The following is a 487,587-nucleotide window of genomic DNA, read 5'->3' as shown; positions in this document are numbered from 1 at the left end:
AGTGGAAGACAGAGCTTGTCCTGAATCCTGGCTGTGCCACTAGAACATCACCACCACTAGCTTCTGTTCCTCCTCTATAAAAAAGGAGAAAACCCACTTCCCTCTAGGGGTTCCTGGGAAGATGAGAGGTGATGCAAGCAAAGTACACAGCACCTGACACATGGCACATGCTTAGTCAGCTGCAGAGGAGAACTTGTAACACCGTCTTTGAATCCTCTGCAATAGATGGCGCTCCACCCTGAACACAGCGGGAGCTCAACAATTCTCTAAGTGCAAACGTGGGGGTCAGGTGGGCTACGAGGAATAACACGACTGCCAAAGAATCGGGCAGTGAGACCGGTAACTCGTGCTCCCAACAAGTGAAAAGGGCAAGCTTGGCAAGATGAGTGGGACCTGCACAGAGACGAAGAAATCGTGTGTTCCAGATGCAGGGAACAGCAAAGACGGAGGCAGGACCAGGGACGCCAGATGGGGGAAGACAGGAAAGAGGCTGAACCTTCCTGGAGAAGAGGCTTCCTGATGACAAGTACAGAGCAATCAGGTTGGCCACAGGAACTATGGGCTTTTCAGAAACTAAGCAGAGTGAAGTCTCAACAGAGCAGTAACCATGGAGCCGGCGGAGGTTCTTGGGCAGGCGAGTGCGTGATGAAAAGCAGTGTTCTGGGAGAAGCTGGATGGGCAGCCATGTGCGTGACAGATTGCAGAACGGTAGGAGGCAATTTATGCAGGGGTTTCAGCGGGGAAGATGTGCAGCAAAACGATCAGGCTACAGTGGGAACAGAAAAGGAGCAAATCAGAGAGACATTTTTGAAAGGGAAAAAAAAAATCTTGTAAGAGATCCTGGTGTGTGGCCTCCTTTCCCGGAAGGCCTCTGTTTCATTTTCTCCATCTCAGATCATCTTCAAACACCCTGCTCCCCTGCACTGAAACCAAGCTGGGAATAAGCTAATCAATTAATCAATCAGCTCGTCAGTGATTGCCAAGCTGATCTAGCTGTAAATAGAAGAATTCCCCCTTAACCTGTCTCGTTATGTCCAGCCTTAATTGCAATTAAGCTCAGAATATTCCTAAGAGGAAGAAAAATGCTGAGAACTTAATCATAACTCACAGTTCAAGATCCAGAACTTTCCTCACACACCTCATGAGTGTCCAACTTCCCCCACAGGAAGCCAGCATTAGGCACTACAAATGTACTGCAGCTGAATTCCCCAACCAGGTTGGAACTCATCCTAAATAAACCAACTTCTCAAAGGAAAAGAGAAAAGATGGCTGAGAACACCGGAGGCTCTTATTTAACAGGTGGCCTGTGTAGGACGGGTGTGCCCCACCCGTTTCCTTTCACCTGTGCTCTGCGCACAAGCTGCCCGGTTCTCTCGGCTTACTCTTGCCGCACTGTACAGTTTTTCTGATGGTGCATTTGCTTGCTGAATAATCAACCCCAACAGCTCCTATTTCAGGACTCAACTTTCATGATGTTCCACATTTTATAAACCTTTCCAAGCAGACCATCACTCAGGATCTGAGCTGGAATACAGCTAGCACCTCACAGTCTCTCCTCCACCAATGCTCAGCAAGTCTCCTGGTCCTACAACCAGCTAACTAACTGGTCAGACAGTGGAGACTGGAGAGAACTCTACCTGGTCATGCTTCCCAAGCGTCTAAGGGCCTCTCCTCCTGGAGGAAAGAGAGAGGAATCTCAGAAATCCTGCCATATACAGGACGTAAGGTCATGGCATTAACCTGCTGTGACACAGCACTGGCCCCGAGCTCTTCATTTAAAAAAAAAAAAAAAAAAAAAAGCTTGACAGTATTACTATGATTTGAATAACAAAATCATTCATGCTCTTTAGTGCAGGAGACATGCAATCGATGCATTTTTTTAGGGGACATAAAACCAGGCACCAGCACTGTGGAGCAGAGGGTTAAATCGCTGCCCACAATGTCAGCATCCCCATAAGAGCGACAGTTCGAAAGCTAGTTGCTCCACTTCTGACCCAGCTCCCTGATGCACCTGGGAATGTGCCTGAGAAAGCACGGAGGATGGTCCAAGTGCTTGGGCCCCTGCCACCCACGTGGGAATTCAGGGTGGAGTTCCGGACTCCTGGCTTTGCCTGGCCCAGCCCTGGCCATTGTGACCTTTTATGGAGTGAACCAGTGGATGGAAGCACTCACACACGCAAGCTCTCTTTCCCATCCTCTGTTTTAACTCTGCCTTTCAAATAAATAAACGTTTTAAAAAACAATAAACAAATTTTCATTAAATAATCACAATAAAATTCTCATTCACATTAAGAATTAAGTGTGGTTAAGATGTTAGTCAGGTTGTCTGTCTCGAATCAGAGTGTCTGGGCTTGACTCAGGGCTCGGGCAGCTCCAAATTCCAGCTTCCTACCAATTCAGACCCTGGGAGGCGGTAGTGAGAGTTCAAATAATTGGCTCTCAGCCACCCAAGTGAGAGACCTGGATTGGGTTCCTGCCTACTAGCTTTGGCCCCCAGGGCATTGTGAGCATTTGCAGGGGAGCACCTGCAGATGAGAGCTCTGTCTCTCTAGTAAATAATTTCTAAAAAAAAATAATAAAAAGGTAAGCAACTTATATTAGAAAAATGTCTTCAAACTGCGACGATTTGCTTTAACTGGAAGATAAATCCAAGTTAATATTAGCACACTGCATATGGAAGGGGACTTGCAGCAAGGAGAAAACCATGACAGTTCTGCGCGACTACTGGAGTTTCTGGAACACCTGCCTGACCACCACACTCCACCGCCTGATAAAGCAGCACACGTCCAACATACAGAGTGTTCTCTAAAGCCAAGATCCTTAGCAACTCAAATGTAAACAGTGCTTCTTCCTTTCTTTACACATAAAGGGACAATTAGGTTAAATAAGTATATTATTTTAGAGGTGAACAATGTTTTACAAATGAACACACACACACCCTAAGTCTATGGTTTTCACACACAGAACCATGCTTTACCACACGGTTCCATCAACAAAAGGGATATACACATATTCTAACTTAACTGATCATCTTCCTTCTCTCCTTCTTTAAGTGCTTAAGATCCTAGATATTGCAAATATCTTAAGATATTGCTAAAAGCTTTGGGACGACCCCAATCACCTGCCAGGTAACTTCTTGTTCAATCCTCACAACTATGATGCTAATTATTGTTTACCCCCATTTACAAATGAGAAAATGTAAACCGAGAGGGTAATCTGCTCACGTAAGGACAAGAGTTGGCACTTAATCCAGGGCATCCAAGTTTGGATGGCTCTTTCCACAACACCAGCAGTTCTCAAAGCGTGGTCTACAAACCTCTGGGGGTGACCAAGACTCTCCTGGGGGGTCTACGGAGTCAAAGTTACTTTCATAAAATCTCTAAGACTCCATTTGCCTTTTGCATGTTGACACTCACACTGATGATGCCAAGAGCAATGGAGGGGGAAGCTGCTGGCAGCTGTGGCCCTGCGGGCCTCACTGCTGCTCACGTGCCATGGAAACACTGCCAGTTTCCTCTAAGAATGCCCTTGGTGACACAGTAAAATGGTCTCATGCAATCGCAACCCTCGAGCACACACTCTTCAATATTCCGTGTGTGGTATGAGAGGCATGCACACAGCCCCTGCTGCACACCAAGGCTAAAGGAAAAGCCCCATGCAACTGAGCTGAGCGCTCAGCTTTTTTTTCTTTTTTAGGCAGACCATTTTGATGTGAAAGAACTGGTGAGCAATGGATACTCAGGCTTCAGTATTCAACAAATAGTTTCTCAAAATGAAAAAAGCAAGTTTGTCATTTCATGGAAAACCACTGTGTTTGTAACCAATGATAACATTCAAGCTTTCAAAGACAAATGAGGAGCTGGGGAAACTGGCACCTACTAGCATAAGACTTTCTGATGAGATCAGTTGTGATACTGATGTGATTTTTTTAGAAATATGTAAAGAAATGTGTCAACATTTAGAAGACCTGCACACACAGTAAAACACTATTTCTCAAATGACCAATACTGGATACTGCATAATCATGCGTGGGCAGAAGATATCATTCTTCACACATCTGAAGTGTATAGTGGACCAATGGACTGTTAGTGTACTACAGCGTGAAATCTTCACTGATAGGGATTCAGATCCACACTGCAGCTCTTTCAAGAAATGACCACTTGCCAAGTTTCGGTGTAGTATCAGATGCACAATTATCTGAAAAGGCATATTAGACCATGTCTCCCTTTGTAAAACATGTGTGTGTGTGAAGTTGGACTTTACATGTTAACATGTAACAGCTCGCATGCAGAAACACACGAGAGGCCACAGCATTGTGGCACAGTGAGTACGCTGCTGCCTGCGCTACCACATCCCGTATCAGAGCCACAGCTGCTCCGTTTCCTATCCAGCTCCCTAATGTGCCTAGGAAAGCAGCAGAAGATGGCCCACATGCTTGGGGCCTATCCACACGTGGGAGACGCAGAAGGAGTACCAGGCCACTGGCTTCAGCCTGGACCAGCCTCAGCTGTTGCAGCCATTTGGCCAGTGATGCAGAAGGTGGAAGACGTCTCTTTTTCTCTCTGTATCACTCTGCCTTTCAAATAATAAATCTTTCCTTTTCTTAAAAAAAGGATGCACAATGCAGTTGTCTTCTGTATATACATCAGAGATTTCAAAAACTAAATGAAAACTCCTCTCTGCCAATTTTTTTGGAAAACAGTAATTTTTCATAAAAAAGTTACTTTCATTAATATGCAATGAGAACTATTATTTTTGTGAATTTATGTTTTATTACCTAATTTCTCACATATTTTCTCATTTTATCTAACTACCAACCTCTTGGTCCTCTCCATCCTATTGCCTGTGGACTTTTTCTTTTTTAAGATTTATTTATTTGAAAGTCAGAGTTAGAGAGATAGAGACACAGAGATCTACTATCCCCAAATGGCTGCAACGGCCAGGACTGGGCCAGGCCAAAGCCAGGAGCTTCATCCAGGTCTCCCATGTGGGTGGCGGGCCCAAACTCTTGGGCCATCTTCCACTGTTTTTCCCAGGCCATTAGCAGGGAGCTAGATGGGAAGTGGAGTGGATGAGATGCTTTACGTGCTACACCACAATGCTAGCCCTTCACTTTAATTTCTAATGCAGTAAGTATCAATAGATATAATCCACATGAATGTAAGCTCCTCCATAAAGTACTCAATCATTTTTAAAAGTATAATTTTTGAGATCAAGAAGACTGTAAACTGCTACACTGCTCTCATGCCATCTGCCTTTAGTATTTAAACTGACAGTAGAAAACAACTCGATACAAACACTTCTCCAAAAACCTTTAAGAAGTCACCATGTTGTACTGAACACAGCATTCTCGATCAGGACACACTCAGGCAGCATCGACCTTATGGTCACACGGGATAAGAGATCCCCTGAAATGAAATGCTCATACAGCAAGCTTTAAATTATGTCCAAAAGCACCTTAGCCAATGGGGGTGGAAAGGCTAGAAACGGGTCTACGTACCTACTTACTCCAGTGGTGCCCAGCAACACTGATGTCTCACTAGTTAGAGCAGGTAGCAAACACACTCCCTGACAGCTAAAATCTAGGCAGTGTTTTCAATTAATAGTAAGACTTATTCCTGACACTACAGCAAAGATGGAAAACGCCTACTACTAGCTAATTATGTGTAATGTTTTATGGCATTCATTGTGAAGACATCAAATTCAATTAAAGGCAGCTTTTAATTGGAATATATCCTATCTTTGAAGTTGGTATTAAACATTTGGTGATCTAGTCATTAGGTCTGAAGGAGGACAGTAAAAAGTAGAAGTAGCTACTCACATTCTTGTTAGACAATGGCTGTGGGAACAAAATGGGTTTCTATTTGTTCCAGCAAACATTTGAGGATCTTCAAAAAAATTCATGGGAAATGTATATTATGAAAAAAAAGTGTGGATTTCAGGAAAAGAAACTGCAAATTAAACTTATCTTTTAATTCCATTTTCCATGAACTTTGTGAAGTGCCTTGGCATGTATTTGTACTCAAAGAGTACAAACAGGTTGATTTCTGCAAAGTACATGTGAATAGTCTTAATAGGTTTCATTAGAAGTTCCTACAAAATACTAAGCACTTTTTGTTGTGTTTATTAGTTTTGTCAGCCAAATGTGCCCAACTGAAAATTAAAATATCAATCCAAGGATAAGCCAAATTACATATTTTTCAGAACCAAACTACAGAAAATACTAAAGTCAGTGAAATTTCCAAGTTGAAATGACATCCATTAAAGCACAGAAACGCTGATACATTAGGAAGCCTGGCACTGGGGATAGGAATGATAATGAAAGCATCATATTTTTCATTTAGGGTAGCATTAAACCAAAGTTATCGTTAAGTGAGCCATAAAACCTGGCCCATTAATCTCACTGAATTGTATACTTACAAGTGGTCAGTGGCCGGCGCCGTGGCTCACTTGGCTAATCCTCCACCTGTGGCACCAGCACCCCGGGTTCTAGTCCCGGTTGCTCCTCTTCCAGTCCAGCTCTCTGCTGTGGCCCCAGGAAGGCAGTGGAGGATGGCCCAAGTGCTTGGGTCCCTGCACCCACATGGGAGACCAGGAGGAAGCACCTGGCTCCTGGCTTCGGATTGGCACAGTGCCAGCCGTAGCGGCCATTTGGGGAGTGAACCAATGGAAAGGAAGACCTTTCTCTCTGTCTCTCTCACTGTCTATAACTCTCTGTCTAACTCTGGCAAAAAAAAAAAAAAGGTCAAAATGGCAAACTTTATGTTTTATACATTTTATCACGACTTTTAAAAATTATTAATATATTGTATACTTTTTAAAAAAGACTTGAAAGACAGAGCAACAGAAGGAGAGGGAGAATGCAACAGAGATCTCATCTGCTGATTCATTTCCCAAACTCCTGAAACAGCCAGGGCTGGACCAGGCTAAAGCCAGGAACCAGGAACTCCATGTAGGTCTCCCCTGTGGGTGGCAGGTGCCCAAGCACTTGAGCCATCAACCACTGCCTTCCAGGATGCACCAGCAGGAAACAGGAAGGAAGCAGAGCAGCCAGGACTCTAACTAGCACTGATATGCAATGCGGGTGTCCCAAGAAGTGGCTTGACCACTATGCCACAAAACCACCTTGGCTGTACACTCTATATGGATGAACTGTACGATATGGGAATTATACCTCAATAAAGCTACTAAAATAAGAAACCTGTCCCAGATGCTGGAACTGTTATGGCAGTTTATCCAGAGATCAACTGGCTCATCTTCCTAGTAAAAGTGCTCCAATACAGGGCAGGCATTGTGGTGCAGGGCATTCTGTATCAGAATACCTGGAACTGAGACCCACCTCTGCTTCTAATCCAGCTTCCTGCAAAGCAGATGATGCCTATGGCTAAGTTCCTGGCTCCTGGCTCCGGCCTGGTCCAGCCCTGGCTGTTGCAGGCATGTGAGGAGTGAAGCAGCGGATGGAAGGTCTCTACCTCTCTTTGTCATTCTGCCTTTAAACTGAATTCAAATAAATACACTTTAAAAAAAGCTCCTCAACATCTCAGATTTTCTACAGTAACTTGTATAAGAAAAACCAACAAGAGTATCATACAAATAAAAAGTCACATACTTGGTTCCTTTAAGCTTATTTAATATTTGAACTCTTATTTTCTATTTTCCCAGACCCCAGAAAACAGAAAAGTTTTTAGATGACCAATATTTTGTTCCAGAAACATACAGCCTTATCAGCTAATTCATAAAAGAGCTATTTTTACAAAGGTACATCTGGATAATTAGAACAATAAAGTCTTTTAGGCATTTCAAAATGTGATCAGTAAAAATACATGATTATTAATAAAGTTTTTTTAAAGATAGTTCCAGATTTTCTTTTAAAAGCAATTTCTGTTAAAGAGTACATGATTGTATGGTGAACAAGGAAAATAAAATGTTCTAGTAGGAAGAGACTTATTAAAAATAACCAACAGTGTGCACATTACAGTTACCATTTTTGCAGTACATCTGCTTAGCAGTTGGCACCTGGAAATGGCGGGGAGAGCTTCCTTCTAGGAGGTACATTTTTTTTCCTACAAATTTATTATCAAAATCCTCAGTACCAGTGGGGAAGGCATAAGGAATGATGTGACACAAAAGGAACTCTTAATTCTTGAGGAAAGGATAGTTTTTCAGATCTCTTTGAAAAGGGGTAGAAATGTCAGAAAATACATGACTCACAAAACAAAAGCTATCATACTAAAGGGAAAAAATATCCAGCCAGCAGGACGCTGACTGCAAATTCCTGCTAATTTTGTATTTTGAGGTCCTATGCACAGTTTTCAATGGTGCCCTCTGTGACATACAGGGAAGAAAATATTGACCAAAGCTCTAGTAGCTCAAAATAACATCACACATCAACTCCAGAGTTTGAAATACAGAAGCCCCATGTAACACAAAATGTGCGAACATCAAAAAGGTGGGGAAAAGATGCAAGGAAAAGACAATTCACAGGAAACATAATTATTTTCTTTAGCTGCTAAAAATAAGAAAAAAAAAAAAAAGACTTCTTCTCTACTATCCCAACAGCTCCTCCTTCACCCACCAGGGGACGAGTCAAAAAAATTTTTAAAAGAGATTTGTCCTTTCAAACAGTCATTAGAAGCTGTTGTGGAAAAGCAAGCCAAAAAGCTGAGTACGAGTACACCTCCCATACAATGTAATATAATAATTCCAATTTAGGTTCTAAAAGCCAACATAATTCAAGCAGTCCAAGTTAGCTGATTTTAAAGCACGCAAAATATATGTCTTCTAGAGTAATGATCATGATTTTAAATTATAGCATTTTGTGAGCTTGCTGATTTGCCTTGATTAACTCTGTTCTCTGAAAAGGAGATACTCCAAATGTAATCTGCCACTTAACAGCAGAGGAGCCACTAAGCCCATGGGCAGGAATACAGTACCACAGCAGGTCACTCAATGGCCAAGAAACAAATTTCTCGCTCTAGGAAGGCTGCTCTGTCCTTCACCCTTGCAACTCCTCAGCACAGAAGTCAGGGTCTGACTTCAGTCATGGAACTTTGAGAAATCTACTTTGATGGTAACCAGTCTCAGAGACAGGATGAACACCCAATTCCAGCCTCCTGGGAGGAGACATAATAGGAAAGTCAAATGGTTGCGACTGTAATGACCACAATGAGATGGAAGGCATGTGCAGCAAAGTCACGTGAGAGAAGAGAAGGTAGGCTGGTAGAATGAAACAACTCTAAAAATTGTGAGAGTTTTTCAAAATTAGATTTCATCTTGGGGCTTCACTTGAAAATCTAGTTATGAACTTATTTGGAAGTATTAGAGCTATGGTCAAAATATTTTTCCAGTTAGTCCTGTTGTGGCTTTAAGGAGAGATTAAACTGCAAGAAAAGAAAAGCAAATTGTTACTTAGGACAAGATACTGGCTAACCTAGACAAGAACCCAAAACTTTGCTAACCTACAAGCTTCTTAATTGAGTGCTAGAGAATTACATAATTACCCTGTAGTGTCTGAAGTTAAGGTGAAAGTTCCTTTTTATTTACCTGTCTCCCGATGGTTTTAGTGTTAAGAGGCTACAAGGAGCACTGGTAGGTGGGAATGACTACATTTTTTCCAACAGCACAGTGTAAGCATTTGGCTTCTACCTGCTTCTCCTAAGAGATATACAAAGTTCCAACCTCCCAGTTTCAGGTATATATTAGTCTCTGCACCTCAAATTTTAATTCCCATTCTGAGTTAAACTATACTTGGCCTATGACTTGAAATCTAATTCCAATTTATAGATGAGGTCCAAAGATCCATGTTAATCTACCTAAAAACTCATCAGTTTGGAAAGGACAGAAACAGGAATCTGATGTAGACAGATAAGTCTGTTAAGTTGTAGTGGTGTTTACGAAGCAGTCAAGATTCCTTACTGTGAACAGCAAGAAACAACTTTTTCCCTCTTTTTGGACTGCAGGGAATAATCAAATCACATCCTACTACTACAGAGTTCAGAGGGCACTACTGAAAGATGTGAACAATGGGTGAACTCCTCATTTATCAACAGAATTCATAGATTTGACAAATGGTTTCATTTTTTAGTTGGCAAAATGCTCTAAAAACATATGCCTAATGTGTGAAGAAAACCACAGAAAGCCAATATAACTGAAGGCGTTCTCAGTTACAATTCTGAGACAGTTATCCTCTGTTGGGTGCTGCCGATACTACCATTCATTCTCGAGCAGGCAGTTGCCAACACCTTGCCTGCAGCGTCCAGTGTATGTTCTGGTCTGCAGTTTGCAGGTCAGTCACAGCCCAGTGTGGGGAGCTGCAGCCACGCAGTCAGAGGAAGTGCTCAGGAGGTGGTGAGGGCAGGGCTGCCTGCTCACCGCATCTCTCCACTTCATCCTAGGCTCTCCTCTCGACTCAGAGAGCCCTTTGGCACCATCAGTGCAAAAATTAGAGTCAAACCTCCAGGTACTAAAGTTTTACTGGCCTTATATTCAGCAGTACCCGCAGCTAAGGATAGCCATGGTTCAACTCAGTAGTGATTCAGTTAGATAACCTTCCCAAACTTCACCCACTCCCACCCCACCCTTCCTTAGCAATCCCCACCCCTGCCACCATCTGAAGCATTTCCATTGGCTTGTTTTTACTTCCTGCTCAATCGGCAGGGATAATTTTACACAAGTGCCAAAGTGTAATGTATAATTATAAAAATGAAACAATACCAAGAATAACAAATTTATAGTCAAGAAAATAAAATTTGCTTTCCTCTCCCTCCCAACTCCCAAACCCTCAATAGAAAAGACAACAGAAGAAAACACACCCATTTTCAAGTGCCTGCTATTTAGTACATTGAGGATTCCTGTTAATTGGGGGTTGATCCCAGCCACAGAGAAGAGGTGCTTGCCTCAGGGCGGGAGGAAGCCCATCTGCTCTCTGACCACCTGGGCAGCACACAGCTCAAGGCCTCTGCACAGCCAGCCACAGGGCAGCCTATGCCTTTGGGGTGCCCTGCAGAAAGGCAACCTCCTAGACAGCAGAGGGCATGGAATACAGTTCAGTGAAGGCAAGAAGTTCCTCCCTTCCGCTTCTTACCTCCTCTTCTTCAACTCTTTACCCAAACTCTAAATACCCCATTCCTGACCTCTTTGCTTCAGGAGCAGTTGATCCTTGGGTGTACTAAATACAAAGGGCTAAAACGCTCACTACTCAAGGAAAACAAAATGAGGCAAATAAAAATTAAAATGTGCTTTCAAATACGGAATGAAGTCAAATAAATACATCTGATTTTCTCTTTGTTTTAAGTCTAAGTACAATTTCATATCCTACACCCAAAGCTCTATACATTTGGTTTTCGTTCTGAATCAAAATGAATTTCCAACAGTGAGGAGAGGAGAGTGAGAGAATGGATGTCCCCTCCCTGACAGACTTCGTGCAGCTGCCAGACTGTGAAGACCAGTCCCACTCTGGGCACCTTGGGACACGGCTAAACCCACGTGGTTCACAGGCAGGTCCTCTGTCACACACTCTCTCCGCGTCCACACTTGGAGCCAGGATGCAATGGTACAAGGCTGGTGCTCAAATCCAACAACCTGTAGTCACCTCCAGGACACGCAGCTCTAACTCTTATCTGAGAAGAATGAAGATATGTGGAAACCAAATTAAGAAGGAAAGATAAATTGACACTGCAGAGTTCCTGTGAAATCTATGGGCATGGCTCTATGTCTGTTTTGTGAATCAAAACAGCCCCACTGAAAAGGATGCAAACAAATGAGCACGAGTACAAGCTGGTGGACTAAACACAGACCTGTCTGCCGACGAGGGGAGATGCTGACCTCATGGTCAGGGGCACGGAATGGAAGGGTGAGACCTGAAGATGACCCACCCTCCACACCAGGGGTTGCGGCAGCACGCACGTGCCTCACGTGGCCTCCGCCATTTTCCAGGCTTCCCAACACTCTGCCTTCCGCTTTTGAGAGGGCAGAGAGAGAGCCGAGGGGTGGCACGGGAACTGTCAACTGCAGTTCCTCTTTGAGAGGAAGAGCAGAGTCAGCAGGCAAGAGCTCTGTTGCCCGATGATGTTTACAGACAGCAGTTTTTTAAAAACAGAAAAGAAATAGAATCTCAGAAGGTATTCCCTTTAAAGAACAATAAATCACACATTCAGTGGACTGCTTAGGCAGAACAGCTAGCCTTTGGAGCACACACTTTTCACATACCTGAGTGCTTATCTGCGAGGGCTGATCCAGCCAGCCTTTGGCAAAGAATGGTGTAACTTTCTTCCACCTTCTGTAAAACAAAACCCATGGGTTGGGGAAATAAAAGAAAAATTGAACACAGAAAAGGCCTTTTAATATTATAGGTACATGCTCCCCAATTTTGACATTAACAACACTGAAAATTTTGTCCAGGGGACGGCAAATTTCATTCATTTGACCTACTTCTTTGAATGAATGAAACTTTTTCATGTAAAAAGTACAAGGGGTGATCAGTGAAGGTGATTCTCCCACCCCAAGAGTTACCCAGAAAACAGTCCCATATCATGTGGCACGGACTAGACGAGGGCCCGCCTGCCCACGTGGCATTTTGGTTATCTCTTCTCATCAGGCACTGGATGACGCCACATATAGTCAGACGAAAGGAGGAAACACTAGCACAGTAAGTGAAAATGAAAAGAAGACCAGTCTTTGGCTAAAAGGATAAGAACACTTTTAAATCTGTCCCTAGAGGCAGGCATTTGGAATACTGTTTATAATGTCAGTGAAGATGCCCATATCCCACAGTAAAGTAACAGGGCCTGACACCTGGCTCCAGTTCCTCACTCCAGCTTCCTGCTAATGCAGGTCCTGGGGGGGCAGCAGGCGATGACCCAAACACTGGGGTCCCTGCCACCCACATAGGAGACCTGGACTGAGTTCCCAGCTCCCAGCCCTGGCCAGGTCAGGCCCAGCTATTGCGGGCATGTGAGAGTGACCAGCAGCTGGGAGCTCTCTGTTTCTCTCTCTCTCTCTCTCAAATAAATAAATTTAAAAAGAAAAAGAAATTTGTTTGTAAGCCTTTCAACTAAATGGCATCATGAAGAAAATGTTTGTGCTCTAGCAGCTGTGTCTACCAAAGCAAACAGAGCGTGCTCTTCTCAGAAATTGCCACAGAAATCAGTTTTCAAAGAGAACTTCAATTACCAATTTACAAAAATCCCATTCGTACTCAGGCTTTTGAGATTATAGGAGCCACTGAAGCCACTTTCTGTCTGTCACAGCATCTGGGAAACCACCAACTTTACCTGGCGAGTCACAGATAATTAACAGGAGATAGCGGGCACAGCATTGCCCAGACTAGATTCTTAGCTACACGAACCCCACTTAGCCCCCTTACCGTTCCTATTATCCCACAGAGGCCAGCCAACTTCCCCAGGCAGTTTTAGGCTCTTAAAGTTAGAAATTCACCCAAACACACTGTTTGTAGAGCTATAATGTTTTCTGTCACAAGATAAACGATGCTGACATTGCATTTTGTCCACGCCTATTCATGGATATTGCTCAAATAAACATACAGATCTAGAACCTGAACAAGGCTCCGACGCTGGCATTTCAGTAACCCCACACTCCCCTCTGTGAAATGCACTTTAGAATCAACTCTTAACATGTTTAAGTGTGAGGTACCTTTAAGTGTTCAAGGTCAGCCTCTATCTTATGAATGTACTCCATGATCAGGCTGTGTGAATCTGCACAAGACAGAGGACTCTGGATCTCAAAACAGGAATCCTCCATAGCTCCCCAGCGCTGCTGGACCAGGAATTCTGGGCTGAAGGGTGAAACGGCCTCCTCAGAATAAGCATTTTGGGGCGAATGCTGCTGCGGGTAGGGAGAGTCTGCAGAGGGGATGCCTGTGGCAGGCTGCAGGGCGAGTGAGGAGGCGACCTCCTCGTCTGTAGAGCTCTCCTGCATGAGTTCATAGCCATCAAGGATCAGACAGGTTCCTGTCAACAGAGACAGAGCACTCTGATGAGATCAGTGCTGCCCTCAGAACCAGAGCAGGAGGTAGGAGGCTGACAACTTGCAAAGCTATTAGACAGGAGGAAAAGATATTAATTCCTAAGTTTAGGTTTAAGCACATCAGACAGGTCTCTCACTTCAGATTAAAAGTAAACTGAGCCAACATTCATAGCCATTTCTAAGTAATTTCATGTAAGCATTTTGAAAGCTTAAAGCTGGAAACCTCAGTCTCTACGTGATCTTGCTACCACTTCCCCTGTCATTACCTCTCGTCTCACCTCCTGCCATCTTCTCCCTCACCCCACAGACCGTAACTACGAAAACCTTCCTATGATGTCAGCCCACTCTGCTCTCTGCAGGAGCTCTACTCCCAGGTATCCAGGTGGCTTTCCCTCACCTTAATAAGGTCTCTGCTGAAACACTACATGGCAGAGCACCTCCGCTGCCCTCGTTCCTTTCTGCCCTTAGCCCGACCTAGTCTCCCTAATTTCTCACTATCTGACATTCGTTTGTTTCCTATTTCTCTTTCCCCTCCTAAGTACTTAACCTTAATGAGATTAGGGATCTTTTCTTTTTTCCATTTTATTTACTGCTGTATCTCACAGCACCTAGCATGAGGTCTGATGTAAACTCAGTAAATATTTATTGAATGAAGGAAAAAATAAATAATACACACACACACACACACACACACATATAATGCTTGATTATCAAAACAACATCAATTTCAGCACACAGGACACTTTAACAAGGATCAAAATCAAGTTGAAATGTGAAAGAAACTTGCCTGAGATGCGTAAATTAACATCCTTCTCTTCCTTTTTAACTGCTCCATCACCTTCTGATGGATTATCATCACTATGTGCTTCACGGGCATCAAAAAAGTGCTCTCCACTCTCATCAAGACCCCCTTCTGGCTCTGTGGTAGGCATCTCTGGGGTCATAATCATGTGGTCCATTACTAAAATGCTACTTGCCTGGCTATCTTGGGATGCCAGTACCACTGAATCCCGTGGAGCAGAAGATTCAGTTGAAGTCCGTGGACTGTAACAAGTTGCAATGTCACCAGTTCCAGTTCTAACGGGTATCTGTCCTTCACCAGGGTGATACGCCTGAATATTTTCAGAGTTCTGGGTTCCACTGTCTGCCTGAGCCCCCCGAGAGGCTGTCCTCTGTCTTGGGAAATGTTGCCAGTCTTCCTGAGTGCTCTTCTCAGTCAAACCCAGCTGTTGTGCCAGCAACTGCTTCAACAAACCCACTAAAATTTTTAGGAAGGGTAGAAGAAGAAAAAAAACAACAAATTTGCAGCTAAAATCTCAGACTGCCAGAAATAAATTAGTTAGCTGAATTATCAATTATCTCTAATCAGGTATCTTTTACTAACATACAGCCAAAATATTAATTTCATGCCATCGTTTTTTAATTTTGCTTTGAAAACTAGAATAAAGCACCATCTTCCAGAAAAGACACTAAACTAGACTAGAAACATCTAGCATTTTGAATAGGGAAACACTCTTATTAGAACTCCTAAAAATACAGTGTGTGCTTCTCTTTTTTTCTGCCATTTAACTAGAATAATACTCCAAAGGTCTTGGGGTGTTGAAATACCCCAAAGGTATTTGAGAGGCTGTCTTAAGCTAGATGATAAAAACCAAAAAGTTCTGCCTTTTCTAGAAGCAGACACCATATGCATAGGCATATTTTTTCTAATTTTATTAGACATTTAGAGCATTTACTTTATTACACAATCTCTCTAAATGGTGAAGAAGGAAATAAAACTGCCTCCTAATAAAATTTTAATTCCAATAATTTGGTAATACATATAATTTCAAGGCATAAGGAAATATTTATCAGTTTTTAAAAAAATTACCTTCCTGGTGGCAGTTTCTTTTACTTTGTTGAAATAAAGATCAATTTAATTTTAATGGCCAAAGTACATGCTATGAAGTCACTCACACAGTAACAGCTACTGGAGCAATGCTAATAGGACCACAGAAATCACCGAGACTGCTAACTCCAGATGTTACTGAAGACACTGAGCCAATCCCCCAGTTTCATCAGGACGTGATTTGTTTCTTTAAGTATCGGTTCCTACCCCGGTATCAGTCTCTGACCCTCTTCTGTTCTGCACTCACTTACTCACAGATGTTATGGGTTTCTATGACTTTGACACTCAAATCTCTTTTCTTAATCACTTTTCAAAGTTGCAGTGCGAACACCCCAACTTCCTGCTAATCACTTCCTCTTGAATGATTTGCCATCCATTAACTTAATCCCAACATGCTTTAAAACTGAGCCCATAATCTCTGCCAAACAAAAAAAGGGAAAAATGAAGTGCAGTAGCAGGAGATGACAGAGCCACTGGCCATCCTTCCTAACTCTTATTTCTGGTGAGAAGCTGCAGTTATCTCTAAACATACCCTTTCCTTCACCCTCACATCCATAGAAGTCAACTGTCTTAAGTCATTGTTGGCTCCTTGCTTTATATTTATTCCTTCCAACACCATTTTAGTTCAAATACTTTTAGTCTCAAGCCCAGACTACTACAATTGATGCCTTAGTAAATGCACCACTTCAAACTTCTATTCAAATCCTTGCACGGCTTGATCTTTTTTCCTTAGTCACACTCTAGCTTAAAAATTTCAAATGCTTCCATGCAGTTAGAGCAATTTTTCTCAGACTGTTCCCCATCGTGGTACAGATGAGAGATATGCTATCCTCCCATGTGGACCAGTGATTCTCAACCAGGTTGGGGTAACGAGGCAGCTAACAGTGGGGTGTGTGCATGCATGGACACGTGAACATCTGTGTATGCACATGTGTGTGGCACACATAACCCATGGTGGAGAATACTATATATACACAAGAAAGCCAGAGGAATATTTATCAGTCCAGAAAAGTCCTCAAAACACTGTAAAGTTCCATACTTAAAGTTTGGAAGACCCAATTTGGTATTCAAAGTTCACCACAGCTGGGCTCAGGGACACATCTGTATTTCCAACCTCATCACCACACTTCAACTTACAGGGTCTATCATGGGCTACCATTCCCTGAGTAAACTCAGCTTCCGCCGCTGTGCATCTAGCCCTGCCATATTCTATTCTTCTGAATCTTATCTACCCATCAAGAAAATAATCATCTCTTTCTCTTGTTCTCTGATGTCTCACTTCTCTGGTCACCCCACTCAGATCAATTGTGATATAACTACACTGTTAGTATTTGAGTGTTTACATCAAAAGGCAGGGATGGCAGGGGTGGCTGGGGCATGGGACTGCAGAGGGGCTTGGGTTGGGGGAGAGTTCCTATCACCTTCCGAACTAGACTGTAAATTTCTGAAAGGGAGAAGTCATACCTTATACTTCTTTGAATTCTCCCTAAATGGCTGTTCAGTACATTATCCAACTCTGGTACTTAGTAAGTACCTGTAATAAGTTATGAATAAAACTTACAATTCCTTAGTGCATCCAAAGCCCACCGTTCTTCTGAGACAGACAAGTGTGAATCTGGGATTGTGATTTGATAATTTACTCCAACGTCCTTTAGTGTTCCATCTGTATTCCGTTCCTTTGCAAATTGTCTCTCAGTCACAAAGAGATCATCTACCTCTGATTTCCCAGAAGTAATCAGTGAATGAGACTGAGGTTTTGATGATATTAAGGAAGATTCTAATCCCAAATCTCTGTCTATTCAAAAGAACAGAAAAGGCAGAATATATCTTAATAAAACTTTTAACATAGAAAAAATAATCACAGAAACTCAGAGGTCATCTGTTAAGTAAAATATGTGGCATTTCAACTAATTATGCTGGCACTCAGAAAGCACATAAGCCAAGTTTCTTAACCTAGAGCCAGAATCTGCATCAACTATGAGAGTTTTAAAGTTTCTTTGCATTTCAATGGTTAATAGACTATATTCTTCCAGTAAAGTTAATAGAAAGGTTTACCTGGACTCTGCAGACCAGTGACTGAAATGCTATGATGTTCCACTTTTAATTTTGGAGGTTCTTCTTCATCATTGTCTCCTCTGCAAGAAAAACAATAATAATCATTTGGCTTCATGAAGTTCTAAACACCACTGTGACAGAATATAAAAGTTATCCACTTCTTTTCAAACCAAAATCATAACATAAGTCCTACCACAAGGCAAAGCAACACTCACTCGCAAGGTGGAGACTCTGATAATGGGATTGGCTTTGTGGACTGCTCCTTCACTGATGCAGCCATCCGACAGATGAGGTCCTGCCAGCTTCAGGAAGTTACAAAGGAACCCAAAGCACAAAAAGGAAAGGAAAAAAGAAATACCCTTTGAACATACTCAGAAAGCAAAATTAAAACCAAAAAAAACCAGGAACCAAACCAACCAGCCAGAAACAAGCAAATATTAAAAAACAAACAAATAAAAAACCCCAATCCACCGAGAGCATCTTGATTTTGGCAACACTCTGTTAGGTGCAGATTCCAGAACTCCATCTTACAGAAAGACCTAGTAATATTGTGGTTCACTGTCCATGACAAAACTCCAGCTAATGCATGTGAGATTAGAAAAGAACAGAATAGAATCAAATACAAATAGAACCAAAGTAAAAGGTATCAATTTAAAAAGGAACAAGTTCTTAGAGGAATATTGCTAGAAAAATACAGAAGAACTGGTCACTTTCAAAATAGTTCTCGTTTTCAGAGTCCTTTTATAAAAGCAAAGTTACGTTTCTGGAATATTAGACTTGGAGTAATAAAGTGCTAGAGCACGAAAGCTGTGTATAATACGTACACAGTCTTTTCAGAAACTGTCTGTGCCACCAGTTCATAAATTTGGGCTCCATTGTCGGACATGGAGATGACAAATAAAGCTTTGTTATCTGGAAAAAACAAGACAAGACAAAAATTACTCTACCATCTATGAGAGGCCATGAGGGAAATTTTAGGGTCCTGGTATAGTGTGTATCTTAATCTAAACAAAGGTTACACATGTTCACTTCGTAAAACTTCATCAAATGATACACTTCAAATACGTGCAATTTACTGTTATGCTGTATATTTTATACTTAAATAAAATGAAGATTATAAAAATTAGCAATTATTCCACAGTAATTTGTTTAAAAAAGTTAAAATTTACATTTCTGGGGCAGGCATTTGGCCTAGAAATTAAGTCACTCACTAGTTGGGAAACTTGTAACCTGTATCAGAATGCCTAGCTTATTGTCCGAGTGTCACTCCCCATTCCAGCTTCTTAAATATTTATTTATTTATCTATTTGAAAGTCAGAGTTATGCTGGGGGGAGGGGTGAGGGTGAGAGAGAGAGAGAGAGAGAGAGAGAGAGAGAGAGAGAGAGATTGAGATCTTCCATCTGCTTATTCACTGGCTCAACAGGCAAGGCTGGGCCAGGTCAAAGCCAGGAGCTTCATCAGTATCTCCTATATGGGTGGCAAGGGTCCAGAGACTTGGGCCATCTTCCATTGCTTTTCCCAGGCCATTAGCAGAAAGCTGGATTGGAAATGGTGCAGCCGGGACATGAACCGGCACTCAATGGGATGCCAGTGTTGCAGGCAGTGCTCTCCTTCTGCACCACAAGGCCAGCCCCCATGGCCCCGCTTGTTACTGATACACATCCTGGGAGGCAGCAGTGACGGCTCAAGTAACTGAGTTCTTGCCACCCACGTGGGAGATCTAATCTGAGTTCTGGGTTCCTGGCTCTGGTGTGGCCTAGCTCTAACCATTGTTGGCAGAAGAAGTTCCTGGCTCCTGGCTTCAGACTGGTGCAGCTCCAGCCATTGTGGCCAACTGGGGAGTAAACCAGCAGTTGGAAGACCTCTCTCTCTGCCTCTCCTTCTCTCTGTGTAACTGACTTTCAAATAAATAAATATTTTTAAAAATACAAATTACTGAACACTATTATTCTATCGCATTTATTTTAAACTACCCTTTTGTTAATTAATAGTAATTTGCTATCAAGGAACCAGCAATGTTTAAAAGGTATCACCTTGTTAGTGCCATTAAAATATAACTTGCCTACTTTCTTCAGTTTTCACTAAGTCAAAAACACACTACCCTAACAAAAGCCTTTTAATGGAGATTACCTCTCAAGGCACTGTCTTCATTGGAATCTATCAATAATTTGAAGATGGAATAAAAGACCAAAGGAACTGTACAAAAATTTTCAAATGCAGAAAATGACTCAGAATTTAGACATCCGAAATATTTCTGGACTATAAACTCCTTTAATTCATTTTCTAAACCGTAAATAAACTCCATGCAAGTTGCCTAGAAATCTAAATCAACAAAAAGTTTCATGCCTGTTATGCTACTTAAACAACACTATCTCCTACACCCTTATAACAAATCTGGAGGTTATCACTCCTCAATGGATGTACCTACCTGTTGCCACCTGTCGAACCAGCACTGTATTCAACTTAATGACAGGGCTAAACGTGTGTTTGCTATCAGCTGTGGAAGCTAGAATCTTACTGTGACACCTTAACACCAGTCTATCATCCTGTTTTTGTAACAATACAAGAATGTCTTCCAGCAGCAATGTATACAGATCTAGAAATTAAAATGCAGGAAAGATGGTAAGTACAGAAACTGAGATTTGTTTAATAAACTTTATAACAATTCAGCAGAGAAACTTCATTTGTTATTAAACCTAGTAATTAAAAATTGACTTGTATACTTTTTACAATTTCATGTAAGTCCTGTTTACTGTATTTCACAAAGTGTCAGTCTATGACTAATAGCAAATTAACAAAACAGTTCCTCTTCACAGATTGTTTGAGATCTACTGGTCTAAAGAAATCTTACAAAGACTCATTAGAACACAATAATGATGGAGACAGGACTCAATCATTACAAAGTTTTCTGCTCAATTCCTTAATGAATATTTAACACACTTCCCATGTAACAAAACAGTACAGCAAATCTTCCAAAAGGTTCTCACTTCTTCACTTTGACATACAGAAGCATCCCTATTTTCCTTTCTCTGTTCTATCCAAAATCGATGAACAACATCAGACCTACCAATAGTTTTATCTCTATTCACCTTCCAAACCAATGGCCCTTCATGAATCATCTTCCTTTTTGTTAAGTCCAAATTCTGCCAAAATAAAGAGAATCATGTGCAAATTATACCTAAGCACTCAGTGAAAGAAAAATCTGCAAAACCATTCTTTTCAATAAATTCTTATAGAAAAGATAGCATTTACATTCAACTCTCAGTATTGCATCAGTTTTATTTAGTTTTAATTGGAGAAGCAGACAGACAGCGAGAGACAGCTCCCATCCACTGGGTCATTCTTTAAATGCCTGACACGCAGAAGCCAGGACCTCAATCCAGGCTCCCACATGGATGGCAGAAACAGTTACTTAAGTCATCATTGCTGCCTCCTGGTATCTGCATTAGCAGGAAGCTGGAATCCAGAGCTGGAGCTGGGACCCCCACGTCCTCTGATACGGGAGACTGGGCATCTTAGCCTATGATTTAACTATTAGGTTGAATGCTCATCCCTACCTGTCAGGTCTTAATAAAGACCATGTTAAAATAAACTGCATACAATTTTCTGAAAAGGAAAATGTATCTTATAGAAAATATTCAGCAGTACTAGTATTACCTTCAAAATCTCACTCTAGATAGGTAACAGTTTAGGGAAAATGAAGTTACAGACATTCAGCCACTAGACTCTCAAGCTATCCTTAATTCTTCTATGAATAAGTGGATGAAGATGATGCAAAATACTCCTCTGCAAGAGGCCTCTGAGGTCTAAGACTCTAATTCCCAAGAAGATTCTAAGAAACAGCACTCATCACACAAGGACTACTCAGGCTTGTTCTAAATATTAGTAACTTAGTAGTAAGAGATTCATCTTTTAGTGTTAGTAGCTCTAGAAAAATCTCATTCTTTGGATGTTAGACATGCTTTTTGATAAATTGTTACCTATGACCCAAATGTTCATTGTAAACAGCTAACAAATAAACCTGTTGTAACAACCACCCAGTGAAATGGTACAAAAATGAATTAAATTCCTAAAAAGTTAGTTAATATAAAAGTCCAAGTACTGGAAGTGGCAATTAGTAAATATTTACTATCACTTCTGTAATAGTTTCAACTTTTATGTTTTTTAAGAGCTTCACTGGAAAATAACTAAGCTTACTTTACTCAAGATCTGGGAAGTTCTTATAGTAAATAGTCTTTCTTTTATTCAAACTAGAGAAGGTGGTAAAGTTAAACTTAATAATAACCAGTATTCCTTAGCAGCCTGCAAATTCCTGACATGTAAAGTTTCTGTTTCACATAAAATATTCCTCTAATGAAAGACTAAAAGAATCTTTCACACACATTAAACATTCAAAAGTAGAATAAAATCCTAACTACAGATAATCTGATTCAGAAACTTCCTGTTCAGGTGATACATATCCCCCTGAGATGTTAATTACCTGCCAGGTCTTTAGTACATTTTATTTTTTAATTATGATTAGACCATCTCTCACCCTGAGCTCTTCCACATTTGGGTACTCTGACAACTTCAGATTGGAGGTATCAAGACGGCGCTGATAATCTTCTAAGCGCTGGAAATCAGGATGGAGTCAAGGTTACTACTTTGGTCATCAATGATCTGTTTCTAAAGCAAATGGACATTTTTAATCTGCATTTTGCTGAGCTCTCTATAATACTAGACATGACTGACAACTCCCTCTTTCTGCAAATATCTCTTCCCTTGGCTTTGGAAATACTACACCCCTAGTTTTCCTCCTACCTCTTTGGCTGTTCTTTCTCAATCTTCTTTTCAAAGCACAAAATTCAGGAAGTCATGTAAAGCACATGAAGAAACACTGAGGTTCACTTCATCCTTGTCCTCTCCTCACCACCCAATTTTCTCTAAAGAAATACTCACTCCGCCTTGCGGCGCCGGCACACCAAGTTCTAGTCCCGGTCGGGGCGCCGGATTCTGTCCCGGTTGCCCCTCTTCCAGGCCAGCTCTCTGCTGTGGCCAGGGAGTGCAGTGGAGGATGGCCCAAGTGCTTGGGCCCTGCACCCCATGGGAGACCAGGAGAAGCACCTGGCTCCTGCCATCAGATCAGCGCAGCGCGCCGGCCGCGCCGGCCATTGGAGGGTGAACCAACGGCAAAAAGGAAGACCTTTCTCTCTGTCTCTCTCTCTCACTATCCACTCTGCCTGTCAAAAAAAAAAAAAAAAAAAAAAAAAAAAAAAACTCACTCATACTCATTTCCTAGGTAGGCTTTGAGAAAAATCCTATGCAAATAAATATATGTATAAGTAAGTATGCTTGTTTCTGTGCATTGTGTGTATGTGTGTCCTTTTAAAAAACAAGCTATGACAGCATAATACACACTCACGTAAGGATTCCTGTGTGTGTGTGTGTGTGTGTGATTTAACCAATACATCTTGCAGACTATTCCATATTACCACACATAGAAAGCAGACATTTTTCTAAACAGCTGCATCATACTCAACTCTGTAAATGAACTATAATTTAACTGTACCTTATTGATTGATATTTTTGTTGCTTCCAATCTTAGCACATAATAAATACCTTAATAAAATGGCCTTAAACACTTGCCTTTGTATAGCTATACAAATTTATCTGCAGGATAAATTTCTAAAACTTTCGGATCAAAGGCAGGTGCATTTTCCTCCAAAATCATAAAAATTTCCAAATACAAGAAAAAGTTTGAATCTATATATTGAACATCTATATAACCATCACCTATACTCCCCAAGTAATATTTGCTATATTTGTTTTATTATATATCTATTCATTTATTCGTACTTTTATCTATCCATCATTCCATCTTATTTACTGGATGCACTTAAAAACAAATCTCAGCTATAAGTATACTTTAGGCTTAAACATTTTAATACGCATATCATTAACAAGAGTTTGATATTTATGATTCTTTTCAGAAGTAAATTTACACAGTGAAATTTACATATTTTAAGGGTACTTTTCCATGAATTTTGACAAATACATACACCTGTGCAACTCAAACTCCTATCAAGATATGAAGCACTACCATCACTCCAGAAAATTCCCTCATATATTTGCCAAGTGAATCTTTACTCCCAAGTTCCCAGGCACTATTACTTTTCAGGTATTTTTCCTAGCACAGATTAGTTTTCCCTCTTCGAAGTTCACAGAAATAGAATTACATTTATGTAAGTCTTCTGTGTCTAGTTAAACTCAGCATAATATCTGTGATATTTGTTTATCAGCAATTAATTCCTTTTTATCACTGGTAGTATTCTTTTTTTTTTTTTTTTTTTTTTGACAGGCAGAGTGGACACAGAGAGAGACAGACAGAGAGAAAGGTCTTCCTTTGCCGTTGGTTCACCCTCCAATGGCCGCTGCAGCTGGCGCGCTGTGGCCAGCGCACCACGCTGATCCGATGGCAGGAGCCAGGTACTTATCCTGGTCTCCCATGGGGTGCAAGGGCCCAAGCACTTGGGCCATCCTCCACTGCACTCCCTGGCCACAGCAGAGAGCTGGCCTGGAAGAGGGGCAACCGGGACAGAATCCGGCGCCCCGACCGGGACTAGAACCCGGTGTGCCGGCACTGCAAGGTGGAAGATTAGCCTAGTGAGCCACGGCGCCGGCGTAGTATTCTATATAATGACTAAACTTAGTAGTTGGTTTATCTGCTCTTCTGCTGATGAATTCTTGAGCTGTTCCCAGTTTCTGGTTATTGTGAATAAGGCTGCAATAAACATTCTTGCAAAAGTTAGTCTGTGGGCATAGATCTTTATTCTCAAGAGTTAATCACTAGGAAAAGAATTGCTGGTTAAGGGGTAGATATACAGATATGTACACTTTTAATTTGGGTAAATATGGCCAAATTTCCCTCTGTGTTTTTAATCATTTTACACCCTATACACCACATCTGAAAGTATCTGTTTCTACATCATTACAAACATACTGAGTTCCTAAAAACTTACATCTGTGTTCATGGATTCAATTATTCTCTGTATGCTCACAATCTTAAATTTTTATCTTCAGCATAGCCTTCCCAGAGGCAGCCAACTGCGCACCTCCATTTGATGTTCCCAGCTGAACTCCCATCTTCCCCCAAGTCTGAGGCTTCTCCCTTCCTTCACTCTGTCCATCCAAACATGTAAGCCAGAAACTTGGGAGTTTACTCTGGACATCACCTCTCCTTTAAATCTAAGTCAGTCACAAAGCCCTGTCAATCTTACTTCCTAAGTACTTCTGCAATCCATGCATTTCTGCCCACGCTCATCTCTTCTGGACTGCTGCAATGGATAACTACGTGGGCCCTTTCGCCTCCCATCTTCCTCCCCCAAACCACTCTCCACAGAGTAGCAGACGTAATGTCTTAAATGTCCTTAATGAATTCCTGCTGCTCTTAAAATCAAAATCTTTAGCCTCACTGCAAGGGCCCTGTGTGATCTGGTCCCGGCTTCCTTCACCTCACTTTGCATGCTGAATACCACACTGACTCTGCTTCACACGAGCATGATCCTTTACTTTTTCAATTCCTCAAACAGACCACACTTTGTTTTTACATCAGGAGTTTGTATAACTGTTCCCTCTACCTTTGGGTCTATCTCCTTCCACCTTGTTTTGGTTAATTGTCACTCATCCTTCAGAGCTTGGCTCAAATTTCAAGTCCTAAAGAAGCTTCCTCTGACAGCCACAAACTAAACTGAAATTGTCCTGCAGAGGAGCTGTCACAACTGACACAAAATACCTGTGCTATAATCTGTTAAACACCTTTTTAACTTGCTAGAACACATGGTCAGTGTGGGCAGTTACTGTGCTCATTTTCTTACTCTCTATCCCTGTGCCCAACACAGAGTGGATGCTCTGTCTCTGTAAATTAATGAGCAAACTAACAGTGAGAGATGCTCAAAAGAAGCCAAATACCATTCTGATATACTACTGCAAATTGATCTGGACTCTCCTTCCACGAAGAGTTAAGAATTGCCCCACCCATCAATTCTGTGATGAGAGTTTCAATTATTATTTTACAAATTCCAGGTAGCACTAACTCATGACTCTTCCATTGTCATCCTGCATCTTCCTGCTTCCTTTTTTTTACCTGCTTGTTTTCTGCCTCCTTGACAGCTTGATTTACATAATTTAAGATCTGACGACAGTGATCTGCAGCTTTCTTCACCTTCTCCCTTTCTGTTGGCCATTCTAAATATAGAGAAGAAATTCAAAATGTAAAATGCAAGAAATTAGGAAAAAAATATATATAATATAAATATCATTTTATTCAAATATTTATAAGGACATACTAAAACTTTGACTATTTTTCTATCAGGCTAAAACCTATGTACTCTTTAAGGTAGTCTATGGACAGTTAACTTTTTTGATAGCATTCTAAAACATAAATTTTAATCTTTAAAAAGAAATCACAATATAGAACTGCAAATCCAAGGGTGATGCTTTAGATAAATTTTCAGGGCCACTGTATTACACAACGCAGGGTGCAGGTCTTACTCACTTCTATAAGCTGTATAAATGTGACCTATCCCTCCTCCTAGAATTTCACACTGCATAGCTTACATGATTATGTCCAGTGGCCCTGTTAAGGGCCCTGTTAATATTTTTAATAACATAATTTTTTAAAATTCCAAAATAATTTCTTTGAATTTGAAATTATATTTGAAGAAAATGTATTGCAACATTGTATCAATAAAATTCACCTAAATGCACCATATCTATAATATAGAGTAAAAATATGATCAGCATACTCAAAATTGGGGCTGAGGTTGTGGCAGACTGCCAATTCAAGTCCTGGCTGCTCTGCTTCTGGTCCAGCTTTCTGCTACTGCACTCAGGAAAGCAGAAGATGGCCCCAGCACCTGGGACACGGCCACCCATGCGGGCAACCCAGATGAAGTCCCAGGCTCCTGGCTTTGGCTTGGCCTAGCCCTGATCACTACATCTATTTGGGGGTGAACCAGCAGATGGAAGACCACTCTCACTTTTTGTGTCTCTCCCACTCTGTCAGTCTGCCATTCAAATAAATATATATATCTTTAAAAAAACAATATTCAGAATTATAATCCTATAAACAACAGTCGAACTATACTGAACAGGCACATGTATTTTAAAATTATTTATTTATTTTATTTTATTTTAAAGGCAGACAGAAGGAGGAGAGAGAGGGAAGGAGAAGGAGGGACGAACCCAAGTGCTCCTAACCATTGGTTCATTCCCCAAATGCCCACAAAAGCCAGGGCTGGGGCAGTCCAAAGCCAAGAGCCAGGAACCCAACAACTTGAGCCATTGCCCGCAGCCTCCCAGGGTCTGCATTAGTAGGAAGCTGGAATAGGGAGTGGAGTCACTCCAAAATAAGATCCAGCCATCCAAAGTGGCATGATAACCACTACACCAAACACCTGATCCAAATGGGCATAGTAAAGTATAAAAATAAGTATGCATGAATGTAAAACCACTTCTGTTACCAACTACCATAATTCTGAATTTCCCAATTATGGATTCAAATTCTTGAACATAAGAAACAGGAATATGATTGCATAAAATTATTAACAGAAACTATTAGGAGCCTTAATCTCAACAGAGAAAATCAAATTCATGTTAAGTTTCAAAACAGGAGAGTGGAAATTATAATGCATTGGTTCAGCTATGTAAAAATATATACAAAGAGGCCGGCGCCGCGGCTCACTAGGCTAATCTTCCGCCTTGCAGCGCCGGCACACCAGCTTCTAGTCCCACTCGGGGTGCCGGATTCTGTCCCGGTTGCCCCTCTTCCAGGCCAGCTCTCTGCTGTGGCCCGGGAGTGCAGTGGAGGATGGCCCAAGTGCTTGGGCCCTGCACCCCATGGGAGACCAGGAGAAGCACCTGGCTCCTGGCTTTGGATCAGCGCGATGCATCGGCAGCAGTGCGGCGGCCATTGGAGGGTGAACCAACGGCAAAAGGAAGACCTTTCTTTCTGTCTATCTCTCTATCTGTCCACTCTGCCTGTCAAAAAAAAACACACACACACAAAGAAAACATCTCTTCAACTCAATACAAAACTGCTTCAAGGCAAATATAGTAGAGCACAGATGAGCAAACTTTTTCTGTAAATGGTCATATAGTAAGCTATTTTTCAAGCCAAACAGTCTGTATTACTATTACTCAATTCTGCTATTATAGTGAAAAAAGTCAGAGACAGTGCACGAACACATTTTTATTTACAAAAACAGGCAAGAAGCTGAATCTGGCCCACAGTCAACAGTCTGTCAAACTCTGTGTTAGAGCTACTAATGTACTACATTACATCAAACCACCTGAAGACTGGATTGTATCTTGTTAGAATAGCTTGCCATGCAGTGGAGGACGGCCCACGTGTTTGGGCTCCTGCACCCGCATGGGAGACCAGGAGGAAGCACCTGGCTCCTGGCTTCGGATTGGCACAGCGCCGGCCGTGGCGGCCATTTAGGGAGTGAACCAATGGGAGGAAGACCTTTCTCTCTGTTTCTCTCTCTATGACTCTAGCTGTCAAATTAAAAAAAAAAAAAAGAAAGAAAGAAAGAAAAGCTTGCGATGGTATTGTAAATCTAACTTCAGACATCAGGATACTATGAAAGATTATTTATCAGGGCAGTTTTGTTTCTTGTTCCTAAGCATTTTTGGGGAAAAAAATTCATTTATTTATTTATTTGAAAGGCATCACTTGCTTTCCCCCAGAGTGTACATTAGCAGAAAGCTGGAACTGGGAGCAGAGCTGGTACTGCAACTCAGGCACTCTGACAAAGGGTGTGAGCATGTCAAACAGTGTTTTAACCACTGTACCAAACACCCACCCTCCACCCCCAAGCTTTTTTATTTCAATGAGAATGCTGTACCGGTATATTTGGCAATATTATCCAACAGAAGTGGATACTTGGTAAGCCTCTGCATTTGAGTGGGAATGATATCCTTTAGCTGGAGACGACGACACAGAGGATTACTCTCAGCATCCTAAAAAAGAGAATGAAATAAGTAAATCTGCAAGTCTTATTAGGATTATGCTTACCTAAATATATACCATGTATTCATCATAAAGTATCTACAGCATTCAAATTCTAGTTACTAAATCAAAATATTTTTTTAAAATGCCATATCACTGCCACACCATACCTCTGCTTGTTCCTTTCACTGCATAAAGGTGGAAGGAATCCTTTATCATGAAACCAATGGCTTCTACTTTATGTGTTTAAGCAAGGACTGACAGAACCCATAGCGGACTCTAAGAACTGCTTTCTTTCATTAAAAGTTTTATCTTCTTCTATTCATAAAATCTAGGTATATTTTCCTATGGTTTGCATTCCTATCAAAAGGTTGTTAGCTAAATTGCTATCTATCATTCCAAATATGCGCAATAGATTACTAGTCTAGATATGTCAGCTGAGCTATATCAGAGGTCAACAAACTTAGTAAATACATTAATTTCATATGCCACAGTCTCTCGCACAGATGTGTAATTCTGCTCTTTTAGCCACAGGCAACACATAAATGAAGGAAAACAGCTCTGTGTAGTAAAGAACTCTAAGACGGCTTCTAAGACTCCCATTCTCTGGTATACAATACCATTCCCTTGGGTGGGGATGGAATCTATGATGGGCCATCACTCTTATGGCTAGGTTACTGCCAACTGACTTTAAGTTTATCAAAAAGCAGATCATTTGGGACTGACTTAATCAGAGGAGCTTTTAAAGAAATCCATGTGAGAGTAATGCATTCTCACTGGTCTGAAAGAAAGCAAGCATGCGCCTGTGAACCGCCTGAGGGCCAGAGGGCAGAGACATGGAGATTCTCCAGGAGGTGAGAACAACTGGAGGAAGCTGAGCACTTCAGTGAGCACTTCAGTGAGACTCTCAGTCTCACATTTTGACCATAATCTTTTAATTCTTTTTATAGATCATTTCCTGATAAAACTCTGTGGCAATGTAGATTTCTTTATCGTTTATTTTAATCCTGATATGTATTTTTCATCCTGATATGTATTTTTAATTATTCACAATTTCAAAATCATCTTTATACCTTCCAGCAATTTAAGGAAAAACATTCAAATTTTTAAAATTGTAAGACAGATGTAACCCTGTGAAAGGTTTATGAACTTCCCTGGTTTATTCTACAACTTACATTATTTTTTCCTTACATGACTCATTCAACTCACTTGTACAAAAGTCTGGAATCGAGAGTCCTTTTTCTGACGAGACTTGATCATTTCTAGGGCAAAAGGCTGGTTACTGCAAAAGGTGGCAGCGGCATGTTTCAGCTTCTCTTCTCCCGGTCCACTGAACTGTGCCAAGAGTACAAAGAAAACAACAGAGAACGGGATACTGAGCTTCTGTAAGGCCCAGAGAAATGGAAGGCAACCACATCCTTTCAGTGACTGTTCTCAAGAGACAATAAACACAGAGCTGCCTATCTGTGTGGATTATCAGTGGTTCTTCATGCAAAAGGTATGCCCCTGATACAATCAGACCGTTCTAGTTCATATTCCAATGTTTTCTTGCTGGCAGCCTACCACAACTTATTACCTTTCTATTCTATACCACTTCTAAGTTAGATAGAAAGGTTGACGTTTGGGAAATACAAGACATAAAATACCCACAGACTGAAATTAAATTTCATTTTTGTAGACCCTGACACTTTTACAAGAATTATTTTCTTACTGCTCCAGAAAGCAAATCCTTGAACACTAGTTTTTCTTTACTACTTATTAGGAAATTACAGGTCATAACTTTTCTGGGTCAAAATAAATCATTGCTGTTCACCCGGCAGAAACTGGGGATCTCTTTTGCTAAAAATCATACTTTATGCTAATATTTTAAAATTCTAGTTTATATATGTATGGTCATAATTTTAAACTTTCTAATAAAGTACCTAACAATTGTTTCACCATAATGAATGTGCCTTTACAAGTCAAATAAATTGCTTCTTAATACCACCTCTATATTTGTAAATAACTGTTGTAAGAGTTTTTTTATTGTTGTATGGTTTTTTAATTGACTTTCCATACACTGCTCCATTTAAAGCCATATTCCCAAAAGTTGGCACATGAAGACACTCTGCAAAAAGTCCTTTTGTAGTGCATTTGTAGATAAATTGTTTTTTTCTTCAAGGGCGATATACACACAGTGATGCTCTAAGAGGTCACTCCAATGGTGTACTCTTATTCTATTCTGACTCTGACACTCAGCATGTTTAAAGATGAGATTAGCAGCATTTTTGCTATGTCAGTCAAAGCACACCACAACTACAAAAAGCAGCTCGGCTTACAAAAGAAAATAATACTCTCAATTTCACATAATCCTACTACAGTTTTAGAAGTAGAGAACATATTCATGAGGTGATTTTTTTTCTTTTAAAGATTTATATATTTTTAAAGATTTATTTACTTATTTGAAAGGCAGAGTTTACAGAGAGAGAATGACAGATACAGAGAGAAAGAGATCATCCATCTGCTAACTTACTCCCCAAATGGCCACAACAGCCGGAGCTGGGCCAGGCAGAAGACAGGAGCTGGGAGCTTCATTTGGGTCTCCCATGTGGGTGGTAGGGGCCTAGCCGTGTGGGCCATCTTCCACTGCTTTTTCCAGCCATTAGCTGGGAGCTGGATCAGAAGTGGAGCAGCCAGGACTCTAACCAGCACCCATACTGGGATGCCAGCATTGTAGACAGCAGCTTTATCTGCTATACCATGACACTAACCCTTAATAAGGTGATCTCAAGGAATCAAAACTAGAAACATACTCTCCAAAATTATTTTTTAAAAACAACAGGACTATGCCGGCGCCGCGGCTCACTAGGCTAATCCTCCGCCTAGCGGCGCCGGCACACCGGGTTCTAGTCCCGGTTGGGGCGCCGGATTCTGTCCCGGTTGCCCCTCTTCCAGGCCAGCTTTCTGCTGTGGCCAGGGAGTGCAGTGGAGGATGGCCCAGGTGCTTGGGCCCTGCACCCCATGGGAGACCAGGAAAAGCACCTGGCTCCTGGCTCCTGCCATCGGATCAGCGCGGTGCGCCGGCCGCGGCGGCCATTGGAGGGTGAACCAACGGCAAAGGAAGACCTTTCTCTCTGTCTCTCTCTCTCACTGTCCACTCTGCCTGTCAAAAAACAAAAAACAAAAAAAAAACAAAAAAAAACAACAACAGGACTAGGCCGGCGCCACAACTCACTAGGCTAATCCTCCGCCTGCAGCACCAGCACCCCGGGTTCTAGTCCCGGTCGGGGCACTGGATTCTGTCCCGGTTGCTCCTCTTCCAGTCCAGCTCTCTGCTGTGGCCCAGGAAGGCAGTGGAGGATGGCCCAAGTGCTTGGGCCCTCATCAGCATGGGAGACCAGGAGGAAGCACCCAGCTCCTAACTTCAGATCAGCACAGCACGCCAGCCGTAGCAGCCATTTTAGGGGGTGAACCAACGGAAGGAAGACCTTTCTGTGTGTGTCTCTCTCTCTCACTGTCTAACTCTGCCTGTCCAAAAAAAAAACCAACAACAACAAAAAAACACCAGGACTAGATCTAAAGCCATATTTATCATTTTGGCTTTTAGGAATTCTGACAATGCTTTTCCTAAATTTACCTTTTTTAGTTAATAGTTACAAATCTTAGTAGTTAGTCCATTCTGTTTTCTTCAGCTTTTTATATGTATATCATGTTGATCAAGAAAACACTTTTGGGGACTGGTGTGTGAGACAGTGGATTAAGATGTTGCCTGCAATGCTGGCATCCTGTATGGATGCCAGTTCGAGTCCCTGCTACTCCACTTCCCATCCAGCTCTCTGCTAATGTGCCTGGGAAAGTGGCAGAAGATAACCCAAGTACTTCAGCCCCTCATCCACATGGGAGATCCAGATGGAGTTCCAGTCTCCTAGCTTTTTAGCTGCAGCCACTGTGCCCATTTGGGGAATGAACCAGTGGGTTGAAGATCTCTCACCCTCTCTCTTTCCCCTTCCCTCCCTCTAACTCTGCCTTTCAAATAAATAAATAAATTTTTAATAAATATACTTTTTTTATATGTTCTAAATGACATTTTTGTTCCATTCTGTTCATAGGTTTCTACAACCTATTTTACTATGTAGTAAATTTATACATTCTAATAGATTGTGATTAGAGGACTAATTACACTTTCTATCTTATTAATGATGAATCTCATTTGCCATTTAGTGTGCAACATTATTTACAGGAGATACAAATGAATCTGCCTAGTAATCAAGATGTGATATCTTGGGGCCAGCACTGTGTCCATAGTAGGCTAAGCTTCTGCCTATGGCGCTGGCATCCCATATGGGTGCCAGTTTGCGTCCCAGCTGCTTCTCTTCTTTTTCTTTTTTAAAGATTTATTTATTTGAAAGTCAGAGTTACACAGAGAGAGGAGGAAAGGTGCAGAGAGAGAGAGAGAGAGAGAGGTCTTCCATCAGCTGGTTTAATCCCCAGTTGACCCCAATGGCTGGAGTTCTGGTGGTCTGAATCCAGGAGTCAGGAGCCAGAAGCTTCTTCCAGGTCTCCCATGCGAGTGCAGGGGCCCAAGGACTTAGGCCACCTTCTACTGCTTTCCCAGGCCATAGCAGAGAGATGGATCAAAAGTGGAGCAACCAGGACTCAAACCACTGCCTACATGGGATGCTGGCAATGCAGGCAGTGGCTTTATCCACTTCGTCACAGCACCCACCCAGCTGTTCCTCTTCTGATCCAGCTCTCTGCTATGGCCTGGGAAAGTAGCAGAAGATGGCCCAGGTGCTTGGGCCCCTGTAGCCGTGTGGGAGACCTGGAAGAAGCTCCTGGCTCCTGGCTTCAGATCTGCATAGTTCTGGCCTTTGCGGCGATCTGGGGAGTGAATCGGGGTGGAAGACCTTTCTCTTTCTGTAACTCTACCTCTCAAATAAATAAATAAGTAAATAAATAAGAGGATTTATTTAAGAAAAAAAAACCACTTTGCTGCTTGAATAGTGTTCTGTTAGTACATGCTGGCTGCAATCTCAAATTTCAGGTGTACCTTATAAAAAAAAAAAAAAGATGTGATCTCTTAAGTCTATATGCCTTACAATTTTTAATTCAAGTTTGACATGGCAACTGGCACTATACTGTATTATAAAATGAAATGATAGTCTTATAAAATCTTCAATTTTCTATTTCAAACTGAGTAATGTGCTGTCATGCCACAAGAACAGTTACAATTTTCACTCCAACACTGAGAACAAGAAACAAAATGAGCCACATTATCACAGAGTAGCTGTAGAGTAAGCTGAACTTTCAAAGAAATTAAATCTCAGAAACAATAATACCAAAGAGGACTTAGGAGAGAAAATGCTTTGGGAAGCTCAATGCCAGGTAGTAGTGGATATGACTCCTTGTACCTGTTCTATATGTCAATGGCTAAGAAGTGATCTACTGACTAATGAAAGTAAAATGACTGTTTCAGTCAACTTTCCTGTCTTTAATCTTTTAAAAATTTGTAATTATACAATTACCAAAATTTGGAGGCATTATCTCAAGTAGCATGTATAATGAAGCAAATTTCTTTGAGCATCTCATTAACATTTTGAGAACTACACGTTGGGCTTTACTTATTCCCAGCCTCTACTAGAGTACTTTCTTAGAAACTATAAATCAAACCACCTTCCCTTAAAGGTTTCTGTATGTTCTACTTTAGGTCTCCCAGCCACATCTCCCCATAAAAGCCTGTATTCTCCTCTTTTTGTGTCATTGTATCCCCATCACACAGCACGGTACTGTCAAATATGTACTGACAGAGTCAGATAGAAAAGCAGAATTTGGCAACAGTTGTTACAGTCTTTGAACTCTTAAGTAGTAAATATACTAAATAACTGACTTTTCTTCCACTGCAGTAACAGTTCTATATCTATATTTTCTAACTGTCTAATGTTATACAATATAATTCTAATATCTGGACAATAGAGATGATAGCTAAAATCTATATCAAATTATTTTCATCAAGATCCACCTTACTCTACATTCTTAAAAACACAAAGAATTGGTACCTGTAATTTAAGGGAAAAGAGCCCATTAACCAGGGAATAGGAGTTCATATCCTAAATATTTTTCAGCTCTGTCTTAACTTTGCAAAACAGATTAGTATGCATATTTGGAAAGCTTAGTTACTTAACCCTGAATGTGATCACTAAGTGTCTGGAAAAATAAGAAAAAGAAATGCAAAACTTTCTTACCCAGGTCAGCAAATCTTCCCCAATTTGATCAATAACAGAGGTCTCATTCCTCTTTCGAACAGCCTTCATTTGTTCATTCAACCCAACTAAAAAAAAAGTAAGTACACACTCATTTTATGCTAAATAACTAGTAGTACTAAGTAGCTATATTTTTAAAAAAGGATTCTCAGAACAGTATATCTGCTTCTAATCTCCTTAATTATAAATCTGGATACAATGTTTATACATTTAGATATTATAAGCTTTATCTGAAAAACAGGTGCTAAAGTATAAAACATTTTTGGAAACTAGTACATCACATATAGCGTAGTTGCCTAAATATCCACTTAACCTCAAAACTCTCATCTTTAACCACGCTTAAAAATAAATTTAAATAGTTCTTCTCATTGTTCCTCTTAAAATGTGTATGTTCACAGGCAACAGATATTATCAGGCCTGCACTTGTCAATGCATGCTTATGAAACCCAAGATTACCCACAAAGGCGTAAAGGGCTTCAATTTGGTTGGCAGGTGTTGACGAAATCCTTGATGAAGAAAGACTGAAAATTAAGGGTCACAGAGAAATAGTGACCTGCAAAGAGAGAACATCCTATTGCTGTCTACAAAAGTGCAAGATGACTACACCCAGCCAAAGCCAACAAGGTAGAATTTTTTTCTTACTTAAGTGTTCTAAGCAACAAAACAATTTCTGAAAATTATCTCACCATGAGATTATATACAGTACATTATCATTTACAAAATGCATTTACACATGTATTATTACATGGAATATATACTTTTTAAAACACAATACTGTAACTGATAGGAAAATTTCAGGGTGATTTTGATAATTCATTTTGTCACCTCAGGCACTAACTGTAAACCTAAATCTCCATGTTAACATTCTGTACACAAAGGCTGATTGTGGAGGCAAAGGATATAGACAAAGATTCAATTATTTATTTATGCTATTTGCTCACAAAGACTTTTCAAAATGCTGACATGGATACATTTACAAAATCTAATAAAGGTACCTCCATGATGCTTTTATATGTTCACAATCTTTTCTCTACTGAAAATACTAGAGGAGGCCGGTATTGTGGTACAGAGGGTTAACACTCTGGCCTAAGGGCCGGCATCCCATATGGGCGCCAGTTCGGGACCCAGCTGCTCCTCTTCCAATCCAGCTCTCTGCTATGGCCTGGGGAAGCATAGAAGATGGCCCAAGTCCTTGGGCCCTTGCACCCGTGTGGGAGACCCAGAGGAAGCTCCTGGCTCCTGGCTTTGGATCAGTGCAGCTCTGGCCATTGCAGCCATCTGGGGAGTGAACCATCAGATGGAAGACCTCTCTCTCTCTCTTTCTCTCTCTCTCTCTCTCTCTCTCTGCCTCTCCTCTCTGCCTAACTCTGACTTTCAAATAAACAAATATATCCTAAAAAAAGAAAGAAAAGAAAATACCAGGGATGAATATATGAATATCAGAGCAAATTTCTCTTACTATGAAGTTGAAGAATATCTTCTAAGTTTGAAAAAATCTTCCGTAGTTCTGAAGGTGACAAAATTCCTTCTCTGGACACTCGCTGATAAAACACTTGATCAAGAACTTTCAGTGTTCGAACATGAGCTCGTTCTGTGTAGAACAATTCTAGGCAGGAAAAAAAGGAGATGTGAAATTGTGCCTTAGAATAATTTCACAGGACCAAACATAGCTGTTGGCTGGAATCAGGTAGCTGATGAGTTACACAATAAGTTATTTATCATTTAGAAAGTATGAAATGTCTCCGATTACTTTGATTAAATGAAATTTTCTGACTTTTTGACTCTAAAAAGCAAATACTGACAAATGAAAAATATCATTCAAAGCTGTTTTTTATTTAAAAGTTAACATTATGCCCCTAAACTCACTCTTCTATTCACAATAACCACCACCTTTCACAACTGCAACACTAGAGAACTGTAAAGCCAAAGGTCATATTTATAGCCATTTACTTAAATCCTATTCAGAAATAATAGTATTTTTGCTATCTAAACTGTCTATATACCACCATTTCTGGAGCCACACTTGTAATTTTACTATCTCACTGTGATGTCAGAGATATTTATTCAAATATATTTATTCAAATCACATAAGGGTAACAGAAGGTACAGTATCCATGCCACATATCTGTCACATACATGCTAAGGCAAATATAGAGCACTATAATAGGGCAAAGGAAAACCTGGCTCCTAGTTTTCCTATTAGTTAACTCTACCAGCCTTCCTGGTCTTAGCATCCTCATCCACATTCTATTCACAAAAATAACCTACCCTGAAAGTAAAATGATGGTGCAAATGCTGTCATAATGTTTTTTCAATCTAAAAATCTATAATGCTAGGAATCTTAAATAACTTGATGGCTCAACACATTTTTTCTGAATTATTAATAAGAATGAGAGAATCATTTGCATTTTTTGGGTTGAGGAGTTCAAGGATCATATCTAGTTTAACATTCTTTTTGTTTGTTTGTTTGTTATATAGTTTTTTTAATTTATTTAATAAATGTGAATTTACAAAGTACAACTTTTGTATTGTTGTGGCTTCCCCCCCAACCTCCCTCCCTCCCATGGCCCTCCCCTCCCCCACTCCCTCTCCCATCCCGCCCTTCATCCAGCTTCATTTTCAATTACCTTCATATACTGAAGATCAACTTAGTATATACTAAGCAAGGATTTCAACAGGCTGCACTCACACAACCGCACAAGGTATAGGGTATTGTTCGACTAGTAGTGTTGTTTTTAAGTTTCATAGTAAAACACATTAAGGACAGAGATCCTACGTGGGGAGCATGTACCCAGTGACTCCTGTTGTTGATTTAACAATTGGCACTCTTATTTATGACGTCAGCAATCACCCGAGACTCTTGCTATGAGCTGTCTAGGCTATGGAAGCCCCTTGAGTTCACCGACTCTGAACTTGTTTAGTCAAGGCCGTATCACAGTGGAGGTTCCTTCCTCCCTTCAGAGAAAGGCGCCTCTCTCCTTGATGGCCTGTTCCTTCTGCTGGAACATTCTTCCTTTAAAAAAAAAAAAGCTAGGAGGAAATCTGAAGCAAATTCTAAGGCTGAAAGGGTTTGCTTTACTCTGATAAAACTAAATATATATGAACAACAACAAATTGATTAAACTCACCATTAATTACTTCTTGTCTTTTGATCTCACAAGGTTTCAGGCCCAGTAACACTTCTCGACTAACAAGCTGCTGCCAGTTGGGTGGATCTGTCTCTAAGTCATTTTCAAATTGTTCATCCTCACTTTGACTTTCTCCAAAAGCTATGCTGTCAAACCTAGTGAAGGAAACATAGATTTCTAGTTAAAGGCTCAGGTAGACAAAGTGAAATAGCTCAGTCTTTACATCACAGTGAATCAGTCAGATATCTGGTTCTGATTTAGCAGAGAGCCTAAAATGATATCCTTTCCCTTGTGTTAAAAATATCTCAATACATGTCTTTTGAATACTTTGCACTTGTTAGAATATTCTTTTATACTCTAACAGTTTTGTATATGGAGTTCTTTTCCTTTAAAACTGAGACTTCGGGGCCAGTGCTGTGGAACAGCAGGTAAGCAGTGACCTGTAGTGCCAGTATCCCATATAGATGCCAGTTAAGAGTCCCAGCTGCTCCACTTCCCATCAGCTCTCTGCTAATGCGCCTCGGAAAGCAGCAGAAGATGGCCCAAGTCCCTGGGCCCTTGCACCCACATGGGAGACCCAGAAGCTCCTGGCTTCTGGCTTCGGCCTGACATAGCCCTGGCCACTGCAACCATTTGGGGAGTGAACCAGCAGATGAAGATCTGCCTCTCCTTCTCTCTCTCTCTGTAAGTCTGTGTTTCAAATAAGTAAATAAATCTAAAACTGAGCCTTCAGAGGAACAAAATGCTGAATGTCTTAATATGTGCTTTTACCGAAAGCTACTTCAGATTTACTTACTTTCGAACAGGTTTTGGTGTTCCATGTTCAATCACCCTAAAACAATGGAGAATAAAAGCATGAAAACAAAATGGTGATCAAAAGATTTATACCGAAGATAATCAAAACTGAGTTTCACTCCAGTGGCTTGATAAACAAATTTCTTGGATACTGTAATTATTTAATATAAAATAAATTGAAGAAAATTTCAGTACTTAGCTAATACTACTAACAAGTACTGGTTCTTTCTCAAAACGTTAACATAAGGAAAGAAAAGTGCTGTAAAGTATAATAACATTAAATAATTTAAAAAACATGGGTGGATGTTGTGGCACCAAGTTAAATCACCTCTTGGGATGCCTGCATCCCATACTGGAGTGCTTGGGATTGAGTCCACCTCTACTTTTTTAAGATTTTATTTGTTTATATGAGAGGCAGAGTTACAGACAAGAGAGAAGGAGAGGGAGAGAAAGGCATTCCATCCACTGGTTCATTCCCTAGATGGTCACAAGACCAGAGCTGGGCTGACCTAAAGCCAGGAGCCAGGAGCTTCTTCTCGGTCTCCCATGCGGGTGTAGGGGCCCAAACGCTTGGGTCGTTGTCTTCTACTGCTTTCCCAGGCCATAGTCAAGAGCTAGCTCAGAAGAGGAGGAGCCAGGACTAAAGTCAAGACTCATATGAGATGCCTGCCCCGCAGATGGAGGATTAACCTACTGTGCCACAGTGCTGGTTCCCCACCTCTACATCTAATCAAGGTTCTTGCCAATGTGTCTGGGAGGCAGCAAATGATTGTACAAGTACTTGGGTTGCTACCACCCATGTTAGAAATCCAGATGCAGTTCCTGGCTCCTGCCTTCAGCCTGGTCCATCCTTGGCCATTGCAAGCATTTGAGGAATGAACCAGCAGATGGAAGATCTCCCTCTCTGTATTTCTCTGTGTGTGTGTCACTCTTTTGACTAAATAAATAAAACTTAAAACAAAAACAAAAACATTAGGTAATGCCCTAAACCTCTCAAGGGTATCATTGAATTACCTTTCTACTTCACATTCCTCCTCTTGCACTTGGTCTAATGGAGGAGGAGGAAAATCAGAGGCAGTATTGGGAGTACGAGGTGTACCATCCAAGGAGTCTCCAGATGCTGGTGTTTCTCCAACTGGCTTTGATCCTGAAAAGTCAGACAATTCAAGAATGCTAAATCTTAGGAAGATCACTGGTTACAAAACAAGAAAAGCTTCAACCTCATCTATAGCCACATTCTTATATAAATAATTACAGGTTAGCTAGAACCAAAAATTTCAAAATATAAAAAGTTTAAATGCACTAAAAATAGGAAAATTATTTTTTAAAGTAGCATCTTAAAAGTAAACATAAAACATGGCAATAATCTCAAAATTTCATAAGAGCTTATGATAAGGAGCAACCTTCTCCTCCCTTAGTCTTTTCTACCTCCAATATTAGCTCTTTTTCATGTTTTCAAATTTCAGTTATAATGTAGTCCAACTCTGGAGTAGCTGTTGCATGGGTCAGTATCATAACCATCAGGCTAGAACCACCTTCTGCCAGTCACCTGGAGGCTTTGTGTCTCCAGAGCTTCCGGGCCCCCACACATTTATTTCTTCTCTCTCTCTCTCTCTCACTCACTCACTTTTGCTCTCTTCTTTTTCTTTCTCTTGTCTCTTTCTCTTCCCCTCTTGCTTGCTTCCTCTCTTCTCTCTCTCTCTCTCCCCCTTTGCCTCTCCACAACTCTGCCTTTCAAATAAATAATCTTACTTATTTTTAAAGATTTTATTTATTTTATTTGAGGTAGAGTTACATACAGACAGTGAGAGAGAGAGACAGAGAGAAAGGTCTTCCTTTTTCCATTGGTTCACCCCCAATGGCGGCTACAGCCAGTGCACCGTGCTGATTCGAAGGCTGGAGCCAGGTGCTTCTCCTGGTCTCCCATGCGGGTGCAGGGCCCAAGGACTTGGGCCATCCTCCACTGCACTCCCGGGCCACAGCAGAGAGCTGGCCTGGAAGAGGAGCAACCGGAACAGAATCCGGTGCCCTGACCGGGACTAGAACCCGGTGTGCTGGCACCGCAGGTGGAAGATTAGCCTATTGAGCCATGGTGCCGGCCCACAAAGTTTCTAATATTCCTTCTGGCCAGAGTGCAGCCTAATTTCTCTCTCCTTGAGTGTGGGCCACATGTAGTGACTTAGTTCTAACCTGCAGAAGTGAGTGTGCACTCTGCAGAGACTAAGTCATAGAACACATCAAGGGGTGGGTATTTGGCCTAGTGGTCAGAATGCCACTCGAGATGCCTGTAGCTCATAAAAGAGTGTCTGGCTGTGACCCTTGGCTCTGGCTCCTAACTCCAGCTTCCCACTAATACGGACCCTGGGAGGCAGGATATGGCAACTGGGTCCCTGTCATCTACATGGGAGATCTGAATTGAGTTTCTGGCTCCTGGCTTCCCCAGCTGTTGTAATCATCTGGGAGCAGGTAGAAGCTCCTTCTGTCTTTTTGCCTTTCAAGTGAAAATAAGAAAGATATTGACATTTCCTTCTTGCTCTTATCTGGATCACTCTGGGGAATCTCTGCTATAATATCTTATTTGCTGCTAACATACCCCCTTCTTCTAGCTCCTTTCTCTTTATGATTTTTGTTTATTTCTAATCAATTATGCTTTTATATAATGAATCATGGGAGCCCTAAGATACCAATACATATAACTTAATCTGACATCATGAGAATTCCATTATTTAACCCAATCCTCAGACTTTTCCCCAATGTCACCCCACTTCCTTCTTAAATAAAAACCTGCTGATCCTGATGGCCACCTCTTCTACAACAGGTCTCTCAAATAGAGGATGATGGTTCTGCCAGACACTATACACTTCAAGGTGAAGATTGATGTCCTTTCTCAATATGACTTTCAGTCCATTTTTGTACTTTTTCTAAAAAAAAAATACTTCTCTACTGAGGCTCTCACTCTCTGGATGTTATTATATGTTCTCTTTATTCACACTAATCATTCAACAACACTAAGCCTTTGGCTGCAGGCTACATAGTTTTCCTCTCCATGCTAAAAATCATATTAGGTGGTCTCAAAATCATGTATATTAAGCTGTTCCAAATCCTGGCTCATTTGCTTCCTGACTGCTTTCAATCCTAGCACTCTGCTTTCTGCTGCCTCAGTGACCACTCTGATAATCTCATCCTTTGTGGTCACCAGACCCTGAACCACCTCCAGAACCAGTGATGCAGACAAATGTCCCCAGACAGCCCTTGGCAGAAAAAGGTTCCAACCTCTCATAGACAATCTCTCCTGCAAATTCAACTGCTTTCAGCTGGCTTCCTATTAGCAATAAGACAAAACAAAACCTCTAGAGCCTCAGATTTTTTAAAAGTCTTCTTTAGAACCCCTACATCTGCTCTAGCTACTAACCAGTCCTGTTAGTGTTTCTTTACCTCTTAATTGGATTTTGCACAATTTAAGTTTTTTGTCTGTGTGAATATCTACCCCATGAAACTAAGCTGCATACAGCAAACATTTGTGTATAGTTACTTCAGGCTAACATCCGTGACAAAGCTAGTGCTCAGTAAATATTTTTGTGACATGTCAAACTAGAAATCATTACTCAGCATAGACTATCACAGGTTGTAGAATATTAGAATCTTAAAACTCAATTAAACCAGGATTGAATCTTGATTAAAATGATCCACCAGGCTATTTAGATTTCAGTTGGTGTGCTTGTTAAACAACTCCGATAGCAAATTAAGGTGAACTGAAGTATGAACTTACCCATCTCATTCTCTTTTCCTCCTTCCTGGGAAAGAGCAGCCCCTGAAGCCACAGAGGACACAGAACCGGCAGGTGCATATCCAATGTCTGATCCTTCATTTGCTAACCCACTCTGGCGCAACTTAGTAGAGTCCTGAGGTTCAGGACTCACAGATAAGGGTGTGGATAAATGCTTAGGGTGGCGCACCTTCTGCAGTTCCATGGCTCTGCCAACTGAGCAGAAAGCAATGGTTAATAAACTGCTGCAAAACAGAAAGCAAGAAGATGATATAAAAGAATTTGGAAAATTTCTAGGACATAGTGGGAACCCCAAAATAGAAAAATGAAATATTATATAGTGCAAAGAATAGGCAAAGGCAAGGGTAAAGGGAAGGACAAGAGTAGGTAGAAGAGTAAGGTAAGGAGGCAGAAGGGATGAAGAGGGAAGAACAAGGCAGAAGATATGGGTAAGAGGGGGGAGGCAGGGGAGGAGGAGGTTCAAGAGAAAAGGAGATGTGGAGAGAAACAGTGGGCCAGGGGAGGAAATGATGAGAGACACAGAAAATTATGGAGCTGTATTCATCTGTAGGCATGAAAATCAAGCCTTTTTCTTTGCAAGCTCTTAGCAAGCCCTATCCCATTTCTTCCCCAACACTCAAAACTTCATCACCATAAATGCCTCAGAGAACATCCAGACTAATCCCTGTCCTGCTCATTGTCCTTGTTCACATCAATCATCACCCTCCAAAGGACTGCACAGCCTTTCCACCGCTGATCTAACTCCATCTCCCCAAATTCCTAAACATCTTCTGTACCCCCTGGAACTCATGAAACCCTCCAGCACCCCAAACACCTCTCTAAAGAGTTCCTTCACTTTCTCAGTGTTTCTCAACAAGCAGTACCACTGGCACAGAATTCCTCGCTAGATGGGTATTCAGTGTCACAGCATTACAATTCCCCTCCCATCCTGACCACACCAGCATTTTCACACGTGGCCCTGCCTGAGATGAGAACTACCACATGGCCTAGTCACCCTCCCGACAGCACACCATCCCTACTTCTCCTGCAGCATCTTTCTATGGTGGGCTGATCTCTCTCCACTGGATCTGGGAGGTGAAAGGAGATCAGAAAATAAAGCACAATGGAGAGATGGAGAAATTGTAGAAGAATGGAGACAGTAACATATGGATAAAGAGATTAAACCACATATGGTAGACAGAACAATGCATGCTGTGTCTTTTTCTGAACAAACACAGCTTGAGTGCACACAAAATCAGAAGAGGTGAGTAATTTGTGGAATTTACATCTGATAGAATAGTGCCAGTAAAGAGAAAATGCTTATGGAAAACATGGGTGGAATTCAATTCAGAAATAACACTGAGTGGAAACTAGAACAGTACAAGTTCAGAGAACTCATCTGAAGGACATCTTTCTTCAGCAATTCATTCTAGCCAAATGAGCCTCTGGTGTAAAGATGGCACAGAACAGTGGGACACAGGACTTCAAACTGCAACATACTTGCACTGTTGTCATGGCGACTCGGTCTCCTTGGAGGTCCCAGGATACTGGGGAATCCTCTTCGCTTTCCTTTTTCTTCGCCTTCTCTATCTTTCTTCATACTTTGCTGGAGTTGAAGTACAACAAAAAAGATAAGATACATCTAGCAAAGATTGCTTTTGCTGCTTTCAATCATAGAAGTGTGATTCTAATGGCCAGTTTAAATGAATTGGTTAAAAACATATGAAGGTGTGTGCATGTCTGTGTGTGCATACATGCACACACACATACACACACAGAGCACTTTCATTAAAGGCTGGCCTATAGTACTACATTGTGTCCACCTCAAGTTCAAGCCATCTTTTCAAACCCTTTGAAGATAACAATTTTGGAATATAAAAGATCAGTTCTAGAACACATTTACCAGGAGGCTGGTCTAAATCATTCATTCATCCATTCAAATTCATAATGTACAAAGGCACTGTGCTAATAGCTGAATACTGAAGAAGAACCATGCCCTCACAGTTTTACAATACTGCAAACATTAAAAAACAAAACAAAACAAAACAAAACAAAAACAAATAATTACATACTATAACAGGCACAGTTAAAAAAAAAAAATAACAACTAGGTATTAGGGCCAGCATTGTGGCATAATAGGCTAAGCCTCCACCTGCCATGCTGGCATCCCATATGAGCGCCAGTTCATGTCCAGGCTGGTCTTCTTTAGATCCAGCTCTCTGCTGATGGCCTAGGAAAGTAGTGGATGATGGCCCAAGTGTTTGGGCCCCTGCACCCGCGTGGGAGACCTAGAGGAAGCTCCTGGCTCCTGGCCAGGCCCCAGCTGTTGCAGCCATTTGGGGAGTCAATCATCAGATGGAAGACCTTTCTCTCCATCTCTCCCTCTGTCTGTAACTCTCTCTCTCAAAATAAATAAATAAAAAAATCTTTAAAAAAATGTATTAGGCACTAATAGTTGGCGATGGCAGTATGTAAATGGATATTTTCACTTTTCACATTGTCTGCTGACTAGCATACACGCCTGGACTTCTCTCCAGATTTTGAGTGTCTTGAGATCAGGGACTATATCCTATAACTTTTAGTATGCTGAGCACTGATTAGCTGATTAATTAAATTCTCAGGACAAAACACGGCAGCCACGTGTAAAGAAGCACCTAGACGTGAACACAGTTATTATTCCAGGCTTACTTTGATTTTTGGAAGGAATCCAATCCGACCCCGCTTGTGCTCTAAATTTCGAGGTTCTTTCACTTTTACTCCCAAATGCTTCATGTACATGAGAATAACATACTGCATTGTGGAACTGGAGGAGAAAAGTAAACAGAAAGAAAGAAAATAGTACTTCTGTAAGGGTGAGTCAGCAGAATAAAACTTCAAATGATTTGCAAAACCCCAATATTGGAATTTTTGAAATTAATCAAGCAGAAAAACCTTAAAAATCTATTCATTGACACAGAAAAGGATTCTACCCAGGATTCTAGAATCCTAGTCTAATAAAACAGAGGCCACCAGAGGGAGACCACAGTCTATATTTGTAAGTTAAAAGATATAAATTACAATTTAGAGTTGATGGGAAAAAACAGGCTCTTTTTTCTTAAAATTCTAGAAAAAAATTTTATTACCTCTTTTCTTCTTCTACAGCCTGAGCAGTCATCCTAAAAATACAAACATTTACAAATGAAATATTAAGTTTTAACAAGAGTTATTGAATGCATTCAACTGAAACAGAATAAAATAGACAAAATGCTTTTGGTTTTAGGTGACTCTAAGTCTCCATCACCCAGAATAAAATATCAAAGAATCCTAGTTCTCAAAGGAACTGCATCTTCTCACACTCGTATCTCCTATACATGCTTTGTAACAAATATTTCCAAAGCCTGTGAATTGAAACCAATGAAAACATTTACCTGTTTTATCAATGATTAGAAATTTTAGCTATTTATTTACCAACATCCAGAAAAGGAAACACAAGAACTTTATCTAAAATATCACAAATTCCAAAGTATCAATTATTTTTACAATATAAACATACAAAGCATACAAACCAGCAGCCTTTTAAAATCTGTTCAAAGGGTCCTTTAAGCATATTTAGCATCTCAGCAAAGAGGGCATTTCCACATATACTTCTATTACTTACAACACTTCTTCAATTTTGGCAACAATTTGTTCTGCACATGCCCGCTCCTTCTCCAAAATGATGCGGTCCTTGTCTCGCTCTGCATCAAGCTTAGTCAGTTCACTTTCAGCCAACGTCAGTCCCATGCTACGCTTCTGCCTGAAGGGAATAAAAGAAACTTTCTGAGGTGGCTGAGAGAAAAACTATCTTGCTCTGGAGATGTCCCATCAGTCTCCCCAGCTATGCATTTCTAGGAACAGGTAAAATGTCAGTTTTCTAATTATGGGCCCACGTGACCCAGGATATCAGAAGAAAAGCATTCTAGAGACAATCACACACAGAATACTTATCTTCAAGGATCACAGTCAGGACATAGCACTGAGCTCAAATCCTTGAAGTATACAGATGGGAATATGGACTCTCAGTTACGATCTTTTGGACTCTAGGTGGTCATTATATTTAAATAACAGGGATAAGACTATATGGTTTGTCTTGTGCTAAGGTAAGTATTTGATATGTAACATTTTCTTACACTAAAAATTAATCCAGAATGATCACATTGGGTTTTATTTACCACCAAGCTTACCGAAAATCTTCCAAGTGCCTTTGAACTTCGGGGTGGACTCTTTCTTGCATAGTCTGGATATAGTGGCGATGCAGATCCTCAGGTATAAGCTCTGGTCGTCTCTTTTCTGCATGAAAGAAGGCAATTATTTGATAAGACAGTATGTTCTAGGTAACCTATGACTGGCAACATTTCAATGCTACATGGTACAAATTTACTTGGAGTACACCAAAAACTTCAGTGCATGTCACATATTTCATCTCAGAATTTAGATTTCATTTACCCTAGATGTAGTATAGGCTCTCCTCCTGCTACCATTCAGGTCATCAACTAGTCATCATGGAACAGATAAACTGAGCTACATACCTACAGAGATGCAATTCTCTAAGACATTGATGCTCCAAACTCACCTAGATCCACAGATATTTCATCAGGAACCGAAACTTTCAGATTCTAAAACAAAATGCAAACAAGAGGTGAAACAGCACTAAAGAATTTCCAAGATATACACAAGCATTCACATAAAGTAGAGGGATATGGTTTAAATATCTATTCTTACAAACATATCTATGTACAAACCCAAAATCAACTTTCTTAAAAAAATTATTTATCTGAAAGTCAGAGTTACAGAGAGAGGAAGACATAGAGACAGAGATTTTCCATCTACTGGTTCACTCCCTAGATGGCCAGAAGGGCTGAAGCAGGGCCAAGCCAAAACCAGGAGCTTCTTTTGGGTCTCCCATGTAGCACCTGGGTCACCTGCTGCTTTCTCAGGTGCATTAATAGGGAGCTGGATTGGAAGTGGAACAACCAGGACACAAACTGGCACCCATATGGGATGCCAGTGTTGCAGGTGGCAGCTTTACCAGTTATGCCACAACACTGGCCTCAAAATCAACTTTCTTATACTTTTGAGCACAAGTATATAAACTACTTACAAAAGTTCATTTGTGGAGCCAGTGCTGTGGCATAGCAGGTAAAGCCACTGCCTGCAGCGCTGGCTTCCCACATGGGCACCAGTTGGAGGCCCGGTTGCTCCACTTCCAATCCAGCTCCCTGCTAATGTGCCTGGGAAAGCAGCCGAAGATGGTCCAAGTCCTTGGGCCCCTGTACCCACATGGCATACTCAGAGGAAGCTCCTGACTCCTGGTTTCAGATTGGCCCAGCTCTGGCCATTACAGCCCATTTGGAGAGTGAATCAGTGGATGGAAGACCTCTCTCTCTGGCTCTGCCTCTCTAACTCTGCCTTTCAAATAAATAAATCTTTTTAAAAAAATTCATTCATGTATGTGGGTATTATATGAAAGAAATATGACATGTAGCATAAAAGAACAATTAGCAAATTAATCAATGAGAATTCTTAACCCTTAATGGTGATATACATATAGAGATCATAACTAACAAAATATGAAGTTTTACTTAGCTTGGAGCTCTCTTAAGAAATGTGAAATTCAAACATGCTTGAATATACTATTAATTCATCATGAACATAAATTATCTTAATAAAAATCATGTGTAATATTTTAGACAATGGTAGTGCAATCAGATCCATAATTCAGTCAACAAATATTTGAGTAACCACTCTGTGCCAGAAATTATTCAATGCTGGCAACACAACAGTGAACAAATGGAAGTAAAATACCAGTCCTGGGAGCTTATTGAATTAAGAATACAGGATCAGGAATATAAAGAAAAATAAATAAATAAATAACATATAAGCTCTACAGATGAAAATAACACTGAAGTTACCACTTCTGTGGTAACTTTCTGTTACCACAGAAAGTAAAGGGGGTGGGATTTAAGTGGGTTGGTCAGGGAATGCCTCATTGATTAGATAACTGTATTTAGTAATGTGAAAGGATGCAGGCAATTTCATAAAGGAATACAAAGAAAATAGGGCAGAAGCTGAAGGGAGAAGCCAAAATGTTTGCGCATGTTTATTTTAAGGTAGTAGAAATAACAATGTTTGCATGCTAATGGGAATGATTCAGCAGAAAAAAAACAAAACAAAACAAAACAAAAGATATGGGAAGGTAACTAAAGGTATTTGAGTAAGTATGAAGATAACACAGTCTTATGTAAATGGAGGCAGAGTTGTTGCTGGATAAAGGATGGAAACTCCCCCCATAGCATCAAAGGAAATGGCAGAGACATGGCATGATGGGGGCAGGTGATGTTTCTGGTAGAAGCCCTCCTCTCTGTACCTCAAATGTCTCAGAGAAACAGCAAGATCATCATCTGAGGAAAGGTTAGGAGAGGAAGGGAGGGAGGTTTTATGAGAAAGTATGTATGAAGCAGGAACTCAGGAGAACACTCAACATGAAAGGACTAGGGTCTTGCAGCCTGAGTACCAGGAGGCATTAAGGGCAAACTGCTAGCTCCCCAAGGCAAGGCTAATAATAAAACATACTAGTTTAAAAACCTTGTTAGCATTTCTACTAGCAAATAAAACACTATTATCATTTATGTCAGTGTGAGTGAGATCTTTTCCATCACTTTTTAAATTTGTGCCTCTAACTTTCAAAATAAGCACTCATAATTCAATTATGCAAGTATCAGCCCTTAGATATATATAATATATATAGCCTATATATTTATGATATAAAATATATATGAATATATATCATTTTTTTAAAGATTTATTTTATTTCTTTGAAAGGCAGAGTTACAGAGAGGGGAAACAGAGTTAGAGAGATTTTCTGTTTGCTAGCTCATTCCCCAAATGGCTGCAATGGCCAGGGCTGGGCCAGGCTGAAGCCAGGACCCAGAAGCTTCATCTGGTTCTCCCATGTAGGTGCAGGAGCTCAAGCACCTGGGATAATCTTTCACTGCTTTCCCAGGCACATTAGCAGGGAGCTGAATCAGAATTGGAGCAGCAGCATTGCAGATGTCAACTTAACCTGTTATATCACAATGCTGGCCCATATAATCTCTTTTTCATTCCCGTATTCTAATTCTATACATACATACATATATACAAAATATATCCCAAATACGCATATATACATTTACATATATCTTAAAACCCACTGTTTTCATATGCCTAAAACTAACATAGAAATGATAAAAAGTCAAGAATAATCAATAATTGAGATATAGCACAGATGTCAGAAAGCACAACAGAGTCCATAAACAAGAGAGTAAAGATTGGAAGTAGGAAGACAGTAATTCAATGTACTAAAGCAAAGATTATAATTAACTTGGCAACTTACTGCAGATCGATCCAGGAAGAACTGATGAAACTCCAGGAAGATGCGACGAGTTTCCTTGGAATTGGTCTGTTTATACAAGTCTGAATAGAGATAACAGAGCTGTAGTGGAGAAACAAATGGAAAAGACAGAGTGAGAAATCAAAAGACATAATTTGCTACATCCTCATTATTTAGGAATATCTAGAACAGATATGTCAACATCAACAATGTAGTTATCACCGAGTCTTTAAAAATAAACTAGTAACATTTTATATTTCTTTTATAGCTATCCCTTTATGTTTGGAAAGCTGAAAGAAGTCTGTTCACTCCTCTTGTAGAGAGGAAACATTGTATGGTACATGAATCAGAAGAAGAACTCTGAACCAGCTAAATTGTAAAATATATTACCAATGTTGCAGGGTCAAACTGTGAAACTACATGGTGTAAAAAAACAGCCAAATGAGCAGGGCGAGATTTCAGCAGTTCAATGCTCTGGAAACAGCTGCACTGCCCATTAATCTAGAGGAAGAAATAATTATATATCAAAAACTCCAATACACAAATACAAAATGCAATGTATGCTCAACTCAACACAGCTATCAAATCTTCACTTTTATCTTCTTACATCAAATTAAGTATCCTAAAAATTTCACTAAGATGTATTAGTGACAAAGGCTATGGAAACTCTTCCTCTGAAAATCAATCCTCTCTTGGGAACAGGTTAGAAGACAAATCATCTTGGGAGAATGGAATTTAGGAGATGATTATCAAGGCTCAGATGTCCAATCAGTATTAGAAAAACAGTCTCAACATTTCCAAAACTATGGAAGGCTTTATGACCAACAACAAAATAACTGTTTTTCTTTTTCTTTTGGTCTAATTACAGAGATGGCAATGGGGAGTTCAGCTATATGATTTTAAGTGAGAAAACTCCTAGAATATTTGTATAATCCCTAAATATACTTAACATAGAAAACAGTAACCTGGGACCAGGACTGTGGTGCAGCCAGTTAAGCTGCTGCCTGATGCCAGGACCTCAAATGAGCAGTGGTTTGAGTCCCAGCTGCTCCACTTTCAATCCAGTTCCAAGGTAAAGCACTTGGGAAAGCAGTGGAAGATGCTGCCACCCCCATGGAAGACCCGGATGAAGCTCCTGGTCCTGGCTTGGTCCAGCCCCAGCAGCCGCTGCAGCCATTTGGGGAGTGAATCAACATATAGAAGATTTTCTCTCTCTCTTTCTCTATCTCACTCTAACTCTAACTCTTTCAAATACATAGATCTTTAAAAAATGAAAATAGTAAATTGACATCACAATTTCCATATAATTTCCCATTGAAATCTTTAATTTAGAGAAGAAAGATGTATCTAACAAGCAATGCCATTTGACATAGTATATGCCAGAAACAGTCACTTCCCAAAGCATTCATTCTAAAGGCCACCACTACCACACTGTCAAAACCAGGCAGACACTACAAGAAGCACAACCCAACATCTCCCGTGAACACTGCTAACAAAATTCTTCAGAAAAATAATAGCAAATTAAATTCAACAACATATAAAAGGGATAATACATCAAGACCAACTGGAATTAATTCCAGGAATGCAAGAGTAGTTCAACATTGTAATACCAATGTAATTTATCATATTAAGAGACTAAGAAAAGTCATATGATCATCTCATCCATTCAAAAAAATTCAACACATAGTCATGATAAAAATCTCTCAGTGAACTAAAAATATTCTTTAACCTAATGATCCTTAGCATAATAAAAAACATATGCAAAAACCCAAGAAAAATATTATACTTAATGAAGAGTGAATGGTTTTTCCCTAAAGTCAGGAATAAAGCAAGGATGCCTCTCTTGCCATTCCCAATTCAACCTCATACTGGTATTCCTACCTAGTACAAAAAGAAAGAAGATACACAGATCAGGAACAAGAAAATAAAAACTCTCACTCTTCATAGACAACATTGCTGTCTATGTAGAAAATTCCAAGAGTTATTTTTAAAAACTCCTTGAAATAAGTAGATTTAGCAAGATCACATAATTCAAGGATAAAATCAAGCTAAGCATATTCTTCTATGATCAATGAACAATTGTGGTTTGAAATAATTTAAAAGCTACTCTTCAATAACAGCTCTCTTACTCATCCAAATTAACTATTTAGGTGTAGTCAATGAACCTAACTTTTACTGGCTTTAAAAGAAAAATGTTTTCTATTGGTCGAAGCTAAAATAAGCTATTAACTCAAGGGGCAATTCAAATCCTCACAAATGTTCATTCTTTACAATAAATCAGAAATCTCAGAAAATTAGTAATTTATTTAGAAAAAAAATGTCCTCACCTGTTCATGTTCAGTTCCAAAATCATCATCTTCTGCTCCAATAATATGAGGTGTTATGCGGGTTGAGGGACTCCCGATAAGTGACTGAGTGTCCTGGCAGCATTCAAAGAAAAGGAACAGAAAATTATCTGGTGGTCAAAGCCACAGGAAGAATAAAGCCAAACCATCAAAAAGACATGATTCCCTTAAACATGGAATTTCTTTTTTTTCCCAACTTTTATTTAATAAATATAAATTTCCAAAGTACAACTTTTGGATTATAGTGGCTTTTCCCCACATAATCTCCCTCCCACTTGCAACCCTCCCATCCCCCGCTCCCTCTCCCATCCCATTCTTCATCAAGATTCATTTTCAATGATCTTTATATACAGAAGATCAACTTAGTATATACTAAGTAAAGATTTCAACAGACTGCACCAACACAGACACACAAAGTACAGAGTACTGTTTGAGTACTAGTTTTACTGTTAACTCACATAGTACAACACATTAAGGACAGAGATCCTACATGGGGAGTAGGTGCACAGTGACTCCTGTTGTTGATTTAACAATTGACACTCTTATTTATGACGTCAGTAATCACCCAAGGCTCTTGTCATGGACTGCCAAGGCTATGGAAGCCTCTTGAGTTCACAAACTCCGACCTTATTTAGACAAGGCCATAGTCAAAGTGGAAGTTCTCTCCTTCCTTCAGAGAAAGGTACTTCCTTCTTTGATGGCCTGTTCTTTCCACTGGGATCTCACTCACAGAGATCATTCATTTAGGTCATTTTTCTTGCCACAGTGTCTTGGCTTTCCATGCCTGTGAAACTCTCATGAGCTTTTTAGCCAGATCTGAATGCCTTAAAGGCTGATTCTGAGGCCAGAGTACTTTTTAGGACATCTGCCATTCTATGAGTCTGTGTATCCCGCTTCCCATAAACATGGGATTTCTTTCTGCTTATTTTCTTTGAAGTACTTTATTTTCAAAGTAATGGTTCTCAAATTTTCAAGGCCATGAAACACTTTAGCAGAGAAAACAATCCAAACATTATCAACTATTTCTTGGAGGTGGGGGAATCCTTCCTCTGGAAATAGTAAGTATTCTTTGCTCACCATACCCTTGATTATCTGATTCTAATCATTTTCTATATACATGTCATTAACTCATACAAACCTAGACTTTGTTACAGAAAAAGATAAAGTTGGCTTACATAGGTAGAGTAAACATTTTTAAAAAGTGGATGAAAACAGTAGAAAAGGAAAAATGAGAGCAATGACAGGACAAAGTTACCTTTGTTATCTTACTAGAGAGGTTAATGCTTCTGAGAAGTACTAATCAAAGATTTCCACTAATGACAAACAACTGAAAGCTGTCACAGAACTCTATTTTTGCATTTATAATTAATTTTCCTAAGTGTATAATGTGGGTTTCTCAATTTTGACACTGTTGGCACTTGGGCCACACAATTTGGGAGTCACCCTGTACAGTGTGAGATCTTTCGCAGCACCCTGATCTCTATCTACCGACTAGATGACAGTAGCAGCCTCCCAGTCATGACAATAGAAACTGTTTTTAGACATTGACAAATTATTATATCCCATGCGATATCTCATCCATTTTGTCAACTCATAAAAGTTAATTCTGGAGCCGGTGCTGTAGTGCAGTGGGTTAAAGCCCTGGCCTGAAGCGCTGGCATCCCATATGGGCGCTGGTTCTAGTCCCGGCTGCTCCTCTTCCAATCCAGCTCTCTGCTATGGCCTGGGAAAGCAGTGGAAGATAGCCCAAGTCCTTGGGCCCCTGCACCCACATGGAAGACCCAGAAGAAGCTCCTGGCTCCTGGCTTAGGATTGGCGCAGCTCTGGCCATTGTGGCCATCTGGGGAGTGAACCAGCGGATGGAAGACCTCTCTTTGTCTCTACTTCTCTCTGTAACTCTTCTTTCAAATAAATAAAATAAATTTAAAAAAATAGATTCAGTACAATAATAGCAATATAGGGGGATGAATGTATAATTTAATAAATATGAGATGTATAAAGACCATGAATATTAAAATCAAAGGTCACACAGGATTACAAGAAATAAAACATTTGGAAGACAGGAATTTGGCTTAAATCTGATGGCCACTGAACAGCAGTATCCAGAATTCAGCAAAGTAGGGAGAAGCTATAATGGCTTGGGAGTCATTTGCATAGTACGGTTGAAACTATATAAACAGACCCACAAGTTATAAACTAGGTAAATAATAAAATATATCTGGGGGCTGGTGTTGTGGTATAACAGGTTAAATTGCCACCTGTGATGCCGGCCATCCCATACGGTGCTGTTTAGAATCCTGGCTGCTCTACTTCCAATCCAGGCCCCTACTAATGTTCCTGAGAAAGCAGTGGGAAGATGGCTCGGGTCCTTGGACCCCAGCACCCATGTGGAAGACCTGGAAGAAGGTCATGGCTCCTAGTTCCAGCCTAGCTCTGCCCTGGCCATTGTGAGCATTTAGGGATTGAACCAACAGATAGAAGATCATGTGTGTGTGTGTGTGTGTGTGTGTACATGTCTCTGACTCCAAATAAATAAATTCATCTTTATATATGTAATTTTTCTTCCTTAAGTATGCTACAACACCAGGTATCCATTGCCTAAATTATATCTATCTTTACTAATCTTTTATTTTCTTTATTCACAGGACTTTAATAACTTTTTTTAAAAAAAGGAAATCAGGTGAAAGAACAGAAATTTGTTTAGAGCACTACTCTTACAATTTTTGATCTTATAACTGATCCAATGTCTCTGATTTTTCAATAGTCTTTGTGGTAGTAATAGTCAATATATCACAAAATGCTGTTAAATATTTTGCTATAAAACTTTAAACAAATCTAATTTTAAAACAGAATGTTAGAAGCACTCAATTAAGAAAAAGTAAGATCCAACAATTGCACATCTAGGAATAGAATCCAGAGAAGAACTGAAAAACTGAAAAACAAGAACTGAAAACAGAGCAGCAATATTTACAGTAGGCTTCAGGTAGAAGCAACCCAAGCGACCACTGACAGATGAGCAGATGAACAAAATGCAGTATACATCATAACAGTATTATTTAGTCTTAAAAAAGAAAGGAAATTCTGACACATACAACTTAGATGTACCTTAAAGGCATACCACATGAAATAAGCCAGTCACAAAAGGAGAAATATTATATAATTTCATCTAAACAAACACCTAAAGTAGTCAAAACTGCAAAATTTCAACGGGCTGGAGAGGAGAAAGAAACATGGACTTAGAATTTAATGGGTATCAAGTTTCAGCTGAGGAAAATGAAAAAATTTTGGAGATGGGTGGATATGATAGTGTGCGATCATGGGAATATACTTAGTAATGACACTATACCTTTCAAAATGGTCAAAACAGCAAACTTTGTTATGCATGTTTTACCACAACAAAATTGTGCTGAGCAACCTAGAAATGCTAAGTAATCAGGCAATATCTCACCATTTATTAATATCTTCATTAAGTTCCTTTTATAAATTTTAATTGTTTTCTGAAAGAGTTAAATACACAAACATAAGATCTGTCTTAAGGAGAAGAAAAGCTAAAGACAGAGCTATCATGGATGTCACACTCACACTGTCCTGAATTGCTTCATTTTTCTCTGTGTTTTCCTCTAGAGAAATCCTCTCTTTCAGGCCACTCCTGGGACTCTAATGAGAAAAGAAGAAGAAAAAAAAGATTTTCAGTTCATTTCAATAGGCTCACTGAAAGGAGAAAAGAAAAATAGTGTGAAAAAATAAGCTTCTAAATTTCACGTTGTATCTAAAACTACGAAGTATTTTTCATGTAATACCTGACTCTACTACTTTTTTCCTAGCTTTCTCAAGGCTCTTATGCTATTAGATTTTCAGTTTTGTGTTGACAAACATACTATCAACAAACAGTTTCACCTAATCTTCAGGCCTGGGAGTTAGTTTTATATCAAATAACTCTAATTCAATATATTACATATCTCAAAATCTCAAACTCATTATGTCAAAACAAACTATCTTTATTCATATGCTTCAATCCCTGCCTTTCTAAACTATCCACTGTAAATTATGAGTATTTTGTCCTATTAATATGAAAGGAATTAAAACTGTATTTTTCTGTCACCATCTCCCATGAAAGCTGCTAAACAGACCTTCATAAAATTCATATGACATGTTTGGGATGACCTCTTTTGGGGGCTGAGGAATTCCCTAAAGCAATGAGGCATTCTAACAGAGCAACTGAAAATGATGAACAAGAGGCTGGTGGTATAGGAAAGGAACGTGTCTTCTATGAACACACCACAATATCACAGGTCAGAGAAAATAGCACCTTTCAATGAATGATTCATCTTGAATAAATGAATGACTCTAGGTTTTAGATAAGAGATATAAAACTAGAAGAAGCTTGTCATAAAAAAAACAAGGAAGCCTTCTAATACTGGAGAGTTACGTCAAAAGGGTAAGAGACAAAACATGAGGCTCCCACTGACCAAAAATGGCTAACTCATGTTAGAATGTGAGTTCAAATATTACACACACACACACACACACACACAACCCTTTCATGAGTCACTCGGGTTTGTTAAGGTAGCTACTTTTTTGAAAAGGAGAAGATTCTTTTCAGATTCCTCCTTGCAGAAAGTCAAACAGAAGATTTTATCCTTCAGCACCTGTATAAGCTATATGTTAGAGTTACCTGATAGCTATCAAGGGAAACTTTTTTATAAAACAATTCCTTCTAATAAACACAGCAAGAGTGACAAAATTGTAATACCATCCTTTGAAACTCACAATTAAATAATGCATGCAGCATTTTGATTATCAATGGCACACAAGAACATTACATGAAAGATTGAAGGGGTAGGCATTGTGGCTTGGGACACCCACATCTTACAGTGCCAGTTCAAGTCCTGGATGCTCTGCTTCTGATCCAGCTTCCTGCTCATGCATCCTGAGGAGCAGCAGATGATGTCTCAAGTGCTAAGGCTACTGCCACCCACGTGGGACAGAGATGGAATTCCAAGCTCTTAGCTTTGGCCTGGCCCAGCCCTGGCTGCTGCAGTCATCTGAGGAGTGAACTGGTGAATGGAAGCTGTGCTTTCTTTCTCCCTGCCTCTCTCTCTGCCTTTCACGTACATGAATATAAAATTAATAAACATTAAACAACAAAGACTGATAAGAGAATTTACAATGAGGAAATCACACTGACATCACCTTAAACAAACCACAATAAGAAAACCAGACCTCTTGGTGTGAAATAACAAGATGTATACAGCACTATCTATGAATTCCCGCCAAACAACCATCAAACCTTAATCTAATCAAGAATCTAGATCTAACTATCAGTTTTCAGGAAATATGGATAGAGCAACAGGTTATACAACACCATGAAAATGTAATTACAACGTAGTTGGTTTACTGGCTATATGACTCAATTTCTTTAACAAAACATAAAGGTAAGAAAAAAAAAACCAGGAGAACTACTAAAAATTACAGAGATGGGGCTAATGCTGTGGCATGCTAGGTTAAGCCTCTACCTGCAGCACTGGCATCCCATATGGGCACCAGCATGAGCTTCAGCTGCTCCACTTCTGATCCAACTCTCTGCTAATGGCCTGGGAAAGCAGCAGCAGATGACCCAACTGATCCTATGTGGGAGACTCAGAAGAAACTCCTGGTTCCTGACTTCAGAAGGGCCCAGCTCTGGCTATTGTGGCCATCTGGGGAGTGAATGAGTGGATAGAAGACCTCTCTCTCTCTCTCTCTCTCTCTCCCCCCCCCCTCTCTTTCTATAACTTCACCTCTCAAATAAATCTTTTAATAAATCTAAATAAATCTTTTAAAAAACATCAGAGATGTAAAATGGCTTAACAAAAGGCAATATGAAGATCTTGAATAGATTCTGATTCAAATAAACTGTAAAAATATCACTGTACAATTCAAAGTGTATGTTAAAAAATTTAATTCTTTTTCATGTTTATTTTCAATATGTGTAAAAATATCACTGTACAACAATTCAAAGTGTATGTTAAAAAATTTAATTCTTTTTCATACGTTTATTTTCAATACGTTTAAAAGGCAGAGAGAGAGAAAGACAGAGAGCAAGAAAGCCAGTTCATCTGCTGGCTTGCCCCCCGATAGCTAGGGCTAGGCCAGGATGAAGCCAAAAGACCAAAACTCCATTTGGGTCTTCCAAGTGGGTAGCAGGGACTTAAGTATTTAAGCTGCTGCCTCCCACAATATACCTTAACAGGAATCTGGAACTGGAAGCAGAACCAGGACTCCCAGGCTGTCTGTTCTAGGATGTAGAGGCCCCAAGCAGCGTCTTAATGACTGTACCAGATGTTCACCCCAGAAAAATATTAACTCTTAAGGTTTGATAATGACATTATAGCTATATTTTGACAACATTTTTCTCTCTCAGTGAAATAATGCTGTGAATTTACTTTGCATCTATTTCCATTTTATGGAAGGTATGAAAAATAGAAGATCTGGACAAAGTAAGGGAACATGTATTGATACCTGCTGAGGCTGGATTATCAGGAACATGAGAGAGATCATTATGCTACACTATCTGCTTTTGAACATGCTGGAGAAATTTCCAACTTCTTCAAAATAGCCATAAATTGAAAATCAGAGAAGCAGATGCTCTGAATGTTAGGTAACTTGTGGTCAAGTTACTTCTACTGGTATGTGAGCATTCTTTAAACTTTCTTTCTCCAAGGAGGGTTAAGCATGTGATTATAAAGAAAACTGAAAGCATGTTGTTATAAAAATCAAAATAAAAATAAGGAAAGGAGAAAGAGAGAAGATGGGAGTGTTTTTTATCAAAATAAACTTATCTTGCAATCCCATTTTCCCATACAATTTTTGAAGTACTCTTGTGTGTTTTTGTGTGTGTGTGTGTGTGTGTGTACAAAATTTCTATAGATTTACACAATATTTGCAAGAAACTGAAAAGGAAAGTAACATCAGACCCCTCTTTGCAGGTGCAGAAAACAAGGACCATGAAGGTAGGCAATTCCTTCAAGGTACATGGCTGACCAGTAGAAGTTGTGATTCAAACGTAAGTCATCTGATTTAAAATTCAACCCACTTTTCAAATGGGCCTGTGATTTCTGAGGAAGCCTTCCTAAATAAGTGGATTTTCAAAATCACTGACATCTGGCCCTTGAACCTCTGAAGCTTTTATTTTTTTAAAAGATTTTATTTATTTGAGAGGTAGAGTTACAGACAGAGAGAGGGAGAGACAGAGAGAAAAGTCTTCTATCTGCAATGGCCACAACAGCAGGAACTGAGCTTATCTGAAGCCAGGAGCCAGGAGATTCTTCCAGGTTTCTCATGGCAATGCAGTGGCCCAAGCAACAGCTAGGGCTGGGCCAGGCCAAAGCCAGGAGACAGGGACAGGAGCTTCTTCCGGGTCTCCCATGTGGGTGTAGGGGCCTAAGGACTTGGGCCATCCTCCAATGCTTTCCCAGGCCATAGCAGAAAGCTGGATCAGAAGAGGAGCAGCCAGGACTTGAACCAGCACCCATAAGGGATGCCAGCACTGCAGGTGGAGGAGGATTAGCTCACTAAGCCACAATGCCGGCCCCTGTTAAGAGAATTTAAAAGAATATGTCTAAAGCATTAAAGACAAGCTCTAGCAGAAAGTACATACTCAGTAAGTGGGGCAGGTAAATAAATAAACTTAAAAAAAAAAAAAAACACCACAGTGTTAGCCATTCAACGTATATTTGTCAAGCAGTCTTCTTTTCTGACAGATCTCTCTTTTTCTCTAATTCATTCTCCACATTATCCTATTTCTGATGGTGCCTTTTTTTTTTTTTAAGTTTTATTTATTTTGAAAGTTAAGAGTTACAGAGGAGAGAGGGAGAAACAAAAAGAGAACTTCCACCCGTAGGTTCTCTGGGACAGGCAAAAGCTAGGAGCCAGAAGCTGCTTCTGGGTCTCCCACGTGGGTGTCTGGGGCCCAAGCACTTGGGCCATATCCCAGTGCTTTTCTCAGGGCAGCATCAGGGAGCTAGGTGGGAAGTGTGGCAGCCAGGACTTGAACAGGAGCCCCCAGTGCCTCTCTTCTGCTACAAGATTTTGTTTTGCTGCTCATTCAGATGCTTACTACATAACAATTACATGCCAGTCTTAATTCATTGGAATGCCTACTTCTTTACCCACTAATTCATTCCTTATTTTTAAAAGTTGTATTCTACTATAACATTTCTCTAACTACAACGTACATTCAAATTTCTCATCTGTATTCCTGTTCTGAATTTTTATGCTTTGGAAATAAGAAGTACGATAAAAGAATCCCTGGGCTCTCAGGGGAACTTCCCACCTGACAGCAGAAACAAGCCATGAACTTGACAGAGGAAGCAGAACCTAATCAAAAAGAATGAGAACAATTCCCAAAAGTAGCACTGCTAGATCAAGTTGAAGCCCACTATAATCTGTACTCAAGACTGTTTCAAAAATAATCAGTAGCCATTTCATCCATAATCCTAATTCATCAGGATGCCCTAAAATTTTCATGGTTTTCCCAAAATGCTATGTTTTCACACCCCAGTGCCCTTGTTCATATTTGGAGTACTAATACTTTGGGGTTAGACAGAGATAGAATACTTACTGCATGGGTAAGTAACCAGTACGAAATTTGGGCAAGTTGATTAAATCATTTTGGCGTCAATATTTTCTTCTGTAAAATTACAATAACAATAGTACTATTTCATAAGGCCATTTAGAGAATTAACTAAGATAAGGACTGTAAAACATTTATCACAGTGTATGGTATCTGTGCCTGGTATATGGTAGCTATTTTAAATTTTTTTTCTCAAGTTAAAATTAAAATTTTCCATTAAAACCTTTAGCCAAGCCAATCACAAGACTCCTTTAAGGACTTCATTTGAAAAAAAAAAAAAAATCCTCAAAGTTTCCTTGCATGAGAAAGTGAGTCACTCGGCCTGAGCCTCAAAAGATAGCTGGAATGATGGCTTTAACCGTAGCTTTCAATTTTTCACTTTAAACCACAACCTTCAATAAGAGAGAAATTTCATATTGTTAACCAGCATGTACTGTGTATATACGACAAGAGTCACAAGAAGTAACACTTCTTCCACATGCAAAGCATCTGTATTTTCTATTCTACTCTTTAAAAAAGAATTCTAGTCACAACCCACCAACTTGATTTCATGACCCACAGTTCCAAAAACCCTGGCTTTATCTATTTTGCTCATCACTTTGAAAGAGGGTGACCTATTTTTAAATCATTATTCTTATCATTGCATAAATTTTAAAACTACTAAGTAACACTAAAGTCAGCTTTTAAATTTTCATATTACTATGATACTGCACCATATTCAACTTAAAATATGTTATTAACATCACCTTATCCATGTTCATCTGGTAGTTCCTGGACGAATCAAGGAAATGCTGTTACTAAACCTAGGCTATTAACTGAAGTCTAGCTAACAGGACTGAAGCTTTTCCTCTTTGTAATGGCAAAGTGCCCCATGATTCAAGACTGAGTCACTCTGACCACAAATGGAATATTGACATGCTCTGAAAGATATCAACAGCCGGCCTCTCGGTTCAGTAAGAAAGCACTGGCATTATTAACTCCTCTACCCACAAGCAAGACGCTTGCTGGGAAATTCCATCCCCGCAAAACAAACCTTTGGCAATGGATGTTGAAGGGAAAAAGTGACCTCTGAAATTAAAAAGCTTAAATACAACAGTATCCAGAATTTCTGCTAATCAAATTGCTATACTGAAGACTGGGATGAGGGCCAGCACTGTGACACAGTAGGTTGGGCTGCTGCCTGAGACACCAGCATCTCATATGAATGCCAGTTCACGTCCCAGCTACTCCACTCCAGCTCCCGGCTAATGTGCCTACAAAGACAGAAGATGGCCCAGGTACTTGGGCCCTTGCCACCCAAATGGGAGACTCAAGGAAGCTCCTGGCTTATGGATTTGGCCTGGCCCAGTCTCAGCCTTTGCGGCCATCTGAGGAGTGAACCAGAGGATGGAAGATATCTCTCTCTCTCCTCCCTCCCTTCCCCTCGCCCCTATCCATTAACTCTGTTTTTCAAATAAATAAATCTTTTTTAAAATATTTATTTAGGCCAGCGCCGCGGCTCACTAGGCTAATCCTCCGCCCGCAGCACCGGCACTCCGGGTTCTAGTCCCGGTTGGGGCGTGGTTCTGTCCTGGTTGCTCCTCTTCCAGTCTAGCTCTCTGCTGTGGCCCGGGAAGGCAGTGGAGGATGGCCCAAGTGCTTGGGCCCTGCACCCACATGGGAGACCAGGAGGAAAGCGCCTAGCTCCTGGCTTTGGATCAGTGCAGTGCGCCGGCTGTAGCAACCATTTGGGGAGTGAACCAACGAAAGGAAGACCTCTCTCTCTCTCTCTCACACTAACTCTGCCTGTCAAAAAAATATTTATTTATTTGAAAGGCAGAATTAGAGAGAGGCAGAAGCAGAGAGAGAGAGAGAGAGAGAGAGAGAGAGAGGTCTTCATTCCACTGCTTCACTCTCCAATTGGCCACAATGGCTGGAGCTGTGCCAACCCAGGCCAAGAACTTCTTCTGGTTCTCCCACGTGGGTGCAGGGGCCCAAGGACTTGGGCCAACTTCTACTGCTTTCCCAGGCCACAGCAGAGAGCTGGATCAGAAGTGGAGCACCCAGGACTCAAACCGGTGCCCATATGGGATACCAGCACTGCTGGTGGCAGCTTTATCCACTATGCCACAGTGCCAGCCCCCATAAATAAATCTTATTTTAAAACACAAAGACTGGGATGGTAAACAGTGAGCAATAAGACACCGCTAAAGCATGTAACTTCAAATTAAGAAAAGGGCTGTAAGACATAATCCAAGAAGATAATGATTTAACGTATTTAATGCTTACATCTGTGTTGTCACTACTCGGCCGAGAAGTATCTCCACTGCTGCAATCAGTCCTGCTCAGTCCATCTCCAGGATCCACCTCTGCATCACTGACTGTCAGGGCATCACCTAGAGGCCTGGAGGGTGTAACTATGGCTCCATCCTAAAAGAGATCAAAGGAACACACACAAACACATAGAAGAAAACTTCGATTATTGACTGTGTAAACAAAGTGGCACTACAATCTACATGGAGTACACAAAAAGTTGGACACTCTGATGTGATCAACAATGCTTAATGTTCTATCAGTAAAAAGCACAAGCAACTACTAAATTCTATGATTCTAAAATGCCATAACACTTCCAGTTAGGGAAAGTATTATTTTAATGAAAAGAAAAGGTCCAACTTCAAAATATAGCAAAAAGATAAACCAGCTTGTTAAATAATTTATGTTATCTGCTCATTAGTAAGGATTATTATACTATAACTCTGGTTAACTGGCTTCCAGTGCTTCAGAGTTTCAATAAGTTGCCAATTCTGGCACATAATGTGGTAACAAATTATTAATAAGCTTTTAGATCAGGAATCACATTTTTAGTGTTGGATCAGGATAAGAATGGGGTCTTTTCTCAGTGATAAAAACATTAAAACTTTCAACATTACTGAGGCATAATACTTAAAATGTGACACAGCAAGTGGAACTGAAAGGAGTAAAAAATAATAATGGGTAATGAAAAGCACACTAAACAGGAAGTCAGGAGACCTTACATACCATGTGTGGGTGACTTTGGGCAATCATTCAGTTTAGGACCTACTTTTCTCAACCACAACATGATTTTTTTCACTTGAAAAATGAGCAGATTAGGCAAGCATTAGTTCTGTGAATACGTAGTTTTCACTTCAGACCTAACTCAGAAATACCGACACATCAACAGCTTTCACTCATTTTAAATGCACAGGTAATCTGTCCATTTTGCTTTAAGGTGTAGTATAAGGAACTTTCCTTATCCCAAATATGAGTGTTACAGAATATAAGCCTTGGTTGACCAAGAAATGCATAACTTTTTTTCTGATGAGACCATTATCTTCGTGACTTACATCTATATAGAGAATCGTAACCTCTATTTAAAACTACAAAAAAAAAATTACATAGTTATTAAGGGTATGAATGTGCTTTGAAATCCTCAGACCAGATTTGAATTCTAGTCCTATCATTTTTAACCTACGTCACTGACGTCAGACCAGTTACTTATCTGTGTTTCTCTAGGTATGTGTGTAAAATGGGGGAAACCACAGGACCTAATTTCAGAGGGTTATTGTGCAGATTAAGTAAGAGAATGTTTGTTCATGTGTTCATCACAATGCATGTCAATTTATAAAATATTGTATCCATCCTTCTTAAAAGCATATCAACTGTCATTCTGTATAAAGATCTCAGAATGAACCACAAAAATTAAAAGTATTTAAATACAGTTTAGTAGTCTGTCACATCAAAGCAAAAGCATTCTTTTTTTAAATTATTATAGAACAGAGAAAAGTGATATGAGCAAGCAAACAATCAGAAGCCCACACTTATTTTTGTTAATTATCCTATATAGGACATCCTGCTGTCCTATCCTAGAAAAATAACTTTTTAAAAAGGCGACTGCAACATTCTCTGACACATTCCCAGAAGAAAATTCTCCTGCAAGGAGTCGGGTAGCATGTGTACCAGTGATGCTACCTGAGCAGGGCCTGTGGCTTTGGATAACTGCTCTTGCAGCTGAGGAATGTGTCTCTTGGCCTCTTGGATCTCTTTTAGCAATCTTTGGACAGGTGTTCGGTTGTAATCTTCCTGCAATAACTGAAAAGTTATAAAGATATTTTGAGAATTAATTACGTATGTCAAGAAAATATAGAAAAAATCTATTCTTAATCATTAAAAGAACTGATGGCATTGATTACAATACTGCTTGACTGTGATTATGATAAATACCAACTCAACTATGCCCACTCACATTTTTACTGCCCTATACACAGTCCTATTTCCATTTTAGTACCTGTAGCCGTTCCTGTTCTTTCTGTAACATTTTTCTCAGAATTTCTACTTTCTGGTTATGAACCACATTGTTTTCCTCCTAGGAAAAGATAAAAACAAACAAACAAACAAACAAAACCAATACAGAAAAGGTGAGGATAAAACAAACAGAGAAAACAAGATACACAATTTTCTGTCTCAGTTCCAATTATCAATACCAGTTAGAATTATCTTTATTCCCGGTGGCTATGAGGACAGGCTTTTCCATGTGACATGTACCAACATAAAAGGCTCTAGGGAAATGTCTGCCCTTCTGTTTCACTTTTACTAAACTATGTTCAAGAGAACACTGAGTATCAGTATTAGGGGGCTGAAGTTGCGGTAGGTACAACAGGGATACGCCTCACCTCCTCTGGATCTTTGTGTGGCTCACATTCTCAGGACTCCCCTAAACTAGGAGCACTGTTTTCTAAGCCATCTTTCACCACCTCTCCTTGTTTCACAACCCTATAATATTTTAACAAATTAGTCTTCTTTATAATCTTGTTATAATCATGCAACTCTCTTGCTCAAAAAAATACTTAAATAGATTCCTATGGCTTACTCTCTTTACAGATAATTAGTCTCATGGTTGTGATTTTTTTCCAAGATATAAAGTCAATCTACTTTTTTCAAGCTCATCTCCCCATACATACATCATTAACAGATCCTAGCCAAACAGAAGCCCTGGTTACATTCTCAAAAACATTGGTGCTTTCTTGACTCAGCTTCTCTTTATTCTACCTCTACCTGGGTTGTCTTCCTCCCCACTCCACTGGTTAAATAATACCAGCATTTCAAGGATCAATTAAAATAAAACCTTTCCATAAAGGCTTTCCCTATCACAACCACAAGTGCATTTTCTGTCCTTTGAATCCTCATAGAACTTTGTATTTCTTCCTTACTTGTATAAACTTGATCCAATTTCAGTCAACAATGGCTTATTAAACACCTATTATAAAACAAGCAGTATTTTTGTCATTGGGAAGACAATAGGAAACAAACAGAAAAGCCTGGTCCTCCCAAAGTACACATTCCAAGATGACTGAAGACCTTAAACAAAGAATATCTTAGTATTTTTATGGGTGACATGTTGCTTTGTATTTGATAAATGTTTAATATTTGTTTAATTAAATCTGCTATGATGATATGCTGCAATCATTCCAAATTATTATATAATTTGTGTATTAGGAAATGACCTTCTGGAATCTTAAATTTGTTTTTCATCCCAAAACATTAAAACTACTAATATAAAGCAAAGGCATCCTTATACAATAGGGCATTGATTAAGCAATTTTCCTACTCTTACCCCCATAAGCACAGGACTAGTGATTCTCTCCATATTCCCAGATGCTCCAGGTGAATGAGGGGATGTCATGACAGGAGACATATGTCCAATGACTGATGGTTCTACTTCAGAATCGGCGAGCGGAATCTGGGGCGACCCAGGTGGGCGTCCCTGAACAGTGAGAGCTACATAGGAACCAGCTTAGGACAGGCAGATGGGAGAAAGGGAAGGAAAGGAAAAATACTATTGTCAAGAAACATTTTATAACATTTCACTACTTAATCTTCAACCCTTCTAAAAGACCCAGTTATGTGAAAAAGTCCCATCATTTGCTAATAATGGCTCCATAGAAAAGAAATCCAATCTGTCATTTCCCTTTCGTAACTGCTCTAAAAATCTAAATGAACAATACAGCTTGCAGACAGCAATTTATTACTACTCATAAGATATTACTTAGAAACAAATACAATTTCTAACATCAAGGCTGGCATTCTGGCGAAGCAGGTAAAGCTGCTGCCTATAATTCTGGCATTCCATTTGTGCGCAAATTCGAATATTGGCTGCTCTACTTCCAATCCAGCTCCCTGCTAATGCAGCTGGAAAAGCAGCAGAGAATGGTTCAAAGTCTTGAGACTCTGCACCCAAGTGGCAGACCAGGAAGAGGCTCACAGCTCCTGGCTTTGGCCTGGCCCAGCCCTGGTTGTTGCAGTCATTTGGGGAGTGAGCCAGTGGATGGAAGATCTCTTTGTCTTTCCTCCTCTCCCTCTGTAACTCTGCCTTTCCTTTTTTTTTTTTTAATTTATGTATTTTTATTTATTTTATTTGAAAGGCAGAGTTACAGAGAGGCAGAGGCGCAGAGAGAGAGAGAGAGAGAGAGAGAGAGCATGTCTTCCATCCACTGTTTGACTCCCCAGAGTCAACAGTGCAACAGCCAGAGCTGCACTATCTGAAGCCAGGAGCCTGGAGCTTCTTCTGGGTCTCCCACGTGGGTGCAGGGGCCCAAGGACTTGGGCCATCTTCTACTGCTTTCCCAGGCCATAGCAGAGAACTGGATAGGAAGTGGAGCAGCCGGGTCTCGAACCAGCACCTATATGGGATGAAGGCACTGCAAGCAGAGGCTTTACCTGCTACACCAAAGTGCTGGCTCCTCCGTCTTTTCATATAAATAAATCTTAAAAAAATTTCTTAACACCAACAATATATTTTCCTAAATTAGAGAAGAGTTAATGTCAACCATCTATTAATTACTATGTTCAATTGATTTCCTAAATGTAAATTCTTACATCTATATATTTTTAAATGATACTAATTAATCAGGATTTTAAAAAATACTCTACAATATTAGAATATAAGCTGTAACTTTAAATTAATTTTACAAAATAAATAAAACCAAAAAAATTCCAAAACTATCTCATAAGTAATGAATTTAAATTGAAAAAGTTTGGAGGAGCTGATAGAAACCCACCAGACATTACAGGGGGAAAAATATCTTGAAAGCAAAATTCAGCACAATCAGATATTCATTAAGTGATTAGCATCAAACAGAAAATGTTCCAATTAAATGACTTTTCTAGTCAAAATGACAAAAACACGTAAACAACAAATCCTTTCTCTTAGAATTTTCATTAGAACTTTTAAATGTACTTCACATTTATCTTCAAATTTAACTCTCCCATGGAACTCACACCAAATATTTCACAGTGTTTTGAGGTTCTAAAAACAAATTTTGTTACACTAAGTCATAAGTGCTATGATTTGAGGGAATTCTAAGCATAACATTTTTTAAGGCTTTTCAATCTTACTGCGCTCTTTCAAAAAGTCACCTGTGAAAGGTCTTCAAAAAGTTCATGAAAAATGAAAAAAACTGCATGGATTTCAAAATTGCTTTACACAAATTAAACTCCTCTCTTAATTCCATTTATCCAGAAGCCTTTTGAAGAAGTCCTGTATTGCATCCTACTTGACAACGTGCTTACCTTCAACGCTTCCAAGCTCTTCCCTTCCCTTCTTTGGCTATTTCTAATTGCTCAGATTTGAAATCATTTTTACTATGCTGACGATATGCATTAAAAAGTAGTGCACAAGAAAGCTCTGTCACAAGGATGCACAGGTTTTACGTCAAATTTTTATCAGATTTTGGATATTCAGTGTTACATGTATTTAACCTTAAAGTTTTTAGTTATGCCCTAACTTTTGGATAAGAAATCTACAGGGTACTTGAAATGAGTTCATGCATATTACGAAGAAACTATGCATGCATTAAATAAACTTATCCTTTTTTTAAGGTAGAGCAACAGAGGCAGAGAGAGAGAGAGAGAGAGAGAGAGAGAGAGAGAGAGAGAGAGAGACAGAGGGGAATCTTTTATCTGCTGGTTCACTCCCTAAATGCCTCCAACTGCTAGGGCTGGGCCAGGCTGAAGCCAGGAGTCTGAAACCCATCCAGGTCTCCCACAAGAGTGGCAGGAGTCTACCCACTTGAGCTATCACTTGCTACCTCCTTGGATAACATTAACAGGAAGCTGGATCAGAAGCAGAATAGCAAGGACTTAAACCAGACACTCCAAAATGGGATGTGGGTATCTCACATGGCAGCTTACCCAGAATCAATTAAGTTGCTTAACTTAAGCAATAAGAAGGCCAATAAATAATTCATTTACTGAATTTATTCTAAAGATGTCCATCCGCTTAATAAGACAGAATTAAATAAAAGTGATTCTGCTTGACTACAACTATCTTCTGCAAAATAATCAGATGCAGAAGATCCTACATATTTTTTAAAATTTTGTTCAGTTTAAACTGTCTTTTACCTTTAAGAGACATAATTACAAATACGTAAATCTCAAGCCAAGCCGGAACAAAGAAAACATAGTGCTGGCACTCTAATATGATTTACTGTATTTACTTCTATTACAATTGTCATGTTATAATTTATTCAATAAAGAAAGCAATCAGAAAAACAGAATCTTCTGGAAAGTAGGTGAGACTAAAGACTAACCCATAAAGCCAAATTGAGGCCTGTGTAGACAAGGTTTGATGGACTCTGAGATTCAAAATCTCTACTCCATCACCACTTGCATGTAAAGTGCACACGGTCTCTGAGCATCTCCCTCCTCCAGTGCAGATAAAACTGAGGCCCTGTCAGTGGCTGTGGCCTGGCCTGCCCACGTCCCATGGCCAACTTGGACAGTGTGGTTTCACCTCTTGCCCCAACTCTCATCATACTGAGCTTCAGTTTCTCTGTGGAACACTAACCCTGCGTGGGCTACTCACATGAATCTAAAGACTCATATATGCTTTTTTTTTTTCTTAAGATTATTTATTTTGAAAGAGTTACAGCGACAGAGGGAGAGACAGATAGATATTCCATCCACTAGTTCAATCCCTGGATGGCCACAATGGCCAGTGCTAGGTCAGGCTGATGCCAAGAGCAGGAGCTTCATCAGGTCTCCCACATGGGTAGCAGGGGCCCGAACACTGGGGCCACCTTCTTCTGCTTTTCCCAGGCTATTAGCAGGGAGCTGGATTGGAAGTAGAGCACCCGGGACACAAACTGGCACCTATATGGTATGCTGGTGCTGCTGTCGGTGACTGTACCTGCTATGCCACAATGCTGACCCTGATCTTAAGTTTTTTTTAAAGATTTATTTAGTTACAGAGAGAGAAGGAAAAGCAAAGAGAAAGAGATTCACTCCACAAATGTCCAAAACAGCCAGGGCTGTGTCAGACCCAAGCCAAGAGCAAGCAGCTTCACCTTGTTCTTCCACATGGATGCAGGGGCCCAAATATTTAGGTCATCTTTTGCTGCTTTCTCAGGCTCATTAGTAGGGAGCTGGATCAGAAGTGGAGCACCCAGTGACTCATGTGGGATGCTGGCATTGCAGGCAGCAGCTTAATCCACCACACTACAACACCAGTCAGATCATAATTTCTTTTCTTTTCGACAGGCAGAGTTACACAGTGAGAGAGAGAGGCAGAGAGAAAGGTCTTCCTTCCACTGGTTCACCCCCTCAAATGGCTGCTACGGCCGGTGCACTGCGCCGATCCAAAGCCAGGAGCCAGGTGCCTCCTCCTGGTCTCCCATGCTGGTGCAGGGACCAAGCACTTGGGCCATCCTCCACTGCACTCCCGGGCCACAGCAGAGAGCTGGACTGGAAGAAGAGCAACCGGCACAGAATCGGCGCCCCATCCGGAACTAGAACCCAGGGTGCCGGCGCCACAGGTGGAGGATTAGCCTAGTGAGCTGCGGCGCCAGCATAAATTCTTAACCCTGAAGTCTTCCAAAGGAGAAGACTATCCCAGATTTATATAATCATATTACATATCTGAGGGAAAGCGATCCTGCCAGGTGATTTCTAAAGTTCCATTTCGGTTCATGAGGCCATTGTGTCTGATTCCTCCACCTCTTCCCCTGTCTCAGGTGACTCAGGCATCTCTTTAATGTCTATGTATTCAGTATTACCAAGAATGACCGGGCATTACAATCAAATTCATATGTGGAGCTGACAGAAGATAGTTACTAGTAGTTAGGAGTTTTCATCTCAAGACTGTCTTTCAATGTATAAGTCAGCAGTGTCCAGCTAAGGGCTAAATTTGGTCCACAGCCTAGTTTAGTAAATAAAGTTTTAGTGAAAAACTGCCATACCCACTCATTTACATATTGTCTGTGCTTTCATGCTACAATAACAGCCCAACATGGCCAACAAAGCATAAAATATCTACTATTTGGCCCATTACAAAAACTGTGTGCTGATCTTTGCTTTATGGGTTTCAGAAAACAACTAAAATTAAGAAAAGCTTTCACCTACATTTGATTAGCTTCACCACTTCCAAATGGTTCGAATGAGTCACCAGAGTTCCATTCACCTACAAGAAAATTAGAACAGTTAACGTCAGACACATTCTACCGAGACAACGGATACACTGACTTCAGGAATTCTCATATGCAACATAACCAATTACAATATAATGAGCAGGGTTACAATAAAACATGGACATATTTAAATCAACAATCACTTTTATGACTATTCTATAAGGTAGATTCTGCCACAAAAACAAATTTAAACACAAAACAAGACCTTGATATAAAGGAAATCACAACCTACCACCATGACAGAAATATGCCATGAACAGATTCACAAACCCTTACAAGAGTAAAGGATTCTTGCAAACAGCAAAGATCTCTGCTTTTATTAGCAAGTCCTCGATTTGTCAAAATTATAATAAGTCAAAAAAGATAAAAAAAAATCAGTATTTCCACAAAAATACTCAATTTACTTTTGGTTTTCCAAGTATGACTGAAACATTACAAAGAGCATTAATTTTTAGACAGGCTAAATGTAGAAAATGTCACTGAAAGTCTCCAGTAAACTGAACAAATTAAGGGAAAACTATCAAATGTGGATTTAACAATAACTTTGTTATTCCCTCGGAAGCAAAAAAATACTGAAGTTCACACATATCAACATATAAAACAGAAGTAAAAGTATACTCATTATGCCCCCTGGAGATAAAACTGTCAATTATGACATTTGTTTTTGAGAGACTTTTCCAGGAAATACATAACAGATAGATACACAACATACACTGCCTTTCTGCCTACCAAAAAATACTTGTTTCCACTGTATTGTTAATCTTTCAATGTGGGTACATGAAGACCTAATCTATTCTTTATAAAAGCTACAGGTAGAATTTATTTCTATAGTCCTCATTTCATGCACATTCAGATTCTTTAAAAGTATTCAGGGTGATAAAGCTAAAACCAATTTTCCTGTACATATATCACTTCACATCTGTTTACTCACTTCCTTAGAAAAGTTCCTAAAAATGGATTGCTGGTCAAGGATTATATACTTTTAAAAATAAGATTTATTTATTTATTTGAAAGTCAGAGTTACACACAGAGAGGAGAGGCAGAGAGAGAGAGAGAAAGACAGAGAGAGACAGGCAGAGACAGAGACATCTTCCACCCATTGGTTGACTCCCCAATTGGCTGCAATGGCCAGAGCTGAGCTGATCCAAAGCCAGGAGCCAGGAGCTTCTTCCAGGTCTCCCACGCAGATGCAGGGACCCAAGTACTTGGGGCCATCTTCTACTGCTTTCCCAGGGCATAGCAGAGAGCTGGATCGGAAGTGGAGTGGCCAGCACTCGAACCAGCGCCCATATTGGGTGCCGGCACTGCAGTTGGTGGCTTTACCTACTACGCCACAGCACCGGCCCTGGGTTATATACTTTCTTAGGGGCTTTGGCATATATTCATATGCTATGAAAGCGAAATTCCCACCCAGATGGAAACTTATGAGACAAGTCATTTTACCATACCCAAACTATGTCATGTGTATATTACCAATCTTTAAATTTTCTGACAATCAAATATATTTTTCTTTATAACTATCATTTTAATTTCTACTTCTCTGTTATCAATTCAGTTGGACATATTCCCATTAACATGTTTATCTAATAAAATTATTTGCCCATATTTCTATTAGAGTATTCTTTCCTTAGTAATTTAAACGTGCTCTTCACAATTAAGAATATAATGCTCTGTGATACACTTCAAATATTTTTTCCAAACTGTTTATAAAATACATTCATGATGTCTTTTCCTGTATAATAATTTAAATAATCAAATTAATCATCTGCTTCAAGAACAACTACTGACTCATTCTTTCTCCACTGATCAGAATTTACGGTCTTTCTAAATTCCATTTTGTTCCACTGGCAGGTATATGAGTATATCTAAATTAGAGCCAGATAATCTAAATTAATCCACACCATCTCTTCTCATACCTATCCACATACATGACACACTTTTTGCTTTTTTTTTTTTTTAAGGTTTATTTATTTATTTTAAATTCAGAGCTACACAGAGAGAGAAGAGGCAGAGAAACAAAGCAGAGGTAAAGAGAGAGAGGTCTTTCATCCAATGGTTTACTCCCCAAATGGCTGCAACAGCTGGAGCTGCGCCTATCTGAAGCCAGGAGCCAGGAGCTTCTTCTGAGTCTCCCACGTGGGTGCAGGGGCCCAAGGACTTGGGCCATCTTCTACTGCTTTCCCAGGCCATAGCAGAGAACTGGATAGGAAGTGGAGCAGCTGGGTCTCAAACCAGCGCCCATATGGGATGCTGGTGCTTCAGGCCAGGGCGTTAACCTGCTGTGCCACAGCGCCGGCCCCCACTTTTTGCTTTAGCTACTCTTACACCTGTCGCTCCCCCTCTTCGTGGAGGAACGACACAGGACCCTGCGCTGTTCTTTTGTCTGCTCGGCCCTCCCCGGGTTTGCTGCTGGTTCTTCCCGGGTTGGCTACCGACCCTTCCACCTCCGTGGAAGGGCGGTTCCCCCTGCCACCTTCCCCACTTCCGCGGGGGAGTGGCACACCGCTGGCCGGCTCTCTCGGGGGCTGCACAGGTGTTCCTCAGGTGTTCCTGGTGCATGTTGTCTCTCTCCTCCTTTATAGTCCTCTTCCACCAATCCCAACTCTGCTACCCACACGCCGAGTACGCTGCTCTCCTCCAATCAGGAGCAGGTCCTGCTGTTTACTGGTTGAACTGGAGGCAGCTGTGTAGAAGCTGTTTCCTCCTCTCCCAGCGCCATATTGTGGGAGAGCAGATGCATAGAATAAGTCTTAATTCCAGTAACTTAGTCTAGTCCGAGTTGCTCCTAGTTGCTCCCCACAACACCTTTATGAAATTTATTGGGAAGAGTAGTCAGTTTGACAAATAACAATACACAACTATAGTTCTATTTAGTATTTTGATGAGAATTTCTAGCAAATATTAACTTAGAGAAAATAATCTTTAAAATAGTGAGTCATTCTCCTACCCAAGAATATATATGACTCCATCTATTCAAGCTTTTTAGTATGCCCTTCAACAAAAAGAATATTAATTTAAAAACAAGTAAGTACTTTGTAAAAAATATTTATTTTATTTATTTGAAAGGCAGAGTTACAGGGAAGGAGTGAGGGAGTAAGGGAGAGGTATCTTTCATCTGATGGTTCATTCTCTAAATGGCCACAATGGCTGGGGCTGGGCCAGGCAGAAGAACTATATCTGGGTCTTCCATACAGGTGGCTGCTTCAAGGCATATCAGCTTAACTCTGCTGTGCCCCAAAGCCAGTCCCCAAAGTGAATAACTTTTTAGAGTCAACAGATTCACCAAATGTAATGTACTGTTTTTTTTTTTTTTTAATAAAAATCTGAGTAGGAAAAAGAAAATCCCACTATTGCTAATATATGTTGGTTTCTAATCCTACCATAAGTTCCACTAATATAATATAGCCTTTTCTTACCTTGATGATTCGATCACCTGTCTGTACACCAGCCCGCATGGCTGCTCCATCTGTAGGAAAAATTAACCACTTAAAATGTGATTCATTTGCATTTACTGATAATCTTCTTGAAAGACAAGGAGTGTTACTGAGTGGATAAAAACACAGGCTGTAAAATCAGATTCACAGGTCCAAATCCTGTCTCTGCCACTCATTAGTTGAATGATGTCACATTGATTTTAGCTTTTTTTTTTTTTACTGTAAGCCTCAATATGACCTATAAAATAAGGATTAAAAATACTTACCTCAAATTATAGCACCAATATAAAGTATTCAAAATACGGTAATAGCAAAAGATATTAACATTTTGGGAAAAGATTGAACATTTTTGTACCTATAGTCACTTCTTATATCTGTCTCTACCAAAATATTACTGGTAATGCGAAGAAATGAAATTCCAGAAACTTCTACAATAAAGTATCATATCCAAAGAGTCATACAATTCTTCAAACTATGGAAGAATTAGTTTCTTCTATAAAGTACAAAGAAAACCAACAGGAGTAAATTCATTCCTACATTGTGACACTACAAACAAATCCTAGCATAATACTACATATGACCGGTAGTCATGAAATTATTCTGTTTGGGGCAACAGATACTGTTTTAGCTCTTCTATTCTTATTCTGTTTGCTCCCAAGAGACAAAACTGTTTGAAAAAAATGCCTTGCCTTCTTTTACAGACTGTACGAAGACGGGATTGTCTCCACTGACCGTCAACCCAAATCCATTGTCATCTTTCTGGATGATCACACAACGCTGAACAAGACCTGTGTAAGAACCACAGGGTAAAGACAGAAGGGAGAGAAAACAAAAAGGAAAAGACAATAATTATATATTAATAATGAACTGTATCCTACCTAGAGAACACAAAGCAGCATATTTAAACCAATATATAAAATAAAAGCACTCACATCCAAAACAAAACAAAACACAAGAATCCTAGAGTCACATAGACTGGTTTCTCATTGGAGAGGGAGAGTGGAATTGCTACAAGATTAAAAAGAGCTATAGAAAACTGGAAAAGATGAGGTACTAGAGGTGAGACAGTTAGAAGGAAAACCTATTCACATCTGCACTATTTCTTGGTAATGTAAGATCCTTTCCTACCACCCTGTGTTTTAATTCGAGAAAGTCTAATGTTTAGAGGCATAAGGCAACAGTATGGTTTGGATATGGTATAAGTAGTCCCCAAGGCTTCATGTGTTGAAATGTAATCTCCATTGTGAGCTACAAAGAAGGTGGAAGTTTGGTTGGAGGTGGGACACTTAGGAAGAGATTAGGATTAAATAAAGTCATTATGGCAGAATCCCCATTGAATCCTACTGGCTTTATAAAAAGAGGGAGAGAGATGAGCATTTTCTGTCCCTTGCCATATGATGTCATGGACTTCCTTGGGACTGTGCCAACAGGAAGGCCGTCACTAGATGAGGAGCCTAAATCTTGTACCTCCAGGACCATAAGTCAAGATAAATCTCTTTTCTTTTTAAAGTAGCCTGCTTCAACTATTTTATTATAGTAATGAAAAACGGTAGTACAGGCTAGGAGCACCCCAAAGAAAATTCTGGACAAATTCAATCTTATTATCAGGAAAACAGATTGTCAAAAGAAAGGAGGTACTGGCAGGGTACCTGCAGCTATTCTTCCAAGAGAAAAAAAGAAAGCAAAGAAAGCAAAGGGAAGGAAAACCTTAAAGAGGAGAAAAAAGTAGAAAACGAAACTGTGAGCTCAACTATTTCATCTCTTTTATGTACTTACCTGATGCTCATAGAATAGTTTTCCTTCTAGTAAAATAGCAAATAAAAACTGTCAAGGCAAGATGAAAGAAAAAGGACTCCAACCATAGGAATAGAAATATCCCAGAATAGAATCCTGTTTTATTCTGTTTTATCAAAGATCTGGTCTGAAGATCTTGAACTCTTTGTTAGAGACTTAACACATACTTTCAGCTAACAGAAACAAAGCATTTCACCAAAAACCACTATATAAAACATGTAAAATAGCATAATTATTAGAAAATATAATTTTTAAAGAAAGGCTTTTATGCAATAAGCCACAATCTTAAGCAAGTTTGAGGTACAAGTTAAAAGATATGTTAATGTACATTAATCTACTTTGCCAATAATAACACAACGTGAACATGTAAGCCTACTAAAAACAAAGACTGGAGTAACTGGATCCCCATGAAGCAAACATGAACCTTGAACTTGTATCCTATACAAAAATTAACCCAAAACAGAATATGAGGCCTAAACCTAAAAGCTAAAAATTTTCAGAAGAAAGCCTAAGAGAAAACCTTTGAGACCTTAGGTAGGCACAGATCACTTGGGATGCAAATTTGTTAACTATAAAAAGAGAAAAACTGGCAAAGTGGACTCAAAATGTGTAACATATGCTCTTCTAAAGTTACTGACAAGAAAATGAAAAAGCCAGTCACATACCAAGAGAAAACATTCAAAGTACAATTACCTAATAAAGGGTTTGTATCCAGGTTATTATTTTTATTATTATTTGAAAGATAAGGGTCAGCACTATGGCATAGTAGGCTGTCTCCACCTGTGGTGCCAGCAATTCATATGGGCACCGGTTAGTGTCCTGGCTGTTTCTTTTCCGATTCAGCTCTTTGCTGATGGCCTGGAAAGGCAGTAGAAGATGGCCCAAGTCCTTGGGTCCCTGCATCCACATGGGAGACCAGGAAGAAGTTCCTGCTCCTGACTTCAGACAGGCCAGTTCCAGCCGTTGCCGCCACTGGAGAATTGAACTGGAGGATGGAAGATCTTTCTCTCCCTCTCCCTCTGTCTATAACTCTCCCTCTCACATATATAAATAAAAATATTTTTTAAAAATTGATTTACCTTAAAAAAAAAAAAGGAAAGAGAGAGATTGCAAGACAAAGGCAAACAGAGACACAAGAAATTTCTATCAACTGGTTCATTCCTCAGATGCCAACAACAGCTGGGGCTGGGCCAAGCCAAAGGCAAGCACCAAAAACTTAATCCAGGTCTCCCATGTAGGTGGTAGGAACCCAATCATTTGATTCATCATGTGCTGTTACCCAGGGTCCACATCAAAGGAAGCTAGAATGAAGAGCTGGAGATGGACTTGAATCCAGGTACTCTAATATGGATTGTGGGTATCTTAACCACCAGTCCAAATGCCCACTCCAGATTTAAATATACATGTATATATTCTAAAAACTGAATAATGGAAGACAGAATTTTAAAGGGACAAAGAATTTAAATAAACATCACAAATAATACACATCACTGGCAAATAAGTACATATAGAAGTGCTTAACCTCTGCAGTCATCAGGAAAATGCAAATTAAAACCACAATGAAATACACCTATACACCAACCAGAATGGCAAAAAATAAAGACTGGTAATATCAAGTGCTGGCAAGCTTGTGGAGCAATTGGAACTCTCACAATAATAATGTATTTATACTCTGTAAAACAGTATGGAAATTTCTTATAAAGGTAAACATACACTTACATATGACAACAATTTCACTCCCAAGAGCAATGAAAACTCATGTTCACATAAAAACTTGTGTTACACACAAATTCACAGCAGTGTTGTTCATAAAAGCCAAGAACTAGAAACAACTCAACATGTGAATGGATAAATAAAGTGTGGCATATTCATTCAATAAAATACTACTTAGGAAGAAAAAAAAAAACAACAAGCACAGATGAATCACAAAAACATCACCCTAGGCAAAAGAAGCCAGACACAAAGGAGAGCACATACATATGATTTCAGTATGAGCAGTGGAAACTAAACCACAGCAACAAAAAGCAGAACAGCAACTGTGTAGCAGCAGAGTGGAGAAGAGGGATGAGAATAACCGCAGACAGAAATGAAGAAAGGGTGTTGGGAATGTCCTATATCCGTGTTACAGTCATGGTTATATGAGGACATTGCTTCCCAGAACATAGCAAACTGTAAATTTCAAATGAGTTTATCTTTTTTATATAAATTTTACCTCTATATTTTAGTTGATTTTCCACATTAAAAAATGTGTTATGCCTTAATTCTGGCACCAACTAAACAGTACTTGTATTCACTAATTCATACTTGTAATAGGAGCAGAAGGAAGATAGCCCATCAGAATGCAACATTTTTCTTCTATTCAACGTTGCCTCCTTCAAGAAATTAGGAAATTAGGAGCCAATGCTGTAGCGTAGCCTCCACCTGCAGCAACAGCATCCCATAAACGTGATGGTTCATGTTCCAGCTGCTTCTGTTCCAATCCAGCTCTCTGCTTATGGCCTGGGAAAACAGTGGAAGATGGCCCAAAATGCTTGGGCCCATGCACCCACATGTGAGACCTGGCGGAAGCTCCTAGCTCCTGGGCTTTGATCAGGCCTAGACCCAGCCGTTGCAGCCATTTGGGGAGTGAATCAGCAGATGAAAGATCAAATCTCTCTGTCTCTCCCTCTCTCTGTCTATAACTCTACCTCTCAAATAAATAAAATCTTTTTTAAAAATTAGGAAACTATAAACAGGATGAATATGAACACATAAAATAAAGCAAGAAGTATTCCTCAAGGCAGGCATCTGGCATAGCAATTGAGAATGCAGTTGGGATGCTGCATCCCACACTGGAGTGCCTGGGTTTGAGTAACAGCTCCACTCCCAATTCCAGCTTCCTGCTAATACACATCCTGGGATGTGGCAGTACTCAAGTACTTGGGTCCCTGCTGTTCACACAGGAGACAGAGTTAAACCCATTTCTGACCAATCAGTCCTAGCTACTGTAGGCTTTTGGGGAGTGAACTAGCAGATGGGAGGTCTCTGTGTCCATCTGTGTGTCTCTATCTCTCGGCTTCTCAAATAAATGAAATAAACATAACATATTTTCAAGTATTCCTCATAAATTTCTAGTACTTCATAAGATAAATAGAACAGAGAACCTCAAAAAATAAGAGCAGCTTTTTAGATCTTTTTAAATCCATGCTTATTTTCAAAAACATAAATATTTTACATGTACTTCTTTATAGTATTTGAAATTTCAAAATAAACTCTACATTGTACTTTAACATAAAAAATTGGGATGGGAGCTTGGCCTAGTAGTTAAGATGCCATTTGGGATACTCGCCTCATATCAGAGTGTCTGGGTTTGCATCCCACTTCCATTTCCAAGTCTAGTTTCCTGCTGATATGTACCCTGAGGGCAGCAGGTAACGGCTCAAGTACCTTGGGTCCTGCTACTAACCAACAGGGAGATGCAGACTGAATTCCCTGCTCCTGGCTTCAGGTATTTGGAGAGTGACCCAGAAGACAGGAGATCTCTGTCTATATCTCTTTATGTCACTGCCTTTCAAATAAATAAATTCACTTTAAAATAAATAAAACTCAAGGCAATTACAACACTAAATATATTTTTTCACATTATATTCATGCTTCCCACTTCTCCCACTCCCCTTTCATAAGAGCTGAAAATCAGTGAACTAAAGGATTCTAATACTGGTGTTAAAGAGTGCCTGTAAGAGGCCAGATGAAAGGGTAGCTGGAGTGAAGGCATTTGCTAGGTTGGCAAGTCCCATTGGAATATAATGTATACAAAGTATTTATTAATTCCTGACAGATATTAAAAGTTCATAAATCATGATCAGAAGAAGGATGTCCTTGGATTTTCCTGCTCAAAAATTTGTCATTCATCTAACCATGCCACCACTAAAAATCAACAGCAACTCTTCTTATGTTAATAAACTCCTATCATTAATCTAAATTATCTTAGACAATCAAGTACATTTATGTCTCTAAGGAAATTAGTTCTAGATGAGGAAGAGAGAAGGCAAATTCTAAAGAGCAAGATTTCTTGTAAGTGGCTTTAGAAGATGAGAGTTGCAGCCCTTGTCTCTACTATTGAGGAAAAGTGTTTTGTATCTTTTTCCTTTATTTGTTGAACTCTTTACTTAGTGTAGAGTTAATCTTTTGAGTATAAAGTAAACTGAAAGTAGATCATTGTAAAAATTAATGGGGCCAGCTCTGTGGCCTAGTGGGTAAAGCCGCCTCCTGCAATACTGGCATCCTATATAGGTGCCAATTCAAGTCCCAGCTGCTCCACTTCTGAGCCAGCTCTCTGCTATGGCCTGGGAAAGCAGTAGAAGATGGCCCAATTCCGTGGGCCCCCCGCACCCATGTGGGAGACCCGGAAGAAACTCCTGGCTCCTGGCTTCAGATGAGTGCAGCTCCAGTCATTGCAGCCAATTGAGGAGTGAACCAGCGGATGGAAGACCTCTCTCTCTCTCTCTGCCTCTTCTTCTCTTTCTGTGTAACTCTTTCAAATAAATAAATAAATAAATCTTTAAAAAAAAATTGAGAGACATAATAGGAGAGGAAGGGAGGAGGAGAGGTGGGAGTGTGGGCAGGAGGGAAGGTAGGGTGGGAAGTATCACTATGTTCTTAAATCTGTATCCTGGGGCCAGTGCTGTGGTGCAGCGGATTAAAGCCCTGGTCTGCAGCATATGGGTACCAGTTCTAGTTCTGGATGCTCCTCTTCCAATCTAGCTCTCTGCTATGGCCTGGGAAAGCAGAAGATGGCCCAAGTGCTTGGGTCCCTGCACCCACGTGGGAGACGTTGAAGAAGCTCCTGGCTCCTGGCTTCGGATCAGCTCAGCTCTGGCCATTGTGGTCATCTGGGGAGTGAACCAGCAAATAGAAGACCTCTCTCTTTGTGGCTCTAGCTCTCTCTGTAACTCTTCCAAATAAAAATAAATAAATCTTTAAAAAAAAATCTGTATCTATGAAATATATGAAATTTGTATACCTTAAATTAAACTTTAAAGAAAAGATGAGAATCAGCAAGAAAGTTTCAATAAACCAATCACATCCTCATGTAAGCATTCCCTAAATATAGACTGGGGCTAGGTACCCCCCTTATAAATTCCTACTATACTGTCTGCTCCCATCATATCATTATCACTCACATTGATCTGTATTTGTTTTTATTCTTCATTAGATTATATGCTCCAAGGGTTCTGGGGCTGTATCATATTACAGTATTATCTTAGGATCTTAGAATTATCATGTATTTGGGCATAGAAATAAATTTTTTAAATCATTAATGAATTAATGAAATCCACTAAAGCAGCAGAATCTGGAGATGGATGGAAGCTCAAAAAGGGAGGGGATCAGAGACAATGAGTTGACATACACAGTTAATTTTACAAATATGTCTGGAGTTCTACCAGACTGCTAACAACTAAGCAAATGTATTGGAATTATGTAAGTATTTTAGAATTCCCTCAGAATACTGCAAATTGTTTTCTCCAGTTCATAGCCATCTCAACAGGATAACGTCTCCTAATTCTACATCAAAAGGAAAAGATGAGGAACAAAGGATAGATGAAAGGAAAAAGAGCTATACAAATCCCCTACTGCTTTTTCTCTTCTCAACTCCACCATATGTATCCCTTTTATTACTTTTTTTTTTTTTTTTTTTTTTTTTGGGACAGGCAGAGTGGACAGTGAGAGAGAGAGACAGAGAGAAAGGTCTTCCTTTTGCCGTTGGTTCACCCTCCAATGGCAGCCGCGGCCAGCATGCTGCAGCCGGCGCACCGCGCTGATCTGATGGCAGGAGCCAGGTACTTATCCTGGTCTCCCATGGGGTGCAGGGCCCAAGCACTTGGGCCATCCTCCACTGCACTCCCGGGCCACAGCAGAGAGCCGGCCTGGAAGAGGGGCAACCGGGACAGAATCCGGCCCCCCGACCGGGACTAGAACCCGGTGTGCCAGCACCACAAGGTGGAGGATTAGCCTAGTGAGCCGCGGCGCCGGCCCCTTTTATTATTCTATGTGCTAATCTGAGACTGATATACTTTAACACATAAGAATTACTAGACCAATATAAAACAAAAGAAAACATATCGTACATATACAGCCAACTCAGATTCTATGGAACTGAAATTAACAATATTATTCTGTCTTGCCAACCTGTGACATCTGCATAAATTTAGATTTGTGGCCAAAATTAACTAAAAACAAAAGCATCCCATCATCCAAAATCAGAAATTCAGCCTCTGAAATGCTGAAATCTATTACAGTCCCTCTCCTTCAAGATCAAATAAAATGTTTTACCTTCCTCTTGAGAGAAACAGTCTGCTTATTGCTTTAACCTACTAACAGAGGGATAAATTCCACCCTCTGTAACACTTAAGTCCCCGATACTGGATTACCAGATATCTGGAATGTCCTTTTTGACAGAAAAGCCACATATTATTGGTTTGTTTTAGCTCAACTGCACAGAGCATCTTGCTCCTAAGTTTATGTTGCAGTCCATAGATGCTGCAATTCATATAAAATTATACAGTAGTAGTCTCGGCAGGAAAGGACAACACTGAAACAGAGAAGCAATGACTAACGAAGAATCAGCGTACAGTACAGGTAAAAGGCCATATGTGTTACAAAAGAAGGAAGAGACAAAAGTGGACTCCTCTCTGGAAATAAGTCACTTTCAAATTTCATTAATTAAAAACAAAACCCCCCTTTCATCACTTTTACTTTTTCTGGTTTTTATAACACTCAGTCCACAGTTTTGTTTTGTTGCTAAATCCCTTATTTAATATTATCTTTGCATCTCTATATTCCTTAGAAAGGTGCCTGGCATATAATAGGTGTTCCATAAATATTTATCAAATATATTTGATTTTACATAATGAAAATCGTAAGTAAATCATATTTTATTTTTTAAAAGGTTTATTTATTTATTTATTTATTTGACAGCCAGAGTTAGAGAGAGAAGGAAAAACAGAGAAACAGAGATCTTTGTTCGCTGGTTCACTCCCCCAGTGACCGCAATGGCAGCCTCCCACATAGGTGCAGAAGCCCAAGCACTTGGGCCATCTTCCACTGCTTTCCCAGGCACATTAGCAGGGAGCTGGATCAGAAGTAGAGCAGCTGGGTCTCAAAGAGGTACCCATAAAGAACACCAGCATCCCAGGTAATGGGGCTTTACATGCTCCACCATAACGCCAGCCCCTTAACCACTTTTTAATAAAAAGAAAATTATAGCCCTGAAGATTTTGCAAAGTAGAGAAGTACTTAGCAAAAATTCTAGTAATTAACTTAGCAAAATTCCAGTAAAATATCTTGATTCTCCATTTTCCCCAAACTCACTCTTATAAAGTGATTTTCATTTATTTCCCTTCTTTTGAGGATTGTATTCACCTGGAAACTGATGATCACCATGGCTCATCTCATCAGTAAGGGGAAGATGTTTTATCAAACTCACTTCAACACTATCATTTCCTCTTCAAAACAAAGTACATTTTTTGTTATAACAGCACAGCATTTGAAACCAACATAAAAAGATTGCCTCTTTCGCAAGAGATAATTGCCAAAGACTGTATTCTAAAAGTGAAAAAAAATAGGTCATTTGTAATGCTTTGGAGGGAAGTTGGAGGAATAGGTAATTCTAGAAAAAAGTGAGAAGGCACTATGAAGCTTCAATATGATATATTCCTGAAACAAGGCCACAATTATAGTTCCATACAGTAAATACATGAAAATGCAGAGTCCAACACATATGGCAACCTGCTAAACCTTCCATATGGCATTTACTGTAAAGAAAGCACATTAGTCTTTCTTCACCTTTTATTTTATTACATGACCAAACTTCTCTAAGTTTCATCTCTTAAGAATTAGCTTCAGGGAAGGGTGTGGAGAAAGACCATGCGCAACCTCATAAAAACAGCCCAATTTTAAACTGCTGCCAGACATACATGTTTTATGAGTAAGACCTCAGATAATCCTTTGATTAAGAATCTTCTTGATTCCAAATGTACAACGTTGCTGGTAAGAGGAGACTTAAGCTGCAAGTATGCTAATTCTACTCTTTTAGACCACTATCAGGAATAAATCTCTCCCCCCAACCACCCCCCCCCTATTTTTTAAGATTTATTTAGTTATTTGAAAGAGTTAGAGAAAGAGAGGAAGAGAGAGAGAAACCTTCCCATATGGTCACAATGGCTGGAGCTAGGCCAAGCCAAAGCCAGAAGCCAGGAGCTTCATCCATGTCTCCCAGGGGGGTGGCAGGGGCCCAAGTACTTAGGCCATCCTCTGCTGCTTTCCCAAGCCATTAGCAGAGAGCTGGATCAGAAGTGGAAGAGCTGGCCTCTTCCAGTCCAGCTCTCTGCTGTGGCCTGGGAGTGCAGTGGAGGATGGCCCAAGTGCTTCGGCCCTATACCGGCATGGGAGACCAGGAGGAGGCACCTGGCTCCTGGCTTCAGATTGGTGCAGCGCACCAGCCGTGGTGGCCATTTGGGGGGTGAACCAACAGAAGGAAGACCCTTCTCTCTGTCTCTCTCTCACTGTCTAACTCTGCTTGTCAAAAAAAAAAAGAAAAAGAAAAGAAAAAGAAAAAAAGAAGAAGAAGTGGAGGAGCCGGGACTCGAACCAGCACCCATATGGTGCTGCCTTATCCACTAGGCCACAATGTTGGCCCCTAGGAATAAGTCTCCAAGTTACATATTCTTCCAAGTTTTCCAGAGGGAGGAAAGATTCAATTGAGATGAATGAATCAAAGAAGATCTTATTCAACCAATTTTTTACTCCTAAAATGTTTCATCTCAATCTCAACAATCATTCATTCAAAAGACACTGAAAACGCAGCTCCAATGCATAAGGCATTACAGGAGTTGCAAAATTGACTGCTATATAAATACTAGTATCTAGATTCAAAGCAGGCTGTGAAAGTTCAGAAACAATGTAAGTAGTTGGGCAAACTAGGAAATCTCTGTGAAGGAGGCAGGTTTTAACTAACAGATAACTGTATATACTTATGTATAGAATGATGCTTTGAATGGCTAAATCTAGATAATTAATGAATGCACTACTTGACATAGCTATTTTTTGGATGAGAAAAACTAACATCCAATCTTTTGGATTTTTTCAAGAATACAATATATTGTTATTAAGCATATTGTACAACAGATCTCTTGAACTTATTCCTCTAACGGTAATTACCTATCAATATTTGAAATGAGTCTTGAAGAACAAGTAGGAGGCTACATTATAGGAGATAAACAAACCATCCAAGACACACCAAGACATATTTGTGAAATGAAAATCTGGAGGAAGTCTGGTCTCTTTAAATGAATGGTAGATCATGCATATTTTAGTAACTACTTGTATTTTCCTAGCAAGTGAATAACCAAATTCTTATTTTAGTAACACTAATCTGACAGGTCAAAGTAAAATATAGTAGAATGGAGAAAAGGAAGTGAATCAACATGAAATCGAAGTGAAAGAAAGCTATCAAGGCCGGCACCGCGACTCAGTAGGCTAATCCTCCGCCTGTGTCACCGGCACCCAGGGTTCTAGTCCCGGTCGGGGCGCCGGATTCTGTCCCAGTCGCTCCTCTTCCTGTCCAGCTCTCTGCTGTGGCCTGGAAAGGCAGTGGAGGATGGCCTAACTCCTTGGGCCCTGTACCCACATGGGAGACCAGGAGAAGCACCTGGCTCCTGGCTTTGGATCAGCGCGGTACGCCGGCCACAGTGCGCCAGCGGCAGTGCGCCAACGGCAGTGGCCATTGGAGGGTGCACTGATGGAAAAGGAAGACCTTTCTCTCTGTCTCTTTCTCTCTCTCTCACTGTCCACTCTGCCTGTCAAAAATTAAAATTAAAATTAAAAAAAAAAAGAAAGCTATCAATCTATTTCCGTCATTAGACGGAAAACTGAACAAGGCGGTGGAGATAGAACCAAGGAGTGACAGATGAGAAACATGATGGCAGAATCAACATCAGGGGACAAGACTGGATCAACTGAAGAATGATAGTGCTATTAAAAGAACTAAGGATGATTAATTTCTGGTCATTATGAACTTGAAGGAAACCAATAGTGAAAATATCCAGAGAACAGTTAAAATGTGACTGGAGACCAAAGAAAGATCAAGAATAGAAATCTGAGTCATGCCTATGTGAAGAAGAGAGAAAAATAATCAAGTAAATAGAGAAAAAACAAAGAGAAAAGAACGAAGTTGATGGAATAGTATAGAAACCAAAAAAGAGCACCAGCATTGTGGAAAGTTTCGGAAGGAAAGCAAACGCTAAGAAAAAGTTAATGACTTTTCAAGTAGGGTGTTTTGGATTGTTTTTAGTATGTTAATTTATTTATTCATTCATACATGAAAGGCAGGGACAGAGAAAGAACAAAGAGAGGGAGATCTTCCATTCATTCATTTATAACAGGCAAGAATACAGAGACACAGGCAAAACAGAGAGAGAGATCTTCCATCCTACTGGTTCACTCCCCAAATGCCCATAACTCAAATCCTGGTCTCACATGGGTGACAGGGCGTCAGGTATCTGAGTCATCACCTGCTGCCTCCCAGGACGCAAGTAAGTAGAAAGCCAGACAGGAAGCAGAGGAGCCAGGACTCCAATCAAGTACCCCAATATGGGATGTGGGTTAAGAGGCATCTTAATCACTGCACCAAAAGTCAGCCCCTCAAGTAGGATGTTTTTGTTCATCTTCCAGATAGCAGGAGTTCAGAAGTCAGATGACAAGGTTAAGAAGTAGACAGTCTGTAGGAACATAAAAGATTCATGTGGAATACACTTTGCAAGGCTGAAGAAGAAAAGAAACTAACAACTTGGTAGGAGCAAGACACATTCCAAGAACTTTTGTTTTTAAAGATATGAAAAAGATAGGAGATTTAAAAAAAATACACTGAAAAGGGATCAGCGCTATGGCATAGGTTAAGTCGCTGCCTACAACACTGGCATCCCATGTGGGTGCCAGTCTGATGCAGCTCCCTGCAAATGTGCCTAGAAAAGCAGTAGAAGACAGCCCAAGTACTTGAACCCCTCTACTCTTGTAGGAGACCCAGAAGAAGCTCCTGGGGTTCATGGTTTTGGCTTGGAACAGCCTTGGCTGTTGCAATCATTTGGGGAATGAATGAGAGGATGGAAGACCTGTCTCTGTCTGTCTGTCACTCTCTCTCTATAACTCTGCCTTTCAAATAAAAAAAACACATACCATCCAAAATTTCTAAACCATGGTATTTGAAGTATAGGTTGAGCATCCCTAATCCAAAAATCAAAAACCACAAATGCTCCAAAATCCAAAACTTTTTTAGCACCAACATGACATCACAAGTAGAAAATTTTATCCCTGATCTCATGTGACAGGTCAGTCAAAATGCACAAAATTATTAATAGTATAGCATAAAATTATTTTCATTGTATGTATACAAGGTTTATGTGAAATAAATGAACTATGTGTCTAAATTTGAATCCTACTTCCAGATAACTTATTATGTACAAGCAAATATCCCAAAATCCAAAAGACTCCCAAATTCAAATTGCCTCTAGTACGAAGTAACTTGGGTAACACATACACAATCTATATTAACAGCTTCCTTCTGCTATGGACTAAGGTTTGTGTCCTCCCAAAGTTCATATGTCAACACCCTCAATGTGACGGTATTTGGAGATGGGCCTTTTGGAGGTAACCAGGACTATATGAGGTCATGAAGGTGAGACTCTCATAGTGGGGCTAGAAGAGACACCAGAGAGCAAGCGTGCACACTTACGCACTCACATTCTCTCACTTGTTCTCTCTTCTCCCACACTCTCTCCCTCTCCCTTTCCCTTTCTCTCTTGAACACAGCAAAAAAAGGCAATTGTCTATAATCCAGGAGGAGAACTCTCACCAAAACCTAACCAACGCTGGCACCCTGATGTAAAACTTCCAACCCCTAGAACTGTGAGGAAACCAATTACTGTTATTTAAACTACATACAGTAGTTTATTTATTTTTGTTAAGGCAGCCCAAGAGCACTATGATAGCACAAAAAATATGTAAAAAAGTTGTAGACTAACTCAGAATTCCCTGAATTTCCCATATGCCACAGTAATCCACAAAAGTTCTGTTATGTTACTAGTAAGAAAAATAGAAAATCGAGTATAATTAAAATTAGCAATCAGAAAACATATCCACACATGTTCAAGGGATTCCAAAATGCACAGAGTGAAAAATAAAGGGAAATGGAACAAATATTGACTGACTGCACTGGGCAGAAACCTAACAAAAGCAGTCAATACAAAACAAACACTTGGTTTCCCTTTAAAATGAGCAAAGTAAATCTATCTGGGCAAGCAGCTCCAAAAATGGCTCTGAATGTTTAAAGTAATTTGTCACTAGCATTTGTGTTAAGTGTCCAGCTAATGAATTTTACCTCAAGAGAAGACAATGTCTCATCTCAAAACCTTGAGGTGGTCTTGTAAGAAGACCCTCCATTGAAGCCAAATGTCACCAGTTGCTACAGCTCTACTCAGTCCTAGTCTAGTCTATTCCAGTGCTTCCAAACATTCCTTAACTCCCTTGAGTCTTTATGCCCATGCGACTGCACAATCTAAAGTCTATTCACACAGGTGATAAAATATTTGTAATGTCAAAGAGATTGATGTTAGCACCTAAACTCTGTTCTGATAAACTCATCCTTCTGATAGTTCATTCTGAATCCATGGCTGACTTCTTTCCAAACAAGGTATTTCAAGGGCTCTCAAGAAACAAACACACAGAGAAGCCACACCTTACCTCCCAATTACCACTTAAACTGTTTCTATTACTACCAAGTCAATGGCATGTCTCAACAAGTAGTGTTTCTATCACTGGTAAGAAAAATATTAGTATACTATTTCTAGTCATAGATTCCTAAATTGTTATTTTTCAGCCAAAGCAAATAGCAAGCTACTGCATACATACCACATATCTAGGAAAATGGTGAGGGGGATGAAATACAACACTGCAAAGGCTACTGGAAAAGGACAGAGCTGTAAGGCTAATGTTCATGTTTCTCAGGAGAGAATAAACTATAGGAAGCTCTTCGTATAGAACAAAAAGATGTAATCTTGAGGAATTAGGAAGCTATTTCTTATAGGGAGTTAAAATACTTTGGAGGGAAGAAAAAGCATGAATATGACATGACACAAGGCATGGTACACATTTCCTATTGAACTACTGTGAAAGGTTTAAGTACAGAGGAAAAAGCACTCGTCATAAAAACCCAAGCCAAAAGGCTACGTGTATGTATCTCACACAGAAGCATTAATTTGTTTAGAACAAAACACGGACAATTCCTAATATTAAAAAGTAACTGATATTATGGTCTCAAGTGCCAGTACATGTAAACTGTCAAATGTCTTAAAAAGTAGTGAGGTGCAATTCCATGTATTTTTTCCTCTCGTGTCTATGAAGAAAGGAACCTCCTGTATCTGAGAAACTTCCACCTGATAGACTTCTGGCTCTACTAAAGAAGACCTGGCTTTCCTTTGAAGCTCAATTTTGAATCTTCCTAAGGAAAATAAACTCATTAATCGTTCAAAGGTTATTTTAATTCTTGATTCCAGGTAATGCCTCTCTTATTCCCTTTTCTTAAAAAAAAAAAAAAAAAAAAACTAACTGGAAGGGAAGAAGCCAGGTAAAACTGCAAAGGGAAAGGAGAAATATGTACAGACTTTATAAACATGATTTACTGTAACTGTGGAAGCCAGGACACAGTTTGAAAATACCAGTATTTCAATAATCTGTTTCAAAAGTTGGCTATTTGAGTTAAATTTGCTCTTTGTGAAGACTCTTTTTAATAGGTACCATTCTGAAATTGTCCCATTCAAATAAGTCTCATGGAAACTTCTGAAAGGTGGAGACAAACTTTTCAAGCAGGAAAATAAAATACTTACGTATTTTTATATTGTATATAATTACACAAGAAAGACTTTCCCAGGTGATGAGGCAATTAAAAATAAACAAACAAAAAATAAAAATTCCAAAAACTTGCTAATACATCTGAATTACACCAAAACTATACTTAGAGGAAAAGTCTTAATTGCTTAAATTCTAAATAATCCAAACTTTACAAAAGAGACATGGGAAGAAGATACCAAGAATTCAAAGCCCATCCATGTTATTTGGAGGAACCTAACCCAAAATTAGAGATCATCACTTTCCTAACACAAACAAGATGAAAACAGAAGATGGGTAATGTGGCCTGTTCTTAATCTATAATGTTAGTTTCTAGCAACCTTAAGCTTCCACATCACAGCCACATTAAAATCCCAGGCTCCCTTTCCCTGCAGTAGATCATGCCATGCAGAGCAGACACAAGAAAGACTGCAGTTATTAAAAAAAAAAAAAGAAACAGCATGAAGCAAGCTCCAAAGGTGCAAGGCTGAATTAGCTACATTAGCTTACCATATATCTCGGATCTACTCTCCTCTGAACTAGACTTTGTCTTCTTGGAGGAGCTGTCTGCACAAGAGCGGGAGAAAAGGAGAGAGATATAGAAAATATGGAGACCAATGTAAGGGGAAAAATTTATGGGGAAAAAAGAATGAATCATGATCAAGTTAAATCGTGCAAACACAAAGTATGACCATCACAGATGATAGCACTTAGAACAGTCACGAACAGCACAGGCAACGACAAATTTTAAAGATTTATCAAAGAAAAGACAGTGCAATAAAAATACATTCAAACAACACATGAATTGTCTACAAAATATACTATCTAATCATTGTAGAGATGACAAAAGCAGGAAAAGCTATAACAATCCCATTATGAAGTACCGGGCAGCCCTTTACAAAATCCATCTTTGGAAATGAACAATAATATAGAATAAACCGAACAAAACTTTAATATTTGAATGAACATGGGGCAGAACAATGATTTACATGATTAGTTATTAGCAAGACAATAAGTAATCATACAAACGAAAGCCTCTAAGCCCCATGACTTCAAAATTAGGTGTCAGAAATAGCGAATTCTTCCTTTATGGTAACACATAAGTTATCTACTATATATTCCCCCACCAATACCTTCTAAAATCACTGGGATTTTATTTTACCTATTACCCAAGATGCAGATAAATACTTAGCTATTCATTTCCGAGTTTTCCCTTTTTTGATGGTAATTAATTTTTTCAAAAAACAGGGCAACTTACAGGAAAGGTAAAAAATACTGTAGATACATAAAACATATTACCCTCTATTAAATATGAAAAATTTTATATTTCTAAAGTTAAAATAATAGATGCATTATATTTATGTATCTCAGATGGAGGCAGTTATTTATCTTTTGTCAGAGACATAACCAAATAAAATAGTATGTACACCAAGAACATATTAATTTCAAATGACAAAAGCAAATTAAGCCATTTTAATAAGCTAAATGTTGAGTTTATAGGAGGGGACAAAATAGAAAAGGCCTATATTTTGTAACAGGAATACAATCTATATGCATAAAATGAAGCATATAATTAGAAGTCCAACAACATGAAAACTCTAAGAAAAATCAACAGTACTAAGGTTGACAGCTCTGAGTTCAGAACACTTAGAAGAGATTTCTATGCATTTGCATTTTATCTAACACTCCAACTGATCATGATCACAACTAAGTTTTTAAATCACCACATAAGTATGTACATGTTCTTAAAGACATGACTTAACAACATACTACTTCTCACAACCTGATTTAGCCCTAAATCCTTGGTCTGACTTACAATGAATTTCCAATTATAATAACTATTGTTATCATTATTTTAAAATAAAATACACTCTATAATGACACTTGTGTAGTGGGATTTGTAATGTCGAAAATTAAAAATGCTTGCACTGCTGCCAGACACAAAGGCTTTCTATTACATAACTGGAGGAGAAGGAGACTCCTAAAACTGACTAAACAACTACTACTCATCAATTCAGGTGGCTGAAGCTATACGTTTCTGAACCCCGCTATTCTCAATACTCTCTGAAAGAACAAACAAGAGTTTACCTGTGGGATCAAAATCATGCGATGTACTGCGTTCAACTTTCTGCTTCTTATCTGTTGGTGACTCTCGGTTCAAAATACTTCCATGCCTAAAGTAAACCAAAGCAATCAAATTTTTACTACAAGAGAATTATTAGGATAAAAGCTTAATTCTAAAATCCCAAGAGTGTGTCTTAAAAAGAGAAGTCAGGACACCTTACACAGTATCATAAGCCTCCCTAATTTACATTTTCCAGGAAGTTTTAAAACTCAATCTATGCTATGTATGATGCACAGTCTACTTACCTCATTTAAAAAATTGCTTAAGATGACAGAAATAGTAACCAGTAATATTTTGTTAGTAATCCTATTTTGTTCTTAGGAATAACTTACTTACATTTTCCCCCACAGGTCAATTATTCCCCATTTAACAAAACAGTGTCCAAAAGGAATCTAACATTCCCCAACTCATATAACTATGGTAAAACTCAAAATCACTGTATAAGCACAGTATTGTGTGAAAATAGCTTAAAAAAACCAACCAACCACCCTTAGGCAAACCTCAATATACACTTGAATACATAGTTTCAGCTACACAGCTCTTAGCAATCACTTCCAAGCTCAGATGACACCAGAATTTCTCCCTACTATGGCCTAACCAATTTTATCCATTGGAGACACAGCTGGGCAATGAATAAAATGATAACTACAACATAGATATTACTAATTAACTGAAATATCAAGGTTAGCATTGGTATTTTGGATTATTCTGAAATAATAAAAGTACTTGATAAAAGTACTTTAATAATTATTCACTACTGTAAATAATATTTATGACCACCAAGATGAGCGAGAAAGGAGATGTTGGAGCACAAGTACTATGGGAGGAACATCTAAGTTCCACAAAATGAGTAAATATATAGATATGAATGTCAGCATGAACATATTTGAGCATTCTGGATTGTTCTTCCTTATGACTAATGGCAGTTACAGTCATACCAGTGATAAAACACACCAAAAACTAACAATCTATTTTTACCTCCCAACCTAAGCACAATTTAAGACAGTTAAAAACAGGTTTTAAAATTAAGTCTCTTCTCAAGGAGTGATCTTAAGTATCAACTTGAACAAACTTTTTAAATGTTTATATTAAAAACACTGAAAATATTATCAAAACAATGCCATCTTCCAGAAAAAACATGCAACACCTGTGGTACTTTAAAACTGCAAGACATTTTGAAATTCTGAACTACTTAAATCCACGTTCTCAAAAGCCACAAAAATCTAGAATAATTTCAAAGGAATGCTTCTAATTAAAATTTAACCTGAACTTTGGTATGAAATGCAATTAAACTACTTACCTTATAGGTTTTTTGAGGGGAAACCTGAAACAAAGATTAAAAAGGATGAATGTAGTTATTTCACTTTTAAGATTCTGTTGTTAAATTTATTCATTCTACTAAGCCAAGATGAAGGATTTAAGTCTTATGTTACCTTTCCCAAAGCAAGATTCAAGAAACAGGTGGAGTACTAAGTTAGATGAAGTTAGTTATTTTTTCCCCCAATAACTTAGCTACTTCCATAAATCTTAAATTGTAGCTTTATTTATCAGCTGTCCCTGAGTATGTTTTCTCATTTTAAAAACCCAGAAATACAACTTTCAAGTGTACTGAGGGTCTACTAGATGCTAAGCACTATTTTAAACTCTTTACCTGTATTATCTCACTTAATCTACAAAATTAAAACTATTAAGAGATATTATTTTGCCTTTATAGATTTTCTTTTAAATAATTGAGGCAATGGGGCTGGTACATGGCACAGCAGGTAAAGCAGCCACTGGCAGTGCTGGAATTCCATATGGGCACCAGTTCATGTCCCCGCTGCTCCTCCTCCTCTGATCCAACTCTCTGCTATGGCCTGGGAAAGCAGTGGAACATAGCCCAAGTCCTCAGGCCCCTGTACCCGCGTGGGAGTCCCGGAAGAAGCTCCTGGCTCCTGGCTTTGGATCGGCCCAGGACCAGCCATTGCGGCCATTTGGGGAGTAAACCAGTGGATGGAAGATCCCTCTCTCTGCCTCTGCCTCTGCCTCTGTGTAATTCTGCCTTCCAAATAAATAGTTTAAAAAAATTTAAAAAAAAGGTTAGGCCTAGGCCAGCAGTGCCACCATTCCACATACATGCAGGTTTGAGTCCCAGCTGCTCCAACTCCCTGCTAATGCACCTGGGAAAGCAGCAAGAGGATGGCCCAAGTACTTAGTCCCCTACACCCATGTGGGAAACTCAGAAGCAGCTCCTGGTTGTGGCCAATTGAGGAATAAACCAGACAAAGTTTCTCTCTCCTTCTATCTCTGCCTTTCAAATAAATAATCTTTATATAAGTAAATAATAAAAACTGAGGCAAAAGGAAATATTTTATCACTATATCATTATACTCAAGTTTCCCTGGCAAGGAAAGTTCCTTCTTGCCCATCATCTATCCCAACTTCACAAAATATCTCAGTGCTAATTACTGTACTTTTGTTCTCTACCTTTGATTAAAATCAAGTAATAATCTTCAAACATTTGTGTTAAGCTTTAATAAGAGAAATCTAGAAAAAAAAATTACCCTTGGGGTACTATCAATTACTAAAAATATGTTCCAAAAGTGGAAAAGAAAACGTACTTTTTGTTTTGTGCTGTTTCAGTGAGAGTTCTATAAACTGGAAGAACCACAGCATCTCCCCTCATCTTTCTTTCAAAGAAAAATTCCTGGAGGCTTCTTGGTTGGACTCTCATGCTGCACATAAACTCTAATCTAAAAGAGTGGTCACAAATACCCTCCCACTCTTCTTTTATTTCTGATCTGTTGAGATTATTTCAACCTGTGGCATTTTATGTAGAGTATTTAGTGAAGACAGTGAGATGAATGCTTTATTAAGGACAGCGGTAAACTCAAGGTTTTGTTTTTTTTTGTTTTGTTTTTTTTTTTGATGCTACTAGTACGGATAGTAAGAAATAAACATAAAACAATAATACTTGAGTGATTATTTTATTTGGCATTATGAGGTAGTTTCCCTTAAAAAAAATCTCTAAAATTCAAGTTTAATTACAACTCCCTTTTACTGCTGCTGTTTAAATCAAAACTGACCCACAGAGAAAGATAAAGAATCTAAAACCTTCCTAATAGGTGATGGCACATTAACTCACAACAAAGTTAGCGTAGTGATAAAAAGTAAAGAGGGTCTGGAACAAGAGGCCACTGCCCTAGAAAACACAGTGACTACGAAAGTCCACCACATCTTTAGAAACAAGAGTTCCTAAGAAGTTGATCCATACTTGAAGGGGTGGTAGTGAAAGGGAATGGGAATATGTTTACTTTAAATTCACAGGTGACTTAAAAAGTTGGCAGAAAAGAATTCCCAACTGAGGAAAGCAAAGGATAACACCTGTAGTTACCAACCTCAGCTACCTTGTTCATAGCCATTATAAAAACTCCCATTCCAGAACAATGCTGCCTGTGTCAAGGACCCGATATCCAGGGAGATTCTGGTCAAGAATCCAGGAAGTTTCCATTTCCTGAGCCATTTTCCCTTACAAGGGTCTGGAAAAGGAGGAAAAAGAAGAGAGCAAAAATGGAACAAGAAGATGAAGAACAAGAATCACTCCACAGTACAACTTGCTTATTATAATCAACTTACTACACTCATAAAGGACAGGTGAAGAAACTCTCAAATAAAAGTTCTTGAATCATTTATATTTTTCCTTTCATCACAGAACTGCACTTTAAAGTACTTGTTAAAACAAATACGTGTATGTTTGTACACATACACACACCCCTAAAGTAACATCAAGAACCTTCCTGTTTCATTCATTGGTTCACACTGTTTTAGCTAAGAAAACCAGCAAGGTAATCCCACAGCTTTGTAACATCCCTACTGTGTGCTGAATATTGAGACAGAGATGTAATCACAGAGCTGGAAACAGGAAACAAGAATTCCAAAGAAAAGCCTGGAGTTAAGAGTTGCAGATTTGAGTCATCAACCTATTGATGGTCACTGAAATTTAAAATAGCAAGTAAAGAGAAAATGCCACAGATCAAATCATGGGGAAAAACTAGCAACCGCATGACTGAGAATAGAGATGGGAGCCAATGAAGGAGATTAAGATGAGTTAGAAAACAGAAAGAGCTGTCCCAGGGACCAAGAAAGAGGAGATAATTGATATTGTAAAACGCTGCACAAAGGCAGCTGTGACAGCTAAAAGGCGGCCACATTCTAAGAAACAAATCAGTTGAATTTCAGATTGATGAAACAAATTCTGATGAATAAAATCTTATTTTCAAGGACCTGTCCTCTGTGCAAGTCTAATCATGAAATTATGACTATCTTCTAAGGTTGGACATTTATACAAAACAGTTGTATCTGAACACTGACAAAATGTTACTAAGGAAACTGTCTGGCTTTTTTAAACAATATATTGATGACTTGATCATTAAACCAACAATGAATAGATGTGTGCTGTGTGTGTGTGTATGTGTGTATTCTACTAGACATAAGACAAAGTCAAACTACCAATATGAAAAACCATGATAAAGGAAAGGGTTATCAGAAATCTGCGTCAGTGGGATGACAAGACTACATGCCTTACTTTTGGTTTCCTATACGAAGCACAGCTCTATTACAGAAAGCCTAACAAAACCCTTAAACGTTCAGAATACATTGATTCATTTGACTCAGAATGCCTTTTCCTTGTCAGTTCTAAGCTCTAATATTATAAAGGCTTAGGTTGTAATATATAGAGGTTTCCTCAATTTTTCTATTTCAATACCTCTCCCAATGCTACTACAATGTAGAGGGAAATGTGACTTGATAATTACAACCCTAATCCAATAAATAATGCACACTAGAACAAGACTTCCATTTCTGTCAGGTTTAACTACTCTGATATACACACATACCTAACTTGATAATTGGGACAAGATTATTAAACAGAATTTCTTCTGGATTTAAAAATGCAAATGCAAATGACCACCAAAGTTTTGTGTTGTTACATATTCGCTTATAATAAATAATCTACAAAAAATCATATTTTTCTTTTACCAATTTTTGTGAGAAAAGAGCTAGTCTTTTGACAAAAGTGTCCCTCAATCATATGAAGGATACAGGATATCACATTCAAATCTTAATTACTGGGGTGGGCCTTGGGCATAGTGGCTAAGACCCCACTGGGAACACTCGGATCCCATACCCAAGTGCCTGGTTCTAGTCCCAACCAGCTTCCAATTCCAGCTTCCTGCTAATGTACACCCTGGGAAGCAGTAGGTCATGACTTGAGTATTTGTCCCTGCCACCAATGTGGCAGACCTGATGGAGTTCCAGGATCCTGTTACATATATTTGAGGAATGAACTGGTAGATAGATAATCTTTCTCTCCCCCTCTCCCTATGTTCCTCTCTCCCTCCCTTTCTGCCTTTCAAATAAAAGGAAAATAAGTAAGTACACAAATGTTTTTTAAATCTTAATGACTACTCTTCTCTCCTCCCCCCACCCCCATTCCCAGGAATCAGATATTCCCCCACCCCCACCCCCACCCCCTGGGGTTTAGTTATGATGAGAAGTTTGGGACTCTAAATGGTACTTCTTAGGGATGACTGAAATGAAGGAGAAGAAGTTACAGAAACTTTAACTACAATGGATAGTGGTCAAGATTTTTATTAGCAAACAATATAAGCTGCTAAATTGATTATTGCCAAGAATTCCACTGGAAGGTGTATCTTGATTTTAGCAATGTTAAAATCTGGAGGTGGAGAGCAGGGGGGATTCCATGTTAGAAGTACTAAAATAGAGTATCATTTTATTGTAATCCTCTCCATTGAGGAGTTACTAAACAAAGAACTCCTCAAGAAATAACGGTTGAAATCACTCTATTGCACCATAAAATGATGATAGACATCAGAAATGAGTAGGCTATGATGGAGGCAGCATTACTGATTACTATAATCAATAAAAATTCCAAGTAATTTCAAGGCCTTGGAGGAAGGGAACTCCTCAGGAAAAAACATAACTGAGTTCCTAACTCTAGTTCCACAATTTAATATGTCCTTGAACTTGGGCAAGTTACTTCACTTCTTGAAGCACTGTCATCTATAAAACAGAGGTAACACTAGTAACTACTTTATAACTCTGTTTTGAGGATTAAATTAGAAAAGAAAAGCATTCCCTACCAAACACTTAACTATTGTTAGGTATTAAGAAAAAACAAAAATAAAGTCTGAATATTAATGACATGAATTTTAATTAAACAGAAAAACTAAATGTAAAGACCAACAATACTCATGGGATGGGTCTTCAGTGTAGTGTGTAAGACACCCACATCCCACACTGGGTTTCACTCTTGGCTCTGCTTTGAATTCTGGCTTCCTGCTCATGCAGACCCTGGGAGGCAGAGGTAATGGCTCAAGTAGTTGCAACCCTGCCACCTCATATGGGAGATCTGGGTTGAGTCCCTGGCCTGAAGATATGACCTAGCCTAGTTCCAGCTGTTGAAGACATTTGGGGGTGAACCAACATATATAGCTCTTTCTCTCTCTGTTTATCTCCCAAATGAATTTTCAAAGTTAATAATATTCAAATAGTAAGGTTTTTTAAATTTTTATTTGAGGGCTAGAGACAGAGAGATGGAGCTCCCATCCACTGGTTCATTTTCCAAATGCTCACAACAGCCAGGTTAGGCCAAGGCCCAAAGCCTAGAGTCAAGAATTCAATCCACATCTCCCACAAAGGTTGCTGGAGCCCAATTACTTGAGCCATCACTGCTGCCTCCTAGGATGTGCAGTAGCAGGAATTTGAAGCCAGGAGCCAGAGCAGGACATTGAACTCAACTACTCCAATATGGAATACCAGCATCCTGATCACTGGGCTAAATACCCATCCAAATACTAAGTTTTTAATAAAGCTCAGTAAAATAAATAGAAATTCATAATTCAAAGCCAGTGGGGGAACCACATATTTAATTCACCAAACTAAACTACATGAAATATTCAAGTTAATAAACTTCCCAGATGCGGTAGGGTAAGAAAAAAGGATCAGCTTACAACCTACATTTCCAGTTTTCCTGGCAATTAGGTGAGTGATTTTCTTTAAACCTAGTAAAACTATATTGACCATACCCATCATTTATTAGCAAAAAAGGTCCATTGTTTCCTCATCTCTTTTAAAATACTAAGAGTGAAATGAGAAAGGCATTCTGTGGGTTGGACATAAATCAAGCTTTTTATTTATCTATTTCTACAAAATAATTTAAATAGACTAAATTTTAATACTTGAAATTTGAAACTAATATGAATCTTAACCAGCCTGCTCACAAGGTTTTTCACAAAAAAAAATAAATAAATAAATAAAATAAAACACCTAAGAGGATACTTGTCTGCAATACATGAAAAGCACAGGGATTTAGCATATAGTGTGAAGTCCAGCTAACTGTTAATTCAACTTTTAGATCTCTGGACAGTAAGATAAATAGAACCCAAAGTGACCACTCCCCAACAACAAAGCAATAATCCTTTCTCACCTACAATTTACTCATCTAAGTGTTCTAGCTTAAAGTCGTCAAAAGAACTAAAAATTATGGAAGTAACACAAAGCTGGGAGGAGGGAGTGTGAACATGATCTAGAATACAAAGTCTTCCTAATGTAGCAGAACTGGTAATAAAACACTAGTTAGGGCAGAAGGACCCTGAAGCAGAAGCTACAGCTGATGGAATGACTCAGTGGAGATTTTTTCATGGCGTTATTAGTTTTAAACCTCTGGACCTTGCAATACAAACCACAGAACAGCAAGAACCCAGGAACTCATTTCTAGCATAAAATCCAAAAATGATTCATTAGACTGTAACGTAAGATTTCAAGTTAACTTCTTAAATATAGCTTAGTATACCACCATTTTTACTGAGGAATTTAAACATATGACTGACTCTCAATGGGGCTCTCTTATCTCTTATTCCCTGGACACATTCTGGCAAATCAAATAGCAAATTTCTTCTAAATTACTTTGCTTTTTCTGCCAGAACTATTATACACTGAATATTGGTTGTCTTTGAACTAGGAAAAGTAGTTCACAATTAATATGATAGCTTAAAGGGCTTTCATTTCCTATGGACAATCTGGAAAATTGTCATCTTTGTGCACATTTCCTGGAAGGTCTCTAAGTAACTTTCCTTTGAGATCATTGGTATCACTATCACTCTCACTTTATACCGTTTCTTTTTAGACTGCTCCTTTCAGAAAACTGGTTTAAAGAAACTGCCACAAAAAAGGTTGAAACCCTCAAAATACTTAAACAGGAATCCTCATACTATAAAATACCACTTAAACCATCAAATCCATGCTCATGGAAAGGTACTGGCATTATCAAACAAATATGAACAATAACATAAATTCTACAAAATGAGCTTGTGATTCATAAAAAATATGGTCAGTGCATGATTTTTGTTTGTTAGGGATTTAAACCTTAATCTCACTTCACATGTCCCCATTCAGGACATGTTGCTGGAAATAACAATATGGCGGGGGGGGGGGGGGGATTTTCTTAATCAGGGATGAGCAGTTCCCCCCCAAGATTTTATATAAAATACATTAAATATTCAGATTTCAGCAAGAAAAATTGAGCAGAATTTGTCAGAACAATCTGCATTCTTCAAATCCACCAAAAGACACAACTGTGCTTCTGAAAAAGTAAAGGGGCCGGCACTGTGGCACACCAGGTAAAACCACCACCTGCGGGCATCTCATATGGATACCACTTGCAATCCAGCTCCCCCTAATGTGACTGGGAAAGCAATGGATGATGGCTCAACTATTTGGGCCCCTGAACACATGTGGGAAACCCAGATAAACCTCCTGGCTCCTGGTTTTGGCCTGACCCAGCCCTGGCTGTTGTAGCCATTAAGGGAGTGAACTATGGATGGAAGATCCATTCTCTACCCGCCCCCCCCCCCTTTCAAAAAATCTTAACAAAAAAAGTAGGAAGTCTTAGTTTTTATCTTTGCCACAGAAGTAAGACTGTTCATTAGTTTGGACCTTGTCCAAATACTTACAGAAGGGAATTGAATTAATTAAATGGCAACACCACAGAACCCTTTGCAGCTTTCAAAAATTATTCAGACCAATAAAAAAAGATCCCCTTCAAGGCATATTATACTCAATGTGTCAAAAGCACAAGACAAAGAATTCTAATAACAGCAAGAGAGAAAGGTCAACTCCCTTATAAGCAAATGCTCATCAGACCAGGGCGAGCTTCTTCACAGAAACCTTGCAGGCCAGGAAAGAATGTGATGATTCAAAGCTCTCAAAGGAAAAAACCTGCCCCAGAGAATACTACAACCAGCAAAGTAGCCTTCAGAAATGAGAGGAATAAAGTCTTTCTATGTCAATTAAAAACTGAAGGAATACATTACCACCAGAGTAGCCCTATCAGAAATGCTTAAGGAGGCTCAGTAGAAGCAAAATGATGATAACCATATCATCATGAAAACATGCAAAAGTACAGGTCTCAACAGTACTACAGATACCCAGAAGAGAAAGAAAAAAAATCTAATGATTCACATCTTATTTTTACTGTTCTCTGCATTCTATTTGCTATTTATTTAGTAAGGGGTGTTCTGCCTGTATTAATTGGAATAGTAGTTTCATAATATTTTTTATACTCAGGTTTTGATATCAGGGTTGTGCTGGTCGCTTAACAGGAGCTGGAAAGCAGTTGATTTTTCTCCACTTCCTGAAAGAACATATTAGTGTGCTATTATTTCTTCTTTAAATGTTTAGTAGGATTCACCCGTCAAACTACTTAGACAGTTATCTCTGAAGAAACACTTCTAAAGTGAATTTTTTAAAAATAAAAATAGTGCTACCCTATGATTCAGCAATCTCACTACCCAAAGATAATGAAATCAGACTGTAGGAGAGACATTTGCACTCCTGTGTTTATTGCAGCACTACTCACAATAGGAAAAATATGGAATCAATTGAAGTGTACATTAACTTTATCTAAATGTAGATAAAGAAAATGTGAGATATGCACATACTTATAATGGAATCCTATTCAGCCATCAAAACAGAATACTGTCATTGGTGATAATGTGGATAAATCTGGGGGACATTAGGACTTCATAGAGCACAGTTTAAAACCAGTATTGTAGTGAATGATGTAAAATTGTGTTTATAACAAATAGTATTCTTTAATTTTTATAAAAAGAAGTATTACACATTATATACAGAAAACTATCTCTACTGCAAAATAACGGAGGAATATACACACGAAAATGTTGAATAGTGGGGCTGGAGCTGTTGCTTAGTTGGGCTAAGCCTTCGCCTGCATTGCTGGCACCCCATATGTGCACTGGTTTGAATCTGGATGCACCTCTTGCAATCCAGCTCTCTGCTGTGTCCTGGGAAAGCAGTGGAAAATGGCCTAAGTGCTTGGGCCCCTGCACCTGTGTGGGAGACCTGGAAGACGCTCCTGGCTCCTGGGTTTGGACTGACCCAGCTCCAGCCATTGCAGCCATTTGAGGAGTGAATCTATTTCATTTGCCAAAATGTGTGGAAGATCTACCTCTCTCTCTATCTCTCACTCTTTCTTTAACTCTACCTCTCAAGTAAATAAGCAAAATCTTAAAAAAAAAAAAAAAAAAAGAAAAAAAAAAGAAAAAGAAAATGTTGAGTACTGCAATTATGGGACATTCAGGTTTTCTGTTCTGCCTTTATAATTTTAGAATTTTTATGCTTGTAATTATTAGAGAGTAAAAATAAGGTAGGACATTACTTCATATTAAAAAGGTAGAGAGGAGGGGACGGCACTGTGGCGCAACAGGTTAAAACCCTGGCCTGAAGCGCCAGCATCCCATATGGGCGCTGGTTCTAGTCCCAGCTGTTCCTCTTCTGATCCAGCTCTCTGCTGTGGCCTGGGAAAGCAGTGGGAGATGGCCCAAGTCCTTGGGCCCCTGCAACCACGTGGGAGACCCGGAAGAAGCTCCTGGCTCCAGCTTCGGATCAGCGCAGCTCTAGCCATTGCAGTCATCTGGGGAGTGAACCAGTGGATGAAAGACCTCTCTCTCTGTCTCTACCTCTCTCTGTAACTCTTTCAGATAAGCAAAATAAATCTTTAAAAAAAAAAAAAAAAAGGTAGAGAGGGGTTGGCATTGTGGTACAGTGGGTTAAACTGCCACCCACCACACTAGCATCCCATATGAGTGCTGGTTTGGGTTTCAGCTGCTCCACTTCCAATCCAGCTCCCTGCTAACACACTGGGAAAGCAGTGGAAGAAGGCCTGAGTGCCTAGGCCTCTGCCACCCATGTAGGAGACCCAGATAGAGTTCGATTCCTGACTTAGGACTGGCCTATCCAGGACTGTTGCAGGAATTGGGGAGTGAACCAATGGTTTGAAGATCTCTCCCTCTCCCTCTTTCTAACTCTGCTTTTCAAATAAATAAATATATATTTTAAAGATGTATTTGTTTTTATTTGAAAGAGTTACACAGAGAGAGGAGAGGCAGAGAGAGAGAGAGAGAGAGGTCTTCCATCCGATGGTTCACTCCCCAGATGGCCGCAACAGCTGGAGCTGTGCCGACCTGAAGCCACGAGCCAGGAGCTTCTTCCCGGTCTCCCATGTGGGTGCAGGGACCCAAGGACTTGGGTCCTCTTCTACTGCTTTCTCAGGTTATAGCAGAGAGCTGGATCGGAAGTGGAGCAGCTGGGTCTCAAACTGGCGCCCACATGGGATGCCAGCGCTTCAGGCTAGGGCGTTAACCCGCTGCGCCACAGTGCTGGCCCCTAAATAGATATTTTAAAAAGAGAAAGAGTACCACAACTTTATAAAAAAAAACCTTAATACTTTGGAAAAATAAAAGTCTCAATCCTCAACCTCTTGAGAAGAATTACCTTGAAAAATGTTATAAAAATAATTTAACTATGTAATTAATGCATTTTGGAAAGTCTTTGGTTATATATCCTCAAATTTAGGGAAGTCATATTCCTCAGATGGTGAATATATTTCTATTTTTAAAATGTAGGAGCAATACAAATATAAAATGTAGGTAAAGGTAAAAATAAAACTAAAAAACTGACCATAATAAGAATCATTTCAATTAAATCTTCTATATAAAGTATCTTTCATCTCCATAGAAAGTACTTTACTACTTTCTTCTAAGGAAATGCTTTTGCACTAAAATACTATTACTGGCTATACGAGAGTGCTTCAAAAGGTTCATGGAAAATATAATTAAAGGTAAGTCTGTTGGGGCCGGCACTGTGGTGTAGCAGGTAAAGCCACTGTCTGCAATGCTGATATCCCATATGGGTGCTGGTTCAAGTCCCGGCTGCTCCACTTCCAATCCAGCTCTCTGGTATGGCCTGGGAAAGCAGTGGAAGATGGACCAAGTCCTTGGGCCCCTGCCCCCGCATGGGAGCCAAGCTCTGATAGTCGTGATCATATGAGGACTGAATGAGAGGATAGAAGACTTCTCTCTCTCTCTCTCTCTCTCTCTCTCTCTCTCTCTCCGCCTGTGCCTCTTATAACTCTTTCAAAATAAGTAAGTCTTAAAAAAAAAAAAAAAAGTAAGTCTGTCTTGGCACAAAAAAAAACTGAAAGTCATGCATAATTTTTTCATAGTATACATTTTCCAGAAGTTTTTGAAGATCCTTCATATGCGTGGATTTCAAAAAATTTTGCACCAAAAACAAACATGTTTTTATTCCATGTTCCACAAACTTTGAAATACCCTCTTATAATGAATGCTCTAGTGAAACTTCTTTTGTGCTAAGGAGACTTCTCTTCACAAATGCTTTGGTTCTGGCGTCAAATATCAACGATTCTCAATCAGAATTAACTATCCACTTAGTTCATCAGAAAACCACTTTTCTGCCATCAAATCTGAATTTCCCAAACTTTCAAACCACCACATAGAAAAAAAAAATCTTTGAATTTATGGGGCAAAAGGTGAGGAAAATTCATTGCATGTTTGCTATTTTCATACTTTTCCTCTATTAAAATTTTTCTTGACCCAAATCAAATGAATTAGAACTGGGGCATGTATACTCAAACCAGTAACACTGGCTCACTACAGCACTAAATTTGGAAGGCTGGAAGGAGGGGATGCTTTAATGATTCTGACATTCTTCTTATGTCATCCCAAATTGGGAATCATTGTCTACAAAGTTCAGTTAATTTTATGATTCCACTTTCTCCCCTAGTTGCTAAAGTATACTTAACACATGAAGGCTACTGATGCTAATAATTTTTAAACCATGATTTGAAAACCAGGGGCCGGTGCTATGGTATAGTGGGTAAAGCCACCAACTGCATTGCCAGCATTCCATATGGTCACCAGTTCAAGTCCCAACTGCTTCACTTCCAGATCCAGCTTTCTGTTGTGGCCTGGGAAGGCAGTAGAAGACTGGCCAAGTCCTTGGGCCCCTGCACCAGCATGGGAGACACAGAAGAAGCTCCTGGCTCCTGGCTTCAGATCGGTTCAGCTTTGGCCATTGCGGCTATCTGGGGAGTGAACCAGCGAATAGAAGACCACTCTTTCTTTTTTTTTTTTTTTTCTCTCTCTCTCTCTCTCTCTGCCTTTGTCTCTGCCTCTCCATAGCACTGCCTTTCAAACAAACAGACAAATATTAAAAAAAAAAAAAAAGTTTTGAGCCAGCGCCGCAGCTCAATAGGCTAATCCTCCGCCTGCGGCGCCGGCACCCCGGGTTCTAGTCCCGGTCAGGGCACCGGATTCTGTCCCGGTTGCTCCTCTTCCAGTCCAGCTCTCTGCTGTGGCCCAGGAGTGCAATGCAGGATGGCCCAGGTTCTTGGGCCCTGCACCTGCGTGGGAGACCAGGAGAGGCACCTGGCTCCTGGCTTCGGATCAGCGTGGTGTGCTGGCCACAGCACACCAGCCGCAGCGCACCAGCCGCTGCGGCCACTGCGGGGTGAACCAACGGAAAAGGAAGACCTTTCTCTCTGTCTCTCTCTCTCACTGTCCACTCTGCCTGTCAAAAAAAAAAAAAAAAAAAAGTTTTGAAAACCAGAGCTCTGAGTAACTTCATAGATGAAAAGTACCCTGTGATAGACTATTTAATTAATTTAACCAGTTCCCTTTTATAAATATTTAGGCTGATCCAGATTTTCAGCACAATAAACAATGTTGTCACAAATACCTTTATAACAGGTTCTACACTCCCCCTGATTTCTTCCTTAGGATGAGTTCATTTATAGTAAGGAATCCACATGGGAGTTTGGACTAGGGAGAAGAGGAGTTTGTGTGGGCACTAAGTAAACAGAAGGGACACAACACACTGGTCCCTAGCTCAATTCTGAGGACTCATATATAACCTTTAAGGAAGAGACAGTGGCAGAAGCTGACAGGGCTATTTTGGCAACAGGCTGTGTAATAGAACGTGCCAGGGTAACATTACTTTGATTCCTAAGTGACAGAGCAGGGCACGGAGTGGGTAAAAGAGGATCTCTCCCCTAGCTCTGCTCAAAGTAAAAACAAAACAAAACCAGGGATCTACACAATAGCATTTACAGGTATATTATCCATAAACTGAATTAATGCCTAAAAGCTACAAGTTCATAATATTTTCAGATGATTTTTGTTTTACTAATCACAACATCAATACACATGAAGAGAGTCAATATAGACATGGAAGATGCATTTTCTAATGCAGTGTGTGAAAATCAATCAGTCCATACAGGGAGTCTTCAGCTTTCTTGTATTAAACACAAAGCATCTTAACTTGTGAACTACTACATTTGTTATGAGTTGAACTGTGTCATCCCCAAAGACATGCTGAAGTCCTAACCCCTAGAACATTGTGTGCACTCATTTGGAAATTGGGTCTTTCATACTTCTGGTGTTCCATTTTTCCCAACCCAAAGTCACAAAGACTTTCCCCTGCATTTTCTTTCAAAAGTTTAATGATTTTCTACTTTATTTTTAGATCTTTAATATATATCATGTACTAACTTTTGAATAGGGTGTGAGGTATGGACAAAAGTCTACTTTTTTGCATGTGAACATCTAAGTGTTCCAGCGCCATTTGTTGAAAAGGTCATCCCTTCCCCCACTGCACTGCACTGCACTGGTTTTGAAAATCGGTTCTCTGTATTTATCAGTCTATTTTTAGGACACTACAAAGACACTCTGATAAGGGATGCAGGCATCCTAAGTACCAGGCCAAATGCCATAATGGCCCCCCAGACCATTGTACCTTTACTGTGATTACTGATGAGGTAGGTTTAAGTATATCACTTTGCTATTTGCTTTTTATTTGTCCATCTGTTTGTCTCCCTTTTCTCTTTTCCCCACGTTCCTTTGGATTAAATTATTTATCAGTTAACTTACTCTCAAAACAATTTTGATTTTCCGTTAACCTGTCTGACGCTCTCACTAAACTTTAAACTATCTCAAGGCAAGGACTACATTCTACTTGACTTTGTATTCTAATCAAACAGTATTGTGCTGAGCATATACTTGATACTTCAATACATATTTACTTTATGAACTCCTTCAATAAATACGGAGAATGATAAGGGGTATAAGATATACTTGATCTAGAAATGACAGCCTTTCTTTTAAGAGAACCCCATTTTTATTCACTTATCTACTACTTTCCACAGAGCCCAAGATGATTCAAGGAATGAGAATCCTATCTGCAATGACAGCGATGCGTCTTACTGGCCTAATGGCAATACCATTCTTGGGTAAGTGGGTCAGGAAGAGGCAATGAGAACAGAGATGAAAGCTATGGAAGTAGAGGTACCCACAGGAAACTTCTTCCTCTCCCTCCCACTGCACATGAACAAGGAAGCCAAGCAGCCCTGACTGCTACTTAGCATTTATCCTTAAGGACTATTTTAGGATGAAGCTGACCATGATGGCAAAAGTGAAGACATGAAAACACCTGGGCCCCTGACACAGTTAAACCACAAAACCAAAAAATCCCTAACGCCTACTCCAGATTTGTTTTTACATGAGCCAGTGAATGCATTACTGCTTAAATCAGTTTGACATAGGTTTCCTGTTACAGGCAGTTAAATGCCTAAGTTACACTAATGCCAAACTATACCAGGCACTGTTCCAGACACTGGAGATTGTATCAGTGAACAGACAAGGCCCCTGCTCTCAAGATGCTTACATTCCACAGGAAGATGACAGAGCCTTAGCAAACAAGTAATTGTACCAAAGAATTTCAAGTAGTGATAAGTGCATCAAATAATTTCAAATAACGATGAGAAAAGGAAAAGAGACTTGATTGTCATTAAGCGGTTTAATTTAGTTTATTCAAGGAAGACCTCTGAGACATGTGAGATGAGCCCTAAGTGGGGTAAAGGAGCAAGTCATATGAAGATGTGGAGCCAGACAGTTACAGGCAAAGAAAGAGCTAGCACCAGGGCCCCAAAGAGAAATCAACTTACATATATTTGAAAAAATAGAAAATCCACTTTGACTTGCTCATACAGAATAAATGACAAGAGGACAGAACTGAGATGAGATCAACAGAGGTTGACAGGGGCCACGTAATTTAAGAATGTGAGCAATGGTTACAAGTTTACGTTTTATTCGTAATATAATGGAAAACCCCTTTATAGAGTTTTAAACCATGATCTGATTTCTGTTTGAAAGGAGCACAATCTGATAATGAATAAACTTCACATTCCACAGATTTGAACACCAATAAAGTCAAGGTCAGTCTGTGTTTGCAATAACTGTAGTTCACCCCAAATATAAAATACTTAGGAAGCATCTAATATGCAGAGAGCACTACACAAACTTTACAATGTTGATACACTCTTTCGCTCCCTCAACTCTCAACCAAGAATCCCACATTATCTTGAAGGCAGATTTTATTTAGGAAAAAGAATACAATAAAGGGAAACTAGCAAAGAATGGGAGGCAGCTAATAAGTTGTCCTCCCTATACTAATTTCTCTAGATAATGTTTGAAACCCATAGATTTAATAATATTTTAAGCATGAATTCACTGAGAAGCATTTGGTAAACTTAGAACTATAGTTCAGCCATTTAGACTCTGCCCAGGCAAGTGTTTCAGCTCTGTTCTGACACAAGTATTTGGATTTTTCCAAGAGCTGATGTCAGGGCTTTTCAGAGACAGAACAGCATTTACAGGCCAGAGAAGGAGAAAGGGTTTCCCCCAGCAGCTACACTCAATGTGGCCTTTGTACTGTTCCACTGCCAGCAGCAGGAAGACCCTGCAAGATAGAGCTATTTAGTTGCTGAAAAAGCTCTACCCTGGCAGGGTGGAGGATGGTGAACGGCCAGATTCCCCATTCAGGGAACCCAGATTAATTTTCTATCAGTGTTTTAACCCAAATTTAAATGGGCTCATCATCAGCAAAAAGATTTCCTAATTCTTATGAGAAAACTCATTCTGTTGAATCTGTATATAAAGAGGAGACATTCTGCTGGGATAAACATAAATTCTAGAGGTTAAAAACAATATAGCAAGCTGTTCCATATTTCCTAGGAAAAGCTAGTCTCACTGAAAAATATTCATTTGGGAAGAAAGGTTAGTTGAAGAATACTCAAAAGCTTATGGCCACATTTAGTAGTCAAAAATTATATTAAGCAGATTGCTCCAATAAAAACAATGATTAACAATTTAAATCACAGGGCCAGAGCTGTGGTATAGCGGGTAAAGCCACTGCCTAAAATGCCGGCATCCCATATGGATGCCAGTTCAAGTCCCAGCTGCTCCACTCACAATCCAACTCTCTGTTATGGCCTGGGAAAGCAGTAGCAGACAGCCCAAGTCTCAGGTCCCTGCACCCACATGGGAGACCTGGAAGAAGCTCCTGGCTCCAGATAATTCCAGCTCTGGCCGTTACAGCCATTTGGAGAATGAACCAGCAGATGGAAGACCCCTCCCTCCCTCCCTCCCTGTGTGTGTGTGTGTGTGTGTGTCTGTAACACTGCCTTTCAAATAAATAAATAAATCTTAAAAAAAATTTAAAATCATGACCATACAAGCTAAACCTTGAGTCCTTTTACTAGCATACATAGAGTCTCTGCTTTAAGTATTTAGTATGTGTTGGCTTATTTATCTAACAGTAATGCTGTGAGACAGATATTTTTAGCGTCATTTTACAGAAGAGAAATGTGAGGTTAAGGGAGGTTAAGTAACTACAAGTTATATAACTAGCAGATGAAGGGGCTTAGATTCAAAACCTCACAGTCTACCTAAAGTCCACTCTCTCAACTTTGGGACTACCACCTTACAACAGAAACATTATCAACTTGTCTTTGAATGTTTTTTTTTTTACGATTAATCCAAAGTTTTCAAATGAGTAACACTCAAAAAACTAGATCTAATATAACTATAAGGGTTATACAGATAAAAAGATATTCATAACCTTTATATAGTTTCAGGAAAAGATAACCCAATACAAACTAGTTACGAAAGATCTCCCAATCCTATAGAACACATCTCCAAATGCTGAAGCTTGGTAGAGAATTCAGTTAATATCTGTTTGCCATATAGGCAACTTGCCAGCCATACATCTAAAGAGAAACATGTTTCCATCAGAAAGGTAAACCACTCATTCTTTAAAAAAGAGAAAATATTACTTGCCAAATCTGTTCAATTCAGGATAGATACCAAGGAAGTCATGGTACACTTTGAACAGGAAACAGAGTTTCTCATAATAAGGATCACATATGTGAAATGCAGATCCAACTATCTTTTGAGAGGCAATGTCCAGGTGGACAGAATAAGGGAGTAGGAGATGCTATAGAGACCCAGAACAGCAAGAGGAGGTGAAAACTAAAAACAAACAACCAACCAACCAAACAAGAAAGCATGCTGACACATTCCCCGGTTTAGCAAACAGCTGGAGTGTAGAGTTGACAAAAAGAACAACTGCCACCAGATCACAACACAGAAAATAATGTGGCCTCTTGCACTTTGATGTTCAGGCCTTCTGGACACTGACATAAAAGAACAGCAGCAGAAAAATTGTAACAGCTAACACTGTTCTCTTTACATATGCCAGTAAATACTACAATTGCATTGAATATATGGACTAATTTAATACTCAGTAAGTACCATTGTTATTCCTATTTTATAGATGGAGAAACTAAGCCAACAAAAGATTAAGAAACTTGCCAGAGGTCAGGTACTAAGCAGAGAGATTAAGATATGAACCCAGACCTTATAGTTCAAGAGTCTTATTCTTTACAGAAATAAAAAGAACATTCAAAAATATGCTAAAGAAAAACTCAAAAAAAATACAGAACTATGAAAACTGAATGTGCACACTGTACCCTAGAAAAACTGGCACAACACAATCAACACTAGCATATACACTGCTAAAATTATAAAACTTTAAGATTTGAAAATAAAGCTACATGAGCATCTAGACAAAAATATATGAAAAAGCTGCAAGTATAAACAGGGAAGATTAAGTTGGCTTCAAGATTTCTTCATACTAAGACTCTATAAACCAGAAGATAGTAACGCAAGAAGATAATGGTACAATATCTAAAATTTTGTACATTTTGCATACTGCAAAGATATACAAAACATTTTCAGAGAAATAACAAAACACAGTACCCAGAAGCCCTTCTCAGGGAAGAAGAAGAATACAGATGATAAGGTAAAACAATGGGGTAAGCACTGGATCAATTAATACACATATACTAATAAACAAAATGCCTTTAACAAAAGCCATCCCTACCCCATCCAAGAAAACACTAGTGCTGAGGTCGGCACTGCTACAAAGTCAGTGAAACTGCCACCTGCAATCCCAGCATTCCATATGGGTGCCAATTTATGTCTTGACTGCTACACTTCTGATCCAGCTCTCTGCTAATGGCTTGGGAAAAGCAGTCCGAGATGGCCCAAGTACTTGGGTGCTGCTACCCACCTGGAAGACCTGGAAGCAGCTCCTGGCTCCTGGCTTCGGCCTGACCCAGCCCTGGCTGTTGTGGCTATTTGGGGAGTAAACCAGCGGATGGAAGACCTCACTTCTCTCCCTCTGTCTCCGTAACTCTTTCAAATAAATAAATCATTTTATTTTATTTTTTGACAGGTAGCGTTACAGACAGTGAGAGAAAAAGACAGAGAGAAAGGTCTTCCTTCTGTTGGTTCACTCCCCAAATGGCCGCCACGACCGACATTACGCCGATCCAAAGCCAGGAGCCAGGTGCTTCTTCCTGGTCTCCCATGCAGGTGCAGGGGCCCAAGCACTTGGGCCATCCTCCACTGCCCTCCTGGGCTACAGCAGAGAGCTGGACCGGAAGAGGAGCAACCAGGACTAGAACACGGCACCCATATGGGATGCCGGCGCTGCAGGCAGAGGATTAACCAAGTGAGCCGTGGCACCGGCCCCATAAACAACTACTGCTTCCTCAAAGGAGAGAACTGGTCTTAATTTTGTACCCTCACTATACCCTATTTGGAACTTCTGCACATAGTAAGTATTCAACAAATGGTTTTTTTTTTTTTTAATTAAAGAATTCACTTATTTCTTAGACAGACATAGAGGAATCTCCCATCCACTGGCTCACACCTCAAATACCCACAAAGGCTGGGGTTGAGCTGGGTCAAATCCAGGACCAAGTACTTGAGCCACAATCTGCTGCTTTCCAGGGTAGACATTAGCAGAAAGTTGAAATTGGGAACAGTCAGGACTTGGACCCAGGCACTCCAAGATGGGATGTGGGTGTCTCAAGTGGTATCTTAACCACTATAGTAAATGCCTGCCTCAACACATGGTTTCTTTAAAATGAAAATCCCCCAACTCCTATGCACACCACTGGAATATAAACTCTATGACATTTGGGCTCATGAGGACAGTGTTAGGCACCAAGTAGGTGTTTAATAAATATTTATCTAATGAGAGAATATATATTAGATATAGACAGACAGACTTGCTCAACTTTCTGAGCTCTATTTAATAGCATTCTTGGGCATATCCATTTAGATATCTCACTAGTATCTCAAATTCAATAAATCTAGAATTAAATTCTTACTCTGCTCCCCCCCAATCTGCTTTTGCATCTCAATAAAAACCTCCATCCACCCAGCTGATCTAGTTATATATCTAGAAGTCATTAATGATGCCATCTGCCATCTCAGCCCCCATATATCTAATACATCTATCTATCTATCCAAAAATATCTACTGAATATTTACTATATACCAGGAGTTCTCTAGAACCTGGAGACAAAAAATAAAAACAAAATCCTATTTTCAAGGAGTTTATGTCTGTGGTCTGCAATACTAGCATCCCATATGAGTACCAGTTCAAGTTCCAACTGTTTCACTACTAAGACTGCACTATAAAGCTATAGTAGTAAAGATAATGCATTTGGTATGTAACTGTGACAGACAATAAAAAACAAAGCAAAGACCTCCATATATACACAGGTACTTCAAAAAGTTCATGGAGGGTCAGGCATTTGGCCTAGTGGTTAAGATGCCCAGAGCACAAGAGTTTGATAGGCTGCACTCCTGACGTGACTAGATTCCTGCCACTCACATGAGAGATCTGGATTGATCTGCTGGCCCTGGGCTTCAGGCCAGCCAGGAGCCACTGCAGGCATCTGGGGAGTGAATCAGCAGATGAGAGCTCTCTTGTCTCTCTCTATATTTCAAACAAATAAATATATATTTTTTAAGTTTGTGGGAAAACTGAATTAAAGATGAATATACTTTAGTACAAGAACATTTTGAAATCCATGCATAGTTTTTTACATGATATATATTTTCTGTGAACTTTTAAAGATTTCATTATATGTATTGATTTCAAAATTTTTTGCAACAAAATAAACTTATATTTCAATTTCCTGCAAACTTTTGAATTACTGTAATATGGACAGCTGATTTTCAGCAAGAGTATAAAAAGCAATTAAATGGAGAAAGGATATTCTTTTCAACAAATGATGTATCTAGATACCCATATGCAAAAAAAAAATGCTTCAATCTTTACCTGTACTATTTTACAAAAGCTACCTCAAAATCTATCAAAGGCCTAAAAGTAAAACCTGAAATTATGAAACTTACAGAAGCAAATATGAGAAAAATTTTGTGATCTTAGGTTAGGCAAATATTTCATAAGTATAGCAATAGTACAATATAAAAAAGAAAAAATGGTAAATTGGAATTTGAAATTTAAAACTTCTGCTCATGGAAATACAAACTACATATCAACAAAGATATTTAAAGAAAGAAAACTAAGAAAATGAAAATACAAGCCACAGACTAGGAGAAAATATTTCCAAATCAAATACCTAATAAAGGCCTTATATTCAGAATGTATAAGCTCTTACAATTCAACAATGAGATCTAAACAGTTAGTTCACAGCAGACATGAATGGTAAATAAGCATATAAAAACGTTTAGTATCATTTGTCATTAGATGTTATACACATAAAAGTTATACTATACCATTACACATCCACTGAAATGGCTGAAATTATAAAAGACTGACATTATCAAGTATCAGTGGGGCTGAAAGTTGCTGATGGCAACATAATACAGCTACTTCAGAGAACAGTTTGGTAGTTTCTTAAAAAGTTAAACCACACACCTACCACACAATCCAGCTGTCCACTCCTAGATATTTCATCTAGAGAATTAAGTTTAAGTACATAAATGACTTGTACATGAACATCCAAAGCAAACTTAATAGTATAAAGTCTGAAACAACTCAAATGCCAATCAATAGCTGAATGAATAAACTGTGACATATTAATATATGGAATGTTGTTATTCTGGAATAAAAAGAAATGAATTACTGATATACACAATACCATGGACAAATTTCAAAATAATTACGTGAAGTTAAATAAGCCAAAAAAAAAAAAAAAAAAAAGAGTATATACTGGGGCTGGCACTGTAGCATAGCAGGTAAAGCAGCCACCAGCAGTGCCAGCATCCCATATGGGTGCCAGTTCGAGTCCCTGCTGCTCCACTTCTGATCCAGCTCTCTGCTATGGCCTGGGAAAGCAGCAGAAGTTGGCCTAAGTCCTTGGGCCCCTGCACCCAATGTGGGAGACCCAGAAGCTCCTGGCTCCTGGCTGTGGAACGGCGCAGCTCCAGCCATTGCAGCCATTTGGGGAGTGAACCAATGGATGGAAGACCTCGCTCGCTCGCTCGCTCGCTCGCTCTCCCCCCCTCCCCTCCCCCTCTCTCTATCTCTGTCGGCCTCAGCCTTGGCCTCTCTGTTAACTCTGCCTTCCAAATAAATAAATAAATATTAAAAAAAGAGTACATACTGCATGAGTCCTTTTATATAAAAAGACATAATGACATAAAGCAAGAAGCACTCTATATTGACAAAAAGCAGATCAGTGGGGATGAGGAGGAAGAGGTCGAAGGGAGAAATTACTAAAAAGCACAATTAAACTTTTAGTTATTTTCTCGATTGCAGGGATAGTTAATTATATACCTACAGCAAAACTCATCAAATTGTACACTTTAAACATATGCAGTTTATTATACACTCAACAAAGCTGCTAAAAATCTCAAAAAAAAGGCCGGCGCCGCGGCTCACTAGGCTAATCCTCCGCCTAGCGGCACCGGCACACCGGGTTCTAGTCCCGGTCGGGGCGCCGGATTCTGTCCCGGTTGCCCCTCTTCCAGGCCAGCCCTCTGCTGTGGCCAGGGAGTGCAGTGGAGGATGGCCCAGGTGCTTGGGCCCTGCACCCCATGGGAGACCAGGAAAAGCACCTGGTTCCTGGCTCCTGCCATCGGATCAGCGCGGTGCGCCGGCCGCAGCGCGCCAGCCACGGCGGCCATTGGAGGGTGAACCAACAGCAAAGGAAGACCTTTCTGTCTCTCTCTCTCACTGTCCACTCTGCCTGTCAAAAAAAAAAAAAAAAAAATCTCAAAAAAAAGCTTAAATAAAGACTATCCATAAACACTGTTACATTTCATGAACTATCTTTGAAGACTCAACTGTCTGAATATTTTCTATTCACTGTAAATTGCTTGCATTTGAGAAGATACTTAAACTGAAAGATAAATGTAAACTCTGCTACTATGTTACTGTTATTATATTTTTTGCCAAGTAAAGGCACCTAATAATGCTCTAGTAAAATGTTTTAAATGCAACACTAGATAAACCTGTGGTTATCAAGTTCTATACTACCAATAATTTTGTAGAGGGAAATTCTAGCAAATTTAAGATTTCTTGACTAAGCCTGATTGTTCCATAGGTTTTCAAGATTCTTATATTTACTAGTTCTTTAAAGGATCACTGTAACCAGATGAACAGAGGCAGGCATTTGATCTAGCAGTTAAAATGCCCACATCCCACACTGGGATGCCCGAGTCCAATTCCTGGCTCTGGCTTCAGTTTCCTGCTAATGTAGATCCTGGGAGGCAGTGGTGATGGCTCCAGTACTGGGTTCCCTGCCACCCACGTGAGAGACAGAGATTGAGTTCCTGGCTCCCAGCTTTGGCCTCAGTCCAGCTGTTTCTGGCGTTCGGGGAATAAACCAGCAGGTGGGAGCTGTATCTGCCTGTCTCTCTGCCTCTCACATAAATAAATAAATAAATAAATAAAACTTTAGATGGCTAATTCTAGCCCCTAACAATCTTTTGGTGTTAAAAAGTTTAGAGTTACTTACATATTTTACTAATGTACTGTGTAAGTCTATTATTTATTCATTCATTTGAAAAATGACTTCCAGCTACTTACTATGTAGCCAGGCTGCTGTTGAATTTCTTTCTGAATAGGGCAGGGGCCAGGGGAGGGGGAGTTAACAAACAAAAAAGATCTTGATAAATAAATGTATACTGGATGCAATGTTAGAAGGTGTTACACATTCTAGTTATCTCTCCTTCCAAGAAAAAATATAGCAAGAAGTCAGTAACGTAAATTAAATGTATTTATAATAAAAACTCAAGTAAAGTGACTTGTTTCCATAAATCACACGTGAAAAATCTTTATACTGAACAGAATCATACATATCAAAACTGAACTATATGTTACCTAGTCTAACCCTCCTGCTTTACAGATGATAAACCATGTACCAAATCACTCAGTTTTTGGCAGAGATTGGGACCCCTGCCTCCTGTTCATTCCATTGGCATCCCTTTCTGTGATGTCAAATCATTGTGAAAACATGCTTTAATCTCAGCTCAAATGGAAGCAGCAGAAACAGCTTTGCAGTCTGAAAGGCCTGGGCTTCATCACTTCATGGTTTTGTTACTCATGGTAAATCTGAAAATGTAAACTTCCTCACCTATAAAAGAGGATGACGATAATTTTGTGACTGGGTTGTAATAAGGATTAAATATAGTAGTTTATGTAAAACACCTAGACATCGCTGCATAAACATATAACCAATGCTTATACATACTAGCACCAAAAAGGGTACCTCACATGCATGAGATTTTTATATTCTCTACTAGACTATAAATCTCATGTATACCATAATGTAAATATTCAATCAGCATTTCTAAATTTGTTAATACTTCTGAGGGGTCAGCCAGCTTTCAAAATATGACAGTTTAATTATGATAGAAATAATCACATTAAATAAAAGGTCCATAGCATGCTTCAAAATGCTTTCTCTTTTATAAACAGATAGTACTAAATACTTTTTTAATGTCAGAAATTACAACTCTAGGTTTTCTGTACACAAGGAAAAAATGTCACCATTAAAAAAAAAAACCTTTAGGAGAGAAAAACAAAAAATCTTTAACATTTTTATATGACTTGTGCTTTTCACATCTATGTGTCTGCTGCTGTATTCACAGATGTAACTGTGGGAGAAAAGCAGAACGCAATTGCGATGCATCACAGCAGTTCAGCAGCTTCTGCTTATTTATAACCAACATTCTAGCTGACGAGCAAAAATACCACAAACTGAACAAAGGATAAAACAATTCAAATTAGTAAGAATGTTGGGTACCACGGACATTACCTTTCCAATGATTATAGGAATTAATTTCAATTGAGCATCAAATGGGAAAAAAAAATCAGGAACATTACTCTGAAAACACTCCCTTCCCCCACCGTAAGATTAATCCCTGCCCCCCAAACCCCAACCATGGTCCCTTGGGTATCAAAGGGAAACAACCATCCTGAAGCTTGAGATAATTAAATCACAATTCGCAGAATAATAACTCAAGGTCCCTAGCTAAGATGCAAGAGAGGTTATGCCTATTCAGTTCTAAAAAGGTAACAGAAGGATGCTTCTGAATAGATACCCCTGCAATGCTAGATGTTAAAACCTTTGTTCTCAAGCTAAGCAATTAAGGCATGGGTTTTCAAAACTAAGCATCTTCTTTAGGTCAAATTAGGCTTTTTAAAACATGAAAAATAAAAACCTTAAGAGCTACCATAAGAAGCAATTATGAATAATGTAAAGACATCATTTCCCTTTTAATTTTATTCCTATTGTAGGTATATCCCTTTCACTGAAGCTATTTTCTACCATTTTGCTACATTTCATACAGGACTGAGAAAACAAAGACTGCTATAGATTACCTGGATCACCAGACAAATCAGCAGACAAGTAAAAGCTCAAAAGCCTCGTTTCCATGGAGTAGAGAATGAAATCCTCACCAACACACCACTCCCTTAGCAATCCTATGCTTTTCCTTTATATATACATTCCACATCCTTGGAAAGGCATTTGCTGGATGATCTTACTGACCACAAGAGGGATGATAAGAAGAAACTCCACCTCTTCTCCCACCCCCAATCATCTACCATCATCATTGGGAGCCCAACACTGCACAGCTAACGGCAGAGAAAAGCATCCACATACATTTTCCCAGATTACACCATGAAATATACACATAAGGTAAAGAAAGCAATAATTAAGCTGACAATTTTTCACACAGTAAGAAAAATAGCTCCCATGAAATTACAAATAATTTTAAAAGATCTAATTATAGAGGCACAAAAACACCTAATTTTTTTCTGAACACAGTATAATTTTTTAAATTGGGAATTCGCTGAATATGGTACCAACAATAAGAGTCCCTTAAGTATCTTAAAAATTTTGTTGTTATTACTCCTTTCCCTAATGCCCAAATAAATCAAATAAGTTAGGATTAACAACAATAAAAAAAAAGTCTCCTTTTGTTGGAAGTATGTCCCCTTCACAGAGAATCTGGGACAGGAGGTGGTTGTGGAAGAGAAACAGATAAAAAGCAGGGGGAGAAAAAATATTTTCTGCCCCAATAAGCCTAATTAAGTTTGTAGGCAAGGCTGGGAGGATTGAAATTTCTTCATGCTACTCTGTCTGTTTGTGTTTGATTATTGTAAATCTTCCCAGGTCTCCAACTACGCCCCAGGCATTATGATGTCTAGCACTCTGTAAACTAGCATCCTTACTGCTTACAGTAGAATGAGGGAGGGACAAGAGACACACACTCATTCAATCTAATCCTTAGAAGCCATGTAATTTTGTTAAAACAGTAATTTGCCTCTAACACTGTTCTCTAACAAATGCACTACCATACTAAAGACAGGTTAACCTCTACTTGCCTGAACCATCAATTCAATTTGATATCTGCAGGCACATACTTTTGGAGATCAATGTAGTAGGTATGAGAAAGACATGTTCTTTGTTTTTAAAGACATGTTGCTTAAAACATCTGAATACATCTAATTTTAAGTTAAATCCCAGTAATGATTTCACCTACATATACAACAGCCCAGGGTTTTGTAAATTTATAAATCATTTTATAAATTCACAGAACCTCAGAGCCATAGTTAATGAGATATGAAGAAACAGTTTCCAAGGAACCCACACTGTGCCAAATGTAATCTGTAAAAAAAAAAAAAAAAAAAAAAAAACAACCGGGGCCAGTACTGTGGCATAGCAGGTAAAGCCACCGCCTACAGTGCCGGCATCCCATGTGGACGCCAAGTTAGATTCCCGGCTGCTCTCCTTCTGGTCCAGTTCTCTGCTATGGCCTGGGAAAGCAGTAGAAGATGGCCCAAGTCCTTGGGCCCCCATACCCATGTGGGAGACCCAGAAGAAGCTCCTGGCTTCTGGTTTCTGGCTTCGGATAGGCCCAGCTCCAGCCACTGGGGCCATTTGGGGAGTGAACCAGCAAAAGGAAGATCTCTCTCTCTCTCTTTCTCTCTCTGCCTCTGCCTCTCTGTAACTCTGCCTTTCAGATAAATAAGTAAATATCTTTTAAAAATTTGATTACATATATAATATGTATTTATAATATATATAAAATTTTATAGGTCTTCAAAACTACAGACTAATGACTTTACACCCTCCTTGGGCAATGCAAAAGAACAAATTTGTTCAATTTATAATTTGTAAGTACTTAAAAAGGTAGCTAGTTATCAATGAAAATCGTCCAGATTTTCTAGAAACAAATTAGAACTAAGTACTGGCCGGCGCCGCGGCTCAATAGGGCTAATCCTCCACCTGTGGCGCCAGCACCCCGGGTTCTAGTCCTGGTCGGGCCGCCGGATTCTGTCCCAGTTGCTCCTCTTCAGTCCAGCTCTCTGCTGTGGCCCAGGAGTGCAGTGCAGGATGGCCCAAGTGCTTGGGCCCTGCACCCGCATGGGAGACCAGAAGAAGCACCTGGCTCCTGGCTTCGGATCAGCGCGGTGCGCTGGCTGCAGCACACCAGCCGCAGAGGCCATGGAGGGGTGAACCAACAGAAAAGGAAGACCTTTCTCTCTGTCTCTCTCTCACTGTCCACTCTGCCTGTCAAAAAAAAAAAAAAAAAAAAAAAAAAAAACTACTAACTATTGATATCATTAGACTTCCTCTTCCTATTCTAGGGCCTCATATATCTGTTAGCATTTTCTAGCCAGTCCATTATCCTATAAGAATCATGAAGCTCCCTGGAGATCAAAGCCTGTGTTGGCCTAAGCTAATGAAGCAATTTCATACCACAGGTCAACTCAGAACTTGAAAGGAACTAATTTTTTATCTCGACTCCTCTATCTAGGTCACCAAATGTAAGTAATTACCTATTAATCACGTAACACCTCTCTTCTAACAAAACTTACCACTGCTCCCCTCTCTCTTTTTCACCTGGTACTCCAGAACTCTCCATCTACAGGAAACCTAACACCTCTAAATCTCAGCCCCTCCACAGAATGCACTTCAACCTCCTTATCTTAACTAAAACATGACTCATTCCCAGCAGCAGCTTCCTTTACTGCCTTTTCTAAGTCACACCTTCTCCAACTGGAAAGCTTTCAGACTCCAGAAGGAAGTTTTTAATTTTCTGTTTCTCTAATGCCCAAAGAACCAATATATGTATTACAAGGTGTTCAACTTCAGCAAACTGTAAATCAAAGCCACAATGAGAAAAATACTAAGAAAAAAATGAGTATCTATTGTACTTATGAAAATACAGAGCAACTGGAATCCACACACACTGTTGGTGGGAAAGCAACTACTCTCTAGGAAACTGTTAGGCAGTATCAGCTGAAGCTGAACTGGCAGTTTCACACCTAGGAGAAACACATACCCATGTTCACAAAAAGACACGTTCATGAATGTTGCTAAACATCATTACTACTAATACTCCCAAACTAGAAACTACCTAAATGTGCTTCTGCAGAATGGAGAAAAAGCATTGTGCTATGTCCACATATTAGAATTAATCAACAAGGAGAATGAACTATGACCACCCGCAACAATACAGATCAATGTCACAAACCATTCAAAAGAAGCTAGGTTTAAATATATATATATGTATAAATATATATATATGTATATACATATCACATGACTCTGTGTCAAGAACCAAAAGGCAGTGGGTGGCAGGATGGTAGTGCAAGGGTGAAACCACCACCTTTAAAGCCCCATCCAGTATCAGAACACTGGTTCAAGTCCAGGCTGATCCACAATAGCTCCTGTTATTGTTCCTGGGAAAGCAATGGAAGATGGCCCAAGTACTTGCCACCCATGTAGGAGACCCGGATGGAGTTTGGGGCTCCTGGCTTTGGCCTGGCCCAGCCTGAGGCTGTTACAGTCATTTGGGGAGAGAACCAGAAGATAGTTGATCTCCTTCTCTCTGTCTCTCCCCTTTTCTGTCATTTTCCCTTTCAAATAAATGAAATAAATAAATAATAAAAAGCAGTTTAAAAGTAAACACAAACTACCTGTAATTATACTCTTAGATATTTAACCAAGTGACATGAAAATTTATGTCTACACAAAAATCTGCCATGGACATTTATAATCATTTTAGTCACAACTGCTAAAAACAGGAAGCAACCACAGAGCCCTTTCATGGAGGAATTGAAAGCCAAACTATGACTCATCCATACAATAGAATACTATTCAACAATTTTAAAAGAATTAACTATTAATTCAGGCAACATGGATAAATCTTAAATGCATTTTATTTTACTGCAAGAAAAAAGTCGGATGCAAAATTCAAAGACTGTATCATTCCACTCATATGACAATGGAAATGCAAAAGTACACACCACTAGCAATGGCAGGGAGGGAGGCTGACTACAAGCAGGATGCACAGGGAAATATTTATGGTGCAGGATCTGTGCTATATGATACTAAGCAGTTGACACACTATTCTACATATTTGTCCAAAGCACAGAACTGCACATTTAAAGAGTGAATCTCAATGAATGCTAACCAAACAAAAACAAACAAAACCAGAATGTCAAAACATCCCAGAAGAAACATGGATTGGGACAAATGACTCTAACTACATTACAGACATTTTTTAAAAAGATTTTATTTATTTGAAAGACAGAGTTACAGAGAGAGGTAGAGCCAGAGAGAGAAAGGTCTTCCATCTGCTGGTTCACTCCCAAAACGACCTCAACAGTCAGAGCTGAGCTGATTTGAAGCCAGGAGCTTCTTTCGGGTCTCCCAAGTGGGTGCAGGGACCAAAGGACTTGGGCCATCTTCTACTGCTTTCCCAGGCCACAGCAGAGAACTGGATCAGAAGTGGAGCAGCCGGGACTCAAATGGGTGCCCATATGGGATATCAGCCCTGCAGGCCAGGGCTTTACCCCACTGCACCACAGCGCCAGCCCCAAAAACATTTAATTTAACTGCTTTTAAGGGCTTGTAGGAAAGTAGCTAAAGAACTCTGGGAAATAAAGTTTGGCTTGGAATTGTAAGACTAATGACAAAACAAACTGTACATAAAATCTGTACACAAGGTAGAAAATTTGCTTCCTGTGGATTACAAGTAATCAATTCTGAAACTGCTTTTTCATATATATTAAAACTTAATAAATAAGTGAATGGATAATAGGTGGCTGCAGCTAGGTTTCTTACCTTCAGATGGGGAAGCCACAGATAAGGAGGACCCCAGTGATCCCCGTGATACTGAATTAAAAATTGGGGACTTCAGTATGAACTCATGTTTACCTTAACATGTCTATATAAATGGATAAATACAGACAATTATGGCTGTATATATACATATATGCTAATACAGATATACCTATATTGCCTTGTTCTTGTGCCCTAGGGCAGCTTAAAAGCAATGGCACCCTAAAGCAATGAGCACATCCAGCAACCACATTCTGGGTTTGTTTTTTTTGTTTTTGTTTTTTTTTTTTTTTTTGAACAGGCAGAGTTAGTGAGAGAGAGAGAGACAGAGAGAAAGGTCTTCCTTCTGTTGGTTCACCCCCCGTGGCCGCTGCGGCCGGCGTGCTGCGCCGATCCAAAGCCAGGAGCCAGGTGCATCCTCCTGGTCTCCCATGCGGGTGCAGGGCCCAAGCACTTGGGCCATCCTCCACTGCCTTCCCAGGCCACAGCAGAGAGCTGGACTGGAAGAGGAGCAACCAGGACAGAATCTGGTGCCCCAATCGGGACTAGAATCCGGGGTGCCAGCACCGCAGGTGGAGGATTAGCCTAGTGAGCCGCGGCGCCGGCCACATTCTGGTTTTTAAATACCAAACACCAATAAAAAGAACTACAGATGCTTGGAGAAATAACTGATTCGATAGCTGGCACAAAGAAACTATAAAATGAGCCTGGAGCATCTGTAAGTGCCATAAAGTAAGGAAGCGCTCAAAAAAGAAAATGATAGGAGCATACGAAAGGGACACGAGCACCAAGCTGGAAACTTCCAAGTCAATGTTGGAACAATCTAATCAACAAAATAGAAACACAGCATTATATTAGAACCTGAAAAATAAAATGTGAGTCCATACTGATATAAATGACTGAATAAATACAGAAATAGGATGAAAAACAAATTTCCCTTTCAGAAGAATTTTAAACCATATAAAGTGTGGGTTGGATCTGTGACACTTGCTTTTAAAGAACAGAGAATGGAATGAGAGAAAGTATTTTCAAGGGCAAGCAATGTGGCATGGTAGGTTAAGTTTCTCTCTGCAGCACCAGCATCCCATATGGGTGCCCCACTTCCAATCCAGCTCCCTGCTTATAGCCTGGGAAAGCAGTGCAAGATGGCCCAAGTGCTTGAGCCCCTGCACCCACATGGGAACCTGGAAGAAGCTCCTGGCTTCAGATTGGCCCAGCTCCAACCCTTGTAGCCATCTGGGGAATGAGCCAGCGAATGAAAGACCTCTCTCTCTGTCTCCCTCCCTCTGTTTGTAACTCTACATCTCAAATAAATAAATCAAAAAAAAAAAAAAAAAAAGACTAATTTCAGAGTTAAGAAAGGTGGCAAACACTATCTTAACCAAATGGTCAAGGTTAACATCCTTGAGATCACATGGACATCACATACTCCTGATAAAATGAGATGAAAAGAGCACTTCATCTCTGTGAGATTTTTTTCCAAAAACCAATCATCCTGGGCTAATAGTGAAAAACAACAGCTGGAAAGCAACAGCAATTCAGACTGGGAGACGCTCAACGAAACCAGTCTCAAGGCTTCCAAGATCATGAGAAATCAAGGAAGACTAAGAAACTGTCACAAACCAGAAAAGTGGGGAAACAGCAACACTAAATACAATTTCATATCCTGGATTTGATCCTGGAACAGAAAAATGCCATTAATGGAAATGCTGATGAAATCCACATAATCTGGAGGTTGGTTCTAGATGCAATGTCAGTTTCCTGGTTTTGACAGACATATCATAGTAATACAAAATATTAACAATGAGGAAAACAAAATGAGGAGAATATGGGAACTTTCATTACCATCTTTGCTACTTTTCTGTAAATCTAAAGTTATTCTGAAATAAAGTTTATTGAACTAATTCATTTATGGTGTTAAAGTCAGAATAGTGGGTGCTCGAAGAAAAGAATGAATTGTTGGTTAACACTTTCACAAAGAAAATGTCACACTAAGGTGACTTCATTGATGAGTTCTCTTAAGATTTCATGGGAAGGAATAATAATTCTATACATACTCTTGTGAAAACAGGTGAAATTTCCCAACTAATTTTGAAATTAACGTTACTCTGATATCAAAACAAGGTAATGACACTATACTCTCTCTCGCTCTCGCTCTCTCACACACACACCCTAAAAACCAATATCCCTTGTGGATACAAATATAAAAATATTAATCAAAATAGAAGCAAATCAAACCTATCAATACATAAAAAGAATACATTTTGACCAACTGAGGTTTACACTAAGAACACAAGGTTGGTTCAATATAAAAAATTAATGTATTCGGGGCCAGTGCCATGGCACAATTGGTAAATCCTCCTCCTGCAGCACCAGCATCCCATATGGGTGCCGGTTCTAGTCCTGGCTGCTCCTCTTCCAATCCAGCTCTCTGCTATGGCCTGGGAAAGCAGTGGAAGATGGCCCAAGTGCTTGGGCCTCTGCACCCATGTGGGAGACCTAGAGGAAGCTCCTGGCTCCTGGCTTCGGATAGGCGCAGCTCCGGCCGTTGCGGCCATCTGGGGAGTGAACCAACGGAAGGAAGACCTTTCTCTTTGTCTCTTCCTCTCACTGTCAGGAACTCTCTCTCTCAAATAAATAAATAAAATTTTTAGGAACCAGCGCTGTGGCGCAGTAGGTTGACACCCTGGCCTGGAGTGCCAGTATCCCATATGGGCACCGGTTCGAGACCCGGCTGCTCCACTTCTGATCTGGCTCTCTGCTGTGGCCTGGGAACACAGTGGCAGATGGCCCAGGTCCTTGGGCCCCTGCGCCCACGTGGGAGACCCAGAAGAAGCTCCTGGAGGAAGCTCTTGGCTCCTGGCTTCGGACTGGTGCAGCTCCAGCAATTGCAGGCAATTGGAGAGTGAGTCATCGGATGGAAGACCTCTCTCTCTCTCTTTCTGCCTCTCCTCTCTGTGTAACACTGACTTTCAAATAAATAAAATCTTTAAAAAAAAATCTTAGTGCGAGTGGGAGGGAAGTTATGGGGGGGAGAAAGCCATTGTAATCCATAAACTGTACTTTGGAAATTTATATTTACTAAATAAAAGTTTAAAAAAATCTTTAAAAAAAAAAACGAATGTATTCACCATATCACCAGTCTAAAAAAAAAAAAAAACCATATGATCATCTCAAAAGGTAAACAAACAATATCTGACAAAACTGAATACCTGTTACTGATGAAATTTTTCATAAACCAAGCAATAGAAGGTAATTTTCCCAAATTAATAAAGCATAACTACAAAAAACATCTATCACCATACTTAAAGGTACAATACTGAATGCTTTCCTCTAAAATTGAGAACAAAGGAAGGATGTCTACATGTCCACTGCTTCTTTTTAAAATTTGAGAAGCACTGAGAGAGAGCATGTTTCCATTTGCTGGTTCACTTCCCAAATGCCTGCAATGGCTGAAGCCAGGCTGGACTTGGAGCCAAGAATCCAGGAACCTATTTACATAAGCCATCACTGCTACCTCCCAGGGTAAGCACTGGCAGGAAGCTGAAGTCAGAAGTCAGAGGCAGATTCAAAGCCAGGAATCGGGGCCAGTGCTGTGGTGCAGCAGATTAACGCCCTGGCCTGAAGCGCTGGCATCCCATATGGGTGCTGGTTCTAGTCCCGGCTGCTTCTCTTCCGATCCAGCTCTCTGCTATGGCCCGAAAAGCAGGGCCCAAGTCCTTGGGCCCCTGTACCCACGTGGGAGACCTGGAAGAAGCTCCTGGCTCCTGGCTTTGGATAAGTGCAAATCCCGCCGTTGCGGCCATCTGGGGAGTGAATCACTGGACGGAAGACCTCTCTCTCTCTCTCTGCCTCTCCTCTCTCTGTGTAACTCTGACTTTCAAATAAATAAATAAATCTTAAAAAAAAAAAAAATGGTCAAAGCCAGGGATTAAATCCAGTCCTCTGGTAGGGGACACAGGCATCTTAACTACTGGGTTAAATACTCTCCATTTTTCTTTAACATTTTAGCCAAATAAGACAATAAAAATAAATACTTAAAAGGCATACAGATTTATTTAAGTAAAATTATCTTTAATCACAAATGACATAATCATTTCTGTAAAAAATCTAAAAGGATCTATAAAAAACTAGTAGAACTTGAGGCAGACATTAGCAGATAAAGTCACCACTTGGGCCAACATTTCACATCTCATATCAGAGTGACTGGTTTCAGTGCCCACTCCTCTGCTTCCAATCCAGCTTCCCTCTAACCCACACTCTACAAGGCAGCACATGATAATCCAAGTATTTGGGCCTTTCCCACCATGCAAGAGACCTGGATGGAATTCTAGGCTCCTGGCTTCATCCTGGTTGAGCCCAGGTATTTGGGAAATGATCCAACAATGAAAGATCTCTCTCCCTCTCTTCCTTTCAAATAAAATGAGAATAAATAAAAAAAATTTTTTAAACTAACAGAACTGGGGCTGGTACTGTGGCGTAGTGGATAAAGTCACCACCTACAGTGCCAGCATCCCATATGGGCGTCAGTTCTAGTCCCGGTTGTTCCTCTTCCAGTCCAGCTCTCTGCTATGGCCTGGGAAAGCAGTCAAAGATGGCCCAAGGCCTTGGGCCCCTGCACTCGCATGGGAGACCTGGAGGAAGCTCCTGGCTCCTAGCTTCAGATAGGCGCAGCTCCAGCTGTTGCGGTCAATTTTGTGGCCAATTGGGGAGTGAACCAGCGGATGGAAGAGTCACCTCTCTCTCCCTTTCCCTCCCTCCTTCCCTCCTCCCCCTCCCCCTGCCTCTCCTTCTCTCTCTCTGTGTAACTCTTTCAAAGTAAATAAATAAATTTTTTAAAAAACAGAATTAAGTAGAATTAACAGTGAACAAGGTCATTATACAAAAATAAATTATATTTCTATGTATTGCAAAAGTTAATTTTTAAATATCATTTAAAATGATCTCAAAACAGATGAAACACAAAAAGGTAAAGTCAAGCTACGTGCAATATCTGTACACTGAAAACTATAAAACCTCCTGAGGGAAATTACAGAAGACCACTAAAATGGAAAAAGTACCAAGTACTCCAAAATCTCCTGGAAAATTAAATTAAAAGTTAGGTTTCAGGGGTTGGCACTATGGCGTAGCAGGTAAAAATCACTGCCTGTGATTACAGCATCCTACATGAGCACCAGTTCCACTCCCAGCTACTCTACTTCCGAACCAACTCCCTGCTAATGGCCTGGGAAAAGCGGCCGAAGATGACCCAAATGTCTGGACCTCTGCCCCCGCTGTGAGAGACCCGGAAGCAGCTCCTGGCTTCTGGCTTCAGCATGGCCCAACCCTGGTCTTTGTAGCCATCTGGGGAGTAGACCAACAGATGGAAAACCTCTCTGTCTCTCTCTCTCTCATTCTCCCAATCCACCCTATCTCTCCCTTTCTCTCTGTAACTCTTTTAAAATAAATGAATCTTAAAAAAAAAAACAAGTTAGGTTTAATTTAATACAAAAAAATTGAAATTTAGAGTGTCAGACCTAGTAGTTAAGACACAGGTCAAGACACCCACATACTCTATCAGAGTACCTGAGTTAAATTCCCACCTTCAGCTCCTGATTCCAGCTTCCCACTAATGTAGACCTTGGGACACAAGAAGTGATGGCTCAAGTAGTTGGGTCCCTGTCATCCACATGAGAGACTCGGACTGAGTTCCTGGTACTGTAGCTCCAGCCACTTTGGTTTTGGCTACCTGGGAAGTGAACCAGCAGATGAGAAATCTTTGTCTACCTAGCAATATGAGTCTCTCACTTGCTTGCTCTTGCTCTCTCTGCCTCTCAAATAAAAATTTTTTGAAAAACCAAACATGTTAAAATTTACTTCTCAGCCCTGAACACATTATTTGTAAAAATATTTAATATTTCAATGAGCAATCTATCAATATAATGACTTACTGCAACATCAAAGGCCCAAGCAACTACTAGAACAAGTTACCAAGTTAAAATATTTCTAACAGAACTTTCTTGTACTTTATATCGGAGAAATACTGACAAATGCTACTTCAGCCATGTTATCATGGTCATCATCAACAATTACAAATGGTACTGACAGTATGTATCCTTGATAGGAAATGATGAAGATGGCACTTTACCTCTGTGATCTTCCTTCCATACATGGCTCCAATGTAATCACAAGAAAAACGTGACAAACTCTAATATAGGAGCCTCCTATAATATACCTGACCAGTACTCCTGAGAACCATTAAAACCATCAAACATAAGGTAAGTCTGAGAAATGGTCTCAGCCAATAGGAGTCGATGGAGACATTATAATTAGATGTAACATGAAATCCTAGGACAGGAAAGGACAATATGTAGAAACAAAACAAATCTATGAATAAATATACAAATAAACTATGGAGTTTAGTTAATAATGATGATGTTAACATTGGCTCATGAGTTGTAACAAATATACCATCTATTAGTATAATGCATTAAAAATAGGAGGCTTTGGGATGAGTTTTAGCTTCTAAATTTTTCTGTAAATTTAACCCTCTTCTAAAAATAAACTCTCTTTGCCACAACAAAGAATAAAAAGTTGCATTTCACTTCATCAGAAGAACTCTAAAACACTACAGGGAATGAAAGTTGCAAGGGGAAGGAAATCAAGAAAAAGATCATATGAGTGTGAATTTAAAGAATGTCATTACAGGTTTGGTAGAAAACTATATTACAAAATTCTTGAAAAAACATTATTTAGCCGGTGCCGTGGCTCAATAGGCTAATCCTCCGCCTTGCGGCGCCGGCACACCAGGTTCTAGTCCCAGTCGGGGCACCGGATTCTGTCCCGGTTGCCCCTCTTCCAGGCCAGCTCTCTGCTGTGGCCTGGGAGTGCAGTGGAGGATGGCCCAAGTACTTGGGCCCTGCACCCCATGGGAGACCAGGAAAAGCACCTGGCTCCTGGCTTCGGATCAGCATGATGAGCCAGCTGCAGCGCGCCGGCCGCGGCAGCCATTGGAGGGTGAACCAACGGCAAAAGGAAGACCTTTCTCTCTGTCTCTCTCTCTCTCTCTCTCTCTCACTTTCCATTCTGCCTGTCAAAAATTAAATAAACAGCTCTCTGCTATGGCCTGGGAAAGCAGTGGAAGATGGCCCAAGTCCTTGGGCCCCTGCACCCACATGGGAGACCCAGAGGAAGCTTCTGGCTCCTGGCTTGGAATAGGTGCAGCTCCAGCTGTTGCGGCCATCTGGGGAGTAAACCAGCGGATGGAAGACCTCTCTCTCTCTGCTTCTGTAACTCTGCCTTTCAAATAAATAAATCTTTAAAAAAATTTAATAGAAGAGAAAGCATAAAATCAAAGGTCAAAAAAATAATCTAATAGGGATGTTAAAAATACTCTTCGAACTGCTTGTACAGCTGTACTGATATTTTGACTTCAATCTCAAGATTCCCATGGATAATAGCAACAATTCACTCTCTGGTGTTTGCCACATAGGTTTCAAAGTAAAATAAATTGTTAATGAATGTCCACAGTTTCTATAAGAGGAATAACTTTGCTAGAAACCTGAGATATACAGTGGCTAACTATGAGAGGAGAAAGGGCAGAAATCAAGAGAAACATGCTTGGTTTAAATTAAGTCCTCTCACTTAGCTTCTTAAAATATTTTATTTTCTCTTTCTTAATCCTTTTTGGTAAACTAAAGTAAAACAGAAATCTCTTCAGTTTCTTCTAAAAGTCTGATAAAGACTAGTGGGCAAAACCAAATTATTAGGCCCTTCTAAAGTAAGAGCTGAGATCCAAAATTTCTGAAATTTCAAAGTACAGAATATCTGTGCATTATGATGGATTTAATAAAGCTATGTTAATTATCTGAATTACTAATACATATGACTCAACATAATCAGTTATTCATCAAAGAACTTTCTTTGCTATAACCATGTTATATATTATCTTCACAATCCAAAGAGAAATATATTTAAGAAAGATTTTTTTCTGTTTGCAACTACGTGAGGACTGAGACGGTTAAACTAAAATTTACAAGGTCAGTTTTAAATACTGTAAGTTAACTTGAGCTATGTTTCATTAGAGGAAATTCACCTTTATCATAAGACATTAAATATCCATATTTAGCAAAAATAAAGTCATCTATTCAAGAGGAAGTTGATCACTGGCTTTGTAAACCTTTAAAGCAGAGCAGAAAAATCAGCACAAGATGTTTAGCAGCTCAATGAAACTGTTTTTATCAGGAACTCTATCATTTGCACACACAGCCGTACAAAGTAACCCAAACCTATCTCCAAAAGTACCTTTATAGGTGATTAAATAAAGACAAATGGATCTTTCTTTCCTACCCAAGGATAAAATACCCTAGCAATGTAAAAAGTTTTAAACATGCAACCAACTCGTTTTTATATAAAACAAAAGCCTATCTTGGGGCCAGCGCTGTGGCATAGAAGGTTAAACCTCAGCCTGCAACTCATATGAGCATGGGCTGCAGTCCCAGTTGCTCTACTTCCCCTCAAGCTACCTGGCTAATGTGCCTGGGAAAGCAGTGGCCCAAATTCTTGGGCACCTGCACCCATGTGGAAGACCTGGAAGAAGCTCCTGTCTCCTGGCTTTGGACAGACCCAGCCCCAAATACTGTGGCCATTTGAGAAGTGGTGAACCAGTGGATGGAAGATCTCTCTCTCTCTCTCCTCTCTTTCTGTATTTCTGCCTTTCAAATAAATAATAAATCTTTAAATTTAAAAAAAGCCTATAAAAGTTCCAGCACCTCTCCTACATTGAAAAATGCTCTGAAATGAGCACAAAGGGACACAGAAGTAACCATCCGGGAGCTGGGTAATGAGTCACTAGACTATGTTTACGGAAACCACAACAAAGGAAAGATATTTTGCTATGGGTATCTACAAAGATACACTTTTCATATTTGGATTATTTTTTTAAAAATAAATTTTTAAATATTTTAACCATTATAAAAATAGTAGTTGTTCACTGAAGATAATGTGGAGGAAGAAAACAGAGGTGAGGAAAAAAAAAACCTCAATGACGTAGCATCCATCTTTCTACTAAATAAATATACAGCTATACAACAGAATTTTGTATAATCATAGAGCATAGGTACGCAGACAGAAATAAAACATATTTTAAAATTATATCACTGGGCAGGCATTGTGGCCACTGTGTCAAGCTGTGACTTAGGATGCCTGCATCTCATATCAAAGTACAGAGTACAGGTTCAAGTCCCAACTACTCCACTTTTTTTTTTTTTTTAATTTTTATTTAACAGGTAGAGTTACGGACAGTGAGAGAGACAGACAGAGAAAAAAGGTCTTCCTTCCGTTGGTTTACTCCCCAAATGACCGCCACGGCCAGAGCTACTCCGATCCGAAGCCAGGAGCCAGGTGCCTCCTCCCCATCTCCCATGCGGGTGCAGGGGCCGAAGCACCTGGACTATCCTCCACTGCCTTCCCAGGCAACAGCAGAGAGCTGGACTAGAACAGGCGTCCATATGAGATCGGCGCCGCAGGTGGAGGATTAACCAAGTGAGCCACAGCGGCGGCCCCAACTACTCCACTTTCAAACCAGCTTCCTGCTAATGTGCCTGGGAGGACAGTGGATGATTGCCCAAATACTTGAGTTCCTGTTATCCACATGAGAAACCCAGATGTAGTCCCAGCTCCTGGTTTCAGCCTGGTCCAGCACTGGTTGTGGCAAGCATTTGGGAAGTGAACCAGAAGGAAGATCCTACTATCTTTCTCTCTCTCCCTCTGTCATTCTGACTTTCAGATAAATAAATATATCTTAAGAAGCCATCCTTGTGCCACAGTGGGTAAAAGCCACCACCTGCGATACTGGCATCCCATATGGGCATTGGTTTGAGTCCCAGCTGCTCCACTTCTGATCCAGCTCCCTGCTAATGTGCCTGGGAAAGCAGTGGAGGATGGTCCAAGTCCTTGGGCTGCTGTCATCCACATGGGAGACCTGGAAGAAGCTCCAGACTCCTGGCTTCACACTGGCCCAGGTCCAGCCATTACAGCCATTTGGGGAGTGAACCAATAGATCAAAGTTCTTTCTCTGTCTCCGTCTCTGTCTCTCTAACTTTGCCTTTCAAATAGATGTTTTAAATATTTAAGTATTTTTAAAAACAGATCTTAAAAATAATAACAAAATAGATCAACAAGTACATTGATGAAGGAAAATTTCAAGTTACAAAACAGTACATCCTGGGGCCAGTGCTGTGGCATAGCAGGTAAAGCTGCCGCCTGCAGTGCCGGCATCCCATTTGGGCACTGGTTCAAGTTCCAGCTGCTCCACTTCCAATCCAGGTCTCTCCTATGGCCTAGAAAAGTAGAAAAGATAGCCCAAGTCTTTAGGCCCCTGCACTCATGTAGGAGACCTGGAAGAAGCTCCTGGCTCCTAGCTTTGGCTCAGCTCAGTTCTAGCCATTGCAACCATTTGTGGAGTGAACTGTCAGATGGAAGATTTCTCTCTCTCTGCCTCCAACTCTATAACTCTACTTTTCAAATAAATAAATACATCTTAAAAATATGTAAGTATACACACACACACATATATGTAAAACAGTACATACTGGGTAATTTCATTCATATAAAGACAATGACAGGGGCCAGCGCTATGTCGTAGTGGGTAAAGCCACCGCCTGCAGCGCCAGCATCCCATATGGGTGCCAGTTCATGTCCTGGCTGCTCCACTTCCGATCCAGCTCTCTGCTATGGCCTGGGAAAGCAGTAAAAGATGGCCCAGGCAAGCACTTGGGTCCTGCACCCCATGGGAGACCAGGATAAGTACCTGGCTCCTGCCATCGGATCAGCGCGGTGCACCGGCCGCAGCAGCCATTGGAGGGTGAACCAACGGCAAAGGAAGACCTTTCTCTCTGTCTCTCTCTCTCACTGTCCACTCTGCCTGTCAAAAAAAAAAAAAAAAAGATGGGCCAGGTCCTTGGGCCCCTGCACCTGCATGGGAGACCCGGAAAAAGCTCCTGGCTCCTAACTCAGCTCCAGCCATTGCAGCCACTTGGGGTTTAAACCAGCAGATGGAAGACCTTTCTCTCTGTCTCTCCCTCTCTGTAACTCTACCTCTCGAATGAATGAATGAATGAATGAATAAAATCTTAAAAAACAGAAGACCTACTTCTAGGAAAAACTCCTGCTTGAGACTATATTCATCCTGAATTTCTTTTTTTCTGCTTTTTACTTGCTGGGTTTATATCTTATTTTGCTTAAGAGACAGAGAAAAAGAGCTCCCATCATTCCCCAAATGCCTGCAATAGCTGGGCTAGGTTGGGTTGCAGCTGGAAACCAGGAATTCAATCCAGGTCTCCCACGTACTGGGGGAAATCCAACTACTTCAGCTATCACTGCTGCCGCCCAGGGTCTGCATTACAGGAAACCGGACTTCTGAACCAGGGCAGGACATCAAATCCAGTCACTATAATGTGGGTTGGGCCTCTTAATTGCTAGACTAAATAAATGCCTGCACACCCCATCCCCTGAATAGCTTTTCTTGTCTGCACATGTTTTTAATTGTAGGGGTAGTTCTGCTAAGTTGTTGCTAAACAAAAAATAATCAACAAGCTATAATTCGGTAATCTTTTGTAACTATCATTCAAAAATCCCTTGATGTCAGTATCACTCAAGAAGATAAAGAGACTTAGGCTATATAAATTTTTCAAGATCACAGAACTAACAAATGGTAGAGCCAGGACCTAAACAAAACCAAATCTGAGGGCAAACCTTATGTTCTTTCTACAAACCAATGGAAAATTTGGTGGCAAAAAAATCCCTACAAAAAATGAGCACCTGTCTTATCATCTACTAAAAGAAATAAGCTTCAATATTTCACAAATCTTTCAATTGCAGAGAGTTAACTAAGAAAGGACTCCTATACTCCAGTAGTCACATGCCCTAGGAATTTCAAGAGATGTTGAGAGCAGAATGTGGTGCTAATGGTGACTTGTTAAACAAAGATAGTGGGTTCATTTGTACTATACCAGGCATTTTTACTGTGGTAGTGGTCACCTTTTTGTTTTTTTCTAGTTATCTAAAGCTCCCTTGAAAATTTCAGTGCCTTAAGGGTTTCATCAGTAATTTCTCAACACAAAAAAGGCTGAATGTAAGGTTACCACTGCTCTAGGTTATGATCAAGTTAGTACCTTAAATATTAGATCATAAGATAGTTAAGTAACATTAGCATAGTTTTCCCAGTCAGTTTTGGTGAGTTATGCTTTCTGTTATCCCCTCAGTTTTTTTTACTAATGGTCAGTCAACACACACTAAAGCCATAAAAATAAAAATAACTGCTCTCATTTATAGAACTGTTGTAACAGATCCTGTCATCAGTATTGTCTTGAAATCCACATAAACAATTTCATTTTAAGAATTTAAAGTTGGGGCCCAGTGTTGTGGCATATAGCAGGTAAAGCTGCCACCTACAATGCTGGCATCCCATATGGGCACCCATTGCAGTCCCAGCTGCTCCACTTCTGATCCAGCTGCCTGATAATGTGCCTGGAAAAGCAGAAGAGGATGGCCCAAGTGCTTGGGTCCCTGACACTCATGTGGGAGACCCCAAAGAAGCTCCTGGCTCCTAGTTGCAGCCTGGTCCAGTCTTGGCTATTGAGGCCATTTGGGGTGAAAAGCAGTGGATAGAAGACCTCTCTCTGTCTCTCCCTCTCGAACTCAGCCTTTCAAATAAAGTAAAATAAATCATTTTAAAAAAAGAAAAGAAAATTAGGTTTATCACAAAGGAGGAAACACAGCCATCAACAGAACTAAATCATATTTAGCTTTTTCCCATGGCATCCTGGAAACAGAGAGGCTTAATGACAATAGTTGTATTAACCCTTATAATTATTATATTTGCTTTTACCTAACTGTAATTACTTGATCTTTCATTTTTAACATTTTTAATGAGGGTGTCTATGTGTGCCACTTGTGTTCTTCATGATAAATCATTTCCTATCTTTTTTCTAGGAACTGAGGTATAAGCATTAAATGTTTTTAAAAATTAAAATAATTTTATGAATTCAAGGTATTTTTCTTTAATACACAATGCAATAAATACTACCGTCTAAATTGGGGCAAATGGGCTTTTCTCCCTCATAATTAATTTTTTTTAAAGATTTATTATTTATTTGAAAGGCAGAGTTAGAGAGAAAGAAGGAGAGAGAGAGAATCTTCCATCCACTAGTTCACTCCCCAGATGACTGCAACAGCCAGAGCTGCAACAATCTGAAGCCAGGAGCCAAGAGCTTCTTTCAGGTCTCTCACATGGGTGCATGGGCCCAAGACTCAGGCCATCTTCTACTGCTTTCCCAGGCCATAGCACAAAGCTAGATTGGAAATGGATCAGCTGGGACTTGAACCAGTACCCATATGGGATGCCGGCACTGCAGGCAGTGGTTTTACCGGCTATGCCAAGGTGCAGGCCCCATAATTAACATTTTTTCTCTGAATTCTTAATTACAAAAAACCCTCACACACATATCCCATTATATTCTGTAAAATCAGTAACATCAAAGTAAACATTATTTTTCCCAGACAGATAAGAGAATTAGGTTCAGAAAAACTGACTTAATTATCGTGTAATTCTTAAAGGACAAATTAGGCACACATTTCCAGCAATTATGATTTTAAGTCCCAGACACTTTCCTATTTTTTTTGTAAAGATTTATTTTATTTATTTAAAAGACAGAATTAGAGAGAGAGGTGGAGACAAAGAAAGAGAGAGAGGTCTTCTCTCTGTGGTTTACTCCCTACATGGCCACAATGGCCCAGAAGCCAAGAGCCAGGAGCTTCTTTGGGTCTCCTGCACAGGTGCAGGGGCTCAAGCATTTGGGTCATCCTCCACTGCTTTCCCAGGCAGCATTAGCAGGGAGCTGGATTGGAAGTACAGCAGCCAGGACTTGAACCGTCGCACATATGGGATGCCAGCATCACAGGCAGAGACTCTTCCTGCTACACCACATGGGTTATTTATTTTGTATTTACAAATACACTGGAGAGTCATGCAATGGCCCATTTGGGATGCCGGTGCTGCATGCTGGGGCTTTAAACAGCTGTGCCTCAGTGCAGGAGTCATGCTTTCTCCATCACACTACCTGAAACAGGAGGTCCAGTCAAGGTAACACAAAACTAAGATAAAGGGGGATAAAGAAGGGAGGAAAGGAGAGAGGACGAAAGGGTAACAGGAAAGAGGTGAGACTAGGGGAGGGGAAGAAAGGAAGAGAATAAGGAGGAAGGGGAAGAGGCAAGGAAGAGACTGACAAATGACTGATAGCGGCAGCGAAAATCACAAGTGCTTAGGAATAAATTTAGCAAAAAAAGTTTGGAGGCTTATATTGGTAAAATTAAAATTATTATCTAAGAATATAAGAACTGAAATTCCTAAAGAGAAAACATATTCAGAAATAGGAAGACAACATCAAGATTTCCACCTTCTCTAAACTAATTCAATGAATTACAATTTTAAAAAAGCAACCAATAGGACTTTTTATGGATTGACAAGCTGTTCCCAAAATTTATATGGAAAAAAAGAAGCCAAAAACAGTAATGAAAATGTTGAAAGAAGAAAAGCTAAGTACAGGGACATATTATGTTTACACAGCTAAAGTTATATGGACAGACTGCTGCTGGAATAGAATCAGCCAAACCAACTAGTGGAATAGAACAGAAAGCTCAGAAACAAAAACTCAGAAAATTCAGAAACATCATGACAAAGACAGCACTAAAAATCAATGGGGAAAATACACTCTGTACATGAATACAACAAGACAACTGGTTATCCACACAGAAAAACAAAACTTGATCCCTATTTCATACCACACTTATAATATTTTTAATATTTACTATAAGTAGTAATGTTTATCATGATTATTAATACTTATGTGTATTTTATTAATAAAACAATGTACAAATGTAACATGAACTCAAATTTCATTAAATTCAAAAATCTGCAAAAGAAGTCTATGTTTGAAGATGCATAACCGTGTATCTTTAAAGGAACGTTGTCAAGATTACATGAGAGAAGTACAAAGCCCAGCACTCAGGACACATTTTATACATAAGTATAAAAACGCCAAATTTACCCCAGTGTTTACTTCTGGAGAGGAAAAGAAGAGGTTAAGATCGGGAAAAGAACCAAAGCGTGTCTCAACTTCATCCGTAATTTCTGTATCTTCACCTGTCCCCACAAAAAAAGGTAGTCGGTATATCAACCTTCGTGATTTTTTTTTTAAGATTTATTTACTTATTTGAAAGTCAGAGTTACACAGAAAGAGGAGAGGCAGAGAGCAAGAGAGAGAGCGAGCAAGCGAGCGAGTGAGAGAGGTCTTCCATCTACTGGTTCACTCCCCAATTGGCCGCAACGGCCAAAGCTGCATCGATCCAAAGCCAGGAGCCAGGTTCCTCCTCCAGGTCTCCCACAGGGGCCCAAGAACTTGGGCCATCTTCCACTGCTTTCTCAGGCCACAGCAGAGAGCTGGATTGGAAGTAGAGCAGCCGGGCCCATATAAGATGCCAGAGCTTCAGGCCAGGGCGTTAACCCACTGTGGTACAGCACCGGCCCATGATATTTCTTTTTGTTTTAGACTTACAATAATTCACAATGAAGTAAGATGACAGGCAAAAGAAAATCTAAACATTAGATGTTGAAGATAAACTGAGGCTTCTGGGCCGACATCGCGGCTCACTTCGCTAATCCTCTGCATGCAGCGCCAGCACCCTGGATTCTGTCCCGGTTGCTCCTCTTCCAGTCCAGCTCTCTGCTGTGGTCCGGGAAGGCAGTGGAGGATGGCCCAAGTGCTTGGGCCCCTGCACCCACATGGGAGACCAGGAGGAAGCACCCGGCTCCTAGCTTCGGATAGGCGCAGCTCGGGCCACTGCAGCCAATTTTGCAGCCATTTGGGGGGTGAACCAATGGAAAAAGACCTTTCTCTCTGTCTCTCTCTCTCTCTCACTGTCTAACTCTGCCTGTAAAAAAACAAAAACAAAAACAGAAACAAAAACTGAGGCTTCTGTTTAACATCGGGAAAGCATAGCTTTTCAGATTTTGTTCCCTTAAAAAAAAAAAAAAAAACTAAAACGAAGTAGTTCCAAGAATGAAACATTCTAGTATACCCTAGAATATACTATTATTGTTGAAACTGCATCACTCCGATTAATCTCTATAAAATTATAAATGTAATGCTTAAATGGCTTACAGAACCAGCTCACTGGCTTAATGTTCTAAAATTTGCCAGAAAGCACCAGTTCTAATAGAACTAGCTATCCCTTACCTGTGGACCGTTTTTAATGTTTTTAAATTAAAAATAAAAAACTTGGAGTGTATACTCCTTTGGTCATTAGTCACCATAAAAGATATTGTTCCTATTACAGAGACTGCTAGACACTAAGTAAAAAACCAAGTCTCCCTTTTCATCAAATGAAGAATGACCACTTGTGCTCAATAAAAATAATTTAAGGACCACTTGACATTTAGTTATACAACTTTTCTAAAAAAAAAAGGGGGGGGGGCATACAGAGGGAAAAAATAGGTTTTGGTATTGGTCAGACTGAGGTCAAAACCTGGCACAGCCCCTCAATGGTTTGTGTGACCCTGAGCAGGTTACTAAATTTCACAGAACCTCAATTTCCTCACAAATGATTAAACTATGTACTTGCTTTAAAGGAACATTGTCAAGATTAAATGAGAGAAGTACACAGCCCAGCACTTAGGACACATTAAGCAATAAGTGCTGTCTCTCTCTAGTAAAAAGGCTACCCAAATATAAGAATACTAAAATTCCACACAAGTTTTCTCCTCTATTCTAAAATGGAATCTGTAGGTCTCATTTTTATCATGGAAAAAAAAAGCATTTTAACAGATTTTTTTATTACTGAAAGTACCTAAACAACAGAAATTATTATGGTTCAAAGCTATTCCTGTATTACAACAATTCTGCGATGTAACAGAACCACAGATCATCTATGCTGTCCTTCCCAAAGGGTCTGACCTCTACTTGTGTTAAGACTGTAAGCTTCTTGAAACTACCCAATTTTCCTGTGCCTGTGGAGCAATAACTGGTTAAAATCTGTTTCCTTTCTATTAACGTCTGTCCACCTCTGTTGGATAGAAATAAGCTGCCATGTGATCTTGAAGAGGGGAAGCTGGGCAAATTCTGAATTTGGAAGTTTGAATCACGATGCTGGGGTCAGAGTGTGGTCATATTAATTTACCTGTTGCTCACAGCCAGAAAAGAAAGAGATCAGCCAAAACTTTTGTGGAAAAATAAAGAACTCTATACTCCATGTGAACAACAAAGAGTATTTACTCTATTACTTTGTTGCACACATCATGGCATGGAAAGATCAAGAGAAATTTAATTGAATTTAAAGTAACTCTCAAAAAAACAGACACATCTATATTTAAAATTGGGGTTTGCAAGAAAGGTCCTTTGGCATTCTTTTTGTTTTCTCTTGCAATGGAGGAACAGTTGCCAGTATCATTCTTCTTGTCTATTTCTTTTTGTTGGAAATCTTAGACAAACATATATAATTTCCATAATTGGACCTAAAAATTATCCTCCCCTGCTTGGGAGGTGCCCTTTCCCAAATAAGCTTATAGCTCAGGAGTATTGCACACGATGGGGAGCAAGTCAGCTAATACTTATGAAGAGTGACAGATAATGTATCATAAACATGCCTTTGTGGTCATATCAACTATTTGTTTTTCTTTACGGCAACAAATCAGAAGATCTTTGACAACACATAGAATTTAAAAAGAAAATGGAACAGGCGCCCATATGGGATGCCAGCACTGCAGGCTAGGGCTTTAACCTGCTGCACCACAGCACTGGCCCAACATACAGTAATTATTAACAGCAGCTATCTGGGAGTCGCTAAGGGAGCTAAGTCTACCTCTTCAGAGGAACAATTCTTAGATTGATACCTTCCTAGTCCTACTTCAAATAATGCCATGGTTGACATCTTTGCATAAAAACTGGCAGCTAAATCTTTATTTCCTTAATATATTGAGACATATATACCAATAGTAGTACCACTAGACCAAAAGGTTTAATAAACATTTTCTACTTTTTAAAGCTATCTTGTCAAGTTATTTTCTATAAGACTTAAACCAATTTATATGTTCCATGGTAAAGCATTTGTATAAAAAACACTGATTTACCACAACCCTCATTAAGCATTCATTTAAACTGCAATTTTTTAAAGGGGAGCAGGTATAGGGGAAGATTTTGGTTCAGTGGTCAAAACACCATGCACAACACCCACATCCCACGCTGGAGTGCCCAGGGTTCAAGAGCCAGCTCCGCTCCCAATTCCAGCTTCCTGCTAATGCACATCCTGGGAGGCAGCAGGTGATGGCTCAAGAACACGGGAGCCTGCCATCCATATAGGAAGACTGAGTTCTAGGCTCCTGGTTTCAGCCTGTTTGAGCCACAGCTGCTGCAGGCTAAGGGGAATAAAACATTGGCTGGAGGAAACATCTCGCTACTCTCTCTCTCTGCCGAAAGAAAAAAGAAAAAGAAAAGAAAGAAAAGAGAAAGATGAGGGCCCCACTACAACACAGCTTAGAGGATTTTTCTGAAATGATTTTGTTTGGTGCCCAAGGTTTGGCCTTAGGTAAAGGGACTATAACTCACTTGGATTTTTTTATTCACTCATTAATTTATTCAAATATTTATCATCTCCCAGGTCATGGGAACATGAAAATTTAGTAAGACAGGCAGCTCAATATAGCTGGAAAAATTAAGTTCCATGATTCTTCCATCAAAATCACTGTCCTCAGAGCTATGAAATGCCCTAACAACCAGCTTCTGACTGCGCTGTGGGGTCTCTCCTTGGGGGCAGGCAGTCCCTCTCTATTGACTAACACGAGATCTGTGGCAAGGAAAAGCTGTGAGGGAGGCTGCAGAAGCTAGAGGCCAAGTTCTGAGTGGCCTTAAATGAATGTGAAGGAACATCTTTATCCTGCAGGCCAGGATGGAGAAACTTTTTCCTGCCAAAGGACATTTGGATATCTCTAATACTGTTCAGAGACCATACAAAATTATCAGCTTAAAAATGAGCCTACTGGGCCGGCGCCGTGACTCAATAGGCTAATCCTCTGCCTTGCAGCACCAGCACACCGGGTTCTAGTCCCGGTTGGGGCGCCAGATTCTGTCCCGGTTGCCCCTCTTCCAGGCCAGCTCTCTGCTGTGGCCAGGGTGTGCAGTGGAGGATGGCCCAAGCGCTTGGGCCCTGCACTCCATGGGAGACCAGGAGAAGTACCTGGCTCCTGCCATCAGATCAACGCGGTACGCCGGCCGCAGCACGCCGGCCACGGCGGCCATTGGAGGGTGAACCAACGGCAAAAGGAAGACCTTTCTGTCTCTCTCTCACTGTCCACTCTGCCTGTCAAAGGAAAAAAAAAAAAAAAAAAAAAAAGAGCCTACTGGAGAAGATGGCCCAAGTCTATGGGCCCCTGTACCCGCGTGGGAGACCCGAAAGAGGCTCCTGGCTCCTGGCTTTGGATCGGTGCAGCTCCAGCTGTTGTGGCCATCTGGGGAGTGAACCATCAGATGGAAGACCTCTCTCTCTCTCCCTCCCTCCCTCCCTCTCTCTCTCTCTCTCTGCCTCTCTTCTCTTTGTGTAACTCTGACTTTCAAATAAATAAGTAAATCTTTAAAAAAAAAAAAAAATGAGCCTACTAGGACCAGCTTTGTGGCATAGCGGGTTAAGATACCACCTGTAGCACCAGGTTTGAGTCCCGGCTGCTCCACTTCTGATTCTACTCCCTGCTAATATGTCTGAGAAAGCAACGAAGGATGGCTCAAATACTTGCGACCCTGCACCCATGTGGGAGACCTGGATGAAGCTCCTAGCTCCTGGCTTTAGCCTGGCTCAGCTCCAGCCATTGCAGGCATTTGGGGAGTGAACCAGCGGACGGAAGATTCTCTCTGTCTCTCTCTCCGTCTCTCTATAATGCTACCTTTCAAATAAAATAAAAAATATTAGCCTACTATAGACTCCTGAATTCAGCCTGGCCTGTGGCTGCCTTGGCAGGGACAGATGGAATGCTTCTGCAGACCTTATCACGGGCCTGACATTCCCATCTGCTGCAGACTACTGTTTCCCAACCCTAAATACTGTCTGAAAGATTTGCCACAATCACATAAGCCCCCTGAACTATTAGTTACTCAGTGTCTTTCTTTAAGTAACATTACTTTCATTTCAAAAGGATACTTGATTTCACAATTCTAAATAAAAATACCAGTATCTGGCACAAATAGAAGGCCACTAGGGGTAAAAAAAGCTGTTATTGAATTTAAAAACCAAATTCAAGCAAAATCTTCCTAGGAACAAAAACATTAATTTAATCTGCACATTTGTAACCTGTTCATTTTAGCAGCCTCAAAAGGGAGGCATTTTATGTTCCTTCCCTTCAGATCTCTTAATGTCATGACACTCCATTAGCCACACTATAAAAACCATCTCATTGAATCCATTGGTACCAGGGGTTGGCCATTTAATTAAAACAGGGTGGGCAGGAAGGGACTAAATATCATTATAATCTCAGACTTGCATCCATAAACTACATTGAATCTGTTAAAAAAACTCACTTTAAAAAAGGAAATAAAACAACAGTTTAAAGCAGGGAATTATTAAAAACCATTCATGCATACCTTAAATTTTATTTCAACTTAAAATATATAGATGTACTTTTTTTGCCAATTTTTAAATATAAGACCAAGGTCTTTTTCATGAAGTAAGGTTCTGTTTATTGGAGTGTCCCATATCTTTCTTGTATAAATGACACTAAAAAATCCATCAGCTGGGGCCATCAGCTGTGGCACAGCGGGTTAAAGCCCTGGCCTGAGGCGCCGGCATCCCATATGGGTGCCGGTTCGAGACCCAGCTGATCCACTTCCAATCCAGCTCTCTGCTGTGGCCTGGGAAAGCAGTAGAAGATGATCCCAGTCCTTGGGCCCCTGACCCACGTGGGAGACCCAGAAGAAGCTCCTAGTTCCTGGCTTCGGATCAGTGCAGCTCCAGCTGTTGTGGCCATCTGGGGAGTGAACCATCGGATGGAAGACCTCTCTCTCTCTCTGCCTCTCCTCTCTCTGTGTAACTCTGACTTTCAAATAAATAAAATAAATTTTTAAAAAACAAATCCATCAGCTATGATTTCCTGTTTCGGTTCCCTTACAGTAAAGCACTGTTCTTGGGTACAGGGCCCCAGGCATTTGGGCCATCCTCCACTGCTTTCCCAGGCACATTAGCAGGAAGCAGGATCAGAAGTGGAGCAGCCAGGACTTGAACTGGCACCAATATGGGATGCTGGCATCGCAGGCAGCAGCTTTACCCCCCTCACCCCAACTTTTAACATCAAGCATGTTACTTTTTCTTGGCACTTTTATAACCTCTCTACCAGTACTATATGCATATCTTTTGTCAGCCATTAATAAAACATAAACCACCGATTAAACATGTTATAAAGGTATTCCTATCTAAATTCAAAATTGGGAGTTATATACAGTTTAGCCCAAAGAGTGGAAAACTCTTAACGTATCAATCTGAGCTGCCGAAGAATTCCAAATATTTCTGGAAGAAATCTTTAATTTATCAGATCATATGCATGACTGAGACAAGCTTGCAAATAAGTATATCTTTTTGTTGTTGTTATTTGAAAGGCAGAGTTACAGAGAGGCAGAGGCAGAGAGAGAGAGAATGTCTTCCATCTGCCAGTCCACTCCCCAGATGGCCATAACGGCTGGAGCTGCGCCAATCTAAAGCCAGGAGATTCTTCCAGGTCTCTTATGTGGGTGCAGGGGCCCAGGGGCTTGGGCCATCTTCTCCTGCTTTCCCAGGCCATAGCAGAGAGCTGGATAGGAAGTGAAGCAGCCAGGTCTCAAACTGGCGCCCATATGGGATGCTGGCACTGCAGACGGCAGCTTTACCCACTACGCCACAGCGCCGGTTCTGGAAATAAATGTATCTTAACAAATATATCTGTTCATGTGAGTAAGTTAAACTTATCCTGACAAGTTTAAGTATTCCACGTATAAGACAAAGTGAACGTGATAACTGAAAAAACTAGAACTGAGACAGGTAGCTGAGTTATATTCCTTTTCCGCTCTGAAAGGACTGGTCAAGGATTCCACTGAAAATATTCTGAATATTCTACATGATGCTTGAAAGATTTGATAATTTTCAAGAGTATTTTCCCAAACTGGATGGCAGCATAATATAGACAAGGAATCTCTTTTCCATTTCATGTATATCTAATAAGTACCTTGACACAGATCCAAACAGATACTACAGATTAAATAGCTTCTTGGAACAAAAGGCCTAATTTTTCTTAGTGTTTAACTATAGACCAAAGTTGACCATTAACTATATTTTGATCTTTCCAACTAAAAATACTTGAGAGCTGGGATTCCTGGTGCTTGTTAACACCAAAATTTTTAAACAGAACCATCCAGACTATCTTCAATCTCATCTTTGTTCTGAATTAAGCAACATCCAAACAAAGGGCCCTTTATTGTTAAGTGACCAAAAACAGACACCTTACTGAGAAACTTATGTTCAGGTAGGCATTTTAGCGAACCAAAAGATGCATTACTAAATTTTATTTTAAATTTTTAAAAATTGATTTGAGAGGCAGAAAGACAGAGAATGTCAGAGAAACAGAAAGAGCTTTCATCTGGGGGCTCACTCCCTAAACGCCTGCATTTGAGTTTGGGCCAGGCTGAAGCTGGGACCCAGGAAATTACTTGTACCACCACTTGTTGCCTGCAAAGGTCTACGTTAGCAGAAAGCTGGAACTGGGAGCAGAGCTGAAACTCGAACCCAGGCACTCCAACATGGAATGTGAGCTTCTTAACCAGTAGGCTAAATGCCTGTCCCTTCATTTTTTTTAATTTTCTTTTTAAATTTAATTTCTACTGTTGACTTCTGTATGTGGTATTCAATAGTGGTTTATTTGTAAAAATGAACTGAAGTTTCCTTTGGAAATATATTTTAAGTTTAAAAAGTAATACTACTTAAAGAAAAACACAGAGGCCAACACTGTGGCTTCAGCCTGGTAGCCCTGACCATTATGAACATTTGGGGAGTGAACCAGCGGATAGAAGATCTCTCCCTCCTCTCCCTCTCTCTCTCTTTCTCTCTGTAACTCTTTCAAATAAATAGTCTCTAAAAAAAAAAAAAAAAAAGAAAGAAAGAAAGAAAGAAAGAAAGAAAGAAAGAAAGAAAGAAAGAAAGAAAGAAAGAAAGAAAGAAAGAAAAACATAAGTGACTAATAGTCCAGGACTACGACAAACCATTAAGATAATAAGGACAAGTTCTTTTACACACATTTAAGATCTCTTAAATTGGCCTTCTACACTCTTTTCTTATCATTTTTCCCTCACTACACCAGTTCTAGTCCCGGCTGCTCCTCTTCCAATCCAGCTTTCTGCTGTGGCCTGGGAAAGCAGTAGGAGATGGCCCAAGTCCTTGGGCCCCTGCACCCATGTGGGAGACCCGGAAGAAGCTCCTGGCTCCTGACTTCAGATCAGCGCAGCTCTGGCCATTGCAGCCATCTGGGGAGTGAACCAGCGGATGGAAGACCTCTCTCTCTGGCTCTACCTCTCTCTGTAACTATTTTTCAAAGAAATAAAATAAATCTTTAAAAAAAAGAAAATGTCATTTTCATATCCATCACCCCACAAATCTTTAAATACCAACTCAACTCTGTATCTGTTAAAGAGACTACACAATGATACTGCTTTCCTTTCAAGAAACCTTCCCAAACCTGTCCTCAGACAATATTAGGAGTTACTAAAGACTCTTATTCATCTTATGTATATATTTGTAGTTTCCAGCATAGGTAGTCAATAAATAATTTACAGAAGAAAAACTCTCAGCTTCTACTCCAAGTTGGCTATTCAGCAATGTTAACTACATTCTACTTGCAACCTGTATCCCTTCCTATTCCCTACGTGGGGTGCTCTCCTGGTTCTCTCCCTAGTACTGTAACTGTTCCTCAAGAGCACTTCTGTCCTACTCCCAGATGGGACCCAGAAGACCATATTGCCTATACTTCCAGTGTATTCTTGTTGATGTCGCCTACTCAAATTACTTAAGACTACCATCACAAATATAACAGCAGTGGCCAAACCTCACTGCTGTGTATCTAGTTGCCCACTGGACACTGTACCTGGGTATTCCATGTTGTGGGCAGCCTCCAAAATGATCCCAAGGGACTCCTGCCTCCTAGTGTTCATCACCTCACCCTCTCGCCCAGTGAACAGAACTGTGTGCAATCAATAGACCACTACAGGAATGGTCGAGCATGACTTCTGAGGTCAGCTCACAAGTTCTCACAGCTTCCACCTCGTGCTCTATGACCACTCACTCTGGGCAAAGCCAGCTGCCTCAAACAGCACTGGGTCCACCCACCAATGGAAAAAGCAAGGTCTCCTCCTAACAATCTGCACTCACTTGCCCAGCTTGAGTGAGTCACCCTGGAAGTAGGCCAGGCAGCTCCAGTCAAGCTGTCAGATGGCTGAAGCCTTTGCTTCTAACAGCATGCATCTTGACTACAACCTCATTGAGAAGCCCTAAATTAGAACCACCCAGCAAAGTGCTCTCAGATCCCTTATCATTTATAATAAATGTTTGATAGCAGTGTTCAAAAGAGCTTTTTGCAATGATTAAAATGTTCTGTGGCTACTGAATACTTGAAATGTGGCTAGTGTGACTAATTTTCAATTTTATTTAATTTTAACCAATTTTAATTTAAATATCCACATCTGTCTATCATACTGAATACAGCAAATTTACTCTTTGGGGATAATATATTACAGAGCAATAGAAAACTAACATACTATGTAAAACTAAATCTGTCCTTTGCTGCACTGTTCTCTCTTCCATTCCCCATCTAACTAGTTAACCAAGCAAAAACAACAAAACCTTGCATCCTCACTTTAATTTCCCCATATAAGCAAGAGGGGCTCAAACCAAGCACACAAGCCTGAGGGGCCCACGCTCCCACCACTCACCCTTTTCATCTTACTCATATTCTTAATATCTTCTTAATAGCTCTATTTGTCTCTTCTGTATTAAATGTAATATATATTTAAAAGAGAATTTCCATTTAGGACCTCTTCATTTTTCATCTGGATTACTGAAAAATGTCTCCTTACTGGTTTCTCTGCCGCTAAATTGGTCTCTGTTTCGAAGACCAACAACCCATTCTTTACTATGTCACTTGAATGACCTTTGACAATGATCTTAAGACCATCCTGATTAAAGGCATTAGTGGCTCCTCACAACCCAGAAGTTAAAACTCAAATTCCTTAGAATGAAATAAAAGACCCTTCGTAATCTAGTGCCACTCTTCACTCCAACTTCACCAACTGCTGTGCCCATACATCAAGCTCCATGTTCTAGCCACACAAAACTACATGCAGTTCCTAGAAAATGTGAGCTACGAGGGCCGGCGCTGTGGCGTATCAGGTAAAGCCGCTGCTTGCAGTGCCGGCATTCCATATGGGCGCCAGTGCAAATCCCAGCTGCTTCACTTCTGATGCAGCTCTCTGCCGTGGCCTGGGAAAGCAGTGGAAGATGGCCCAAGTCCTTGGGCCCCTGCAACCGTGTGGGAGACCAGAGGAAGCTCCAGGCTCCTGGCCTCGGATCAGCCCAGCTCCAGCTGTTGCAGCCATTTGGAGAGTGAACCAGTGGATGGAAGACCCCTCTTTCCCTCCCTCTACCCTCCCCCCCCCCCGACTCTGTTGCAGCCATTTGGGGATTGAACCAATGGATAGAAGATTCTCTCTCTCTCTCTCTGCCTCTGCTTCTCTGTAACTCTGCCTTTCAAATAAATACAATAAATCTTTAACAAAAAAGTGAGCTACTTCACCTCTATGTCGTTATTCATTTTGTTCCACTAAGTTTTCTAGTCCTCATCTGTCTCAGCTTCCTTGAATTCTGCAGAAGTACTCACCTCCTCTATGAAACTGCTATTGGTCTCTCCAAAAACTACTGATTATTATTCCTCTTTGAGTTCCCACTGCACCCTACATACTTTGCTGTCTGCTCCACTTGCACCCCACACCCTAATTGGATTAGAAACCCCTAAAAGACAGAACCAGTATCTCTCACTCTACTCTGACTATATATGTCAGTATATAGCACATTAAGAATATAGGATGGGAAGTCAGACTCAGGCTACCCAGTCACTAGGCATGCTACCTTCTCAGAAACACAGAATAAAACCCCTACCTTTAGAGGGTCGTTATGAGGATTAAGTAAAATGAAATGTATAAAATATTACAATCCGTAGCATATAATTTTTATTCAACAAATGTATTTTGAATGGAGAGACTAATGGTTGTATTACTACCTCCCAGGATAAGTAAAAGGTAAGGAATATAAAAGCAGAGGGGATGGCATTGTGGCATAGCAGGTAAAACCACCAGCCACAATGCTGGTATCCCATATGGGTGCTGGTTTGAGTCCTGGCTGTTCCATGTCCAATCCAGCTCCTACAAATGGAAGATTCTCTGTCTCTCCCTCTCTCTCTGTAAATTCTTTCAAATAAATAAATAAATTTTTTAAAAAAAGATAAAAATAAAAAGCATCTTTGAAACAACTTTTTGTTAGGCTAATCTAAAGAAAAGTAGTAGGTAATCCAGGAAGTCTACTGGGTATCTACTGCATGGTTGGAAAATTTCAGAAAATGGCAAAAGGATTCAACCAGAAATAAAAGATAGAAGAAGACTGGAGGACCTAGATGGTGTCAAGCAGGAGGGATTAGAAGCCTTGTAATGACGATCAAAGCAAAGAGTACATGTACAAGGTCATGGGGGAGAAGGAGATAAAAACAAAACAGAAAACACAACTTGAAAGCAGAATCTTCACAAGCAATGACGAGATCTAAGGTTCAGTCATACTGATATATTGATAGATAGTTCCTAGGCCAAATCGTATAAAATTGCAGATTTGGGGCTGGTTTTGATCAATAAAATGATATTCTTAATAATAAATTGGATTTTTACTATAAAATCAAAGTCTGATAGTTCCACATCAATTCCATTTTACAATCTACTTTTTGCCTTCAGTGCCTAAATGTAGGGCTCTTAATCAGGGAGGGGTGGGGGTCAGGGGGCAGGAGATGAACCTTATTAAAGCATCCTGGATGCTCCCTGGAAGACAATTAGAAACTGTTGTATAAGTTATATTAAATGGCAATAGATTAAATAAATAACCTTCTTTGGCTTATTCTTCTGTTGGGATCTAACTTCACAAAATGGTGTGCAATAACAAACAGATTGAACCCAAAGCCAAAGACCTGGATTTGAAACCTGTTTCCAAAAATGTTCTAGTTGAGACATACTAGTCAATGATGTTGCTGAATTTATATTCTTTATTCATCTTTAAAATGGTAATAACTTCTGCCTTGCAAGTGCTATTATATGTATTCACTATAATATCATGAAATGCTGCTTCACATGTGAAAGCTTATTATTGTTACTAAATGAGGAAACAGTTACAAAAGTATCATAAAAACATAAAAGTGACAATAATTTCATATACACATATCAAAGTGAAAATAATTTGTTAGATGTGACAAAACTAAAGTGAATTATGCCACTTCAGTGATAATCACTCTTTAAAGAATATGGAAAACTAGCATGAGCAAACATTTCCATAACCAAATTACTTATTGATTGTGAATTGGCTTACCTCCTCACTGTTTTTCCAATCTGATTTTTTCACTTCATCAAACCTCAAAGATGATGGAATATTCACCAGATTAGTCGTATCAGTAACAGTAAATTTTTAAAGCTGGATAAGCAAAGTTCTGCTAACAGCATGAGGAAGCAATGCTAGCTAAAATGAGATATGGTAAATATTTATGCAAAATGAACAGACCTTTACCCCACAGGGAGGCCACAAGCATGGGAAAAAGCAGCTTCCCAGAACCCGACATGCGGATGTCTGCAGACCTCCCTAAGGGCTATAAAGCTTCCACTTGGCTCTTTTGCATGTAGCCTAAGTCTTAAACCTAGTAAGATTCTCAAATTACAATAATCTAGTGTTTCTCTACCTAGAAAACAGTACTTAATAGTGAGATCTGGTTTGCAGGCTTCTTTTTTAAACCAATGATCTGCCAATCTTCCAGATTTTCTGAGGCTATGAAGAAAATATAAGGAGAGTCTACAGCTACTAAAAAAAAAAGAAAGAAAAAAGTGAAGTTAAAAAATAACTCACACCAAAATACCTCTTAAGCAAATTTTCTCTCCATGTTATGACATAAAAAACTTAACTAAAATGATCCATTCCACAACAGTTCAGATATAGGGGGAAAAATCATTTACAAAGACATAAAGGTTAAAAGTAACACCATTCTGTGGCTCAGGAGAAGCAAAGGCTACAATAAAAAGGATAATTATCTATTTATATAAAAGGAAAACAACTGAATGATAAGGAAAGATCACTACCCTACTGAGGCATCTTTAAAAAGAACATCTCTACTGCCACTTAACCACAGATTCTTGTCAACAACAAAAAAAAAAGCATAACCCAATTTGGTTCTATCATATATGCTTCACAAAAAGCCTGACCACTTCTTATAAAAAGGCATTTCCTGCCCTTTTTTCCCTTCCATATTCAATGTAACAATTTGGGGGGTCATTTCTTGCTGCTTGATGTTGATTAATACCAAAAAATATAAAACTTGTTATTAGATATGCCTTAAACTTCTTAGAAGAACTACAGAATAATTCTGATAGAAAATGGTTTATAAGCAAGACAGATTAGGCTTCAAAAAACTCCAGCATTTACAGATGTGTGCATACTTAAAGCAATGAATAACAGACCTAAACATAATTTTGCCATTATTTAAATAAGACAAAACTCTCTTATATCAAAAATCTGGAAAAAGGAATAAGCAAATAGGTGATTAAGAGTGGAAAGAGGGGCCGGCCACGGCTCACTTGGTTAATCCTCCACCTGTGGCGCCAGTATCCCATATGGGTGCCAGGTTCTAGTCCCGGTTGCTCCTCTTCCAGTCCAGCTCTCTGCTGTGGCCCAGGAAGGCAGTGGAGGATGGCCCAAGTGCTTGGGCCCTGTACCCGCATGGGAGACCAGGAGGAAATACCTGGCTCCTGGCTTCGGAGCGGCGCAGCGCCGGCCACTGCAGCCATCTGGGGATTGAAACAGTGGATGGAAGACATCTCTCTGTCTCTACCTCTCTCTATAACTCTTTCAAATAAAAAAAAACCTTTAAAAAATAAATAGATAAATCTTTAAAAAAAAAAAAAAAAAGAAAGAAAGAAAAAGAAACGTGCCAGGGGATTCCAATTCAATCCCATCAAAGTAGCATGTACCAATGCCATCTCACTAGTCAGAGTGATCAGTTTCAATTCACAATTGATCATAATGAAAGGATTAAGAGCTAAAGGATCACATAAACAAGACTAGTGTCTGCTAATACTAACTGATAGAATAAAAAAGGAGAGAACAATCCAACATGGGAAGTGAGGTACACAGCAGACTCATAGAATGGCAGCTGTCCTAAACAGCACTCTGGGCTCAGAATCAGCCCTCAAGGCATTCGGATCTGGCTGAAGAGCCCATGAGACTATTTTAGGCATGGAAAGCCAAGACACTGTGGCAAAAAAAAAAAAAAAAAAAAAAAAAAAAACAAACCACCACCACCTAAATGAAAGATCTCTGTGAGTGAGATCAGTGGAAAGAACGGGCCATCAAAGAAGGAGGTACTTTTCTCTGAAGGGAGGAGAGAACTTCCACTTTGACTATGACCTTGTCTAAATAAGATTGGAGTTGGCAAACTCAAAAGGCTTCCATAGCCTTGGAAACTCATGACAAGAGCTTCAGGTGATTACTGACACCATAAACAAGAGTGTCAAATGTTAAGTCAACTACACAAGTCACTGTGCACTTACTCCCCAAGTAGGATATCTGTCCTTAATGTGTTGTACAATGTGAGTTAATGCTATAACTAGTACTCAAACAGTACTTTACATTTTGTGTTTCTGTGTGGGTGCAAACTGTTGAAATCTTTACTTAATATATACTAAATTGATCTTCTGTATATAAAGATAATTGAAAAAGGAAAAAAAAGCTTTAAGAAAATCTAATTGATTTCTGAGGCTTAAACAGTAACAGCCACTGTAATTCACTGATCTCTTACTATGTGCTAAGCAAATAAATACTAAACATATTCTCATTCAATCTTCACAATTTTTCTGTGAAGTGTTATTCCCATTTCTATGGATGAGGAAACTAAACTGCTATCCAGAGAAGTAAATTTGCCTAAGCTCTCTCAGCTAGCAAGGAGCAAAACAAGTCTGACACACCAAAACCAAGGCTTTATTCTTAAAATAATCCTCACTCATTTCTTATCACCTGCTCCTCTCTTACAAGGGCAACACACACACACACACACACACTTAAAGGATGACATATGTTTTCCTTTAAAAAATACTTTATAATTATTTTTATTACTATATTTATGTTAGAAGCTGAGACAGAGATGATCCTACCCACTGGTTCACTCCCCAGATGTATGTCAGGCGGGAGATAGGAACTCAATTCAGATCTCTTGTGTAGGTGGCAGGAATTCAAGTACTTGAGCCATCACCTGCTGCTTTCCAGGTATGTATTAGCAGGAAGCTGGAATTAGGAGCCCAGCTGGGACTTGAACCTGGCACTCTAATGTGAGATGTGGGCATCTTAATCAATACATCAAAAATCTGCCCATCTAAAAGCTGCTTGATATCTCTGACCAAAAGAGTAGCATCCAAAAGAAGTCTGTCAGAGGAGTCAAAATTAATACAATTATTAGTACTTATCTATATAACACTAAATTCCTATTTTTGGAAGAAGTATACCTTTTATACTGTTAAAATATAATTTCACAGTGAGAAGTTTTTTTTTTTTTTTTACAGTTCACACCCAGGCAACACAGTCAATTTTACCTTTAAATATGGTTTGAAGAATTCTAATCCTGTAGAACTCTCGTGTAAATACAGTAACTAGAAACTACAAATCTGTCTCCAAATTGTACAACTAACAAATCCAACTACAATGCAACTAAAGTGTGGATATATAATCCTGACAAAGGTGCTGACAAACTATTATCTCTGAAAACTAATGTTCCCAATCATGATATAACAGAAAATAACAGATGGAACAGCAACTCAAAAGTTATTTTTCAGGCCTGCGCCGCGGCTCACTAGGCTAATCCTCCGCCTTGCGGCGCCGGCACACCGGGTTCTAGTCCCAGTCGGGGCGCAGGATTCTGTCCCGGTTGCCCCTCTTCCAGGCCAGCTCTCTGCTGTGGCCTGGGAGTGCAGTGGAGGATGGCCCAAGTGCTTGGGCCCTGCACCCCATGGGAGACCAGGAGAAGCACCTGGCTCCTGCTATCAGATCAGCGCAGTGCGCCGGCTACAGTGCGCTGGCCTCGGCGGCCATTGGAGGAAAAACCAACGGCAAAAGGAAGACCTTTCTCTCTCTCTCTCACTGTCCACTCTGCCTGTCAAAGATAAAAAAAAAAAAAAAAGTCATTTTTCATGGGAAAACTGTATTTACTTATGTTTTAAATAGATTATATATTTTTTTAAAGATTTATTTTATTTATTTGAAAGACAGAGTTACAGAGAGAGGTCAAGCTAGAGAGAGTCATCTTCCATCTGCTGGTTTACTCCCCAGATGACCACAATGGCCAGAGCTGAGCTAATCTGAAGCCAGGAGCCAGGAGATTGTTCCAGGTCTCCCACATGGGTGCAGGGGCCCAAGGACTTGGGCCATCTTCCACTGCTTTCCAAGGCCATAGAAGAGAGCTGGATCAGAAGTAGAACAGCCAGGACTCGAACCGGCACTCATATGGGATGCCAGCACTGCAGGCTGGGGCTTTAACCTGCTGCGCCACAGCACTGGCCCCAACAGACTATATTGTCCCAAGTAACCAAAACCAGAATCAATCCAATGCAAAGAACTCAAATTTAAAACATTTTATTTATAAACCAATGATACCCACTTTTCTACTATAGCTCCTATGTGCATTCTGAAATGAGATTAACAACATATTTTAAGGAAAACTAAGACTATTTAGAACTAGTAATATGCCTCTTCACAGTGAAAGACATTCAAAAAATAAAATTAGGCCAGCGCCATGGCTCACTTGGCTAATCCTCTGCCTGTGGCACCGGCACCCCAGGTTCTAGTCCCGGTCGAGGCGCCGGATTCTGTCCCGGTTGCTCCTCTCCCAGTCCAGCTCTCTGCTGTGGCCTGGGAGTGCAATGGAGGATGGCCCAGGTCCTTGGGCCCTGCACCCGCATGGGAGACCAGGAGGAAGCACCTGGCTCCTGGCTTTGGATCGGCGCAGCATGCCGGCCGCAACGCGCCAGCCGTAGCAGCCACTTGGGGGGTGAACCAACGGAAAAGGAAGACCTTTCTGTCTGTCTGTCAGTCTCTCTCTCACTGTCTAACTCTGCCTATCAAAAATAAATAAATAAATAAATAAAATTAATTTGACAATGGTACTAAAGTATTTCCATTGTTATATATCATATTTTTTTATATACTAAACCATATAAATCCTAACTACCTCATTATCAACTGCCAATCTACAAACTGAAGAAGGGATTATATCTGCTTTAATTTGCTTCCCTGTTTATTACATAACCACTCCTCAAAAGAATGTTCTGTGAAAGTGGTAATTCTAGACCCATAACATAATACCTGTTACTTTTCACCACCATGGAAATGACAAACATATTGATTACACAGAATACTAATAAAATCTGTGACATCTTGGGTTAAAATGGAGGCTTTAAGACCCTCAAACAAACTAAACTGAGAAGTTGAAAATGGTTTTAATGATTTCTAAAATAGTATTAGACATTGTCATCTTAGGGATAACCTTAAAGACATGAAAGATCCTTTATTTTTTCCCACAACAAGTAGTATAGGTGAACACAAAGTTTTTATAAATGATTCTGATGTTCTTCCCAAGAGTAAATAACATCACTGCCTGCGAGTTCCCAGAAGACCTGGAGCCATTAGAGCTGGGATTCTTTTCAACTGGCATCATTCCCACAGAGGCTCAGTGAGAAATGAAACCTCCTGCAAATCAAATCTGTTGCAATGTTATTTTTTCCAGAGGTTAATTACCTGCTTCACACACACACACACAGAGAGAGAGAGAGAGAGAGAGAGAGAGAGAGAGAGAGAGAGAGACACTGTTGTAAGCCCTCCAGAAATACTCAAAATGAAATAAAAATAAGCTCCATCAAATCCTAGACACATTCTATGAATATCCTTTCCTATATGGTACCTGTCAGTCTACAGTATCATCACCTCAAACTATTAGTAAGAATTTACTGTAAGAAGTTACATTTTCAGACTTCATCTTTCAGATAAAATACTTAGTGAAACATCTATGAGTCAAATCAGAATATCTAGAAACCGCTACAACAGATGAACCAAGACTGTCCAGCCTAGGGGCCAGTCTTGTGGTGTAGCAGGTAAAGCTGCCATCTGGTTCATGTCCAGGCTGCTCCACTTCCTATCCAGCTCCCTGCTAAGGCCTGGGAAAAGCAGCAGAAGATGCCCCAAGTCCTTGGGCCCCTTACACCCATATGGAAGATACAGATAAAGTTCCTGGCTCCTGGCTTCGGCCAGGCCCAGCACAGCCATCTGGAAAGTGAACCACTGGATGGAAGATTGATTCTCTTCCTCTCCCTCTCCCTCTCTTTCAAATAAATAAATAAATGTTAAAAAAAAAAAAAAAAGTCAAGCACTGATAATCTTTGAAGCTAATGATGGGGACATGTAGGTTCATCCTATCCTCTATACTTTAGTGTATGTTTCACAAATTTCAAACAACCTTTTTTTTTAATATTTATCTTATTTATTTGAAAGGCAGATTGACAGGAAGAAACAGAGAGAGAAAAGAGATCTATTGCTTGTTCACTCCCCAAACGGCCACAATAGTCAAGGCTGGGCCAGATCGAAGCCAGGCACCAGGAACTCCATCTGAGTCTCCCATAGAGGAGACAGGAGACCAAATGCTTGAGACATCTTCCACTGCTTTCCCAGGCACGTTAGCCTTACCCACCATCCTCTGACTTGCATTGAAAACCTCAAATGAGTGAGTTTTAGGAGCCATTACATGTTTGCATCAATTTTGTTGCTGTTTCCTACTGTCCCAACAACACCATATCCCAGAAATGGCTCCCTCAGCCAGCATTCCAAACTAAGACAAGTAAAGCAATGCTGCAGCCAATCCACAGCTGACAACATGTAATGTAACAAGAAATACAGGGGCTGGCGCTGTGGCACAGCAGGTTGGGTTAAATCCCTGGCCTGAAGCGCCAGCATCCCATATGGGCGCTGGTTCAAGTCCCAGCTACTCTTCTTCCGATCCAACTCTCATGGCCTGGGAAAGCAGAAGATGGCCCAAGTCTTTGGGCTCCTGCACCAGTGTGGGAGACCTGGGAGAAGCTCCTGGCTTCAGATCAGCACAGCTCTGGCCGTTGTGGCCATCTGGGGAGCGAACCAGCAGATGGAAGAACTCTCTCTCTCTGTCTCTACCTCTCTCTGTAACTCAGTCTTTCAAATAAATAAAATAAATCTTAAAAAAAAAAAAAAACACACAAATACAAAGGTACACAAGCACTGAGGTTTGAAGTTATAATGGCAACAAAACATAGCAAAAGCTGACAGATACACCTACTATAGGGTAGTTTCAAAGAATATTAAGATGATAGGCTGATATATTTATAAATATTTTAGTAGCCAAATCAATTTAACTATGGTTACTCATGAGAAGATATTTGAAACTAATGGGTATTTAGGGATAGAGGTAAGCTCAGAGAGAAATTTTACATAGTGTGCCATTTCATGATGGTACTTCAAAACGTTTATGAAAAATGGAATTAAAAAATACGCTCATTTTTGTACAAGAATTTTGAAGTAATGTATATAAAGGGTCTATAAAAATTCCTTGGCCAATGCATATTATGAAAAAACTATGCATAGATTTCAAATTTTTTGTACCAAAATCACTTTTTAATTCTACTTCCCATGAACTTTCTGAAGCACCCTATATATGGTCTGAACTTTATTTTTTAAGAAAATCATGGCCTGCGCCACAGCTCAATAGGCTAATCCTCCGCCTGTGGCACTGGCACACGGGGTTCTAGTCCCGGTCGGGGCGCCGGATTCTGTCCTGGTTGCTCCTCTTCCAGTCTAGCTCTCTGTTGTGGCCCAGGAAGGCAGTGGAGGATGGCCCAAGTGCTTGGGCCCTGCACCCCATGGGAGACCAGGAGAAGCGCCTGGCTCCTGGCTTCAGATCAGCGTGGTGCGCCAGCCACAGTGCGCCAGCCACAGTGGCCATTGGGGGGTGAACCAACAGAAAAGGAAGACCTTTCTGTCTCTCTCTCTATCACTGTCCACTCTGCCTGTCAAAAATAATAAGAAGAAGAATTTAGGAGTGGTCACTGTGGTGCAGAAGGTTAAGCCACCATTTGGGACACACACATCGCTTATCTGAGTACTAGTTCAAGCCCCAGCAACTGCACTTCTGATTCAGCTCCTTGCTAACGCACCTGGGAAACAGCAGATTATGGCTCAAGTACTTGAGTCCCTGCCCCCGACATGGGAGACCTGGATGGAATTTCTGGCTCCAGGTTCCTAGCTCCTGGCTTCAGCATAGCCCAGCCCTGGCTGTTGGGAGCCATTTGATGGAAGCTCTCTCTCTGCCTTCCAAACAAATAAGCAAATCTCTCTCTTTTTTAACCATTTATTTGAAAGACAGAAAGTAAAAAAGACAAACACAGAACTCTCACTTGTTGATTTACTCCCCCAAATGCCCACGAGAGCTGGTCTGGTGATGGCTGAAGCCAGGAGCCAGGAACTCAATCCAAGTCTCCTGGTGGACCGCAGGAACTCAATCACCTGAACCATCATCACAGCCTCCCAGGGTCTGCATTAACAGTAAGCTGGAATCAGAAGCTGGAGCTTGGAATATAACCCAGGTACTCCACTGCGGGATGCCAGGTCTTAACTGTTAGACTAAATGCTGGCCTCTAGTTTGAATATTCCAGGTGTATGTTTAATCAGAGCAGCAGCATCAGGATTATTGGATCATTTGGACCATTTTTTTCTTTCTTATGCTTTTCAGTGTCAAAAAGAACAAAATATAACCAAGCAAATAAAAGTACTTAAAAATATGGGCTGGCACTGTGGCATAGCAGGCAAAGCTGCCATCTGCAGGCCAGCATCTCATATGGGCACTGGTTGGAGTTTCGGCTGCTCCATATCCAATCCAAATCCCTGTTAATGCATCTGGGAAAGCAGCAGAAGATGGCCCAAGTGCTTAGGCCCCCACACCTGCTTGGGAGGCCTACAAGAAGCTCCCGGCTCCAGGCTTTCAATAAGCCCAGTCCCAGACCTAGCCCTAGCCCTAGCCACTGCAGCCATTTGGGGAGTGAAAAAGCAGATGGAAGCTCTGTCTCTCCCGCTCTCTTTTCCTGTAACTCTGCTTTTCAAATAAATAAAAATAAATCTTAAAAAAAAAATTTCAAAATGAGTAAGAACTATTCTCCTACCCTTGAGGAACTCGAAAATTAGTTGACAACTTAGTTTTAAAGAAAGTCTCTCTGCACAAAATATTCAGGTAACTGTTTAAATGTCAAAGGCTAAACAAAAAAAATGAGGAGTATGAATATACAACTCTAACACTTTGCTCACTTTTACGTTCAACAAAGCAAATATAGCATTCTGTATATGGATGGTATAGCTATTGATCTCAAAGGGAAAACCTTTCATTATTTTAGTACACCAGTTGGGAAAAGCAGCTTGTTCCAGGTATTGAATTTTCTTTTTTTTTTTTTTTGACAGGCAGAGTGGACAGTGAGAGAGAGAGACAGAGAGAAAGCTCTTCCTTTGCTGTTGGTTCACCCTCCAATGGCCGCCGCGGCCGGCGCGCTGCGGCCAGCGCACCGCGCTGATCCGATGGCAGGAGCAGGTGCTTCTCCTGGTCTCCCATGGGGTGCAGGGCCCAAGCACTTGGGCCATCCTCCACTGCACTCCCGGGCCACAGCAGAGAGCTGGCCTGGAAGAGGGGCAACCGGGACAGAATCCGGTGCCCCGACCGGGACTAGAACCCGGTGTGCCGGCGCCGCTAGGCGGAGGATTAGCCTAGTGAGCCGCGGCGCCGGCCTAGGTATTGAATTTTCTGAGCAAGCTTTAGCCAGTACTATAGCCATGTTATGTACTCCACTAAGTTAACTCATATAGGGTAAAATTTAAAAAGGAGAGTTGAAAAAAAAATTCTGGCTGGCGCCATGGCTCAATAGGCTAATCCTCCACCTAGCGGTGCCGGCACACCAGATTCTAGTCCCGGTCGGGGCGCCGGATTCTGTCCCGGTTGCCCCTCTTCCAGGCCAGCTCTCTGCTGTGGCCTGGGAAGGCAGTGGAGGATGGCCCAAGTGCTTGGGCCCTGCACCCCATGGGAGACCAGGAGAAGCACCTGGCTCCTGCTATCAGATCAGCGCAGTGCGCCGGCCACAGTGCGCTGGCCTCGGCGGCCATTGGAGGGTGAACCAACTGCAAAGGGAAGACCTTTCTCTCTCTCTCACTATCCACTCTGCCTGTCAAAAAAAAAAAAGAAAAAGAAAAAATTCTAACTCTTGTGATGATTAAGCAGTACCTGAATGGTTACAAAGCAATTCGAGTACAAAATCATTTATCTATATGAACATATTTTTACTTCAACAATATCTCAACATAGCACAATCTGTAAGTACTAAAACATGTCTGTCCTTTTCATCCTAGGATCTCAAAGCACTTTACAAACATTAAATTAACCTTTCCTATCACCTGAGAGGCAGATATCATACAACATTATAACCATCTATCCTGACTACAAAATATTTGAGTACTCCTTAAGCCTTGAGAAGGTCTTGCTCAAACAGCCAACAAAAAAGGAAATAAGCTGACAGTGCATGTGCCACCAACAATCTCCAAAAAGATCAGACCTTCACCCACAAGAACCACTTCCTCTGCATAAACCACAGAGACTACTGGGCAAACCACAACATATCAGTCTGTGTCTGAAACAAAGGCAGATAACCCATCTAACATCTATGGAAGGACGTGCCTAACCACCTTCACAGGATTTCCTGTATATATTTAGGAGTATCTGGGAAATCTGTTACTCTTCTGCAAAACTTTTTGCATTATATGATCAGTTTCACTCAATTACTTCATATGTTGATGAAGTGTACAGTTTTTCTGTAACAGAATTATCAACATCTTCTAAACCTAGGAAAGACTTGCAGAACCACTCTGATCTTCTGAACATGAAAAATCAGCCTTTAAATGCAGTACTGTGGCACACTGGGTTAAGATGCTGCTTGGACACTGGTATCTAACATCAGAGTGCTTCTGACCCAGCTCCTTGCTAAGACACCTAGGAAGGCACAGGAAGATAGCCCAAGTACTAGGACCCTTGACACCCATGTGAGAGAACAGGTTGGAGTTGCAGACTCCTAGATTCAGGATGGACCAACCCCAGTGGTTACAGTCATCTGGGGAGTGAACCAGGGAATGGAAGATCTCAGTCTGTCTGTCTGACACAAATACTCTTTCTGTATCTGTCATTCAGCCTTTCAAATAAATACATAATTCTTTTTTAAAGTGTAGTACTGTAGCCTCATGGCAATATCTTTAAATGACTATAATATGCTGTCAAAAGAAAAGTCAGTGTGACAAGTGGCTAACTGTAAGCAGTAACTAAACAACGTTTTCTTATGAACTTGTATAATTTCTTATATACTTGTAATTTCTGTATGAATTTTTACTCAAAGACCAAAGATGGAACAATTTGCCACCGGCCATTAGATTTCCTTATCTTAGACACTAGGAAGCCACCCAAGCTTTGGGACTATGATCTCAAAAACCAGAACTCCACATCTCAACTAGTAAAAGACTGTTTTGATAGCAACTTAAACTGTCAGATGCATGAGTGCATACTAACTCAGTAAGATAACTTGGTGTATTTCTTCTTTTACTAAAAGTCAACAATACATGCTTATGCAATTTGTGCACGGCCTCTGACCTTCAGTACCAATCATGCATTTCCACTACAGAATCAAAAAGCTGACAATTATACTGGGTATTAGCTTCATGGGCTTCTCTTGAAGATAAGATGCTGCTTACAAACGTGTATACGCAGCTATCTTGGTACTCCAGGTAGTTTTTGAAAAACAAAAATGCTCTTAAGTTAGAATGTTTCCAAAATCCTCAAATTATCAGCAAAATACAAAAGAATATGGACATCTATTTAAATAACTTTAAACTAAATCAGTATCAGAGAATACAGTCTACTCAGGAGGTCTTCAACAATCTTGTGTATTTTAGAATAATTTAATTATGTGCTTATTCTTTCTGTGACTATTTCTTGTCATTGCTAACAATTCTGGTAAACATTTGCACAGTATCAAAAAAGTAAAATGCTATTCAGTCTTAACAGTAGTCCATTTTACTGGAAAAAATGCCACTAATCATTTTGGTCTCTCTTTTCATTAATATGTGGAAATAACAGGAGACCATACATTTTTTAAAAAGGTAAAGCAAAAAAAAAAAAAAAAGGATAAAATGACTTATAATTTAAAGTAACAGACTGAAAACCCAATGGCACAGTATAACAACTTCCATATGTATCTCACTATATTACAACAGATATTTTACTTTAAAGTCACAATTACATCTCTTCACTTACTTCAGAGATGTTTGTTATCTTCACTTCCAATTGATTTTCCATCAGCAATGGCTCCTAACACTTAGCATTTCCTAACCTACCCTACCCTTCTGTCGTGTAATTGATAACATGTTACATTAGGGGAACTCATATTTGAATCACTTCCTAAAGAATTTTATAATAAGTATAACTGCTTAATTAGCCGATTTGGTAATTATGCAGTTTGCATAAATTTGTTTCATTTGATTGTGACAACTCTAAAATCCATTCCAAAAACTATCTAAAATAAAAGTGAATTAAAAGGACCTTGAGAATCTATTTGTAATTTGAGGCTCTGCCTGGAGAAAAATCAAAGCCTCCCTGAATCACAGTAAAACTAAAGTCAGAGCTCACTTCTCCAGAATATGGGTGAAGATAAAACAGAGTATCACCTTTTGTGCTAGGAGAGCAGCTAAGAAAAACAAGCACTTTGCACTAGGAGAGCAATTAAGCAACAGCTAATAATATATTAAGAGGGATGGTTGATTTTTAGATAACATATCAACAGAAAAAAAAAACACAACTTGACTAAGCACAGTGTAATAAGTAGGGTAGGGGAATGGAAAGAGTGGGAGATAACCCTCTGAACTACTTAGAGTCATATAAATACAAAATGGGAGGAAAGCGTCATTTAGCCCCAGAGCAAGCATACAGAACAACTTAAAAGCCTGAGCTAAACCATCAGGAAAAACTTCTTCCTGACTACAAGTTCTATCAGATTGTTGTTCAGTCTCCTGAGGAAATGACAAAAGCTGTATCCTCTAGAGATGTTTAAAATTAGAATGAATAAGGTACTACAAAGTATCCTGTAAGAGGAAAATCCAAGTCTAATCTGGTCAGGCTGGAAAGTTATTAAAGGAAAGGAAGACAGAAAATTTACACATTAAAAGATCGTAATTTAAAGTGAAAAAAAAAATGGAAGAATTCAGAACCAGAAAATCTAGGTTAAAATTGGGGGTCTGTTCTGATTTTGTGGCTATGACTTAAACTCAGAGGTGCCTTAAAGTACAAATAATGGAAACATATTCTGCCTGCCCTACACTGAAGTGAAAACATTATAAATGGTAAAGAATTATACTACCATATAATATTACTACATACACAAGGCTATTTTATTCAAAAGGAAGCATAATATTTATTTTTTAAAGATTTATTTTATTTTATTTGAAAGACAGAGTTAGAGAGAGAGGTCTTCCATCCACTGGTTCACTCCCCAGATGGCCACAATGGCCGGAACTGTGCCAATCCGAAGCCAGGAGCCAGGAGCCAGGAGCCAGGAGCTTCTTCCAGGTCTCCCATGCGGATGCAGGGGCCCAAGGACTTGGGCCATCTTCCCCTGCTTTCCCAGACCATAGCAGAGAGGTGGATCAGAAGAGGAGCAGCCGGGACTAGAACCGGTGCCCATATGAGATGCTGGCACTTCAGACCAGGGCTTCAACCTGCTGCACCACAGCACCGGCCCTGAAGCACAATATTTATAATTGTGCTGATTTAAAATTTTCAATTCAGTGGCAGGCATTCCATCCCATCTTGTGAATGGTTCGAGTCCTGGCTCCTCCACTTCCAACCCAGCTTTGATGATCCATATACCCTGAGAGGCAGCAGTACTTGGGTCCCTGCCACTCCCAGAGACACAGACTGAGTTCTCAGCTACTGGCTTTGGCCTGGCCAAACCCCAGTTGTTGCAGGCATTTGGGGAGCAAACCAACAGATGGAAGGTATCTCTCTCTGCCTTTCAAAAAACATGAAAATAATAACATTTTCAAATTAAAAAATAAAATTTCAGGATGGGCATTGTGGCGCAGCAGGTTAAGCCTGTACCACCACCTGTAACACTGCCATCCCATATTGGAGCTGCCTGTAATGTGCCTGGGGAAGGCAGCAGAGGACAGCCTAAGTACTTGGGGTTCCTATCACCCAAGTAGGGAGTGAACCTGTAGATGGATGATCTCTCTGTCTCCTTCCCTCTCCCTCTGTCTCTCAATCTCTGTGTCAGTCTTTCAAATACATAAGCGAATCTTTTTTTAAAAAACAATAAAATTTAAATTCACACTTTGAAGACTCCCAATTATTGAAAGGGGAAAAGGGATAGGAGCAAGTCTTCAAATAGAGCTCTAAAACACCATCAAAACCAAGCTTTAAAAGATAAAACCAAAAAGTTAAGCTTGCTGTTCCTGAAAATGTGGAATGGCAACTTCTAGGAGACAAACAATTATATAATAAGAAGCATTTACATTAACTTTTGTTGGACAGCCATGATGTAAGAGTACCTGTAATTATCTCTGGAGAGCCATTAAAATATCCTGCTCTTTCTGTGACCCTTGTTAGTTTGGGAAGCAATTCACACTCATCTCTGAATGACTCCTGGAAGGGCAACCACTTATGTACATTTAAATATCTTTCCAATTGTCCCCCCTGCCCCAAGAATCACAGTGCTCCACAGAAAAATATGTAAAACTGACCAATGGAATGCTTGCCTCAAGTTTTATTTAAAAAATGTTAAATGCACACTTTGTTTAAAAAAAAAAACACTACATGTAAACTTAATGTTATGTAATACATGTTAACAGCTGGAAACTCCCAATGTGTTATATGGTATCACCAGGTTAACATATTTATGTAATGATTTCAAGTAAATCTCCTCTTTATCATCTCACTGAATAAATATGAACATTTTATAAGTGCACCATTAATCAAAAAGACTATAGCTCTATAGTTTTGAAAAAATTTACTTTGGACTCTACATGTTGACTTACATAAAACTGTACAAGTGAATGCACTATTGCATAACTATGTGAATCATGATTTTATACTGAACAACTAAATAAACTAAATGAAAGGACAAAATTTAAAAAAAAAAAAACACCTGAATACAAAAAGTTATCAGCATGATCCTTATTCCCTATTTCAATTTTGTATTTATCAACTGACTTTATAAGAAATGTTACAAATAATTTCACCTTGCAGGTAATGAATGACTCATGCAACCCTGAAAGTGGCAAACATTTTTTTAATCAAAATTATTATATGGTAATTTGGAAAAGAAATCACAAATGAAAATGCTAAAAGCTGGAAATACACATATAGTCACAGGTTTCCGACATTCACTTTAAAAATTTGCTTACATTCACAAGCTTAAAGATAATTCAATGCTAAGAAAATATTACATTAAAAACCTTTATCTACAAATCAAAAATGACGATTAAATCTGTAAGCCCTAGATAAAGCAAAGGTCCACTTAGTTGAAGAAAGACCCTTATAACTTCCCAACCTGTAATGTGCCTAAAAATTCACTGCTGTAGAAATCTAGGCTGAAATCATTTACTGAACCCACTGAAAAAGCATTCTCTCTCCTTTCTACCTTTCAGAAGAAATTCCAATTACCACATGATCCCTACATGCCCAGGGTAGAAGAACGGCATCTAGGAGGATTGGAAACAATTTGGACATATTTTAGGACTAAAAGCAGCAATCAGACATTTCTACCAATTTTCAAGTGCTCATTCTTAAATGCTGAAAACCACAGTCTCTTGGTCTCACAGAAGTTACAAAGAGACTGAAAGGTATTCATTTCATTAACTGCTTAGATTTTTCTAATACCTGTTCAAAGATATCATATAAAAACAATAGCTACCACGAACAGAGTCTGAGTTTTAAATTTTAAAAGAGTTTTAATTTTAAATCTTAGAAAGGCGGCGGGAGCTGGGGAATAGACGATAAAAACAAGAGAAGGGAACAAATTTATGTGCAAAATAATGACAGGATATAACAGAGTTCTGAGTATCTGAAGTAACCAATCAGAGCCTGAACATAGCTGAATTCCAACCCAGCCCCAGCACGTCCCTAACACAAGAATAAAACCCTTCTTATCTTGTTCAGCCATGTGTCGCCTGCCACAAACTGCAAAACAGAACAACGCCCAAAACCAGCCAGTCTGATTTCAACCGAGGACAGACAGACTCTGTAGCCAGAAGCTCCGCAGTGAAAGAACTCGAACTCCCACAGCTGGCGTGGTGGTTCTGCACACTCTACAAAACAAAGCCATACCACAGCCAGTACTCCAAACTTGAAAGGATCTCGAAAAAGCCACACTGGCACTCTTAATTGGCCAATAGTTCTAGAATCAGCAAAACAAACCCATCTAGTACCCTAGGGTTGGACAAGGGGGAAAAAAGGATGAGTAGGGAGGCTGACAGGAAGCTGGAAATTATTCTGTACTCATAACTTTGTTAAGGCACCCGGACAGATTTCACCCCAATATATATGCAAATCAGGAATAACTACTCCCTTAAAGGTAAATGGATGCTTTCTATTTATAAAATAAGACGTTGAAAAAAAACTAGTGGTCATCTAACAATTCACATTAAAAAATAAGACAACAGTCTCAGCAGTGTTTATTAAATTAGGCAAGACTGCACAGTTCTTTTTTTTTTTGCTTGTAAAGACCTATGTAAAATCAGGCAGCACCTGCACCAGGTCGAGAGTATGAACGCCGACACCAATATTCACACATTCATTCTGTCCACCTTTTGTGCCTAGCACAGTGCATGTCAAAGAACAGGCTTTCAATAACTGCAGGCTTCTTGAATGGCGATATGCCGTTTAAGTTATAAAAAGTATAAAAAGTACACAAATTCTAAGATTGTATTTCCAAGATAACTGAAAGAAAAATCCCTGAAAAGCAAAGCTGGGGCTTTTTAGTGATTTCTGTGGGGATGAGTTGGTGACCCCAAGTTCTGTTTCTGCAACAGCACCCAAGCATTACAAGGAAAACCAATACCACATTAGCGTCTAGTAAGACTTCTTGTCTATGTGCTCAACAAAAAGATAAGATTCGAATGAATCAGGGAAACAATTATCCACATGCTGGTGAAAAACAGTTTCTCAGGAGCAAGACTCCCAGAAAAGAAAAGGAATGGGGTTAACTAAAATAGCATCATCACTATTCATGTTAAGTATATTCTCAGAAAAATTAAACATTATCTCACTGAAAATGAAAACTCATTTAATAAAAAACACAAAGGATAAACATAAATAGCTTAATTATTTAATGGAATCTTTTAGGTGAACATTCATGTGACACTGGAAAGCATCAACAGGAAGAGGAAGTTCTGTTTCTGGAGTGGCTGTTATGGTATGATAATGGAATTTGGCTCTTTCAGAATCAACAAATGAGCTTTACAATTGGGTAAAACTCTCTTATTAGCAAATTAATCTACTTTCTGCAGAACCACTATTGTTGCACTTTTCAACAAAGAGCTCTGGACTGAAAATTGAGTATTTATTTTTTCAGATGTAGTAGTGTGAAGCTTGACTTAATAAACAGATTGAAATCTGAGACTATCAAACATACACAGCATTTTGCCATAATTAAAGTGAGAAATAAAATGGGGTTAAGAAATTCAATCATGTAACCTAGTCAAAAGAATAACGTTTGGGAATAAGGGAACTCTACTTCAACCACGTATAGTCCAGCTCAAATCGCCGCACTCCACGCAACAATTATAAATACTTGTAAAGGGTACACAGACGTCAACACATCCACCTGCCATGCTTGCACTATGCTTAGGGTTTACACCCCTTAACCAAGTGTTTCTGGAAGATGGAATATTAAAATACAATAACTGAAAGCAAGCCCTGGGAGTTTCCTCATTTCCTCCAGCTCCTGCATACTGCCTCGCGCGAGAGCCATGTCAACATTCTGGAAAATTATTAGATAATTAAACACTGGAGGGGTCAACACCTAAAAGAGACCAAGTCCACGAATCACCAGGCAGGAGGCTGAAGATTCAGTTCCCGGACAGAAATCGCTAAAATGTAAGGGGTTCCGAGAACTTGCACAGGGCAGGAGTCAAACTGACGATGCACCAACACCCAGCCGTCTTCTGGCGCTGACCTTCACCTAACGTGACCTTCCTCTGGTTCCAAAGATGAGAACAGACTCCAAACGCACACCCCAGCCAGAACCACAGACAAAAACCCCACGCTCGTGGTGGGGCGCACCCCTTCTCGCCAGAAAGACCGTGTTTCCAACCAACCGACCCCTCGGCAGCCACCCTCCGCTAACTGCCCGGCTCCCAAACAGCCCTCTCTCCTGTGCCTGTCAACTCCGCGGGCCAAAGGCGGCGTGCAGGACCGGCTGTCGCCGGGCCGGCCGGCCGGACGCGGGCGGGCTAGGGGAGGAGGGCTTCATACGAACCTGTCGGTGATAGTAGACTGTGTGCCACTCATTGGGGCCCTTGGCGAGAGGTCCTCCTTTCATCCAACTTGCATTTTACAGTAACACCTCCACCCCACCCCCAGTGCTCTGGGATCAGGCCCAACTCCGTCGGGGACACAAAAGTCCAACTCAACACTCCATGCAGTCATCTAGAACATCCGATTGGAAGGGGTCAAGCAAAGGGGATGCGGGCTGGAGCAAAGTTATCATCCAAAACAAAACCAACAAAGTCAGCCGGCAGGCGAGTCCCGGCGCCTGCGACAAATCCTGCAGGAGGCACAGCGAGAGAACTCCGTGGCCCAGGGAAGTCCGCGCGCCGTGGGAAGGGGACCCGGACTCCCGCCGGGGCCGCGGCCGGGGCCGGGGCGGGATCGGCTCCTCCTCCGGAGTCTCGGGGCCGTCAACTCCGTCCGCACCCGCACGGCCGAGCCCTCGCGTCCCCGCTCTCTAACTGGGGCTGCCGGTCGCGCGTGGCCGCAGCCTCGGCCGCGTCTCGGGCCGTCCCGCGCCGAGCTCGCGCGGCCCCATGTCCCCCGGCCCGGGGACCCCTCGCGTCTTCCTCGCCGCCCCCACCAGGCTCCGGGGCACCGGGACGAGCCGCGGGCGCCGGCGGAAAAGGAGTCCCGCGACCTGAAGTGACAGGGACCGGGGTCTCTCAGGGCCGCGGGCTGCTCCCCATCCCTTTGAGGCCCGGACTCTTCCGCAGTCAGCACGGGCGGCGGCGGCGGCTCCTCCCCGACGCTCCGGTAGGCGGCGGTTCCCGCGGGGGGGGCGGGAGGCTCCCGTCCGGCCCGGCCTGGTGGAAGCCTCGGCACGGGAGGCGACGGGCGGCGGCGGCGGCGGCGGCGGCGACTCCCCGCGCGGAACCGGCTCGCCGGGTGCTGGGGGCCCTCGCGGGAGCGCGCGCAGAAGGCGGAGGCGGCCGCCGGCGGTGGGGCGGAGGTGGGGGGAGCGACCGACGACCGCGGGCGCGCGCGCGGGTTCCGGTTCCGGTTCTGTCTTCCCGGTCGCGTCCAGCGCGAGCTCGTGCTTCCCCTCCCCCGCCGACTTTTTTGGCCTCCTCCCCTCTGACTTCGGGAAGCCGCCTCACCCGGGAATCCCTCCGCCGGGCCGCATCGCGCAGCGCCGGCCGCCCGCGCCCGCCCTTCGCTTGCGCCGCCCCCGCGCGGACGCCTCCGCCTCGGCCTCGCTTGGGGGGAGCAGAAAAGTAGTCCCGCGGGGGCAAAGGCGGCACCTCCAGGCTCGCCGCTGGCCCTGGAGCCGGAGAGTGTGGGAGAGGGTCGCTTAGGGGTGCTGCTCGCGCTGTCAGTGTTAGCCACAGGTGTCCAGAGAGCCCGCCCTGACCCCGCCAACTTCAGGAGGGGACGCACCCCTCGTCCTGGAAACTTTTACTCCCTCAGGGAATGTACTTGTTCGCCCCGTGTCGGGTCCGGGCGCCGGGTTAGCATCCCTGCCCTGGGAAGCAAAGCCCGGCACACCGAGGTCTCGGCGTTGGCCGCTCACCTGGGGCACCTGCTGCTGGCCTGGGCCCGGGGAGAGGGGCCGCCGCGCACGAGCCGTGGCTGCCTGCGGTGGGCGTGAGGAAAGGCGATTTGGGCACCGGAGCCCGCGTTTCTCAGTATAAATGTTGCTTTTTAGGCTATCTGTGCCTTGGCAAAATTAAGTGTTTGACTTGCCAAACTGAGAAAGCATGGTGCTCTCCATAGCGACTTCACAAGCTTGTGGAAAGAAGTGGGAGCAAACAAAGTGTGTATTTATCCAGTAAGTGGCATTACTGGTTCTCTCTGGAGAGTTGTTCATTTTTTTTTCCCCCACCAGTCCTGCTTGGTGGGGAGATTTAGGCATCCACCTAGTTGTGGGTTTGGATAACTCGGTATGGGGGCAACGCGGGCACCACACGCAGTATAGCTCTGGATGCTGCCAGCATACCCCTTTTCTCCACCTGTTTGTCAGACGTCTGGGCTCAAAGCGGTGCCGGTGAGCGACTTCAGCCATTTTGTGGAAATCAAGCGGCAAATCGAGTCGAATGAGAAACAGTGGCTCTGGAGAGGGGAAGCGATTGCCTCTTCACAACGCTGTTTCTCAAACTCATTCCCCAACAGTTCACGAAAGAATCATTATCCCTGAATAGATGCATGAGCTCAGGCTGACGTTACAGCCGGGTTAAAAAAAGGAAAAGATAAACGGAGGCCAAAGATGACTCCTTATTGCTTTTTTTTTTTTAAAGTTCGGCACAGCCAGCTAATTTTGTAATATTTATTTTTGGAAAGAATAGAAGCAGATTAAGATTCCAAGCCACTTTCCCAACCATCAGACCTGGATACATTGCCACCTGCTGGTGCATCCCAGCATGGCAGTTCTATCCGATCGCTCCCAGTTAGGCTCTCTTCTGTTTGTAGCTGAAAGGAGAGAGATCTTCCATCTATACACGGTGCCCCAAACGCAGACCTTATCCCCAAGCTTTAAAAAATCGTCCTTAAACTACCAAATATCTTCTTTTTCCCTCTCCTAATAATGTTACAGTGTAAGTATCGAGTTAATTAAGCCCAATGATTCATCAAATCATGCATTTTAAAAATAACTTCTCCTTTTTCCTTCAAGAATGCCCTCAATCCTTAAGCTTCAGGAATAAAACAAACTGGGAAAGTTTCCTATTTCACCTTCTCTTCCTTGCATACAAAACCTCTTGGCAAGCTGCTCCCAAGATCGTCCCAGACTCCCAGCAGACCGCAGGTTCTAGCTGTGCGCAAAGAAGGCGTTTTGCTGTGGGAAATCTTCAGAGGATGCAAGCAGAGGACTGAACTGAGCCAGCGGTCTTATTCCTTCCAAAACTAAACTTTCTTAAAGCTGAAAATCTCCATTGTCACCCACAAAGCACTGATAATAAAAATACCCATGTGCGAGCCGTTTAGAGCTATTGGCTGCCTGGCTGTCCAAAGGCTGTATCTACGGAATGCCTTCAGCAGAGGTCGACACCCTCCCAGGGTCATCGGCCTTTCCCCAGAAGTGACAAAGGCGACCCAATCCACTGGACATGTTCTTTGAAGAGGTTTTCCATTTGGGGTTATTCTAAGCCACATTCTCTGCCACTCTTTCAACTCACTCATTAAGTACCTACTGTGTGTCCAAGGCCGTGCTAGCCATTGGGAGCGCAGTTCTGCAGACAGTCTGAAGAGGTGGCAGAACAAAAAAGAAACTGACTCCTTCCTCTTGGACAATTTTCTGTATATCCATTGTTACCCATCTCCAAATTTCAACAAAAAAAAAAAAATAGAAAAGATGGATGCTAAACAGCAGATTAGAGTTATTTCTCCACTAAGGATGACTATGGGTCAATGTTTCTAGATGCCAGAAGGCTTTTTCTAAGTTCTTGGTAAAAACCACAAGATAGAAAGGCAGATTTATAAAAAGTTGTTTTATTTTTATAAAATTTAATACAAACCTTATTTAAAATATAAAATCCTTCTTGAGCACTGTTAGTAATTATTACATAGTAATCCAAATGCAAACAAGTACTTTATTTGGTCAACCACATGTTAATTAGCCCTTCATTCACCTGTGGTGTAAAAACTCGGCATGTGAACTACTGAGTCCTCTTCACTTCACATTTTCTCTCAGAGAAGCTGCTTCTTAGTTACTAAGTTACAACATCAAGAAAAACTGGGGGGGGGGGGTAAAGCCAGTGCTGGCATCCCATATGGGTGCTGGTTCGAGACCCAGCTGCTCCACTTCCAATCCAACTCTCTGCTATGGCCTGGGAAGGCAGTAGAAGATGGCCCAAGTTCTGGGGCCCTTACACCTGTGTGGGAGACCCAAAAGAAGCTTCTGGCTCCTGGCGCAGCTCCAGCTGTTGCAGCCAACTGTGGAGTGAACCAGCAGATGGAAGATCTGTGTGTGTGTGTGTGTGTGTGTGTGTGTCCTTCTCTCTCTGTGTAACTCTTTCAAATAAATAAATAAATACATCTTTTAAAAAAAAGCTGAAGGATTCCTTTCCCTTTTTCAATTATTAAAGAACAAAACTAAAAACCCTCCATACATCCTCACAATAGTGCCCAAGACTGAGATCTGCAGTGCCTTCACTTCGGAGGGGCAGGGATAAAAGAAATGGTACCAGATCAAGCCTATTCATTTGTCTGGTATGGAACAGGTTGCACTGTGCCAAAATCCAAGAGCCAGCTTTTTCTTTCCTTTCCTTTTCTTTTTTTTTTTTTTTTTTTTTTTTTGTAAGAAAGTTTATGAGCCAAGCCACTCTTTTCTACTAGGCTTTTGCTAAAATCAGCATTCCCCAGCAACCCTACTGACCACAGTTTTGTGGGACGGAAGCTCCACAAGCATTTTAAGAGCTATTGATCGGAGTGAAAATAAATAAATAAATATGAGAGGGAGAGAGAGGGAGGTGGTGTCGGCTCACTTCAGTGCCCAGCAAAACCCTCTAACCAGTGAGTCATCTTAGAAAAGCCACTGTTAGCCTGCCTTTAAAGTTGCTTTCTTCTTAGCAGGGAGGGTTTTCCACGGCTCTAGCCACTCTGTCTGGTTTCTGTGACCAAGGACATCCGGTTTCATGACCACTCGTTGGGGTCGTACCCCCAGTGACCACAGGATGGACTGACACTTCCTCCTGTCAGCCGTGACTAAACAGCACCATTGGCTTGCTCTCCAACTAAGCTAAACCCCTCTAAATGGCCTGGTATAAATAATAAATAAATAACAAATACATAAATAGGACTTCCCTTTTTCTCTTAAAAGCTCTATATTACAGATCCCCACCGATGAAGTGTCATCCATTCACAGCAGTAAACAAGTGGCCTGCCTAAAGATCTGGCAAGGGAGTAGCAATGCTAATTAAAAGAACCTAGAAAGTCCTTCTCCTTAACCCCCTGTGTTAAGCTTATATTCTTCTCCTATGTGAGACTGGAGACCACTGCACTGGTATTTTTTTTTCCCCTCTTCTAAAACTGGCCTGGTCAGATTAGGCTGTCCAGAACGTGATACCTTCTTAGAAGAAAGAAGAAAAGGCAGTGAGAATACTAAAAGGGAATGTATATTAAATGAAGAAAAAAAAAAAAAGCCGGGGGTGGGGTGGGGCAGGCGGGGCTGAGCGTCATCACCCTGAGCCAGTGCACACTTTCAGGTTTTGGTTCTCGTCTGCAGTCAGTACAGCAGTGCTGAAACCTGAACTGCCATCCTAAACACAGTGGAATCCGCATGGCAAATCCCGATGGAATTTAGTCATAGCCACTCATGCCTAGGAGATTAATGCACAAAAGCTCTGAGAACTGGCGTCGTTTTCCTGGTAGGCAGAACCCATACAACAGGACTTGGTAAACCATCGACCCACACTTAATTCATCTTGCACCCAAAGCCCTAACCCCATGGTTTCTGTGCAGAAAATAGTGGCAGGTCTGAACTGCTGTCCTTGGAAAGACTTGCTGCAAGGCTGGCCCTTGGCTGGCATCTGGGAACCTGCTTTTGGGAGGGCTCCCACCAGGAGCAGATAAGACTGGCTTGCTGTGCCTCACTTCAGTGAAAATATGGCTTACGCTGAATGTCTGCTTTCCTCTTGGGAGTCTTTAAGTTTTCTAACATGCCAGGCAGAGGCTGCCTAGACGACCTGCCCCCAGTGCCAACCTTGAGCTTTGTCTGCAGAGACCTTCCCTAGTGGACAGCACTTCACATATTTCATTGCAGATCGTGGCTAGAGGAATTCAGCACCCCCTGTGTGATCCAACTGGGAAAGGACTGTGCAAACTTAGGCCTGGGGTCCCCTGGCCTTTGCCCCTGGCGCCTCATCCCTTTGCTGACTTTTCCTTTGTATCCTGCCACTATAATAAATCAAAGTTGTGAGTAAGGCTATACTCTTAGCCCCCTTGAGACCTCCTAGTGAATCAGACCAGGGCGTGGCCTTGGGAACCTCCAACAGTGAGGACAAGAAGGTTCCTTAAGTAATCCCCCATCACTGCCAGTTTCACTCCCAAACTGTGAGCCCCATTGGCTTAAGCAGATCCAACCCCTATCCAGTGCTAAGAATACCAAAGGCATGTCTGCTCCTCAAAGCCCTTCCACTTATAGTAAATGGAGCAAACCTACATCCATTGCTACAGGGAAGGCAAAATAAGTGTCAAAGGAGTTACTTCTCAAAGGAACAAGACACAGCACTAATTTTTCCGAGTTCTTTCTAAGCCATCTGAACATCACTAGGCCTTCCAGGGGCAAGAGGACTCAGGGTCACCATAAACTAAAAGGAATGCCAGTAGTACTCACTGCCCTATTCTGACCCATTCACAACTAACCAGCGCGTTCTTACTCTACAGCTGCGCTGCTGCAGAACTCAGTATAATACTGGCCTATACTTGGCTTGAAGACTGACCAAACTGATCAATAAAGGTAGCCCTTTTTCAAAACCTAGGTTTGTTATAATGCAGCCGTACTTCCGACCGGGTTCCCTCGCTGGCTCGGCCCAGTCCATCCGTCATCTCAGCGAGCCTGGGCTAGTGTGCCTTGAGATGCCCATTGAGTTTTCGCTGCCATTCCTCACTCCACCTGCTCCTCCAGGCATGGTATTTCTTGATGCTTTTCTTCCACGCGAAGCGCCAAATGCTGACCATGAAACACCATGACACTGCATACATGGCCACTCCCCCAGCCTTCACAAACCACCTGGGAGTGGGTGAGACCATTTCACAGAAAAGGAGGCGAGCTCCTACACCGATCCTCACGCCGGTGAACAGAGCCACGAAGAGGAAGTCCACCACATCGCCAGTGAAGCTGTGGTAGTGGCCAGTTTCACGGAGAAACCAGCGCATCTGGAGCAAGGGGTTGGTGATCTCGCTGCCGAAGAGGACGGCGTTGACCTCTGTGCCTGACTCCCCGAGGACCAGGGCCATGATGATGCCCAGGATGCTCAGCGTGTGGTGGGCCAGCATCAGGGCACCCTCAGACTGGAAGTAGATGCACCAGCCCAAGTCGAAGATGAAGTAGCCCAAGGTCAGACAGAGAACGTGAACTTGGAGAGGTGTATTGGGTGCACCTGAAATAAACCAAGACAGAAGCACACTGAGTGACTGTGATTTGTGCTGCCTTGAAAACAGAACCCTACACCATTGCTTTCAGATCTTACGGAGTCACTGAAGAAGACAGCAAGAACTGCAGGCGTGTGCTTTTAAATGGTAACCACAGACAAAGATCTACAACCGTCGTCTTTAGCAAAGCGGTGGTATTCAGGAAGCAAATGCGGACCTGCTGAATATCCTTCAGTGAGTGCTTTGCACACCGTTAGTCATCTCAGTGTCCTCTCAATGCTACAGCATTTATGGAGTTACTCTGCCCTTTTAATTAAGATCTTAAACTTTTTTTATATATTTTCAACCAGCGAAGGTCTTTCTCTAGACTTGAATTACTGTATCCTTAACACCAGGTTAGTTTCTTAGCTTCCTGGGGTAGGTTACTGGACACCAGTGGCCCTAGCTCTTCAGAGAACTCCAAAGCTAGTGTACTGTGTCCAAGAAAATAGGATGCAAGGGCTTGACATGAAACCATTAAGAATTTTCACATAAAACATAAAGCTTAGGGGCTGGCACTGTGGAGTAGTGAGTAAAACCATCACCTGCAGTGCTGGCATCCCATATGGGCACCAGTTCGAGTCCTGGCTGCTCCTCTTCTGATCCAGCTCTCTGCTATGGCCTGGGAAAACAGTAGAAGATGGTCCAAGTCCTTGGGCCCCTGAACCCACGTGGGAGACCCAGAAGAAGCCCCAGGTTCCCGGCTTCAGATTGGCTCAGCTCTGGCCGTTGCAACCATTTGGGGAGTGAACCAGCAGATTGAAGACTTACTCTCCATTTCAAATAAATAAATAAATCGTAAAAAAAAAAAAAAAAAAACCATAAAGCTTAAAGGCTGCTTTCATCTCAGTTTTACAGTTTTAGAGAAAACTTGGAAGCCAAAGGAAAATCTTTTTTCAAAGACTCTAAAGAATTTTTAAAGCCTTTTTTTTTTTAAATCATATTCCAAGAGAGCTATGGGTTGAACTGTGCCCTTCCCCAAAATGCATTGTGTTGAACTCCTAAACCCCAGGCCCTCAGAGTGTTCTGGAGAGGGGGCCTCTAAGGAGGGCTCTAAGATAAAAGGGGGGCTTTGAGGGGACCCCAGTCCAGTGTGATGGACAGCCTTGGAAGAGGAGGTTAGAACACAACCACACCCACACACAGCGGGAAGGCAGCCACTTGCAAGGCAAAACGAGAGGCCTCAGAAGGAACCAAGGCCGCCTGTGTCTTGATCTTGGACTTCCAGTCTCCAGGACTGGGAAAGCAGCTATCTGCTGTGGAAGCCACCCGGTCTGCTGTGTTTTGTTATGGCAGCCCCAGCCAACCAATACAAGCTGGGATAATTTTTGTATACAAAGGAAGTAACACATGTACAATTTAATACAGCTGCACAATATAATGAATCTAGTGACGTCAATGAAGTAAATGCATGCAATGTAATGTCAGGTAACCATTAAAAAGGACAGTGAGGCCCCATATACAGAAATGCAAAAATAATGTCCTTTGAATATGCAACTGAAAAAATTAAAAGTTACCAAAAAATTCACAGTACAGTTCCATCTGTGTCTGTTTGGGGGTGGTGGTAGAAGATAATGGTGTTTGTTTTATGTTTTGTATGTTTCTTTTTTTAAAATTCTTAATTACCTTCATTTTATTTGAAAGAGAGATTGAAACAGATGTTCCATCCACTAGTTCACTCTCCAAAAGCCCACAACATCCAGGGCTGGGTCAGACCAATGCCAGGAGCCTGGAAATCAATCCAGGTCTTTCACATGGGTGGCAATGACCCAACTACTTGAGCCATCAGCTGCTGCCTCCCAGGGTGCACATTAGCAGGAAACTGGACTGGAAGTGGAGGAGCCAGGACCTGAACCAGGCACTCCACCAATATAGGAAGTAGGTGTCTCAAGTAGTGTCTGACCCACTGCACTAAATGCCCATCTGATTGGTTAACTTACAACAAGCAATTGCAAATTTGTTTTAAAAGTAGAGTTATGAAAATCAGAAGTAATTGACACATACAGTATCAGCATTAACCATGAAGAATGAAGACCCAACACAAACCGTAATGGGAATTATTCTTCCATATTGTACCAGTTGTGTTTTAAGTTCCTCCTTCTAAGACTACCCCCCAAATCACAAATCCCCAAGGGAAAAGCACCTAATGTCCCTTACCTACCTGGGTGGGTAAAAGGCCAAGGGCCATCAATGAAGCCAATATAAGCTGAGAGGCCTATAGAGAGGACTCCGTGGGTGAATGTAACCAGCCGGCAGCTCCACTCATAGCTTCGGCGCTTATTCAGCCGGCAGAGAGAAGTATAGAGCGAAAGCCAGCCACACAGGCTGCAGAGCACCTGCAGACACAGAGCGGATGCCATCCTACAAGGAGAAGACCAAAACCAGAGAAACAAAGGATGCACCTGAAGAAAACACCAGTGGCTGTTGTGTGTCTATGTCCTCATTTCTGCTATAGAACAGGACAAAACATTGCCTTTACACTCACGCTTCTTCCTCATCTACATGGCCAGGAATCTTCTATGCAAGTGCGGCTGTGTTTATAACTCTAGGGCCTGTGGAGACAGCATGCTGGGTGAAATCTTTAAAGTGGGAACCAGAAACCACATTCTGAGTTGGTGGGCTAGGACTGGCCTTGGATCGTAATACGCACATAATAAAATACACTTTAGGTAACGTCTTCACATTTCAAAAATCCCAATAAGAAGCTCTCATTGAAAAAAAAAAACACTTTGGTTTCTGCTAGAAGTCACATGTCACTGGGCAGTTTTCAAGTTGACACTAAACTTAGCTGAGGTTTGGATTTGGGTCACAGATTTATCAGTCAAAACTGAAACTTGGGGTTAACCTACATATAGAACTAAACAAAGAGTTCAGACATCTTGGAAGATGGGGGAGAGGGAATCCTAGTTCTATTCAGTTCTGAAATCCAACTCCACGATTTAGCAGGGAGAAGCAGGACTGAGCTGCCCGGGGGAAGTTTTTGTTGAGATTTAAAAATACCTTTGAGGCGATTATCTAGTTAAAAATGAAACAAAGTGAGAAACCTACACTTTGTGACAAATACATTTTGACAAGAACAACTGCAACTATCAATTCAGTCATATGGAACTAAAACCTAAAAATGACTAAGACATTGTTATTAATATCCATCTACTCCCCCACTGCAAATACAAACAAGAAAGTCCAGAACATGTCAGGTATCTGTCTCATGCCAGTAGGAATTTTCTGCATGGCTTGGCTTACTACTTAACCCTACTCAGGCAAGTGAAACAGTATCTGTGGACCAGTGCACTTCAATACACAAGCCACTCCCAAGAATGCTATCCAGGGAGGGTTTTATGAAGGTCAAGTTCTGTGCAGCTTGCATCTAAAAGCAGATCTGCATGCAAGCAAACCCCAGACACCCATCACAGACCTGAGTTCCAGCCCAGTCTCTGCTCCTCGCTAGCTGTACCAGGGTGGCCAAATCACTTCCACCTCTACAGCCTCAGAATTTTTTTTTTCCAAAATAAAAATTAGGAAAGGAAAAGGGAGGAAGGGGGTGAGGGTGGGGGTGGAAAGGAAGGAAAAGGGACCAAAGGATTCTGCGCTCCCCTACAGTTTTGACAAGGAGTTCTCATGAGTTCTGCAAAACTTCTAGCCCAGTCTTCGAAGCATGGGCCGGAAATCCAAAGCACCCAAAGTGAAAAGAGTCATCCTCTCTTACTTGCTTTCGAAGGCCAGGGTCACTGGCCAGTAATGCGGATCAGCGCATTTGGATACGCCGATTAGTATTTTTAGAGCCCTGTCCACCGTATGCTAAGTCCCCGGGCCGAACAAGTAGCCCTTTACAAACGCTCAAAGAAAACATCGGACAGGTGTGAACGCCAGACACAACTCTGTGACCTTGGGAGCGCCCTGTCCGGCGTCTGGCTCTCTACTCTCGGCTCTGTAAAAGGACGAAAATGGTCTTTCGGTGGTCCCTGCAGCTCCGAAGCCAAGGCTCCTGGCCTGGCCGCTCGCGCGGTCCGGGGCCGGGGCAGGAGTGGCCGGCGGCGAGATGCAGCCTCCTCGCCGAACCGCGACCCAGCTCCGCGCCGACTGTGCACCACGCCACGCCCAGCCGGGAGCCCGGGGCCGGGCGGACCGTTATCCCGGCATCCCGCCATCCCGCCGGGCGCCCCGGGGCCTGGCGCCGGCAGGCAGCGAGAGGCCTCCTCCCGTTAGGAGGCCAGCCCAGGCCATCTGCCCGCCTCCATCCCCCACCACCGCTGCGCCGGGACCCCCGCGCCGGACCGGCAGCCCCGGGACCCAGCCCGGCAGCGCGGCTGGCGCTGAGCTGTTACCTGGCGGAGCGCACGGAGATGCCTGGGGGGCCCCGTGGCGGCCCAGATGGAGGCCACAGGAAGCGGCGCGGCGAGGGGGGACAGGACGAGGCTGTGACGGCGGCGGCGGCGGCGGAGCCGGGGGTCTGGGGGCACCTGCCGGCCGGGAGGACGGAGCGCAGAGCCGAGGGACGTTGGCAGATCCGGCGGGAGAGGCCTCCTCCTTCGGGCGGGGGCGGGGGCGGGGGCGGGGCGGGGGGAGGGGAGGACCAGCCGGCGGTGACGTGAGGCCTGCAGGACGATGCTCTCGTTCGCGTGTTGCCTGTTTATTTAAACCCTTACCCATTCCTCCTTCCCCCGGATGGGACAGCCTATCCAAGAAGCAACGACTGAGCGCCTGCTGAGTAATTGCATCCCTACTAAGCACCGTGGGGGGATGGAACCTGCGGGGTGCATGAAGCAAAGAACCAACTGAGCACCCGAAAAGTGCTCGGACCTGGGAATTAGAAGTCGTACGCATTGTAGCCCTGCCTAGAACTCGGGCGTAGGAGCACACCTTGCTGGGTATGCCTTCGCGAAACTTCCAAGTTTCTTGAGCCTCGCGTGTCTCGTTCTCCGGATTGGGGATGATAATACCTGCCTCATTATTGTGAGGATTTTAAGGTCACGAGAGCGAGCCGAAGTGCTTCGAACAATGGCTGGCACGTGGAAGGCACTGCAAATGTCAACTCTCGTTTTATTTCCCTTGAGGCAAATGCTGTCTCCTCTCTGGGTCTATTTTTTGATACCGGGGAGAGTAAGTCTGAAGAGAGAAGTGTGGCTGAAGGCAGTGTCAGGCAAGGGTGAGGGTGCTGAGGGGCCCAGACATTCTTAAAAACAGAAGGCGTTTGGCAGAGTTGTGAGTGCCTGGCCCCTGTCTGGAGATGGAAGGAACAGGAAATATTCTAGTTTGGGTTGTTAATCTTGCCAACTCCTGAAGGGCACAGATGGCACGGCTTTCGTCTTTGTCTCCCTGCTACTACTGTGAGACAGGTGCAGTTCATGTCTGCTGGTTGAATGAGTGGGACAGGAATCTGGGAAACTGTATTGGAAGCACAGTGCACTTCCTACAGCTTGTTTGTCATCTATGCTACCTGGAAAATGCAGGCCGTTCCTTGCATACTGTGAATTATTGTGGGGGAGGACCCAGGCATTGTAGTTTTTCCAACCTGTCCCAGAGTCATTCATGGTTGAGAACCACTGCGGTGACAGGGTCTCAAGTGCCTGTGGTGCCAGCCTCAGATGCCGGACTGTGCCACCTTATGTGGGTAAGAGGAAGTCCACGATGTTATTGAATGAGGAAATATCATATTACCATGCTTTCCAAGCCCTTGCTACTCAAAGTGTGGTTTTGAACCAGGGAAATCTGCATCAGCTCGAAGTTTATTAGGAACATAGACTCTCAGACCCTAGCCTGTACCTACTAAATCAGAGCCTGCTTTAACAAGGACAATGTTGATTTGCATGCACATTTGGGCAGCAGTCATCAGCCTTGAGAGCACAGTAGGATCACTGGAGGAGCCTTAAAAAATCCCAATGGCCAGGCCATATTCCAAATAAAATAAATCAACATCTCTGTATGACTATCAATAGCCAATCACCTCCCCAGGTGATTCTTATGTGTAACCAATGTTAAGAACCCTTGCTGCTCTAGAGACATTTGAATAGAATCAGTGTGAGAGGAACTGGAGAAGACTTGGTATATATGTGTTGGAACAGACCAAATAGGAGGTAGTGATAGCCTGAAGCAATAGAACATGCAAAGATCCAACCTTTTCTCCAACTGCTTTTGTTGCAACCTTGTTTTTCTCCCCTTCTACTATCTGAATCTAGGACTTTCTTCTTGCTGCCACCTTTTCCTACGAAAAAACCGAATGCCACAGCCTTCAAGACTCTACAGGCTGATGGGCTAAGAGAAGGTGCCCATTCCTCCTAACCTATTGGGCTTTTGTCCTAAGGTGGCTGGGATTCTAGGTTTAGGCTTCACTACCTGGGATTAAATTTTATTAATTTATATCTTTGGCCACCATCCCTATTCCAGTGGCATCTTCTGGAAAAGTTCCAGGCTTTTAGGGAGTGCAGGAGATATGAAGTTCTCTACCAACTCAATGACAATGACAGTCATGATCACAGACAACACTTACATTGCTGAATTAATGCAGCAAGCATTCTTCCAAGCACTCTTACTCTATTAACTTATTTAATCTTCACAGCACTGAAGTATGGGACCTATCGTCCCATACTTTTTATAGTATTTTGCAGGTGAGAAACTAAGGCCCAGAGCAGTCAAGAACCTTCCCAAAGTGACACAATCAGTTGGAGACAATTGGGTATGAATCCAGGCAAGAAGACACTTAACCATCAAGATGTGCTGCCTCCAGTCAACTAGAACAGCCTACAGATATGTCCTTGTAGTCACGGCTCCTACACTGGTGAAGGGCATTGGAAGTTGTTTAAAGGAACTCCAATTAAAAAAAAAACTTAATTACACGGTGGGCATTTAGGGTACCAGTTAAGATGCTGCATCTCACATTGGTTCGATTCCCAGCTGCTGCAGATGCTGGGAGGCCGCAGTGGTGGGTCAGGTGGTTGGGAACCTGCCACTCACATGGGAGGCCTGGATGGATTTCCAAGCTCCTAGCTTCAGCCAGGTCCAGTCTCAGTCACTGGGGGTTTTGGGGAAGTGAACTAGCCTATGTGAGTACACTCTGCCTCTCAAATCCAACAACAAAAAAATCCTAATTGCTTATTTTGTGCTGGTCACAATGTTAGGCGTGGGGATATATAGAAAAAAAGGGACAACCTTGATGACAAGGAGGTCACCACACACTCTAGAGAAGCAGAAGTGTCCATAAAGAAGAAATGACAGGTGCATACAGAGAGCACTGAGCTGGAAAATGTGGTGGCTGAGGGCGGGGTCACTGATCTGAATCCTGGGATTAATAAACTCATTCTCTGAATTAGATCAAAAGCTCTTACTTTGTCTTAGGAGCCCACCAGCTGGGCCCACCAGTTTTGAGTCAACTAAAGATCAGAGTGAAATAAAACTTGAAAAGCAGCGGCAGCAATTTTTCCCTCTCTTCTACTCCCCGAACAATGACTGGCTGTGGCCCATAGAGTCTCTTGTCCCTAATTAGAAGCTAACCAAGCTTCCAGTAAACCTCCCTGGAATTAGGGTTTTATGGGGTCATGCAGACATGAAAGATGGTTTGACTCTGTTCGGCGACGGTGCAAGTCAGTGGGCAATGGAAGCTAATGGAGACTGAGCAAATTGTACTACAGTTCTGTTTATTTCTGTTATAAAAACCATGGGCCAATGCGTGAAAACCAGAATTCTGGACAGTGTGGGAGATCAGCTTTTAGCACACAACTGAGCAGGATGGCAAGGTAGCCAGGACGCTGCAGGGAAGGGTGAACTCTGACCTCCATGAGTATACAAGCAGGAGTGTACTATGCATGTGTGTGTGCCAGACATGCACAGATGGGCCATGAGTGGTGGAGCTGGAGTCTTCTCTTGCTGTCTGTTTGCTATATCCCCTTTTAACTGGATCTTTCCTTGAGAGACAATCACTACCAGTAGGCCTTCTCCCATCCATGACATGAAATAGGAGTCTTCATATAAGCCCCCATTCCAACATCAGAAGTTAACTGTTGATGATTTCTAAGATTCTGAAACACTCATGGAAAATGGCATTAAGGGCTCCCTATTCCCACCATCCAATATTTACTGCAGCAATGGCAACTATTTAACTTTTTATTAACCTAGACAAATCACAAGGATAACTTCCCTGTACCTCAACCTTTGTACCAAAAATGGTAATATATACCAAAGCCACATACATATGAATGTTAAATTATCTTTTGGATCTGGCATTTTGGCACAGCAGGTTAAGCCACTGCCTACAATGCTGGCATCCCATATAGATGCTGGTTTGGAGTCCCAGCTACTCCATTTCCCATCCAGCTCCCTGCTAATGTGTGTGGACAGACAGCGGAAGATAGCCCAAGTACTTGGGCCCCTGCCATCCACATAAGGGACCTGGACAGAGTTCCAAGCTCCTGGTTTCAGCTTGGCCCAGTCCAGGCCACTGCAGTCATTTGGTGAGTGAACCAGCTGATAAAGATCTCTCTCTCTTGCTCCCTATATATTTCGAGTAAATAAAAATTTTAAAAATAATAAATTACCTTTGCCTTACATATCTATTGATCTCCATTGTGAATAATGAATAATTGGTATTCAGGATACCTGGGATACGAGATACACAGGGTCTTCAAAAATTTCATGGAAATGCATATTATGAAAAAAAAAACTGTGCCTGGGTTTCAAAAATTTTTTTGGCACCAAAGTAACCTTACCTTTTTAATTCCATTTTTCCAGAGACTTTTTGAAGTACTCTTATATTAACTTCAGCCTCCACCTCTTCTTAAGTCTCCAAATGACTTGATTTTAAACACTCATCAGTCCCTAGCCCCCTCTGCCCTCAAGATGGTTCTGTCAAAAAGAGCACCTTCGGGGCTGGCGCTGCAGCATAGCCAGTAAAGCCACTGCCTGTAGTGCCAGCACCCTATATGGTTTGAGACCCGGCTGCTCCATTTCCGAGCCAGCACTTTGCTGTAGCCTGGGAAAGCAGTGGAAGATGGCCCAAATCCTTGGACCCTTGCACCCACGTGGGAGACCTGGAAGAAGCTCCTGGCTCATGGCTTCGGATCAGTGCAGCTCTGGCCGTTCCAGCCAATTGGAGAGTGAATCTGCAGATGGAAGACCTCTCTCTCTCTCTCTCTCTCTCTCTCTCTCTCTCTCCCTCTTCTCTCTCTGTGTAACTCTGACTTTCAAATAAATAAATAAATCTTAAAAAAAAAAAAGAGCACCTTGAACGCTTCAGGACCCTGTATTAATGTGCACCATCTTCAGCACCAGTTTGGAAAGTGACAATGTGCCAGTCTGAAATATTTTCCACCTTCTTTATTTTCTTTTGAATTTTTCATTTTTATTTGAAAGGTTGAGAGACATAGAAGTCCCATTCCAACTCATTCCCCAAATGCCTGCAACAGCCAGGGCTGGGCCAAAGCTGGAGCCAGGGGCCAAGAACTCAGTTCAGGTCTCCCACATGGGTATCAGGAACCCAACTCCCGAGCCATCACCTGCTGCCTCCCAGGGTCTGCATTAGTGGGAAACTGAAGTCAGGAGCCAGAGCCAGGACTCAGCCCCAGGCACTCCGATGTGGGACGCAGGCTAACAGCGCGCACTCCCCAGCCCATTTCATTACATGCCCTCACATTTCCCCACAATGAAAAACCCAAAGCAATCCTGTAAACCTCTTCTTAACAGTGGAACAGTTTATATCATCATTACACAAATCTGTTTAGAAATAGAGAGATTCCTTTGAATCTCAACAGCTTTCTGGGTATTCAGTCTTTAAAAAAAAAAAAGAAAAGAAAAGAAAGAAAAAAGAAGAGTTACCATTTCTGGAATGGCTTCAGGTTACAACTTTACACACTGGTCCACACAGAAGGAGCCACTAGAGAGAACATTCCCCAGAAAGTCCACCAAGCGTCCCAGTCCACACTGGCAGCTCCGTGGAAACTAGCAAGTATTTCACACTTTGGTATTTCTTCCTTTCCTTTTTTAAAGAAGATGAAATATTCCAGAAATATCTTCAAAATTCACACCTGAGTTAAACATTTTGCTGGAAAATTCCACATGAAGGAGAGAACAGAATGCAAAGCTGGAAGGGGCTATGTACACGGTTTTTTGCCAGCGTAATGGCTGTGTGTTTGCACTCGTGTTCCTCCTTTTCTGTATCCAAGAGAAAAGGGGGGAGCAGACGGGAAAAGGAGCAGCACAGGGAGGAAGAGGAAGAACCAGGCTCCCGGCCTCTGGGAGATGGGAGCAGAGAGAGGAGCACCGGTGGGCGGAGCAGCATGCCCAGCACCGAGCGGCAGCTCAGCCTTTGAAAAGAGGAGGAAACCTGGAGGACTTGGTTACAGAAAAGGGGGTGAGGTCAGACGGGACATGGGCTGGAGCAAAGCTTCCGGCAGAAAGCCCTGCTGAACAGAGAAAACATCAAGGCATGGTGGGTACATCAGATCCCATTCTTCTTACGGGTTGTGGGATCAGTCCGGGACCGTGGCTAAGTTCAGATCAAAACCATCGTCTCCCCTCCTGGGAATTTGGCTCACCAGGCAAACAGCTGTCCCCAGAAGCCCACAGGAGAGTTGGAGAAGAATGGCAAGAAGTCCTTTCTCTGGAAGATTCCTGCCGCAGTGTAGCTGTCTAGAGAATTTAGGGCTAGAAGGTGAGGGCTAGGCAGGGAAGGTGGAAATGGCAAACTCCTAGGAGGGGTGTGTGTTTCAAGAGCATTAGGCGTCAGCATAGGGTTCCATCACAGTTTGGATCTCCAGAGGCCTTTGCTCTGGAGAAGGCAAGAGTTTGGGTTCATTGACGGTGGGCTCTTCTTCCACTCTTCTGAAAGTGACCTGTCCATACAGAGACAGCACGGCTCCCCTCCTCCTGGCAGGGAGCACAGGGCCAGGTGGAGGAGGGAGAAGCGGTTCTGGTCTCAGTGGAGGTAGGTGGGGTGATTCCATCGGTACCAAGATCTGGAAGGAAGAATGAGACAAGGCAACCGTGAGGTTACTAATGTGACAGGGGAAGGTGGGAATAGGGTAACGGGCACCAGGCCTCTGTTGGGGATGTGAAAATATTCTGATATTACATCAAGGCGGGGCCAGTGTTGTGGTGTAATAGGCTAAGCCTCCGCCTGTGGTGCAGGCATCCCACATGGGCGCAGGTTCGGGTTCCGGCTGCTCCACTTCTGATCCAGCTCTGTGCTATAGTCTGGGAAAGCAGTAGAAGATGGCCCAAGTGCTTGGGCCCCTGCACCCTCGTGGGAGACCCAGAAGAAGGTCCTGGCCCCTGGCTCTGGATCTGCCAAGCCATTGGGACCATGTGGGGAGTGGACCAGCAGATGGAAGACCTCTCTCTCTCTCTCTCTCTCTCTCTGCCTCTTCTTCTCTCTCTGTGTAACTCTGACTTTCAAATAAGTAAAAAAATCTTTTGAAAAATTACATCATGGTGTAGGTTGCCCAATTTTGTACTTTAAAATGGTGAATTTTGGGACCAGTACTGTGACATAGCAGGTAAAGCTGTCACTTGTAATGCTGGCATCCCATATGGCGCAGGTTTGAGTCCTGGCTGCTCCACTTCTAATCCACCTCCCTGCTAATGTGCCTGGAAAAGCAGCAGAAGGTAGCCCACATACTTGAGACCCTGCAGCCACATGGGAGACCCAGAAGAAGCTCCTGGCTCCTGGCCATTGCAACAAATTGGGGAATGACCTAGCAGATGGAAGATATCTCTCTTTTTCTCTCTGTCTCTCTGCTTCTGCCTCTTTGTAACTCTACCTTTCAAATAAATAAGCAAATCTTATAAATAAATGAATGAATGAATGAATGAGTAAAATGGTGGATTGTGGGGAGCAACTCGGACTAGACTGTTACTGGAATTAAGACTTATTCTATGCATCTGCTCTCCCACAATATGGCGCTGGGAGAGGAGGAAACAGCTTCTACACAGCTTCCTCCAGTTCAACCAATAAACAGCAGGAGCTGCTCCTGATTGGAGGAGAGCAGCGTACTCGGCGTGTGGGTAGCAGAGTTGGGATTGGTGGAAGAGGACTATAAAGGAGGAGAGAGACAACATGCACCAGGAACATCTATCTGAAGGAACACCTGTGCAGCCCCCGAGAGAGCCGGCCGGCCGGCGGTGTGCCGCTCCCCCGCGGAAGTGGGGAAAGTGGCAGGGGGAACCGCCCTTCCACGGAGGTGGAAGGGTCGGTAGCCAACCCGGGAAGAACCAGCAGCAAACCTGGGAAGGGCCAAGCAGACAAAAAGAACAGCGCAGGGTCCTGTGTCGTTCCTCCGCGAAGAGGGGGAGCGACATAATGGTGCCGTGACTTGGATATGAAGCCTAGGCAGGGTTTAGTGTCGTTCCTCCACGAACAGGGGGAGCGACAGTGGATTTTTTTTTTTGACAGGCAAAGTTAGACAGTGAGAGAGAGACAGAGAAAAACGTCTTCCTTCCGTTGGTTCTCCCCCCAAATGGCCGCTACGGCCGGCGCACTGCACCGATCCAAAGCCAGGAGCTGGGTACTTCCTCCTGGTCTCCCAGGTGCGGGTGCAGGGCCCAAGCACTTGGGCCATCCTCCACTGCCTTCCTGGGCCACAGCAGAGAGCTGGACTGGAAGAGGAGCAACCGGGACAGAACCGGCGCTCCAACCAGGATTAGAACCCGGAGTGCCGGAGCCGCAGGTGGAGGATTAGCCTAGTGGGCCGCAATGCCAGCCTAAAATGGTGAATTTTAAAGTGTTTAGCCTGGTTAAGATGTCTGCATCTCTAGACACCGGCACTGTGGCATAGCAGGTAAAGCTGACGCCGTAGGGCTGGCATCCCATATGGGTGCCAGTTCGAGTCCTGGCTGAGTCCCGGCTGAGTCCCAGCTGTTCCTCTTCCGATCCAGCTCTCTGCTATGGCCTGGGAAAGCAGTAGAAGATGGCCCAAGTGCTTGGGCCCCTGCACCCACGTGGGAGACCCAGAAGAAGCTCCAGGCTCCTGGCTTCGGATTGGCTCAGCTTCGACAGTTGCAGTGAACCAGCAGATGGAAGACCTCTCTCTCTCTCTCTCTCTCTCCCTCTGTAACTCTGTAACTCTACATTTCAAATAAATAAATAAATCTTTTTTAAAAAAGTCTGCATCCCATATCAGAGTACCTGGGTTCCATATCTAGCTCTAGCTCCTGAATCCCACTTCCTCCTAACATAGACCCTAGGAGGCAGCAGTGATGGCTCAAGTAATTGTCCACATACCTGGCAGACCTGGATTGACTTCCCAGCTCCTGGCTGTGGCCTGGTAGCCCCAGCTGTTCTGGGCATTTGGGGAATGAAAGTTTGAATGGAAGCTCCATCCCTATCCCTATCCCTATCCCTATCCCTATCCCTATCCCTATCCCTATCCCTATCCCTCTCTATCTCTATCTCTATCTCTATCTCTATCTCTATCCCTATCCCTATCTCTCTCTCTCTCTGTCTGTCTCTTACTCTCAACTAAATAAATGTATTTTAATGGTGAGTTTTCTGATATGTGAATTATACAACATAATAATTTTTTTAAATTTAAATTATTTAAAAATAATAAATTTTTAAAATTATTTATTTAGTTGAGAGGCAGAATTACAGAGAGAGGAAGAGACAGAGAGAGAGGTCTTCCATCTACTGGTTCACCCCCAAAATGGCCACAATGGCCAGAGGTGGGCTGATCTGAAGCCAGGAGCCAGGAGCTTCTTCCAGGTCTCCCACGTGAGTGCAGGAGCCCAAGCAATTTCCCAGGCTGTAAGCAGAGAGCTGGATCAGAAGTGGAACAACTGGGACTCGAACCAGCACTCAGATGGGATGCTGGCGCTGCAGGCAGAGGCTTAACCTACTACACTACAGCACCAGCCCCAACAGAACAATTTTTTAAAAACTTCAAATGCATATGATATAGTTCTCTTTTTTCTTTCCTCCCCGCCCCCCCCCCCCCATCTCTCATTTGGTGGTGATAGGTGAGGAACTCTAACGTTTAGACTATGTGACAATCAGCCAGTTAGAGCAGGCCAGCTGCCTTGCAGAACTGCCTGGGTTTGGACACGCAGATTCGTCTTGGCCAACAAGCTCAGGTCTTATTTTCAAATCTCTGTTTTGCTTTCACTGGGGCAGAATTTCTCAAGACACCGGCACTGAGCATTCTTTTTAGAGCAGATTCCTTGGCTCATGGATTAAGGCCCAAGAGGCTGTTTTCCTCACTTTGCTGCATCCCAGGTGGGTGCAGGAGGCAGGGATCAGCCCCCTCCCCCCTCCCTGTGTCAGCCACGCCCTCAGCTCCAGGCTTGTATCAGAGCATCCTGAGAACTGGGTTCCGGGCGTGGAGTGCAGCTGAAGCCCAGGGAAGGCCCTGGCCCTCCCCAGCAGAAGCATTTGGAAATTTCCACCCTCAAGAGGGGATGGAAATATTGGCTTTGTTGACACCAGCTCCTTGCCAGGCCCACTCCCTGGCTGAGGCTTCTTTTGGCAATCCCCACTCCCCCGGGGAATAAAGTCCAGTCTGGCTTTCCACTCTGCCCTGCCCTGCCACCCCTTCTCCCTGTAGACCCCAGGACCAGCTCCCTGTCCCAAGGCCTTGGCCCAACTCCGCATGTGCCCCTGGACTCTCTGCACCCCCTCCCCATCTTACCCTGAAGAGTTAAAGCTGGAGGAGGAGGTCACGGCTGCTTTGGAGTTATTTTGAGAGGCAGTGGGGCTGCTGGCATGGAGTCCTGAGCCAGGAGACGAAGGCCTGCTGTTGTTCCCAGGGGAACAGGATGACGTTACTGAGGACAAGAAGAGGCACAAACAAGGGGAAAACAATGCTGCTGGGTCCTCGGACCTTCTGACATGGCCCTCCGGGCACCGGACTTCCCGGTGCATCCCCAAAGGGACTTCACCCTCTCCCTGCCCACCACCCCTCTGTCTGTCTCCTGCCAAATTAGCAGCAATAGCCCTCCACCCATCCTCAGGAGGTGTCTCATCATGACTGCTGGCTGCAGCCCGGGCCCTCGAGAGCGGTGTGTCTGGTTCTACCAGTCCAAGACTTGCCAAACACAAGAAAGACAGAAGCCAAGATCATCCCTGCTCCAGGACACACCCTGGGCTGGGCGTACGCAGCCCTAAACCAAAGAGGCAAGAAGGGAGAATGAAAAAGAAGCTTAGGAAAGGGAAGAGAAGGGGAAAGAAAGAAAGGTGCATCGGGGAGAAGACCCCTGGAGCGCAAAGGTTGCCGGCCTCGGCGAGAACAGGTGTCTTGGTCTCGGGCCACTAGCTAAGCAGCTATGTCAACTTGCTTTACTACTTGACACTCACTTTCATCCTTTGTAAAACAGCAGATTTGGACTAAAGGGAATGCTCATGTCCGGGTTTCCCAGATTCTGTTCCATAGATAGGGCAACATGTATTTTACCATTCAAATTAAAACTTAGAAAAATGACAGAGAGTATGTTAAGAACCATGTCAGGACCTGGAGCTGACACTGGGACCATTCTGGAGACACTTGAACAAATGATCACCTTTTGAGCCCCTTTAAAAATGCTATAGGAACCTTTTGAAAAATAGAGTTCTGGGGCCAGCATTGTAGCGTAATGGGTAAAATCACCGCTTGTAACACTGGCATCCCATATGGGTGCTGGTTCAAGTCCCGGCTGCTCCACTTCTGATCCAGCTCCATGTTGATCCACCTGGGAAAGCAGCGGAGGATGGCCCAAGTGCTTGGGCCCCTGCATCCATGTGGGGGACCTGGAAGAAGCTGACTGACCCAGCCCTGATCATTGTGGCCATCTGGGAAGTGAACCAGTAGATGGAAGATCTCTGTCTCTCCCTGTCTCTCTAAGTCTGACTTTCAAATAAATAAATAAATAAATCTTTTAAAAAGAGTATTATAGAAAACGAGCTTGGAAAGTCTTACCTTCCTTCAGCCTTCCATACAGCATGTTTTGGAACATAGTGTGCATGGAGGGCTGAGGATAAGCACTGTAACTCGCACAGAACAAGCACACACGCTTGTTTAAACTGCTTACCATGGAAGCTACTTTTTCCCAGCACAGATCTTAGAGTCGGGCCCTGCTGACCTAGGCAGGTCTAGTCTTAGCAGTTCTAGTCTTATTCGGAACCCTCACTTCAAAGCTCACCTGTTCCCGTCATGGTGCTGTGCACAGGAGGGACAGAGAGGGGTCCCAGAGACCCCGAGGGAGAGACCTAAAAGGCAAGAGAAACTCGTGAATGTCCGTTCCTGCCCCTCCCTCCAACCTCGGGTGCCTCAGTGGTGCTGAGCTGTAGGCTCTACGGGGAGCAGGACTTAGTTCCCTCGGTGGTTTCCTAGCGCCACACCTGCACTCTCCCCTCCCTCATGGAGGGAGGCCTCCGGCCATCACAGGCACCCAGCTCCGGTTCCTGCCTGCTCTGAAAGCTCCCTGGCACTGACAGCTGCCCTCCCCTCCCTGTCCCTGGCAGGGTTGCTTTGGCACTGCCAGGCCACAGGCTGCCTGGCCTGAGTGCCCGGGCAGTGAGAGGAGCAGGCTTCCGGGACCCTGTTGTGGCAGACGCAGCTGGCCTAGTGCATTTCCCGTTCTTGCTTTCCCCTTCCTAAAAGCACTCTGCTTGTGCCCAGGGCAGCCCTGGCAACCACACTGCAGGCTCTCCCACCCCGATGGATGAATGAACGAACCACGGACTCTCTGGAGATAACTGGGGAACTTTAGTCTCTGATGCGTTTCCTGTTGCCCGGGAGACCACATTGCATCATCAAGTCTGAGATTAGAAAGGGACCTAAGATAATTGAGTTTAGCCTCCCATGCAATCTGGGAAGTGCTCTCTCACTGTGGCTATCCTCGAACCGCCTAAAACAGGTGGAGTGGAGAGAACAGACTTGAGCCGCACAGACCCAGGTGTGAGCCCTGGCTCCACCACTCCCTATCTGTGTGGCATTGGGCAAGTTACCTAGCCCTCTGAGATTTGTTTTCCTCATTGGACAAATGGCAGCGATGCTGCCTTTCTATTCTCTTAATTAAGATTTAACAAGCTAATGTCCACAGTGCTTGCAACCCAGTGGCTGGCGTACAGCACCTGCTCAGTAGGGGTCAGTCCCCTTCCATACAGAGGGGAGCCGCCCTCAGCCGCTGTGCACCTCCACACATCGCTGACCTCTGCTTTGAGCTGAGGTCTGCATGCACCCCCTCCGCTCCCCTCGTGGAAGCTCCCAGCAGCGTTTCCAGGGAGCTGGGATTCCACAACGCTGGGAGATGCCCTGCGACAGGATGCGGCATGTCCTCAGCCGCTGATTAATCAGCAATGGTCTGGCCGCTTCCTTTCACAGTGAGCATCCTCAGTAGACTGGGGGCTCGTGATGGGTGGAGACAGGGATGAGGCACAGTTCGGGAGGGGTGGCAGAGCGAGAAGAGAGATGTTATCGATAATTTCTCCCTCTCTCACCTCCTCCTTCCCTGCAGCCACACCCAAGAAGTTTGTTGCTGGTTTTAGATAAGTAATAAGGTATTTAGTCACTGTGACCAGCTTCTTCTTCCGCGCCTCCACGCAAGTGCACACGCAATCCGGATCCCCTTTGCTTTTCATATGGATGGTAGCACTCTGCTCACGCTGGTCCCACTAGTGTAACTCCTTTCCCTGCCTTGATGACAGCTCTTGGCGATGATGTCACATCAGAAGCAGAAGAAAGTATGTCCCAGTCCCTTCTCTGTCGTCTCCCTTCATGATATCCAATAGGGTAAGGGTTTACTTCACGCCTTTCTGCCCCATCAGGCTGATGACGTCATGTGGGTGCCTTCCTCAGGGCCTGGGCCTTCGGGAGTGTTTAGTAAGCGTGCTGATAACCACGGAGGCTCCTTTACGGCCCCTCTATGCCCCCCTACCATTATCTCCACGTTGGTGTCCTGGGTTAGAACTGAACCAAAGTGAGACCCTGCCTCCCATCTGCTCTAACCAAGGCCCCATCTTTACAGCTCCCATGAACCAAGTTCCTTCACGTGGCACACAACCCTCTGTGTGATCCACCCCCTGCCCACCGTCCCAGACCCCTCATGCACACTCCCAGTCACTCCCTGGCTTCCGGTCCTCTCCAGCCCCTCCATGCTTCCCACCATATCCCCCAGCCTCAAAACCTCTGTACAGACAACTTGCTCCATCTAGAATGTTCTTGTCTAACTTGCTCCCCCCGGCCCCTCCTCAGCTCAGACACTCCCCCCGCCCCCGACATCAACGGTGACAGTCATCTTTCTGGTGTCACTTTAAGCATGATTCCTCAAAGAAGCCCCTGGTGCTGTGGACTGAGCTGGGTTCTCTGAAAGGTTAATCACAGAAACCATGTGTGTCGTGTCTGTTTTCTCTGACACGACCCCTAGTGTCAAACACACAGTGGACACTCAGTGAAAGTTTAAGGAGGAAATGATGGGGGCTGGCGCTGTGGTTAGATGAAGCCACCACCTGCAGCACCGGCATCCCGTATGAGTCCCGGCTGCTCCACTTCCATCCAGCTCCCTGCTAATGAGCCTAGGAAAGCAGCAGAAGATGGTCCAAGTCCTCAGGCCCCTGCACCCATGAGAGAGACCCTGGCTCCTGGCTTCAGCCTGGCCCAGTCCTGGCCGTTGTACCCATTTGGGGAGTGAACCAGCTGATACAAGATTCTCTCTCGGGCCGGTGCCACGGCTCACTAGGCTAATCCTCCGCCTAGCGGCGCCGGCACACCGGGTTCTAGTCCCGGTCGGGGCGCTGGATTCTGTCCCGGTTGCCCCTCTTCCAGGCCAGCTCTCTGCTGTGGCCAGGGAGTGCAGTGGAGGATGGCCCAGGTGCTTGGGCCCTGCACCCCATGGGAGACCAGGAAAAGCACCTGGCTCCTGGCTCCTGCCATCGGATCAGCGCGGTGCGCCGGCCGCAGCGTGCCGGCCGCGGTGGCCATTGGAGGGTGAACCAACGGCAAAGGAAGACCTTTCTCTCTGTCTCTCTCTCTCACTGTCCACTCTGCCTGTCAAAAAAAAAAAAAAAGATTCTCTCTCTCTCTCTTTCCTTCTCTCTCTCTCTCTCTGTATCTATACCTTTCAAATAAATAAATAAACATTTTAAAAAAGAAACTATGAATGAATATCACATTACATCCAATTTAAAATATGGCAGGTACTCGGGCCCCTGCCACCCTTGGGGGGGACCAGGATGAAGTTCCTGGCTCCTGGCTTCAGCTTGGCCCAGACCTGGCTGTTGCAGCCATTTAGGGAGTGAGCCAGTTGAAAAACCTCTCCCTTTCTCTCTCTCTTTCTTTCTCTCCCTCCCCCTCTCCTTATAGCTCTGCCTTTCAAGATATATAAATAATCATAAAAATGGAAAAAGAAATCACCACTTTTGCCCACTCCTAAACAAGCTCCCTTCCTTTGCTTGTTCCAGAAAGGACACTACTGTGCACCCCACGATCCAGTCATTTTTAGGGTGGTTTAGCATCCATGGCCCATCACAACCCAGCCCTGCTGAACTTCTCAAAGCTTTAACCTCAGCTCCAGCTGGACGGAAATGCACGGGAGTCCCCAAAGGTGTCACGTCACCTTATAACCGCATGGCTTCTCCCATGCTATTCCTGCGGCCTGGAAGCTGCTCTCGTGAATTCCTAATGTGTCTTAAACACGCTGGGGTCCCCGTTCCGGCTGCGGCGTCTTTCACCCTTGTTCCAAAGCAGCGCTATCTGGCTCACCGCAGTCCAACGCCTCTCGTATCTACCTGGTCACAGTTTCGTGCCTTTTCGGGCTCCTCCTCCTCACCTTTTTTTTTTTTTTTTTTTTTTTTGACAGAGTGGACAGTGAGAGAGAGAGAGAGAGACAGAGAGAAAGGTCTTCCTTTTGCCGTTGGTTCACCCTCCAATGGCCGCCGCGGCCGGTGCGCTGCGGTTGGCGCTTCACGCTGATTCGAAGGCAGGAGCCAGGTGCTTCTCCTGGTCTCCCACGGGGTGCAGGGCCCAAGCACTTGGGCCATCCTCCACTGCACTCCCGGGCCACAGCAGAGAGCTGGCCTGGAAGAGGGGCAACTGGGACAGAATCCGGCGCCCCAACCGGGACTAGAACCCGGTGTGGCGGCGCCGCAAGGCGGAGGATTAGCCTGTTGAGCCACGGCGCTGGCCATCCTCACTTTCTTGCCTCCGTTCTCTCCTTTGCTCATGCTGCCCGCGCTGGAGCTGCCCAGGGTTTGGACACAGATCTTTTTCTTTGCTTCCTCCATGCAAACTCCACCGAAGAGCTCCTGCTAACCCGGGATTCCAGCAACGACCCACATGCTTCTGACTGCCCAATCCAACCCAGCTTCTCTCCTGACCTCCAGATTCCTAAGACTAAACACCTAAGGACATTCCCACTTGGGTGTCCTGCAGGCCACACTGTACATCACCAGGTGTAAATCACTGAAATCAGCGCTTTAGGGGCTGATGCTGTAGCGCTGCAAGTTAAGCCACAGGCAAGCTGGAGTCCCAGCTGCTCCACTTCCAATCTAGCTTCCTGCTGACGGGCCTGGGAAGGTAGCAGAGGAAGGCCCAGGTGCTCCGGCCCCCGCCAGCCTTGTGGGAGACACAGATGAAGTTCCTGGCTACTGACTTCCACTTGGCCCAGTCCTGGCTGTCGCGGACATTTAAAGAATGAACCAGTGGAAAATCTTGGCCGGTGCCACGGCTCAATAGGCTAATCCTCCGCCTTGCGGCGCCGGCACACCGGGGTCTAATCCTGGTTGGGGCGCGGATTCTGTCCCGGTTGCCCCTCTTCCAGGCCAGCTCTCTGCTGTGGCCAGGAGTGCAGTGGAAGATGGCCCAAGTGCTTGGGCCCTGCACCCCGTGGGAGACCAGGAAAAGCACCTGGCTCCTGCGTTCGGATCAGCGCGGTGCGCCGGCTGCAGCGCGCCAGCCGCGGCGGCCATTGGAGGGTGAACCAACGGCAAAGGAAGACCTTTCTCTCTGTCTCTCTCTCTCTCACTGTCCACTCTGCCTGTCAAAAATAAATAAATAAATAAATAAAATAAAAATAAAAGAGTGAACCAGTGGAAAATCTCTCTCTTTTTTCTCTTTCTCTCTGTCTCCCTCCCTCCTTCTCTTTCTGTAGCTCTGCCTTTCAAAATAAATAACCAAATCATAAAAATGGAAAAAGAAATCATCACTTTTGCCCACCCCCAAACAAGCCCCTTCCTTTGCTTGTTCCAAAAATGGCACTGCTGTGTACCCCACCGATCCAGTCTGAACACTGAGGGTCTAAGGAGTCTCTTTCCCTCACCACCCAGACTCACCAAGCCTTTCCAAGGATTACTTGACCCTCTCCCTTCCCCTCATTCTTCCCACGTGGGTTCCCTCTTTCCTCCTCTACTGGATAACTGCAGCAGCACCTTAACTGTTCTCCCTGAAACCTGTCTTGTGCCTCTCAAGCCACTCCTTGTGCTGTAGTCGGAGTGGATCATTCCACAAAGCAAATCTGACCATGCCGGCACCCTGCTGAAAATCCTCCCGTGATCCCCCCAGACCGTCAGTTCTCTGGCGCCGCACACCGTCCCTTTGAGATCTGGCCCTGCCCGTCTGTCCAGCCTCATCTTTCACGTGGATGTGTTCTCCTGGCTCCATCCCACTCTTCCCGTCTTTTGCCCTGGTGAGAGCTCCACCCACACTTCCTTGCCTCTTGCTCCCTCTTGTCCTATAGACTCAGGGCAGGCGTTAATTACCTCCCTGGGGAAGTCCTCCCTCACCACCGCCTCCCAAGGTTTGCCAGCTCTTGCTCCCAGCATCTCCTAGAGAGACGATCATGGTGCTTACCATTTGTTTATCTGTCTGCGTCTTCTGCTAGCGTGGTGAGAGGACAGACACTGGTGTTTTGATGCAGCAGCTACGTCCCCCTCTGATGAGGCTGAACCTCACCCAGCCCTCTCCCTTACCCTTCTGTGTGCTCTACATAATTTACATGTACCATCTATTTGCATCTTTTATGAGCTGTTTGCTCCTCCCGACTCCCCAGCAGTCCCCACCCCAGGAGGGAGACGCCTCTGCCCCCCAGGCATCGTGTGCCCTGGTGCCCAGTGGGCAGCACTCACCAGCCGGGAGTTGTAGATGGGTGGTTTGATGGGTGTGGCCACAGGGCAGTTGATCCGCTTCTCCTTTTGACGCCGGTTGCAGAACCAGACCCTCACCACCTCCTTCTCCATGGACAGCTGCTCAGCAATCATGGAGATCTCTTCTGAGCTGGGTTTGGGGTTCTGTAAAGGCCCAGCGGACAGAGCGTGGTCAGGAGAGGGCAACTGGGTCAAGAAGCAGAGGTGAGGGACAGATGCTCCAAAGGAGCAGGCTAGAATCATACGTGGATCGAAAGCTTTCAAGTCAGACCTAGGATGGAACACTGGCTTTCTCTCTTCCTTGCTGTGTGTCCTTAGGAAACTTTCTTGACCTCTCTGAGCCTCAGTCTTATCTATGAAAACAGCAGCACCTACCACGAGGGTTATTGTAAAGATTTAATGAGAAAATGCGTGTCAACTGTCAAGCACGGGGCCGACAGAGCAGAGGCTCCATATCTGTGAGATGGCTTCTCCAGGCGGCTCTCTACAGAGAAGTCTGTGGCGAGTAACGGGGGGCAGGCAGAGCCCTCAGGATCCATGTTCCCCTGTGTTCTTTCCTCATAGCCCGATCTCCTCCCTTGTCCGCTTCTTCCTGACCTCCCGCTTCAAAAGAGTACCTGAGAGAGGTAAATCGTGTGGTCCCTTGAAGACTGTGGGAAAGACAGACTGGCCAAGGCTGTCACTCGCTGGCTCTGGCCCCGCCCTCCTGGCCTTTGATCTTAGCTCCCGCCCCCGATTCCTTCACCCTCCTTCCACCCTGCTGCTCTGAGCATCCTGAAGGCAGCAGCGCCTGTGTTCCCTGCCTGGCCGCCATCTTGACTCCTGCTTCCAGCTTCCTGCTGATGCAGACCCTGGGAGGCGACAGCAGTGCTCCAGGGATTGCTTCTGCGACCCCAGGTGGAGACCTGGGCTCAGTTCCCAGCTCCTGGCTCAGCCGGGGCCGGGGTGGGGACTGAGGGAGTGAACCAGCGGATGGCAGCTCTCTGCGTCTCTCTGTGGCCAATAAAGAATTTTTCTTTTATAAAGAAAGGAAAACCTGCTTCAGCAGGGTGTGGCAGTAAAAGCCCTGTGACAGTTGCTCTGGGCCCTGCAGAGGCTGGACAAGGCCAAGGGCCCTCTAGAGCTTTGGAGGCGGGGCCCTGAAGGGCGGCGTCCGGGAGCTGTTTAGACCGCACCTCCTTCCCCTCCTCCCTCCCCCAGCCCCCACATAGTGGTTCAAGAATATGCTCCTGGGGCTGAAGCTGTGGCACAGTGGGTTAAGCCATGGCCTGCAGCACCAGCATCCCATAAGGGTGCTGGTTCAAGTCCCAGCTGCTCCATTTCCGATCCAGCTCACTATTAATTCACCTGAAAAAGCAGCAGAAGATGGCTCAAGTGCTTGGGCCCCTGCACCCTGGGAGACCCGGATGAAGCTTCAGCTTCCTGGCTTCGGTCTGGCCCAGTCCCAGTCGTTGAGGGCTATTTGGGGAGTGAACCAGAGGATGGAAGATCTCTCTCTCTCTCTCTCTCTCTTCCCCTCTCTCCCCTTTTCTCTCTCTGTAACTCTGACTTTCAAATAAATAAAAATCTTTAAAAGAACACAGAACATGCTCTTGTTACATGTTCAAAGACGTGTAGGTCTACAGTATGCTCACAAGTATTGAAATATGCACGGAAAAAAAAGAATAGAAAGAAACGCATTCAGGTGGTATTTGGTGATAAAATCATCTTTCTTCTTCCCCGCAATTTTCCAATCTGAGCATTCACTACACTGCTAATTTGAAAGAGAAAAAGTGTTCCTGGTAGGGGACAGAGAGTTCACACACAATGCCCCGGGCCTTGCTCCATTCACCTCAGTTGGGTAGAGAGACCCACCTTCTTCTGAAACTCTAAACCCCAGGCTTTAGATCTCCCAGGGAGGGGGACAATGGGCCCCCTAATAGACATCAGGACAAGGAGGGTCAGCAAGGGAAGACGTCCCTGGGACGTCAGATGAAGGTTATAGGGAGTCAACACGGGACACCTCAGATGTCCCATTCACATCCCTGGAGCTCAGAGAGGGAGGGTGTCTGCATTTCCCAGGGCAAGGTGTGGCGAGGGGGGAGAGAGTTGGTGTGCAGGGGCCTGCGTGGTCCTCTGGCCCTGGCATGTAACGTGCCTGCAGGTGCACCTGTGTGGGCTGGCCCACCCACTCCCACCCACAAAAGCCGCTCACATCTTGAAATCTCTTCTCCAGAGTCAGGCGGATGTTGGTCTCGATGCTGGTCCGTTTCTTCCTCTTCCTCCCGAAGACTTCGCTGAGAGTGGGGTAGGAGCTGGGCGTGCTCACCGAGGGGTCTGATGGAGAGGACTCTGTAGGGAGACAAGGGAGCGAGGGGCGCTCAGAGGCGGCCATGAGGGGCCGGCTGGGGCCCTGTCTCGATGGCCCTGAGGTCCGAGAGCCCTTCCCGCTGGGCTGTGCAGTGGCGTACTCAGGACCAGCCCCCTCCCCCGGCAGGGGACCCAGAACAGACCGAGAGTCCTGCTTCTCCTCGTTGCTCTGGGCAAAGCTCCTCCGGGACTCCCACCGCGGAGTCTCCGCTGTGTGCGGTCATGGTCCAGGGAAGCCCAGGCATCGGCGGCATGTGTGGGTGTGAGTGGGTGCAAGCAGAGCTCCGAAAAGCAACACTCGGGAGTCTGTGTTTTACAAATAGGCCTGCATGTGAATACCGAGGAAAATGTGAAATGGCATTTTGAGCCAAAAGCCCCGGCTTTGGGTGCAGAATGTTGATGCTGGAGCCCCTTTCTTGTGAGTGCAGATGTTGGCTCTTTAGCCTGTGACGACAGAGGGGACAGCCCTTGGGCATCCGGTGGGGGGACCACACTAACAGTGACCTACCAGGCCCTCTCCCAAGGAGCCAAAGAATTTCTGGTCATTTCGCCTACTTCAGTCTGGTCTTAGGGTCCTCCTATTGCGACAGGGTGGGGTGGGGGTGGTTTCCTGGTTCCTCCTATGTCTCTGTCTGGACACACTGCCCTGGCCGCCCGCCCTGTCCTGAAAGCACTCGCCTAAGTAATCACTAATCCACACGCATTCGCTGGCCACAGCCCAGCCCTGGGGACTGCCCCGCCTCCTCCTTCTCACCTAGGCTAGTGGCTCTCAGCCAGGGGCCCCGTGGCACCACCACCACTTGCCCTGGGGACACTTGGCAGTGTCCGGAGGCCTTTTCGGTGGTACCGACTGGGGGCAGTGTTGCTGGCAGCTACTGAGTAGGGATCAGGGATGCTATCCTACAAGGCACTGGCCAGCCCTGAATGGGCATAAATGGAGGCTGAGACTCTCTGTCCCATGCCAGTCCTAGGCACCAAACTCAGCTTCCTTGCTGTAAACTTTGCCCCTTGGTTTACCTCCTTGACCCCCTAGCAGGTCTCCCACCATGAGTGGGGCTGAAGCCTCCTGCCAACCACTCCTGCTGCAAGACTTTCCCCACCTAACAAACCTACAAGAGCTAAGCAGGTAAAGACCTCGTGTTGTGCCTGCAGTCTCCCCTTCCCACCGAGACCCTAGACGGCCCACTGCCCAGCCTGCCTCACATAGATCTGTTCTAGACAGGAGTCTGGCTAAGCGTGTGTGCCGGGCAGACCCAAACTCCACTTCAGGACAGCTGTCCTAAGGCCTGCCTTGGGCGAGTCTGGGGTAGGAACTGGAACAAGGCAAGGAGTCATGGCCCCAGACCTAATGCCTGGCTCCCAAAGGGCTTTCTCGCTCACAGCGCTGACAGTTGCACCTCCACTTGCCTGTCTGCTCTGACTTATCTCTTGGTGGGTTCTAGACACAAGAACGGGAAGAAAGGAGTGTCCCGTGTTGACTCCCTATAACCTCAGCACAGACAGGTCCCTGGGTCACAGAATCCTCTCTAGGGCCCCGTGCGTCCTGTGTGTCCCTGTGCGTCCCATGGGTGCCTACCTGCATCGTTCAGCCACTTCTCCAGCAGTGGCTTGAGCTTGCACATGTTCTTGAAGCTCAGATTGAGGGCCTCAAAGCGCGAGATGGTCGTCTGGCTGAAGTCATTGCCATACAGCTTTCCCATGGCCAGCCCCACGTCTCCCTGTGCGTGGGGACGGAGAGGCAGGAGCATGAGACACAGGCTCCCCTCCTCTGCCCCGGCCCCTCACCTGTCATTCACAACACACCCAGAATCTTCAGGTACCTGCCCATCGCCCTTTCTCCCTTGTGGGTGGAGTGCTGGTTCATCGTATCCCCGGACTCTCAGGGGGCCAGATCCTCCTTGCCTGGCTCCCATTCCTCTCCCCTCCACCAGCAACTTCCTCACTTCCCCTCCTAATCCCAAGTACGCCTCAGAGACACGAGGGGCTTGTCCCAAACCCATGGAGCCATGGCTTGCTCTTGACACCTGCCCTTGGGAGGCACTGCCTCCTCTCGCTCACCCAGCTCACTGCCCTCCATCTCCTTCCCCCCAAAAGCCAAACCTGTGTGAAGCCCAGCTTAATGCGCCTTTGCTTGAAGGTCTTGGCGAACCTCTCCAGCTCCTCCAGGTCACTGGGCTCGTCGGGCCCCGCAGAGGTGGGCAGGTGCTTGGGCACTGGGAGATGCTGGGAGGCTTCCAGGTGGGGTTCTAAGGAGGAGCCTGGCAGCCCGGGGCGCCCAACGGCCTGGTAGGGGAGACAAGCCGAGCAGATCCGCAGGGATTCAGCAATGGGTCAACAGCACTGTGGGGCAGTCCTCACTAACGGGCCACTCAGGATGGCGGAGCCCTGGGCCACTGGAGGCCGACTGCTCAGTGGCGTGCGAGTGGAAACTGGGTTTCTGTGGGCCATGTGGGGCAGAAACAGCAGGGGTGCCAGGCGGGAGGTGGCCTGGCTGGGTTTTAGTCTGGCACTCGCCAGGTTACTTCCTCCTTTCAGTTTCCCTCCCTAAAAGGCGCTAACAGGGTTGTTGACAAAGATTTCAGTAACAAATCTCAGAGTGGGGCGGGGAGAACACTGTCTGCCTCGCCGGTCCTTTTCCATGGAGCGTGGAAGCCTGAGGTGGCCATCAGGCCCCAACTGGAGGTGACGAGAAAGTGAGGGAACCCCCGTGGAGTTCCGCTGGCCTCTGAGTGCCAGGTTGGTTACCTGACTCCCAGCACCACTGCTGCCCTTCATGGGACTTCCTGCTCTTCATCAAGGGCATCTTCATTAGTCCCATCTACACGCACCTTGCTCTCCATTGTGGTTGCCTGGAGACAGTCTTTCTTTAGCTTATTTGCACAAGAACTTGTGCCCTTAACCCTAGAAGCTTGCAGTACCCATTTGGGGGTGAGGAGTGAAGGCATCTATCATTGCATTGGTGATGGAGTGGAATCCAGGCCTTGGGGGCCAGGCCCTGGGGCCAGGGCCGAGGTCACTGCCCACGTGGGGAACGGGAGCGAACTCCAGCTTCCCCCTCCTTCCCAGGCTGCTCTTCCGCTGGAGGGGAGTTAACTGCTGTCTCCCGAGACGTTCAGGCTTGCCATGTAGATGGGCGTCCTTATGATGAAGAAGGTAGGATGAGGGAGACGGTGTGGGCGCTCTTCCCTTTGAGAACAGAATGGTTTCAAAGCACCACAGATTCTCTCCTGTCTGGGGAGGAGAGGGTGGCATAGACCAGACCCTCAGGACGAAGCCGGGCTTCCTTGAACCCGCCTCTCCACTTGCCTCTTTCCTTTGACAGATACTCACTGAGGTCTCTGCTAGACCTCCTCCCCCTGCCTTCACACGCAGTCTGTTGTCAAATGGCACCAGTGTGACTTTCCTCGCTCACCCCCTCTTTTATTGCCCTCCCCCATGACCATCTCAGTCTTCTAAACAGCCTCGTGGCCCCAGTGTCGCCATGCTTGGATATTCTAAGACATGAGAGCTGATCTTGAACACTCTCTAGGGTCTCTTGCGGCTCTAAGTCTGTGATTCTGAGGTTGGGGGCAGAGCGGTGTGCCACTTTCTTCCAACCACGAGGTGGCGCCATCGCCCTGCCAGGTGTCTTCTGCGGGCTGGAAGGCCAGGGCTCTCACTGAGCTGCGGGATCTTGGCCTGGGGCTCGGGCGCTCTGATCACTGCAGTCGTCCCCGACCATCCCGGGCATCCATGTGGGCAGTGCCATCTGTGGAGCCGAGCAACGTTTCTCGTTGCACAGGGGCCCCTGGACGCAGAAGGGAGGGGCGGCTAAGCTGTCGGGCAGCTGTGCAGACCACACACGTGTCACGGTGCCTGGGGCCTTGACGTTGCTTCCAGAAGGAATTCAGGAGTGAGTGGGAGAAGAGTGAACAGCACACACACTCCCCAGAGTGGGGCACACTTGGCGGGGAGTGGCCCTGGCTCTGAGCTGTGTTTAACATTCTATGGGTCCTTTAATGAAAGGGCAGGTACATTCTAATTAATAACGGGGAGGAATGTTCATGTTTCTTTCTGGGAAGTAGGTGGAGAGTTCCCGGAATCCAGCCGCCACCCCTTTTCACTCCTTACATGGTCTGGTGTGTCCTGCTGCGGTGGCTGGTGGGTGTGTCCTCTAGCAACGCTTAGGTACTACATTGAGCACAGAATGAGCTGTTGGTTACTCTGGGTCAGCCATGGCCCCCTAAACTGGCATGAGCCTGGTCCACACAGGAGATCTGCTTATTTTCTGAGCAAGGGGAACCAAACCCATATCCTGGGGGGATCTTGAGATAAGAGGGACTGCTGTCTTCTTTGGCCTCCCTGGAATGGAGACCCCGGGGGGGGGGGGGGAGACACTGTGTGTGCTGTCTGAGACATGGTGCCTGTGGTGATCAGGCCCTCCGGGGCTTGAGAGCATCTATGGGAAGCTGGGAAGCTGGCCGAGCCCTGGTTCCCGAGGGGAGAGGCTTGGGTCTGCTGGGGACGGGAGCTGAGAGCCTGCAAGTTGGACTGTCTGGGCTCCCATTTACCCCACTTGTCACTTGGATCCCCCTCTCATGTGCCAAAGGGACGATTCCTTGCCATTACCTCTTCCCAGAGGGGCTAGAGCCCTGGAAAAACCAGGGAGCTTAACTGTACCCAGAGCAGGGACAGTGCTAGAGGCCTGGGCCGTGGAGGTAGGGGTGCGGCTGTTTACCTGGGATGCAAGGCCAGGCCCAGTCTGCTGCGGGAGGAGGAGGCTCCCTTGTTGCTGTGGAAAGGGGAGAAGATTTGGCTGCAGACCTGCATGAAAGAGGAGGGACAAAGGGACAGTGAATAAAATCCAGGCCTGAGAAAGATCCGCTCAGCTACTCTGGCATCGCGATAACAGCACCCCCCCGCCCCGCCCCATCCCAGCCCTGCAGAGAGGCCCCCTCGGGCATAGCCTGGCATTGCCACACACAGGTGGAGTCAAACAGACGCAGGGATAAACAGACATGTAAACAACCATTCCCAAACCAGTCCTGCTGCTTGCCCGTGGCCTGGAGAGGCACAAAGGCTGGGGAGGGTCAAGTCTGCTGGGCATCTGATGAGGAGGGCTGCAGCGACTCCTGGACAGAGGGGAAAGGAGGGGTTCCGGTGCTCCTGCAGGGGACACGGCTACAGAGGCCCAGCTGAGTTTGCAAGGACATCAGGCCGAGCAGGTGGGGCCGCACAGCCCCACAGACCAGAGAGGACATTTTATTCCTGTGGGCAAAGAACTGAGGGAGAGGGGGTGACCAGGACTGGGCGGGGCACACTACACCTGCTGCTGCACTACTTGGGCACCGGCTCCTTCCCTCCCCAGGAAAACCGTCCACGAAGGGCTCGGCCTGTTTGGTGGCCATGACAGGTGGCCTCCCCTTTCAGAAGGCCTCAGCCAGGACCTCACTCTCACAGCAAGAGCGGGGCCAGCTGAATATCAAGGCAGACGGTATGGCAAGACACCCCAGCCACTCAGCACAGAGAAGCCCCTGGGAGTCTCTGTGGCCCCCAGGCTGTTTGGGTCACTGACGTAAAGCACCGGTTGATGGTAACCTTTGTGCCCTTCAGGCTCCAAAAGTCAGAGCTTGATTGGTTTTCATTATAATAAACAGGCAAGGGACTGGCTTTATGGCACAGTGGGTAAAGCTACTGCCAGCAGTGTCAGCATCCCATGTGGGTGCTGGTTCGAGTCCCAGCTGTTCTACTACTCATCCAGCTCCCTGCTAATGTGTCTGGGAAAGCAGAGGAAGATGGCCCGGGTACGTGGGCCTCTGCACCCATGTGGAGACCTGGAAGAAGCTCCTGGTTCCTGGCTTTGGTCTGGCCTAGCCCTGGCCATTGTAGCCATTTGGGGAGTGAACCAGCAGATAAATGACTTCTTTCTCTCTCTTTCTGTAACTTTGTCTTTCAAATGAATAAAATAAATCTTTAAAAATAAAATAAAATAACCAGGCAGGGATAGGCATTGTGGCACAGTGAGTTAAGCCTACAGTGAGAGGCCAGCCACCCTGTATCACAGCGCAGCCTCAAGTCCTGGCTGCTCTGCTTCTGATCCAACTTCCTGCTGATGCACCCACTAATGATGGCCTGAGTACTAGGGTCCCTGCCACTAATGTGAGTGAGCTGGTGAATTTCCAGCTCTAGCTGTTACAGCCATCTGGGGAGTGAACCAGCAGATGGAAGATCTCTCGCGCTCTCTCTCTCTGCCTCCATCCCACTCTGTAACTCTGCGTTTCAAATAAAATAAATAAATCTTTAAAAAAAAGATTTATTTACTAATTTATTCAAAAGGCAGAGTTACAGAAAGAAGGAGAGACAGATAGAGAGAATCTTCCATCCAGTGGTTCACTCTGCAAACGGTCGCAATAGGCAGAGCTGGGCCAGACCAAAGCCAGGAGCCAGGAGCTCCTCTTCTAGGTCTCCCAACGTGGGTGCAGGGACCCAAGCACTTGGGCCATCTTTCGCTGCTTTCCCAGGTGCATTAACAGGGAGCTGATCAGAAGTGGAGCAGCCGGGACTCAAATGGACACCCCTATTGGATGCCAGTGTCATGGGTGGCAGCTTTGGCGGCTTTACTGGCTATGCCACAGTGCCAGCCTCATAAATAAATATTAAAAATACAATAAAAAATATGCAAGAAAGCTCCCAGAAGGAACTTGGAATCCAGAGGCTTGAGAACTAAGAGCAATTCTAATATTTATATTGCATTTTGAAATGGACTAATCCTTTTTACGTGCATTACTTCAAGTAACACTGAATAATTTTACAAGGTAGAGTTTTATGATTACCCATTTTTATAGAAGAAGACCAGAGAGATTAGAAAAGTTTCCCAAGGACATACAGCTAGAAAGTGATTTTTTTTTTTTTAGCCCCTGAGTTTTTCTGATTCCATTTCTCCCCACTGTGTCCCACTGAGTGTCAGCTGCCACTGGTACAATCCCAGGGCAAAGATACAATCAAGGGATTTCCTCCAGCACCAGCCAACAGGTCCTGGCCCCGCTGCCGACTCCAGATTTTGAACTTCCCTTTCTTCACCCCTTGTGTCCGACACGACCTCACTGGTTACGCGGCTAGGCCATTTTCACACCATTCTCCAGCCTTCTGAAAACAAACTGTGCGGACTGCTACCTTCCCTTTCTTCATCCAGGGCGTGCGGCATGTTGTTCAGCCAAAGCAAATCTTAGAGATCGGAGGATGCCCTCATGCTGCTAGTCTGAGCGTCCTGGAGACTAAGGTGAGGGACTGTGTGCCAGCAAGGGCAGGGAGGGGGGCTAGGCCCGCTCGGCCTGGACTCTGGATTCCCCAAGCCTCCACTTGGGATCTGTAGCACACAGGGCTTGATGCCTCCTCCTTCTCTCTTGGCCCTAGTTGGCAGGGATGGGAGTGGGAGAGGCATCTAGGATGCTGGCCAAGAGTATAGCATCATTCAGAATAGTCTGGAACTTTTTTTTTTTTTTTAGAGATTCCTTTATTTATTAAAGAGAGAAAGTTGCAGAGGGGGAGGAGGAAGCTCCTATCCGCTGGTTCCCTTCCCCCATGGCCACAACAGCCAGGGCTGGTTCAGGCTGAAGCCAGGAGCCCAGAACTCTGTGTCTCCCACGTAGGTGGCAGGGGCTCAAGCACTTAGGCCATGCCCAGCTGCCTCCCCCGGCACATTAGCAGGGAGCTGGATCGGAAGTTGGAGCAGCTGGGACTTGAACTGATGCTCTGATGTGGGATTCTGGCATTGCAGGTGGCGGCTTAGCTTGCCGTGCCGCAATGCTGGCCTGGTGCTTCCAGGCCACTAGAGGCATCCTACTCATATGAGTACCTACCGTACAGAGTTATCATGAAGAGGAAGTCGAAAGCCACTCAGCAGAGCTCCTGGCTCATGAAGCCTGAGAAATGTTACCTCCTGTTAGGAATGGTTGACTCTGCTTGCTCCTGGCCAGGGCGTCCCTTCCCAGCAACAGAAAACTTGCAACTCTCTCTGCAGCCTGTAGGTGGCACTGCTGCTCTAACGCAACAGAATCCCAGGCAGGCTTCCAGGAAGACAAGGTTTGAGTGGGGAGCAGGAGAGGGACTTGTCCGTACCACATGTCCCAGGGGCTTCTGCTTCCTTGTCCTGCCCACCACCACTCCGTCTCAACTCTGTGAGATGGGGCAGGTGGGGCAACTGAGCAGGAGCCTTCACACCAGAGAAGTGGGAGACTCTCCCTGCCCCGCTCTCTGCTCACCCAGCGAGCAGCAGCAACAGCCCTTCACTGGCCCTGGGTTCCATGGACCTGCCAGGCTCCTTACCTTGCTGCCCAGGCTGGGTCTGAGAGAGCAGGAACTGGGACACGGACTGCAGGTGGCCGGGAACCAGCACGAGCTGCTGGAGCGGGTGGAGGGAAGCCATATCCTGCACATGGGGAGACGGGTACACGTCACACAGTTTATAAGCTGGGGACACTGCTGCACCTGCCCGCCACCCATCTGTCCCGTGGGTCTCCGGGCTGGGAGAGCCTGCGCAGGGTCCCTAGTGCCTCTAGTAGCTACTCCATTAGCTCTGCTGTCCTTACAGCTCCGCCTCAGCCCAGAGGTCGTTGCAACATACTGTTACTTAACTCTGGCTGCACAAGTTAATTGGAGCGTGCCAGTCCTGTCTCCCATCTAGACTGTAAATGCCCTGAGGGCCGAGACTGGCTATTACCCATGGCTCAAAAGTTTATCCTAGAAATGGCTGGCACTCTCAATTGTCCTCTAAAAAAAAAAATCACATGCCACTTGTTGGTGCTAAAAGCCACGCTTTGGCCACTTCCCATGCCTGAATCTTTTCCTGGAGGGTACTGGGGTGGGAGTTATGGGGCAGGGCAAGCTGTCAGTCCTTCATCCAGCCAGGCTGATGAAACAGAAAGCCCGTTTCCTCTGTGTTTCTCCCTCTAGCTCAGGTCATGGGAATATCACGAATAGTGACCCCCATACGTGGGTGGGGGCGGGGGGTCATCTGCCATGCAGACCCCAGGGCTTAGTTCTGTGTCCAGGGAGATGATGTGGGAACTCCTGCTGGGGGAGGAGGGGCAGGAACAGGCCCGGGGGAAGCACTTGGAATAGGAGGGGCTCTTGCTTCTGCAGTGTGGCTGCTGGGAGGGGGCCACACACTGGAGTGCTGGAGTGGAGGCTTTGCTGTCACTGTGTCAGCAGGCTGCCATCTCCCCCGCTGCTCAGGCTTCCACGTGCAGCCCTGGGGGGAGGGGTGGGAGGCAGAGCAGGCCCACTGGGAACTCCATCAAGGATTCTCCTGGAATGTGGCTGGCAGACACCTGCTGCCCAGCGCGAGGTCCCTTGCTTTGGCAAGAGTGGCTGCTTCACACCCTGCTCTGCGCCTCGCCTTTAAGAGGAGTGCTTTGGAACCCCACTCCACCCCCAGAGCTCCGCAATCTCCCCCCCACCGCCGCCCACCGGCCACCCTGTCCCCAGCTCAGTGGGGCTCCCGGCCCTGGGGCTTACCCCAGACATTTGGTTTCCGGACATCATGGCAGGTCCTTGACTCAGGTGGCATGGCCGGTGCGAGAGGGTCTGCTGCAGGGAGTCACTGAGGTCCTCCGTTTTAATCTGCAGGGGGAGGCAGGAGGAGAGGGTGGGCTCTCAGGCAGACAGAAGCGCAGACGTGCCAAAGATCGCGGCTGGCGAGGCAAGTGCTAGCCCCCTGCCCACTGGGCTGCCGCTGGATTTCCCTGCGCCTGTGTGCCCTTTGCCCAGGGCGGCTGGTCAGGGACATTGTGGGGGTGGCACCAGGAGGACCCCTCTGCAAGCTGGGGGTCTACTTGGGCTGACGGTTCCTGAGTGCCATGCCTGGGCTGTGCCGGGACCTAGTGTGGTTTAGGCTGTTCCACACGGAAATGAGGGAAACAAGGAAACTTCTGTGACTTTAAAAATAATGCTTGGCAGACTAAATTCTTTAAAGTTCAGAGATGATTTCTTTTTCTCCTAGGGGAAGCAGAAGTTAGCATTTCTTCTATGAAATGATGATGATGCTAAATGGTATTTGTATTTTTAAAATATTTATCTACTTATTTTATTTGAAAAGCAGAGCAGCAGAGAGAGAGAAAGAGAGAGAGAGAGACAGAGACTTCCATTCGCTGGCTCATTCCCCAAATGCCTGCAACAGCCAGGTCTGGATTAGGCTAAAGCCAGGAACCAGGAAATCCATCTGGGTCTCCTACTTGGTGGCAGGGGCCCAAGTACCCGGGCCATCCTCCGCTGCCTGCCCAGGTACATTAGCAGGGAGTGGACTGGGAATGGAACAGCTGGAATCTGACCAGTATGAGACAGCACTCCAGAATGAGACACCAGTGTCACAGCGGCAGCGTAACTTGCTGAGCCACAGCACTGTGTCCCCTCCATGGGAGTTTTAAAACTCCCCAGCTCAGAACTCCACCAATTCTGTTCTTCATTTTCTTCTTTTTAAAAATTGTACTTGCGGCGCCGCGGCTCACTAGGCTAATCCTCTGCCTTGCGGCGCCGGCACACCGGGTTCTAGTCCCGGTCGGGGCGCCGGATTCTGTCCCGGTTGCCCCTCTTCCAGGCCAGCTCTCTGCTGTGGCCCGGGAGTGCAGTGGAGGATGGCCCAAGTCCTTGGGCCCATGGGAGACCAGGAGAAGCACCTGGCTCCTGGCTTCGGATCAGCGCGGTGCGCCGGCCGCAGCTGCCATTGGAGGGTGAACCAACGGCAAAGGAAGACCTTTCTCTCTGTCTCTCTCTCTCTCACTGTCCACTCTGCCTGTCAAAAAAAAAAAAAAAATTGTACTTATTTATTTAGGAGGCCGCAAGACACATAGAAAGAGACAGACACAGAAAGACTCTGTGTGTATGTGTGTGTGTGTGTGTAAGGGGAGAGAGAGAGTTCTCAACCCACTGGTTTACTCCCCAAATGCCCACAATTTACTTATTTATTTGAAAGGCAGCAAGACAGAGAGAGACAGAGAGAGTGCTTTGGTTCACTCTCCAAGTTCCTGCAACAGCTGAGGCTGACCCGGCCTGGAGCTGGGAGCCAGGAACTCGATCTGGGTCTCTCATGGGCGGCAGGGACCCAGCTTCCGGAGCCGCACCACCGCCTCCCAGGGTCTGCATTAGCAGGAAGCTGGAGTCAAGAGCCAGAGCCCGGGATCCAACCCAGGCGTTCCGAACCGGCGTCAACCGTTAGGCCGAGACGTTGCCCCTGGTTTTTACTTTTCTGCATGGAATCCCATCCACGACACCACAAGGTCTGGGAAGCCCAGATCCAGAGGACTCGTTGTCTCCGTTGCTCCTTGTTCTCCACCCCTGCCCACTCTCTGTGCTAAGCCGCCTCTGCAGGAGCCTCTTGGCCCATGTGGCTTTGGTGGCGGTGTTTGCCTGGCTCCCTGCAGGCCAGAGCATGCCTGCCCCACAGCCACGGCTGCACTTGCAGCCCTAGGGGCCTGTGGGGGTTTCCACGCTCTCCAGTCTCTACCACCCCCCAGTGGCAGCTCACGCCACCCACTCATGGGCTTCCCAGGTGTCCCAGGGCAGGGCAGGAAGTTCTACTTGTGCCCGCCCCTCCTCCCACCCCAAGGATGACTACCCTCCTGCAGCTTTTCAGGAAGTCCATGGGAGCAGAGAGACCACACCTTAAAAGACACTGGTGAAGCCCTCTGATGGGACATCTGCTTGTTCCCTTCTAAGACGGGAACTCTTGCCATAAAGACTCTGGCTTAAACCACTTTCTTGGTCTACACTATAGATAGTACTAACATCCTAATCTCTGCTGTCTATATTAGTGAGACCCAGTTAAAAGTTTCAGACTAGGGGCCGGTGCTCTGACATAGTGGGTTAAGCCACCGCCTGCAGTGCTGGCATCCCATATGGGTACCAATTCGAGTCCTGGCTGCTTCATTTCCTATCCAGCTCCTTGATAACGTGCCTGGGAAAGCAGCAGGGTATGGGCCCAAATGCTTGGGCCCCTGCACCCACATGAGAGACCAGGAAGAAGCTCCTGGCTCCTGGTTTGCAGTTATTTGGGGGAGTGAAGCACCTATGGAGTGACATTTGGGACAAGGGAAGGAAGCAAGGTGCTACGTGTGGTGCTCTGCTCCTATCGGGAGCCCGGGGAAGGACAACTGAAGAATAGCCGTAAACAAAGCCCAGCTCTGGCTCCTCCAACAAGGCAAAGTGAGGACTGCACTGCTCAGGGGCTCTGCTGCTTGGCTTCCAGTCCTGACCCCGCCTCTGCCTCCGGCATCTGGAGCAGTCCCTTGGGCTCAGTGACTCTCGGCTTCCCCACCTGCTGTATGATCTGTGTGGCTTTTCTCCCTTTCAGTCCTTTTTTTTTTTTTTTTTTTTTTTTGACAGAGTGGACAGTGAGAGAGAGAGAGACAGAGAGAAAGGTCTTCCTTCCATTGGTTCACCCCCCAAATGGCTGCTACGGCCAGCGCTGCGCCGATCTGAAGCCAAGAGCCAGGTGCCTCCTCCTGGTCTCCCGTTGGGGTGCAGGGCCCAAGCACTTGGGCCATCCTCCACTGTACTCCTGGGCCACAGCAGAGAGCTGGACTGGAAGAGGAGCAACCAGGATATAATCCGGCACCCCAACTGGGACTAGAACCCGGGGTGCCAGTGCCACAGGCAGAGGATTAGCCAAGTGAGCCATGGCGCCGGCCTCCCTTTAAGTCACTGGTGCATTTGGGAGACCTGGCTGGTCCAGGCTGCTGCAGGGCTCTCAGATAAAGCAAGTCTAGGTAACGCTGGTTGATGCTGGTTGCCGGGAGATTGGGAGGAAGATGGCTCTTTCGGGGACAGTCTTTTTTTTTTTTTTTTTTAAAGATTTATTTATTTGAAAGACAGTTACGGAGAGGCAGAGGCGGCAGGGGTGGGTGGGTGGGGGTGGGGTCATCTATCCTCTGGTTCATTCCCCAGTGGCCGGAGCTGGGTCAATCTGAAGCCAGGAGCCAGGAGCTTCTTCCAGGTCTCCCACACAGGTGCAAGGGCCCAAGCACTTGGGCCATCTTCTGCTGCTTTCCCAGGCCGTAGCAGAGAGCTGTATCGGAAGTGGAGCAGCCGGGACTTGAACTAGGCCCATATGGGATGCCAGCATTGCAGGTGGCAGCATTACCTACTGTCATAGCGCCCACCCCTCAGGGATAGTCTTAACAAACCACTCCTGTCTCTTAAGGAGAACTTTATGGAAGCAAAGAGGAGGAAAGGAAAGATACGGAAAAGAGCATTGTGGACACAAAGAGTCAAACTGTCTGAGGACTTGAAAGGCACAGTCTCCCGGGAGTTGTCTCCAGCGAGCCCTCCTTCCCCCACCCAGACCCCTCCTGCTCTGCCGCTCCATGCCTGGCACCACTATCGAAGAAGCTCTGGTGTCTTATGGGGTCTTCAGATGGCTCATGAAAGGGGCGGGTTGAGAAGCTGATGCAGCTTGAGTCGACTGCGTCCAATAGCAGAGTCCCTAAGTTCGAGTCCCAGCTCCGCTTCCAATTCTGGTTCCTGCTAATTCACACCCTGGGAGGCAGCAGGTGATGGCTCAAGGACTTTGGTCCTGGCCACCAGCCTGGGAGACCTGGATTGAGTTCCTGGTTCCTGACTGCAGCTTGGCCCAGCCCCAGCTGTTGTGGCCATCTGGGGAGTGAATCCGCGCATGGAAGACCTCTTTCTTCCATCTCCCTCTCTCTGTCACTCTGCTCCTCAAATACATAAATAAAATGTTACATGGAAAATGCACTTTCTCTCTCTTTGAATTCCATTTTTCAAGAATGTTTTGGGGGTATCCTTGTAGTTCTGCCCTTAGAAATTAGTATTTTCGTTGCTGTGGCTGAATGGGTAAAACTTCCAGCTGTGACATTGGCATCCCATATAGTTGCCAGTTTAAATCCCAGCTGCTCCACTTTGGGTCTAGCTCCCTGCTAATGGCCTGGGACAGCAGTGAAAGATGGTCCAAGTGCCTGAGCCCCGGCACTCCCATGGGAGACCTAGAAGTGCCTGGCCCAGCCCTGGCCATTGTGGCCATTTGGGGACAAATGAATGGCAGATCTCTCTCTCTCTCTCTCTCTCTGTTTCCTTCTCTCTATATATCTCTACCTTCCAAATAAATAAACAAATCTTTAAAAAAATTTAAAAAAGAAATTAGAGTTTTCACACCATAAATTCTGGGGAAACATTATTAGCAGCTTGTAAAAACGACAGATGATAAACCACTTATTTAACAACAGTAACAACGTGCAATTTTGCTCTGAGAGGGGATTTCACTGAACCAGCCTCCCATCCCCACCTCCAAACTCCACTCCTCTTTGGGCCCCAGGGCAGCCCCTACCCCAGAGAGGGCAGGCAGCAAGGAGGCAGGGGAGGGGTGGGGGAGGGGAACCTGGAAGCCAAGGTGAAATCCTGCTGGCGGAGCCACCTCGGGCGGCTTGGCGAGGCTCCAGCTCGGAGGCAAGTGGCCGGGTTCCTTTACAGACTCATTATGCTCTCTGGGCAGATAAGGAGGTGCAGCTATGACAGAGCTTGAAAACATGTGCTCTGCCTCCAGCCTGGGTGCTATCTGTTAGAATCCGTGCCAGGTCTGCCTGCAACACTTAATTTCAGAAACCAGCGCCACCATAAAAGAAAATTCACCCTTTCATCTGCTTCCGGGATCGATTGGCCTCCCAGCTGTTGGGGGGCTCTCCTGCCCTCCCAGTTCTAAACACGAATGCTCTGCTCTGGGCGTGAGTCTGGGGCTTCCCCACCGCTCTGCATCTTATCTTCCTCATCTCTTTCTGAGCTCCGCCCACCCGCCCCTCTCTTGGGCTTCAGAATTCATCACCTCCTAGGTGTGAGGTTCGGACAGGAAGAAGATGACCGGAGCAGATGCAGCTAAGAGGCAGTGAGGAGGCTGCTTTCTTGAGTTCACGAGGATATGAAAGTCTCAGCTTCGATCGGTCTCAGGACGGGGCTGGGTGGGGAGCAGATCTGCGGAGAGCCTCCCCCTGCCCCCAGCATCCTTCTCAGACCCTCTCGGGGGCTAAGAAGCTCAGAAATAAAGCCCCTCTTTAATGCAAAAACAAAATCCTTTTGCACAGCTGTTGAGTGGAGAAGGCTGGAAGCTTTCCAGGCAACTGGGTGTTGGCTGTGGATCTGGGAGATGAGATAGAGGCTTCTGTTGGATCCCATTGACTTCTAAGGCAAGAACCGCAGGCGAATTGGATGAAAACCCAATTTCTGCCGTGCTTGTGAAAACCCAACCAAAGTCACAGCCTGCCTGGAACCCTGAAGATCGTCTCCAGGGTCTCTTTGGAGCTCCTTCTCACGCAAGTGGAATGTTTCCCCAGGCTGCACTGGGGACGGCCAATCCCTGGGGACAGGGGCCGCCATTGCAGGCTCTGCCAGCCAGAGCCGGGAGCATCCCGTCCACTCCTCGGACCAGGTTTGTTGGTTTAGGATCCTCTCCACCCACAACACTGTGCAAAAGTATCACACGGAGTCTTGGGCAGTGACCAGGGAGGTAAAAAGGTATCATGGGTGATTATCTTTTCTAATCCCAGTGAACTCCTTGACATCACTTACGTTAGAAAGCAGCAGCTCATGCTGGGAGGACGGCGCCCCTCCCGCAAAGGTGGAAGCCCTTTAGACTTTCCTCCCTGGGCCTTCTGTCCCAGCTGGGAGGTGTGCAGACAAGTGTTCATCATCTCAGTTCACAGAAGCCCAGAGAACCTTGGAGATGGCTATGAAGTTGCACAGCAAGACCCCCGCCAAGAGGCAAAGAGACGGCAACTCCCTGACCTCTGTCCTGGTGCTGGCTACCAAACAAAAGCACAGATGTCCAGGGGACAGGGGCATGGGTGGGGGACACTAGACCTTGGCCTCCTTGACGACCACCTGTTTCGGGGTCACGGGATGGGGTGGCCCCCTCCCCATGACACTTTCACATGGCCCTCGGTGGTGGTGGTGAGGGGAGACAGTCCAACACTAATGAATATATCACTGGTGATGAAAATGATCAAAGCTGTTGTCCCGGTTGCATAACTCGTTTGTGGAAAGTGTTTCATAAACATTTCACAAGAAGGAGCATTTCAAAGCGCGGACGTCTCCCAACCTGCCTTCAATTACAGGCAGGACTTTTTTTTTTTTTTCTTTCTCCCCCCAGTTTTACACTTCTCCCTAGCAGTGAGGAAGAGTTTCTGTTTTGTAACTGATCTATGAAGAGCTGGCAAATGTGCTCTTCAAACAAACATTCTACAAACATAGCCCCAGCGGTGGATTGGGCCAAGCAGGCAGCTCATGGCAGGTGAGCAGGGCTAGGCAAGACCCCCAAGACTTGTGAGTGCCTCTCCGTGGCTCAGGAGGGCTTCCTGCTTTCTCAGATGCCTCCGGGCAGTGCCGGGGAAGACGGCCTCCCCCAGTTCCCGGTCTCTGTCAAACTGATGGCAGACTGGCCTGGGTGTTGCTGTGCGCACGCGCCCGGGAGCCCTGATCTTGCACATGAATGAGGAACAGGAAAGAGGAGACCCGGACAGATACGCCAGCTTTGGCTCATCCCACGGCACCGTGGCATGCTCGATGGTCTACTTCATTCTTCTGCCGCTGTTGGCTCCTGCGATAACTCTGTAGTAGCCCTGATCTCCTTGCCCGAACGAGACAAGGAGCCCTTGCGTGAACACACAGCTCCTTGGGAGGCTGGAGCCCCTTGGACGAGTGGCTACCCTGAAGAAGAGCTTTCCCAAGAGACACATTGTCGGTCCCCCCGGCAGGTCCTTGGGAAAGGTAGCATGTCCTTCCATCGTGTTGGCTAATGTTTTGGCTTCAGTTCTTAGGACTAGCAGCACTAGTGCTGACACATGCGTGCAAAACCCCATCATTTTCAACCCATAAAAGACTTCTTCACCCTCTGGGATAGAAGTCTTCGAATTCCCGCTAAAAAGCCACGGGGAGGGGCTGCACCCTCCTGGAGACTCACCCTCACAAGTGTTTCGCAGGACCCAGGATGAACTTGAACTACGTTCACTGCATACTGAGATGCCCGCAGTGTCCCTGGCAGTGGGCAGCTGCACCCCTGGGCATTCTCCTTTGTGGCCCTGATACCGGTTCTCCTATCCGGTGGAGGCCAGATCTATCCTCTCTGGGTCTGTGTCTGGGAAGGAGAATCACAAAGAACCACTCAGAGTGCCACTCTGCCCCCCAAGTAAATGGCATGGCAGGGAGGAGGGCGTGGAGTGGGGCAGAAGGCCATTCCTGGGGACGATCTCGTGAATATGGTTCATGACCGCACTGGGGTCATTTACATATGCCCAAGCTGTGCTGTCCTTTTCAGAGCTGTGTTGTGTGTGTGTGTGTGTGTGTGTGTGTGTGTTTTCCTTTTAATATGCCTCAAGCTCAAGGCTCAGCATCAGTCTGCAGGCCTGACTAAGTCGCATCCCTGCCTCTCACTAATTGCATGATATAAAATGAAATTACTTCACTCACCTTTCTAGGTCTAGATTATTCCTCCACAAAAAGAAGAAAGTAGCCTAGATGGAATTTAAATAAGAAATTTATAATGTATAAAAGAGAGAGTGGGAGTAGGCTTATATGCTTATTATATTACTAGACCCATTTCACAGATGAAAAGACCGGGGCTTGCTTAAAGTCACACTGCCGGTAATAACAGAGCTGAGCTTTCAATCCACGTCTCTCTGACTCCATGCTCTTCTGCATAGTCCTGATCCTCACTTGCTGTGTGTGATGGAATCATCAAATTATAGCCTCTTCAAGGTGGCTGGGTGTAGGCTGTGCCAGGTGAGTGGCAGATACTTAGAAGCGTTGGTTATTATTATTGTTGTTGTTATTTTCTGCCCTGTAGGACTGGACAAGAATGTAGTGATCACCCAGTTCATTTCACAGATATGACTTCTGAAGTCCAGAGAGGGCAATTTACCTTGTCAGGGAAACACAGCTGTAGGCAAGCAAAGCCTGGGGACCCAGCCAGGGCCGGCCAGGACCGGTCTCCTAACTCCTCAGCCGGCTCCCCGCTCATGCCACGGCTGTCTCATGACCTTTGTGGTGGTGCCATCTCCGGCGCCTGTGGTAACTCCGTGGTTGTCCTAACCCTGTCGTCCGTCAAAAGAAAGGCCGCTACTCGGAGTTCTTGGGACTGCGCAGGGGACGCTTCAGAGACACGTGACCGCGCAGGTGCTTGATGCGGTCACATCCCGCACTCGCCTGCAATGCCCACACATTACCTCCGGGCTTCGGTATCGGCTCTCTCCCCTGCTCACTGAGGGGAGGAGAGGTGGCTCTGGCATGCCATGAAGTCTCTCTCCTGGTGTGTGTTCTACCATGGGGTTCCACGCGGGGCCAACAAGAGGCCGTGCAGGTGTCCCGACTGTCTCGGGTGCACGCATGCGTGCAGCACCAGCTTATGGCTGGATTCAGCCCCAAGCACCAGCTCAAGGAAGAGAGCCAGCAGTTATTTCTAAAAGCACGTTAAAGATGAAAATCCATTCCAGGTGTAGCACCATTTATTCTTCATGACAAGTCAACACGGGGGCGTGGCCTCACCAAACCGACGAGAGGATGGGGCTCAGAAAACGTGAGCAGCACGCCCGAAGTCACGCAGCTGGGGCCAGCAGCACCTGCCTTTCTGCCTGGATCCTTGGCTCCCAGCCCGGGCGCCCCGACCTGGGGCCCCCTGTGAGGCAGCTCCCCTGTGTCTCCAACCACATCGCCGGCAGGCTAGCGGGACCTGCTTGTTCCTCTGTCTCTTCTGGGTGCTGTGCTGCTTTAGGTGCAGGGCAGGGAGCCTGCTTCACCTGCGACGTGCACACATGAACGTGGTCTACATGGTGAACACAGGTGGCATTTGCAGCAAGGCGGAAGGGGATTCCCTGTGGCATTTCCTGGGTGAGCACGCGACTGGGAAGCTCGCCCCTGAAGTCTACGGAAGGTAAATGCTTTTCCCGGGGAGAATTTCATCCTTCAGTCTTCCAGCAAAGCAAAGGATCCCGTTACTTGCATTCCCGCAGTACCCCGAATACAGGGAAGTACCACCAGGTCTGTTCCAACGGCAGTGGAGTAGGGCGTACGTGTTACACAGAGGTCACCTTCCCAGTTCAATCTAATTCAGCAAACATTCATTAAGCACCCACTGTATACCAAGAGGCGCTAGGGGCACAAACGTGAATAGGGAGCCGGCAGCTTCATTAGGAGACCTCACGAGTCAGAAAGTGGCCCCCTCCGGTGCAGTCAGGGTGCAGGGGCAGCCTGGGTAGGGGTGTGAGTCACTTAGGGAGAAAGAAGGCCCTGGAGGGAACAAGATAAGGAGGGCTTCTGGGAGAGACGGTCTTCCAAGCGGGATGGAGAGGCGTTCACCAGGCAGAGGAAGGAATGGAGGATGCCGGGGAAGTGGAAGTGGCGTGTCCAGACACCACAGAGGGTGGACAGCACTTCCCGGTCAGCAGCACCCAGGATGGCTACTGTGCGCGGTGGGAGAGGCACGGGCAGGCAAGCAGGAGGTGCCCACGGTGCAAGGGGACATTTGTGTCCCGGGCACAGGAGTTCAGAAGGGACTCGGGACAAAGCGAACCAGGAGGGAAGGGGGTGACACGGTGAGATTTTGATTTTAGTCCAATTATCCTGTGTGGGAGATGGATCTGAAGACAGAACAACTGGACACCTGTACATGGACTACAAGGTCAAAAGCTGCTGATTGCAACAGCCGAGGTGAGCGCTGACGTCCAAAACGGCAGGCGCGGGACAGAGGAGACAGAACAGAGAGCTGGTGGGATGGAGGATGTATCTCCACCCCGCAGGTTTATCTTTGATCATATAGGACTGTTAATTTCAGGAATTCTTTGGTGGATGCCTGCACGTGAGAAAAAACCAGCCCCAGAACCATTCCCCGGGACCTCTTAGCCAAACTGCTAATCAGAGAGGGAGTGGAGAGCCCGTGGCATAGAGAAGGTTGTCACCTCCAAGTCACAGACTTGTGCGGTGCTTGATGTGTAAAACCTAATTATGAATTTCATATGGGAAAAAATTAAGATAACATTAGGATCATTCAAACTTTCCTATAATGGTTATAGAGTTAGTTGTAGGGTTTCTTCTTTCTCCTGGCAAAAAGGAAGTCTTGAGAGCTTGGGAGCACATTGTCTAAATAAATAAAAACACACATCGAACAAATATGCATATACAAGGGGGCTTTGAAAGGTCCACGGAAAATTCGCATCATCTTCAAAAATTTATTTATTTACTTATTTTATTTTTCGGGGGGAGGCACAGAGACAGACGCCTGCAACATCCCAGCCTGGGGCGGGGTGGCAGCTGGAGCTGTGAGCCAGCCCTTCCACACGAGTCACAGGGCGCCAGCCACCCAAGCCGGCAGCACTGCCTCCAGAGCTGGACCCAGGAACCTAGCACTCCAGTGTGGGCCACACCGCCAGTTCACCCCCTCGGCCATGCTCCTGCCTCTCAGGTGTGATCTTAGCATTTCATTTTCCAGACTCTTTGAAACCCTCTCATCTGTGGGTATGGAATACACGCACACCCAGATACACAAGGAGGATTCAAAAGCTTGTGGAAAATGTGTATTATGAAACCTCTAGGGATAGATTTCATAATTTTTTACCAGAATAAACTTATCTTGTAATCCCATTTTCCTATACAATTTTTGAAGTACCCGTGTGTGTGTGTGTGTAAGTTCTGTTGAATTTCACAATACTCCCAAGAGACTGAAAAGGAGAGTAACATTAGACTCCCCGCTTTGCAGGTGCAGAAAACAAGGACCATGAAGGTAGGCGATTTCTTCAAGGTCCGTGGCTGACCAACAGGAAAGCTGTGATTCAAACTCAAGTCATCTGATTTAAAATTCAACCCACTTTTCAAATGGGCCTGTGATTTCTGAGGAAGCCTTCCTAAATAAGTGGGTTTTCAAAGTCACTGACATCTGGCCCTTAAATCTCCAAAGTCGGCTTTTTAAAAAGATTTTATTAATTAATTTATTTATTTGAGAGGTAGAGTTACAGATAGAGAGAGGGGTCTTCCAACTACTGGTTCACTCCCCAAATGGCTGCAATGGCCAGAGCAAGGCAGACCCAAAGCTAGGAGCCAGAAGCTTCTTCCAGGCTTCCCTTGTGGGTGCAGGGGCCAAGGACTTGGGGCATCTTCTACTGCTTTCCCATGCCATAGCAAAGAGCTGGATCGGAAGTGGAGCAGCCGGGTCTCAAACCGACACCCATATGGGATGCCGCCACTGCAGGCAGAGGTTTAGCCCACTACACCACAGTGCTACTCCCCCCTCCAAGCTTTTTTTATTTAATTAATTTATTTGAAAGGCTGAGTTAGAGAGAGAGATTTTGGACAGATTTATATTGGTTGCTTTTTGAGTAGAGATCTTGCGGAAAAGCACCATATAAATCCCTACAGTCCCTTAAAGAGCACCTGGAAGACCATTTAGTCAATGACTCAGAGTCATAATTTCAAATTCCCGTGCAAACAATCATGCCTCCAGCGATGCTGAAATGTTTGGCCTCTGTTGGCCGATACGCTGTAGGGCCCCAGACTGTGTCTTTGCAGTTCTTTTTCCATATAAACACACACACACACACACATTTGCCTCCTTCCCATCAAGTTTTTTCTCTCTCCTGTCAATATGCTTGCTTCTGGCAGCTCCCTATTCCAGCCTGAATTTGCAGCTTTGTTTGCTAAGGATCAAGAACAAATCCTTAAGCTCATTATAACTGTTTTAAGATAAAGGTTGAAGGCTCTGAGAATAGGCCTGGCTGGAGGTCTCTGTCTGCCTCTTTTTGACTCTCAAGTGAGTTTAAATGGGCCAGGCTGCTGGCTTTCTGGGTAAGTGAGGTTGTGCTGCCCCTCTGGGAAGCTCCCTGGGACGAGGGGTTTGCCTTTGGGTTGGATTTTCATTTCGTACAGGCCTGTCCTGCTACTCTAAGTGGCCCAAGACAGGCCTGTAGCACAAGCTGGATTGTTCAAGGCCAGGGAGCTGCTACTGAATTTGTTCCAGAGGGCTGAGTGAAACTGAACCCAGGGACTCTAATGTTGTGCAGGCTGAGTACCCCTTATCTGAGATACTTGAGACCAGCAGTGCTTTAGATTTGATTTTTTTCCCCTGGATTTTGGAACATTCGTATAAATATCTTGGATTTCGGACCCAAGTCTAAACATGAAAGTTATTTATGTTTCCTATACAAGGAATTTTCAAAAGTTCACAGAGGGGCAGGTGTTTGGCAGAGTGGTTTAGTTGCCACTTGAGACATCTGCAACCCGTTATCAGAGCGCCTGGCTCTCCTCCCAATCCCAGCTCCCGCCAGTGCTCAACCAGGCAGCAGGTGGTGGCTCAAGCACTCGGGTCCCTGCTACTCACGCGGAAGGCCTGGACTGAGTTGTCAGTTCCTAGGTTTGACCTGGCCCAGACCTGGCTATTGCAAACATCGGGGAGTTACCTAGCTGACGAAAGATCTCTAGCTTTCTCTGTCATCTCTCTCTCTCTTTCTATGTTTCTCTGCCTTTCAAACAAAGTGGGAAAAGTGAAGAAAAAAATTTAAAGTTTTTGGGAAATATATACTATCAAAAAACTCTGTGTGAATTTCAAAATTGCTTGCAGCAAAATAAACTTACGGTCTAATTATGTTTTCCCATGAACTTTTTAAGTACCCTCATATACCTAATACACATGTAGCATATTTTTAGTGTGCCTACCCTTTGACTGGGACCTGTCACCGTGGAATTTTCCACCTGTGGCAGTACAGACCTTGCGCATTTCAGATCTCGGATCTGCGGATTAGGGAGGCTCAATTTGAATCTCAGTTTCTGGTGCCTCCCCAGCTCTCCAGGGTTAGGGCTAAATGTCTGTGGAGTCCATTCCAGGGAAGGCTTTCCTCACTTTTGTCACCAAAACCACACGGAAGGAATGATTTTGCACTCATTATCTGGGAGACTTATCTTGCTTGCCTGTCCAGCACAGAGCATAACACTCGTCAGCGAGTGCTCGTTGAAAATGTGTGGAATTACCGATCCGGCTCCCTGCTAATGCTCCCGGGAGGGCAGTGGAGGATGGCCCAAGTACTTGGGGCCCTGCCATCCATGTGGGAGACTAGAATGGAGTTCCTGGCTCCTGACGTCAGCCTGGCTTATGCCTGGCTGTTGCGGACAGTGCGTGAGTGAAAGCAGGTGGAAAATCTCTCCCTTTTTGAGGCCGGCCCTATGGCACAGAGGGGAAAGCCACCGCCTGTGACGCTGACATCCCAGCTGCTCCACTTCCAATCCAGCGCCCTGCTAATGCATCTGGGAAAGAAATGGAAGATGGCGCAAGTCCTTGGGCCCCTGCACTCATGTGGGACACCTGGATGGAGCTCTTGACTCCTGACTTTGACCTGGTCCATTCTTGGTCGTTGTGGCCATTTAGGGAGAAAACCAGTGGATGGAAGATCTCCTTCTCTCTGTCTCTCCCTCCCTCTCTCTCTGTAATTAATTAAAAAACTCTCCCATCTGCAGTTCTTCCTTTCAAATAAATAAATATATATATATATACACACACACACACGGAATTAATGCTTAGTTTTAAGAATCCTAGGTTATAGGAAACTGCATCTCAGAGAAGTCGAATGATTTCCCCAAAACCTACAGCCAGGAAGAGGCAGAGCCAGGAATTTGCACCTTGGTCTAATTGGACCCAAAATCAACTCACCATATCACATGATTTTAAAAGTCATGTCACACTAGGCTCTTTCCTTTCATGTAAGGTTGCTAGAACAAGGGCTTAGACAGATGCTGTAATTGTGTGTGTGTGTGTGTGTGTATACGTGTGTGTGTGTTGTCACAGATGGACCTGTGGGGGCTGATGTCACCGGCATTCAGAAGGCAAGTCTCCAAGGGCATGCCCCAAGACTCTACTTGTGGTCCAGTCTGGCTAAAAACATGGTGATTAAGTGGATGGAGATGCGTGCATGCTCGCTAAATCCCTATATGGAAAGCAGGGCCAGATAGCACTTTGCATACAGACATCAAGATTGAGAACAAAATAAAAGCTCAAACTTACAGTAGGAAGGGAAGAAAGTGCAGAGCACAGGAGCACATGTAAACACTCTTTGCCTTGAATATGAAAAGCGCATGAGTTGAGACAATAGCTTCTATTTAAAAAGACTTGCAAGGCATTAAGTGACTGAAAGAAAGTCGACATTTTGACATAATTCTCTTTAAAAATATCTGTAGGACAGTCTGCACTCACTAAAGTGAGTATCCAAGTCAGGGGAGGTTGCCCTACTGACGGCGTTCACTCCATAGGGGCAGGCCCCATTGATGCCTTCCCGGTGGCTGCCATGACAGGAAAGCAGGGAACAGAAAAGAAACAGTGCCTGCTCAAAAGAATGTGTTGAAATGGTAAATGGACGCTGGTGAGAACCAATGGTCTCACTGTGCTCTGGCCTCACAGTGTCTTATCTGCATGTTGGATGCCAGACACTTGCAGATATCATGCTTAAAGAGGGTGATGGGTGGGGCTGGTGCTGTGGCATAGTGGGTAAAGCTGCCGCTTGCAGTGCTGGCATCCCATATGGGCGCCAGTTCATGTCCACTTCTGATCCAGCTCTCTGCTGTGGCCTGGGAAAGCAGCAGAAGATGGCCCAGGTGCTTGGGCCCCTGCCCCGATGTGGGAGACCCGGAAGAAGCTCCTGGCTTCAGATCAGCCTAGCTTTGGTCATTGCAGCCATTTGGGGAGTGAACCAGCAGATGGAAGACTTCTCTCTCTCTCTCTCTCTCTCTCTCTCTGCCCCTGCCTTTCATATAAATAAATAAAAATTTTTTTTAATAAAAGAGGGTGATTGGCAGACCAAAACCAGTGCATACACAGGCAACAAGGTACAAACGTGTTCCAGGAATTCGTCAGAGCCTTGTAACAACAAATATTTGTAGGCAGGCATTTACCCTGAATGGTTTATGTTCACATCCCACATCAGCATGGCTGGGTTCAAAGTCTTCCTCCAGCTCCTGACCAGCTCCCTGAAACTGCAGACCCTGGGAGGCGGTAGTGGTGATTCTGATCATCGAGTTCCTGCCTCCCATCTGGGAAACCTGGACTAAGTTCTGGGCTCCTGGCTGTGCAGGCATCTGGGGAGTGGGCAAGCTAATGGGAGCTGTCTCTGTCTCTGTTCCTATGTCCCTCAAATAAATACATAAAAAATGGAAAAACAATGTGGAGCAGCCTAAAATCCATCAATAAGGGAATGAAAAAGTAAAATTATGTTAAAACAGGGGCATTGTGATGCAGTGGGGTAAAACACCACCTGCACCACCAGCATCCTATATGAGTGCTGGTTCAAGCCCCAACTGCTCCACTTCCTATCTAGCCCCCAGCTAATGCGCCTGAGAAAGCATGAGATCACCCACGTGCTTGGGCCCCTGCCATTCATGTTGGAGACCCAGATGGAGTTCTAGGCTACTGGCTTTGGCCTGGACCAGCCCTGGCTGTTGTGACCATTTGAAGAGTGAAACCAGGGGATAGAAGATCTCTTTCCCCACTTTTCTCCATAACTCTGCCTTTGAAACAAATAAAATAAAACTTTTTAAAAAATATTTATTTATTTGAAAGGCAGAGTTACAGAGAGGGAGAAGGAGAGGCAGGGAGAGGGAGAGAAGTCTTCCATCTGCTGCTTCACTTTCCAAATGGCCACAATGGCCAGGGCTGAACCAGATGAAAGCCAGGAGCCAGGAGCCAGGAGCCAGGAGCATCTTCCAGGTCTCCCACATGGGTGTAGGGGCCCAAGCACTTGGGCCATCTTCTACAGCTTTCTCAGGCTCATTAACAGGGAGCTAGATAGGAAGTGGAGTAGCTGAACCAGTGCATATATGGAAACTTGGCACTGCAAGCAGCGGTTTAACCAGCTCCACCATAGTGCCGACCCCAATAAAATAAATCGTTTAAAAGTTATATTAAAACAATAGAATATTATGTCTCTAACAAATATATGTCTCTAACAAAAAGAATCATAACTCTATATATACAATCACAAAACAATCTCTAAATCTTATTTTCCAATTTAAAAAGAATTGTTGCAAAAGAATACATGCCGTATGATTTATACACATATGTGTGTATGCATTTTTAAAGCTGCACAAAAACCTATACAGTCCCATTTGTACCATATCCAGAGAAAACTCTTGCACTTTGTTGAAACAGGAGCTACCTCTGGGAAGAGGCGTGAGACTGAACGGAGATGAAAAGCTCCCCTATCCATTTATTAAATATTTTACAACAAGCAAACACTCATGTATTATGTGTAGCATTGCTTCAGGGAGGCAGTCAGAAGCCTGACATGGAATCAGTGTGGGATCTGGGATGTTTCCATGGAAGGGGAAGATGGCTCTTTCCAAACATGGAAGGCTGCCACGGGAAGGGGCAGACTCGGGTCTGCAGCTGGCCCGGCAGAGCGATGTGCTCAGGGAAGTGCTGGGACCTGGCACTTCCAGGCTACCATTGAGGTAGGGAGGCTTTGGCTGACATGTGAGCCCTGTGGGTCACCAGGGATGGATTGGGCTAGAATGATTGCTTACCAGGCTTTTGGGGTTCACGACTAGTATAATCCTTTCTCCTTGCTTTTATTGAGTGCTCAGATAGGACCAAACAAGAATATTACAATGGAGCCAGCACTGTGGTACAGCAGGTTAAGCAGCCGCCTGCAGTGCCAGCATCCCATAGGGGTGCTGGTTCGTGTTCTAGCTGCTCCACTTCCAATCTAGCTCCCTACTAATGCACCTGGGAAAAGCAGCAGAAGAAGGCCCAAGTGCTTGGGCCCTGTCACCCATGTAGGAGACCTGGAAGAAACTCCTGGCTCCTTGCTTCAGCCTGGCCCAGTCCTGGCTGTTGTGGCCATTTGGGGAGTGAATCAGAAGATGGAAGATCTCTCTCTCTCCCTCTCTTTTTCCCTCTCTCTCTCTCTGTAACTCTACCTTTCAAATAAATAAATAAATATTTAAAAAGATATTACAGTAATGGATAATATCTACTCTATCATTCATTACATACAATAAATATTTGAATACCAAGAAGTGCAAACTCTCAAATGCTCAAAATAGAATCTGTTTAGTTTTATAAAAAATCACTGTTATCTCCTTCTTAAGGTTCAGGGTAGATGTCTGCCCAGAGCTCCAGTGCCTCTGAGGGAATGGATGTGGGTTCTTCCACGTGACAGGTGGGTCTGCAGGACCTCTTTTTCTCTGGCGAGCAGAGTCTATATGGAGGGTTTTGGGAGTTAAAGACAGAGATGTTGAGAGAATCCATGGCCGTGCACTTGACACTGAACCTGTTAAAGGTCAACACAGCATCTCCTACTCAAGATCCGTGTGACATTCGCTTACAGCGTATGCATATGCAGACATAAGGAAAGCTGGGGCCGCTCCAGCTGGCCAGTTGGGGTAGTGGTCAGTTGTGTGATGTCTGAAGTCCAGGAAGCGGGCAGGCTCCCACTTGGCAGGGTCAGGGGAACATGTGGGAAATGATAGATTTTATGTGCATTAAATAAGTTTGAGCAACACAAGCTGAGCAGACTTTTTCATAGCACATGTAGAGAAAAGTCTAAAGGCTCCAGGCACAGTGGTTTTCCCCTTTATTGCATGGTAAACATCTACAGCTTTATTTCATTGTTTGCTATATCCTGTATTTTGCATTAAACCCTTTTGGTAGAAAAGAGGGAAATAAAAAGGAAAGTTTATGCTTGTGAAAAAAATCAAATACTGATTTTCTTTCTCTTAAAAAAATTATATATATATATATATATAGGGGCTGGCTCTGTGGCATAGTAGGTTAATCCTCCGCCTGAGACACTGGTTCTAGTCCCAGCTTCTCTTCTTGCGATCCAGCTCTCTGTTATGATCTGGGAAAGCAGTAGAAAAGCAGAAGACGGACCAAGCACTTGGGCCCCTGCACCCACATGCGAGACCCAGAAGAAGCTCCTGGCTCCTCGCTTTGGATCAGCCCAGCTTTGGCTGTTGTGGCCACTTGGGGAGTGAACCAGTGGATGGAAGACCTTTCTCTGTCTCTCCCTCTCTTTGTTACTCTACCTCTCAAATAAATAAATAAAATTAAAAAAAATATATATATATATAAACTGGGGTGGGCATTTGACCTGATTCAGACACCAGCTAAAACCCTTGCATTCTACGTCAGAGTACCTGAGTTCGCTTCCTAGCTCTGTTCCCTCTCGACTCCAGCTTCTTGCCAGTGCAGACCCTGCGGAGCCAGTGTTGATGGCTCACGTAGTTGCATCCGTGCCACCCACTGTGAAACCTGGATTGAGTTCTTGGTTCCTGGCTTTGGCCAAGCCTAGCCCTGGCTGTGCTGGGCATTTAGGGAGTGAACCAGTGGATGAGAGCTCTCTCTATCTCTCAAATAAATAAATATATAATTAAAAAAAAAGCTCACTGCAGACAGCGAAAGCAGACCGCGGAGACGCTGCATTATGAATGAATCAACATGGGGATCACACAGGTGAAGGGTGGAAGAGGAAGCCGCGGTCTCGAACGGGCGCTCAGTGAGAACGGCAGAGACGCCTCACCTGCTGGCCCTAAGCGTCTGTGTGAGCCCCACTCAACCTAAAGCTGTCCTCTTGGTTTGTGAAAAATAAAGTCCTGGTGTTATCAGGCTCCCATTCAAAAGGCCAGAAGAGGGCCACTCCCAGCAAGCCACACTTCCTCCTACAGGGCGTTCGTAAAAGGCCCATTCTGACTTAGCTGAACCAAACCCCGCCCACAGAGGGGTTTCTAGAGGATGAACCTAGCACCCTGCAAGCTCTGAGCCAGCGCCTGAGATGCCCAACACAGGGTTTCTGGCAGCAGCTGCAGCAGCTGGGGAGCTCCCAAAGCTGGCGGCCTGCAGCCCCCTGCACACTCCGCGTGCGGAAACCAGGCTCACCTGCCTGGGGCCAGGGCTGAGCTTCTGGGGGCGGGGGTCCTTCCTGGGAGAAAGAGGAGTGGGGAGTCAGGTCCCCTAGGATGAATGGTGAGTGAGAAAGTGCACAGGTTCATTTCAACCTCCCATTCATGCATGTATTAGGCAATGCTGATCATCTGTGCAGTTATTAGGCAACACTGATTGGAGTCAACTGTGTGCTGGTTACTGTTATGTAATAAATAACACAAAGGCCCCTTCTTCAAATACCCCACTGCCTGGTGAGGGCGGAGCGTGCCTGGATGTGCAGAAACCACACACACACACACAGCAAAACCCCAGCAAGTTCCAGAAGACAGAGGGTGGGCTAGAGGCCACGGGAGAGTGAGCTATGTGAGCTGGGTTTGGGAACAGGGGCCTGACAAGTAGATGGGGAATGAGGGATGAGGTGGAGGTGGCGGCCAAAGCCCGTGCACAACAGGGCCGACTGCTCTGTTGCTCTCCGCCCTTGGCCGGTCCATCGTCCACAGAAGATTCTCCCTGCTTCTTACAAGAACTGGGGGCAGTACTCGGAAGCCCTGAGGGAAGAGGAGGCCGGGAGGCCTGTGAGAAGCTGGACTCCCGGACCCCATTCCCTAGAGGGCCTGTGCAGGATGGTGCTCTCCAGAGCACTGGGCCCTGGCTGAGCTGTCACACGCGGGGCACAGTCACCGACCCCGGGCCCTGCTGCTTCCCGCCTCACTTCATGGCAGAAATGTGCTGGTCCTTCCCAGGCCATGTGGGCATGACCAGGCACTGGGGAGTGCCCTGCTAGCAAGGAAGCTGCCCTGGGCCCCTGCAGCCAGGCTCGGGGGCAGCCCTGGAAGTTGGCTGTGGCTGCTGGCGGAGACCCAGGAGGGGACCCCTCACCCCAGGCAGCCTGGCGGCCTCCCCCTCCCAGACAGAGTGGAACTAGCCCTTTCTAGCCTAGAAGCTGTTGCCCTAGAGACCAAGTTCAGCTTCATCATGTCTCTCCATCCCACCTGTGACAGTCCCGGCCTGGAGCTGGGGACAGAGAAGCAGCCTCCACTGCTGGCTTCTGTGGGAGTCAGGATTTACCCCCAGGAGTTGGGTCTCCAGATCTTTCTAGGCTTCAGTTTACCAGCTGCATAAGTGGCCTGCAAAAACCCACTTCTAAACCCTCAAATGAGCCCATCCACAGCAATGGCCTGGGTGAAGTTAAAAAATTCCTAAAGACCACAAGATCATCTTTGAGATGTCAACAAGAACAAAAAAGCTATAGGTGATGCATGGCTCTGATTGACTATAAAGGGATTCTTTGTCCTGTTAAAAGAGCCTGGGGTCAGTATCGTGGGTAGTGGGCTTACACTGCTGCCTATGACACTGGCATCCCGTATCAGAGTGCCGGCTCGAGTCCCGGCTGCTCCACTTCTTATTTTTTAAAATATTTATTTTTTATTTATTCGAAAGTTACAGAGAGGCAGAGGCAGAGAGACAGAGGTCCTCCATCTGCGGGTCCACTCCCCAAATGGCCACAACGGCCGGAGCTTGGCCAATCCGAAGCCAGGAGCTTCCTCTGGGTCTCCCACAGGGTGCCAGGGCCCAAGGACTTGGGCCATCCTCCACTGCTTTCCCAGGCCACAGCAGAGAGCTGGATTGGAAGTGGAGCAGCCAGGACTCAAACCAGGGCCCATATGATATGCTGGTACCGAAGATGGCAGCTTTACCCACTATGCCACAGCGCCAATCCCTGGTCACTCCACTTCTGATCCAGCTAATGCACCTGGGAAAGCTGTGACTGATAGCTCAAGTCCTTGGGCCCCTGCACCCATATGGGAGACCTAGATGGAGTTCCAGGCTCCTGCCTTTGACCTGGCCCAGCCTTGGCCATTGCAGCCATTTGGGGAATGAACCAGAAGATGGAAGATCTCTCTCTCTCTGTGTTCTCCTCTCTCTGTCACTCTGCCTTTCAAATAAATAACAATAAATTTAAAAAGAAAAGATTCTATGTAATCTTTCTTTAAATGCAGGCTCTCTTGGAGGAGAAAGACTTCCTTTACAACACCTTGATTTACACACAGTATTTCCAGCTCCCTCCGCGTAGGTGCAGTGCAGTGTGACTGCAGTGGGCTGGCACAGACCACGCCTGGCACGCCTTTCTTATGATTGCTCTAGCAGTGGGCTGGGTTGGGCACAAGGGCGCAGGTAGGAGCACCCCGAGGAAAGCCAGCAGCTGGGAGAATCTGAGCAGATTGGCCACCCCAGCACAGGACCAGGAAGAAGCGAAAACCGAACCAGGCTGATGTGAAACGGGACAAGGGGAGCCAGTGTTGCTGCTCAAGATTGCAAGAGCAACCTCAACTCACTGTGTTCACCGTGTGCCAGCCAGGAAGATTTTAAAATTTATTTTGAAAATTTTTATTTATTTATTTGAGAGAGACAGATATCTCCCACCTACTGGTTTACTCCCCAAATGGCTGGGGCAGGCCGAAGCCAGGAGCTAGGAGCTCACCCTCTTGGGTGGGTGCAGGGACCCCAGTACTTGAGCCACTATCTCCTGCCTCCTGGGGTGCACTGGCAAGAAGCTGGAATTGGGAGTGGAGCTGGGATTCGAACCCAGGCACTGCCATATGGGATGCAGGTGCCTTAACCACTAGGCCAAATGCTTGCAGCTCCCATACATTGTACTGGAGATCTCATTTATCCTCCTAACAACATTGTTATGTTGATGCCATTGTTTCCACCATTAACAGAGGGGGAAGTGAGGCGTGGAGTGTGCGTGGCTGGGTTTCCTAGCTCCTGTTGGTAGAGCCGGGGTTTGAATCCAGGTGTGTGTGCTGCCAGAGCCAGACCTCCAACACCACGCTGTCCTCTGCAGGGCTGGAACCAGGGACCCCCTGTGGCATCTGTGCTAACCACGGCTATGGCAGGAAATGCCAGAAGAAAGAAAAGCAAAAACGGGCTGGGAACTCAGGATCCTCACAGCGTGGCGGGCAGGAGCGCTTGGTGGCCCCTCTCGGGAGAAGAAGGAAGTCTGGACTTGATCTTCACAGTAGCAGTGTTCTGGTGGTCAGTGGAACTAGCTGGAATCGCAGACAACAGACCAGCGAGTATTACCACCTTGATCCAGTGCCTACTTGACCACAGGCACCGTGCACGGGACCGGTATTACCCTTGCTTGCCAGATGACAATGGTAATACTTGCTTCCCATGGTCACGGGAAAACCCAGGGCTTAGAGAAACCCTTGGCAAGCTGTCCAGCAGAGGGGGACAGGAAGTGAGATGTGAACTGACCGGCATCAGGTAGGGAGCTGAATAAGGACCCAGACGCCGCAGCCGAGCCCCGGGGGCGGCCTACAAGGCCACTCACCCGCAGCAGCGCTGGGGAAGGCAGCTGGAGGTGGAAAAGGTTAATGTTCCGCTGAAGCTGGGATTCTTGGAGAAGCAGTCTCCCAGGTACTGGAGCTGCCTTGCCAGCCCTGGCTGACTCGGGGGCAGAGAGAAAGCGGGGTGCCGCCCCTGGCCTGCAGGCACACACACACAGGCGCACGAGGCTCTCTGCCCTGCGCCCTTCTCACGCACAGGCCCAGGGAGGCGGCAGCGCGCAGGGCCAGGGAAACCCTCTTTGGGTGGGAACCCTTCTGCACCCCACCCTTCACCTGGCAACCTCCCCAAGCCTGCAGATCCTATCTCTGCCTTCCCGGCTGGCAAGCCCCAGCCAGGAGAGGGCTGCAGGAGTCGGGATGAGTAAGAAGACTCTGGAGAGGTGGAAAAATACTGGACACAGTCACACGAGGGGCTCGGGGCAACTCGAGGGCATGTCTCACTGTGGGAGCTTCTTCCCCCTCTTTTCTCTCTTTCTCCCGTCTCCAAAGCAGCCTGGTGTGGCGGAGAGTCAGGCCTTGTCTGAATCTGAGCGCCACCTTCAGCAATTACTTAACCTCTCTGGGCCCCGGTTTCCCCAGCTGTATAATGGGAATAATAATGCTTACCTCACTGGGCTGTTGTAAGGATTAAGCAATCTCAAATAAGATAAAGTCTGTGTCAAGGGCCTGGCACATCACTTCCACCGTGGCTAGAATCCAGGCTCTAAGCGAGTCATCTCATCTCCCCTTGCCTCCACTTCCTCATATGTAGAATGGGAATTATAAAACCTGCCCTGGGCTGCTGTGGGGACTCGCTGAGATGCTGCTTATCAAGTGTTCAGCCCAAAGGCTCCATCACCGGTAAAGCCGTTTCCTGCTCTTATTTGGGACCGAATCCAGCTCTTCCCTGTCAAGGTCTCTGTTCCAAAGAGAATCCCGCAGGAGAAGAGGAAGGCAGGTCCTGCTTTCAGTCTCACCAGAGTCAGCATTGGCCAAAGATAGCTCAATATAGCTCAGTGAAATCCCCCAGGAGAACACACTTCCCGGTATTTGCAGAACGCAGGAGGGGCCCTGGTTACTTTCTCCTCTCGCCTCCATCCTCACTGCTCTCCATCCCACTCCAGGACTGAGAAGAACATTCTAGACTGCAGCCATGGGCTTCAGACAGTGCTGGAGACTGAGCCAGGCAGGCCCCCCTCCAGGGCTGCAGGGGTGCTGGTGGTGGTGTCTGGGGGCCATCTGGTAAGCCAGCAGGCACGAGGGCCAGGCCTCCAGAGAACCCAGACAGCTGCTCTTTCCCTCCTGCTGTTCTCTGCCCTGCCCCTCTGCAAGGCTCGGTCCATCCAGCACTGAGGCTGCTGCCCAGGCTACAGACAGAGAAGGGCTGAGACCCGAGCCTCAGGCCGAAGCGCCAAGCTCGGCTGCCCAAGGAGGATCAGTTCCCACCTCTCCAAGTCAGTATCTTTATCATTGCTTCCCTATTGCTTTGGGGGGGCTGGGTGGGGCTTAGAAGGGGAGATGAGGATCCCAGACAGCAGTCTTTCCAATAGCATCCGTAGCCCACCTAACCGGGAGCAAACTCAGCTAAGTGGCCACGGAGGGAGGGGAGAGGAAGAGAAGATGACAGGTTACGGTTGGTTGGAAAGTCACAGGAGCTGATGTCTATGGGGATCGCTGTAGCCAGCCACTACTCAAAGCGCTTTAGAGACTTAACTCTACCACTTCCTACCACATGCCCAGGAGTACGCCCTGCTACTGTCTCCATCTTCAGATAAGGCATCCCAGGCACAGGGCAGTTGACAAGTACGGGCAATCTGGCTTAGCCTTTATCTCACACGCCTCCTGCCCACACATGCAGGGTGGGGGCGGGGGGACATGGGGTCCTGGGGCTGGCAGGCTGGCTTAAAGTCCAGAGTTCTCCATGTACAGTGCGATCATGGGAGAGTACCTCAACCTCCCCCCACAAGCCTCAGTTTCCTTGTCTATGGAATGGGGATGATGCCAATTGCTTCAAAGAGTTGCAATAAGTGTACAAGGAAATAATGAATATAGGGGCCAGTGTTGAGGCACAGTAGGCTAAGCTGCTGCCTGCAACACTGCATCCCATGAACACCCGTTCAGGTCCCAGCTGCTCCACTCCTATCCAGTTCCCTGCTAATGTGCCTGGGAAAATAGTAGAGGATGGTTCCAAGCACTTGACCGGTGAGTCACTGTCACCCATGAGGGAGAACTGTATGGAGGTCCAGGCTCCTGGCTTTGGCTTGGCCCAACCCCAGCTATTGAGGCCATTTGGGGAGTGGAACAGCTGATGAAAGCCCCCTACCCATTTCAAATTAATAATTAAATTTAATTAATAATTAAATCAAATTAATACATAAATCTTTTTCTTCTGCTTTCCCAGGCACATTAGCAGCGAACTGGATAGGAAAAGAAGTAGCCAGGACTCAAACAGGTGCCCAAATGGGATGCCGACATTGCAGGCAGCGGCTGAACCCACTGCATTACAACATCAGCCCTAATAAATGAATCTTTTTTAATAAAAGAAAGAGCGTATGTAAAGTACTTTGCACAGGGCGGGAGTTTGGCACAGCAGTTACGATGCGGCTTGAGATGCCCGTGTGCTTTTTTACAGGGCCTGAGTTCAAGTCTGGGCTCTGTGGCCCATTCCAGCTTCCTGCCAATGCTCACTCTGAATGGCAGCGGATGGTGGCTCAGGTGCTTGGGTCCCTGCCACCTGCGTGGGAGACTCAGGTTGAGATTCAGACTCCTGGCTTCAGGCTGGCCCAGCTCCAGCTGTCGAGGGCATTTGGAGAGTGATCCAGAGCATGGGAGATCTGTTTCTCTCTCTCTACACCTTTCAAATAAAATGAAAATAACTAAACAAAAACATTGTAAAGCCTTCTTTATAAAAAATAAATGAAATACTTTGCACTAAGTGCCTGGTACACAGAGTTCAACAATTTGTGTTATTAGTCTTTCCCTTGACTCTAATGGGGAAGTCATCTGAGAGAAAGGAGTCACTTGGTCTTGCCAATTAGCTCCTGCTTGAAGTCTCTGCGCACACCTGCCGGCCACTCCGCCGGCCCAGCTGGTGCTGGAACTTCTCAGACCCATCTTCCTCGCTGCGTAGTGAGCAAGTTCTCTGAGGGCACAGGCCATGTGTGTTATTTCTGGGGTGCTTTAGCCAGTGCTGGGGAGTGGGGTGCTCCACGGGGAAGGTTGGCAGCCAGCCAAGTCCAGCTCCGCCTCCTGGCAGGAGAAGCACCTTATCTCTTTAGCCAGCCGGGTGAGGTCAGCTCTTCCCAGCAGGGGGGACAGCTACCCCGGTGCGGTATTAAGGAGGCTTGGTGTGCATTTACTGGGGCAGGAGGGCAGGGATCCTCAGCATCCAGCCCTGTGGCAGACCCCACAAACCTGCACAAGTTGGTACAACTACCAGATGCCCCACTGGACATTTGTACTGGGGAATAGCTTGCCCATTATCATATACGCCTTGAACCCACTTCTATTTTTCACGCAAATGCAAAGTATCTTTGGCATACTCTTAACATCCGCATTTCCCAGGGATGCTACTTTCTGTGTTGATGGAGGAAATATGATGTTTTCTTTTGTTTTGAGCTTTACCAAGTGTCGTTGAGGGCTTTGGAAAATCATGGATTAAGTGCCAATGAAGCACACCAACTCCACGCTGCGTCTGTGTCCGCCCCACTCACAGGCCCACGCCTCCTCCTATCTCATGCAACCTGCTGGGGGAGTGTGTGGAGGGTTCACTTGTGAAATATACATTGCTTTCTCCCTTCTTTTTCCTTCTTATAATTTATTTATTAATTTGAGAGGCAGAGAGAGAAAGAGTTCTCGCTCCCTGGTTCACTCCCCAAATGCACACAATGGCCAGGACTGAGCCAAGGCCAAAGCTGGGAGCCAGGAACTCAACCCAGATCTCCTGCAGGGGTGGCAGGAACCCAGTTACTTGAGCCATCACCACTGCCTCACAGGAAGCTGGAGTCAGGAGCCAGCGCTCGGAATTGAACTCAGGTTCTCTGATGTGGGACGTGGGTGTCTCCGCCACGAGGCCAAATACCTAATCTTGCTTTCGTCTTTTTATTGAAATTAGAACACAATCCTGGTTTTTATTTATGTTTTCTAGAAATTTCAATTTAGATATCTTTGTTACATGGACAGTGGGTTACATGGACAGTCTGCCTGTTAGCTAGGAGGGTATTTTTCAAGGTCCACATGAACAGAAGCTGGAGTCAGGGGCAGAGCCGGGACTCGAACCCAGGCGCCCCAAGGTGAGAACAGGTGTCCTCACCACCAGCCCACTCTGAGGCTCCAGACTCCACCGTACGTCAGCGTGCTCTGAAGTGGCTGGTTTCCCAACCTGGGCAAGCAGCTCTGCATTGTGGGCATGGTCTCCTCCCGTCCCTCTCACTGGCCTTTCTTGGCCTCATCTACAGGCCCTTACCCCTTCCCTGTCCCTGATGCGCTCCTTCTCATCCAGTCTCCTTTCCCACTCTGCAACCCTCCCTTGGTGACCTCCCTCTCCCTGGTCACTTCATCAACCAGGACTCAACAGTGACTACCCGATATGCACAGTAAGTCCTGAGCCATCTCCTGGGCTCCAGACCCAAGTTTCTCACCATACACTGGGCACCTGTGGCTCATTACCTACCCCTCCTCCTCGCCCCAGCACCTGGACACATTTGTTTCACCTTCAGTCCTCTTCATCTCTGGGCGTGGTCTCACCGGAGCTCAGCATCCCATGTCAGAAACCCCAAACTCACATTTGCCTCATCTCCCTCTTTTGCTGTCCAACCTGCTCCCCAAATCCTCCTGATCTCGTCTCATAAATGTCTTTTTTTTTTTTTTTTTTTTTTTTGACAGACAGAGTGGATAGTGAGAGAGAGACACAGAGAGAAAGGTCTTCCTTTTGCCGTTGGTTCACCCTCCAATGGCCGCCATGGCTGGCGCGCTGCAGCCAGCACACCGCGCTGATCCGAAGCCAGGAGCCAGGTGCTTCTCCTGGTCTCCCATGGGGTGCAGGGCCCAAGCACTTGGGCCATCCTCCACTGTCTTCCTGGGCCACAGCAGAGAGCTGGCCTGGAAGAGGGGCAACCGGGACAGAATCCGGCGTCCCGACCAGGACTAGAACCCGGTGTGCCGGCGCCACTAGGTGGAGGATTAGCCTATTGAGCCGCGGCGCCGGCCCAATAAATGTCTTTCCAGACTGGGTCTCTCCATGCCTACTGTCGCAGTATTAAATATATTTAATATATTTAAATATATTTAGGGAGTATGTTCTAGACGCTTCTCTAAGAGTTCTTCTTGCTCTCTCATTTAACACTCACAACAGCCCTGGGAGACAGATACCATTATTCTCCTCCATCTCACAGATGAGGACGTTGGGACACACAGAGGTGAAGGAAATCACCCAAGTTCACAGAGTCAGGTGGGGCCACCCCAGGACCGAAGCCCAGGCGGTCGGGGTCTGGTTTGCATGCTTCGCATCTTGGCCGAAACCCCCATCCTTAGTGTTGTCCACTTCTGCCTGCCTCGATGGCATTCCATCCGGCCTCTCTGGCAATATTCACCATCCCTGCCCGCCTCGCCTACCCCGCCCCTGTGCTCTTCCACCCAGTGAAACCAGCCACAGAGGCTGGGAGCTGCCCGTGGGAGAGAACTCCAAACTGCTTGGCTGGGCATTCAAAGTTTGTCACAACCTGGTTCCACCCAGGGCTCCAGCCTCAACCTCCACCAACTCACCCCATGCTGGTCCTCTCACAGTTCCCCCAAAGTCGTGACCTTTCCCACTAACTGTCTCCTAAGCCTGGACAATTCTTGCTGCCCCCTTCTGCCAGTCAAAGCCCTACTGGTCCCTTGCCACACCCACTTTCAACACCCTGCCTCCTGTGACACCTTTACACAGTACCACAGGGCTCATCATTTTTTTTTTTTTTTTTGACAGGCAGAGTGGACAGTGAGAAAGAGAGAAAGGTCTTCCTTTGCCATTGGTTCACCCTCCAATGGCCGCCGCGGCCGGTGCGCTGCGGCCAGCGCACTGAGCTGATCCGAAGGCAGGAGCCAGGTGCTTCTCCTGGTCTCCCATGGGGTGCAGGGCCCAAGCACTTGGGCCATCTTCCACTGCCTTCCCGGGCCACAGCAGAGAGCTGGCCTGGAAGAGGGGCAACCGGGACAGAATCTGGCGCCCCGACCGGGACTAGAACCCGGTGTGCCGGCACCACAAGGCAGAGGATTAGCCTAGTGAGCCGCGGCGCCGGCAGGGCTCCTCATTCTTATGTCTGTACAGAATCCACTGTAGAGTATAGTAAGTTATCTGCTTACAAACAATGTGCCTCTTGGGGCGCTGAAGAATGAGAACTATTCAAAGAATGACAGCATGGCCGTGGATCCAAGCACCTTGCTCCATCCGTCTCTGCCCCGCAATGTCAGATGCTTCTATTCACTGGCTCTCGCTAGATCATAAAGGCTGCAAAGACCCCAGGCAGTTTATTTGTCCCTGACTTTCTAAAGCCCAGGGAGATTCTCTTCCTTATTGCTTCCCAAAGAGAAGAAGTGAGAACGAAAGTCAAGGAGTCCCACGAACCAATCAGAATATGGTATAAGAAAAACGCCGTCGCTTACGGAGGTAAAGGGACCTCGGAGCTGCTTTTCACCCTTGTGTCTTCATTTCACTCACAAGGAAACGGAGACCCAGAAGGGAGAGGCTGGGACAAGGGCAGCCACCAGCGAGGGACGGCATTGGAGCCCAGGGCTTGAGTCCTCCCCTGCTGCCTCTCGGCCCCGTCCTGTCCGTCCTAGACGGAGGGGCAGCCCTGCCTCCTGGACCTTCAGCCTTCCCCCGTTATACCCCAGATAGGCTCAGGCTGCCTTCCTGGGAGCAGGGAGTTAGGTGTGTGGCTCAGCACGGAGACACTGGCCGTGCCAATGTTCCTGCCTCGTGCAACAGCAAGCCTGCAGCTCCCCCAGCACCTGGCTGCAACTCCTGGCTGTACCAACTGGCCTGGGGCCTTCCACAGGAGCTGCAGCAAGGGCAGTGGCTCTTCCTCTGCCCCCAGCACCTGCCAGCCCCTTTCCTGTGTCCGGGGCAGAGGCTGCTCCTACGAGGTGGCTCTTTCATCCCCTCCCTGCTGCCTCTACCTCCCCTTTGCTCCCAAGTTAGTCACTTGAGGTCTTGAGGTCATGCTCAGTCTGGGTCCCCAGGCGTCTCCCCAAGAACAATTCAAATATACCAGGAGAGGGAATCTGGGAGACCACAGAGGAGGATGCAGCAAAGAATCATGGGAAAAACGGGCTCCGGAGTCAGAGACATGGGTTCAGATCCTGGCTCAGTTAAGATCTTAACTGAACATGGGTTAAGATCCTGGCCATTGGGTGACCTCTGTTGAACAACTTAATCTCTTAAATGCTTGCTGAAAAAGGCACCTCCGTGACCTCTGAACTAGGGGTCAGAGCACGGAATGACCTCACTTGTTTGCAGCAAGAGGTGAACGAGATAATGTGCCCAAAGCACCCTGCTCAGGGCCTGCTTCGGCCAACACCGGTTTATTTCGCTTGCGGTAAAGTGTGAGCGCCTGGCCGCCAAGCAGGAGCCCTGTGACAGCGCCAGGGGGAGAGAGAAGAGCCTGTTGGCGGCGGTGCTGGGCATGTGGATGGACTTGTCGGGTGTGCCTGTGGGCAGAGAGGGGCTCTGGGGTAAGTGTGTCAGCGAGTGTGGCCGGGCTGCTCTCTCCAAAACCTTCTCCCCCTTACGGGCGAGATCAGTCAGATCTGCTCCTGTTACCAGGGAGAAACTCAAACCCCGCCAGTGGGGGCGGCAGGAACCCCTCCCACCAGGCTCAGCCAAGGCAAACAAGCTGGGGGGGGGCCCTCCCAGCAGAAGCCGGACGGTGGGGAAACCACACCCCGAAAGATGCTCAAGCAGTCAGGGACCTCCCTACAGGCCCCCCAGGGCCACAGGGGCTGCCCCAGCCTTGTCCCCAGCACACAGGCCGTGCGGCTGCACACCTCCTGGCTAGGGGTGGGATGAGCTCCCCACCATGCATCTCGTTCCAGGGCCGGGGGCAGTGGGAGGAGGGCTCTAGGCCTGGGAGAACTTAAGTCCTCGGAAGGAGGGGGGCCAGAAAGCACAGGCCCAGGCCTCACCCCAGCCTGCTCAGGACACCCCATAGTCCTTGGAACCCTCCTGCCCTCGAAGCAAACCTGGCCAAACCATTGCCCGAGATAAGATCTGTCTCCTGTTTAAAGACCTGAGTGAGAGGCTGATTCTCCAGTCGTCCTCGCCTGGGAGCTATTCCAGTGTTTCATCAAAGGCACGGGCTGGAAGTCCTTCCTCATAGCTGGCCCAGCTCTCTCCTTGATTGAAACCCATCTCTGTCGTAGGGCTCCAGTGGAGAGGGGGGGCAGTCTGTCGGCCAGCTTCCCAGCCCTCCTGGTAGACGAAGCTGCAGAAGTGGCCCGCCTGAGAGGCTTTGCCTAGAACCGAAGATTATGCCTCCCTGCCTGTGACGGAGGTACCCGGAGCCTTGTGGCAACCGTCCTGGTGACTTTAAACCACTCTACAGATACAGGAGGGGAGGAACACGTCTGTGCTCTCCAGCCCTGTCCTGGGCTCTCATCTCTATGCGGCTCAGAATCAGCACAGCGGGGAAGGCCCTAGTGACCACCCAGAGCGGGTGGAACCCCTTCCCTCTTGCTGTTGCTTCTCTGCCTGGCAAATTCCCACTCATCCTTCAGAGCCGGACTCGTATCACTGCCTCCATGAAGCCTACCCTGGACTTCAAGGAAGGTTTTGGGGGGTGAGACTTATTTATTTATTTAAAAGGCAGAGTTACAGAGAGAGACAGAGATCTTCCATTTGCTGGTTCACTCCCCAAATGGCTGCAATGGCTGGGACTGGGCCATGTTGAAGCCAGGAGCCAAGCACTCCATCCAGGTCTCCCACGTGGGTGGCAGGGCCCAAGCACTTGGGTCATCTTCTATTGCTTTCCCGGAGTATTAGCAAGAAGCTGGATTGGAAGTAGAGCAGCCAGGACTTGAACTGGTGCTCATACGGGTTTATCAGTGTTGCAGGCAGAGGCTTAACCAGCTGCGCCACAACACTGGCCCCTCAAGGAAGGATTAAGTGTTCCCATTTCTGATTGTTTTATCATATCATATCATATCATATCATATCATATATTAGGGAGAGAATCTTCCCTCTACTGGTTTACTCTCCAAATGCCTACAACAGCCAGGGCTGGGTCAGGTCAAATCCAGGAGCCTGGGACTCAATCCAGGTCTCCCATGCAGTGGCAGAGACTCAGGGACTTGAACCACCACCTGCCGCCTCCCAGGGTGCACATCAGCAGGAAGCTGGATGGGATGTGGAGGAACCGGGACTTGAACCGGGCACTCTGATAGGGAAGTGACTTAACCTCTGCACCAGTGCCCACCCTCGCATTTCTGCTTGCCACCCTGTTTCTGAGTGCATGAATGAGACTGCCTTACAATTATTCAGTGGAGCCTCCTTCTCCTCCCCTCCTCCCTCTCCTCTCTCTACAACACATGCCATCCTCTCCTCAAAATAGACTGTGCCCTCCTTCAGGGCAGAGACCACGCCTTCATTGTCTCTGCATCTATCCCTGCAGAGTGTAGAAATATAGAGTGCAAATATTCCATCCCCCAGAGTACTTATGGAATAAATGAACATTTTGGGGAAACTTAAGGTAAAAATATGAACTTGACAGAAGGTATATAGATAGTGAGAGGCAGAAACAGGACCCAAACCAGGCCCTGTGAGTACATCCCATTCTCGCCCCTCTGCCTCAGTCCCAGCTCAGTCCTCCCCCCGAGCCTCCACCATCACAGCCCAGCCCAGGCTGCCCGTCAGCCTCCGACCATAAGGAGAGCACCTTCTCCCGCGGCGTCAGCCCTTGCTTCACACACGCACATCTATGCCCACCGCCACCTGCCCTGCCCAGGCCCTCCCTAACTCCCCCAGCTCGGGCCCCACAGCCTGGCTCCGGGCTCCTCTCTGAGCTCTCCCGTGCCCCTGTTACCACGCCCATCTACACTTTGTGCCCTGTGGCTCCGTAAATTCTTCTGCACAAACACACTCACCCGAGAGGCAACTCAGGCTAAGCTCTGGCAGCTCTACTCTGTCAACAGCTAAGCTTTCTGGTCTACCTCTGGCTTGCAGCTCCTCTTGTCTGTCGCTGCTCTAGAGAGGGGACACTGCAGAGGAGGCCTCCAACATGGGTCGCAGGCTGGGTGGGAGGCTGGACTCGGGGGCCTCTAATCTTGAAATCTAGGGCTTCTAGGAATAAACACCTCCAAACCGTTCTTAATCTCCTTTGTAACCTTCACACCTGACTTAGCATGCATGACCCCACAATTTACGGAATAGCCATCTTCTTCTGGCCCAAGTTCTTACCTGCCTGTTGAAATCTAGGCCGTTTCGATCATTTCCTGGAAGAGATTAAAAAAAGAAATGAGTTGCCAGCAGAATTGGAAGAGGCTGAAGGTTAGAGGAAGATGAGGATGTTGAGAAGAGCAGGTCTCTATTTAGGAAAAGGGCACCTGCTTCCCCCAGAGCCAGGATCCTCCTGCTCAGCCTGTTTCCTAGAAACACCGTTGGAAAGACTTCTCTCAGGAGGTGGGGAGGTGGGAGTGAGGGAAAGAGGCCTCTCAGAGGGGAGGCCCACTCGGCCAGGGTCCCCGGGGGAGGCCCACTCGGCCAGGGTCCCCGGGGGAGGCCCACTAGGCCAGGGTCCCTGGGGGAAGGCCCACTAGGCCAGGGTCCCTGGGGGAAGGCCCACTCAGCCAGGGTCCCCGGAGGGAGGCCCCCCTGACCAGGGTCCCCGGAGGGAGGCCCACTCGGCCAGGGTCCCTGGGGGGAGGTCCACTTGGCCAGGGTCCCCAGAGGGAGGCCCACTCGGCCAGGTCCCTGGAGGCAGGCCCCCTTGGCCAGGGTCCCCGGGGGAGGCCCACTCGGCCAGGGTCCCTAGGGGGAGGCCCACTCGGCCAGGGTCCCTAGGGGGAGGCCCACTCGGCCAGGGTCCCCTGGGGAGGCCCACTCGGCCAGGGTCCCCTGGGGAGGCCCACTTGGCCAGGGTCCCTAGGGGGAGGCCCACTCGGCCAGGGTCCCCGGGGGAGGCCGACTAGGCCAGGGTCCCTGGGGGGAGGTCCACTTGGCCAGGGTCCCCAGAGGGAGGCCCACTCGGCCAGGTCCCTGGAGGCAGGCCCCCTTGGCCAGGGTCCCCAGGGGAGGCCCACTTAGCCAGGGTCCCCAGAGGGAGGCCCACTCGGCCAGGTCCCTGGAGTCAGGCCCCTTGGCCAGGGTCCCCGGGGGAGGCCCACTTGGCCAGGGTCCCTAGGGGGAGGCCCACTCGGCCAGGGTCCCCGGGGGAGGCCCCCTTGGCCAGGGTCCCCGGGGGAGGCCCACTAGGCCAGAGTCCCTGGGGGGAGGCCCACTCGGCCAGATCCTTGGAGGGAAGCCCACTAGGCCAGGGTCCCCGGGGGGAGGCCACTTGGCCAGGGTCCAGCGGCACCTCAGAGTCGGTTGGGAGTAGGGCTGGCTCTTGCAGCCAGGGTTCTTGATCCCGGGCCACGTGGCCTCTGGCCACAGCCGGTACAAGAGAGATAGACTTGGAGCCTGAAGGGATCACCCTAAGGCTGGAAGTCCCCCACCACCACCAGCTCCGTTCGGTGGGGGTGCTGATGCCTACGTTGTGTTAGTCAGAGGTCTGCCTTGTTTTCCCCACCAGTTTTTACTTTTTAACTCAGTTCATCTTCTTCCTGTTACAGTAAATACTGAGAGGAAAAAATAAATATGAGCTTATATAACAGAAACTTCTTGATACCCAAGTCTGAAGCAGTGGGAATAAAACACTACAGAGAGGCAGCCACAGAGTGGTTTTCTATGTTATGGTTTCCTAGGCTTCTCTTCTCCATGGATGTATGAGGGATCTTCAGAAAGTTCATGGGAAGCACATATTATGAAAAAAGTTAGGTGTGCATTGCAAACATTTTTGGTACCTAAATAAATGGTTTTTGTAGCTACATAAATCTCTTAATTTCTTCTTTCCATGAAATTTTAAAATTTATTTTTTATTTATTTGTTTATTTTGAAAGGAGAGAGATAGAGATAGATACAAATAGACACAGAGAGAGAGAGAGAGAGATCTTCCGTCTGCTGGATCACTCCCCACTCCCCTGAGCTGGGCCACGTCAAAGCCAGAAGCCTGGAACTCAATGCAAGTCTCCTACACGGGTGGCAGGGATCCAAGTGCCTGCTAGTGTGCTCATTGGCAGGAAGCTGGCATCAGAAGTGGAGTCAGGCACTTTGATATGGGATGTAGGCATCTCAAATTGCTGCACCAAACGCCCACCCCTCCACGAACTTCTTGCAGCTTCCTTGTATACCTTTCTGTATAGATTTTTACCTGATTTTTCCAGTGAGCAAACTAGCAATATTTATTCTATACCATTAAGGAACGTCATCTGTATTAGTCTTCTGACCACAAACATTTTTTTTAAAAAGATTTCTTTATTTATTTGAAAGACAGAGTTACAGACAGAAGTAGAGAGAGAGAGAGAGAGAGAGAGAGAGAAGAGAGAGGTCTTCCATCCGCTGTTCACTCCCGAAATGGTCGCAGTGGCCGGAGCTGGGCTGATCTGAAGCCAGGGGCCAGGAGCTTCTTCCAGGTCCCCTATGTGGGTGCAGGGGCCTAAGGACTTGGGCTATCTTCTACTGCTGGATTGGAAGTGGAGCAGCCGGGTCTCGAACTGGTGCCCATATGGGATGCCGGCACTACAAGCGGTGGCTTTACCTGCTACACCATAGCACCAGCCCCAAACATCATTTTTAATGGCTGCAAATGTGCCCCTATATGGATGGATGCACCGTGATTTGCTCAACATATACCTGTTGTTGGCACAGCTGTGTTCATTCTTTGTGTAATGCTTTCCTATTCGCATAGACCTTGAGGGCAGGAGCTGAGCACAGCCCTCCTTCAGGCCCATGGACTACTGCTCTATTTCTAGGAAGATGAATATTTATCAAGTGCTGTACACACGGAGCCTAGCATTGTGCTCAGCATCCAATAGATGCTCCACATATATTTGATTGAATAAATGAATAAATGAATGAGTGAGCAAATTCAGAGCTTCCATAATAGCTCTGGAGGGAAGCCCAAATTCCTTCTCACAACATATGAGGGTACTTCAAAAAGTTCATGGAAAATTGAATCAAGAGATAAGTTTCTTTTGGTGCAACAAAAATGTTTTAAATCCATATATAGTTTTTGTGCATTTTCATTAACTTTCATTTTTTAAAGATTTATTTATTTGAAAGGCGGAGTTAAAGAGAGAGAGGGAGAGACACAGAGAGAGATCTTCCATCCTCTGGTTCACCCCAAATGGCTGCAATAGTTGGGGCTGGGCCAGGCTGAAGCCACGAACCAGGAGCGTCATCCGGGTCTCACACATGTGGTAGGGGCCCAAAGAGTTGGGCCATGCTCCTCTACTTTCCCAGGCACATTAGCAGGGAGCTGGATTGGAAGTGCAGCAGCCAGGAATCAAACTGGGACCTTATGGGGCTGCCAGTGTCACAGATGGTGGCTTAACCTGCTATGCCACAACTCCAGATCCTCCATGATTGTTCCTGGGAAAGCAGCACAGGATAGCCCAAGTGCTGGGCCCCTGAACCCACATGGGAGACCTGGAAGAAGTTCCTGGCTCCTGGCTTTGGACTGGCCCAGCCCTGGCTGTTGTGACCATCTGGGGAGTGAATCAGTGGATAGGAGCCCTCTCTCTCTGGCACTCACTCTTTCCTCTCTCTCTCTCTCTCACTCTCTCTCTCTCTCCCCATCTCCCTCTGTCTCTCTGTAACTCTGCCTTTCAAGTAAATAAATAAATCTTTAAAGGTAGAATGACAAAAAGTGAGGGAAAGAGAGAGAGAAATACATCTTTCATCCACTGGTTCACTCCCCAAATGTCCGCAACAACCAGGGAATGGCTAGACCAAAGCCAGGAACCAAGAACTCCATCCAGGTCTCCCACATGGGTGAGAGACCTGCCTTCCCAGAAACATTAGCAGGGAGCTGTACTGGAAATAGAACAGCTTGGACTTAAACCATCACTTCAATATGGGATGCCTATATCACACACAGCAGCTTAACCTGCTGGGACACAAAGCCAGCCTCCTGAGAAAGAAGTTTTCCACCCACTGGTTCACCCCCTAAATGCCCACAGCAGCCAGGGCTGGGCCAGGCTGAAACCAGGAGCCCAGAACTCCATCTGGGTGGTAGGGACTCAAGTGTTTGAGCTATTATCTGCTGCCCCCCAGGCTCAGTGGCAGGAGCTGGATCAGAAGTGGAGGAGCCGGGATGGAACCCTTACTCCATAAGGAATTCAGGCATCTCAAGAGGCGGCTTAACCTGCGGTGCTACCATGCTCATCCTCTCTGAGCCCTAAGAAGACCCAGAGCTTTCCTGCTTTGCTTTTTGCCACTCATGTTCCACCCTCCCCCCTCCCAGGTCCCTGAGCTCAGGCCATGTGGAGTTCTAGTTCAAGTCCAAACGTGCCACACCCTTCCTGTTCACCTGCCCCCACACCCTGTTCCCTTGTGCAGTAGTCCCTCCTGGCTCGAGTCTGGCCACGTGGCATTCGCTGAGAAACTCCTTGCTTGTCCCAGGTTTCTCTCTCCCCCTTGTCTGTGAATGCTTTGAAAACTAGACAGGGACATCCATCTGTGTGCCATCAAGGGCCACAAAATGAGCAGGACCTTTTTTTTTTTTTTTTTTTTTTTTTTTTTGACAGGCAGAGTGGACAGTGAGAGAGAGACAGAGACAGAGAGAAAGGTCTTCCTTTTACCGTTGGTTCACCCCCCAGTGGCCGCTGTGGCCGGCGCACCGCGCTGATCCGATGGCAGGAGCCAGGTGCTTCCCCTGGTCTCCCATGGGGTGCAGGGCCCAAGGATCTGGGCCATCCTCCACTGCACTCCCAGGCCACAGGATCCCACGGCCCTTCCGCCTCTGCTTTCATCATGTTGCTGCCCACACCCTGTTGCTCTCAGATACCTCCTGACCACAGGGGGAAGGGCTCCACTTCCCCAGTGTCCTTTGCAGCAGAGCAGAAGGAAGGGAGCTCAAGGTCAAGCCACACAGCATCTCTTAGATCCCAAACCCCCATCTCACAGGCATTCTCTGAGCCACTGACCCATCTTAAGACCTCTGCTCAGGCTGGCGCCGCGGCTCACTAGGCTAATCCTCCACCTTGTGGTGCTGGCACACCGGGTTCTAGTCCCAGTCGGGGCGCCAGAATCTGTCCCGGTTGCCCCTCTTCCAGTCCAGCTCTCTGCTGTGGCCAGGGAGTGCAGTGGAGGATGGCCCAAGTGCTTGGGCCCTGCACCCCATGGGAGACCAGGAGAAGCACCTGGCTCCTGGCTTTGTCCTGGCCCAGCCCTGGTTGTTGCAGCCACTTAAGTAGTGAATCAGCGGATGGCAGATCTCTCTTTCTCTGTAACTCTGCCTTTCAAATAAATAAATAAGTAAATCTTTAAAAAAATAAAAGTTCATGGAAATGCACAAAAACTACATAAATCAATGAATAAATCTTCCAAAAAAAACCCTGTAAGGGAACTCAAGATGAGAAGGACCCACAGGCTAAAAGAGTTGGGCTTAGATGGGTAGACTGACAGGCAGAATTACTGCTGCCCTTAATTTTCTTTTTTCAATTTGGGAGACAGAGACAGAGTCCTGTCCTCTCACTGACTCTCCAAACGCCCACGACAGCCAGCGCTGGGTCAGGCCAAAGCCAGGAGCAGGAACACAATCCAGGTCTCTCAAATGGGTGGCAGGAACCAAAGGACTTGAGCCTTTGTCTTCTGCCTCCCAGAGAATTCGGAGTGGAGTCAGGTATTGAACCCAGGTGCTCTGCTGTAGGACACAGGCGTATCAATGGCTTCGCCAAACGCACACTCTACCTGCACCTTAATAAAAAAAAAAAAATCTGCTAGTGACACTATAAAGTTGGCCTGATAAGGACCGATTTTAAAATATTTGGCAAAGGGGCCAGCACTATGGTGCAGCAGGTTAAAGCCCTGGCCTACAGCACTGTCATTCCATATGTGCGCCGGTTCGAGTCCTGGCTGCTCCACTTCAAATCCAGTTCCCTCCCTGCTAATGCAGTGGAAGATGGCCCAAGTGCTTGGGTCCCTGTACCCACGTGGGAGAACCGGAAGAAGCTCCTGGCTCCTGGCTTCAGATAGGCGCAGCTCCAGCCATTGCAGCCATTTGGGGAGTGAACCAGTGGATGGAAGACCTCTCTCTCTGTCTCTACCTCTCTCTGTAACTCTTTCAAATAAATAAAATAAATCTTTGAAAAAAAAATTGGCAGAAGAGCAAATTCATTCATTCAACGATGTTTGTTAGGCACAGTCTGGACGCCAGGGCCGTTCTGGCACTGAGGATGCGATGTTGGAGAGGCTGGGAGGCACTGGCTGTGTGCAGCTTCCTCTCTAATCGAGGAGACGAAGGAGGGCTGAGCAAGCCTGTGGGTAGCATTCCTGTGGACAAGTCAGGTGCAAGGCAAGCAGGATGGTCTGGGAAGGCCCTTGTGGAGGCGACAAGCTCCCAGGTGAAGACTGTTCTAGATGGAAGGATTGGGCAGCGAGGCAAGAGGTCTGCCTGCCACAGCACAGCCCTGAGGTCGGTGTGGCTGTGGAGACGCGGGTGGGGGTGGCGCGGTGCGAGGGTGCCGGCAGGGTTGGTTAGGCAGGTCCTAGTGAGGTGCGCTGGGGAACTGGAGCAGATGGGCAAGACACGGGCTGATGTCCAATCTTAAATGTACACAGATCCCACAAGCGGTAGGAAGGGGACCGACTGAGGAAACAAGTTTGCACTCAGGAAGCAGACCTCAGGTGGTCGCCAACTTCTAGGTGATATTTATTTATTTTAAAGTACTTATTTATTCAATTTGAAAGGCAGAGAGATAGAGAGAGAGAGAGACACCTCCTACTCATTGGTTCACTCCCCCTAATGCACACAACAACTAAGACTGGTCAGGCTGAAGCCAGAAGCCCAGAACTCCATCCAGGTCTCCCACGTGGGTGGCAGGGGCCCAAGGATTTGAGCCATCACCGCTGCTGCCTCCCAGGCTACACATGAGCAGGGAGCTGGAACTGAGAGTTGAGCCAGAACTTGAACCCAAGGAGCCGGATATGCGATGCAGGCTTCGCAAGCGGCAGCTTAACCTCCTGCATCAAACACCGCCCCGAGGTGACATTTAAAGCCTCATGGCTTAGTAAGGTCACAAAGAACTGAATCCAGAATAAAAACGGAAAGAAAAAAGGGCCAAGGGTGGTTTAGGGAGGAGGAGCCAGCAAATGAGACAGAGAGTGGACACGAGGGGAAAAGGATGGCCAGGTGAGCGTGGGTGGTGAGAGCAGCCGGTATCTCCAAAGAGGGCAGTGAGGCACATATCAACGAGACCCAGGAGGGACCAGAAAACAGCTTGACCTGGAGAGAGCCATCAGGCTTGTGGACAATTCAAAAATGTCTTCACTTTTGATTCCTGCACATGATATTGTTTCTTGCTGTCTGTGAGATCGGACACAATGACTAGGAGAGCCAGCGGAATACAGAGTTGACAACACACACGATTTCTCTCGCCTAGAGGCTTTCCCATGGCCCTTCTCAAGAGACCTCTCCCCACAAGGATGCACCTGCTGCACTCACGGGCTAGTGACGGAGTGGCCCCGTCTCGTCCAGTTCATGCTTTACCTGCGTGACGGTCTCCATGTCGGTTTCCCTGTTCCCTGGGCTAACCGAATGGCTGAACCGGAGGCTCCAGGGCCAGAAGGAGCCTCCCAAAGACAGCCCGGGAGGCCTTAGGAGAGCAGGGAAGAGAATACACCTTAGCCCTCTGCTAAGGTGGGGCAGAGACAACAGAGGGCCACGCTGAAGTCTAACCAGGAAGGAAAGACATCTTCCTGGGGTTGCGCAGCCTCAGAGAACCTGAGCCAGGCAAAAGCTGGGGTTTCTCAACTACCAGACTCACATGGCTTTCCCAGCAAATCTGCTGCACCCAGTGTCCGACACGGAAAGGCCAAGTACTGGGCTGGAATCAGCAGCTTAGGCAAATAAACAGGAGAGGTGCCAATCAAATTCAAATTCGGAAGGGATTCAAAGCAGCAAAGAGGGCAATACATAAAAGTGGATGACAGGGGCAGGCACTGAGCTTCGTGGTCACCTGCGTTCGGGCCAGCGCTGTGGCACAGTGGTGAAGCCGCCGCCTGCAGCACCGGCACCTCATATGTGCCCCAGTTTGAGTCCTGGCTGCTCCAGTGCCCTCGGAAGATCCAGCGCCCTGCTAATGCACCTAATGCATCAGCCACAGAGGATGACCCAATTCTTTGGGCCCCGGCACCCACGTGGGAGACCCAAAAGAAGCTTCCGGCTCCTGGCTTTGGCTTGGCCCAGCCCTGGCTGTTGCTGCCATTTGGGGAGTGAACCAGTGGATGGAAGACCTCTCTCTCTGTCTCTCCTTCTTTCTCTGTAACTCTGCCTTTCAAATACAATAAGTAAATCTTACAAAAAAAAAAAAAAAAAAGACACCTGTGTCTACACAGAAGAACCTGGGTTCAACTTCTCGCTCTGGCTCCTGACTCCAGCTTCCTGCCAATGCAGACCTGGGAGGCAGTGGTGATGGCTCTAGTAATTGTGGTCCTGCCACCACCCCTCCCCCTCCCCCTCCTTGGGAGACCTGGGTTGAGTTTCGGGCTCCCAGCTTTGGCACCCAGCCATTGTGGGCCTTCAGGGAGTGAACCAGAGCACCCTCTCTCTCTCTCTCTCTCTCTCCGCCCCCTTCAAATAAATGATTTTGCATTTTTCATAAAAAGAATAAAACTTTATGACAGGATGAAAAAATTACTTTCCTAGGCTCTTAGAGGACGCGAAAGAGAACAAAATAAAATGCAAGAGGCAAACATGGAGAGCTCTGCTTTTAGGTTAAAAAAGTCAACTGGAGGGGCTGGTGCTGTGGTGTAGTGGGTAAAGTCACCGCCTGCAGTGCTGGCATCCCGTATGGGCACCGGTTCAAGTCCTGGCTGCTCCACTTCCAATCCAGGTCTCTGCTATGGCCTGGGAAAGCAGCAGAGGATAGTCCAAGTGCTAGGCCCCTGAACCCACATGGGAGATCCGAAAGAAGCTCCTGGCTCTTGGCTCCTGGCTCCTCAGCTCCAGCTGATGTGGCCATTTGGGGAGTGGACCAGCAGATGGGTGATCTCTGTCTCTCTCTGTAACTCTGACTTTCAAATAAATAAATAAATAAATAAATCTTTAAAAAAAAGAAATGGCTAAGATGATAACTTTTTTTTAAAGATTTATTTTATTTATTTGAAAGTCAGAGTTACAGAGAGAGAGGAGAGGCAGAGAGAGAGGTCTTCCATGCGCTGGTTCAATCCCCAGATGGCCGCAATGGCTGGAGCTGCGCCAATCCGAAGCCAGGAGCCAGGAGCTTCTTCCGGGTCTCCCACATGGATGCAGGGGTCCATGGACCTGGGCCATCTTCTACTGCTTTCCCAGGCCATAGCAGAAAGCTGGATCGGAAGAGGAGCAGCCGGGACTAGAACTGGCACCCATATGGGATGCCGGTGCTTCAGGCCAGGGCTTTAACCCCCTGCGCCACAGCACCGGCCCCTAAGATGATAACTTTTACATCGTACTTTTTTTTTTTAAACCACAACAATAGTTGTTTTTTTTTTTTTTTTTTTTTAAAGTAAACCAAAGATTTCTTTATTAAGGGATTCTATTCTGACAAATAAACCCGGGGACCTGCTTTCAACATCATCCTGGAGAACTGGCTCAAGTAGTTCAATTGTATCAAGACCTGCCTCAGCCATTAAGAACTTCTGCTCCAAAGCAAAGCCTTTCTCGTCACAAAGACTTTCTTCAGTGAAACCAGTCATCAGCCTCAAACCGGAACCGAGAACTGAAATACTCACAGTGGAGACAGAGGGTGATGAAAATTTATAAAGCACTTGGCCATCAAGACTGTCACGAGAATCAAGTGAGGGCTCTGTTGTCTTGGGTATGATCATGATATTGGGCTTAAGGAGGAAACGGCAGGGGCTGGTGTTGTGGCCCAGCAGGTAAAGCTACTGCCTGTGTTGCCAGAATCTCAAATCAGGAGCACTGGGTTCGAGTCCCGGCTGCTCCATTTCTGGTCCAGCTCCCTGCAAATGTGTCTGGGGAAGCGGCAGAGGATGGCCCAAGTACTTGGGTGCCTGCACTCATGTGGGAGACCCAACTGGGGTCCCAGGCTCCAGGATTCCACCTGGCCCAACCCTGGCCATTTGGAGAGTGAACTAGCAGATGAAGGATCTCCGTCTCTCTTTCTGCCTTTCAAATACATAAAATAATTTTTTTTAAAGAAGGAAATATCCTTCCATTGTAGGCACACACACTCCCATAGTTAAGACTGAATGTTGTGATGTCTGTAACATACTAGAAATATTCAAGCACCACAAATGGCAGAAATATGGCTTCTTACAGTGGGCAATGATGGGGGGTGGTCTTATCGTATTAGCCCCTGTGTGTATGTGTGTGTGTGTATATGTGTGTATGTGTGTGTGTGTGTGTGAGAAAACATTGCAAAAAGAAAACAGAGACAAGTTACAAACAAAATAACATCTTTCAGAAAAGATGGTTGAGGCAAACAGGGCAAAATGTGAATACTTAAATCCAGACGATGGGTATACCACAGTTCACTGAAATGTTCTATTTTTGGCATGTCTAAAATTTTTCAAAACAAAATTGTTTTTATTATTATTTATTTGACAGAGTTAGACAGTGAGAGAGAGAGAGAGAGAGAGAGAGAGAGACAGGTCTTCCTTCTGTTGGTTCACCCCCCAAATGGCCGCTACGGCCAGCACTGCACTAATCCGAAGCCAGGAGCCAGGTGCTTCCTCCACCACTCGGGTGCAGGGCCCAAGCACTTGGGCCATCCTCTACTGCCTTTCCGGGCCACAACAGAGAGCTGAACTGGGGGAGGAGCAACTGGGACTATATGGGATATGAGCAACCGGCATATGGGATGCCGGTGCCACAGGCGGAGGATTAACCAAGTGAGCCACGGCGCCGGCCCCTCAAAACAAAAATTAGAAGACTAATTCACAAGGGAACATTCAAAAGCCCCTGGCACAGCGCCTGGTGCGTAGTTAGTGCTGAGATCAGGGTCAGTGGCCTTCTGCCCTCTCCCCAGGTCTCAGCCTGGACGGGAAGCAAGCTGGGCCCGCAGCTCCAAAGAGCAGAGCACAGACCCTGGGCGGAGCTGGGGGTGGGCAGGCTTCCTCTCAGTACCAGGGTGGATTCTGTGTCAGGTGAATTTGTCCCACGGTGAAACCTGCAGTTTCAGCTGCACAGAGCCGCAGTCCCCAAGAAGATTCAGGCAGAGGCTGCTTTTTTTTTGAGGGAGGGGTGGGAGGCTATTAACAGAAGTGGTGTTTTCATGGGTGAGTCAATTTTTTTTTGTGATGGGACAATTTGATAGCGTCCCAGGAGGAGGGCGTCAAATGACTTTTTAAAATTTTTTTAAGATTCATTTATTTGAAAGAATCACAGAAAGAGATGAGAGAGAGAGAGAGAGAGAGAGAGAGAGAGAGAGAGAATCTCCCATTCATTGGTTCACTCCTCAAATGGCTGCAACAGCAGAGCTGGGCCAGGCCAAAGCCAGGAGCCAGGAGCCTCCTCTGTTTTCCCAGGTGCACTAGTTGAGAGCTGGATTGAAAGCAGCGCAGCTGGGACACGAATCTGTGCCCATACAGGATGCTGGCACTGCGGACGGTGACTTAACCCATGCGCCACAGCTCAGGCCCCTCAGATGGCCTCCTGCAGTTCCCCAGAATTAAGATGCACCAAGCGGACTGAAATGTGCCAGGGCTTTTTCCTCCCCCGCCAACAACCTGCACAAGAGGACTAGAGGACTCTGCTCACCGTTCCCCTCTGCTCTGCGTGTCCTGCACATTCTGCACAGAAAGAAGGGCTCATAAAGAAGCTCCAGAAGCACCTAGTCAGAGGTCTTAGGGACAAGTGGGTGACCTCTGTGTCCAGCTGGAAGGGTCACACTGAGGTCCCTCTAGCTCTCTTGTGGGCCTCATGGACCCCATGGCAAGCAGCAGGAGAAGAACAAACATCTTGGAGCCCTGGCTGGTGGGGCTGGGAGGGGCCTAAGGCACTCACCCAGGCAAGCTCCAGGCTGTGGGCAGGCTAGAGCATTAGAATCCACTCCGTTTGACATGGAAACAAGGCTGAGTGATTGACACAGAGTAAAAGGCTTTTAAAGTATAAGTGGGTATTGGGGAGTGACTCTTAGTGGAGATAAGAGCCCATGTCTCCAGCCTCAAGGACACGTGTTCTTCCTGTCTCAGCATGGCCAGCATGGCTTTGTTGTGAACAGTTCAGGGTAAGAAAAGGTCTTGGGGGGGGGGGGCAGTGCTGTGGCATAGTGGGTAAAGCTGCCCTCTGCAGTGCCAGCATCCCATAGGGGTGCCGGTTCGAATCCCTGCTGCTCCACTTCCAATCCAACTCTCTGCTATGGCCTGGGAAAGCAACAGAAGATGGCCCATGTCCTTGGGCCCCTGTACCTGTGTGGGAGACCCAGAAGAAGCTCCTGGCTCCTGGCTTCAGATCGGCGCAGCTCCAGCCATTGAGGCCAACTGGGGAATGAAGCAGCGGATGGAAGATCTCTCTCTCTGTAACTCTGACCTTCAAATAAATAAATAAATCTTAAAAAAAAAATAAATAAAGAAAGAAAGCAAAGGTCTTGGGGCCAGCAAGGTGGCATAGTTAGGTTAAGCCTTTGCCTCTGGCACTGGCATCCCATATGGGCACCGATTCAAGTCCCGGCTGGTCCAGCTCCCTGCTAATGAGCCTAGGAAAGCAGCAGAGGATGACCCAAGTGCTGGGCTCCGGCACCCACGTGGGAGACCCAGAAGAAGCACGTGGCTCCTGGTTTCCGATGGGCCCAGCTCCAGCTATTGTGGCCATTTGGGGAGTGAACCAATGGATGGAAGATCTCTCTCTCTCTCTCTTTCTCTGTCTATAACTCTGCCTCCCAAATAAATAAATAAATCTTGAGAGAGAGAGAGAGAGAAAAGAAAACGTCTGAAGTCTCCTCCAAGGCCCGGTTCGGCTGCTCCAAACCTCCCATTGGGGACCCAGAACAGTCGGGTTCCTTTTTTTTTTTTTTGACAGGCAGAGTGGACAGTGAGAGAGAGAGACAGAGAGAAAGGTCTTCCTTTGCCGTTGGTTCACCCTCCAATGGCCGCCGCTGCCGGCGCGCTGCGGCCCGAGCACCACGCTGATCCAAAGGCAGGAGCCAGGTGCTTCTCCTGGTCTCCCATGGGGTGCAGGGCCCAAGCACTTGGGCCATCCTCCACTGCACTCCGTGGCCACAGCAGAGAGCTGGCCTGGAAGAGGGGCAACCGGGACAGAATCCAGCGCCCTGATCGGGACTAGAACCCAGTGTGCCGGCGCCGCAAGGCAGAGGATTAGCCTATTGAGCCACGGCGCCGGCCAAACAGTCGGCTTCTACCCAAGCGCTTCCAGCCAGGTAAGGAGCCAGGGCTGCATTGGAAGAGTTTGGGTTAAAGACAAAGACAGTCTCCAGGTCTGCAGGACTTGGATACGATGCAAAGACAGTGAAAGGCACTGGATTCTTGGGGAGCCCCAGGATCCTCTTAGGCCAGGATTGGTCACAATGTCTAATGGAGTGCTACGGACAGCACCCAGAGGTGCCCACACTGCCTCCCCCAGCTCCCCAGGGGGAGGCCTGCTTTCCCACCCTTGAGCTGAGCCAACAGCCCAGCCTCCCAGGCCTGGCTGATTTGCATAGCTTTGGCAGCTCTAGGATGTGAGTTTGCCTGGGGAGCAATTCTCTGGGTGAGGGAGGTGGAAGCACAAGAACCCAGAACTGTTCAAGCAGGAATTTTCACTTCTGTGGGTAAACAAGGCATTGGGCAGAAAGGCTGGGCCTCTCCCACTTCTGGCCCGCTCTCTCCTCACCAGCGCTGCTCCCCTGCTCCCCGGTGTAACCCAGAAAGACTTCCAGGGACGCTTTATTACCATTTGGCCAACTTGCTGCCACTTTCTGCTATGGCAATTAGGAAGGTCCCGGGACCCTGGAGGCACTGCTGTGCAGCCAGATGCCAGAGCAACCCAGGAGACTTCCAGCATGGCCGCCTAGGCTGGCCATGGCCACGCACAGTCTTCCCCGGGGCCCCACAGACGGCGGCTCTGCCAACCCCTTTGTTCTCCAAGGGACTGAGAAGTGCTGCCCATTGTCTGGGCTCTGTGCAGAGAACACAGGGTGAACTGGGCTCCAGGATTCCTTCTCAGGCTGTTCCACCCTGGACTTAGGGCAAATGGCTTAATCTCCATAGCCATCAATTTCCCTTAAATATCAAAACAAAAAGGTCACCTCCAACCTTGCCTCCTCTTTCCTAAGAGAGAGGAAATGCACAAGAGGAGCCTGAGGGCACCCCTTGAAGGTAGCGGGTGCTGGAGGACCTGACAGATGCTGGAAGAGCACTGTTTTAGCAGTTGCAGGGCCTGAATTCAGTTTTGCACCAGCTGAGTATCCTTGGTCAGATCAAGGTGTGAATAGCAAATGTAAAGTTGCATGCATGCAAGCTGCGCCCAGGGCAGACATCACTAATGGATCACTGCACTGTTTCCCTTTCCCTAAACTAGGGGCTCAGCAACCAGCACCAGCGCACAGAATTAGTTCTACCAAAGAAACCCACTTACTCGATTTCTCTGGTTCTTCCACCTCTGGCAGGCTGTGGATTTGGGGGTCAGTATCATCTAAAGCTTCTCTCTCTAGCCCAACGCGGAGAATGGCAGAGTCAAAGCAACCAACCACGAGGCTTTCTTGAGACAGCCCCACTGAGTGTCCTGGTGGTTTTCCTCCACACGCACAGTCATGAGATTGAACCCTACAATCTGCTCTCTGGCCACTTCCCAAAGATGCCAAAGGGGTACAGGAGTTCTGCTGCACCCCTGTGTTAAAGCAAAGACCAGCATCCTCCTGCAGTTTCCCACGTCCTCGTGAAGGAAGGGCTCCCTCATCAAGGTCTCCTAATGTTAGGAAATACAGTCCATGCTATGTGGTCTGGGCTACAGACGGGGCTCTCGGGGCTCCTAGCACTGCCCTTTCATCTCCTGCTGGCCACACCCGGATGCTGCTGGCATCACCCCAGGGGCCCTAAGTGGGCTGCATCCTGGGCAGGTCAGCACCAGTTTCCAGAAAGAGTCCAGGGCCTGAGCCCATCGAGGTAAGGAACAGGGCCAGCAGATACAAGTTCCCTGGACTCATAGTCCCCTGACCCTGGAAAAACAATAAAAACCCAACTTCAAAGGAAGTTCAATAACGCGGCCAAGAGCTCTGTTCTGCTCACATCCAAAAAGCACATCTCCCAGGAGGGCTCCCGCTGCTCTTGTTCCATCAGAGCTTAGGCGAGCCAAAGGAGACCACAGACAACTCCTAGTCCAGAGCCTGTTTATCGGCAAGCAAGCCGAGTCCCCGGGAGGACTAGAGCCCTGCCCTCCACGCCACGCCATGCCATGTTACCTCCAGGGGAACCCTCACATGGAGCTGCCACCGAAACTCAAGGGGGAAAGGACCCTTAGACTGTCCGGAACTACAAATGCCATCCAGGCTTGTTGAAGCTCTTCCATCTCTTAGCACTGCATCCTGGGGGGAACGATTCTCCCCACTGGCTCCCTCACCTTCTCACTGCTTGAGTTAGGATCAACATAGGAGCAGGCGGTGGGTTTCTGGGACCCCTGTGTGGGAAGGCGTCCTGTGGGCCGGGGTGACCACTTAGCTTTGGTGGCTGCTGGTGGGCCCTGTCACTGAAACATGCTTCCAACTCCACAGGGAATTCACAGGCAAGCCTGCTCAGGGAAAGGTTCGTGCCCCCAGCTCCCCGAATTGGCTTTTGGGTCGCTGCACACAGGCACATCGTCTGAACACTTTGTCCTCCTAGCTTTCATAGTAGCAAATAGCACTACACGGGCAGGCACTGTTGGAGTGTTTTATAAATGGTGACTCATTTAATCCTCACAGCAGCCCTATAGAGTAGGCACTATTATTATCCCCATTTTATAGATGAAGAAACCGAGTCACAACCTTTACGGAACAGCCCCAAGGTCAGAGGAGCAGGGGAGCACACGTTGGAGAAATTTAGGGGTGTCGCCACTCACATCATTCAAAGTGCCTTATAAAAACTAACTGGTGTGTGCAAAGGGTTTGGGGGTGCTCTCAAGCCCCAGCATTGTGGAGTGCAAGTTCAGACTCTTCATCTGATGCAGCACCTTGGCCCCAGAGCAGGGCAGTGGCTCATTGTAGGTGACGACAGGTGGGTGGTCAAGATGTGTCCAGAACCCGTCTGTCCTCACGCCTGCTCCGCCCAACAGGACAGTGCAGAGACGTTCCCCAGTGACACCACCCCGAAGTCCAAGAGGACTCTTCTGGGGTCGTTGGAGAGAGGGAGGCGGACACGAGGGCACAGGTGGCCCTTGCGCCAAGGTCCTTTCCCAAGAGGCGCTCAGACAAGCTCAGGACACCGAGGGGGAAGGGAGCCCCAGGGCAGGAGGGGCTCTCCACGGGCAGAGGTGGGGTGGGAGGGGAGCCAGCCACTGGCACGCCTCCCTTTGATAACCTGGAGCCCTGGAGCCCTGGAGCCCTGAAGCCTACATTTGCCAGACGGCTTAACCCCTTTTGTCCACGCTTCCCTCCTCAAGAAAACCTTAATCATCCTCATTTGAATTTCAAATGACCTCTCCCCTCTCCCCCTCCCTGCCCCAACAAGCTTTGAGGCAGGGATATGGAAATTCACCCTGCAGTATGGAAATCATCGCCCTATGCAAATTGGACGCCGGGACCCCATCGTCATAGCAACCACCCGGTTTCCTCTCTTTGCTGCACCTCTCTGGGCTCCCTGGCTTAGATTTTCCGTTCCTCTTCCCAGCCTGAGCAGGGGGGGTGGTGTGCCCAAGCCCCCTGCCGAGGTCCTCGCTCCAACCATCAGCAGACAGGTGGGGTGTCATGGGCCATGCCTAACTTAGGTGCCTCTGCCTGCACCTCTCCTACCAACCTGGACTCAGCACACCCAGGTGAGGCCAACCCAAGGACAGGCTGGCTGGAGGGGTTGGGGGACTGGACTCTGAGGGGCACAGAAAAGCCCCCAGACGTGGCGGCAGGAGAGGGGAGACCTGGGAAGCTCCAGTGGTGCCAGTGGTAGGAGATGAAAGGCGATGCATCAAACCTGTATGTAAAATGTCATGCAAATGAACCCCTATTATTTTTTGAGTCAACAACAGCACTGGTGCTTTTTGGGAGATGCTTGCAGCCCTGTTTCCCATGCTCCTGGTTTGGCACATAGGCCTGTCCCACTGTTGCCCTGGGAGCACCCACCAGTGAGCTCAGCAGTCCACGGAGAACCCAGGCGAGCACTTTGAACTTGGCGGCAGGAAGCCTCCAGCTGCCTTTGAGGGCTCTCTGGTCATGCTTAACCCTGCCCTGCCCCACGCCGCCCCACCCTGCCTGACCCTCACGCTCAAAGGAGGGGGACCCTTAGCCCCAGCAGGGAGGACCCTCCGATGGGAACCTGCTCCTCTCTCCCAAACCAGACTGTGGAGCTGAGGATGAGAGGGAAACTGGGCCCCCTGTCCCCTTCCCACCCCCTTCCTCTGTGACCGTCCCTGGGGGCAGCCCAGACAAGCCTTGCTGGGGAAGTGGCCCGAGCACAGCAAGGGCCAGCCTCAGTCACCAGCTGCCTGGACGCCCCCTCCTCCTGTGGTTTCCCAGCCCCCTGGAGGACTGACTGGAGGCGCTCCCAGCCCAGTGTTTAGAGATGGGGCTTGGGGGGCGGGGGATGTGAGGAGTTGTGTGCATCCATCTGTGGGTGCAGTGGATGGGCTGGGGCAGAGGGTAATTGCATGTCAGTTGCCTGGTCTGGCTGCTCCTCAAGCCCCCAAGACGTGTACGGGTTGGGTTGCTCATCACTCTTTAAATGCGTTTTCCATGTGTTCAGCACTTTTCCACACCAGGTGTGCTCACTGCCCTAATTGTGTCTGGAGGAGGAGGGTGGACCTGAGAGACCAAAAGCCTTTACTCACAGCTTGGGGGTGGCGGGGTGGGGAGGTCTGCAATTTGGGCGCCTTAGTGAGGGACTGAGGCCCAGGGAGCTGCGGTGGCCTGAGTCTCTGGACACTGACCAAAGCCCAGTCTGCCGTGTGTGGGGGTACCACCGCCCCTGCCAGCCCAGGACGGACAGGGGCCTCCCTCTCCTGCAGGGGTCCCCACTGCTGCCCTGTGCCATCTCCAGAGTGGGGGCGAGAGGAGTCACAAGGAGACAGAAGATGCACGTGGGAGGTGCACCTGCTGCTCGCGGTTCCTCTGAGGCAGGGTCCCCCACACGTGGGCCAGCAACCAAGGCCCATCCAGGAACTGTGTGTTAAGATCCAAGGCCAGATACGCAGCACGAGGAGAGCATGAATTCAGAAATGTCAGTAGCACATCTAAGCATGCTGGCAGGGGGGATCCTCCTGTTGAACTGGGTGCATGGCCGGCACCGCGGCTCAATAGGCTAATCCTCCACCTAGCGGCGCTGGCACACCAGGTTCTAGTCCCGGTCGGGCGCCAGATTCTGTCCCGGTTGCCCCTCTTCCAGGCCAGCTCTCTGCTGTGGCCCGGGAAGGCAGTGGAGAATGGCCCAAGTGCTTGGGCCCTGCACCCCATGGGAGACCAGGAAAAGCACCTGGCTCCTGCCATCGGATCAGCGCGGTGCGCTGGCCGCAGCGCGTCAGCCGTGGCGGCCATTGGAGGGTGAACCAACGGCAAAAGGAAGACCTTTCTCTCTGTCTCTCTCTCTCTCACTATCCACTCTGCCTGTCAAAAAAAAAAAAAAAAAAAAAAAAGAAAGAAAGAAAGAAAAGAAAAGAAAAAAAAAAAAAGAAACTGGGTGCACGCCTGTCTGAGCTCTGCTGAGAGTCACAGAGGTCCACCACAGCAGGACAGATACTGGCCCATGGCAGACTGGAAACAGACCCTGGGCTCCCTCACTTTTGTGCCCTCTTAGGTTGGGAAGAAATTGGGTCCCTGTTCTGGGGGCAGCTGGGGTGGTGGAGGCAGGGGCATTTCCTTAAAGAGACCTCCAAGAGGAGGAAGATGGCATCGTGCAGGACTGTGCCGCCACACGTGGCTCATCTGACCACGCTGACTGCTGGATGAGAACCTGTGTGTGGCTGATAACCTGTGTGTGGCTGGATGAGAACCTGGCCATGGGCGCGGGCTGCTGTTGTGGCTGCTTTATTTGCTAGGGTACTCTGGGTGCTGGAAGAAGAGAAACAGAGAAACAGTCCCTGGTACGATAGGTCTCTAGGTCTCTCTCCCAAGATCTCCTGCAGCCAGGGCCACAGTTCATTCATTGGAAAGGCAGAGTGACAGAGAGCGAAGCTGGAGGGGGAGAGAGAAAGAATGATCTTCTGTCCACTGGTTCACTCCCCAAATGACCTCAACAGCCAGGGCTGGGCCAGGCTGAAACCAGGAGCCAGAGATCCACCCAGGTCTCCTACAGGGGACAAAGTACTCGAGCCATCACCTGCTGCCTCCCCGGGAGCATTGGCAGGGAGCTAGATTGGAAGCAGAGCAGCCAGACTTGAGTCAGTACTCCAATTTGGGATGCCAGTGTCACACGTGGTGGCAGTTTAACCTACTGTGCCACAACACCAGCCCCTAATTTTTTTTTTTTTTTTTTGAAAGGCAGAGTAATGAGCAGGGAGGGGGAGGGAGAGATCTCCGCCTCTGTTGGTTCCTTCCCCAAATGTCCGTAACAGTTAGGGCTGGGCCAGGCCAAAGCCAGGATTTAGGAACTCAATTCGGTCTCCCATGTGGGTGGCAGGGACCCGCTCATCTGCTGCCTCCCAGGGTGCACATTAGCAGGGAGGTGGAATTGGGAATGGAGCCAGGACTCAAACCCAGGCACTTTGATATGGAATTCAGCCGTCCAAAGCGAGTCTTAACTACTGTGCCAAACGCCCACCCCTGAGCCAGTAGCTTCTAATTTCCCGGTCACAGAAACCAGAAGCAGGTGAGATGGAAACCGTGGTCTGAGAAGGGCAGAAGCAAAGGTAGTGGGTGCCGGCTGCACTGCGCAGGGCTCCGGTGAGAGACAAGAAAGGACGCCACTGCGCAGGCGCGAGTATCCCAGGAGACCCGGCAGCCAACAGAAAGCATGGGAGTGGCTCTTCTCAGGGACAGGAGGCCGATGAGGGAAAAGGAAGCTGTCAGGGCAGCAGATTCTCTCGTTTTCCAGGGATGGCTCTGAAACTTCTCCCAGGGAAGAGACAAGCACAGACAGGATGGCCTCTGATAACCTTCACGCAGGTTCAAAATGTTCAAGGACGCATACAGGGAAGACAACACATCAACTTCCAAAATATCTGCACCAAAAGTAATTTACCCTAAAATGTTATACTGTATTTTATTTATTTTAAAGACAGAGATTGAGAGAGAGAGAGAGAGAACTCTCATCTTCTGATTCATTCCCCAAATGTCCACAACAGCCAGGGTTGGACCAGGCCAAAGCCAGGAGCTGGGAATTCAGTCTAAGTCTCCATAGCTACTTGAGCCGTCACCTGCTGCCTCCCAAGGTGTCCATTAGTAGGAAACTGGAATCAAGAGCAGAGCCGGGGCCAGCATTGTGGTGTACCAGGTAAAGCCATTGTCTGCAGTGCCAGCATCCCATATGGGCACTGGTTCAAGTCCCAGCTGCTCCACTTCCAATCCAGCTCTCTGCTATGACCTGGGAAAGCAGTGGAAGATGGCCCAAGTCCCTGGGCCCCTGCACCCACGTGGGAGACCCGGAAGAAGCTCCTGGCTCCTGGCTTTGGATTGGCATAGCTCTTGCCATTGCGGCCATCTGGGGAGTGAACCAGCAGATGGAAGACCTCTCTCTCTCATTCTCTGTCTCTGCCTCTCTGTAACCCTGCCTTTAAAATCAATAAATAAATCTTTAGGAAAAAAAAAAAAAGAGCAGAGTCACAACTTGAACCCAGGGACTGCAACATGAGATGCGGGCACCCCGAATGGCACCTAAGCCACCTTTCCAAATGCCTGCCCCGTAAGCTTATCTTCTCCTTGCATTTCCCTGAGCTTCTTGAAGTGCTCGGTGTAGCCTCAGGAATCGGTGTCTGGGGAGGCGCTGGTTTATCTGCAACTCCAGGGCAGTGAGGGAGGGAACAGAAACAGACTTCCCTTCATGTGGTTCCTGCAGCACCCTCTCCCGCACCGTGATGGAACTCAGCTCCCAGGCACAAGCAGGCTTGTCCCACATCTTCCAGTGACAGGGCTTCGTCTTGTCCCCTAACGTTTCCAATAACCATCAGCCCGATGGTGGACTATATTTGTATGGTGCCAGACACTCTTTGGAGTACCTTTTCCCTCACTGTCATTCAATTCTGACCAGAGAGGGTGTGTGTGTGTGTGTGTGCGCGCGCGCCTTGTGCACATGTGCATGTGTATAGTGCTTGTACACATGATTCATTTAGAGATGGCTGTCAACACAAGGCCTCCCTGCCCTGCCCTGGCCTCAGATCCTATCTAGACGTCTCTTGCCCTCTCTGCCATTTAAAGGATAGCTTCATGTTTGGGTGGAAAGCCATCCTCGTGTCTCAAAGTCTTCTCCGTGTTCCTACGTGGAACTTCAGCTCTCGGCTGCAAACTTCAGTCCTCTTTTTTTTTTGGTTAAGATTTATTTATTTATTTGAGATGCAGAGTTACAGAGAGAGAAGAAAAAAACTCTTCCATACTCTGATTCACCCCCCAACTAGCTGCAACAGCCAAAGCTGGGCCGATCTAAAGCCAGGATCCGGGAGCTTCTTCCGGGTCTCCCATGTGGGTTCAGGGGCCCAATTGCTTGGGCCATCTTCTGCTGCTTTCCCAGGCCATAAGCAGGGAGCTGGACTGGAAGTGGAGCAGCTGGGACTTGAACTGGCACCCACATGCCCAAGCCCAGTCCCTCATTAAGCTTCCCCTCTCGTTCTCTGGCGAGGGGAGGCTGTCCTTCCCAGGTCTCTGAGAGGATGTCGGTGCCAGTGCACCTGCTCCAAGGCCATCTGGGCTGAGAACTGTGCCCAGCTCTCCCTGCCCAGTGATGGACAATGAAGCCTGCAGAGCGGCAGGAGACGGGGGCTAGAAAGACCCAGGCTGTGTTCCACCTTTTGCTGGGTCTGGAACCCTGGGACAAGCATCCAGCTAACATTCCTTCCCATCACATCTGCACTGACACCCAGTCTCAACGTCAGGGCAGAGGTCAAATGCATGGAGGATGTGAGAACGTTCTTACAACCCCACGGTGGTCCATGTGACCATGAACTCCTGCCCTAGAAGGAAGCCTCCTTGAGGAGGGGGCTCTAGCTTTGCCTTTCCGGACCCGGGGTCCAACACGAAGTGGTGTGTCGTTGCTGTTGGTGAGGGAACCACCAGCCAGGTCAAGGAAGAGGATGGGGGACCCAGGGGAGCAAGGCAGCTGCAGGTGCAGGGGGAGTGACGGCTGAGGGAGGGAGCCTCGGGAGAGGGGACTGGGTGGGGCCTGGGGAGGGGGCGGGAAGGCAAGCTCAGCCTGCAGGAAAGCTACACACAGACATAGACATGGAAACAGATGGGAGAAAATGTGCAACAGCAGAACCCTGCACACGGCTTTTAAAATTCAGCCCTTAGAGATGCTCTGGTCCGAACCCCGGCTTCCCGAGGAGGAGAAAGAAAGTCCATGTGGAGTAACGCTTGCCAAAACAAGGCGCAGGGAGTTAACAGCGGAGCCAAGAGCAGAACCCGACAGGGTCACACAGGCCTGACCCTGATTCCTGGTTATAAGATACAAAATCCAGGATGGGGGCGTGGCACAGCGCGCAGCCCACGTCTGAGTGCCTGGGATCGAGGCCCGGCTGTGCTTCTAGTTACAGCTTCCTGCTAAGGTGCACCTAGAGAAGCAGCGAGTCTGGGTCCCTGCCACTCGGGTGGATGGAATTCCCAGCTCCTGGCTGTGGCCTGGCCCAACCCCAGCTGTTTGCGGTCATTTGGGGAGTGAATCAGTAGATGGAAGATCTCTCTCTCTGTCTCTCTGTCTTTCTGTCTCTGCCTTTCAAAAAAAAAATTAGATGCATGATCCTGGACACGTTGTTTCTCATTTTCAGCCACAGTTCCTCATCCATGAGACTGGGGGTGACAATGCCTCTGTCCCATAAGCTTGCTGTGGGAATCGAATGAGATGAGGGTTGCAAAGTTGCCTACAAGTGGCCAAGAGTGGAAGAGGGTTCTAGAAACGGTCTGAGGCTGCCTTGTTCCTCCCCTGTCACTGAGGCTGCGATGTGACCAGCATGATCCAAAGTCCTGGGGTTAGTGCTCTGGTGCTGGGGGAGGGGGGGAGGGGCCCGTTACAGACCTGGGGGCTTCTGAAATGTGGGTAGAGCTCTATTACCAACTGCTTAACTGAGAACAGAAAACAGCCACTCCCAGCCTCAAGAGTGAAGAAAAAGTGACCACAGGCAGAGAGCCAGCAGCGGGCATGGAAAAGCCGGTGCAGACAGCGCCGGCAGCCGGGAAGGGCTGGGCGGTGGTGCTGTGTGCCTGTGTGTGTGCACGCATGGGGCTGCACTCCGCAGGGCGTTGGAGTCTTTGCCCGGCCCTGGAGGTGCCACAGGCGCACTCCGAGGTCTTGAGTCTTTACTCTCTCCTGCGCCACAGGGAAGGGAAGGGTGAGCCGCGCTGCCCTTGGGAGCTCTGCCTGGTCCCAGCCTGTAACCTTGGCCCTTGGCCCTTTGTGTGGCTGGCCGGGGTGTGGGGGGAGCGCCCTCCCCTTTCCCAGCTCTCACCCTGGGTGCCCCTTGGGGATTTCACACAGCGCATGGGGTGCTCTCCGGGAGCAGGGCTTTCTAGGTCACCTTTGTTTATAGCTCCTTTTAAAACCCAGAGACAAACCACCCATTAATTTATACACCGCTGGGAAGGCAAACCTGTCTTTTAAAAATCCAAAGGAAGCCATTAAAACAGGTTGGTAACCATTGTAACTCATAATAAGCTCTTCTCTGTTAAAAAAAATGAGTCAGAATGACTTTCCAGGAAGTTTGGTTACTTTAATTAGCTCCCTCTTTTTTCTCGCTCTTTAAAATGCGCAGTAATTGAAGGATTACCGAAGTATTGATGCTGCCAGCCCCAGAGTGAAAGATCTAGGGGCGGTCAAGTCCCAGACAGCACAGGTGTTCCAAACAGACGGCACCAGCTGCTGGGAGTGGAGGAGAAGCGGAGGAGAAGGCACATCGAGCAAAGCCAGCCTCGGGGTCTCACCCACCGGCCTGAGTCAAGGGGACAAGGGGACCCCAGCCACCTGCAACCAAGAGTGCTCAGCAGCGATGCCCGGCCACCTTGTGCACCTCACAATCCCAGCATCTCACTTGGGACTCATCCCATATCAGAGTCCCTGGTTTGAGTCCCGGTTACTCTGCTTCTGATCCAACTTCCTGCTAATGTGCCTGGGAGGTGGCAGATGATGGCCCAAGTGCCTGGGTCCCTGTCACCCATGTGGGAGGCCTGGAGGGAGTTCCTGGCCTCAGCCTAGCCCAGACCTGGCTGTTGAAGGCATTTTGGGGAGTGAACCAGCAGATGGAAGATATCTCTCTCTCTCTCCCCCACCCCCGTATAACTCTTTTGAATAAACACATTTTTTAAAAATAATTAAGATGCTGAATCTAGGGATCAGCACTGTGGCATAGCAAGTAAAGCCGCCTCCTGTAGCGCCAGCATCCCATATGGGCTCCTGTTCCTGTCCCAGCTGCTCCCCTTCCAACCCAGCTCTCTGCTTATGGCCTGGGAAAGCAGTTGAAGATGGCCCAAGTGCCTGGGCCCCTGCACTCACATGGAAGACCTGGAGGAAGCTCCTGGTTCCTGGCTTTGGATCAGCGCAGCCCTGGCTGTTGCAGCCATCTGGGGAGTGAATCAGCAGATGGAAGACTTTTCTGTCTCTCCCTCTCACTGTCTATAACTCTACCTCTCACATAAATAAATAAATGAATAAATCTTTAAATTTCAAAAGAGAGAGCTAAGGATGATCACAGCACCATGTGCCAAGCACTGTGGCGAGACTCTGACATCATCTCAATAACTCGGCTCACGCGCTGTGGCCGGTGCTAATTCTCCCCCTTCACAGAGGTGGTGAGAATGATTAGCAGGCATGCAGCCAGTAAGCAGCGGAGCTGTGAATCTTATCCCAGGCCTGTTTGACCCTAAATCCACAGCCTTCAAAGGTCACGTGCTCCTGCCTCCCAGGGAGGCAACGTGGCAGGTGTAAGGTCGCACACGGAGTTGGCAGTAGCTTTACAGGCAGATTCCGAAGGACCTGTGTCCGCATGGTTTTTTCCTTCACTCGCTCTACACACAGCTCCCACGGCCTAAGACACAAGGCCAGAATTTGCTGTGGTTGTCCAGAAAACATCAACCTGCTAACCCCACACCCTGGCTCTGAGCCCCGCCCCCGCCGGGTCACCTTCCCAGGTCCTGTGTGACTCCCTCTCACTCCCAACCCCGCTCCCCTGGCTTAGTTAGAGCAGCAGCGCCAGCGTTAAGCGTGTTCTTCTGCCCACTGGGAATAGGACTGCACATTAGGACCCAGGTAAAGAGTGAGCCCCAACCAGCCCGCACAGCTTCTCTGGGATCATGGCTCCCCGCCCTGCTATTTCTCTAGAGAAGAGTGTTGATGCTGGGACTGCACCCATCACTCTCCAGCTGACCTGATTTTAAAGTCTTGCTTGAGTTGTTGAGATCAAAAGAAAATTTCTTCTCAACTGGGAAAACCAAGTGTTCCCCCTCCTCTCCAAAGACTCTTAGTAAGATGCACTCAGCTAATAAACCAATTGAAAATGGGTACAACTGGCCCACATTGTCCTCAGCGCAGCGGTTCATAGATTCCGGCGAAACACAGGGGTACTTCCAAAAGTTAGTTGGAAGCTGAGTTTAAAAGGCTGCCTTAGGCTGGTGCCGCGGCTCACTAGGCTAATTCTCTGCCTTGTGGCGCTGGCACACCGGGTTCTAGTCCCGGTTGGGTTGCCGGATTCTGTCCCGGTTGCCCCTCTTCCAGGCCAGCTCTCTGCTGTGGCCAGGCAGTGCAGTGGAGGATGGCCCAAGTGCTTGGGCCCTGCACCCCATGGGAGACCAGGATAAGTACCTGGCTCCTGCCACCGGATCAGCGCGGTGCGCCGGCCTCAGCGCGCCGGCCGTGGCGGCCATTGGAGGGTGAACCAATGGCAAAGGAAGACCTTTCTCTCTGTCTCTCTCTCTGTCCACTCTGCCTGTAAAAAAAAAAAAGCTGCCTTTGGTCTAGCAGATAAAACACTGGCGCAGATGTCTGCAAAGCACATCAGAGTGCCCAGCTTCAGTACTGGGCTCTAGCTCTGGCTCTTGGCTCCAGCTCCCTGCTAATGCAGACCCTGAAGGCAGCAGGGATGGTTCATGGAATTGGGATCTTGCTACCCACATTGGAGACCCAGATTGAGCTCCCAGCTCCTGGCTTCAGCCCCTCAGCCCAGTCCCAGCCGTTTCTGGCATTTGGGAAGTGAACCACCAAACGGGAGATCTCTCTCTCTCTATCTGCCTCTTAAGTAACTAAAAACATGTTTTAAAAAGAGAAGTCCAAGGATTGGTGTTGTGATACACTGAGTGAAGATGCCACTCTCAACACTGGCATCTCATATCAGAGCACCAGTTCGAGTCCCAGCTGTTCTGCTTCCAATCCAGCTCCCTGCTACCGTGTCTGGGAAGACGGCAGAAGATGGCCTGAGGACTTTGACCTCTGCCATGTACCCGGGAGACCCTGAAGGAGCTGTGGCCATCTGGGGAGTGAGTCAGTGCATGGAAGATCTCTCTCTCCCTCTCTCTCTGTAACTCTGCCTTTCAAATAAATGAAATACATGCTTTTTAAAAATAAGTCTATTTTGGTGCAAAAATTTTGAAATCTGTGCCTGGTATTTTGCACGAACCTTTTGAAGTACCCCCATAGAAAATGTGTTACTGCCTGTGCACCTAGAAACAGTCTCAATATCAAATCGGAGAGCAGCGGAGTTTGTGGCGAATGCATCCTGCAGATGACCCCTCCCCCCACAAGACCCCTAATTATCTTATCCCTGATCCCGCGTCTTTTAGCCTCAAGAATGGCACCAGACTCCTCCAGAAGACTTGAAAAAGATCTTAGCTCTAGGGGACATCGATTCTCTTCCACTACTAATTTCTACGTCTCTAATGATCCAGATGAAAGACTAATTGAGGTCTTGTTGGGATGCTATTAAAGTTATTTGGTGGTGTTACAATTTCTACTCATCTTTCTTTAAGTTCTTTTTAATTATATGGAGCTTTCAAAGCAAGGCTGGGGCTACGGAGGTATCGCAGGGAGCTGTGAAACTTTATTCTAGGTTCTTTTCTATCTCCCTTCCCCTCTCCAGGAAGCAAAGCCATCTCCAGGCGCTCAGCCTTCTCTCTGAGCTTCTCGGCCACCATCAGCAACGGGCCTCTTTGGTTAGTCCCTTGATTAGGACCATTGAGAAATCTGGGCTTAAAAGTTCCTGGTCCCATCAGTTGAAGACAGGGTCTGCTCTCTGTCTGTCAGGGAAAACAGCCTGCTGCTTCTAGGAGTGTGAGAGTGGAACCTCAGCAAGTGAATTTCCTAGGGACCGGTGCTGTGGTATAGTGGGTAAAGCTGCCCCCTGCAATGCCAGCATTCCACATGGGCCACCAGTTCGAGACCCAGCTGCTCCACTTCCAATCCAGCTCCCTGCTAATGGACTGGGAAAAGCAGCAGCCTGAGTGTTTGGGTCCCTGCCACCCCCATGGGAGACCCGGATGAAGCGTCTGGCTTCTGGCTTTAGCATGGCCTCAAACTGTCCATTGGGGCCATCTGGGGAGTGAACCAGCAGATCTCTCTCTCTCTCTCTCTCTCTCTCTCTCTCTGTAACTCTGACTTTCAAAATAAACAAGCAAATCTTTTTTTTTTTTTAAAGTGAATTTTCTCCCTAACTTTTTGGTCGGGTTTTATTCCTTGGGAGTGGCCCCTCTAGAGCCCCCTGTCACCCAATAGCCTCCAGGCTCCATCTCACATTTCCAGAGAATTCCGTCAGCTCCTAAGAGCCAGCTTTTGAGTCTGATTGGCTAAAAGACCAAGCAAGGAAAGACACCACATTGTTTGGCAATTTCCAGCAACTCTCTGAAGCCCTGCTTCCCGTGCCATGCCCAAGCCTCGGAGACCCTTACCTGGCTCCACCTGGCTGAGCGTGCCGCGAGCGTCCGTGGAGTCGGCTACATCCCCACTCATCTTGAGATCTGCAGGGAAAACACAACTGATTTTAATAACAGGTCACAATTTTCTTGCTATGACATATGTGGCTTTAACTAAACAGCAAAGATGAATGTGTAATTACAACAACCATCAGACTTTCAAATTCTTGATTCCCGAACATACAACCATTAGAATATTCATAACCCCGGGCGCAGCCTCCCCTCCTCCCGTGCTGGCCTCCTCCCTTGCCTCCCTGCCTGCTTCCTGCTGCTCTCCTTTCACCTTCTGCATCATTCATTGCCAGTCCCTGCCATCTCCAGGACTCAGTTGGTAAAAATTTAACAAGGGGAGGGGTGCCAGGGAGGGATTAGAGAACCCTTCCCATTTTGAACCCCAATTTCCTTTGGAATTCGAGGAACTTATTTTTTTTTTAATGAGCAGAAGAACTATCCCTCCCCTCTCCCCTGTCCACGTCCCCTCCCACCTGGAAGGTGAGGGTGGCCTTGAACCACAGCTTGCCCTTCTCACCTGCCTTCCCAGGGTCCTGCCTCTCCTCTCTGGGGGTGGGGCTCCCCAGCTCCTAGGTCACCCTCCCTGGATATCCTTTGGGGAGTCTTACCTCCTGGGACTCCTGCAACTTGCTCACGGGGGAGCAGGGGGGGCAGAGGAGGGGCAGGAGAGATTACCTACACCAGCCCCCAGCCTCGGCCCCCAGTTGCTGCTACTCCAGCCTCTCTGCTGGGCTCCATTTCAGTAAATTAAACATTTACCCATAACAGACAGCAGCTACCACCTAGGAGGCCCCTAAGTCTGCTCCCAGGGTCAGCAGAGGGAAGGAAGGAGGCAACTTGCAACTAACTCTTTTCTCTCGCTCTCTCCTCTCCTTGTGAATACCAAAGCCGTTAAAGACAGGAGAATATTTTATTCAAATTGTGTTGACCCCCACCCCCTCTTCTCTGGGGCAGCACTTTAACTCTTTCCAACCAGAGAAAGTCTTGGTGAGCTCATTTGCATACTTGGCTCCCCAACCAATCCCAGGCAAGCAGGCAGTCTTAATTTGCATCAGGTAACCAGGCGCTTGGCAGCCTCGAGGTCCAGGTCTGGAGATGGTCAGGCTGAGGGTGAAGGGTGGACCTCGGGCCCAGGAGAAGAGGCGAGGAAGCCAACTGTTTCCCAGGGTGGTGATGTGTGTGGCTCCAGCAATGAGTCACACCTCCACAGTGCAGCGACTGCTGTGCCAGGCAAGACATAGGTGGGGAGATCAGAGACCCCAGAGCACCCATGGGAGGGAGTGAGGCAACCTTAGGAGTCACCGTGGATTGAGGGATCTTTTGAGACCCATCCACCCGAAGGAAAACCCGTGCAGCTCTCCTCCTCGGACGTCTACCGTGCAGAGCGTGGTCACAGAGCTCTAGGGGAAACCGGCTGTCTGTACCCAGCACCCCTGCCAGCACGCTGCATTCGGGAAGGCGCTTCCTGAGCGTGACCTCAGGCCTTCCTGCTGCAGTTTCAGACTTTCTGTATCATCTGCCATGCGTGAATATGCAGAGCAGCCAGCGTGGGCCACCTGGCCACCTGCGCCAGGGGCTCTGCGGCTGCAGCTTCGGCTCCCGTGGAGAAGCGGGCTGCTCTCATCCCACCCACGAGGCGGTCCCCCTGGAGCTGGCCAGGGCCTGGCCTGGATCGGCAGCTCACCCTTCACCGCAGGGATGCTCCAACGGAGGGAAAGGTGCTGGTGTGGAAGGTGGTTTCAACCTGCTTTGGTAGTACCAGAAGCCAGTGCATGGGTTCTGGCACCTGACAAATCTGGGTTTAGTCCCAGTGACATCCCTAGCAAGCTGGGAGACCCCAGCCACACCTCTGGACATGGATTTTCTTACCTGAAACATGGAGACGATGATATGGGGTTAAATGAAAGGGTGAGTGAAAAGTGCCTGGCTCAGTTTCAGGCACAAAGTACCCAATAAAACAGACACTAGGGTGTGGCTGCTGAGCCCCCCTCCCCCCAGCCGCTCCCTGCCCATGCCCCTTCCTTAACCCCAGCCCCTACAGTGAGCAGCTTTGGTTCTGTCTCAGTCCATGGTGATTTGTCCTCTACCTGGGAAGTCGTTAGCGTTCTCCAATTTCTGACTTAGGGTCAGAGGCAGTGAGGCTAGAACGCTGACCAGCGACTCCGAATTAACTGCTTCTAAACGTTTGCACCTGTAACACAAGCACTCGTGCAACACCCACTCCCTACGGCACCTTTAGAGACACCCAGAAGCCATCTCCTTCTTCCTTGAAAGTAGCTGAAACATTCATCTTAATCATGTCACCCTCCCCCGGCCCACACCATGCCACAGCCGCTCTGTGACGCTTGGGCACTGGGTGGGCAGTGCAGCCTGGGTGCAGGAGCTGGGTGAGATGCCCTGTAACACCTCTCTCTCCCCAAGCCCCAGAGGATGCTATGATACCAAGAACCTGTTCCTATTGGGTAGGAGGCTGGGGCTGATGGGTGGGACGAGGCCTTGGGTCTGAGCCTGAAAATGGGCCAATACCGAAACTGCCCGAGATGCTGTAACCCTTCCCCTGTGGGACAGCACTTGCCTTGCCGGGGCTGAGTGAGAGCTGTGTGGGGTGGGGCTGGGCTGCTCTGCTCTTATCTCAGCCGGGACTGAGTAGGCTTCTTGCCATCACTCCCTTCCCTGGGGAGGCTCAGCTGCTCTGTGCAAGAGCCCAGATCGCAGCCACTGAGCCTCATCGGCTTCACCTGGAAGATCTCTCCTGGAAGCCAGCCTTGCCCTCTCTGGGCCGGGGTGACCCGGGAGCGGGCCCTCCTTAAACATCAGGAGCCCTGGGAAGAAAGCCCCGGAGGCAGCCCTGCCCCAGGCGGAAGGCTGAGGGTCCAGGGGCCCTCCAGGAAGCAGAGGCCCCACACCCTTCTCTCCGTCTTCGGAAGGGACTGGAGCTCTTTCCTGGCTCCTCTGTCTCACATCCACTGCTGCGAGCACTTTTGATTTTGTTTGAAAGGCACAGAGATGGAGAGAGACTGACAAATAGACACAGAGAGAGATCTCCCATCTGCTGGTTCATACCCCAAATGCTCACAACAGCCAGGGGCCAGGAGCTCCATCCGGGTCTCCCACATGGGTAGCAGGGTCCCACCATTGACTGCCTCCCAAAGGTGCCCATGTTAGCAGGAAGCTGGAGTCGGGGAGCAGAACCAGGACTCACACTCAGGCAGGTCGATACAGGACGCAGATGTCCTAAGCAGCGTCTTCAGCACTGTGCCCAACCCCCACTCCTGCGTGGGGTGCTTCCTCCGGGACCTCCCAGGGACCCGCCCACCAGTCCCGCTTCTGAGTTAGCTGCCAAGGCTGCAGCTTGCCCCTGGAGGAGACGCCGTCCCTCTTGCCCTCTCACAATGGGGCTCTCTCCTACACTGGAGGGAACAGCTCCCCGCATGGAGAGGGGCCAGAGACACAGGGGATGTCCCACGGCTTCCCCCAGTCTCTTCTCTCCCTCCCTGGCTGTCTGGTGACCTCGCGCCCACCCGGGCCCGCAGGCTCCCCCATGAGAGATGCTCTACAAAGTCCCAAGTGCGGGGTCTCCGGGCAGACCCAAACCACGGCCTGCACCCCGCATATCAGAGCAAGGAAGCGGGGCTGACTCAGGGGCCCCAGCGCTAGTGGGGCCATTGGAACTGGAGACATGGAGCAGCCCGTGCCCCAGTTTGTGGGCTCCTGTCCTCCTGCTTCCTTCATCCAAGCTGTTCCAGTAAATCAACGTGAGGAGTCCCCAAGGGCCCAGGGCTGGGAACTCACAGGGAAAAAATGCTGTTTATCAAGAAGCAGCAGGATACAGGATTAGTGTGGGGAAAACAGGGATCAAAGGAGACCAGGTGTCCACAAAGAGGACCTAGGAGTTAGTGATGAGGGGGTCTCCCTCACAGACCCCACTGGGGGCGGCACACCGGGACCCAGCCAACAGCGCCCCCAGTGGGGATCGCAGAGACTGCGCAGAGAGCTGCAGCCGGAGAGACCCCCTGGAGGTTCCACAAAAGGGAACCAGAGCCCACAGTGGGAGGCCCCCACGGTCCCCAGGGACACAGACTAGAGACGCCTGCTCAGCCGGGGCTGCTAGCACGTGAGGAGAGATGAGTCAGGGGCTCTAGACCGAGGTAGCTGGAGACCCCCACTGTGAGTTTCACTGTCTTGAACCCCTGTGCACAGGGACGGGGGTAGAAGAGGGGTCTGGGCTTTTGAGAACCACCAGCCAGGAGCTGGCTCCAGCGAAAGGCACAAGGGACTGGGGGGCTCTCTCTTCTCAACCTCACCCCTTCCCTGGCCCTCTCGGGGGTGTCTTCCTAGCCCTTCTGCTGCTGCTTGCCTGCTGGGTCTCAGCTGTCCCGTCTCCTCCCACTTCCCCAGAACAGGAGCCTCCAGGAGACAAGGAGGTGGAAAACCCCCAGGAAGTCTCTGATCTTGATCCTAAAGAACTTCCCGCCCACTGCCGGGCCTCCTTTCTCCTGGAGGGAAGTGAAGGGAGGTGAGCACCTGTGCGGGGGGCATCTGCCCCATGCCGAGGCCATGAGGCCTGGAAACAGACTTCCCCAGACACCGGATGATACCCAGCTCTTCCCGGCTCAGCATCTCCCTGCCAGCCTGCCTCTCACCCCTCCCTGCTGGGAAACAGCAACTGTGCATCTGGGCCCAGGCCCCGGGGGCCGGCACTGCTGCTGGTGTTCAGGTCGGGCAGGCCCAGGAGGGGCCAAAGCCTGCTCTGCTCACTGGGGTGGGTCGGGAGAATTGCTTCCTCCCATTCCCCCACTCCTCCAATCTTCTAGAAAGAGAGCAAGTAGCAAAATTCCCTTCTACAGCCTTGAAACCCCCTCATGCCGACCGCTGGGTCCGGCCCACTTTGGGAGGCAAGGCTCTGGGTCTGCCCAGAGCGGCTCACTTCAGCTCCAGTCCATTCTTCGCTCAGGCCCTCTGACCTCGAGAAGGCCCACCCTAACCCCAGGCCCACGCAAGCCTAGCCTCGGTCCTGCTCTGCTGAAGAGAGGATCAGTGGGGGGCACTGCCCGGGTCTGGGTTCCCACCACGCCTAAGCACCATTCATTCACACAGGGGAAGCTGACTCCTGCTAATGCGTTTCTATCTCCTGGGCTCCTGGTCTCACCATGTGCTGAGCCCATAGTGGCACCAGGGCCCACAGGACCCCACCCCCAAACACCTGGAACACGTGTGCAGGAATCTTCAGCCCCCTACAGAGTCTTGCCTCTGGGGTCTGCTCCACCACCTCTCCTAACATACATGGCGACAGGCAGACACACCTCTGACACACGGACACCAGCTTGCACAAGCCCTAATCAATACATGGGTGGCCCAGAACCTGTTCCAGGTGTGCCTCTAATTGCCCCACTGTGCTCGCCTCTCCTAAACGCGCCCCTCCCCTCGCAACCGAATGCCCACTTAGTCTCCGTTTCCCACATGTTCTGGGACACCCAACACGTAACATGTGGATACAGGAATTTCCCTTACTGACGCACTCCTAGGTCCACACCCCTGGCTGAGTGGGCCAAGGGGCCCCTCCTGCAACCCATGAGTGGAGAAGTCCACCCCACTCCCCATGTCCCGGGCTACAGGAGTTCCCCCTGGCCCCAACCCCCACCCTCACTCTTTTCCAAAGCTCCTTGCCTTTCGTCCCCTTAGACACCTCCCCACGCCCGCCCCAGGAAACCCGCTATCCACACCGCCCCCTCCTGGCCGCTGAGAAGTAGCCCCCACCCTCCAACCCGGCGTCCCGGTCCCTCGCCCCTTCCCGCGCACAGTGACACCTGTCAGAGCTCACTCCCTCCGCCCCTCACCTGTGTGCATGGGCTCCAGATTCACCATCCTGCCCCAGGTGGGGCCAAAGCCAGCGCCCCCCCAGGCCCCTCGCGTCTGCCCCAGCCGGGCCCCCTGGGAAGCCAGGGTCTCCTGCCTCCAGCCCCCGGCCGCCGCCGCCGCCGCGGGAGCCGCCGCCGGAGCCGTCGCCGCCGCCGTCGCGCGCTCCGCCGCTCCGGCCCGGGCAGCGCTCGGCGCGGCCAGGATTGCCACACTCCCCAGGTGAGCACGCGGCGCGGGGCGGGGGCCGCCGGCCACGCCCCCTGGCAGGGCCCCCGCGCCTGGCCCCGGGCCCATGCAAAGCAGCGATTTGCATGCGGGGAGCTGGGGACCGGGGGAGGGGGTCGGGGTGCTGCCGGGGCGGGGCCCGACCCCACGGAACACCTGTCTGCTCCAGCCCTACCACACCCCTGTCCAGCTCGCCCTTTTGAGGAACCCCTGGCGCTGTGCACGCTGGCCCGAGTTCCGCCTGGACAGGCTCCCGCAGTGTAAGCGCTGCGAGGAAACTGGGGTGTTTGGAGAAGCCCTGGGGTGTGCTGGAAAGAAATCTTGGAATCTTCCCTCTCAACGGCTCCCCTGCTGAGCGGCAGGGGACACAGTGCTTCACCTACCTGAACCCACTCTGCTCGGCTGTGCAACCGGGCAGGTGCTTTGTCACAACTGGCGTGTACGTGGGGCTGAGCAGGCGGCCGGGCTCATCAGCCCCGGTGGCATCCTCATAACCGCATGGGCCCGAGATGGGGGCTGGCTTCTGATCACAGGAGGCAGGTGAGGCCCCGGGGCTGCCCTGAGGCTCTGCCAGGGGTGGGAGGTGGAAGTTACCCACCAGGGCCAGCAGTTGTGGGGTCAGCCACCTTCCAAACTACAGAAATCTGTCCACAGCTTCCCACGTCCCCAGTGACAGAGCCTGGCTGAAGCCAGGTCTCCGGACTCCTACTCCAGTGCTCCTTACAGAGCCCCTCACAGGTTCATCATCTGAGCCTGAGCCTGGCTCACCCCTGCTCTGCCTCTCTTCAGGTCCTGGTAAGTGATTGGAGGCCAAAGGACCACCTGCACAGAAGCCCAGAGAGCCACACACAGATGGGAGGGCCCGGCCTCCAGGTCTAGTTACTGTTCACTCAGCAGGTCCTGGGCGTCCTCCCTCTGTGTCTGGTCCTATCACCTCTTTTTTCTCTCCCTCCTTTCCTTCCTTTTTCCCTCCCTCCCTCCCTCCCCCATCCCTCCCCTCCCTCCCTCCCTTCTTTCCTTCCTAGACTATTTATTTGCGAGGTAGAGTTACAGACAACAGAGAGAGGGAAAGACAGAGAGAGAGAGAGAGATCTTCCATCCACTGGGTCACTCTCCAGATGTCCAAAATGGCTGGGACTGGGCCGATCCAAAGCCCGGAGCCAGGAGCTTCTTCCAGGGCTCCCATGTAGGTGCAGGGGCCCAAGCTCTTGGGCCATCCTCTATTGCTCTCTCTGGCCATTGGCAGAGAGCTGGACCGGAAGAGGAGCAGCTGGGACACAAACCGGCGCCCATACGGAATGCTGGCGCTGCAGGTGGAGGCTTAGCCCACTATACCACAGTGCCAGCCCCTATGATGCCTTTTCTAGCTGGTGTGTCCACCCCTCCATCCACCCCAGTGACTCCTGCTATAACACCCAGCCTTCACGGAGGACTCGCTCTGCACTGAGCGCCGTGCCGACCCACACCTGAATGGCATTCCAAGTGCCTTTAAACCTCCTTGTACTTTGTGCTTTGTTACACCCATTTTGCACATGGGGAAAATGAGGCTTGGCGAGTGTAGCTTGCCGTGTGGCATCGTCAGTACCTGTCAGGGCTCTTGTTTTTTTTTTTTTTTTCTTTTTTTTTTTTAACTTAAGGCTTTTTTTTTTTTTTAAAGATTTATTTATTTATTTGCAAGTCAGAGTTACATAGAGAGAGGAGAGGCAGAGAGAGAGAGAGGTCTTCCATCTGATGGTTCACTCTCCAGATAGCCGCAACAGCCGGAACTGCGCCCATCCAAAGCCAGGAGTCAGGAGCTTCCTCCGGTCTCCCACATGGGTGTGGGGGCCCAAGGACTTGGGCCATCTTCTACTGCCATCCTGGGCCATAGCAGAGAGCTGGACAGGAAGTGGAGCAGCCGGGTCTCAAACCGGCGCCCATATGGGATGCCGGCGCTTCGGGCCAGGGCGTTAACCCACTGTGCCACAGCACCAGCCCCAGGGCTCTTGTTTAAAGTACTGTTCTCTGACCCTCTATGCCGATTCAAATGGCCTCTCCTTTCTGGAGGGAATCAGATCTTTCACTTAATTCTTGGGACACACCGATGTTCTAAGCAGCTGTCCGGGTGGGTTGTATGGCCTTTCTTAGCCTAGGCCTTCGTGGTTAATTGACTGGCCCCTTCATTCTGTTGGTGCACAGCCCTCAGTGCTAGCACACCACAGGTTCCAGAGAGTGTCCAGTGGGCGCTTCGGTGGCCTCACGTCCCCACAAACCACCCTCCCCCGTCACCTGGACCTTGCCTTTCCCCACTCTGGCCTGGAAAGGAGGGGTCCTCCTTGGTGTCTCTTGGTGGGGGGGCAGAGATAAGCAAAGGCTTCTTGGAGGCCGAGTGACCCCAGGGGTGCCTCTTACCACCCACCCTTCCCTCCTTGCCCTCCTTCCCCTCCCCTCCCCCACTCCAGGTTTGGCCCCGTCCTTGTGGCCCATTTCCTTTCTTCTTCTTCTTCTTCTTTTTTAAGATTTATTTATTTGAAAGGCAGAGTTACAGAGAGGCAGAGAGAGAGAGAGAGAGAGAGAGAGAGAGAGAGAGAGAGAAAGAGATCGTCCATCTGCTGGTTCACTCCCGAAATGGCAGAAATAGCAGGAGTTGGGCCAATCAGAAACCAAGAGCCAGGAGCTTCTTCCGGGTCTCCCACATGGGTGCAGGGGTCCAAGGGCATCTTCTACTGCTTTTCCAGGCCAGCAGAGAGCCAGGTTGGAAGTGGAGCAGCCGGGACTCGAACCAGCATATGGGATTTCGGCACTGCAGGTGATGGCTTCACCCACTATGCCACAGCGCCGGCCCGGAGGTCCATTTCTTAATGGACAACTGCACTCAACCTGCTGTCATCCTAGCAAAGTGCCTGCACACAGTTTATGTACCCCCATGTGCTAGGATTTCCATATCATTATTTGCATATCATTTGCATGGCCTTAGGCACCGAGGGTCTGCCTCTCTGACCACTACATCTGGGCTTTGTACTTTTCCGGGTACAAAATCACATTTCTTCTCTGGGCTTCAGTTTTCCCGGAAGCCAGAGGAGCTTTTCTCTGACCACTTCCAGGCAGCTGGAGCTCTGGAGTGTGCGTTGTGTGTGTGTGCGCGTGTGTGTGTGTGTTTGAGATCTTGGGTGGTGGGCACTGGGACTCTGATGCGACGGTGCAAACTGGGGGCGGGGGGCAGATAGTACCTTGCATTCGTTCATCCACTCATTCGTTGGGTCAGCATTGCTTCTGCGTGCTGAACACACATGGCTTCGTCAGCACATCCTTAGATGGAAGGTGTAATTATGAGCCCCTTGTTATACGTGAGGACATGGAGGCCAGGGTGAGGCTAACAGATGGCAGAGTCGGGATGAAGACTCAGGTCTGCCCGGCTGAGTTTTAGGAGGCTGGGGTGGGTGCCTGCGTTTGGTTTCTCTTCTTTCCTTCTCCGACCTGCTCTCTGACCATTTCAGTGAACTAGAGTGGGAGTGCAAAAGGCCCCTTACTCCCTCCCTGATCCCCAGCTTTTTGAGTTCAGGGCTGGTAGGGGAAGGGAGGAGGTTGGGAGAGGGAGGGAGAGAGAGAGAGAGAGAGAGAGAGAGAGAGAGAGAGAGAGGCAGGCTGCCTGGAGGCTAGAAAGGAACAGAGGAAAGGGGGAAAGAAGCAAGGACAGGAAATTTTAGTGCCTTTGGACATCAAAAGAGCTATATGCAAATGAATGCAAATACAACGCAAATGAGCTCTCCCTCCTGCCCTCCCTCCCTCACCCCACCCTTTCTCAACAGCTGGAAGACTTTTTCAGAGGGTTGCCAAAGCCTCACTCCAGGACACTGGGGTTTGAAAATTGTGACCAACTATGAGCCCTTCCTAGGTCCTGGAGTGACGACTAACCACCCCCCACTCCGTGGCTGCAACTCCAGGAAGTCACTGGCTCCCAGGGCTCCACTCTCCTCGTGTGGGCATGTATTGGTGTCTCCGGCTTCCAGGATGGGTGGCTCCAGGAGCCAAGCCTCCCTGTGATGGCCCACAGCCCTGGTGAGGGTGCTGGGTCCCCACCTCAGCAGAGAAGGGTGAGCCTCTTGGTTGCAGGCTGTCTCACCCCCATCTCCTGTCGTGTCGGCTGGATTGAGTCCTCAGGGCCCGGGGGAGGGCAGAGCAAGGCGTCCTGGAAGGCCACCAAGCAACAAGTCCCTTCTCGTTCTTTGCAGCTGCCAGATGGGGCCGTGGGGCCAGAGTGTGGGGGTGAGGGTTAGGGTCGCTCCCTGCCTTGGGGCGACCAAAGGGAGTGGATCCAAGTTCAGTTTCAAAAAAAAAAAAAAAAAAGCAGATGGCAGGATGGCAGGAAGGTAGGGGCCAGGAAGGACTTGCTGGCCTGTTTGAATCACACCTCTGTGTCAATCTGATGGCACCACTGCCAGAGGCGAAGATGGGTGGAGGGGTTAGTGTCTGGGTGACAAAGTGAGAGGCATCCTGGGAACCAGGATAAGGCAGCGTGTCTGGGGACTGGACAGGAGACCCAGAGCTGTTCCTGCCCTGATACTGCTGATGCCACCCCTGCTCCCAGCCCCCCATCATCCCTGTTCCCAGCCTTCAGCCATGTTGGGAAGGGAGGGGCTACCCCCAAATCATCGCCCTTTGGCACTGAAAGGTTCAGAATAGTAGATAATCATATCTGTTTAATTCAAGAACAGCATAACAGCGGCTGCCTTCCTATCAACGTTTTTGACCTTGAGCTGGACCTCACTGACCTTCAGCAGAGCCCCGCCCCAGCCAGTGCCTTCCTGGCCCTCCCAGCCCACCCCAGACAGGGCAACCTCTGGGTCTACCTGCACTCTCAGGGCAAGTCTAGGCCCAGCACGCCCTCTGGTGGTGAGCACGGTGTGACCCTAGAGTTTGTACCCCTGCCTGGACCAACCGAGACGGATCTCCCACGAGGGCTCAGCCAGGTGCTGGCCCCAGTTCCGGGCAAACAGCAGTCACTGAATTTTAGAGCAGGGACTAGAAAGAGGCCCAACAGCCCCAAGAGGGCCCAACCTCAGCACAGAACTGCAGGTGGAGACAGCCAGCTTGGTTCAACTTGGTCAACACGGTGACAGGAACACCCAGCCGTGCTGGGCTGTCTGTCCTGAGCTGGACAGCTCTGCCCTCCCACACTGCCCTCAGGGGCTGCTCAGCTGCAGGCCAGCCCCACACCCATCACATGGGTTACCAGCAGCCACCATGCATTCGTTCATTCATGCAGTGAGTGTCTGCTGAGCCACACCTCACCCGAGAAGCTGGAAAATGCAAAGGCACAGTCTACGCTCGGGAAGCTGAGGTGCTGGTGGCTCTGTGAAGCAGGTGCACGCCTTATGCTGTGGCCTGTGATCTCACAGGTGTTGTGGGGGACACCTGTAGTGGGGGACACCTTGCCCGTGTCTGGGGGTGGCCATCAGGAAAGGCTCCGGGAGAAAGGAACAGATGTCCCAGGGTGGCTGTGATGCAAAGAAATGACTTAGGCAGCCATCTCGGGAGGGCACCTGGAGCATTCGGGGAGCCCCAGCAGCACCAGCCAGAGCCTGAGGAGCAGAGTGGGAAAGTGAGCCAGTGAGGGTGATGACGACATCCTCCAGGGAGGACTGAGACAGGGCCGGGTCTGCCAGTTTCGGTAACAGCCGACTCGTGACACACGGCCGCTGATTGCAGCACCGCCCGCAGTCCCAAGGCCGGGAACTGCTGGGGAGGAGGACTGTGGCAAGGAGTCTGTCCGAAGGGGCAGGGTAGGGCAGAGGTGGAGGGCACTTGGCTTCGGGTGGTGCTCCTAACACGGGACAGTCCAGGTAGAATATGCTGCGGGTGGAAGGGAGGCAGGAAAGGGACAGGTACAAAAGGAAGCAAGGGGACCGTTTTCCCAGACAGGCAGGTGCCTGAGGCAGGGCACGGGCCTGGGGTTCAGAGCTCTGGGGCCGGGGGCAGGGGGTGGGCTTCTCCCATTACAGGCGCGGGTGCAGGTGTGGTGGTCCCGTCTTCAGGCTGCCTCCCAGCTTCTGCTGTCTGTATTGCAGGGGAGGAGGGCGCTGGGAGTGCAATGGCGCAGCACCCCGCCTCTCCCTGCTTAGGAATCAGGGCCTTGTCACAGCATGACCGGCAGCAGGGGCGGGGCGAGGCAGTGAGAGGTCACCCCGGGGAATGTGGGCGCCACCCCTCGGGGGCAGAACCCGTGGCCCGGCTCTGCCGCAGGCTGCTTGTGACCCCTCTCTCGTTTCTCGAGCCACTGGAAGGCCCCGAGGTCAGGACCTGCCCCACGGGAAGGTCTGCACAGGGTCCCTGCAGTGTGACCTGTGCTTTCCGCCTCACATCTGCCCTCCTCCCTTCCACATCCATCCTTCCAGGTCCCCAGCGGGGACCGCTGTTGTTACCCGCCAGGGATAATGAAGACGCTGCTTATTTATGGAGGAGCCAGGACCCAGCGAGGAGCAGAAGTGAGGAGCGAGGGCTGACGAGGCAAGAGGAGGACACGGTGGGATGGAGGTCCAGGGCGCTCTGCAACCTTGGAGGACAGAAGACGACGCCAGGGCTGGTGCTGTGACGCCGCGGGTCAGGCCGCCGCCTGCGATGCTGCCATCCCACATGAACGCTGGTTTCAACCCCGGCTCCCGCACTTCCCATTCAGCTCCCTGCTGATGTGCGTGGGAAGACAGTGGAGGCTGGCCCAAGTCCTTGGGTCTCTGCACCCATGTGGGAGACCCAGCTGCAGCTCTTGGCTGCTGGCTTAGGCCTGGCCCAGCCCAGGCCGTCGGAGCCATTTGGGTCATGAACCAGCAGATAGGAGACTCTCTCTTTCTCTCTGTCACTCTGCCTTTCAAATAATTTTTTTTAAGGTTTATTTATTGATTTGAAAGGCAGAGAGAGGGGGAGGGAGAGAGAGAGAGAGAGAGAGAGAGAGAGAGAGAGAATCTTTCATCTACTGGTTCACTCCCTAAATGGCTGCAAGAGCTAGAGCTGGGCTGACCCTAAGCCAGGAGCCAGGAGCTTCCTCTTGGCCTCCCATGTGGGTGCAGAGGCCCAAGGACTGAGGCCATACATAAATCATAAGAAAAGAAGCCAGTGCCTCCTGGAGCAGCCCCGACTTCTCTCTCCTGCTCTCCCACAGTGGTGGGGTTCTGGCAGAGTTCTGAGGCTGGGGGAGCCTGGGGTACTGGTCCAGAGGTGGTCTCTTGGGACACACGCCAGGGCAGAGGAGGGTAGAGGGGAAGAGCCAGCTCCATGTCACCTGGCCACAGCCGACAGTGGACAGCGCTGAGAATAAGCCCAAGGCTGTCATGTTGCTCACTGGCCAAATGGCAGACATTTTTTTTTTTTTTTTTTTTTTGACAGGCAGAGTGGACAGTGAGAGAGAGAGATAGAGAGAAAGGTCTTCCTTTGCCGTTGGTTCACCCTCCAATGGCCGCCGCGGCTGGCGCGCTGCGGCCGGTGCACCGCGCTGATCCGTTGGCAGGAGCCAGGAGCCAGGTGCTTCTCCTGGTCTCCCATGGGGTGCAGGGCCCAAGCACCTGGGCCATCCTCCACTGCACTCCCTGGCCACAGCAGAGGGCTGGCCTGGAAGAGGGGCAACCAGGACAGAATCCGGCGCCCCGACCGGGACTAGAACCTGGTGTGCCGGCGCCGCTAGGCGGAGGATTAGCTTAGTGAGCCGCGGCGCCGGCCCAAATGGCAGACATTTTATGACAATACCAAGTGACGGCAGGAGGGGAGGTCATTTTCCTTTTCATTTAAAAAAAAATTTATTTATTTGAAAGTCAGAGTTACACAGAGAGAGAAGGAGAGGCAGAGAGAGAGAGAGAGAAGTCTTCCATCTGCTGGTTCACTCCCCAATTGGCCGCAATGGCTGGAGCTGCGCTGATCCAAAGCCAGGAGCCAGGAGCCTCTTCCGAGCCTCCCACATGACTGTTGGGGCCCAAGGACTTGGGCCATCCTCTACTGCTTTCCCAGGCCACAGCAGAGAGCTGGATCGGAAGTGGAGCAGCCAGGACTTGGACCAGCACCCATATGGAATGCTGGCCACACCACAGTGCCGGCCCCGGGAGAGGTCATTTCCCATGTCAGTTTGGCTCAGTTCTGGGGCCCCACTGTTTGGTCAAACGCTGGCCTTGGTATTTTGTAGACGAGATTCACAATCAGTTGACTTGGAGGAAAGGAGATTGGGCCGTGTCCAATCAGTTCAAAGTCTTCTTGAAGAAGGAATTCTGCCTCGGGCTGTAACGCATGAATCCTGCGAGGGGCCAGTGTGGCACTGGGGGCTGAGGCACCGCTTGCAACACCCGCATCCTGTATCATAGTGTCAGTTCAAACCCCGGCTGCTCTGCTTCAGATCCAGCTCCCCGCTAAAGTGCCTGGGAAGGCAGCAGGTTATGGCCCAAGTCCTTGGTCCCCTGCCACCCACTTGGGAGATCCAGATGGAGTTCTGGCTCCTGGCTTTGGTCCGGCCCAGGCCTGGCTGCTGCAGCCATCTGGGGAGTGAACCAGCAGATGGAAGATCAGTTTTTCTTTCTGTCTTTCTCTGTCACTCTGCCTTTCAAATAAATAAATCTTAAAGATAACGACAATAAACCCTGAGCATCCGGCCTGCTGCCCAGCCCTATAGATTTCACATTACAACAGTCACTTTTGCCTGAGCTGCCAGGCCTTTTGGGCCCATCAGACCTCACGATCTGGTGAGCTAATTCCTTAAAATACATCCCTCTCGCTGTATGCGCAATGCGATTTCCAGAAGTTTGTGAGAAAATGGAATTACAGATCTGAGCAATCCCCTGGCTGGTGCTGCAGGCCTGTGGGGGAGGGACTTCCGTACGCGGCTGCGAGCACGCACAATGGGACAGCACCTGCTGCACCTGCTGACCACGACCTAGGTATTCCTTGGCCACTTTTCTCCCCCTAAGATTTATTTATTTATTTGAAAAGCAGAGTGACAGAGAAAGAGAGAGAGAGAGATCTTCCATCTGCTGTTTCATTCCCCAATGGTCATGACAGCCAGGGCTGTGCCAGGCTTGAAGCCAGGAGTTTGGAACCCCATCCAGGTCTCCCACATAGGCGACAGGGACCCCAGCCAGCTGGGCCACCTTCTGCTGCTTTCCCAGGGAGCCGGATCAGAAGCGGGGCAGCCAGGACCAGAACCGGCACTCTGTTGTGGGATGCCAGTGTTTGCAAGCAGTGGTTTAAGCTGCCATGCCACAATGCTGGCCTCTCTTTGACCACTTTTACCATTGCTGCCTTCAGCCTGCCTTGTAAGAGCGCATCCCAGTGGACACCGCCACTGGTTAATAACCTGTGGCCAAGGTTAACAGATTGCGGGAGACCTGAGGGATAACCTAGCGAGGCCCCCTCCTAGGGGACAACGGAACGGGTGGCATGCAAAGCGGCCAGCTCAGGCCACCCGGAGCCAGGGCCTGGCTGCCCTCACATCTTGTACTGAGGTTCCGGAGTGGCCCTTGAGCTCCTTTCTGCTTGACTCCTGTCCACACCTTGCACCCAGGTACCCTGAAGACCCTGGGCTAGAGGCCCCCCCAGCTGTGGGACACTACAGTCCCCCTACCTAGGGCGTCCCTTGGCTAACAAGACTTCATGCAAAGAAAGCTAAAGAAAGCCCCCTAGGAGGCACACAGCAAGGCCCAGCCCAGGCCGGGGGGTGCTGCTGAGGGTGCCTGCTACCCTCCCCTCCTCTGGCACAGGTGAGGTCCGGGCCCTGGGTCTCATCCAGGGCACCTTGCTCATCTTGGCTAGGGGAACCACTTTGGTTCCTGCAGACTCCGGTCCCAGCGCACCTTTGGGCTCTCTGTCCCCTTGGTTCAGTGATCGCGACCACAGCTGGCAGCCCCCAGACTGGTGTCCCCCTCCTGCAGGCAAGCTGTACTCTCAGAGTGCCAGCTGGCCAATCCGACAAGCCCGCCGGGGTCAGGAGGTGGCAAGGGCTGGATCCTGGCTGCGTCTAGTTGGCAGTCTGACCTCGGCCGAGCCACACCTGTCAAATGTTACAGACAGACTTGCCACGGGAGCCCATGGGCTTTCTAGGAAGGTGCGTGGTAGAGCCTGAAATGCCCAGGTTCTCATCAGAACCTTTTGGGTGTTTCCACCTGGCCCCAAAGGTCTCGGGAGGCTCCTCTAGCATCTGACCCCTACACGCAGGGGGGGACCCTCTGTACTGCCAAGGGCCATATCCATACGTATAACTTCATTTGCGGGCCACATAAAATGATCAACTTAAAAGTTAGCCTGCTATAGGTGTGCTGAATTTGGAGTCCTGCCTGCGGTGGCCTTGGCAGGGCTGGACCCAGTGACTTCCCAGGTCCTACACAGCCCATGGGCCTGGGCTGCACGTTTTCTGCCCCTGGCCTACTTCCACCTCCCTAAGCTTCGCGGCAACCCCAGTGCACACGAGTCTCGGGTTCCCAGTGGAGAAGTCACTGCCACAGTGGGCTTCCAGGCCCTGAGACCCAGTGGGGCTGGGAGGTGGTTTGCAGTGGGGAACGCCGGCCTGGCCCCTGAACACAGCCTCCAGGAGTTCTCCTTTGCTGAGCGTCAGGTTGGCCCCCAAGGCTCATGAGGATTCTTGTCCCCATTTGCTCAGATCTGATGGGCCCACAGCAAAGCTGTCGGCAATGCCAGCGTCCAGAGCCCCTCTCTGCAGTAGGCAGGAGGTGCCAGTCACTCACAGCCTGGAAAGCACTCTATATAAAAAATACACACACACACACACACACACATTTTAAAAAACACAAGGCCAGTGCTGTGGCATAGTGGGTAAAGCTGCCGCCTGTAACACTCACATCCTATATGGGTGCTGGTTCGAGACCCAGCTGCTCCACTTCTGGTCCAGCTCCCTCCTGATGTGCCTGGCAAAGCAGTGGAAGATGACCCAAGTGCTTGGGCCCTGCACCCACCCATGTGGGAGACCCAAAAGAAACTCCTGGCTTTGGACCAGCCCAGCTCTGGCTATTGTGGCCATTTGGGGAGTGAACCAGCGGATGGAAGACCTGTCGCCCTCTCTCTCAAATAAATAAATATAAATAATCTTTTTTAAAAATTAAAAAAAATTTAAATGTGTGCTTTTTGGTTAGTTGGAAGTCATCAGGGAAGTTTTCAGAACGTGGGGACCCTGCCCCCAGCAAGGAAAGCACACATACTGGGTGGGAGGTGATTCCTGAGCATCCCCTGCCCCACGCTGGGCTGTCAGTGGGGCGCAGGACGGAGGCCCGGGATGGGCAGGAGGAGGTGGGTGTAGCTCCTTGCAAACAGGTTTGGAAGACACACCCATGGGAAAGGGAGCCTCCCCCACCCCCACCTCCACTTGACCTTGGCAATCTAAGCTTGACTCCCCCCAACCCCCTTCCTGCTGCGTTCCGGGGGTGGCAGCAGGCTGCTCTGGGAGAGCCGGGAAGTGCAGTTGGGGGGCTGCCCTGCAGACCTCCATCCTCTCCCCATATCCTCCCTTCCAAGGAGCAGGCCTCCCCACTGTGGGGTTCACAGGATTTTCTCACCGCCCCCCTCCCACACCTGCCTCCACCTCCCCACACTGTTCCCATTCTTCAGTCTCAACCCACAACCTGTGCCGTCCAGAAAACCTTCCCCCCCATACGTGCAGCCCACACATCTTGCTTCTGGAAGCTTCCGGCACCCTGCGTACCACTTGTAGCTGCAGCCTGCATACACTGGACATGAGGAGCCTTGCAGTGGCCAGCTTGCTTGTCTCAGCTTTATCCCTAAGGGACACCTGCCCTTGTCACTAACAGCGCTGTAATAGTACCAGTGCGCTGGGCGCTGGACACACACACAATTCTCACTCTTCCGCTCCCTGGGCAGCCAGGGAAGCCTGGGCACGGAGGGGTCTCTGGGAACCCGGGCCATGTCTGCAAGCAGGCAAGTAGCAGGGCCTGTGTTTTCCCAAGGGAAGTCTGGGTGCAGCCTCGGGCTTATTTCTGACGATTGTTGACTGGTTTTTGGGGTGTCGTCTGTTGGCGTGCGCGAGGCCGGTCGGATTCTTCCCCAGGAACCCCCGCCCCCACACCTACCCCTAAATGACTGAGGTGCTTTCGAAGCTGCTGTCCCAAGATGGGGCGCCCAGGGGGACACTGCTGACACCAGGGGGCAGCATTGGCCAAAAGTTTTCAGCGCTGGGTCTGCAGCTGAGTCAAGTAAAAACTTAAAACTTTTATTTCTGGTACAAATGATAAATACTTTGCATTAAAAATCTGGAATTCAAGTTTTCTGCATACTTCACACTCCCTCCCCGCCCCAGAGCCTGACAAAAACATCTCTGAGTAGAGGGGACAGAGCTGGTGCCGGCTCTAGGGGCCAAGTCCGGGGCTGGGGCTGGGCTGGGGCCGGGAAAGGCACGTGGTCTGTCGGTGGTGGTGGTGGTGGTGGTGTGGGGTTGGGGGTGGTCTCTGCCTGCCACCTCACCCAGGCAGCCCGGGGCCAGCAATGAGAAGGCGGGGCAGCCAACCCTTCCCAGCAGTGCGCAGGGTGGGGCGTAACAGGAAGACACGCCCCTTAGAATGTGAACCTTGAAGAGTTCCATAGAAGATTCCTTGGCTGTCACATTTTGGTGAGCACTTCAGGGGACACAGAGGAAGGGAAGGGCGCAGGCTTGGCGACACCCCCCCCCCCCCCGGGCCCCGCTCTGTCTCCAACAAGGCACAGGCTGGGAGCAGGGGGGCTGCCTTCCTAAGTGGCCCCGTGACGCCACCCCCCTGCCCTTCACAGTGGCGGGAGATGGGGCTGGGGGTGCCAGGGGCCAGGCCAGCAGGGGAGGGGAGGGCAGCCCAGCGTCCCGGCCGGGGCCCACCCCTCCCGCCAGCCCGGCTAGGGGTCCTCATCCCAGAGGCACAGCTGCCTCTGGGCCACGTAGAAGTCGAAGCTGTAGCTCTTGCGGCAGCTGCGGATGCCACACTTGTAGGGCGCGGGCCGGTCGCGGCCGTGGCAGTACTTGAGCATGCAGGGGTACCAGGCCAGGCTCAGGCCGTAGCGGCACACGCAGGCCTTCCCCCGGTCGCCCTGCTGCCCGCAGCGAGGCAGCTGCGCCTGCGCTGAGGGCTTGGGCAGAGGCTCGAACACGGAGCTGTCCACACCTGGAGGAGAGAGGCGAGAGGCAGGGGTCAGGGAGGCACCAGGGCACAACACCCCCGGCCGGGGGCCATGGCCCTGCCCACTCGGTCTCCTGACATCCAGCTGCCATCTGCAGACACCGCCTGCCCAAGGCGGCTGCGGGGCTGTAAGCCCTGGGCACCGGGTTCCCCATGGGGCTTGGGGGAGACACGCTGAGCAGCAATGACGGTGCCCCCATTGTGGGTCCCCACGAGCTGGGCTTTCATCGCTGCTATTGTATAGATGAGAAAATCAGCCCAGAGAGGTTTAGCCACCTGGCCAAGGCCACACAGTAAGAGCGGAGGCAGGACAGGGGCCCTGCACTTGGCCACGTCGTCACCTGATGCTCTGTGATCGCTCTGTGCTGCAGCCACAGCAGAGCATGGGGTGAGGGTGCCAGTGTCTCCCTCCCATGATAGAAGGACACTTCTGTGTCTTGATAAGGGCAGGGACAAGGAGGACTGAGTGGGGATCCCTCCCCAGGCCTAGCACAGTCTGTGTGTCCCTGCCTGGAACAGGTCCCTTCCAATCTGCCTGGTGCTTCTCACTCAACAGCTACACAGGCACCACTTCCTCCAGGAAGCCTTCCCTGACCAATCCCAGCCTGGTTTAGAGGTTCCTCCCCTGACAACCCACTGAGCCTCAGGCTCATCGCTGGCCTCTGTCTCATGGAACCCTTTCTGGGTCTCCTCCCGAGGAGGTTCCGGGAAGACAGGAGCTGGGTGCCTGTGTCCTGTGTCAGACGCTTCTCTGAAGGTGCACGTCAAAGAGCCGGTCAGCCCTGGGGCCCTCCCCCGACCGACCTTGCTCCAGCCAGAACCGCACGTCCTCCTGGCGGGTGTAGATGGCGTCCGCAGCCTCGGCGCACACGTTGTGGAGGTGGGGGCTCAGCAGGCCCCCCTGGCTGAAGTTGACGGCGACGTCCATGTGCAGCTGCTCCAGGCCCCGCACCTCCTCTGCCTGCCGCACGGCCCGCGGGTTTTTCTGTGTGTACAGGAGGAGCCACTCCCACATGGCCTCAGGATGCTCCCCTCATCCCCGGGAGCCCCTCCCGATGGCGGGGAAACTGAGGCCCAGGGTGCAGCCTAGCCTTCTGGTTTCTATCTCCGGGAGGGGCTGCTCTCCGGCTATCTGTGCAGGGGCCCTGGGACTGATCTCTGGGCGTGATGGAGAATTCACAGGTGTTACTGGGACAGGGAGGCGGGCAGGCCAGTGAGCTGTCCCAGGACACGTGACCTCCAGGGCCATGCGCTTCTCCACATTCAGGGAACAGAGTCTCTCTGGGGAGGGCACTCAGTGGGGAGGGCCTTGCTGGAGAGGCCGGGGAGAGGGCATGAGGCAGGGAGAGGCCCAGGGCCTGGGAAGGCACGCGAGCAGGGCAGCAGGCTGAAGGGTTTTGAACACTTCACATCGTTATTAGCTCCAGGACTTCTCTCTGTAACCCATTTCTGCAGTGGAAAATGGGCTGGGGCAGGCATTGTGGTGCAGCTAGTTAACTCGCCACTTGGGGCACCTGCATCCCATATCGGACTGCAGGTTCAAGTCTGGGCTGCTCCACTTCCCATCCAGCTTCCTGCTAACATGCCTAGGAAGCAGCCAATGATGGCTCAAGTGCTTGAGTTCCCACCGCCCATGTGAGGAGACCCAGTTGCAGTTCCTGGCTCCTGGCTGCAGCCTGGTCCAGCCATGGCTGGTGTAGCCATTTGAGTAATGAATCAGCAAATGGAAGACCTGTCTCTCTGTCATCTGCCTTTCAAATAAGTCAGTTGATTTAAAAAAAAAAAGCAAAAAAAGAACATACATGGGGGTTTTGAGGGTGAGTCACTTGTGCAGTGCCACCTGCTAATGAGAATGCAGGAGGTGTGATGCACGGTGCGACACTGCATCCTGAGCCCCAACCTCTGTGACAAATGGGGAGATCTGGGCAGGCGCTGGAGTAATCTGGGAGTTGGTGGTTCAGTGTGGCGCGATTAGGGATATGGACTCAGGAGGCCAGGGACAAAATCAGGGCTTCTGGGCTCTATCGTGAATGAGATGCAGAGGGAGAGACCTGGGCGGGAGGCCGAGCTGGGGTTGGGGGTACCGGGTGAGGTGCTGGGCAGGGCAGACCTGGGGTGGGCACTCACCTGCCGGAGCTTGGCCATGGCCTCACTGGGGATGATCTCATTGTGCTGCAGCCGGGTGACAAAGCAGAGCGCCTGGAACTGACTCTGCCCCTTCTCCAGCTCCCCCAGGATCAGGGCCCGGAAGATCTTCACGTCCTGGAGGGCAGGAGGATGGGAGAACAGCTTAAGAGAGCGGGTCTCCCTGCAGGCCCGCCCTGGTGCTCAGCTCAGGCCCGGAGAGGACACACCTGTACCCTACCCCACAACAGACCTCTCCCTCCTACTGGCCGAGCAATTTTTTAAAGATTTATTTTTTCGAAAGGCAGAACTACAGAGAGAGGGAGAGACAGAAAGAGAAAGAGGTCTTCCATCTGCTAGTTCACTCCCCAAATGGTCACAATGGCTGGACCTGGGCTGGTCTAATGCCAGGAGCCAAGAGCTTCTTCTGGGTCTCCCACATGGGTGCAGGAGCCCAAGGACTTGGGCCATCTCCTACTGCCTTCCCAGGCGCATCAGCAGGGAGCTGGATCGGAAGTGGAGGAGCTGGGACTTGAACCAGCAGCCATATGGGGCACCATGTTGCAGGCAGAGGCTTTACTGGCTATGCCACAGCGCTGGCACCCCCAACCTAGTGATTTTAAAAATAAATTTTTAAAAATTGAGAATCAGAGACACAGGTAGAGGGACAGATACCTACAAGAGAGCTCACCTCCGCTGGTTCATGGCCAAAGCCCACGGTGGCTGGGGCTGGGTGAGCAGAAGCTGGGAACTGGGAACTCATCCCAGATCTCCCCCCAGGGTCTGCACTGGCAGCAGCTGGGGGCAGGAATCAAACCCAGGTACTCCTTCTGGCACCCGGATTACTCACAGCTGGTGCTTCCCCAAGGTCACCCTGATCCGGGTGGGTCAGGGCCCCCCCAGCCACCTGACCAGGGCATCATGGGGAAGGGGCTGCCATCTTCCAGTTTGACCTTATGGTTCGGGTCTGGGGCGGGGTCTCAGTACTTCTGCTCAGCCTGGCTCCCTGCCGCTGGCTTGGGTCTGGGTAGCTCTGGGCAGGAGCACAGGCTGGCTGCAGCTGTCCCGCCTTCCGGCCTCAGGGGCAGGGACAGCTCACCTCTCCCTAGTTCCCCTTCCTCTGTGGGGTTACTCACGGCATTCCCCGCCATGGGCTCCTTCCTGTTACTGACTCACTGCGTGAGCAGGGCAGTCGCGGTGGGTAGAGGGAGAGGGCCACAGCATGGGACGGGACCTCCTTCCCACCCTGGCTGCCAGAACCCAGTTCCCACCGGCTCTGTGCCTTGGCTAACTGCTCCCACGAGAAGTTGGCAGGTCTGAGTGAGAACTGGTCTCAATTTGTCAGGATCCCCATCCTCCACCCCCACGGCACTGGGCATGCACAGCTGGGGGTAGCCATGCCCCAGCCTCCCCCACTCCACAGCTGAGACCCCCACGGACTGCGTGCTGACTCTGCAGCTCCTAGAGTGTAAGCGTCCCTCGGATTCCAGGTGCAGGCAGTGAGGGGACCGTGTTTCACCCCAAAGCTGCCACGCGTTCGCTAGTGCCGCAGGCTTTCCTCCAACTTCTCTAAGCCTTGTCTGTCAACAGGGTGGGTGGTGGTGAGGACTGCGTGAGTTATCTGGAAGGTGCTCCAAGTGCACGCTGGGCTTGCTGTCATCTCTAAGATCAGCTGACTCCGCAGATGACCGAACCCCCCAGTGCCTGGCGCCTCCCAGATCCCCACGAATCCCTGCACAGCTCCATCTCTCTGTCGGAGCTGCTCCAACCTCCTCCTCCTGTGACAGTGCGGGACAAGTACAGGGAGAGAGTTCCCCAAGAGGGAAGCTGAGCCCTCACCCAGCTGGTGAGAAAGGTCCGTTAGGTTCCTCTGACCCCAGAGACCCGTGAGGAAGGCGAATCGGAGCTTGGGTTACGCCCACTTCCTCTTGAGAGGAGCTTCCTCCTTGGGTCATGATGCTGGAATCCCCTTGTCTGCCAGCCTGGGCCACCTGATCTTCCCTTCACTCCAGTCTGCTGCGGGGGGAGGGGGCTGGTCCACTGGGGGCACATTCCACTCCGGGCTCAGTTCCTGCTGGGCGAGACCCGACACCACACTTCCCCTCCCAGGGCTTGAGTCAGGCCCCAGGCAGGATCCAAAATGCACCTCCCTGCAACAAAGCTCTGGATGACAGTGACATTCACAACGTCTTCTCTGCTACCTCCATCACATGCAGTGAGCCCCTCACCCCACCCTGCTGTGGTCTGAACCCTGATGCACCACGACCCCTCCTGCCCGTCTTACCAGGAGAAGGCATCTGAATTGTAGACCGGACCACAGAGCAGGAGAAATCTGCTTGCATTACCTGCCTATTAAATAACAATTTCATTGACAACAACCAAATGCCACCTCCCAAATGGGAGCCAGGCCCGGGGTGCAGAGAGGGAGTGAGACCCTCTCATTGCGACAGAGGAGTTCTTGTGCATCTCCTACTGCTGTAGGACTCAGTGCTGGTAGCATTTATAACTGGAAGGGACAAATCATTGTCACCATGGGTCAAAAAGGATGCACCATGCTATTTAAAGTCCCCACAACAACAGGAGGTGGGGACTATGAGCATTCCCGAGTTTGGACCGGGAAGCTTTGCTCAAGGTCATGGGACTGAGAGGAAACATAACTGGAATTTTAACCCAGGCAGACGCACTCCAAAGCCCGAGTGCTTGTACCCAGAATGCACACTGCCTAGGGGATCCACAAGCCCAGCGTCTCTGGTGTCCAACTAAAGAGACTGAAGCTTCAGTCCTAGGGCTAGTGTGGCCTGTCCTAGCTGTACAAACAGTGAGTGGCGGGGGCAGGATTAGAACCCAGGTCACTCTTCCCATCATGCCCGTCTGGCGGCAGCATGGGAATCCTCCACACCCTGCTTGGGGACCATGGCAGCTGAAGGACTGACAGCACCATGCACAGAGAAGACAAGGAGGCAGGAACCCCCTGCTGCCCGGCCTGCCCACCCTGCCCAGGCCTTTCCACACCCTCAGTTCCCCAATTTTCTCAGTCCTCTTTCTCCAGAAAACCACACTCCCCGTGCTGGCCCCGGGGAGCAGAGCGAGCCCTGGTCACTGGATCCAGGGCCCCCCTTTTCCTGCACACAGATGGAAAGGCAACGTAAAGAAGCCCCCAGCTTCAGGGACCATCTGGCCAGACGGACGCCTGGCTTCCGACCTTCCTCCACCCCCGGGAGTCCCCTGCAATGATTCACCCGGATGTGGCCCACAGCCCAAGGCTGATGGCATAACAAGGGCAAGAGCCTGTGGCAGGGGCAGGAGGCAGACTCCTTGGAATCTGGACTCCCAAGATGCTTCCGGAAGGCTCCCCCCACCCCACCCCCGCCGTGAGCACCCAGGACCCTCCAGCCCACCAGGAGCAGCAGGAACCAGGAAGAAGTGGAGCCCATTGCAGACAGGCCCAGGATGCGGGCCATGCAGTGGGCGCGGCAGGAACGCCACAGAGACAGTGCTGGCTACAGTCCGCTCTGCACTTGTAAGTGAGGAGCGAGCAATTCTGGGACAACACAGGAGTTGAGAACAAAGCTCCGGAGCCAGCACCACCTGTGTTCAGGCCCTGGCCTTAGTGCTACGAGCCACAGGGCCACGGGGAAGTGACTGCAGCTCTCTGCACCTGCAAAGTGACGGACACGACAGGACCAACCTCTGGGGATGGTTGTTACAAGGAATGAATGCGTGAAAGGTCTCGAACGCAGCGGGCTGAACCCTTCCAGTTCCCTCTTATGGCTGCAATCCCTGGCCCTGTGTCCACCTCACTCCAACCAGAATCCACTCCAGCGGGAAGGAGTAAAGATTTTTCTCCTGAGATGCACCTGTGGTCTAGACGGGTCAGGTCACTCCTCTGGGGCCTGCAGGGAATCAGCAAATCAGTGGGCCAGTGATGCTGAGCACTGCCTGGGCCAGGCCGGGTGGAGGTAGGGCCAAGACCTAGGCCCTTCTTTTCCAGGGCTCAGAAATGAGGCTGACCTCCGGTAACCCAAGCCAGGGCCCCACGGTGAGGCCTAAGGTTGAAGTTTATGCTGAGTGCTATGGAGCCAGAGGGTGGATGCTGGGGCACTCGAGGTTCCTTTAAGGAAGGGGCCAGGGGTGCAGTGAGGGAAGGAAGAGCTCCCTGGCAGTGCAAGCATGGAGGGCTTCCCAGGGGAGAGAAGACAGGGGGCGTGGCGGGCTCCCAAAGCCCCCACCCAAGTCCCTCCTCCATGCTGCTGTCACCTGAGCTGCCTGATGCCCACCAAAGGCTCCCTCTGTCCTCCCCACAGGGCACACCTCCCGAGGCTGGCAGCCAGTGCAATGTTTGCACGCCCTTTGCACTAAACCGGAAGGCGTGCAGTTCCCAGAATGAGCAGCGCCATGTCACCCCTTGTGCCTTCCCACAAACTGACCGTTCCGCTGGAATGCCTGCAGCCCACGCTCCAGGACTCAGCGCGAGTGTACCCCCTCCCAGGGTACCAGGCTGCCCTCAGCAGCCCGGCAGTGCCAATCCCACTGCTGTCCCCTCTTCCACACTCAACCTCTTGGGGCTGGAACAGGGTCTCATTTGCAGTGCATCCCTGCCCCGGAACACAGCAGGCACTCACCAAGTGCCTGGGAACAAATAAACAGGGACCAAACAAGAGCGTGGGAGGGCAATGGATGCGGAGGCTGCTGCCGGCCCCCGGGGCAGGACACGGGTCTGGGGGCCCAGGCTGAGGCCTCAGCTCTTCACCTTAGAGATCACAGCAAATCGCTGGTGGGTTCTGAGCCGCAGGGTGGCATGGGTGGGTCTGTGGTGGAGAGTTCAACCAGACTCAGCCCGAGACTGGCAAGCACTGGGCCTAAAAGCCTGGCCGGAGGGCTCCTGTCCTCACTGGGCATCCAGGCCCTCAGTGACCTGGCCCAGGCTCCGGGACACTGATTCCAGGTTATTTTTGCCATAGCCCCAGGATCTGGCACAGCACAGAGGCTTAGCACTTGGTAGCTGGGTTAATGAGCGGATGCTTCCTCAAGCCCCAGGCTTTCTCTTCCAGGCCTAGCCTGTAACTGGGCTCCTGCAGGCTGGTACCCCTACAACTGCTATCTTGGCTTCTAGAAGGTTCAGGAGTCCTTGGCACAGTGAGGCTCCCGCAGGGGACATGACCTTCATCAGCCACACAGCGGCTGAGCCAGCACCCGAAGCCCTGACCTCTTAACTTCCAGTCTGGTGATCCCCAAGCTCTCCCCCAGCACCATGCTCAGCCCCACCACAGATCCGGCGCCTCTGTGCCCACTCCCTGCCGCACTGTCGGTCCCCGAGGGAAGGCTGCGTTGGCTCAGCAGTGCTGGGGCTCCAGTGGGCGTGCTGAGAGGGCAGAGGGCTGCACAGGTGGCCTGTGCCAGGCCCCCGACGCTCCTGTCTGGGAAGAGAGGCTTGCGGAAGCTTGGTGTTGGGAGCGGGTGGGGAGTGGAACAGCCCCTGGGACCCCGGGAGCGGGGAGCTGTCACAGCAGCCGTCCACGCCGGCTTCCAGGACCAGCGGCGGGGCGGGGTAGGGGGCGGTGTGCACACTGTTTTGCTTCAGCGGCAGTCCTTGGGGTTTTGTGTTACTCGCAGCCATGTCTAATCTGGACTGATACACACAGACGGACACCTGCCGTCTGAATTCACAGGCCCTGCGTCCACATAGCCTCGCTATTTGTTCTCCAACTGCTGTGTCTCATCCCCCTAAGTCTCACACGGGCCTCCCATTCCATGGTCCCATTGCTTCCCCTACCCCCTCTCCCTCTCTGACGCTCCGCAGTCTCGTTCCCAGCTCCCCCTGCTCACAGGCACCCAGCTGCAGGTGGCCCAGCCTCCTCTCGCCCTCTCTAGCCCTTCCTGCCCCCTACGTGGGGCTGCTCCTCTCTCTCGGGGTGCACTCTCCCCAGTGGTGCCTCCTCCAGGAAGCCTTCTGGGGCACACATGGTGAGGTTCCCCCCACCCTAGGCCTTGCCAGCACCCCGGGACCCGCAGGCACTGATTGTGCTCTCTCCCTCCCCCCTGCCTCATCCTGCTCCTGGACAGCTGGCGCTCGCTCTCCCCTGGGAGCGTCCTCCGCCTTCCTGTTCTTCTTTCCACCACCAGAGCTCGTGATGCTGGGGCCCAGGCTGAGCCAATCTAAATATTTATCCCTCTGCTCCTGCCTGGGGCTGCTTTACGGCTAGAGAAGGGTCCAACTTCGGTGGGCTGGGGAAGGGGAGAGCCGGCCAGGAGTCGGCACCGTCCCAACCTCATCCTCACGGCCCCGTGGCTGCTGCGCCCAGACTTCCTGTGCAGGAGAAGGGGTGGATAGATTCAGCCCAGCGCCAGGCAAGCACACCCCCAGGCTGCGGCCGGGCCACTTGGGCCGCCCCCGTCATGAGATGCCCGGATACCTTCGGGGCCAGGCCCCGCACAGAGGCTTCTTGTTCTGAGGCAGTGGTGCAACTGCTAGACAGGAGCAGTGCCCCCTACCGCCAATCCCCCCGTGCCCCGTCAGCCAATCCCAAAGGTCACCACTGTCCCGACTGCCCCGGGAACAATGTGAGGCTTTATGCGGATCAGTTGCGCCCCACGGTCTCGCTGACTCAGGGCTCTGAAGAAGGGGCTGCATGCCTCCCTCTCACCCCCAGCCCCAGCCCCTGCCCCGATTGCATCGCCAGTGGCAGCCAACTAACTGAAAGGAAGCACGCTCCCAATGATGCTTTCATTCCCGGAGCAGAAAACAAGCAGCCGCCCTGAATCTGCTCAGCAGGGGCCACTTGGGCATCCCCCGCACTGGAGTTTCGCCTCTCGTAAGTGGCCACAGCCTCTGCTGCGCTGGCCCTCTTGGTGACGGCTCACAGCAAGCCCCGAGCATCACATCACAGTCCCTGCCGTCCAGGCAAGGAGCCTGGGGCTCAGAGAGGTGAAGTCACCCACGGGGAATGCACACAGGGAGTGCTTGGCAGTGTCTGTGTCTTCACAACCATTCCCCCTCCGCCACACCCGCCACAGGTCACTCAGGGGTGGGAGTCTCAGGCAGGGCCAAGTCTGTCCCCAGGGAGTTGGGAGCCAGAGGAGGGGCTTGCTGGGGATGGGTTCCACGCCCTGAGGTCATGACGTGTGCAGACAGCCAGCTCACAGGCAAGGATGCCTGGGGGCCTCATCCCGGATCCTCAGCTGCTCAGTGTTGGCAAAGCCGCACAGGACCGCACGGGATCTCTGGCTTTCTGTGTGCACATCTGAAAGATGCCGGCGCTCTCTGCCTCAGGGCTTAGGGAGGAGGGGGCCATGTGTGTGGTCTGAGTGACCACTCAGCATGGATACCCACCATGCGATCCTCACCTGAAAGCTGGGTCCCCCTCAGCCTGTCTGGGGGATAGGAGTCTGTCCCGAGTTTAATGACCACTACCACCACCTTTCCGGACCTGGGGCTGCCTGGGAGGGAAGCACCACACCCCCACCCTCCCCACTGTCCTCCCCGCAGGCCACGCTGGGCGGTCTCCCTGGCCTGCCTGGATCTTCTTCTAGAACTCTCTCTCTGGACATGGCAGTCAGTCGTGAGAAGGTCCGCGTCGGGACCCTCCAGCCAAGGCTGCTCTGCCCTGACCCACGTGCAGGAGCCGGTCACTCGGCCCGGTGACTTCTCGTAAACACTTCCAAGGAAGGCTCTGGGTCTCCCCGGGACCCACTCTGCCCTCTCCTCCCCAAGACGACTTCCTGTCCACGCCATGCCCCACACCAGACTGGGAGGGGTCTGTCACGGGTGGGCTGGGTCCTCAGAGCTCACCTGTGTGACAGGACCTCCCCTTGGGGAATGCAGCCACGCGCACCCCACATCTCCCAGGCATCCTTGTCACCTCCACCCCCAGGGCTGGGCCTCAGGTCCTCTGCCTCCCCCTCAGCACCTAGGGCCGGGCCCAAGCTTCCAGCCCCTGGGCCCTCTGAGTGGCCCGAGCTGGCCACCCCGCCATGAGGCTCTCCTTATCTTGCTTCTTCCCTCCAAGGCTGCAGCCCCGGGGCCCTCGTGGCTCCCTCCTCCCACCCTCCTGGAGTCTGTCCCCTCCGCTTCCCGTGCACCCCCGGCCCCCACGCAGCCACACAGGACTCTGCAGATCTCTCCCCCCACACCTCCATCCGGCCAGCACGAAACTGCCTGGAAGCTGACTCATCCCTTCCCCAGCTTTTGGACACTGGGGGTGGCGGGGCACACACACCAGCCTGAGGGGAACCAAGAGAGCTGTCAGACAAACAGCTGGGTGAGAGATGGGGGGCGGGGTCAGGCCTGTGATTACACATGCCCGGGGATTATGGACATGAAGAGCTAATTATCTACATGGGATTGGGCTTATAAAGAAGAGCATCACCTATTGATTGTATATTACGAATTAAAGTTCCTACACTGAGGCCAGGTAGCAGTCACCCTAAAGTATATACACACTGCTATAAACCCATTAGGGTGATTGTGGATGGAGTGACAGGTGGCAAATATATGAGTGGGTCTGGGCCCTACCTCTGTTTAACAGGTTAACCTGGGTCCTGCACCAGGTGCACTGCCCCTCCTGGAGCAGCTGTGCCCGCGGCCCCAACCTTTGCTGCACATGGAATCACCTGACATTCTTTAGCGGCTCCTGCTGCCTGGCTCTCACCACTCGCGGGGAAGGGAGTGGAACCAGGGGCGGGGACTTGTCAAGGCTCCCAGATGATGCCACCGTCATGCTTTTCGAGCTGCAGCTCGGTCACCTGGTAGACAACCACCCGTGGACAGGGCCTGTCGTGATGCCTCATGACCGCTGGATAGCACCAGGCCCCTCACGCCTCACCTGGGCTGCAGGCTGTGCCCTCTGTGGCCGGTGGCTGTGACAGCTTTGAGGGCTGGACGTGGGGGTGTGGGGGGAGATTCAGATGGAGCTGGAACCCTGCCTGGGGCAGAGGCAGACAGGGCGGGTGGAAGGTGCCAGACAGAGGGAGGCTGGCGGGGATGAGCTAGACAGGGGGCTGTGTTCCTCTCAGCACCGTGGCCCTGGACAGCCCATCAGCACACTGCTCCTGCGTGGGCCGGAGATCCTGGAGCTTCCAGGAGAAGGGGATGATGACGGACTCCAGGCTGGGGGCTCAGGGCCGCCTTTTCTGGGTGACCTGCAGCCCACTGCTGAACCTCGGCAGGGAGAAACGTGCTGGGATGCCCCGTGAGCCACAGCTACGGCCCCTCGTGGCTGCTACTTCTTGAGCAGTTAGCACAGTATCTGATCTGCACGACCTCGTCCAGTTCTCCCAACAACCAGGGCATAGGTACTATCGCCCCCATTCTACAGATGAAAAAATGAAGGCTTGGCGAGACCCAGCAGCTTGCCTGAGGTTGGCCAGCTGAAGAGGGGTAGACCAGGTGTGTCTCATTCAGCCCAGGCTGTCTCTCTCCCAAAGGTGACCCAATTCCCTCTTCCCAAGCAGAGCAGGGGCTGTTCCCCGACTACTCCCAAATGAGCTTGGTCCAGAAACAGTTTGCAGGCTTAAGAAAAACAAGACAAAAAAAAAAAAAAAAAAAAAACAGGAAAAAGCACTGCTTCTAAACAGGACTTTCTGGTGGAAATCAGCCCAGGACTGTGAGGCGCGAGGCCTTGAGAACCGGGAGGTGCCCCATGCGGGGGGAGGGAGCACACAGCAGTGGCTTTGGCCAACGGGGCAGCAGACTCGGCTGGGGGAAGGGGAGAGGTGATGGTTCCCTGTGCTCCTGCCCAGGCCAGCGGGAAAACTGGTGTTGGAGGGGACCCTGGAGGGCTGATTCCTCTCCTGTTCCTTCTGCTCCCCACTCTGTCTCTTGCTGATGAAACTGGAGATGCCAGGGGCAGGGGTGTGTGTGAAACCCCAGCTTCTGGGTCAGAGGCTAACCTGAAAGGCAGACTTGGAGACCTGGGCGGGGGGCTGAGCCACTGCGGGGGATTAAACTGAGGGGCCTGCAGCCAGCATTGAGTGTGCTCTCTAACGGAGCGGTTGGAGGCCCACCATACCCTCAGCCCCAGGCCCCCGCCGCCATTGCCGGCCACCACATCACCTGAACTGTGCCAGCCACAGCCACCTGGGCTCTCCCTCTTCTCCCCCTCCAAGGCAGAGCAATAAAAAAATCTTCCAGCTGTAGCTGGAGGCTATAAAAGCTGAGCCCTACCCAATACCTTTCACTGCCCAGGCCAGAGCCTCAGCCCCGGCGGCTGGGGAGGGCGTGGGGATGGGGACGCCCCTCTCCAGGGTCCCCCAGCATGGACACAAGATGCCAGCCAGCGGGCAGGAGACTGGGGGAGTCACAGCTTGGCCTGAGGCTCATTTTCCAGGACAAAGGGCTTCCAGAGAGGCGGGACCCCTGCCCCCTGATCGGCCACCTTGTTTTGGATTTTCCAGGAACCGAACACACTCATCAAAATTCCCCTGCAACTCAGGTCACAACTGGTGCTGTCCTCTCAGCATCCCTCTCTCCACCACACACGGCTCTGCCCCCGCCTGCAACTGCAGACCTGGCTGGGGCCTGCTGGGTAAGGAGGAGCACCACGTCTTCCATCGGTGACGGCCCCCGGCCACCACAGGTCCACCTACTCCTCTGGCTACTCCTCCATGGCCCTGGGAGAGATCCGCAGCACGCCCCACCCCACCCCCACCCCTGGCTATGGCAATCTGCCTGGGTCCAGACTCTGACCCCTCTTTCCGCCAGCTCCCACTATCTATGTGGGGAAGAGAAAGTGGTGGTGGCTTCCCTAGTGGTCTCACCTCTGCAGGCCCTCACCCACCTGGCCTCTTTGTACCCAGGTGGGTATGGGGGAAGGAGAGCAGGAGAATCCCCTTTGAATACCTAAAACTCAAGTGTTTCCCACCAGGCTGGGTCACTCACACCTTCAGGCACTTTATAAAGCTCAGCACCTCCCCTCTCCCTCACCTCCTTGGGGACCAATGTCCACCTCCTTGTCCCCTCCACAAGACACACACACCGGGCAGAGGCTCACCTGGCAACCCCACAGCCCCACTCTGGGTCCACGCCTGGAGGCTGCTCAGCCTCCCTGGGGTCCCTCCCCAACCGAATCCTCCTGCTCCAAGGGTGCCCCCCTTCCGGAGCAAAGCGGACAGTGTCTCTTTTTCTCCGGACTGTTGGCTCTGCCCGGGAAGGTGCCACAGAGCAGAGACATGGTTCAGGGGCTCCCAAGGTGTCAGCGCTGAGAGGTCTCCAGGTACCTCAGGGCTCCGCCCACAGGCGACAAACCAGACTCTTAGCGGGATCCCCGAGAACCCAAGACCTCCCACCCCTAGCCCAAGACGTTGTCCACTAGAGTACGGGGAAATGACTCCAAGAGGCGCGGCGGCGCGAGTAACGCGCATTCGTGGGGGGAAGGCCGGCGGCGCCTGGAGACCCTGGGAGCACCAAGGAGCAAGTGGGAAGAGGGTCTCGTCCGGGAGCGCCCACAGCCAAGCCTGGACGCACGGGGGAGGGGTGGAGTTCGCCGGGGCGGATGGAGGGGCCAGAGCAAAGCTGTGGCGAGAAGAGGCTAGCGCGACCCTGGGTGAGTTCCGTCCGGCTGCTGGCCCGAGGGCGACGCCCCTCCAGGGTCCCACCGCTGCGAGCGAGCGAGCGAGCCTCACCTTCTTGAAGTCGGCGGTGAAGGAGACGAGGGTACCGTCCGGCTTGCGCAGCTCCAGGCTGATGCTGTCCGCGTCGCTGTCCGCTTGCAGGCTCTCCTCGGTCACCTGGCCGTCGGGCAGCCGCACGCGGACCCGCAGCTCGGCCGGCGCGCCCGCCCCCACGCCCCGCGGCGCCCCCAGCAGCGGCAAGAGTAGCGGCAGCAGCAGCAGCAGCGGCTGCAGCGCGGGGCGCGCCGTGGGGACCCCGCGATCGCCGGGGGCGCGCATCCCCGGGGGCCGCCGCGGGCCTCCGCGGCCCCGGCGTGCCGCGTGGGGGCGGGGAGAGGCGCTGGCAAACTTCGCCCGAAGTTGGGGGCCGGTTCGCGGTGCCCGGGCGCAGATTTTCGCGACGTGGCGCGGACGCACGTGGGCTGCGCTGCGCCGCGCCGCGCGCCCCCCGGCGGAGACCGCGCTGCCCAACCCGCCCGCCTGCCCCGCGCCGCGGCCCGGCGCCCCCGACTCCAGCGCTCGCGGACTCTGTTTTGCACTTTTCATTCAATCCCACCCCCCGTCACTTCCTTCAGAAAACAGAAACCACCAGGACCTGCCTTAAAGAGACCGCGCACCTCTCGGCCTTAAAGGGCCCGCGGCGGCTCCGCGCGCTGCGGAGCGGCCCCGGCGAGGCGCGGGAGGGGCCCGCTAGGCGGCCGGGTGGGAAAGGCCTTCTGATAGGCCGCCTCCGCCCCGCACACCCCTTCCTTCTACGCGGGGCGGGACGGGTGATTTGCCCTGCCCCTTCTTTTTTCTTTTTCTTTTTCTTTTTTTTTTTTTTTTTTTTTTTTGGCTGGTTCTTGCGCCACGTGGATGAAATAATCGGGCTTGGGGTTTCAGGGGTTTTGTTTGGTCTTTTAGTTTCTCTGACACAGCAGATTTCCAAAATGTGTCTGCAAAATCGGACCTCACCTCGTGCTCCGCCTTTTTCCTGCCCTAGGTCCGAAGACTGGAAGCTGGGTTGGCGCCACTGTTGACAGGCGTCAGCTCTCTGGCCGGGCAGGACACACAAGCTCCCACCTTGCTGAGGCCCTGGGCAGCTGGCGTGTTCCTCACTTCCCCCAGTCACAGCCTTTCCTCCTGCAGGCTCCAGTCCCTCTTGCGGTAACACAGAGAGCAGACCCAGGGAAACCTTAAGACTCCAGGCCACTGGGGGAAATTTGGGGCACTGGGTCTCTACCATTTGGGGCTCTCCCACAAGTGACAAAGAGATGGACCTGGCCTGCCACTCAGCCCAAGCTGGAGCCGGGGCAACACTGGGCCTTCTGCATTCCTTCGTCCTCTGAGCAGCCGGGTCATTTGGGCACACCTGAAGAGTGCTGTGGGCTCAAGAGCCCACGTGTGGGTGGTGGGGGAGATACTGTCTGGCCAGCTCCAAGCAAGAGAAAGCCCCGGAGCATGGCCAGAAGCGTGTTCCCTGGTGTCCGTCTGCACTTCTGTTTGCATCTCCATAGATAGGATCCAAGAGATGACCTAACTCAAGGTTTCCCAAATTTGACTTAACAAGATGTTTAAAAACATAGATCTCTGGGGTCCTTACATCTATGGAATTAGGCTCCCTGGGGAGAAGAAAAGAAACTTGGCATTTTAACAAGGGTCCACATGCTTGACATAAAGGACTGATAGACGGCCCTTGACACGGTGTTAAGTATGGAGGATCTATAAACCCAGGGCTGGGAGCTGGGGACCCACCTGTCCCCTAAGGGCTTTATCTGCATGTTAGGGAGATAAGGCAGGCTGTGCACAATAATTGGATTAGCATCAGGATTGCTCCCTGAGGGGCTCCCACCCTCAGCTGGCAGGACTGCAGATGAAAGATGCACAGGGCCTCCACACTGGCTGCAGCCCCCCAGCCGGCACAGCCAGTATCAGGGCCTGGGCCCCCTTCCTGAATTCCCGGTTTCAGGCCCTGTCCAATCCATCCCCAGCTCTGCCCTCAGCCCTGTTCCCAAATCCTTCCCCAGCTCTTCCCCCCACCCCACAAGAACCCAGAAGAGGTAGGAAAAGGAGCCCTTGTTGCCTGATTTCTTTTTCGGGCTGGCTGCCTCCGTGAGAATCCTGGGCTTGGAAACAAGGGTGGAAGACCTCATCTCTTTCCCGTCCTCCCCCTCTTCTTCAGACCCCGTTTCCTTCCCTACTTCACTCATCAAGTCAGGGTTTTCTTTTAAAACAGTTTGACGTCTGCTGCCATTCCCGAGACACGCCTGCCTCCGTCCCTGCTCTTTCCCTTGGATTTCACCTACTGGAGGCTCCCAGATCGGACACAAAACCGCCGCTGCCCAGGAAGACTTCCTCGGCATCCCATCACCCTGTAGCTCTGTTCTGAACTTCTCTCTCCTGGCCCTGGGTTCGACACTAACACCACGACGGCATCTCCCATTCAGTGTGTTCTAGTTATGTCTAGGTTCCGTGCCAGGCGTTTTACGTGGCTCATCTCAGTTCATTCTCAGGGCCACCCTGCACCGAAGGTCCTGTCCTTAGCCTCTTCTTACTGCTGCGTAGGGGCCTGGAGCTTACAGAGGTTAAGTACCACACCCAGGGTCGCACAGGTAGCAGAGCCAGCGGGGACTCCCACACAGGTCCACCTGACCGCAAAACCCCTGCCTTTAGCCACAGTGGCATCCGCCTGTCTATCACGCTTGCTTTCTCTGGCCCCCTGTGCGCTCACACGACCCTGCTATCTCTTCTTGTTATCTAACGGTTCCATGTGTGGCGATCTGGTGTCCCCAGTGAGGCTGTCAGTTAGCTGAGTGGGGCGGCCCCGTGCTGGGAAGAGAGAGAGAGCTCCGTTCAACCAGCCGGTACAGAAGCACCCATTCATCTTCGGAGTAAAGGCCGTCAGAGAAAGGGCTCTAACAAGCCTAATTACCCTGACTACAACCAAACAGCCCTCATTGTCAGGGACTTCTTTATGTCCAATCGCAAGCCCTGTGCCACACCATAAACCAATTTCCTTTCCTTTTTCATCGCTAGCCCTGGGAAGGCGGTTGTCACTAGTAGTTCAGAGCAAGGGTATCAGACTTGCAGGGCTGGACCCTGGCTAATCACGAGCTGTGTGGTTCGGGGAGCCTGTATCTTCATCTGTCAAGTGGGTGCACCACTGCTTCCCTCACTGGGTTGTTTAGACAATTAAATGAAAGATAGTGTAGAAAGCACTTTGCAACATGATTGGCTCAGTAGATGGTAACCATTATTTAATATGGTTTATCCTTTCCCATATGTCAACTACTAAATCCGTATCTGCCTACATCTGGGCCCCTCACACACACACATGTACGTGCAGGAACAATTTTTTGTCTCTACCCTCTGTAGGCCTTTTTAGGACCCCTGAAACTGGAAGTGGTCAGCAAGAACCCCCAGAGACACCTGCCCAGTGATTTGGTAGGAGGAGAAATGCCACGTCATTTCCCAGTCTGTGACCAAGGCAACAGGTGCTGACTGGGCCCTGCGGCGGCTCAGAAAGGGAACTGGAACTACAGTCCTCAGGGGGGATGCAGGGAGAGTGCAGCAGGCAGTTCGCCTTTGTGACAGTAGGGAGACTTAAAAAAAAAATTTATTTATTTGAAAAGCAGAGCCACACACACACACACACACAGGGAGAGAGAGAGAGAGAGAGAGAGAGAGAGAGTTCTTCCATCCACTGGTTCACTCCCCATATGGCCTCAAAGGCTGGAGCTAGGCCAGTCCAAAGCCAGCAGCCAGGAGCTTCTTCCGGGTCTCCCACATGGGTGCAGGGGCCCAAGCACTTGGCCATCTTCCACTGCTTTCCTAAGAGGATTAGCAGGGAGCTGGATCAGAAGTGGAGCAGCTGGGACTCAAACAGGCACCTTTGTGGGATTCCTTAGCCGCAGGTGGCAGCTTTACCTACTGGGACACAATGCCGGGCCCCAGCAGGGAGACTTTCCTTGCCACTTCTTTCTGCAGAGGGCTGTTTGGTTTGAGTCATGCTCCAGGCCCCTCCTTCTCCCTCTTGGTCCTCTTCCCCCCTCCCCTCTTTTTGGACCCTTGTGTCCAAGCAAACCATGGCAATGGGCAGTGGGCAGGGGGCGCTCTCCTTTGCCTCCCAAGGCCAACTGCAAACTCAAAACTCTTCGCTGCTGGAGAAGTGCAAGTTAGGTTTATGGCATCACGTGATTGTGCAATTGCATCAATCAAGGGTGCTGTAGGAAAGTGAATTGGAGAGACAGTGGGGTCGGGAGAGAGGGTTGGACGGCTCAGGGAGGGGACAGTCACTCTTCCCAGGCACAAGGGGACATTCTGATGAAGCGGGGCTGAATCACTGACTTTCAGGGAGAGAACCCAAGGCACAAAGGAGTGATCAGAGCTGCAAGGGAAGGCAGATCTCAGGTCACTAACTCCAAGCCCATGACTCTAAGGTCCTGAATGCAAACATCTCCCGCATCCATGCTGGTTTCAACACGAGGCCTTTCCTGCTCCCTCACCTGGACATCATTCATTCATTCATTCATTCGGTCATCTTGTGCACACACACAGACCCCTACAGTGTGAGTCACTGTGTGGGAGGCTGTGGGTACAGCAGATTGCAGGGTGTATGCAGCCATTCCTTACCCTGGGATGGCACCTGCTGCTGCAGGGGAGTAGGGCATTGCAACAATCATGGCACACACACAAATCTGAATGACAGCTGTTGTGGTTGGTTCCACAGAGGACTAGAGGAGATGCTAGCCCAGACCAGGAGGACTTACTGGGAGGCTTTGCTGGGTCCATCCTAGACTTAAAAGATGATGCAAGATTGATGGACAAAGAGGATGTTCCAGGCAAAGGGAGCAAGGTGGTGTACAGGACATGAGCCTGGTGGCATCCCAGAAACTTCAGCAGGTGGCAGAAGTGTGACAAGGGAGAGGAGTTTGGCAGGGCCAAGAAACGCAGGGCCTTGCAGGTAATGTTCGCATTTGGGTTTGGCTTTGTTTTCCTCGGAGCAGTGGGCAATCATTGAAAAGTGTTATGCAAGAGGGTGACATGACGAGACGTGTGCATTAAAAAGATCACTCTGGGAGTGGCTTGAAGCCATCCAGATGAGAAGTGATGGTGGTGGGCTCGACCCTGGTGCTGGCAGTGGGGTGCAGAGAGGTGCTGGGCTTCTGCTGCATTTTGGAAGTAGTTTGATGGTCCTTTGAACTGGGGGCGACTGTGTTGGGAGTTGAGGGCAGTATCTGGTTCTGGCTTGGACAGTGGGATGGGAAACCTGGTGGAGAATCTTGTAGATTACTGTTTTGGTAGCTCCTTGGATACTCCCGTTAGAATGATTGCACAGCACTTATATGTGAAACCAGCGGGAACGGAAGCACAGAGGCCAGCTATTAGTGGTGCCGCTCAGATCAGACACCCAGCATGCTGCAGCCAGGCCTAGCCTCCTTCTTCTACAATGCACAGGGTTTCCATTGCCTGGCCTCCCCTCAAAGTCTCTGGGTACTGGCCCTGCCTGTTCTTCATGGCCACCTCATGCCTGGCACAGTGCCTTGTATACAGCAGGTGCTCAGTGATGCTGTCACCCGAAGCCCTGGGTACCTGGTATTCTGCTATGGGTGCGGGAGCCTCAGGCAGGCCCCTGCCCTCAAGACCCTTGCTGGCCATGCGGTCCACAGAGCATGGGGCCTTCCCGGAGCAGGGGGGGCCGGCTCATCACAAGGGGAGCCCTCCAGCTGTTTTCAGGAGATGTTGCCTCTGCCTCTGGGAAGCTGGAGCCTGGGAGACATGGATGTGGGTCCCTGAGAGCACCTATCCCTCAAGTCCCAACAGTTCCATCCCCAGGGCATACACGCCGAGCCCTTCGACAGTCTGCCTGTAGCCAGAGGGTGGCTCCGGCAGGGCTTGGGTGCCTTGTGCAGATGACATTTGTAATGGGTCAGTACTCTGTCCTGGGTGCAAAGCTCTGAGCGAAGTCAGTTGGCTCTTTTAGCCCAGTGTTGCCCTCTCTGGCAGATGAATGAATGCACATGTCATGGCTTGGGATGTGATGCCCTGCCCTCTCCTCGGGGGGCTGGGGAGGAGCAGCTGCACCTGGATGGGGCCCATTTGTGGCCACAGCTGTAGCCTGTCCCCCTTTTCCTGTTACAGTTGCTTTAGCATCTCTGATCCCGGGAGCCTGTCTGGTTGATGATATTACAAGGACTTAGGTCAGAGGGTTGAGGAAGGGCCTCCCATTGCCCAGATGGGGGGAGCCGGGGCCCAGTTCCCAATCTAATGGAAAAGGGGGCTCCCCCTCCCAAACTGGGGGTCTCAGCATCACCATTACCACTCAGGATATCATTTAAAGGTTTGTTTTTCTGAACAACTGGAAGAGATATGTTGTATTGATTGATAGAAACTCATGATGATAAAAGCATATATGGATTTAGTGCATTTCCAATGAACATCCTAATAGGTCTTGAAATAATTTTTTTACATAGACTTTATTTTATTATTATTATTATTTTATTATTATTATTATTTCATTGTAGAGGAGGTTTAGGTTCACAGCAAAATGGAGCAGGAAGTACAGAGTTTCTGTATACTCTGCCCCCACGAGCGTGGACTCGCTGCTAGGGTGGTTCATTCATGACAGCGTCGCTAGGGTGGTTCATTCATGACAGTGTCGCTAGGCTGGTTCATTCATGACAGCGTTGCTAGGGTGGTTCATTCATGACAGTGTCGATACATCATCATCACCCAGGTCTGCAGTTGACTCAGGCAAGGTTTCCACTCTTTTTTTCAAATTTATTTATTTGAAAAGCAGAGTTACAGAGAGGCAGAGTCAGAGAGAGAGAGAGAGAGAGAGAGAGAGAGGTCTTCTATCCACTGGTTCACTCCCCAAATGGCTGCAATGGCTGGAGCTAAGCCAATCCGAAGCCAGGAGCCAGGAACCAGGAGCTTCCTCCAGGTCTCCCATGCAGGTGCAGGGGCCCAAGGACTTGGGCCATCTCCTACTGCTTTCTCAAGCCACAGCAGAGAGCTGGATTGGAAGCGGAGAAGCCGGGACTCGAGCCAACACCCATATGGGAGGCCGGTGCTGTAGGCGGAGGCTTAGCCCACTGTGCCACAGTGCCAGCCCCTCCACTTTTTTAATTGGCCAAAAAATGTATTCCAGGGCCAGCGTCAGGGTGCAGCAGGTTAAGCTACCGCTTACAATGCCGGCATCATGGATGAATACTGGTTTGAGTCCCAGCAACTCTACTTCCAATCCAGCTCCCTGCTAAAATGCCTGAGAGAGCTGAAGAAGATGGCCCAAGTGCTTGGGCCCCTGCCACCCACATGGGAAATGGGAAGGAACTGCAGGCTCATGGTTTTGGCCTGGCCCTGCTCTGGCTGTTGTGAGCATTTAGGGAGTGAACCAGCAGATGGAAGATCTCTATCTCTCCCTCTCTCACTCCTGGCCGTGAGGATGCTCACCCTGCTACCTTGTGGAGTAAACGCTTTGCCTCTGAAACTCACACTGGGGCTACACCAGGCCTCTCCTATCACCCAGCCCTCTCCTGGCCCCGGGAGACAACAAGTTCGAATTCTCTTGCAGGTGACTCACAAGAACGCTGCACCTACCGAAGCTCGCCAGCTTTGGCTTCGTGTTGACTTAATGCCCTTCCCAACGGTAAGTTGAGTTTTCAGTTGGGCCACCCCATTTCCTGCCCTTAGAAGAAAAGACAAATGGGGAATAGAAAGGGTGCCGTTACTATGCCACCCTGTGCACTGGGGTGGTGGCAGCTGCTCTCCAAATACAGCACCAGAGAAGGCACTCCACTACACGCACCTTGCCCACATCGTATCTCGGGCGTGTGCATCCATGAGGGAGTTTCAGAGCACCCAAGGTGAAAAAGGTGGTACTGTGTCTCCCAGCTTCTTCTAGGCACGCTGATGACGCAGCCTGGCTCCCCGAGCGTGCTGTGATGCCTAAGGAGTCTGGCTGGCTGGATGCACAGCTTCTAACCAGTCACCCTCTTGGGGCACCCGCCCTCCAGAAAGAGCGCCTAGGTGGAATCGTTGTGTTGTGTGTGTAGACAACACCTTCACTTCCAGTGGTGACAAAACCGATGAACGCTCTGGTTTCCTGCCCTGGCTGTCCAGAGCCACTGAAGTTACCAGCAGTGGTGACCGCGTTGATGGCTTCGAACACCTCACCTGTTCCAACCCCTTCCATGATGGCGGTCGCTCTGCCCAACTCCCGGAGGCGCAAGTGCCTGTCACATCGGTGCTGGAGTGCACGAATTCGTCAGTGCAGGCGGAATCACCCCAGGAACAAGTCGCTTTCCTGTCGTCTTGCCAGGCCCCTGGCTGCCCCTCGGCGTGTTCCTGGCTCTTGTGGCAGAAGAAAGTTAGCACATGGTTCAGAAGCCAGAGCAGCGCTGCACAAGCGGATGAAACACTCTCTCCCTCCTGCCCGCCTCCTGCTTCCTCACCTCTGAGAGCTGGGGCCCCACCTCTGGGAACTGGCCCTGTGGAGAGCCAGGGACACCCAGCAATGCCAAGTTTCCACTCTTGGTGCTGAACCTCCTGAGTGTTGACACATGGCATGGTGCAGGATGGTGTCGTGGTCTTGAAAAGCCTCCTGTTTATTCCACTTGTGGAAAGTGCATATCACACTCTCAGTAAAGCCTGAATATGCATTTCAAATTATCCTCTGAGCTTTGTGGCTTTTATGAAATTATTCTTGCATGGCCTAGTATTTCCTGCCCTGTTTTTCTCAATATCGGTTCATACACGTGTCCCTGTATTGACACAGTCTGCACAGGGTTCTTAAAGACTTATTTATTTATTCGAAAGGCAGAGTTATAGAGAGGCTGAAGGAGAGAGAGAGAGAGGGAGAGAGAGAGGATAGGGAGAGAGAGGACTTCCATCTGCTGGTTCACTCCCCAAATGGCTGCAATGGCCAGAGCTGGGCCGATCTGAAGCCAGGAGCCAGGAGCTTCTTCCAAGTCTCCCACACAGGTGCAGGGGCCCAAGGACTTGGGCCATCTTCTACTGCTTTCCCAGGCCACAGCAGAGAGCTGGATCAGAAGAGGAGCAGCCGGGACTCGAACCAGCGCCCGTATGCTACCTGCAAAGCCACAGTGCCAGCCCCCACACATGGTTCTTAATAGTTGTAGAGCACACCATGCTGGAAGCAGTTGACAGCTCACTCTAATCATTAGTGTGTTATTATTTTTCTCCTATGTGGTCTTGTGGAAAATACTTAAAATGATACTACGAAGCATGTTTCTGCTGCTTTTTGCAGGAACCGGAGCCTCTGGACATAAGCTGTCACGCATAGCTCCAAGCAGGCCCTAAGACTGAGTGTCCCAAGTCTCTTTTAGGGTCCGGGAAGGGAGAGGAGGTTGTGCTGTGCAAATAGAGTATTGGCTGTCAACTAGAAGATTCTCTCAGGTACAACACAAATCTCTATTTAGGTGTACACTGTCCACCTCTGCCTCGGTTTCTCTTGCCTGCATGTGGTGTGTGCAGATCAGCAGTGTGTACCCTAACAGGGCTACTTCAGGTGTGCTGGGATTCTGCAGAGAATGGCGTGGGCTTTGCGTGAACTCTCATGGATCCCCCTGCAACATTTGGAAGTAGGTGCTGTTATGATTCCCATTTTACAGATGAGAATGGGCAGTGAGTCCATCAACGTCCAGCCTTGACAGATTGTTTACCGTGTTATATATCTCCTCTCTGGAATTCCAAATTAGCTCCCTCAAAGTGCTGGGGTGGGCATTTGACGTAGTGGTTAAGTCGCTGGTTAGGGTGCCTGTGTTGCCACACTGGAGCGCCTGGGTTTGGTCCCAGCTCTGGCTCCTGACTCCAGCTTCCTGCTCACGCAGACCCTGGGAGGCAGCAGGCGATGGCTCAAGTAGGTGGCTTCCTGAACCCATGTCACTGCAAGGTGCTGGGCTTCAGGCTGTCCTATAGCCATCTCATCTACACCGAGACCAATTCTCCACTTTTTTAGAGCGTCCGCTTCCTCCTGGAAGGTGGGGACATTAAAGTTCTTCTCAGAGCTTACTATTGCCCCCGTCACCCCTGAACAAGCCAAAGGAGACCACAGCCGCTCTCACACCCAAGGCCCAGCAACGGATGAACCCTGGCTCTTGTCCCCAGGGCAGGGCCCTGGCAGCCCCTCCCTTGGAGCCCAGCCCTCTTCCTGGTGCTCACCTTTGTCCAGCTGCCTGCTATGCACAGTGACTCACAGAGCGAAGGACATCCAGCAGGGCTCCTTAACCTGCGGGAGCTTCAGGGGGCCAGACCTGGGAGCCATGGGCAAACCCGTGTGTGTACTATCTGCATGTTTCTGGAAATATAATTCCCCAGGATCTGTGACCCTCTGAACAGCTGCAATCGGGAGGACTCCATGGGGCTGCTTCTGTGTGGTCTAGACATTCCCGTGGACTTGCAGCCTCTGCAGGGGAAGCCCAGGCCCCCAGCTCAGAGGGAATGAACCAGGGAAGGTCCCATCTCTTCCCAAGCTTCTGCTCACATCCTGCACAACCTTGCATAGTCTCTCCTTGTTTTGCTGACTCACTCTTTCATTCTCTTAGTCAGCGTTCATCAAGTACTCACTCTGGATCTGGCTTTGCCGCAGGGGATGTTGGGCACACCCACATCAGGCCAGTGTTCCGTAACGCGTGGTCCTGCAGCCCGCTCTCACACAGGTTCCTGCACCTCAGCCTCGGAGGGCACTGCCCGCGACCATCCCTGGGTTCACTGAGCTAGGAAAGAGCCGTGGCTGGAGCCCAGCACTTCCTGCCAGGTACAGACCTTGGCGCAGGCGTTAGCAAGCTGCCTGTGCCGTGGTACTGAGCCGTTGGTAGGAGACAGTCCCCCTCCTCGGCTCACCTTGCCCTTCTCATATGCTGGGCCTCATGGTAGGTGCGGGAGGGGAGGAGCCGCCCGCCTGTCCACTCCATCGCAGCCGCCCCGGGTGCGCGGTCTTGGGCAGATTGGGAACCCCGAGGGCAGAGAGGCTGGAGAGGCTGTCCCAGCCTGTGCTGCTCTCTCCTGCTGGTACCAATTATCCTTAACGAGGCTGCTTCTCCGCCCGGGCCTGTCTTGAGGCTTTGCTAATGAATACCTCCATGGTCCCTTGGGTCCCTTGAATAAGAGGTTTGGGGAGACCTGGGGGAACTGAATGGTTTCCTCCTAAAAGATCTTTCTACAACACAGTAGTAAGCAAAGGAGACCCTGGCTGGCAGTGGTAGTGATGGAAAATGCAATCTAGAACAAGGGGCAGTATTTCTTGAGCAGGACTTGCTCCGTAGCAGATACTGGCTGGAAACACAGCTGCACCCTGCACCCAGGACACGGTCTCCCTCCTTTTGCCCAGCAGGAAAGGGAGGCACGGTGCTCAGGCCAAGGTCACGCAGTGGGAGTGGCAGAACCAGGGGCTGCTGCTCCCCGCAGCCTGTTGTGTCTATGCAGCCTTGGCCTTGGTCTCTTGCTCAGAGCCTGGTCTGTGCTTCCATGTTGGATCCCACAGAGGTGCTGGCAGCAGGAGACGCCCACAGCCCTGGCTCCCTCTCCGGACTGTGCCTTTGGACCTGGTCATGGACTTCCTGCTGCTGGGCGGGATGAGGCAACAGCGAGGTGGGGCAGGGCAGGGCCGATGCCCTTCCCCTCTCCCGGGTCAGCGGGCCCTGGGGGACCTGCACCCCACACCCTGCTGGCTACCCTTGGTCTCCCATCCCAGGAGGGCACAGGGGTTGGGGGGGCAATACAGAGGTGGGAGAGGGAGGCCCACTGGGGCATTAGCCACACGTGGCCAAGGGATGGCCCCAAGGAGCCCTTCTCCAACTCTGGGACCACTCTAAGTGAGCTTCAGATTTCTAGGAACCGGGGAGCCCCAAACAGTCAGTCGGCCTTCCCGGACGCAAGCCCCGGAAACCCAGCAAGCATTCAGGGCCAGGAGTTCTGCCTCCTCAGTTCCCCTCCTCAGGGGCCCTCCTCCCCCCAGGCCTCTAGCGCACCCACCCTGCGCCCCTCCCACCCTGCACATCTGGATTCAACTAGAGAACAGCAGGCTTTCTGTGAAGGGCCCCCACCTTCCTCTGCCCCCTTTTCCTCCACTTCAGAACCTTGGTTCTCACGGAGTGGATGGGGGTGGGGTGAGAAGGAGGCGGGAAAGCTCTGACTTCTCTCTCTCCACACCTATAGGGTTGAATTAAACCTGCACAAGGCCCCCCTCTCCCTGCTGGCCTGATTCTCAGGGCTGGCTTGAGATCCTTCCACTCGGCAGCTCAGTTCAGAGCTGGGGCGGGGGGCGTCTCCCCGTGGCTGGGAGGAGTCAGCAGCTCTCTATCCACCACGCCAATCCCAGGCCCGGAGCCCAGCCGGTCCCCTCCCAGCCCCAGAGAAGCCCCGCTGGGCTCCGGAGGCCAGGCAGTCAATTGGAATGCAGCAGTCACAGTGGAAAGCAGCTGTAACTCTCATTAAAGTGACATCAAGCCCACCGCGGGAGGATGCTGTAAATCCCGGGAAAGGGGGCATTCATCCAGGGAGAACCGCAGAAGCAAAGAAAAAACCCATAAATAGAGGAGACGTGGTGTCTGGAACTAATGGTGGGGCCCTGCTGCCCAAGGCCAGCTGAGCTGGGCGGGGGTGGGGAGGAGGGAGCTCCAGGCTGGAGAGGGGGTGGGCGTTCTGAGCCAGGCCCCAGCGCCTGCCTCGCAGACTGCACGGGCCCCAGCCACAGCCTCCCGGTGGCCGAGTCTCCTCTGCCTTTTCTGTGCCTTCTCCCGGCTGAGGCTGGCACCCAGAGCAGGAGTGCCTTGGGTCCCTGGGGCACGGCTGGGGACCTGGCAGCGCTCACGGGTTTTCCTGGGACTTTGGTCAGCTCTCCTGGGAGAAATCAGCTGTGGGACAAACCCTGGCTGGCCACGTGGATTTCCATCCTGATCCTGCTGCCCCCTTCCAGCTGCGGGCCTGGGCGATGGCGGCTCAGTGTCCGCCATCGGAAGGAGGAGGAGCTCACCCCTCCCATGCAGGCTTGCTGTGGGAGTCCTGGTGGCAGGGGCGAGTGTACCTGGCAGCCTGTCCCTGCCTGCTGTTTGTCCAATGACTAGACGAATCACCACACCCCTCCTACCCCAGAAGCTGAGACTTTTCATATTGACCCCTTGCTGCCAGAGTCTGGGTTCAGCCACTGACTTGCCGGGAGATCTTGAGGGGGAGACCTAACTTTCCAGGGCTTCCGTTTTGTGTTTGTTCTGGGGGTGGGGGTGCTGCAAGCCACAGAAGCGCTGTCCCCTTGCTTTTGGGGTCTACAGAGCGGACTAAGTTTCCACGAACCCCATCAGGCTACATTCCAGAACATTCCCCCTGGGGTTGTCTGGACTCCTTCCCCACCACATACGCTGGGGGTCTCAGACATAGGCTGCGAGACCACCCCATCTTTGCTGTCTGCCCTGGTGGCAAGTGGGGCTAGTGGCTGCCCGTGCTGAGGAAGGACCAAGGCCACTCCCACACCAGGAGGCCTCGGGACAGTGATGGAGTGATGCACCCCCGGAGTTCTATCTCAGTAGGGTTGAAGGGGCCTGAGAATTTGCATTTCCATCAAGCTCTCCAGTGATGCCCAGGTGCTGAGCCCAGGCTGCTCTCGGCCAACCGTTGTCCTGGAGAAATCATGCTAATTCCCGCTTCCTCGCCTCTGCTATCGCAGATGTGCAGCTGCAAGGGGCAGGCTTAGGGGTTCTCCAAGATGCCGTCTGAGTCACCTGGGACCCTCAGGGGCTGTCACTCACAGCTGTGTGAAGGGCTGGGGGCGGGGCTGGAGTGGTGCATAGCCATGGGGCGTTTCGCAAGCTCCTGGGTGCAGCTGTGTTGGGAACTGCTCCCACACACAGACTGGAGTGGGAATTCAGCTTCCTGAGGGGGTTACCCTTCACCGTCCCCCCCGCCCCGCCAAAGGGCTTTGCACAAAAAAGAGTGAGAAGGGGGAAGAAAGTAGAAACTGAATCGCCTGGAATGGTCTACACTGAAGACTCCAGCACGAGCAGTTGAAAGAAAACACACTAAAAGCTGCCTTTGAGACACGTCGCGATGCTGTCAGAGAGCTGGACTTGGGGAAGAAAGTGCCATTTGCCTCTGTGGAGGGCCAGACGCACACGCGTGGGGGCAGGGCCGCCCTCCCTGGCAGGCGGGCGGGGAGCAGAGTGGCCAGGAGGGCCACTTGCATCCCCATCAGGTGGCGGGGGGCGAGGGACCGACCAGGGCCTCGGGGGCAGCCTGCAGGGGCCGGTCTGCAGCTGCTGTCCTCACGCCAGCCGCTTCTCCCACCTCTTAGGAAAGCTAGACCTGAGTCCAGGTCCCACCAAAGGACACAGGGTGCTTCCCAGGGTGGGGCCCTGCTGCCTGCACCCCCTGCCTGTGTCCTACTGGAAGCTGCAGAGCCTTCGAGGCCCTCTGGGTATGTGTGGGGGCTGTGGAGACCTGTTTTCCTCACCTCACAAAGGGACGCACAGCCTGCGGGGAAGAGTGAACTTGGCAGTGGGTGGGGCATGTGCACGAAGGAACGCCTGGAGCTGGGACTGACGCAGGCGCCGTGGCCATGGTATACTGTGTATACTGTGTGGTCACCACGTTACACCGTGTGGTCACCGTGTTATACTGTGTTACACCACGTTATACTGTGTTACATCATGTGGTCACTATGGTGACCATGTTACACTGTGTTACACCGTGTTGCACTGTGCTACCTGTGTTATACTGTGTTACACCGTGTGGTCACCATGTTATACCATGTTACATGTGTTACATCGTGTTACACTGTGCTATACTGTGTCACACTGTGTGGTTACTGTGTTACACCATGTTACACTGTGTTGTACCATGTTACACCATGCGGTTACCATGTAATATACCATGTTGCACTGTGTTACATCAGGTTGCACCGTATTGTACTGTGTTACACCATGTTGTACTATGTTGCACTGTGTTACACCATGTTATACCATGTTGTACCATGTTACACTGTGTGGTTACTGTGTTATATACCATGTTGCACTGTGTTATACCATGTTACACCATTTTGTACCATGTTATACCATGAGGTTACCGTGTTATATACCATGTTGCACTGTGTTACACCATGTTACACCATGTTGTACCATGTTACACTGTGTGGTTACTGTGTTATATACCACGTTGTACCGTGTTACACCATGTTACACCGTGTTGTGATGATGCCAGTGGTGTGTGAGCATGTCACAGCCTGCACAGTGGCCTTCTGTCCTCCTCGCAACCCGTAAGGAAAGCAGGGAAGTTACAGGGTCCCGCTGGGGGCCGGCATTGCCCCGCGGTGGGTTAACCCTCCACTTGTGATGCTGGCATCCCGTGTCAGAGTGCTGCTTTGCGTCCCAGGTGCTCTGCTTTCAATCCAACTGCCTGCCAGTGTGCCTGAGAAGGTGGTGGAGGATGGCCCAAGTAGTTGGGCCCCTGTCACCCATGTAAGAGACCTGGAGAGAGTTCTAGGCTCTTGGCTTTGGTCTGGCCCAGCCTTGGCCATTGCAGCCATTTGGAGAAATGAACCAGCAGATGGAAGACCTCTGTCTCTGTGTGTGTGTGTGTGTGTGTCTCCCTCTCTCTGTCACTTTGCCTTTCAAATAAATAAAATAAATTAAAAAAATGAGAAAGATGGGGGCTGGGATAGTAGCACTGTGGATTAACCCCACTTACAACATTGGCATCCCATATTGGAGTGCTGGTTCAAGTCCTGGCTGCTCCACTTCTGATTCAGCTCCCTGCTAATGCACTGGGAATTGGGCCCCTGCACCCATGTGGAGACCAGGATGGAGTTCTGAGTTCTTGGCTGTGGCCTGGCTGGTGGGTATTTGAGGAGTAAATGAACAGATGGAAGATCTCTCTCTGCTTCTTCCTCTCTCTCTCTGTAGCTCTGCCTTTCAGATAAGTGAATAAATAAATATATTTTTGTTTTATTTTTTAATGAGAAAGTCTAGTAACAAAAGATGAGCAGACTTGTCCAAATCCACCCATTTAAGGAAGAGCTTGGGCCCCTACAGCAGCCTGGCCTCTGGTCCCCCAGTTGCCTCTCTGCTAAGGTCACCTTAGCTCACTTGTTGAAAACTTGCATCCGTTTTGGGGTTGGGGGTGAGGGTGCAGTGGGTGCCTGGGTACATGGCCGTATGTCAGCCAGGATGGAGGCACTCATGGCCCCAGCTGCCCGGTGCTGACTACGAGGTCAGATCCCTTCCAGAAAGGCCCTCAGCTGCCCAGAGCTGCAGTGCCGTCCAGTGACAGCTCACTGCAGACAGAGGCCTGGCCCCGCCTTCAGGTGGGACATCTCTGCAGGGCCACCTGCCCTGAGCTCATCATGAGGTTGGCTGAGGCCTTGGTAGCCATGGTGTGGCAGTCCCTCATCTCCCTCAACTCCCCAAACTCCCCCTCTCAGGGGGCTTCATTCCAGAAACACCTCAACAGATGCAAACAGGGGTGGGGGCTTCATGCAGAGATCAAGACACCATTTGGGACTTCTGTATCCCATATGGGAGTGCCTGGCTGTGACTGCCAGCCTCACTTCCAATTCTGGCTTCCAACTGGGGGGCAGCAGGTGATGGATCAAGTAGCTGGGTCCCTAGCACTCAGATGGAAGAATTGGACTGAATTCCAGGCTCCTGGCTTCAGCTTGGTCCAGCCCTGGCTATTGCAGGCATTTGGGGAGTGAACTAGCAGATGGAAGATCTTTCACTTTTGGTCTTTGTTTCTCTGCCTTTTAAATAAAATAAAATATGATAGGCCTTATATTTAGATAGCTGTTTAAAAATGCACACAAATCTCATAGAGCCTGTTTTCTAGAAGCCTGAATGAAGATAGAAGCTAACATCAGCAGAGTGTGTGTGTGTGTGTGTGTGTGTGAGAGAGAGAGAGAGAGAGAGAGAGAAAGAGAGAAGGAGAGAAAGAGAGAGAGACAGCCTCATTTAATACAGCAAATCTGTGACATGAGCATTTTAGGGGAAGGTTTCAAGAAGTGATTAAGATCAAATGGGTAGTGAGGCAAAGCTGGGACTTTGATCCAGGTCCACTTGGCTCTCTCTCCAGTGTACCAAATGTGGAGGAGTCCCTGACCCTGAGCTGTGGAGAAGAGCTGGCCAGTCAGACTTACCTGTCTTGTTCCAGTAGGGAGGTAAGCACCTGTGAGGAGGGTGTTCATACTTTCGAGGAGGGTGTTCACACCTGTGAGGAGGGCATTCACACCTGTGAGGAGAGCATTCACATCTGTGAGGAGGGTATTCACACTTGTGAGGAGGACATTCACACCTGTGAGGAGAGTGTTCACATCTGTGAGGAGAGCATTCACACTTGTGAGGAGGGAGTTCACATCTGTGAGGAGGGCATTCACACCTGTGAGGAGGGTGTTCACACCTGTGAGAAGGGCGTTCACACCTGAGAGTGTTCACACCTGGCATGCGTAAGAGGAGGGGGCAAGGAGGGGAGAATGGTGGCCAAAGAGGCAAGGGCACCTGTGGTTGGGGAAGACCTCAGGATAACTACAGCTCTCAGAGCCAGAGCTGCAAACACCACCAGCCCTGCCAACAGCAGCAAACTTGAACCCTCTCTCCCAAGCCCGTGCAGAGGGGACCATGTCTCTGTGTCTCCCCTGGGCATACAAAGCAGGGTCACCTATGCCCAAGTTGGTGGGCCAGATCCTGGCCGGATCCTAGGGGAGCCTTGAACTTCTCCGGCTGTGTGATGCTCCTGTTGGTCCCCTCATAGCTGAGGCCTGGCTCCTGCCTGGACTCTGGGGCCCTGCTGGTTGTACTCAGGGCAGGCTCAAAGTCAGCAGCTTGTGGCCTCTGGAGACAGCAGTGGGCAGAGGACCCTTCCTGGAGTTTGTCTCCAGAGGCCCTCACCCCATTCTAGAGGGAAGCCCAACACCAGAGTCCTCCTGCTGAGAAGTGGCGTCCCTGGTACCACGGCTGGGGAGGAGCAGCGGTGGCAGGTGCACCCGGTGGGCACCCCTCGGGGGCTGGGGGATGTACTTAACACTGACGGGCAAACTTTGACCTGATTTGATTTGCAGCACTTGTCCTGTCACTTGGAGATCCTGGACACATAATTACAGTGCACAGAAGTAGCAGTAAAAATAATTTTATAATCTTAATTTATCTCCATCGGGAACACGAGCCGGAGAGAGCGGCAGGGAGACCTGGGCTCAGTTTCCTCACCTAGTGAGGAACGTTCTTTCAGCCATGGGAGGGGGTGTGTCTGTGGCTGCTTTTTCTCTCTCTCTTTTTTTTTTTTTTACATTTAATCTTTGGGAGGAAGAAGTCCCATGGCTCCACTTGTTTTCTACAAGCTGTTTTGTTAGTTGAGGTGTTTGCACGCTGAGCCACACACACACACTAGTATTTGCCTCCTTAGCAAAACATTAATTATCCCACCCAGTCACCTTTCTCTTGCGTATTTTTTCTTTACCTCCTCCTCAGCTTTGGGGCACTGCGCAATTTCGGTATTTTCCCATCATCTCGGCAAGCGAACTGTGTGATGTCTGAGACAGCAGCCCCGTGGACTGGGGGCGGGCCCTCCGCGCGCCACACTGCGCCCAGCCCTGCGTGCGGCTGAGTCTCACCTCTGGACAGGCTGCAGGGAACTGTCTATCTCTGTCTCTCACCGGCTCCTGGGAGGCTGTGAATGCCCTCCTGTCCCTGTCCCTCGCACCCAGGACAGTGCTTGACATGCAGATGTGGCTCCATCATGGCTGCTGCAGGAGCAGAGGAATGAATGGAAATATACACCTGCATGAGGGACATGCAGCGAGAGCCCCCCCCCGGGGGGGGGCTCTCAACAGCCTCCACCTCTTGCCTGCTCTGGGAAGGAGCAGTTGGAAATTCAGCTGGGGCCATTTGCTGGCATGTGGAGAGTCGCATCCTCCATCCCCATTGCGGAGCCAGCCAGCACTCTCACTGGGAGGCCACCTCCCTCTTCCCCAGTCTGCCCCTGGCAGAGTGGGGTGAGGTGGAGGGGAGAATTCAGAAGCCCAGAGCCGGGGCCCAGGGCAGCGCCCAGGGAACACCAGCTGAGCCTGAAAGCTCCTTAGTAGTCACGTGGCACCAGCTCCTCCTCTCCTTCCAGTCCAAAGACAGGACACTAAGTGCAGGGGGTTGCCATGTCTGGTTCATGGTCACCCAGATGGTGGGCAGTGGAGCTGGGACCAGGCACTGGGCAGCTGTCAAGAAGCAGGAGTCTTTGAAATCTTTTTTTTTTTTTTTTGACAGGCAGAGTTAAACACTGAGAGAGAGAGACAGAGAGAAAGGTCTTCCTTCCGTTGGTTCACCCCCCAAATGGCCACTATGGCCTGCGCTGTGCCGATCCAAAGCCAGGAGCCAGGAGCCAGGTGCTTCCTCCTGGTCTCCCATGCAGGTGCAGGGCCCAAGCACTTGGGCCATCCTCCACTGCCTTCCCAGGCCACAGCAGAGAGCTGGACTAGAAGAGGAGCAACTGGGACAGAATCTGGCGCCCCAACTGGGACTAGAACCCGGGGTACCGGCGCCACAGGTGGAGGATTAGCCTAGTGAGCCACGGTGCTGGCCTTTGAAATCTTAAGGAAAAAAAAAGAGAGAGAGAGAGAGAAGAGCCTGTGGCTCTGGCATCCCATATGGGCACAAGTTCGAGCCCCAGCCGCTCCACTTCCCATCCAGCTCCTTGCTCATGTGCCTGGGAAAGCAGAGGAAGATGGCCCAAGTGCTTGGGCCCACGCACCTATGTGGGAGACTGAAAGAAGCTCCTAGCTCCTGGCTTCAGATCAGCTTAGCTCCAGCTGTTGGGGCCATCTGGGGAGTGAACCAGTGGATGAAAGATCTTTATTTCTGTCTCTAAATAAAATATTAAAAAAAAAAAAAAGCAGGGGTCTTTTTAGCTCCTCCCTCTCCTGCTGTGTGTACCACAGACTCCCTTCATCTCCCGGGTTCCTTTGCCTCCCACCCACCCATGGCACCTTCCAACATTGGCCGAGGAGTGATGATATTGCTGCTTTGCAGACGGGGAGGTAGTGGTTGCAGAGGGTGGAGCAGAGATGCCCTAGAGAACTCCACTTCCAGAGCTTGTGCTGCACCCACCACGCTCTCTCCCCGGCTGGGTGGTGTTGCCGCACTATCGTGTCCCTGCAGGAGCTGGAAGCAGCTGACTTGACCAGGCTCCAACAGAGAGGTAGAGAGCCCTGACCTAGAGGGAGTCTCTGTGGGTCAAGAGCAGAGCCCAGGACCCAAACCACCAGGCTAGGGCACCGGGGGACTGACACGTCTTCAAATGTCTGTGGCTAGGAAGGCAGGTGGACACAAGCCCTGCTAAAACCCCAGCTAAGACTCTGGAGTGCCTGAGCTGCACTTCGGGGTCTTGCTTGCTGAGATAAGCAAAGACAGACCCCTGCCAGGTTTAAGATGAAGACTTCCCATTGCATCTACCCTGCCTGGCTTTGGAAAGTGGGCAGGAAGCTCACAAAAGGATTCCCACTTGGCACCTGCCTGCCCCTGCCACCTGCTAAAGCACCCAGCCCTTTGGCCCTAACACTAAGCGAGCTGTTCTCCAGCAATGGTGAGACTCTGCACGCTGTGAAGGGCAGCAGGAGGCTCCTGGCGTGTGCACTGGCCCCACGCTCTCTGTGTGAACTTCCCACGCTGCTCCCTGCTCCCTGTTTTCTCGGGACTTTCGCATCACACATGTTGGTCCCCACAGGCTGGTCTGAGGGTGAAGCAAGGGAGAGAAGGTGTATCTGAGCTGATCTTGTTTATCTGAAAATTGTTTTTACTTGACCGCGCCCCAGAACTGCCAGCTATGATGCTGTAATAGGTTTCTATATAAACCGATAATGCTAAAGGTCGCACAGGTGAGCTGTTGTTTTGTAGGGTTTACCTCTGGGTTGATAAACGTGGGTGTATCCCAGCAAAGATTCTGCAGTCTAGATGGAGACCCAGCGGCCTGCTGGCCTCTGCACACTTCAAATGCCCACACCGGAGCACTGAGTGCCTCCGCCAGCATCTCACCCTGCCGAACTGGCCTCTGCGACCCTGTGCCTTGGGACAAGAGGTTCTCTCCTTCCCTCCTTCCACTTACATAGCGCCAGACACTGCTCTAAGAACCGCCGGTGTGTGTGTGCGTGTGTGTGTGTGTGTGTGTGGTCCGTGCAGCCATCTGACATGCTTGGGACACCCACATCCCATATCAGAGTGCCCGGATTTGAGTCCCGGCTCCACTTCCAATGCGACTTCCTTCTAGTACACACCCTGAGAGCAGCAGGTGATGGCTCTAGTACTTGACTCCCTGCCGCCCATGCGGGTGAAGTTCTGGGCTCCTGGCTTTGGTTTGGTCCAGCCCTGGCTGTTTCAGGTATTCCGGGAGATAGAAGATCCTCTCTCTCAAATAAAATAAGAGTAAAAATAAGATTTTAAAAAAGATTTATTAGCCGGCGCTGTGGCTCACTAGGCTAATCCTCCACCTGCAGCGCTGGCACCCCAGGTTCTAGTCCTGGTTGGGGCGCCAGATTCTGTCCTGGTTGCTCCTCTTCTAGTCCAGCTCTCTGCTGTGGCCCGGGAAGGCAGTGGAGGATGGCCCAAGTGCTTGGGCCCTGCACCTGCATGGGAGACCAGGAGGAAGCACCTGGCTCCTGGATTCGGATCGGCGCAGCGCACAGGCCATAGTGGCCATTTGGGGGGTGAACCAACGGAAGGAAGACCTTTCTCTCTGTCTCTCTCTCTCACTGTCTAACTCTGCCTGTCAAAAAAAAAAAAAAAAAAAAGATTTACTTTATTTATTTGAAAGGCAGACTTGGCGGGGGGGAGACAAAGAGAGACAGTTTTCCATTCGCTGGTTCACTTCCCAAATGACTGCGATGGCCACGGCTGGGCCAGATTGAAGCCAGGAGCCAGGAGCTTCTTTCAGTTCTCCAATGCAGGTGCAGGGGCCCAAGGACTTGTGTCATCTTCCACTGCTTTCCCGGGTGCATTAGCAGGGAGCTGGATCAGAAGTGGAGCAGTCGGGTCTTGAACCAGTACCCATATAGGATGCCGGTGTTGCAGGCAGCAGCTTTACCCGCTACACCACAGCACTGGCCCCAAGATTTTTTTTCTTAAATATCTCAGGACACAGTCCCTATGTGCAGTGGACAAGACACACATGGCCTTTGCTTTCACTTAGTTTACTTTGCAGGGGTGGAGACAGATAAAAGCAGGTACTCAGACAAATTCCGGTAAGTGCTATAAATACCACAAAACAAGGAGACGCGCTAGGGACTTCTGTGGGGTGGGGGTGAGATAGAATTCTTCTCCCCCGCCCCATGACCTGCGCAGGTAAATGCTGCCCTTAATGTCTACCCCCACGCCACCTCCTCCGGGAAGCCCACCCACTGATATGCTGGCCTGGCAGTGTCCACTCTCCCACTGCTGAGCTCAGAGCCCATCGTGCAGCCCCCGAGGCCGCTGTGCTGTGAGCTGCTGAGGGGTGGACACAGCAGCGTCTCTGCAGCTGGCGCCTCCCCCTTGCCGGGCCCGGAGCTTGGTGGGAAGATGTGCAGGGCTGTCTGTGACCTCAGAGGGCAACAAGGGTCGTTTGCTGAGAAGAGAGCCCTGGTTGTCTCTGGGGAGGGCAGGGAACACAGCCCAGAGGGTGGCCGTGGTGGTGGCAGCTGTGGGTGGGCTGCAGTAACCCAGGCGGTCCTGCAGGACGGAGCGCGCGGAGACCTCTGACTTCTTTGAACGGGTTGTTTTGACCACGAGCCTGGGAACAGCGCCCTGCCTCTTCCGTAGCTCAGTCAGGCCTGCGCCTGGGTGGAAGTGGGGTGTGGGAGTTTGTCCTGGTGTGGGGGCCATGTGTGGGGCTACCAGGCCTGGGGGGCAGGCGTGTGGCTTGGGACTGTGCAGTGGGTGCCCGTGACTGCGGTTATGCAGTGTAGACATAGGACAGGTGAGAGAATGAGAGGTGTGCGTGGGCTTGGTGGCCAGTAGAGTGTGTCAGGGTATGTGGGTGACAGTGCAGTGGGGGCTGGGGTCTGTGCTGTGGAGGGGGACAGGGAAGCCAGGGACAGTGGTGGGGGCGGTGGGGGGCGCCTCCCTGGCAACAGGGACCCTGGTGAGGAGCCTGCAGCTGGAAGCCGTCAGAGCCCTGCCCGCGCCCCCTGGCCCTGGGGGATGCTGGGCCTCTGTAAATCCCTCTGTCTTGCAGTCCCTCAGGTCGGAGCCCCCAGTCCTCCAAGCCCCATCCCTGCTTCCTCTCCTGCTGCCCAGAGCAGACACCAAAATATTTCTGCCTTTCCTCTGGAAAAATCCTGGGAGGTCTGTTTATGGCCAAGCTGCAGCAGCCACATCTGTGCACAGTTTAGCTGGGGCAGCCACAAACTCAGGAACTGGAGTTCGCCAGTATTCGGAGTGCGCTGGCACGCACTTCACCTGCCCCCAGCGGACATCTGTGCGCCCATCGCTGCCCGGAGTCACCCCAGACTCGGCTCCCTGTTTGTGTAGACAACCCTGGGCCGGTCCCCTCTGCACACGCTTGTGAACACACCCATCTCAGCAGGACATGCGGAGGCACAGGGGGACACCGGTTGTCTGTGAAGGCACACGGGGTGTGGCTCCTCCAGCCCTAAATGCTCTCATGGTCACGAGGTGACACCCTAGGGCCTGTCACCCACGCATAACACCTCCATCCCCAGACACGCGGGACAACGCATGCTGACTCAGCACACCCACAGGCCGACAGGCAATGCACACAGAAGGTGTGACTCAGGTCCAGCCACCCACAACCTCCCCCCCCAAAGCCCGTCAGGGCCCCATCATCCATCCTCGGGCAAGGCCTGCCCTCCCCTGGGAGACTGGGGTACTCGCTGCACTGGGACCAGCCCTGCTCTTCCCCCTGAGGCTGTCCTGCTTTGAAGGGGGCTGCCCCTCAACTCCACCATGAGCCCTCTGTGGGGCAGGCCAGGGGACCTGAGAGCCTCAACCTGACCTGCCTCCCCCCATCCTCCTGTGCCTGCACCCCACGTCTTCCCAGAAGCCTCAGAGGTTCTGGGACCACTCATCTCACCAGCCCTCCCCTCTCCTTGCCGGGAGCGCCTGCATCCCATGGCTGACCCCTCGTCTGTCCCCCCCATTCCTTTGGGAGCTGCAGTTGCTCCGGGATTCCAGTGGAGTTCCCTGGTCCTGGTTGGGATAGGAATTTGCTCCGTGGGGCAGATAGGGGAGGAGCGGGCAGGGGAAGGGGAGACAGAACGGAGGGCAGCAGAAGCACTGGCACTGACTGGGGTCTGGGAGGAGGGGGGCACTGCCGGTGCAGCTGCAGGCGGCCCAGAGGGTGCGAGGCCGGCGCAGCAGGGCTGGGGCCCACAGGGACAGGCTCTACTGCCCACGCCCGCTGTGCTTTGCTGGACCCCAGACCTAGCTCTTGGCCTCTCCAGCAGTGAGTCCCCAACTCCAGATCTTCTCAGGCCAGACCAGGATTCTCCAGGACTCTTGCAGTAGGGACGGGGCCTCCTCCTTCACCCCCTCCGACGGCGCACACAGGCCTGTCTGGGTGGCCACCTCTGGGCCCAGAGGAGTTTCCCACCTCGCAGGCCCGCCCCAGACTCCTTGTGCTGCCCCAGGCTGCGTGCAGACCCCGCCTCCCCGCAGCCCTCCTCTTCTCCAAACCGGGGCATCTCGGCTATGCTCAGCTTCAGGCCCTTATTCTACGGACATTCACGGAATTTTCTAACCCAATCACGGGTTAGGAACACCCTCAAAACTCTCCTGGAGGGGCCAGCGTCGTGGTGCGGTGGCTAAAGCCGCTCCCTGCGATGCCAGCATCCGATACCAGAATGCACAGTTCTGGTCCCGGCTGCTCCACTTCCGATCCAGCTCTCTGCTGATGCACCTGCGAAAGCAGCAGAACACAGCTCAAGTCCTTGGGCCCCTGCACCCACGGGAGACCTGGAGGGAGCTCTGAACACCAGACTTGGGCCTGGCCCAGCCCTGGCTGTTGTGGCCATTTGGGAGTGACCCAGAAGATGGGCGATCTCTCCCTCTCTGCCTTTCCTCTGGAAACCTCCAAAGTCTTCTCCAGGCTTCCCCTCCTGTTTGTGAGGTCCAGGGGCAGTTTCTTTGTGGCTTTGTACCCCCATATCCGAATGCCACAGGGAGACACCCACCCAGGCCCGGCTGTGAGGTCGGTCACCGCCGAGCACCCCGTGATGGTTAGCAGGGGTCCGGGAGAACCGGCGAGCCCCTCCTTCTTCCCCCACTTTCCCCTCTGAGTCTTCCAGGCGCTAGGGACGTCAGCGCTCGGGAGAAGAGCCAGCTGACCCTGCGGCCTCCGATCCCGGAGCAAAGTACAGGAGTTTTTGATTAACTCAGAGAGCCGCCAGCTTCCAGCTGCTGTGGGGTGGGGAAGGGAGCGGGGGTTGTTGAGCGAACACGCAGGAAAGCGATTGGGAAACGCAGGACCTCAGGACGGGGTGGGGGTAGGGGGCGGGGGAATGCTGAGGCCAGGGCCTCGCCCACCCCTTCTGCGAAGGGGATGCCGGCCATGGGTTCCTCAGCCTCTGTGAGACGCCGCCTGCTGGACGCTGTTGGGGATTGCAAGGCCTTGCGTGCTCCCCTCCTCTGCCCCAGGCTCCCTTCCCCCTCTTTGGGATGCGTCAGACTTGTGCTTTCTTCTGGACGCTCCTGGACAAGGTCATCCTGGCTTTCTAGGGGCGGAGCAGCTCTAGGTCATCGCTCCTGTGACGAGGGACTGGGCCCCAGAGCACAGGGCAGGGGCTTGGGCGGGAGGGCTAAGGGCACAGAGAACACGGGCTCCCTCAAGAGTCCCAGGGGTGCTTGCGTCTAGGGGGGTCTCCCGGAGACCACGGAGCCCCTCCTCTGTCTCCGTGTCACAGAGACCCCAGCCCAGCCCAGGAAGAAGGCCTGATCTGTGTCCTCAAGAAAAACTGCACCTTGCACGTGGTGTGTGCTGCAGGCCCCAATCTTCCTGAGGTCTCCCGGGACCTTCTAGAACATCCCATAGAATCCTTTGGGCTCCAAGCAGCAAACAGTTTGTTCCCTACCCCGAGGAGAAGCCAAGCTCTGGGAAGTCTAAGCTGCTCCTGTCTAGCCCCCGCCCGCCACCCCCCCCCACCCCGCCCAGCCACATGGGAAACAGCCCTGCTGGCCTCCCAGTCCTGTGAATGAGGCCACCATTCAAAGGCAGTGGGCAAGAAGGAGGCCACGCAAGCAGCCAGAAAGAACCAGTGCTTTGTGCTAAACTGGGGTCCTTGGGGATGAGTGCATTTTTGGCGTATATAGAAAGATTTCTTTTTTATAATGAGCAGCAGAGGAGGAAAGCGGAGGGAGGGGGAGATGGAGAGGCCAAAGGCAGGACTTGGGACAAGAGGCAGGAGCTGGGTGAGGGCTGGCTATGCGATCAGAAAGGGGAATGCCCAGGGGGCTAAAGGGCCGGTCACAGGGAAGGGAGTCAGAGCAGGGTGGGTGCTGGCACTGGTGTCACACGGGGAGAGGAAGGATGGAGGCACCCGGAGAGGTCGACTGCCATTTCTCAGAGCTGGAAGGGGCTGGCACGGGGGAGCACCCACCACCCCTGCTGGCTGGGAAGCACCTGGCTCCGTCTCCCCACAACCAGGCCAGGTGGCCCAGGTGGCCATCCCCACTGCGCAGGCAGGAGCCGGAGATCCTGAGAAGGTGCCCACTTGCTCCCGCCTAGCAGAGTGCCAGCTGGCCTAGAGGCAGGGGCTGGAGTTGGGCGCTCACTGGGGTGCTGCTGCTGGGCGGGGCGGGGCGGGGTCGAGATCTGGCTGGAGGAGACAACAGCGCCTCCCAGCTGTCAGCACCAAGCCCTCCCAGGGGGCCCCTCACCCCACCATCCCAGACACAGACTGTTTCTCTCTGCATGCCCTGCACCCTCCGTAGCTGGCGCTCGGCTCGATGGCCCAGGAAGCACCGACCCCCTCGGCTCATGGTAGAGCAGACATCGCTTAGGCTCCTGGAAACCCCCCACCCCTGCACCCCATCCTCTGCAGCCTCTTTCCTGGGTCTGCCTCTGAAAGCCTGACATCTGGCCCTGTGCTGGTCCAGGAATTCACAAACATTTTTAGAGCCTCAACTTGGTGCCTGGGGTACGCAAGGACCCAGGGAATAAGATGCAACCCTCCTCCCCCATTGTCATGCAGGCTGCCCTGGCTGATTACACAGCATGGGGATGACTGGGCAGAGGTCGGGGAGCACACAGGCGTCCTGGGCAAGTCCAGGAGGGCTTTCTGGAGGAGGTGGGGACAAGTTGAGTCTTGAAGAGATGTCCTCAATTCCCATTACATTTTGATGGATTCAGTTTTTTTTTTTTTTTTTAGTTCTCCTTTTCATGTGCTTACAACACATTTGAGCAAATAGCAATTGCCCATTCAGTCATTTTCCTTGAAAAATAGTTAATTATGTGAATAACCTGCCAGGGACCATCAATGAAGAGCAAGGACCTTGTCTGTGCCTGCCTTCCCAGACAAGTGCGTGCCCAGAAGCAGGCAAGCAAGGACCCCATGGAGGCCCCCTGCTCATGCGACCTTCCCTCTCTCCCGGCCCCCTTCTGGTGGCAAGCCCCCATAGGGCTCCAGAAGCCCTCCTCAGTGCTCGGGTTCCAGGCTCCTGCAGGGGGAAGGGGCTGCCGTGGCCTTGCTGGGCCCCTGGGCCCTCTGAGAAGTATGGGCAGGGTGCTTCCTCCCAGGCTACAGGTCCAAGATTTCCTGTTCGCCCAGTAGGTGGAGCCCTGGCAGGGGCCTGGAAGGCAAAGACCCCCCCACCCCCACCCCCCGTAATCAGGCCCCGTGGATGGCCTGGGGGGTCCTTTGGCACTCCCTGTCCCTCTGCCTTCCAGTCTGCCCCCTCCTTCCAGCCTTCTCTCACTCCCCTCCCCCACCCCTCCCCCACCTCACCCCTTCCTCTGCTCCACCACTCTTCTTCCTTCCTTTTCTCCCCCACCCCATCTTCCCTCCTCCTTTTCCTCCTCCTCTTTCTTCCTTTTCTCCTTCGAACTAATTGCTTAAGGGGTGAAGACCAGGTCGACTTGTGAAAACCCTGATCCATCGCCATGGTGATGCTAATTCAAGCTGAGTTCAAAGGAAATTGTTCTAGTTAAAACTAACAAGCTGGAGCCGGGCCCCGGGAAGGGCCAGTGCCAGGAGGAGCGAGCCCCGTGCCCAGAAACACGGCAAAAACAAACTCGGGGGCCGCTCAGGCTCCTGCGCCCTCCTGGCAGCCTTCGGAGGGCCCAAGGGCAGCGGCACCAGGAGCTCCCTGCAGGGTGCCTGTCGGGCAGGCCAGCAAAGTCCTCACACAATCTCCTTGCTCTGTGACTCCGGGGATTAACCAGCCTCTCTACTCTTAAGGTGCCTGCTCCGGCTGGGCAGTGTCCTAGGACTTCACCATGTGCACTCAATCCGCTGAGCTATTATGGGCCCCTTGCGCACCTGCCAGGGTCGAGAGCGCTCCCAAGGGGAGAACTTTCTTAGACGTTAATTTGGGCTCTGCTGGGTCCTGCCACAGTTTAAGGAATGACAGAGTCAGGCTCAGGTAGGGAGGAGATACTTTGACGTGTAAAGGGAGAGGGTTCCAAGACTCCCTCCCCATTCCGAGGGAATGAACAGCCTTCTGTGCTTTGGCCAGAGCCGTCCTCCTGCCTGGGCCCCCGAGGCACCAGGCCGATACTCCCAGCCTGGGCGGCCACACGGGGTCTTTTCCTCCCTGACGGATGGATGATGGCTTCGTGGTCCACAGCACAGGACTTGGTCGAGAGGGGACCTGTCTCCCTGTTAGTTCCAAGTCCAGAATGGGGACTGTAGACCTTGGGCGATGGAAGATTTGAGGTTCCCCGGGGCCGAGAGAACCCAAGGGGCTCTGGTCCGGGAGCTCAGTCTCCTTGACACCCACCAGGGAGCAGCAAGGGGGAGAATGTCTTGGAAGACTGCCTGGTTCCAGTCCATGGGCGGAAGCCATTAAGATCAGGGAACCTTGATCTTCAGCCTCTTCCTCTTCTCCACCTGTGACCTGCTGTGAGCCTTCACGCCCTTGTTCCATCCCTGGGATTTCATTGTTGTTGCTTTCATTTTTATTTGTATTGTTTACTTGAGAGGCAAAGAGGGAGGGAGAGAGAGGGAGAGAGAGAGATAGCGCACAAGGGAGCTCTCATCTGCTGTTTCAGTCCCCAAATGCCCATGATGGACCCCAGCTGGGGTGGGATGGCCAGGAGGAGCTGGGAACCCCATCCAGGCGGCAGGAACGCAACCTTGGAGCCATCACAGCTGCCTCCTAGGGTCTGCATTAGCAGGATGCTGGAGCCAGGACCTGGAGCAGGCATCAACCCCAGGCACGGGTCACTGGCATCTTAACTGGCAGGCCAGAGGCCCGCCCCTCGCTTCTGGTCCTGAAGCACCAAGTGGTCCTTCGAGGCACTTAAGGAGGAACTAGCATAGCAGCGGAGGAAATTCCTTGAAGGCCAAGAGAGTCCGGCTCCGCTCAGTCCAGGGAACACGGGAGCTCCTCACATTTGCATGAGTGAGTAAGAAGGCAGGGGCTGCCCTCGCGCAGGGAGCCCAAGGTGCTCCCAGACCTTGGGAAGTCCGCCCACCCTTTGCCCTGGGATTCTTCAAGTGCAGCAGAGGGTGCTTGGTGCTGAGCCAGCGTGGCAAGAGTCGAGTCCGGAAGCTGGGGACGCACGCCAGCATCCTCGCCAGCATCTCCCTCCCTCCTGGGTGGGGGCCTGTGGTGGGGAATGGAGGCCTGTGCCTGGCCTGGGTCCCATACACACTCTCTGGGACCCCCTGTTCCGTGCCCCCCAGCTGTCCAGAAGAGAGAGTTGAGACTGGAGCACGTAGGTAAAACCCAGCCGGGAGGAAGGAAGTGACTCAGCCCCCCAGGCCAGGGAAGGCCCAGGGCCAGCCTCCCACTCCCAGGACAGCTTGCGCTGGGCTTTGTACTCAGCCCAGGGCCTTTCATCCCAGCATCTCAAAGCCCCTTTCAAGCTGCAAGCAGCCCTGGGAGTTGGGTCATTACCGCAATTACCAGGAGAAAGCTGGGGCCCGAGCCAGGTGCAGGCAACTTTTCCCTGGAGCAGGCTCCGTGTCCAGCACCCGGGAGCCCCAGTATCTCCCAAGCCCAGGCGTCTGCCCCCAGCTCACAGGTGGCTGCAGAGCCAGCAGGAGCCCACCACACCACGCAGGGGACATCAAGGTCCTGCCCGAGGCCCCAGGGGGTGTATTTGAAGGGCTGGCATTTCCCAGAGGGCACTGGGGGGGTCCCCCTCACTGTGATGGCCGCTGGGGAACCTGTATGGTGTGCATTGCCAAGGCGAGTGGACTCGCAGAGTGAGTAAACAGATTCTAGTCTGGGACTAGGCTCAGCCAGCTTGGGGGGCAGCTTCACTGGGATTGGGGCCCAGGCTAGGCTCAGCCAACTTGGGGAACATCTTCATTGGGACTGGGGCCAGGCTTTGAGGACCCCGAGCTGTAGAGCTGTTTTGGCAGCTGGCTAATCAGCTGTCTGCTGTCAGGATGTTCATCTGTAGCCGTCAGCCAATGGGAGATGGGGCTTTGTGTCTCCAGCCCGAGGCGCAGGGATCAATCACAGTTCTAAAGCCTGGCTCCAGGCCTGGCTGGGCCACCTTAAGCACTGGCTTTCACCTCTCTGAAGGGCAGTTGCCTTCAAGGCTCCTTGGCTCAGCATCCAACTGTAGAAGACTGCATCTCTGCTCATCCCGCAGGGGAGCCGTAGGACCTGTCTCCGCTTCCCTTGGGGACAGAGCACCAGGCTGCTTGGGTCACACAGCCAGGAGCAGACCTAGGCCCGCCCAGAATCCTTTCCTGACCTGCCCGGATGGGATTAGGCAGCATCCCCACTTGCTGAGTCAGAGTGGAGAGGGAGATGGAGCCCGTGGCTCTGGGCAGGCGGGAGTGAGAGAGGGGGCGGAGGCTGAGGTGTCGTGGGGAAGTCGGGGGCAGAGGAACACCCTGGAGGTTGCACAAGGAAGGGTGGGGCTGGAGGAGGGCCCTCTTGAGGCACCTGTAGAGGCGAGGGGCTGGAGACTTCCGCCCCCGAGGTGACAGGGCAGGCTGCGGGGATCAAAGCTGCCCAGGCACCATCCCCCGGAGCAGGGGAGCGGCGCTGGGCTTCTCACACAGGCCTGGCTTCACGTAGCTGCCTTGTTTCCCTCCCACCGGCCCACCACCCCCGCGCGTGTCTGAAGAGGCCCGTTCCACCCCACTGTCCCGTCCACGCCTCCAGCTTGGGTTTCTGACTCAGCCCACCGGATTGATGTCTGGGGCGCCTGTGGCTGCAGGCTGCCCATCTCATCAATGCCAAGCTTCTCTCGCCGGCCCCCTGTGGCTTCCCCACCTCCCCCACCCCCACCTCCGTCTCCCTCTGCCCTCGAGTGTGGCTCTGGACTCTGCCACGCGTATCTCAATATGGACTCTTGCTTTGCCCTTGCCCTTGGCCTTGGCACAGGTCAGCAAAGTGCCCGCAGTGGGCCTGGCCTTTCCCCATCCTGGGCTTTTGCAAATCTCGGGGCCAGGTTGATCCCTGTGGGCCCCTCAGTGAGCCCTGCTAAGTGTGAGCTTCCTGCTCTTGGTGCTGTTTCTGCAGCTGCTGTCACCAGGCCAGGTTCCGGCCAGAAGGCCCAGGTCTGTCCCAGGCTTGCCCATCCATGCGTGGCTGGCTTCGGCTCTGGCCCGGGAGCCGGGGTGGGAGACCAGGCCGTGTGGCTGAATCTGGACAGCCTGGAGGACACAGCAGCGTGGCGATGGCTGCAGAGGATTCTCGAGAGGGAGGGGCAGCTGGGCCTGGTATCAAAGTCGTAAGGAGAAAAGAATGTGAACTCTCTCTGGGGTTTGTGAGTTCTGAGAATGGTTTCTTCAAGATGACCCCTGAGCTCATTGTCTGAGGCTGTCCCACATGTTGCCCTTGGGGCCTCGACTCCCCCCACCCCCAGTCCCCAACTCCCCCTCAAATTCCCAGATCCCCTCTGTCCTCCAGGCTCGGGCTCAACATCTTCCTTGAGCAGTTTGAGGTCTCTGAGTGGGCGTTGATTCCCTCACTTTGCAGATGAAAAAGTAGAGATGTAAAGAGATGCACAGGGCCCCCTCCCCCGCCCCCACTCCACTGCCTGTGCTGCTTCCACTCCAACCTCCTGCCCACGTGCCTGATGCGCTTGGTGTGCATGGTGTGCCTGGTGTGCCTGTGTGCCTGGTGTGCCTGTGTGCCTGGTATACATGGTATGCCTGTGTGCCTGGTATACCTGTGTGCTTGGCGTACCTGTGTTCATGGTGTACCTCTGTGCATGGTGTACCTGTGTGCCTGTGTGCATGGTGTGTGGCTTATTGCCCCTTCCTTCCTCCTTCCCTCCCTCCCTCCCTCCCTCCCTCCCTTCTTCCCTCCTTCCTTCCTTCCTTCCCTCCCTTGTCACCTGGCCCAGATGGCTAGTGCGCATCACCCTTTCTTTCCAGGTCTTAGTGGGTCGGCAATGCTGCAGCTTCAGGACCTGAGTTTCTAGCTCCATCTGGGGAAGGGGAACGTGGTTTTCCAATTCTCACTTGGCACGGTAGTGGGCTTGGCACCAAAACGACTTCCAGGTAAAAGTGTGAAAACGTGGTAAAAGGTAGTGTGGAAAGTAGGGGCTGACACCAATGACATGGCCTGGGGTAGTTTGCAGCCTTGCGTCCTTAGCCACACAGTGTGGACAGCGATGCTACAGACCTCCTGGGAGCTGGAAGGGAAGACAAAATGTGCATGGACATGCATGCGGCCCGGGAAGGGTCAACCCATCCCTCAGCGTCGACTGGGGGATAGCTCTGTTAGGATGCATTCCCCCTGGCACTCGGGTGGCACACTGTGAGGACAGTACACTCTCCCTGCCTCTGCCCCAGACCAGGAACTCCCCAGCCTCTCTCGGGGCAATTCTTACCATGGCAGAATGAACTACCTGGTGGCCACCCTCCCTCCACCAGGGGGCTGTTAGGAACCAGTCCAAGTGGAATTAGTCACTCCTGATGCTGAAAACACTCAACAGTGACCCTGGAGACGCCTGCAACGTAAGCCAAGCTCAGGAGGGGTGATACTCCTGGGGCGAGTAGGTGCTGGGGTGATTGTTTTATAAGGGGCAGGGTCAAGACTAGCTAAGGGGAGACACAGGCTTTCCTCGTTCACGGCCAGACTGTTGGCGCTGAGAAAAACCTGAGCGTTCCTCACAGATGGGGAGACGCTTGATTCGAGGCCCACGGGGACAGTGTTGTCACCACGCAGTGGGGCACTGCAGGCATCAGAGGTTGCTCTCCTGAGCCAGCAGCTGGGCCACGGCGGGTCCCCAGGACCACCTGGCCAAACTGTGCGCTATAAATAAGGGACTTTCTGTGGAAGGGTCGGGAGGGACACTGGCCCAGGAAATTGGAAAGAGGAGACTGAGGAAAGGGATGGGGCGGCTGGGGAGAGACAAAGATGTCTGGAGGCAAATGGGTCGGAATGGTGTCTCAAGGCCAGTGTCAGGTGGCCGCTCTTTGCTGGCACTGGAACTTCACAAGCCAGCTGCCTGCAGTGCTGTGTGCCAGTTCTTGGTCCTTGGGGGGATGAGCCAATGAGCCTGCACATCCATACTCTGCCTCTATCTTGGACCTGGGACACACTCTAAGAATTGGTACTCAGAGAAGGACGGCATTCTGCCCCATTTTCTTGCTGGGAGTTTCACTGAGATGAGATGGAGGTGCACTGGATCCCAGTGGTGGCCACATGGAGTCACCATGGTCACGGCAGCAGGGTCGGGACCCAGGGCTCAGCACTGGTGGACATGATTACCCCACCTGAGTGTGCGAGGCTGAGTTGTCTGAGGGCTGTTCCCAGGTTGGCAAGGAGCACCTTTGGGTGGCCCAAGTGGCGACAGATACTCAGGGTCCTGACAGCCTGGCTGTAGACACTTGGGTTGGAAAATGACCCAATAGGTCATTACATGCTCCTGTCTCAGGCAGGACTAGTAGCTTAGAATCTATGGCTGTCTTACTCTACCCTATGTCTCCAGGAATCAGTATCTGTGTATTCCTCTACTTCATCCATCTGTCCATCCATCCACCCATCCATCCATCCATCCATCCTTCCACCCACCTACCAACCCATCCATCCATCCATCCACCCACCCATCCATCCATCCATCCGTCCGTCCATCCACCCACTCACCCACCCACCCACCCATCCATCCATCCTTTACTGAAAGATGTGCAAGAACTCATGGTATATATAGTCTCCTTAGGGATTCCAATGCCTAACCAGCAAGAATAGATTCTAATGTCTAATCCCATGTAGCATCTAATGTCTGATTTAGGGTCTTTTCCTAAAGAGAGATGAAGGTAAAACGGAGCCATTCAGACATCTACGAATTCTCCCCACAAACATGCTTGAGCGTGTGGTCTGTTCCAGGTGAATGGGAAGATGCCCCTCTATCTTGGACACACTGTTTGACTCCCAACCTCACTAGGTACCGTCTAAGAGTGGGAGATGAACCAGCACCAGAAACTAGGGCCAGAAGAGCTGATAGGTAACCACACTTGGACAAAGCAGAGCTCCTGCAACTCTTTCCATTTAAGGATCTCAAGGGGGCAGGCATGTGTTGGGGGTTTTACCCCAACTGGCATAAGATGGCCCCCAAATTCCTGGTTTTGTGCGTGACACTTTTCCCAAAGGAGCAGGTAAGCAGGAAAAGGCCTCTTGCTCCCCCTCCCCCCGAACCTTCTCCTGGACTCCCACTCCCTTCTGCTGGCTTCCTCACCTTCTGGAAGCCCAGTGGGAGGGGGTAGGCTGAGGAGGGGGCAGGGCTACCCTTGAACTCTCAGCTTCTCTTGATTCATCAAAGTGGGGGTGAGCTGGTTGCTGGGACGAGTCGGGGCGGAGAAGAGAGGGAGAGTATGCTTCAGGCTGGGAAAGATCCAGAACCCTCATTAATGTCTGACACCTCCAATAAAAGCTGCATATTCCCCAAAAGCGATTTTTGAAAATCCTAAACTCTTTGAAGCATGGTGTTTAACTGCCACTCCTTCCATGCACTTAATAGGAAACCAGGCCCCTTGGCTGGCTCACGGGGCTCCACCTGGGGCGACTCTCCTCCTCCAAGCATTTGAGGTCCTTGTGGGCGGCCCTGGACGCTTCTTGTGGCCGGCCATGAAAGGGAGGCCTGGGTCCTCCCAGGACAAAGAGGAGCTGTCCCCAGGGCCTGTGGCTGTGGCGGAAACCGGGGATTACAGCCGGCAGGAGTGGGTCAGGGCCAGGTGGGCAGGGAGCATGAGCAACACCGGGAAGTTGGAAGGGGGATGGCGAGAAACGTGGTTAAACCTGAGCGGCTGTTTCTCTAGACTGGCTTTTCTGCTCCATTTTTTTTTTTTTAAGATTTATTTATTTGAAAGTCAGAGTTACAAAGAGAGAAGGAGAGGCAGAGAGAGAGGTCTTCCATCCACTGGTTCACTCCCCAATTGGCTGCAATGGCTGAGCTGGGCCAATCTGAAGCCAGGAGCCAGGAGCTTCCTCCAGGTCTCCCACATGGGTGCAGGGGCCCAAGGACCTGGGCCATCTTCTACTGCTCTCCCAGACCACAGCAGAGAGCTGGATCGTAAGTGCAGCAGCCGGGACACGAATCGGTGCCCATATGGGATGCCGGCACTGCAGGCGGCGGCTTTATCTGCTGTGCCACAGCACCGGCCTCCTGATCCATCTTCATTCAACTGAAAAAGAAACACCTGTACACACGAGGGCACTTCCAAAAGTTTATAGAAACATGAAATTAATAAGTTTGTTCTAGGAAAACAAAAAGAGAAATCCATGGATAGCTTTCTCATAATAGGCATTTCTTCATGACATTTCTAAGTCCCCGTATGCTAAAATGGCAGCATAACACGAAATCACCCCTTCAGCTGTAGGCTGCCTGTCTCCCAGTGGGAGTTCCTATCAACAGAATTGCATGTATCATTCAGAAATCTTCCATGATTTATATCTTTATTTTCTTTGCCATAGTAGGAACATTCTCTCTATATATTGTTCTTTTTTTTTTTTTTTTAATTTGACAGAGTTATAGACAGAGAGAGAGACAGAGAGAAAGGTCTTCCTTCCATTGGTTCACTCCCCAAATGGCTGCCTCAGCTGGCACTGCGCCGATCCAAAGCCGGGAGCCAGGTGCTTCCTCCTGGTCTCCCATGCGGGTGCAGGGCCCAAGCACTTGGGTCACCCTCCACTGCACTCCCGGGCCACAGCAGAGAGCTGGACTGGAAGAGGAGCAACCGGGACTAGAACCCGGCGCCCATATGGGATGCTGACACTGCAGGCGGAGGATTAACCAAGTGAGCCACAGCGCCGGCCCCTATATATTGTTCTATAAAAATTGTTTTCAGTTTATTTAAAAGTGACAAACAAAGATCTTCCTTCCACTGATTCACTTCCCAAATGCCTGCAACAGCTGGGGCTGGGCCAGGCTGAGGTTGGAAGGCGGGAACTCTGGTTTCCCATGTGGGTGACAGGGACCCAAATAACTGGCCATCACTTGCTGCCTCCCAGGGTGCACATTAGCAGGAAGCTGGGTCAGAAGCAGAGTCTGGACTTGAGCCCAGGCCCTCGGATACGGGATGCGGGTGCTCCAGGTGGCATCTTAAGTGCTGTGCCGAGTGCCCACCACCGTCTCCATATGCATACACTTCCTTTCCACACACGTGTGGATCTGTCTTATCCTTTCCCTGGTGTTATATAGTAGGATACCATAATTTATTTCCTCATGCCCTAATGAGAGGTTGCTTTTAGTCTTTTGTTGCTCTAAACAGAGCTACAAGGGACAGCCTTGTGCAAACGTAGCCGAGGGATGAATCTCTGGAAGAGGGCTCGCTGCACCAGAGACACGATGCCTTCCCTCTGACAGACGTGCCGAGGCTGCTCTCTGAGCAGCCAAGATTGCGCCCAGAGCGGTCGGAGGCTTGGTTGCTGACCCTCCACCCCTGCTCACCCTCCACCCCTGCTAACCCTCCACCCCTCCACCCCTGTTCACCCTCCACCCCTGCTCACCCTCCACCCCTGCTCATCCTCCACCCCTCCATCCCTGCTAACCTTCCATCCCTGTTAACTCTCCATCCCTGCTCACCCTCCACCCCTACTAACCCTCCATCCCTGTTAACACTCCACCCCTCCATCCCTGCTCACCCTCCACCCCTGCTAACCCTCCACCCTCCATCTCTGCTAACCCTCCCTGCATCCCTCCATCCCTGCTCACCCTCCACCCGTGCTAATCCTCCACCCTCCACCCCTGCTAACCTTCCATCCCTGTTAACCCCCATCCATCCATCTCTGCTAACCCTCCCTGCATCCCTGCTAACCCTCCACCCCTGCTCCCTGTTTCGCCTCCTGCTCCACGCAGGATTGGGACACACTGATGCAGGTAAATCCCTCAGGGGTGGTGGACGCCCTGTCTGGGCTCCAGGATGCATGGAGATAGCTGTTTCATTGGCCCGTCTCTTAGTGACGTTTGCTCCAGCGGAGCGCTACTTGCCTCCCCGAGCAGATCCTCGAGGCAGAGGGGCCGTGTGGGCCCCGGGGTGTCTCCTGGGTCCTTCCACAGAGCACAGCCCCTGGCCTGCTCCCAGGGAGTGCCAGGAGCTTCCCCAGCTCTGATCACCAACCCGAAACAATGCTGCGATCTTTTGAACCACGGTTCTAACTTGCTGAAGCCTCTTGCAGCTAACACTTCATTCCATTTCAGCTGTGAGGGAGGCCCAGCAGGTGCCCCAGAGATGGGTGATGGACAAGGAGCCCCAGAGACAAGCAACCCCAGAGATGAGTGATGGACGATGAATGTGGTCTGTTGTGCCAGGCGTCCGGGCCCCAAAGCCAGCTCCGGGCGCAGTTAGCCATGTGGCCCTGGTGGAGTGGATGCGGCCAAGCCCTCACCATCACGGCTATGACTTGATGACTGACTGACTGTCCAAGTCTCCCAGTGAGCGTGGGGGACCGCGGGGATGTGGCCGTGCTTGGCAGGTGGGCTGCCTGGGACTCCAAGGCTGTTGTGGCTCCAGTGGAGTGCGCGGAAGGTCTCTGTCCTGTGGGCGATGGCCATGGCTCCTGGGGGTGGGGACGAGAGGTCCTGTGCTGTGCAGGGAGGCACGGCTGTGGCTGGAGCAAGTGGTTCTGGCCCCGGCTGTCAAGGAAGAGGTCCCCACGGCCACGCCTTTCGGAGGCACCATGGCAGCACCCTTGGGCCCCATGGAAGCCCCTATAATTCATGCCATCTGCCCCTATGAGGCTGGCTTGTCTCCAGGCCTGGAGTCTCCGGGCAGCCGTGGGGGCCTAATCAAAGCCAGACCCCTCTCTGGCCTCTCCCTTAACCCCTCCATCGCTGGTTCCTCTTCCTCCACAGGTTCTCTCCCCAGCTGCCTTTTCCAGCCCTGGGATGGGAGTCACGCAGAGAGCCACACCCCCCCCCCCCCCCCCGCCCCGAGGCCTCGTGGGAGCTCCTGGGAGAATCGCTGGGTTGGGCCTGGGGCCTGGGCTCCTCCCCTGGGGCCTCCAGGATGCGGTGCTGTGTGGCTCTGGGAAGGTCCTTTCGCCGTGCGGAGCCTTGGTTTCCCTATTATTGGCACCCAGCATGTACGCGGCAGTAAAGAGCTTCCGAAACCTTGCTCGCTGCCTTGGTGGTCTCACTGCCTCCTCCGAAGCGAGGGAAGCGAGGCTCTGCTGATAACAAGGCAAGTCCAGGAGAAAGGCCGCTGTGGAGGACAGGAAGTGGGGGAGGCCCCCCAGCCCCTGGGCAGGTGGCCCGAACCTTTCTCAGGAGGGGGTGCAGGATTTCACAAAAGCTCTTCCACCATGGGTCTCCGGGGACCGCGGTTCCACCTAAGACCCCTGCCCGATGCAATGGCGCTCCAGGGGTCTGCAGGGAGGGGCCCACATGGAGGCTGATACTTCTGTTCCAGGCCACTCTGTGGAGCCTAGCCAAGCAGAGGTTGTGGGTGGTAGCAGCCCCCACCCTCCCCAGATGCCCGGCCCACTGCCCTGAAGACCTAACAGGAGGAAAAGCTACAGAGTAGCAGGAAGCCGACCCAGCAGGCCAGGCGGGCGGGCAGCAGCCAGGCAAGTGGGTGCGGCATTGAACAGTGGTGTGGAGACACCCTGTGGTCAGAACGAGGAACCACACTTAGGTTCCTAGCGAAAGAGCATGCGGCAAAACCCAGAGTGAGCCTTGTTTGAGACCTCTTCTGTGGCCGGCCCCGGCTTTCTGTCCGCGGTCTCCTCCACCCCCCCACCCCCCCCACAGCAGCTCTGGGAGGCCGGCCATGCCTGTGCCTCCCCCCTCTCATGTGGAACAGCGGCCCAGACTTGGCCACTGCCCACCTGCTGTCCCCTCTGCCCACCAGCCAAGGACGACCTCTTGGAACCTCAGCTGTCTCACCTGGGACATGGGACCTTCCACAGAGCTGTGGAGGGGTGGAGTCACTGGGGAGGTGGGTTGTGACAGCGAGAGCTAACACTTCCTGTGCGTCTTCCTGAACCAGCAGCAGGGCCCGCTCTCCCATCCAGCAGCCCTGGGCGGCAGAGGCCAGCATTTCCCCCATTTTACAGATGCGAAAACCGGGACACGGAGAAATGAGGGAACTGGCCCAGTGCCACACAGGTAGAAGACGGAAGAGCCAGGATTTGAACCCAGGCGCTGTGGCTCCCCTCCGTATCACCATTGCACCCAGCAGCTGCTTACGGGGTAGGGCACTGGGCTCGACAGAAAGTGGGGTCAGGGGAGGCAGCGCTGGGTCTGGGAAGGGGCCTCCAGGTGCTGGTGGGTATTGGGGCTCAGGGGGATGGGAGCAGGCTGTGGGGAGGGGGAGCCAGTGTGGCTGGGGCTCCCTGGGGGAGGTGGAGCACTCTTGGTGGGAGAGGTTAGAGGTCGTTTGGTCCCAGATGTGTGCATGTTACACAGGTGAGCCAAGAAAGGGTAACAGATGTGTCGACAAGCTAGAAATCTTGTGGTAGGCTTTGTCTTACCTTGCTTGGGACCCCAGCATCCCATATAAAGTGTCTGTTTCCAGTCCTGGCTCGTCTGCTTCTGATCCAGCTTCCTGCTAACGCACCTGGGAGGTGGTGGATCATGGCCCAAGCACTCGGTCCCTGCCACCCATGTGGGAGACCTGGGTGGAGTTCCCAGCTTTGGCCTGGCCCAGCCCTGACTGTTGTGGCCATTTAGGGAGTGAACCAGTTGAAGGAAGATTCCACACACGCGGCCCCCACCCTGTCATTCTGCCTGATAAATAAATGCATACATACTTATACAAATAAACACTTTTTTTAAAAAAAAGTGCTAATCCTCTGCCTTGTGGCACCGGCACACCGGGTTCTAGTCCTGGTCGGGGCGCCAGATTCTGTCCTGGTTGCCCCTCTTCCAGGCCAGCTCTCTGCTGTGGCCAGGGAGTGCAGTGGAGGATGGCCCAAGTGCTTGGGCCCTGCACCCCATGGGAGACCAGGAGAAGTACCTGGCTCCTGGCTCCTGCCATCGGATCAGCGCGGTGCACTGGCTGCAGCGCACCGGCCGCGGCGGCTATTGGAGGGTGAACCAACGGCAAAGGAAGACCTTCCTCTCTGTCTCTCTCTTTCACTGTCCACTCTGCCTGTCAAAAAAAAAAAAAAAAAAAAAGAAAGAAAGAAAAAGAAACCTCTCCCCTTGAACCTCCCAAAGGCCCAGGGGTCCTGGGCCATTCAGCCTCTCATTGGCTGCTCTAGGGGTCACGTAGCAGTGCATTTTCTTGTGTGCTACACACGGCACGGGTCAGGAAGTTCTCAGAGCGGCCTGGCCACAGGTGTCTGAATCCTTCCAGGCTCCAGTGCTCACGGAAGACACTCATCAGCCCCTGTGGCTGCCACCTCTCACCGTCCACTGACGCCAGGCACAGGTGCGCAGACGGCTCTGGCGCTCGGTGGGTGTGGTCAGGCCTGTCTGCCTGGCCCTGGCCATTCCAAGCCCACCGAGCTCAGAGAAGCTTGTCTTCTACGCTTAACATTACTGTGCCCGATCGCACACAAACTGCATGAGCCTGGGCAGGTGGCCTCCCAGGCCCCAGGTGCCCATTGAATGCCCACAGCAGAGGGTCCCTGTGGGCAGTCCAGGAGCTCACGGCTTACCCAGCCAGCCTTTGCAAGGGCCTTCCTGTGCCGGGCTGCGGCTGGTGATGGGGACGGGAAGTGACTGAATCCAGGGACCTGCTCGCGGGCCGGCACAGAGCCCGGGCTTGCTGCAGCCTCCAGCACCAGTCCCACCACCAGCATGCCCCTTTTGGACAAGAGCACCGGGACCTGGCTGCAGGGAACCTGCGGGCGGTCATAAAGCCATTCCCGCGGCACAGGCCATGAAACCCGGCTTTTGTGGAGTGGGGGGGGGGGAAGGGGGCGGAGAGCGGGGGCAGCCATCAAAGCCGAGCGAGCTGGGGCAGGCCCTGCGGCGGCCGCGCTGAGAGCACAGTCGCGGTTCGCTTCCCACCGCTCCCAGGGGCCGGCCTCCGCCGCGCCGCCCGGCCTGGCCGCACGGGGGCGCGCGCTAGCTCGCGTGCCCTTGGCGCCATTTTTCGTGCTTTCTTGCATGTGCTTTGGGAGAGACCGACTCACGCCACGTGTGCAGCGCTTTACGGCTCTGGGAAATCTTTATCCTTGATTTGAGTCACCACTAAGGAGGGACTCGGGATGGCCGATCATTCACTAAGCACCTAAGGCTGCGTGCTAAGCTCTGAGGGTGCAGTGGCCGGGACAGACTTATCCTGAGAACAGGGGGCACCCCACTGCGGGGATGGGGGTGGGGCAGGGATGAGGAGGGAGGCGGTGGTGACCACCTTTCAGACGGTTCCCTTTGGCTGCCGAGAGCTCTCCCAGAGTCTCCCAGAAAGCCAAGGCGCTGATGGTGACAGGGCTGCACCCCTGCAATGCACACCCAAGAACTGGCCTTGGTGTGGGGTTCAGGCCTTGGCACAGCCCCTCCTCACTTCCCGCAGCCACCTCAAGTCCATCACTTGCTGCAAGCAGACCCTTGAAGAGGTCCCGGGCTCCACCCAGACCGCCCCGGCACCAGTGGGCTGAGACCACAGCCACCATGACCCAGCCCACCACGGAGGCCCCCAGATCAAGCCCCTGGTGTGTGCCTGTGGGGCACATGGTGGCCCCCGGTCCACTGAGCTCATTGATTCTGTCAGTCCATCTCCAGGGGACTAATTCGTGGGAAAGAAACTTCCAGGGGCGTGAAAAAGAAAGCGTCATGGCAATGTGGTGAGTGAGGTTCTCAGACTTGTGCGGCGGCCTCCCACGCTCGGCGGCACACACTGCACACAGAGGGCAGAACCGTGGCTGCGCTGAGCCCAGGCGCCCCTGCCGGGACTGCCGGGAGCTGCCAGCAGGGGTGCTTCTCTGCGATGCTGAGCAAGGCTGGCAGGTGGGCTCAGAACAGGCGAGGTGTCTCCAGGAAGTCCTCAGTGGCGCCTGAGGAGCTGCCCTGTTCTCCCCCGGCAGTGCCCTCAGGTGCCTGAAACAGGCGCAGGGCTCCGCCAGGAGCGCTGGACCTCACGGCAACGTCCAGTCCCTCCTTTCCCTGGCTGCCTGCCACCTGTCGGTTTTTGATGATCACCGTCTTCCTCCGAACGTTTGGCTTCTTCCTTCTGGTGCTGATCCCAGCCAGTCCTGCCTTGCTGTGGATTCCTGGCTTCCTGGGGCTGCACTTGGGTGTTTCCAAATGTTCTCAGCTTCATCTTTATGGGCGCTCTCTAAGGTCGCCCTGTAGCTTTCCTGTGTGGGTTTGTTTACCCCGGTTTAACTTTCAGAGGGTTATTCTTGGTGTCTTCTTTGTGCCCCAAGTACTGGCAATAACCTTCCTGCCCACGTGGCAGGTCCACCATCTGCCACCCCCACCAGACACTGATGACAACTGGGCAGACTCATCTCTGTGGTCTTTGCAATTTTAAAAGTGTATGAACGGGGCAGGCGTCATGGCATAATGGGCGGCACAGACTTATGTCCCGGATGCTTCTCTTCCAATCCAGCTCTCTGCTATGGCCTGTGGCGCTATGGCCTGGGAAAGCAGCAGAAGGTGTCCTGAGTGCGTGGGCCCCTGCACCCACGTGAGAGACCTGGAGGGAGCTCCTGGCTTCTGGCGTTAGATCCACTCAGCTCCTGTCATTGCGGCCATCTGAGGCGTGAACCAGCAGATGGACGAACTTCCTCTCTGTCTCTCCCTCTCTCTGTAACGCTGCCTCTCAAACAAATAAGCAAAATCTTAAAAGAAGCAGAAGCAGAGAGAGAAAGAGAGAAAGAGAGGGGTCTTCCATCCACTGGTTCACTTCTCATATGGCCACAGTGGCTGGAGATGTGCCAATCTGAAGCCAGGAGCCAGGAGCTTGTTCCGGGTCTCCCACGTGGGTGCAGGGGCCCAAAGACTTGGGCCATCTTCTACTGCTTTCCCAGGGGCATTAGTAGGGAGCTGGATCAGAAGTGGAGCAACCGGGGCTCAAACTGGCGCCCATATGGAATGCTGGCGCTGCAGGCAGTGGCTTTACCCACTGTGTCACAGTGCTGACCCCCTAAATAAAATCTTAAAAAAAAATGTGTATGAGGGGCTTGTAAAGCTTGTGGAAAAGGGAATAACAAAAGGCACATTTCACGTGGGATTCTGGAAGCTCTCCTGTATGCTCTTCCATAGCATGTGAATTACCCACCTACACGCGTGGGAACCTGAAGCTCGCAGTCCTGATTCCGTGTGTGCAGGTCTCAGCATTGTGTGGCAGGTTCGGGACTAAACACGGCTCCCTGGTACAACTGGTAAAGAATCCCGGATGCTGCTGGTGGTGCCCCATCACTCCCACTGGACTTATCCGGAATCTGTGTGGCCAGCAGCTGCCATCATGCCTGTCCACTCCACTGACAGCTGGAGAAAAAAAAAGCATGATTTGTGAATGGCCCGTGAAGGGGTCACACCTCACACAGGATCCACAGTACAGCGGTTTATAGGAGGAGAGGCGGGAGGAGGACGGGAGCGTTTCCAAACAGAGGAAATCAGGGGAGCCCTCCTGTCAATCAGCAGTGGCAAGGTTTGCATGTTGAAGCTGATTGTTGGCCGCGAGACCTTGGGCCTCAAGGTCCACGGTGTGGGAGGTGTGGTCAGCTTCCAGAAATGGAAGAGCAGCTTTGTTGGACTCACCCTCTCCACCCCCCACACCCAAAGCAGACAACATATAGCAATCATAAAATCTGGACGAAAGATTATTTAAAACCTCATTTATTTGAAGACGTTAGGGAGTGAGTGAAAGGAGGCAGAAAGCGAAGTGACGTCAACTCTTGAAAAAACGCACCACGAGGAGCAAGATTGCCAAGTGAGTGCTTGTCTGTGGGGCCAAAGGGTAGAATCTGCAGATTCGCGAGTCGTGTTGTCTGGGGCAGGGTGGTAAGGAAGCTGGGGCGCGTGGCTCAACGGGAGACAGCTGCAGAGGCGAGGAGCCCCCGAATCTGAAACTCTGAAACGTGGACGAGACCCTGGGCAGCCTGTCCGTTTTCAGCAGGTGCAAGCTGAAAGAACAGCGAAGATTTCAGTTCCTCACCACAGGGGAGAGAGGGGCTGGAGTTTGAGTCTGGTCAAGTTAACTGGCAACTAAAATCAAAATCACGCTTCAAAGAAATACAGCGGCATCATGGTCTCTGCAAAAACCGTTCACGGGCCGGCGCCGCGGCTCACCAGGCTAATCCTCTGCCTTGCGGCGCCAGCACACCAGGTTCTAGTCCCGGTCGGGTTGCCGGATTCTGTCCCGGTTGCCCTTCTTTCAGGCCAGCTCTCTGCTGTGGCCTGGGAAGGCAGTGGAGGATGGCCCAAGTGCTTGGGCCCTGCACCCCATGGGAGACCAGGAGAAGTACCTGGCTCCTGCCATCGGATCAGTGGGCTGCAGCGCTCCGGCCGCGGCAACCATTGGAGGATGAACCAACGGCAAAGGAAGACCTTTCTCTCTGTCTCTCTCTCTCTCTCTCACTGTCCACTCTGCCTGACAAAAAATAAAATAAAAAATAAAAAAAAGAAAAAAAGATTTATTTATTTATTTGAAAGTCAGAGTTTTACACACACACACACACACACACAGAGAGAGAGAGAGAGAGAGAGAGAGAGGTCTTCCATCTGCTGCTTCACTCCCCAGTTGGCCGCAACAACTGGAGCTGTGCCTATCTGAAGCCAGGAGCCAGCAGCTTCTTCTGGGTCTCCCACGTGGGTGCAGGGGCCCAAGGACTTGTGCCGCCCTCTACTGCTTTTCCAGGCCTTAGCAAAGAGCTGGATCGGAAGTGGAGCAGCCGGGAGTCGAACTGGCACCCATATGGGATGCTGGCACTGCAGGCAGCGGCTTTACTCGCTACACCACAGCTCCAGCCCCTCCATGAACTTTTAAAAGATCTCTTGTTTATATTTGTTCCTGTCTTCTCCTAAATTACAAAGAAGTCAGAAATGGAAGAATAATTGAACAAGGGAACAAATGAAATAAACTGAAAACCAATAGGGAATGGCAGACCTAGATCCAATTTGCTGATGCAAAGAAGCAGGACATGAATCCGTGCTGACTATAAGAGATGCACCTTAAATACAAAGCCAGAAGCAGAAAGTAAAAGGATAGAAAAAACGGACCATTGGTGATGGCGGCTTTGGCACATCAGCTTGGCTTGGCGCCCGTAGCGTTGTTTGTAAACCCTGGCATAGGTGTTGCAGTGAAGGTACGTTGTGGGCATGGCTAACAGTTACAGTCAGTTGACTTCAAGTGGAGAAGACAATCCTTACATAATATGGGTGCTTTTCATCCAATCAGTGGAGAGGCCTTCAGAGCAGAATTTCCCAGAAAATGAAGCGATTCTGCCCATGGACTCCAGACTTGGCACCTGGGCAAGATTCAGAACTGCCAGCCCCACAGACGTTTCCTGAGCTTCTCTCTCTCGCTCCTTCTCTCTCACCCACACACCTGCATGCGCACACCTGTACCTGTGTAGACACAGACCCCCGTAGCTTCTGCTTCTCTGGTGGCTCCTGTAGATACACCACCCACACACACTCACCTGGAGTCCCTCTGTTGGTTCAAGACAAGGTAGACTTCATGATAAACTCTGTTACTAGTAGTAAGGGGCTGGGGGCCGGCATTGTGGCATAATGGGTTGAGCCGCAGCCTGTGATGCCGGCATCCCAGTGGGAGGGAGATGCAGATGAAGCTCCTGGCTCCTGGCTTTGTCCTGGCCCAGCCTCAGCTGCTGCAGCCATTTGTGGGAGTGAACCAGCAGATAGAAGGTTCTCTCCCTCTCTGGAACTCTGCCTTTCAAATGAATAAATCTTTTTTTTTAAAGAGGGATGGTATTTAATAATGATAGGAAGCACAATAATTGTAAACATGTGCTAAAATCTAATAATAATTATAATCTGTACCAAATCTAATAACACAGCTTCAAAACACTTGAAGCTAAAATTGACAGAACCAAAGAAATAGACACACTCACAAACACAGCTGCAGACCCTGTCGCCTCCTCTGAGTAGTTGGTGGTGTAATTAGACAAAAAATTCAGTTAGAATAGAAGGTCTGATTGAGACTCTTGATTCCCTTGACTGAGCTGACATTGGTTAAACACTGCGCATAACTGCTGAGTACTGGTTTTCCCAGGTTTGCAAGGAGCATGCACCAAGACGGGCCAGATGCTGGCTAAGATAACAAATCTCAGCAAGTTTCAATGGACCGAAGTGTCATAGAGTACATTTCATGACCAAAATAGAATTAAATTACAGATTAACACGATATTTAGAAAGTTTCCAAATATATGGGTACTAAATACAATTTTGATATTTGTATTTTCATTATTAACTTACAATCATTTCCCTTTTAGATTTTTTTCCTTGACTCGGGAATTATTTAAAGCTGTGTTACTTAGCTGCAAACTGTATCTGACATCGTGTGACAAGGAGATCACGTGAGGTTTACCCAACTCCTGCCTGCAAACGATTGTAATCCACTTCTTTTACAGAATAAACAGGAAAATCCCTAGTATTTTTTCAATAGATGTACAAAAGAGTATTTGATAAAATTCTACCCATTCAGGAAAAAAGCTCTCAGAAGACTAGGTAGACGGGAGACGTCGTTAGGCTGACAAAGGGCACCTGTGAACCCCACAGCTGAACTCACCCTGACAGCCAGGGCAAGGCCAGGTTCAAGTCTACCTTGTAAGGCTGGAGACATGGCCACGGCGACTTGCAAGAAAAAGAGAAGAAAGACATGAGTATTGGGAAAGCAGCAGAGGGGCAGGTGCTCACAGGTGACGTGCAAGTTTGTGTGGTTCACACCGTATTACAACTAGTGAGCGCACTGGGTGGAGTTAGAGGATGCAAAGTCAATACCAACTACTCAACTGTATTGATGCGTCTTAGCAACTGGAAAAGGGAAAATTCCAACTATAACAACATAATAAATAACCAAATAGGAAAGTTAATTGTTTTTCTTGGGGCCAGTGTTGAGGTACACAGGGTTAAGGCACTGCTACAATGCCAGCATAACAGAGTACCAGTTTAAAACTCAGCTCCTTTGCTTCTGATCCAGCTCCCTGCTAATACACCTGCGAAAGCAGCAGAAGATGGCCCAAGTGCTCAGAAGTGCTGCAGCCGGGACTCTAACAGGCGTCCACATGAGATGGAGGCACTGTAGGCCTGGGCTTTAACCTGCTGTGCCACAGCCCTGGCCCCAACAGGTATTTTTTTTTTTAATTTATTTATTAATTTTTTTTGACAGGCAGAGTGGACAGTGAGAGAGAGAGAGAGACAGAGAGAAAGGTCTTCCTTTGCTGTTGGTTCACCCTCCAATGGCCGCTGCGGCTGGCGCGCTGCAGCCGGCGCACCACATTGATCCGATGGCAGGAGCCCGGTACTTATTCTGGTCTCCCATGGGGTGCAGGGCCCAAGCACTTGGGCCATCCTCCACTGTACTCCCTGGCCACAGCAGAGAGCTTGCCTGGAAGAGGGGCAACCGGGACAGAATCTGGCACCCCGACCGGGACTAGAACCCGGTGTGCTGGCGCCGCAAGTCGGAGGATTAGCCTAGTGAGCCGCGGCGCCGGCCTATTTATTAATTTGAAAGGCAGAGTTACAGAGAGGCAGAGGCAGAGAGAGAGAGAGAGAGAGAGGTCTTCCATCTGCTGGTTCACTTCCCAGAAGGCTGCAATAGCCAGAGCTGTGCCGATCCAAAGCCAGGAGCCAGGAGCCAGGAGCCTCTCCCAGGTCTCCCAAATGGGCACAGGGGCCCAGGGACTTGGGCCATCTTCCACTGCTTTCCCAGGCCATATCAGAGAGCTAGATCAGTAGTGGAGCAGCTGGGACTTGAACTGGCACCCATATGGGATGGGTGGCTTTACCCACTAGGCCAAAGTGCCGGCCCCCTCAACAGGTATCTTAACTGTTATATCAAACACCTGTCCCATGGGAAAGTTTTTTTTAACAAAAGATATGCAAAAAGTGTGAACTGAAAATTAGAAAACACTTGGCTGAAACAGAAGACCTAAATAATGAAGATTCAAAACTGACAAGAATATTTGCCACAGTATTCTACAGATTTAATGCAATTCTACTCATGATCCTAGAAGGCTTGGGGGATAGTGTTTTATTGGCTTCTTTTGAAAATTTATGGAACTACAAAGGACCAAAGCAATCCTGAGAAAGAAAAGCAAAACTGAAGAATTTATACCAGCTTACTTTAAGACTTACTCTAATGCTACAATGATCAAGGCAGTGTCCTATTGGCATAAGATAGACAATTAGATCAATGAAACACGGCAGAGTCTGGAAACAGACTTGCACTAACACAGTTAATTGATTTAGGACAGAGGTGGAGAAAAGAAAATCTTTCAACAAATGAAGCCGAAATAATTGGACATCTTTATCCAAGGGGAAAAAAATGAACCTTGACCCCTGAACCTTTCATTGTATATCAAAAAGTTAATTAGAGTTGAGTCTTTCAGACTCAAAGGAAGGCAAAGATTTCTTGAACTAAATGCAGAAATCAATAGTCATAAAAGAAATGATAAATTAGTCTCCGTTAAAAACAAGCCAAAAAAAAAAAACCCACAAAAATTCAACAAGTGCTCAACGATGAACGTTTCTGCTTCCAGCGTTGATGGAAGAGCAGGCGCCGGATTTTCCGGAGAGCTGTGCGACACAGGAAGCAATGCTTTTTAGCTGTTAGAGAACCGTGTGGGGCTGTGATCCTGGAGGGAAAGGCAGGGGAGACAGCCCTGGGATTGCTCCAGTGTGTTGCCTGGAGGCAGATCCAGTCCGAGTAGGAAGACTGGAGCCAAGGGGACCCTGGGGATCCCACTGAAGGGAGGACAAAGTGCCTGGAGCTCAGGGAAGCCAGGGTGTGGGACCAGCGGGGCACTCAGTTAGCAAAGAGAAGAAGGGTGCCCAGCGTGTGTGTGAGCTTTGGGGTCTGCAGAGCTGCCCTGGCTCTGTGACACACTATTGATTTGAGAGGGTGACAGAAAGCGGGACACTCACTGGAGCGCGCAGGGAACTTGCTTCCTATCAGCTGAAGCGAAGAGGTCGAATCCTACAGGGGGCCTCCCTCCGATAGAGGGTATTGCTTCAGTGGGGGGCTAACTTAATTCTAGTGTAAAGGCTGCAGGGGGCCGACTGTACCAAAGCCTAAACACAAGGCTTGAAGGAGTCCATTTAACTGTGGCCAGAACAAAGCCCAAGCTACTTAAAGGCCTTCTGGGTGTTCGGTCCAGCAGTCCGACGTCCACATGTCTTGTTGGGGTGCCTGGGTTCATTGCTTGGCTCCAGTTCCTGACTCAGCTTCCCACCAGTGCACACCCTGGGAGGCTGCAGTGAGAGCACAAGTAATTGGGTCCCTGTGCGTGAGAGACTCGGACTGTGTCCTCTGCTCCTGGCTCGGGCCCCAGCCCAGTCCAAGCCATTGCCGGCATGTGGGGAGTGAACCAGTGAGAGCTCTGTGCCTGCCTGCCTGTCTCTCTGCCCCTCAAATAAATATTTTTTTAAATTTATTTGAAAGAGCCACAGACAGAGGTAGATCCAGAGAGAGAGGTCTTCTATCCACTGGTTCACTCCCCAAATGACCGCCACAACCAGAGCTGAGCTGATCCAAAGCCAGGATCCAGGAGCTTCTTCTGGGTCTCCCATGTGGGTGCAGGGGCCCAAGGACTTGGGCCATCCTCCACTGCTTTCCCAGGCCACAGCAGAGAGCTGGATCGGAAGCAGAGCAGCCGGGACTCAAACTGACGTCCATATTGGATGCCGGCGCTGCAGGCCGGGGCTTTAACCCTCTGTGCTACAGCACTAGCCTCTCAAATTTTGAAAAATAATTAAAAAGTAGACTTAGGTATATATAACCCATAACTTAGAGATAAATAAACCAGCAGTAAACCAGAGATAACAAAATCAAGCAAACAACAGTGCTGAGAGGTATCCCTTATCTGAGGGTATTATGTGCCAAAACCCCATGGATGCCTGAAGCTGTGGATAGAACAGAATCCTATGTACACTATGTCAGAGATATTAGCAACCTCAGCATAGGAGTTTTCCCCTTTACTTCGTAAATCAAGACCTTCCAGCTGTTCATGTAAAGAAAGCACTTCGCGGCCGGAGCCGTGGCTCAATAGGCTAATCCTCCGCCTAGCGGCGCCGGCACACCGGGTTCCAGTCCTGGTCGGGGCGCCGGATTCTGTCCCGGTTGCCCCTCTTCCAGGCCAGCTCTCTGCTGTGGCCCGGGAAGGCAGTGGAGGATGGCCCAAGTGCTTGGGCCCTGCACCCCATGGGAGACCAGGAGAAGCACCTGGCTCCTGGCTTCGGATCAGTGCGATGTGCCGGCCGCAGCGCACCAGCCGCAGCGGCCATTGGAGGGTGAACCAACGGCAAAGGAAGACCTTTCTCTCTGTCTCTCTCTCACTACCCACTCTGCCTGTCAAAAAAAAAAAAAAAGCACTTCGCGCCTCTCGTGGGCACATCCACATTGCCAGCACCACCACTCCTGTGGTTTGTGGCCACTATTGAGTAAAAGAAGGGCTACTTGCACAGCCACCGTGATGCTGTGACAGAGGTTGGATAAGGACGGTGGGCGCTGAGCGGTGAACAGCAGTGCATATGGCACCGCCATGCTACACAGAGGAATGCCATGTCCCCGCCGTGAACACGCATGTCCCTGCCATGAACACACATGTCCCCGCTGTGAACATGTGAGATTTCCTCATGCTTCTCGGAATGGCATACGACTTAAGTTTATAAATTGTTTGTTTCTAGGATGTTCCCTTTAAGGGACCTCCGTTGACCATGGGTGACTGAACCACAGAAAGGGGTACCACCGCTAACGGGGGATGTTGGACAGGAAGGGCTGGGAGTCAGGGTCAGACAAGGAGCTGTATGGCCACAGGTGGGAGCGATGCAATTGCCGGCTGCTAAGATAGCGAGGAAGCACCTGTAGCCTCTAGAAGTTGAAAAATGCAAGGAACTGGATTCTTTCTTAGAATTCCAGGAGGCATGCTGCCCTGCTGACTTCTTGGTCTTGGCTTTGTAAGGCCTGTTTTGGACTTTTGAATTCTTGAATTCTGAGATAATAAATTTGTGTTTTTTTGAAGTCACAGGTTTGTTATGGCAGCGACTGGAAACTGATATGCCATATAAACCAACTTAAAAATGAACATGGCCATGTCAGTAGGTGCAGAGAAAGTTTCTGATAGAATTTCAACAGTTTCATGACGAAGTCTCAGCCAATTAGAAAGAGAAGGGAACTTAACATGATTTAGAAAAAGGCATCTATAAGAATAACCCTGGGGCTGGTGTTGTTATGTAGCGGATAAAGCTGCTGCTTACGACACTGGCATCCCGTATGGGCGCTGGTTTGAGTCCTGGCTGCTCCACTTCTGATCCAGCTCTCTGCTATGGCCTGGGAAAGTATCAGAGGATGGCCCAAGTCCTTGGGCCCCTGCACCCATGTGGGAGACCCAGAAGAAGTTCCTGGTTCCTGACTTTGGTCTGGCCCAGTCCCATTGCGGGCATCTGGGGAGTGATTCAGCAGATGGAAGACCTCTCTCTCTCTCTCTCTCTCTCTCTCTCGTTCTCACCCTGTGTGTGTGTATCTCTGGCTTTCAAATAAATAAATAAAATTTTTCTAAAAGAATAACCCTCCAGCTAACATCATACAAAGATACTGGGTGTAGACAGCCTGGATGTTTTTCCTCTCGGATCAGAAGCAGGACAAGAAAGCCTGTTATAACTATTTCCATTTAATGGTGAACCAGGGGTGCCGGCTGTGGCAATAGTTAAAGAAGTAAAAGGCAGCCGGCACCGCGGCTCACTAGGCTAATCCTCTGCCTTGTGGCGCCAGCACACCGGGTTCTAGTCCCGGTCGGGGCGCCGGATTCTGTCCCGGTTGCCCCTCTTCCAGGCCAGCTCTCTGCTGTGGCCAGGGAGTGCAGTGGAGGATGGCCCAGGTGCTTGGGCCCTGCATCCCATGGGAGACCAGGAGAAGCACCTGGCTCCTGGCTTCAGATCAGCGCGGTGCGCCGGCTGCAGCGCGCTGGCCGCAGCGGCCATTGGAGGGTGAACCAACGGCAAGGGAAGACTTTTCTCTTTGTCTCTCTCTCTCACTATCCACTCTGCCTATCAAAAAAAAAAAAAAGTGCATATTGTTTGAGTAGGAATATTCAAAATTATGTTTATTTATGGACAACATGATCTTCTATCTAAAAAATCTTAATTAACAAGAATTAACAAGTGAACTTAGCAATGTTGCAGAATGTAGGTTTAACATACAAAAAATTAGTTGTATTTCTCAATATTAGAAACTAACAAGTAAAAATTTAAATTGAAAATAGCATTTATGATAGCATAAAAGCATGAGATGCTGACAGACAAATTAACAAAATTTATAACGCACTAAAAACTAAAGTACTACCGGGAGAAATTACAGAGCTGGTTAGACAGAGAGCTCTGCCACGTTCATGGACTAGACGTCTTTTTTTTTTTTTTTTTTTTTTTGACAGGCAGAAGTGGACAGTGAAAGAGAGAGACAAAGAGAAAGGTCTTCCCTTGCTGTTGGTTCACCCTCCAATGGCCGCCGCGGCCGGCACGCTGTGGCCGGTGCACCATGCCTATCCCAAGGCAGGAGCCAGGTGCTTCTCCTGGTCTCCCATGGGATGCAGGGCCCAAGCACCTGGGCCATCCTCCACTGCACTCCCTGGCCACAGCAGAGAGCTGGCCTGGAAGAGGGGCAACCGGGACAGAATCCGGCGCCCCGACCGGGACTAGAACCTGGTGTGCCTGCGCCGTAAGGCAGAGGATTAGCCTACTGAGCCATGGCGCTGGCCTGGACTAGGCGTCTTGTCAGCTCTTCTCAAACTGATCTTCCACTTCTATGTACTCGCAGTTAAAATCACAGCACGTTGGTGAGCAGTTAATAAGCTGATTTTAAAATTTGTATGGAAATGCCAAGGATTCCAATAGTTACAAAAATATGAAAGACCAAGAGCAAGCTTAGAGGGCTCACTACCTGACTTCAAGACTTAGAAGAAAGCTGCAGTGGTCACGACCGTGTCTTACGGTGTAGAACAGACACGTAGATATCACTGGCAAAGAGCGAGCCCACAGCTGGGTTTACAGACATATGGCTAACTGAGTTTTCATGACGATGCAAGGTAATTAAATACAGAAAATGAGTCTTTTCAACAGTGGTGCTATAATATTTTTACATAAGAGGGGTCTTCAAAAAGTTCATGGAAAATGTGTATTATAAACTATGCACGTGTTTCAATTTTTTTTTTGCATCAAAGTAAGCTTTATCTTTTACCTCCTTTTTGTATGAACTTCCAGAAGTGAACTTCTACAAGAAAAAAAGATCCTTCTCTCTTATCATAAACAAAAATGAATTTGAATTGGCGAATCAAACACCTGAAATTTTTGTAACCTGAGGTCAGCCAAGATTCAGTAACTAGGACATAGAAACACACCCTTACAAGAAAAAAACCCAAACCACAACCTACTGGACTTCAAGGGCAAAACTCTTGCTTTTTATTATATTTTTTAGAGTCCATTTTCCACCAAACTTTTTTTTTTTAAGGATTTACTTATTTATTTTGAAATCAAAATTGAGAGAGAGAAGAGAGGGAGAGAAAGAGAGAGGGAGAGAAGGTTACAGAGATCTTCTGGTTCACTCCCCAAATGGCTGCAATGGCCATGGCTGGGCCAGGCTGAAGCCAGAAACAAGGAACCCCATCCAGGTCTCCCACGTGGCTGGCAATGATCCAAGGACTGGGACAGTTTCCATTGCTTTCCCAGGCACATTTCAGGGAGCTGGATCAGAAACAGACTAGACAGAACTCAAGCTGACCCTCTGGTATGGGCTGCTAGCATCGCAAGAAGTGTCTGAACCAGCTGTGCCACAATGCTGCCCCAGAAATTTCACTTTTAAAAAGACATGGCTATGTTTGCAAAATATATCTCTAGCAAAGAGCTTAGATCTGAATATATATACATATATAAACATAACCTCCTCCTATTCAGTAAGAAGACAATCTGGTTAAAAACTGAGTGAAAGATATGGAGAGACATTTCAACAATAAAGAAAACAAGTAGAAACAAACAATGAAAAAAACAATCCCAACATCATCAATCACTAGGTTAACATACATTAAACTCACACCGAGACAGCACTCATCCAACCAGGAGATGGCTGGAGTGTACAAAGGTTGACTATGCTGAGTACTGGCAGGACGGGGCGTCACTGGAGGTCTCGCGGTTTGTTGGTGGGAATGCAAAATGGCGTGGTTGTTTCGGAAAACAGTTTGAAAGTTGCTTATAAAGTTAAACATATTCTGTGACTCAGCAAACCCACTTGTAGGTATTTACCCAGGAGAAATGAAAATAAATGTGAAGAGACATTTATACTATTATTCACAGCAGCTCTATCAAGAACAGCCCCAAACTGAAACATTCCCCAAGTGTTCGCATGGAGAACGGATGAACAGACGATGGAGTACCTTACCCCCGACTGGTGCTCCACACTACAGAGGACTCTCAGCAGCGCTGGGCTGAGTGAAGGGACCCAGCTCAGCAGACCACACACTGCAGGTTTCCTCCAAAGCCAACTACAGCACCAGGCAGCAGAGCGGGGATTTTTTTTTTTTTTAAGATTCATTTATTTATTTGAAAGGTGGAGTTACGGAGGCAGAACCAAAGAGAGAAAGAGGTTTTCCATCACTGGTTCACTCCCCGAGTGCCTACAACGACCGGAGCTGGGCAGATCTGAAGCCAGGAGCCAGAAGTTTCTTCCGGGTCTTCCACGTGGATTCGGGGACCTAAGGACTTGGGCCATCTTCCACTGCCTTCCCAGGCCGTAGCAGAGAGCTGGATTGGAAGTGGGGCAGCCAGGACCCAAACCAGTGCCCATATGGGATGCTGGCAAGCGGGCAGAGGACAGCTGGGCAAGGCTAAAACTGGGTGCTGAGGACTCAGTTCAGGTGTGGGTGCCAGGAACCCAGTCACTTGAGCCTCACTTCTGCCTCCCAGGGTCTGCGTTAGCAGGAAGCTGGAGGCAGGAGTGACTGGTTATAAAAGCCAGACACTCCAATATGGGATGTGGACATCCTAACTGGTGTCTTAACCATGAGGCCAAACCTATTCCCGTATAATGGTTGTAATGGTGGCTACACGATCGAATACCTTTGTCAAACACTCATTGATGGTTGACAGTGATGTGATGCAGTGTATTAAGCCACCACTTGCAATACCAGCATCCCATATTAAGAGTTGGTTCAAGTCCCAGCTGTTCCACTTCCAATCCAGCTTCCTGCTAATGTGCCTGGGAAGGCAGCAGAAGATGGCCCAAGTACTTGAGTTCCCAGCACCTATGTGGGTGACCCGTATGGAGCTCCTGGCTCCTGGCTTCAGCCTGGTCCAGTCCCTGCTGTTGTGGCCATTTAGGAAGAGAACCAGGGAATGGAAGATCTTTCTCTCTGTCTTTCCCCCTTCTCTCTCTTGTTCTGCTTTTCAAAAACCTAAAAATAATAAAATTTAAAAACCATATTGAGGGGCTGGCACTGTGGCATAGGAGGTAACGTTGCCATCTGCAGTGCCGGCATCCCATATGGGCACAGGTTCAGGTCCTGGCTGCTTCACTTCTGATCCAGCTCTCTGCTATGGCCTAGGAAAGCAGTGGAAGATGGTCCAAGTCCTTGGGCCCCTGCACCCATGTGGAGACCTGGAAGAAGCTCCTGGCTCCTGGCTTCAGATCGGTGCAGCTCTGGCCATTGCGACCATTTGGGGAGTGAACCAGCAGATGGAAGACCTCTCTCTCTCTCTCTCTCTCTCTCTCTCTGCCTCTGCCTCTCTGTAACTCCGCCTTTCAAATAAATAAATAAATCTTAAAAAAAAAAACCCTTACTGATTGGTACACTTAAATTGGTGAATTTTAAATGAATTCTGCCTCAGTAAATCTGATAAAAGGACACCATTAAGATAATGAATAGGCAAGCCATTGATCTGAAGAAAATATTCGTAAAGCATAGATCTGACAGACTATTTGTTACCAGAATATACAAAGAACTCCGATGATTCAATAATACAAAGAGAAGCAGCCCCATTAAAAATGAGCGAAGGATCTGAAAAGTGGATGCATGAAAGCCAAGGAGCACATGAATCACTGCTGGACATCATTAGTCACCAAGAAACTCAGTGACAAGCACAGCGAAATGCCACCACGTATCTGCCAGGACGGCTAAGTGCAGCCGTGTGCTGCCGGGAGTGAGGAGCGATTGACACGCAGGTGCCTCGCTCGTGGGAAGGCAAACCTGAGCAGCCTCTTGGCAAGAAGGTTTGACTGGTTCTTACACAGGAAAGCACACACCTGGCTGACGTGGCGCTTCCATTCCTGCAGGTTTTTATCCGAGAGAAAGAAAAACATAAGCCTCCAGAAACAAGTGTTCCCAGAGCTGGACTCACGGTAGGCACTGGAAACAACCGTGAACCGGACAAAAGGCGGGGCCAGCCCTGGCGGACTGATGCAGTGGGAAAGCAGTCAGAAATGTTAAAGGATCACACGACAGACGCCTGCGTCAGAGTGGAAACATCTCAGAAACGTCAGGCGAGAGAAGGAAGCAGGTGTGAAACAGCTCATGTTTCAGGGTTGCACTGGGGTGAAGCTCTAGGGTAGGAGAAGAAATCTAGCTAGCAATGAGAGGAGTGGGTGGTGGGATGGTAATGTACCATGTTATGACAGGGATGTGGGTTCCTTGGATACAAACATTTATCCACATTGTACAGCTAACATTTACACATTTGCCTGTATTGTAAGTTTTCCTAAAAAACAGTCATGTCAAAAAATAATGAGAACCAAGTGGGTGAAAACACGGAGAACTGAGACTGGCGCAATGGCAGGGTTGGAGAACAGGCTGATGGGTTCGCGGGGGTTTCAATTATACCATTTTATCGACTTTGTGTATTTTTGAAGTTTTCCATAATAAAACGTGAAATAAAATAAGAAAGAAGAAAAGGCTAATGGTCCCTGGCGGGGCTGTGGTGCGCTTGTGGGAGACGGTGCTGGGGAAGGGGCTGTGCGGGCCGGAGCAGGCGTTGACCCCTGTCCTGTCGGTGAGGTCTGCCCCGGCTCTCGTGCTTACTCACCCCTGTTCTTGCTCTCTCTGCTGCATTCTTTTCCTCCTTCCCATCACCCTCTCTTTGCTTCTCTTTCCCACCTACCTGGCGCCTTCCCTTCCCCTCCCCTCTGTCCACCATCAGTCCCAGATTTGCTGAGGGGCTCAGAGACAGCAGTCCCCACCCAGCCCTGGGGGAGATAAGGAGGGAGGGGCTTGGGACACCCCCAGAGTACTGCTTCCTGCCACACCCCTGCCACCCTGATGCTGATCAGGGAGGAGACAGGCCGCGCTTTGCTGCGCTGTCACTGGATACCAGCACACCTGTAACAGGATGGACAGGCTGCTGTGGCCCAGACTTGTCTCCTCTACTTGGCTTCCCCGAAAACTCCAGATTAGAGGGACATTGACACGGGTTCCCAGCCTTGCCCCCCGGCCTGCCTCCCTGCCGGAGTGCTGCCCCACCCAGGCCTCCACCTGAACCCCTTGCCTCCCAACCGACTTGGGTGACTCCTCACTGCACTGTCAGCACGCCGGCCTCGGCACCCTGCTTCATGCTGGCCGGGAACCAGTTGGGTGCCCGGCACTGCTCCAGAAGCCCCAGGGCTTGGGGCAGAACCCATGAGATGCCTACCACCTGCTCTCGCCTTTGTTCTCTTTTAATCAGCCATGGACTCCAGAGACCTCTACCGAATGCCCATTGTCTTCTGGGCACTGTGTTGGATGCTGTGGCCATAGAGACATCCGGGGCTTAGGGCCTGGTGGCGTAAGTGGAGTAAACAGATGGTTGCTATGCAGTGTGACCAGGGCAGTCCCTGGGTAATGTGGGGATCCTGCAGGGGCATGTGGAGCCTGGACTGGAGTGGGGAGGTCAAGTGGCGGCTTTTGGAGGCAGTGCTAATGAGGCTGAGACCCAGGGTGGGCGGGGAGGCTCAGGAAGGGCGTGTGCTCCCAGGGCAGCGCTCATTTGCAAGACTTTCTGGGAGCTGCAGATAGGTCCACCTGCCTAGAGTTCGGGTGTGAGGGGAGGGTCTCCAGGAGATGAGGCCCGGAGAGCCAGGCATCCTCTTTGCCAGAAGCCGCCCTGCCTGGCCCCTGCTCAGCCGCCTGCCTCTCCCTCCCCCGCCCTGATCTGGACACTCCTATGTGGACCCAGGGAGTCTTCTGGAGCAACACATGGCCTGGCAGGATGGCGCTGACCTGGTGGCCAAGGGGCCCTCTCTCTTGTCCTTTTTCCTCGTGGGGCAGCGACTGGGGCGGAGCCTCCACGTGACTCACGCCGTCTGTCTCTGTGGGCCCAGGCGGCTGCCTCCTGCCCACTTTGCCTTCCGGGGACTGCTCCTGCCTCTGGGTGAGGGCATGCATGGGGGGTGGTCCGGGGTCTGCTTCTGGGCTCAAGCTCTGCCAGGGACAGGGAAGCAGATGCGCCCTCACAGCCTCGAGCTGGGGAGAGCGGGGTGGGCCCCTGGGGTCAGACACTGCCCTGCTGAGGGTGACCTTGGGAGGAGAGGCTACAGGGTCACAGGCAGCATGGACAGGATTTCTAGAGCCACCGTGGGGGCAGCTGTCGAGAACGCTCAGGCAGAAGGGCAGAATGAACAGCATTGTTTAAGGGATTAAGGGGGAGAGTCAGGTGGGGCGGGATTCGAAACCCAGTCCTGCTAGTTATTAAGCTTGCAACCCTGGGCAGGTGCCTCGCCCTCCCTGGGTCTCCCTCGCCCCAGGTTGAAAATGGACAGTGAGCATGTGCCCCTGCCGTGGCGCTGTGGGAGGATCCAGCGCAGCACCGGGCACGTGGGGGAGGCTTCATGGGTAGCGATAGCAAGGCTGCTTATTGCTGTGAGTCTGTCCAGCCCCTCTGACGGTCGGGAGCCCGACCCTGGCCTGCTCCCCACTGCAGGCCTCCCTCTGCCCATGGGGATGGGGAAGCTGCAGACAGAGGGGCTGATCTGCAGCCACCTCCTCAGGACATTGGAGCTAGACACTGGGCCTGGCTGATGCACACGCATCCACCGCCTTTCCCTGATGCCATCCCAGGAGAACAGCTCTGCCGGAACCCGCTCAGCTTCCTGCCTGGTGTGTGGAAGGAGTGGGGAGGGTGGCCACTCTGGAGCCTGAGGAGCAAGCCCAGAGCGCAGGCTTCCCTCCGATTGGCGCCTGGCAACCTCGCGGCTTCCCTGCACCCAAGGGCTGGGCAGGTGGACTGCGGCTGGGCCAGCCTCCCGCACCGGGCCTGTTTGTTCTCTAGCTTTCACAGCTGTGGGGCAATTAGTTTCTATCATCTAACCAGCATGGGGGAGACCCGGGGGTCATCCAATCCATCCCCCGCCACAATCCACCTCCAACCGACACAAGTTTCCTTCTGCAGTCTGACTTCAATCCCTCTAGCTGCCTGTTAGCCGCTCCTCGAGAGGCGCTTTAGTCTCAGCACTCCGCCCTGGGTGAAGAAGGGTGTTATTAAACCACCTCTTCTCCTGGTGAAATAATCCCAGCGCCTTTAACCCTTTCCTCTCAGGTCCTATTTTCCAAGTCTTTAATTATTTTCACAGCTCAAGATGCAAACCTATAATTGTGGGATTTCAGAGCTGGAAGGCACCTGGGAGGTGACAGGCAGCAGGAGGCGACACTCCTCCCCAGGGCCCCTCCCGGCCCTCCCCCAGCCCGGGAAAGGCCTGCTCCTTTTCCCTGAAAGGAGCGCATGATCCCAAACTCCCCAGCCCGCTCTGGTGAGCCGAGCCGCCCGCAGCCTGGGCATTTGCACGGTCCTTTGCTTCCTAATCGCCCAGCGGTCTGCCAGGGAGCTGGGATCAGCTTCATTCTGCAGGCGAGGAAAGTGGCTCAGAGAGAGACAGTCCCTGGGCCCCTCCTCCTGAGCTCTCCCCACCTGAGCTCTCCCCCTGCCCCCTGCCCAGTTCTGGCTGCGCCCACAGGCTCTCTGGAGACTCCTCTCTCACTGACAGACTCCGTGCAAGTCCCAGCCAGCAGTTCATGAGCAGTTCAACACTTTATTCTAAAGTAGACTTTGTGTTAGATACTTTGCTCAACTAGAGGTGCGTATGAGTGTTCCGAACACGTTCATTTTGTGTTTTGAGATATATATTTGAAAGGCAGAGTGCCAGTGAGAAAGACTGAAAGAGAGAGATTTTCCATCCATTGGTACATTCCCCAGATAGCCTCAACAGCCTGGGTTCATCCAAAGCTAGGAACTCCATCTGGGTCTTCCATATGGGTGGCAGGGGCCCAAGCACTTGGACCATTCTCTGCTGCCTTCCCAAGTGCATTAGCAGGGAGCTGGATCGGAAGCAGAGCAGCCGAGACTTGGGTAAGGGGTGCCGGCATTGCAGAGGCAGCTCAGAGCACTGTGCTACAACGCTAGCCCCGAATGCAAGCTTAAGAGAGGCGAGGCTAGACTGCCTTTGAGGCTTCGTGTACCCTCAGCTTGCACCGGGTTTATCAGGACATAAACCCATTGTGCGTTGAGGAGCAGGAGGGAATCCCAGGGTTTGGCTCCCAAGATGGCAGGGCTGACAGTTCTGAGACTTGGAGGGCAGATCCACGGCCTAGAAGCCCGGGCAGGAGGCGATGGCGGGATTTTGAGGCAGATTTTCTTTTCCAAAAACCTGTTTTTAACTCTTGAGACCTTTGAACTGATGTGAAGGGTGCACCCATGATATTCAGGGGGATCTCGTGTATTTAAAGTCAGCTGACTCTGGGTACCACAGCTCAGCCACCTTGCCGCAGAACCACCCACACAACCCCATCGTGGCTGTGGATGGGGAGCCACGGAGCAGGGGGCTTTCCCAAGTCCAGGCCAGTGCTGGGAAGATGCCCAGGCAGGGCCGGCACGGACCTCCCCGTGGAGAAGCTGTTGAACCACCAGCCCCAGCCCCGACCTTTTTTCCCCAGAGGAGGAGGCCCTGGTCCTCTTTGCTGCCCCAAGAGCTGCAGCTGGGACCCAGGGTGCTCACAGGGCCAAGAGCAAAGGGGCAGCCTTGGAGCGGGAGAGAGTGCTCGTGGCTTGAGTCCTGGCGAGGAGCCTTCGACGGTGGGGCCAGTGTCTTGTCCTCCTGTGTGCCCCAGGGCTGGAACCTGCCCGTCCCACGGGGGATATGACGTGAGTGTTTGCTCCTTTTCCTTCCACTGCCCTCCTAGGCAGAAACCTGAAACCTTCCTGGCAGGCAGAAATGGGTCCTGTTTTTGTTTGTTTGTTTGTTTGTTTTCAGGTTCATTTATTTATCTGAGAGAGAGAGAGTTATAGAGAAAGGGAAAGACAGAGAAAGAGAGAGAGAGAGAGAGAGAGAGAGAGAGAGAGAGAGAGAGGGCTTCCATCTGCTGGTTCACTCCCCAAATGGCCACAATGGCCAAAGCTGGGCTGATCTGAAGTCAGGAACTTCCTCTGGGTCTCCCATGTGGGTACAGGGGCCCAAGGACTTGTGTGACCTTCCACTGCTTTCCCAGACCACAGCAGGAAGCTGGATCGGAAGTGGAGCAGCTGGGACTCAAATAGGCACCCAAATAGGATGTTGGAATTGCAGGCAGTGGCTTTACCTGCTACACCACAGTGCTGACTCCTGGGTTGTTTTTAAAGAACTTTTAAGAAGTGAGTGTTGAGGGCAGGAATGGTTGGCACCTCTCAATCCAGAGAGTTCTTCTTTTTCTTTTCTTTTCTTTTCTTTTCTTTTCTTTTTTTTTTTTTTAAGATTTATTTATTTGAAAGAGTTATACAGAGAGAGAGAGAGAGAGAGAGAGAGAGGTCTTCCGTCCACTAGTTCACTCCCCAGATGGCCTCAATGGCCAGAGCTGCACCGATCTGAAGCCAGGAGCCAGGAGCTGCTTTCGGGTCTGCCAAGTGGGTGCAGGGGTCCAAGCACTTGAGCCATCTTCTACTGCGTTCCCAGGCCATGGCAGAGAGCTGGATCAGAAGTGGAAGTGTTCTGATTTCAGGATTAATGCCATCATGTTGCAGAGCAGAAATGGGAGTTAGACCTCGGGTATTTTATTATTGCTACGAAGTTCTGACCAGCACGGTCTTCCTGCTGCTGCCTGTAGCTAGGGGCGCCCAGAAGGACAAAGAAGTCCCAAGAACCACGTAAGCATGAGAACCAGGCCGGGCGGCTCCTCGCACCTGAGACTGCCTCTCAGCTTGTCCTTGGCAGGCTCCGAGACTTGGGACCTTCCCCACAACAGTGTGGTTAGCTGTCATTTCTAAGTATTTAAAGTTAGACTCAAGGAAGAACTGCCTGCAGCCATCAGTCCCGGAAAGAATGGCCGAAGCGGGCTGTGACATCGTCCTCCTCACCGGTCTTTTACAGGACACAGAGACCTTTAAAAACACAGATAAAAGACTTTCTAGAAAGAGTCTTGTCCAGCGGCAGAGGGAAGGACCCGCTGGCCACTCCCTCCCAGCCCTGGGAGTCTGAGGAAGCCGGAGGAGTTTTCTCCTGTTAAGGGATTTCCTCTTTCATGTGCAGAAGGTTGGGGGCGGAATCCGCTGTGATGGGGCCACCACAGTGGGTGGGTGAGGCGCTCCACCCCGCTGAATCAAGGCCGGCAGCCTGGAGGGGAATGGCTTCCAGATGCCTCGTGAAAGAAGCCGGGGAGGATGCTTGGGCTTGGCTCAGGTGGGCGTGGGAGGCGGAGTCTGGGTGGGGGCTGGCTGGTTGGAGAGAGCCTGGAGAGAGGTGGGAGCCTTCCCTGCAAGCCACACCTGCCAGCCCTTCTCCCCTCTCACTGAGGCAGAGGCTGGCAGCCTGTCAAATCCCACGTTCGCGGAGCAGAGAGAGAACCGTGGCAGCAGGAACACTTTCAGCTAGACCACAGGGAGGACAGGAGATGGGGACAGCTCCCTCTTCTTTGTTTCCAGGTTCTTAGGAATATAGATGCCCGTCTGCCTCTCTCAGCCTCAGGGGTGGGTGTGACGGCCTCTGGGGACACCCGGCCACTTTGCATGGAAATGCCCATTTGTGGAAGCTGTGCCTCTTGGGTTCAGGGCTGAGTGAGGGCTGAGTGGGGTCGGGCCCTTTGGGGAACACAAATGGCAGTACCGGGGTGGTGGGCCTGGGGGGCTGCTCTGAATGCGTGGTGTACCCCCAAATCCTTGCCTCTAGGGGGCTGGTGGGGCTCCAGGCAGCCAGGAAAGGACACCCGCTTCCTCTGAGCTCTCTGCAGGCCCCGATCCTAGGCTTTTCCAGGGGACTCTGCCTCCCCCAGGCTTTTGACAGGAGAGGCTCCCACAGGACAGGAGCCTGTGGCCCGACCCGCAGAGACCAAAAGGCTGTCACCCAGCGTCTGCAGACCAAGAACTCAACAGAAGCAAGGCCACCCCTGCCTGGCTGGGGAGGACCCTCTGGGCACTCAGCCTGGGAGGGGAGCCAGCCTGCATTCAGCCCATGCAGGGCGCCCCTGGCCCTGGGCAGTTCAAGCCTCCTACACACTTTTCTCTCCTCCAGCGGCTCATGCCAAATTCAGATGATTCACTTCCTGCCTCCCCGCCACGCTGTGAGTCCCCGGATGCGGCAGGTGCTCTCAGCCCTCTGTGTGGTCAGTCGTCCCACGGTAGGACACACACCAGACAGGTGTGAATGTGACAGCACTGAGCAGGCCAGGCAGGGAGTCAGAGGAGTGGGGAGGAGCAAACTGTCCCGTGGGCTGGGGTCCAAGGGCAAGCCTCCGGAGAGGGACGTCCCTGTGACAGGCCATCGGCTTTGTGCTCTCCAGCAACCCCCTTCCCGCCCTTCCTCCCTCCCACAATCCACTTCTCTGCAGTCCCCACCCATCAGTCCTCCGGCGTGTGCTGGAGCAGGCTCCCACTGGCCCAGGCCAGCCAGCTGGCCGAGTCCCTTCCCAGCCGACCTCAGGTTGGCAGCTTGACACTGACCCCTGGCGAACCCTGCAAAGACGGAGCTTTCCCCCTGTAAGGGCCAGTTGCTAGGCTTCTGTTAGGACACCATTGCAATCCACTCGTTCACCTACCTACCTGTGAGTCTCCTTCTTTCTTCCTGTTTTTTTCTTCGCTGCCCTCTCTCCTTCCTGCCTACCTCCCCTCTTTTATTTCTTCTGTGTGTTCATCATCCCGCCCAGAAACATCTTCTGAGAAGCTATCCTGTGTTAACAGATTCTTGAGGCTCAAAATCTTGCTTCCAGTTTCCAGAGGGCAGGTGCATGAACTCTGCGGGCTGGCAGAAGCCTCCCCGTGCAGCTCTGGGCTCAGTCGCATCTGGGTCCAGAACTCTCCGGTTTTCCTTTGCTGGCTGCTTCTCTGGACTCTTCTGCTCATAGCCTGTTCTTGCAGGGGTGCAGGGAGGGGCATGTCCACCTGGCACACCGGGACAACGCTTCTCTCTCCTCCTCCCCACCAGACCCCTGACTTCTTAGAGAGGGGGTTTCCCACCGCAGGAATCCCCTTGAGCGCTTGGGAAACTCAGCAGTGAGTTTAGAGGAGAGGAGAGGGGTTGCGATGGGGCTGCGTGCAGAGACCTCAGTTGGGAGGGTGTCTCTGCTGAGAAGCCGGCACTCCCCACCCCAGCACCACCCCATACACCTCCTTTTAAAACTCAGCCTGCTTTGTGAGCCAGGCTCGTCTCTGCCCGTGTTCCCAGGGGCTGTTATTGCAAAGGATTAGTTGTTCAGCCTTTGGAGCGAAGGGGTGGGCGGGCGGGGGGGGGGGCAGAGCCTGACCTAGATTCAAGGGGGAGGAGGGAAACCCACTCCCCTCCACACGGCTCAGAACCTGCCTCTCCGGCCGCACCCACTGTCTGCCCTGCCCTGTCCAGCCCAGCCTGGGAGAGATGCAGCCCTGAACTTGGTGCCAGCTGGCCAGGACCCTGGCAGTGGGTCCCCATCTGGATGTGCAAGAGCTAAGGGGGTGGGGGCGGGGGCAGGGGTGGCTGGTGAGGCCTTCCTCACCTTCCTCCCAGAGGTCTGATTTGGAGGGTCACAGCCACAGGGCTCAGTGCTGCGCCGACCTGAATGCCACACCGCACTGGCCTGTTTTGGGAGGGCATCACCCATGGCCTGGCCCAGAGGGGTGGGCAGGGTTTTCCTGAGTCATGTAGTGAACCTGCTATGGAGACAGGTGAGAGCTTGGCTCTGAGGACCTAACCACATGGCCAGGCGGGGCTTGGAGCCCCTTCATTCCTGGGTCTCTGTCTTTGGGATCCAAGCAGGTTCTGACCTGCCCTGGCAGAAACCCCCAAGGTCTCTGAGCTTCCTCTTGGGGTTGCAGGGCCAGGAAAGGTTCTTGATGAATCTCAGGGGTCTGGGGTTCAAAGCCAGCCCTGGCACTTGGCTTTGACCAGTGCAGTAGAGCTTTGGCTTCCTCATCTATTAGAAAGGGGCATCCCAGCTGCTGCCTCGGGGCTCAGATACTTTGTCTGGGAAGCCCTTGGGCCAGAGGCTCATCTTCTGCAGGCTCCCAAAATCTTAACCAACTCCTTCCCTTAAGGTGAGCAGTATCCTACTGTCTGTCTCCAGGTGGTGAATCTCTGCTCCGAAATCCAGGCCCACAAATTAATAGGCTGCTTTGGCCTGTGTGACCCAATTAGTGGCCCAGTGTCCTGTGGGCCGCTGCAGACACCTACCCTGTGCCCCAGGGGCCTCCGGCCCCACCGAGCCTGCCCAGCTCCCCGCGTCCCTGGTGACAAGCACGCACTTCAGACGGAAGCAGACCGACAGGTTGCTGAGTTGGGGAAAATAATTAAGCTGGGGAGAAAAAAAATCCCACTTCTTAAAAAAAAAAAATCCAGGTTAGTTATGAATGTGTGGGGCGTGGCCCTTGTGTAATTAGCCTCTCTGCTGGCTGTGGGAGCCGCCTGCTTCTCCCCGCCCGGCCCGTTGTGCCTGGCTGCTGGCTGCTGCTCCTCCCCGCCCTGCTCCTCCTCCCCCTCCTCCTCCCGCAGGTGTGTCTCCCGGTCCTGTGGCTGCCTGCCCCACTCCCTGCCCAGGCGCCCGCCAGCAAAGTCAGCTCCCCTGCAGCCCAGAGAGCCCAACACAGCGCAGCCCAGTGCCCCGGGATGGAAGCTGCAGACGCCTCCAGGAGCAACGGGTCCACCCCAGAAGCCAGGGACTCCCGCAGCCCGCAGGGCCCCAGTGGCGGCCTGGAGAACGGCACCAAGGCCGATGGCAAGGACGCCAAGACCACCAATGGCCACAGCGGGGAGGCGGCCGAGGGCAAGGGCCTGGGCAGCGCCCTGAAGGCCGCGGAAGGAAAGAGCGCCCTGTTCTCGAGCTCTGAGTGGCGGAGGCCCATCATCCAGTTTGTGGACTCCGTGGACGACAAGGGCTCCAACTACTTCAGCATGGACTCTGCCGAAGGCCGGCGGTCACCCTACGCCGGCCTGCAGCTTGGTGCCGCCAAGAAGCCACCGGTCACCTTTGCCGAGAAGGGAGAGCTGCGTAAGTCCATCTTCTCGGAGGCCCGCAAGCCCGCCGTGTCCATCATGGAGCCGGGAGAGGGCCGCAGGAACAGCTCCCCCCGGGCCGACGCGGGCCTCCTGCTGCGGTCCAAGGCGGGCTCCGAGGAGGTGCTGTGCGACTCGTGCATCGGCAACAAGCAGAAGGCGGTCAAGTCCTGCCTGGTGTGCCAGGCCTCCTTCTGCGAGCTGCACCTCAAGCCCCACCTGGAGGGTGCCGCCTTCCGCGACCACCAGCTGCTCGAGCCCATCCGGGACTTCGAGGCCCGCAAGTGCCCCCTGCACGGCAAGACCATGGAGCTCTTCTGCCAGACCGACCAGACCTGCATCTGCTACCTCTGCATGTTCCAGGAGCACAAGAACCACAGCACCGTGACGGTGGAGGAGGCCAAGGCTGAGAAGGAGGTAACCCACGGGGCCCTGGTCACCGCCGCGGGGGTTTCCTCCAGTGCCCTTCCCACTCTGCGCCCTGGGGATGGAGGCCAAGGGTGCTGCCTCCCCACCTCCAATCCCTGAGGCCTCAGGGGACAGGGTGTTTCCCAGATGAGCCTACAGAGGTTCAGAAAAGCCTGGAGGCTTGCTCATGGTGTCGGATGAATTCGAGTGTGGCCAGAGAGCGAGACCCCGCGGTGCAGAATCCACTCCCATGCTCCACCTGCCCAGGGTACATCTTCTCCCTCCACTCCTGCCTTTTTTTTTAAGGGAGAGAGAATTCCCATCTGAGCAGATCTGGCCCCTGGGGTGAGGGAAGATGCTAGAAGGAGGGAATTGGGGGGTGGGGGGCTGGCTCTGCACCTTGCGCAGTTAGTGCGGCAGCCTGAATTTCCCCACAGCCTCCTCTGTCCTCCCCTCAGCCAGGTCCTGTGTGCTTTGTGTGTGTGACGCACGTGGACGTGCCTATCCCTGTGGACTTGTGTGTGTGTGTGTGTTGTATGCCTGTGGGTGTTAATGGAGGTGCATGGATTTTTGCATGGCTTTGTGTGTGTGACGTGTGAGTATGCTTCCACGAGTCCCGTGCCTGTGACTGTGCCTATACGTCTGTGGGCAGGAGCAGAAGCAAGTGCGGGCTTGCGGATGCGGCACACCTGGGGCAGGCATTCTGGGCGAAGGGCCCCTGCAGTGGCTGCCACTCCCTGCCCCACAGATGCCAGCCCACTCGCCCTCACGGCTCCACATCTCCCTGCGGGGGCAGCCTCCCCAGGGGCACAGCTTCCCGGCAGCCAGCGCAGGGCACTCAGAGCTTCTGCGCCCCTCACACTGGGGCTGCCCGGGATCCCTCGCTGCCCAGCTTCCTGACCACGGGTGTGCTGGGGACTCCCTCCCTGCACCTCCCGCTCGGCTGCTGGGCAGGAGGCGTGAGTTAGAGATGGGAGCAGGCTCCCAGGTCCTCTCCAGAGCCTCATTTGGCGCAGCTCCCCTGCTCTGTGACCTCAACCTGGCTTTAAGCGTTATCCTGGGAGTCAGATGGGGAGGGGCCCTGGTGCCCGTTCTGAGGGAGCTCACTTCGGGGGTCCAGACACATCGAGGGCTGGCCATCTTCATCTCCTGCAGCCATGACCTGGCAGAGGCTCAGATGGGGCGTCTGGGGACGTGGCCAAGTCCCAGTTCTTGTTTTGCCTCTAAGTAGCTGTCGGATGATGGGTTCGGCTCTTCCCTTCTCTAAGGCTCAGTTTCCCGGGACAGGAAGCCAAGGGGCGGGGCGGTGTTGGTTTTCAGATTCCTCCCCAGGAGCCCTAGAATTCTTGGAAATGACTTTGAGGGCCCCAGGGTGTGGAGGGAGCAAAGAGGTGCTCAGAGGGCTGAGGCTCCAGGTGTCCACCTGCACCGCAAGCAAGGTGAACTCTTTTTTTTTTTTTTTAAATTTTATCTATTTATTTGAAAGAGTTACACAGAGAAGAGAGGCAGAGAGAGAGAGAGAGAGAGAGAGAGAGGTCTTCCATCGGATTGTTCATTCCCCAATTGGCCACAATGGCTAGAGCTGTGCTGATCTGAAGCCAGGAGCCAGGAACTTCCTCCGGGTTGCCCACACAGGTGCAGGGACCCAAAGACGTGGGCCATCTTCCACTGCCTTCCCAGGCCACAGCAGAGAGCCAGATCAGAAGTGGAGCAGCCGGGTCTCGAACCAGCGCCCATATGGGATGCTGGCACTTCAGGCCAGGGTGTTAACCCATTGCTCCACAGCGGAGGCCCCATGGTGAACTCTTGTTGCTCTCCTGTGCAGGATTTGGCCCCAGATTTGATCTCCATCAATGCTTCAGAACAGCTTGGGTGCCCCGAGTAGGTGGATCTGGGGGGCCGGAGGGTCTTGGGCCCCAGACTCAGAGTTCATGTTCTGATGCAGGGGCTGCTGTAGGAGCCCTTGCCCTTGCGGGCTCACGATGTAGGTCAGGAGGCAGAGCCCAGGCGCATAAACAAGACTGGGGCGCCCCCACCCAGTTACGCAGAACAGCTGTAGGTAAACATCCAATTGCTGGGGACAGAATGCTGGGCCCGCAGGAGGGTCAGCAATCATCTGGGTCTCCTCCCCCACCTGCAGGTGCAGGCGTGGGCCCAGGGGAAGAGAGAAGCCCCCCCACGTCCTTGTCCCAGGTTTGAGAGGGTCTCAGCACTGAGAGGGTGGGATTCTGATACATGTGCCTTAGGAAAGGGTGCCTGATCCGCTGGAGTCATTTAATGGTGAGAGCTTGGGGCAGCCTCTGTGTGCGTGCATGTGCACATGTGTGCACCTCCAGCACAGGTTCAGGTGAGGAAGAGCGGGGCCGAGGAGCCTGAGCTGGAGCATGGCTGTTTGTCTCGGCCTGGCTCTGCTGGGACTCGGACGTGGGGACTTTCTGAGCAGGGCCAGGGGTCGATGGACCCAGTGAAGGAGCGTGCCAATCCTGGCATCATCTGGAGGCATCTCCTGCAGACCCAAACATCAGCCCACACACAGCTGGTTGCAAGGAGCCTGTGCAGAACCTGTTCCGCAGGCCTGTGGGTGAAGGTCCCTGTGAGGTAACGTAGACCTGTCTGGGTTTAGTTGTCTGAGACCGTAGGTGACACCCGTGACTGCGGGGGCTCACCTGGGCCTCAGCGCTACCTGCTGGCTCACGGCAGAGGCTGTGCCGGGAAAAGGCCACTTGTTGAGGCTACATGATGGCCCCTCCTCTGCAGGACCCCAGGTGGGGATGCGGCCCATTCTATCCCAGTGTCACAAGCAGTGCCGAACACATGCTTCTCTGTCGCTGGGCGTTTCCCAGGCTGGGTTAGGTGGAGAGCTGAAAACGGGCCCCAGCATCCCTTTCTCCACCTCACAGCCCTCTGCTGCTGCAGGCTGGGATGTGGACAGCTGTGTGTGCCGGGCGGCCCTGGGCACTGGGGTGACATGCCATGCCGCACGGTGAAGCGCATGCCAAGGACACAGACGTTGAGTGTTGCTGCGGGGGGCTCAGCCCCCTCTGCACCCCACCACTCGGCTCAGCTCATTCCTCTTCCCACGCTGTGTTTCTCCTCTTGTTGCCCAAAGCCTCAGGAGGGCTGGGCCGCCGGGCTGCTGGGCAGGGCAGGTCCTGGCTCTCGAGTTTCTGAGCTGTGCTGGTCTGGGCAGGAAGCTTGCCAGCGGCCAACAGTGATGGGGATTCGGGAAGAGGAGCCAGGCTAAAGGTTGGGGAGCACCTGAGAAGGGAGGTGGGGAGACCTGCTTGGGTGCTGATAGGAAACAAGGAACGAGATGCAGAGACCGGAAGCAGGGTAGGAAGGGGACGGCTGACGGGCAGCTGGCCGCTCGTCCCTATGGAGCACACCCAAGGGCCAGGCGCAGGGCTGGGTGCTGGCACGGCCACCCCTGATGGCAGCCCTCTGGGGTGGCGCTTACGGCACAGGTTTTATAGACAGAGAAACAGGCTTCAAGCTGCCAGGAGGTTTGTATGACTTACGGTACTCTGAGGTAGCAGAGCCCGGGTTCCTCTCCACTGCGGTCCACTTGTGTCCCTGCAGGACTGGAAGGGCCACCTTGGGGCCACCAAGCCCACCAGGTCCCAAACAGCAGTCCCCAGGCCTGAATCCCCTGTGAACTGAGACAATGCAGATCCCCAGGCCTTGCCCTGGGTGCTTCGATTCAGGCAGTCAGGGGCTGGGGTCTGTGGTCATGGATGTCTCCCCTGGGGGTCCTACCAGGAGCCTGGCTGGGAATCTGAAATCCTCAAGGGCCCAGAGCTGGTCTGGGGTGCCAGGGTGATGCCCCTCTCTCTCCACTCGCCCCTGGCCGGCACGAGGCCGTTGGGGAGTAGAAGGAACAGCCGATGCCAATCAAGCTGACTGAGGGATGATACCATGCTGCCTGCCATCCGAGTGGAAATGGGGAAATCTGTCCCATTTCAGATTCTTATCCAGATAATTACCATTTGTCTGAAAGTACAAATTTGGCAATTAACTGGCTCATTTGGCAAATGTCACAGCTGACGGCCCATGTGGCTGGCTCAGGCCCGGGGAGGAACTCCCTGCCCCTGGGAGCAGGGCAGGAAGGTAAGCGCGGAGGTAGGGCCCCACCTGAAGATCTAGTCCAGGCCTAGGCGCCACCAGGGAAGCCGCTGCCTCTCCAGGGCTGGGGGACCCCGGAGAGCGAGAGGCGAGCAGACGGGGGTGGGAGAAGCGAACAAAGGAGGCTTTGGGCAGGACAGGCCTGGGCAGGGAGAAGGGAGGAGCGGGAGTGGGAGGGAGGAAGGCGGGGGTGTGGGCAGGGGTGGGGCTGTGGGAGGGAGGCCCGGGCAGACCTCAGGGCCTTCAACCACATTCTCCAGGAGGAGAGAAGGGAGGGGAGGAAGCCAGGTGAGGTGAGCAAGAGTGAAGGGGACAGACGGTCAATGGCCTAGGGACAGCCTAGAGCCTCGGCCCCCAGAGCGCCCCCTACAGCCACAGAGCAGGATCGCAGCCCTGACTTTGGGGCTGGCCTCCCTGTGTCTACCCATGAGCCAGCAGGCAGGGCTGGTAAGCTTGCACAGCTAGTGGGGATGCTGCACGCACCTGCCCAGGGAGCTTGTGCAGGTTAGGGACAAAGCCTGGCACATACCAGATACTCAGTGGGCACAGGTCCTTTCCTTCTCCCCCCTGAGTGGCAGGAGAGCCCAGCAAAGACCGCCCGTGTTCTGTTACCCCTGGTACCGGAAGAACTACCAAGAGCTGACCAGATACTGGGTGCACCCTAGAGGGAGTGGGAATGGGGGTGGGACTTGTCCTGCAGCTGAGAAGGACGGTGGCAAGAGCTCCCGTTTGGTCCCCTCCCAGAGCCCGCTGGGTCCTAAGTCTGGTCCGGAGGGCGGGCTATGGGAGCTGTGCCAGCTCCCAGCCTGGGTCTGACTTCCTCAGCACCCTGCAGAAACCAGAGGGCTGGTCTCCAGCCTCCAGCCTCCAGCCTCCAGCCCGACCATTCTTCCACCCACTGCCGCAGACAGCTCGGCTCCACTGCTGACCCTGCCCTCCCACGTCTGCACAGCAGCTGCCTCCCCTCCTCCTCCTCCCTGCCAGGTGCCTGGCGCACACCACTGGCTCTCGTCTGCACACCTCAGCTGGCCTGCCGCCCTCTAGCCTCGCTCTCTTTTGCACGAGGGACTCTCAGGGGGCTGACCTCTCCCTGCCCTAGGCCCACATGCTTCATCAGTCTAAGCCTCAGGGAGTCCCCATACTCAGTATCCCCTTCTTCTTTCCGGATTCTTCTCTCCATGCTCACCTGGTTGCGACCTTTCCTCACCTGTGACCTTGACCCCATGGCTCCTGACAGCCCGGCTAGCACCGTACCACTGCTCACAGGGTCGACGGGGACGGCTCTTCCGTCTGTGCCACTCCGTGCCGGGTGCTTTCTGGGGGCTCCCCTCTCCCCGCCCATCCCACAGGCTCTTACTGCCTCCACAGAGCAGATGGGGCACCCAGGGCACTGTGGCATTGGGGGGCTTTGAAGGCCTCCTTCCTATGGGCGCTGGAAACCAGGCTCCAGCCGTTGGGGTCCTCCCCCTGTGCTCTGGGCGAGCCCCCTTCTGGAGCCCCCACAGCTCCTTTCACAGCAGTGCGGCCCTTCCCCGTCCACACCAGGATCTTTGTGGGGTCAGGGCCCAGGGCTGAGGCAGGAGGGGCTGCACATCGTTCTCCACTTTCCTTCCCATCAGACCTCGCTCTGGGGGGTGAGGTGGGGCAGGAAGCCCAGGTGCCCACTCCTCCGGCCCTGAGCCGGGCGAGGACCCTGCAGCTGCAGGGCTGAGGCGGCCTCCAAGGAGAAGAGGTGCCCGGTACAGACTCTGGGTCTAATCCTGGGGCTCAGATCCACTGCCCAGGCCATGCCCCCTCAGGGCCCCTGGGGCTGCCGGATCTGCACCCCTCAGATTCGGGCTCTCTGCTCTGAATCCTCTGACAGTGCCCGGATGGGCCCCCAGCGCCTGCAGCGGGGTCTCGCGCTCTGATCTCTGCCCTCCCACCATCGTGCCCATGGCCTGCTGGCGGCTCCCCAGCCTGCCCCCGAGACCAGGCCAAATCCCCACCCTCAGCTCCTTGTTCTCTGCTCTGTCTCCTCCCCGGTGACGGCATTTCCCATGCCGTGGGCTCTCCAGCTCACCGCAGGCGGGGCAGGGAGAACCTGGAGTCTCGCAGCCTGACCAGAGTGTGAGGAGGTGGGCGGGCTGGGCACTCGGGGCTGTGTCTGGGGAGCTCTGTGGCTCCTGCCCTCTTCCTTCCCCATCCTTGGAACACTGTGTCCAAGGAACCCAGGCAAACGCTCCCTACCATTGGCTCGTTTCCCTGGGTGCCTGTGGCAGGAGCCCCAGCGCCCCCTGGGCTGGCAGGATGCGCACAAGGAGCTGAGTGGGGAGCTCTCTGCCCTGCTGCTCACGCGTCTCTCCATGGCGCTCACATTCCTAGTGGCCTGTGGCTCCCTCACCTTGACTGTCCTTGAGGGTGCCCCAAGGGGACGGATGGAGGAAGGGGTGGAACTCTGCGTTTACAGCCCAGCGGGGGTGGGCAGAGTATGCCAGTCCCGGTGCCAAGACTGTCAAGTGGGGCTCTCCCACCTGTCTTCATGCTGAGGGGGCTTTGAGAGCCTTGGAGAGGAGCCCAGCAGAACAGAAGAGATGCATCGTAGCCTGGCCAAATGACACCGGGTTTAACTTCCCATGGCCCCTTTTGCCGCCATTGTAGCTGCTTTTCAGAGAAGAGCCTGGGCCAGCATGGAAGGCAAGGTTGGCCAGGAGGCCCAATATCCCAACACACTCCCGACTGACCCCCTTGTCAGCCCACCAACAGCCCAGGGCTCCCAGAGCTTCTCCTTCCCCAGAGACCCTGGGTGCAAGTCCCTGTCTACCCAGACTGCAGAACATGCTCCCTTTCCCATAAACAAGTTTATGGCTGTGCCTGCCCAGACGGAGTCCATGCCGCCGGCAACTCAGCTCCTGCTTGCAACACGGGCCCCACGTCATGCGACAGACATGTTGCACACTGTTATTGCCACGAGACACTCCCTGGGCTAGACTGGACTGGGCTGGGTCTCCTTTCTCTGTCTCTCCAATGGCCCGGGTCCATTATGGAAAGGAGCAAGAACTCCATCCATGAGCTTCTCTCCTGCTCACGTTGGGTGGAGGGGCCAGGGAGCCCTCGTAAGGTCAAGGCTAGGAGGTCCCGCCCCAGGGGCCCGAGAACACATCGAGATGGCGTTTGACCAGTGGCTGGATCCTTGGTTACTGGCACCCTGCCTGCCGTGTCCAAGGCCCCGGTGAACAGCTGCCAAGTGAAGGCTGAGTGGGTGGGCGCTGCAGCCTGCCTGAGCGCCCCTCTCCTGACGTCCCCGCCCCTGGCTGTTGCCCTGCAGACGGAGCTGTCGCTGCAGAAGGAGCAGCTGCAACTGAAGATCATTGAGATCGAGGATGAAGCTGAGAAGTGGCAGAAGGAGAAAGACCGCATCAAGGTGAGCGCCCCCAGCCCGCCGGCCCTGCAGGCCTGGGCCCCGGCATCCCACACTGGCTTTTCCCATCCATTCTTCTCTGTATCCCTCTGGCACAGGTGGGATCGCCCCTGCCACCTGAGAACTCATTTTACAGCATCCGCATCTTCCACTGTGCCATCCATTGTCTGCTCTGCCCACCCGACTGCCCAGCTCCCAGGCGCAGGCCCTGTCTCCTCTCCCTGTGCCAGGGTGGCTATGTGCGTCTGCCACGGCTTGAGAGCTTACAGACCACACCCTGAGACCATCCATCCACTCGGCCCTGGCCCCATGGGCAGCCAGTCGGCTCACTTTCTGAACGGTTTTTAGTTCTGTTGGGGTTCCGGTGAGGACTCCCTGACTCACGTCTGGGCCATCCGGAAGTCACTCAAGTATAGCATGATGGCTTGCGTCCGCCCACCGGGAGAAGTAACCCCCAGGGATAAGGAAGGGAGACTGTAGAATTTCCTGGTCATCTCCGGCTATGGGGGCCAGATCCCACGCTGGGAGTCGAGTGAGGTGCACCACTGGGGAGTTTTTCCTCCCGACTGAAGCCCTCTTCCCCCTCCCCTGTCTGTGGACCCAGAGCTTTACCACCAACGAGAAGGCCATCCTGGAGCAGAACTTCCGGGAGCTGGTGCGGGACCTGGAGAAGCAGAAGGAGGAAGTGAGGGCCGCCCTGGAGCAGCGGGAGCAGGACGCTGTAGACCAAGTGAAAGTGATCGTGGACGCGCTCGACGAGAGGGCCAAAGTGCTGCACGAGGACAAGCAGATCCGGGAGCAGCTGCACAGCATCAGCGACTCAGTGCTGTTTCTGCAGGTGACAGCGCCTTCCCCACCACTCGGCCCTCTGCACTCCCGTCTGTCCCTTTCTCCAACCCTGACCCATCATCCACCCATCCACGCATCCATCCATCCATCCATCCGAGCTCCATTCTAATGGTCCATTTCACATGTTCCATCCAACCCAGTCTCCTAGCCACTCTGAAGATGGCATACAAATGTCACCTGTACCAATCTCAATTGATATGTAGTAAGTGTTCCAGGCTCAGTAGGAAAGAGTTCTGTGATCGATTAGCAATACCTGCTTTGATTACGGGGAGAGCCGTGTTTGAGTGGTGCCTGTTATCTCTGATCTGGCCTGTTTGTCTATTCATCCACCCATCCTTCCACCGGCTAAGATGTATTGGCTACTCCTGGGTGTCCAGTATTCCATTAGGTGCAGTGTGAATAGAGAGTGTAAGACATGGTTTCTGCCCTAAGCAGCTGCAATTCCGCTGCGAAGATAAGACCTGGACAATTAAAGAACAATATGGGAAGGGGTGTAATTAAATGATAAAGCATATGGCTCGGGCGATAAGTGCCCGGGAAGCTCAGAGAAAGGCAAGCAGGTGGCTTTGTGGAGGAGGTGGAGTTTGGATTGGGTCTCGAAGGCCATTTAGGATTTGAGAAGGAGGGGGGATTCTCCAGTGAGGGGGAAGGAAGTGAGAGGTTCAGAGGTGTAGAGGCAGGACCGAGCCTGGCATGCAGAGCAGAGCACACCCGTGGCTGAGCTGGAACATTCTAGTAGCTCTTTGTATTTCTTAAGGCTCTCCCCACTTGCGTCACTCTCAGCAAGTCCTCGGAGGCAGGCATGCCGCACCCAGTGTGGAAGTGGGGACCACGGAGTCACATTCTAGAATGCTAGTGCCATCAGGGAGGGACCAGGGGCCTGGCAGAGAGCAGAGCCAGTCTGGAACCCAGCCCCTCCGGCTCTCAGCACCAAGTCTCTCTTACAGAGCTCACCAAGAGCCGGGAAGTTAATGGCTTCTTCCCTTTCTCGCTAGGAATTTGGCGCCTTGATGAGCAATTATTCTCTGCCCCCGCCCCTGCCCACCTACCACGTCCTGCTGGAGGGGGAGGGCCTGGGACAGTCACTCGGCAACTTCAAGGACGACCTGCTCAATGTGTGCATGCGCCACGTCGAGAAGATGTGCAAGGCGGACCTGAGCCGTAACTTCATCGAGAGGAACCACATGGAGAACGGTGGGTCCCCTCTGCGGACGGGCCCCAAGGCCAAGGTCATTTCCCGGTGCCTGCAAGTCCCCTCACTGGACAGCACTCCGCCCCAGGGTGTTTGGACGAGGATTCAGGGGCCCCAGCTGTACACTGAGTTTTTGCCATGGTTATGCCGCTGCTTCCAGGGGCCTCTGCAGCGGAGAGCACGCAGGGCGCTGGCTGTGCAAACGCCTTCTCCCTGGGCATCGTCCCTCACACTCAGGGAGGGGCAGGATTCAAATCCATGTCTGATTAGGGGACGCTGCCACTTGTCTCAGCCGGAGTCCACTCGCCATGACCTCGCAGGAAGAGCTTGCCTGTCCCTATGACCGTGCTGAGCCGTGTTGCATTCAGAGGCTGGACTGGGCTGGGGACGGTGGGACGCAGCATGTCTGTGGCTCAGCAGCTCCCTTTAGGTCAGCTTCTCTCCTAGTCATGCAGTTCCCGCAGAGGCCAGCTGTGTTAGCCCACAGAAAGCCTCTGAACCTGAGAAAGTAACCATAAAGTCTTTTTCTGCCCTGTCCCTGGAGGGCCTCCACCCTGTGGCCCTGGCCCAGCACAGGGTCTGACAGGGCAGCCCAGGTAATGACTTCTAAGCCATGGGCACCCCAAAGCGAATGACGCCCGTCTGGTCTCCAGGGATTGGGGACAAGAGGCGGGTGGAGATGTGCAGAAAGAAGGGTCTTCAAAAGGCCCATGGAAAAGGCTCCTGGTCTTTTATTTTTTTTTTCAAAGATTTATTTGTTTGAAAAGCAGAAATTACTTCTGGGTTTCCCATGTGAGTGCAGGGGCCAAAGCACTTGGGCCATCCTCCAGTGCTTTCCCAGGCCATCAGCAGGGAGCTAAATTGGAAGTGGAGCAGCCGGAACCCGAATCGCTGCCCATAGGGGATGCCAGTGTCGAAGGCGGTGGCTTCACCCACTATGCCACGATGCCAGCCCCTGCTCCTGGTCTTTTCATCCCATTTCCCCAGGGACTTTCTGAAGCACTCCTGTATCTGAGTGATGGTGCTATCACACAGCGTCCCTTGAAATGAAGGGCACATTCCATCACACCTGGGGACACAGAAGCCATTTCGGCAAGACAATCATTTGGCTCCCGATAGCACTCAGATGCTGGAATCCTCCTCCTAATGACAATAGCGATGATCTTAATGGTGACAGTGACAGGCTGACAGTGATGGACTGCTCCTTGCATGCTGGGCGCCGTGCTAAGCTCTTCACTTACACGGCCTTATTTTCCCTGCGGGGTGCATCGCATTTTACAGATGAGAAGGCTGAGGCTGGGAGAAGTATCTTTGCATCTTTTCTGGGGGTGGGCAGCTAGACAGCGGGCAGCAGCGGGCTCACCCTCTGCTCTGCAGTCGTCCGTGCCTTCTCAGCCGGGAAGCTGCTGTGCTGTGGCTGGTGGCACTGCCCCCCCAGGGGCACTTAGGGGTGCGATGATCACAGGTCCTGGGGCGCAGACCCGGCGGGGGAGCCCTGTAGCTGTGGTCTGGCCAGACCTGGGAAGATGCAGACCTAGCAGGCGGAATCCGGCTAGGGCAGGAATTCTCCAGCTCCCCAGCTGCTGCCTGTCCCATTTCCAGGTCCCCACGGTGCTGGCCATGACCTCTGTGCAGGTGCGGTCTTGCGTCCTGTGGGAGATGTGCAAAGAGACAGGAGCCAGGGGCAGGGATAGGTGCTGCTGACTCAGTGGCCCTGCACCTGCGCCTGGGGTGGCTGGGGAGGCTCTTCTGGCTCCGTGTTTTTTTTTTTTTTTTTTTTCCCTGTGACTGCTGCACTGTTGTTGGGAGGGTGCTAGCTGTAGGAGGCAGGGGAAAGGTGGCCTGTGACTCACATCTGGGCGTGGGCACCCACTCCCCTGATGCCTGCCTGCCCACCAACCCACAGACTCAGTCCCACCCTCACTGGCCCAGAGGCTAAGAAGAACCAGGCCACCTTCATCCGGGGCTCAGTAGGGCAGGGGGCTGGGCCAGCATCTAGGGGGGCCTGTGTTTTGTGGGAGTGCCCGCTGTGAGCCCAGGAGGTGGGAATGGAGGCCGAGGGCTGAGCTGCTCCTTCCTCCTCTCACACAGAAGAGAGGGCAGCGTGGAGAAAGTAGATGGGGAAGTAGTGAGTGGAGAGTGGAGGGGGAGAGTCGAACGTCGAGACGCAGGTTTGCCCTGGTTTGGGGATCGGCAGGTGGGTGACCCCTTGAAGCCTTCACTCAGCTGTCTGGATGCTGGGACTGAGCCAGGAAGCAGGGTTGGGGTGGTTAGCACGTGACACTGGGCAAGCTGCTTCCCTCGCCCCCTGAGCCTCACGCAGAGATGTTCATACCTGCCCGGAGTGGATGCACAGATGAAATAAGAAACAGAAATGGCCAGCAGCTGGCTCAGTGCAGACCCTACCCCTGCCCCCACCGGAGTTCAAGAGGAGAGTGGATGCCTGGCAGAGCGGCACAGTCACCGGGGTCACAGACCGTGGGTTCCCCTAGGGGTGCAGAGGGGGCTGGGGGCTGACCCAGCCGAGCCCCAGGATGTCCCCGGGGCCAGCTCGTCCTCCCCCCCTGCCCCCGTGCTGAGCCAGCCTCTCTCCTTCCCAGGCGGGGACCATCGTTACATGAACAACTACACAAACAGCTACACGAGCGAGTGGAGTACGCCTGACACCATGAAGAGGTACTCCATGTACCTCACGCCCAAGGGTAAGAGGAGCCCCTCGTGCCACACTGCAGCCCCTCCTGCTCCCCAGGGGCCCCCAAGTCCGTGCGGCAACCCTCGGCCGACCTCCTTCTCGGGGGGGGGTGTGTGTGGCTGCACTTCCAGGGGTCTGGCCAAGTCCCGGCCTCTGCCTGCTGTCCCTGTGTGGTTATGGTGACAAGTGTCCTGTTTAGATGACAAATAACCCACTACCCCATTCCTCCTTGGAGCTAGGCCAAAAGCACAGGAGGTGAAAATGGACACAGACTGTCTGACACAGACAGTCCCTCCGCGGCCACCGTCCAGCCCATGCCCTTGCTCCTCCTTCCTTCCGGAGGGGTCTCACAGGCTGGGCTACACCAGGTCCAAGCTCTGTTGGTGTCTGCTGAGCTGTGTGCAGGCCTCGAGCCCTGTGGCTGGGCGCCTCTTCCAGACCCATCCGTGCCTCAGAGGGCGGGAAGAGGTGGCTCCTGTCCTAGGGTCCTCGCAACCTTGTGGCCCAGTGCCTGGTGCAGCCCAGACCAGGGCCTGCCTGTCCCTGCCCTGGGGCAGCCTGGCCGCTCTTGGGCACCGGCCACAAACCGCAGCCGTGTCTGTTACAGAGGGCGGGTGTGCCGGGACGGAGGGGTGTGTGCGTGTGCTGGGGCCAGGAGGGGAGTAGGGCTGTGGGGGAACAGGAGGAAGGAGACGCGGGGAGGCAGCACGGGTGGGGAGGGGACGCCTCGGGGCTCCAGGCTGTAATTCCCACGTCAGGCACTCACGCAAGGGAGCGGCGTGGGGGATTTGCCAGGTGAGCTCAACGGAGAAGAACCTCTACTGCCCCACCCAACCTGAAAACAACACCTGGCCTCTCTGGAGGCCCAGGGCGGCTGCTGGAGGCCTCGGCTCCCCTCCCCCGGCATTCCTGGTGTGGGCCCAGCCGCTAGTCCCACCCCTTCCCTGCCCAGGCCTTTGGACGGGTTCTAGGAGACACTGAGCGGCTGTGCCCAGCCCTGCTCGGCCCTGCTCTCTGGACCAGCCCTAATGCGGCCCTGGCTGCCTCCTGCTTCCTCCCTGTAGGTCGCAAGGACAGGGTGGAGGGACAAGCACTACCCATGTCCAGGTGACATCCCGGGAGTCTGGAGCCCAGGTGACCTGGGGCCAGCTGGTTGCTGCCCCTTCTGGCTCAGTTTCCCTCTTGGGCTCCGAGACTGTCAGCCCTCCCCGCTCTGCTGCCCTGTGACATTTGCAGGTGGAAGGAACCGGTTCCCCCAGAATCTAAGCCCAGGTTGTGTGGGCAGAACCCTGTTCTGGGACAGGAGGGGCTGGGATGGGCGGGGACGTCTGCCTCTGGGGCTCCCTGGCTCAGGGAAGGGGCAAAGGCAGGGCCAATGCGATTCATCAAGGAGATGAGGGGAGCGAGGCCACCGAAGGCTCCCAGGCCCCGAGTCTGGGCCTGGCGGGGCAGTGGCTCTGGCCCTCGCCAGGAGAGAGGTTGTGTGCAGGTTTGCTGGAGGAGGGGCTATGTGCCCTGTGCACAAGGCATGGCTGTGGTGGGCACAGCATGCTGGGGAGAGGAGCCGCAGGCATGCAGGGTTGGAGGAAGGGGCAGCAGGGGCTGGGTGGAGCGCTGGGTTCAGGGGAGCCATGCGGTCTGAGGGTTAGGTGGTGGTGGGAGGAGACAGCCTGCAGAAGGCCCTAGACAAGTGCATCAGGCCCGCTCTGCCTTCCTCACAAGGCTGTTGAGAGCCCCACAGCGGGCTCTTGCGCAGGGCAGCCCTGGCCCCTGGGCTCAGCCTCAGCCTCAGCCCTGCCCCGGCACCCGGGAGATGCTCGCTGCCGGCTCATCACGCAGCATCCAGGCGGCTCCACCACACTCGGTCAAGGCCAAGGCCTCTGTGCCCGCCTCGCCGTGGCCTCTCCTTCCTCCCCAGCTCCCCACTGCCCAGTTTCTGGGGTCCCACTTGCACAGGGGCCGGCTGCCATGGTCTCCATCTGTTCAGGACCCCGCAGCCGGGCCCCGAGCTCTCGGCAGGGTTGTCCGCAGAGCCGTGCCTGCTCCCAGCATCCCAATTGGGATGAAGGGCGGTAGCCTCTGGGCAGGACTCCGAGTCCTGTGATCGCAGCTGGGGACCGTCTGGAGTCCCTCACGCGGAGGCCGTGGGTCCCTGCACTGAGCAAGACCCACGTGCCTGCGGTGACTGCCCTCCCCCATCCGCCTGCAGGTGGGGCCCGCACTTCCTACCAGCCGGGGTCTCCGAGCCGCCTCTCCAAGGAGACCAACCAGAAGAATTTCAGCAATCTGTACGGCACCAAAGGTAGCGGGGCGCTCAGCGCAAGGCTGCGCAAGGCCAACAAGAGGCTCGGGGTGGTGGGCGTGGTGGGGGGTCCATGGGGCAGGGCGCTGAACCCCCAGTGTGCAATGAATGTGAGGAGCCGGAGTGGGGAGGGGTCCTGCTGAGCCTAAAGTGTGCATGTGTGTGCGTGCGTGTGCATGTGCGTATGCACGGGTGTGCGTGTGCGTGTGTCTGTTGTGACATCATTCCTTAGGCTGGAGGAAGACCAGCCGGGAGCCTTGGCATCACCAGAAACCCCCGATCCATGTGTGCTTCTTTTTAAATAATTTTTTTAGTTTTAAGATTTAACAATTTTTAACATTTCGCCACATTCACTTCTTAAGTAGCCATTAGGTACCTACACATGTATGCTATTTGTCTTGAAAACCAGGAAACTAGCATCTCAAAGTGATGATCACCCTATGGGTTCAGTGGAGCAACATTTATAACTGTGTACTGAACAATGCCACACCCACACAAGTCTTATACTCTGGGTTATTTCACTTAACATAATGACCTCCGGGTCCATCGACTGTTAAAATGTCAGGATTTCATTCTTGTTCATGGCTGAGTAATATTCCATCACACACACACACACACACACACACACACTTTCCATTTTCTTCATTTAATCGTCAGCTGCTGGCTGTCTAGGTTGATTCTGTATCTTTGCATTGTGCAGTAACATGGGTGTGCCGGTGCCTCTCTCATATGCTGATTCTACTTCCCTTGGACATATCCCCAGGAGTGGGATGGCCGGGTTGTAGGGCAGGCCCATTTTTTGTTTTCTTGGGAATCTCCATACTGTTTCCCTGTTCTGCTCCTTATCCCTGAGGGATGGGTCGGGGGAGTGTGGGGGTGAGTGGCCACCCCTTCCCCAGCAAGGATCAGGGTGCGGGGACCCGCAGAGGACCACTGCTGGGTTAACTTCTGCCTTCAGTGGCTGAAATGAAATGGGTGAGCCGTGCTTGGGACAGAGGGCACGACAGGGAAGGGTGGTGTCCCTGGAACCCAGGTGGCGTTGTTGCCATGTGAGATGGGCGGGTGACACCCTGGGACCCTGAAGAAGTGAGATGGGAGTGGGGACATGGCTTCCCCAGGGCCACCCTTTGCCCACTGTGTGCAGGGCAAGGCCTTGTGCTAGGTGGGCCCTGGGTCTGTCTGCTCACAGCCACAGCCCCAGCGCTCCCAGGAGCGGGGCTCAGGCAATGATGGGGGGGGGTGGGGAAGAGAGAGAGAGAGGGAGAGAGAGAGAGAGAGAGGAAGGAGGAGGGAGTGAAAGGGCAGGACTCCAGCCTCGGGGGTCTTGAGTGGATCTGCTTATGGAGGGCCTTGCAGTAGGACCTGGGACCCTGTGGGAGGGGGCCTGCAGGTCACTCTGTCCTCCCCGTAGGCAGCTGTGGGACTGGCAGATGCTGCCTGCTGTGGAGTGAACTTGACTCTAGCCTGCTGGGGGTCGGAGAAGGGCTCTTCCTGGGGTGGGATGGGGGTCTCTGATCCCCCCACCCCCAACGCCCTTTGGTGCTCCTGCTGTCCCACCCCCCTTCACCATTGCCTCCATCTCCTTGAGACTCCATGGACATATTTTCATGTGGCAGACCAGATTTTTGGAGCTTTGGCTTCTGCACCCGCCCCCAAGCTTCGGGATGCTTGCATTTATCCGTCACACACACAACGAAAGCTTCTATGAGCCAGGCTCTAAGCCGGCCCCTGGGTGAGAAGCTGGGCCAGACGGGCCCGTGGCAGGGACAGACAACTGAATATGTAATGGCAGCCCAGGGAGAGGGGGTGCAGGGTGATGGGGGGTGCTGCCGTTAAGGGAAGACCCACCGTGTGAATTCACAAAGGGTCAGGAACAGGTGGCAGAGGCCTTGGCCTGGGACAAGAGGACCTGTGTGTGAGCACCTGCCAGCTAACCTATTTGGGGGTGCTGATGGGCAGGTGTTGAGGTCAGGGATGCCTTAGGGTTTTGTACCTATTATTTTTTTTAAAAAAGATTTATTTGTTTTATTTGAAAGTCAGGGTTACACAGAGAGAGGAGAGACACACAGAGAGAGAGGTTTCCTGTCTACTGGTTCATTCCCCAGTTGGCTGCAACGGCCAGAGCTGCGCCGATCTGAAGCCAGGAGCCAGGAGCTTCTTCCGGGTCTCCTACGTGGGTGCAGGGGCCCAAGCACTTGGGCCATCTTCTACTGCTTTCCCAGGCCATAGCAGAGAGTCGGATCAGAAGTGGAGCAGGGGCTGGCACTGTGGCACAGTGGGTTAATGCCCTGGCCTGAAGTGCCAGCATCCCATATGGTTGCTGGTTCTAGTCCTGGCTGCTCCTCTTCTGATCCAGCTCTCTGGAGAGTGAACCAGTGGATGGAAGACCTCTCTCTCTGGCTCTACCTCTCTCTGTAACTCTGTCTTTCAAACAAATAAAATAAATCTTAAAAAAAAAAAGAAGTGAAAGAAGTGGAGCAGCCAGGACTCGAACTGGCGTCCATATGGGATGCCGGCACTGCAGATGGTGGCTTTACCCACTATGCCACAGCACCAGCCCCTACCCCTATTCTGAGGACAGTGGCCTTTAGGTGGGACCAGGACACGGCCACACTTTGTGTTTAGAAGAGAACTATGATAGCAGGAAGGCACCAGCAGGCATAACGGGCTCAGGGCCCTGCTGGCTGAGACAGCCACTGAAGCGGCCACCCTCCCTCGTCCACGCCTGGCTGCCCACCCCTGATGCCCTTTCCTTCCCTCAGGTAACTACACCTCCCGGGTCTGGGAGTACTCGTCCTCGGTCCAGAGCTCCGACGACCTGCCCGCAGTCCAGGGCAGCTCCTCTTTCTCCCTGAAAGGTGAGCCCCGCTGCCTCCGGCTTTCGCTCTGCTGCCACCGCTACCACGCTGTCCACCTGCTCTGCGCTCCGTCACCGTGGAGAGGAGCCAGTCCCGGCCCGGGAGCCACGATCTCTGCCATAAAGGAGGGCGGGGGCGGGCAGCTGGGCCCCGTCTGTGCCCCCCGGGGCCATTCCATCTCACACTGTGATGTGCTACCCCACCAGGGCTCAGTGGTCAGGCGGGGGCCACCAGACTCTCAGCTCCCACCCCCATTCCTTCTACTACAGGGTTTCTATCTGATTTTAAAAAAAAGCTTTATTTATTTATAAGTCAGAGTTACAGAGAGGGAATGGAAGAGGCAGAGAGAGAGAGAGAAAGAGAGAGAGAGAGAGATCTTCCATCTACTGTTTCACTCCTCAAATGGCCACAATGGCTAGAGCTGGGAGAGACTAAAGTCAGCAGCCAGGAGCTTCCTCCGGGTCTCCCACTTAGGTGCAAGGCCCCAAGGACTTGGGCCATCTTCTATTGCTTTCCCAGGCCATAGCGGAGAGCTGGATCAGAAGAGGAGCAGCCGGGACTCAAACCGGTGCCCATATGGGATGCACTACAGGTGGCAGCTTTACCCGCTAAGCCACAGCGCTGGCCCCTGCATGATTTCTTCCACTGTGTTTCCCCAGCCTGGTGGCCACACAGTGCCCTTCAACATCCTGCCAAAGCCCTGCCCTCCTTCGGGGAAGGCGGGGCCAGATGACCTTGAGGGCCTCCCATGCCCAGTCCTCTTTCCCTCTAACTGCCCGGATCCCACCTGCTCTACTGTGCTCCCTAGAACTCTGGAGCTGGGGTCATCTTGAGGGGCTGGCTTGGCTCTGACTGCAGCCTACAGTGAGGCCCAGGGCTCTCCTGTCTCCCCCTGGAGGCCCTAGGGGATAGCCTTGGTGGGCCTTGGGGAGAGGAACCCTGGCTCCCTTTCTGCACTCAAGGTGTCTGGCTGGAGGTGAGGATCGGCAAGCTGGGTGGGGGGTGGGGAGGGAAGGGAAAGGGGCAGACAGCCGCTCCCAGCCCCAGCCCCAGCAGTGCCCCCTAAGGTGGCTTCTTCCCTTAGCTGTGCCTCCCGTGCTGGGATCCCAGGCTAGGCAGGAGCTTGGTGCCACCAGGAAGGTGAAGAAGCAAACAGGGTGGGGGAGGGTTCCAGCCCCGAGCTGAGCCTCGGCAGCTCTGGATGTGCCCTGGCTGGTGTGGCTTTCAGCAGGTGTGCCCTCCCCCTGCTCTCTGGGAAAGCCTGGGCCTAGGGAGGCACCAGGCAGGGAACACGGCCACACTCAGGTGGGATCTGAGGCATCCAGGTCACCAGTATCTGTGCAGGTGCCCCTGTCTAAGGAGAGTCTTTTCTCAGATGCACTTGGCCTTGGAGAAAAAGCCAGGAGCACCCATTCTCACCTTGAGCTCACCAGGCTGACTGGCAAAGCCCCTGAGTAGGGGGTTCTGGGGAGGGGCTGGCCTGGGTGCAAGGAGAGCCCCTTGCCTGTGAGGACAGACCCCACCCGCCCCCTGCATGTACTGAGGGCTGCCGGGCCAGCTCCAGGGGCAGAGCCAAGGCTGCAGAATGGAGAGCGACAGTGCCCCAGAGTGAGGGGAGGGTCCCCCCGGCCCCTCCTGGGCCAGCCGTGCAGCTAATGCCTCTCTCTCTCCCAGCAGGCACTGGGAAAAGCCCCTATCAGTTCACCACCCTGAGACAGGCCACTGCACAGCTTTCCAAACCACTGGATGGCAGTGGGCTGTTTAAGAACGATCCCGGTACCTGCCCCCTCTCCGTCCATCCCTTTTGCTCTCCCACAGCGGGGCAGGTGCACATCTGGCGTGGGGAAGCTCTCTGCCACTCCTAGGTGTCCTGGTGGCCCTCTTCAGAGCTCCCTGGAAGAGGGACGCACACCTCCACCCGCCACACCCAGCTCCCTCTGTCTGCACTTCTGCCTGCTGCACATGGCTGGGCCACCCTCCCCACCGCACCCGCCCTCCCCACTCTCATGGCTGGCACAGGGTTTTAGCTCTGGACCTGAGAGCTGGGGTCTGTATTCTGCTCTCTCAGGCTCCACTCAGGACCCCTGCAAGCCTCTTTCCAGGGATGCCCTTGCACTGAGATGAGGGGGAGCCCCAGGTTCCCGTCTGCCTCCTTTCTCAGTACCAACCTGGGAAGGGCCGGCCAGGCTGGCAGCCTGGCACGGCGGCAGGTGGTCTCTGGGCCTGCTCACCTTGGCTTGCAGGAGGGCAGGACGGGGCTCCCCAGTGGCAGGACATAGCCTCACAGGACAAGCGGCCTGCCCAGGACAGCCCATGTTTAACTCTTGAGTTGCTCAATGCCCAGGTCCCTGCCTGTGTCTTCCCAGGCACCTCGGCCTGTCCCTGCCGGCTGATGGCGGACTCTGGTCTGCACGCCAGAGCTCCTCACAGATGTGCCCGCACGGAGGAGAAGGGGCTGGGCCGCCCCAGCCTGGGCCGGCATCTTCCGGCCATTCCCAGAGAGCACCGCTCTCCTAACCAGGGCTGCAGCTGCCCTGGCCCATCCTTGCCTCTCTCTGGGCCTCTTTCTCCTGCCGGGAGAGTGGGAGAGATAGCAGAGCTGGGTAGAAGGAGCAGGAATCTACAGCATCCAGTAAAACCTGATTCTGAATGCTGATTGCTGCTTACAAGCTCTGCATCTCGGGCAAACTCCTGAGCCCACAGAGATGAGGGGGCAGGAGCAGCTACCCGAGTAGCAAAACCCCCAGCACAGTGCTCGGTCAGCAGGAAGCACTGTGCACCCAGCACTGGGATCCTGGCAGGGGGAGCTTGTAAAGCAGCTGTGCAGGTCTCCGGGTGGGTGCAAGTCTCCTGTGGGGGGCAGGGCGTTGGCTTTGGGGGTGGCGCTCCCCTTCTGTCTGGCGCCATGCACCTGGCCGGCTCCTCCTCCTGCCGTCCGCCTTGCTGCCTTCTCCCTCTATCAGCCTCTCCCCGGGGGTTTCCGCTGCCCGCCTCTCCAGGTGGCTGCACTGGGTCATGGGCTGGGGGGACGCTTGGGGTCCCTTTGGAGAAGGCGGCTGCATAGCTGGAGCCCTGGGGCCCCTGACCACCAGCCCATGCCCCCTCTGACGGGAGCCTCTTGTCTTCCAGGCTATCCCTCGCTCGTACGCAGTCAAGTCCCCAAGGCCCAGCCCCAGACTTGGAGATCTGGCAAGCAGACCCTGCTGGTAAGTAAGACGCCACCAGAGGAGCCGCCAGGGCACGGCATGTCCAGAGACCCCAGCCCCAGAGGGGCCATCCCCGGGGCAACTGGGCTTCGTGTCTCCAGGGCTTGTGGGAGCAGGATGACCCCTATGGGCTATGTGGCCGAGGAGGGGGCAGCAGCGGCCTGAACACCAGCACACACAGAGGGTGGCAGAGTCCCAGGGCTGATGGCAGAGGGCCTGGCTGAGTACACACTGGATCTCAACATTCCAATCTGTAACATGGGCAGCCCTGGCTTTTGGTTTGGCTTGTGCTTGGTGTGTGGTCTCCACCAGCTCTGGGACAGTAGGTGGCTCAGTCCGGGGTACAGGCACCATGGGGGGCAGTGCTGCAGTCTGACAGCTGAGAGGCAGCGGAGGGGTAGCCTTGGGGGGCGGGGGAGGCTGGGAAGTCCGGAAGGGATCTTTAGGGTTCCTTATTTAATGGCTTGAAGGCCTCAGAAGAGCAGCGTGGTGGGTGAGTGTAGCTTGGGGCTAGGCCCCCTGCTGGCTACCGGATCCTGTCCAGACCAGTTCTGGGACTCTGTATCCTTAGAATGTGGGTGCTGAGACGAGGTGATCCCCTGTGCTTTGCCCGAGACCCCGTGGTCAGGGACTGTGGTTCATACATGCGCCCCATCTCCTGAAATGCTTCTCTCCTGCAGGAGGGGACGGCCTGGGCCCTGGTGGGAGGGTCCTGGCCTTGCGGCTGGAGCCCTGGCTCCTGCTGTCTTTGCATGCAGAGGTCAGCACATGGGGAGGCGATTTGCTCTTGGCCGTAAAGAGCAGCGGGGCTGGTGTAATTGGAGAGGATCTTTAATTCGCTGGCCATGGGAGCTAAGTGACGGTGTGTGTAATTTGGAGCTGGGCCCAAGGGCATTGCAACAGCAGGACTGCAAAAGGCAGATACGGGGAGAGAAAGGAACCTTCAGTTCCTCGACTCAGTCCCACCCCTCCCTCTCCTCACGCGGGTCTGCGTCCCTGCAAGAGGGCTCATTGCTGCCCTGAGACCCCTCAGGGGCTGGGGCTGTGGTGTCCAGCCAGCACCCCATGCTGGGAGAAGGCCCAGCCCTCACCAACCTGCTATGTTACCTTGTGCCAGTCACGGCTCCTTCGTGCCTCAGTTTCCCCTTCTGTGACATGCATCATGAATGGCTGATTCCATGGTCCTCTAACTCTCATGTGCTGGGACTCTGAGCCGGGGAGGGGCTGGGGGAGGGGGCACCATGGACCAGGCTCCTGCCCATCCCCCTCTCCCGGCTCTCCACACGCACAGCCGTCTACCTGTACTCAGTCCATCCTAACCCCTCCACCCTGCCCTGGAATTCCTAAAAGAAGGGCTCCAGCCACATCCGGGTCTACTCACCTTGCCATGTGGGCTTGAGGCCCAGGCTGACCCCTGGGGACCTGCCACGGTGCACCTGGGTGACTTGGTTTATGTCTTTGCCCTCCCTGCGTGGGCCTCAGTTTCTTCCTGTGTTTAGTGTGTGTGTGTGTGGGGGGGGGGTTGACAGAGGTCTGGGCTAAGGGCTCTGAGCCCCTCCTGAGTCCCGCATAGGCAGACAGGGCCCAGGGCAGGAGCTGAGCAGGGGGCTGTGGGGGCCGGGAGGGGCAGTGGGGTCCCCTGTCTCAGATCATTGAGGCACAAGGTGGGAGGTGGGCTCAGCCCGAGACAGATCCTTTTCCAAGACCTTCTAGGGGCCAGCAGTGCTCGCATGGGCAAGGAGCAGCTAAAATGTGCTCTCCCCTCCTGCCTGCAGTGGCTGGGGGTGGGGAGGCTGATTTTGTGAGACTGCTGTGAGACGAGAAGGCTGGGGGAGCTACCGCTGGGCCGTGTCCCGGGGGACGCTCCCTGGATGCTCACAGTGGGCGGAGGGGCTGGGGGGGGGTGCAGCTCTGTGCCAGGAGGGGGCTCTTAGCCCTCTCTGCAGCCCTGTGTCAGGAGAATTAGGCAGGCAGCAGGTGGCACTGGTACCCTGGTGCTGCATGAAGTGACACCAAGACTCGGGGTGTGCCTGTGTGTGTGTGCACGTGTATGTGTGCATGTGTGCACGTGTGTGGGTGCGTCTACCTGCACACTGGGCAGCCCCTCCATTCCCTCGCTGAGTGACTTTGGGCAAGTTGCCCAGCCTCTCTGTGCCTTGGTCTGCTCAACTATAAAGTCGATATAATAGTCACCCATTGAATTGGATGGTCCTAACCATTAAATGAGTCCACCTGCATGCCTGGAGAGCACTGGGCAGGCCGCCATGAGCTGCCGTAGTGCAGAGGTGCCATGTAGCGGGAGCCGTGGTCGTGATGGGATGGCCTTCCTGCCTCACTGACTTAGGGTTTGGCTCATCCAAAACTGGGCTGAAGTTCAGACTCACCAGCCGGTCGGCAGGGATGACTCTAATTGGGATTTGAAACTGGGGATTCTGATAATGTCAGGAGCCATCCCTGATCACGGGGTAGGCGTGTGTCCTGCCCCTGGAAGTGTTGGGCTTTGCACCACCGCTGCCCCTGCGTGAGCTGAGGGTGGGTGGGTGGGGCTGGCCAGTGGGTGTGGCTTTCATCCACCTCCCTAACCACGCCTGTTCCCCCCACAGTCTCACTACCGGCCCTTCTACGTCAACAAAGGCAATGGCATGGGCTCCAATGAGGCCCCGTGAGCTTCGGGCAGAAGGAACAAGGCACCGCCGCTCCTGCCTCCCTGCTGGTCCCGCCGCGCGCCTGCCTTGGCAACTGCTGTGCTCATCTGCGTGGGAGGGAGCCGGCCCACACCCCCGCCCCGCCCCCTGCCAGCCCTCTCCGGGCCTCCCAGGCTCCCCTCCCCGAGCTGGCCGTGCTCCACCCAGGCCCCTCCCCGGCTTGGTGGTGTCTGATGGCTGCCCTTGCTCCTGTGCTCATGGCCAACCTGTTGCAGGGTGAGGGACCAGGGGCTTCTCTGCCCGAACCCAGGTCTCAGCCTGCCCCTCCCGCCCGTGCCCCGCTGTCCGTGGCCTGTTGGCCATCTGTCACCAAGGCCCTGCCTCCCCAGTGTGGTCAGTAGGTGCCTGGCCACCATGACAGCTGCCCAGCTGCCATCGCTATGGACTCGCCCCCTCCTTCCCGGTGCCCTGGCCGCGTCAGAAGACTGTCCAGACTGCCTGGCCGGGCCGGGCCCATCCTGCAGCCTCGGGCCGCTGCTGGGAGACCACCCAGCCGCTGCACCCTGTGAGTGTGTGGTCCTGGAAGCCGGGATCTCCTGGCTGCAGGGCGATCTCACACGACGTCGCTCTTCCACCTGCCGGCATAAGCAAACCCTCAACACAGTGCGGTCCAGCTCAGGCCAGCTGCCGCCCAGCCGCCTGGAGGAGGCCCTGTCTCCCTGTAGAATTCCACCAAGTGGGCGATTCGCAGTTCTCCCCGGCGATGGGGAGTGCACGGGCCGGGCGGGTAACAGCTGGCGCTACCTGCAAGGGTGCCTTACACTCTGCCTCCATCAGGCAGGCTGCCTCTTCCCTCTGACTCCTCTGTGTTGTGAGGGGCCAGGAGATGAATGCCATTGGCAGCAGGGTGGGCTCATCTCCTCTGCCACTGTGGAGGGGCCGGTTTGCAGGGTGGGCAGGAGACCCCCGCTTGGGCTTTGCCCCTGAATAAACATTGCTCACTCGCTGCTGTGTTGAACGAGAGGTCCCCACGGGCTGCGGTTCTCGGGCACCTGCCAGCCCCTCAGATGGGGTCGTCTTCCTGTCCCCCACTGCTCCCCACCCACTCCGGTCTTGGGTACAGGAGGCTGGAACTTCCTCTCTCCCTTTTTAAAAGATTTATTTCATTAATTTGAAAGGCAGAATTACAGAGGACCACACACACACACACACAGAGAAAGAGAGAGACATCTTCCACTTTCTGGTTTGCTCCCCGAATGGATCTCCCACGTGGGTGCAGGGGCCCATATCCTTGGGCCATCCTCCACTGCTTTCCCAGGGCATCAGCTGGGAGCTAGATCAGAAGAGGAGCAGCCGGGATTCGAACTGATGCTGCAGTATGGGATGCTGGTGCAGCAGGTGTTACGCCGCTGAGGCCGGAATTTTCTGACACAGGCCTTGGTCAGTGAGCACCAGGAGCAGGGCGTGGGGACACACCGACTGCCCTGAAGGCCATGCGGGCTGACTCCAGAGGAAGCCGGGAGCCCCCAACCCAGAGCCCTCTGGTGCCTGTGCATGGCTGCAGTAGAGACTGAGCAGGGTTTTCAGACCCGAGGGCCTGCTCTAAGACAGGGAAGGACACCAGGGCAGTGGAGCCCACCACTGAGCTGGCTCCTGGGGACAACACCATGTGGGGCTTAGAGGCTGGAGGAAGGAGGCCTGAAGGGACATTCAAGAGGGCTTCCTGGAAGAGGTGAGCAAGCCAGGAGGGAGCATGACTTGGCAGAGAGACTGTAAGAAAATGGCATCCTGTCCCCTGGTGTGGCTGGGACACTGCAGACCCCCGTGGCCGCGCTGTCCTGATTCAGCCCACACCAGGGGAGTGGTCCCATGGACACCCCTGAAGGCTCAGACTGCTGGGTGGGGGTGCTGTGGGACCCCAACCAGGGGCCAGGCTTCCTGGGAGGGGGCTCCTTGGGGTCAGAAGAGAGAAGGGGGATGTGGGAATGAGAGAGGAGGAGGAGGTGTGGAGCACACCCAGGGGGACCTTCAGCACTGTCAGGAGAAGGGGGCACCATCTCCCGTGGGACTAGCGGGCTTTGGTCACCTCGGTGCCCCCTCCCCCCTCCCGGGAGCTGGGGTCAGTGTCCCTGGGGTTGGCTTTGCTGCTAAGAGCTGATAGCTCAAGCCATGTGCTCTGAGGAGCGCCCCCTCCTGGGGACAGCTGGGCCCTGCAGCTACCTTGGCCTTGAGGACCCACCCACCCAGGCCACCAGGGACTCCAGTTCTCTGGACCCCGCCCTAAGCCCTGTAGCTCCAGAGGAGTAGCTGGGATGGGAACCCAGGCTGTGGCCAAATTCCCCAGGCTGGAAGCATGGGCACAGCGGGCCCCGTTGTAAGTTAGTGGGGAGTCAAAGAGGCGGCAGTGTCCCGAGGACGCGGGCCCTGTGCTGTCTGTGCTGGGCCGTTCCCTGCTTGGCGCCCCCATCATCCCCGCCGCTCCTTAGCAGCAGAGCTGCCATCAGGAAGCGGTCAGGGGCCCTCCCCCGCGTGCGAGGAAGCAGAACTAGATCACATGTTCAGGGGGGCAGGGGCGTCGCTCCCAGAAGGGGAGGGTAGGGGGCAACAAGACCCCGTTTCTGCCCCCAGCTCTTCTCGGTGCTCCCCGCCTCCTCCTTTAGACCTGACCGTCGGGGGCTTGAGACCGTCACCTGGGAGGGGCCAGTGACGCTCGCTCATGTGACACCAGTACGGGGCAGGGAGCAGTCGTCTGGGATGAGACGGTGGCAGAGGAGGGAGGAAAGCAGGGGCAGCCCCAGGCAGATGGCAGTGCGGGGGCTTCCCAGGGATGGATCCTGGCTCTGCCACAGTCAGCTGCACACTACCCTGCCATACAGGTGTGCCAACTACCTGCATAGCAAGTGTGCAGCCACTGAAGGATTCCAATGTAACTATTGCAATGGAATTAAACACAAAGTGACAGCGACAGCAAGGAAGGCATTAGCCCAGCCTGGGATGAAGCTTGAGTTTCTGGTCCTTTTTAACCTATGCTGGCTGAGGAAGGGGAGAGGGAGACCCCCTGCCAGGCTGGGTTTCCCATCTTTCCCTGACACAGAATCAGCAGGGCTCCTGCAGTTCTGGGAGATGACCAGCAGGGGGCAGCATTTCACCGTGGTTACCGACTCTGCGTTTCCCTCCCCAACCCAGGCAGGCAGGACCAAGATCCCATAGACCCTGTACCAGGCCAGCCACTGCTCTCTCCTCTGTCTGCATTAGCTACACACGCCTCCCTGTTCTAGAACGTCGCGTGTGTGACCACAGAACGTCAGGCCACCAGCTGGGTGCGCATTTCAGCTTCAGTCCTGCAGCCCCTGAAGGGGACATGGGTGGATGGGGCAGGGGCACGAGGCAGGACTCTGCCAGGCTGACCTCCCAGTGAAGAGAGAGAGATGGACGCCAGGGCCCCTGAAGTGCGGGGAAGCTGAGGACCGGGAGGCAGAGCCGACAGCGCGGGGAAGTGTAAGCCTTGGCCCTGAGGGACTCCCGGGGCGGGGCGGGGGGGGGGTCGTCCAGAGGAGGCCAGCTCATGCCCCGTCCTCAACCCTGCAGCCAGCTCCCGAGAGTGGCCCGGGCGGCCTTCTCTGCGCATTGATTGTTCAGCCTGAAAAGGAGCTTGTTGTTCAGCTAGGTAAACAAGGGCGATAAACGCTAATTGCTCGGTGCGTGTGTGCCAACTCCTGGCTCCTAATTCATCCCCTTGCCAAGGCTGAGGCTGACGGGAGCTAAGGGGAGGGGCGCAGGACCTTGGGGACCAGCAGACCCCGCCCCGCCTTGCTTGAGGCTGTGGCTGCCTGTGTGTGGGCACCTCGTCCCTGGAGGATGAGGCCGGCACCCAGGGTTCCAGAGGTTTGGGAAAGGGCAGGCGGGGAGGTCTCGTCTGGGCTTTCGGGTCTCAGGAAACCACTCCCAAATAGACACGCGTCTGTTTCCTCTCTGGCTTCCCCATGGGCCAGGGGCAGCAAACTCAGCGTTTCTCCAAGGTTGGCGCCCAGTGGGCTGCACTCCCAACCTGCAGGGGCAGCCCTGGGGCGCTGGGAGGAGGACTTGAGATGTGCCTTGAGGGCTGAGCACGTGGGTGTTTGGTGGCTCAGGGGTGCACTGGCCAGGAGGAGGGCAGGACTGGAAGATAGCCCCAACCATGACCGGCACTGCGGCTCACTAGGTTAACCCTCCACCTGCAGCACCGGCACTCCGGGTTCTAGTCCTGGTTGGGGCACCGGATTCTGTCCCGGTTGCTCCTCTTCCAGTCCAGTTCTCTGCTGTGTCCCGGGAAGGCAGTGGAGGACGGCCCAAGTCCTTGGGCCCTGCACCTGCATGGGAGACCAGGAGGAAGCACCTGGCTCCTGGCTTCGGATTGGCACCACACGCCGGCCGTAGCAGCCATTTGCGGGGTGAACCAACGGAAAAAGGAAGACCTTTCTCTCTGTCTCTCTCTCTCTCACTGTCTAACTCTGCCTGTCAAAAAAAAAAAAAAAAAAAAAAAAAGAGCCTGAACCCGAGATCGGATCTGCTGAGCAGGCCCAGGGGAGAGAGGCGCACAGGTGTCCCGTGGAGGGGCGGGGCTGGAGGCATGGGGGCACCTTCACTCCTTCGCAGACACAGCCAGCACTCCATGTCTGTGGGCTCTGCATTCTTGCTTTCAACTGGCCACGGATCAAAGATATTTGACAAAGAAGATTTTGTCCGTACTGAACAGGTGGAGGTCCCCCCCATCATTATTCCCTAGACAACGCAGCGTAATGACTGTTTATGTAGTGCGTACACGGCCTCAGGTAGCCTAAGGCATCTAGGGATGGTCTAAGGCATGGGAGGCGTGCGCAGGTTCTGTATATGTAGTAAGCAGTGCACCTCGGGGGCTTGAGATCCTTGGGTTTTGGTATTCCCCAGAGGTCTAGAGCCCGTGCCCCCAAGGAGCCCACGGGCCGCTGTACCTGTGCCGAGATCCGGGCTCCAGGGGCTGCCTCTCTCACGGACCTCAGCTCCGGTCAGGGAAGCGGAGGGCAGCCCGGCTGGGAAGAATGGGCAGGGCAGTGCGTGGGGCGGTGGGCAGGCGTTCGCGGAGGGGCAGGCTGCCGTATGGAAACAGGGATGAGGAGCCCTTGGGGGCCCCAAGGGAGTGAGGCCGGCCTGGCAGCCAAGGCAGCAGGGCCAGGAGGCATGGGGCCACCCCGGGGCCGGGCCTTCTCCGTACACGTGGTGGCCGCTCTGTGCTGCGTGAGCCGTCAGGGTCATGCCTAAGCAGAGGCTCGGGGTGGATGGGGGCGGAACGAGAGCGGAGGTCCCCAGCCCCTTGGCGGCAGCTGACTGGGGCAGGTGCAGGTGCAGGTGCAGGAAGCGGTGCAGCTGCTGGTTGTGACACTGCAGGTGGTGGGATAAGCAAAGGCCCAGGGGCAGGAGGGGGAGCAGGAGACGGCAGGCAAAGGGCAATGGGCAGCTGGGGGGGACAGGTTCCAGCTGCAGGCAGGGGGCTGGTGGCTCAGCGGCCATCGGCTGGGGTGGGGGCAGGGATCCTGCCGTGTGGTGACATGGCGGCAGGGAAGGCTCTCGCCCGTACCCATGTCGGAAGCGGTGTGCTGTCCATGGCCGGAGCCCTGACCCTGCCAGGGAGCAGCAGGGTCAGTAGGACAGTGGCTCGTGCTTCTGAGCCCTCGGCTTTCTCATCTGTGAAATGGGGCTGCCAACAGCGACATGCGGGGTGTAGCTGAGGATAACACAAAAAGGGCGGCCACGGGGCCCGGTGTTGTGCGGGGCCCAGGGTCGGGCGGGACCCGGGAATTCGAGGCACAGGTGGGCAGCAGGGCAGAAGGAGGCCCCTTCCTTGCCGACCCCGCTTCTGCTCAGTGCGGAACTCAAACCCGGCCTACAGGGAGGACCCCCCCACCCCCCCAAGGCCAACTGGGTCTGGTTCCTGGGAGACGAGACGAAGACAGGCTGAGCCCTGGGCCTCCTTCTCCTCTGGGGCCCTGGGCCATGTCTGGCAGGGGAGCGGAGCTACGGGTCTGACGGAGGCTGCTGCCTCTCGCTCCAGCGCGCAGGGCTGGCGGCTGCGAGCACAGGCGGCCGCGGTAACTCATCTATACATTTCATCCTACTTACACTAATACGCTGCTCCAGTCTCCTGCCCTGAGCCCCAGCCTTCGCGCTGCGTCTGCCAGAGACATCACCCCGGCCCCAGGGAGGGCTGCTGGTCCCTACCCTTGTCCCATGGACTCAGCCCCGGCCCCGGCCACACTCCTGAGGCTGCCCACTGTGGCTGCCTGGGTCTGGGGTCCAGGAATGCCTCAGATGGGTGCCAGTCAACACCGACCGCTCAGCCCTCTGTAACGACGCAGCCCGCATCTGCAGATCCAACCAACTGCAGCCAGAAACTATGCCGAAAATAACTGCATCTGGACTGAACATGTACAGGGTGGTTTTCCTTGTCACTATTCCCTAAACAACACAGCATAACAACGGTTCACATAGAACTGACGTTGCCCTGGGTATTGGAAGCGATCGGGAGGTGACTGACAGCGTATGGGAGGCTGCACCTGTTTGTATAAGGGTCCTGAGCATTTGCAGCTGTGGAGCCCTCGCTGGGGACCTGGAGCCAGCCCCCGCGGGCCCCCAGGAGCCGCTGCACACCCCTCAGACGGAGGAGCAGGGCTGGGCTCCTTGCGCTCCGGCAGCCACAGGGCCTGGCTCAAAGCCCCAGGGACGCACGGTTGTGTCCAGGAAGGGGAGTGCACAGACGTAGTTAGCCAGGGGAGGACAAAGCCTTCTGGGTGACTACACAGGAGGAGCCGGGGCTGGGAGGCAGCCAGGGAGGGAGTTCCCAGTGGCCCCTTTCCTACCTCCTGGGTCTCCAGCGCTGCCAGTGCACCGCACATCTGCATGTAGTCGCTGCTGAAAGCAGATGGACTTGTCATGCCCTCCCATCTGTGCCACTTGTGTCCTGTGGGTACCCCCTGGTGTCTGGGCGCAAGGGTGTAGGACAGTAAATCGTGGTCACACCCTTCAAAGGGTGACAGGTTGTGGTAACCTGGGGTGACTACAATGCCAGGGGCAGCCCATGGGTAGTTAGGGAGGGCTTCCTGGAGGAGTACTCCAGTCATTTTGAAGGAAGCACAAGGGCTGACTGGCTGGACCAGAGAGGGAAGTGTTGGGAGAGGCTGAAGTCGTTTTCTGCTCTGATCGCCAAGTTTGCGGGTGCAGTTGGACCACGTGCAGTGGGACCATTGCTCCGGGAGGCAGTGTGGAAGGTGACCCCAGGGCCTCGCCAGGCCCCTCCCCTTCCCCCGTGGAGCGGTCTGTGGGCCCAGGCACTGGGTTCTGTGCCGGCTACTCTGCCACAGAGGGGCTCTCCCGTCAGCTGCAGACAGCCAGCCGGCTCCTCCTGGCCACTCCCCCTACTTACGGATTCCACTTGCAGGCTCGGATTCCAAATCCTGCAGGATTTAATATCCACTCTGTAATCTACTGGCACCAATAGGCATTATCTAACTAAACCTTAAATTGAAAATGCTGGGCTTCCATTTTCCCCGCGCCGTCGGGAGAAGTCGGGGCTCTCGTCGTCCGATGTCATTTCCTCGTGCGCTAATTAAAGTGCATCTCTCGGCTGTCCTCCCAGCGCGCAGCCCGCCCGCCGCGCACACAGAGCACCCTGGGGTGCACGAGGCCAGGCAGGGCCCTGCTGGCCCTTCCAGGCCCATGAGTCTGTCCCTGTGCCGATCCCAAGGGCCTCTGTCTTTGAGCCCGTTGTGACCGTTTATGGCTGCACCGGCTTCAAGAGGAGCCCCGGGAGAGAGGCTAATGTTCCAGGTGCTCCCTTGCCACCAGGCATTACGGCAATAACTCTCCTTAAAAAAAAAAAATTAAACTTGGAGCCAGCGCTGTGGCATAGCAGGTAAAACTGTAGCCTGTGATGCCGGCATCCTGTATGGGTGCCAGTTTGTGTCCCAGCTGCTCCTCTTCGGATCCAGCTCTCTGCTGATGGCCTGGGAAAAGCAGTAGAAGGTGGCCCAAGTGTTTAGGCCCCTGCTACCCATGTGGGAGCCCTGGAGGAAGCTCCTGGCTCTTGGCTTTGGCCTGGCCTAGCCCCAACTGTGGTGGCCATCTGGGGAGTGAACCAGCAGATGAAAGATGTCTCTCTCTCTCTCTCTCTCTGTTTCTCCCTCTCACTCTGAATCTTTGCCTTTCAAAATAAGCAGATAAATCTTTTTTTAAAAATCAAACTTTTAATTCTGAGAGATTTGCAGTGGGGTCCCAGCGTGCTGTGCGCCCCGTCTCCAGTTCCTCCCAGTGGTGCTGTGTGATTCTGCCTAGCAATCCTGAGCAGGACGTGTGTGTGGACCAGTCAGGACACATGGTGGGGCGGGCCTGGGCGTGGACCAGTCGGGACACACGGTGGGGCGGGCCTGCGGTGCAGCCAGGAAGATGCCGCGTGGGTCCTAGCCCCGCTCTCCATCCCAGCTGCCTGTAACTGGGTGGGCTCAAGTAACTGGGCCCTCTACCCACGTGGGAGACCTGGAAGGAGTTCCCAGCTACTGGCTTCAGCCTGGCCCAGGTCTGACCGCCGTGAGCATTTGGGGAGTGAGCCAGTGGGTGAAGCTCTCCCTCTTCCTGTCTCTCTGTCTTTCAAAAAAACAAAAAATGAAGACACAGAGCAGTTCAGGCGCCACCAGGATCTCTCCTGGTTCTCTTTCAAGGTACTTACGCCCACCCCTCCTCCCCTCCCCCCGACCCCTGTCAACCACTAATCTTGCCTGCGTTTCTGTTAACTCCGTGTTTTTTTTTTTTTTTTTCTTTTTTGACAGGCAGAGTGGACAGTGAGAGAGAGAGACAGAGAGAAAGGTCTTCCTTTGCCGTTGGTTCACCCTCCAATGGCCGCCGTGGCCGGCGCGCTGCGGCCAGCGCACTGCGCTGATCCGAAGGCAGGAGCCAGGTGCTTCTCCTGGTCTCCCATGGGGTGCAGGGCCCAAGCACTTGGGCCATCCTCCACTGCACTCCCTGGCCATAGCAGAGAGCTGGCCTGGAAGAGGGGCAACCGGGACAGAATCCGGTGCCCCTACCGGGACTAGAACCCGGTGTGCCGGCACCGCATAAGCGCTTCTACGGGATCTAACGCTGCGGGGTTAGATCGAATCGCTCATTCAGTCCTTGCAGTGACTTGGCGGACACTGCTGTCCCCATTGCACACGTGGGAGTCACGAGCGGAGGCAGGCACAAGCCTCTCTCATGCCGGTGCCGGGGACTTGCGCTGCTTCTGGGACACAGCGGGACGTGCGGGCCCCGGTGTGCCGGCCTCTCGGTCCTAGAGGTCGGAGAGCACAGGCCCGGGCTGCCCTTCCCAGCCCAAATTCAGAGGGGCAGCCAGGAGGGGCCCCTTCTCAGGACCCCTCGTGTAGCAAGCAGGCCCAGGGGCGGTGCTGGGGGGGGGGGCAGAGGTCGCCTGCCTTGCTCTGCTTTCTGGCCGTGGGGGAGGGAGATGACTCAAGCAGTGCTCCCCCGCCGCCCGCCCCCGCCCCTGCCCCGAGCTCCTGCAAACCTCACAGCCTGGAATTAGCATCTCAGGCCCTGTGGTCAGGTGAGCCACGCGGCCGCGAGGGGTCAGCCCCAAAGCCATGCCAGTCGCAAAGCTAACCAAGCGTGAGATTGCTCAGGTTGCTGAAGGAGTGCCCCCCCCCCCCCAATGCGCCCCTTTCCCACCAGCCAGCCTCAGGCTTCCTCCGCAGCCCACCTGGGTCCTGCTGCTGCTTTGGTCTGGGGTGGATGGGGTGGCCAGGCGGCTATCCACAGGGCCTCAGCTCCCTGTGGGGGGGTCTGCAGTCTACGGAGGGGGATGGGGCTCTCCCTGACCCCTGCTGGAGGCAGGCACATCGCAGACAGCTCTGGGGTCACACGGGCCAGGGCTAGGGCTTGTGCACGTGCGCATGCGCGGGGGAGGGGCCGGGACCCTCCGTGTTCCTGAGTTGTCAGCAATGGTGACTCAAGCACTTGGGCAGCCGGTGCCGTCCAGAGCCCAGGGACCAGGGCCAGCAAGGGAGTTGACGGCGGGTACTGGTGATTTCTGCACAATGACAGAAGTTTGTGGCAGGTAGAAGGACCCAGCTGTAGAGCAGACTGCTTTGCGAGGTAGGTAGGGAGGTCCCCGTCAGTGATGGTGTCCTCTCATTTACTTGCCTGCCTTGAGAGGGCGAATTGCACGGTGGCACTTGGCTGTGGAAGTCCGAGCTCTGAACCTTAGCAAATTCTTTGGGCCTCAGGGTCCTGATCCACACCTTCCCTGGGGGGGAAGGTGGCGAAACTCCCAGCTCCGTGCCTGGACCAGGCACACACAGGAGCCTGGCACAGGCTATCCACAGGCGTCGCAGCCTTGATTGTGTCATTGAGTTCCATGACACATTTACCACTGCTAAAAGTCTGAGTGGGGATTTGAACCCGAGTCCGTGAGGTCCTCCCTCTGAGCCACAGGGTGGGCTCAGTGAAATGCCCACATCTGAGCAGAAGCACTTGGATCTGGAATATGTAAACAGCACTCACAACGAAATAAGAAGAAGGTGAATAACCTGGTTAGAAAAGCGACGGAGGACCTGGACTTGCACGTTTCCAGGGAAGACCCACGGACGGCCAAGGAGCAGGTGAGGGGAAGCTTCCCAGAGGAACCTGCAGGATGACACCATGGGGAAGCACCGCTCCACACCTGGTCGGATGGTGAGAACCAGAGACTGACAGTGGCAAGTGCTGGTGAGCGTGGAAAGCGGCCAGGCCTCGCACACACTGGGCGGGAGCAGGTCCCCGGGGAGCGGCCCCTGCAGGGAACAGTGTGGCGCTCCCTAGAGGGTGGAACACGGGCTCGCCCTCCAACACAGCAACGCCACTCATGCGGCTGGACCGAGAAGAACCGAACCCACAGAGAGGTGCACAGCCGCGGGACGCACAACGGCCAAAAAGTGGAAGCCTCCCCCGTGTCCATCAACCGACGAGTGGGGAGATAAATTGTGGTGTATCCCGCGATGTCACTCTGCCACGGAAGGAAGGACGTACAGACGCATGCTGCATCATGGATGAGCCTAGAAAACATCGCCAAGCGGAAGAACTGCAGCCAGAGGAGAGCCTGGGATAAGCAAATCTGTGTAGACAGAACATAGAGTGGCAGCGGCTTAGGGCGAGCGTGTGCTGAAAGAGAGGGCGGTAGCTACATGGTATGGGCTCCTTTCTTCCTCTATTTCTTTCTTTATTAAATATTTATTTATTTATTTGAAAGGGAGAGTTATAGAGAGATGGAGAGGGGCAGGGATAGATGATTGATAGAGATAGATAGATAGATAGAGGTCTTCCAACTGCTGGTTCACTCCCCAAATGGCCACAATGGCCAGGGCTGGATCAGGCCAAAGCCAGGAGCCAGAAACTCCAACGAGTTCTCTTATGTGTGTGCAGGGGTCCAAGGACTTGGGCCATCTTTCACTGCCTTTCCAGGTGCATGAGCAGGGAGCTGGATAGGAAGTGGAGCAGCCGAGACTCGAACCTGTGCCCATGTGAGATGTCAGAGTGCCTTGCAGGCCAGTGGCTTAACCCACTGTGCTGGCCCCCAGGGCTTCCTTTCAGGATGACGATGAAGATGGGCTGTGGGGATGGTTGCTTGAATTTGTGAAAACCATCGAAGGGCTGAGTTGTATGGGATGGGAATCCCATCTCAGTAGAGCTGTTTACCAAGAGAAAAGTGAGCTGATAGCAAAATGAGGCTGAGGTTTCCGTGGGAGTTGGGGGGGTAGGGGAGCCTGAGATGGGTGATCGTGTTCAGGAAGCACTCCCTGAGTGGGAGGACGGGTTGGGGGTCTGATGGCTTCTTTATAGGGAGGAGGTGCCGCTCAGGCCAGCGGCGGGATGGGGCTGGACCAGCGTCCTCAGCTGCACCCCCAGGAGGAGTGGGCTCATCCGTGTTGGAGGGCCTGTGATGGGGGCACTTCCAGCTGAGCCATCCTTGACCCCATGCCTCTCCAAGGAGCAGCGGGCAGGGCCGGTCACCTTGCAAGGAATGATGTTGGTTCACCTTCAGGAAAATCTCTCCCTAAGTAGGATGGGATCAGCCCCACTTTACAGCTGAGAAAACTGAGTCACAGGGATGTACCTGCAGCCCCACAGCTGACGGCCACCTGCCAGGACCGTGGCCTTCCTTCCCATTGGCAGGTGAGTGACGTGAGGGAAAGCTGGGGCGCCCTGCCTCCTGCCGGCTCCAGAGCAGCCGCAGCCCTAGTCCGAGTCCGCTGCACTCCCAGATGCAGGGGTCAGGGATCGTGCGGCGAAGGCAGAGCCCCGGGCAGTGCTGAGGAGGCAGAGCGGTCTGGCTGGTGGGTGGGCCCGTGTCGCAGTGACCCCTGCAACCGGCCCTTCCGCCTCGACTGGCAGCTGTGTTGAGATGGAGGCTGGAGCTTTCCCTGCGCAGGGGGCAGGTGGCTGCGTGTCAAATAGGAATCTCACAAGCCCTCTTGATAAACAGCAAGTAGCCCTAATCCCGCCAGCTAACAGGATTAATCTCCATGCGCACAGACGCAGCTGGGCAAAATCAAAACACGGAACCCCGGCGAAATGACACCACTTAGGGGCGGAGCCCCTGGCGCCTGGGGACAGGTCACCGAGCACTCGTAGTAGTGGCCCGGGTGAGGGCTGCAGACGGAGGCCATGTGCGCGCTTCCGTGGGGTGTGGAGGAGGGCCAGGGACGAGGCACCCAGGCAGCGGTGGAGGACAGGGCTTGTGGCAGCAGGTGGGGCAGGACATCCGGGAAGCAGCAGCAGGGGGCCCTCCATGCCCCCGGGGTCCCCAGCACCTTTACGCCTGACGATCGGGCACGCTGGGGCTCGTCCTGGCCTCCACGGGGAAGGAACAGAGAGGGGTGCATCACCCAGCCAACGCTGCTCAAGCACCACTGTGGCTATCATCAGCCCCACGCTACGGCTGAGGGTACTGAGGCCACATGCTCCTTCCCAAACCGCGACTTTGGTGAGAAGCAAATCATCCCTCCCAGTTCAGGTCAGCTCCAAGCCCAAGGTCAGAGCCTGGCCTCGGACGTTCCCTAGGAGCCCGGGTTCTGCTGTGCCATCCCTGGGTGGGGGAGGGGTGTTGTGTCCCCAACCATCACTGGTGATGACACCAGTGTGGGGAGGGGTGCAGGGGGCAAAGCAAGGACAGCTGTGGAAATCACTTCCTGGGCCCTTCGTATCGGGAGAGACTTGGGGGGTGCAGGGGGCGGTCCCATGCCCCTCTCTCAGCCTTGGAGTGGCAGGAGAGCCCGTGGGCCCACCCGCTGCTCCATGAACCTCAGGATACGGTAGCAATGCTCACTGAGCTCTTATTTTGTGCTAGGCGCTGTGCTCAGCCCTTGGAGACAGCGTCCTCTCCAGGAGGTGGTGCTGTTGGTAGCGCTGTGCTGAGCAGGCAGCTGAGGTCACCCGACCCCAGCGTCCCAGGACAGCCACCGACCCAGAGGCGCCGGACTGGAGCAGAGGGAAGGGGAAGGGGGTGGTCAGGGATAATGAGCCGGGGGTCCGGGGCGGCCTGGGAGTTCCCTTTACCTCTTTGAGCCTGAAACCCCCGGTTTGTCAGACAAGCACGGGGTGACGTCTCTGCTGTCTCCACGTTCTGTGTGGTGGGAATCAGATGGGCAGACCGTGTGGCCGTGCTTTCAGAGCCGTGTTGGGGTCACAACAGCACAGGCCCGCTCCTGAGCCCCGGGCACTTCTGCCGTCATTCATCCTCGTGGGAGCAAGGGTGACTTGACAGCCCCCCGCCCCAGCCGTGAGCCCCGCGGGCAGTCTCCGCACAGGGCCCAGGCGGGCGGAAAGCCCGAGGTGCCCCAGCCCTCCAGCGGGAGGTGCTGGGCCGAGGATCTGGGAGTTCTGCGTCTCAGCCCACCCGCTGGGTGGGCTCCCCGGCCGCCCTGAGAGTGATTCATGGCAGGAACACGCAGACGGGATGCTGTGTCAGCGTTTCCCTCCGCTCCTGCCTTCCCCCTCTGCTCTCCGCCTCCTTCAGCTGCAGCTTTTCCCCCACCTGCTCTCTCCTCCCAGCTTGCCCAAGGCTGAGCTGGGCCCAATTTCAACTCCTTTCTGGGACCGAGACACTCACACTGGGAAATTTGAGGGTGGGGGGCGGGGCAGGAACAGGCACCTGTTCATTTTGAGCCTTGATGGGTGCCTCCCAGACCCACCTGGGTACCCTACTCCAAACCCTGGGGCGTTAGAGTCCAGGCACCAGGTCTGTGGGCAGATCTGTCCCCCAGACGGCCACACAGACCCCTGGGGGGCACGAGAGGTTTTGCCATCCATCGTGAGCACCCCCCTATTCCAAGTCCTGGGATGGGGGTGAGCTGCCAGCCCAGGGAGCCAGGGCACAGGAGGCCTGAATCCTCCACCCGCCATCCCAGCTGGATCGGGAGAGCAGTTGGGGAGGTGCTGCCCAGCCAAGCAGGCCAATCAACAAGAGTGGAAAACAAACAGCCAAGTATTGAATGCAAGAAAGCCAAGGATTTATTGCATTAACTCATTTTTTTTCTTTTTTGAAAGGTAGAGTTACAGACCTGGCTGTCCAGGAAGACAAATTGCCTCTCCCTCCACACCTGGTACCTGGGAGGGCCTGGGCAGGGCCTGGGGTTGCTATTGTCACCGTATGTCTGGGACTGCGTGGTGGCTGAGCAGGGAAGGAGCGCGCCGAGGCAGAGCAGGACTCTGGGACTTTTGGGGCAGGGAGGAGGTACTGCATGGGGGTGCCCGTACCTCCCTCTCAGCCCCGCACTGCCTGTCCCTAGATGCTGGGAGGGTGCAGCTCTGATCACCACCCCGCCCCCGGCGCCCCGCGCCCTGACCCTGTGTGCTGACGCGGTGACAAGCCCCGCAGCAGAAGGCTGGCACCTGCAGATTCCCCATCCTGTGGACAAACTTGTTATTTACGTTGATTGGCGCATGATTTGCAGTTAATTTGTTAATCAGCCACAGCCTATGCTTCTGTGGGGTGGCAGTCTCTCCAGAAAGAGCCACCCAGATCCTGTGCTGAGGGCCTGGCCCAGGCCAGGGCGGGGCAGGGGCACAGTGGCCGAGGGGGTGGGTGGGGTGCCCCTCACTCGCGGGGACCCTGTCTCCTCTGCTGCCCTGGACGGAGCTGCTTCCTCCACCTCTCTCAAGTTCTCACCTCCCTCCCCTTGCTCAGCTGCCAGGGCCATGGGTAACTGACGCCAATCCCCCAGCCTCAGTTTCCCCTTTTTCCTGATCCCTGAGTTGGCCAGCTTTCTCTGGCAGCCCCTTTAGGCAGTGGGTGGCTGGAGCTGGCTTCTGTTGGCTCATAAGAGCCGAGCGCTGAACTCCCGGTGAGGCTGCAAGGTAGCTGATGAGCACAGCCATTATTAAAAATTAGATGATATAAACTACAATTAAACAAGTTATATTAAACACTAAGGTAATAAACACTCAAAACTCATTACTTCCTAATTATGGTGCAGCATTTTGCCATTATCAATGCTCTTGAGGTTATTGCCATGCACGGTCTGCCTGGTGGAAATTCTGTGTCCTGGCACCTTCCGCAGCACTTCTTCCCAAAGCCGCATTCGGCGTCATCGTGGTGGCCTGGACCCCATCAGCCAGGGAAGATTCACAACACGGAAGCAGGCAGGTGCTGTAAATCAAGGTTTTATTGTTTCGTTATTTGTCTAGACCTAACCAAGTGCCAGGAGAAGCTCTTCATAATGCATCTTAAACTTAAAAGGCTGTTGTGTCTGTAGCTATGACATTGCAAATAGCACAAAAAATTGAGGGAATATTCTTGCAGTAAGTGAAAGCTATTATCCAATGCAACAAAGAAGTGGCTCCCATCGTTGATAAACGAAGGAAGGGCCAACAAATATCTTCACTGTTTCCCTGTTTTCCTGCCCATTGATGGGAGTGAAAATATCAAGCAACAGCCACACAGAACCTTACACTCATTTGTCAATTGCAACCGCAGGCTGGCTACAAATGCAGGAGTTTTGCAAAAATCAACGAAAGCATTCTGTGAAAATCAATTGTTTCTATGGAATTTACAATAAAGGGTACTGTATATTTTATTATTTGCAAAATAGACGCCATGTCTCCTTTGTATCAGTACAATTACACACTCACAGTTTTTCTTAGAGCCCCTTGTTACACATTTGCCATCATGCCACCGACTAAGCTCACCGAAGGGCCCTTCTCCTCTCTAGGACTCGGCTGCTGTTGTCAGCCTGGCGCCAACAGGTGTTGGGGGAGGGGGTGCAAGCCGGCCTTCTCATTGCCCTCCCAGCCCCCACCTGAACAAGGCTATCCCCAGCTGTGACGGGGTCTTCCACTGGGGTCCTGGGAGAGAAGGCGTCCTTGGGGCACTTCCCTGGGCAGAGAGCCAAGGCACCCAGGACCTTGGAACTTGCCTTTTCTGAAATGGATGGGGGTGGTGCTGGTGGCCTGGCCACCTTGCCTGACTGCATCCAGAATCCAACCACAGACCCCACCTTGGCTGGGGACACCATGACCTCTGAACTGACCCCCTGTCCCTCTGCAGTCTGTTCCCCACAGGTCGTCACAGGGACCCTTTGCAATGTAAACCAGCTCCTTGTGGGCAACCCTGCCACGGCAGTCCAGGGGGCATGCTGCCTGCCCACCTCCCGCCCCGCCCTCTTCACGCTGAGGCTCCTTGGGTTCCCAGGGCCCTCTCTCTCAGGGCCCTGGTGCTCCTCTGTCTGGGGTGATCTCCCCCACACCACCCGGCCCACTCCCTCGCCTCCTTCACATCTCCACTCTGGCCTCAGCTCCCACCAAGTCTTCCTCCGTTACCTGTTCCACACCATCCCTGGCCCTCAACCCAGCTCCCTTCTTCCCAGCGCCCTGATCTACACTTCCCTTCCCGCAGCATCTCTCACCTCCTAGCATACCACCTAGTTCCTGCTGACGCTGGCCATGGACTTGAGCTCAAGGGGCCAGGGGTATTCGTCTGTTGTGTGCACGATGCACCGGTGCTCTAAGCACAGTGCCTGGCCGGGGTTGGGTGTCAGTGACTATCTCTGAACATGCTTTGTGTGGGAAAGGGCAGCTTCTGATCTGGGGTGCCTGGGGAGAGCAGAAAGCACCACCTGTCTTTGCCGATGCTGCGGGGAGGCCCGCCTGCCCCGGGCTGGGCTGGCCAGAGCCTGTTGGGACACTGTGCTGGTCAGCGCCCTCCAGAGACTGTCACCAGCGGGCTGTGTCCCCCTCCACGAAGGGACTGCAAAAAGTTCGTGACACATGGAATTGAAAGGTAAGTTTAGGAGTGGATGTTTAGCCTAGCAGCGCTGAGCCTGCCCCCCAGGCTGGAGTAACTGGGTTGGATTTCCAGCCCCCGGTCCTTGACCCCTGCTTCCTGCCAGTGCAGTCCCTGGGGGGCAGCAGTGACAACTCGAGTATCTGGGCACCTGTACGGGGGTCCTGGACTGTGTTCTTGGCTCCCTGCTTTGGCCCCAGCCCAGCCCCAGCCGTTGCAGGCATTTGGGGAATGAACCAGCAGATGGGAGCTCTTTGTCTCTCTACTTCTCAAATCAATCAATCAATCAATGTTTTAAAAAGGTAAATTTATTTTGGTGCAAAAACCACTTTGTTTTAAATAAAAGATTTATTTATTTATTTGAAAGTCAGAGTTATACAGAGAGAGAAGGAGAGGGAGAGGGAGAGGGAGAGGGAGAGGGAGGGAGAGAGAGAGAGAGAGAGAGATCTTCCATCTGCTGGTTCACTCCCCAGTTGGCCACAATGGCCGGAGCTACACTGATCCAAAGCCAGGAGCCAGGAGCTTCCTCCTGGTCTCCCACATGGATACAGGGGCCATCTTCCATTGCTTTCCCAGGCCACAGCAGAGAGCCGGATGGGAAGTGGAGCAGCCAGAACTCAAACCGGTGCCCATATGGGATGCCAGTACTGCGGGCGGCAACTTTACCCACTATGCCATAGCCCCAGCCCCAACAAAAACCACTTTGAAGTCATATATATTAATTATGCATGGATCTCAAAAATTCTTTTGCACCAAAATAGACTTATTTTTTAATTTTATTTTCCTATGAAGTTTTGGAAGTAGCTTCATATGTACACAGAAGAATTTATTATTCGGAAGGAGCCGAAGCAGTAGCGGTGGCTGATGTGAAGGATCTGCTCAGGCAATGTGAAGGCTGAGTCTCGGGCCTGTAGCCAGCAAGCTGGAAGCCTGCGAGAGCCGACATCGAAGCTGATGTTTCAGCCGAAGTCAGGAAAAGCCCACATCTCAGACCATAGGCAGTGAGGCAGCAGGGGTGGCCCTGGCTCTACACAGGCCACTGGCTGGTGGGAGGAGGCCTGCTGCAGTAGGGAGGGCCATTGCTTGCCTCAGTTTACCTCTCTAGACAAGTATCCTCACCATCGTGCTTGATCAAAAGTCAGGGCATCTGGTGGCCCAGGCAAGCTAACGCAGAAAATGAGCCACCACGGGCTGTCTGCCTGTCCCAGCCCTCACAGGGCTCAGGGCCGCAGGAGGCTGTGGGCTGAGGGACGAGGGACTGCCCCAAGGTAGGCAACGCTGCTATGAACGTGACCTGTTAGCACCACCGTGTTTCTTCTCCTGCCTTCCAGGGGCTCAGTGCTTGGGTAAGGGGGAGAGGGAAGGTGACTTAGAATAAACCTTTGTGGGCTCAGCCCAGCCTCTGTTTTCCCACTGTAATAGGGACTTAAAACTGTCTCCCTTGTCCCACAGTCGTGAGGCTCAGCTCAGAAAACGCTTTGGCAAGCGGCGTTGTGTCAAGCCAGCCACGCTGACTCATCTCTGGGTGGGTCCTAGCCACGCCGAGGCGGGGAGGCCGGGGTTAAGCCTGCTTTCTTATTTATTGAGTTGCTCATATCCCTGAGAGGAGGAGCAAGGAACAAGCCAGAGTCAGGGACTTTGAGAGCAGCAGTGGCAGCAGCAACTCATTTGTTTGAGAGGCCATGTTGAAAATTGGTCTTTGCACCATCCCAAGTCCTGGCATTGCCCATCAGGGAGGGGCCAGGAAGGCCTGTTGCCGCTCTGAACGCCAGGGAGCAGGCCGAGTAGCAGAGCTCCATGTCTAGGAAGAGGCCCCGGGGGTTGCGTGCAGGTGTGTGTGGGAGCAAGGGGATGAGTAGGAGGCCCCAGCTCCTGAGCGCCCAAAGATGGAGGTTCTCATTCTCGCCATCATGAGCACTTTCTGGATCCTTCCCCAGGTACTGGCAGAACCAGAGTCCAGGTAGAAACTTGACTGGCTGGATCCCCAAGGCACCACAGCCATCCACTGCCGGGCTCCAGCAGCTGTTTGGCAAGCAGAGTGTGCATGCCCACACCATGGTGCTGGGAGCTGAGAGGCAAGGCGGTTCCCAGCTCAGGGGCCTCTCAGGGAGACAAACGGCTGGTGGGAAACCTGCGTTAATTGGGCCAGGGAGAAGGCTCTGGCCTCTGGTGCCTGCCAAGAGCAGAGAGCACTGGCACAGCCACCCTTGTGTTCTGGCAATGCTGCCACCTGCACGCACCCTTGGCTGCTCTCTAAACTGGGGCCGCAGCTCAGCAGGTGGCTCGGAGCTGCTCGGTTTCGTGCACACGTGGGGCCCACTCATTCACTCGATGGCTATTCACTGAGAGTTCTGTGTGTGCCTGTGTGCTGGCACTGTGTTCCACATGGGAATCCTAGAGTGAAGGGAACAGACCCGGGGAGACGATGTCATGGGTGTACACACACATGTGAGAAAGAGGAGAAGGGGCTGGCTCACAGTCAGGGTCTGACCTTGGGTATGCCACAGACGAGCTGCGTGATCTTGGGTGTTATTGAAAAGCTCTGAACATGGGTAGGTGTTGTGGTGAAGTGGGTGTAGCCGCCACTTGGGCTCCAGCGTCCCATATTGGAGAGCTGGTTTGAGTCCCAGCTGTTCCACTTCCAAGCCAGATTCCTGCTGGTGCATTCTGGGAGGCAGCAGATGATGGCCCAAGTGCCTGGGCTCCTGCCACTCACGTGGGAGACCTGGATAGGGTCCTGGTTCCTGGCTTCAGCCTGGCCCAGCTCTGGATGCTGTGGGCATTTAGGAAAGTGATCCAGCCGGTGGACGATCTCTCTCTCTCTCTCTCTCTCTCTCTGTCTGTCTCTCTGCCTTTGAAACATTAGGTCAGGATGCTAACAACAGTACTGACTTTGCAGGGTTGTGGGGAGGACTGTTGAAAAGCAGGCATATGGTGTGCCCAGGAGAGAGCTTGGCCCACGGTAGGTGTGCCCATACACACATTTACCCATTCTTGTTATTGTGGGCACTAATATCTCACATCCAGAAATGGAAGCAGGAGAGACCAAAGTGCTCCATCCTTTCTTGCCAGGAGGAAGTGAATCAAAACCCACACATATGAGGCATTGCAACCTTTAGTAGGCAAAACACCAGTTCAGCCAGCTCCTTGAGTGGTCAACAAAACCATAACTGACCTTTTTTTCCCATTTGGTGGGATCAGATGGTTGTTCAAATTGGATGAACCCATTGAATGTTCCAACTGAATGAATCGATTCATTGTTCTGGCATCATGGTGACCCAGTCTCTGGTTGGCCACGATTTCGTTCAAGGCCCTGGGTGCTTTTTCTCTCACCATGCATCTTTTGGTTCAGTTCTTTTTTAAAATATTTTTATTTATTTATTTGACAGGTAGAGTTACAGACAGTGAGAGGAAGAGACAGAGAGAGAGGTCTTCCTTCCGTTGGTTCACTCCCCAGATGGCCGCAACGGCTGGAGCTACGCCAATCTGAAGCCAGGAGCCAGGAGCTTCCTCTGGGTCTCCCATGCTGGTTCAGGGGCCCAAGCACTTGGGCCATCGTCTACTGCTTTCCCAGGTCATAGTAGAGAGCTGGGTTGGAAGAGGAGCAGCCGGGACTAGAACCGGCACCCATATGGGATGCTGGTGCTGCAGGTGGAGGATTAACCAAGTGTGCCACGTTGCTGGGTCCCTCAGTTCTATTTTAATTTTGCAACCCTTAAGAGTTTGTGATTGAGTGTGCATGCACATGCGTGTGCACGTGGACCACTGCATGCACACGTGCACCCGCTCAGAAGACACGCCAGCTTGTGATTATCCCTGCCGAGCTAGGACCAAGTGCACTCCAACTTCTCATTTTGCCAACAGCCTTTACCTCTTCTCAGCCAGTTTTTTTTCCAGAGCAGAAGCCAAAGAGCCAAATGGCACCGTCTGAGTGTGGTCACTTTCCCGCCAGTCACTGGGCCAGGCTCTGGCTGTTGGCACGCCGCTTGGCTGCCCGTGGTGAGATAGCATCAGCTCCTCCTGGCATGGAAAAGCAGGAGTTGGCCTCGCCTCCGGTAGGTGCTGGTGGGGAGGAGGAGGAGGGTGTTGGTTACTGGCAGACAGACCTGTTGCCGCGAACACTTGGCTCGTGTGGGCAGCTGCAGCCGTCCAGACAGAGAATTAGCAGGGAAAAGAGCTCCAGCGTGGTGCCAGTTCGGCTCTTTGGTTCTGCCCGTGGAAGGATGGTTCCATCGCAGATGGCGGGGCACAGCCACGGCCCTGGGCCGGCTATGACCCCCTCCTCCGGGTCAGGCTCCTCAAGGTCCTCTTTGCTCTGTAGGCGGGGGGCTCACACTTCCTGAGTGTTTCCTACAGTGACAAACGCCACTTCTGAGCTCTTGGGAACGCATAAGCCAGTGGCGTCTTGGGAATTGCTCCTGCCTGCTCCGGGCCCCCTTGTCACCCAGAGTCCCTGAGGGTCCTGCCATCCTGATCCAGGAGGCAGGCTGCTGAGCTGGATCCTGTCCCCCTTTCTTTCGGACTGCTGACAGATGGAGAGCCCTGCGTAGGGAGTCAGGAGCCCAGGCGCCCAGCGTCAACGCTGCCGATTGCTTGACTTCCACAAACTTCTCTTTGCAGTGGCCCTGTGTGTCATGGGGAGCGTTCCGCAAGACAATGCTGACGGGAGCAAGCAGGTATAAACAACCCGCAAGCACACACCAGGCATTAGATTGCATGCCTTCCTCCAGATGGGCTCTCTGTGATAGTTTGTTGCACCTGCCTTGTTAGGGAGCTGCTTACTTGGATACAACCCTCTGGAGAAGCAAGGTGTCCATCCCAGGGGAGCCCCGGCTCCCTCCTGGCCCGTGTGTCTGAGATGTGGATGTCTCCCTATCCTGATGTTCTCAGCCTCTCCAAAGCTTAGTCCCTGAGCAGGTGCAGACCGCAGGAGCGGGAGGGAGGACAGGAAAAGCAACCGAACAAAAAGATCTGCGATTCTCTTTCTCTTCACCTCTCCGTTGCCTCTTCTGAGATGGGCGGGCAGCCTGATTTATTTTTGACAAATGTCTCTGCATTATGGATTATATTGGGGATGGAATTGTTACATTAAATCAAAGTTAATTTTCGACTTCTGTACAGGGCGCCATAAATAATCAACTCCGGGGTGAGGTTATGGACTGAAGTCACCCAAATGATGCTAATGAGGTTGATTAAAGTTTGGAATTCTGAGTTTCTATAAGAATAACAATCAGTTAGCATTTACATCTCTGCTGTGCCCTAGGAGCCGCCGCTTTTCCTGAAGCTGCTATTAAATATAAATACCAATAGCAGTTTTTAAAGCCAAGTTGAGCCCTCCGGGGCCATATTCCATTCTCTTTCCTGGTGCTGGGCTCCCACAGATGCACCAGAGATGGAAGGGGCGGGGGTACCCAGAACTTCATTCCCATTCGCACACGAAGGGATTTTCAAGTTCGAACTGAGGCAGTGATGACATTTCGCCTTGGTCCGGGTGGTGGGGACCCGCAAGGAAGCCCTGTCGAGCCCTGGAAGCGCTGCCCCCCCAGGGAGCCAGTGATCACTTCCGGGGGTTTTGAACCTGGGCTGGAGTGGCGGTTTAGAGCGCCCTCTGTGGGCGCGCTGTGCATGTTCTCGTCCAGCGGGTTAACTCAGCTTTGTGGTTCCACCCTGGCTCTGGGGACTTTTCACAGGAGACTGCTCCGTTCCCTGGTTTACCTTAAGAAGGGGCAAAAAGACCCGGTGGATTCCCAGGCTCGTGTTTTGCCACCTGTCTTCAAAGCCTGCCCCCAGAGATGCTCATCTCCTGACACCTGCGCTGCCGGCCGCTGCTATGGAGCTGACAGGTCAGCACGGGGGTTAGGCTGCTGGCTGAGTGGCTATTGTTTATCCTGGTTTCAATTTCATCGTCATGACAACCCACGCCAGTCACTGTCCCAGCCCAGGGCTCCGTGTGAAGGTGTGTGGAGAGGAGCTTTGTCCTGGTTCTCTCTTCCCTTCACGTGTCCCAAGTGTTCTTATTTTCTCTGCCACTTACCCAGAAATTGTTTTTGAAAAGCACCTCATTTCACCTGAATTTGGTCCGGAGTGATTGGGCACGCTGCTTGCCCAGGGTTTGCTCTCCCTGCTCGGCAGCCCCCCTCTCTGCCTGCTCTGGGTTTCTGGAAGGGCTGGGGCCAGGGGCTGGGGGTGGGGGTGCAGGATAGGGATGGGTAGCATCCCAGGCAAGGCCACAGACAGCCTGCTGCACGGCTTGGCGTCAGCACCAGCCCTGCTTAGCGTGTCTCCCAAGCTAAGGGGCGCATGTTTCAGGAGACAGATGGCTGGTGTTTCTGTTTTGCTCTATTGCTCTGAGAAATCCCGTGTCTGCATGGGGCTGCTCAGACATCAGCTCTGGATGTTAGTGGCACTGAGCCTTGAAAGCGCTGCCTTGGAAGAGCGGGACCCGTGTCTCCAGGGATTCTCTTTCGGCTCTCACTTCCTCGGTGGCTCTGAAAGCGTTTGATTTAGGGAGCAGGCTCAGAAATAGACTCTGCTCGGGAGCTAATTCAGAGCTTCCAAATCAAGGAAGGTTGCTGTAAAGAGGCAGGCATGCTGGGGTCAAGCCCTCGTGTTTGACTCCCTGGCTATACAGTGGTGACAAGGGAGTGCCAAGTTCAGCCAGGCAGCAGGAGAGGGCAGATTGCAGGTGTGGAAGTCAGGAGCTAGGAACCGAGCCAACCACGGCTGGGAGAAGGAGCCTGCTTAGAAGGTGGTGGGATTGGGGGCTCAGGCTCGATGGGCGGGCGGTCAAGCTAAGAGCCAGCAGCCTTCGTCTTCCGCTCCCTCATCCAGCAAATCCCGCTGGGGTGTTTGCTGTGTGCCAGGCACGCTCCTAGGCCCTCATGAGTGAGCAGTGAGTGAAGCAGACAAAAATCCCAGTCCTCGCTGGGGGCAGCAGCACCACAAGCAGACGGGTTGGACTCTTGGTAGGTTCTGCCTGGGGGGAGGAGCGAAGGGAGGGTGGGGGGCATTGGAATGTGCACTAGGGTCGTCAGAGATGGCGCTAGCTAAGATCTACAGGGGAGGCCAGAGTTCCGGGGATATGTAGGAGAAGAGCCAGGCGAAAAGTGCAAAAGCCCATGGACTGGGCACAATGGAGGAGGAGGCCCACAGGGTGGGGTCCCAGAAGCCAGGGGGCTTGGGGGCAGATCCTGCTGGGCTTTGCAAGAAGCTGCCCGAGGGTTGACCAGAGCAAGGGTAGGAGCTGCAGGCTCTTCTACGGTCCCTGCAGCTGCTGTGCTGGGAATTTCTTAAGCTGTAGATGCAGCTGCTTAGGTAAGGACTTCACTCTGCTCTCGTCACTGGACCGGAGGAGTCTGCGTGCTTGTCAGGTTGTCTAAACTGTACTAGGATTAGAACACTCCTGGGGGGCTGGCGTTGTGGCACAGTGGGTTGAGCCGCTGCCTGTGACATCAGCATCCTGGACGGGCACCTGTTTGTGTCCCAGCTGCTTCACTTCTCATCCAGCTCCCTGCTAATGGCCTGGGAAAAGCAGCAGAAGATGGCCCAAGTGCTAGGGCCCCTGCCCCCAATGTGAGAGACCAAGAAGAAGCTCCTGGCTCTTGGCTTCAGCTTGGCTTATCCCTGGCCAATGCGGTCATCTGGGGAGTGAATGAGCAGATGGACAATTTCTCTTTCTCTTCCTTTCTCTCTGTAACCTTGACTTTCAAATAAATAAATAAATCCCACCCACTCTGTTTTTTTTTTTTTTAAACACTTCTAGGAAAACATTTGTGACGATTTGAACAAGACTTGGCTCCCCAAACTCATGTAGATGTTCGACCCCAAGGTCTTCTGGGAATGGTGAATGGATTAGGGTGGAGGCTTGATGTGGTTCCACCGTCCTGTTGGAAGGCGGGGCCTGATTGGATTGGGCTGCTACGGTGGAGCCCTGTGGTCTATCATGACCGTTTTCCAAGGACACAGCACACAGAGGGTAGGTGAGTGCACGCCCTGTGGCTCTGTGCTTCCTGGCTGGCCATGAGACCCACACTCCACCATCCGCCATTCTCAGCAGACACCAGCCTAGAGGGGCCACCAGATCTTGGGCTGTGAACTTCCAAACTGTAAGCCGAACTAAAGCTTCCTTCCCAGGAAGCTCCTCTCAGGTGTTGTAGGGGCAGTAACAAAAAGCCGACTGGTACAGCACTGAGATGAATGTGTCTCACACTCGTGTCCATGAGCAAAGTAATGAAGACGTAGGCTTGGGTCACTCTAAGGATGGCCCTTGCCACACGTGCCCGCCGTGACTTTAAGGATGCTAAGCACAGCCAGCGCTGACCCTAAACTCCCACCCTGGCCACATCTCCCGGACCCTGCGGCTTCTTCTTGCCCTCTCTGCTCCAGGAGGCCTGGTCTTCTGGACTCTGTTCCCTACCCGGCTCTGCTGCAGCCCCTGGAGCTGTCTCTGTCTCTCCTGCACCCCCCCCCCCCCCCGTGGCTCCCCGGGGGAGGGAGCATTCCCAGGCCTGGATTACAGAGCCCTCTCCTGGACTGGAGGACTCTGTGCTGAACCCCCTGTGTCTGAGATCTGCTCAAGCTCCAGGGCCTCTGACTGTGGCCTGGCTTCTGAGCCCACGTGGAGCCTCTCAGCCCACAATCTGTGGCACCTGTAGCCCCCTGTTACCGCCCCCAGCCCGTGTTCTGGCGACACGCCTCTAAGGAAGCAAACCGTGGTAAGCCTTGTGAGACAGAACGTTTCCATGTCCTCTGCGGGGTCCAGCAGGTTGGCCATGTGGGGTCTCATGACAGGGGCTGGGCCTGGACGACCCCACGGTGCGTCCCTGTTTACTGAGCCTGCATGACGTCACTTGTGTCCGGGGCATGGGAACTCGCTCGCCTCCCTTGTGGGGTGGGTTTGGAGGTACTTTTACGGATGCTCCTGACACCCTTTTTTCCACACCACTGACAGCCGGCTTTGCGAGTTACAGGGAAGAGAGATCTGAGCTGGCGAAATCAAAGGATGCGGGTTTAGGAAAGAATCCAAAGGACATTGAGTGAGATCCCACTGCTGTTCCCAGCAGCCAAATACCCCCCTTTGATTGAACAGGCTTGTTATTAAAAATGCATTTTTAAAAATGAAATCGAAAGCAAATCCCTTCAGATAAGATTGCAGCCTTGTCTCAAATCCCGGGGTTTATTTGGAAGTTCCCGTCTGCCTGCACTCTGCACAGAGCTGAGCCGGAGAGCTCACAGCGCTGTCCCCTGCACACAAGGAGCCAGGACGGTGGATGTCTGTCAGCTTCCTGAAACAGGTGCACCACGCCCCTCATTGGGTGTATTCTGGGCTGCTCACCTGGGGAGGGGGGTGCCTAAACCTTGCAGCGTGCCAGACCCTGCAACTCTCACAGCCCTCAGGGCTGAACCTGGAGCCGGGCTGGACCTGTGACTCAGCCCTGGCTTCCTGCAGCCTCTCCCAGTGCCCCTGAACTTGTACTCCTCTGTCTACCCCAGCCCTCAAACTTGGCCCAACCTGTCGCTTCCTACGTGTCGGCCAACAGATTGCCTCCCTCCCCTCTAGACCACTTCTAATAAGAAGTGCTTCCTCGCTGTTATTAGGAAATATTAAGAAAATTAGGAAGTGTGGTTTCCCGCGACCTGAACACGCCCTTGATCTTCCACCCCTGTTGGGAGGGAAGGAGCCAGAGAGTGACGTCAGCCAGGGCAATGTTAACTTTAATCCTACTTAATTCCAACTCCATGATGAAAGGCTCGCTCTGAGACTTGATTGAGGTGAGTTCGGGTCAAATAAGAGGAGGTTTCATGCAGCCATTTATCCATCAGACATCCATAGAGCTGGGCACAGAGCTCCCGGCAAGGAGTCAGAGGGGCCGAGCGTGGTGCCCGCCCTTCAGGGAGGCAAACAGAAACAAATGGCAGGGAATGACAATGCGGGCAGACCTGAAGTGGAAGTGAGTGCCCGTGCTGGGGAGAACAAGCGAGGGCGTTGTGGCTCGGGACGGGGCTGGGGGGGGGGGGGGCAAAGGCATGGGTTGGGGGGAGAAACTGACGCTTGAGTTGCACGAGCAATAATCTCATGGAAGAAAAACCAGGGCCTCATTAGTTCCTAGAGGGAGGGCTGACGGGGTTGGAAGTGGATCTGACGGGGCTGGAGGGTGGATGTGGACGTCGTGGGAGGGAGCCTGGGCTTCTGCACACAAAGGCCTCATCTTTGTGCCTTAACTTTCTCATCAGCAAAGTGGGAAACGTTAGAACAATGCCTGCCCTGCTCCTCGTACAGGGGTGTGGGTGGTGCACAGGTACCAACGAGGGGCCTTGCGATTAAGACCCTGGTTAGGGTGCCCACATCCCACAGAGCAGTCCCTGGTCCGACACCCAGCTCCTGCTTGCACACCCTAGGAAGAAGCCCGTGATGGTTCTAGAGGGTGGTGGTTCTAGATGGTTCTAGAGTGGTCTAGAGGGGAGAGAGGTTCCAACAGTTGGCTTTCTGCCATCCACGTGGGAGACCTGGATTGAGTTTCTGGCTCCTGGCTTCATCCTCACCCCATCCATTGTGGACATTTTGGGGGAATGAACCAGAGTTTGGGAGCTTTCTCTGTATATGTATCAGGTTTTCTCTCTTTGTCTCTCCTTCACAAATAAGTAAATTAAAAAAAATAAGCAAAAGTAACAGTGATATGAACATGCCAGAAAATATCAAGTGTAAGGCAGATGTACAACCTTTAAAATAATTTTTTTTTTATTTCAAAGGCAGAGAGAGGGAGAGAAAGAGACAAGCTACTAGCCACTTGTTCACTCTCCAAATTCTCACTATGGCCAGGGCTGAGCCTGACCTGAGCCGAGAGCCAGGAACTCAATCCTTATGGGTGGAGGAACCCAGGTACTTGAGCCATCACTGCCTCCTAGGGTCTGCATTACCAGGAAACTGGAACAGGACTGGAGCTGGGACTAGAACCCAAGTGTGGCCATCTTAGCAGGCATTTTAGCTGCTGGACCAAGTGCTCACCCCTACATGCATTACAAGCATTTTACTTGGAAATCACTTCAAGCTTATAAAACTTGAAAAATTAAAAGATTTATTTATGTTTTATTTGAGAGGCAGAGTTATCCCTCCCCCCCACAGAGGTGTCTTCCATCCACTGGTTCACTCCCCAAATGGCCACATGGCCAGGGCTGGGCAAGGCCGAAGCCTGGAGTCAGGAGTTTTATCTGGTCTCCTTTGTAGGTGGTGGGGGGTCCCAAGTCCTGGGGCCATTTTCTGCTGCTTTCCCAGGAGCATTAGCACGGAGCTGGACCAGACTCAGTGGAGCAGCCAGGTTCAGTCAGTGCCCGTATAAGATGCCAGCGCTGAAGGTGGTGGCTTAACCTGCTGCACCACAGCGCCAACCCCACAAAGAATATTCTTACGTACTTTACCTGGATTTCCCTGTTGTTTGTAGGCTCCCTTGTTCTGTTTTATGCTCCCTCTCTCCTGTACATCTCCTCATATATTCTGTAGGTGCACATGGCCGCGTAGGCACCTGTGTATCTGTAATGTTTTGATGGTCACGTATATCATGATTCCTCCTGAATCCTTCAGTGTGTATTTCCCAAGAATAGGGCTTTTCTCCCACGTACTACAGAGTCGTTATCGGTTTTATAGATTGACACGGGCACAAAATTTTGATCTCATCCGTCACCCACGTGACCCGTGTTGTTTCTTGCTTGATCTAGTAGTGCCCTCTCCAGCACTTTCTTCTGCCGCCCATGGCTTCCCTTTCACCCGAGAAGTCCCGCAGCCTTTGTCTTCTGCGCTGCCAATAGCTCTGAGCCAGACGGCGCTCCCGCTCTGAAAGAGCGCGCCTTTCCCCGCCACCGAGGTTCCTCCAGGATGACCCAGTGATCACGCACGGTCAGAAACCAGACGTCACAGGCCGTGCCGTGTGCCTCCAGGGGCGCCGCATCTGGAGGCAGCTGATGGCCAGCTGTCCCTCACAGGTGATCTTGATTTTGATCATCTGGTCAAGGCGCTGCCTGATTCCTCCGCTCTTCATTCCTAGTGGCTGTTTTTTTTTTCCCTCCTCCCGTGCAACTCGTAAGGCATCGTGGGTGTCACTGTCAAAATGCTTGGTGCCACAATTCCCCTGAGACTGGATATCCATTAGTGCTCTATCATTGAACCAGGCGTGACGGTTGCGATAGGCTCACTCCCAGCCCCACATTCCACCATCAGCGAGGACTCGCCTTCGTGGTCTGTCTCTCCCACCGCCGGTGCAGCCTAAACACATATCTGGGGTTGCTATGGACTCTATAAAGTAGGAAGTGATCTGTTATGTTATTATGTATTAATGTAATGCGATATACTATCATCCATCCTGTAGTTCATTGTTTTGGTCCCAGACTGGGCCAGCAGGAGCCCTTTGCAGGCAGCTGCCCTGCTCCGTGGCACCCTCATCGTCATTTCTCGAGCATCCCCTCACTTCGTGCAATAGTAAGTGTTCCAGGCTTTTCTGGTACCACCTCTGCCCCGGTCCCGCTTCCTCTTAGTGGGAAGTGGTGTCAGAGACCAAGGTCTGGGCACTAGATGTGCTCATGCCAGCTGGCTACCTCGGTCTTTCCAATGGTCAGAGTCAGGAAGCAGGCCTATGGCAATAGTGAGACACGCACGTGAACTTGCACACACTCACCACACGCGTGCACCTGGACGTGCAGTACTGGCAGGCGTTTGACCTTCTCCGCCATCCAGACAGACACGCTGAGCTGCTCTCCCATGTAGAATTTGCCTCCCCCTGTACTTTTACAGCTCCAACTCCCTGGAGGAGGGGGCTCTGAGCAGCCCTGGTGGCCGCCAGGCCTGGGCCCCTGCCCAGCTCTGTGGGTGCCAGAGCTTTCCCCAGTGTTCTTGAGAGCACAGAATCAGGGCCTTGCTGGCCTGGCCTGGCCTCTGCCTCCCAGCCCCTCCACTGCCCTCTCTGTATTCAGGAACGCTTTGCTTGTGGTCCCAGCCCTGGGGACTTGCAGTTCCTACCTGACTGCCTGAGAGGATGCGCACTGCCACTCAGGCCCCGCCCCGCCCCAGCTCTGAGAACCGGGCCCCAGCCAGGCATGGGTGTGAGCTGGTTGTGGCTGTCCCGCTGCTTTCCCTAGTGATGCTCAGGGCTTTAGGTCCCCTCTGAATCTTAGCTGGGCCCCTGCTGGCTGTAGGAGAGCACAGGCACCAGTGTGGGGTAGGGACGAGGCCTTGGTTTCAAATCCTCTCTTCTAGCCGGGAGACCAGGCTAGTCTCCCTGAACCCATCTTGCCCAATTGTTGGGACGACAAGAAGAGAGACAGACAAAAGCAAGAGGCTAAGCAGCAGTTGTTTTAAAAATTAATAACTGGACTTCTCCATGGTGGCTGCACACCTGTCCCCTCTTGCCTCCCGGGCTCCGAGTCACAGGACCACGCCCCTTCTCCACGCCAGCTTCCATCTGGAGTCCAGGCCCTGGCCCTGTCGAGGCTGTTTTGGTTTGTAACAAACATTTGCTTAGGCTTCTGCAGGAGCGTGCACAGGTTGCTGTGGTTATTTACCGTGGTTAATAAAGAAGAACACTGCACTGCTGGCCCATTCATAAAATGGAGATACTATGATTAAAACACACTCGATGAGTTGGCGCTGGTAAGAGCTAAAATGAGTGCGGTTTTTCAGAGTCCTCGTGAGCCCAGCCTTAGCCAGAGAGTAGAGTAAAGTAGAGCAGCTGAACCAGAGATCATTAGGTCCTCATGTCTAACCAGGGGGCGTATGAGCAAAACCCGGGGAGGGGGGCGGCCGGCGCTGTGGCTCACTTGGTTAATCCTCTGCCTGCGGTGCCGGCATCCTATATGGGCACCAGGTTCTAGTCCCGGTTGTTCCTGGCTTCGGATTGGCATAGTGCTGGCCGTGGTGGCCACTTGGGGGGTGAACCAATGGAAGGAAGACCTTTCTCTCTGTCTCTCTCTCTCTCTCACTGTCTATAACTCTACCTGTAAAAAAACAAAAAACAAAAAACAAACTCGGGGGCGCGCCGGGGGCTCGTGGCCGTGTGGGCTCTGACCCTAGCTGCAGAGAGTCCACAAAGAGCCGCGACTAAGTCAGCCTGCTCTCCGCTCTCGCTCTCCACGGCAAATATCCAGCAATCCTGCTGATAAATGGTCTCCCTTGAAAACCCTTTTCCGGTTTAAATTCTAAATACTTGCAACTTACAGTTGTGTGTTGGTGTCTATGTGAGCTACAAATTAGAATATTTTTGTTGCTCCTTTTTTTTTTTAATTTATTTTTATTTAGTTGAAAGGCACAATTGCAGAGAGAGAGAGAGAGAGAACTTTCGTTCACTGGTCTGCTCCCCAGATGGCCGCAATGGCTGGGAGCCAGAGACTTCAGCCAGATCTCCCACATGGTAGCAGGGGCCCAGGTTCTTGGGCCATTCTTTGCTGCTTTCCCAGGGGCATTAGCAGGGAGCTGGATAGGAAGTGAGGTAGCCGGGACTCGAACTGGCGTCCATATGGAATGGCGGCACTGCAGGTGGCGGCTTAACCTGCTGCACCAAAAAGCCAGTTCCTTGCTGCTTTTCCTTTAATAAGTGTGTGACATGGAAGCCAGTTCAGAGGACTTCCAGTTGTCCAATGGCCCCCAGTGCACACAGACGCGGTGACACGGGCTGTACTCGGTTCACTCAGAGTGATTCGGAATGGAGCTGGCTCAGGGGTGGCGAGTCTCCTCCCACCCACAGGGCGCTGCGCGTTCAGCGTTTAAACCCGTTTAAACCATGTACCCCATCAGCAGCGACAGCCCAGCCAGCCAGTTAGGAGTAGACTTGAAGTGACTTCAATCCTGCGGCTGTGTGGGACCACTCGGAACTTTTGTTTGCACAGAAGTGGAGCACAAAGTTTCCGTTTGCCCAGTGAACATTCGGGTCTGTAAGGGAAATATTTCGCTTAAATTAAATCTCTTTAACATAATATCTTCATCATTTCCTCATATTATCTTTGTAATTTCTTTAAAATTAAAATTTATTATTCCTTTAGAAGTATTAATTGTTAATTGTTTTCAGGCTAAAGAATGAATTCCTCCAAAGAATGAAATATAACATCATTGGCACAATTTAGTATTTGTTCACATAGTGCCTTTTTCAAATGTTTGGGTTTTATTAAAATTTACTTACTAATTACTAGGCAATTATTTACATAAAATGTTATTTTTAATTCTTTTTTGGCATGATTATATATATGAAGTTCAGTAAAAGAACATTTTCACTGTATTTCTTTGTTGGATATTATTATTATGTGTTTCACTTCATGATTATTACTGAAAATAATTTTGTTGAGTAGAGGAAAGGATTTTTTAAGTTTATACTATTTGAAAGGCAAAATGACAGAGGCTGGGGGTGGGGGGATAGTCCACCTGCTGGTTCATCCCTAATTGCCTGCAAAGCCAGGGCTGGGCCAGGCTGAAGTCAGGAACTCCATCAGAGTCTCCCAGCAGGTACGAAGGTATACTAGCAGGAAGCTGGATGGGAGCAGAGGTGGGACTTGGTCCCAGGCATCTGCGGGAGCATGTAGGTGCCCAAGCACAGCTGAAATCCACACCCAGCACTGCCCCCAGGAGAAGGGTTTTGAAGAATAATGCCCCTGAGTGTGGACTATGCGGGAGCACTGCTGGACGTGCCCATCGCTGGCAACTCCAGTCTCTGGTGTCTGACCCTGGGGACAAGGACCCATGAAACACAGGCCCCGCTGTGGTGGCTGGGAGGGGCTGGGGGAACATTCTGGGGGTTGAGCCCTGCCCTGAAGTGGGACGGTCGTGGTACACACACTCCTGGCTGGAAAGTGGGCTAAGACCTTGTGATTAAGGTACAGGTTCAGCTGCAGCGATGCACTAACCCACAGATGTGAATGGCCTTGACAAAATAGCTTCTGTCTCCTACACATGTAGGAACCCAGGCACCTTCTTCATCATTTAAAAAAACCTATTTATTTATTTAGTTGAAAGGTATATATATAGAGAGAGACACACACACACAGAGAGACACACACACACAGATCTTCCATCTGCTGGTTCACTCCCCAACTGGTTGCAACATCTGGGGCTGTGCCAGGCCAAAGCCAGGAGCCAGGAACTCCATCCCATCTTCCCACACAGGTGGCAGGGGCCCAGCCATCTCCTGATGCTTTCCCAGGCGCATTAGCAGGGAGCTGGATTGGAAGTGGAGCCGCTGGGGGAAGCTGGTGTTGCAAGCAGCAGTTAACCGCTGTGCTCCAACACTGGCCACCCAGGCCCCTTCCAGCTGTTGTTCCAACATCCCCAGAGTTGCCCTGCTCAGGTGGTCTGAACCGGCTCACCGCAGACCTGCATTCCAGGCCGTGGGAAGCGAAGGGGGAGGGAGGAGATGCTGCCCTCCCATAGCCCTGATCCATGTCTTGCACGCTTACTTTTGCTGGCTCACATCCCACTGGCACGCCTTAGTCACGTGGCCACGCCAAAGGCGGTTGGGGAACATGTTCATATACGTCCGATGACATTCACAGGGCTGCTGCGGCTGTTAGCAGATCCTGCCTGGGGGCTGGGGAAGGATGCTTGGGGGCTGAGAAACGTGGGTGGTTTCCCTTTTGCCCAGCTGATGCCCACATGGTGATGTCTCCTTTTTTTAGAAATGTAGCACCGAGCATTCAATTCAGCTGACTCAAGTGGAAGATTTAAGGAGGCTGGGTGCACATCCTATTCCATCCCAATATTCTGATTAGAAGGCTAGGAGGGGGACCCAGGAGCCTGCAGGTTTAACGAACTGCTCGTGTGATTTTTTTAATCAGGCAAACGTGAGAAGCTGTGTGTATCGGAGCCTGCCAGAATGTGTAGACCCATGGTGAGGATATGTGCAGGAGCTGTGGCGTGGATTGCAAGAACGGAGATACGGCTGTCCCGTGCAGCTCTGAGGCCTGTGGCCATCAGAGGTCGTGGCTCTGCCTTGCAGATACCCCCACCGGCAGCCCCCGTGGGCTCTCAGGGCATCTGTTCTTCTCTCTGCTCCGGCCCCTGCAGCCTGCAATATCCTTTCGTTCTTCCACGGAGAGAGAGAGAGAGGCTGTTGTGTTGAGCTCATGCTCTCTGCACCTGGCCACGTCACAAGCCTCGAATTGCTGGCCTTGAAGCAGGTGCCCAACCCTGTCTCCAGCCAGCTCATGTGGCTCTAAACAGGAGGAAGGCAGAGGCTTCGCTGCAGCCTGTAGCCCCCAGTCAGCACCCCCAGCCTTGGTTTCCAGAACTTAGTCTGCTCTCGCTCGGACAGGGGCAGCATGGAGGGTGCAAGAGGACTCTTGGGAGATGCAGATGAGGACCAGCCGCAGGGCATTGGGAGGTTCAGGCTCTGTCAGCCTGCTCACCCCTGCAAGGACATCTGTGAGCTGTGAGACGGGTGCACGGGAGGGGAGGAGTTAATCAGACAGGAGCGGAGATCACTCCTAGGCCTCGTCCTGCACGGAGTCCTCTCCTGAGCCCCAAGTCCTTTCCTCCCAGCATCCTGTGCCACCTCTGAGGTTGGCAACAAGTGGCGGGCCCTCCCCTCTGCAGGCATGGTGGTGACCTGTGCTTCCCAGCCCATTAACACAGCACATGCAGAGCGAGGTTAATGGAATTGAGATGGAGCCGGCAGGAGAGCGGGAGCCCTGGGGGGCCCACGCAGGCCACCTCCTGTCTCTCATCCCCTCTCTGCTTTTCCGGGCTCTGGGCACCTCTGCTGGAAGACATGGGGTGGGAGGTGGAGAGGAGAGAGGAGGTCGGGCTCCAGCACACTTCCCTCCAGGCCCCGAGGGAAGGCGGCCATCGGCTCAGTCAAGGGAGTCATTCGGGGAGAAAATCCGTTTTCACGCCCACAGACAGGGTGGTGTGATTGGATTATGGGGACAGACACCAGCAGGCTGGAAAATCTCAGTGCACCAGAGCCTCTCTGTTTGCTGAGAGAAGTCCCTGAAAGGGTGAGAGAGGAGATGCTTCCCACACGGCTGCACACTCGCCTCGCCAGCCGTGGAGCCCCGCTGACTCCCAAGTGGGAGGAGACGGCCCTAAGAGACGCAGGTGGGTCTGAGGTCCTCCTGCACATCAGGTGCAGATTTGATTGGCAGCAGGAGGTGACCAAGGACCCTGTCTCCAGCCAGGATGTGAGGTCAGGGGGTGCAGATGTCACCGATGAAAATGACACCTTTCATAACCCGAGTTCTGGGCGGATTTTCACACCCGTTGATTTGAAAAACCACCACCAAGTTGCTCCGATGACTTCCGTTCTGATGGGGAGAGCAGGGACCTCCCAGCAGGCTGACTCCACTCTCCGGCTTGCTGGGCAAAGGCAGTGTGTGCTGCTTGTAGGTCTGCACGTCCAGGCCTCGGGGAAAAGCTCGCCGAAATCTGCCTCCCCCACCACCAAGCTCGCGCCCTGGGGGGATGTGCACAGCGTGCGAGAAGAACAGCAGGCAGACTCACTTCTGACATCAAAAGTCAGCCATTTCAGGGAACAGGTTGGATGCTAAGAAGGACTTCCCAAACAGGTATTGGCCAATGGCAGCTGTTGCTGGGGGACGATGGCAGCTGACAGTGGAAGCGGCCACACTGTTCCTTGCCCTGAAAAGATTTACAAGTAACCTGGCTACTGGCATCATGCAAGATAGGCACCGTATCCGTCGCTACAACCACATTCCCGAGACAAGCCACTTAGGAAGGAAAGAGGTCTCTTTTTGGCTCATGGTTCTGGAGGCTCACCTTCTAAGGTCAGGCCACCCCACTGTTTCAGCATCTGCTGACGGTGTCCTGCTGGCCGTGTCCCCAGGAACACGGCCATCTCATGGCAGGAGGGAGTTCTTGGGTCGGTCTCTGTCTTTCCTTACAAGGCCGCTGAGATTTGCTCATGGGGGACCCACCCCAGCCACCTAATCCACGCCCATCACTGCCCATGGCCCCCACCTGCAGACACGCTTGCTTCCATCCTCCTAGTCATTGACACTTGATGCTTTGGGGGACACCAAATTGATATCCAAGCCACAGCCAGAACCTGTAACATCTCACCCTTCCACTGGACTTGAGTGCTTAACAATTTTATTTATTTGAAAGTCAGAATTACAGAGAGAGGGGAAGACACACACACACACACACACACACACACACAGAGAGAGAGAGAGAGAGAGAGAGAGAGAGAGAGAGAGAGAGAAATCTTCCATCTGCTGGTTCACTCCCCAAATGGCTGCAATGGCCAGGGCTGGGCCAGACCAGAGCCAGGAGCCAGGAGCTTCTTCCCCATCTCCCATGTGGGTGGCAGGAGCCCAAGCACTTGGGCCATCTTCCGCTGCTTTTCCTAAACCAATAGTAGGGAGTTGGATCAGAAGTGGAGCAGCCAAGACAGGAATCAGTGCCCATACAAGACTTCAATGTCACAGGCAGTGGCTTGACCTGCTACACCACAACGCCGGCCCCAGGACTTGACAGTTTCAAAGGCATCGTCACCTCCACTCTGCCTTGTTCCTGCGAGGTAGCTCACTTTCACAGGTGGGAACATAGGCTTTGGGGGCCAGTGGTGTGACCAAGGTCATGTAGCTGGCAGGTGGAGCGCTGGGGCTGCGTCTGGGGCCTCCAGACTCCTACTGGGTACTGCACGTACCTGTGACTACACTTGCTGCTGAGCACAAGGGCCTCCTGCCCCAGATGCCCCGGGGATGAGCCTGCCTGGCAGAGAGGCTGGGAAGCTGGGGACCTGACTCAGGGCTCCCCCCGCCCTTAAGGCCTAAATTTGGTCCAGGGTCCTCTTGCCAAACTAGAATTAAAGTCAACTCGAGCTGCGGATCTGGAGCCGCCAGTGTCCTTTGGCAGTTCTGCTTGGTGCTTGGTGCTTGGTGCTTGGCGCAGGGCCGTGTGGATAAAGGAGGCCCCCACGGGGGCTAGCTCTCCTGGGCGGGAGGGGCACCTTGCCTGCTTCACCCCAGCTCCTGCAAGCTCTTCCCACACTCCTTCTACTAAGTGCAGAAGGTGGAAAACGTGTCCCCTAACCCTCGGTTCATGGGGCTGTTCCAGTCTTTGGCATAAAAATTGAAACCAGTGGGGGTGCACTTTTGTGCTGGTGTAGATTTCTATTTTTTTTTTTTTTTTGGAACAGGCAGCTTTAAACTTTAGCTTCCTCATGAAAAATAGAAACCTGAAAGGGATTTGTTAAATCAACGAAACGGGGCCTTTGGGATTTCCATGTCTCTTAGGCACAACCCTTTTCCCAGCGTGCAAATGAATCAGGACCACACGGCTCCCACTGCACCCGGCGACTCTGCTGGTTAATGAAACCCAGAGAGGAAACCGCCGAGGGCCCAGTTTGTTTGCATCTCTCTGTCCACACGCTCCTAGGAGCTGGTTCCAGCCTCTGAATCCTCTGGGGAAGTGGGCGTTTGCACGTTTAGGTGGGAAGATGAGGAAGAGGAGCCCTCATCGTGGCTGTATCAGTCCAGGCTATGTGAGCTCCCGGGACTGGACACCTTACCTCCCCAAGAGGGGCTGCATCCTGATCTCCAGATGAGAGTCCAGTCTGGGAATTGGCTAGGAGATGGGAGAGCAACTCTGTTCTCGCTCCACCTCTCCAGTTTTTCTCTTAGGGTCTCATGAGCCACACACGTGACCCACAGGAACAGGCTGGTCCAGATGTTTTCTCCAAGGAGGCAACACTCCTGGGGTGCACTGGGTGAGGGGCAGTCTCCCTGGGGCCTGGCAAAGAGCCCCCTGAGTGACAGGAGGGTCTTCCACTCTCTAAGGAGATGACTCTGGGCTGGCAGATGGGGGATGTAGGTAGTTAGAATGGGGACCGGCTGGCCAAAAGCCCCAGCCCCACTTAGAGGGTTAGAACCTGGGGTTCCACTCTGCTAGCCTCCCTCAGAGGAGAGGAGCTCTGGAAGTGGAGTTCAACCCCCGACGGCCTGTGGGTCTTCTGGAATGCCTGTCCAGGGAGCCCCTGTGGAAGCCCCAAGCCCCAGGCTGGGAGAGCTTCCAGGGTGGGGAGCACACTGATGGGGCAGGGAGATGCTGCTCCCCAACTGCCCTCCGCGTGGCCTCGGCCTGGCCACCCCTCAGTAGGATGCCAGGTGACAGACTAGGAAGCGTGCTGGAGATTCTTTAGCCTGAGTGGAGTGGCGAGAAGCCCGGGTGGGTGCACACTCAGCCTGGGCTGGCGTCTGAGGTCAGGGCACTCCTGGGGGGCTGAGCCCTGGAGCTGACACTCACTCTGAGCGGGACACTCAGCTTGGGCTGCAGAGCAGCAGAAAACCGACTCCGGGTTGCAGAGCCCCAGGCCTGGCAGGCCTATGCGCCCAGGCTCACATGAGATGCTGTGATTCCTACAAGAGGCCGAGGAGTGGACACGGTCGCTGGAAAGGCTGGTCAGGGAAGGCCCCTGTGATGTGGTGACATCTGACCTTGAACTGAATGCCACATGTAGAGCCAGGATAAAAGGGTTCCAGGCAACAGAACTGCGAGAGCAAAGGCTTGGGGCAGGGAACGAGGCCAGGCAAGGCACACGCCGGTGAGGTCAGTGTGCGGGGATTCTGGGGGGGCAGGGGTGTGAGATTGTTGGGGGAGGGACAGGCCGGAGGCTGAGAGGGGCTAACTGGCCCTGTCCTAACCCTGCTGGGGAAGGCAGAGCAAGGCTTCCTCCCCAGAAAGGCCGGGCTGCAAATCCCAGAATGAGATGGGATGACGGCCACAGGGGGCGTGAAGGGTGCTGGTCAGCAGACTGGGGCGTGGGGCCGCCATCATCCTCACAGCATGGGAACGGGGGAGTCGGGAGGGAGAGGCTCAGGGTCCAGGGGAGCGCTGCAGACGGTGGACAACCTGCCAGCTCTGAGGATGTGGGAAGGAGCGATGGCCTGAGGACGGCTGCAGCCTCTGGGAGCTGCGACAGGCAAGGGTTCCCCCGAGCGGCGCTGCCAGCCCTTGCCTGTGGCCCGCTGAGGCCCACTCTGCACTCTGACCTCCAGAACCGCACGGGAACACATTTGTGCTGTTTGAAGCCACTTCGTGTGTAATACTCTCTTATAGCAGCAGTCATATACCCAATACACCGTCCCATAGAGCACCCGAGAGATGTTGATTGAGGGCACCAGGCTGGCATTGAGGGTGGGGCGGTGATCGGTCCCTCGGGTCTCTGCCTCCCGGCGTGGAGGGGCTTGTCTTGTTTCCCCAGTGGGACTCCTTGGAAGGAGTCTTCTTCCTCATCTCCCATGGCTCCGAGCTCATGGCTGGGCATACAGTAGTTGCTCAATTCATGCTTGTGAGCTCCTTGAGAGCAGAAACAGTGCTGTTGTAGAGCTGGGTGGCCCCACTTTGTGCCTTGGTTTCCTGTCTGTGAGATGGGGCCGGTGATACGCCCGTGTGCTGGTGTTGCTGTGAGAATTACACGGGCTGGTGACCACACAACATGCTCACCGCAGGGCCTGGTTCAAGCGAGCTCTAGGTGTCAGCTTGTGCTGTTCCCACTTCTTTCCTGCCCCTGAGTCCCCAGGACAGCCACAGTGAAAAGAGGACTTCCTCCTCCATGTTTTTACTGACGAGGGGGTGGGGTGGAGGCGGCGGGGCAGTATATTTGTCGGCTTGGCTACCACAACCGTGCGCCACAGACTGGGTTACTTAAACCACAGGTGTTTATTTCTTACAGTTCTGGGGGCCAGGAAGTCTCAGACTGAGGTCTGGCACATGTGGATTCTGGTGAGGGCTCCCTTACGATGTGCACACAGGGGCCTTCTCACTGTGGCCTCCGTTGGGGGGTGGGGTGGGGAGAAAGAGAGAAGGAGTTTTTTGGTCTTTCTGGTCTCTGATGATAAGGGCATGAATCCTAACTCATTAATCTTATTTACCTCCACAAAAGCCCTGTCTTCGAATGCGATTGTACCGAGGGCTGGGCTTTTGCTATGAGTCTGGGGCGCACAAGCCCGCAATCCCTAGCAGGCCCAGGCCTGGAGCTGGTGTCACGGACTTAGGTCGGACTGACCCCTCCTTGATTTGCAGGGACTGCAGGGGCAGCTGGCTCACTTCACCCAGCAGAAGGTCTCTGCCTTCCAGGGGACATAGTTCGGATTCCAGGTGCCCAGTGCCCCCTGCTCCTGAGCTCACGGTCACAGCCTTCCTCACAGTCTCCATCCCTATCCCCAGGGGGCAGCTGAAGTGCAGACAAATCCACAGGGCACACCCAGGCTCAGACTGCTCCTTCCTGGGGAAGCGCCGAAGCCACACGCAGCCTGCATCCCCTCTCTAGGGGGTCCCGGCCCCACCCCATCACTCCGCTCCCACGGAGGTGGGCCTGGTGCCTGAGTCCTGTGACCGTCGCAACACCTTCTAGGGATGTGTGAGACCCGCAAAAGAATCGATTGGCCCCAAGATGCAAGAAGGGAAGTGTGAAATCGGAATTAGTAAAACATGTCAGCACGTCCACTGCTACTTAGCTTCTCGTTGTGTCCAAATCACAGTTACTGCGGAGCGTGTGTGCAGTGCACACTTCTCAGATCTGGGATGGCAAAGCATCTGGAGGTCATAAAGGGACCCCATCCCTCCCTATCTCTGCCTCCAAATCAGAGAGCAGCAGAGGAACTGGAGGACAGGCGAGGCTCCAGGGCCAACCCCTTCCCACCAAACTGGAAACAAGTCCCCCGCTCTGTGTTCCGGGACAGCAGAGTCATGGTGCATTCAGATGCTGGCCAATCCGAGCAGCCCTGAGGCTGGCTTCCCAGCGGGGTCGCGTTGGAACACTGCTAGGCTGCACGCTCAACTTTCCTGAGGTTCCCGTGAGGGAGGGAACCGTCCACGTGTTACACCCGGCACTTCAATGCTTGTGTCTCACGGATGAACATCGCCGGTGTCTGCCCAGTGACTCCCTGTCTCTCCCACTTGGGTCTCATGAAAACCCTGGGGACAGTCAGTGTGCGAGTTAGTTTGGTTTTCTCCTCTTTTAGTTCGGAAAACTGGCACTCAGATGAGTCATCGTGGTGTCCGGGGTGGGGGCTCCAGAGCCTGGACTAACACCCCAGGCCTGGCCTCCACCTGCCTGGTTAGTTCCCTCCTGCCACGGGGCCTCTCCGTGAGTGACAGCCACCACGAAGTGCCTGGCAAGCTGCAGTGAGACTGTGGCCGGCTTCGGCGCCCCTCCTCGGGCCGATCCCCGTGTCCCCGTGTCCTCGTGCCCGGTGTGGGGAGGCGGGGAGGAGCTGATCAGCCCCCGGAGCTCTCCACGCGAGCTCTTCAGTGAGCTTCCGAGGCTTTCTGGAACTAATTAGCCATTTGTTTCAGCCAATTCATTATGTTCTCTTTGAACCAGGCTTCCCTTTCCCTGAGAAAAGCTGCCCTGGAATTTGACTGTTGCAGTGAGATGGGCTTGTGAGCTGCATCCCTGGGCAGCATCTCCCCTCAGCTGCCGGCTTCTTCCTCCTCCTCACTGCTGCCTGCAGCGGGGATGGATGGCGGCTGCCCGTGGCTCCCTCCCCCAAGCCCGGGTCCTGCCTGTCCTACCATCCAAGGTGTTAAATCAGCGGTGGCCCCCGCCCCGGCCCGGCAGCCAGCGCCTGTCCCCTGCATCACAGCGGCCCCTGCTCCACCAGGGCTCCCGGCTCTGCGGCAAATCCTTTGTCTCCTGCTGCAATCCCTCCCAAGCCGCTGCCGTTCAATCATCCTCGCGCTGAGCTCCGCGCCAGTCCTCGCCGTCGCTGTCACCCCATCAGCCTGCCTTGATCCTGCCATCTGCTCCAGCAGCCTTTGTCCCTGTCACCCCCAGAAGAAAACCCACTACTTCTGCGGTCGCTGGCTGGTTCCCTACCCCACCCCCACCACACACACAGCTCCCCGTGCTTCTGCGAAAGGACAGGAGTGAGAGTGGTGGGGAAGAAGGAGGGGTGGGAGAGCCCACGGACACCCCTCGTGTGAGCCCCCAGGCTCTGTTCTGGCCCCGGGGGCGGCCTCACCAAACAAGCTGGGACGCCCCCGCAATCTCAGGCCCCCAGGGCCTATGGCTCTTCTCAGACTGTCCAGTTTCAGATGGTCGACGCCTGAACACATAACACCCTCTACCTCGACTTAAGGGGGCACCATTGGGCCCCACACATGAGCAATCCCTCGAGATGGCACCTGCGGCCCCCCAGGTCCGCTCCCTGGGAGTCCGGTTGCCATGGCAACGGAAAGGTGTCCCAGGGGAGTGGGGGCCCTGGGGAGTGAGAGAGATAGGACGTTTGGTCACTGTGGTCCTCTGTGTCGTGTCCCTGCCTGGGGACTGGAGGCCTTCATGGCCTCCTTCCGCCATCTCTACAGGGTGACCGTTGTGGAGGTGAGTAGGGGAGCAGCGGAGCAGGTGGCCTGCAGCCAGGAGAGGGCTACGCAGAGCCGATCGCTGGCAGAAACAGCGAGGGAGCCGTTGAGATGGCACCACTGCAAATTCAGTTATCATCTAGGGATTTGGGAGACTTGGGGAATGTGGATCCTGGAAATAGAAGACTGATCCCCTAAGTCCAAACCTGGGACAGAGCTGTGTGGCCGAGCGCGCCGCTGGCAGTGTGGCCAAGGCCGCTGGTGATAAAGGCTTTTCCCCAGAAGCTGTCAGCCCCGAGTTAGGACGGCGCCCGGCACCCGCCGCTCCCGCAGCCGCCGCTCAGCGCTGTCACTCACGGGTGTCCTGAACGCTTCCGCAGCCCGTTTCTATTTTCTGACCGTGACAGCTCTTAGGGAAATGAGCTCCCTGGATTTCTGACCAGCTGCACGGGGGCGTGTCTCCCTCTGACCCTGCCCATCACCCCCTACTGTAGGCTTTAAAGGAATCTGCCCACATCAGAGTTTGGGGGTTTGATGAATGGCTCTTCCTCCTACCATCCGACCCTCACGATAACGCGTAATTTAATTTCAAAGATGAGTATTTGGGAGTGCCTGCTGTGTTCTGGGGGACCTCAGGCTATGGTTTCATTTGCTCCTCACACCCCAGGGAGGTGGCAATTGCAGTCATCCCTTCAAAGATAAGAACGCCACTCAGAGAGGGAACTGACTTTGCACCCAGCTGTCACAGGCTGAGCTGCAGTTCGAACCCAGGTCTGAACTTGCTCTCAGCGCTCTCTCATAACCCAGCTGCTTCCCAGCCTATCTGTCCTTGAAGGGCAGAAATAAATTGAAAGTAAAAGTTCCTTCTCCCCATTAAAAATAACGGAGGAGGGGGCAGTGTTTGGCGCAGTGGTTGAGGCACAGCTCGGGATGCCTGCACCCGGCTCTGCGGGTGACTCCAGCTCTCCTGCTAAGGCACATCCTGGGAGGCGGCGGACAAGGGCTCACTTGGGTCACTGCCACCTGCCTGGGAGCCCTGGATGGAGTTCCTGGCTCCCGGCCTTGATCTGACACAGACCTGGCTGTTACAAGCCATTGAACCAAGGGATGAAGGAAGGACCTCTTTCTCTTTAAATCAATAAAAACAAACATGTAAACATTTGAAAACTGGGTGTGTAAGGGGAGAGACTCCCCCTTTCTCCCTTTCATTCCAGAACTTCTCCATCCTTTTCAAATGTGGGTGGGTCTTTATAATGACTCAATAAGCCTCCTCTGGTCTTATAACCCAGGGATGTTTTAAGGACCTGGGAGCGCTTTTTCAACACGAACAGCCAAGGAGACAGTGCCCCTATCTCCCAGTAGAGAGGGCAGAGCCTACCTGCTGGGCGCCCTGCTCCAATTGCAAAACTTCCTCTGGTCATAAAGATGAGTTTGTTTCTCCTCTGGATAAAGCCAATCAACTCTTACGGGGAGTCACTCAACTCCCAGGTACAGCTCGAGTGTCCCCGAGGGTGCTGTGACATCCTCGAGCTGAAGACAAGGCGGGTGCTGGGTGTGTCTGCGTGGATGCCGGGAGGGGTGGGTGCGGCTGTCTTTGCCTTGTCCGAGCAGACTGGCTGTGGCACGCACCCATCCTGGGCTAGAGCTTACTCAGCCACACAACTCTTAGCTATCTCAATACCTTGTGATGAGGGTTCCTACACTGGGAGATTAAAAAATAAAATAAAATAAAATAGGGGCCAGTACTGTGGTGTAGTGGGCTAAGCCTCGCTTGTGGTGCCGGCATCCCATATGGGCACTTGTTCGAGTCCTGGCTGCTCCTCTTCCAATCCAGCTCTCTGCTGTGGCCTGGGAAAGCAGTAGAAGATGGCTCAAGTCCTTGGGACCCTGCACCCGTGTGGGAGACCCGGAAGAAGCTCCTGGCTTCGGATCGGCACAGCTCCAGCCGTTGCAGCCGTTTAGGGATTGAACCAGTGGATGGAAGATTCTCTCTCTCTCTTTCTCTCTCTCTCTTTCTCTTTCTCTCTGTCTGTAAATCTACCTGTCAAATACATAAATAAAATCTTAAATATATATTTCAATTATTTATTTGAAAGGCAGAATTACAAAGGGGGAGAGAGAGAGAGAATCTTTCATCCACTAATTCACTCCCCATGGCCACAATGGCCGGGGCTGGGCCTGCCCAAAGCCAGGAGCCAGGAGTTTCATGTGGGTCTCCCACATGCATGGCAGGGGCCCAAGTACCTGGGCCACCATCTGTCACTTTTCCATATACGCAAGAAGTGGCTGGATTGGAAGAACAGCCGGGACTCCAGCCAGGCACCTGGACCTGGGACGCTGCTGTTGCAAGTGGCGGCCTCCCCAGCTGTGCCAGCGCTGGCCCTCAGGGTTTTGCTTTTCATTGCATTTTCCCCACGGCTCCCCTTGCTGCGGCTTCTCCCGCCTATCTCTGACTTCCAGTGACCTCCCCTTGCCCGTGCTCTGAGGGGTGTGGCCTCTGTTCTGAGTTAAGCCTTGCCTAACCTGGGGCCAGACCACCTTTTATTTTTTAAGGATTATTTTTGGGGGCTGGTGTTGTGGCGTAGTAGGTAAAGCCTCCTCCTGCGGTGTCAGCATCTCGGTGTGTGTGTCCTGGCTGCTCCACTTCCGATCCAGCTCCCTGCTAATTGCTTGGGGAAAGCAGCAGAAGATGGCCCAAGTGCTTGGGCTCCTGCCATCCATGTGGGAGACCAGGAAGAAGCTCCTGGCTCCCGGTTTCAGTCTGGCTCCATCCTGGTCATTGCAGCCATCTGGAGCGTGAACCAGAGGATGGAAGATCTCTCTCTCTCTCTCTCTCTCTCTCTGTAACTCTGACTTTCAAATAAATAAATCAATCTTTTTTTTTTAAAGATTACCTTTCAAAAATGATTTATTTGAGAGGCAGAAAGAGAGAGAGAGAGAGAGTCAGTGATCTAGTTCACTCCTCAAGTGCCCTCAAGGGCTGGGCCAGGCCTAAGCTGGGAGCCAGGTCTCCCACGTAGGGGGCAGGGAGCCAACTGCTGGAGCCCTGACCTGGTGCCTCTCAGGAGAGCAGGAAGCTGCCACTGGGGTGAGGTGAGGACTTGCACCCAGGCCTGCCCCACCCCACTTTTGACGGGGATTTCAGCAGGATCCCTGCAGCCCACGGAGCTGCGCCCATTAACATCACTGCCCCCTGCAAGAACCCTCGAGGTCTAGGGGACGAAGTCGCAGCTTCCTCAGTGGGGCTCGGCGGCTGGCTCCCGCCTGCCTCTCCGTCAGCACCTGCTGCTGCCCTTTCAACTCACTTTCTTCCTCCCTCCTGTAGCAGCCCACGTGGTGACGCACTCACCTCACCTGCCTTTGTGCACCTTGGCCCCTCCCGTCTGGAATGTTCCCTCTTCTGCCCTGCCGGGGTTCACCCATTACTCAAGAGCCAGCCCAGAAGGCCCCCTCCTCCCGGAAGCCTTCCAGTGGAAGGAGTCAGCCTGGCACTTCCTGTTGGTGCAGGCTGTGTGTAGCTTTCCTCTTGCTGTGATGAGGGGGCGGGGGCTCGAGGAGTGGGCAGAGGCGTGTCCTCTGCAATGGGCAGTGTTCCCCTCCCCACCGGCACCAACGCCAGAGCCACACCTGGCTGCTTGAATGAAAGTTCACGCAGGACCAAGCTGGATGACATTGGGGGTCTTACAGTATCATCGAGGCCTGGGCTTGGAGGGACAGGACGTCCCAAAGGGGAGAAGCTGCGAGGCGTGGCCACTGCTGTCCGGGGTCACTGACCCCCTTCTCAGCTAATCAGTGGGTGGAAATGTAGCTGTCCCGACTGGGCCACCCGGCCTGCGGGCTCCCCTTCTCTCTCCAGAGTAATAAACAGAGTCGTTACCAGGTGCCGCTGTGCTGGCAGGTTATTTATATGCAAATTTCCCTGTCCACGGTTGTGGAGGCGCAGAAACATGATAAGGGCCGCTTCAGTAGGGTCTGGGTGGGGAGAGGCCCTCTAGGTTCCGAGAGAGAAGTTAATATGGGATTAGCCACAACCAATTAGATGGTATCAAATCCAAAGGGATCCAGCAGCTTAGCCAAACTGAAGATGGGGCTCAAGGAGGGGGCTGCGGCTGTCATGGAACCTCAGGCTCCGGCAGAGCCCCCACCCCCTCTCCGCAGGGAGCCAGGCGGCTGGGCAGCAAGTGGAGGTCCACAACCTTGGACCAGGGCGGAGGGAGGCAGGGCAGCACCGGGTCTTCCCACCAGGTGGCGCTCCTGCAGGTGTACAGGGCCGGCTCAGTGGGGTGCAGCCTGCTTTCCCACAGGTCCCATGTGCTTCCGCCCCCTGCCCCCTCCTTCGCTTGGTAAGTGCCACTCATCCTCCAGCATGTCACCTCCCCTGGAAAGCCTCGCTTAGCCTGTCCAGATTCTGTGTCTGTGCCCCAGAACTTCAGCCAGCCCTCCCATGAGCCGTTCGTCACGCTGTTTGTGTCTGCTGTCTGCTTTGCCCACAGCCTTGAAGGAGGAAACACACCACAGTGTCTCCGACTCCTCAGCATGAGGTACGGGGTGAAGGAGATGGTCAGGGGAACACAAAGAAAGTCACGGCTTCTTTGGACGTAAATCCTGACTTGTACTGCTTTTTAATCTTAGGTGAGTTAATTTGCTCTCTGAAACTCGATATTTCCATCTGTAAAATGGGAGTAACCCTCCCTCATCTGATGATCCTGTGAACGGCAGCTACAAAGCCTGGCCCTTAGCAATCGGCTCCGTGACGTTGGTTATGTTCCTGTGTCCCTTCCCGCCCCGCCCGTCAGACACTCTCTCGTCTCTCGGGGGAGCGCCCCTCTGGGCGAGGTCGGCAGGGAAGAGGAATTCAGCAGGAGGAAGGCCACTGGGCGGAGTAGGGAGGTGGAGAACGGTTAGAGAGAGGAGGAGATGGAGCCCTGCTCTTTTCATTGGGTCATCAGGGGAGGTAGCCGGCAGCAGCGCCCCTCAGCTGCAGAGAGCGAGCTGAGCTGAGCGTGTGGAGCCAGGGGCGGCAACGCGGCCTGCTTCCTGGGCCACTCAGCGCGGAGGATGGAGCATCTGCTCTGGCCTCAGCCCTTAGAGTAGCAGGGGAGAGGAGGGCGAGGCAGTAGAAACAGTGGCTGCCACCCACCCCTGGCTTACAGCCCAGGGCCCCCTCTGCGCATCCCCTGCTGTGGACTGGAGTTTGTCCCCTGCAACACTCCTGCTGGAACTTGACCACCCCACCCCGCCCCGACGTCGTGGGTCTACGGTATTTAGTGGTATTTGGAGATGGGGCTTTTGGGGGTAATGAGGATTAGACAGGGTCGTGAGGATGCGGGCCCATGAAAGGATCGGCGGCTTCATAAGGGGAGGAGAGGCCCAAGTTCACAGTGCTGCTGTCTGGCCATGGGATGTCCTGTCCGTGAGTAGAACAAACCTCCTTCCTTTATAACGTAGTCTGTGGTACTCAGAGCAGCAGGGAGCGGACCAAGCCACCTCGCCTGTTGACCCGCGGGGCTCTGGCCCCTGTTGCACACGGCACCTGGCTGCAGCGCATGCGCCATGATAGTGCCTTCTGCCCCATCCGGCACTCGAGCCGGCTCCTACGAGCTGAGGCTTGAACATCAAGTCCAAAGCACTCGGTTTAGCCATGAGGAAAACAAGCCAGAGACCTGTGGGCGGGCTCTGTCTCACAGCGCAGTCGGTGGCCGAGCCAGGCCTCTGGAGTCCACACTGAAGCTCAGGGCAGCTACCTCACATCTGTGCTTAGCGTGGTCAGCTCCCCTATACACCAGCACTGCAGATGCCCATGGACAATGTCCCCGTCTTATTCTTTTTTTTTTTTTTTTAAAGATTATTTATTTATTTATTTGAAAGGCAGAGTTACAAAGAGGCAGAAGCAGAGAGAGAGAGAGAGAGAGAGAGAGGGAGGTCTTCCATCCATTGGTTCACTCCCTGGATGGCCACAATGGCCAGAGCTGAGCTGATCTGAAGCCAGGAGCCAGGAGCTTCTTCCAGGTCTCCCACGTGGGTGCAGGGGCCCAAGGACTTGGGCCATTTTCCACTGCTTTCCTAGGGCTTTAGCAGGGAGCTCAATTGGAAGTGGAGTCGATGGGACTCGAACCAGCACCCATCTGGGATGCAGGCACTGCAGGCGGTGGCTTAATCTCACGGCGCTGGCTTCTAAATCACTGTTTCTTGAGCTGTTTGTAGCTTCACCACCATGTAAGCCTACACCAATTTCAACTGGATCGAGACTGACCAGCTGAGCTGTGCTTGTCCAAATAAGATGATGCCTGGAACCAACCTTGTGTCCCTCCCCAAGGAACCAGAAACTGGAGAATGAGTGGAAACAGAAGTGCGGGCAGCGCTCAGAAGTGAGAAGTCGAACAGCACAGCATCTGCCCCTGGACTCTTCCCAGATCAATCAACACCCAGTCCTACCGTGGGGCCCCCAATCAGACGTTGCCCTGCTTTCCGTAGACCTGCAGTCAGGGAGTCAGACGTGCGTGGTGCCCCTGTCTCTGTCCGGCTACCTCCTGACAATCTTGCTGTACAAGACCAAGCTTGATCCTGGCCTTCCGAGGCGTGCAGGTCACACGATCAACAGGGCCCTGGGCAGCAGGGGAGCCGGGTGGTCCAGGGCACGGTCCTGGTTGGGGTGGGGGTCCCAGCTCTTCCTGCTCATGGCTGCCTGTGGCCCAGCTTGGTGGGGACTTGCTCTCCCTAAGTGCTCATTCAGCCTTTTCTTTGCTCAGTGCTGGTCCCTCCACCCTTCCCATCCGTCCCCTGGGAGCCTGGGAGCCGTTCTCCACCTCCTGCTCTCTTCACCCCCGTAGCCAGCCAGCTGCCAAGCCTTGGGGCCCTCACCCCACCCCAAAGCCCTACATAATCTCTGTGTCCAGTCACCCCCTTCTCAGCTCCTAACCTGGATGCCCCCTGGCCAGACCCAGGCCTTCTAAAACAAGGAGGCAGAACAACCTACAGGATTCTATTTTTTTTTTTTTAACTTCAAAAGACTCAAAAACCTTGTCAGTTTCCTTTGTGGATAAGGAAAGCCCAGGCCTCAAAGGCACAAGCGCTTGGCCCCCCTCCTAGGGTGAGCATGAGCAGGAGACATGGAACCGCCTTGCGTTTTTCACAAGGAAACGCTGATGGAAAAAGCAAGACACAGCCAATGTCTCTCCGTGGGCTGTTCTGCCACTCGCCTTCTTTTGTTTAAAGATTTATTTATTTATTTATTTGAAAGTCAGAGTTACACAGAGAGAGGAGAGGCAGAGAGAGAGGTCTTCCATCCGATGGTTCACTCCCCAGTTGGCTGCAAATGGCCAGAACTGTGCTGATCGGAAGCCAGGAGCCAGGAGTTTCTTCCGGGTCTCCCATGCGGGTGCAGGGGCCCAAGGACTTGAGCCATCTTCCACTGCTTTCCCAGGCTGCAGCAGAGAGCTGGATCGGAAGAGGAGCAGCCGGGACTAGAACTGGCGCTCATATGGGATACCGGCGCCGCAGGCTAGGGCGTTAATCTGCTGCACCACAGCGCGGGCCCTGCCACTCGCCTTCTTAGTAAATCACCCTGTGATGTTTCTGGAACACAGCTGAAACCCAGCCCCAGCCCTAAGACACATCAGGGTCTGGCTCAGACTGACCCCTGCTGCCCACCACCCCCTCATCCCACTCTCTCCCACGCTGTGGCCCAACTCATCTAGAAGGGAATTGCCCGTTTATCCCAGGGCACCCTGCTTGAAGGCCAGCCAAGAGGCCTTGCTGCAGCCAGCCACGCTGGGGAGGTCGCCACTGCCTGGGAAGCGGCTGCTCCATTTGAGCTCAGGGACAACGCCACAGCCCCGGGTATGGTGTTAGAGTTGGTTTGGCGGGTTGAAGATTCTCTGGGATAGCATCCGGCCATGACCACATCCTGGGCGCTGCTGGGGACAGGGGCTGGGGACTCCCAACCACAGTACAAAGCCTTGCAGTAAGTTTTCTCTGCCTTCTCCCTAAGTCTCCACACCCACATCCATTTCTCCTAAGAGATGTCTTTTGCCTGCGGCATTTCCCTGCTGCGCAACCCTGTCTGAGGTCTGGGTTTCATCACAGCTCGGCCTCTGTCTGCCTTTCATATGAATGGCCAGACCGGACTTGCACAGGTGCCACTGTCAGCTGTGATAGGTGACGTCATCTAGTTTCTCTATGTCCTCCTGAGCATTTGCTGTTGTCGCTGTTTTTCCTTTGGCCGTTCTGACAGGTGTGTGGTGGTGTCTGAGCACTGTGGGATCTAGTTTGTGTCTTCTCGATGGCTGGTGATGTTGGTCACCTTTGCATGCACCTATTAGCTGTCTGTGAGCCTTCCAGTGAAAGGAGTCTCTCTGTCTTTGCTCGTGCTCTAGCTGCATTGTTTGCTTTCAGTCAATCAATATGGAATCAAGAATACAGTTCAATCAGAATAACATTCAGTTTGATTGCTTGTTTGCTTTTAAAGAATGATTATTTATTTATTTATTTGCTTGTTTGAAAGGCAGAGTACCAGAGTGCTATAGAGAGGGAGACCTTCGTCCACTGGTTCACTCCCCCAAATGGCCACAACAGCCAGGGCTGGGCCAGGCGGAAGCCAGGAGCCGGGAGCTCCATCCAGGTCTCCCACATGGGTGCAGGGATCCCAAGCACTTGAGCCCATTCCACTGCCTTCCCAGACGCATCAGCAGTTTGCTGGACCCGGAAGCAGAGTAGCCGGGACTTGAATCGGCGCTCTGATGTGGGATGCTGGCCTCACAAGCGGCACGTTAACCGGCTGAGCCGCAGCACCAGCCCCTGCCTGCTTGCTTTTCACGGTTCAGTTTTTCGGGTTCCTTATATAAAGGACTGGCTCTAGGGGCCATCCTTGGTCAGCTATGCAGCTTGTCCTCTCTTCCTCTAACCATCTCTTTCATGGAGCAAATTTCCTAATCCTGAAGACCCTCTTGAGTTCAATTTTTCTTCCTGTGGGTTCTACTTTGGTATCAGGTCTGAGACCTTTTTATTGGCTTGGAGCCTAAAGCTTTTCGTCCGATTCTCTCAAAATGCTGTACATTTTCACATTTTGCACTTATGCCCATGATCCATTTTGCGTTCGCTGCCGTGTGGGACGGAGGTCAAGGGTCGGCGTGTTGCCTGTGGATGCCAATTGCTGCAGCAGCACTGTTGGAAAGCGTCTCTGTTCTTCTGAATTGTCTTGTCTTCTAGTCACCGTCAGTGGGGGTGCACGTGTGAGCCCCGCATTGTACTCCGCTGATCCAGATGTCTGTCTGTCTGCCGGTACCCGCGGGCTGGATCGTGCAGCCCTGTACAGTAGTGAATCATGAGATTGGGCAGGCTGAGTCCTGCCACTTTCTTCTTTTTCAAAATTGCTTTTTAGGCATCTCTGGCATGTTCACCACAGTGAGTCCTCCAATCCCTGGAGACCATTTGTCTTCCCGTGTATTTAGATCTTTGATTTCGTCCATCAGGGCTGTGTAGCTTTCAGCACACAAGTCTCTCTCTGCATCTCTTGTTAGATTTACAGCTAAGTAATTTACTTGAGTGATTGTAAATTATTTATTTTAAAGGCAGAATTACAGCAGGGGAAGGGGAGAAAGAGAGAGAGAGAGAGAGAGAGAGAGAGAGAGAGAGAGAGAGATATCTTTCATCTGTTGGTTCACTCCCCAAAAGGCCACAATGACTGGGGCTGGGCCAATCTGAAGCCAGGAGCCAAGAGCTTCTTCCAAGTCTCCCATGTGGGTGCAGGGGCCCAAGGACTTGGGCCATCCTCTGCTGCTTTCTCAGGCACACTGGCAGGGAGCTAGATCAGAAGTGGAGCAGCTGGGACACGAATTGGTACCCATATAGGACGCCATGGCTTTTACCTGCTGTGTCACCGTGCCAGCCCTGATGGTATGAATCTTTAATTTTGCTGTCCACCTGTGCCATAACTAAGCACAATGTCAACTCTAAGTCTTTTGGTAGATGCTCCTTTTCTGGGTGAGGAAGTGCTCCTCTATTCCTATTTGTCTAGATTTTAAAAAGTCATTAATGGAAGAGCAACACTGTGGTGCTGAAGTCCAAGCTGCTGCCTGGGTACAGGTATTCCATATTGCAGCACGGGTTCAAGTCTGTCTGCTCTGCTTCCCATCCAGCTCCTTGCCAATGTGCCTGGGAAAGTAGCAGGAGACGGCCCAAGTACTTAAGCACCTGCCACCCACGTGGAAGACTCAGATGGAGCTCTGGGTTCCTGGCTTTGGCCTGGCGCAGTCCTGGCTGTTGTGGCCATTTGGGGAGTGAACCAATGGGTGGAAAAATCTCTCTCTCTCTTCACTCTCCTCTACAAATAAATAAACAAATCTTTAAAAAAATTATCACTGGATATTGAATTTTAGCAAATGCTTTTTTCTGCATCAATTGATATGATCTTGTGATTATTCTTTAGCCCCAAATATGGTGAAATACACCGATTGATTTTCTTTCCTTTTTTAGAGATTTACTTATTTATTTGAAAGGCAGAGTGGTAGAGAAAGAGAGACACAGAGAGAGATTCTCAATCTACTCGCTCACCCCTGAATACCTGTAACAGCTAGGGTTAGGCCACGTTGAAGTCAGGAGCTAGTGTGTCCCACATGGGTGTCAGGGGCCCGGGCACGTGGGCCATCATCCCCTGCCTTGCAAGACCATTAGCAGGCAGTTGGCTCAGAAGTGCCGGGCAGCCAGGACTTGAACCAGGCACTCGGATGGGGGATGTGGGCGTCCCAAGTGGCAGCCTCACTGATTGGTTTTTAGAGTATATTTCTAAATGTATTTCACTGCTATTTTAGACTACATTTCATTTGTGGTCTAGCGTAAAATTCCTTTTATACAGTCACAATATTTTGTTCAGGTTTGTTTATATCTGTAGTCATGGAGGGTCCTGGTCTGCAGCTTTCCTCTTTTGTCCTGTCTTTGATGTTGGTATCGGGATAATACAGGCTTAAAAACAAAACAAAACAAAACTGGAAAGTACCCCTCCTCGTCTGTCTTCTGGAGGAGACTCTGTAGAATTGGTGTTAACTCTTTAAACATGTGGCAAACTTGTCCAGTGAATCCATCTGAGCCTAAACTTGTGGAAGTTTTGAAACTACAAATTCAGTCTCCTTAGTAGTTCTGGCCTGTTCCAGTGAAACTCTGCTTCATTCTGGTGAGCTGCGGTGCGTGCATTTCCACTGGTCCCCTCCGTGAAGCCGATGTGAAGAGTTGGTCCTGGTCGCCCCTTCTCATCCTTCTGTAGTTCACAAGGTCTCATCCGCATCCCAGCCTGTTTCCTGTCAGCCTTGCTAGAGCTCTGTCCGTTTTGTTGATCTTTTGGAAGTCCCAGTTCTCTCTTATTTTCTCCATTTACGGGTTCTGCTCCTGTCTGTATCCTTTCCTTCCCTCTTTGTGCCTTGGACTGACTTTGTTTTCCTTGTCTCGATTTTTGAGGTGGGAGCGTGGATGTTTTTGATGAGACTCGCCCCTTTCTGCTGTGTGCTTTGAGTCGTATACATTTCCCTTCCAGTACTGCCTTAGACGCACCCTACATTTATGCCTGCTGTATTTTCATCCTCATCCAGTTCAAAGTGTTCTTAAAGAAGTTGCCTTGAGACTTCCTCTTTGACCCAGGGATTATTTTCAAGTGTGCAGTTTAGTTGCTGAATGTCTGCAGAGTTTCTTGTTCTCTTTCTGCTAGAGATTCCTGTTTTGATTCTACTGTAATCGAAGCTGTAATGGAAACACACACTCGGTATGATAGCAGCGCTCTCAAATTGCAGTCTGTTCAATTCTGCTAACGCTCTCCATGGCCCAGGCTATGGTCTGTGTGCATACACCAGAATGTTCTACGAGCACCTGCACATGATGCGTTTCCCGCGGCTGCAGGGTGGAGCGATCTGCCACTGTGGATTCCCTTCACTTTTGCTGCCCCCACTTGTAACGTGATTAAGTATTTTCTCTTCACACAGTTAGAACCACGTCAGATTGTGTTCTAATTTTTGCCTCAGCCATAAAACGTAACTGGGAACATTCAAGAGATGTAGGAAAGTCTGTCTGGCTTGTCTGCATCTTGGCTTCTTCTTGTACCCCTCTGTTATCACTACCTTTCTTCTTAGAGATTTTTCTAGCGCTTCTGTTGCCGTAGGCCTGCTTATGACAAATTCTCCTGGATTGCCCTCGTTAGAGAATGTGCTGGCTTCCCCCCATCCCTGAAGGATGTTTGTTGGTTGTGGGACGCTGAGCTGAAGCTGTTTTCGTCCAGCTCCTCAAACACATTATGCCACTTTCTCTGCCCTCAAAGCTTGCTGATGAGATAGACACTAATTCAGATAATTTTACCTATGGTTCAAGAGTCATTTCTTTTCCTGATTGCTTTCAAAACTTTTTCTTCTTCTTTCTTTATTTCTCTGAAGCTTCATTCTGATATCTTAACATGGATGTTTTTGGAGATTTTTTTCCTCATCTCCTACACAACTTGTGGGTAGATGTTTCTTGCCAAATATGGAGGATTTTCAGGTATTGCTTCTTTGAGTGTTTTTCAGCCAGCTGATCTTTCTCCTCTACTTTGGGACCATGGTGCAAATATTAGATCTTTTTTATATTTTTAAAGATTTTATTTATTTATTTGAGAGGTAGAGTTACAGAGAAAGGTCTTCCATCCACTGGTTCACTCCCCAAATGGCTGCAACAGCTGGAGTTGAGCCAATCCAAAGTCAGGAGCCTGGAGCTTCTTCCAGGTCTCCCATGTGGGTGCAGGGGCCCAAGCACTTGGGCCATCTTCTGCTGCTTTCCCAGGCCATAGCAGAGAGCTGGATCGGAAGAGGAGCAGCCGGGACTAGAACTGGCGCTCATATGGGATGCTGACACTGCAGGTGGAGGCTTAGCCCACTACACCACAGTGCTGGCCCAGATCTTTTTTCCATAGTCCCACAGGTCACTGAGGGTCTGTGCACTTTTGTTTCAATTTTTCCTATTGTTCAGGAGGGGTAATTTCTATTTTCTGTCTTCCAGTTCACTAATTCTTTCCTCTTTCTTCTCTTGCTGCTATTGACTCCACCCACTGAACTTTTAATTTTGGTTATTATATTTTCCTGTTCAAAATTTTCCGTTCGGCTATTTTTTCTACTTCTTTGCTGAGGCTTTCTACTTTTCAGTTGTTTTAGGTAGGATTTTAACTATATTGAGGGGTTTTTATAGTGGCTACTTTAAAATCTTTGTCAGATAATTCTTACATCTCTGTAATATTGATCACCGCTTTCATTGAGCGTGAGTTTGTCCTAGCTCCTGGTCTCACAAGTGATTGTAATTGCAAGCCAGACATCTCCTGTTAGGAGATCCTGCACCCTGTTTAACCCTCTCTTTCTGTCTTGTTACTGCCAGGTGAAGACAGAGGTCGAGCTTCCCACTCAGCCTTTGTTGACACCTGGTTTGGAGTGGGCGGGTCCCTGCTCTTCTGGGTGGGAATCTAGATCTCCACGTGGTCTCCATAGATGCCCTGGTGGGTCCTGTGGTTTGAACGTATTATCACAAAATTATGGATTAGAGACAACTTTCAGTGCAATAGTGTTGAAAGGTGGGCCCTTTAAGAGGCAAGTAGTGCTGCGGCTCAATGAAATGAGGCTTTGTTCTGGTAGGCTGGCATCCCATATGGGCACTGGTTCAAGTCCTGGCTGCTCCACTTCCAATCCAGCTCTCTGCTGTGTCCTGGGAAAGCAGAAGAGGATGGCTCAGGTGCCTGGGCCTCTGCACCTGCGTGGGAGACCCAGAAGAAGCTCCAATCTCCTGGTTTCAGATCAGCCCAACTCTGACCATTGCAGCCATTTGGGGAGTGAACCAGTGGATGGAAGACCTCCCTCTTTCTGTCTGCCTGTCTCTCTCTGTGTGTAACTCTGCCTTTCAAATAAATAAAATCTCTCTCTCTCTCTCTCTTTTTTTAAAAGAGATGATTAGTTGAGTGTTCTAATGACACTGTTGATAGCGACTCCAGGGGACCTTGGAAAGGAATGGAAGAAACATACCTGACATGACCCTCTAGGGGTCCTGAAGGACAGGTAGAAGGCAGAAACATACAATGAAATCTTCAGATGCTGCCAAACACCCTGCCCACCATGGACCTTGCCTATATGACATGAGCTCCATGTTAGACCACTATTAATTGGAGCAATCACATTCAGGATCTGCTGCCTCCCAGGGTGTGCCTTAGCAGGAAGCTCGAGTGGGAAGCGGAGCTGGGACTTGAACTAGGTGTTCTGATATGGAATGTGGGTTTCCCAAGCAGTGATTAACCACTGCACCAAATGCCTGCTCGCCTATCTTTCCCCTCATTGGTGTTTCTACCTTCAGCCTCACGTCTTCAATACAAGAGCACAAACTCCCATGGTCATTCCTCGGGTCTGAGGGCCCTGCAGGCTGTCTCCCCATCTCTCAGAGTCCCCTTATCTTTGTTTTATGCGCAATGCCCAGGGTGTTCAGCTGTCCTTAGTGAGAGGAATAGGAAAACACGTCTACTCCATCTTCCCAGAGGCAAAATCTCTGCATTATATTTCTTACCGGCTTAACTGAGATATGACTCGTATGACAATGTAGTCACACATTACTGTGGGTTTTAGCGTTGTTAGAGTTGTGCAGCCATCACCACAGGCAATTCTGGGACATTTTCATTACTCCCGAAAGAGACCCTGCACCCTTGGCATTACCCCCAACCTCCCGCTCGGGCCCCACCTCCGGCTCTAGCTAACCGCTAATCTGCTTTCTTTCTCCGTAGATTCACCTACCTCGACCATTCCAGTTAAACGGGATCATACAGTACACGGTCCTTTGGGACTGATCTCTCACTCAGTGAATTTATAAGGTTTATCCATGTCATAGTATGCATCAGTACTTCATTTCTTTTTATCGTGGGAGAATACTCCAGTGCATGGAAGTATCGCATTTTATTTGTCCATGCATCCTTGGATGGACAGGTGGGTTCTTTATACACTTTGGAGGTATGAGTAATTCTGCTATGATCATTTCTGTAGAAGTCTTTCAGGCATTTGCTTTCATTTCTCTTGCCTATGTCCTTAGGAGTGGAATGACCAGATCGTATATGGCCGCTGTATTCAGCATCTGATGAACTGCCAGACTGTTTTCCCAAGGGGTTGCACCATTTTACATTCCCATCAGAAATATGTGAAGGTGGTGATTTCTCCACACACATCCGTGTCCACACCATCATGGTGGGTGTAGTTACATCTCACGGAGGTTTCGGTTTGCATTTCCCTGACGGGTAACGGCTCTGATCACTCACTCATGTGTGTCTATACATTTATATACAAAGGCCCTTCAGAGAGTTCCTGCAGAGATGGAATTACAGGATGAGTTTGGGGACAGGCGTTAAGCAGTTAACACCCTGGGTAAGATACCTGTATCCTGTATCAGAGAGCCTGGGATCAATGCCCAGCTCCAGGGCCTGACTCCAGCTTCCTGCTAAAGCAGACCTTAGGAGGCGATGGCTGATAGCCCAGGTAGTTGAGGCCCTGCCACACACCTGGGAGACTTGATTAAATTCCTGGCTCTTGGCTGTAGCCTTGGTCCAGCCCAGGACATCGTGGGCGTTTGAGGAGTGAACCAGAGGGTGGGAGCTCTCTCTTTCTGTTTGTTTACCTCTCTTTCTCTCTGCTGTCAAATTTTAAAAAAGAGTTTATTTAAAAAAATGTGAAATCCAGACTTTTTTATAATACACATTTCCTCTGTATTATGAAAAAAGTGCTTTGCAACAAAATAAACTCAGTTTTAATTCAATTTTGCAGATTTTTTTGAACTGTCTCTTTAGACTTTGTCCATTTTTAAATTGGGTTATTTGTCTTTTTATTATTGAATAATAATAGCTCTTTGTGTAATCTAGACACAAGTCTTTATTGGATATATGATTTGCAGATACCGTCTCCTATTCTAGGGCTGCTTTGTACTTCTTGAATGGCGCCCTTTGAAGCACCAGAGTTTGCAGTTGGTAACGGCTAACATGTCTGCTTTTCCTTTTGTTGCTTGTGCTAAGAAGCCACTGTTGAATCTGAGGTCATAAAGATTTATGCCAATGCTCTCTAGGGACTTACAGTTTTAGCTCCTAAAATCATCATATATGGTGTGAGGTAGTGATCTGACTTAATTCCTTTGCATGTGGATAGCCAGCTGTTCTAAAGCCATTTGTTGGAATGACTGTTCTTTTTTTTTTTTTTTTTTTTTTTTTTACAGGCAGCGTGGACAGTGAGAGAGAGAGACAGAAAGAAAGGTCTTCCTTCCTTTGCCATTGGTTCACCCTCCAATGGCCGCTGCAGCCGGCGCACTGTGCTGATCCGAAGCCAGGAGCCAGGTGCTTCTCCAGGTCTCCCATGGGGGTGCAGGGCCCAAGCACTTGGGCCATCCTCCACTGCACTCCCTGGCCACAGCAGAGAGCTGGCCTGGAAGAGGGGCAACCAGGACAGAATCTGGCACCCTGATCAGGACTAGAACCAGGTGTGCCTGTGCTGCAGGCAGAGGATTAGCCTATTGAGCCGCGGTGCCAGCCGGAATGACTGTTCTTTCGACGTTGAATTGTCTTGTCACCCTTGTGAAAATCAGTAAAGGTTTACTTCTGGGTTCTCAATTCTACTCCTCTTATCAACACATTCCTATTGTATTTTTAGTTCCTCGGGACAGGAGCCATGCCTTGCTCATCTTCACATGCCTGGCCTCTCTTAGGGTCTGGGTAAGGGTGTAAAAATAGGTCTCTGATGGTTGCTAATAGGAATTTCTCACAGTTCTGTAGGCCAGAAGTGCAAGATCAATGTGTCAGAGGCTTGATTTCTCCCGAGGCCTCTCTCCTTGGCGTGTCGTGGCTGTGTCTTGCTGTGCCCTCCCACGATCTTTTCTCTGGATGCACACAGGCTCCTGGGATGTGCTTCCCTTCCTAGTAGGGGACCGGTCCTACAGGACTAGGGCCACACCCAGTGACCTCTTTTAACCGACATTACCTCCCTAAAGGTTCTGTCTCCAAATGTAGTCACACTGGGGATCAGGGCTCCCATTGGGGCATGGGGACTGGTTAGTCCACAGCAACAGGTGATGTCTGAATTACAGGTACCAGTGCTTGCCTGGCCCTGGTGAGGGACAAGAGGCCGAGGGATGCAGCCAGCACAGCCAAGAGTCAGCTACTCTCAGAGTCGCAGCACAGTGCTGGCAGGTGCAGGTCAGTTAATCTGACATTTTAAGGTCACTGGAGGGCCTGGTGTGTCTCAGGAGTAGTGGCGGGTGGATGTCGCTCCCCCTCTTCGTGGAGGAACGACACAGGACCCTGCGCTGTTCTTTCGTCTGCTCGGCCCTCCCCGGGTTTGCTGCTGGTTCTTCCCGGGTTGGCTACTATCCCTTCCACCTCCGTGGAAGGGCAGTTCCCCCTGGCCACATTCCCCACTTCCGCAGGGGAGCGGCACACCGCCGGCCGGCTTTCTCAGGGGCTGCACAGGTGTTCCCCTTAGCTGTTCCTCTTAGATGTTCCTGGTGCATGCCGTCTCTCTCCTCCTTTATAGTCCTCCTCTGCCAATCCCAACTCGGCCGCCCACACGCCGAGCACGCTGCTCTCCTCCAATCAGGAGCAGGTCCTACAGTTTATTGGCTGAACTGGAGGCAGCTGTGTAGAAGCTGTTTTCTTCTCTCCCAGCGCCATGTTGTGGGAGAGCAGATGCATAGAATAAGTCTTAATTCCAGTAACTTAGTCTAGTCCGAGCTGCTCCCCACAGATCCCCCTTTCTTTTTATTTTTTGGCGTTGATACGCGCCTGTCTTCGGTGTCCCGCGGCACACACTCTGCTCTACTTGCTAGAGTTGCCACAGGTTCTTACAAGTCCTATCAATCAGGCAAACCGAATCCGGGTCCTCTCTTCGCCATGTTGTGAGGAGGTTTTTAGGCGCTGATGCGTGCCTGTGTTCGGTGACCTACTCTGGTCGAGCCGCCTGCTGGTGCTTACCGCCTTAATCAGGCAGACCGAATCCAAGCTCTCTCATTGCCATGTTGTGGGGTGACTTATTGGTGTTGATTCGTGCCTATCTTCGGTGACCTGCAGCTCACACTCTGGTCGAGCTGCCTGCTGGTGCTTATCGCCCTAATCAGGCAGACCGAATCCAAGCTTTCTCATTGCAGTATTGTGGGGAGGCCTTCCTATTTCTCTATTTCTCTATCTCCGGGCATTCCTATTTCTCCTGTTTTACTTCTGTCTACCAGCATTCCTATTTCTCTCATTTTACTTCTAAACTTCTGTTTCTCTTATCCCTGCGGCTTCCCGGCGGCGCTCGCCCCGCGGCAGCTTCACGGCTCTGCGCGGCTTCCCGGCGCCTCGCCCCGCCGGCGGGCTCCCGGCTCTGCGCGCACGCTCCGCGGTCTCCACGCACTTCGCGCCCGCACCACGGCCTCGCGCCAGCCCCGCGTTCCCTATCTATTCACGCCCCGTGCTCTCTCTGCACGCGGCGGCTTCTGCGAATGTTTCCGCCACCACCGGCATTCAGTCCAAGTTCCCCGGACTAACCTGGCGAATTTCAACCCAGCATACGTCTCCGCCCCACGGTTTGGCTTCCCGTCCTTTGCTCCCCGGGCTAATCAGACGGATCCCAATCTGGCTTACGTTTCAGCTTCTGGTTTCAACTTTTCGCCCCCTATTCCCGGGCTAACTTGAGAATCCCAAAGTGGCTTTCGTTTCCGCCTCGGCCTGCCCCCCGCGGCTTCAATTTCCCTAACATTTTTCTCTACCCGGTATGTTTCCCCAAGCTTTCCTCCAACAATACTCCTCCCTCATTTCTCCTGGCCTCTCCCCACAGTCCGCATCCGAGTCTGTTTGTTCTAGCTTTCACTTTCGCTTTCAACCTTAGAGATTTCTCCCAGCTTCCCCCCGTAGTCCGTATCTGAGTCTATGCCTAGGCTTTCAATAGCTTCTTCCGGCACCTTTTTCGTCCGGCTTTTCCCTAGGCTGTTTGCTAGTCTCTCTCTCCAGCATTTTCCACTTCTTCCCGTTTCTTCCCTCCTAAGTTCCCTATCCGTCCTAGGTTTCCTATCCGAGTCACGGCACCATTATGTCGCTCCCCCTCTTCGTGGAGGAACGACACTAAACCCTGCCTAGGCTTCATATCCGAGTCACGGCACCATTATGTCGCTCCCCCTCTTCGTGGAGGAACGACACTAAACCCTGCCTAGGCTTCATATCCGAGTCACGGCACCATTATGTCGCTCCCCCTCTTCGTGGAGGAACGACACAGGACCCTGCGCTGTTCTTTCATCTGCTCGGCCCTCCCCGGGTTTGCTGCTGGTTCTTCCCGGGTTGGCTACTATCCCTTCCACCTCCGTGGAAGGGCGGTTCCCCCTGGCCACATTCCCCACTTCCGCAGGGGAGCGGCACACCGCCGGCCGGCTTTCTCAGGGGCTGCACAGGTGTTCCCCTTAGCTGTTCCTCTTAGATGTTCCTGGTGCATGCCGTCTCTCTCCTCCTTTATAGTCCTCCTCTGCCAATCCCAACTCGGCCGCCCACACGCCGAGCACGCTGCTCTCCTCCAATCAGGAGCAGGTCCTACAGTTTATTGGCTGAACTGGAGGCAGCTGTGTAGAAGCTGTTTTCTTCTCTCCCAGCGCCATGTTGTGGGAGAGCAGATGCATAGAATAAGTCTTAATTCCAGTAACTTAGTCTAGTCCGAGCTGCTCCCCACAGGTGGAGTCTGTGGCTTCGGTGGCTCAGGTCTCCGCCTCGTCCCCAGGAAGTGTGGCAGGTTCTTCTCTCCACTGCATTCGTGAGGAGCAGCACGGCTCCCGCGTTGGAGCTCTCCTTCCCCAGCGCTCTGTGCCGCAGCCTCTCCCCTCCTGTTGGGTCACAGCTTCTCTCCTCTGCTGGGTTCTCTGTCTTGGGACCACAAAGAATGAGGCACAGGGACAAGGAAGAGTGAGCAAAGGGAAGAAGTTTATTGAAAGAAGCTGAGAAAGTTCCTGGCAGCTCGGAGGGATGCAAGGGGCTGCTTGCCAGAATTGCCTGGCTCAGGTTTTTATGCCTTTCTAAGGAAGGAAGTTCATCTGATTGGTTGAGGCTTATGCTAATAAGGTTTCTACATGAACCAATTGGGGAATCGATTGGTTTGGAGCCAATCAACAGCCACCTACCATGGAGCTCATGGTACATCGGGAAGTTAGGAGTGTGTTTGAACGGGTCCAGGTGAGCGGGATGTTAGGCAGATGCAACATCTGAAGATTGCATTGTATACGCTTCTCCAGTCTCTAGTTATGCCATGTATGTTTCTTTCTTTGCTTTTCAAGAGCCCCAGAAGTCCCTATCAGCAGGAACAAGGGGCTATGTGGTGGTAGCAGTCGGGGGAGGGAAGTGGACATGAGAGGTTCCTCTTTGAGGGGTTGCTGAGTCGTGTTTGTGTGCCCTACGGTGCGTTCTGTCTGTTGTTGCTAAGCGACTGCTGTGAACACACATGGGGCATGACAACGGGCTGAGCCTCACGGAGGCAGGACCCACGGGGGGCTCCCCAGTGCCCGTGAGGCCCCTCTGCAGAGACGCTGGTGTGGGAGGACCGCTGCGTCTCTGTGGCACTCCTGGGTTTCTCATGGGCTTTTGCACATTCTCCGTGCTCTGCTGTGCTGTGAATCTGGGGAGGTGGGGCCCTGCGAGGGACCCTGCTGAGATGCAGCTTCACCACCTCCACCCACAGACAGGGAGGGCTGCCTGCCACTCATCAACCACAGGCTTTTCTTTTTTGTGTTAAAGATGTATCTATTTATTTGAAAGTCAAAGTTACACACAGAGAGAGGAGAGGCAGAGAGAGAAAGAGAGAGAGAGAGAGAGAGAGAGAGAGAGGTCTTTCATCTGCTGGTTCACTCCCCAATTGACCACAATGGCTAGAGCTGCGCCTATCCAAAGCCAGGAGCCAGGAGCTTCTTCCAGGTCTCCCACACGGATGCAGGGGCTCAAGCACTTGGGTCCTCTTTTACTGCTTTCCCAGGCCATAGCAGAGAGCTGGATCGGAAGTGGAGCAGCGGGACTCAAACTGGTGCCCATATGGGATACTGGCACTGCAGGTAGCAGTTTTACCTGCTACACCACAGCACTGGCCCCACCACAGGCTTTCAGAGAACCTTGACATGCAGTGTCCAAGGGGCCAACAGAGGCTGGGGTTGGGGGAGTCTAGGGTGGGAAGGGCCCACTGAGCCTGAGCCAGAGGAAGAGAATGGGCGTGCACGTGTGCACCAGGGGCCTCCTTTTTGTCATCACCCCAGGCGGAGGGCTGGATGGCACTCTCGCCATGCAATAGTGTCGGAAACGCTGAGGGTGAGCAATGGTTAACATTTGTCATTAATCAGGCCTTTAATCTCACCTACTGCCTTAGGGAGTTAAGGTGTGGGGGGGTGGAATCAGGCTGGGGGGTGGGGCAGGGGAATGAGCTCAGCCGAGCCCATCGAGTGGGGCTTGTGTGGGCACCGCAGCCAGGTTCCCCCCGCGTGGCTCTGATGTGCGGGCTGCAGAAGTGGCCGCAGCCGGAGGCCAGGCGCTGGGATGCAGCAGAGGAACAGAGCTCCCCGCTCCTGCCTTGGTCGCGGGGGCGCTCTCCCAGGCCGCTGTCTGTCCCCTGCCATGCCGCGGTGCTGGGGCATGGGTGGCTCTCTCCTCTGAGGAATGGACACTTCTCCCCACCCTCTCGTCCTCTCCTGGGACATGGTTCTGGGGCCCAGGTCTTAGGGATGCCGACTTCTGTGTCCGCAGGGCTTTCTGCCCTCCACTGCAGGTATCGCTCCCCGGGGCCCTGCAGCGAGCCAATGTGCGGAGCTCAGAAAGGCAGGCCATTGTCTTGGCGACACAGGACCAGAACTCAGGGCTCTGGGCACCCCATTTCTTTGGCAGCATGTGGGGAGCAACTGGGAGCAACTCGGACTAGACTAAGTTACCGGAATTAAGACTTATTCTATGCATCTGCTCTCCCACAATATGGCGCTGAGAAGGGAGTAACAACTTCTACGCAGCTGCCTCTCGCCAACTTGAGTGATGAGCTGCAGGAGCTGATTCTGCTCCTGATTGGAGGAGAGCAGCGTACTCGGCGTGTGGGTAGCAGAGTTGGGATTGGTGGAAGAGGACTATAAAGGAGGAGAGACAACATGCACCAGGAACATCTAAGGGGAACATCTATCTGAAGGAACACCTGTGCAGCCCCCGAGAGAGCCGGCCGGCGGTGTGCCGCTCCCCCGCGGAAGTGGGGAAAGTGGCAGGGGGAACCGCCCTTCCACGGAGGTGGAAGGGACGGTAGCCAACCTGGGAAGAACCAGCAGCAAACCCGGGGAGGGCCGAGCAGACGAAAGAACAACGCAGGGTCCTGTGTTGTTCCTCCACGAAGACGGGGAGCGACTTAATGGTGCCGTGACTCGGATATGAAGCCTAGGCAGGGTTTAGTGTCATTCCCCCACAAAGATGGGGAGCGACAGCAGCACACCACCTTCCCGAGATAGAAGAGCTGGCCCAGTGGCTGCACCCCGTTCTGTGTCCTCACCCTGTCCTTCACCCCACCCAGTACCTCCCGGTCTAGCCAGGGTTTCTGAGAACGGCCTAGAGATGGCTGGAGACAGCCCCTCACACATCTTTCCTCGGGGGCCTGGGCTTTATGTAGGGCTCCCGTGGCTTGGAGAGACTCATGCTGACAACACACGGGGCCATCTGAGCATTGAAAAGAATAATGAGGACGATTTAGTGTAAATCATTGAACAAATAAATACCCATCAGACCTTGGCGATAGCGGCAGGAAGGGAGAAAAACTGGGTGAGCTGAGAGAAACAGAGAGAAACTCGTTTACTGCCATGGGAAGTGACTAGGGAGGGAATTCCTTGGTCAGCAAGTTAGCAATTAAAAAGAAAGAACTAGGCATTTACCTGTTTTTTTGTTTGTTTGTTTGTTTGATAGGCAGAGTGGACAGTGAGAGAGAGAGAGACAGAGAGAAAGGTCTTCCTTTGCCATTGGTTCACCCTCCAATGGCCACCGCTGCCGGTGCGCTGCGGCTGGCGCACCGCGATGATCCGAAGCCAGGAGCCAGGTGCTTATCCTGGTCTTCCATGCAGGTGCAGGGCCCAAGTACTTGGGCCATCCTCCACTGCACTCCCTGGCCACAGCAGAGAGCTGGCCTGGAAGAGGGGCAACCAGGACAGAATCCGGTGCCCCGACTGGGACTAGACCCCGGTGTGCCGGCCCGCTAGGCGGAGGATTAGCCTAGTGAGCCGTGGCGCCGGCCTTACCTGTATTTTTAAGGGGGAACTGTAGTTAATTCCTGTTGGGGAGGGGAGAACTGCTCTTTGTGGAAAACATTAACCAATAAGAACGGAAAAAGCGATGGAGTTAGAAAAATCGTCGTTTTGTGATATTCAAAGAAGTAATTGATTTGGGCAATGACGGTCAATAAGGGGTCAAAACATGGGGCTGTTGGAGAACAAGACATCCCAGGGGTGTCGAGGCGTTGCCCACAGGTTGCTAGCCGGGTGTCACAGGGAAAGTGGACGTTTCAGTGGCTGGCTCTGGCAGGGGCCACCGTACCCACACACAGAAACCCAGTGGAACGGCGTGGCACTGCCGGCACGGCCTGCTGTCGTGGGGCAATGTGGACTTCCCACGCCACCTATGCAGGTCACCACTTGCCCAAGGGGGCATGCATGAGTCTGCTGTCATAGCACAGAACCACCGACCAGGCAGCTTACCCAACAGAAATCTATCTCCTCACAGCTCTGTGGTCTGGCCAGTCCAAGATCAAGGTGGCAGCTGATTTGCTTCCCAGTGAGGGCTTTCTTCCTGGTGTGGGATGGCTGCCTGTGACCCCACTAGAGAAGAGAAGGGTGTGTGTGTGTGGGGGGTCTTCCTCTTCCTGTAAAACCATAGTCCTGTTGGGTCAGGGCCCCACCCTTAGGACCTCATTTCCCTTAACTCTCTCCTAAAGACCCTGACTCTAAATACAGCCACAGTGGAAGTTAAGGCTTCGTCATAGGAGTTTGTGTCTGGGTGGGTGGGAGTGACCACAGTTCAGCCCATAGCCATGCATGACAAGATACCCCAAAACTCAGCTGCCCAAAGTAGCAAATATTCACTACCCAGAGTTTCTGTGGGTTAGGAATCCAGGCACAGCTTAGTTGGGTGCCTTTGGCTCAAGGTTTGTGGGGAGGAGGTAGTCAAGTGGTAGGCTGGGACTGGGGGTCCTTGCTGAAGGCTCACGTGGGGTGGGGTAGGGACGTCTGCTTCCTGCCCACTCAGCTCACTCACACGGTTGTTGGTGGGCCGTAGTCCTTGCTAGCTGGGCCTCAGCACAGGGCTGCTGCACCACAAGGCCATGGGCTCCCACAAGGTGAACAGCTTGAGAGAGAGTGAGCAGAGCTCTCAAGACAGCAGCCGCAGTTTTGTAAGAACCTAAGAGCCATGCCTTCTCTTCTGCCGTATCCCATTCAGCGGTTACAAAGGCCAGCCGCACCCAGAGGCCAGGGCTTGCCCAGGCCCGACCACCAGGAGACGGGATCCATAGGCCGCTTGGAGGTTGCCTTCTGCCCAAGTCTTCTCACCAAGACTCCCCTCAACATGACCTTTTTTTTCTTTTAAAAAAAGATGGATTTATTTGAAAGGCAGAGTTTACAGAGACAGAGACAGAGACAGAAAGATCTTCTATCACTTCACTCTCAAAGTGGCCAGAACAGCTTGTGGGCTGGTCCAAACCCAGGAACCAGGAGCTTCATCTGAGTCTCCCATGTGGGTGGCAAGGGCCCAGGGACCCGGGCCATCTTCCACTGCTTTTCCAGGCATATTAGCAAGGGATGGTTTGAAAGTGGAACAGCCAGGATTTGAACCCATGTCGTATAGGAAGCCGGTGTCACAGCTGGTGTCTTTACAGGCTATGCCACAACAGTGACCCCACCAAGACTCTATTTAATTTGTTTGAGAGACAGAGAGAGCTCCCATCTACTGGTTCACCCAGCAAATGTCTGTAAGAGCTGAGGCTGGGATGAGCTGAAGCCAGGAACTAGGAACTCATCCGGCTCTCCCATGTGGGTCGCAGGGACCCAACCACTGGAGCCGTCACCTTCCGGCTCTGAGAGTGTGTGCTAGCAGGAAGCTGCCGGCTCTGAGGGTGTGTGTTAGCAGGAAGCTGGCATTGAGAAGGGAGCTAGGGCTCCAACCAGGCAGTCTAAATGGGATGTGAGCACCCCAATATAGAAAGGCTTTTTTTAAATGTTTATTTATATCAGAGGCAGAGTTACAGAGAGATGGAGAGACAGAAAGAGAGGTCTCCCACCAGCTGTTTCACTCCCAAAATGGCCACAATGGCTGGAGTTGGGCTCATTGGAAGCCAGGAGCCAGGAGCTTCTTCCGGATCTCCCATGCAGGTGCAGGGGCCCAAGGGCTTGGACCATCTTCTACTGCTTTCCCAGGCCATAGTAGGGAGCTGGATCAGAAGAGGAACAGCTGGGCCCAAAGCGGCACCCATATGGGATGTAGGTGCCGCAGGTAGAGGTTTAACCTACTACACACAGCGCCGGCCCCCATCAAGCTCGAGGTCTCACACATAGTTTACAGGAAATACAGGGAATAAAGTGACAAGTTAAATAGCACCATAAAGGAATAATCAGACAAGCCCAGAAACTGGGACACAGTACAAGATCACCAGCTGTATCTCTTCAAAATGTCAATATCACGACAGAAAGAAGGTGGGGAGACCATTTTAGATAAAAGAGAACAAATAGATAGAACAACCAAATGACATGTGTGCCCTTTAATTGGAGTCTGGCACTCAAACAGCAGTACAAGGCATTTCTGAGACAAGTACAGAAATTTGAAGAAGGACTACATATTAGATGATGTTTGGAAATCATTGCTAACTTTTATCTTTAAAAATAAATTGCATTTGTCTAGTTTCTCATTATTTGAAAGGCAGAGAGACAGAGCCAGACAGAGACCTTCCATCTGCTGGTTCATTCCCCAGATTCCCACACAGCCGGAGCTGGGCCAGGCTGGAGCCAGGAGCCCGGAACTCAGTTAGGGTCTCCCACATGGGTGGCAGGGACCCAAGCACTTGAACCATCACCGGCTGACTCTCAGGGTGCACATTAGCAGGAAGCTGGAATCAGAAGGGGAGCTGGGACTTGAACCCACGCACTCTAACCCGGGATGTAGAAATCCCGAGTGGCACCTAACCAGGGCACAGAATGCCCGCTCCAGTTTTCCAGTATGTGGTTATGCAGAAGCCTTGAAATATTTGGGGGTGTACTGTCTTGACCTTTGCAAGTTACACTCAAATAGTCTGAAAAAACAAAACCAATTTGAGAATATGCTTAGAGAGGATTGTGTGAGTATATGGGCTAATATTATTTGAGATTTTCTGTATTCATGATTTTTTTTTTTTCTGTTAGTAAAAAGCTTATAGGAAAAAAACAGACATGGCAGGCTTCTGACCGGAGCTGTCCAGCTCTTTGAGCTGAAACTCCGACATGTCTGAGGTTCGTGAATAATGTCCTTATTCACATGCACACACTGGGCGTTGCTCATGCCTTCACATGCTGCCTTGGTCTAGGTGATTCCTGCCCCTCTCCCCTGCTCAGGGGTATCAGGAGCCTGGTGCAGGAGGAGGAAGAGGCTGGGCTGGAGCTGGCTCCCCAGGCCCCCCCCCCCCCCAAAGGCGGGCACAGGTGTGGAGCTCTGGCCCCATGAGCGGGATGAACACACAGACAGTCCTGGATGTAGCTCCTGCCTCAGCCGCTTGCAATGACCTTGGACGAATCTCCTAATTGCCCTGAGCCTCAGGTACTCAGGTGGCCAAGAAGACAATAGCCCGGGCCTTGGTTGAGGGGGGACTGGAAGCCATGATGTAGGGGAGCTCTCAGCAGCTGTGGCTCCCAGGGTCGCCGCTGGCCTGTCCATGAGGATCTGGAAGCTTGGGCTGTCCCACCTGCAGGCCAGAAAGGCTCTGAGGGTTCCCCAGAAGAAGGGATGGAGGGGGCCAGAGAATTCCTTCTTTAGGGGTATTGGGAAGGGGGAAATTCTATAAGCAGGCACCATGGCACTCTGGGCCCTGCAGGGCTGTAGGTTTGTGTCTCAAGGCAGAGAACAGGTCAAGATGTGGCTTTTCTTCTTTCCTAACTCACCAGCACCTTTTGGAGGGAATCTATCGTTCAGCACGCATTTCCCTGGCCTTTTTCACACCGCGTGGCCAGGGGTCAAGGTCACTGCAGACCCTTCCTCTCCTGAACCCCTGCCCTCATCTGTCCCAAGTCCAGCTGCTGCAAGGAGGTGGCTTGGGCCGCCCACAGATCACTCAAAGGGCTTCTGCCCGCCTCCACTGAACCAAGGGCTCTCCTGCAGCAGAAGTGTCTCCTGTGCCGTGTCTGCAGAGGATCAGCTGGTGAGCAGCACCCACGCTCTCGCCTGTTCAAAACCCCAAGAAGTGCACTGGCCTCCGAGAGAGCCCAGCCGGAGCAGCCAGGGGCCTGCCAAGGCCAGAAAGAGGTGCTAAATCAGACTGCGAGATGGCCTGGCTTTGCCTGTGGCTTGGAAATCCCAGTCACAGAGTCACAGGTGCATGGAACCCGGGGCTCTGGGCTCAGCCAGAGAGGACGGATGAGGCGCTGAACTGACTTCTCAGTCCCAGAGAAGCACTTGGGAACCCTAGCAGGAAGCCAGGAGGCCTGGTGACCCCTCAGGGTGCATCGTGTAAAGAGGAAGGGTTGGAATCACAAAGCCCTCCTGTTGGCCGGTGCAGTGGCTCAATAGGCTAATCCTCTGCCTGCGGCGCCGGCACACCGGGTTCTAGCCCCGGTCGGGGCGCCGGATTCTGTCCCGGTTGCTCTTCTTCCAGGCCAGCTCTCTGCTGTGGCCCGGGAGTGCAGTGGAGGATGGCCCAGGTGCTTGGGCCCTGCACCTCATGGGAGACCAGAAGAGGCACCTGGCTCCTGGCTTTGGATCAGCGCGGTGCGCTGGCCGCAGCGGCCATTGGAGGGTGAACCAACGGAAAAGGAAGACCTTTCTCTCTCTCACTGTCCACTCTGCCTGTCCAAAAAAAAAAAAAAAAAAAAAGCACAAAGCCCTCTGCAATGCATCCACCAACACTTGCTGGGCAGGGTCCTGCGCTCAGCCAGGCCCAGTGCTAGGCTCTGGGGATGCAGAGGGAGCTGGACCCGCTCCCTCCTGACGTTCTGATCGTGCACCCCACAGGTAAGTGAGCAATTACAATGCACTGTGACAAAGGCAGCTCCAGGAACGGCCCCAGCAGCCTGGTCTGCTCTACCACAGCCTGAGGCTGCAGCCAGGGAGAAGAGGGTGTGGGGTGGGGAGAGGAAGGAGGCGGCTGCTGGGGAAGGGAAAGCCCTGCTCCAGCCGTGACATTGAGCTCACCTCTGCTGGCTGGCTAGGCGCAAGCCGGTGTGGAGGAGCAGGGACAGTTGCTGCACCCCGCAGAGGAGCATGGGAAACCGGAAGCACCAGCCTCTGTCTCCCCGGGTGTGACCTGCAGCCAGTCACTCCTTTCTGATCCTGGCTCTGCAAGTGGCCACTGTGATGGCTTTCTTGGGTGGATCCTAACAGAGGTTCTCCACCTTGGGGCCACCTCACAGTCAGACTTAGGGTTGCCTGGCCAGGCTCCCTGCTGCATGTAGGGTGGGCCTGGGCGCTCATCTCCACAACCTCTCCTCAGGCAGCTCTGCTCAGCCAGCAGGGTGGAGAGTGAGGGTCCCTGTCGGGGATGGGAGGTGAGGCCGGGGAGGCAGAAGCTTTCTGTAAACCTCTGAACTGCAAGGCTGTCTCTGTGAACCGCTGCAGCGTTCAAGGGGTCCCCGAGGGAATCTAGAACCTCCTACTGCTGGACCCCGCGAGATCGGGCCACCAAGCTGGAGCGTTGGGTCTTAGGTATGCACCTTGCTTTCGCTCCAGGGCTGTTTGCGGAGCGGCTGGGTGGGAAAAGGCTGGTGGGAGAAACAGGCAGACACCATTAGTGGGAGGAGTGGTGGGGTCCCCCAAGTCCCTTTGAGATCTCTAGGTCGTTTTCTCTTCTAGGTTGATGACAAAACTGTTAGCCTGTCTGGAGTCCAGGGACACCTGAGGACATGCTGTTGGGGAGGCCAGAGAGGGGTCAAAGAAGACGCCAGGATAACAGTGGAGGTCTCCAGAGGCACAGAGGCCAACCAGAGAACAGGACTTCTGGCTCCCCCAGACGGCAGAAGAGCAAAGTGAGATGCAGTGTGTGGGCGGGGCTCCCGGCCAGGGCCAGCCTGTCGCTGTCTGGACAAGGATAGAGGGGCGGGGTCTCCAAGCACCACTTGCAACAAGTCGGCTTGGTCCAGGCTGGGCTTTCCATGAGTACAGGCAGGAATCAGGGTAGGGCCAGTGGGAAGAGGTGGCAGAAGGCGGGAGAGGGCGGGGGCAGAGGGCAGGGCCAGGAGGACAAGGCTCTTCCCCTGCTCTCCCAGTACACCCTGCCCCTGGCTGCAGGGCTGTGGCCCTCCTTGGTCCATGTCCCACCTCCTCTCCATCTCCCGCATTTGCTCCCTGGGAGTGTTCGCCCTTTCCCAGTTGTCCTCTCCAAGTCTCTTCCCTCTCACTCCCAGATCCTCGGTGGAGCTTTGCCCGACAGCTTGCGCCCCTTTTTAGTCCATCACTCATTTTACAAAGTGCATTTTTCAGCCACCAGGGGCACGAGCATGTGATGAAGGAGCCAAGAGTCTTGCTTTTAAGGAACTCAGTCTGAAGAGCGTGACTAATGTGGAAATAAGCAAACAGGATGAAGACACAGGGGTGGGGCTGTGAGGGGCTGAGGTGGGGGGGGGGCGGGGGCGGGGGAGGGAGGAGCTGCGTGCAGAGGGGAGTGATGCCGGAGTGGGCCTGGGCGCTCTGCAGGTGAAGGCGGCAGGGACACCGGGTACAGGGAGCCTAGCAAGGAGCAGGGGAATCTTGCTGGCCGTCTGGATGCAAGGACCTCAGTCTGACCCTGGCCATGGACTTGGGGGAGCAAACTGCCGGGGTGCAGGGGAGCCACGACATGTGGGGGAGGAGTCACCCTGGCAGCCCCTTGGTGCTTGACACACGGGGACACTGAGTCTGGCCCTGCCTGTGCCAGCCACCGCCGATCCCTGGGCTGGACAGAATCTGTCTGTTCTGTCCCTGTACCTCCTGAGCTGCTGGCCACGCAGCATCCCCCTGAGCACACGGATGGGGGTTGACAAATTACTATTGATGGATTCTTCCTGAGCCCTTTCCCACTCCTTGCTCCTGGAGACAGAACGAATGAGTCTTCCTGACTGTGTAAAATGTGCCATTCCCAGGGTCTGCCTGGCTCTCGGCCCCTGTGGGATGGGGCAGCCCGAGTTGGCCAGGGTTTATGTCATGTGACTTCTCCTTGGGTCACAACCATTTAGTGTCCTACAAGGGGCTGGCTCACAAGGCTCTGCCTGAGCCGAGCGGGCTGGGCCACTCCCGTCTCGTGCTTGGAACAGAGAGTGGAGAAGGGCAGGATGCACCTGACAGGTGCAGAATGAAGTCCCTCTGAGAGCCGGAGGCCTGCTGGGGGTGGGTCTGGGCCGCCCAGGGGCAGAAGCCATCCCTGCGGATGAGACAGATGCTGGAGGTGGAGAAGAGGCCCCGGAGCCGGCAGGATGTGATCAGGGAGAAAGGAGGAGCAGAGGGAGGGCGGCGGGTGCTTGGGGCGCAGCTCAGCCACATAGTTAGGACACGGAGGCTGGGAACAGGCCACACAGGGCACTGCACTGAGGCCTGGACATGTTTAACCCATTCAGTCCTGACAGCTGCTCCCTGTGATAGTTGTGTTGGCTTCGTTTATTTTTTTAAAGGTTTATTTATTTATTTGCAAGTCAGAGAGAGAGAGAGAGAGAGAGAGAGAGCTTCCATCTGCTGTTTCACTCCCCAAATGGCTGCCACAGCCAAGATTGGAGCCAGGAACTCCAACCGGGTCTCCCACGTAGCTGGCAGGGACCTTAGCACCTGGATCTCTTCTGTTGCGTTCCCAGGCATAGTAGCAGGGAGCTGGAACAGAACCCGAACAGATGGGACTCGAACTTGTGCTCCTATATGGGAGCTGGCAGTGGCTTAACCCCCTGCACCACAAGGCCAGCCCCTATTTCCCCATTTTATGGATGTAGAAACAGAGGGCACAGAGGGGCATTTAATGGCTCTACCAAGCTTTCACTGCCAGTTAGTGACAGAGCCAGGCTTTGAGCCTGGACACCAAAGCCTTGCAGGACGGCACAGCCTGCTGGAGGTTGGGCAGCCCCAGCCCTCAGCAGCCACTCTGCTGACCTACATGGGCGCACGGTCCCGTTGTTAGAATGGCCTTGGGATCCGACTCCCGTATTCATTATTCTGTGTCTCTCCTTAGAATGCACCCCCTGCGCCCATGCACACACATATGCATACTTGAGCTTGTTGGAGGCAGCCTCTGTCCCTGTGTGACTGATTTATCATTCAGGCTCCATGCAGTAGGGCATTAACATGAAATATTTATTTAAAATTTTTTTCTCATGTCACTGTTTTCAACCGTGTGCTGCTGAATCTTTCTTTTCTGTCCCTTGACAACATCTCAGGCAGATTCTATAACTTCTTTTTGGTTATTAAATACATCAAACTTCAGACTCCCTTTTCCCATTGACTTGATATTCAGCTTTCCTCACTGCTGGACGGAGAGCCACTGCCCTGGGGCCTGGCATGGGGACTTCCTCTCCCCGCCCTGGGAGTGAGGCATGGAGGAGCTGGCCCCCAGCCCGCGCTGGGTGCAGGTGCGAGGGGAACAAGGGCCTGGCACCGAATGGAGCATTAAGGTCTCTGTTGGGCTTTGTTGCTTCTTAGGAGAATGCTGACTCTCACCAATGCGCTCTCCACAATGGAAGGCCTAGTCCAGCTCTCCTCTTTCCAAACCCCTTGAGCCCATGGCCCTCTTACTGGGGGTGAGTGTCCCCTTGCCTGGCAGGCTGCCCTTTTGGGTGGGCTACCAACAAGCTGGTGTAAGTCACTGTGCCCTTCAGTGAACCATGCCCCATGGAAAACTCACCCGTCTTTGCCACAACCACGAGGCGTGTGCAGGTCAGTGCCTGCCAGCCCTCACCCCACTCTGCCTTCTACAACCTCCTGTGCCCTGTACAGTCACCACTGCTGCCCGAGGGATGGGGCCCTGTTAGGGTGAATCCCTGACCCCCTTCTTGCAGGCAGTCTTGATCTCTATGTGACTCTCATGGAGCTGTAACCCCCACCACGTGGTATTTGGTGAGTGAAGTGCTCCCCACCCCCTCCCATATCCCTTTCCCAACAGGAGAAGGAGCTCCCCTTGCTCCTGTCCTGGGCAGGAGGTTCACACAGCCACACCCAAGAGCAAGGAGGCTGGAGGCCCTGGAGCCAATATGACAGCCTCCTAGTAAGCCACGGGGTCTGAACTCAGCCGCTTGAGGCCATGGGGCTTTTGATGCTCTTTGCTTTCATCTAGGCCTCCTAGTTACCTAATGTCAGATAGCAGAAGAGGTAGACTCAAATAGACAGGGATACTATCCTTAGAGGGAGCCAGATACTTGGCCCAGGCATGGTCCCGGGTTGCCCGCTGGCCAGCTGCTCTTCTCCCTGCCGGTACCCAGGGAAGAACAGGCCCCTGCTTTCCCACCTTCCCTGGCTGAGCAGGCTTGGAGGGGTCAGGGGTTTCTATCTGGGCTGGACCCTTCAGGTACAGTCAGTGCACCCTGGAGCCCTGGCCCTTGTTCTTCTTGTCTAGATTCCTCTGCCACTCTCCTACTACGGCCATCTGTGTGCTTGGTATTGCTCCAGTGTCTTCCTCCCCCTTAATCCACACCTGTATTGCTCTCCAGGTGCTCTCTCCAGAGCACTCCCCTGCAAGCCACCCCTGTCCTTCCAGCCCTTGTATGACCCAGGGTGCAGGATTGCGGCAAGGGGGAGGGAGGCAGGAGCACAGGACCATAGGCCGGTCCTGGCTTGAGTTCATTTTCAGAGGATGTTAACACCAGGAAGGTTTATCTTGGAGCGTGGTCTTCAGAGGGGGCCTGACCTTTATGAACAAGGAAAGCTGCAAGTGAACAGTGAGTCCACTTTTGATCCTACAGTATAGGAGGATATGTGTTGCTGAAGCAGGAGGAGTCCCCTAACCCTTATTATAAAAGCCCTGGCAAACCTGTTGGTAAGGAGGCCATTTCTCTAGGGAACCCCACCTTTCCACGGTCCCCTTTACTTATCACAGAAAAAGCAGTTTTTCTCCGAGCAGCTCCTGCTTAAGGCTGATTATTCAGTGACACTCCAAGTGAACAGACCACTTGAGTCTGCTAACAAAAGGGACAAGCCCAGATGGGACTTCCCCTAGTCTAGGACGAGCAAAGCAATCAGCAGTGGCAGCTCATTCAGGCTCCACTAGCTTTGTGGGAACAGTGGCTCCATCTTGTCGGCATGGGAGGTTTTGTTGCAGGGTGATGAGGGCAATCTTGGTTCTTGTCTCACACTGGAGAAGAATTTCCCCACGGACAGGGACAGTGAGCAAGGTGAGATTTATTGAAGGCGAGAAACCTGCCGCAGCAATCAGGAGGGGGACTCCAAGGGAGGAGTTGCCAAAGAAGCTTGCCAGTGCTGGCTCTTTTATACACAAAGTAGCTGTTTCTGATTGGCCCCTTTATGAGATGTGAGTACAGATTTAACTAATCAGAGGAGGGGCAGAATAACAGTCAGGAGGCCAGAATAACAACTAATCAGAAGGCAGGGATAATAACCAATCAGGGGACTGAAACTGTGTTAATGGTTCATGCTATTGCAAACGAATCAGGGAACTACTGAAAGTGTATGCTAATGAGAATGCTACATGAACCAATCAGGGAGCTGACACTGGAGTAGCCTGTTTTTTTTTTTGTTTTTTTTTTTTGTTTTTTTTTTTTTTTTTTTTGACAGGCAGAGTGGACAGTGAGAGAGACAGAGAGAGAAAGGTCTTCCTTTGCCGTTGGTTCACCCTCCAATGGCCGCCGCTGCAGCCGGCGCACCGCGCTGATCCTGGCAGGAGCCAGGAGCCAGGTGCTTTTCCTGGTCTCCCATGGGGTGCAGGGCCCAAGCACCTGGGCCATCCTCCACTGCACTCCCTGGCCATAGCAGAGAGCTGGCCTGGAAGAGGGGCAACCGGGACAGAATCCGGCGCCCCGACCGGGACTAGAACCCGGTGTGCCGGCGCCGCAAGGTGGAGGATTAGCCTATTGAGCCACGGCGCCGGCTAGTAGCCTGTTTTGCACAGAAGTGTGCAGAGTTCTCAATCAAGTCTGCTCCACAGACTCAGCAGCATCTGTAGCTTCCCTGTATGTTTCTCCCATCTCCGATCTCCCCCTGCCTCGGGGCTCCTGGAGAGTCGCATCATCTATCTTTTTCTTTGTTGGGCTTTTTCTTTCCTTTCCAGGGGTTCCTGGAATCCCACTCAGTTTCACTTGGTGCCTGGCAGTCCTGAGTTGCTGTCTGAGAGACCCAAGAGGTGAAGTGGACACGTGGATTGTGGATTCCTGTCTCTCCAGTGCCTGGCAGAATCAAGGCGTGAGTGATGGGGAATTGTTGTTCTAATCAGTGCCTGACAGCTGCTGAAAGTGAAAGCCGGACAGGAAGTGGGACACTGTTGCAGGAGTGCTGGCAGGAGGAGTGTGCCGCTTCAGCCCCTGGGGTCTGTGTCTCGTTCCCAAGAGGTGTGGCAGATTCTTCTTCTTGCCAGAATCTTCAGAGATGGCGCAGTCCAGTCGCTGTGCTGTGGCTCTGTTGCAGCTTCTCCTCTCTGCCAGGTTCGTCCAGGGCTGATGCAGCCTTCTGAGCTGCGGCTCTCTTCTCGGCCAGTTTCCTTCTCTTGGGACTGTGAAGAATGAGGCACACAGACAAGGAAGGGTGAGCAAGCACCGTGAAGGCAGCTTCCTGAAAGAAGCAGAGAGAGCGCCCAACAGCGGGGGTGGAGAGCGGGGTCCCGAAAGTATTGCTGCTCAGGACTGCCTGGCTGGGGATTCCTATGTGTTTCTAAAGGAGGAAGCCTGCCCGAGTGGTCAAGATACATGCTAATGAGACATTCTACATGAACCAATCAGGGGCCTGGCATTGGACTAGCCTATTTTGCATATAAATTCTCAGAGGGCTCAATGTGGTCCTGTGTTGTCAAGATGTTCGGCAGATGCAGCATCTGAAGATTACATTGTATATTTTTTCCCTTCTCCGCCCCTCTCAGGGCTCCTGGAGGATTACATCATGTATTGTTCTTGCTTTCTTTTCCAGGGCCAGATCCCTATCATTGTCAGGAAAGTGGGATTGCAAAGGGGCGGTGTTTCCCAGCACAGTGGAATAACAGTCTCTGGTTTCCCCCTGGGAGACTGAGGGTCACTAAGCAGGTGCAAATGTCAAGCCTGGTGCACCTGCTAGTCCAGGTCACTTGATGCTGGCCTTCCCCACTCACAAGTACGGTCCCAGTTCTTTCAGGCTTAGATCTCTATAGGGAACAGGCGAGCAATCATGGGGACTTACATGTTTTAGAACTGATATCTTGGTTTGTCTCTCCACTGTTTTCTGGTGTTATGTCTGGAATTCTCTTCTTCCTTGTCTGTGCATTCCCTAATGGTTTGCGAGCTTTGCCGGTTTTCTATGCCTGCCCAGTAGGAAACAACCTCTCTTCCATTATGTGTGCTGGAGCACCATGGCTGGGCTTTGGCAAACGCCCTCCACGGGGCACTTGCCTCGTCTCCATAGGAGGTGTGGTTCTCTGAACCCTTATTGTCTGGCTCTTTATGTCCCATGATTAAGAGAAAAATCAAACGAGAAATAAAGACTAGTCCCTCTGAAAAAAAGCCCCTTGGTGGAAAACAAAAGAGCAGCTCGAGAGAAGATCCACAAAACCCCTCCCTCTCCCGACTCCCCGGCTCTTAGGCTCCCCTGCTCTGCAGGAGCGGGTGAGCGGGCACCACGTGTACCCCTTCCCACAGCGCGACCGGTGTTTGCTGGCGTGGGGCCAGCTATCTAAGCCTGCGGGAAGTGCATTTCCCTCTTCCCGTTCTAGATGGAGAAGGAGGGCTGACACCTTCTTGTGGGATTTCACTGCCTCTCTCTCGTGTAATTGGAGGGCACGTGTTGAAGGCTGGGGCCGACCCTGAAGAACTCACGTCACCGGTGGTGAGAGGTAGGTTTTTTTCAGCTCACAACTCCACCTGGGCAGGTACTCAAACCTTCACGGCCACCCTGCTGAGGGTGGATGCAGACTCAGCTGTGCTAGCAGAGGGCCAGAGGAGGCGCTGCCACAGCCGCAACCCCCACCCCCCGACAGCCAGCTGTGGGGCTTGCTGCGGAGTCTGTCCCGGGGTGGGGGGCAGCTCCGAGTGGGGATCCCAGGACACCAGAGGGCTGCGCAGATCAGAGCGTCACAGGAATCTGTTGCAGCAAGAGCAGGCCCCGCAAACGCGAGTGAGCAGGCATTGGACGAAAAGCCCTGTGCCTTCCTAGACAGGCGAAGAGGGCGTCTCGGAGGGCGTCTCGGATTGTACATTTCTTGGGGCCCTGCAGCCCGGGGGAGTCAGGGAGTTCCAGAACACCTGCTTCATACGTCAGAGTGCTCCAGACAGCTGGAGAAGGCTTTGGAAACTGGCACTCGGTCCTGAGACCCATCCCTCCCATTGGGTAGGGGTTGCCTTGGTGGTTCTCAACAGTCTTTGAGATGAGAAGGATGATGGCAAGATGCAAAGGCAAGTGGCTTGATTTGCCACTGTGCTCCAGTGTGCTCCAGGTAAGAGAAAAAGAAAAGAGAAAGTCTAGCACTGAAAGACCTGGGATGCGGAAAAAAGAAACCAACAAACAAGACCTTGAAAGAGGACCTATACCCCTCAACCCTGTTCTCCTGTCTGCTCCAGGGAGCCCTGGGAGACACAGGATGCTGCGTAACCCCAGCCCCCAGTGCGGGGCCAGTAAGAAGTCCACAGCTCACTTTGGCCCTGGCCAGTGTGCACACTGCCTGCAGGAGGTCCACTGGAGATGGCAGTGTCCAAGCTGTCCCCATTGCTGGGGGCAAACCCGATTCCTGTCAGCTTCCTTTGACAGAAGATTGATGAGACCAGGGAGCCCCTTATTGGAGTCTTCATGATGAAATCCAAGTCTCCCCAGTGGAACCCCTGGTTACCCTAGAAACAGAAGGCGAGACAGCTGAGGGCTTGCAGCACCCTGCCCTGCCTCCTTTACTCAAGAATGAGGAGGGAAATGGCTCAGGGCAGGGCTGTAACCTCCAGTGTTGGATGTAGGCAAGGCGGGGTGGGGCGTAGGAAGAGCAGCAGAGGTTCTGAGATAGTGTGCTGGCTTGCACTTTCTAGAGAATGTTCTAGCAAAGCTTATCTTGCAACATTGTACTCAGGGAACCGGACCATCACAAGCAAGAAAAGCTGCAAGAGGCCGGCCTGAGTCAGAGTTTTGAGTTGCTGGAGCAGGCAGGGCCCGTCCACTGCCTCCTTTCTGCATCCTGGCCTCTCCCCAAACTCCCGCTATCAAAGCCCTGTTGCAGATGGTTTCTTGGGGGAACTCTCCCTTCCCACTGCCTCCTGTCCTGGGCACAGTAAAGGCAGCTGTCCTCTGAGCAGCTCTTGATTGAGGCTGATTACCTGGCGACACTCCAAGCAGAGTCCTGGTGCCCTCTGATGGCTGCACTAGTCCCATCCATGGACGCCCCTGACAAACCAGGCTTGGTCAAGCCAGTTCCATTTCAGGGACTCTGACCCGCAGGATGGAGAGTGGGGTGGGAGAACTCGCTGTGTGGCTGTGGCTACTGGCCATGGGACAGGTACACGGGTCAGCTGGGGCGACTGAATCTCCCATACACCCAGCCTGGTGGCAGCTCACTCACACACACACACACACACACACACACTCACACACGCACCCATGCATGCATCCATGCACACACACGCACACGCACATGCAGAAGATGCAGCATGCAGAGGTGTTGTAGGCAGGGGAAAAAGTTACAAGGTTCATTTAGAAAGCAGTAAAGAGGAGATTGAAATTTCCTTCGAAAAATCAGAGCCCAGTTATTCTCCCATGGCGGCTTTTTTTTTTTTTTTGACAGGCAGAGTAGGCAGTGAGAGAGACAGAGAGAAAGGTCTTCCTTTGCCATTGGTTCACCACCCCTCAACACACTGCGCCGATCCGAAGCCAGGAGCCAGGTGCTTCCTCCTGGTCTCCCATGGGGTGCAGGGCCCAAGGACTTGGGCCATCCTCCACTGCACTCCTGGGCCACAGCAGAGAGCTGGACTGGAAGAGGAGCAACCGGGACTAGAACCCGGCACCCATATGGGATGCTGGCGCCGCAGGTGGAGGATTATCCTAGTGAGCTGTGGTGCCGGCGGCTTTTGCAGGAACTGTGGGATTCCGGTCTTGGGTCTGCAGCCCCAGGGGAGGCCAGCGGGGAGAGCTTACGGGGAGACCATGTATGAGTGAGTGAGGGGTGAGGGACTGTGTGGGAGGGTCAGGGGAAGGTGGGGCTGGGGCAGCTGTGCAGCATGGCAAGATGACAGGGGTATGCTCACATGTGAGCATGTGTGTGCATGTGTGTGCATGCACGTGTATGTGTGTGCATGTCCACATAAGAGCTTGGCAAGTGAGGTGCCTCAGGTATGAAGCTGAGGGAGGCCTCGCTCTCCGGTTTGTGGGAGTAGATCCTAATTTGCACAGGGTGCTGTCTGGGGTCTGTGACATCTCTACGGGGACATTATTCTGTCTGCCATACCTCACACGCGCCGCCTCCTCTCCTTTCGCTTTCCCGGGGTGTGCCTGAAACAAACACTCGAAGTGTCTCTGGAAAAGGAAAGGCAGTGGGTTGGGCAAACATCTGTCGATGAGCAATGAAGAGCGAGGAGAATGTACCTATGTGCGTGACAAACACAGGAACTGAATTTAGACGTCAGCAAGCATTCGCATCGGGCTGCGCACTTGGCTCAGCTGTGAAGATGCCACTCAGGGCACCCACGTCCTGTGTTGGAGTGCAAGTTTGAGTTCTGGCTTCTCCACTTGAAAGATTTATTTTATTTATTTGAAAGTCAGAGTTACAGAGAGAGGTAGAGACAGAGAGAGAGGTCTTCCATCCACTGGTTCACTCCCCAAATGGCCGCAACTGCCGGAGCCAGGAGCCAGGCGCTTCCTCCAGGTCTCCCACGCGGGTGCAGGGGCCCAAGGACTTGGACCATCTTCTACTGCTTTCCCAGGCCATGGCAGAGAGCTGGACCAGAAGAGGAGCAGCCAGGACTAGAACTGGCGCCCATATGGGATGCTGGTGCCACAGGCCAAGGCTTTAACCCACTGAGCCACAGTGCTGGCCCCATGGCTTCTCCACTTTAGATCCAGCTTCCAGTACATGTTTACCCTGGGAGGCAGCAGATGATGGTTCAAGTAGCTGGGTCCATCACCCACGTTGGAGACCCAGATGGCATTCTGAACTCCTGGCTTTGGCTTGGCCAAGCCCTGGCTGTTGCAGGCATTTGAGAGAGTGAACCAGAGGATGCGGAAATCCTTGTCGGTCACTCCGTGTGTGTATATGTGTGTGTGTGTGTGTATGTGTGTGTGTGTGTATGTGTGCTTCTCTCTCTTTCAAACCTTGTGGGGGACAAAGAATTTATACTGAGGATCATGGAACAGAACTACAGAAGGAGAAACTCAGGTAGAAGGCAAAGAACATCCCTTGGTGGGTGTAACGCTGACTGCAAAGCCAGACAGATGTGCGTTTGGAACCCAGTCCCTCTGCGTTTTAGCTGTGTGACCTCCAGAGCACCTCTGGGCTTCTCTGGGCCTCCTCTATAAAACGCTGGCAGACATAGGAAGTGCATGGGTCCCTGTGAGGCTGAATCTGTGTTAGATAGCAAGGAGATTCTTGTGACACCAGAACGTGTGGCACGTCCAGAGGCAGGGGGTGGACGAAATGACCTTGGAATAACTCATGGATTCCTTGTCGGGGGGGTTGAGCCTCACAGGCCAAGGCCTTTGAGTTCGGCCAACTTCAGCTGTGGGTGAGTGTGACCGGCCCTCCTGTCTCTGGCTTCTGAAGTCCAGCTACACAGCAGGGACCTGGGGGAGGCTCCCTGCCCAGACGCCGACCAGTCACCGTGGGCTCTCTGCTTCCCTGTGACCCAGGCAGCAGGGCAGGGCCGCCGGCTTGGGGTGGGTGGGACTTCTGGCCATGAAGACAAGGTAGCAGCACCTTCCTGCTCAGTGGTGGAAAAACATCCGGCCTCTTGGCGAGCGCGCGGGCTGGCCCGCTCTGTGTCAATATGCTTAATGATTTGTGACGTGATGGATGTAGAAAGTGAACTTGCTATAATCCATCTGTTGCGAAGGAAATGGCAGCAGAGAAGCACGACACAGGGACAATCGGGACCCTGAGCGGTGCCCACCGCTGGGGGCAGAAGCAACAGAAGACCACACAGCAGGAAAGGGGGCGTGGAGGGGGAGCTGGGGGCCCATGCAGATGTATGGGAGCCCCCAATCCCCCACGCGCTGGCTCCTGTGGGGCTGGGCAGGTGATGGCTGACTGTGTGTTTGCACCTGTAGCGGACACCTTGGTCTCCTCCTGTCCCTGTCACGGCTTCTGTGCACAGATACCTCCACCCACTGCCCACACCGCCGCCCCCGGCGGACTGCTCTGGTGCTTCTGATGCCCCCACAGCCAGCTGCGCCCTGGATTTACAAGCTCCCACCATTCACCCGCCACTATGGGAGCAGGTTGAGAAAGCCCAGTAAGTTTGTCTCAAGTCGGGGGAAAAAGCCCTCTGCAGTGTAATTTACATCCCCAGCTCTCCGTGGGCTTGGCAGGGACTGACTTGTCCTGCAATCACAGGAGGTGGCCTTACCTGTGGTCCTACCATGCACTCCTGCAGTGGTCCTACCACGCACTCCTGCAGTGGGCACCTTGCACACATCTCATGTCTCCCAGGAGCTGCTTACAGAGAACCCGAGCTAAGCTGGCCCCTAAGCACATCCCCGAGGGGCTCCTATGTGGTTAGCGGCAGTTGGTGCATGCCTGGCCAGGATGGTCAGGTCCCGGGCATTCACGCCTGTGGCGGAGGCCTAAAGGAAGACAATCCCAGGGCGAGTATGTGGTGTCCACGCTCCTGCCTGCACTCGTCCTCCTGCCAAAAGTGGATTTGCTCTCCTACATCTGCTCTGCTCAGACAGCGAAGTGAACAACACAGCCCCTTTGCCTGGATTCCCACAGCCCCAGGGGACCCCGGCCCAGAGCCAAACACTTGACCTGGATAATCCAGAGAACCTGCCAGACACAGATAATTGAGAATTCACTGTAAATGCAAACAGCTTCCTAAGACAGAGCTTTCCTTTCCCCAGGCTCCGGCTTTTTGGATACGGAAAAGATGTCTTCCTTCCAGAGTACTTTCCCTCTCCGGCTGAGAGAGTCGCTGTCTCATTCGTTCATTCGCGTGATACGTGTCTGTTGAGGTGGGCAGGCGTTTGGTGCAACGATTAACAAGGCACTTGGGACACCTGCATCCCATGTTAGAGAGCCCGGATTTGAGTCCCAGCTCCACTCTGATTCCAGCTTCCTGCTAACACACACCCTGGGCGGCCTCAGCTAATGGCCCGAGTGGCGGGGTCTCTGCCAGCCAGGTGGGAGACCAGCACTGTCCCAGTCAAATAAAAGAAATGCATAAATCAAAATTAAGAAAGCACTATCTGTCGAGCAACAACTTCTGTCGTTTCGCTTGCCATTCTCCGGTTTCTAATCAAATTCCCTTTCCTTACCCTATTGCTTTCTCGTGGCGTTGACTCCGCTTCCAGGTAGGCACGTGATCAGGCCCAGCCAATCAGAGCACAGTCTCCGAGGCCATACGCAGAGGCTCCTCCACTCACAACAAGGCTACCTCCCAATCAGCTCATTGCAGGCTGAAAGGGTCCTAAGTGGACGGCGGCTGCGGTGCCCGTCCCCACGGAGGACTGCGCTGAGAGCCACGTCCTGTCTGTGGCCTGAACTCCCGCCTCCGAGAACCCAGCCACGCGGAGCTGCGGGGTGGGGAAGCCACAGGGTGTTCTCCAACCTAAAACTAGGAGTGAGGTGGAAAACCTGGGAAGGCACCAGTGCCCTGGACCCTCCCCAGACACCGCCTGTGAGGAGCCCCCGGTTCATGACAGGGTGCAGCTGGGATCCAGGAGCCAATAGTGTCCAGGCTTCAAATCACTGCCCCTTAGGAAGGCGGAGCCAGGACAGGGACCAGTAAACTGCTGCCTACAGGGAGAGACTGAGCTCAGGCCAGCGAGAGCCAGGGCGTCAGGCAAGGACCCGCGGGATAGACCGGAAACGGATGCCAACAGCGGCCTTGAGTTACTCTGCCCGAGACACGCCCACCTGCCACGCCCTCTATGACACCCGTCACCTTGGCAGGTCACCTGCCCCAACAAGTAGAGGACTGCTGACCAGAAGTGTGTTTTCCTGCGTCCGTCCCAGATGCGATCTTGCATCACTGAAAATCAAAGAACTTTGCTCTCCATTAGGTATTGGGAGTGGCGTGTGTTGTGGGCTGGTTGCCTGTGTTCTTAAAAAAATTTTTTTTGTTTTATTTGAGGAGGGGAGTGGAGAGACATCCCCAGGGACATGTGCCTGGCCTAGTGGTTGAGACACCTGTGTCCCATAGTGAGGATGAGGGCTCAGTGCCTGCCTCTGGCTCTGGATTCCAAGTTCCTGCTGATGCAGACTCCGGGACACAGTGGTGATGGCTCGTCATTGGTCTCTGGCGCCCATGTAGGAGACCTGGATTAAGCTCTCAGTTCTCAGCTTTGACCTTGTCCAGTCCCAGCCGCTGCAGCCATGCGGGGAGCGAACCAGCAGGTGGGCGCTCTCACTGTTTGTGTCTCCATCTTTCTGCCTCCCAAATAAATAAAAAAGGAATAAAATCTCTCTCTCTCTCTCTCTCTCTCTCTCTCTCTCACACACACACACACACACACACACACACACACACACTTCGGGTGGGCGCTCCTTTGCTGCCATGTTGCTTGCTGTCTGGGTGCTGAGATGGAATTCAAGTGCAGAGAGAGGTGGGGTGGGACCAGGAGTGGTTCTCTGACTCACTCATAGACCTGAATCCAGCCTGCGCCTCCCTGGTCACTTACCTGGAGAATACGTGTTCTGTGCACTTACAGGAGCCTGATGGAGTTGTCACTTGCAACCAAAATGGGCTGCCTGATGTACCCTTCAGTGTGACAGCCACTGCTGTCCACCCTGCCTTCGGGAGCTCTCGCCTGGTGGGAAGGCAGGCAAGTACTGTGGTATAGAGGAACTGAAAGGGAAGTCTAGGGGCCCCGGAAGCATACATGACAAGTATCCAGGGTAGACAAGGGCGTGCGGTCAGAAAGTCTACCCAGAGGAGGTAACATCTTGGCTGAGCACTGAAGGGATGGCCAGACCAGCTGGAGTGGGCAGAGGCGAGAGTGCCCAGGCCCCGGATGGAATGAGGATTTTAAAGACTGTCTGGGAAAGGTACTTACTGGGGATGGTGAGCAGAGGCGTGCACCCTGACTGGGATGTTAAACCAGGTCTCTAGTGGGGAGTGGAGCCCTCGGACAGTGCTGTGGTCCCTACCCCACGGAGATACTGGCCTCTAGGGTGGCGCCACAACCTGCTGGCTCCTCACTGTGGCCTGAGTATGTGTTCTGTGTGCCCCCTACCATGTTTTAAATTTTTTGTAATTATTGCCAATGCCTAAATTGGGATGGTCCATCTAAAAGTCTGGATTTGGGGCTATCTTGAAAATGAGAAGGCCTGACCGTCCCAGGCCCACATTCCCACCTGCCAGCAATGGGCTGGCACCGAAGCATGGTGCTCCTCTTATATGGGACTGTGTGTCCCCAAGTCTGCCCTGGTCCCCACCACTCCCTCTTGTCTTCCATTTGGGACCCACTCCCCCATTTGTTTACCTTGCTTGGAAGGCTCCCATAGGAATTTGAATTTGGAGATGCTGTTTTTGGGTAAGGGCACATGGGACATGGATTAGGCTGTGTATGCCAGGGCTGGTGTCCTGAGAATGACACTAAGCCTCTGGTGCGGGGGGTGTGGCTTAGGCAGAAGGACCAAGTCTGAGGCTTGGATTTGGGCAGCGGGAGCAGGAGGAGGTGGGAGCTTGTTCAGCTTCATACCATTCAAGGCCAGCTGGCCCACATGATCCATCTGGCTCACCAGCATTCGGCAGTGGCTTTGGGGACAAACTGTGGCTGATAAAAGCATTTGCTTTGCTTCGATTTGCCTTCTGTGTATCCATCCCATGCCTTAGGGCAGTTTTCAGGTATTCTTCGGTCCTCAGGACAGAGCCCATCACAACAGCATCTTTGTGTTGTGTGTTTACACATAGTGGTGTGCAGCATATGTGTGTGCTACACATGGAAGCGCATATGTGTATGCGTGGACATGTATGTGCATGTGTTTACATGCATCTCTGTGCATGTGCATGTGTGTGCTGCATATGGAAATGCATATGTGTATTCTTGTGGACGTGTATGGCATGTGTGTTTACATGTATCTGTGCACTGCATTTGGGAATGCATGCATGGACATACATGTACACACATGTTTGCATGTATCTGTGTGCTGCACGTGAAATGTGCATATATGTGGGCATGTAGGTGCATGCATGTGTGTGTGTGTTTATGTGTGTGTTTATGTATCGCATGTTCTTTGAACCTTTACTTGATGTTTGTTCTTTTTATTCTACATTTGGGCCTCATTTAAATGTTACTAACTTATAGTTGTCTGTTCTGGTCCCAGGTCAGCGTTGCCCACTGTGTCATGGTCTCACACGTGGCCTCCCCCACTTTGCGGAGGCATAACCGACTGGCCTGCTCTAAGTGAGGAGAGCCCAGTGAGTCCTGACCCATGTGTAGCCTCCTGCAAGCACCAGGATGCAAACCTGCGCATCACCCCCAAGCTCGCCTGCTGCTCCTTCTACGCAGTCTCTCCATCCCTCCTGCACTGGCCGCCCCTGCTTCCCGCCGTGACAGCTCAGATGTCTCTATTCCCGACCTTCGTGTACACGGACTCACAGGACGTGTACTCTCATGTGTGTGTCTTCTTCTTCCGCTCTGCATGCACATCTCGGGATTCATCCCTTTGTCACGTCCAGGACCAGTTCATTCTTTTCCCCCCTGAGCTATATTCCACCGTGTGCACGGCTACACTAGGGCTTGTTTGTCCACCCCTCTGTTGATGATGGGCAGTTGGTTGTTTCCGGTTTAGGGTGTTACAAAGAAATCTTCGATGAACATTCACGCCCGGGTCTTTGCTTGGTGTAGTCACTGTTGTTCAGTCCTCTTGGGGAAATGCCTGGAAATAAAACTGCTGGGAAGGGCACGTTTAGCCTTTTCAGCAGCTGAAAGTGGAAATTCCCAGCAGAGACGCCCGGGAGTCCACGGAGCCACGTTGTATGCGGGCCGTGCTCCGTGTCCTTGCCAACACTTGCAATCCCATTCTGTTAAACTGTAGCCATTCTAATGAGTGTGTAGGGACATCTCAATGTGATTCTAATTTGCATTTCCCTGATTAATGATGCTGAACCTCTTTTTCTGATGTGCTTAAGCCCATTTGTACATCTTTTTGTGCATAAGAGCATCTTAATGTGAGCTCTTACAACCCCCTAATAGAGGAAATAAAAGATTATACAGGTAATTAGCACGCAGTGGTTCCATGAAAAGCATTGATAAAAAGCTGTCGGAGAGCTCACATCCAATCTCTGAGCTGGAACTAGAACGCTGGGGTTCTGTCATTTTCCAGAACTAAGCAGCCAGGGCAGGTGACAGACAAGGTTCTCAGAGCCTGGGCGGTGACTGCCTAGGGCCCCTCCCCACTGGGCAGTACCTGTGGGAGGGCTTGACAGAGTGGCAGGGCTGAGCCGCACCTCCTTCGATGAAGTTTGCTGGTTCCTGGTCATAAGTTCTGAGCCTGCGCAGATGTTCCACGGCCCCTGAAGCCAGCTCTGCCCTGAACTGCAGAGTCAGAGACCCTCTGGGTCCCATTCTGGTAGGGGTGGGGTGGAGGTACCTGCACGCCCAGCTCTGTCTGCTGGTTGTGGACCCATGCAGCAGGGCATTAGTGGGGGTGGGGAGGGGCCGAGGGGTGGGTCACACTGGTGCCTGGGCCAAGTTCTTGGTGGTTTGCTGAGTACACAGACAGAATCTTGACGTCATTCCACCTGCTGGCACCTTGACTTCAACTCAGCCTGCGGAACTGGCCAGCTCCATCAACCCATCAGTCCATTCAGTCTGAAAACTGCTTTGATTGATTTTTTTTTGCCATGAGTGGGCCTGCTGTCTGCACTAATCAAAATGAAATTTGGCTTCAGGAGGACTTCGCTGAAGTCTGGGATGTCTTGTTCTCCTTGTCACTTTGGCTTATTTCCTATTCCAAGAGCTCGCAAATTTGTCTTACGCATTAAAGTGGTTGAGTCTGCCACTAAGTGATTGTATTGTCCGCATGGCACAGTGGGAAAGGCACTGTTTTTAGAATGTCCTGGGACCTGGGTTTAGTCGTATCTCCGTCACTTGGAAGTGGCGTGACCTTGGGTAAGTCACTCTTAAGACCCTGATTCTCTCCATCATACTGGAGTAGTAGCACCTGCCTCGTGGCTTTCTTTGCTGACTAAATTTGACAATAGACATGACGTTGAGGTAGACCTATAGCCTTCGCTGGCTCTGTCCTGTGTTCCTTCCCTTGGAAAGGCTGCCTAGGCTGGGCAGGTGCGCCTCCAGCCCCAGGCTGCTCCGACAGGACTGGGAGAAATCCAGCCTTGCTTCTATCTAGATAGTAAAGTAACTTCCGCACGCACGGCATATTAGTAAGTCTCAAGAGGAGAGGACACAGTAGGGTATGTAACAAAAACTCTGAATCTCTGTAAATAAGAGGGACTTTTCACCTTCGTGCCAGCCAAGGTAACACCTGCGAAGTGCGGCCCCTGGCTAAACCACTTTCTTCTTCTGTCTGCCACCTCTCCAGGCGGCCGCAGCAGCCAGCGGGCCCACGGGCTCCAACAAATCTGCTACCAAGGCAAAGCCACACAGCAGACTCAGCGCTTGCTGCTCTCCCAGGCGTAGGGGAGGGACCTGCGCTGCCTCAGTTTCCCTTTCACTCCAGGCCTTCCGCAGCCTCGCTGACTCTCTCCCCGGTGGCCACGCTGCAAGTGCACCTCTCAAAGTCCTCCAAAGGGAGTGGACGGGACGAGGAGCAAGAATTCTTAATTATTAATTAGTGAAAATGCATCTAATCATGTCACTGGGGTGTGTAATGGAAGCTGCGTGCTGCAGGCAGCCAGTGACATGCAGGGGGGAAGCAGGGGAGAGGGAGGCAGCCAGCATGAGGAATGCACAGGGCTCAGCACTCCCGCCCCCTGCAAACGAGGCATGGCTGGGGGCCTGCGCTGGGGAAGCAACAGCACAGAGCTGCCATGGCTGAACGAGCCCTCAGCGCGAGTCTGTAGCGCACGTAAACAGAGCTGCTTTGTGCCCACATTTTGCGGCTGCTGTGTATTTTTCGTTTTTTACAGCAGCGTCAGATTTCTAAGGGAAGGGCTCAGGCGATCTCTGCGGTGGCAGAGACAGGGCCATGGCAGTCTCACGGGCAGCCTGGCTTCCTGGGCTGGGTCCTCGGATTCTTGTATCTTCCAGTTCTTGGTGCTCCTCCAACCCCTAAGCAGACCTTCCACCCCTCTCCGGTCCCAAGAGCCTGGGTTGTTGTAAATGAGTTACGAGGTCTGGGATCACTCTGCTTCTGGGCTCATTTGTTGGGAAAGGAGGAGGAAGGTAGCCACCAGGAGGCTCTGCTTGGGAGAGTGCGCATTGATTAACGATGTGGGGTGGGGGGCCAGGGAGCAGGCGCGCGTGACTCTGGGAAGGGGGATAGGACAGCAAGTGCAGCACTAACAGGCACCTGTGCTGAGCGCGCCCGTTGTCAGGCTCCGCGTGTCGTTGCGTGCGTCTTGGGTGCTCAATCATCGCCATTTCACAGGAAGGGAGCGAAGCCAAGGGAAGAGAAGACGCTTGCTCAGGGCTGTCCAGCTGGTGACTGTCGGTGCCAGGACTGCAAACCAGGTCCTGCTCCATAGCCACCTGCTCTGCTCCCCCTGGCGCACGATGTCATCGGTTTTATGGCCTCTGCCGTCCCCGCTGCCACCGTAGCCACCTCCACCTGTGCTTCCGGCTCTTCAAAAAGCCCCCGCCAGCACTACAGGCTTGCTGTTCGCATCCAGCGAGCGATACTTATTAAGCCCCGGGAACAATGGCTGTGCTTTACAAGTGCGCGATCCATACACGGTGTTTATTATTGTTTGTCTTGTGCACTGTTAGGGTTTTTCAGTGCTAGGCTCGCAGCTGGGTGCCGCAGGATCACAGACGAGTTCCTGCTTTCCTGGGATCTGCCGGTAGAGTTGGGAGAGGGGACAGACACACGAAGATAAGGAAGGGCACACCCAGGAGAGGCAAGGGAAGTCCAGGCTGAGGTGGGGCTTCCTGGAGGCGGTGTGGCATGACCACAGGCTGAAGGAGGGGCTGAGTTTTGAAAGTTTCAGGGGCTGGGGCATCAGGTGGACGGCCAGGATATCAGGTTGTCCCTTCCAGAATAAGGCTGGGGACTCTTGTCTGCTTTGCAAACTGTCATGTCCCTGGTGCCTGCTGCAGATGAAAGAATGAGATGAGAAAAAGGGGATGCTGGCGAGAGACGGGTGGGCGGATTTGGCTGGAGTGGAGTGGAGAGTGGGGGTGGGGACTGCAGGAGAGAGAGTGGAGGAGGCGCCCAGTGGATCTTCAAGGATGCGGGGTTAGGCTATGATGCAGCGGTCGCACCGAGGCCTGGCGTGGCTTCCGGTGACTGCCCTGCAGAACAAGCCGATGAGCTCAAGGTGGACCAACTGCCGTTGCTTCCCGGCCCTGACGCCTGGACCAGGAAGTGGAGCTCCCAGGAGTGGGGAGCCAGCCACAGAGCAGACCTGGGAGGCAGGAAGGCTGAGATTCCACGTTCCCCGCGCCATGCGCACACATGGCCCCGCCGCACTTCCGTGTACGGCAGCCTCTCTGCTGTGCCCAAGGCTGCTCTCGGCCGCTCCTTCAACCGGCTGCCTGGCATCTTTAGTCTGAGCAACTGCTCCATGTCCCTGG

The 487,587-nt window shown here is 50.1% G+C and overlaps 5 protein-coding genes and 2 long non-coding RNA genes across 21 annotated transcripts; 3 read left to right on the top strand and 4 right to left on the bottom strand.

Annotated features, from left to right (window-relative positions):
- Positions 1-7,613: 7,613 nt before the first annotated feature.
- ARHGEF12 (Rho guanine nucleotide exchange factor 12) lies at positions 7,614-170,237 on the bottom strand. 11 transcript variants are annotated; one of them, XM_008260587.4, is made up of 41 exons: positions 170,103-170,228; positions 94,225-94,248; positions 92,888-92,973; positions 91,310-91,366; positions 75,778-75,876; positions 75,071-75,120; positions 71,590-71,647; positions 66,806-66,984; positions 65,480-65,557; positions 65,164-65,283; positions 63,463-63,603; positions 56,163-56,237; positions 52,563-52,655; positions 50,626-50,736; positions 50,239-50,337; positions 47,437-47,479; positions 47,048-47,153; positions 46,483-46,620; positions 45,968-46,000; positions 45,534-45,648; positions 44,346-44,451; positions 42,849-43,061; positions 40,094-40,226; positions 39,081-39,116; positions 38,285-38,439; positions 36,616-36,762; positions 35,139-35,224; positions 30,127-30,252; positions 28,814-28,928; positions 26,050-26,150; positions 22,462-22,539; positions 20,995-21,070; positions 20,356-20,523; positions 18,751-18,838; positions 18,142-18,228; positions 17,927-18,006; positions 17,433-17,666; positions 14,771-15,241; positions 13,651-13,967; positions 12,208-12,277; positions 7,614-11,618 (listed from the first exon to the last, which is right to left on the bottom strand). In XM_008260587.4, exons 1-41 carry the CDS (start codon positions 170,132-170,134, stop codon positions 11,608-11,610), a joined length of 4,635 nt encoding a protein of 1,544 aa, XP_008258809.1. In that variant the 5' UTR covers positions 170,135-170,228; the 3' UTR covers positions 7,614-11,607. The 11 variants fall into 11 exon arrangements, with proteins under 11 accessions (XP_008258809.1, XP_069903384.1, XP_069903382.1 ...); XM_070047283.1 differs by lacking the exon at positions 170,103-170,228 and adding an exon at positions 151,813-153,774; XM_070047281.1 differs by lacking the exon at positions 170,103-170,228 and adding an exon at positions 119,349-121,574.
- On the top strand, positions 58,757-60,449 carry LOC138843468 (uncharacterized). Its single transcript, XR_011378171.1, has 2 exons — positions 58,757-59,248; positions 59,549-60,449. It is a non-coding gene; the product is annotated as an uncharacterized lncRNA (long non-coding RNA).
- Positions 170,238-173,523: 3,286 nt separating the features above from the next.
- On the bottom strand, positions 173,524-181,712 carry TLCD5 (TLC domain containing 5). 2 transcript variants are annotated; one of them, XM_070047334.1, is made up of 3 exons: positions 181,507-181,712; positions 179,339-179,542; positions 173,524-177,150 (listed from the first exon to the last, which is right to left on the bottom strand). In XM_070047334.1, exons 2-3 carry the CDS (start codon positions 179,367-179,369, stop codon positions 176,612-176,614), a joined length of 570 nt encoding a protein of 189 aa, XP_069903435.1. In that variant the 5' UTR covers positions 179,370-179,542; positions 181,507-181,712; the 3' UTR covers positions 173,524-176,611. The 2 variants fall into 2 exon arrangements, with proteins under 2 accessions (XP_069903435.1, XP_051704561.2); XM_051848601.2 differs by having other exon boundaries at positions 179,343-179,542; positions 181,507-181,706.
- Positions 181,713-184,795: 3,083 nt separating this feature from the next.
- On the bottom strand, positions 184,796-278,345 carry POU2F3 (POU class 2 homeobox 3). The gene is made up of 13 exons (XM_008260641.4): positions 278,015-278,345; positions 272,142-272,210; positions 244,216-244,250; positions 211,059-211,163; positions 209,868-209,970; positions 206,281-206,366; positions 203,664-203,846; positions 203,140-203,281; positions 201,409-201,545; positions 199,197-199,358; positions 193,277-193,343; positions 191,791-191,926; positions 184,796-188,124 (listed from the first exon to the last, which is right to left on the bottom strand). Exons 1-13 carry the CDS (start codon positions 278,328-278,330, stop codon positions 188,085-188,087), a joined length of 1,581 nt encoding a protein of 526 aa, XP_008258863.2. The 5' UTR covers positions 278,331-278,345; the 3' UTR covers positions 184,796-188,084.
- Positions 278,346-290,427: 12,082 nt separating this feature from the next.
- Positions 290,428-305,754, bottom strand: OAF (out at first homolog). The gene is made up of 4 exons (XM_051848644.2): positions 305,126-305,754; positions 293,510-293,644; positions 292,187-292,367; positions 290,428-291,367 (listed from the first exon to the last, which is right to left on the bottom strand). Exons 1-4 carry the CDS (start codon positions 305,657-305,659, stop codon positions 291,102-291,104), a joined length of 1,116 nt encoding a protein of 371 aa, XP_051704604.2. The 5' UTR covers positions 305,660-305,754; the 3' UTR covers positions 290,428-291,101.
- Positions 304,839-313,759, top strand: LOC108176882 (uncharacterized). 2 transcript variants are annotated; one of them, XR_011378095.1, is made up of 4 exons: positions 304,839-305,046; positions 306,096-306,259; positions 312,666-312,740; positions 312,986-313,759. It is a non-coding gene; the product is annotated as an uncharacterized lncRNA (long non-coding RNA). The 2 variants fall into 2 exon arrangements; XR_011378099.1 differs by lacking the exon at positions 306,096-306,259 and having other exon boundaries at positions 304,889-305,046.
- Positions 313,760-371,635: 57,876 nt separating this feature from the next.
- Positions 371,636-396,826, top strand: TRIM29 (tripartite motif containing 29). 3 transcript variants are annotated; one of them, XM_051848671.2, is made up of 10 exons: positions 371,636-372,563; positions 379,984-380,079; positions 380,681-380,914; positions 381,921-382,119; positions 384,718-384,819; positions 387,019-387,111; positions 389,874-389,969; positions 391,647-391,745; positions 393,099-393,175; positions 395,779-396,826. In XM_051848671.2, exons 1-10 carry the CDS (start codon positions 371,760-371,762, stop codon positions 395,839-395,841), a joined length of 1,863 nt encoding a protein of 620 aa, XP_051704631.1. In that variant the 5' UTR covers positions 371,636-371,759; the 3' UTR covers positions 395,842-396,826. The 3 variants fall into 3 exon arrangements, with proteins under 3 accessions (XP_051704631.1, XP_051704620.1, XP_008258890.2); XM_051848660.2 differs by having other exon boundaries at positions 391,644-391,745; XM_008260668.4 differs by lacking the exon at positions 391,647-391,745 and having other exon boundaries at positions 371,640-372,563.
- Positions 396,827-487,587: the final 90,761 nt, after the last annotated feature.

The sequence above is a fragment of the Oryctolagus cuniculus genome, chromosome 1 (assembly GCF_964237555.1).
Source record: "Oryctolagus cuniculus chromosome 1, mOryCun1.1, whole genome shotgun sequence".
Classification (NCBI taxonomy): Eukaryota; Metazoa; Chordata; class Mammalia; order Lagomorpha; family Leporidae; genus Oryctolagus; species Oryctolagus cuniculus.
Note: the sequence above shows the minus strand (reverse complement) of the source record. Positions and strands in the feature narration are given on the sequence as shown.

Bases quoted from the DNA above. Each gene is read 5' to 3' on its own strand.
- ARHGEF12 (XM_008260587.4), bottom strand. From the start codon at position 170,134: ATGAGTGGCACACAGTCTACTATCACCGACAG. The intron at 65,284-65,479 runs GTACTAAAATGG...ATAACTTTTCAG, and splicing joins AAGAACAGGAACGGCTACAG to TTATTGCAGGAAGATTACAA. The intron at 35,225-36,615 runs GTAAGAGAAATT...CTTTTTTTTTAG, and splicing joins AGATATTCTTCAACTTCATA to TTGGGTTGAATGAACAAATG.
- TLCD5 (XM_051848601.2), bottom strand. From the start codon at position 179,541: ATGGCATCCGCTCTGTGTCTGCAGGTGCTCTGCAGCCTGTGTGGCTGG. The intron at 177,151-179,342 runs GTAGGTAAGGGA...GGTTTATTTCAG, and splicing joins TTGGCCTTTTACCCACCCAG to GTGCACCCAATACACCTCTC.
- POU2F3 (XM_008260641.4), bottom strand. From the start codon at position 278,330: ATGGGCCCGGGGCCAGGCGCGGGGGCCCTGCCAGGGGGCGTGGCCGGC. The intron at 203,282-203,663 runs GTTTGGCTTTTG...CCCCACGCACAG, and splicing joins TTAAGCTGGGCTTCACACAG to GGAGACGTGGGGCTGGCCAT. The intron at 193,344-199,196 runs GTGAGTGCTGCC...CTTGCCTTTTAG, and splicing joins CCATCTACAACTCCCGGCTG to GTCTCTCCCTCGGGGTCTCT.
- OAF (XM_051848644.2), bottom strand. From the start codon at position 305,659: ATGAAAAGTGCAAAACAGAGTCCGCGAGCGCTGGAGTCGGGGGCGCCG. The intron at 292,368-293,509 runs GTGAGTGCCCAC...CTGTACACACAG, and splicing joins CCATGGCCAAGCTCCGGCAG to AAAAACCCGCGGGCCGTGCG. The intron at 291,368-292,186 runs GTCGGTCGGGGG...TCTCTCCTCCAG, and splicing joins GCGGTTCTGGCTGGAGCAAG to GTGTGGACAGCTCCGTGTTC.
- TRIM29 (XM_051848660.2), top strand. From the start codon at position 371,760: ATGGAAGCTGCAGACGCCTCCAGGAGCAACGGGTCCACCCCAGAAGCC. The intron at 380,915-381,920 runs GTGACAGCGCCT...CTTTCTCGCTAG, and splicing joins ACTCAGTGCTGTTTCTGCAG to GAATTTGGCGCCTTGATGAG. The intron at 391,746-393,098 runs GTACCTGCCCCC...CTTGTCTTCCAG, and splicing joins GCTGTTTAAGAACGATCCCG to GCTATCCCTCGCTCGTACGC.